This window comes from Lepidochelys kempii, chromosome 5 (genome assembly GCF_965140285.1).
Source record: "Lepidochelys kempii isolate rLepKem1 chromosome 5, rLepKem1.hap1, whole genome shotgun sequence".
In the NCBI taxonomy this organism is placed as follows: domain Eukaryota; kingdom Metazoa; phylum Chordata; order Testudines; family Cheloniidae; genus Lepidochelys; species Lepidochelys kempii.
This window is the reverse complement of record NC_136384.1, coordinates 87,231,075-87,807,790: the sequence shown is the minus strand read 5'-3', so window position 1 is coordinate 87,807,790 and position 576,716 is coordinate 87,231,075. Positions and strand designations below refer to the sequence as shown.

The 576,716-nt window shown below is 40.1% G+C and overlaps 1 protein-coding gene across 6 annotated transcripts; it reads right to left on the bottom strand.

Moving 5' to 3' along the window:
- Positions 1–224,611: 224,611 nt before the first annotated feature.
- On the bottom strand, positions 224,612–535,533 carry CNTNAP4 (contactin associated protein family member 4). 6 transcript variants are annotated; one of them, XM_073344935.2, is made up of 24 exons: positions 535,141–535,531; positions 490,021–490,131; positions 445,862–446,055; positions 360,111–360,258; positions 342,389–342,592; positions 342,033–342,217; positions 339,441–339,584; positions 336,499–336,760; positions 328,807–328,956; positions 325,763–325,934; positions 312,228–312,334; positions 307,681–307,800; positions 301,494–301,691; positions 296,298–296,454; positions 291,933–292,060; positions 267,793–267,963; positions 263,919–264,137; positions 257,303–257,542; positions 254,891–255,115; positions 252,533–252,666; positions 251,270–251,357; positions 235,637–235,855; positions 235,228–235,299; positions 224,612–228,125 (listed from the first exon to the last, which is right to left on the bottom strand). In XM_073344935.2, the coding sequence occupies exons 1-24, from the start codon at positions 535,223–535,225 to the stop codon at positions 227,932–227,934; spliced, it is 3,927 nt and encodes a 1,308-aa protein (XP_073201036.1). In that variant the 5' UTR covers positions 535,226–535,531; the 3' UTR covers positions 224,612–227,931. The 6 variants fall into 6 exon arrangements, with proteins under 6 accessions (XP_073201036.1, XP_078708986.1, XP_073201039.1 ...); XM_078852860.1 differs by lacking the exon at positions 445,862–446,055 and adding an exon at positions 495,193–495,496 and having other exon boundaries at positions 535,141–535,224; XM_073344938.2 differs by lacking the exon at positions 267,793–267,963 and having other exon boundaries at positions 535,141–535,532.
- Between the last annotated feature and the right edge of the window lie 41,183 nt (positions 535,534–576,716).

The following is a 576,716-nucleotide window of genomic DNA, read 5'->3' as shown; positions in this document are numbered from 1 at the left end:
GCCTATTAGGTACTGGGGTTGCAAGGGGGCAGCCCACAGGTAGACTCATCGCCTGTGATGAGTGGCTGATACACTGCAGTCTGCCACAGGGGAGCGGGGCTAAACGATGACTGGCAGTAGCCAAGACTGAGGCAAGGTGGGTGCAGGTTCCCTGGGGAGGGGAGACCCTCAGGGATTGTTGGGGTTTACTGCCAGGGGGCAGCACCCCAGTGGGAGGAGGCACCAGGTCCTGGGAGGGACTGGGGCCGGCAGTAAGGCGGATCACCAGATGGCAGAGGGTGCTCCAGAGGCTGATGAGCTAATTCCCAAGGACAACCAGCAGGAGGTGTCGCTGGATGAGTCTAGCTCTATTACAAAGTGGTAGAAGCCGATGTTGGCAGAAACATTTCAGTTCATATTTTTGAAGTGTAATATTTAAATCTTGTAAACAATGTTGATAGGTCAAACATTGGAAAGCTGTATTTACCCAGATTGTGTATGTCTTATTGTATATATTGTGTATTTGTTCATGGTAGGCAGCTAATGAAAATGAACTGAAATTTTCTTTTTCTTGTCTCATCACGTTTTACTTTTGACAGTGTAAAAAAATCTTATCTCTGTGAACAGGCTTTCTGATTTGATGGTTCAGTAACATTTATGGTATGTGTTTTTCTTCTACCTGCTGAGCATTATACATCAAGACTTGTATAGTATAACATTATAAAACACTTAAGCCCTGAATATAAAAGCAGAAAAGAGTACAAAGTAAAATTGTGTAATGTGAATATTAACATAGTGTAAATAGCCTGGCACTTATTGTAAGGCCATGTCCTTCCTAACTTAAGTAGTAGCTGGCTATGAATATTGTAACTGAGGGAATAGCACCTGCTTTTCTAATATGCAGATCATAGAATACCAGGGTTGGAAGGGATCTCAGGAGGTCATCTGGTCCAACCCTCTGCTCAAAGCAGGACCAACCCCCAATTTTTTTTTCCCCAGATCCCTAAATGGCCCCCTTAAGGGCTGAACTCTCAACCCTGGGTTTAGCAGGTATTGCTCAAACCACTGAGCTATCCCTTCCTCACCCCACATGAGATGATTGGCTGGGCCCTCTAATATTGCTCAATACTTAATATTGAGAGAGTTGTTATGTGAGTCTTTTTGATTAAAATGAATATGCATCAGACAGCTAGTTCACAAACTCATGGCTAGAAGCATCTAGGTGTGGATTCAAGCCAGATGCAATGGATCTGAATCTAGATTTTGAACACTCTAAAGAACATATATATATTTAGATCTGAGGTTTTGGCTCTGCCATAGGGTGGACAGATAGCAAGTGTGAAAAATCGGGACAGGGTGGGGGGTAATTGGCACCTATATAAGTAAAAATCTCATGTATCGGGGCTGTCCCTATAAAATCAGGATATCTGGTCACCCTACTCTGGCCCAACTCCAATAATGCTATTAATGTTGGGCTATACAGGCAACTATAAATACAGACAACTTTACATGTAGTAAAATCAGTAGCCCTTAAAACCACTGTGCTCTGAACTATTGTAAAGGACCAAATTATGCTGCGGATGTGTCCCTGCCTGTGCCTGGATTCTATCTACGAGATGGTTGACAGCATCATCTCCAATCCTACAAACAGGCAAGTCCCATAACATTAGGATTACTTACATGCATGAAGTTTCTCACATGTGTAAGTGAATGCAATATTGGGATCATGGAGCAGCAATGAGTAGAAATTCATGCTGATCCTTTCAGACTCAAGTCAAGTTTCAAAAGGTTCACCTAATGTTATGGATATTTACATCCAGCTAAAATGCTGAACCTTTTACGGAGTTTTAGAACTTTTTCACAAAATGCTCCTGTGACTTTTTTTTAACAACATTTTATGATTTCTTTCAAAGTGTTGCGATAACACCATACCTTATTTCTGTTACCAGAAACTACAGTGTAAATTGCATGCTTTCACTTAATGCAGGCTAATGGCTGGCAACTTATATGCACAGCTACTTTTGCAAATTACCAAAGTCATCTTAGCTCTTAATTTTGTTCAAGCTTTTGTTTTCTCCCCGCCCCCTGCAAATAAATCCCAGTTCTCACTGTATAAGGAAAACCGCTCTTATCATATTGGCACATGCTGAAGTCAAGAGCCTATCGTTGCTTCTTTGTGCTCAAGGCAACATATGACATGGATTCATAGATATTAAGGTCAGAAGGGACTATTATGGTCATCTAGTCTGACCTCCTGCACAATGCAGCCCACAGAATCTCACACATCCACTCCTGCGATAAACCTCTCAACTATGTTTGAGCTATTGAAGTCCTCAAATCATGGTTTAAAGACTTCAAGGTGCAGAGAATCCTCCAGCAGGTGACCCATGCTACAGAGGAAGGCGAAAAACCTCCAGAGCCTCTTCCAATCTGCCCTGGAGGAAAATTGCGATATTTGGGGTCGGGAAGGAATCAGCTGAACCCTGAGCATATGGGCAAGATTCACCAGCCAGCCACCCAGGAAAGAATTCTCTGTAGTAACTCAGATCCCATCCCATCTAACATCCCATCGGGCCTATTTACCATGAATATTTAAAGATCAATTAATTGCCAGAATCATGTAGTTCCATCATATCGTCTCCTCCATAAACTTATTGAGTTTAATCTTGAAGCCAGATAGGTCTTTTGCCCCCACTGCTTCCCTTGGAAGGCTGTTCCAGAACTTCACTCCTTTAATGGTTAGAAACCTTCGTCTAATTTCAAGTCTAAACTTCCCGATGGCCAGTTTATATCCATTTGTTCTTGTGTCCACATTGGTACTGAGCTTAAATAATTCCTCTCCCTCTCAGGTATTTATCCCTCTGATATAGTTATAGAGAACAATCTTATCTCCCCTCAACCTTCTTTTGGTTAGGCTAAACAAGCCAAGCTCCTTGAGTCTCCTTTCATAAAACAGGTTTTCCATTCCTCGGATCATCCTAGTAGCCCTTCTCTGTACCTGTTCCAGTTTGAATTCATCCTTCTTAAACATGGGAGACCAGAACTGCACACAGTATTCCAGGTGAGGTCTCAGCAGTGCCTTGTATAATGGTTCTAACACCTCCTTATCTCTACTGGAAATACCTCACCTGATGCATCCCAAGACTGCATTAGCTTTTTTCACAGCCATATCACATTGGCGGCTCATAGTCATCCTGTAGTCAACCAATACTCCAAGGTCCTTCTCCTCCTCTGTTACTTCTAATTGATGCATCCCCAGCTTATAACTAAAATTCTTGTTATTAATCCCTAAATGCATGACCTTGCACTTCTCACTATTAAATTTCATCCGATTACTATTACTCCAGTTTACAAGGTCATCCAGATCCTCCTGTATAATATCCCAGTCCTTCTCTGTATTGGCAATACCTCCCAGCTTTGTATCATGCGCAAACTTTCTTTGCACACTCCCACTTCTTTTGCCGAGGTCAGTAATAAAAAGATTAAATAAGATTGGTCCCAGAACTGATCCTTGAGGAACTCCACTGGTAACCTCCATCCAGCCTGACAGTTCACCTTTCAGTAGGACCCGCTGTAGTCTCCCTTTTGACCAAGTCCTTATCCACCTTTCAATTTTCATATTGATCCCTATCTTTTCCAATTTAACTAATTCCCCATGTGGCACCATATCAAATGCCTTACTGAAATCTAGGTAAATTAGATCCACTGCGTTTCCTTTGTCTAAAAAATCTGTTACTTTCTCAAAGAAGGAGATCCAGGTTGGTTTGGCACGATCTACCTTTTGTAAAATCATGTTGTATTTTGTCTCAATTATCATTGACCTTAATGTCCTTAACTATTTTCTCCTTCAAATTTTTTTCCAAGACCTTGCATACTACAGATGTCAAACTAACAGGCCTGTAGTTACCCGTATCACTTCCCCCCCCCCTTTCTTAAAAATAGGAACTATGTTAGCAATTCTCCAGTCATACGGTACAACCCCTGAGTTTACAGATTCATTAAAAATTCTTGCTAATGGGCTTGCAATTTCATGTGCCAATTCCTTTAATATTCTTGGATGAAGATTATCTGGGCCCCCCAATTTAGTCCCATTAAACTGTTTGAGTTTCGCTTCTACCTCAGATATGGTAATATCTACCTCCATATCCTCGTTCCCATTTGTCATGCTACCATTATCCCTAAGATCCTAATTAGCCTTATTAAAGACTGAGGCGAAGTATTTGTTTAGATATTGGGCCATGCCTAGATTATCCTTAACCTCCACTCCATCCTCAGTGTTTAGCGGTCCCACTTCTTCTTTCTTTGTTTTCTTCTTATTTATATGGCTATAGAACCTTTTACTATTGGTTTTAATTCTCTTTGCATGGTCCAACTCTACTTGACTTTTTTAGCCTTTCTCACTTTATCCCTACATGTTCTGACCTCAACAAGGTAGCTTTCCTTGCTGATCCCTCCCATCTTCCACCCCCTGTATGCTTTCTGCTTTTTCTTAATCACCTCTCTGAGGTGCTTGGTCTACAACTCCTGCCTATGATTTTTTTCCCCTTTCTTGGGTTTCAGGCTTCCGATAGCTTCTGCAGCTTTGACTTAAAGTAATCCCAGGCCTCCTCTGCCTTGAGATCCATACGTTCTGCAGTCCAAGCCACTTCCCGAACTAATTTCCTTAATTTTTGAAAGTCAGCCCTTTTGAAATCAAAACCCCTAGTCGCAGATTTATTTTTGTTTATCCTTCCGTTCAGTTTGAACTGAATTAACTCATGATCACTTGAACCAAGGTTGTCTCCTACAACCATTTCTTCTATGAGGTCCTCACTACTCACCAAAACCAAATCTAAAATGGCATCCCCTCTAGTCGGTTCAGCAACTACTTGATGAAGGAATCCATCAGCTATCACATCTAGGAAAATCTGAGCCCTATTATTATTATTATTATTTTATTAGCATTTGTCCTCCAGTCTATATCTGGGAAGTTAGTCTCCCATGATCATGCAGTTTCCATTACATTAAAAATTAAAAACCTTTAAAAGGGCTCTATCCATATCCAGATTAGATCCCAGTGGTCTATAGCACACCCCAAGCACTATCACAGGGGAGGCTCTAGTAGTTTTCTTCCCCAATGTGTTTTTTTTTTCCCAGACAGACTCTTATCCATTCCATCGCTTCTTATTTCTTTACATGTTACCTTATTGATATACAATGCTACTCCACCACCTTTACTTTTATTTCTGTCTTTCCTAAACAGCACATACCCTTCAATAGCTGTAGTCCAGTCATGACTAATATTCCACCAGGTTTCTGTATCCCTATAATATCTGGTTTCACTTCTTGCACCAGTAGCTCTAGTTCCTCCATTTTGTTACCTAGGCTCCTAGCGTGTGTACAAACATCTTAATTTTTGCTGTTTAGCCTCGCTCACATTCGTTACCTGATTAGGCACGGTCATTCTACAGTCAGTATGACTTATTAGACTGGTATCCACACTGCCCTTCCTCCTTATGTCCATTTTCCTACCCACAGCTGTATTCTTTCTTAATTTTTCTTCCCTCTAAATGTTAAATCCGGCTTGGAGATTACCTGGACATCCCCCCCAATCCCTAGTTTAAAGCTCTCTTAATCAGCTGTACCAGCCTCCATCCTAGAAGTCTATTTCCTTCCCTACTCAGATGAAGTCCATCCTGAGAGAACTGTCCTCTGTCCATGAATGCTTCCCAGTAGCCATACATCCCAAAGCCCTCTTTATATGCTGGTGCTTCATTTCTGTAGCAGTCAAATCGTGCATTTGGATGCCCCCTGTCAAGGTTCCTCCCCCACTCTGAACTCTAGGGTACAGATGTGGGGACCTGCATGAAAAACCTCCTAAGCTTATCTTTACCAGCTTAGGTCAAAACTTCCCCAAGGTACAAAATATTACCCCCGTTATCCTTGGAATGGCCGCTACCACCACCAAACTAATACTGGTTACTGGAGAAGAGCTGTTTGGACGCGTCCTTCCCCCCAAAATACTTCCCAAAACCTTGCACCCCACTTCCTGGACAAGGTTTGGTAAAAAGCCTCACCAATTTGCTTAGGCGACTACAGATCCAGACCCTTGGATCTTAAGAACAATGAACAATCCTCCCAACACTTGCACCCCCCCTTTCCTGGGAAATGTTGGATAAAAAGCCTCACCAATTTGCATAGGTGACCACAGACCCAAACCCTTGGATCTGAGAACAATGAAAAAGCATTCAGTGTTTTACAAGAAGACTTTTAATAAAAAATAGAAGTAAATAGAAATAAAGAAATCCCCCCTGTAAAATCAGGATGGTAGATATCTTACAGGGTAATTAGATTCAAAAACATAGAGAACCCCTCTAGGCAAAACCTTAAGTTACAAAAAAGATACACAGTCAGAAATAGTTATTCTATTCAGCACAATTCTTTTCTCAGCCATTTAAAGAAATCATAATCTAACACATACCTAGCTAGATTACTTACTAAAAGTTCTAAGACTCCATTCCTGTTCTGTCCCTGGCCAAGACGACTACAGACAGACCCAGACCCTTTGTTTCTCTCCCTCCTCCCAGCTTTTGAAAGTATCTTGTCTCCTCATAGGTCATTTTGGTCAGGTGCCAGCGAGGTTACCTTTAGCTTCTTAACCCTTTACAGGTGAGAGGAGCTTTCCCCTGGCCAGGAGGGATTTCAAAGGGGTTTACCCTTCCATTTATTTTTATGACACGCCCCCCAAATCTCAGCTAGGGTGAAACACTGGCTGGGATTTCTTCCTGGAGCTCTAGGAAAACAGAGTTAATAAGACACATGCATCTCTAAATATACTACCAAGTACATAAAGACTAACAATATTTTCCACATCTCAAGGACGATTTTAACCAGTTGATTCTGGGAAACTTTCACGGGAGAGTGCATCAGCCACTTTGTTAGAAGCTCCTGAGATGTGTTGGATGTCGAAATCAAAATCTTGGAGAGCTGTGTCAATGGAGTGGTATGCCCGTTCAGTCAGTCCTGGGGTGGCTGAGAACGTTGGCGCGTAGCTAGTGCACAGCTCCTGGATCTGCTGTCGCTGCATACGCCCAAGGGTCATGGAGAGGTTCACCTCTTCCACACCACCAGCACATTTCCCTTCGTAGTAAACACCTTCAGGCCACTCAGCGTCGTCTCCTCCCTGGGCTGTAAACTGACAAACCTTTAATTCTCTGGAATAAAAGGGCTTTAGAGAATTAATATGGTACACCTTAGGCTTTCGGTTGGAGGTGGGGAATGCTATGAGATAATTAACAGCTCCCAGGCGCTCCTGGACCGTGAATGGCCCTTCCCACGATGCTTCCATTTTATGGGCCTGGAGCGCCTTTAAGACCATGACCTGGTCTCCTACTTTGAAGGAACGCTCTCTGGCATGTTTATCATACCAGGCTTTTTGCTCTTTTTGAGCATCCTGTAAGTTTTCTCTAGCAAGGGCTAAAGAGGTTCGGAGGGTGTTTTGTAGGTTGGTTACAAAGTCCAGAATGTTAGTTCCTGGAGAAGGTGTAAATCCCTCCCATTGCTGCTTCACCAACTGCAATGGCCCCTTAACCTCACGGCCATATACAAGTTCAAATGGGGAAAATCCTAAACTGGGATGTGGTACAGCTCTGTAGGCAAAGAGCAACTGCTGCAATACTAGGTCCCAATCATTGGAGTGCTCATTTACGAATTTACGTATCATGGCCCCCAAAGTTCCATTAAACTTCTCCACCATGCCATTTGTTTGATGGTGGTAAGGAGTGGCAACCAAGTGATTTACCCCATGAGCTTCCCAAAGGTTTTTCATAGTTCCTGCCAGGAAATTAGTCCCTGCATCTGTGAGGATGTCGGAGGGCCAACCTACCCTGGCAAAAATGTCTGCTAGTGCCTGACACACACTTTTAGCCCTGGTGTTGCTTAGAGCTACTGCTTCCGGCCATCGGGTGGCAAAATCCATGAAAGTCAGTATGTACTGCTTTCCTCTGGGTGTCTTTTTTGGAAAAGGACCCAGAATATCCACAGCTACTCGCTGAAATGGAACTTCAATGATGGGGAGTGGCTGGAGAGGGGCTTTGACCTGGTCTTGGGGTTTTCCCACTCTTTGGCACACCTCACAAGACTGGACATAGGTAGAAACATCCTTGCCCATTCCCTCCCAGTGGAATGACCCCCCCAAACGGTCTTTGGTCCTGTTCACCCCAGCATGGCCACTAGGGTGATCATGGGCTAAGCTCAAGAGCTTGGCCCGGTATTTAGTTGGAACTACCAACTGTCTCTGAGGATGCCAGTCTTCCTGGTGTCCCCCAGAAAGAGTTTCCTTGTATAAAAGTCCTCTTTCTACAACAAACCTGGATCGATTAGAAGAGCTGAGAGGCGGTGGGTTGCTCCGTGCCGCCGTCCAAGCTCTCTGGAGGCTTTCATCTGCTTCCTGTTCGGTCTGGAACTGTTCCCTTGATGCTGGAGACATCAGTTCCTCATTGGATTGGGGACCTAGGCTTGGTCCCTCTGGAAGCGATATAGGGGATGGAGCTGTTTCTGTTGACTGTGAACCGCTCTCCGCTGGTGCACTATGTTGGGATTCAGGCTCCGGCTGAGCCTCTTGTGTAGGGTTATTGGCTGCTGCCAGTTCAGGTTCGGTGGGGCCCTCTGGTGTTGAGGTTGCAAGTACTGGATTCAGTGCTGACACGGGGTCTGGTGTTGGTTGTTCGGCTGGTTCCGGTTCTGGGACTGGTTCCGTCTGGGTCTCTGGGACTGGATCCACTACTGCTGTTGCAGACATTGGCCTGGGGTCCAGGTCCATCACCTCTGACTGGGTCCTGATAGAAGTTTCCGGAACAGAGCTAGGCCTCATGGCTTGTTTAGCCTGGCTGCGGGTGACCATTCCCACCCTCTTGGCCTGCTTCACATGATTGGCCAAGTCTTCCCCCAACAGCATGGGGATGGGATAATCATCATAGACTGCAAAAGTCCACATTCCTGACCAGCCCTTGTACTGGACAGGCAACTTGGCTGTAGGCAAATTGAAAGAGTTGGACTTGAAGGGTTGAATCGTCACTTGGATCTCTGGGTTGATTAAATTGGGGTCCACTAAGGAAGCATGGATAGCTGACACTTGTGCTCCGGTGTCCCTCCACGCGGTGACCTTCTTCCCGCCCACACTCACAGTTTCCCTCCGCTCCAAGGGTATCTGGGAGGTATCTGGGCCTGTGGACCTCTGGTGTGATTCCGGTGCAATGAACTGTAATCTGTTGGGGTTCTTGGGGCAGTTGGCCTTTACATGCCCCAGCTCGTTACACTTAAAACATCGTCCAGCTGACGGGTCACTGGGGCAAGGAGGGTTGCTGGAGAACGGGGTGGTGGGACGATAAGGGGTCTGGAGGGTTCTTTGGGAGGTAGGTGGGGCTTTGGGCAGCCCCCGGTAATAGGGTGTGGTCTGGGGTGGTCCCTTCTGGTCTCCGCTCCAACTGCGACCAGTTTTCTTCTTCTCTGCCACCTCCACCCATCTGGCTCCAATCTCTCCTGCCTCAATTACAGTTTTGGGTTTCCCATCTAGGATGTATCTTTCTATTTCCTCAGGAACACCCTCTAAGAATTGTTCCATTTGCATTAGGAAGGGCAAATTTACTGGAGATTCAACACTTGCTCCTGATATCCAGGCATCCCAATGTTTTACAATGTGGTAGGCATGTCGGGTAAATGACATGTCTGGTTTCCACCTTAGGGCTCTGAACCTCCGACGAGACTGCTCGGGTGTTATCCCCATTCTGACTCTCGCCTTGGATTTAAACAGTTCATACTTGTTCATGTGTTCTTTAGGCATTTCAGCTGCCACCTCAGCTAAGGGTCCACTGAGCTGCGGCCTCAGCTCTACCATGTATTGGTCAGTAGAGATGTTGTACCCAAGGCAGGCCCTTTCGAAGTTTTCTAAGAAGGCCTCAGTATCATCACCTGCCTTGTAGGTGGGGAACTTTCTGGGATGGGAAGTGGTACCTGGAGAAGGATTGCTAGGGTTTGTTGGTATATTCTGCTGGGCCTTTATCCTCTCCATCTCCTCCACATGCTTCCTCTCTTTTTCCTTCTCCTCCTCCACATGCTTCCTCTCTTTTTCCCTCTCCTCCTCCACATGCTTCCTTGCCTCCATTTCCCTCTTGTGGGCAGCCTCTTGGTGTTGTTCTGCCTCCCTTGCTTGTTCCTTCTTCAGCTGCATGAGTTCTATCTGTCTTTCATGTTCCCTTTGTTTTTCCTCAGCCTGAAATTTGGCTAATTCCAGCTGTAGTCGAGCTGAGGATTTGGCCATTCTAACCTCTCTCTTTTTAACTAACTTTACACCCGAGGTTTAGAAATAAACAAACAAAACTTGGCTGTAAAATTTTGCTGTGCTGGAATAGAATACCTATTCTCTGATAGTGATTGTCAGCCTACAGAAAAAGACAATTCCCTTGTCTCTGCTCTGGGCCCAAATTAAAGCAAAAAACCTCCAACTACTTGGAAACCTGCTTACCCAGCCCAAAGAAAAAAAAATTTCTTTTCAAACCTGTGCTCCTTGTAAAACAAAAACAAAAAAAATCAAAATCCTAAAAAAAACCCTGCCACTTTTGTCTCCAGGCAGAACACACACCCCCTATTTACTTTTAGGAAGAAAAGAAAAATAAACCTCTGGGTTGGAAGACTGTGAATTTCCCTGCAGGAGTTAAGTACCCTGCCTCCAGGCAAAGAAAACCTGCAATTCACAAGATAATCCCCTTTTGTCTCTGCTTGGCCACAAAGCAGAGAGAAACCAAGCTGCTTTCAGTTTCAAAGCTGCTTTCTGGACTTTCTTTCCAAAGAAAAAAAAATTTCCTTTTTAAAATCTGTATTTCTAGTTCAAAAAATCTCAACTGGATCTCAAATGATTTCAGATTAATCCCACCACTGTGCCACCATGTCAAGGTTCCTCCCCCACTCTGAACTCTAGGGTACAGATGTGGGGACCTGCATGAAAAACCTCCTAAGCTTATCTTTACCAGCTTAGGTCAAAACTTCCCCAAGGTACAAAATATTACCCCCGTTATCCTTGGAATGGCCGCTACCACCACCAAACTAATACTGGTTACTGGAGAAGAGCTGTTTGGACGCGTCCTTCCCCCCAAAATACTTCCCAAAACCTTGCACCCCACTTCCTGGACAAGGTTTGGTAAAAAGCCTCACCAATTTGCTTAGGCGACTACAGATCCAGACCCTTGGATCTTAAGAACAATGAACAATCCTCCCAACACTTGCACCCCCCCTTTCCTGGGAAATGTTGGATAAAAAGCCTCACCAATTTGCATAGGTGACCACAGACCCAAACCCTTGGATCTGAGAACAATGAAAAAGCATTCAGTGTTTTACAAGAAGACTTTTAATAAAAAATAGAAGTAAATAGAAATAAAGAAATCCCCCCTGTAAAATCAGGATGGTAGATATCTTACAGGGTAATTAGATTCAAAAACATAGAGAACCCCTCTAGGCAAAACCTTAAGTTACAAAAAAGATACACAGTCAGAAATAGTTATTCTATTCAGCACAATTCTTTTCTCAGCCATTTAAAGAAATCATAATCTAACACATACCTAGCTAGATTACTTACTAAAAGTTCTAAGACTCCATTCCTGTTCTGTCCCTGGCCAAGACGACTACAGACAGACCCAGACCCTTTGTTTCTCTCCCTCCTCCCAGCTTTTGAAAGTATCTTGTCTCCTCATAGGTCATTTTGGTCAGGTGCCAGCGAGGTTACCTTTAGCTTCTTAACCCTTTACAGGTGAGAGGAGCTTTCCCCTGGCCAGGAGGGATTTCAAAGGGGTTTACCCTTCCATTTATTTTTATGACACCCCCATCCCGTTTTTCCAGCTCCAATAAATTACATACAATTACTCTGTGATTTGATTCTTCTCTGATATCTCTTTTTACTTGCATTTCCAGCTTAGCTTGACATTTGCTCTATGAGAACCAAGGCTGCTATTTTTCATCTTTTATATAGTCTGAGGAAAGGTGATGAAGCTTAGTAAATATTTAGTGTTTGTGTTCATGAGTAACAAAAGTAGCTGGAGTCAGGTACACTAAAGACTAACACTGTGAAAACTTGCATGTTATGTCAGTCTTCATCTTCCATTTGACCACATTTCTTCCCCCAGATCATACTGGACGTAACCTTGGGGCTTTTTTACCTTGCTTTGACGCTTGTGGGTGCAAGTCAGTTTCCAGGATTACCTGTGTATATCTGACTTGATCATTTACCAGCCATTGCAGAGGCCTCTGTCTGTGGCACATAATAGTCTAGTCTCCTCTGGGTCTAGTTTAGGTTATTGGGTTAATGTGCAGGTGCTGGGTGGTGGTGTTGGCTTGTAAGATGCATGAGGTCAGACACCTTTTGGCCTTAAACTCTGACAAACTGAAGCAGAGCAGTGCATCTCAATGCTGATCAAACCTCTCACAACTAGAGTAGCAGGGGTGTTCCATAAGCAGAGACTGCCAACTGAGCCTTTTGGTGTGTGGGGCTAGGAGGAATAGTTATTTGAGTAATTTTGTATCTTCTTTGTGTTTTGAATGTGCTCAGTACTGTGCATGGGGGTTGGGGTCCCCATAGAAAACTTCTTGTAAAAGTGTGTGTGACACACACGCACACAGATACATCCCCCCACCTCCCCCCCCCGAAACTATTTATTTAAGAAAAAATAAAGGGGAAGTTTGGTAGTAATATAAATCAAGCTTGAAATTGTAGAATTCATAGGGAATGCAAAAGGATACAAGGAAAACAAGGAGATAGAATTGACACAGATGTTACAGAGGAGACCAGCACTGTGCTCTTTTACAGAGACTTTACTTTTGTGTGTTTCATGTGTTCTTATTTCCCTACCTCTGAAAAATGTTTTATGGATATACATAACAAACAAGTTCTGAAAGGTCAGTGAAAGCTGTCCCCCCCCACCCCCATTCTTCTTTCATGAACTACATGAAACTGGAAGAGGAAATGTGGAAAACCACAAGAGAAGCTGTTAACATACTATAGTAGTCAACATTTAACAGTTACCATACAATGATACATCCATCTTTTTTTAAAGTAATAGATCTATTTGGACACATGAAGTACTAAAATTATTGTGAGAGAGCCTGTTTTCATGAGATGTCTGGATGTTTATAGATCCAAGCAGTTTGGATAAGCATCCAGGCTATTGTGTATTTATCTGAACAAAACCTGAAGTCCAGATCTTTTCAGTTCATCCACTTCCACCTTTGACCCAAGATTATTCTTTCTCTCCTCAGTGTTGTACTTTCTTAGAAAAGCCAGTTTTTAGGTCTTGAAAAGCTTTCTATTCATAGGAATGTAATTGCACTAGTAACCAGCAGTTTCTTGTCGTCTAAGTACTAGAGACCAATGAACTTTTTGTCCCTTTTTACTTTAGGTTTCAAACTTTCTCCATGCTTGTGCCAGTTACATTTTTCTGGACTCCCATATTTAATGAACAGAGTATAATTCATCAAAATGTGAGTCATTCAGTGCTTCACCACAAATTATGAAAAATGTTTATTATGTAGTGCTAATTATTTCATTATCAGAACCTTACAGAGGAAATATTTGTTTCTGGGTAAGCAATGAACTATTGATTGTCTTTTAGCATACAAATGAAAATGAATGCAGCTCAGGGGAAGCTGTCTAAACTCCATGTATTTCATTTTGTAAAATATATGGCTGAAATGGCAGTTTGCAATCATGGTTGAGCATAGAATACATCAGTTACTGTTTCTTCCACAAACCTTGAGAATTAGGTCAATTTATAAAGACTGAAACTCCTTCTTTGTGGCAAAATGGACCTTTTCTTAATTGGCTCCAGAAAGCAGGACTACCACTGTTTCTCCTCCATGGAAACTGCATGATCATGGGAGACTAACATCCCAGATATAGACTGGAGGACAAATGCTAATAAAATAATAATAATAATAGGGCTCAGATTTTCCTAGATGCGATAGCGGATGGATTCCTTCATCAAGCAGTTGCTGAACCGACTAGAGGGGATGCCATTTTAGATTTGGTTTTGGTGAGTAGTGAGGACCTCATAGAAGAAATGGTTGTAGGGGATAATCTTGGCTCAAGTGATCATGAGCAAATTCAGTTCAAACTGAACGGAAGGATTAATAAAAATAAATCTGCAGCTAGGGTTTTTTATTTCAAAAGGGCTGACCTTCAAAAATTTAGGAAATTAGTTCGGGAAGTGGATTGGACTGAAGAATTTATGGATCTAAAGGTAGAGGAGGCCTGGGATTATTTTAAATCAAAGCTGCAGAAGCTATCGGAAGCCTGCATCCCAAGTAAGGGGAAAAAATTCATAGGCAGGAGTTGTAGACCAAGCTGATTGAGCAAGCACCTCAGAGAGGTGATTAAGAAAAAGCAGAAAGCATATAGGGAGTGGAAGAAGGGAGGGAACAGCAAGGAAAGCTACCTTATTGAGGTCAGAACATGTAGGGATAAAGTGAGACAGGCTAAAAGTCAAGTAGAGTTGGACCATGCAAAGGGAATTAAAACCAATAGTAAAAGGTTCTATAGTCATATAAATAAGAAGAAAAGAAAGAAGTGGGACTGCTAAACACTGAGGATGGCGTGGAGGTTAAGGATAATCTAGGCATGGCCCAATATCTAAACAAATACTTTGCCTCAGTCTTTAATAAGGCTAATTAGGATCTTAGGGATAATGGTAGCATGACAAATGGGAATGAGGATATGGAGGTAGACATTACCATATCTGAGGTAGAAGCAAAACTCAAACAGCTTAATGGGACTTAATGGGGGGCCAATATTCATCCAAGAATATTAAAGGAATTGGCACATGAAATTGCAAGCCCATTAGCAAGAATTTTTAATGAATCGGTAAACTCAGGGGTTGTACCGTATGATTGGAGAATTGCTAACATAGTTCCTATTTTTAAGAAAGGAAAAAAAAGTGAATGGTAAATGGGACAAAATACAACATGGTTTTACAAAAGGTAGGTCGTGCCAAACCAACCTGATCTTCTTTGAGAAAGTAACAGATTTTTTTAGACAAAGGAAACGCAGTGGATCTAATTTACCTAGATTTTAGTAAGGCATTTGTTACCGTGCCACATGGGGAATTATTAGTTAAATTAGATAAGATGGGGATCAATAGGAGAATTGAAAGGTGGATAAAGAATTGGTTAAAGGGGAGACTACAACGGGTCCCACTGAAAGGTGAACTGTCAGGCTGGATGGAGGTTACCAGTGGAGTTCCTCAAGAATCGGTTTTGGGACCAACTTATTTAATCTTTTTATTACTGACACTGGCACAAAAAGTGGGAGTGTGCTAAGAAAGTTTGTGGATGATACAAAGCTGGGAGGTATTGCCAATTTAGAGAAGGACAGGGATACCCTACAGGAGGATCTAGATGACCTTGTAAACTGGAGTAATAGTAATAGGATGAAATTTAATAGTGAGAAGTGCAAGGTCATGCATTTAGGGATTAATAACAAGAATTTTAGTTATAAGCTAGGGACGCATCAATTAGAAGTAACGGAGGAGGAAAAGGGCCTTGCAGTATTGATTGATCATAGGATGACTGTGATGTGGCTGTGAAAAAAGCTAATGCGGTCTTGGGATGCATCAGGAGAGGTATTTCCAGCAGGGATAAGGAGGTTTTAGTACCATTATACAAGGCACTGCTGAGACCTCACCTGGAATACTATGTGCAGTTCTGGTCTCCCATGTTTAAGAAGGATGAATTCAAACTGGAACAGGTACAGAGAAGGGCTACTAGGATGATCCGAGGAATAGAAAACTTGTCTTATGAAAGGAGAATCAGGGAGCTTGGCTTGTTTAGCCTAACTAAAAGAAGGTTGAGGGGAGATATGATTGCTCTCTAGAAATATATCAGAGGAATAAATACCAGAGAGGGAGAGGAATTATTTAAGCTCAGTACCAATGTGGACATAAGAACAAATGGATATAAACTGGCCACTAGGAAATTTAGACTAGAAATTAGACGAAGGTTTTTAACCATCAGAGGAGTGACATTTTGGAATAGCCTTCCAAGGGAAGCAGTGGGGGCAAAAGATCTATCTGGCTTTAAGATTAAACCCAATAAGTTTATGGAGGAGATGGGATAACATGGTTTTGGTAATTAAATATTCATGGTAAATAGGCCCAATGGCCTGTGATGGGCTATTAGATGGGGTGAGATCCTAGTTACCCAGGAAAGTATTTTCTGTAGTATCTGGCTGATGAATCTTGCCCATATGCTCAGGGTTTAGCTGATCGCCATATTTGGGGTCGGGAAGGAATTTTCCTCCAGGACAAATTGGAAGAGGCCCTGGAGGTTTTTCGCTGTCCTCTGTAGCATGGGGCACGGGTCACTTGATTAAGGATTCTCTGCTCTTTGAAGTCTTTGAAGTCCTGAAATCGTAGTTTAATAGCACAGATGTAGGTGTGAGGTGTGGTTTGTTTGTTTTTTGTAGGATTGGTGGGTGAAATTCTGTGGCCTGCGTTGTGCAGGAGGTCAGACTAGATGATCATAATGGTCCCTTCTGACCTAAATATCTATGAATCTAACCTCTTGTCTGTTTTGGCCCATTAGAGCTTGCCTACATGCAAAAACAAGTTTTAGCTATAAAGTGATACTAACACACACAACTTGGACGCAGTTATGTGCATAAAGGTACTTTATACCAGCTTAGCTTTCTCCTTCCAGTATGAAAATGAGACTAAGCTATGCTGACATAAGATATACTTCGTGCACAGTTATTCGTATAGTCTAGGGGCTGTGCAGGTATAACCTTTGCCCTCAATCCTTTACCTCCTTTAATATCATTAAATTGGTTCAAAAAACTGTGTTTTTGACATAGTGTGATCTACTACATTAGACATACATTAAAAAGCTGCATCTTAGCTTTTGTTTTGTAATTTTTGTGGGGAGAGGGAAGTGTCTTAGGTTCCTAGGCACAGATCTAATCACATAATATGGGAGCATTATCCCTATTGTCTACTAGTAGGAAAATAATTGGAGATGAGTGTGGCTTACTTTTGATTAGTGCATATACATAATTTGGTGAGATCCTCAGCTCATGTAAGCTGGCATAGTTCAAGCAATTTCATAATAGCTGAGGATTCAGCCTAATATTTCTGAATTATTTGCCCTAATACATATTTTATATATCTCCTCAAGGTGGAATGAAGAGGATCTGTTTGGGATATATTAAAACTGAATGTGTTGCTTTCTGGGTGTGTTTTTTTTAATTTATCTTTTAAATTCGCTGTTAATTGAAATATGATCATTCGAGGTTGCAGCTGGCCAAAACTTAAACAATCAAAACCCCAAACCATTGTGCCCTTTTTAAAAAGATCATATTATGGGCTCATGAGAAACAAATTTTCTTTTGATGTATTTTTCAAAACCAAAGGAAATTTTTGCTTGCAATTGCATAATAATTTTGTATGCCAATATTGAAAGTGAAAATCCCAATTTTACTCATAATTCTGCTGAGAGGCTTGATCCAAAGCTGATTAAATGAGTCTTCCCAATGACTTCAGGGGTTTTGAGATCTAATCAGCTCTTAGTTTCACAGCCTAGAAAAATACAGTGAGGGAGCACCAATTTACTTATTACCCCCTTTTTTTAAAAATTATTTTTATTTAGAACTGTCCCACCCCCTCCCCTGAAGTGTTTACAATGATACTCCTAGCCTTGGATATGAGTCGATAAATTGTTCCTATGTTCTGCTCAACCTTTCACAGGAACCATGAACAAACTTGTAAACTTAAAGAACAGCCATATGATTGCTATATTTTACTGCAATCCAATTTCCTTGCCCAGTCGCTATATTTATGGTTATGGTCCCATAAACTTGCCCTCTAGTGTAGACTGCTGATTACTGATTTGTAAAATGGCTTTGCCAGTCAGTATTCAAAGGCATTCTATAAACTGGCCATAGTGATTATCTATCTCATAAAAGTTGCACACATAGGCACTCATCAGTGATTCTACCTTGGAGAATTAGGAGAAAAGGAGACATCTGAAAATTTAAACTGCTCCAAAATTCTTTTAGCCAACATGATTTCTTTGATCACAATGGCAGTCCCAGAGCTTTGTCTGCACCTTTTTCCCTGCTGTGGATGATTGTTATTGAGTGTGTTTTTAACTGTGTATTTTTTTCAGGTAAAGCTTCCAAACATAAATCCTTTGGTATAATAAATAAAAAGCCCTAACGAATAGTATTAACAAAGAGATTCATTGGACTTCATTATTTTACCTCCGGTTCTTAGATGCTTCCTAAATTATTCCTCATAGCAGCTCTACCTAGTACAATTCTGAGCTTGAATGAATAGAGCTTATCTAAATTTGAACACAAAATGCTTTTACCTGTAAAGGTTGAGATAAGGCTTCTATTAGCAACTACTTTGTCTCATATTTCTATTTTAAGACATAAGAGACTGAATTGCATTGCTTGGTGCCAACACATTGCACAATGTAAAATATGGTGGTATATAGAAATCAAGCCGTGCAACAATAGACCTTGGGTTTCCAAGGATAAGAGTTTAGGTAAGATTTAAAAACCCTCCCATTGTAGTCTGTGATGGATATTGATCTTGATCTGCTCATTATATTGTGCACATACATGGTCCAGGCATCTCTACAACATAACTCATGTGGCTGACTTCTCCCCCCCCCCCAGCAAACAGTGCTATGATCCATGTTCTTCATTTACGGGGGAACCTTGTCTTAGTTTTATGTGGTTTTTCCATTTCACAGTGCATAGCAAACATAGTTTAAACATTTAAAAAAAATCCTGTTGTCTGAAGATAAAAGTAATCACTACTTATTGCTCTGTTAAAATACAATGTACACAGTCTCTTCTGCTTCCCAAATTGTGTTAGGATGTATTCTTTACATGTCTCAAGGGAATGTTCACTTTGGTAAGCATGTGCGGGTTTTTTTACGTTCTTGCCCCCCCCCCATGCCACCTCAGAAGTGATAGAACTACAAATAAATATACAAAATTTAGGATATAGATCACTAGAGGCTTGTCCTCCTCTGGTGGGATCGGCTGTAAAAATGTAGGGTCCTGTCATTTCTCCCAGATCCACAGATAGAGGGATCATCTAATTCATCCAGGGCCAATCAACTACCTTCCCAAACCTCCTACCCAGACTAAAGAATTTGGAAGAGAACATCTAGGACTCTTCCTTTTCATGACCATCGCTGTCCCATAACATGGGATTAATGGGGGCCTAAACTACTAGCTCATTTAAACAAGGTGGTCTGCTTTTTGGGAATAAAGGTCTAAGCTGTGAGTTACAGCTAAGCAAAAGGAATCTCAAACTGAGTCTTTATCTTCAAACTTGGTGAAATCAAATGTCAGACTGTTCACCTTTCAGATTCCTTCCTCCTCTCCCAAAACAACAACCCTTAAAACTGCACTAGCAAGTTGAAATGTCAAGATGTAATTACTCTGAAATGGCCCTTTTTTCAGCTACCCAGAGTTGCTTATGGATTTAGTGAATTACTTCTCACTGGTGGATAGAGACAGAAAAGCTTCCTAGTGGTGAAGGTAATTCCTATTTGCCTGGCTTCTAGTGTGACAGTCTTTTTACATGCTCAATCCTGCTGGTATGTAGTCACTCTTTTCCTCCCCCCGCATCCCCCCCAAAGGAAACAATGGCAACCGGAAGCTGTTACTCCTGTAACAGATTCAAGTGCTTTTCTTCTCACCCTTCTAATAGAGAAACCCTTATAGGGGACCAGCTCTCCCCTAATTCACTGTCACAGAGGCTACCCCTTCTCCCACTCACAACTGCACAGCACTCCTATGGCAACTACAGCATTTGTTTACATATGGAAAAATAGTATTGGAGGGAAAATACATTTTTGTAGCTGCCTTTTATTCAGATGTGTTGTCCATTTCTGAGACAAGTTAATCAAGTGCCTTTGCTGTTTTCCTCCTCATTTCTAGCATGCAGTGAGCCGACACTCTGTGACCATCCAGATCTCTGTGGACCACAGCTTGGGAACAGTTCTCCTATGGCACCTGTGAGAATGAAGCAGCATTATTTACTTATGATTATGGAGAGTAAGATGCATCACCACTCTAAAAAAAAAACAAAACACAGGTTAAAGATCCTCTGAGGAAAGCCATTGTGTAAATGGATAGGATTACAATCCCATTGAATTTAGTGAGTGAGGAAAAAAATCTCGGTTTATTTCTAGTCCTAAAAAAAAAAAAAATCGGTTTATTTCTAGTCCTAAATTCAAGGTAAAAGGAAAGTTTTCAGAACTACTCTTCTACTACTTGTGGACTAATATCTTTATTAGAAGCAGGATTAGCAGAGGAATATTTCTCTTTGCTACTACAAGACTTCTCATCTCAATTGTAAACCTCATTTATACTGAAACTCTACCCAACCTCATAAATCCTCAAATCAATAAATCCTCAACTGATATGTACCTCATTACAAATAAAACTATTCCCTACACAGAATTCTAATTCATTTTTTGTCAAGTTGGTCATGCAGATCCATTACTAACACAGAGAAAGGGACATAAACAAATCTCTGTTCCGCATTACTTACAGAAGTGCATAGGCTGAAATTCAGAACCACGTAGGATATTTATTTCTGCTCAAGAATAAGTCAATTTTTTCAATGAATCACTTTTTCATTGAAAAATGCCAATTTGTTGAAATTGAAACTGTTCGTAATTCAAAAAAGTTCTGAATTTTCAAAATTGTCAAAATGACCTGGTTCAAATCAATGTTTTGTTTTGAAATATAACCTAATTGGATTGCCCCCTCTTCTCCCCCCCCCCCCCAAAAAAAAAGCTGGGAGGGAGGGGGAAGGAGGATAAAATGAAAATTAATTGATCCAAATCTAATTTTTGTGTTTAATTATTTTGTTAAACATTTTGGGGACTTCACTTCTTCATTCCAGTTTGGGACAATCAAGCTGTTCAAATTCAAATATTTTTGTGGGAGAGGAAAACCATTTCCAGTGAAGAGAAGCTCTACTTATGAAGGGATTAGGCAACATAATGGTTTTTGAGAACAGTTGTTTTGAGCTAAAACATTCTTTAGAATGCCAAAACATGAGTCTGCACAATGTAATTGCCATATGCTTATTTAATTTTTTTAAAAGATGGTCCATGTAAAGTTTTTTTAATTGACTTAATCTTTATTTGCCACCCATAAGATGACAAGTTTTTTATTAGATTCTGAAGTGTAAAGGCTCTTGCCAGTGTAATTATGATAGTTTTAGAGCTACTCTATTTATTGTGCACTTGAAAGTGAGCTCAGTGATACACAGAACAGAAAAAGGCACAACACACTTAAGACCCCATTGCAAAAAGAGATGGAGGCCCAATATCAAAGATGTTTAATTACTTCACATATATATTAGGAACTACTTTTAGTGGATTCTCCATCCCATTATGGGATCAAATGACTGATTACTCCTTTGTGTTTAACTGTATAGGAATTTTCTTTCTTTAGTCATAAAAAGTCGGTTATAACTGAAATTTCTCATTAACTTTGTTCAGAGCTCTTCTGTACAAAGCAGTAAGTCAAAACAGAAAAAAGGCCTTTGGTATATGGGTCAGAACCTCTATCACTAAGTAACTTGAGGGAAAGCTCTTGGGTGCTAGTGCTGCTCTTTGAGGGACAGATCTTGTTCCATGAACATGAAGGGGGGAGAGAAGGCCTTTTCCAAGCACCCTTCAAATGAGGGTAAGAAAAAACTTGAGGGAATCTAGGAATCACTTCAGGTTCTTAACCTGAGGATACATAGGAAAGAGGCAAAAAGGTGAAAACTTGTATCGAAGTTTTACAAAACAGGGAGTAAATAAAGAAAACATTTAGGGTGATTGATGGGAATCTTCATGACACTGAAATCTGTGAGGCTCTGAATTACTATCCCAATGGAAGTCAGAGCAGTCCCTTCGAGTCTCAAGTCATTTATAACTAGGTTGGATAATACATTAATAAGTGTACAAAAGAGAATAATCCTGCCTTGGTAGGGAGATAGACCTAATGGGTCTTTTGCAACTTTATTGTCTATGATTTTATGAAACAGAAAATGATCAGACTACATAGATATTGAATCTAATTTACGTGTGAGTTGACTTTTTTCATTCTTGACTGTTCCTGTGTGAACAGTTAATTGGCAGCCAACAATTAATTGGTTAGTCAAAACCGAAAGGCCAGCTGGCACTCTTTTGCATTTCTCTCTCCCAGAGTTTATAGATGGATTCTGGGTAAGGTGGGAATAGTGTTTTACAGCAGCAATTAGTTTATTCCTGGGGAAAGCTACAAACAGACATGGGTATGTACGTACAACAGAAATGTGTTTTCCATTCCACTGTGACTGAAGAAATGACAGCCAACTGGCCATGGGCAATAGCAATCCAAAATGCCAACTGGCTATCTTTTTTTCCCATAAGCTTGAAGTTTGCATGTTGGATGGTAAAGGGATATTTTATTAACTGAATACTAAACAACATTGACTGTTTGAATAGCCAGTGACAAGCTATTCAGTAGCTGCAAATTCAATTAGCTAACAACCAAGTCATATTTATTTTTTTATTACTGATGTCTGTATGTACCAAAATCTTCCAGGAATAGGGCAGGCCGAACATAGTTTTTGGTTTCAGAGTAACAGCCGTGTTAGTCTGTATTCACAAAAAGAAAAGGAGTACTTGTGGCACCTTAGAGACTAACCAATTTATTTGAGCATGAGCTTTCGTGAGCTACAGCTCACTTCACCGGATGCATACCATGAATGGTTTTACAGAATAATAAGTGAATCACCACTGATTAAATTCTTTGATTTGAAAGAGTAGCTGAAAGTTCAGGTTTGTTTGAACTATTCTCCTCACACACCTGCAATGTTGGGCTGGAAATCTTGAGACAAGGCTTTCTCATGAGATTGCTAGCATCTCTTGTTTCTAGATGAGCTGAAAATGCCATGATAGAGTCCGTTATTTTATGGGTGTCGGAAGCCAAACATGAACAATAGTGGGAGAAGTAAACACTTTTAATCTCTCCTAAAGATTCATTTGGGTGCTCTCCCCATGCTAGTGGTGGTCTATGCCAAAGCCCTGTACACCTCACTCCTTACCCTATTCAAAAGAGAAAAAAGTTCAGTTCACTCAAAAAACCTGAAGTCTGCATCTTCTAAATCACCTTATTTTAGCTTTATCACTTCTTCCACCTGTATTTTATCTGCACTCCTTATTAGGTTTTCATCCTGTATTGCATCAACAGCAACTTTAAGGACAGGGCCTTCTGCCTCATGACTTTGAATAAGAACTGTAAAGGGTTTAAGTCTAGATGTTCATTTATTACCTCCCAAAGGTCTAAGGTTCATTTTCTCTCCCCTTAGGTTGGCTGTGTATGAATTACCCCCAAAGGGTCTAAGACTCAAGTGTCATAGAAGAAACTAAATTAAAAACAGAGTGAAAAGGGAAAAATAATTAAAAATAAATGACATTCATATCTAGCCTAAATTGGCAATAGCTGATCTAGGTACAGCTCAGGCTTGTAACTGCCTAATAGAAAAGACTGAAAATGAAATTACTCATATCTTTTAGACTCTCTCCATTCCAATAACCCAGACAGTCAAGCCTTTCTCAACTTCAGTCAACTCCGAGTGACTCTCTTTAGTGCTATACATGCCTGCCAGTTATGTCCTTTGAACCTTCTAAAATGAGTCTGAGGTGTGATCTTGCAGTAACATATGGGTCTATAGCAGCCCTTGTTTCATGTTAGGGAAAGTTAATATTTGCAGTACTGTACAACTATTGGAAACACTTTTTTCCCCTCATAACATTAGCAACCTTTCCAATTTTATTCACTGCTATAGTCAATCTCCTATGAGAATACCATAGGAATCTGAACAAAGCAGTACTTACCACACACCAGGGTTTCTCTCCTGTTGGACTTGTATAGTAATATGTTTATGGCTCTTGATATCCCAGCAATTTCTGCATTTCTCTTGTGTAGTGAGAATCCCTGGGTGCTGTGCTTACAACAGACATTAAGGTCTACTTTTTGTTTTGTTTTTTGTCTTACGCCAGTTTGACTCTATGGACTTGAATGGAATTATTAAGATCCAGTGTGAAATTAGAATTGCAATCTAGGCCTCTTATCAGTGTCTTGTGGTGATGGGTTTTTTTTTTTTAAAGTCATTTTCTCTTAGACATTGATGAAGGAACTTGATTAGAACAAGCAAAACAGTATTATCCCTAAAACTAATTTCTCTACTTCACTGAAAAGTTTCTGCCTAAAACCTTCCCTACTCTGTCATTCCACTACAGATCTATACACACCATCCTTTTGGTCAGAACTGGGAAGACTTCAGTTCCAATTTTAGAAAGAGGACCAGTTCAGTGACCTATTTCAAATGAGGAATGCCTCCGGAACTGGTACCTCTGGAAACAGAACTTTTCAAGTGTGTTCACTGTATTTACTATAATTCTATATTGCTCCCATTTCTTTCTTCATCACGTATGCATCCTCAAAAGACTGGCTAAAATTTTTCAGCGTCACCTAGGTGACTTACAAGTGTCTCAGTGAAAGTCAGCAGGATTAAGGCTCCAAATGCCTCCATCGCTTTTGCAAACTTTATGCAGTATTTGTCACACCCTACAAAAACATAGCTGTGCTCACGTGACCATCTCTGCTTAGCATAATGACTTAGTCATGTAGATGGATCTCTATCCCTGACTCCTAACTAGAGCTGGATGGAAACACATTTTCCATTTCTAGGGTAATTTTTGTGATTTCAAAATTTTAATTCGATTTCAGAACAATAGCAAAAGTGTCAAGATTTCCTGCAAAACAAAATTGTGTTTCGGGTCAAAATGTTTTATTCGTTTTTTTAAAAAAAATGTCATTCTAAAATGGAAAAATCAAAATGTTGACTCTGACAAAAGTCAAAATGAAATGTTTCATCCTTATCAATGATCCATTCATATTTTTATCTAGGCAAAATTTCGTTGAAATAGACAAGTGTCTGTGAAACCTTTTGAATTTTGATCAATTGGTGTTTTCTGACCAAGTCCCCCCCCCCCCCAAAAAAAACCCTACAATGTATAGAAGTTGCCCATCTGCAATATCAGATCACCTTTCAGAAATATGCTTGTGTATGCAAGAAAGCTGGAGAGGAGTTCTGACTATGAAGAGCATCTGTCATGGTTATCTTTTCCCACCCTTCTAAAATGGTGAAATGGTTACTGAATTTGGCCCTTAAGTAACTTTAGCTGTGAATGGGAAGTCACTTTATGAAATTAAATCCTAAGGAGTGTTGGTCCAAGCCCTAAACTGATTTAATGTCCACCTGCACAATTGCTTAATCCACATGGCATAAAAAGCATGACATCCTCATTCTCCTATGTTGCAAAGGATTAAAATGCTGCCTCATGACAATTTATGTAACCGTTTGGTGGGAGAGGGGTGCGTGGGGGGGGTGGAAGAGAGAGACACACACATGTAAAATGCTAGTGAAACTTCTAGTATCACACATTGCATTTGCAATAGAAGGATGACGCAAAATGTTACACACTCGTACAGTAAATTAGATGAGAATATGTTGCAGGAAGAATATTGGAAGCCTAAATGACCACCAATTTGGAGAAAATTAATCCCGGTTCATAATATGAAAGATAGCATACTAATGAAGGATATAAGAGAATAACTCTGTGTGGATGAGAAGTAGCAATAATCTATCAGTGATATCAGTGAAGCAGAAAGAAGCCACAATATGTACTGTTCTAGTTCATTATAGTAAGTATTATTAAATAAACTTTCATGATAGAGCATGTGGATTTAGTCATTAGGAGTAATTTATGAGCTCTAAAATGACCATCCCAATTTATAACCATGAATAACCTGCAATTTACATTTTATATTTTCCTGTACAGCATGATACTCAAATGTTAGAAGTTACACCCCATGCTTTGATTCTGTAATTCCTGCTGGGCCAGATCCACAGCTGGATGTCAAATGCCCATTTATGCCATCTGATGATCTGACCCTCTGTCTGTTACTCAGTACTTCAGGTAGATAGGGAAGACTTAAAGCATATTTATGTTGGGAAGCTAATGTTGTTCCATTAGTGTTGTGTACTCAAAACCAATTTATTTTTGTTAACTTACAATTCATTAAGATCAAGTAGTCTTCTGTTTGATGCATCTGCTGTATTTCAACCACTGGTGCCCACTTAAATATATTTCAAATGCTGATATTAAATACAAAAAAGTACATGTGTATAACATTAAGGGTTCTGATCCTGGACATTACAAAAAACAGGTAGACCCTTGCACTTCTGTGGGGCCCCCCACAGATGCAGAAGGTAACTGTAGAGACATCTTAGTTGATATGGGTCCTGGTTGTGACACGGAAGTGGGATAGATGAGAAACCAGTTAGGCAACTTGTTGTATCAATCAGGCAAGATACTAACAAGCTTCAACAGGACTTTATTTTCAAAGTGGAAACCTCTTTACCAAGCTGCTGCTGTACCCTCTGTAGCTCTCTCCCAGCCTCTCAACTCCTCCCGCCCTTCCTGTTTCCTGTCCTTTCAGACTCCCAACAGCCAGTGCTCCCAATTCTAATAATTACAAGCAACATCTAAACACCACATTCCCTCCTCCCTTAAACTCTCCCAAATAAAATAAAACATTGTTCAAACCACAGGAACAAATATGAAACAAGACACTATACTGTTGGCAGAAATATTGCAGTGAAAACACTGTAGATACTACATAACGTAGTCTCTAGTCTAGACAGGTGGCTGTCTGGGTCTGACAGGCCATCTCTCAAGCCCCGGTCCCATTGCAATGTCTTGTTGTGTTTGTACTACGGTGAAGTCATCCAATGCAGACTGGGTGTTGGCATAATCTCCTCTTGGTGCATAGGCAGGTGCAAGAAAAGAAACATTCCACACCCGCCCATCAGAAAGTCAATAGGTGTAAAGTCCCTTCTCTATGATTGTAAGAGGAGCTGTGAATTTATGGTCCCCTTTGCATAAAATTCCAGGTTTTCATATTCTAACGAAGGAACCACACTCAAACTTTGGTTCCTTTAGCATCCTGCCGCTTGTCTGTGAAAGCCTTAGACTTTGCTTGGTTTTGTTCAACTGTTTTTCTCACATCATCCTCGTTTGGGGCATCAGGTCATACCTTTAACAATCCAGCAATGTTCAGTTTAGTATTCATCTGTTTCCCATGCAATAACTCTGCAGGTGATTGTTTGCATTGTGGCATGTCGTGTAGCCTGGTACGCTTGCAAGAAATCAGTAGTGAGGGGTATCCACAATCGCCCTTCCAGTTTAGCCGTTTGCAAACTGTCTTTCAAACTTCTGTTAAACCGTTCCATTTCCCCATTGGCTTGAGGGTAATATAGAGATGACCTTCTGTGTAAAATGTTCCTCTGTGCTAGAAAAGTTTCAAACTCCAGGGAAGTAAATTGACTACCATTATCTGAAACCAGTTCTTTGGGGTTATCTTCCCTGCTAAAAAACTGAAGAGAGGGACTTAATTACTGTAGCAGAAGAGATTTGCGATGTAAACGCTACCTCAGGCCATTTACTGAAATAGTCTATTAAAGTGATGGCATAATGGCAGTCAATTGGAGCAGTATCAATCGCCACTTTTCCCCATTCAGATTCAGGAAGAGGAACAGGCTGTAATGGAGGGGTACATGTCACTGCTGTCTTATCATGCATTTGGCAAGTGACACAGGATTTTATGAGTGCTTCAGTTTGAGAGTCCATCCCTGGACACCAATATAGATCCCGTAGTTGTTGTTTGGTTCGGACAATTCCTTGATGAATATTGTGTATGAGGTTTTGACTGTAATTCTTCTGGCACAAGAAGCCGGTGTGTACCTCGTAGCACAGAGCCATCAAACAAAGAAAATTCATCCCGAACCCTAAAATAAGGCAGCAAAACTGGGTCAAGGTTTTTAGAGTGACTGGGCCATCTTTGTCAGAAATTCCCGTAGTTTTTGTTGAATTAGACACACTGAACAAGCAGCTTGCAATTATTCTCTTGTAACTGCAGTGAGTGCTTGTAATCACAACCACTACATTTTCATCCTCCAGTGGACCACCTGGTGAAGGCAAAGGCAGGCGAGAAAGGCAATCCGCGATGACATTTTGGTTTCCAGGCTTATATTCCAGATCATAATTGAAAGAGAGTAGCCTTGTAGACCATCGAGCAATATGGTATCCTGCTCTTACGAGTCCTTTCGTGGTGAGCAATGTCGTCAAAGGGCAGTTGTCTGTGCGCAACTTGAATATGCGGCTCCACAGGTAAGTTCTCCATTTTTCATTAGCCCAGACCTAAGCAAGTGCTTCTTTTTTGACTGTGTGGAATATTTTCTCTCAGCATTACTTAGTGTCCTTGAAGCAAATGCAACAGTCCTATCTGTGTTTGTTTATGCAGTTGTGTGAGAACAGCCCCAAGTCCATAATCCGAAGCATCAGTAGTGACAATTGTGGGCAATGCAGGAGTGAATAGTGCAAGTACTGGACTATGTACAATCAAGTCTTTCACCATTTCGAAACTAGCTTGTGCATCCGTTGTCCACACTAAGGTTGAACTTCTCCGTAGTAATTCCCGTAAAGGTTCAATGACAGAAGCATAATTAGGAATGAAATTTGCATGCCAGGAGGTAAGACCCAAGAAGGAACATAAGGTTTGCTAATCTGTTGGAGGAAGAGTATTTGAAATTGCCAGGATATGATCTGGATCAGGTTTTAGTCCAGCCTGTGAAATTGTATGCCCCAGAAAGGAGAGTTCAGTTTGTCTAAATTTGCATTTTGGACCTATTGAGCTGGAGGCCTGCTGTGCTGATGCAGTTAGTACAGATTGCAAGATATTGTCATGCTCCTCAGAAGTATTTCCAAACATGATAATATCATCCAGACAGCAAAGAACTCCATGTTGATTCTTCAGAATCAATGACATCATTTTTTGGAAAGCATATGGGGCAGATGTGAGACCTTATGGAACACGTTTAAAACAAAATTAGTTCCTCATGTAATAAATGTTGTGAGGTCTCTATCTTCATGCAACACAACCTGGTGGTATGCACTCTGCAAATCAAGAGTAGAAAACATTTTTCCTCCATGGAGTTCTGCAAATACTTCTTCTATGTGAGGAAGAGGATGGCTGTCAATCACAGTAGCTTTATTTGGCTCCCTTAAGTCCACACAAAGGTGAATGCTTCCACCCTTCTTCTGCATCACTACTGTAGGTGAAATCCATTCCAAGGAGTCAATCTCTTCAATAATGTCCTTTTTGAACAAGTTTTCTAAGTTCCTCTGAAGCAGCTTCCCTTCCTGAAAATGGTAAGCGCCGTAACTTCTGTGGTACAGGCATCACATTTTTCCTCATTTTAACTTTATGCAGAAACCCATAAGCACAGCAGAGTTTCTCCTCAACCTGATGTTGGGTCCCAGCTGAAACTGGTGTGTGTACCACAAGAGTGCTTTGCTGAGGAAGATCAATTCGTCCATTAACTACCCTGAGATTTAAAGCAGCCAATAAATCTCTGCCAAGGATAGGAGTGCCTTCGTGGCCAATGTAGAACTCTGCAGTTACACAGCAATCACCAAAAGTAACTATTACTGGCAGGCAGCCATGTACTGGAATATGGTTTTTCAAATAGCACACCAAGTGAAGTTTGGGTTTAGTAAGAGGCACATCTTTAAAGTAATGCAGATAGATGGAATCAGGTAGTATAGATACTGCTGAGCCAGTGTCCAACATCAGCTGAATAGAGTGTGGTCCGCCTGAGGGTATGGCGGAAACGTTTACAGTGCACTGTATCTGTTCTGGAATATGTGCAGTAGTGATTTTTGTCCACGCTCAGCACAGTAACATCTGGTATTGTAATGGCATGCACCTGTTGATTTGAACTGGCTACTGTAACATACTTTAGCAAAACATCCAATCTTCTTGCAGTGATTGCACGGAGCTACTTTTGCCGGACATCCTGTGTAGCTTGCAAGGTGTTGTGGGGATCCACAGCAAAAGCATGCTTTTACTGTATTTTGAATTTGCTGATTTGGTGGTTTTTCATTAGTTTTCCTCTTGCAATTGTGTGTCTGCAGTGGTAGTGAACCTTTTCTGCAAAGGAGTCACAGCCTGGACTGTGCCTCCTGTATCCATGCTCATTTATTTTGGCTCCAGCTGTAGCTGACTCCATCTCAATAGCAATGGTTATTGCTTTTTCTAGTGTAAATTGTGGTTCTAGAAGTAAGTGTTCTCTTACATGAAGCATGGTTGTAATTTGTGACTTTGGGATTATGGCAGATGAGATGATTAGAGACCAGCTCATTGAGAAAACAATCAGACTCCTCAGGGAAGCAATATACTGCATTATAGTTTCCCCTGGTTTCTGCTCACGCTGGCAAAATCTGTAGTGATTAGCTACTACATTCCCTTTGGCACAAAAAAAATCTTTAATGCAGTGAGTGCAGTCTCATATTTATCATCTGCAAGGGGAAAAGTGTAAAATATATGCTGCCCTTCTGCTCTAAGGCAGTGGATTAGCAGAGCATGCTTTCTTACTTCAGAAATCTCTGTAGCACTGATTGCAAGCATATAAATCTCAAACATATGGATCCAGGTAGTAAAAGCAACTAGAGGCTCACCTGGGCTTTGCAGAAAGGGTGCAGGTGGGTTCAGAGGCAGAAGATCCAACCTTGTTGCCAAAATGTTATATCAACCAGGCAAGGTACTAACAAGCTTCAACAGGACTTTATTTTCAAAGTGGAAACCTGTTTACTAAGCTGCTTCTGTACCCTCTGTAGCTCTCTCCCAGCCTCTCAACTCCTCCCTCCTCCTTCCTGTTTCCTGTCCTTTCAGACTCCCAAGAGCCCATGCTCCCAATTCTAATAATTACAAGCAACATCTAAACACCACACAACTGGAATGCAAACTGCATTTTAAGGGCACATTTTTATTTTTATCCTACTCTCCATTACAAATTAGACCACCAGAAATCAATTTAGCTTGATTTGCATAAGAGAGGCTCAAAGGGCAGGGGGAGGGAAGAGTACATTAAATCGGTATTAAAGTGCATTGGCAGTAATAGCATGGAGATGGTTGCACAGCACTTTCCCACAGGATGGCCCTAATCTCAGCTCATTAACACTGGGACAAGTGAAACACAGTTCCACTGTAGTGTTTCATTTTGGCATAAAGCCAGTGTAAAGAAGGACCAAATCAGGCCCTCTGTCTCAAGGGCCCTCACTTGTGAGCACTAATATTGCTTACGTACATAACATGAAAGAAACTAAATCTAAAAGTTAATAGAGCAACTGATGCTACTCTTTCAAAGAATGAAAGGTCCAAGACTGAATGAGTTTTGGTTTTCTGTTGTTTTTTTTCACCATGATACAGTTTACCATAATTTTAAGAGGTTTCAGAGTAACAGCCGTGTTAGTCTGTATTTGCAAAAAGAAAAGGAGTACTCGTGGCACCTTAGAGACTAACCAATTTATTTGAGCATAAGCTTTCGTGAGCTACAGCTCACTTCATCGGATGCATAAGGTGGTGTTTATGTGACCATCGTTTATTAGCACTGTAGTGTCCAGGAAGTGGATCTCTTGTGTGGACTGGACCAGGCTGAGGTTGATGGTGGGATGGAAATTGTTTGGTCACATAAACACCACCCTATACCGGAAACCTACTGACCGCTATTCCTACCTACATGCCTCTAGCTTTCACCCTGACCACACCACACGATCCATCGTCTACAGCCAAGCTCTGCGATACAACCGCATTTGCTCCAACCCCTCAGACAGAGACAAACACCTACAAGATCTCTATCAAGCATTCTCACAACTACAATACCCACCTGCGGAAGTGAAGAAACAGATTGATAGAGCCAGAAGAGTTCCCAGAAGTCACCTACTACAGGACAGGCCTAACAAAGAAAATAACAGAACACCACTAGCCGTCACCTTCAGCCCCCAACTAAAACCCCTCCAACGCATTATTAAGGATCTACAACCTATCCTGAAGGATGACCCAACACTCTCACAAATCTTGGGACACAGGCCAGTCCTTGCCTACAGACAGCACCCCAACCTGAAGCAAATACTCACCAGCAACCACATACCACACAACAGAACCACTAACCCAGGAACCTATCCTTGCAACAAAGCCCGTTGCCAACTGTGCCCACATATCTATTCAGGGGACACCATCACAGGGCCTAATAACATCAGCCACACTATCAGAGGCTCGTTCACCTGCACATCCACCAATGTGATATATGCCATCATGTGCCAGCAATGCCCCTCTGCCATGTACATTGGTCAAACTGGACAGTCTCTACGTAAAAGAATAAATGGACACAAATCAGATGTCAAGAATTATAACATTCATAAACCAGTCGGAGAACACTTCAGTCTCTCTGGTCACGCGATTACAGACATGAAAGTTGCTATATTACAACAAAAAAACTTCAAGTCCAGACTCCAGCAAGAAACTGTTGAATTGGAATTCGTTTGCAAATTGGATACAATTAACTTAGGTTACCTTGCATAATGACTTAGCCACTCCCAGTCTCTATTCAAGCCTATTTCCCCTTGTTTTTTCCTACCATCCCCCCCAGACGTTCTTGTTAAACCCTGGATTTGTGCTGGAAATGGCCCACCTTGATTACCATACACATTGTAAGGAGAGTGGTCACTTTAGATAAGCTATTACCAGCAGGAGAGTGGGGTGGGAGGAGGTATTTTTTCATGCTTTGTGTGTATATATAAAGATCTTCTATGCTTTCCACAGTATGCATCCGATGAAGTGAGCTGTAGCTCACAAAAGCTTATGCTCAAATAAATTGGTTAGTCTCTAAGGTGCCACAAGTCGTCCTTTTCTTTTTGCATAATTTTAAGACTATCTGAACAGAGTTTTACTATTTGCAAAATTTCTTTATGAAGAATTTAGACTATATGGTGTATAGTTCAAAGGGAAGGTTGGTTTTAAATTCTTGTTTGTCATCTAACTATGTAACTAAAGTGTTTGAGGTTCTTATCATTCTAAGATGCTCAGCCACTGCAATACCATTGTGTAAATGCTTAATAAAGCTAGGAAAAATTTCACCCATCAAATTTTGGGGGTGTGCGTGCACACAAACAAATACTGGTTTCACAGCTGAAGTATGTGTGTATTAGTTAATGCAGCTCTTAGAGAAGTGAGCTTTAGCAGGTCCCAGATCATAAAGCATAAGAGCACATTGAAAATAAATAAATAATTGTGTTGCTTACATGATATTCCACAAACCGTTGTTCCTACATAGTTAACTCTTGCTTTTGCATTGTGGGCTAGTGGCCTCCTGTCTGTCCAGCTGCTGCCCCCATAGATACTATGTCGCATAAAGCTCTCCTAGAAGAGAGGTTTCAGAGTAACAGCCGTGTTAGTCTGTATTCGCAAAAAGAAAAGGAGTACTTGTGGCACCTTAGAGACTAACCAATTTATTAGAGCATAAGCTTTCGTGAGCTACAGCTCACTTCCTCAGATGCATATCGTGGAAACTGCAGCAGGCTTTATATATACACAGAGAATATGAAACAATACCTCCTCCCACCCCACTGTCCTGCTGGTAATAGCTTATCTAAAGTGATCATCAGGTGGGCCATTTCCAGCACAAATCCAGGTTTTCTCACCCTCCACCCCCACACACAAATTCACTCTCCTGCTGGTGATAGCCCATCCAAAGTGACAACTCTTTACACAATGTGCATGACAATCAAGTTGGGCTATTTCCTGCACAAATCCAGGTTTTATCACATCCCCCCCACCCCCATACACACACAAATTCACTCTCCTGCTGGTAATAGCTCATCCAAACTGACCACTCTTCAAGTTTAAATCCAAGTTAAACCAGAACATCTGGGGGGGGGGTAGGGAAAAACAAGAGGAAACAGGCTACCTTGCATAATGACTTAGGCACTCCCAGTCTCTATTTAAGCCTAAATTAATAGTATCCAATTTGCAAATGAATTCCAATTCAGCAGTTTCTCGCTGGAGTCTGGATTTGAAGTTTATTTGTTTTAAGATAGCGACCTTCATGTCTGTGATTGCGTGACCAGAGAGATTGAAGTGTTCTCCGACTGGTTTAAGAATGTTATAATTCTTGACATCTGATTTGTGTCCATTTATTCTTTTACGTAGAGACTGTCCAGTTTGACCAATGTACATGGCAGAGGGGCATTGCTGGCACATGATGGCATATATCACATTGGTGGATGTGCAGGTGAACGAGCCTCTGATAGTGTGGCTGATGTTATTAGGCCCTGTGATGGTGTCCCCTGAATAGATATGTGGGCACAATTGGCAACGGGCTTTGTTGCAAGGATAAGTTCCTGGGTTAGTGGTTCTGTTGTGTGGTATGTGGTTGTTGGTGAGTATTTGCTTCAGGTTGGGGTGCTGTCTGTAGGCAAGGACTGGCCTGTCTCCCAAGATTTGTGAGAGTGTTGGGTCATCCTTTAGGATAGGTTGTAGATCCTTAATAATGCGTTGGAGGGGTTTTAGTTGGGGGCTGAAGGTGATGGCTAGTGGCGTTCTGTTATTTTCTTTGTTAGGCCTGTCCTGTAGTAGGTAACTTCTGGGAACTCTTCTGGCTCTATCAATCTGTTTCTTTACTTCTGCAGGTGGGTATTGTAGTTGTAAGAAAGCTTGACAGAGATCTTGTAGGTGTTTGTCTCTGTCTGAGGGGTTGGAGCAAATGCGGTTGTATCGCAGAGCTTGGCTGTAGATGATGGATCGTGTGGTGTGGTCAGGGTGAAAGCTGGAGGCATGCAGGTAGGAATAGCGGTCAGTAGGTTTCCGGTATAGGGTGGTGTTTATGTGACCATTGTTTATTAGCACTGTAGTGTCCAGGAAGTGGATCTCTTGTGTGGACTGGACCAGGCTGAGGTTGGTGGTGGGATGGAAATTGTTGAAATCATGGTGGAATTCCTCAAGGGCTTCTTTTCCATGGGTCCAGATGATGAAGATGTCATCAATATAGCGCAAGTAGAGTAGGGGCTTTAGGGGACAAGAGCTGAGGAAGCGTCGTTCTAAATCAGCCATAAAAATGTTGGCATACTGTGGGGCCATGCGGGTACCCATAGCAGTGCCGCTGATCTGAAGGTATACATTGTCCCCAAATGTGAAGTAGTTATGGGTAAGGACAAAGTCACAAAGTTCAGCTACCAGGTTAGCCGTGACATTATCGGGGATAGTGTTCTTGACGGCTTGTAGTCCATCTTTGTGTGGAATGTTGGTGTAGAGGGCTTCTACATCCATAGTGGCCAGGATGGTGTTATCAGGAAGATCACCGATGGATTGAAGTTTCCTCAGGAAGTCAGTGGTGTCTCGAAGGTAGCTGGGAGTGCTGGTAGCGTAGGGCCTGAGGAGGGAGTCTACATAGCCAGACAATCCTGCTGTCAGGGTGCCAATGCCTGAGATGATGGGGCGCCCAGGATTTCCAGGTTTATGGATCTTGGATAGTAGATAGAATATCCCAGGTCGGGGTTCCAGGGGTGTGTCTGTGCGGATTTGATCTTGTGCTTTTTCAGGAAGTTTCTTGAGCAAATGCTGTAGTTGCCTTTGGTAACTCTCAGTGGGATCAGAGGGTAATGGCTTGTAGAAACTCGTGTTGGAGAGCTGCCGAGCAGCCTCTTGTTCATATTCCGACCTATTCATGATGACAACAGCACCTCCTTTATCAGCCTTTTTGATTATGATGTCAGAGTTGTTTCTGAGGCTGTGGATGGCATTGCGTTCCGCATGGCTTTTTATGGCTGATTTAGAACAACGTTCAATTGTTGCCAATTGTGCCCACATATCTATTCAGGGGACACCATCACAGGGCCTAATAACATCAGCCACACTATCAGAGGCTCGTTCACCTGCACATCCACCAATGTGATATATGCCATCATGTGCCAGCAATGCCCCTCTGCCATGTACATTGGTCAAACTGGACAGTCTCTACGTAAAAGAATAAATGGACACAAATCAGATGTCAAGAATTATAACATTCATAAACCAGTCGGAGAACACTTCAATCTCTCTGGTCACGCAATCACAGACATGAAGGTCGCTATCTTAAAACAAATAAACTTCAAATCCAGACTCCAGCGAGAAACTGCTGAATTGGAATTCATTTGCAAATTGGATACTATTAATTTAGGCTTAAATAGAGACTTGGAGTGGCTAAGTCATTATGCAAGGTAGCCTGTTTCCTCTTGTTTTTTCCTACCCCCCCCCCCAGATGTTCTGGTTTAACTTGGATTTAAACTTGAAGAGTGGTCAGTTTGGATGAGCTATTACCAGCAGGAGAGTGAATTTGTGTGTGTATGGGGGTGGGGGGGATGTGATAAAACCTGGATTTGTGCAGGAAATAGCCCAACTTGATTGTCATGCACATTGTGTAAAGAGTTGTCACTTTGGATGGGCTATCACCAGCAGGAGAGTGAATTTGTGTGTGGGGGTGGAGGGTGAGAAAACCTGGATTTGTGCTGGAAATGGCCCACCTGATGATCACTTTAGATAAGCTATTACCAGCAGGACAGTGGGGTGGGAGGAGGTATTGTTTCATATTCTCTGTGTATATATAAAGCCTGCTGCAGTTTCCACGATATGCATCTGAGGAAGTGAGCTGTAGCTCACGAAAGCTTATGCTCTAATAAATTGGTTAGTCTCTAAGGTGCCACAAGTACTCCTTTTCTTTTTCTTAGAAGAGAGACTATCTTTAGGTTTGAAGTTGAATATGTCACTTGTGCACATACCAAAATCTTTTGGTCTCACCTGTCATTAGTTGGATGGAAACACAAAATGATGCACTAGATTACCAATGATAGGATTCCTTTGGCGATTATATGGTTCTGTGGAGAAGAATCAGGGGAAAATAAGGCCTTGAATCTTTGTATTTTACCATTTAAAATTACCAGCTGGTATGGCCCAGTAGTCTTTCTGTCCTAGTAAAGCACATCAAAAAGGAGCAGTCATTCATATTTATTTCAAACAGGTACAAATTCAATTCCTGTTTGAAGATGAAGCCAATGATATAAAGCAAGAATGATCAGCCAGCTCAATTTTTCTAAGTCTGATATGCCTTTTCCCAAACAAGAAAAAAAAATGGTGACTTGTACAATCGGCCATTTAATCGAGCATTTCAGTGCTATTGTTTTGTTTAATAATTCTAACTTCCCCCCTCTCTGCTTGAATGTATTTTGCACTATAAATTTAATTTTTTCAGATTTTGCAAAAGAGAAATAAGAGTAATCAAGTAATTAAGAGTACTTTTGGCCATCTGATTTTCCACAGGACTTCTAAAAAATTTGACACTGAAGACGCACAGAAGGGACTGAGCTGGATCATACAGTACAGAGGCTGAAGAGGGATGTGACTTGTATAGGGTCTTAACAATGTATGGGAAACCAGGCAGGCTATCCACCTCAGACAGTGGCATAAGAAATGGAATTTAAAATAACACAACTTTAAGTACTTTAAGAATGGCCCACTACCCTGTCTTCCGACAGCGGCCATTGCTAGGTGCCCCAGGGGGAATGAACAGAACAGGTAATCATCAAGTGATCCATCCCCTGTTGCTCATTCCCAACTTCTGGCAAATAGAGGCTAGGGACACCATTCCTGCCAATCATTTAGGAGGACTGACTAAATGATTACACTGGTTACTTCTGGTCTTAGAATATATATGCAAATGAAATCTGGCAGCACTCTTCAATTTTCCCTTTTTATTTATAGAGGGAGCCAGAGAGCTTCTATTTCCAGCAAGCCTCCTAGCTCTGCAACCTACATGAGTGACATTTGTTGTGAGCATTAATACTGCTAGATCCTCAGCTTCTATCAGTTTCAGTTCAGCCCCGAATAGGCTAATCAACAGAGTGAATGAATTCTCAGGTAGAATAAAAGTAAACGATGTCTGGCATCGGCCCAGAAGGACTGTAATGGAAAGTTGTGTATTGCCTGTGGAATTTCCCTGGGAATGGGAAGCTGGGGAGTATCAAATCCCTACAGGCAGAAATATACCCAGAATATACTGAAAATGGGAGGACTGATCACCCCCTCCTGTAGGGGGGAAAAATAAAAAATATCTGTAGAAGTGGAGTCTTGGAGGAGGAAATTCCATGAGGTTCCCTGTGAGGCTGTTTCCAGGCATCATCCCCTCTGGTGAGAGAAGAAAAACCATTGGAAGAAGCGGGCATTGTTTTTCCCACAGACTGTGTGTATAGGATCTCAGAGCAGCATGTGTTCAGAGCTGATGGTGTAACATAAAACATAATGATCTCATCAAGCCAAGTTTCAATGCTGAGATGATAATTAGAGAGACACAATTAATTTTTCAGTACCAAGCTTAAAGTACCACTGCCTGTACCAAGTTTTAAAAAATAACCCCTTTCAAATGTTTTATTTAGAAAAATTAAATGAAGTAAATAACAAAAGACAAAAAACATTTCATTTTGAATGTGTCAAAATTTTAGTATTTTTTTTAATTCTCTCCTCTCTTCTCCCCCCCTCCCCCAGCTGATACGATTTAGCAAATTCAGTGAACCTGATTTGGCAGGACGGAGTGGGGAGAGAGAGAGAGAGAGTGTGTGTGTGTGTGTGTAATCATTCTACTTTTTTGATCTACTTTATGTACCATATTTTTATTAAGTGAGGCTTAAAATACATATATACTTTTTGTACCTATGCTGTGTGTACATGTCAACTATGCGCATGTTTAAAGGGGCATTTAAATGTCTAAACATCTATTTACTAGGGCTGTCAATGTCAGTTAATTCATGCGATTAACTAAAAAAATTAATCACAGTTTTAATCACACTGTTAAGCAATAGAATACCAATTGAAATGTATTTAATATTTTTGGATGGTTTTTCTACATTTTCAAATATACTGATTTCACTTACAACACAGAATACAAAGTGTACAGTGCTAGCTTTATATTTCTATTACAAATATTTGCACTGTAAAAATGATAAATAGTATTTTTCAATTCACCTCATACAATGAAAGTTGTGACAGGGTCAGGCCAGATGGCTACAGGAGAGTGATAAAAGGTGGATTAGACCCAGATTAAGCAGATCCCTTTTCCCTGAGTAAGATAATGGGCAGACTTCTAGAACAATCAGGAAGTTGCTGGAACCAATTAAGGCAGGCTCATTAGGACACCTGGAGCCAATTAAGAAGCTACCAGAATCCACTAGGGCACCTGGTTTTAAAAAGCACCTCACTTCAGTTAGTGAGGTGTTTGTGAGGAGCTGGAAGCAAGAAGCTGAGAGTGAGTAGGTGTACTGCTGGAGGACTGCAAAGTACAAGCTTTACCAGACATCAGGAGGAAGGTCCTGTAGTGAGGATAAAGAAGGTGTTGGGAGGAGGCCATGGGGAAGTAGCCCAGGGAGTTGTGGCTGTCACACAGCTGTTACAAGTGTAAGCAGTGTCAGGATGAGCTCCACCCTGACATCTGGTGGTGAGGGGTGGCAAGTTGTGGAAAAGAACTTCAGGGGCCGATCTCATTTGCATAGGCACACCCACCACGCCTAGAATGAGACCATAGCTGCCTAAATGGTCACTTTGGCTGCTGTGGGATCCCCAGTGTCTCTGTTATTGGGGCAGGAAGAATAAATTGTTATTACCCTGATTATGGGAACTGTGCTTGGAACTGTACGTGGCCTTTTGTTATGATGGAGGGATTCACCATCAACTAAGTAGCAGTCGCTAGGCAACGGTCATGGGTTCCAAAATTCTGTGAATGGAGAGAGGCTGAGGACAAGTATTAATACTTGGTGGCATGGGCCCCTTGGTGAGGGCCTTACATGCTAATTGCACTTCCTCCTCTCTCCACTGTGGAATATCAGAGCTAATTTTGATTTCATTAGAAGTCTAGTTATAGGCTGCTGAGCTCACTTTGGGCTGACAGTGCACCAGCACTGGGGCTCCCCTACTACAAGCCGAATTCACCTAAGAGCTGAGTGTTGTGTTAAGTAGTGGGGGAGCCTGAAGATATATTGTGGAGCAGTTTGCGGGACGGCTGGAGTGCCTTGTGGACCGGCTGGTGAAGCAGTTCGATGCGGAGCAGTTTGTGGATGGCAGGAGCTGCTTGTGGGCCGTGGAGCTGAGTGAAGGAGTTCATGGGGCGGCTGGCGGAGCGGAGCGCAGCTGAGTGAAGGAGTTCGTGGGGCGGCTGGTGGAGCGAAGCTATGGAGCTATGGGGCGCTCAGCGTCAGATCATGTAAGGTGCCTCTTACCCTCATCCCATCTCTACCCAGGTTGGGAGGTAAAGCTCCGCAGATAAACTTTCGAACTCTGGGGCTGCCCTGACCAGGGACAGAGACTTTTGGGTCATTGGACTTTTGGAACTTTGGGTGATTTGGGGTTGCTGGACTCAAGAACCAAAGGGAAAAGGGCATGCCCCAATTTGCTTGGGGTGGGTTTTTTTTTGCTCATGGGTTGTGTTATGAATCCTGTTGGTGGTGTTTCCCCAACATAATGCCACATTGTTTCTCTCTGTTATTAAAAGGCTTTTTGCTACACTCAGACTATGTGCTTGCGAGACAGGAAGTATTGCCTCTTGGAGGCGCCCAGCGGGGGTGGTATATATTTGTCCCAGGTCAGTGGGTGGGGGCTTGAGCCGGTTTGCATTGTGTTATTGGAATGGATCCCCTAGATATTGAACCCGGCTCTTGTTGCTGCCAACTCTGATGGGCAGAAGGGTTACACAAGAGACACTATAGACAGTTGCAATCCACAGGGTCCTGGGCTGGAACCCAGAATAGAGGGTAGACCCGGGTTCCCCCCATCCCCCTCAACTCCCTATTTGAGACAGGAGGAGGTGACCTGGACTGTGGGTCCTACCAGAGGGGAAGGTCCCTGGCCTATCCCCCAACAGCAGAGAGGGATGGTTCTCCTCCCTTTCCCCATGCTGGCCAGTGATGTGGTTAGCGGAGTGAATGGCAGGTTTGAGTCACTAGCAAAAGTGGCCAAACTGAGGCAAGCAAATCCACCAATAAATGCAGGACCCACCAAGGCAGAGGAGGAACTTTGTCACAAAGTGCAACTTACAAATGTAGATTTTTTTTTTGTTACGAAACTGTACTCAAAATCAAAACAATGTAAAACTTTAGAGCCTACATGTCCACTCAGTCCTCCTTCTTGTTCAGTCAATCACTCACTGAGACAAACCAGTGTGTTTACATTTATAAGAGGTAATGCTGCCGGCTTCTAATATATAATGTCACCTGAAAGTGAGAACAGGCATTCGCATGGCACTTTTGTAGCCAGCATTGCAAGGTATTTACATGCCAGATATGCTAAACATTAGTTTGCCCCTTCATGCTTCAGCCACCATTCCAGAAGACATGTTTCAAATGCTGGTGACGCTCATTTAAAAAAAAATAATGCGTTAATTAAATTTGTGTCTGAACTCCTTTTGAGGGAGAATTGTATGTCTCCTGTTCTGATTTATCCGCATTCTGCCACATATTTCATATTATAGCAGTCTTGGATGATGACCCAGCACATGTTGTTGTTCATTTTAAGAACACTTTCACTGCAGATTTGACAAAACGCAAAGAAAATACCAATTTGAGATTTCTAAAGATAGCTATAGCGCTTGTCCCAAGGTTTAAGAATCTGAAGTGCCTTCGAAAATCTGAGATGGATGAGGTGTGCAGCATGCTTTTAGAAGTCTTTGAGCAACACTCCGATGTGGAAACTATATAACCCAAACCACCAAAAAAGAAAATCAACCTTCTGCTGATGGAATCTGACTCAGATTATGAAAGTGAACATGCGTCAATCTGCACTTCTTTGGATTGTTATCGAGCAGAATCCCTCATTAGCATGGACACGTCCTCTAGAATGGTGGTTGGAGCACAAAGGGACATATGAATCTTTAACGCATCTGGCACATAAATATCTTGCAGTGCCGGCTACACCAGTGCCATCTAAACACCTGTTCTCAGTTTCAGGTGACCCTGTAAACAAGAAGTGGGCAGCATTATCTCCTGCAAACGTAAACAAACTTGTTTGTCTCAGTGAGTGACTGGCTGAACAAGAAGTAGGACTGAGTGGACTTGTAGGCTCTCAAGATTTACATTTGTTTTATTTTTGAATGCAGGCTTTTTTGTACATTCTACATTTGTAAGTTCGACATTCATGATAAAGAGAGTGCACTACAGTACTTGTATTAGGTGAACTGAAAAATACTATTTCTTTTTTTATAGCACAAATATTTGTAATGAAAAATAAATACAAAGTGAGCACTATACACTTTGTGTTCTGTGTTGCAATTGAAATGAATATATTTGAAAATACCTTTTATTTAAATATTTTTGAACAGTGCAATTAATTGCAATTTTTTTAATTGCACAATTAATCATGATTAATTTTTGTAATTGCTTGATAGCCCTACTATTTATATATGAAAACACTGGTACACACAGTTATATTCAGTGTGAGCTTCAAAAGAATACACATGAACCTAGGGACTCAGCATAACTACATGGCCCAATGGACAGAATTCTTCTCAGTAGAGACTGATTTTAAAAATGAATTTTCTCTGTACTAAAATAACACACACAACATGTGTCCCTGTGGTCTGGTTTTGGGGGGAGTTTTGCTATGTATTTTGGGTAGTCCAAGATCTAAATTTTATTCCCTAATAGCATTTTGACTTTTAGTTTCAAAGCAGCCTAACTACCACAACTACTAGTTTTTTTTCTTTTTATAAGCTTCAAATCAAAAAGTAATGTTTCTACTTTCTAGGAGTCCCATACCTCACAGCTAAAAGGGTATCACTTAAAAGAACCCAGATAGCACTGGAAAGGAAGTTCCCACATTATGATTGCTTAGCTGACTCATATACAACAGGAATGAGTCAAAAGTCAGAAATAAAAACATTCATTATCAGGTCAAAGCTATTACATAACATACAATTATGACTATATTCTAGAAATTAATGGCTGGTCAGATGCAAAAGAGGCTGTATTTGCATATGTGGTAAATAGCTGGATAAAGCAAATAGTTAAGATCATTGTATCAAGCAATTGGCAAAAAATAATTATGGTAATTATGTTTATATTTAGTTGGAGTAAAATGAAGGTGGTACCTTCTTTCTGCTGTACCATATTAGAAAAAATGGCAATGGCAGATCACTGATCTCTTTCCCATCTCCCCAGCCATTTGTTGGGTCCAGATGTGATTGTTCTTGCTTCATTAGCTTTTTTTTTTTTTCCCCCTCCCAATGCATGGGATAAGAGATTTTTACCTGCTCCCTACCTGAGACAATGGTTCTGGATTCCTGGCCAATCACAACAGTGGTTTTCCACTTCTTGTTCACTGTGCCACTTCTATCACACCCATCTTAGACCCATATTACTCTTCCCTGGTAGCTGGCTTACTTCTATTTTGTACTACTGTATTTATCCAGTAGTGGAAATGCAAAGAATCCTCTCAAAAACAACAAAACTATCCCAAAATAACAGCCAGAGGCTGTAAATAAACACAAAAATCTCCTATTGTTCCTAAGGCTGAAAGTGGGATCAGTGATATGCTGAGGATCACTGTTCTAGAACAAGCATTCAGAAGTCACCTAGAAAATGTCCCCTACTGCATGGGTGGACAGTGTTACTAAGCTATCAATTCAATTTTAAGCCAGGCACTTTTGTGCTGAAGGATGTTATGTGGTCAATTAACTACTGTCACTAATGTGACTGTCATATTCAAGAAGGGGAAGCTTGTTTTAAATACTCTCCCTTTAATTTGGTATAAGAATAACCAAAGTTCAGTTGCTCATTTAAATTTATCTGGACTTCATGGGTAAAAAATCTGGGTAGAAAATTTCACAACAACCAAGCTCTCTCATGATTTGCTCTGTTCTGATTTGATCAGGTCTAAAATACTGCAAAAAGAACAAGCCATGAGTGAAGCAATATTTGATTTTTGCCCTGTTGAGATCAGAAGGTGCAGAGGCATGGAAAAAAACAAAACAAACCACACACCAAGATATTGGGTAAAATTTTCAAAAGCTCCGACATGACTTAGGAGCTAAAGTCCATTTTGAAAGTGGGACTTGAGTTCCTAATGGGTACTCTTGAAAAATGTATCCATTACCAAATGTTTTTGAACCTCCAAAACAAAAGCTCTAATACTTCGTTTGATTCAGTTCAAATTTTGGGTTTAAAAAAAAAGTATTTAATTTTTGAAATCAGTATGTCCAGCCCAACTATAGATGGTTTCATGAATGCTTATAGTACAACTTGACTGTATCTTAAAAATACCTACCAAACAACTTAATATTCTGTTGAAGTAATTTGTGGGGCAGTAAATGTTATAGGATATCTTCTTAATTCCTGAATGCCTACAGCATGTGGTGGTCAAGAATAGGGCTGTTCAAAAAAATCAAATATTCAGTTCAAGTGCAGGTCCAAAAGTACCTATAGGTACAAATAAAGCAATTTGACAACCAAAAATAAAATCTTTCATTTTTAATTTCAAAGCTTTTAAAACATTTAACTCAGGTGAATTCTGAAACAAAAAGTTTCACTTCAGAAAAGCCAAAATGAACTGTTTTGAATCTCCAAATTTTTTCTCTTCTGTGGAAACAAGTCACTGAAATTGACTCACATGTGTAAATTATTTTTGTTGACCAAAATCTGCATTTTTCTGGCAAAAAAAAAACAAAAGGGATGCATGCACACACAAAACTTTGCCCAGTTTAGTTGAGAGGTAAATACAAATGTTTTCCTTTTAGAAATGCAAATCTTTTGCTCCTTTCTGAAACTGAAGTGATATTTCATAATTTGGTCTAGCCATAACATATTCAAGAAACTTTCTGCTGTGTAGTTCATACTTCATTATGTATTTGACTAGTTAATTTCACTCTGTACAGCAGCATACTGAAGATTATATAATTCTGTAGCAGGTGATTGCTGCTTAAGTGTGGGGTATAGAGACTGTCAAAACTTCATTTCACACTTCATCATACAATGAGCTTTTTGCTGAGTCTATTTATTTCTACAGAACACCAGAGTACATTCTTCAATTAAAGGTGCAATGCAAAGTAAACTGTATTCTGTGAACATCACCTTATGGACGTTTGCTGTAGATAGTGGTTAAAAACTGTTTTAGCTTAAAATATGTCACAAAATGAAGGTCATACAAACATATTTCAGTTCAAAATTGCTTCCCAGTGTAATCAAAACAAAATGTGGGACTATTCTATCTCAATTAACATTTCTACTGAAGGTTAATGATAGTAACATAAAAGACCATTGCTACTGTTTGCTCAGATTCTTTCATAATAAATATTTCTCTTCAAATGATGCCCTTCCTGTACTCTTGGTTCATGACAGTACCCACATAGGCAGACAGTAAAAGCTTCAAATGTCCACCAGAAAAGTCTACATTTTTGACCATATCTAGTAATGCTGAAAGATCTCAAAAGGTTCAGAATCTGAATACTTATCTCAATTAAATCATATGCCCCCCTGTCCTAAACAATCCCCTTCCACCCCCTTTTTGGTGCTGACGTGAAAAAAAAATGACCTGTGGCCTGCTATTGCCTCCTATATATCTGCCAGATGGACTGTTCTTGTTGTCTTTGGAGATATAAGGGTGGAGTGGCTCTGCCTGACAAAGTGGATCTTTGATGCATGTTGAAGTAGCTACTGATACAGTGCACTGCTGCAGGAAGCAGTATAGAGCTATTCCCTGCTATCAACCTTTTCTCCCATCTACCTCAGAAAGAACACCAAATACAACACATTTTTCTCTCAAAATGAGTCAAAATTTTGACCACAAAAGGTAGTCTGGGCTAATATGACTTTTGTGACCAACCAAAGTTAATCAAAGGGAGGGCATCTAGGAGCATGTGGGAAAATTCTTATGGCTGCCTAAGGGATCAGTGACCTGCATTTTATATATAGGTTCTGACATTTTGAAGTTGAGCATTCAATTCTGGCTTGAGGGGCGACTGCAAATGGCTGGTATGGTGTGATGCCAGTGTAGCAATTGTCAATAGTATCTAATGGCAGCATGTAATATTTTACAAGAGGGAAAATTCAATCCTCTTTTGGCTGTGTTTATATGGAGGGGGAGCTTTAACTCCCAATCCTATCTATTGGGGCATGGGGATAGTCCTTGCCATGGGACAGCAACAGGTAAAGATGGAGACTGTAGTAGCTCTAATCCTTTTCACAGGTAGAAACCGGCTTTTGATCCAAGACTAATGTCTCAGTGGGCTGGGTGAAACATTATGGCCTGGATGGGGAATCGTCATTGAGCACGTATATTTCTAGTGAGGTACAACATGTAGTTTTTCTTTGCCCTTCACTTAACATTTTTAACTGGAAGAAAACATAAAATCACTACTGATATAATTTGCAGATGACCAAAAGTTAGGGGAAGTCATAAATAATGAAGAGAACAAATCATTGATAGAGAGAGAGCTGGATCACTTGGTAAATTGGGCATAAACGAATAACATGTTACAGTACATGACCTTACATATGGCTGTATTGAGGAACAAAGAAGGCAGGCTATACTTACAGGATAGAATCCCCTATCCTGGGAAGTACTGAAAGTGAAAAAGATGTGGGTGTCATGTTGAATAATTTGAGAGCTCATGTTTAGCTATGTGACACTGGCCAAAAGAGCTAATGCAATCTTTGGATGTACAAATAGAAGAATGTAGAGTATGAGTAGAGAGTTTGCATTTCCTCTATGTTTGGTACAACGATGACTGGTGTTATACCAATAAAATAAAAATCAGCAGGATCTTATTAAAGGGGAAAAGGCAAAATGCCACATTTATTGTGAATACAGAAAGAATCATAGGAAGCAGTTAGTTATAGCTATAACATTCCATTCAATTTCATATATACACACACAGCGGTTCTGCAAGGATGGTATCATAGTTACCAGCCTTAGAGTTGCTCATACCAAGCCACTGGCCAGGTGGCCTGACATGAGGAGGGAGCAGGGCCTTGTCAGATGCTCATCTGATGTTCCTGGAAGTTGGTTTGCAGAATCAGACCCCAAAGTTCTCACTTTCTAGAGTCCATTTTTATAGGAATTTCTTCCTATTCCAGTCTATGGGAATTGCTTCATCATGTTGTTGCTGAATCAATCAGCAGATGGCACATTCCTGATGACTACATGCTCCTAAATGTTATCTTGTTCTTTGGTCTCCCATTCTTGAGGCTGTTGGGTGGATTCCAGTTTGCCCTCCGGGGGACCTCTGGTTATTTCCACTTGATGCCTTCTTCAGCTGATGGACACTGGATTCTTAGGCTGACACCTCCCTGATCATTCAGTTATTATCCACACCAAGCATCCATCCACATACATCCTCTATCTCTATTTTAATCACAATGGTTAACAAAGCAAGATGAATACAAGAAAAGGGCAGGGAGTCTCTGGGTGCTATTTCTGTTGTTACAGAGTATTGCTTTGAGTCTCTCTTTGTGTGAGTAGTTGTTGTTACAAAGAATTGCTCTGAGAACAGACTCAGTCTTAGAATGTACTAACACAATTAGCAGCTTGCAAGTTTCACACAGAGAGGGAGAGAAACAGTACCAAAAACCAAGAGACCTCTTAATTAGTAATACCCTGGAATTTAAACTATGGGGAATCAAATTCATTTGTGATTTTAATACAGAACTTCTTTAATATGATCCAACACTGGCATACTGAGTCCAGTTATGGTGTCAACAATTCAAGAAGGATGTTGAAAAATGATTCAGCAAAAAGCCACAAGAATGATTAAAGGATTGGAAAACATGCCTTAAACTGAAAGACTCAAGGAGTTTAATCTCTTTATTTTAACAAAAAATGGTTAGGGAGTGATCACAGTCTATAAGTATCTCTCTGGGAAGCAGAAATTTGATTAGAAGAGGGTAACTGCATCTGCATCTTGCTCGCTACCACCACTACTCACAGTCCACTCCGGGCATCCCCAGTTAGGTGTCAGGTGTCCAGTAATCACCTGTCTCTGGGCAGGGAACTTTGTCCCCCATCCTTCTGCCCGGGGAGAGTTTAAGGCTGCCTTAGGCTGATTGGCAGACTGACATGCTGCGGATAATGGCCAGCACCTGTTGTTTTCTTTCCTAAGGCTAGGAATAGTGCATTGCCAGCAGTAACTAGTTACTCCACAGCTCTTTATAGGCAGGCACATTTATTCTTAAGGTAGAAGCATTACAGAGAAAACATAATAAACAGATTTTAAACACTAAATATACCAAGAGTCATCAATCAGTCTTATGGAACCCTAGCAGGCCAAAATCTTTCCAACTTTTCCCTCTTGGACAGAATGTCCTGTATGTTTTCTGGATAAGAAAAAATGCCCTGAGTCAGTTTAAACACAACCATTTTTATATACCAAAATCATTTTTTGGGAGGACAGGGGAGTCTGCTGGTCTTTGAAAAACTAGTATATGCAAGCCTTCTTAGACAGTTGTACCACTATGGAGGTGTTTACAACCTAAGTTATTCACCTTAATCTCCCCCATACACACTGTTTGCAGTTCCTGGAGGAGTTGTGGTAACCTTCCCCTATGGAGTTGTGTATAGTCCCTGGCTCGTAGTGATACATAAACTTAATATAACATTGCATGGAATATTTATCACAGAGGGTGCTTAAGTCCAGAAGAGAAATCTGTAACAAGATCAAATGACTGGAATACTGGAAGTTGGGCTAGACCAATTCAGACTAGAAATAAGGTACATGTTTAATAGAGTAATTAATCATCGGACACTTTTAAATCAAGATTGTCTTTTTTTTCTAAAAGACATGATCTAGTTCAAACAGGAATTTGTTCAGGGAATTTCTATAGCCTGTGTTATGTAGGAGATCAGACTGAATGGTCCCTTCTAGACTTATAACTTATGAGCCTAAGAGGCCAGGGAAGCCAAATATTTGACCTGGAAATAATTTTGCTGTAAATTCTATTGTTGCTATGGAGGTTGGGCAAACCTGTGTTAATGTTGGTGGGCATGATCATACCCTTCATTCGGGATAATTGTAAGAAATTGTTTGCCTCCTTTTTTGGAGTAAGGTAGCTGGAACAGAAGGATCTAGCACCCAAAACACGGGCCATACACAAGGTGGTCAGAAACTGAGTGATGTGTGCGGAGGGTTTTGCTGAGGGATAAATGCAAATGTGGAAGGCTAGATATTGTTTTGGTGCAGGCATGAAGGTGGTGCAAGCCACAAGAAGACACAGAAGACAGCCAGAAAGCCAAAGAGATGCATTTGCAGCATGACCCTGAACTCCGAGAGGGAACTCTTTGGGAAGAGTATTAGCCAGAAAGAAACTTGGAACTGTGAGCACAGAAACTCTGTTTTTGCTTTGTTCCTACTGCGTTCAGGCAAACAGGACTTGGTATAGGTTCTTTTTAAACAAACAGAATTTCAGTAAAGAAATAACTGACATAGTCATGAGTTTCTCCTCCTGAATGAAACAACCCACAAGGCACCCCAAATATTGACTAACCACCTGGGTAAAATGCAGTTTCATTACATTTTTTTTAATCGTCATATATTAAGAATTTTAGAATTTTTCTTAGGGATACTTTGGGCTATATTAATTGCTTATTAATGATTTATTACTATGCATCTACAGTAATTGAAAAAAATAGGTAGTAGCATTGTTGATGGAATCCTTGTCTGCTTTATAGAGTGCTCTATAAGGCAATGTGTGAGAGTAGTTAATTTTTTAGGTCAAAAATCATTTTTCACCCAGTGAAGTTTGGCATTTGTGAAATTCAAAGTTGTATATCACAATGGTGAAGATTAATGCTGAATTGCAGATTGTCAAATTTGAATTTTACACAGATCAGCAGCACTCATCATGCCATGAAAATAATGGATTAAGGGCTATAGATTTGGGGTTTGGCCAAGAAAAATACTATATTACACTATTGTAAAAGTCACAGGGTCAGATTCTCAATTACATTCCAGACCTTTTGCACCAGGCCAGAAAGCAGTCCAATATAATAGGCTGAAAATTGCCTATCGTGAGAGAGCTTACAGTTGGCATGAAGCCTCTTCAATTTGCTCCCAAAACCCAAGATCACCCTCCAAACTCTCTAGTTTGTAGACACCTTCTTATACGTTTATTACTAAATATTTCATAACAATTCTTGATCTGTAGGTCTGGGTGAACATTCCAATATGCTAGCCACAAATATTTGTTCAAATTTTTAAATGGATCTGCTTCAGCTATGTTAATGTAATCCACTGTCTGTCTTCCTTTAATTCACAGAGGCTAAGAGTCTGTTACAGCTCCCACCTACACAACTTAATCCTTTAGCTCAAATTATAAAGGGTCATGCTTTCAGCTCTGGAACAGTTCAAACAGCATATGCCTTCCACATGCCTTCCATCACTTCCACATGCCTTTTTGTGTTCACTTTTCACAAATATTCTAGAAAATGAGTTTACTAATGGGAATATTTGTGAAAATAGAATATTGTAAGTAAATATTGAAGAATCTTTGCAGACTGATAAATTAGGATTTGTACATGCACACATTTGCACCAGAAACTTTATTGAAAACATTTCTCCAATTGGGCGGAGGGGGGTGAAAAATCATGCCCTGTGATGTATTTGACTAGCGAAGTGTAACTTAAATTTGAAATATTGAATGTACACTGAATTCTGTGAACAATCTTCCGATGCAGAATTATTCACCAGAATTATTGGGCAAATAACGTCAAAGTTGAGAAAATCACAATCTGTTTGCAAACAAAGATATAAAGAAAAATTGCTTGCATCAATTATTGTTTACACATTTATTTGTTCTATTGATCTCACTGCTAATGATGGGAAATGATACAATTATGTCCCATTCCTGCAAGATGCTGAGTGTCCTGTGGGAGTTCCAGAGCACCTTCAATTCTCATTGAAATCAGTAGAAGTTGATGGTGTTCAGCACATCACACACTCAGGTCTTTAGTGTAATGAAAGTCAGCATGTTCTCTCACCTCTGTGGCCTTCCTCGTGTTTTATGCAAACAAGAAATGGAGCCAGTTGACTTTTTCTTCTAGGACAGTGTGCCTTAGCCTATTTTTTTATGTTCAGACTGATTATATTCATACAATTTTTTCTTGCTTAAATTGCATATTGAGGGGTTTTTGTTCTCCATAACTGCAGGCATTCTGAAGATGTTGCCAGGTAAGCACAAATAGTAGTAATGCAGCAGCCTTGATATGTAGGGTTTAATGCGTCTGAGAAAACACAATGGAGTGTGATTAGGTTGGAAACATTAGAGTTTGATTGAAATATATCCTTTCTACTGTATTAAGTTAAAAATAGTCATTTTGCCACTTAGTTGAATGGATTGTTAGCTGTGACTTTTTTAGCTGCTTTAATGAGTAGTTTGAATACTTCTAAATCTGGGGAGGATTTGTCAATCCCTGTGTTAAGATGAGATAGACTAGTTTATTGCTCAACTGACTGTATATACAGATACAGGTAAAATTTGCTTTCCACTGATTTCTGAAAATAATTGCCTTTCAAAAAATACCTATGAGGATGGTTAAGTAGTGGTCAGAAGATGTAAAAAATAAACAAAGTAGACACAAATCATATATATTTTTTTAACTAAAGCTAAAAGAAAATTTTGACTGGAATAGTTTTCTGTCAGAAAATGCTGATTTGACAGATTTGAAATGTCACCCTGCCTTGTTTCCTGCCAGTGCACTCACTCACCAGCCAGCTGGCAGGCAGGTTGCCCAGCTCTCTGGGATCCCATGTTCCCATGGCAGCCATTCTGCTTAGGCTCCCATGCTCCATAGGCTGTTCTCCTAGTGTGCAGGAGGGCTCCTGGGTTTCCCAGCTGTCTGGCTCCAGGGCTGGCTGGGATAGTGGTCTCCCTGGACAGTCAGCTCCCCAGCTGGCTAGTTCCCGGAGATACTCCTTGGCAGGCAGGAGGACCTTAAGGCTGTCTAGCTCATTTGCCAGCCAGACAGCTCCCTTCCCAGAATTTTTCAAAAAATTGCTTTCCATGGACAATGTCACACTTTTACTTCTTCTTCTGATTTAACAAGTAAAAATTTTTTTTGAAATATGAAATTGTCTATAGAATGGGAATTCTGGCTTCTGCACAGCTCTAATGTAGGTAAAATGGGGGAAACAATGATAGGAGGTGGTTTATTTACCTTTGTGTACTGATACGTTATCTCCTTCAGGATTTTGCCATCTGCAGAGACAGGCAGTCGTGTGTTCAGTTCAGACTATAAGAGCTTCACATACTGTAAGCTGTCTCCTAGAGACTTTATTTTTGTTGTTTCTTGTTTGTTTTTTCTCTAAAAAGAAGGTATTCAAAGTGGAATATACAGTATCTGTGTATTGGGTAGTTTATATTAAAAAGATTATTCTACATGTTACCAAAAAACCTGCTACAGTAAAGGTTTCAATCACTGAGCAACCTCTCCTCACATTCTGTAACATCTTACTCAGTGAGCAGATCCATTGATTTCAACTTACAACTGAATTTAAACTTCATTTTACTGTTGGACTAATCATTGAGGGGTGCTGCCATGTGTGAGCAGTGATTGTCCCTGAAGTAACACTATTGTAATAACTTTTTATAGCAGTAAATACATATAGAAACCTGTAGACTTCCAAAACCTATAATTCTTTGATCTCTGTAGCTTTATAGAGGAAGCTTAGTATTTAGAGGCTTTAGAACAAAGTCTCTTTTATTAAACACTGTAATATTAAATAATGGTATAGTCAGAGCTGGGTGGGGCCTAAAGGAAACGCTAGCTGTGAAGCCTTGAAACTTTGTATTCATGTAACAAGGCCTACTTGTATAATTCACCAAGCTGGAAAAAGAAATCCAAAACCCCTCAAACTTGGCAGAAGTTTGCATTCAGTTTTGAAATGTGTGGTTTAAATCAATCCAATCCCTAGATTTGACTACCTTCTACAAGTTATTGCAAGATGAATGCTGAAAAAAATTAATAATGAAGGCTGGAAATAGAAATCTTTGAGAAGATTTTACCTTTTTAGGCTGAGGCAATAATTGTTATATCTTCTAATCATACATGTACATGTTAGATGAGAATATGCAACACTGAAAAAGCATAAAAATGTACTGTACTGACATGGGAGCAAATTTTTAGGCAGCCTTCATAAAAACACATTCAAATTCTTTGTGTATGCAAACCTTGTATGCAAAATTGGGAAATGTGTGTACACAGGTGGTTAATTTAAAGAATGTTAGATGGTGTGATGAGTAAATAGATGAAAATCTGACTATCTAGTGCAATTGTCATTATTGGACCTATTCCGGTTCCCATTGAAATTGGGAGTTTTACCACTCCCTAGAATGAAAGTAGAAAAGGACTGTTTTGTTCCACATTTCTTAATTTTTTTGCAAGTTGTACATCTATAAGTTGATAGAAAGGCATCTTAACTATAGAGGCCAAATTCTAATATATATAATATATATTTATATTTAAGCAAAACTCGCAGTCAGATTCCTAAGTAAAATTCTACATTCGTGGTATGAAGGATTTGGTCAAGCAGATTTGTGAGTTAACTTCTCAGATTTGTATGTAGAAGTGGGAAAAATTACTTAAATGTTTTTTCATGAAAATTCATGAGACATTTTGCCCCCAGTTTTTCATGATCTCACACTTTTAATTATTTTGTGAATTGTAGGGAATGCTTCGTTAAAAGAGCCTTTTGAAATTTTGTTTGCTTTGATGAAGGGGAGAAGAACATTTTTTTAAAATTCTATCACTCAATCAGGTCCACAAAAATATGGAATCATTGAACAATACCGTAATATATCACACTTTAATATAGTCAAGCTGTGGTTGCTGCTGTGCATCTATTTCCTTATGTAACTATACACTCTTGAAATATAGTACTACTGTGATCTTAAAAAGGGATTTTTTTTCATCTGAAGGATAAAAGCCTCAAAATGCCAGTTTTATTGTTTATATAATACAGTATCTATCAAACCTTTCCTTAAATGAGGAAAGAAACCCACAATCTTCTAGAGGACTAATTAAGATAAAGTGATAATTTTCCACTGTTCTACAGCAGGCCTCTGAAAGTCCTCTAGGTTTTGTTTAGCAACCCAAACTCAAATGATTCTCATAGATTTCAAGTCCAAAAGGGATCATCACGGTCTTCTAGTCTGACCTCCTGCACACTGTGGGCCACAGAACCTCACTCACCCACTCCTGGCATTTATTCCTCTGATGTCTCTCCTCAGCCTTCTTTTGTTTAGGCTAAACAAGCCAAGTTCTTTGAGCTTCTTTTCCTAAGGTAGGTTTCCCATTCCTCTAATCATCCTAGTAGCCCTTCTCTGCATCTGTTTCAGTTTGAATTAATCTTTCTTAAACATGGGAGACCAGAATTGCACACAGTAGTCCAAAGGATGTCTCACCGGTGCCTTTCATAATGGTACTAACACTTCCCTGTCTCTACTGAAAATACCTTGCTTGATGCATCCTAGGACTGCATTAGCCTTTTTCACAGCTGAATCAGATTGCCAGCTCATAGCCATCCTGTGACCAACCAAATACATCCAAGATCTTTCTCCTCCTCTGCGCTTCCAAGTGATAAGTCCAGAATTTTATAACAAAAATTATTGTTGTTAGTCCCTAAGTCCAAGTTCATGCACTTTGCACCATTAAATTTGATCCCATTTCTATTACTCCAGCTTTCAAGGTCATCCAGATTTTCTTGTATGATATTCCAGTCCTCTTTCATATTGACAATACCTCCCAACTTTGTATCAGCTGCAAATTTTATTAGCACGACTTAATGTTTCTTATATTATGTCATGATATTATGGGAAGTTTTATTTACTAAACTCCTAGCAGGCAATGTCTACCCAAAGCCCTTTTCCAATATGAACCTACTTCTAAGTCATCCTAAATATTCTGCCATATAAAGGTGGTACATATTTTAGGCTCCCCGTTTTATGGCCCCCATCCTGTTGTAATCAGTTGTATCCAGATTTAGTTCTGTTCTTCGGTCTGTGTTAACATATGGATGTATCTACTGCTGATGATCAGAGTCTAGTTCTTGAACCATAGATTGACCTCAATTTTTACCAATATATTTCAAAGTTACAAAGGTTGCAGCCTTAAGGCTTTATAAGCTCTGTACTGCCAGGAGGTTACTTTCTTCAATGTTGATACTCAAATTTTACTTCTGTAGCAAACAAGAATTCAGACCAGGTCTACACTACAGAGTTTTTCTGGCATTGCTATGTTGGTCAGGAGTGTGAAAAAATCCACACCGCTGACTGACATAGGTATGTCATCAGGGACCTGCCATCAAGGACCTCCTTCTCCCCTCACCTCCCTTACCCCATGTAGACACAGCTAAACTGGTAAAATAGTTACGTCCTGGTTTAACTATTGACAAAAGGTCTCCTTATGCACGTATCAGATGCATCTCCTAGGGAGGTGGTGGAATCTCCTTCCTTAGAAGTTTTTAAGGTCAGGCTTGACAAAGCCCTGGCTGGGATGATTTAGCTGGGGATTGGTCCTGCTTTGAGCAGAGGGTTGGACTAAATGACCTCCTGAGGTCCCTTCCAACCCTGATATTCTATGATTCCTCTAGTGGGCTGGTACAGTGATACTGGAATAGCTATATCTGCAATATCTTTTTAGTGTAGACTAGCCCATTGATTGATCCTAGAATCTGCCATCTTCAAGTTCACTGAGTCAGAAACCACCTGAGATAGTCTCATGATATTATGGCAGCCATAAATTCCTGAGTCAGTAGAAATGAATCATCATAGCAATTTACAGCATTATTACAGCAAACATTCTGTTACAAAAAGAACTATAGACAACCCCCCCACCCCAATCTAAGTAATGAAAAGGGAGAAATATTTCTTTTGCGTATTTAAAGACCTGGCTGTACTGTGTGCAATATTTAGTGGTGTAATAAGTAATTGATTAATCCTTATTTATTTCGCCTTCATTTTCATTAATGTTATGCGGAGTATGTGTAGGTATTTTTCATTTTCTTGTCCATGTTAATTAATTAATAAAGTACTTTTTCATATATTGTAGACTATATCAGTTTTATTTTCCACTTGGTACATCAACTCATCTCCTGGCTGACCTTGTGATGCCCTCTCCTAGCAGCACAGGATGGCAATTGGCATCCCGATGGAGATGGAGTTGGAGCTGAAAGTGGCTTGTCCTGCTCTGCTCTGGCATCTGGCACACATCCGTTTAGCAGGGCCCTTTGTTCTGCGCTCTGCTCATGGAATCCTGATGGGGAATTTTTCCCACTTATCAAATTCAAATATGTCAGTAATCATTAAACACAAAACATTAAAAACAGCAAAATAGATTATATCCAAGCACAGAAAAGATGCCTTTGCCCCATCAGAAACTGAATAGATTTTTCCACTCAGACACATAGTAGTTGATAGGAGGTTGATTTGGCACATCTCCTAGATAGCCTTCACTAGCAGGATTCCTATGGATCCCCAGCTAGAATGTACAGCTTCCCTCCTCAGGTAGAAAATCTGTCAGGGAGCATTAGGTTTAGGTCTGCCAGCTCTCCCCAGGGTCAAAATACTCTGAAGGTTATATTTTAACAAAACACTGGATTGATTTACATGATTTTAGGACTGAATAAACATAAAACTTTACAGCATGATTCTCCACTGCCTTGTATTTTCCATCCTCAAGCCCAGCAGAGATATGTTCACCACCTCCTCCAGGTGAGGAGGGAAAGGATTCTCATGGTTTACCTTGGAGCAGCTTTGGACTGTTCTAACTTATGCTGGCAGTAACAGCCATTCCATTGTCCCACGTTTTCTGGATCAGAGCACATTCTCTCCCAGCTTTCCCCAACATCAGGAGTTTATTCATAAGGATGTTTCAGATTGTTTCCATGGTACAGTGACCAAACAGCAAAGTCTGATGGGGGTGGGGCCCTGGCCCTACTTCCTCTCTGTCCTTTTCTGCATGATTTGCTTCCTCTGGGAAAAAAGATTTAGCAATCCCTGTAGGTTCTGCTGTTTTGATTGGCCTGTCACAAGCATATTATGAGAGGTCAGTCAAGTAGTAGTATCACCCACACAGGCTAATCACAATCTGAACCTTTGTGTGTAACAAAGTACTGCCTTCTGGTGGTGAGCCCACAGAGATAAGGTGCTATTACTGTTTCTAGTTGTCACATGAATTTTGTTTTTGTCCTAATACTTATGTTTGAAGAACTGAAGGACCAGGGATCTAGTGATACCTGCAAGTGTGCATTTGTGATTTGCATAATAATTATGTCAAGAGCTAGGTGAACTTTTTCAAATGCAACTCCTTTTACTGAAAAAGGCAGGTTGGGGGCAAACAAATCATTTATAGAATTTGTGTTGAATTCATCAAATTATTTTCACGGCAGGGGAGGGATATCTGAAAACCTGGAAATGTTTCATTTCATACACTTTTCAAAAATGAAAAGTTTCACCTTCAATTCAAAGTGACTTCATTTCAAATTGTACCTCAATTTTATTTTTTTAAAGGTTAACCCCCAAGACCCTCAGATAAAACTGAACATTTCATTTCAAGTAGGGCAAAATGTTTCATTTGACTCCTCCCACCCCCATTTTTTTATTTTGCATTTTTTCCAAATGGAAAAGGTAAAAACTAACAAATCTTCATGTGGGGTTGACCTGAACGGATTGTTTCTATTCAGCCACTGAAATAAAAAAAATGTGGTCTTCTCACAGTTTCCCGCATGAAATATAACATCTTGTTTTAAAATCTTTCAAATTTTCCCTTTGATAATGTTAACAGTATAGTAACATTATTCCTTAGTTATTATTCTGAAGAAATGTAATAAAAACTCTGGCTGCATTATTTAGTTACGACAGTGATCTCTGTACTGTAAAGAAGATATGGGTTGTTACGGGTGGATGTTAAAATTCCTTGAAATATCTGCAGAAAATGCTTTATGATGGGAAGAGGGAAGAATAGCCTCAGAAAATGTACATTCCTTGGAGGGCTGTTTGTACTTTTTACATGAGAGGATTTGATCAAGGACAGTTTATCTGATATGACTCCTTTAAACACCAGAGGTGGTCTGACACAAGAATATGTGCTGAAAAAAAAGAAGACCCTAAATTAATAACTCTGAGTATGAAGTCTGCTTCAGGAATCATCTGCAAAGTGGAAAATAATATTTTTGTTGTGAGCTTTTAGAGGCATCCTGATTGTCAAGTTGTCATAGCACATTTTTGTTTTCCTCTTTTAGCACATCTTTAAATTAATCCTTGGTTCTATTTACAGCCTACACACTAATGCAGCATGTTTTAAAGAGTTCACAAAATGCTAACATTCTTTCCAGGCACGAATGTTTGAAAATTAGGCTCAGTGTCAGTGTAACTTTAATAAAATAACTATATAAATAGGAACACCAGTGGTTTATTCAAAACGACAAAAATACAGTTATGTGGAACATAAAGTAGAGGAAGGAAAATGGAGCCAAAATGCTGCTAAGAGAAACTTCGAGCCTCTTTGCTTTTCAGAAATGTATTCTTCACTGTGCTGTGTAGGAGTTTCATAGTTAATGAGGTCTTAATAGCATTTTTGGCTCAACCCTAAATTTTTTTCTGTATGGCTAATGCAGAAAATTTATTCCAGCAGAAATGCAACATAGGAGCTTTTGCTCAACTTTTATGGATTAAAATTGCACATAATGAGATCTTTCTGTAACCAGGCTTTTTTGAGTGCACACATTTTGTGCAAGCAAATCTGTGTGCTGTATAACTTGATTCAGGAAAACTTTTGTTAGCCAAAGCAATTTTTTGTGTGCAGTAACAAAGTTCTGAACAATTCCTTTTTTTCATTATTAATGCCACCCTTTTATTTTACTCTTAAAATGGTATGTTTCCTGGATCAATATGTATTTCCTGTGCAATCATCTTGCACAATACAAAACAACTAAGACTATTACAAAGAGAATAAGGATGAGAGAGATAATTATTAAATAAGCAATAATACATGACAAGATGTGGGGAAAGTTAAGCAATAAGATACAATTTGCTATGTGGCTATGCTGAAATATCACCATAATTTGTGTGCATTATTAAACATGTCTCCAAGGGTCAGGTGCAGCAGTAAGCCCCAAAATGGTTTTGTTCTAGATTACATCTACAATTTTAGGTTTAGCTAAAACAGCTTATTTGGTTGTTTTTTTGATTTACACAGAATTGGAGGGTAAATCTGGCAGAAATATAACTTCACAGAGGATTCTAGGGACTTCCTACTTCCATCTGTGCTGTAGATAAAACTGAGAATTGGTACTTTTGCTTCTGAGAGTAACCAAGTTTATGGCCTGAAGAGGTTTTAAAAAATAATTAAACATTTCTGAATCTCGTAATATATTCAGGTCACATTTGGTTTAAGCTTTGAGTGATTGACAGGGTCATTTTTATTTTATTTGTACTTGTTCAACCACCTTAAATACAGTGACATAATTTTGCAGGCTATGTACTTACTAGATCTATAGCAAACAAAATTCAGTGTTCACTGAATCTGATTTTTGACAGCTAGATTGTGGTCCTTCATTTCTCTTCCTCCACCTATGTGACTGGGAAAGAAGAAGGCTAGATCTGGATCCATAGCATGACAGTGATGTGCACTCTGATCTTTCCTGAGATTAGACAGCCAGTTCATGTAGGCAGCAGTAGACTCAAGTCTCCCATTAAATTTCAGACCAACCTCAAATTGTGCATACTCAGGAATTTGGATCTTCCTGGCTACAGGTTCCATGGATCCCAACAGCTGGCTCAAATTCTATTGTCTCTTTGTTATGCCACAATTTTATCATAAGTCTAATTTTGAAAGGTATTTAGCACCTGAAAATGCAGCTAGGTGCCCAGTGGGCTTTTCCCAGACTCTTGGAAAGAAAGACAAGATGCAATGGATGTGATTTAATTAGTCCACAAACTTTATTATTTAACTCATCTGGGAACTAACATAATTCATACAGTGCAAGTCATAATGCCTTTCTTAATTATTTCCACCGGGCAGAAGGCTGCCATTAGCCCTCTCTCACTTCCATAGCTTGCCCCAGCCCATTTTTGGAACCCCACTGCACTTCCCTCATCTGAGGTTTAAGAGATGGGGGGGAAAGGCACTGTTTCCTCACTGTGCTGAGTTTACACATCTAACTCCTCGGATGCAGTTAGGAGCATAGGTGCTTTAGAGAATCCCACTACCCATTCATCTGCATCTTTATAAATTTGGCCCATGATGCTTTGATTTGATAACACTGGAGTATTGGCTAGTTGAAAATCTGCTGCACCATACGTGGGGGGGTTATGTTTTCTTGGAGTGTATAGATTTTTTTTTTTAAATGTGGGTTGTTTTTCAAAATGATTTTCATGAGGACATTTACAAATGAGAGAAAAATAGCTTTGGCAAAACTATCAATGACCTGATAGTCTTCTACATTGCAGGCAAGTACATTTGCAGTAAGTCATGGGTGCTTATTACAAGTTGGGGGAAAAAGTGATTAGGAGGAAGGATGTGATGGTAACACAGATATTATTATTCTGGAATAAATCCATAGTCTGTCTAGTTAATGTTCTGCCTCTGACAGTGACCTATGACCAGTACTTCAGGGGAAGGCAAATAAAAAAACCAAAAAACCAACCTTGACAATGCATTTAGTAAATTGAGATACCATACTATGAGGGAAGATGTCTTCCTGGCCAAGGCTGAGGATTTGCTTGTGAGATGGGAATATTGTGGCTTCTAATAATTCTGTAATGTTACATTTTTTTTTGAAGATCCTATTTTTATTGGCGTGGAATCTTTTTTAATTTTGCAAAGACATTTACCTTAGTTATATCTTCTGAGAAACAACCTAAATATGGACTACATTTGCAAGAATTTTCTTGTATCTGTTTTAAACTGATTAACCATTTAATTTAGTTGAATATCATATTTTTTATATAGTCTGGAAAATCTGATTAGCCTTTCCTAGATCTTTCATAATTTGACATCCAGTATTATTTCTCTGTAGTGTTTAATCTTCCCTTTCTCTTTTCTATACTTAATGATCCCTGACTTGGATATTATTTAAAAATAAATTTCACGTTCACCCACTTCTAGTCAGGGTCAGTGACCTCTGAGCTCTTCTGTTTCTGTTCTACCTTTTCCAAAGTATGTGACCAAACTGAAAACAATATTCAAGGTGATGGTGTACCAAGTTACTGATACAAGCTTAATGCCATTATAATATTTTCTGTATTATTCACTGAACATCACCAGTCCACATACTGATCCTGGGGCAGCTTGCTATTAACCTCGTTTTACTGAGAGAATTGCCAATTTCTTCTCCTACTTTGCTTCCTATCTCTTAAACAGTTTTTAATTCATATCAGAACTTCACCTCTGACACTGTGATTGTTGCCAAGTTCCCTTAATGACCTCTACTGAGAGGCTTTTATCACAATTTGTTGGGAAGTCTAAGTAAATTACATCTAATGGTTCTCCTCCTTTATCACTATATTGTTAACTATTCCAAAGAATTCTAACATGTTAGAACATAATTTACCCTTGCACAACATGCTGGATTTTCCCGGTCATACTTACGGAGGAGCTTGAAAGCGCTGTCATGTTTTTCTGAATTTTTCCTTTATTCTCTGGAGGGGCTTAATAATTTTAGTGTTTTATTTGTATCATTTTTAGATAGAGACTGATAGTCTTAGAAAGATAAGTAGGAGTAACTGGAATTTGGAGATCAATATTGATAAATAATCAGAGCCCACTTATTATGTACGTTTGCATGAGCCTAGAATATGTGCATAAATACAGGGTATCTGTTCTTGAAGGATGTATTAATTGTGTGTGTATGGCCACTTAAATGCCTTTCTGACCTTGTTCATGTACATCTATCTGATACTTCAAACACATCTATCAGTTAGCTTCATGCAAATGTATTTACAAAATCATATTCCCTAATCTAAGTATTAGTCCCCAGAGTTTGTTAGCAGGGCACTTAGTTTTGAAATGGTTTGCTGAAAAAATTTAGCAGGTTGATTTCTTCATCTGACCTAATCTTTGTAAACAGTTAGATCATCATGAAATCAAAATGAAATGTAGAATCCTAATTTTGTCATGATCATTTTGCACAGGCTTTGTGATTAAAACAAATTCTAGACACAGAAATCTGAACTTCAATTTTTCAAACACACTTCAAAAATTATTTATGGTGAAAAGTGCATTTTAATTTTATACCTCCAGAGTGATCATCAGAGGAAAATGAGTATGCTTTTCCTCTACAAATTAGTCAAAAAAGCATCTTAAACATTAGGACCAATTCCATCATTCTGTGTGCATTGAATTTTGGGGGGAGGGAAGGGGTATACCAGGGCTCCTTCTACCACAGGCATACAGAGGGGTAATCATAATTTATCTGTAGGAACTAAGAAGTGCAGGGTGCCTGCATGTACATATATTTGCTGTGGAAGTAGACCTTAAGGTAGCACAGATGGCAGTGCTAGTGACTCAGGAAGACATGTTCTTGATAGTAATGAGTAACGGTCCCTGTTCCTACATTTCAGCAGAGTGATTTTAAGCACACTTCTTATGCATTTTCAGTAGAGTTACAACAGTTACTAACTCCTCACGGTGGGGGGCATTATGCTTGCCAAAGCCACTCCTTGTGCACACTTTGTCACTGCCACATAATTTTTCTCTTAACTTTGAAGCCAGAAGCAACCCAAAGGCCTTAAAAAAGGGGGGTTAAGGATGAAATTTCAGCCTTTATTGTGATCACTGGCAAAGTCAACCATTTATTGTTGTTTTAATATGCTATATATCTAACTTCTAGCTGTCATTAGCCCTTTTGTCTGTCCATTCTCTTGTGGTTGGTTGAACTGGGAGATCATGTTGTTCTAATCAGATTATGGCCCATCCTTTTTATCAGACTTGCTTTCAGAAATATAAAGACAATATAACTAAGCTGTTCAAGTAAACAAAACCCATTTCATAAACCTGTCCTAACATTTTTTTTATTTTCATTTTTACTTTTCATTCATAATTGGTAACAGTTGGTTATAAAAAGTCAGAAGGAGATTACAGAGAAAGATCTTGAAAAGAAAGAAGGTTTAAGGTTCTATTGAAGTTAAAAATTAAGTTTTGTCCATGAAACTTCTGCATAAATTATTCATGGGATACCATAGTGCATGAATAATTCAAGCTGTATCTTTAATTAGACACATAAAAAAAGTTCAGCCTATTGGTGCTTTAATGATCTAGAAGCAGATCAGATTTGAAACACAAAGAACACTTGCTCAAAGGGAAATTAGCAGATAATTATTAAACATCTCATTGTAATTGAACTACTATCAGTACTGTTTATATCCACAAACATACAGTTCATTATGATGTATAATGTATATGAAATGCCAATACAATGGAGACCAACAATGAGATTTTCAATGAAAATACAGTGGCATTTGTAGGCTGTTATTAGAACTAGAAAAATGAGCCATGAATAATAAGCTTTTGAGACCCAACAGTGCAAAATAATGAAATATTGTATATTGGCACATAATTACCATGGCTGGTTACTGTTGATATATTTTTGAAAGTTCGCATACAGAAATATCCTCATTACTGGAGTCTTGACCTTCTTGGTTTTGCTCTAATATAGTCTGAGGTGTTAGGGTTAAGGTCAGTGTCAATATCAGAATCATATAATGAAAATATGTTTGTCTTATTTTAAAATTTCTTTTCTTTCTGTTTTAAGACAACTGATCTGTCTAGGCATAGAAATGCTGGAAACTGTATAGATCTAGCCACTAGATCACAATGCAAATAACAGATCAGTGTACTGGTGATTTTCCCCTTTGGGGTGCTTGGAACACTGGTCAACTCAGGAACAAGGGAAAATCAAAGTAAGCATATTTTTCATACCATTTCTATATATTCTATGGCTGCTAATATATCATCAGAGTATCCATTTTCCAGAGGCAGGTGCCCCACATCTAATATTCCAAACCCTGTAGTGCATGTTCCAACAGGGTATTGCAAAGCAACAGTAGCAGATCTTCAGGAAAGTCACCCAAATTTAAAGGCAATACAGAGAAAGCAGAGGTGAGAAGAGACTATTCAAAAGAATATGTACATCTACGGAGGAGGAGTGTTACAATGCCTCATCTCAAATTTCTCTCTAGAACCCCCAATATTCTAAGCACAATCCAAGTGTAGTGTGATATGAGTTTTCATTATAACTGTTCTATGAGGTTGATGAGATGGCTATGGTTAGGCTGCTTTTGCTGGAAGTATTAGAATCAGTCAGTGGGAAGGGTTGGGGATTAGGCGATATTAGCAAAGAGCACGAGAAGCCAACCCTGGCTCCTTCAGGTAATGTAGTGCCTGGAGCTCAGAGTTTGGAGCCACAGACATTCTTGCAGATGGTCTTAACTTCAGGAGTGTAGCAGGGCTTGGGGACCTTGACAGCACAGCTCCTATGCCTTCCTTCTAGAATCTTCCCTTCACGCCTCCACCTCCCCAGTGCTGAATGATATTGGTGCGTGATGAGGGAACCAAAATACATTTATGCTGAGTGATCACTATTAAACTTGCCAAGAATCCCTGTGGCACTGATTGGGAGCAAGCCTTGCCTCTTTGCATCCTAGTTTTATACCACTGTCTCTGAAGAGCATCTAGAGTGCATATCATGATGATAACACACTACATTTGTGTTTACCCTATACCCAACTTCATTCTATTACTCATTTCTATTCATGCTGGTGGAGGCAGTGATCAGGTCACCTAAAGGGAAAACAAAATTATAGTCATTCTTTGCACTGCTCAGCCTATGTGTGTAGTTGGTAAATTCTATTAAAACTATTTCCCGAAAGGCAAAATGTTCCATATTCTTGGAAGCAACTGACAGCTATACTAGGGAAAGTTTTTACAACTGCTGCTTTAACAGTCAGATGAAAAAATAGTTACTCCAGTCAAATTTATTGACAACTTTTTATGGAATTTTTTTACTGCATATCTTCTGGTACTGCCTTCAATTTACTGCCTGCCATGGAACAGAAGATTGGCATTGGTAACATCTGATGTTTTGTACCTTCTTTCTGTGTGGATAGAGACATTTTAACCTGCGCTTGCTTGTTTTATTGGAATGTTCCAGCAGTTCTTTAAAACCTAATACACTAGTAAATCAATAATCACAGAAAAAGCCGAGGTTTCTACACTTCTTACATCCACAAGCAAAAAAGACTGTTAGGCTGGCAGCGCATATTTCTTTAGGCATTGCCTATTTTTTCTTTGACTTTTGGGAAAACAGTGCACTTTATTTTAAAGGTGAAATTAAATTAATTATTAATGCAGTAATATTACTATTCGCAAAATGATCTCCATTCCAACTCTCTTCTGATGCTATCTGTTTGAAGACTCAGAAGCCATTTTGCTCTGCGTTGCTGCAATCTGCTACAAAGTAGAGAGACATGCTGTGCTTTCTCAGAAAATTTGCTTTTGTTGTTTCTTGTGTTTTCTTAAACTAAAATTATTGTACTCTGAAAGTACATATTTGTTCCTTGAATGTGATAACACACCAATCTATGCACCAGATTTCATCAGCATATTCTAGCTACATTGCACTGCTTCAGTGACACAAAAAACTGCAAACTCAAACAGTCTAGTGGAGCCAAGTTTATGTCACCAGAACAGCAAAAGCATTTGAAGCATGCCAGTAAATCTGGCTTCTGATAATGTCAACCTTTCTTGTTCTTTCTTTTTTTTTTTGGTGTCTTGTGTGTTGGAGTGTGAGGAGAAAGAATGATATCAATGCATCTTAAACCAGTCCTTTCCTATCTTTGTATGGATCTCATGTTAATATTTGTGGGTATTATGTGGATTTAGGATAATATCTAGATCAAGGTTTGATACTAATTTCACATGATTATATAACTGATCTGACCAATAGCATATCATTTCTCTTGCGGGAGGAAAAAATGTCACTTCAGATTCAGAAATAAACATGTATATGTCAGTATTTAATTTTAAGAAATAATCAAAAATTAATTCAGTGATTTGAAGAGCAGGAAAATAACAGTGCATTTTGAGCCTGGCTGACTAATCTTACTCTCCCATTCTCTCTCTCATCCTGTGCCTTCAGGAAAACCAGTTCATCACTGGTTGATCAAAGATGTTAGTTTTCTAGGTCAGAACCTTTTTTTCTTTTTCTGTAGTTTTGATCCATGACATGAGCAAGATGAGGTGATCTGTAGTGTCACTAATGCTCCAGCTGGCATAGCCTCTCAACAGAAAATACTATAGAGCTATTTATAACAGTCAAAGAGAATGTCATTCTAACTGTTAGACATCTGATAGAAAAAGCCAAAATAACTGCTAAAGCAACAAAATACATTCTCAGTAAAATGTATCTGCAGAGGTGTGTGTGTGTATATATATGTATGTAATATAGCTGTAAGATCTTGGCATCTGTCATGTCTGGAAGGCTGTTGTTTCCCCATTTTTCTCCTTTTGTCATCATGCTATAAGTTTTAGCTTTAAATAAAAAACATGTAAATAAGTGGTACTTCTTAGTAGCTTTATCTGTTCCACTATATTTATACAGGGAGGGGGCTTCCTGAAGAAGACTATATTGTAGTTAGCAATAAGACATATCTTACATGAAGGATTTTTGTAGTCTCAGTTGATTGCTTTATCTTCACAGGATGTATCAAAGATCAGGTTGTCAAGAAAACATGAACAAACTGTAACCTGATAGCTCGTTTGGGTGCAAACACATTTATGTGGCCCTAGAAGCCATATAAACTGTAAAATTGCCTGCTATTCCATATCTCTGATTGTTAAGTTGTAGGTAATTTTCTAGGTAGTATTAGCAGTTAGGAAGTTGTGCATATTTGATGCCATTTCACAAAATACTTAATATTATGTGCATAATTTAGGAAGTCATATATGAGATTCTTGGAAATGATACATAATGTGTGCTTGGTAAAATGACCAGCTTTGCCATAACTTTCTGTTGTCCACTCCTATAAGCTACGTATGCTTTTGTGCTTAAAGGATTTCTCAGAATTGACACACTATCTAGTTGTCTCAGTTGTAATTATTCTCTCTTTAATGCTCGTGTTGTTATCGTTTGATCCTGATATTCAGCTGCTCTGTGCTGCATGGTTGGCACATGGTAGTCTTAAAGCAGTCACATTGGGTCACAGAACAATCATCCCTGTTTAACAACCCTCTGGTGGCACAGATCTGGCATAGTATTTCATACATTCTGCCTCTATTTGCTTAAGTAAGGGGCCATGGCTGCAGGAGAAGAAGGTGAGACCAGGGATTCATTATGCAATGGTAATTATCACAGTTCAGGGCAGCTGCCTCTATATCGGGCCCTTGCAATGATCAGAAAAAGAGATGGTTCTAGGCATGTGCAAGAAGAGCACCATTTTGTGTGTGGTGCTGTCTTGGTGACCAAAACTCTCTGGAAAAGAATAGAATTAGGTAAACTATCTGTAGAGAACAGTCATCTGATGAATTTTGCCCTCTGTTTTTGATTGGTTCACAAACAGACTTTTTTCTAACAAATCTGCTCATTATGCAATGAATATGTGTGAACAAGTGTCAGTGGCATACATTGGATAGAGATAAACATGGCATGTCAAAATTTGTTTTTTTATACACTAAAAAACACTAATATTTTTGGTTATTTACCCATCTCTTCTCAGGAGTAATAGCCATGAAGTGTGTTTACAAAGAGGAAGGATGGTCTAGTGATTACAGAAGTAGGACATGGAAGACCTCAGTTCAAGTTCTTCCCCTGGTACTGGCTTCTTGTGTGACCTTGGGCTCATCACATAGCCACTCTGTGTGTCCCATCTGTAACATGAGGATAACAATGCTTCTCTACCTATCAGGTGTGTTGTGAGGAATAAATACATTAAAGACTGTGAGCTGCTCAGATGGTACAGTGGCGAGAGCCATACAAGTACCTTAGATAGCTTTTTATGACCTGTTAAGGATGAAAAGATTGAGGAAAGCAGCACCCTATTGGCAGCCCTTGCACGTCCTTTAAAAATAAGACTGGCACTGGCCAAGTCCATTGAATCTGAATCTCATTAAGGTTGAATTCCACTTTCCAGTGAATTTCTGTTGACTTCAGTAGAGCTATGACAAGTTGACACCAGCTGAGGATCTGCCCCAGAAACTTTAACATTTCATAAATGGGGAATAACTAACTCTGTGTTGAACAGTAATAGACAACTCTTCAAATCTTGAGACCAGATTCTCATTTACACTACATTCACATTTATTATGCAAGGTATAAGGCCTCTTTACACTGAGAGTGGTAAAAGAGCACAGATGAGTATAGGTCTTTAGAGTTCAAGTTTTATTGGGATAAACATCCAAGAGTTCTGAACTTTGTTCAGCGCGTGAAAACCTCTGATAACTATAAAAGTAATAAGAAACTGTGTGAGGATGCTGCAGCTTATCTCCTTTGGCAACATATTGCATTGCTGTCACACACACCAAAGAATCACATCCCACCTATTCAAGAAAGACTTCTGAAAATACACATCGGCTTATCTTTCAGCTTCTGGACTATTTAGTAGATGTTGGCTGAGAAATGAAGTTCAAATAATGATCCAGTTTGTATAAAACTGAGTTTGGCTTTGAGGCAAAGACACAAAGACAGATGAGAATATGGTGATTGGGCCCAGGAGTACACACAGAGAAGGGGGTAACTTTTTGGGCAAAAACAAACTAGCTTTCTGGAAAGGGGAAAATACATTGGGGGTTCTGGCCTAAATGGGTCCCAGGCTGGGTGCCAAGAGCTCCTTGGCTCCCTTAAAGAATGTAAGCTGGCCTGTTCTTTCCTATAATTCAAGGGGGAAGCCCATCTAAATCAGTTTGTAGTGAAGCATAAGATTAGATTGGGCGAATTATGCGTGTAGTCTATATGTTGTTCTGAACTCATTTACTCTAATGCTTTGTCCCATTGGCCAGTATAAACATACTTGTTTTAGAAAGGTTGTTGGTCACTATATCACTGGCCACAGGTCCCCCAAGTGGTCACCAAAACCCATTTGGGCCTGTTCATTAATGAACAGATGACACAGACAGGGCCGTACCTGATCCTGAACTAAAGTAATGGAATGAGACCTGACATCTGACAGTGTGCACTGAGAAACCAGAAAGGGGACAGAGTTGCAGCTAGCCCTGGACACTGAGTATCTCAGGTTAAGGTTACACACTGAAGAATAATGGTTGAGTCCATTCTACCTTTCATACCTTCAGACATCTGCGCAAGGGGAGGAGAGAGGATATGGCCAACAGACACTGCTCACTGGAAGATCCCAAGAGCTCCAGGCACAGCTGCCTTGATTACTCAAATGTGAATATGCAGACATCACCCAAACAAGTAGTAGCCATCAACTTTATTCTATACTTGCTTTTAATCACTTACTGATACTGTATTTTACAGCAAAAACTTCAGGTTGTAGTCAGTTTCACTTTTAAATGTTCTTTTGTGTCTCTTTCCCCTCTCTCCCTTCTTTAATGGAAAAACAAAGTGGTTATTCAATGTAAACTTACATTTAGATATTAGTACAAAATTATAATGTGTAGGCATTTATATCTAAAATTGCATTGTATTGTGTCTTAGTAATCAAAATATATATCTCTATGAAAAATATCTTCATACATAATATTATTTCCAAGGTGTTTTGCTTTGATTCATTTGTTCTTTATTCAGTTGATCCAAATGTAAATACCTAAGAATTTCCCTGAGGACTTAACTACCCCTGTTCCTGTTTAAAAGTGGCAATAAGTGTCAGCTTATCCAGTGCATGTTTACTGTTTCCAATAACAATGCATTTCATTTCTAAATTGTTCAAATACCTTAACTGCTTTATTGTGTTCAATATAAACTGAAAACAAATACGCAGAACAGAATACATAAAAGAAGGAAGTTTCTTTTCTCTCTTGGAAAAAGAACAGGACTATTTTCAAGGAATGTAAATGGAACCAAGTATTGAAAAATGACAAGGAGCAAAAAGTAGGCAAGACAAGCCTACAGTAAAAACAAAGAAATTCTTTGGGAACAAGGGTATGCAATATATGAGGAAAACAGTACTATGGGGCATAACTCAAAATACAAATACAACAGAGAACCTTGAGGCTATAATTCAAATAGATTGAAGATGATACATGAAAAGATATAATTGTGCTTACAACTAAGAAGTTTAAAGGGTTTTTATAAACAGTACACAATAGCAGAGAACTGAGAAATAAAGTGACACTTCAGGCAGGGTTTACAAAATGCAGAGGTGTCAAACGTCTAGCCTGCTTTCATGTATTTTTTTTCATGTATTTTATTTTTCTGTAGGATATAAGATTTCATTTAAAATCAAATGTTTCTAGCTCTCTTGGTTACTCCCAATGCAGTGTTGTCATCCTGGGGCTTTAGATACCTGAAACAATGACTGATTCATGAACTCATTTCCTCTCCAATATTTCCTTTAGAATGTTAATTCTGAACCTTAGCCCTGGTCTACACTGGGGGCAGGTATCAATCTAAGTTACACAACTTCAGCTACATTAATAACCTAGCTGAAGTCAATGTATTTAGATCAACTTACCGTGGTGTCTTCACCGTGGTGAGTCGACTCCGCCTGCGCCTCTCACGGAGCTGGAGCACAGAGTCGACTGGAGAGTGCTCAGGGTTGATTTATCGTGTCTAGACTAGATGAGATAAATCGATCCCCACTGGATCGATAGCTGCCTGCCGATCCAGTGGGTAGTGTAGACATACCCTTAGTGATGACACTTTGAATGTCAGCATAATCTGTTGAATTGCTGATCATTTTATTGAATGAAATGAAGAAGGGAGTAAAGCCTCCAAGCTATGGGGCAACTTGGAGTTGCTGCAAGGTAGAAAATACAGAATGTTATTGAAGTGCTATTGAAATGTGAAAGGTGAATTTTCACAAGTCAATATCATCATTCATCAGAGATCTGAACTATAAGGGTAATAGAATAACAGGCAGGGCTGGTAGTTCTATTTTTTTATGAAGGTTGCCCTATACCTCCCATTAGAAGACTCTGTTTTCAGTTGTTTATAATTTTGCCAATCTATTTCAGATTTTACATGAAATTTTACATGTCCACCTCCTCCTGAATTTTTGGGGAAAATAGCCAAAATGGGCTTAGCCATTTCCAAGAGCAAGACAAGTGAAAAATGTTGTTTTACCCAGGTTAAAAATTTCTGGCAACTTTTTTTTTAAAAAACATTCAAGTGTGTCCATGCTTTGGAGCTGGGATCTGAAATTTGGTTGGGTGGTGCCTTTGTGTCAGGGATGTACTTTGTGCTGTCCTGTGGAAAATCTGCTCAAATTATAAGCCTTTGAAAAATTACAGTTCGCGCTTGCTCAGACTTCTTAGATTTTAGCAGATAAATTCCCTCAAGATTCCATCCACACTGAGCATACTCCTGCCTGGGGCTAAGTAGGATGTTCCCTGCAATACCAGCCAGGTTTGGGTTCATGTCCAGACACTGGAACTGGGAGCAAGGAGACACTCTCTGTGCTCTCAATGACTCCCCTCTCTCTCCCCGTCCCACCTCCCTGCCCCCTCTGCCCCCCAGCCCAGGCCGTCTGAGGAGGAAGCTCTCTGATTTGCATGCAAAGGGGGTAAGACCCCAAATATCAGGGCAGGAAGAGTAGACTTGGGTCAAAAATTTGGGGGACATGGGAGAAAGGGGCTGGAGGCTCATGGGGAAGAGGGTGGAATAGGGAGTTAGGGTGAAAGGGTGGAGACAGGGACGGGTTGGGAAGGATAGTGGAACTCAGAGTGGGATGGGGTGAGGAGAGAGGGCAAATAGATCTGACCAGGCATTGGGATGCAAGGGGCAAATTTGGATTGGTTGGAGATGACTGGAATAAGGATCTTGGGTGGGGAGATGAGACACTGAGATTGGATATAGAGCCTGGGGAGGGAGATTCAATGGAGTTTGGGAGTGTTGGTGGAATGAAGGGACAATAGGATGCCAGGATGTGTGGTGGGGATGGGAGGCAGATTGAATCAGATGCCAGGAAGAGAGGATGGACTAGGATTGGCTCAGCAAGAAGATTGGGGAAAAGGAGCTGGATCGAGGCAGGAGTAATTAAAAATAACTGGACAAGGAAACTGGGATTTGGATGAAAAGCTTGAGGAATGGAGACTGACTGGCTATGTGAGGAGAGTGGGAATGGGTTAAGGAGCCAGGCAGAGGAAGGCATGGGACAGGGGCAGATTGCAGGAGATGGGGAGAACCATCTTGGGAGGAATGAGCAGAAGAATCTGTGTACGCTTCTCTCCCAAGCCTGGAATGAAATCCATGATTCCTGAGTCTCACCATTTCTCTACTGCCAGCAAAGATCTGTGAAACCCACTGGCCAAGTGTATCACCCCCTTCTAGTGCTTATCCACATAGAGGATGATAACCTACTACAGCTATCAGATTGTCTGTTAGCTCAAGTGGCAGAGATGCAGTGTTTCCTAACTTTTGAGTGTTTGACTTTTCAACCTTACTAATGTTCTTTTAACAATTTTTGTGTCCAATATTAATATCATGTTTTTATATAAGTGAAGGTTTCTTAAATGTTCCCATTATGTTGTCTCTATAAGGGCTATATGATTTACTACAGCATTTAACAGTTAATTAATTAAGTTGTTTCTTGAGCAATAATACTAGTTACCTCCTGTAGGGTTGAAAGAATTAATAGATGAATATCTTGTAATTAATTGTGAATTATTAAAACCATTGTCAAGACACAAACACAATTCAGTAAAAGTGAAAATCACATGTTTGTGTAGACTCTTCCAGATTTCCTGGAGATATGCTGTGCTAAGATGGTAAAAGAAAATAATATAGTAAAGCACATTGATTAAGAACATTACATGTGAGGCTGTGAATGTGGAAAGCAATTTGGGTGAAAGTGATTCTGAAATGATACATTTTGTTGCTCTAACAAGAGGAAGGAGTAACAGCAGGAAAATAACAATGGACCTCAAAAAAGGAGACTTTAACCAACTCAGAGAACTAGTAGGCAAGGTCCCCATGGAACAAAATCTAAGGAATAAAGGAGTTCAGGAAAGCTGGCAGTTTCTCAGGGACAACATTAAAGGCACAACTACAAACTATCCTGATGTGAAGGAAAGATAGGAAGAATATGAAGAAGCCAATATGGCACCATTAGGAGCTCTTTAATTACCTGAAAATTAAACAGAAAGTGAAACCAAAGACCAGTTGCTAAGGAGGAGTACAAAAGTACAAGCATATAGGGAAAAATCAGAAAGGCTAAGGCACAAAATGAGTTACACCTAGCAAGGGACATAAGTCAATAAGAAGAGGTTCTTTAAATACATTAGAAGCTAGAGAAAGATGAAGAAAAGTGTAGATCCTCTATTTAGCAGAGAAGGAGAGTTAATAACAGATGACATCAAGAAGGCTGAGGTGTTCAATGCCTATTTTGTTTCAGCTGTTATTAAAAAGGTTAATAATGACGGGACACTCAACATAATATTAACAATAGGGGGGAAGGAACTCAACCCAAAATAGCTCAAGAACTGGTTAAAGAATAATTTGAAAAGTTAGATTATTTACTGCAGCAGGGCCTGATAAAATTCTCCCTAGGATACTTAAAGAACTTGTTGAACCAATCTCAGAACTGTTAGCAATTATCTTCAAAAACTCGTGCAGGACGGGTGAGGTCCCAGAAGACTAGCAGAGGGCAAACATAGAACATACTTTTAAAAAAGGGAACAAAGAGATCCTGTAGAATTATAGACTAGTCAGCATAACTTCAATGCCTGGGAAAATATTGGAGCAAATTATTAAACAATCAGTTTGTAAGGACTGGGGGGATAACAGGGTTATAAGAAATAGCTAGTATGTATTCGTCAATCATGGCAAACCAAATTAGTTTCCTTCTTTGACAGGGTTACTGGCCTAATGTATGGTGGGAGGGGAGAAACTGTAGAGGTGATATATCTTCACTTTAGTAAAGCTTTTGACATAGTAGTGTATGACATTCTCATAAACAAACTAGGGAAGTGTGGTCTAGGTGAAATTACTATAAGGTGGGTAAACTGGCTGGAAAAACCACTATCAGAGTAATTATCAATGGTTTCCTGTCAAAAAGGGGATGCGTATCTAGTCAAGTCTCATAGGGGCCTGTCCTAGGTCTCGTATTCAATATTTTCATTAAAGACTTGGATGACTGAGTGGAGAGTATACGCATAAAATCTGTAAATGACACCAAGCTGGGAAGGGTTGCAACACTTTGGAGGACAGGATTAAAATTCAAAATGATCCTGACAAATTAGAGAAGTGGTCTGAAATCAACAAGAGGAAATTCAGTGAAGACAAGTGCAAAGTACTTTACTTAGGAAGAAAAATCAAATGCCCAGCTACAAAATGGGGAATAACTGGTTAAGTGGTAGTTCTGCTGTAAAGAATCTGGAGGGTTATAGTGGATCACAGATTGAATGAGTTAATGTGATAATGTTTTAAAAAAGGCTAGTATTCTGGAGTGTATTAATAGTGATGTCATATGTAAGATACAGAAGGTAACTGTCATGCTTCTACTCTGGACCGGAGAGGCCTCAGCTGGAGTACAGTGTCCAGTTCTGGGCACCACACTTTAGGAAAGTTTTGGATAAATTGGAAAAAGTTCAGAGGAGAATCAAAAAAATCACAGGATTAGAAAACCAACTGCATATGCTTAGTCTTGAGAAAAGAAGACTGAGGGTTGACCTGATAGCAGTCTTCAAATAAGTTAAGAGCTGTTAAAAAGGAAATCCGATCAATTGTTCTCCATGTCCACTGAAGGTAAATCAAGAAGTAATGGACTTAATCTGCAGCCAGGGAGACTTAGGCTAGATATTAGAAAAAAATTTCAACTATGAGTAGTTTAATTTCTGGAATATGCTTCAAAGGGAGGATGTGGAATCCCCATCAATGGAGGTTTTTAAAAATAGTCTGGACAAACACCTGTCAGGTGTAATCTAGGTTTAGCTGGTCCTGGTTCTTATGTGGTAAATGATTTTTATTCTCACTGGAACATAAAAATGGCCATATTGGGTCAGACCAGTGTTCCATCTAGCCCAGTATCCTGTCTTCCAACAGTGGAAAATCCAGGGAGAATAAACAGGCAATCATAGAGTGATCCATCCCTTTTTTGGAAGTCAGGGGCTAAGGACATCCAGAGCACAGGGTTTCATCCCTGACCATCTTGGCTAATAGCTATTGATGTACCTATCATCCATGAACTTATCTAACTCTTTCTTGAACCCCTTATAGTTTTGGCCTTCACAACATCCCCTGGCAATGAGTTCCACACAATGGCTGTGTGCGATGTATAGAAGTACTTCCTTTTGTTTTGTTTTAAACCTACTGCCTATTGGGTGACCCCTGGGTCTTGTGATCTGTGAAGGAGTAAATAACACTTACTTTCTCCATAATCTATCATTATTTTATAGATCACTATATATATCCCCCCTTAGTCATCTCTTTTCCAAGCTGAAAATTCTCAGTCTGTCTTGGGGAGGCCCTGAGAGGATAGGAGTAGGGGTAGTTCCTTTTGTGCCCATAATCTCAAAGTTTCATTAAGCAACTATAAAACCTAGGAGTAAGACTGTGTATGTGTTCTCCTCCTCCCTTTCTCTCCCCCACACCCGCCGGGCTTCTTGTAGTGTTCTGTTTTGTTCCTGTCCTGTAACACATTTCAAAAGTGGTATGTTACAAGAGTATGTCATTAGAGTAGGGCAGATGAGGAGGCAGGATTCTAGGGTTCTGTCATCAGCTCTGCCATTGGCTCACCATGGGAATATAGATGAGTAAGTCTTTGCATCTCAGATTCTCTATCAGTAAAATGAGGGTAAGGATATTTCTCTGGAATAGTCACAAGCTGTGTCTGGTTATGAAAAAGTACCTATATCCAATGGAGGTGAAAAATAGATTCTCCAGTCCTTCAACTCTCCTCTGTGCATCACACCTAGATGACACCGATTACAAAAGACAGTGGTACAAACAATACAATTCAACATGCAAAAAACACACACAAATCCCAAGTGCATACAAAACAACCATCAATTCAAGGCAGTGCTGTTAAACCTAGAAAGCTCTTTGGCCTGTCATCCCCTTGAAGACTTAAATTAGATATTCTGGGGATCTGTATCCAGGACCGGCTCTAGGCACCAGCAAAGCAAGCACCTGCTTGGGGTGGCACATTTCCAGGGACGGCATTCCGGCCATCCTTCTTCTTTGGGGCAGTTGCGCTCTCAGAGCTGCACCACTTAGACAGAGCGAGGGCACCGCATCCCCGGCCGCAGCGGGAAGGGGAAGCCCCAGCCCCAGGATGCTGAGATGCCAGGGCCCAGCCGCTACCTGGGGAGGAGAGGGCGAGTCCTGCCAGGGAGCCGGGGCTGCACTGCCTCATCTGCGCACTGGCTGCTGCGCTGCCTTGTGCCACCCCTTATATCGGGGCTTCTCTGCGCGGCCGGGTGGGGGAGGGGGTGACATCACTCTCTCTGCTTTAAGCGCCGCCTGCGAGCCCTAGCTCCACCTGAGCTTGGGGCGGCAAAATACCTAGAGCCGGCCCTGTCTGTATATTCTTTGTCTCCAATGGAGCAAATAAACTCTGACCACAGAAAATCAAACCAATGTGAAATGTCCAATAAACAATATTTTGTATGTCATAAACTACCATTACCTGTCGCTAAAGTGATCCAGAAGAACAGTGGAACTGAAAAATGCTGGGCATGAATAGTAGGCATGAAGTCATTAGGAGTTTTAGGTATGCAAAAAATACAGGATTATGCCCCATTTATAGTCTTTTCCCAATAGCAAAAACTATATAGTCAATCTTACATCAACATTTTCACCATAACCTATTGTTTTTAACATGCTTGAACTTTCAGAACAATTATTTTTTGGCCTGAAGTTTTCCATGTTGGAATTATTGGTTTCTATGGGCTGTATCAAGTGCACTACATTGAAGCTTGCCAGATAAACAGGAGTTAATTTTACCATGAAAATTGCAGCTAGCATCATAGGTTCCCAAAGCAGCCAAAGGTATTACCGCTCATGGATGAAACTCGAGTGTTTAAATTGTAAACTTTAAATGTTTGTTTATATATTCACCTAATTAAAGGACATATCCAGAACAAGACCATTTGAAAATTTCAGGTGATAAATTCCGTTTTTTAAAAGAGGGTTGTCTTGTTTTCAATAAATTACAAGTGTATTTTTAAAAAGAAAAGGAGGGCTTCTGGCACCTTAGAGACTAACAAATTTATTTGAGCATAAGCTTTCGTGAGCTACAGCTCACTTCATCAGATGCATTCCGTGGAAAATACAGTGAGGAGATTTATATACACAGAGAACATGAAACAATGGGTGTTACCATACACACTGTAACAAGAGTGATCACTTAAGGTGAGCTATTACTAGCAGGAGAGCTTGGGGGGGGAACCTTTTGTAGTGATAATCAAGGTGGGCCATTTCCAGCAGTTGACAAGAATGTCTGAGGAACAGCGGGTGGAGGGGGGAGGAGGGTGGAGAATAAACCTGGGAAAATAGTTTTACTTTGTGTAATGAACCATCCACTCCCAGTCTTTATTCAAGCCTAAGTTAATTGTATCCAGTTTGCAAATTAATTCCAATTCAGCAGTCTCTCCTTGGAGTCTGTTTTTGAAATATTTTTGTCACCATTGTTTAACCCAGAAAAGGCTGAAATGGAATTTAAGTGCTACATTATGGCCTTACCCATCTACTTTGCAAAGGTGGAAATGACTCCACAAAATGCAAGGCAGTGGAGAATCAGATGCTATGTTTTTGGAAGCCTTTATAAAGGAGTAAAATGGTCAGTGGCTCAACAACTCTGAACATAAGAATGGTCCTACTAGGTCAGATCAGAGGTCCATCTAGCCCAGTATCCTGCCTTCCGACAGTGGCCAGTGCCAGGTGCCCCAGAAGGAATGAACAGAACAGGTAATCATCAAGTGATCCATCCCCTGTTGCTCATTCCCAGCTTCTGGCAAACAGAGGCTAGGGACACCATTCCTGCCCATCCTGGCTAATAGCCACTGATGGACCTATCCTCCATTAATGTATCTAGTTCTCTGGAATTGTATAATAGGCTATGATACAATTGAATGGGATATCAGAATGAATCAATTGTCTATATTGCATGTCAAATTAGAACATATACATTTCTCAAATGTTCTATTTTATGCATTCAATTAATATTGTACTTCAGGTATTTAAGATGAAGTTCTAATAAATTTAAACACTTATTGATATGCTACAATAAGATTTTTTTCCTACAGCACAAATTGTATTATTAGAAGTGGAACACAGTAGTTGAATTACATTACTACTGGAAGGGCAGTGTCAGTGAAACATGACTGTCTGCAAGTGACACTAGCTAACTTTCAAAATAAATGACAATTTTGAATTCATTGAAAAATTCAGGAGTCAAAAATACTATTGCATATGAATTAGTCTTGCAAACCAGGTGTATTGTGTCTAGGGGAGACAATAGTTTTAAATCATCATCAATTTATTTACTATTATACTATTTTAATGTCTTTTGGCATGACTGTAGCAATTTTCTTCTCTTTTATTATAAGAGATACTTCCAATCCTCATGCTTTTGAACATATATATTTCAAACAGTAGGTCACGAATCATTCTAAGCTATGATTTAAACTAATAGTATTTAACAAAGAAGTTTTCTTGTGTGGTATTTGTTTGCCAGATTCACTGAAGGATGCTATAAATCTTGATAACTAAACTTTTTACTAACCATTAAATTAACATGCTCCACAAATTTTATTGAACAAATCTTTAGTGTCATTACCTTATCATGAATCATTCTATGTCAGATTTGCCTTTTTGCTGCTTAGGAATAGCAGTCTTTACTTTTTTTTTTTTTTCAAACTATCATTCTGGTACTATGCAGAATGATTAGCCTGTTAAACATTTGTAGTCAGTGCCAGGTCCCAGAACATGCAGTTGCTCCTTTTAACTTCCCATTGTCACTTAGATATGAAGAGAAATGTATATGAAGGCACTCACTCTTGTGAGAATTATAGGGGATATACTGAATTGCACAGATAAGCAATTACTGTGCTTTCCAACCTCCAGTTTTTTAAGGGTCGGCGTAATCCTTGATGCTGATCATATTCTTTTCCATCAACTTTGTTTCATTTTGTAGATATTCTGCTGTATTACAGTTATTTTATCTGTCAGTTTAGATTCCACTTCTTTCAGATGACTGGCTTTTTCAGTGAGACAAAGTCTTTGAAGGAAGGGTCCTAGGTCCATCTCTTGTTCATCCTGGAAAGCAGAACACCAAATGATGCATTTAAAAATTGTTTTAGGTACATGGTTTTTGGTTTTTGTTTTTTTACTACACGACCCAAATCACTGCTTGATATATAGAGAGATATTTATATTAAAGTGCTATTTGGGGCTGCAGTTAATGATCTGTTTGTGGGTTGGTGCAAGTGCTAACAGTAGGAAAGATGCTCTTTTGATGAAGACACTGGACTGGGATTTAGGAGTTGCATGTTCCTTTCCTGACTCTGCCACATCATTTGTGTGTAACTGGGGCAAGTCACTTAATCTCTGTGCTATTAATGGTGATGGTAATATTTTCCTAGCTCACAAGTGTGGGCAAAATTCAAACTGAAATCTCAGATGTTACTAACAGCTAATTTAGACCCCATTATTTTGTATGTATAGTTGGGATTATGTTTTCCAATGTGCATTACTTTGTCCAGTAACCCGGTTTTGTGAAATCTTCATAACCCTTCATTTGCAGCTTTGAACTTAACTATCTTGAGTCATTTTGTAACAGCTGCAAACTTTGCCTCCTCACTGGTTAGCCCTTTTTCCAGATCATTAAATGAATATGTTGGACAGCGTTGGTCCCAGTACAGATCCTTGTGGGGACTCTGTTTCCCTCAACTATGAAAACTGACCCTTTATTTCTACCCTTTTATTTCCTAGCTTTTAACCAGTTAGTGATTCATGAGAGTACCTTCTTTCTTATTCCATGACTGCTTAACAGCCTTTGGTGAGGGACCTCATCAAAGGCTTTCTGCAAGTCCAAGTACACTATCCCCTGGATCACTGTAGTCCACATGCTTGTTGACCCCCCTTCTAGGAATTCTAATAAATTGGTGATGCATGGTTTCCCTTTGTAAAAGCCATGTTGACTCTTCCCCAACATCTTGTGTTCGTCTAGACTCTCTGGTAATTCTATTTTTTTTTACTATAGTTTCAACCAATTTGTAGTTTTATATGTTGTGTTAGATTTGTGTCCTAAAAAGAATGGTTTTGCTGTGGGAGTCTCCGCCACATCCTCTTCAGTGAAGACCAGTGCAATGAATTCATTTAGCTTCTCCACAACAGCCTTGTCTTCTGGAGTGCTCCTAGCACCTTGATCATCCAGTGGGCCCACTGATTGTTTGACTGGCTTCCTGCTTCTGATGTTCTGAATGTTTTTTGTGTCATTTTGCTAGTTCCCTTCAAATTGTTAGACAGCCTACCCACTTATACTTTTACACTTTACTTTCCAGAGTTTATGCTCCTTTCTATTTTTCTCAGTAAGGTTTGACATCCAGTTTTTAAAATGTCATTTTGTATCTACTTGACTCTTTTGCTCTTTAGTTTAGCTATACTGGCATTTTTGATCCTATTACTGTTGAGGGGTTTTTTTTGGGGTGCGGGGAAGTATACATATAGTGTGAGCTTCCTATTACAGTGTGTTTAAAAAGTATCCATGCAGTTTGCAGGCATTTCGCTCTGGTGACTGTTTGACTGTTTGACTTTTGACTGTTTCTCTTCAATTCCTGCCTGTACATTATCAATTTCTATTCTCTACTCTTTACTAGGATATAGAGTATCCCTTTTAATAAATCTTCCCATAAGGGATGTGACTGTCTAAACTGTGTGCTCCTCCACACTTGTAGGCTTTTTCCCCAGCCCTGAGTTTAAAAACTCCTCTATGACCTTTTTAATTCTACATACCAGCAATTTGGTTTTATTTTGGTTTAGGTGAAGTCCATCCTTCCTTTTTGGCTTCTCCTTTTCCCCAAAGGTTCCCCAGGTCCTAATATATCTAAATCCCTTCTCTAAACACCTTTGTCCCATCAACGCACTGAGACCCTGTAGTTTTGCATGTCTAACTGGCCTTGCATGTGGAACTGGAAGCAGTTCAGAGATTGCTACCATCAAGTCCTAAACAATAATCTCTTTCCTAGCATCTTAAATTTGACCTCCAGGACCTCTCTCCTAGCTTTTCTTATGTCACTGACCAGCAGCTCCTCCCCAGCACTGCATATAAAGTTGTCTACATATCTCGAGAGGTCTGCAACCCAGCAGGCAATTCACCATGTGGTTCTGCCAGTCATCACAAATCCAATTATCTGTATTTCTAATAAATCAAATCTCCCATATCTATTACCTGTCTCTTCCTAATAACTGGGGTTTCCTCCCCCAGATGGGTATCATCAGTCTGAGAGGATACCATGACATCATTTAAAAGGACGGTCCCAATGATGGAACTGTTTCCCTCCACTCCAGCTTGTGATCTCCTTCCCTGAAACTTTCATCCTCCTCAAGAGCATGGAGGCTGTCAGACTGGGGGTAGGACAATTCTACTGAGTCCTGGAAAGTCTCTCCCTTAGCTCCTCCAGTTAAGCCACTCTTTTCTCAAGAGGCCTTACTCTGTCTTTGAGAACCATGAGTGGCTTGCAGCAAATGCACGCATAGATGCCACCTGCCCACAAAGGAGGTAGTCATACATGCTGCATTCAGTGCAATAAACTAGATAGCCCTCACTTTGTTGCTGGACTTCTGCCTGCATTATTTTTACTCTTGCTGCGGTTTTCTTGTGTTTTTGTTCTTTTGTGTGTGTTTTTTCCCTCATGGGTGGGGGGGTGGTTATCTTAGACTTTAAGGTCAGAAAGGGACCATCTAGTCTGACCTCTTGCACAATGCAGGCCACAGAATCTCAACCACCCACTCCTGTAACAAACCTCTAACCTATGTCTGAGCTATTGAAGTCCTCAAATTGTGGTTTAAAGACTTCGAGGTGCAGATAATCCTCCAGCAAGTGACCCGTGCCCCACACTGCAGAGGAAGGCAAAAAATCCGCAGGGCCTCTGCCAATCTGCTCTGGAGGAAAATTCCTTCCCGACCCCAAATATGGCAGTCATCTAAACCCTGAGCATGTGGGCAAGACTCACCAGCCAGCCACCCAGGAAAGAATTCTCTGTAGTAACTCAGATCCCACCCCCACCTAACATCCCATCACAGGCCACTGGGCATCTACCTCTAATAGCTGAAGACCAATTAATTGCCAAAATTAGGCTATCCCATCATATCATCCCTTCCATAAACTTATCAAAAGCTTAGTCTTGAAGCCAAATATGTCTTTTGCCCCAACTGCTTCCCTTCGAAGGCTGTTCCAGAACTTCACTCCTCCGATGGTTAGAAACCTTTGTCTAATTTCAAGTCTAAACTTCAAGTCTAAGCCAGTTTATATCCATTTGTTCTTGTGTCCACATTGGTACTGAGCTTAAATAATTCTTCTCTCTCCGTGGTATTTATCCCTCTGATATATTTATAGAGAACAATCATATCTCCCCTCAGCCTTCTTTTGGTTAGGCTAAACAAGCCAAGCTCTTTGAGTCTCCTTTCATAATACAGGTTTTCCATTTCTCAGATCATCCTAGTAGCCCTTCTCTGTACCTGTTCCAGTTTGAATTCATATTCAGTATTCCAGATGAGGTCTCACCAGTGCCTTGTATAACAGTACTAACACCTCCTTATCTCTACTTGAAATACCTTACCTGATTCATCACAAGACCACATTAGCTTTTTTCACGGCCATATCACATTGGCGGCTCATAGTCATCCTGTGATCAACCAATACTCCAAGGTCCTTCTCCTCCTCTGTTACTTCCAAGTGATGCATCCCCAGTTTATAACAAAAATTCTTGTTATTAATCCCTAAATGCATGACTTTTCACTATTAAATTTCATCCTATTACAATTACTCCAGTTTACAAGGTCATCCAGATCTTCCTGTATGATATCCCGGTCCTTCTCTGTATTGGCAATACCTCCCAGCTTCGTGTCATCCGCACACTTTATTAGCACATTTCAGCTTTTTGTGCCAAAGTCAGTAAGATTAAATAAGATTGGTCACAAAACCGATCCCTGAGGAACTCCATTAGTAACCTCCTTCCAGCCTGACAGTTCACTTTCAGTGTGACCCATTGTAGTCTCCCCTTTAAACAGTTCCTTATCCACCTTTCAATGTTCATATTGATCCTCATCTTTCCAATTTAGCTAGTAATTCCCCATGTGGAACCATATCAAATGCCTTATTAAAATCAAGGTAAATTAGATCCACTGCATTTCCTTTGTCTAAAAAATCTGTTACCTTCTCAAAGAAGGAGATCAGGTTGGTTTGACATGATCTACCTTTTGTAAAACCATGTTGTATTTTGTCCCATTTACCATTGACCTCAATGTCCTTAACTACTTTCTCCTTCAAAACTATTTCCAAGACCTTGCATACTACAAATGTCAAACTAACAGGCCTGTAGTTACCCGGATCCATTTTAATTTCCCTTTCCTAAAAATAGGAACTATGTGAGCAAATCTCCAGTCATGCGGTACAACCCCCGAGTTTACAGATTCATTAAAAAATTTTGCTAATGGACTTGCAATTTCATGTGTCAGTTTCTTTAATATTCTTGGATGAAGATTATCTGGGCCCCCTGATTTAGTCCCATTAAGAGTTCAAGTTTGGCTTCCACCTCGGATATGGTAATATCTACCTCCATATCCTCCTTCCCATTTGTCATCTTACCATTATCTCTAAGCTCCTCATCAGCCTCATGACTGATTTGGCAAAGTATTTGTTTAGATATTGGGCCATGCCTAGATTATCCTTAACCTCCACTCCATCCTCAGTGTTTAGTGGTCCCACTTCTTTCTTTCTTTCTTTCTTTCTTTCTTTCTTTCTTTCTTTCTTTCTTTCTTTCTTTCTTTCTTTCTTTCTTTCTTTCTTTCTTTCTTTCTTTCTTTCTTTCTTTCTTTCTTTCTTATTTATATGGCTATATAATCTTTTACTATTGGTTTTAATTCCCTTTGCAAGGTCCAACTCTACATGGCTTTTGCCCTTTCTCACTTTATTCCTACATGTTCTGACCTCAATAAGGTACCTTTACTTGCTGATCCCTCCCATCTTCCACTCCTTGTATGCTTTCTGCTTTTTCTTAATCACCTCTCTAAGGTGCTTGCTCATCCAGCTTGGTCTACAACTCCTGCCTACAAATTTTTTTCCTCTTTCATGGGATGCAGCCTTCTGATAGTTTCTGCAACTCTGATATGAAGTAATTCCAGGCCTCCTCTGCCTTTAGATCCACAAGTTCTTCAGTCCAATCCACTTCCCTAACTAATTTCCTTATTTTTTTTAAATTAGCTCTTTTGAAATCAAAAACCCTAGTCACAGATCTATTTTTGCTTATCCTTCCGTTTAGTTTGAACTGAATTAGCTCATGATTGCTCGAACCAAGGTTGTCCCCTACAACCATTTCTTCTATGAGGTCCTCACTACTCACCAAAAAAAATCTAAAATGGCATCCCCTCTACTTGGTTCAGCAACTACTTGGTGAAGGAATCCATCAGCTATCGCATCCAGAAAAATCTGAGCCCTAATATTACTACGAGCACTTGTACTCCAGTCTATATCTGGGAAGTTGAAGTCTCCCATGATCACACAATTCCCATTAGTATTTATTTCGTTAAAAACATTAAAGAGGTCTCTATCCATATCCAGATTGGATCCCAGCGGTCTATAGCACACCCCAAGCACTATCCCAGGAGAGGCTCTAGTAGACCTGCCTTTTCCTGGTGATGGTGCGATTCTCCATTCTATTCCCTGTTCCCTCTGGCTGCAAGTCCTCTCAATTCCCATTGTCCCTTGCAATCCTCTGCAACCCATCCCGTATCCTCCTGGGGCTCATATTTGGTGTTATCTCCATTGATTATTGCCCTCTTCCTATAGGACTAACTGCTCTTCTCTTCTTCCTTGCCCTCTCACCTTCAGTGACAACCTGCTGGGCCCCTTCTTCATTTTCCAACTCTGCAAACCTGTTCCTGAGCTCTGATTCTCCTTCACTGGCCCATCTTTTCCTCTGCCTGGTTCTCTTAGTCACATGCTTCCACTGTCCACTTTCCTTACCCAGCAGTATCCCCTCAGAGTTCTTTGGTCCTGCTTCCATCTGCAAGTCTGAGCTTTTCCCTTCAGCCTCCTCATGTCTTTACTCCATCATCTGCTCGAACCCCCTTCTAAACTCGACCAGAGTTTCCACCTGTATCTCCAATCCACAGATCTTTTCTTCCATCAGCTCTATCAGGTGGCACTTCATGCAGAAGAAACTCTTTTCAGGTACCCCCTTCAGGATCATGTACATGCCGCAGCTTCTACATCCAGTCATCTTCATTGTGTCTTCCACCGCTTGGGTCACTACCACTGCTGCCTCTGTATCTGTTATTGCCTTCTCACATCAGTCCTGTTAGTTAGGGAAACACAAACCAAAACAAACCACCACCACAGCAAAACAAACCCCCAACGAGCACCAAAACACTGTGAGACCACCACACACTGCCTTCACTAACCTGTCTGTTCCTCTACCTGGCTCTCTTAGTCTTCCCCCCAAACTCCCCTTACAAACTCCCACTCAAACTCCCCTGTTTACAGCTCTGTTTGCTGGCTCCTGTGCTGCTGCAGCTGTCTGGTTATTGGCTTAAGTTTAGAGAATGTCAATTAAGTGTATCTGACTCTCATGCTTCCTCACAAAACTCTCTCCTGGTTGCTGCTCCCATTCACTGGTGCCTCTGGTTGCTTAGGAGCTGGCTTTTTAAACCCCTGTTCTCCCCGAGTCAGCCCTGCTCCCTCATCAAGTGATCCTAAAAGGATTAGATATCAAAGGACAGCAGGCTAGAGCCTTGTTAGGAAGCTCCCAGCCTTGCCTGGGAGGCCACTATGCACAACACATAACCCCCCAAAACAGACCACACTATAAACTTCAAGCAAGCAAGCACAAAAACAGACAGATGACCAACTCACCGCAAGGGTCACATAGTCACTTCTCACCTGGAGAACTCCCTCACAAAACTCACCTGTTTGCTGCTCCTGTTCACTAGCTCCCTCGATGGGATGATGTTAAGAACATGCATACCCTCTGACTGTTCTGCATCTGTGCCCTGGATATGGTACTTCAATCTCCAGAGCTGTCAGTCTTGCTTCTTTCCTTCACAAGCACTAAAAGGAAAAGAAAATGTCATTTCCTTAAAGCATGTACAGTACAATGTTGTTAATATTCTACAGTGGTTGGCAATGTAATAAGTCTTCTGACAAAAGCATTTGGTTTGGAGGAATCTGCAGTCGGTGAAATGGAAACTCAGGGCTCAATGGGACAGTAAGATATTAAAATCTGCAAACAGAAAAAGACAAAATTTAAATTGAATAACTCAAATGATCTTTAAATAAAAAACAGGAAATACTGTCAGGTTGAAAGTAAAAAATAAGGGTTTTTTTCCCCCTCTCCTATAGAACAGTTTTAATGTTTCAATGACAGTGTTTGGTTTTAGAAAATATTTCAATTCATCAAAAGTAAAATGCATAGCAGTAAGAGTTGGCAAAAACCTGTTAGATTAGTTGACCTATGTCCTGGCCTGTAACTCTTCATTTTCTAGTGCTTTGTACAATCTAGTTTAAGGGTCCCACCAGTTGCCAGGGGAATTCATTCCACAGTAAAGCTCATTGTCAGGAAGTTTCTAATGACAGTCAGTCTAATAATCCATGTCATCATTTCAAATAATCATTTATATTTGCTGTTTGTCAACATATTTTTTTTTCATACTGAAATGTTCAATGGGGTTTTTGTTTGGTTTTTAAGTTTGTGCAAAATCCATTGTCATTGATGAGATATCCAAACACAAGAGGTATACTTTTTTTCCTGTGTGTTCAGATCAGAACTTTTGCATTCACATTTCTTTGAAATGTCCTGCTTTCTAGATCTATTTGACACTTACAAAGCAAACTATGTTTGAAAATCATTGGTTCAGAACTTTTAAAATGATCCGTGTTTAAATCTGATTTTTGTGGAAGCATGTTTAGATTTTTTCCAGTCTTTTTAATTAATGCATTCCAGATGTTGTCACACCAAGCTTTATAGCACTGCTTTGTTAGTGTCTCTTGTCTGCGTGTGCAACTTAGAATGTTACAAAGGAGGCTGCCATGCAGACTGCTCCTTAAAGTCAAATACAGTTTTAGTCCCTAGGCTCTCCTTTGCCTTGGCAACTCAAATTTCCACTGGCCTTTTTGCTCCTACTCATATTTAATTTTCTTTTCACTATTATTCTTACTTGTCTTTCAGTACTACTGCTTCTGAAGTTTCTCCCTCCCAACGATGATGTGTGTTTCAGATTATTTTTACTTTGCATAGGTTCCAAGTGTAGGGTGACCATATTTCCGAAAGGGAAAATGGGACACTGCCTGGGGTTAGCCCGAGCCCCCGTACCGGTGCTGTGGTTGCTGCTCCCCGGATCCCTCCCTTCCCTCCCCCGAGCAGGGCTGACATCACCACTCACTTCCTGCACATGTTCCTCCACACCCCAATTTTTGGACAAAAGTGTGCAGTTGTCCCGTTTGCTTTTGCCAACTTGATCAGTTGGCAAAAGCAAACGGGACAAATGCCCATTTTTAACAAAAAGGTTAAGACAGCTCGGACAGGGCTTAAAAAAGGGACTGTCCTGGCCAAAACAGGGCATATGATCACCCTATCCAGGTGAGGTCTCCAACAGTGAAAGACTCGTGCATGGATATACTACAGGATGACACCTAGGATCTGTATCTCCTTTCACACTGGTATAAGTCAGGAGAAATTACATTGATATCAATTGTGTTAACTCTAGGAAAAGTGAGAGTTTAGCCTCTTAATTCTTTATTTCACTCAAATTACCTGTACGCAGACCAAGTTAGTTGAAGACAAAACTTTGGTAAAAGAGAAAAAGACTAGGGGATGTATTTTTAAACTGCAACTATCACCTTGTGCTTTAAATGTTTATATCTCATAAACCTGTGGTTTTTATAATTTTGTTTCAAATATTTTCCTAGTGAAATAAATCAATATATCATTCCATACTTTGTAAATACTGACATTCTTTTGTGGATTCTGTTCATTCTATTCTTTTTTTTTTCATATATAGGATTTTGTTGATTTTATTTTCATTCTTGGATGAATTAATGGATTTCTTCAATATTATTGTGTGCTTACTAAATTTGGGGGCAAGTAATATGCTATTTCTGTTCTATGTTCATATAAAAACATTAATACTGGTAATTTAAGGTAAATGCAGCTTGAACTACTAACTTGTAGTGGCAAAAGCATTCCAATGAAGAAGTCATCTCAGGAAGAGACCCTAGTTTCCGGATAGGAGTGTGGGCTAGTGGTTTTAGAAAGCCTGGCTAAACACAGATTTTACATTCATTCTGAAAGACATTGTGGCTAAGAGATGCCATGTTAGAGATATGGGTTCTACCCCCAACTATGTCAGAAGTGAACTTTTGCAACTTCTCAGTTAACTTCTTTGTAAAATTATGCTTTCTTTCCTTCTATGACATCTTGATCAATAGTAGGGGCTATGAACATCAGAAACTTAGCACCAGCTAGTGAAATAACCAAGACTAAAACTCATGGTCTTATGCTGGCTTCCAACCTTAAGCATCTTTCTTCAGGTCAAAGGAAGATGGCAGCTGCTGTTGCTGCATTCTGTCTGGATACCTAGTAGCATTTGGAAATATGCTCAATACGGTTGGCATGTAAAAGACTCTGGGAGACTGGTATGTGCTCAGTGTAGATAGATGTTTGGAAATTTTATCAAAACAAAGTTTACTGAGTGTGCAAATGGCACTTTTTCAAGACTTATAACAGATCTTCTGTTTCTCTAACAAAAACAGAAATGGATTTAATTTTCAGACAGCTTTTTGTCTATGGTAACAAATTATGTTTGGGTAAAAATGATTTAGGAAATAAATTGAAACAACTTTTTTCAGAACTTCCAATGAAAAATAATCACTCTTCAGTCAGCTCTATTTATAATTCTGCCAAAACAAGGTGGACTTTCATGGAACCTACAAAAGGAACTCCATCAAATATCTGCACAGAAACCACCACAATGCTAAAACTCTTCAAAGAAACAGAAGACATTTTTGACATTGACACCACTACCTACTTTCCCTTCAGCTATTTTCAAAAAATGAAGTTAACTCTTTCATCTGAAGTTTTTCAGGCATAAAAAAGTTCAGCCTGAGACAGATACCTGGCATGAAAAAGTACAGCCTGAATTGTTCAAGTTGGGAAGAGCTATGAACAGCTGAAAATGGGTTTATAATGGAAAGACTTTGGCTACCTTAACTTCAAGGGTTCCTAATAGCTCTGCTACATTATCCTTCTTTTTCGTCAAGTATAATATAAACAGATTTTTTATGAGACTCCAGAATTGAAAATGGGCAAAAAAACCCCCAAAAACAATTAAAGAAGAAATAGACAAATAAATCATAAACAAGTCATCATATGCTTGATTTCCCCCCTACAAGTAGAGGATACAATGTGCTGCACACCAACTGTGGGGTTGTTGGTAGTATTGCCATTGCCCTCCACTAGCAGGGCCAGATTTAAACTCTGGCCAGGCTTCCATAACATTTGTACTGACAGAAAACACATTGGATATGTGCTGAGTCATTGCTATTGCCCTACCTCCTTCCTGACTGATTGTACCCAAATTGTGAACAGTGCCAGCCAGTCCCCGAAAGAGCTATGGTTGCCAGCAGCTTGCAGCCAGAATCCAGGTATTGAATCTGACCCTAAAAGTAGAGGTAATCAATATTTTGTTATTTGTTTACATCCTTATTTCTCCTATACCTGCCTCTTTCATACTTGATGAGGCATTGCCATACTTAGCTCCTTTAGGCTAGGTCTTCAAGAAAGTTATACTGGTACCTTGATGAGTGAGTTTTTTTTCTTTTTGTCCAGGAGGTTTCCTTTTACTGGCTTTGAGTTATCATACTTCCCATGTCTCTTCTTCCACTCCTTTCCCTGTGATACATATTTTAATTTTATAGGATCTCTTCAAAACTTAAAGAAGTTAAATAGATGCATATCCCCTGGCACCATATTCCACTCCATTGCTTCCTTATTATCATACTAATTGATTACTTGTTGGGTATATAGCTGAAGCAAGCAATGAGAATAGTTTGTCCCCCATCTTTCATATATGAGACACTGATTAAGAAAGTTAGGAAAATAAAACATTTTCTACCATATGAATATCAGGTTTTTAAAGTGATAGTGAAAGTGCTGGCCTATTTTACCTTTATGGAGACTGAATTCATCTATTAATCTACAGAACAGGTAAAGTGTATGCAGATTCTTACCCTATTAATGTGTTTCTATCATCTTAAGGATGAAACGTCATTGTGGGTGATGTGGTAGGTCATTTTCCCTGTCCATTCAATCCTTGGCCTCTCTGCAGAGGCAGCTTAGGAGTGACAAATAATTCATTAATACAGTTGTGGTAGTGGCTTCTTTGAAACATACACATGACCACTACAAACACACTGATACCTGCTCACTTTATAGAGGTCACTGAACAATCAGCAAACAATGACAACTTTTGGTCACACTCCATCCAGCTAGGCTGCATTAGAATCCAAGCCGTTCTTCACTAAGGCAAGTTAAATACAACATATTGGCAAAGTGTGTGTCGCATCTGCCTCTAGTGACTGTCCCATAAGCGAATAATAGCCTATTACTGTTATCATATGAGGGAGTTTATGCCTTTAACTCAAAAACCAGAGGTCTGTAATACAGCACTAAGATCCCAGACCCAAACCCTGCTGACAATCCATATGAAATCAATTGTTAGATAAACTTTTACTAGCCCACTAAGTTATCCAGTGACCTAACAAAAATAAAACTTGAAATTGGCTTTCATTTTCAAAAGAGCTATAGCCAAGGATTTCAACAGCAAGATAACCCCACGACCCCCATTAAATATGTAGTCATAGAATCATAGAATCATAGAATATCAGGGTTGGAAGGGACCTCAGGAGGTCATCTAGTCCAAACCCCTGCTCAAAGCAGGACCAATCCCCAATTTTTGCCCCAGATCCCTAAATGGCCCCCTCAAGGATTGAACTCACAACCCTGGGTTTAGCAGGCCAATGCTCAAACCACTGAGCAGTCATAGGTGTTTTCTGTTGTAGTTTGAAAATGAGTTTTATTTTAAATATTTAATTAGTTGAACTATAGCAAAAATTAAATACTTTCACATTGGTGAATGCACTGTAAAGAACATGAAGCCAAGAAACAGAAAAAGTATTTCATTGATACTATAACATGTAAATAATTGATAATACAGATAGGATAGGTAACCGTACATTTATAGCATATGACACTAAACTGAAAGCTGTCAATAGTTAAATTGGTCTGTCTTCTCCGGCAACTTATTTACATCTTGTGGATTTCATTTTTTTTTTAAATATCTATTCTGTTGAATGCAAATGGCAGCAAAAGATTTGCTACATTTTCTCTTCATATTTAATTTTATAAGAAGTCTCATTCTTTTGTGATAAAATGTTGTTTCTGAGACTTGACATATATTTTAAAGCCTTTCTCATTTGGAGCAGACCCTGTACCAATGCACATATTGCAAACTGGCAGTTTGAGACTGGTACAGTAATATGTTCAAGCTATAACTTTATAAGCTACTGGAAAACAGGTTGTTAAATGGTCTAAGTCCGTTTTATTTGTGAAATGTGGGGCTTTGCCATAAAGAAACAATAAGTAATTATTGCATTATTGGACATTCAGGTAGTATCTGCTTTGGGTAAGGATTAATTTCAACTTGTCCTTATCCCCCTCCTATTCTGGCTATGCCTTATCACTTCCTTGACACATTGATTCACTTATTTGTATGCTGACAATTGGCAAATCTACTTTTCCATATCTAACTTTTCTTTCTCCACTCCTGTATTTTGGGACACTTGCCAATCTCCTCATATCCCGGGGATTGCCTGCCATTAATTCAGGTCTAGTAAAGCCAAACCTAATCTCATTTTAACTGCAAGACTCATTTTGCTACCATTTATTTTTCTCCATTGCTGTTGATATCGCTTCATCCTCTCTCTCACCCAGACTTGCAGTCTCAGGGACAGCTTTGCCTGGTTGCTTGGATCTTCTTCCTGGGAATCCAAATCTTAGATATGGTGCTTAGGTAAAAAGATCATAGATGTCTTAGATTCTGACACTTCCTGTCTGCCCCAAGATTTCATACAATAATCATTCTATCACCACTTACTGTAACGTCTGTAGATTTCCTGAGACCCATCACTCCTGCAAAAATCATGCTGCCAAAATAATCTTGGCTGCAGATCACTTTCAAGACATTGACAAACTCCACCTGCATCCAGTGTCTGACATCATTTCCCCATCTACCTACCTGCTCCACTAGCAATGCCATTGATCTCTTTCCACTCCCTTCTCTGTATCTCTTTCTCATGCCACTCCTTCTGTACAAAATATCCTCCCACTCCCATCTCGCCAAAACATCCTTAATGATTTATAGAATATAAAACAAAATTTCAAGGTCATCCCTTCTCAGGGATTCTCAATCTGAGTCTATTTGAATCTACTCTTTGGATACAAAATGCTTTCAATTGTTGTGTCCTGTGTACTGCTAAATATAATTATCTATTTATTACTATTACATAATATCCCTAAACTATACCAGAATTTTCTAACATTTCACTCCTCAAAGTTTTTCATAAGGCTGGTTACACATCTCAAGTTACTGAAGGCAAAATCTCAATGATAAAGTTATACTGCCAAATATTATTTTGTTGATTAAATAGCCATCATAACCAAACATACCTACTTTTTTGTGACTGTCAAATAGGAAGGCATTAAAATGCTTTAATTTCTATATGGTAGGATGGTATTTTTACTTGTCATCCTTTTATGCATGTCCTTGTAAATAATACATCTGGTATTCAAAACATTTTCAGTTGCGAGTAGTCTAAAAACTAGCTTACATTTTAAGGAACTCTCTTTTACTGCTGTTTCTGCATAGTGCTCTGAAAGCTAAAGGGAAATGACTGTTCACTATCAATAAAGATGTCACAAGTATTGTAAGATTCTGCCTACTGCGGTGAGAAATAAATTGATTTTTAGGTTCTTCTGAGCTAACACCTTGTTCAGTTTGCCTTTCAGAGGTTTTAAAAATGAGACAGGTTTGCTGTTCCACTTTATCTGATTAGTCAATTTTCACAGCCTTGGCCTTCGTCAACAATTTCTCTGTTAAATTCTTCCATAGCCATGGTAATAAAATGCAGTTCTACAAAGGCAAAGCCATATCCCTCAGCTCATGGTGGTTGTTGTTTTTTTAATATTGCTCCTGGTTTTAGAGAGACAAGGTGGGTGAGGTAATATCTTTTATTGGACCAACTTTGTTGGTGGGAGAGACAAGCTTTTGAGCTGGACAGAAGAGTTCTGTCCTTCTCCACTATCATAATCACATATGTTTTTGCACTAGGTATGCCTTGTGAGCGGTCATTTGAAAAGTCATGATCTGCTGAACATTAGTATCCTATTGAATGATATGTATTACATTGTATGTGAAGTTATGAAGTTTGGCTATCTGTTTATTACTGAAATGTGAGTCTGGGAGACACCCACAGCTAGCCTCTCAGTGACAACAAAGGAGCAGTTATCAGCCCCCAGATATATTTACATCAGGACTAGCCACGCAGGTGTTGATGGCCCATTAAGAAGAATCTATTCTCCTCGTGGACCCCTTCTGAAGACTCCTGAGACAGCATATACACGATGGGCTGTCTAACCCCCCATGACACAGCAAGGATCTTTCCAGAACCTGAAAGAGTATAAAACAAGGGCAATGACATCACCACTTGACCCCCTCTCCTCCTCCTCCACATACTCTGAAGACAACAAGAATGTTTGGAAGAAAAAGACTTTGGACTGGGGAGATTGGTCCCAGGCTGAGCAGGGAATTCAGTCTGTGTATTAAGAACTGTGAACTGCTCACAATGCCTTGTGGAGTGAGGAAAAAAACTGATTCAACTCTTTTTTAGTCTAAAAGTTTAGGATTTAGAATGCATGTTTACTTTTTATTTCTTATGCTACCATCTCTGACCTTTATTCCTACCACTTATAATCACTTAAATTTAACCATAGAAAGATTTTATTTTAACATTTTATCTATCTTTACCAGTGAGTTTGTCTAAAGTGCTTGGGGAATCTGCTCAGATTACAAATGTTGGGGCATGTCCACGACCTTTTGAAGGAGGAGCAAACTAAAGGGGATATGGCAATCCCACAGTCCAGGTTGTACTGTGAGGGTGGTCACATTCACCCACCTTTTCTCTCTAATATGGTGGGAACTACACTGAATGCTTCTGGTTTTCTCCTTTTAGTGCAGGGATTACATCAACATCCAAATCTTTTAGGTTCATCTTTCAACAAAAGTAAGTGAACGGTGTTCAGACAAAAGAAGCCGCCCAAGCAAACATTGCAAAATTGTTCATATCCAGTCGATCATGCAAAGAAGTAAATGCTAGATGGAGAATATAAAAACTGTCAGTATGAATAGAGCTGTGTGAAATATGGTGGTTTCTCTTCATAGAGTTTTATGGCAATATTTTCTTTGCTTGTGAGCAAACTCCAGTTTTGCGTTCAAACATTAAAACAAACTCAGTCAAAACTGTTGAATTTTACCTAGTTTCACATCAAAGCCACTGCATGATTCTTGATGGAGAGCCTGTTTTATTTCAAAGCACTATGGTCTACTGGAATGACTCCAGTTTTGGGCAGGATCAGGTCCAATTATAGTTCTTCCACTGATTTGCTTGCACTGATCACTAACTTGATACTGCCTGGAGCAAGCCATTTTCCTATTCTGTCACAGGGCTTGTCTACACAGTCTATTAGTCCTTACCAGAGGGGTAAACGTTTTAGTTTGCACTAGTGTGTCATGCTCTAACTGGCCTGAGTTGACCCTATTGTCACACACTAGAAGTTCCCTAGTGTGCATTAACTTAGTACTGTTTGAAAGAGGATTATATTAGCATGCACTAGAGAACTTTTAGGGTATGCCAGTAGGGTCCACTCAGATCAGTTAGTGCATGACATGCTAGTGCAGATTGAAGTTTACACTAGTCTTGTGCAGACTAAAATACCCTGTAAACTCTTTGCAAAGTGATCTAAGAAAATTCGGCACCTCACAGAGATGTTGAGAGAACTAGGAGATCTGACAATGTCCAGTGAAGCTAATGGAAAGATTCCTGTTGACTTCAATGAGTTTTGATCTGGCCCTAAGTAATAAATGTCTATACAGGGTTTTGAGAAAGTAAACACTTTATAACTGCATTATTAAAACCATCCATTCTTCTAGCTTGCTGAAAAAGTGTTTGAAGCATGATTCAAGTAGTGGTCTCAGTACCAGGCACTTGAATATAGAACAGTGGTTCTCAATCTGTGGCCTGCAGGCCACTTATGGCCCAATCAGCACAGATCTGCAGCCCATGTGACATCCTCAGGGCCATACGAGTGGTATTAGTGCAGCCCACAATGGTAGATAGGTTGAGAACCACTGCTACAGAACCTGAATCACACATGGGTTATCTCTGTAAATTCAATGGGATCAGTTTCCACACATTATACTAGCCTGAACAAAAGACCGGCAATGATGTATACACAAAGGACAAGCCAGTGTTCCAAGAGCAAGTTACTAGCATGATTTAGTTTTGTATTTTGTATTCATGAAAATCAGCTACGATGCTAAATTAGTAGTACATATTATAAGATTCAGTAATTCACATCCAGAATAATGAGAGGATGGCTGAAGTCACCGGAATGATTGGTGTAAACAGGCTGTGTCGAGACTGATTGTGAAAATTAATTATGGCAACGGATCAGTTAGTAATGGACAAGTACTTTTAGATAGGTAACAACTCTTCATTAAAAAGGAAAGATAATTGTAGTACAAATGTCAAAAACAAAAACAAAACTTTGAATTACAGAGCATGCAACTATGAACTCCTGATCACACACACTTCCCATTGCTATAAGTGGAACTAATACAGCTAAATAAGAATTGTTCATTCACAATGAGCCAGGTTTGCAGGATCAGGCACAAAAGACTGTCATGCCTTCTAGATGGTAGTACTCAGACTCTTTAGCAATGTAGACTCTGATTTTAATTTATAAAATGGAAAAGCTTCTTTGATTAGTGGATGAGTCCTTGACATTTAAGGTTTTGTCTGTTTGATTAATCACCATTTCCCAATGTTGTGTCCAGAATGATTTTATTTTTTTTTAAGCAAACATGTTTTTCCAGAAAAAAAAATGCTTTGGGAAGTTTAACACAGTCCTTGCATTTCATTTTTTAAACATTCAGTATTAACATCTGATTAACTTCTTATGTAAGTCTCGTTTGTGGCTACCGGTGAGCACATAGATGTAAATGAATACTCTTTCCTTAACATTCACTTGTAACTCCCTCAAAATAAAAGTGAAATCATGTGGGTTTTTACACTATAGAGGGACGCTAGTCAAGTATTGAACACTCTTGTATCTCCATAGGACCACAGCTGTTCTGCATGTGTCTTAATAAATTAGCTAAGAATGCTTTTGAATAAAACTATTAATTTACACATATTTAATCCATTGTAAAATGCTTGTCTAAAGATACAAGTGCAGTGTTTCATTTTTATTAATATTTCAGTTAAGAATGTGGGCAGTAGTTAGTCTCCAGAGGCCATTGTCAGGAGTGTTCAGTCTGTATCTCATCTGTCATAAGGAAAGCAGTAGTGTGATACTTATAGTACTGAACAGGTTCTACAGACAAGCTGGGATGCCACAAACAGCAGGAAACATTCAAGGACTCAATTAGAGGGGAAGTAATCTGTCACCTGGGAAAAGCTTCTAGCCTCAACATTTTGCAGTACCCACAGTAATTGCTACATGCAAACAAAAGCAAATTGAACAGCTAGAAAAAAAATCCATTCCAAAGCAAGGTGAACATCCCAAGTTAACAATTTGTTAGCCTTTCAAGGTGGGACGGCTAGGACAAGAGATTCCATATGCAGGAATGGCCTTAAGGACAATCATAGCAAACAATCACTTGCAGTCCTGCTCTTCTATGTGTCTCCTATCCCATGCAACTCATGGGCTGACCATATCTCCCTGGCAGACAGTACAGCTGGGAAGTAAGTATTATAAATAACATGCCTTCACCCATATATAATGATTAGTCAAATAACTTCACTCTTTATATAATGAGGACATCCTTTGTACATCGGAAGATTCCCTTGTATTGGGAGGTGGGTGCCTCAGCTGCCTGCTAAAGGAAGTTTCAAGTGTCCTCTCTGCAAGATCAAGTCCTTGGGACTTCATCCAAAATCCAGTGAGGGCAATGGAAACATCAGGCCTATAGGGAGGGTTGAGGATATGGCCCAGTATCTTCTTTTTTGCATGCTGCTATTCCCCAGCTATGTAAGTGTTGATTTTAATTTAAAAAATTAGACAGATTCTTCTCTCAGGTTTTTAAAGGGATGTATGTGCTGCTGTGCTTAGTGTTACAACACCTAAATTTCATTTTTTGCAAGTGAGCTGAGCAACACCTAAAGCCTATAAAAATCTGGGCTCAAGTGATTTAGGAGCATAAGTCCCATTGACAGCTGTCACTTCCAAATGCATTGATCCCTCAAGCAGGGGAGGTATTTTGTGACTCTCTCCACCATTTGCATATTTGGGTTTTTCCAAGTCCCTTCTCATGTTGAATGATTACCTATGGAGGAGAACTGCACTACCATTTTCTCCATGTAGAGAGTACTTCTGGAATGACTGACTCACACGTGCAAACTGTCACACTGGATGGCATATGGTATTTTCAGGTATTGTATGGTTTATTGAATAGAACTGGTAGCAGAGCTTATTAGAATGAGCTTTCAAGCAGTGATGCAATCACAAATTATATCTATTAGTTAAAAAGCATTTAATCAACACCTCTTAAAGTGTAACCACAAACGCTTAACAAGGTCATAAAATTTTATAAATATTCAGTGTCTGGACAATCTTTTAAATACAGGGCAAACTTTTCCAACATGTATTTTTCTGCATGAAAATTTTAAACTGCAAGTGTTAATATCTAGATACCAAATTGTGTATTATGCCTTAAAATATGTATGTTTTAATTTCAAGGCCCATTACATTAGGCAAGAGAATGCAACTAGCCTTGTAGAATCTCTCCGCTTTAGGCTGCAGAAGACATTTTAAAAGAAGCAATAAATCTCTGGAGATCATACCAAAAGCTACATAAATGATTTGAAATGGAACTTGTGAAAGGTCATTGAGCCTGAAAATGATGCACTGAATGTCTATTATCAAAACTTTGTAATGATGATCACTTAACCTTTTCATATACTAATATGAAGTTCATAAAGTCCTCCCTTAGAATGACGCCTAAGCTAAACTAATTCTTATGGTTTTTTACATTTTCTGTCCAGGAATTTGAACATGCAAATATTTACAGAATTTGCACTGTTTTACTTCTTTTAAATTTTCCATATATTAATTCCAATATGGCCAAAAAATCCTAAACAAAAAATATGCCATGAATTGTTCCCCTGCCAGAGGGATACCCTTGATGATTTCCTAAATAGCTATTCAGGGATTCAATGGGAGTTTTTTCACTTCTTTTCCCCATGATGTTGAATATCATGAGGACAGACCACTTAAATACCTAGAATTCTATTATGTCCTATCTTAAAGGTTTACTAGATCACGATCATCAAAGTAAACACATCTTGTGCTGCATATCCAGCTTTGGGAGGTTTAAAGCATTGCAGATTTTCATAAAGTGCACCTAAATAAGTGGCTTGTGCTTACAGTTCCAAACTTACTAAAAGTTAGTCATCTAAGTGAAGTACTGACTTTCAGCAGGTCTGAGCTGCTGTTGATGCAATTGGAGCTGCAGGTGCTCAATACCTCTCAGAGTCAGGCTAATTATTCATGTGCCAGTATGTGCATTCAGACTTGTAACTTTAGGCAAGCAACTATTGACTCCAGATACTGCATAGGTGATCAAAAAACATGGTGTTGGTCTCATATTCTGCTTACATGGGATGCAATTATTGAACTGAAACTAAAAAAGACAGCTAAGTTAGCTCCAAATACCTAGTTGTCGTAGCTCTTCTCCAAGTAACTGTCTCTGAAAACAGTTCTACCATCATATAAAAGTGTTTCACTGAACAAAAGTATTTTACTAAACTAAACAATCTTTTAACCTACTTTGCTAATGTCCACGCTATTTTAGCTGCGCTTCAGAAGGTAAAAAGCCCACTATCAGCAGAAGCAAGATCTATTAATAGGATTAACTCCATTTTCTATTAAGCCAGCATTTAGCAGACCAGAAGGAAGTGTAAGATTACCACTTGGATCACAGGGTTGGTGAAAGATAATACCAGAAACTTAATAATGGGAGGAAGTGTAAAAATATTTCCTTCAACCTTTGTCCTTTCTGAAATGTATGGTTCTGACCTGGCTAGCCTAATGTAGGCCATTAGGAGATTTCAGCATCATCTGCCCATACCAAAAGGGAAGATAAGAATATGTATTATTCCCTTGTTAAAAGTCTGAAATCAGTGGGCTTGGTGTCACAGAATTTTTAAACACATTTTTTTTTCTTCTGTGAAGCTGGCTTTAAAGTTAGAAATAAATTGTGTTTATTGGTTTCAACAGAGTCTTTAATGGACCCATGCTTTTCATTCTCTACCTTGTACAGATCAGACTGTCTCTGCCAATATCTCTAATTATCAGCACCCACAATCCCTCTCCCAAGATTATGTCTTATGAAGAAAATTCTCTCCAAGTCACTACATTTGCCCCTTGATGGAGTCTGCACTGGCAGTGAGAGGAATAGTTTTACTGAATTCTGATATACATCCACAAGACTCCCTGAATGCCATTTGGGGCATTGCTCTGAAAATTTCCCCAAAGTTCCTGTTCTGAAGATCTCTGATGGAAACAATGAGGATACTGGTAAGTGTTTCAAGGAATCCCAGAATCCACTAATGCAAAAACAGCAGACAGGGAGGTCATGATTAGATGTGCCAAATTGTTTGTTTCAAAAGCTGAGTTGCGGTGGGGATGAGTTGCATTAGTGCCAAGACAACTGGTGCAACAGTGCAATCTATGTCCCTAAAAAGATGTACTTGACTATTTTAAAATATCACCATATTTGGGGGAGGAGGGAGAAATCTATTGGACCTCCCCGAAAGCCGGTCAGGAAACATCTTCACATGAAGGCTTTAGGACTTCTCTCCATCATGGAAAGAACACTCTTTGGGGATGGCTGTATACTCTCATCTAACTGTGTAATCCCATAGTGTTTCCCTGCTCCCTCAAGGTTAGGCATCACAGGCTCAAGGAGGAGTCTGAACCCACTTTGCAGAACCCCTTTGCTAATGTGTTTTAATCTCACATGAAGAACTCTATCTGGCCTGAACCAGTTATGATTAAATGATCATCACTGTAGAGAAGATAAAAGAAGGAAATTGCATTTGCCACACAGCATAAACGAACATGAGTGTGCAATATTTTTAATGGTGTTAGGGCACTCGGGTCAAGACTACTCAGTGCTCTTAACCTTTCAAGGCAAAGATTAAATTCTTTGCCATTCACTAAATGTGATTATCACAGTCAGGTGTCTTATCTCGTTGCAGTCAGTGCTTCTGGTTTTTCTGTAGGAAGAAATGCACTAGGGGTCTTCTTCAGAAACTGCAATAGAAAGTGCAATTAGGACAATTAGGCCTGGTCTACTGCAGTCCCAGAATCAAAAAAGAGCACGAGCATGGACCGAACGGGAGGTACTGGATCAGATCGCTGTATGGGGAGAGGAATCCGTGCTATCAGAACTACGTTCCAAAAGACGAAATGCCAAAACATTTCAAAAAATCTCTGAGGCCATGAGGGACAGAGGCTACAGCAGGGACGCAACACAGTGCCGTGTGAAACTTAAGGAGCTCAAACAAACGTATCAGAAAACCAAAGAATCAAACGGATGTTCCGGGACAGAGGCCCAGACATGCCGCTTCTACGCTGAGCTGCATGCAATTCTCAGGGAGGCCGCCCCACAACCTCACCCCTGTCCGTGGACTCTGATGATGGGGTAGTCTCCGCCATGCCTGAGGATTTTGTGGATGGGGAAGATGAGGAGGAGGAGGATGAGCTTGAGGAGAGCACACAGCACACCATTCTCCCCGACAGCCAGGATCTTTTTATCACCCTGACTGAAATACCCTCCCAACCCAACCAGGCCAGAGAAGGGATCTCTGGTGAGTGTACCTTTTTAAATATAATACATGTTATAAAAGCAAGCATTTTTTAGTGATTAAGTATCCTTGAGGACTTGGGATGCATTCGTGGCCAGTACAGCTACTGGAAAAGTCTGTTAACATGTCTGGGGATGGAGAGGAAATCCTCTAGGGACATCTCCATGAAGCTCTCCTGGAGGTACTCTAAAAGCCTTTGCAGATGGTTTCTGGGGAGAGCAGCCTTATTCCATCCTCCATGGTAGGACACTTTACCACGCCATGCTGGTAGCAAGTAATCTGGTATCATTGCATGACAAAGCCTGGCAGTGTATGGTCCCAGTGTTTGCCAACATTCAAGCAACATCCATTCTTTATCTCTCTGTGTTATCCTCAGAAGAGTGATATCGTTCATGGTAACCTGGCTGAAATTGGGGAATTTAATTAAGGGGACATTCAGAGGTGGCTGTTCCTACTGGGCTGTTTGCCTGTGGCTGAAAAGAAATCCTCCCTGCAATTAGCCACGCGGTGGGAGAGGGGGCCGTTGGTGCTGAGCTGTTCACATTTGGCTAGCAGCAATCTTCCCTGATACCAGCCACACAGTGGGGTGAGGGGTAAAGCAATCATCCCAGAAAATTGGATGGAAGGGGGGGGTGTTAGTTTGGTTTCTGCTGCTGCATGTTAACAGGAAAACTGCAGCACTAAATGGCCAACTTAACGTGCTTTGCTTGGTATGGGAGAGGAGGGTGCTGCTGTTATGAAGGTTGCAGAAACCGAAAGACTATGGCTTATCATCAGTGATGAGCTGCCAAAATCTTAACAACGGGTTCCCTTCTCACCCCACGAGGGGGTTGTGCCCACCCCCGGCACTCCTGCCCCATCCAACCCCCCCCGCATTCCTTGATGTCTCCCCCCACAGGACCCCTGCCCCATCCACCCCCCTACCCTGTCCCCTGACTGCCCCCAGAACTGGGCAGGAGAGTTTCGTGAGCCACAGTAGTGAGTGCCCACCCCTAAGAGCCAGAGGCACCTGCCAGGGGGCAAGTTGGGGGGTCCCAGAGGTGCTTACCTGGGGCAGCTCCCAAGAAGCATCCTGCAGGTCCCTCTGGCTCCTAGGTGTGAGGGAGTGTAGCTAGGGGAGGAGCAGGGGGAGTGGCCACTCCCCCACTGATCACATCAAAAGTGACGCCTTAGGTGCCAAATCCCTGGGTGCTCCGGGGCTGGAGTCCCCGTGGGGAAAATTTGGTGGGGGCAGAGCTCCCACCGGCAGCTCCCCACCCCGCGCCCGGCCCCAGATCACCTCACCTCCGTTCTGCCTCCTCCCCTGAACGCACCGCCCCACTCTGCTTCTCCTCCCCCTCCCCCAGTTTCCTGCAAATCGGTGGGAAGCCAGGGAGGGCTGAGAAGCAGGTGACGGCTTCCCGCTCAGGCCAAGGGTGGTGGAGGTGAGCTGGGGCGGGGAGCGGTTCCCCTGCGCCGCCCCCCCCCGGGGTTACCTGCTGTAGCGTGGGCGGCCCTCCTCGTGCCCCACCCCAGCTCACCTCCGCCTCCCTGGGCCTGAGCGGGAAGCTGCCGCCTGCTTCTCAGCCTGCCCCAGCTTCCTGCGTGAACAGCTGATTCACGGGAAGCCGGGGGTGGGGGAGAGAAGCAGGGTGGGGCAGCACGTTCAGGGGAGGGGGAGGAGGCGGAGGCAGAGCGGAGGTGAGCTGGGGTGGGGCGGGGAGCTGCCGGTGGGTGCTCTGCACCCACCAAATTTTCCCCATTGGCACTCCAGCCCCGGAGCACCCAGGGAGTCAGTGCCTAAGGTGCCACTTTTGGCTGGTTAAATTTAGAAGCCCTTTTAGAACTGCTTGTCCCTCGTGGAACAACCAGTTCTAAAAGGGCTTCTAAATTTAACAACCGGTTCTAGCGAACCGGCTCTAGCTCACCACTGCTTATCATGGCTGCCTGCAAGCTGAATTCTGTTGCCCGGCACTGCCTGTGTGATCTCTAACACCAAAGCCGCAGGCACTCAATATAAGATGCAAAATGCAACCTTGTACCAAAATCACATGTGCTATGTAATGTGAATAGTGTTGTATACCGTGAAAGAGTATACCCATTGTTCTGTAAAATGTATCTTTTAAAATACTTCACTCCCTTTTTTTCCTCCAGCAGCTGCAAATGTTTCAATCCTCCCTCCTCCGTCCCAAAGGCTATCTCAGATAAGGCAGCGAAAAAAATGCATGTGCGACGAAATGTTCTTTGAGCTCATGCAGTCGTCCGGCACTGACAGAGCTCAGCAGAATGTGTGGTAGAACATAATAGCGGAGTACAGGAAAGCGGCTGATAAACATGAGGAGAGGTGGCGGCAGGAAGATCAGAGAAGGCATGATGCAACGCTGGGGCTACTGCGGGATCAAATGGACATGCTCCAGCGTCTGGTGGAGGTTCAGGAATGGCATCAGGATCACAGACTGCCGCTGCAGCCCCTGTTTAACCGCCCTCCCTCCTCCCCAAGTTCCATAGGCTCCTCACCCAGACGCCCAAGAATGCGGGATGGGGAAGGCTCTGGGCTCCCAACCACTCCACCCCAGTGGACAACCCAAGCAACAGAAGGCTGTCATTCAACAAGTTTTGAAGTGGCCTTTTCCTTCCCTCCTTCCACACCCCACCTGGGCTACCTTGTGAGTTATCGCTCTATTTTTATAATCAATTAATAAAGAATATATGTTTTTTAAACGATAGTGACTTTATTTCATTTGCAAGCAAGCTGTTATCGAAGTGGGGAGGGCAGGTGGCTTACAGGGAATTTAGAGGCAACCAAGGGGGCGGATTTTCATTAAGGAGAAACAAACAGAAGTGTCACACAGTACCCTGGCCAGTCATGAAACTGGTATTCAAAGCTTCTCTGATGCGTAGCATTTCCTGCTGCGCTCTTCTAACTGCCCTGGTGTCTGGCTGCGCATATTCAGTGGCCAGGCAATTTGCCTCAACTTCCCACTCCGCCATAAACGTCTCCCCCTTACTCTCACAGAGATTGTGGAGCACACAGCAAGCAGGAAAAAACAAGGGGAATATTGGTTTCGCTGAGGTCTGAGTGAGTCAGTAAACTGTGCCAGCGACCCTTTAAATGTCCAAATGCACATTCTACCACCATTCTGCACTTGCTCAGCCTATAGTTGAACAGCTCCTGACTACTGTCCAGGGTGCCTGTGTACGGCTTCATGAGCCAGGGAATTAAGGGGTAGGCTGGGTCCCCAAGGATAACTATAGGCATTTCAACATCCCCAACAGTTATTTTCTGGTCTGAGAAGTAAATCCCTTCCTGCAGCCATTTAAACAGATCAGAGTTCCTGAAGACGCGAGCATCATGAACCTTTCCCAGCCATCCCACACTGATGTTGGTGAAATGTCCCTTGTGATCCACCAATGCTTGCAGCACCATTGAAAAGTACCCCTTGCGGTTTATGTACTGGCTGCCCTGGTGGTCCGGTCCCAAGATAGGGATATGGGTTCCGTCTGTGGCCCCACCACAGTTAGGGAATCTCATTGCAGCAAAGCCATCTACTATGACCTGCACATTTCCCAGAGTCACTATCTTTGATAGCAGCAGCTCAATGATTGCATTGGCTACTTGCATCACAGCAATCCCCACAGTAGATTTGCCCACTCCAAATGGATTACCTACTGACCGGTAGCTGTCTGGCGTTGCAAGCTTCCACAGGGCTATTGCCACTCGCTTGTGAACTGTGAGGGCTGCTCTCATCTTGGTATCCTTGCGCTTCAGGGCAGGGGAAAGCCGAATTAATGTGCTTAGTGTGGATGCATGCACTCAACTTTATACAATCTGTTCCCAAAAATCGACTTCTGTAAAATCGGAGTACTTTCATAGTGTAGACATGGCCTTAGTGTTGTAGAGGATATGTTCCCAAAGGATTTGCAACCAACCAGAATAATCAACCTAAAAATGAAACAACTTGAAAGCCTGAAACCTTTGATTGCAATTCATAGAGAGAAAGTCTAATGGTACTGTAAACTGCTGGTTTTTGAGGAATTTCTGTAACGCCTGCTGGATAGTGCCCTAGATGCTAGTTTTAATGCCCATGAGAGATTTTAGGCATGGAAACATCTTAGATAGGCTAGACACCAACACATCAGAGAGGCTCCTGGGTTACTGGTTGGATGATAGACATGTATTGAACATTTTTATTGATTTTTTTTTTTTAAGAAAAATGTTTACAACTAAGGGAGTCTCAAAGTGGAGGATTTATGCTGGAATGCCAGACAGTTTGCAGTTATTGGTTCCCTCTGGACACTAATTTCATTCATTGTTGAAGTTAATTAAATTATAGTTCAGTGTTAAAGCTATACAAGGATTATGTGTGAATTTTCTCATTCAGTGTTGTCATTTCTTTAACTAAGGTTATTGACTGTTACAATTTTGCATGCGTGGTCTAAAATCTGCTTGTTCTTTTATTAAGAAAACATGTTTTTTCAAACTATCCCTCAGAGTAGGAGAGCATTACTCTAAATTTAGTTGGGACTAACTTTATCAGGCCGAATATTTTAAAAAATCAAATTGAATATTAAAGGTTCCGTTGATTTAAGTGGGAGCACAGATAGGGCTTGTCTACACTGGCAAGTTTTTTCGATGAAACTAACGTCACCAAGTTAAAATCAACAAAAACAAAGTCGCCAAAGCTTGTCTACATTTGCTTCCTCTGTGACAGATCGTGTTCACATTCAGGGCACCTTTGTTGACAGCATGAGCAATGGACTGTGGATATGTATCCCACAATGCCTGGTGACACCATCCATCGCTAGGTGTTGTGGGAATGTGGAGTGGGAGTGCACGGCACATCCTGGGATGTGCAAAATGTACCATCATGCACCGCTTGGTGTGCCACCCCTCCAAAGGTTTCTGGCTTCCTTTCGCGCCATTTTTCCAACTGTCTTTCTTTTGTAGTGCACTTCAGCATCTGCAGCGAGAGAGGATGGATCCTGCACTTCTTTCCTATGCGCTGTTAAGTCACTCGCAAAGTTGGCAAAGGATGAATCGTAGGCACCCGAGTGTGTTATGGATGGCAGCAATTTATCAGTGCTTTGTGCATTCACAGAGCAGCTGCATACGGTAGACTGTCGCTTTTGGGCTAGGGAAACAAGCACTGATTGGTGGGACCACATTGTCATGCAGGTGTGGGTCACATTGTCATGACGACCAGTGAGTCCAGAACTTTAGGATGCGTAAAGCAACCTTCATGGAGCTATGGGCTGAGCTGTCCCCTGATCTGCGGTGCAAGGAAACCAGATTGAGAGCTGCTTTTCCAGTAGAGAAGCGTGTTGCAATCTCTGTGTGGAAGCTGGCAAATTCAGACTGCTACCAGTCAATCGCAAATCAATTTGGAGTAGGAAAGTCCACTGTTGGGGCTGTATTACTGCAAGTGTGCAGGGCAATAAATCACATCCTGCTGCATAGGACTGTGACTCTGGGAAATGTGCATGAAATCATGGATGGCTTTGTAGAGATGGGTTTCCCTAACTGTGGCAGGGCGATTGATGACACACACACATTCCAATTTTAGCGCCAGACCACCTTGCCTCTGAATACATCAGTCGGAAGGGATGTTGCATGGTGTTGCAGGCGCTTGTGGATCACCGGGGGCATTTCACGGACATCAATGCAGGCTAGTTTGGAAAGGTGCATGACACACATATCTTCAGGAACAGTGGCCTGAACAGAAAGCTGCAGGCGGGGACTTTCTTTACAGACCACTAGTTCACAGTGGGGGATGTGGAAATGCCCATAGTAATCCTGGGAGACCCGGCTTACTCCTTACAGACCTGGCTCATGAAACCTGACACAGGGCACCTGGACATCAGCAAAGAGCATTTTAACAACGGGCTGAGCAGGTGCCACATGGTATTCGAATGTGTCTTTGGCCATTTGAAAGCTCGCTGGAGGTGTCTAAATGGCAGGCTAGACCTTACTGAGGATAATGTTCTCGTGGTCATAGCCGCGTGCTGCACTTTCCATAACCTGTGTGAATCTAAGGGTGAAATGTTTGCTCAGGTATGGAGCACTGAGGCAGAGCTCTTGGCTGCACAGTTTGAACAGCCAGATGCTAGGGCTGTCAGAGGAGCCCAGACGGCTGCTATTAACATCAGAGAGGCTTTGAGGAACCACTTTGACAATGAGGGGCAGTAACACGTCTGCTTTGGAGTTGCTTCCCTGTTGCATCCATGTACAATTTTGGGGGACAAGATCCATGCAACACAATGCTTTAGAAGCCTGTTCCCGAGAGTGTATTGATTGCTATAGGCTTTTGTAGAACACAGAATAAAAATGCTGTACCATTAAATACCTTCGCCTTTATTCATTGTTAAAAAGATTAAAACCTCACAACTGTGTGTAGCTCCAGCTATCATTGTGCAAGCTATGAGAGGGGGTGGAGTGATGGGGAAACTCAGGAGTGCTGTGGAGTGAAAAGGAATGTGTGGGCATAGGCGGGGGTGGGGTTGGCAAAGAATTGTGCATTTGCATCAGCTGCAGTGGCGCCCAACCATGGATCTGCTCAGTCTGCAGCTGTATCAATGACTTGAGCATCTCCGTCTGATCCTCCATAACTTTTATCATCCGCTCTGTCGCTTGCCTAGAAAATGCTGCATTCTCTTTTCTGTCCTGCCTTTTGGCTTCCCAGCACTCTTTCCTTTCCTTTTCATTCTGGTCTGTCTCTCATCGCGCTGCAGCACCTCACGGAACATGTCTTCTTTGCTACGCGTAGGGTTTTTTCTTATCTGCCAAAGCTGGTCTGCGGGGGTGCATGATGTGTTCTTCAAGGTCTGTGCTGAACAGAAGAGGGATTGTTACATTCCAGCAAATGATTGAAACATTTTAGTAAAAAGGTCATTTTGCTAGTAGAAATCACTTTCTCTCTGAGACTCTAGGCAGGCAGACAGCTCCGTGATCACCCCAATCATGGTGAGTTTTGGGAGTGGGGGGAGGCGGTTGTGCGTATGGACAAAAAGGTCATGGCTTGCAGGGCAGCTTTTCAGGGAACTCGTTCTAAAATTATTCCACACTTATTCACAGGCGGCCATCATGCTGGCTGACATCTCGCTGCTGAGGGTGACCAGAGAAACCGGGGCACAGCTGCTGAATGCTTGTGGCTTTCACCCGGGTCTATATGCAGCTCAGCTATGTGTCTCTTTGGTCCCAGCTCCAGTGATTGCTAAATAGCATGGTACAGTTTCCTACAATGGGGGAATTAACAAGGCTGCAATCCCTTGGAATCTGTGGCAAAGGATTAACAATTACCTCTTTAAAACTTTCCAGAACCTCTCTCTGGAGGATTCCCTGCAGGTCGCAATGTCCATCGACACCCTGCTTGGCCATGCAGATTAGCTACACAGGGCAATGTCCAGCTCACAGAAAACACTTTTTGATTTCCTACACAAGCCACAGCAATTTATCCAGAGTCTCATCTGCTTCCTGCTTCCCGCTGAGCACTTCTGAAGTGGAGAAAAGTTCCTGGCTGCCTGCCCCACTGGGCGACCTCACTGGGAGCTCCACATCCTCTTCTAGCTCGACTTCTTCATTCACAATCTCAGCCTCCTGGTTACCCCCTCTTTCAGCTGCATGTGGAGTATCCACAGGGCTATCAGCGACAGAGGTGGGGTCACCACTGAGGATAGCATTCAGCTCCTTATAGAAGCGGCAGGTCTTAGGTGCACCACCGGAGCGATGGTTCACCTCCCGCGCCTTATGGTATGTCTGCCTCAGCTCCTTTATCTTTGCTGAATAGATTGAGGCAGGGACTGTCTCTTACTATGTGTGTGTTCAGTGCATAGCAAAAAGGGATCGGATCTTGGTTCAGACCTTTAGGCACTACTATATATTGAAAATAATAAATAGTAGCTATTCAAGTATTCAGATGTATCCCAACAGGGCTTATTCTTGAAACTTTACAATCAAGTTTCTCAGCTGTTCAAGTATATTGCAAATTTAGAAAACATTCACAAGTCTAGGATGGTGAAGGGTCTGATGGCAAGAAATTAACAAAGGTCCAATACCATGAAGTTAAATGGGAAACCACAGCAGTCCATATGGTATAGAAGGAGTTTTTCCCCCTTCCTCAAACACTGTGGTGAGACCATGACAAGGTCTGGAAAGCCCCAGACTTGTATTGCTGTTTGCACCTGAGGGATGCTAACGTGTGCAGGTGCAATGTCTTACAGAGTTTCAGATAGAAGGGGTCACTCTGGGGGAACAATCTACACATTGCACAGTTTAGTTGAGATGCTCCAAAGTTGGTAAAGTCTAAAAAAATACCTATACTGGGCAAGCGTTGTGCGGTGGCTGGAGGGGACCACTTCCAGTATGGATGCAGGGAATGTTATTTTAATTGGACTATGTGCTGTTTCACACCTGAATTTCCTGTGGTGACAAAAACATGATATCTCCTAGCACTTTTTATAATGTAATTGAAATATTGGGAAAGTTAAAATTGTAGAAGGATACTTTAAGAGCAGTTCTCAAGTTTGGGCATCCTTTTCCTCCCTTAAGCCTGGACCTTAAAAGCTTAATGGCAGAACTTCTAAACACATTATTATTAATAATAATACATAATGTGTTCAAAGCTACTGCATGTGATATATCCAGTAATAACCTTTGTAATGTTTTTGGTTGAAGGAACAGAAGAAATAAAACAAGGGATTGGAAGAACACACTTTGGAACAGTTGATGCCCACCAACCAGGTCATATCTGAACAAATAATGAGGTGGACACTGCCATTCTAAAACAATTAACCCGTGGTGGGCCATTCCAGAGGAAGTAAGTCTCTATCCTGTAATTCAGTCATTATATTTGTTTTTAATAGTTGTACAATTAGTGACCACCACTGTAATCCTGGGCATGTATTTTTGGATAATAAACCTTTTTTTAAAAAAAGTGGAAATGTAGGTCTTGCATGAACAATGAAAGGAAAGAGAGGTTAACAATGGACAAAGCATGAATTCACAAGTGGCTTTGTAAATAATATGTAGATAGTAGATAAATAGTAAGAAGAGGAATGTGTAATAAGCTTGCAGCTGCCCATACTAGCAAACTTTGTAGCACATGGATAACTCATGATCTATACAGGAATTGGTTCACAGAATTAGTAAGTCAATCAAAGTGTGTGAAACAATGTAGAATGTAACATGCATGTGTTGGTCTGTTTTACAATTATGTACTTTGGAGTTTTAGTGTGCCCTAACCCACTCCCATACATCTGAGCCTGATCACCTGAGGTATAGCTTTATGAAATGTCATTTAAAAAAAACTCAGTGATGAGTCTGGATTCAAACTGACTTTTTTGGATTCCAGAGAACTGGCTAAGTGTTCTCCCAGAACTGGATGAGGTGTTCTGGATAACCCAAGTGCATCCCACCAGATGGAAGAATGGATTTAATTAAATTCTAACCCAAATCATACATGGGCCAGATTCGTTCTCCGAATACAAAAAAGTGGCTTCTCAAAATGGTCCTCCTGCTCACATGCAATTAAAATGTATTAGACCAAGCCAAAATCATTTCAGAGGCCTGCTGAGTTTGCCAAGAAGTTCTTTGTAGTGGTCAGTACTGAGTATTAACATGGTAAAATAACTGATGATGAACATCAGTATCCAAATTAAAATATCAAGGCCAAAAACTGTGTGCAGGGATCAAGACTGTGAGCCAAAGGCTATTGAACCACCCCTCTGTTGTCTGATTTTAGGGGATTAATAATATTGTTTATATAATATGGGTCATAGGCTTGCCAATTAATCTGATCAGAAGATAATAAGCTTTTTGTCCCAGAATCAGGCTACACAGAGTTTTGTGAGGACCCTCAGAATGTATGATAAGGACACACACTGAAAACAAAATACAGTCTTAAAGACTTTTATTGAGCTAAATTGACTAATAATCAAATGGAAAAGTAATCAATCATAATTTACAGGCAATAATATTGTTCTAGAGGTACATGTGGTATTAGCTTTCTAGTTTAACACATTCAAACCCTTCCCTGATAATCTGGTAGTAAGAGACAAAGAATCAGTCTCGCCTTTTCCATGCTAAAAGAGTCTGATGGTTCAGGTTCCTCAATTCTCGAGTGGGAGGTGCAGAATTTAGGGGAAGCTAGAGAGCTAACTTACAGCCTGACTAAAACTAACTAACTAATTAACATGGTGGGTTGCCCATCTTATCGACCCTGAGCACTGTGTGCCCACTTCCCATGTCCCAAACTTAAGTTCCTCACCCACAAAATATCAGGGTATGATTACACTATAGGCTGGCATGTTCATATGTATGAATGACCAGTAGCTCATTCTCACATCTATTATTGCCAGCCTAACCAGTTATTTCCATGTTCTTTTTGGTGTACCTGTTAAGTTTAAAGAGGGCATGAACTTAGGTAGCCATCTATTTATGCCAAAAGTCTAATTTGCTTTAATTCATTATCACTTATCTAGGCTAAAGGTCCTGAACATATGTATGCTAACTGCTTTAGCTCAACATGTAGGATGTATCCTTGTGTTATGGCCAAAAATACTATAGTACAAATCTATAAATATAACAAAACAAACAATCAAACTCATAAGAAAAAATATAAGCACGCAAGCACACCCTAAGACACACAACAATTAATTCAGTGGGCTTTAGCTCCAATCCACCAAAAGAGCAGCCTAATAGAAATGAAGTAGTGAGTAAAGGAAAAGAGAAGGAACGCCACAGAAAGACAAGGAGAGACAGAGAAAAGGGTTAGAAAGAAAATTAAACACATTGAAGAGGTGTTGGCTTGGGCACAGCGAAATATAAAAGAGACAGATTTTGAAGAGTGAATGCTGAAAATTATAACCTTCTGGGGTTTCATCATTTTACTTAGAATGGGTAAAACTCAAAGGATTCAACTTTAGTTTGTATAAGTTTGTCTAATCTTATCCCTGAACCTCTTTTGTTGAGAAATTGCACTGAAAATGTAAGAAGTCAGAGTGTTTTATGATAGTTCTAATATGTCTTGGTTTCAGCCACACTAGGCTATTACCTCCCTCATTCTCTTTTGGCAATTCCTGTTTAACAGAGACTGCAACAAGAGGTGTGAAAATATTACCAAATTTAACCAAAATTCCTTGCTCCACAGAAGTTTTAGTTCTGAGTCAAGATTTGGGTCAGTTCTTACTTTATCTAGAGTAACTGATTTCTAGTTCATTGCCTCCTAGAAGAGCATTTCCAATGAAAAGGGATGGAAGTGGTTTTGTAATGGTCTTTCTTCTCCCTATGGGAATCAAATGTTTAATGTCAAGCAATGAACTGTAACATTTACAGCTGTGTGGTGGGAATCCACTTCTCTTTAATTTATAATTCATGTGAAAAAGTGTTTTATGTGTTTCATTTTGAGGTTCACTGGATGTTAAGAAACTGCAATATTATCTCCTTAAAAATTATTCAGTTATGTTTTTCCTCCACTGATGATGCTAGCCAGAAAAATCATAGAGGACAGTTGCTTTATCTTCATTACCAATGAAGATCATTAATAGATCTACACATTCTAAAATATTCTTCATGAAACAATAACAGAAGAGAGTTCCACCACATCCCAGTATTAATGAACAAGACAATTAGAGGCATTTGGAAGTGTTTAGGGTTTTCTGCCTCATTATTTAAATGAAAGTGAAAATCCTAGTTGTGTATAAACAAACTGGCTAGATATTTATAAGCAGCTTAAAGTAGTGTTGACAAACTCCAGAAAGTCAGAGGTTTAGTTCAACTAAGAACCACAAAATCCATACATCTCTCCAGACTTCTCAGAGCAATCTGACCTTCCTGATTTATCAAAATAGTGCTGAAAGTCTCGTAAGCGTAATTACAGGGCTCTCATGTGGCTTATGATGCTTCTTGTTTCTGGTTGGGGAGGAAATATTTCAAATTCCTGTACTTCAGACAGACCCAGAAAGTGCAAGGTACAAACAAAAAAGGTTTTTGAAATCAGTAAATCAAACAAGATTTCTGGACCACCCACTTATTCTTCCCAGCTCCTGGAAAAAAAGTTGGAAGTGAAGATTTAAAAAGGGATTTGGTAAAAGATGCAGATAGCATCTTAATTACCCACATTAGTTTCCCCAGTCCAACTTATTATCTATTTTTAGCAGCTGCGTTACTTCCATGATCAGAGAAGTACAGATCTGCACTTATATCCCAGATAAGTGCAGGTCGGTAACTCTCTGATGATGGAAGTAATGCAGCTGTTAAAAATAGATAATAAGTTGGACTGGGGAAACTAATTATATATCTATCTATCGAAGGAAATAGAAGTGGGTTGCAATACAAGGGGAAGAGAGTTTTCCACTGTAATTTTGTGGCAGCAGATTTTATTCTTTCAGATATTTTCTCAAAGTTCCATGGAGGTATACTGTCCAGAGATGTGTAATCCACAAACAGGGACGGCAAAGTGACAACCACCAACAGGGAGCACTCCTGGAGCAATAGTTAAACAGGTATTTTGTCCAAAGGAAAGAACGGTATGCTTTAAAATGTGAGATACAGTAGAGGGTAATGCCTGTTCACAATAAAGCAACAAAAATGCAGATTCTTTTCTGATACGAATAACTGAGTGATTCAGACAGCAGCCGTATGTCTCTGATAAGCATGACGTTGCACCAAATTCTGATTTCATTTACACCCCACCACCAAACTGTAGTCAGTGAGGTTGCTGTGATATAAATAAGAACAGATTTTGGCCCGTTACATTTATGGGTGCACAAAAAATGCATGACATTTTAACTGGGCCACAGCCTGGCCTTTAAAGGGTTAATCCAATTGCATATAAAGTACTCGCAAAAAGAAAAGGAGTACTTGTTGCACCTTAGAGACTAACAAATTTATTTGAGCATAAGCTTTCGTGAGCTACAGCTCACTTCATCGGATGCATTCAGTGGAAAATACAGTGGGGAGATTTATACACACAGAGAATATAAAACAATGGGTGTTACCATACAAACTGTAATGAGAGTGATCACTTAAGGTGAGCTATTTCCACCAGGAGAGCTGGGGGGAAAAAGCATTTTGGAGTGATAATCAAGGTGGGCCATTTCCAGCAGTTGACAAGAACGTCTGAGGAAAAATGGGGTGTGAGGGGGAAATAAACATGGTGAAATAGTTTTACTTTGTATAATGACACATCCACTCCCAGTCTTTATTCAAGCCTAAGTTAATTGTATCCAGTTTGCAAATTAATTCCAATTTAGCAGTCTCTCATTGGAGTCTGTTTTTGAAGTTTTTTTGTTGAAGAATTGCCACTTTTAGGTCTGTAATCGACTGACCAAAGAAGTTGAAGTGTTCTCTGACTGATTTTTGAATGTTATAATTCTTGACGTCTGATTTGTGTCCCTTTATTCTTTTACGTAGAGACTATCCAGTTTGACCAATGTACATGGCAGAGGGGCATTGCTGGCACATGATGGCATATATCACATTGGTAGATGTGCAGATGAACGAGCCTCTGATGGTGTGGCTGATGTGATTAGGCCCTATGATGGTGTCCCCTGAATAGATATGTGGGCACAGTTGGCAATGGCCTTTGTTGCAAGGATAGGTTCCTGGGTTAGTGGTTCTGTTGTGGTGAGTATTTGCTTCAGGTTGGGGGGCTATCTGTAAGCAAGGACTGGCCTTTCTCCCAAGATCTGTGAGAGTGATGGGTCATCCTTCAGGATACGTTGTAGATCCTTGATGAGGCATTGGAGAGGTTTTAGTTAGGGGCTGAAGGTGATGGCTAGTGGCGTTCTGTTATTTTCTTTGTTGGGCCTGTCAAGGTTTCTTCCCCACTCTGAACGCTAGGGTACAGATGTGGGGACCTGCATAAAAAACCTCCTAAGCTTATCTTTACCAGCTTAGGTCAAAACTTCCTCAAGGTACAAAATATTCCACCCGTTGTCCTTGGACTGGCCGCTACCACCACCAAACTAATACTGGTTACTGGGGAAGAGCTGTTTGGACGCGTCCTTCCCCCCAAAATATTTCCCAAAACCTTGCACCCCACTTCCTGGACAAGGTTTGGTAAAAAGCCTCAGCAATTTGCCTAGGTGACTACAGACCCAGACCCTTGGATCTTAAGAACAATGAACAATCCTCTCAACACTGGGGAATGTTTCCTGGGGAATGTTGGATAAAAAGCCTCACCAATTTGCATAGGTGACCACAGACCCAAACCCTTGGATCTGAGAACAATGAAAAAGCATTCAGTTTCTTACAAGAAGACTTTTAAGAAAAATAGAAGTAAATAGAAATAAAGAAATCCCCCCTGTAAAATCAGGATGGTAGATATCTTACAGGGCAATTAGATTCAAAAACATAGAGAACCCCTCTAGGCAAAACCTTAAGTTACAAAAAAGATACACAGACAGAAATAGTTATTCTATTCAGCACAATTCTTTTCTCAGCCATTTAAAGAAATCATAATCTAACACATACCTAGCTAGATTACTTACTAAAAGTTCTAAGACTCCATTCCTGTTCTGTCCCTGGCAAGAGCAGCATATAGACAGACACAGACCCTTTGTTTCTCTCCCTCCTCCCAGCTTTTGAAAGTATCTTGTCTCCTCATTGGTCATTTTGGTCAGGTGCCAGCGAGGTTACCTTTAGCTTCTTAACCCTTTACAGGTGAGAGGAGCTTTCCCCTGGCCAGGAGGGATTTCAAAGGGGTTTACCCTTCCCTTTATATTTATGACAGGGCCTGTCCTGTAGTAGGTGACTTCTGGGTACTCTTCTGGCTCTGTCAATCTGTTTCTTCACTTCAGCAGGTGGATGCTTCTTGGTCTCTCAGTTCTGTGAGAATCTCTGTATGCTTTCTGTGGGTTTCATGTCTGCTGGCTTGTGTCTTCTGTTCCTTCAGATCACTTGTCCCTCTTTTGTAGTCACCACATATAACCTGCTTGCCACACCTCTCCTCATAAATCCCTTAGTCCATTGAAATGAGTAAAGCATATCTGTAGCCTATTCAGAAATAAATCCTCCCTGGTGAGAGTCAGATAATCAGCCGAGCTGCATTGGCTTAGTGGAGCCAAGGATCAGGTCTTGACTGTTTATAAAGAAAAATACCACAAGAGTAATATTTTATTAATAAAATGGAAATCATCTTCATTTACATGATGTGTATATAAAATATCAAAATCTTCTGTCATTTGAAGCCAATGGATTGCACGGTATAAATTAATTTGGTCCATAATGTTTAGCTTTTCCCCCTTGGATATGGTCCAGATTAGAATATATATTTTAATGCTTTAAAGTAATAACTTGTTGGTGCCTTTTGGCCCGTTTGTTAACACCTTGGCTGACAAGGTGATAAAATGAGGCTATAGTCGTTGTTTAGTGCATGCATGCAAACCATTGTCAGATCTCCCTACAATAATAACTTCACTTCAGTCTTTCAAAAGCTTTCCAGAGTTTGTTTTTAAATATCCTAGAAGATGCTTGCTTGAACAGGAAAACGCCATCTAAATTAAAACCAAAGAAGCAGATGCTTTAATGTTCTGAAGCAGCAGCCCTACTTATTAGTAAGAAAAGCTTATGGACGCTTTGATGAAGGAGATTAAAATACTTTAGACTTTATGTGACAATGCTCCTTTCTTGCTTTTACACATTTACTAGAGATAGATGACTGAGTTCTGCTGTTATTCTGTGCTTCAGTTTCAATTTGAGTGATATATGGTGATAGGTGTAAGAAAGTCATCAGGCTAGGTCTTCAGCTGGTGTAAAATGAGTGAGCTTATTGAAGTCAGTGGAGTTATGCTAATTTACTGAGGATCTGACTCTTCATGCTGAGCTGTCTATATATTTTTTTTAAAAGTGTGTTCTGATTAGTAAGAAAGATAATTCCTTTAATCTAACCTCAATTCCCTGATATATAATGGGAAAAATATGCAGAGAAACAAACACAAATATCTGCATGAACCCGGCCCTACTGAAGACCATGAGAATTTTGCCATTGATTTCAATGGATCCCTGGATTTCACCCCTAAAGAACACAGACCCATGAGCAGTAAGGCTCATATCCACAATGACTTCAGCATTTAACTGCCACATTAGCTGCCAACATCCAACTTTTAGGAACCTCTGAGACTTTTAAATCTTCACTCCATGGCTGCCTAGCTCCCCTGGTGCCTAAATTTCCATTGTTAAAGTCCCTTTGCGCATACACTCTGCCACCTCAGTCTTGAGGGCTATCTGACACGTAAGCTCAGGTGGTGGGATCCTCAAAATAATTGTTTCCTTACCTATTTCATCTGTGTGGCCCATCCCAGTAGGGGTTCTCAGAGCACACCTATGCCTGCATTAAGTGATTGGAGGAGCACCGCAAATCTCTTATAACCTTTAACACAGTGGTTAGGATATTCACCCAGGATGTAAGAGACCATCTGGCTGATGTGGTGAAGGAATATGAACACAGCTGTTAACAAACCTCCCACCTTTCAGATAAGTTTTCAAAGCACGAGTCCAGGGGTGTCAAACTCAGTTTACCTTAGGGCCAGTGCCAGTCCACAAATCCTCCCAGCAGGCCAATAATATCACTGAAAATGGTGTTCAGAAAAGAAAATGTTTATATTGTATTTTTTATTTCGAATTTCTAAGCAATAATAAAACTGGCATACAACTTTATTTAATTCTTCGCCTGCCAGAGAGTTTTTAGTGTTTGCCAGACACCTGGCAATGCTTCAGTTCTGTCAGTTTGTTGATGTTTGGCCTCAGTGACTGAGCAGTTGAAACCTTCAGGATTGCAGCAAAGTGTGCATCAGATAGTTGTGTTCAGTATTTTGACTTGTTTATATTCATTGTGGGGAAAAAGTGAGGCTGCCTCCATGGCTGCCTCTGCCCAGCAACTAATGATGCTGTCTCCATGGCTGACTCTGCCTGGCAAGTGGTGAAGGTATCTCTGTCCCTCTCCCCCAGCCAATGGGAGCTGTGGGGGGCGGCGCCTCCAGCAGATAGAGCCGGCAGCATGGCTGCATGCGTCTCTCCTCCGCGGGCCGCAATGGGGAGGTTCTTGGGCCTCAGAAGGGCCACGGGCTGAGACTTTGAGACCCCTGCACTAGACTATGGCTTATTCTGCTAGGGATGGGGTTCAGACTCTCCTGTTGAAACTATTCTACTGTATATAAATAACTAAATATGCATGGCGGTTGGGGGGTGGGAGAAAAGAGAGACTGATTGATTCTACAGCCTGATGGCTAGGGCACTCACCTGACAGATGGGAAACCAAGTTCAAATCCCTTATCCACATCAGAGAGGAGGAGAATTGAACCTGTTTCCTCCATATCCCAGATGAGGTCCCTAATTACTGGGATAAGGGTTATCAGGGAGGCTTTTGCTGCCAGCTGTTGTTTCCCCAAGCTGTTGTGTTTAGGTGTGCACTCTCCACCTTTCTTGAAATATCTGAGGCACCTAACACCAGGAGTGGGTTCACAGATGTGAATCACAAATAGATATGGGTCTCTGCCTCCCACCAGGCTTAGGCCAAACCCTTCTCTTCAGTATCTTCTATTGCCTCACATAATTGGCTCTATGCTAAGCATGCTGGCTTTTCTGAAACCCTTTCGTAGGTGACGTATTTCCCCATGCATTGTGTAAGGACCCTAGGTGACTAACTTAGGGCTGTGGATTCCACTGAGTGGCAAGGTAAATAAATGTTAGAAGTTATGATGCTTAAATCCCTTTGTGTATGTTTAAAGGTATTTAGACACCTAACTCTGATTACAATGGGATTGTCAGAGCTGATATCTTTAAAAGTCTGACGCTTACCCTGAAGTACAAGAGGGAAGCACTCAAGCATGGAGATCCCATTAATTTCAGTTAGAGTTCTGTGGCAGAGTTCTAGTAAGATAAACCTATTACTGGATGAAAAGAAAGCAATAGATGTAATATAATAGATTTCATTAAATCATTTGATACAGTTTCTCCTGAAATCTTATTCTTAGATGTTATTCAAATTCGATTGGACAATTCTGAATAAAGATGACCCAGCTGAAGCACTGACATCCTACCAACAGATAGATGTTAACACTACAGTTACCATTGTACAAAACAGATGTCAGTATATTAAAAAAAGGAAAGAGATGGTGGGGCAGTGCTCCTTCACCCTTGGGCCGCCCTTCTTTCATCACTGCAGAGATGTTCCCTCTATCTTCGGATCCAGCACTTCCTGCAGTCTGCCTGCATCTAGCCCATGATCTGTGGCTCAGCCCTCTGGCCAAATCACTGAAGTTCAGACACCTTCCAGGATATCATAAATAAGTCCAAACAAAATTGGATAATTCTGCACTCTTGGGCTACCAAACTATTCTTTTCTCTGTTTACAAACCATATCTCAGGGCTCACTCTCACAGGAGCCTACTCTGCTCCCTGCGAGGTTCCGTCCATAGGAGTGTCCTGCCTTCTCCACAGTCTCTCCCTAGATTTGCCCCCTTTTTTCCACAGTTCACCACAGGGACCAATCCTGTCCCTGTGGCCTTCCTTACTCTGCTTACACAAGGCCTTTCCCAGCATGAGCAGGAATTCCCTATCACTCATTTCGTAGATCTTTTCTCCATCCCTGAGTGCTCTCAGACTTCTTAGAAGGCCCAGCTCCACCTCTTCTGGCCAGGAGGCAATGAGTGAAGCAACTACTCAATCCCAGGTGTGGAGCATGACTAACTGGGATTTTATCCCTTGCCTTGCCAGGCATGGAAGTTAAGCCCCATCACAGATGCATTCTTTAGTTGTTGTTTCTGTCAGAACAGAGGAGTTTCATCTGTATGGAAAAAAAAACAATCTTGAGTCATGTCTTATTTCTATGACATGACAGGTTAGAATACTGAAAACTGGTCAGAAATGAGGCTGATAGACCATGACAAAGAGATGGTGATAAACAACAATATGGCAACAAGTGGAGAACGCCAGGAATTGGTATTAAATCCATTCTGATTCAACATCTTCAATAATGGTGTGGAAGAGATACAGCCTAACTCAATCTGTGGATGATATTATTTTAGGAGAAGTTGTGACCACCTATGAGGACCAAGAAATAGTTCAGGAGGATGTAGAAAGCTTAGAATTATGAATAGACAATAAAGTGAGATTTTTGTTGAAAAATGCAAGATTATATAAGAGAAAAATAATGGAAAATAAAGAGACTAAACGGGAGGGAAAAACTTGAAAAGCACTAATGCTGAAAAAGACCTCTAAGAAGGGTGGTGGTGACTCAATCTTATTGCAAACCTTAAGAGTTCTAAAATCACTAATCTGACCTAATAATAATGATTATATGTAATGATTTTTATGCCAAGCAAACAACTTGCTATTTTTCAGCTTCTTCCCTTTTAAACTATAGAGAGAGTTTCCATCCCCAATTTTCAGAGTAACAGCCATGTTAGTCTGTATCCGCAAAAAGAAAAGGAGTACTTGTGGCACCTTAGAGACTAACCAATTTATTTGAGCATGAGCTTTCGTGAGCTACAGCTCACTTCATCGGATGCATCCCCAATTTGTGTGCAATCATTTCAGATTGAAAATTCAAATCTTAAAAATCACACACAAAGTGGACCATCCTTCTGTAGCAGCTTACAAGGGTACTCCACTTACCTGCTGCCTGTCTTCTGGGATGGGAAAGCAAAAGATTCTATCCCTCTTCATCTCTCTTCCCTGTCAGCCTCCTGCCTCACTCCACATTTTCCCAGCTTCTACCCACATATTCAGCTATGTGTACCGCTCTCCTTCTCAGTCTCCACCCCATCTTGCCAAGTATCCTGTCTCTGTATCCCAGCACATTTTCCCACTCCCTATATCATCTTATTCTTTTCATTCTCTCTGTCTCTCTTTCTCTGTATTCCCCCATCCTGCTCTTTTCATAATCCCCTTGCTCCTACGTGCTTCCTCACTCACTCTCCCCCAGGAATGTTCGCTGAGGGCAGCCTGTGGTTTGTTGCACTGGGAAGACAGGCACCTGGTAGCAATCTTTATTTTGGTCAAAATAACGAGAACACTCCTAATATTCTTAATAATTAAAGAGGGAAAAAACAACAAAATCAACAAAACCCCTTTAAAATTGTGATATTTGTGATAACATTGCAACACTTGGCAACTCTGTAGACACAAGTTTGAAAAATGATACATCAGCAAGAAAGTCAATGCTATTTCAGGCTGCACAGTCTTGGAGCAGGGAGGTAACGGTTCATCTCCACACAGCTCTATCGCAACCATACCTGGAATACTGCATTCACTTCTGGGTACCTTACTGTCATCTGATATTGACAAACTGTCAGAAACTCAGAAACCCACTCCCAAACTGCTCAGAGTTGGACGGATTGATTTATGAGTAGATATGAATAGCCTGGTGACATAATGATGAACAGTGAATATTTGTAAATCGTAAATGCCAAGGAGGGAGTGGAATTATTTAGGGTAGTAGAAGAGGGCATATATTAAGTAGGAATAAATGGAATAAAATTAAGAAAAAAGAACAGTTAGGTTGACTATCAGGTAAAAACTTGTATGTTATGAGACCTAATTTAGGCTGTGGGACTAGCGGATGCCCCATCACTTAATATGTTTAAAACAGTAGACTGGACAATATATTAGAAAATATATATATTAGAAATGATTCCGCACTGGCATGGAGGCAGAGAGGTAGGTTCCATTTCTTCATTGATTTCAACTGGACCCCCAGTGGGTAAAGTTAAAGATAGATATAAATCTGTGCGATCGGGCCCTAAATTACCATCACATCCCAGCGCAAGGCTCTTACAACCTTTGAAACTGAAAATTTGTTGTAGACAGTACATTTATGGGCAGAGTCTAATCTCAAGTGTCATCAGAGTAAATCTGAAGTTACTCACTATCTGAAGTAGAATAACTCTGGATTTACACCAGCCAAACTGAAATCAGAATCTGTTCTATAAGCTCTGAGACAAAAAATGTACCATTTAGAAAATTTAACAGGGCTTTTATTTTAGTGGTGGTGAAATTGTTCAGAGGAGACCTACTGTGTTTTCTCCATGCATTAATCATTTGAATGTGGCTCTTACACATATGAGATTATATCGTAATTTTATTTAATATTACAGGAAACCAGGAAATGATAATTTACTATAGACTGCTTTTAACCCACAGCTTGAAACTGTGCACCTTTATTTATTATAAAACATTTTGCAATTTTCTGCTTCTCAGAGATAATTACACAGATGGTGATTTAAGTACAAACTGCTATGAATAATTAGTCTTTACTTAATTTATCAAATGAAAGAATTTAAATAATAGTTTATTTCTTCTGAAAGTAAAAAAAACCCAAAACCATAATTGCAATCTGCCTCCAATTATAATATTTATAATAGAGACTAAAAGAAAAAGCATAGAGTGAGAGCTGACCTGTAAGGCTTAATTCACAACAATATTCTGCCACTCTTAGAATGACATGGCTGCTTCTTTTTCTTAGAGATTTCATGTGTATTACCATAATTAACAGTTGAGAATACTGAAGCTCAAGGAAGAACTTACATTTTGTAATGCATTTTTTCACTGAGCCCTCTGGGACTAGAGGATCAAGTTGGCAAATACCCCAGCAGGTAGAAGCTTCAGGAACTTATCTATAAATTTTCTAGCCATATAGTCAGTATAAATGAATGCAGTTGACATTATCTTCGGATTATGTGAAAGTCATTCTTCTATCTTATGGACAATTTGTTCTTAAAGGTAGATTTGATCTGAGCAAACTATACCTCTAATAAAGAGTTTCTGCTTCATTTGGATCCTGCTATTAAAGAACTTGGATGACAAATTCTGATTGTCTAGTCCTGCTATATTTCCTTAGGTAAGAAATTCCGTTAACTGCAAAATAATACATTAGTAGAAAAATGGAGAGCCAAATTTTTTTTAAAGGGTTTCGGCTCATGAATCCATTTTTAAGCACCTAAATAAGTTGCTTGATTTTTCAAATGTGCTGAGCATCTATCAGTTCCTACTGAAGTCAATTGCCCTTGCTGGTGCTCAGCATTTTTGAAAATCAAGTCTTTATATTGCATCCTGATTTTAGATGCCTATTTTTGAAAATCTTGGCCTTGGAGCTTAACTTGTGTTATCTATTTTGAACATCTTACATGAGATTAATTATTAAAGGTTAATATCAACTTCTGAACTTGAAGCCTTCCCCTGCTGTCAAATGTTGCTTAAGGCATGAACAAAACTCCACCATCCCTGCCTATCTTGGGCTGTTTTTCCACCTCTGTATGTTAAGTCTTATAAGTTTCCCCTCTCTAAATATTGTTGAGAGGGATTCTTTCAGTTGGTCACTTTTACATGCTCCTCCAGCTGCCCACCACTGGCACATCTGTCATGGCAGATGCTCTGGTTTTACTCTTAACATATGACCCAACTATTTTCATCTTCTTTTCTGGATAGCTTTGGAGATAAGGAGTTGAACTTTCTAACAAATTTTGGCATTGGTTATAAATTCATTTCATTTAGTACTTAGTATTTTCCCAAGACATTTGCTTTCAAAGGTATTTAGAGGTCTCTCTGTACCATTGGTGGATTTCCAGATTTAATATCTATATCTTGAAGTGGAAATAACATTTGAGTTGAAGATTCATAGTTGGGTCTTTAAACTGTAAATTTTCTATGACCAAATCTTGTTTAAGCTGATGAATACATATGCCAATTTTACTAATCAATCTATGACATTATTTCCTTCTGGACAACCACTTTACCTTGGCAATAGAGTGCAAGCCATGTAAATTGACTCTCCTCTTTTATACCTTTGCCTTCCATGTAATGCTTGATCTGAGAGTTGCTGGTGTTCATTTTTTTTGTATTTTTTCATAACTACTTAGCTTTCTTATGATTCTGGACAATCTTTCCATTGTTGCCTGCATGCTGGTCGAGCTGTCATTTAGAAAAGCTAGGTCATCAACCTAAATCTAATTTCATTTGGCCAACATTAACATAGCAAAGTTCCTGCCTAGTCTCAAATTCAGATATTTACACCTTTGCTTCCACCAAATCTGCTGAAGTTTAAAAATTGTCCAGTTTGAACATCTGGGCATGGTCATTCAACAACCATTTTCCAAAGGTTCCATAGGAACCCAATATAGAGAACTCCTGAGTGGGAGGAGAGCTCATAATAAAGTTAGCCACAGAATACATGGTCGAAAGAAAAAATGAGGATGCATGCTTGAGAAATTTAAGATACTGCTTATTTCCTCTAACAACACAGATTTTATCTATCCATTAATATTAGTAGCAGTATTTGTAATGTGATATCACATACGGGCACCACCCAAGAACTAGGTCCTCCTTTTGTTTGGCACTGTTCACATACACAGCAAAATGATGGACCCTGCTTGTTAGGGTAGCTTCTGCAGCATTTAAGATTAGACACATGATGAAGACCTTGGGGGAAATCCTGCCTCACTGAAGTCAATGGAAAGTTCCCATTGACTTCAGTGTGACCAGAATTTCATCCTTTTACTTTTGTTTTATTCTCATTTTTCTGTATTTATAAATTTGTTTTTAGGTAGACCACTAGATCATAGAATGTTTTTCAGAAAAGTTGCATGGCATGTTCTATCTGAGAATTTCCTGAAGACCAGCCCAAAGAGGTAGAATAGCTGAAATTGTTTGTGGGGTGTGGTTTTTTGTTTGTTTGTTTGTTTTGCATTTGAAAATGAAGATGTATTGAAAAAGAAATTTTCTACAGAAAATTTCTATCTGTTTCAACAACATTTCTCAGGTCCAGGATGTAATTTCTGGTCAAAATATGAGGGTGAGAGAAACCCCCTTGCTAGAGTAACCAATAACCTAGAGGTTACGTCATTCACTTAGAGTGCGGGAAAACTGGGTGTAAGTCCCTGATCTGAATCAGGCAAGTGAGTGGCCTAATGACTTTTCTGGGATGTCTCTATGTGTCTGTCTATCTCTTCCCATCCCCTCACTGCTTTTTTCTTTCCCCTATCATTGAAAAAAAATCAGAACAAAAACAAATGTTGAATATTCACAATTTTTCACATACTGGAAATGCTTTCCAGCCAGCCCTAAAAATTGCTTTCCTCCTTGTTTTCTTTTTACAGGTCTCTGGAGAGTACTATTTTGGGACTTCTTGGTCAAAAGCAAGTTAGCTAAGAGGCATTTCCTATATGGTGTCTTGCAGTCAGACTGTAGTCCTCTGGATGTACAAGGAACACTTCTATAGATGGCAGATGAGAACTGAATTCAAGGGGCGTAAGCTGACTGTCCACTAGAGCCTTTTGTAAAATGGAAATTTAACTAGAGTTAGACAAGATTTTTATTTTTAATTGAAAGGTATTTTCAATGGAACACGGATTTTTGATAAAAAACATGTTCACAATAAAATGCCCATTTTCCTTACAACGTTTTGCGTTAAAAAGGGGGGAGGGAAATGATTATTAAAATAATTTTGTTTTCGTAGAACAATCATATTCACATTTTTAAAAAGTAAAAATCTCATCCCCTACTGGAGAAAGAGAAAAAGTAAACATATCTGAGAGTTCATTTCCCGCCCCTCTGGAATGAAACAGTATATTTCAAATAAATATCAAACAACAATGAAAAATTGTGAAAAAATTCAAACAAAATGATAAAAAGTTCCCTACATTTCAAGACATACCTCCCCGTCTCTCCCAACCAGCTCTAATTTATCTATACTTTTTAAAAACTATTTTTATAGAAAAGTTGGTCTTAGGGAATGTATGTTTTTAAGGGTTTGTCTACACTTGAAATGCTGCAGTGACGCAGCTATAGCACTGTAGCGCTTCCGTGAAGACGCTACCTGTGACAACAGGAGCGGTTTTCCCATCGGCATAGATAATCAACCTCCCCAACAAGAGGCAATACCTAGTTTGACAGGAGAATTCTCCCATCAGTTTAGCATGGTCCACACTCTAGGGGTTAGATTGGTTCAACTGCATCACTCAGGGGAGTAGATTTTTCACACCCCTGAGCAATGTAGTTACACTGACCTAATTTCCTAGTGTAGAACAGGCTTATAATCAGAGCCAGTTAGGCTAGACATGGTTCAGTGAGAAATTTCACTCTCCTGCAGCAACTTTCTTTAGCTCAATTGATTAAATCTATGCCAGTCGTTTGGTATAGTAAACAGAGTCATTGATCCTGGGATGATGTTAGAATGTACCCTGCTTCGAAAATAAACACTTCATCTTTGCAGCAGGAGACCATTATCCCTTTTTATCATCAATTTAACACTCAAATACTTCTATTTGTGGGGGGTTTTGGGGGGGGGGGAGAGGAGGAAAGGCAGGTTAAGAGTATGTTCACATTAGAAAGATAAATTAAACTAAATAGTATTTTTGAGTGAATCTTTTGTTTAATATACTATTAAACTTCTTGAGGATCACCTCCAGACAACTGAATGACAGCCTGGAATCACTTTACAAATGTTAAGTAATCATGATTTTAAAAGTCCCATGTTGCCTAAGAAAGGTTGATTTCTCTTTTATTTCCAATGGTCTGGATTATATAAATTACCCCTATTACTTCACAAATTATGAACATATTTTGTGATTGGTGTTTCTTTCCTTTTGAACTATTTGTCTCAGCTTGCCAAAAAAGCAATCTCCCCTTTCCTCACCTTTTGAGGAACTACCAGCTACTAAACCTGGTTGTAATCTGGAATCAAAATTTTAAAAGAAAATGCTTGAGTAAAACCATAGTATGGCTTCTGGGAAATTAATTCATGGGGGAAAGGTGTCAATTCAGCAAAGTTCATTATCCTATGCATGAAGCTGTCAAAGGGTAAAATTCTCCCCTGTACATGTCTAATATTAATGGTGTGTTGGCACTCTGCCCAAATTGTTTGGAAGTTCATATTGCAACATATTTTACCAATATTTTATCATTTCCTCTAAGAAAACCCAAGTCCATTCAATGACTCTCAAGACAACTGAATATTATGAAAAAATAAATCTTCTCTTGAGCACAAAGGCCCCAATTCAAGAAAGCACCTAAGCATGTGCTAGCATGTTTTGCTGAATAGGAATAGATTTAAGCATGTACTTAAATGCTTTCTTGAATTGGGGCCACAGAAGTCAGCATTTACATCAAGATCTTAATCTAGCTCCACAGTGAGTTTTAATCTCTTAGTTTTTTAGAATTATATGGGCAGCTGATTATTTCCCTTCATTTTAATAGGAACTGAGTCCTCGATCCTACAAACGCTTTTCCATGTGCTTAACTTTAATACTATGGGTAGTTCCTTTAATTTCTATGGAGCTAATCGTGGTGCTACTGTTAAGTGCATGTGTTTGCATGATCAGGCCTGAATGGCAAATTTTGCTTCACACCCTGACAAAGATTGATCATAACTGTTGATATTTTTCAAAAACAATTATTTCTTAGAGTTACATAGCTGCACTTGTTTTCTTCAGATTAACTTGGGTTTGTGTTAATGCCCCCCTCCATTTATATTACTGTTTACATTCTTTTGTACACGTTAGCCTGTAGCGACAGCACCTCTGTAAGCAAGTACATAGCGTACAGTACTAAAAAATTGGAACAACTCAGTCAATACAAAATAAAATGTTTCACAATAAAAACAAAATTCTGGGTATTTCTTATATTAAAATTGAGTTTTGAGAGTCCAAAATGGTTTGTAATTTTAGACAGATCTTGACTCTTAAAAGGATCTGACATGGCTGCTGCCAGCAAGTCATTATTCCTTAGTTAGCAGATAGTGTAAATGCTAAGAATTAACATGTTTTCTTCAGTGGAGCACTTTGTTTCGCCTGCATCCTTATTGGAGGACTTGCACTATTCTGTGAATATTCTAATTTTTTTAAAAAAAAACAAGGTATTTAAAATAGTCATAATAAAGAAAGAACATTTCAGCCATGGGAAGATGTGGTTTCAATCAAAACAACCATATTAAGGAAGATTTATTATTTAAATGGTTAAATTAAACAAGACACAGTTAGGTTAACTTAATCATTTTTGCCAATTCAAAGTTCTCGTGTATGAGTTTATAAAGCATACAAGGTAGACCAAAAGAAGGATACCTTAAGACCAGAACTTAAAGTTGTCTTAAAGAAGTCATGTCGGGTCTGTCATTTCCTAATATGGAGTAAAATTTTGGGGAACTGACAGCTTGTTTAAATACTTATCCACCTTAAAGTAAATGTAAGTTTTTTTGTGGGGGAGGTGTTTATTTAGTTAAATATTAGAGAGTAGGAGCAAATGAGATACTAAGGTGAAATGGTAAATTTGCCAATGGGGGAACCTATTTGGAAAAAGTAGTTTGACAGCACTGCAGAATCTGATGAGCTGTTCCCCAAATGTTAAGTGATGGGTTTGAAAAATCCAAACAAATTGAAAAGTCAAAAAAATAGACCAGAATAAACCCACAGGATTTGTTCCCCACATGAAATGACCATCAACTACATTCCCAATAGACATACCCTGCTCCCATATGTAGCATATTCAATATGACATAATTGCTGAAAAGTACATGCAACATACAGAAAAATGACCAAAGAAAGGGGGGTTATATCTGCAGACAGAGATTAATTGATGAATGTTATGTCAGACTTGTGGATGTGACCTATGTGCCTCACATGCATCTCAGATTTCTTTTTCTTTTGACTAGTTGTCTCACCATGTGCAACTCGTTCCTCTTTGAAGTGCACATCTACTCTGAAAAGTGACTAGACAAATAATATTGTGAGGTTCCGTGTTCATTTTCTTTAATTGATTCCAGATCACATTCTCCTACATTTACAAATTAAAGGTTGTTCCTCTCACTAACTGCCAGCCCTGAAAACTTAGTCTGGGAACTCAGTCAAACTGTTTTTTTTTTTTTATAGCTTTTGCTGGTTGAACCAGACTGTATTATTGCAATACAATGTATGATTACTTGAAAGCATTAAAGCCTAGAAAAAAGCTGCAGTAGTTCAGAAAGTAGCAAGAGATCTCTTCACAGCTATACAGAGTACCGAGAATACATTCCCTTATTCTTTGTTCAGCCAGCTCCCTGCTGAGCATGGAGTCTTCTTAACCCTTATTTACAATACCTTCATTCATTTTTTGTTCATTTCTATGTGGTAAACAGAAATGAAAGAAATGTCTAAGGGAAAAGTGCAAAATATGAAAGTGAAATTCTAAATTTAAAAACTAAAAGTACTTAAGCTGTTCTTTTAAAATCAATATGTAAAATTACACAAATTTTGATTCTGGCATGAGCATTAATGTCAAATCAAATTTGGGGATTAATTTAGAGAGAAAAAAATTAGCATTGTTTTTTTTCAGAGGAGTATTTCATAAACTGATAAACACAAAACAAAATATGGAGCCTCAAGGAAGCTAAAAGTAACAAAGCTTTTTTTTGGGGGGGGGGGAACATTTCATTTTATTGTATAAATGGCTAAATATCCCCTTATTTCTTCCCAATAATGTAGCTGAAATATGGGTTTATTTAATTAGCTGGACCCATTAAAATACTGTGGATGGCAATTATAAGGTTCATCTTGCAGAAAATATTGAAAAAGAAAAAGCATTTCATATCCTATTACTGTACAAGGATATAGTTGCAGCTTTAAAATATGTTAGACAACTTCTTCTCCAAGATTTATACTCTTTAGATGAATAAATAACTATTTTATTCTTATGTATTCAGATAATGCCAATTCCAGTTTAAACAGGATTCCATTCCAGAGATCTTGTAGGTGTTTGTCTCTGTCTGAGGGGTTGGAGCAAATGCGGTTGTATCGCAGAGCTTGGCTGTAGACGATGGATCGTGTGGTGTGATCAGGGTGAAAGCTGGAGGCATGTAGGTAGGAATAGCGGTCTCAAGCTCTGCGATACAACCGCATTTGCTCCAACCCCTCAGACAGAGACAAACACCTACAAGATCTCTGTCAACTTACAACTACAATACCCACCTGCGGAAGTAAAGAAACAGATTGATAGAGCCAGAAGAGTTCCCAGAAGTCACCTACTACAGGACAGGCCTAACAAAGAAAATAACAGAACGCCACTAGCCGTCACCTTCAGCCCCCAACTAAAACCCCTCCAACGCATTATTAAGGATCTACAACCTATCCTGAAGGATGACCCAACACTCTCACAAATCTTGGGAGACAGGCCAGTTCTTCCTACAGACAGCCCCGCAACCTGAAGCAAACACTCACCAACAACCACATACCACACAACAGAACCACTGACCCAGGAACCTATCCTTGCAACAAAGCCCGTTGCCAACTGTGCCCACATATCTATTCAGGGGACACCATCACAGGGCCTAATAACATCAGCCACACTATCAGAGGCTCGTTCATCTGCACATCCACCAATGTGATATATGCCATCATGTGCCAGCAATGCCCCTCTGCCATGTACATTGGTCAAACTGGACAGTCTCTATGTAAAAGAATAAAGGGACACAAATCAGATGTCAAGAATTATAACATTCATAAACCAGTCGGAGAACACTTCAATCTCTCTAGTCACGCAATCACAGACATGAAGGTCGCTATCTTACAACAAAAAACCTTCAAATCCAGACTCCAGCGAGAAACTGCTGAATTGGAATTCATTTGCAAATTGGATACTATTAATTTAGGCTTAAATAGAGACTGGGATTGGCTAAGTCATTATGCAAGGTAGCCTATTTCCCCTTTTTTTTCCCTACCACCCCCCCCCCCCCGATGTTCTGGTTAAACTTGGATTTAAACTTGGAGAGTGGTCAGTTTGGATGAGCTATTGCCAGCAGGAGAGTGAGTTTGTGTGTGTGTGTGCTCCCGGGGGGGTGGTGTGGTGAGAAAGTCTGGATTTGTGCTGGAAATGGCCCACCTTGATTACCATGCACATTGTAGGGAGAGTGGTCACTTTGGATAAGCTATTACCAGCAGGAGAGTGAGTTTGTGTGTGTGTTTTTTTTGGAGGGGGGTGAGGGGGTGAGAGAACCTGGATTTGTGCAGGAAATGGCCCACCTTGATTATCATACACATTGTGAAGAGAGTGGTCACTTTGGATGGGCTATTACCGGCAGGAGAGTGAGTTTTGGGTGGGGGGGGGCGGAGGGTGAGAAAACCTGGATTTGTGCTGGAAATGGCCCAACTTGATGATCACTTTAGATAAGCTTTTACCACCAGGACAGTGGGGTGGGAGGAGGTATTGTTTCATGGTCTCTGTGTGTATATAATGTCTTCTGCAGTTTCCACTGTATGCATCCGATGAAGTGAGCTGTAGCTCACGAAAGCTCATGCTCAAATAAATTGGTTAGTCTCTAAGGTGCCACAAGTACTCCTTTTCTTTTTACTGATTAGTATGTTCACTTGACCAATCAGCTTTTTTGTTTATTTTATAAGCCAAAGTTAATATTTGTGTTTTTTCAAACTTTGCTTCAGTTAATTCTTGTGTAATCTTTAAAGGTCTAGTACTTGTTAAAGGAGTTTTATCACTGACTTCAGTGAGAGTAGGATTGGGCTCTGGATGGTCAGCCGCAAAGTAACTTGTAAATCTTTGTGTGAGCTACAGCAGATGTAGTTATTTCACGTGGCTCAAAGTTATGATGTTGGTCAATTTGAAAATAGATGTTGTTTGATACCATTTCCTATTCTCCTTATTGTTTGAGATCCCAAATCTTGCCTTTTAATTCTGAAGTTTGGATAAATACTACAGAAGGACTCATTTTCAGTTTTTATTTTGTGGACAATTTCACATGAATTTATCAATGCTTATTGCAAAAATTAAAAATGGTGAAAAATCAGTGCAAAAAATTAACTTCACAGTTTTCTTGGTAAATATCTGAGGGGGACGAGAGGATAGAAAAAAGCAACAAATAGTACTGTTACTTAAGAATATTGAAAGTAAAAAGTTTAACACTGTGGTTTATTTCATGAACTGTACATTAACAGTATGTACATCTATGCACAAGTGTGTGTATGCTGGGGGGAAAATCTTCCACCATATAACCTTACTTTAACAGACAGCCTCCCTGTGGCAGAGCGCTGAAGGGGAAACCCTAATCAGCTCCTGCCACTCCAGCCCCAATCAGGGGAAATGGTTGGGGCTGGGTAACTAGCTAGCACTGGCCTAGAAACTGACCACACCTGCCAGCCTTGTTAACAGGGTCTAAAAGCTTGGGAGGAAGTAATTCCCAGGGAGTGGAGACCGGGGGTGTAGGTTCAGAAAGAGCCAAGAGTCTGTTGCCACTGAGGTCTGTGCCAGGCCAAACTGTAAATAAGCTGTAAATAGTTTGAGCTCGGTGGTGGGGACTGGACACAGGAATAAAGAGCATGGTGTTGCACCAGCTTGAAATGGTCCTGAGTCATTGGGGAGCGGTGCCAGGAAGCTGAACCCAGTGTGGCATGGTGAGCACCCCGTTACACTTACATTTACACACAGACTAATTTATTATTGACATAAACTCATTTACCTAATGTACTGGATTTTATTAACATAATTGTCATGTATCTGAGTGGTTCAAAATTCAAGTGAAAGTCAGTAAAAGCCAAATAATACCTTTTGTAAAACCCAGGAATTTTTCAGTAAAAAATCAGTAAAAACTGAAAACAAAAGTTCTTAATGCCACACCACAATTCCCCAGGAAGCCACCTTCCTTTAATTTCTTCTGAGGCTCTCATTGATAGAAGTTCAATTGTCTCTGCTAGGCCAGATGAAATCCACTGTAGCATTCCAGAAACAGGGTGGAATGGCACATTTGAGGGCACCTCTGACACTGGAAAGCTTTGAAATGTGCAGTATTTGAATATACAAATTGGTCAGAATTCAACAGACAGACCGCTCGACCCAAGAGTTAGAATCTTAACCGCTCATTATGATACAGCAGTGGTAAAGGGCCTTATGTGAGCAAGTGCTGAGGTGAAAACTACATGACCTGAATCTATTCTGTGTAATGAAATAGGGAGGACCATAAGCATGAACCTTTTGTCATGAAAACCTTTAAAAATATAATTGAATTCAGTCCTATCCAGGTGCAACAGCAGGGGACATATAAAGCTATAATGAATTGCAATATCATGGCACTATACATTCTTCAAGGCTTTAACTCAAGGAGTAAAACAAAAGAATGTGGTAGCTAGCCAGTGGAGTGCATTAATTATAAAGACAGCAGCATCAGTGTGTTTGAAGTTGACTTCCCAAGTTATATATCATAAACATATATTTTGAACAGCATCCAATTGTTTAAACTTTTTCCCCCTTCTGACCCTTCTATGCATCAAACCTTTCTTTAGGAACACTAACCTGCTCCCTTCCCTGGGTCCTCACTATCCTCTTTCTTTATATTACACTGCAAAGCTCCTTATAGTCCTTCAAAGAGTTGAAGACAAGATTTTTAAAGGTCTTTATGCAGCCTAAAGATGCTGAAAGTACCTAGGCTATTGAAAACGCCTATCTACATCTTTAGGCAACTGAAGACCTTTAAAAATCTGGCCCTGAATGCCTCCTGTTAGGGGATTAGTTTTGCTTGCCTGCCATTTAAAGCAATGGCATTTCAGGGCACCCATCCCCTGGGTGGAGGCATTCATTCACCTACGGGTTCAGGCCCCAGAGTAACTAAATGAAACTCATTTATAGTTAAATGGAATGGAAGACCCATTTGATTTGCTGCACTGCAATGTGAAATTCTAGTTACAATGAACTAAAATAGTGAATTTCTTCTTTTTTTTTTTAAGAGGAAGAAATTTCAATTCCATAATCTTTTTCTCTTCTACCCTTGATGTGTTATTTTTCCACAACTTAAAGCTTAGTCTCATCATCCTCACTCAGGGCCTGATCTAACGCTCCTTAAAGTTATTTGAAAGACTTCAATTGGATCAGCCCTCAAGCAGGAATGAATTCAATAGCATGAGATCAGCAGAGGGTCTATGACCTATGAACATTCTTATTAAGTCTTAAGTCTTAAATGGTGATGTCATAAATATAAAGGAAAGGGTAAACACCTTTAAATCCCTCCTGGCCAGAGGAAAAACCCTTTCACCTGTAAAGGGTTAAGAAGCTAGGATAACCTCGCTGGCACCTGACCAAAATGACCAATGAGGAGACAAGATACTTTCACAACTGGAGTGGGGGGAGAAACAAAGGTTCTCCCTGTCTGTGTGTTGCTTTTTTCGGGACCAGAGCAGGAATGCAGGTCAGAACTCCTGTAAAGGGCTAATAAGCAATCTAGTTAGTTATGCATTAGCTTCTGCTTTGTTTGAATGGCTGATAAAATAAGTTGTGCTGAATGGAATGCATATTCCTGTTTTTGTGTCTTTTTGTAACATAAGGTTTTGCCTAGAGGGATTCTCTATGTTTTGAATTTGATTACCCTGTAAGGTATTTACTATCCTGATTTTACAGAGGTGATTCTTTTACTTTTTCTTCAATTAAAATTCTTCTTTTAAGAACCTGATTGCTTTTTCATTGTTCTTAAGATCCAAGGGTTTGGGTCTGTGTTCACCTATGCAAATTGGTGAGGATTTTTATCAAGCCTTCCCCAGGAAAGGGGGTGTAGGGTTTGGGAGGATTTTTTGGGGAAAGACATTTCCAAGCAGGCTCTTTCCCTGTTATATATTTGTTAGATGCTTGGTGGTGGCAGCAATAAAGTCCAGGGCAAAAGGTAAAATAGTTTGTACCTCGGGGAAGTTTTAACCTAAGCTGGTAAAAATAAGCTTAGGGGGGTTTTCATGCAGGTCCCCACATCTGTACCCTAGAGTTCAGAGTGGGGAAGGAACCTTGACAGGTGAGTAGCCATTGTACTTCTGTGAAGGGCATGGGAGATACTTGTCTTTTTTTTTTTTTAATGAATACTCTGTGTATCTCTATTTGGTGGAGCTCTGGGCTGTGTTTGGCAGGTAATTCCAGCTGGAGCTTTCCACGCATGACCAGGAACTAGGCAATGACCATAATTCAATTCCCAGAATCTGATAAACAATACAATGAATCCAGTGCTGGAAGTCTACCATCTGGGAAGATACATGAACTGGACTGATCAGGTTCAAGTACTCCAGGATTAACAAAGGGCCTTTTATTTGAATAAAAGTCTGCATGAGAACTCAGGAGAAAAACTGACTGGGGATCAGACTGAGAGGTAGAGGCTGGAGAGGTAAACTGCCTCTTCCAGCCCATTGTTGGGGGAATGGACCTCTAGATAGTTTGATTACACAATGCATACTGCTTACAACACAGGATACAAGGGTTGTTGGGCTATACACAGATCGATTATGCAATGCTTGCAATATTAAATTTTGAATGCTTTTTTTGTTTCAGTTTTCACCAAAAATTTTAGCAGTGATCGGATGACTAGCATAGTAAACATCTCTAGTTAGATACCTTCAAGTCAGCAGGACCTGACAAAATACATTCTAGAATACTTAAGGAACTGGCTAAAGAGATCTCTGAGCCATTAGTAATGATCTTTGAGAACTCGTGGAGGACAGGAGAGATCCTAGAGGACTGGACAAGGGTAAATAGAGTATATTGCCTACCTTAAAAAAGGGCATTGAGTATAACCCAAAGAATTAAAGACCTTAACTTTGGTCCTTGGAAAGACAATGTAGCAAATAATCAGTAAATTTGTAAGTACCTTGAGGATAATAAGGTGATAAGTAATGATCAGCATGGATTTGTCAAGAACAAATCACATCAAACCAACCTAATAGCCTTCTTTGACAGGACAACAGGCCTTGGATTATGGGAAGCATTAGATGTGATATATTTCAACTTTAGTTAGGCCAGGTCTACACTACAGACCTGTATCGATGTAACTACTTTGCTCAGGGGTGTAGATTTTTCAAACCTCTAAGCAATGTAGTAATACCAAACTAACCCCCTGTGTTGACAGCGTTATGTCAACGAGAGAGTGTCTACCGTCAACATAGCTACTGCCTCTTGGGGAGGTTGATTAACTATGCCAATGGGAGATGCTCTCCTGTTGGTGTAGTAGTGTCTTCACTAAAGTGCTACAGCGGTACAGTTGTATGTCATGACAAACCCTAAATCTTTTGATACCCTCTCACATGAACTTCTCATCAGAAAAATTAGGGAAATGTATTCTAGATAAATGTTCTATAAGGCAGGTGAACAACTCATTGGAAAACCAAACTTGGAGAGTAGTTATCAATGGTTCACAGTCAAGCTGGAAGGGCTTATTGAGTGAGGTTCTGCAGGGGATCTTTTTTGGGTCCGTTTTTATTCAGTATCTTCATAAATATTTTGGATAATGGCATAGAGAGTACACCTATAAACTTTGTGGATGAAACCAATATGAGACTGTTGGAAGCACTTTGGAGGACAGGATTAGAATTCAAAATGATCTTGGGAAACTGGAAAAATGGTCTGAATTAAGTGGAATGAAATTCAATAAGGACAAATGCAAAGTACTACACTTGGAAAGGAATAATCAATTGTACAAATACAAAATGACTGCCTCGGAAGGAATACTGCAGAAAAGGATCCGGGGGTGGTAGTGGATCACAAACTAAATATGAGTCAACAATTTAATAATGTTGCAAAAAAAACGCAACAACCCCAAATATCATTCTGGGATGTAGTAGCAGAAGTGTTGTAAGCAAGATAGAAGAAGTTTCAGAGTAGCAGCCGTGTTAGTCTGTATCCGCAAAAAGAAAAGGAGTACTTGTGGCACCTTAGAGACTAATAAATTTTTTTGAGTATAAGCTTTCGGGAGCTACAGCTCACTTCATCGGATGCATGCAGTGGAAAATAGTGGGGAGATTAATATACACAGAGAACATGAAATAATGGGTGTTACCATATACACTGTAACAAGAGTGATCAGGTAAGGTGAGCTATTACCAGCGGGAGAGTGGTGGGGGGGAAACCTTTTGCAGTGATAATCAAGGTGGGCCATTTCCAGCAGTTGACAAGAATGTGTGAGAGACGGGGGGTGGGGGGGTGGGGTGGGTATAAACATGGGGAAATAGTTTTACTTTGTGTAATGACCCATCCACTCCCAGTCTTTATTCAAGCCTAAGTTAATTGTATCTAGTTTGCAAATTAATTCCAATTCAGCAGTCTCTTGTTGGAGTCTGTTTTTGAAGTTTTTTTGTTGAAGAATTGCCACTTTTAGGTCTGTAATCGAGTGACCAAAGAGATTGAAGTGTTCTCCGACTGGTTTTTGAATGTTATAATTCTTGACGTCTGATTTGTGTCCATTTATTCTTTTATGTAAAGACTGTCCAGTTTGGCCAAAGTACATGGTAGAGGGGTATTCAAAAACCAGTCGGAGAACACTTCAATCTCTTTGGTCACTCGATTGCCCTGAGTGATCTATCTCCTCGCATCCAATACCAAAGTCTTGTGGTCAGATATTTCGGGACACCAAAGGCATGACCATTTGGCTAATAGCCATAGATGGATTTATCCTCCATGAATTTACCTAATTCCTTTTTGAACCCTCTTATACTTTTGGCCTTCACAACACCCATGGCAATGAGTTCCATATGTTGATGGTGTATTGTGTGAAGAAGTACTTCCTTATGTTTGTTATAAACTTGCTGCCTATTAATTTGCTTGTGTTACCCCTGGTTCACGTGTTATTGAAGGGGAAAATAAGACTTCCTTATTCTCTTTCTCTACACCATTCATAATTTTATAGATCTCTATCATATCCTCAGTCATCTTTTTTTCTCAGCTGAACAGTCTGTCTGTTAAATCTCTCATCATATGGAATCTCTTCCATACTCATATAATATTTTTGTTGTGGCCCTCTGTACTTTTTCCAATTCCAATATATCTTTTTTTGAACTGGGGGTGACCAGAACTGCTTGCAGTATGCCCGGGGTGGGAGTATGATGGATTTATATAGTGGGATTATGATATTTTCTGTATTGTTTTCCATTCCTTTCCTCATGGTTCCTAACATTCTGTTATCTTTTTGGACAGTCCCTGTACATTGAGCAAATGTTTTTTCAGTGAACTAACCAGAATGACTCCAAGCGCTCTTTCCTGAGTGGTAACAGCTAATTTAGACCCCATGATTTTGTATGTGTAGCTGGAATTATGTTGTCCAATGTGCATTACTTTTCATTTATCAAATTGAATTTCATCTTTCTTTTTGGTGCCCAGTTATGTAGTTTTATGAAGTGCCTCTGTAACTCTTCACAGTCAGCTTTGGACTTAACTTCTGTGAATTATTTTGTAACGTTTGCAAACTTTGCCCCCTCGCTGCTTCCCTCTTTTTTCCAGAATATTTATTAATATGTTGTACAGTGCTGGTCACAGCACAGATATTTGCGGGACCCACTATTTACCTCTCTCCACTGTGAAAACAGACTATTTATTCCTATCCTTTGTTTCCTATCTTTAACCAGTTATTGATCCATGAGAGGCTCTTCCCTCTTATTCCATTACTACTTAAAAGCCTTTATTGAGGGACCTTGTCAAAGGCTTTCTGAAAGTCCAAGTACTCCATATCCACTGGATTACCCTTAACCACATGTTCTTTGCACCCTCGAAGAATTCTAATAGATTGGTGAGCCATGGTTTCCCTTTACATAAAGTGTGTTAATTCTTCCCCCAACATACCGTCTTCATCTAGGTGTCTGATAATTCTGCTCTTTACTATAGGTTCAACCAATTTGCCTGGGACTGAATTTAGGCTAACCGGCCTGTAATTGCAAGGATCTCCTCTGGATCCTTTTTAAAATTCATCATCCATATTAGCTATCCTCCAGTCATCTGGTACAAAGGCTGATTTAAATGATAGGTTACATACTACAGTTAGTAGTTTTGCAATTTCATGTCTGAGTCCTTCAGAACTCTTGGGTGAATAATATCTGGTCCTGATGACTTATTATTGTTTAATTTATCATTTTGTTTTGATACCTCTATGTGAGAGAGTTCCTCAGATTTGTCAGCTTGAAAGAATGGCTCCCATGTGGGAATCTCCCTTTCAGCCTCGGCAGTGACGAGTGATGCAAATAATTCATTTAGCTTTTCCACAATGGCCTTGTCTTTCTTGTGTGATCCTTTAGCACCTAGATAATCCAGTGGCCACTGATTATTTGGCAGGCTTCCTGATTCTGATGTACTTAAAAATGTATTTTCTGTTAGTTTTTGTGTCTTTTGCTGGTTGCTCTTCAAATTCTTTTGTGGCCTGCTTACTTGTGACTTGCCAGAGTGTGTGCACCTTTCTAATTTGCTCAGTAGATTAGGATTTGACTTCCAAATTTTTAAAAATTGTCTTTTTGTCTCTAACCACCTGTGATGGAGTGTCTATTCCACACAGGAGTGGAAGGGGTTAATGGATGCCAGAGGGGCCAATTAACCTAGCGGACTGAAGGCTGAGAGAAAGCCCTAATTAGAGGAACAGGCTTACATGTACAGGGACTGGCGGGGCCTGTATAAAGCCAGATAGCTGGCTGCAAATGGGGAAGCTGCAAGGAAGCAGGCTGCAATCACTCCCTGAGTGGAGGGAATGGTTAGGCTGGCAAACCCAGAGAGGGGGAAAGCTGGATAGGTAGGAAGAAGCCCAGGGAAACAGCAGCTCGGACTATACAGGGACCATGGCTACTTGTTATAGGGTCCCTGGGCTGGAACCCAGGGTAGATGATGGGCTTGGGTTCCCCTACCAGCCACTGGGAAGTGGAAAGGGTGTTGGACACACTAGTCAGACATCAGGTCTGGAAAAACTGTGAACTCCCACCGAAGGGGAGAACCTTAATGACTTGGCCACAGGGCTAAGCCACAAAAAGGAAGCTGCAGAGTCAGGAATGAGCGGGTCAGCAGGGTGAGACAAGATGGGGCAAGACATCACCAGAGGGGCCAGGACTGCCAGCAGGAAGTGCTGCTAGCAGTAAGTGACTCTGTGACACCACCTCTTTTACTCTGTTGTGTAGCCATGGTGTCGTGTTTCTTTGTTTTCTTGTCGTGCTTTTTTTAAAAAAAAAATGGAGTATACATTTAGTTTGAACCTCTATTATGGTGTTTTTAACAAAGTTTCTATAGAGCTTACAGGCATTTCACTTTGACTGTTTTTATTTCTATTTAACCAGTTTCTTCATTTTTGTGTAGTTCCCCTTTTTGAAGATAAATGCTGCTGTGGTGGGTTTCTTTGGTATTCCTCCCTCCTCCCCAAAGGATGTTAAATTTAATTGCATTAGGGTTGCTATTACCGAGTGGTTCAGCTATATTCATCTCATGGACCAGATCCTGTGCATCACTTAAAAACTAAATCAAAAATTGACTCTACCCTTGTGGGTTCCAGGAATAGCTGCTCTGAGAAGCCATCATTAATGCTGTCTAGAATTTTATCCTGCATCCCATCCTCAGGTGACACATATCCAATCAATATGGGGATAGTTAAAATCCATGCCCCCCCCATTTTATTAGGTTTTCTGTTTTTTGTAGTCTGTCTAATCTCCGTGAGCATTTCACAATCACCTTCCCCATCCTTGTCAGGTGGTTGGTAATATATTTGTACTGCTATACTCTTATTGTTAGAATTTGTATCCATAGAGATTCTGTGTTACAAATAAGTAAAAAATTAAGCTTTTCACTATATTTGACTCTATGCTTTCTTTTACATATAATTCTACTTCCCCACCAGCACGGCTTTTCTGTCATTCCTAAATATTTTGTAACTTGGTATTGCTGTGTTCCATTGATTATCATTATTCCACCAAGTTTCTGTATTGCCTATTACATTAATGTCCTCATTTAATACTCAAGTTCACCCATCTTAGTATTTAGACTTCTAGTACTTTTATATAAGCACTTACAAAATTTGTCAATATTTCGGTGTCTGCCTTCATGTGATTTTTTTCCATTTGACTGTTTCTCTTCAGTTTTTCCTTATACTTTATAAACTATCTTCTCCTCTTTACTAAAATGTAGAGTATCCACTTTAATAAATCCTCCCCGAGGAATGGGTCTGTCTGAACTGTTTATTCCTTCACACCTGTTGGCTTTCCCCTAGCCCTTCGTTTATAAACTCCTCTACAACCTTTTTAATTTTACATGCCATCAGTCTAGTTGTTTGGTTTAGGTGGAGCCCATCCTTCCTGTACAGGCTCCACCTGTTCTAAAATGTTCCCCTGTTCCTACTAAACCTAAATCTGTCCTCCAAGCACCATTGTCTCATCCATGCATTGAGATCCTGCAGCTTTGCCTGTCTAACTAATTGTGTGCTTGGAACTGGAAGCATTCCAGAAAAATGGAGGTCCTGGACTTTAATATCTTATTTAGCATCCTAAATTTGGCCACCAGGACCTCTCACTTACTTTTCCATATATCATTGGTACCTACATGTATCACAATTACCAGGTCCTCCACTGCACAGCACATGCCTATCTAGATGCTGAAAAATTTCAAACTTTCTTTGAAAAACTGAAACATTTTGACAGTATATTTTGAAAACATATGTTCAACTGGAATTCAACTAGTTTATATCTGAAACAGCAAATAAATATGAATTGATATACAATTCAATGGCATGGATTTTTTTATTTACTTATTCATAGTAAACATATTCTCAACAACCATATGTAAAAGATTTAACCCATACTAATATAAAACCTGAATTTAGAATGTAAAGAATGGTTTGTGCATTTGTTTTCTGAAGCCAAGGTACTCTCTGGCAAAATAATACTCTCCACCCAATGAAAGTAGAAATGGACTTCAATTGCTCAATTTGATTTTTGACAAATTTAAGACATAGTCCAACTCTCACTGATTACAACATCCCTTAAAAGGGACCCAGTCATTCCAGTATAAAAACTTCAGGTTAGAGGCTTGCTACTCACCAGAGCAAAAAATATAACACTAACTGCCAAACAAAGCAGAAGAGACAAGAGAATATTGGGGAGGTCTTTCTATGATTGTTTAATATCTGTTATAATCTATGATCTTCTAACTTACATTCATTTCAAAATTTTGTAGTTTGTATAGTCCTAATTCTTCATGTTTTATAAAACACCAAAATAATCCAATCTAATTTATTCAGCATCAAGCGACTTGAGTCAATTGAATATATTAGTTACATATATTTTCTGATCTTGGATGAACGACACTTTTCAGAATGCATATTTTATAAGGTTTTGAATACATTTATTATATTTGTAGTTTTTATGTTACTAGTAATCTAAAGCAATTCTGCAATGCAGTCACTGACCACAATCTCTATGTGACCACAGTAAGGGCTATTTGAGAAATCTGCACATAGAATCATTCAAAAAAGCGCCACTTAATCTAAGTTTTCTTCCTTTGACTGTTTCAAAAACAATCTTATTGTCCACATCCTTATTGAAACTGTGTTATTCCACAGCTGCTTCTCCAAGCATGTTGACAGATGTCTACTTTATAAGTACATGTTGTTGGATGGCCAGAAAGTCAGAGAGATGCTAAAATATGTTGTCAACTGGAGAGATGTGCTGAACTGCTAAGTAGATGTGAACATTGGCTGCCTAGTGACCTTTGAGTAGCAATAGTAATGTTTTAAGGTCATGGGATTTATTCAACCTCCTCAGAACTGTTGACATTTTACATAAGCTAGAAGAAACTCTGAACTGATTTTGCTACCTAGGAAACATCTCCCTTTGGTATATATTAATATGGGTCAAAGTCATTCAGGGTGTAACTGCATTACATCTAACGAAGTTATACCTTGAATGAATTTCCAGTGGTCTCCTAGGCATCAAAGATAAATGTGCCCCATTTGTGTGCAGGATAGTCCTCTTACTTGGTCAAAATGGGTGTGTTTAGCTGAATTTATACTGTATTTGCTTTGATCGTTAATTCAGTTCTGAATAATCCCCTTTGTCATTTTTAGAAAGTGAATCGTCAACTTACAATATTTATTCTTTATATCTTTTCCTTGCCGTCTGCACTTGTGCTGTTAGGGATTCTCTATCACTTGTTCACACATTCTGGTTTACAAAGTTAAAAAAACAAAATCAGAAGTTGAACCATACTCTACTTCTGCATATATCTCCCAACTACTACTAACTTCATTGGGTCTTCTCCTCTCATATGTATGTGCACAAGTTGGCCAAATTTTATTTAGCTGTGGATTTTATAGGCTGCAAACAACTCAAGCACTGGGTATTATCTGCTCTCATGTCCACGCATTTCCTTATGTACTAATATTATTTTTAACTGAACATGGAAGTGCCAGCTTCAGAAAGAAAGAAAAAATATGTTGGTTTGGGGACACACTGAACCAATCAAGAACCATAACAGTTTTTGAATCTTCAAAAAGCCATTAGCAAATTATAATAAAAGTGGCTTTGGTAACATCTATTCTCAGTGGGTTATATAAATGTTTATGATCTAAAGACCTCAATTATTATCTATCTTAGCATACATGAGGGCCCAAGCCACGGAAGTTCACCTTCCCATCTGTTTTTTTTTTTTGTTTGTTTTGTTTGTTTTTTGACATTGCCCTGGAGCTCATTGTCTTAGCCATTAGGCAAAATAAACTCAAAATGTATGGAACTCAGTACAGCTAGCGTGACTGTAAAGAGACTCTACATACTAATGGGATGTTATTTATAACAGAGCTTCAGTCTCTCCCTGAGAGTCCTCTCTCTCTTCTTAAACTTATTCATGAATTTGATCAAATTTTAAAGCATAAAATAAACTAAAACAATCCTGAGTTCATGCCCATTTCTGTAGGTGCTTTAGATCTCACTTTGTGGAGTTGAATTTTAAATGGGAGATGAATGTTCTCAAATATCCTGGGATTAATATGTCTACTAATGATAAATCTCTGGTAAAATTGAATCTTGACACTCCCTACCCCAAATTGGCCTCAGTAAAAATTGATGTTGAATGACAGGAACAACTGAATTTGACCTTTGAGAAAAATCAGTATAACTAAAATGCATATCTTCCCAAGGCCATTGTACTACTGTATCTCTATGTGAATACATGTTCCATGATTTTTTTTTAAACTTAAGATTAAAAAGAAGTGGGAGGGGGAAGAGTTAGCATTTTGTACACTAAATTTAAGCAAGGGCCCAAGCTGCCAAATTCAAAACTCAATCTGCATTTAAACTTTCCCAAAGTTCAGGGTTATTGGGCATGGGGTTTTGATTACCCCAGTATAGAAATAGCACCCAGCTGCAAATTTCAAAATTTCCTCAAACATGAACATATTTGCACCAGAGACTTTGCTCTGATCCTAACTCCATAAAAATGTTCTTGCCTATGGAAGGAAGGTAGTTTGGGGTTTGTAATATCTCTGGAAAATCACAGATCTGAATGTTTAGAAATGTTAAGTGAGCCTCACTAGATCTAAAACTGAAACTAAGGAGGCTCAATTAGTATTATAAAGGCCACTGCCAAAATGGGAGCTCTTAGTCCCCAATCCTACAAGCAGCACAATGCAAATAGAGGGGTCTATCTATGCAGGTTTACTTGCATGATTGGGACCTTAACATAGGTCATAGTAGCAAATATTGTTGCTGTTACACTTAAGATGCATTTATTAAGTAATGTTAAATAGCTTTCTTTTTCTTTTAAAAGTTATGTAGAAAGGGAGAAAATGGTACAGTATATGGACTATGTAAGAGCTAGTAATATGGTGGGGAGCATTACTTCTCACCTTACAAAATGATTAGCATAAGTATAACTTTAATTCAAACCTGTAACGGGGTGAGAAATCACCTTTATGAGTAGTTGCTGGCTAATGCTAAAATGAGCTTTAAAAAAAGATCAAGTGTCTGTACGTGATACAATCTGTAAAAGCTGAATGCATTTATATTGTAATAAGATTCTTTATCAATTATTTTGGTTCCTAAACATTTAACACTTAAGTTAGGTGGCAGCCTAAGTTTAAGTTTCCAAGAGTCAGGCAAAGTTTAAATATATTTGCCGTCGCATAATCTGGTAAAAATGAGGCTCAATGAAAGAATGACACCGTTATTTGTCTCATTATTATCCTACCTTAGATCTTGCCCTTTGAAGTGTAGCTAGAGTGTCTCCTGATGCATTTTTTGCTTGCTCCAATTTAATTTTCTGCTAGGGATTTAATTCCATATTCATCTTGATAAGTCTGTGCTATCCCCTCTGTCCCCATGTTTTTTCACACTATACAAGTTCTCTCATAATTTTTAATGGTTTCCAATTTCTTTCTGGAAAAGCGATTACTGCTAAAATTTATTTCTTTACTAAATCCTGATTAATTTCCCTTATTTTAATCCAGACTCAGTGGTGGAAACATATTATTTGGCACTAGTAGAGACTTGTTCTTGATGCTCTGGCCAGAGCTCTTGTTAATTTGACCGCACCACACATTAAGCTGGGGGCGGGGATAGGGGGGTAGATTGTTGTTGGAGGAAGATGTGTCTTCCTCCAACAACAGAGGGGCATGGAGTGACTGTTACAGCAACTGCAGAGCAAGTCAGCATGGGGATGCTGACTCATCCCTCCTCCCAGATTACTGGAAGAGAGCGGGGACTATATAGGTCCATACCAGGCAGAAAAGGCCTTTGTTTACCTGGACTTGGAAAAGCAGCACACACCCTCCCATCCATGGAAGAGGTGAAATACCAAGTTTGGTCAGGACCTGTTGTGGGCATTGCACTAGTCACTCCTTTCTCTGCAGCCTTGGGAAGGAATTTTTTTCCTCACCACCAGATTGGCCAAGTTGAAGTGGGGCTTTTTCACCTTCCCCACAGAGTGGTTTGTTTTTGGGGGGACGGGGGCTTAATTGGAGTGAATGAGGAACAGGAGTTAGGCTATGATTTTGCAACTCATTTTGTAAAGGTGAGGCATATATCCAGGGCAGGTACTCTTTAAGGAAGGGATACAGTGGTCAGATAAAATGGATTTGTAAAGGATTTAAAGGAGGTGTTTTAAAGGAATGGAATGGGGGACTCCTATGACTTGCATGGCAAGGAGCCAACCCCCCTTCCTTTATAGCCCCAGTTTGGAGTCCAGGAAGGGTGAGGGGGAGGACCAATGGAAGCCCCCCAGATATATATGGAACTGATCATGGAATTACCTGCACTGTTCACTCTTATCTGCTGTGTACTCCGAGACAGGTATGTTTTACCCTAATTAAACCACATCTGGTGCCTCCTGTCCTCCTTGCAGCATTGCCGGACAAGTCCCCCTTTGCATTTTTTCTGCTCCTCCCCATCCTTTTCTCTTCCTCATCAAGTAAGGCAATTAAAAGTTTTTATGATAACTAAAATTCTGAGGTGCAGATATTTGAATACTTCAGGAGTAAGGCAGCAAGGAAATTAAGTTTTAAAATTGGTTGGGAAAATAGACATTATGCAATTTAGATTTTGTCTGGAACAGTAACTTAGAAGCAAAACTCAGTTTGTAAAATGTTAAAAGGCCCAGTTCCTTGACAAAATTAGTGTAAAAGTAGCCATGAAAGAAACTTTTTTGTATTTACTACTTTTTCACTATGAATTTCTTGTTTTTCCCCAAAGCTTAGCCTTAACTAGTACTGAGAAACAGCTCTTACAGCAAAAATCTCTCAGTTCTGTCTTACCTTCCCAACTGTCACCGTCCTCTTTAAATCTCTCAAGAGAATTCCTATTGACACCTATAATAAGGGGGCACATTGGGGTATTGTGGGAACACACTAAACTCTGGCAATCCCTAGCCCGTGTAACAACTCCTCATGGACTGTTCAAATGAGTGAATGTAATTCAAAGCAAACCAAGCCACCCCTGGGATTGGAAGGGAAGGAAGGTAGAGGACAGATTTGTCCTTTCCCACCCTTTTTAGGTGTGCTGAGCACAGATCTGGTGCACCTGATGATTGAAACCAAAATACTTTTTAACCCAGCTGCTTATGATCCAAAATACCTCAAACCACTTTGCATGGTGTAAAAGTCTACACAAAGCACAGAGCAACAATGAGCCAGTCCTACTGAGTGAGAACTATTTTTGTATATGAGAATTATTTGTACTTAACATAGAAAATAAACAGCTTGTTTTTGACTGGAATAGGGCCAGACTGCAACACTTGTAAACTGCCCTACTTGTTTGTATGTGGAGCTGAGGGAGAGCTCCAGAATGGATAGGTACATCTGTCTCACCCCCAATGAATGGGTAAAAACAATAATTTGATAATAGTTTCAATGGTAATCCATGGAATTCTTGTTTACATTCAAACACTGGAGAAAATTCATGTTCCTTTACTATTTTATGTATTAATGATTGGCTAATCATCATAACAAAACATTACATAGCGTTCTTTTAGCCCACTTTCTTAAAAATCCAAAACTAAATTATTTAAACAACACTTCAATTTAAATATTTTGGCTTTGGGACATACAGCTTAGTTATCAGTGGAATACTGCTGTGTGAGCTATTACAGTGCTTATGTGGATAAAGATTCCACTGATGTCAATGTCGAAATAGGGATTCAGACTTTGGATGAAGATCTTCATCTCCGATGATGGAAGGAACACTAGTTTCTAGAAGAGGCAAACTCATGTATGTAATTAATACCTTTTGGACTTAAAACAGATCAAGGTGTCCCTCAGTATGGCTGTTGTATCAATTTTGAACATGATACTAGATAATAGTGTTTATTAATTATATCATATAAACCCACCTTATTATGTAACAGTTTCGTAACAGTTGCCTAAAGGAAGAGAAGAAGTATAGAAAAGTGAGACTGTTTCCTCAAATAGGGAATAGGTAAAACTGGGGAAAGAATAAGAATGTCATCTTTCCCCTTGGCAGACACAGTGAGCAAAGTTTGGCTCTCATTTGCGTTCAGATAAATTCACTGATGACAGTGGTATTTGAAAAAACAGTCCAAAATTCACCCAAACATAAGTGAGTATGTAGGAGAGGGATAAAGAAAGAAAGGGGGACACAAAAAGACATGCTTACTAGAAGAACAGAATGGAGATTTACAGTAGCAGATAAAGCTGAAGATAGTACAAAGTTTCTGTGGTACTTAAGCCATCATCTATGTAGTTTATTTACAGTACACATCAGACCACATAATAACAGAATGTAGCATTGATTTATATGCCATGACCTCAACAAACTCACCCAACCTTGCATGCCCTCTGTGCACAGATGGCTTGCGAAGTCAGGCCCAAAAGCTCCAATTCAAAGTGAGACAGCAGCTCTTAACTCATTTCCACTGATTGGATACATTACCTTGAAGTACTTTATGAATTATTCATCAGATTCATATTTAAATTTCCTTTGTCTGTGGCTAACATCCATGCAGACTATGTAACTGTAACCCTTCTGCCCGTCAGAGTTGGCAGCAACAAGGGCCGGGTTCAGTATCTAGGGGATCCATTCCAATAACACAATGCAAACCGGCTCAAGCCCCCACCCAGTGACCTGGGACAAATATATACCACCCCCCTGGGCGCCTCCAAGAGGCAATACTTTCCCTCTCGCAAGCACATAGTCTGAGTGTAGCAAAAAGCCTTTTAATAACAGAGAGAAACAATGTGGCATTATGTTGGGGAAACACCACCAACAGGATTCATAACACAACCCATGAGCAAAAAAAAACCCACCCCAAGCAAATTGGGGCATGTTCCTTTCCCTTTGGTTCTTGAGTCCAGCAACCCCAAATCACCCAAAGTCCCAAAAGTCCAATGACCCAAAAGTCTCTGTCCCTGGTCAGGGCAGCCCCAGAGTTCGAAAGTTTATCTGCGGAGCTTTACCTCCCAACCTGTGTGGAGATGGGACGGGGTAAGAGGCACCTTACATAATCTAAAGCTGACCGCCCCATAGCTCCATAGGCCTTCGCTCTGCTCCGCCAGCTGCCCCACGAACTCCTTCACTCAGCTCCGCGGCCCACAAGCAGCTCCCGCCGTCCACAAACTGCTCTGTGTCGAACTGCTCCACCAGCCTGTCCACAAGGCACTCCAGCCGTCCTGCAAACTGCTCCACAATATATCTTCAGGCTCCCCCGCTACTTAACACAACGCTCAGTGATTTCAGCTCTTAGGTGAATTCAGTTTGTAGTAGGGAAGCCTCAGTGCTGGTGCACCATTAGCCCAAAGTGAGCTCAGCAGCCTGTAACCAGACTCCTAATGGAATCAAAATTAGCTCTGATATTCCACAGTGGAGAGAGGAGGAAGTGCAATTAGCATGTAAGGCCCTCACCAAGGGGCCCATGACACCAAGTATTAATACTTGTCCCCAGCCTCTCTCAATTCACAGAGTTTTGGAACCCATGACCGTTGCCTAGCGACTGCTACTTAGTTGATGGTGAATCCCTCCATCATAACAAAAGGCCACGTACAGTTCCAAGCACAGTTCCTATAATCAGGGTAATAACAATTTATTCTTCCTGCCCCAATAACAGAGACACTGGGGATCCCACAGCAGCCAAAGTGACCATTTGGGCAGCTATGGTCTCATTTTAGGCGGGGTGGGTGTGCCTATGCAAATGAGATCAGCCCCTGAAGTTCTTTTCCACAACTTGCCACACCTCACCACCAGATGTCAGGGTGGAGCTCATCCTGACACTGCTTACATAACATTTTGTATTGCATAGATTCCATGCTGTTTGAGATAGAGGCCATCTTTATGTGTGTGAAGAGGGCCTAGCACAATGGGGCCCTGATTCCTAAATGGTGCCACTAGTTGTTACTGCACTATTAAAAACAAAAACAAAACCCAGCCATTTATATATAGCAAGAACAAAGTTTTCATTGATTTTTTTAAAAAAATCTTCCTTTGGAATAATTCTGAGTGACTTCAGTCTGCTTTGTTTATATGTCCCGTGAAAGGAATCAGTAGGAAAGAACCTTGTTAGACAATCCATTTGGATATTCACTCAGTTCTTGGCAGGAATTAGACCTTCTGTTTTATAAGATCAACATCGACATTAAACAATTCAAAATAACCTGGCTTTTGAATACATTTTTTTTTGTTTTGTTCTGCCACCTACTCTAGAGAACTTAAAAAAAAAATGCTGACAATTCAGAACACCGTAAAAATCACATTAGAAAAAATAGCAAAGGTGTGACTGCTAGAAATCACCTGCCATGACCCCTCAGTTTCAATAGCATATACAGCCCTATGTGTGCTGATGCCTTACAGGTAGACATACTGTTTGCTAGCTCTCTGTGTGAAATAATACTGAGAAAATGAAACTGATATGTAAGGATGTTGAATCAGTGGTGTTTCTGTGTCAATCTCCTCTTTGTCTTTTGTTGCAGGTGCATATACCTAATGGATGTGATTCTCCATTGTCTTGCATCTTAACTGCATCTGTGCAATGCGGGTGTTGATGATGTCAAAAGGTGCAATGTCTCAGGCCCAATATATTTTAAAAGCCTGAGCTCAGAAGTGCTTTTCGAAATAGCTCATCTTCAGAATAACACATTTCTTTCTTAATCAGTACAGAAGAAAAGCAGCATCATATTTTCAGAATTTGGGAAAATCCTACTATTCTAATCAGCATTCTTTCTCTCACTGAAACAGATTGTAATGCCTTGGGCCTTGTGTACCTCACTGTTGAGTGCAGAATTTGGTTTCCATTGGCTGTCATTGTCCATTGGTCTCTGCATCACCAGAATTTAACTCAAAACTTTTTCAAAAGCACTCTTATGAATGTTGATTTTCAAGGATATTACATATAATTGTACATATAATTCATCACTATTCTGTTTTTAAAGTTTTATTATTTATTTTATTAGTTGTTATGCATTTAAAACATAAAGGACCTTTCTTTTTCCTCCCAGCCAAAGGCTTGTTAGCCATTCCATTAGCATAGGCAATTGCATATGCAGGCAGATGCAGACAACAAACCTACATGAGCCCCAAAACCGGAAATGCGTAAGGCATCTAGGTGACTTATGAACCTAAATTGGGACCAAGATCCAGGTTTATTAAGGTATTTAGGCACCTAAAAGATGCAGATGGGTTCCCACTGTGATTTACAAATACGTGTGTAAAGCTAGGCTTTAGGGCTAGGCTCACAAGGGATGACTTGGGTGTTCAACTGACACTTTAGGGGCACAAATCTACTTAAGACCTAATGGCACTGAGCTGCTCAGCACCCTAACAAATGCCTAACTCTGGCAGGCTGCTCCAAAAGAGATCAGTGAAGATTTGAACCAGGGTTATCCCAGGTGAGTGCTCTACTGACTGGGCTATTGGGTATAAGGACACCAATGTCAGTGCCGTCATTATTCGGGTGAAACAGCTGACACATCTCTAAGCACCTAACTCCAGGAAAGGGTTCACAGTTGTGAATCCCAAGTGGAGAAGGTGTCTAACTTCCTTGGAGAGGTGGGGCTCAGACCACACACCCATCCTCAGTATTTCCTATTGGCTAACTTAGACTGCTGTGCATTTAGGTTGTTGGTTTCTTTGAATCCTTTTCTTAGGTGACTGATTCTCCCCATGCATTGTATAGGGAGCTGAGGCACTCTCCTTGCTTCCTGGGGCTTGTGATTTCCATAAGGTGGCAGGGTGTCTACAAGTTAGACACGGAAATGCCTAAGTCCCCTTTGTGAATCTAGCTCTAAGTCACTTTTGAAAATGGGACTTAGATGCTTTAGTTATTTCAGGCCCTTTGGAAAATTTTACCAACATGCTTCCATGTTATATAAACAATAACTTACTATGTCTTTCCAATTAATGTTTGCTATTGCATCTAGCTAAATATTTAAGATACCCATAACATCAGCAACTTTGCTTGTGCAATTCAAATGCCTGTATTTGAAACTTCAGCAGAACGTAACAAAGGATCAGTGTATCAGCTGGTGTAAATCTGTGCAGCACCACTGAAGTCCACAGAACTACATGAATTTTCACCATCTATGGACCTGGTCCAATATTTCCAACCTGAAACAGCAGAAAGTGGAATTCTCTTGTAGTTTCTGAAACCTAGGGTGCAAAGCCTTGAATGGCAGTGTACTCACTGTAAAAGTGTGAGCAGTTAGGGCCACATGCTCCCATGTAAATCCTATCCATAATAATCTTGAAAGTCTTTTCTGGAGGAGCACTTGTGGCACCTTAGAGACTAACAAATTTATTTGAGCATGAGCTTTCGTGAGCTATAGTTCATTTCCTCGGATGCATTCAGTGACTGAATGCATCCGAGGAAGTGAGCTGTAGCTCACGAAAGCTTATGCTCAAATAAATTTGTTAGTCTCTAAGGTGCCACAAGTCCTCCTTTTCTTTTTTCCAGAGGAGTTATCTTAAAGTAACCACCAGACCTTACCCTGCAATTTTCCCAGATAACACAAGAAGAACAAATAAATGGAGATTGAAAGAATGATGGAAAATGTAAAATAATGAAAATTAGTGCAGAATCTTTCCTCATGTGGCTATTTCCAAATGAGATTAGTAAAAATCATTTAACTTTCTATAAACTTCATTTAGTTTCCCTATACTGGCCTATAACAGCATTTCCCTTTGATCTAATTCATTTCCTACTAGTCTCATGCTTCCAGAACATTATTTTCTCCCACTTTGCAATTTAGGAATGTGATATGTATGTCTGAGGTTTTGTAATTAAAAAAAAAAGATCTGCACACAGTCTGCTTTCCTTCATTTCACTAATGTTTAACTGGTTGGCCCAATGGCATAGAAGAAACACATTGCAATACTAACTGTCAAACCAAAATTTAGGCGGGGAGGTAGTGTCCCATATCAAATAATTCTTCTATCTATTTAACAATTTGGACTTCATTGGTTTACATTATTGTAAGGACCTTTATATCTAAAGATGCTCTTTCCCCAAATCATTCCCACCCTACATCTTCCTTTATCATATTATATCAATATATATCAATATCAATTGTACTTGGATTTCTACAATTTATAAATGCTATTGGAAGTAGCAGCATCCCTTAACTTGCCCAAGTTATGACTACACTTTCTAGGAACAGGCATCCATGACCAATGGATGTTTCAAGTCCAGTGGCAGCATTAAGTCAGGGCCATATCTGGGCAAAAAAAGTCATGCTCTAGCATATCTAATTGTCAGCATCTTCTTCAATTTCTCACACAAGATATCACCATGTCCAGAAAAAAATACCTATAACAGAGTTGATACTACTGGTACTACTGCAGAAAACCTGCTCTGTTGCACCAGTGATATTGATGGCAATGAGAATGATCCATTTTCAATACAGGTTGTCCTGAAAATGACTTAGGTCAGATCCAGATTTTTTTTCCAAATCCAATTGCCTTTAACTACACAGGGAGAAAAACTTATCATGGTTATTTCAGATGGTCGTGCCATTTTAAAAAAAAAACTTTAAGGACCTACTTCAATGTCCAGTGAGGGTCTTTCTTTTGCTGTTAGTCAGCATTGGATCTAGATTAGATCAGCACTACATGTTCTAGATGTTAAAACATCAACAAAAAACAATAGGCTGAAGTCCTCATGCAAAAATCCTCCTAGATTTAATGTGCCTACGGTTGTGCAGATCAGAGGCTATGATAAACAGGGCTAGTCCAAAACTGTCAGTGGAAACTGGCTTCTACAGAAAATTGGGGTTTTGACTCAACAAAATGTTGTTTTTTATGTAAGATCTCTGTATGTGGAAAATTTTGACTTTTGGCCAAAAAAAAAAACCCCAATAACAAAAACAAAAACAAACAAACAAAAAACCATGAACACTGAAAAGTTTTCAGTTAAAAATAAAACTCTTCTGGCTGCAAAATTATATATATATATATATATATATATATATATATATATATATATATATATATTCAGAAATGCAACCACATGTTTCATAAGAGTTACTCAGTTTTCCCAGCCTAACCCCCTTTGTGATGTTGCATTACAACCAGGGAGTTCCTTGAGACATGCCAGTGGCTCAGCATGGGGAGAAGATGAGATGAGAGAGAAGTCTGATTAAGAGTCTCATAGAGGCGAATGGGGGAATGAGGCACTCAAACTACAACTCCTAAGAGACATCACAGCTGTATTTTCAAACTGAAACATTGTGAAAAGTGAAAGTTTGGGGCTTTCAAATTTTCACTGAAAAATCAGAATTTCTTCAGGACAAAAATTTTCTTGATCAGCTCTGATAACATATACTCGTACAGATGTAGGCCTCTTCTCTTGCACATTGGGACCCACGGTTACATTCAGCTGGTTACATTCTCAGTGATCATAGTAAGGAATTACATTTATTTTAATTTCTAAATTAACTTTTAAAATATAGTTCAAAGTTTTGGAAACTTTAATGAAATTAATGAAGTGATAATGAAATTGAAACAAATAATGATAGTCGAATCAGTTGTCCAGAACTAAAACCAGAAGTGTTAGCTTACTTCAATAAATTCTATTTGAGCAAGATTTTCAAATCTGTTTATGTATATGATAAATTTGGATATGCTCAGGAAAAGCATAAAGAACACACTCTTGAGAGGTCACACATACTGCTGGGAGGTGCAGAGTTCCCTTTAATTTCAGTGGGAGGTGATCGTTCTTAACACCGCTCAGAAGGCACACAGTATTTTGCCAGATTGAATTATACAGCTTTTGAGAGCCTAGCAGAAGTGACCTTCTGAATGGGTTATTCCTAAACCATGAATCCAAACACTGTGTACTCACACTTTGAGCCTGTCATATTTTGAATCTACCTCATCTATGCATGCATAATTTTACAGCATGACTGAAAAATGCTACTTGTCTGGTGTGTTGCTGAGCAAGTAAAATAAATTTAGTGTGTTTTTTTCTGTATCTTAAAAATTGGAAGAATAGATTTTGTTCCTTAGCATGTACCTTTTCATGACAAGGTTTATATAGAGTCAATTATACTTGTGCAGCACCACTGCAATAAATAGGATAATTTGGTTTCACTAAGGTCAGAATCTGGTGCTGGTGCTTTGTGTTTGCTGAGGGCAGGGAATTGGTGCCTTTCTTTTGTTCTTCAGCATGTTACATATAGTAGACACTACTTGAGTTACTGTGAAAGAAAGTGTTGTTCAAGAGAATTCAGCCAGCTCCCAGGTGAAAGTGAAAATAGAAGCTAATTAGCATAAATAATTCCACTCAAGCAGCTCCCCCAAGTGATATTCCTCCCAAATGAGCTGTAAACAATAATTAGCTATCTAGAAAGTGTTCAATTAGTGAACCTGTGCTTGTAAAAAGTTTTCTGGCATTCCTTTTTAGATCAGAAGTGAAGGTCTCATTTAACTGTGTAATCTTGGGAAAAGTTATAAATAATGAAGACATGAGTGGTTTCATATTTACTGGCAATATCTGTACCTTGACATGATTGCACTTCAAATTCAAGCACAAATCCCAAACTTAAATGATGTGGTTTCAGCTATCCCCTAAGGAGACTACTTTGTAAAAGTAGCATGCATACTGTGGCACAATTTTCTGTGGTTTCTCAGGGAAGGCCATAATTAAGTTATGCTGACTACAGAGAATAGTCTCTGGGTCAGAGCTGAGGTTAATGGAAAGACGTTCATATGGCACTTGTGTGCCCACTGGGTCTTTGAATAAAAATGGGACTTCACCTCCTATTTCTTCCAGTGCCCTTAACTTTCAAGAGCAAACGGGCACCCATTTAAAACTCAGTAAAGTCTTAAATATTGCAAGAAATAGAAACTATATCTTCATTACTCTAAAGAAGCTTTTTTGTAAAATACATGAAAATTTGAAACACAACAAAACTGTTTGTATGGCAACTTCCGACTTATCTGTATGTGTATATATATCTTCTTACTATATGTTCCATTCTATGCATCCGATGAAGTGGGCTGTAGTCCACGAAAGCTTATGCTCTAATAAATTTGTTAGTCTCTAAGGTGCCACACGTACTCCTGTTCTTTTTGCGGATACAGACTAACACGGCTGCTACTCTGAAACCTGTCAATTATTACCTTGTTTCAATAAAATAAAAAAGGTCATGTGAACTTGACAGGATTTATTGATTGACACTTTACAGCAGCAAATAACACTCAGGGCTCAACTCCCTGATTATGGGCATCTAAGACAGTTTTGTAGGGTAGTGATCTCAGTTGGTAGCCTCAAACTTGAGAACCACAGCTTTAAGTTAACAAAAACAAGTGAAAAAAATTCTGGTTTCAAGTGTCATTAATTGAATGTCTGCATGGAGCATCCAGCAACTGTGTCTTTCTTCATTTCCTGTCTGTGCTGAAAACACCTGTCCATGTTTAGACACTGCTCTCTCTGCATCCACAGAGTTTGTTGGAATTGTCAAACAGTGCTGAGCTCGCTTTGCAAGATGGGAGATTCTGCCTTCCACTGGAACTCAGTGGAAGGCAGAATCCTCCATCTTGCACTGAGCCCCCCACTGAGCACAGGCAAACTACAGTCCACTTCTTTCACAATATTTTTGTTAGCCGGCATCTCCAGCCTACAATTCTTACCAAAGGCAAGAATTGCATTAAGCGAGCTTAAATGCACCATCAACAGGTGCATTTGTGCAGGGTCAAAACTATGCACTGCTTTTAGGACCAGTACATCCATTACTTTGTTGTACACCTGCTGGATTGTGACGTGTCGAGATTCAAACCAAGTGATTGAGCCCATGAGTCCTGTGGCATTCGTGGCAATGAACTGACCTTCCTCGTTCAGCTGAGCATCATTTCGAAGAGCTGCCAGTTCTGTTGAAACCTGCGTTTTTGGTGTCCGTGTCAGCTCTTCTGAGCTGAATGCAGCGTAGTACTTCAGGTGAGCTGCATGGTACTGTGCAGCCCGAAACCAGGAATTCTAACGAGTAATTACTGGCTCTGGGGAAGTACAATTTTTTCTTTCCCACATTTCAGTTGTGTTTACAATGTGATGCCTGTATCAAAGTTTTCAGCTAGGGCAGTGTTTAAAGATCATTTTAATGGAGCTGACCAGGTATCAATTTTACTAAACTTGCACCTCCACGGCTCACTGACCAGAGAAATTTTATGTGCATTATATCTAATATGGACAGCGTTTGGCATTAGATCTTGGAGAACCGATTTGAAAGCTTTTGTCATGTAAGTTGCATTGCAACTTGGAAAAGCAGAGATTTTGTCAAAGTTTGCACTGTATTTTGAAACTGAGTGTAGTTTCTTGAGAAACTGTAGTGTAGTTAACAGCATCTATATAAATGCAGTCAGCGAGCACCATTGTTAGCTTTCCTGACTGTACCTCTTCGGCCTTGTCAGAAACAAAATCAAAGAGAACATGCAGTACATAATTGTCTTGCTCATCTGAACTCATCAGAAATAATTGCAACAGACTAACATGAGTTAATCTGAGACTTCATCGCCTTAAAGTGTGTAGCAAAAATTTTTGGAATGGAGTCCTGTCATAGCTTACTCCCACTTGGTAAGAAACTGGCATTTTGTACATTCCGTTGAATGAAGCACGCAGCTTTGGGTGATCAAGTTTTTCCAACAGCATGTTAGCACTTGCAAATGCATCCACAGGTTCCATTCTAGCTAAATTACTCGGCTCTCTGTCATCTTCTTAAAAAGGGAAGAAATAGTTTTTTTGTTTCTTTAACTTTTCATTTACCAGCTATCTGCAGCTTTCTTTGTGCTTTGATGGGTTTCTGAGTCTAAGTGGTGGTGAACCGTTGTCTGAAGTGTGTGATCAAATGAAACACTGCAGCTTGTACAAAATAGTTAATTACCAGCGACATGTAGAATTTGGCTTCCAAATTCTTTCACATGATCTGCTGCAGTAATCATTTGTAAGCTTTTTGATTTTTTTTTGGACACTCATTTTAAAGTAATTGCATGTGTCTTCCTCTAGGCAGTCAGTTGAGATCACTACACTACAAAACTTCCCCAATGTCCATATCTACCAATCAGTGAGCTGAACCCTGAGTCTCATTTGCTGCTATAAAGTGTCAATAAAAAAATTTCAAGTGCCTCACCTTTCTTTTTATTTTTATTGAAATGAGCTAATAATTGCATCTGGAAGGGGGGCAGTTCCCTGTACAATGTCCCCTCCCCAGGCAGCCCCAAAGGCACGGGAACAGGAAGTAAGTGAGGAGGAAGGGTGTGAAACTATCTGCAGCCAGGAGAGATACCTAAGAGCAGCCCTGCAGGGAAAGAGCAAGTCATGTCCCACCCCAGCCCTGCCCAGACTAGCAGCTAGGAGCCCCTGCTGGGGCACTCCCAGCTGCACAGGGAACATCAGAACCAACTCCACAAGCCTCATCCAGCTTCAGGAATCTCTGGGGCTGCTGCCCAGTCCCAGAGCATCCTGCAGCAGGGGCAGCCACCCGGAAGTGGGTCGGTCTCTTTCTCCCCACCTCTCCTGGAGCGGCTGGGCAGGGAATGGACAAGTCCTGTCCCTCCCCAGCCGAGCTGGAGCTAGGAGCCCCTTTTGCTGGGGTGCTCCTAGCACCAGGGGAGAGCTAAAACTTTCTCTCTACAATCAAAATTAATTCTTACTCCCAACCCCCAGAAATTCTCCTCCCTCTACACACGTAACATGTGGTTAGCACTGTTTTAACCCTGTTGATTTTTTGCAAATTCAGGAAGCTCTTACTGCAGAACAATATCTGTGGTTTGTTTACTATGAGGGAAAGTAAATACAGTATTTTGTTTTTACATATTCATATCTCCTAATTTTAAAGTAGCTAAGGCGGGCTGGGCCCTGCCCTTGTGAGATGGGTGACTGGGAGTGGGGGATGGTCAGATCCTTCCCCGATGGGACATCTGGGGAAGGGCATTGCAGAGCTACACTCACACCTAGGAGGTGGCCCCTGTTGTGGGGCTGGCTGGGCTCAGCTCCCACCTCTGGGTGCTATGACCTGGCTTCTGGCTAAAGTTTGGCCTGGCTGCGTCCCGTCACAATTTCAGCTGCCTAGCTGGGCCTCCTACAAAGTGATTCCTAGGGGTGAATTGGAATCTAACACACCTATTACAAAAAACAGGCACAATGAAAGCATAATGCAGCCCAAAGGAAAATGTGACCTCATAGTATCTGACCATAGGTGCCAACTGAAGTTTTTGGCGGTGGATAGTAAGCACCACTGACCCCTCCTGGGGAACAACACAGCGATACAAGCCACAGATCTGATCAAAGTGAAGTTCAGAATTTTATTGCTGCAGTGCAAGAAGCAAAAGAGAGCATCCTGTGGACAATGAAGACAACTTTAAAAGCATATGGCATGTTTTCAGAGGTGACAGGTGCCTTGAAGGAAAGATGCAACTGGAAGTAGACCCCACTGTGGAATCTACGTGTTTACCACAAAGAAAAATCAAATGGCACAATATAAGTCAGTACACAAGGAGCAGAGCAGGCATATCATATCACCTGTGGCTAGCCTTAGTAAGTCCCTAACTTACACAGGCTCATGGGACTCAGGCTAAATGGCTCTATAACTGCTGTGTAGACGTTTGGGCTCAGGCTGGAGCCCGAGCTCTGGGACCCCATGACCCCATTCTGGCTTCCTCAGTGCTCTCCAGCTCCTTTGTCCTCGTCTGGCTTTCTCTCAAGTATCTCTTGACTGAATGAGGGTGATTCTCTCCATGGTTTTCTCCCAAGTACTTAGCCATGCAGCTCCCTTCGTGGAGCTTAACCTCAACAGCTGGACACCATTACTCCTTCAGTGTTAGATAGCCCCTTGATGTAGCAGTTCCTTATGGTGACAGTGACAGTAGCAACAGCAGCTTGTGGGTGGAGAAGACAATTATAACTTGTATGAAGCAACAGCCCCTGGTGGCAGCTCTAGTGCAATATGGTTTCAGATGTAAGCTTACATAATTGGAGCCAAGCCAATCGCTTACACTGCTGCCTACCTCTTCAGAGACCAAGTGTGGAGCACACTTTACAAGCTATGGGAAATATAGGGAAGTTTAAGTAACACTGCAGATACTGGCTGACCCATATCTATTAATCTGTAGCTCTTCAAGCCATGGCCTGCCTGTTTGCACAGCGTCTAGCACAAGAGGGCCATGAGCCTGATTCCTGATGGGGTCTCTGGGTGCTACTGCAACATAACATTGAAATAGATAACAAATAAAACATGCCCATTTTGGCTTTGTTAGGGGTAACCACTGTATAAATTGCTTCTTGAGCAACCTGAGAAAAAGAATGATCTTCAAATATTGTACTGTTAAAGCACTAGAGATTTTCATTTTCTTTGCATTCTCTTTGTTGATAGCCTCTATTTCTGGATTCTATTTTGGTACATCATTCTTTGGAAAATTATTGCTTCTGTTCATCTTTGTTATAGAGTTTTTATAAAGGAAAACGTAGATCTATTTCTATGCGAGAGGTTGAGATGAGAGAAAACAAGATTTATTGAGTTACAAACAGGACACTAAGGTAAGCAATTCTTGCTTTTCATTGGCATCAGTGTTTTTTCAGCACTTATAGGAGCAGCATTATGTTGTATTTGTTCCAAAAATATCTTTAGCTTTTAGGAAGCTCATACTACAATATTTCTAGGTTACGTGAGCAGTCTTTACACAAATCATCACACTGATGAAAATGGACAGTTTGTGGGGGTTAGTACTACTCACAAGAAACAAGGGTTTGCCGGATCATGCCTCTACACCTTATCTAGCACCCCATTGCTAATACATTAGTTACATTTTTCCATTGATTTAAATATATTTTAAAACTAATGATAACTTACTGGTTTCCTCTTACATTCTTCAGTACTTTAAACTTAATTTTGTGCCTTAATTTTGAGTGTGCTGACACCTTCAAATGGCTGGGGCTCAGTTGCCCCTGTGCCAGATCTAACCCACAGCTGGAAGAAATTAATACTGTCAGGAGGTGGGTAGAATGGGAGATGGGAGAAAGGCACCCTATGGTTCAATAGAAGTAGGAGAGCTGGGCCGAGAGGGACTTGTGGAGGTGCAGCCCTAGGAGTTGGTTCTCTATTAAAAAAAAAAATCAGGAAAGACCTGCAGGCAGGGATGTCTAACCCTAGAGGGTTAGAGAAGACTGTCAGAAGTGAAGATGAGCCCCAGGAAGGAGGTCTATGGTTATCCTGGCCTAAGCAAAAAAGGCATTTGAACCCAGGATTGTGACTAGGAAAGATCTAAGGGAAAGGACTCTCCAGAAAGGCTAGGCTGGTCCACAGGAAGATGCCTTGGGGAAAAAATGAAGGGAGTTGGGATTTGAATTATTGGGCAGATAGTCCACTTGTTTAATTGATTTCCTGGCCAATGAGAGCTGCAGAGCCAGCCCTGGGGAGCACACGGAGTTTCCCTGATCACCCTTGCTCCTCGGGGCCATACATGTTGGCCACTTCCAGGGAGCTGTGCAGAGCCAGGGAAGGCAGGGAGCCTGCCTTAGCCCCACTGGACTTTTAATGGCCCGGTCAGCGGTGTTGACTGGAGCCACCAGGATCCCTTTTCAACTGGGCATTCCAGTCGAAAACTGGATGCCTGGCAACCCTACTGGGGCTGGGGAGGGGGCTAGCCTGGGGAAGGCAAGAGGGCCAGTGGCCACGGTGGGGAGGGCTTGGGACTTTGGATCAGGTTCGTGGCCCAAAACTGATTTCTTCCCCACCCCCTGCTCTAAGTTATGGTAGTCTCTCTGTGAGCTGCAGAGATGCCTGGAATTTCCACTGCAAGCCTTCCTCCTCTTGTCCCTAGCTCCACCCCAGCATGCTCCTTACACCAGGGCTTACAAGGAGGTTGCAGTGCAGTGCCAAGGGACTCTCCTGTCTGGAACAACAGCTATTAGGGCCCCTTTATCATGCTCCAGCCCTTAGCTGTTATAAAGGGGCTATAGCAGAAAGTGTTTGTCACCCCCCTGAACTACATCAGACATATCATATACTTCCTGAATTCTACACCTATTGACCAATTAAAAATCAGAAATTCAGAATGCCATTAAATATTTTTCACTTTCTAAAACATAACAAATGGAATTCAAAATAAGTTATTTGAAGTCTATTTTACTTCCATTCTGTTTTGTTTATAAACCTCTTCCAACACTCTATATTATTTAGCTATATATAGGGAGACAAAGACATTACTACTTAGCAATAATAACAATAAAATACAACTTGAAAGACTGACATGTACTTACCTCTGCACACAAAAAATCTGAAAACTGATCTGCTGAATCCCTCAATTTATTTTGTTTTGATTCTACAGGCACAGACATGACTGATTTTGGTGGGGTTAGACATCTGCCTAAACTTTTCACACAGGGCCATATTCTGCTCTGATTTACAAAACTGTAAATCTGAAATAACCCCGTTGAAATCAATGAAGCTTCATGACTCCATGAGTTCAAGGTTTAGTGACAGCTCTTTATACTATTTATATTGCTATTTCTTTGAGGCCATTTCTAAGTTGTTATACTTCAAGAAAGCTCATGAAAAAGTATCAGTTTATTCAGCATCATAAATCCAGGACAGGGATGCTCTTAGAAACCAGAAAGATCAAAGTTAATCCCCTACAAAAGAAACATTCCAAAGCTCCTTTCAAAATCTTCATGGGAGAAATTTTGACAGCTTCCTGATTTATTGAACATTACAGTGGTTCAGTGCCCTAAAAAGAGGGTTTTTTGTTTGGCTTATAAAATGATTTGTCAAGTGGAACTGCTGTGTGTTGTATATAGCATGTCCCTTAATATGCCAATATTTTTGCTATTTAATTTTAACTTTATTTCTTAAATATAACCTCATATTGAAGAAAATCCTACCTAAGCCATTCCTTATTCACAAAAAGATTAAATTTCTTGCCCCATAAATGGGCATTATTTTTTTTAACACAATTAAAAACAAAAGAAATGGAAACAATTGTGATCTACAAGCATGTAACAGATCATTTAGGAAAAATTACAATGTAATTGTATCCATCAGAGAAGGATAATCTGAAGCTAATCACTAGACTGGATCACTCTTATTAGGTGGTTATACTGCACTAGCCCAATAAGGCCTTGAGCACATCTGGGACTGCCAGACCCTACTGTAGTACAGGAGAAGATGCTTAAAGGCACAAATGGCAGATAGATGCTTAACTCCCATTTGTGACTATAAAATTCTCCGCTATAAGTAATAAAAAAAGACCACATAGTCATACATGGCCCTTGTTAGGCAGGCAAACTTTAAGAATACCCCATTATGTATGGATAAGAAACAAGACTTCACTGGGAGAAGCCAAAACAACTGTTTCCAATGGTATCACGTTTCTTTCCAAGCCCTATTATAACTATGCTTAAGGTGAAGGCCCTGTGTGGTATATTTCATATCCATTTCAAAATTCACAAGGCCATAACAACATGGATATTGCAGGTCATGACTGAGGTGGACTGGAAGAATTGGGATGGAAAATGTGAACAACTCAAGTCTGCACCATATCTGCCTTAAAATAGTGCTATAAGTTTATCATTTTACTAAACACAACCTACAGAAAAAATCCCTCACAATTAAGATAACACACAATCTAGTTCTACATCCACTTACTTTGTCCCCACACTAAGTAACACTCATTTTTTGTAAGAATATTCTATAAATGCAGCTACTTAGAATAATTCTCACATATTTGTTAAATTAAGCAATTTGCCGAGGTACACAAATAACTGGAAATCCTGTTTGAAAGACTATTTCAGAATAAGTGTGGCTATGCAAAGTGATCTATAGTATCCACATTTCCTTTTCTAGTATCTTTTATATTGGGTTTTACGTAAAGCTTACCTTTAATGTCGCTATCCTATTGTGTAGGCCAGTCTAATCACCTCACAACTTTTATTAAATGAAACTTTTTTCTGACCTTTCCCACATTCCCCCTTTCAACTCACCATGGATTCAAGGAGGAGGACAAAAATAAACTTTTTAACGGGGAGGGGAGACCAAAACAAGTTTTCATCAACATGTGCCTTCATTGCCCTACAGAGGTCTCCTGCATAGGTACATGCATTTCTTCTATGTATTAAAGCTAGTATTTCTTCAGTACAAGTTTTGTTCATAGTTGTGGGTTTTTTCCTTCAGAATTCTGCATCTTGTAGCTGGTTCATTGGCTCATGAACTATGCTAATTCTTATACATCACTTAGCTCTAGATTGCAATCTTTTCTGAAGCATGATTTCAACTAACCAGTCTGTTTCCAAAACACTTCTGGGAGAAGTCATATAATAATCCCATAACTTCAGGCATTCCGCTGGAAAATTTCAGCTGGTTTATATGATTCCAGCTGGTAAATTAGGTTTTAGAAAATAACAATGTGTCCTTTAACCGACTGGCTCCTGGGGCTACTAAACTTCCAAACTAAAAGACTCCCAGATAAAACAATATTGCTTATGGTATAGCATAGGATTTTCGCTACCTAGTTACCAATTAGTAGGTGCTAACAGAGACCATCTGAAAGAGTTTGATAAATGTTATTGACATGTTGACTGGGTATTTAAAGAGCAAACCTTTTTCTCTCTTTTTGATTGTCCATGATTGACCATGCTGGCTGTTCCCTTCACAGCCTAACCTGTCCTAAAGACATATTGAGGATTCTCCCATTCTCTCATATTTGTAAAGTATCTATTGTATAATCTCCACAAAACAAAACAAAATTCTGTCTTGTCAAATAGGGTTTATAATACGGTCTTCAAGATTTCCTTGATAATTTTATTTGTTCAAACTTCTTCCAGCTCTTTAACTATGTGTCATAATATAAAAGATTCACAAATCATCATCAAAATTGTACAACTACATTTCCATCTGGGGGGGGGGCTTATCAGTATTTTTGTTTTGATAGAGTTATTGTGTAACTACAAAATAAGCATACCAGTACATGAGGTTCATTTACTAGGCATGAAGAAAGAAAGAGAAAGAAAGAAAAATAAAAACCCACCCAACACAAGACACCCCACTGCACATGTTTCTCCCATGGGGGGGACAGGATGAGTGAACAATCAATATGTGACAGATGTGTAATCATATTGCTTAATGCTTTATAGGAAGGTGTTCAGATACTGTGATGATGAGCACAGTGTAAAAACCTACATAGAATAGAGATGGCTAAGTTTATTCTGACCATGACAGAGGATTTCTTATCCTCTAACACAGAGGTTCCTAAATTATTTTTTGTCCCCCCATCCTTGGCGTTTCATGTCCCATGCATGCTCCCCTGTCATGGGAAACAGGAGAGGGATCAATTGGCAATGCTGAGGAGAGTGGAAGGCACAGGGTGGTTGATGCCAGGAGGTGGGGGGCGACGCCTGTGGGAGGCAATAGGTGCCTGAGTGAATGCAAAGGATTATGGGCATTGGGTGGCAGTGAGGGGGGGGAACAGGGTCACCCCCAGTTCACACTCACACATTGCACCATGAGCACCCTTTTCAGGAGTGGATACCAGGTGCACAACCATCCCCATCTGTGGCCAAACGCAGAAACTATTTGCCACGCCTGGGGACACTCCACTTCCTCCTTGTTGCTTCTTTCCAACAGTGTAAAGCTACAGCTACAGTGACCCCCCACCCCACCCCGCCCTTCCCACCTGCCAAATCTGACACCCCTGCAGTGCACAGGAGCCTCAATGCTGTCACTGTGCCTACCTGACCCAAACTGGAACAAAGCCCCTTCCTGGAGCCCAGGCAAAATTTACAGCTGAAGTGGCAGGACATGATCAAAAGTGAGGAGAGCCCATGTCTCTGTGCCTGATTCTGGGCTTGGCTTAGTGTAAATCAGGATTAGGGCCACTGAAATCATAAGAGCAGCACCAACATAAAGACTGTGTGAGATCAGAACGAGGCCCTGGGTTTCATCTTCTATTTATCTATATATTATCCTTAGTGACTTTGTGGGGAAGGGAGTAAGAGGCCTCGAATGCTGAATCCTTTGCATGAAAATAATACATTCTCATTGTAATTCCTTATAATTTATTTTATGCCTAATGGGATTGGTGCTGTACAAACATAAGAAAAAAAAAACAATTTCATTCCTTTTCCGGGTAGTTTACTATGTAATTCAGATAAAGGTAATATAACTGAGACATATACTGGTAAAAGACCAGAAGAGATAGCATGCTTGAAGTGGAGAGAGCCGACTTCAGGCACCAGCTTTCCAAACAGGTGCTTGGCGTGGCATTTAGAATGGGGCGGATGTCCGTGTCCCGCAGCGACTGCCTAGGACCGCAAAATTGGTAGAGCCCTGGAAGTGGAGTTGGTGTTATGGAGAAAATATCACTGAATGGCTTAACAGAAAAGGTGAGAGGTTTTAAGGACGGATTTGAAGAGAAGAAAGGGAGGTTTATTTGGCTCTTGAGAAGAGTCAAAGAGTTTGTCTAAGCATAACAGATGGAATGGAAAATGGCAGAAGTACAAAAATGGGAGAAGCATGCAAATGCACAGTTGCTGAGCAAAATGCATAGGCATAGAGCTGAGCAAATCATTCACAGTGGTTTATTCATTGAATTTCACCTCATTTTTTTGCAAACTGTTGACAAATATCTCAGAGTACTCAAAACCATTTGTGAATTTAAATATTTAAATCATTGTGAAATGGAGTCAATAGGGGTTACATGGTACTCAGCACTTTTGAAAATCAAGCCGTATATTTAGGTGCCTAAACATAGCTTTAAAAATCTAGGCCAGTGTATGTACATACATTTTAGTGATTGTTTTAAGGCAAACTGCACCATTCCTCCTGGAAGCACTGAGAAGAAAGAGCAGGAAATAGAATTAGATAGTATAAGTAAATATACTGCTTGAAAAAATTATTAGTCAAACTTTTTGAAGTGCTAGGCTGTAAGGCCCCAAATTGTACACCCTTTTATTTATCATGCCTGAGGAAGATGATGTTCCACTGTCACCTCTAAACTTTCTCTGTCTTCTATAATACAATTAGTTATTCTGTAGTTTAGATAATTATGTAAACACTGAATCATATATTAAGAAGGTAAAACACATAATTTCATTACTAGTAAATGAGTTTTATATATTTTCTGTGGGAGAGTTATGAATATTTTTATACGTAGTGCTTTGATGATTTTCTAACTGATTTGATTGGCATTAACTGGTTTATTTGCTACTTGTTGAAGAGTATAAAGGAAAGCAGGGGGCAGATTGTTTAAAGGAAGAAGCACAGGGAGCGACAGCATAATTTGTGCAAATTGTCAGAGGTTGTGCTAAAAATCAGAGTTAAAATGTTTTCTGGTACAATGATTTGTGTTTTACCTTTCCAAGAAATGCTTTAAAGGTTTAGAAACATGTTCAGTTTTTACATTGCAACTTAAAAAAAAACCCAACACTAGTTTTATCTTAGGCACCAGCTGTCACGTGAAAAGAATAAGGACCATTTTCAAGTATATCAGCCCTGCAATGTGAAAGTGTAGGTACTACAAATATTTTTTAAAATAAAGATAGACTGGAAGGGATTAATCAACCAGTCTGGAGAATGGGGGGTGGGAAAGGATGAGGAGCTTTACTCTTCTCTTTTTAAGGACAACCATGATCACACAGATCAGTAAGTGAGATAAACAAGCTTCCCACCCCCACCACCTCTCTACTTGGTTAGAGAAAGACCAGGGACGGCACTCTGCACAAGATATGGGTAGGGTTGTTTGCAAGTTAACAGTTCTTGAGAAAAAATATATACATTTCAAGTTTTATCAGATTGTTCTGTTAATTTTTAAGATCTGAGGACCTGAATCCGATCTTACACCAGTTTCACAATATCATAACTCCACTGACTGCAATATAGTTAATTAATCTGAATCTGAATCAGACCCCCAAGAGTGAGTATAGTAACGCAATAGTTCAGTATGTGATTGTGTTGGCTACAGATCTGAAGTTAAACTTTCTCCCTGAATCTGAAATAAACCCAGCTAATATTTGCAGAAAACATTGAGATACACATATATAAAACTTACATGGACAGAGTATTTAGTCCCCTTAAGGGCTTTGAGATCATAACATTGTTATTTGTTTTCCCCTCTGCATCGAGCAGCTTGCCAGCAATCATTTTATGGTCCTCCAAGTCACTTTATCTGAAAAGATGAAAGCAGAATTGGCCAAACAATGCATCAGCATACAAAATTATTTAAGAAGTTGGTTTTCTGTAGTTTGGCAGCCGTTTTTCTTTTGAGCTATGTTATTTGTAATTCTGGCATATGCTAAGAACTTTGCTTAACCAAAAAACTAAAACAATGTTGAAAACAAATCAATTGTGGATTAGTTGAAAACCCAATGATGTGCTTCCTCTGTAGAGTTGGTCTTGCTATCTGTGACCATTATCTAATTACCCTCTTTTGAAAGCTTTGACTTCTTACTCCTGTCTTATGTTTTAAACATGTTTTTTAAAAAGCCACATATACATGAAAAGGCTGCAGAACTTATCCTTTTCATATTAACTAGCATTCAGGGAACTTATCTGATGCTGCTTACCCAACTTTACTTTCTAACAGTTCATACAAATGGAATTTATTGGCCAACCAATAACTAGGTTGGCAGCTGAATAATTTACCTCAGGCTTTGAAATCTGCAGTCCTTATGCACTTGTAATTCCAATTGCATTCAACAGAAGTTCTGTATATATAACATCTACAGGTCAGGACCAAAGGGAATGGACCAATATTTTATTTTGTTTATTCTTCTGAAAAAAAAATTCCCCTAGTTTATTTTTTGATCCATCCTGTTTTCTTTTTATTCTCTGTTTTGCGACACTTAAAACTTTTCCCCTTCCTACACTATATAAATCTTCTTTCCATTATTTACCATGTACAGATTGCAATAGTTTTTGATGTCTTCAAATAACCCTAAAAGTGTTTCCACTTGAGACAATTACAAACATCTTTTGCCTCACCGTCTTGGATGTTTAGTTCTTTCATTCTTGCAGCTAAGTAGGTTTTACAAAGTAATAAGAAGATAACAGCTCTAAAAATACTCTTTTAGATTTTGTTGAGTGTTGATGTAAAAGTAAGTTTTCAGGCAGAAAGTAGGTGGTGTGAATTTGAAGAGTGAAAAGTGGATGGGGAAAGGTTTAGGGAGCTGAAATGTGTGCACTGAGCAATTCACTCATATAAAAATCAACAGCAAAATTCTCTTTGGTTAGTTGTATATTTAAATTATGGTGGAGGTTGTTACAGCCCATACAGTCATGAATTCTCAGACACATAAACAAAGACAAGAAGATATTTAAACAGTCCAACCTAAATTAATTGTTATATTCTGGGAAAGACAGTAATTAGCTGATCTCAGTGTTAATTTAAAGTGTCAAGGCTTTGGTACAAAATGAAGAATCACCACCCCAAAATGCATAGTTAATACAAGATTAAACCTGGATCCTAGTAGTGCCTGGTTCTGTTGCTGTTATATTGTAGTGAGCTGAGTGAAACCTTGTTATGGGTTGGGTTAAAACCATATTGAGAAACTGTTCCTTTTGTCCTTGGGTCCTTCTGCATTCAGAGACACAGGACCTTGTACATTCTTTGTCAGTAAAACTGCATCAAAGAAATAACTAGCTATCACCAGTTTGAACATCCTCAGGGCCCCATGCTTTGATTAGCCACTCAGGTCAAAAGGGGCAACAGTATATTATTTAATTATTCAGTTCTCCCCAGGCCTGCAGTATCCCTTGCCAGAAATCCTGTGGTACTCTAGGCAGAGGAAGACCACAATGTCTTTTTCCATGTCCTCAAGCCTTTCTCTCTTCCTTTCTCAGTCCCCCGTGTTAGGCCAGAATACTTTGTTTCTTCAATGATGTAGAGCTGAATTCTCAGAAACTCAAAATTCTCATTTCACAGGAATTTTCAGCATTTTAAAATTAGTTTTGGTGCCATTATTTCATGACAAGTCAGTAGTAGTAGCAATCAGATACACTTCTATTAATGAGATGCCATGTGACATAGTATAAGAGTTGAAATATTCAGTTTTTATTTTATTCTATTTTTAAAATCATTAGCAGCTACTTAGTACTGATTGAAACATCTTATCTTCTTTCCTAGAACAAAGTGTCTCCTGTTTGCATGGCAATGAAACGGACGAATGATTTTAAATGCTGCCCCTAATGGTCTTTAAAAAATGTAAAATAAAAATAATAGAATATTTCAACTTACTATATAATACAACATTTCAATAGTGTGTCACATTATGACATAGTGTAGTAGCTGCTGACATTCAAAGAAATGTAAAATAGTAAAAATATACAAATTACAAAAAATAAAATGAAATTCAAAATGAAACTTTAATATACAAAATTTCCCCCCAATGCCCCCGAAAGGTTCATTTCGTTCTCCTTCCACCTGCAGGAATTTTTGTCAAAATCAACACATTTTTCAAAACATTGCAATTTTGACAAAAATGGCATTTTTTCATCAAAAAACATTTTGGGGCAATATTTCTGACCAGCTCTACTCTGAGGCCACCCTCAGTCAGCACTTTAGTTTAGATTTAAATGAAAGAGAATTTCATTGGCAATTGTATAGAAACAGAATGCACAGCATGTAATGAAAAGGTACAAAAATATGTCTAAGTGAATAAAAATCACCAAAGCAGTACTAAACTTAGAGAATATCAAAAATTGCCTAGAATATGGCAAACCTTTGCTTTATCACAGCCTAAATTTACTCTCTGCTAGGTGGAAACTTAAAGCAGCATGGAGGAGCCATTGTGGAGCTGGATACAGCTCATTTTCTACCTCACTCCATCCCAGCCTTGGTTTAGATTAGAGCAGCCTGGGCACTGCCAGCTGGACCGTCCATTAGTTGGAGCACAGTGCACACTTGACATTGCTCCTGATACTCTGCAGACGTAGGTAGCATAGCAACCAGTTACATGCCTTCCTGCAACTCTGAAGCAAATCTCTGCTCCCTTTATATCTAAAGGTGCAAAAGGAGTGGAACAGGACATTTAATCTCACCATAATTGTCAGTATTCTTTTGTAGAGCTAACGAGTCAAAACTCTAAGTGACAACCATCTGATGAATCAAATGGAGGCAGAGGCTTTGCAGTCAGTTTACAGTGACTTCAAGAGAGCTGAATTATATTTGTAAGAAACATTGCACGAAGAGCACCAATTATTAAAATCCTCAGTATTTGTACTGTACAGCCAGTCAAATTATGGAAAGCTGGAAAACTTCTGTCAGTCTGTCTGTATAATCAATCTTCTAGTTCAGTGAAATCCACTTCAAAATAACTTAGCAACTATGAGCAAAACCTGATTTCCCAACACAAAATGTTAAAGTCAATATAATGGATTATAACAGCAAGAGACTTCAGTATCAAAGCTGTAAGAAAGACTGGAAGAAAGCTAGTGTGCCATTTTAAAAAAAGGGTAAACAGGATGATTGAGGTAATTTTAGGCCTGTCAGCCTGACATCAATCTTAGGCAAGAGAGTGGAGAGGCTGATATGGGACTCAATTAACAAAGAATTAAAGGAGAGTAATGTAATTAATGCAAATCAACATGAGTTTATGGAAAATGGACCCTGTCAAACTAACTTAATATCTTTCTATTTATGAGATTACAAGTGTGGTTGATAAAGATAATAGTGTTAATGTTAATAGTTAGACTTCTGTAAGGTGTTTGAATTAATACTACATAACATTTTTGATTAAAAAACTAGAATGGTATAAAGTTATCATGGCACACATTAAATGGATTAAAAACTGGCTAACTGATAGTCTTAAATTATATATTTGTTAATAGGGAAATGTCATTGAGCAGATGTGTTTCCACCCACAAGAGTCAGTTCTTGGTCCTATAATATTTAACATTTTTATCAATGACCTGGAAGAAAACATAAAATCATCACTAATAAAGTTTGCAGTTGACATAAAAATTGGAGACATGGTAAATAATGAAGAGGACAGGTCACTGATTCAGAGTGATCCAGATCACTTGGTAACATGCATTTTAATATGGCTCAATGTAAATGTATACGTTTAGGGACAAAGGATGTAGGCCATACAAAATGGGGGATTCTATCCTGGAAAGTCATGACTCTGAAAAAGTGTTGGGGGTTGTGATGGAGAATAAGCTAAACATGAACTCCCATTGTGACACTGTGGCCAAAAGAGCTAATGTGATCCTTAGATACATAAACAGGGAATCTTGACTGAAGTAGATAGGTTATTTTATCTCTGTATTTGTCACTGGTGTGACTGCTGATGGAATACTCTGTCGAGTTCTAGTGTCCACAATTCAAGAAGGATGTTGCTAAATTGGAGATGGTTCAAAGAAGAGCCATGAGAATGATAAAAGGATTAGAAAACATGCCTTATAGTGATAAGCTAAATAGACTGAGTGCCCTGAGCCTAACAAAAAGAAGGGTAAGGGGTAGCTTATTTACAGTCTATAATTGCCTCTTCAATCGAGCAGAAAAAGTTAAACACGATCCAATAGCTGGAAGTTGAAGTTAGACAAATTCAGACTGGAAATAAGGTGTACATTTTTGACAGTGAAGGTAATTAACCATTGAAACAACTTTGTGGTGGATTCTCCATCACTGACAATTTTAAAATCATGAGTGGAATTTTTTTCTAAAAGATATGCTTTAGTTTGTATTTGGGGCAGGTATATGGCTTATGTATACAAGAGGTTAGAACACTGATCACAATAGTCTTGGACTCTATAAATCTATCCTTTTGAATCAAAGTTGAGTTTAGTTTCATACCTAAATTCTTTATTTGGAACAAGATACCTCAACAGAGGAACATAGGGTAGTGGTGGCAATAATAGATGTGCTCCTATTGGCCAGACACAAAGGCCATACTCATGTTGACAGACTTCCCCATAATATTTCATATAATCTACCATGGAGACCTGATGCTTAGTCTTGGACGCAATGGCAAGAATTAGCAGAATTACGCTGAGAAGTTTTCAGTCATTCTTCTCAGAATGCACCCACAGAATCATGAAGGAAAGCTTCACTTCTAGAGCTCTCAACTGTTAAGTTCCACAGGCATCCATACTTTCCACAGTCCTGTTCAACATCTTCATAAAGGTCCTAAGCAACATTCTGAAGGGGCAAGTACTGAAATGCCAGCTATATATAGATGATCTATAGCGCTATCAAATGCAAATGGCACCAACCCTGCCGATAAATGGCATAACTGAGACCAAATACTGGATGAAAAGCAGTTGGCTGAAGCTCAATCCCTGAAAGGATGCAGTGATGCCAGTAAAGAAATGGAAGCACTTTGAAGAACAGACCAAAAACTTGGAGGCTCCTCATTTCTTCTTGATACCCAAATAACAATGGCCCTTTTCACTGACAGCCAGCAGGAAGACTGTGCCCTCCTCCTGTTGGTGTCATGATCTCCAGGCTGATTACCAGAACACCTCAAAGGGCACTTTTCATGAGTTTATGCCTGATGATCTTCAATTTAGTCTGGGAGTCAAGCGGAAATCATTAAATTTTTGTATCAATCTTTGTTTTTTTTTATAAGGCAGAGAACTGTGAGATTTGGGTCACTCTGTAGAGCTCACATTTTCCCATACAGAGTGAGTTGCAGAAGTCTAACCTGGAGGTAATCAAGAATGGTAAGCAGCATGTTATTTATGAACAGCTGCCTCATACTATTTCTTGCAGGCATTGAGGTCCTGGTGATGCTGGAGGCTTCATTGCTGGAAGAGGTGGTATGTAGTTTGTCACCCACATACTGGTCCATTAGAGTCCAGGGTGTCCCAGTCACACACTTTCTGAGAATGCTCATATAGATATCAAAGAGGTGCTGCTGGAGTCTGCTCACCTCCATCTTCTAAATTAGTTTTGCAAAGAAAGGAAACTGTGGAAAGAAGACAGTAATTTGTGAGGTCAGGAGTAAGAAAACATATAACTCAAATTAGCTTCATTATTACATTTGTCAGCATGTCTGGCAGTTGCCCTCTTTAAAGGAGGCATTAATGAGAGTTATCATGGGGGCTGCTAGTCTTTGTTAGCCTTCATTAGCCATGTGGTACATTTTTGTGCACTTTGAGATTCCAGTAGAAAAATATCTACTTTTAATATTGACAGAGGGCTTGCCTATATGACAAATTAGTTTTCAGAAAGGGTATAAATCTACCTCACAGCTAGCCTGCTGCACAATACTTCTTTGAGTAGACTCTGCTGCCACCCACTAACATTTCCCTAGTGCACTTTAATCTACTTCTGTATCAAAATGGGCTAGATCAAAGTCTACTAGGGAACTTTTAATGTGAAACAGAAGGTTCCACCTGGAAAAGTAGTGCACGGCAAACTAGTTCAAGGCAGCTTGCTGCAAACTAAGTGTTCGTATAGGCAAGCCCTGAGAGGTGTAGTTCTCTGCAGATGTGGTATAAGAAAAACATAGTATTTTTCTATGACTGTGTTGGAATAATATAAAGTATTACACAATGTAAATATAATGAAATTATTTTTTGAGAAAGTAGGACATGTTGGATTCTGTCATAACTCTGCTTTATAGAGTTGAAACAAAGAATGATATGCTAATTGTCCTTCCAAGATATTATATTAAATTCCATACAGGAGGGATAAATTCTGCTGTCAAAACTGCATGGAGGAACTTGACTCTCATATTCTACTCTTTTCACTTCTGTAGACTTCTCATTTGTTCCATGTAGGGCAATATATATTTAATAAAATCCAAAATGACAGCCTGTGATGTCAACCCTTGTTAGAAGAATTAAGCGATCCCAAACCATATTATTTTCAAGGTATATAACAAAGGTGAGTCAACACAAATATCTTGAGCCATTTTCTGGAATTTTCCCTACCAGTGCTAAGATTTTTTTTTGTTTTGATTTACTATTCATTTTTACAGATTATACTATTAGCCATGGAACTCATTGCCACAAGATGTCATAGAGGCCCTGAGAATAGGGGCATTCAAAAAAGGATTAGACATTTTATCTCTAAATTTAGGACATTCACTCACACAGATTATATAGGACAAAACATCTAGAAATCCTCATACCTCAGAGCATAAGACAATAACCGATAAGGATTAGGAAGAACTTCTTGTTTGTGTAGGTTATCCCATAACTGTCAACTATAGGGCTTCTTGGTCCTTCCCATGAAGTACCTATCACTGTCAAAAAAAAAAAAGACCACTGGCCTGATCCAGTGAGGCAATTTCTATGTTTCCTATAATTAGGTGTAATTAGGTCTGTGACCTTGTCTGGTGAAATCATTTTCTTGTTAAAGTTAAGTGTTCATTAAACTGTGCTACAGTGTCACTTTAGTGTTGCTCAAATGTATTTGTACCTAAAGTTGTATTTAGGACTCTAGAGATGTTTTGCTAATTACATGATCTGTTGAGCTACAAACTTTGTCCCTTTTTTCTGCATGGCTGTACGTCAGCAGCACTGACAAATCATAGTCTGTAATCCTTCATTTACTTACAGAAATTATCTGACAGCACTTCCAGCTCAGAGAAGGAATTGTATTGGTTCAAAAATTCATGGTACAAGGGATCTCTGCCTCTGGAAATGTCTGTCATCTCAGAGTCTGAATAGCAGTTGAATAACTGTTGAGGCATTATAATCCTGTAAGCATACCATCAGGCTAACCACAAGTAGCATTCAGAACTGAAAATGAGCCAGATTGGCAGCAGCTGTAAATTGACATCAGTGAAGCTATGCCAGTTTACATCAGCTGAAGGTCTGGCACTCGATTCTCTAACCCTTTAAAGTTTAAGATGTAAATAAATTGGACTATTTCAGGCCCTTTCAAGAATAAACTTATCTTTAATATGTATTCTTCACAACATTTTACTATATCTTATCTCTTTTTCTTCTTCTTTCATACTACTTCCCTATCTGAGGCCAGCAACTTTTATAGCCTTCTTCCAAAACTCATGACTGCATGCCTGGCAGTTGTGCAAATTGGTCTCTCTAAGGTCCACTTATATCCAGTCCATGTACCAAGTCTTTGGCCTCCCCCTTGGTCATCTTCTATCCATGATCATTGCAAGGGCCAATGCAAATCTCAGGTCTCCTCTGGACATGTACATGCCAATGTAGCCTAGCCCTCCCTCAACTTATCTTCACTTGAGGCAACCTGCGTTACTCTCCTCACCCTTATTTCATTTCCTATCACAGATTGTCCAACCATTTTAACATCTCAACATCTTCATTTCCATAGAGATTTCCTTTCTTGCGGCTGACCAAGTCTCCATTCCATACAGTAGGATGGGTCGAATTACAGTTTTAGATATGCTACCTTTCAACTTTATTGGAATCTTTTTATCACAGAAAACTGGGGTCAGCTCCTGCCATTTGTACCAAGCAACTTTGGTATGATGCCAGGTATCACTTAGGAAGGCTCCATTGTCAGCATCCATTGATCCTAGATATTTTAATTCTTTCTCTTTTCTAAGTTCTTTGATTATAATATCCTTTACAGAAACGTAGGACTGGAAGGGACCTCAAAAGGTCATCTAATCCTGTCCCCTACACTCATGGAAGGACTAAGTATTATCTAGACCATCCCTCACAGGTGTTTGTCTAACCTGCTCTTAAAAATATTTATGATGAGTAGCAGAAAATTTCCAAACTTGCTCTTAAAAATCTTTCTGGTGGGTAGGAGAGAATTTCCAGTAAAAATTAGCCTGCACTAGGGGTCAGCTTTGAGCCCTTTCTTGTTTGCAATAGTCTTGGATGTGGTAAGTGAGAATATATGAAGTGAGACGTCTTGGACTATGCTGTTTACTGATGACATAGTGATATGTGTGGAAGATTGTGAGACCCTGCACACCCTTTGAAGAGTGGCAGCACAATTTTGAGCAAGATGGACTTAGAGTGAACTTTGGTAAAACTGAGGCTAGGATAAGTGAGGGAGGAAGACCCACCATAAAAGATATTATAGTCAGATAACTTAGAAAAGTGAAAGAATTTAAATACCTAGAATCAATGGTTGCTGACTACTATAGTAAAAAGCAGAATTTGCCCCTTTTGTTTTTTACTACAGTAGGCATTCTGCCATACATATCCTGGGAAAGATGGACAGATCCTTCTGGCACACTTCTCAGTCACAAACTAAAAAATAATTCTCTTGGTACTCAATCATATGCCCTTCTCCAAGGTGTTTCCGAAAAAAACACATTCTTTCACACAACCAGATACGGCACATTTGAATATGACAATCCCCTGTGTTCTTGACTGAGGTTCATAGCACCTACCCGATATTGTGAATTAGCAGAAATAAATAGGCATTTTATGAAGGGTTCCAGCCCATGACATTAGGGGTACATCTCCACTGTACCTGGAGGTATAATTTCCAGCTCAGATAGACATATGTGGTAGTTTCGAGTGAGCTATTGTTTTAAAAATAGAAGTATTGTCACAGCAACATGGGTGGCGGGACTAGCTAGTCACCTGAGTACAATCCCACCCAAGATCCTATGTATTTACAAGGGTGGCTAGCATATTCCACTGCCAGAGCCACAGAAGCTACATGGCTATTTTTCGGCATGGCTAGCTCAATCAAAGCTAGGGTGGTGTGTCTACCCAACCTGGACATTACACCTCCAGCTCCAATGGACACATATCCTAAAGTGAGTCAGCAGAAAAGCCTTCATTTTTATGCACATTTCTAGAATCTGTCACCCTTTACAATATTCCTTTAATAGCTTTAAGGTTCCAAAAACAAACTATAAGAATTACCTCATCAGATAACCATTTTAAAATTTCACCTCTAGCATTTAAACATTGTTCTTCTATTTCGATTAAATAATGTATATATAGAGAAAATGTTACTGCCTTGTTTTATATAATTATGGAGGGCAAATATTTGCCAGGGTCAGTCTACAATCTAGATTAGTAGAATTCATCTAAATGGTTGCATTACCTTTCAACTTCTATCCACTGTGGATTCCCCTCCGAGTTTTAACCATCCAACAAAGATCTAGACTGTAGTCTTGCTCATCTTATAATGAGGTGGTAAGTGGATTGAGTAGCATATGAGGTTTAATAAATTATTTATAATTAACATAAAAAGATAGCCTTGTGTTTCCAGTGTTAAATATTACCAATTAGCTGATCACTTGGCAATCCTGGCCAGGTTAAAAAATTGAAATTCATAGGTTCCAAAGCCAGAAAGAACCATTGTGATCACCTGGTGTGACCAGCTATACACAGGCCATAGAACTGCCTCCCAAATAATTCCTAGAGCATATCTTTTAGAAAAACATCCAGTCTTGATTTAAAAATGATGATGGAGAATGCACCATGACCCTTGATAAATTGTTCCAGTGTTAATTACTCTAACTGTTAAAAATGTACACTTTATTTCCAGTCTGAATTTGCCTAGCTTCAACTTCCAGACAGATAAGTTCCAGATATCAAGTAATATGAGTTCAGACTTGAAAGTATAGCAAAAATTCATTATCAATAAATATCACAAACTTTCATATTATAATAGTATGTATTGACATTAAAATTTCCTAGTCTTTCTCAATTATCACAGAGTTGCAGGCAGCCCACCAGGGCAGAGTTTTTATGCCCATGCGAAGAATCTGCTTTAGTACTTTGTGTCCATGTTGGCCTAGATCTACTGGATTGATTTGATGAGTGCTGGAAATCTAGTTTCCTTCAATGTCCCAGGTCTAACATATCAAGTGACTTTCATATATTTTGTAATTCTGTCACTTATATTTTATTAGTCATTAAACAAGGATTAAAAAAATATGAAGAATGTAAAAATTGTCCAATCTGATCCAATCTGGCCAGACATAGCTGATTGTAACTGATACATTTCATACATTAGATTGATGTCAGACTTGCTATATATGCCAGAACAACAACTGCATAGTGTATTTTAAGAATCCAATGACTAAGAACCTTCAACTGTTCTTCCATTCTGTCTTTCCTGTCTTTGAGGATTTCAAAGGAGAAGAACCTGTGATGTATTTAAATCAAGAGGAGATGAATCTGTTGCTTAGATATCTCCTGGGAAGATTTGTGGAGGCAATAAAAATGAAGGAAACTGCAAGATTATTGGATGGGGAAGCTGTTAACAGAACTAACAGCCCAGGGGCCAGATGAACAGATTCAGATTGGATTTTTAACCACAGAGAAATTACAGCAACTATTAGAATTGGAAGAAATCACACGTTGACAGCATTGTAATTTCTTTTTCACTTGTCAGGAGTTTCTTTGATAATTCAGTGAACTGTGAATTAAATATGTGCCCAGTTTACGGCTGAGGAAGCCTTAGTCAATCATGCTTCATTGGGATATTTGAATCAGAATTAGAGCTTTCTCTGAACCAGACAGTGTAGCGTATCATTAAGCTTTTAAACTGAAACATGAGATGAGCTTTCAAATGTCATACTAAGAGCTGATACTGATACCCTGAATGCCTGAAGTGAGAATATGTCTACATAACAATTAAACACCCATGGCTGGCCCAGGTCAGCTAACACAAGCTTGTGGCGTTTGGGCTGCAGGACAACAAGATTGATGTGTAGATGCGGGGGGGTCGGGCTGGAGCATGAGCTCTGGGACCTTGTGAAGGGAAGGGTCCCAGAGTCCAAGCTCCCAGCCCGAGCGTGAATGTTTGCCCTGCAATTTTTAGCCCTGCAGTCCAAGCCCCCTGGACCAGCATCAGCGCTTGATTGTGTTGTGGATCTTTTATTCCAGTGTAGATGTACCCTTAATCTAACAGACTCCAATGGCCATGTGAACATCGGATTAGTTCCTATCTTGAGCTATCTGGTTGATAAATACTTGCCTGGTAGTCAGTGCAAAGGTGTCATTTTTGGTAATATCAATGTGCAGTTCATGACGATTCCTCCTGGTACCATTAGAAGAGAGAAAAAATGGAAAGGATGGGGGACCTTAACAAGACAGCCTGATCGCTCCAAAAAAGCGAGAGTTTCAAATTTTGATCTTTAAAGGAAGTTCAAGAAGACACGTGGCGAAATACACCCTTGATGTAACTACACTGAAACCATTCACTTGGGATGACTTTGGTTTTAAGTGTGAAACCAGAATGTGTAATTTAGTTTAAAAACAAGAATCCAAAACAATAAAAAATGCTAATGAATTACATGATTCATGACTTACATTAAAGTTTTTATCAAGTCTGCAGAATCACTGTGCTCTAATTTCATTTTTTTAGACTGTGTTAGGGCCCTATTCAGAATTCTGCACTCGATGTTCATGATATGGAAGTTTAATCTGAGTAACTAGAAATTTAATTCATTGTAATATTTAAACACAGGGTTTATTCCCTTTAGAATGGCCAATGTGTAGTATAGTCTTTTCCCAACAGAAAGGTTGTCCTGATGGATGATAGAGAAGAACAGTATATCCCTGTCCCATATCTAGGGGTGGAGAAGATGATAAAGATTGGCAATGATAGTAAGCTATATGTCCAGCAAAAAGTATTTTCAGGAGCGGGTGTTGCATTGTAAGAGCTTATTTAGAATATAAACTACTTTAATGCAACCTGACCTTGCAAACACTTATGTATGGCTATCTTAACTCATGCAAATAGTCCCATTAAGCTCAGTGAGCTCTTCCTGCAAGTAAACTTACTCACAAACATCTCTGCATTATTTTGGACTTAGATTTCTAGTTCCTTATTTAGGGCAAAATTCTTCTTTCCATGCTGGAGGGAGGGGCTATGTTATAGGTGGGGTTCCCAAGAGGAATTCCGGCTCCATTTGCTTTATTTCCTCCAGGGAGAAACCAGGGTGTGCACTCTGGAGCGTTAGCTATGCCAGTCTTGGAGATGGCACAGCATTCTACTTGCTCAGTGGTTGGCAAGCTCTGCTGATTGGTGAAGCTGGGTGGCAGGTAAGGGCAGTGGTCTCACTGTACCTATGTTCAGACAGCTAGCTGAAAAGCAAGAAAGAACTACTCATCTCAATGGGATTCTAACTGACTGCTGTACAGAGGCAAAGGAAGCGGGGAGAGGTTTCCTTTGTCCTTTGTACCACACTGATGCAGCCTCACAGAAGCTGATCAGTAGCTGACCCTAAGGTTACAAACTCTTGGGGGTAGGGACCATGTTGTCTTTTTTCTGTATAGCCCCGAGGACAATGCTGACACTCAACAATAACAGTAACGATGTATATGGTTCATTACTGAACAGCTATGGTACAGGGCCAGTAACTGTGATAAGGATGGGCTATTATGCTGTATATAAGGTATCTGCAGTGATCCCTGTGCTAAGGAAAATATTGAAAACTTTTTTCCCCCTCTACCCATTGGCTGCAGTAAAATTGTTACTGAAGTTCAGATCTCAATTTCCAGTAATTCACAGGAGAGTTCAAAGCTCTCAAACAACATTTATTTTATACAGCCTGCAGAATTCATTGGCATGTCTGCTTATGTACAGTTTATACAGACATATTGCTCAGACACATACAATGTATTTTGCAATGAAGCTGAGTTACAGGTTTTCATAACCCACTCTCGAAGTTTTTCTTTTTGTCGATTTTTTTTTTAATATTCTTGTGATAGAAGTTTTAGGGCTTGCTGATAAACTAGAAAACATGGATTTGGAGGAGTCAAGGGTAGCAAGTTCTGTAAAAGGAGGGGTAATTCAGGGATTCTAATTAATGGCTGACGGAAGTCTTGATAGTTATGTCAGTAATAAAAACCAAGGTGGTATAAATTCACTAGATTTAGGGACCATTAGACCCAGATCCTTGGCTATGGCTAGGGACTGCACAGTACAACTTGGTATGGGGCTGTTGTACTCTACCCAAGTCTTGGTTCCCCAGGTTTAAATTGCACCAGCTGTCAATAGCAACTGGGGATCAGAAAGATTTACAGAAACACTGGCCACACTCTCCCCCAGCCACACCACTATCCTGACTGCAAAGAGAGGATGACTGTAATAGGAGCCACTACCCTACCATTACATCACCAGAGGTTATTCCTGCTTTTAGGCCATCTCTCATCAGGGCCGGATTTAGGGGCAGGCGAACCTACTGTAGCATGAGGTTCCTTGAGATGGGCTTTGTATTTTCTAGAGATCTGCTTAAGCCACATAGTTTTTTCAGCTCCATTAGTTTAACAATGCCCTAGGTCTCCTTATTTTGTGACTGGTTGGGGAATAGCAATGGGGATTTACTGAGAAATTTGTTGGATAGGCACCAAAGAGATCAGGTGGGATTATTATTTTTTTTTTGGATTGTTTAAGGACAAATGTGTCATCAGTCTGTGAAACATTTTAGTATCTTTATACGTAGACTTCTGACAAGGAAGAATTTCAGCATTTTGAATATACTATATTGCACCACATTGCACAAGTTACATGTTTAAAGAGCTGTCAGTGTTATGGGTATGGATGCAGATTATTAGAACTGCATGTCAGAGGTATAAAGCAGGAGCAAGATGATAATCAGTAAATCTGCAGAAATGATGAAATATGGAATTAACCTAGTAGGAAAATAGATTAGAGGAAATTGTGTAAACTTGTCAAAAAAAAATCATACACCTGCAGGGAAAAAGATTTTTCATTATAAATTCAAAGAAAATTTATATTTAGCATTACATTTGGAAATTATTAAGAGTGAAATGTGGATTTAGTCAGAGACGAACAGTATAAGCTTTTATTAAATTGGATAGATTAACCCAAAACATAGCCTTCCTTTTAACTGTCTTATCGGAGCCTAATCCTTACCCATGTATTATAAAGGCAATGAAATATTTATCAAATGTCTTTTCAAAAATTATTTTTGTAAATGTATAAAGACCACAGCCTGTATTTTTCAAAGGCATTCCTTGCATAAAAGGAACGAAAAAAGGTTTGTACACATTTCAACTTTATGTGGTATTTTGCAACTATTTCTGAATAATGTATCCATGACTTAAGCAAATACTCTACTTAATCAAAGCAGACATGGCCTTAAAGATTGGGTGTCACTTACATACAGAGCTGCAGAAAGCCATTTGACTGCATCTTTTCTTGTGTTTGCAAACTTACTTTTGCTACAGATGATGACAGCAGAAATAAATGCTATGTGCAGAAAAAAATTACATAGATTTACTTGCGTAGGAAGGACTTCTACTGAGAAATGTCTAAAAGAAGATTATCAAATTGTGACTTGAAGGCGTCTAGTAATTTAGAGTCCACCATCTTTCTTGAGAGCATTTTTCATTGGTCAAAGTTTATCTTAAAGTTACAGGTCTGGTTCTGCCATCCTGACCTACCTTGAATAGTATCTTACTCTGCAAGAAGCCCCATTAATTTCACTATGTTGGCCATTGCATAATAAGGTGGTGCAATTTTACTTCAGCAGATGGTTTCTTCCTGATAAACATGGGGAACAACAGTCTCTCTCCCTCATCGAGAGATAATGGCTGTAAATGGGGATTCCTGTGGAGAAAACTACTATTCAGCAAGGGTAAATTTCAGTCTTATTGATATTAAAGTCTATTCAGCTTCTCAGACCCTTTTTTCTGTTCCTGTTTATGACTCCTAACTCTCCTTTCCCATCAGAGTGCACCATGTAAAAGTCTTACTAGAGGTGTAGTACAGGGCAAACAAAAATATTTTTGCTTCAAGGTTCACAGTTAAATCCTTAAGTCCCCATTTGCTAGACGAACAATTGATTGATCTCTTGGCTACCAGTTCCCACTAGCTATTTCACAATATCTCCTCTTCCACATTAGACTGGCATAACACTATGTATTCTACAATATGTATTCTGATTATTGGCTCTAAAGTTAAATTATATATTTCTGTCTACATGCAGTGGCAACTGTCTTGAGTCCTTGCTTAAAATGGTCCTGGTTTCCCATTTGTTGTCAAGTTTCATTTTTTTCGCACCCCACAGATGTACTGAGCTTGGTATTGTTTCTGGAGCACAGAGCCAAGCAATAGGGACAAGGATGTTGGGTGTCACTTGTTTATTATAGTATTGTATTTACATAGTATTGTAAAAGGTTTTCAATATTATTACATACCCTTTGGGATGCAAAATAATATTATGATATTTTTTTCTTCTGAGCCTTGATTGTAGTCGGAACAATAGGAATATATATTTCCTACTGTCACAAAGCTTTTATGTCTACATTGAGCAAAGGGAAATAAGCTATTTACTTCGTTCATGTGTTTAATTTTGTCTAGAAATACTTATGTAAGTTTGTATCTGGAGCTGGTCAAACTTTTCAAACTAAACTTAGTTTTGATGGAAAATGCTGGTTTGCCAAACACGAAATGTCTTGCAAAAGCAAGTCAGGTTTGATGAAATTTTATCCAGTCACAAACAGGCTCCACAGCAGTGAAACTGGCAAGAATGTCAATTTCAATCAGCTGCTGCTGATCCCTGGGAACATATTTTGTTTCAGAAACACCATGTATGGACATTTCTTCAGGAGTTCCAGCTCACAAGAAATTTTGAAAAAAGTAGTTTTAATCTCTATTTGTAACTGCCTGCATGTATTTTTAAAGAGAATTTCAACTGTGACAATATCTGATATCCTCCTACTGTTTGCCTTTATACTCTGATGTACCAGATGTACTTTGCCTAGTAGCTGGAATAAGGCCAAAGAAGGAAGCACATAGCTAAATGGATCATTTGTATGCCCAGGATTGAAGCACAAGTCTCTTTAGACACATATATTCTCTGCCCATGCCTGCTCCTTCTTATCCTGCACTCTTGAGGGAAATGAATTGGGAGCAGGATGCAAGGCATCTGAGACTTACTTGTGCTCTGTCTGGAGGACTATGCTTAACGTTGAAATGTACACATGTCCATGCACAGCCTCCACCCATGCTTGGATCTGAGTACAACAACCGGGGTAATTTGTTTCAAGATTAATTACTTACACTGTTAAAAATGTACGTCTTATTTCCAGTCTGAATTTGTCTAGCTTCAATTTTCAACCATTGCATCATGTTATATCTTTCCCTGCTAGGTTGAAGAGCCCATTATTGAATATTTGTTCCCCATGTAGATACTTACAGACTACAATCAAGTCACCCCTTAACCTTCTCTTTGTTAAGCTAAATAGATTGAGTTCCTTGAGTCTATCACTGTAAGGGTATGTCTACACTACGAAATTAGGTCGAATTTATAGAAGTCGGTTTTTTTGAAATCGGTTTTATATATTCGAGTGTGTGTGTCCCCACAGAAAATGCTCTAAGTGCATTAAGTGCATTAACTCGGCGGAGCGCTTCCACAGTACCGAGGCAAGCGTCGACTTCTGGAGCGTTGCACTGTGGGTAGCTATCCCACAGTTCCCGCAGTCTCCGCTGCCCATTGGAATTCTGGGTTGATATCCCAATGCCTGATGGGGCTAAAACATTGTTGCGGGTGGTTCTGGGTACATATCGTCAGGACCCCGTTCCCACCCTCCCTCCCCCCGTGAAAGCAAGGGCAGACAATCATTTCGCGCCTTTTTTGTCTGCTGCCAGCCAAAGATGTAAAGGATAGATGGAGTGGGTCAGAACAAGAAATAGACCAGATTTGTTTTGTACTCATTTTCCTCCTCCCCTGTCTAGATCACACTGCAGTCAGTCACAGAGAAGGCGCAGCGAGGTTAATCTAGCCATGTATCAATCAGAGGCCAGGCTAACCTCCTTGTTCCAATAACAACGATAACTTTGGTGCACCATTTCTTATTGGAACCCTCCGTGCAGTCCTGCCTGAAATACTCCTTGATGTACAGGCACACCCTTTGTTGATTTTAGCTCCCTGAAGCCAACCCTGTAAGCCGTGTCGTCAGTCGCCCCTCCCTCCGTCAGAGCAACGGCAGACAATCGTTCCGCGCCTTCTTTCTGTGCGGACGCCATACCAAGGCAAACATGGAGGCCGCTGAGCTCATTTTGGCAATTAGGAGCACATCAACCACCACACGCATTATCCAGCAGTATATGCAGCACCAGAACATGGCAACGCGATACCGGGCGAGGAGGCGACGTCAGCGCGGTCCCGTGAGTGATCAGGACATGGACACAGATTTCTCTGAAAGCATGGGCCCTGCCAATGCATGCATCATGGTGCTAATGGGGCAGGTTCATGCTGTGGAACGCCGATTCTGGGCTCGGGAAACAAGCACAGACTGGTGGGACCGCATAGTGTTGCAGGTCTGGGACGATTCCCAGTGGCTGCGAAACTTTCGCATGCGTAAGGGCACTTTCATGGAACTTTGTGACTTGCTTTCCCCTGCCCTGAAGCGCATGAATACCAGGATGAGAGCAGCCCTCACAGTTGAGAAGCGAGTGGCGATAGCCCTGTGGAAGCTTGCAACGCCAGACAGCTACCGGTCAGTTGGGAATCAATTTGGAGTGGGCAAATCTACTGTGGGGGCTGCTGTGATGCAAGTAGCTCACGCAATCAAAGATCTGCTGATATCAAGGGTAGTGACCCTGGGAAATGTGCAGGTCATAGTGGATGGCTTTGCTGCAATGGGATTCCCTAACTGTGGTGGGGCTATAGACGGAACCCATATCCCTATCTTGGCACCGGAGCACCAAGCCGCCGAGTACATAAACCGCAAGGGGTACTTTTCGATAGTGCTGCAAGCTCTGGTGGATCACAAGGGACGTTTCACCAACATCAACGTGGGATGGCCGGGAAAGGTGCATGACGCTCGCATCTTCAGGAACTCTGGTCTGTTTCAAAAGCTGCAGGAAGGGACTTTATTCCCAGACCAGAAAATAACTGTTGGGGATGTTGAAATGCCTATATGTATCCTTGGGGACCCAGCCTACCCCTTAATGCCATGGCTCATGAAGCCGTACACAGGCAGCCTGGACAGTGGTCAGGAGCTGTTCAACTACAGGCTGAGCAAGTGCAGAATGGTGGTAGAATGTGCATTTGGACGTTTAAAGGCGCGCTGGCGCAGTTTATTGACTCGCTTAGACCTCAGCGAAACCAATATTCCCACTGTTAGTACTGCTTGCTGTGTGCTCCACAATATCTGTGAGAGTAAGGGGGAGACGTTTATGGCGGGGTGGGAGATTGAGGCAAATCGCCTGGCTGCTGGTTACGCGCAGCCAGACACCAGGGCGGTTAGAAGAGCTCAGGAGGGCGCGGTACGCATCAGAGAAGCTTTGAAAACCAGTTTCATGACTGGCCAGGCTACAGTGTGAAAGTTCTGTTTGTTTCTCCTTGATGAAACCCCCCGCCCCTTGGTTCACTCTACTTCCCTGTAAGCTAACCACCCTCCCCTCCTCCCTTTAATCACCGCTTGCAGAGGCAATAAAGTCATTGCTGCTTCACAGTCATGCATTCGTTATTCATTCATCACACAAATAGGGAGATGACTACCAAGGTATCCCAGGAGGGGTGGTGGAGGAGGGAAGGAAAATGCCACACAGCACTTTAAGCACAGCACTTTAAAAGTTTACAACTTTAAAATTTATTGAATGACAGCCTTCTTTTTTTTGGGCAATCCTCTGTTGTGGAGTGGCTGGTTGGCCGGAGGCCCCCCCACCGCGTTCTTGGGCGTCTGGGTGTGGAGGCTATGGAACTTGGGGAGGAGGGCGGTTGGTTACAGAGGGGCAGCAGTGGCAGTCTGTGCTCCAGCTGCCTTTGCTGCAGCTCAACCATACACTGGAGCATTCTTGTTTGGTCCTGCAGCAGCCTCAGCATTGAATCCTGCCTCCTCTCATCACGCTGCCGCCACATTTGAGCTTCAGCCCTGTCTTCAGCCCGCCACTTACTCTCTTCAGCCCGCCACTTACTCTCTTCAGCCCTCCACCTCTCCTCCCAGTCATTTTGTGCTTTCCTGCACTCTGACATTATTTGCCTCCACGCATTCGTCTGTGCTCTGTCAGTGTGGGAGGACAGCATTAGCTCGGAGAACATTTCATCTCGAGTGCGTTTTTTTTTCTTTCTAAGCTTCACTAGCCTCTGGGAAGGAGAAGATCCTGTGATCATTGAAACACATCCAGCTGGTGGAGAAAAAAAAAGGGACAGCGGTATTTAAAAAGACACATTTTATAAAACAGTCGCTACACTCTTTCAGGGTAAACCTTGCTGTTAACATTACATACATAGCACATGTGCTTTCGTTACAAGGTCGCATTTTGCCTCCTCCCACCGCGTGACTACCCCCTCAACCTTCCCCCCTCCCTGTGGCTAACAGCGGGGAACATTTCTGTTCAGCCACAGGCAAACAGCCCAGCAGGAATGGGCTATACTGAGTGTCCCTGAAGAAAAGCACCCTATTTCAACCAGGTGACCATGAATTATATCTCACTCTCCTGAGGATAACACAGAGAGAGAAAGAACGGATTTTGGTTGAATGCCAGCAAACATACACTGCAATGCTTTGTTCTACAGTGATTCCCGAGTATGTGTTACTGGCCTGGAGTGATAAAGTGTCCTACCATGAAGGACGAAATAAGGCTGCCCTCCCCAGAAACCTTTTGCAAAGGCTTTAGGACTACATCTAGGAGAACCGCAAATGCCAGGGCAAAGTAATCCTTTCACATGCTTGCTTTTAAACCATGTATAGCATTTTAAAAGGTACACTCACCAGAGGTCCCTTCTCCGCCTGCTGGGTCCAGGAGGCAGCCTTGGGTGGGTTCGGGGGGTACTGGCTCCAGGTCTAGGGCGAGAAACAGTTCCTGGCTGTCGGGAAAACCGGTTTCTCCGCTTGCTTGCTGTGAGCTATCTACAACCTCCTCCTCCTCCTCATCTTCTTCGTCCCCAAAACCTGCTTCCGTATTGCCTCCATCTCCATTGAAGGAGTCAAACAACACGGCTGGGGTAGTGGTGGCTGAACCCCCTAAAATGGCATGCAGCTCATCATAGAAGCGGCATGTTTGGGGCTCTGACCCAGAGCGGCTGTTCGCCTCTCTGGTTTTCTGGTAGGCTTGCCTCAGCTCCTTCAGTTTCACGCGGCACTGCTTCGGGTCCCTGTTATGGCCTCTGTCCTTCATGCCCTGGGAGATTTTGACAAAGGTTTTGGCATTTCGAAAACTGGAACGGAGTTCTGATAGCACGGATTCCTCTCCCCAAACAGCGATCAGATCCCGTACCTCCCGTTCGGTCCATGCTGGAGCTCTTTTGCGATTCTGGGACTCCATCATGGTCACCTGTGCTGATGAGCTCTGCATGGTCACCTGCAGCTTGCCACGCTGGCCAAACAGGAAATGAGATTCAAAAGTTCGCAGTTCTTTTCCTGTCTACCTGGCCAGTGCATCTGAGTTGAGAGTGCTGTCCAGAGCGGTCAGAATGGAGCACTCTGGGATAGCTCCCGGAGGCCAATACCATCGAATTGTGTCCACAGTACCCCAAATTCGAGCTGGGAACGTCGATTTAAGCGCTAATCCACTTGTCAGAGGTGGAGTAAGGAAATCGATTTTAAGAGCCCTTTAAGTCGAAATAAAGGGCTTCACTGTGTGGACGGGTGCAGGTTTAAATCGATTTAACATTGCTAAATTCAACCTAAAGTCCTAGTGTAGACCAGGGCTAAGGCATGTTTTCTAACCCTTTAATGATTCTTGTGGCTTTTCTCTGAACCCTCTCCAATTTCTCAACATCCTTCTTGAATTGTGGACCTCGGAACTAGACACAGCATTTCAGCAGCAGTCACACTTAGCCATATTAAAATTCATATTGTTGGCTTGTGCCCAATGTTCCAGGCGATCCAGACCTCTACCAGTGACCAGTCCTCTTCATTATTTACCCCTTCCCCAATTTTTGTGTCTTCTGCAAATGTTATTGGTGATTTTGTTTTCTTCCAAGTCACTGATAAAAATGTTAACCAGCAACCCCATGGGACCCCACTAGAAAAACACCCATTTGATGATGATTCTCCATTTACAAATATATTTTGTCACTTAGCCATCGCTTAATCTATTTAATGTGTGCCATGTTAATTTGATATCATTCTAGTTTTTTAATTACGTCATATGGTACTAAGTCAAATGGCTTACAGAAGTCTAAGTATCTTGCATCAGCCCTATTACCTTTATCAGCTATAACTGTAAACTCATCAAAAAAAGACAGGATCTATTTTCCATAAACCTATGATGATTGGCATTAATTATATTATTATAATATTCTTCTTCTTCTTTAGTTCTTTATTAATAAGTCCCATATCTGCTGCTCTATTATCATCTGGGGATTGATGTCAGATTGATAGGAATATAATTCACATGGGTCATCCCATTTACACTTCTAAAATATTAGCACAACATTTCTGAAACTTTCCCAGTGTTGCAAGAATTATTGAAACGCTTGGCTGCAATGTTATCCAGACCTCCTGATTTAAAAATGCCTAACTTTAATAGCTGCTCATTAGCATCCTCCAAAGATACTAGTGGAATGGAAAGACTTATAATGTAATAGGATATGACATAATCATCTATTTTCCCCAAATACAAACAGAAATATTTATTGTACATTTCTGCCTTTTCTGCATTATTATTAATAATTCTACCATTTCCATCTAGTACTGGACTAATATCATTGTTAGAATTCCTTTTGTTCCTAATATACTTTGAACAACTCCTTCTTATTTTCTTTGTCTGCTGGCCATAGAGTTCTCCTTGTGCCCCTTTGCTTCCCTTATCAATTTTCTACTGTTTACTACTTTCTGATTTATTTTCATTTTCAAGTCACCCTTTCTTTCATTTGTTTATATATAGCTTCTTTCACCCTCCCCTCTAAACCAGGATAGTTTTTTAACCAATATGATCAAGTTAAGGGCTTGATACTGAAAGTTTCTGAGTATCTGTCACCACCATGTATGTGTTGAAGATAATCAGGACAAATTCTAAATAAATTAGAACCAGACTATAGCCATTCCAGGCACAGGTGGGGAAAGAGGGGAATTGGGAAAGGGTGCACAAACTATCCTCATGAGCTCAACCACTATTACGGGCCTTGATGGCCATGAGTGGTGGATGGGAAGTACATGGTGTAACCCTTTAAGGAAAGTAGCACTCCAGAAGGCATGGTATCCCCAGAGCTCCTACTGTGGCTCCATATTATTGCCTATGCAGAGATGTATCTATGAGACAGAGCCCTAAATAAGGAACGTCATAACTATTATTTATTACATGAACTAACTTAATGGAACATAAGAGATGCTATGAGAACCCAACAGCAATAGGCCTGGATTAGAGTTCTGCCTGATGCACTAATGTCCACTTTGATTCATGGGGTCCGATTCTCTTCTCACTCTGGTTTTATATTAGTGTAGCTCCACAGATGTCACAAGAGTTAGTCCTGATTGGCATACCAGTACAGGAGAGAGGAAATTCAGGATTGTCATGTGATGAGATACTGCTAACTTTTCAACATTAGATACACCTGCCACTATTACTGCTGTAGTGAAGCCAGGTACTGCTTGGGCCTACTTCTTTGAGGCTATTTTGATAAATTTTCTGTCATTTAATAGCCTTCTCCTTTTTTCTTTTAGAATGATGAAAACTTATTTCCTACAATGCCTTTCAATTGCCTTACAAACAAAACAAGAACAAAATAAAACAGTACCTTTTTAAAGCCAGTTATTTGCACAGCAATGCATACAAGAATGAAAGATAAAGGCTCAACCCCTCCATTAAAGAGACCTTTTTATTTTTAGCTTGTATTTACGTCTCCACGGGCAACTGGATGACCACTTTTTCCTGCTTCCAAGGTCTTCCCTATGGGGAAATGAGCAACATTTCTGATAACAAGGAAGAGACTTAGACTGCAAGTGAGCAAAGCTGGGAGCTGAACTGTTACCTTGATTATTTCCCTCTTGCCTTGTACTGTGACATGGTGTTTGGCTTTTGTATCAATTTATTGGAAAACTGGGAAATGGCACTGAGAAAAGCACTTTTTTTCCCTTCAACCCTTGTGTGTGCATATGTGTCTTATACACACACACACACTAAAAAAATAGCACAATAGACTACAATGGTGGTACAAACCTAACAATCTGCAAATTAGACTATATGCCCTTTGGGAAAAGGACTGTGTCTTCCTACCTTGCTATGCGTTTGAGAAGCTTGTAGCATAATGCAGTCCTGACCAGTACTACTGCAATACAAATATTAATTAATAGTAATGACAGCAATTACAATCACCCAAACTGCCCAACCAACAAAGTGTTGAAAGTGAAGAACTAGAGATTATTTTGCCTGTGATTTACTGGAGGTTGAGGCAAGAGCACAATCACAGCAGGAGCAAGAAAACAAGACACCATGTGACTTGGGAAATATACTGTTACATTGCTGGGCTTTCAGAGGAATTTTGGCAATTAAGTCCCAACAGCAGATGACCCAGCATACATGGTTTTTGTCAATTATTATTCAAGTTAAATGGGCTTTTAATCCTTTTACTTTGGTGGGGGGAAATATAAGAGGGTTTTTGTTTTTTTATTCATTTTGTCTGGTTCTGATGTAGGTATTTCTGAGGTCTTACAATATCCTATTCTAAACCTTCCACCATCAAAACCAGCTGTTGCCTGTCTCACTATGCTCTACACCACTCTATACTGTAATGAACATAAGAACGGCCATAGTGGGTCAGACCAAAGGTCCATCAAGCCCAGTATCCCGCCTTCTGACAGTGGCCAAAGGCAGGTGCCCCAAAGGGAACGAACAGAGAGGTTATCATCAAGTGATCTATGTCCTGCCACCCAATCCGAGCTTCTGACAAACGGAGACTAGGGACACCATTTCTGCCCATCCTGGCTAATAGCCATTGAATGGCTCCAAAATATGGAGAAAAGTTTATTGTTACATTTGCTGTTTATTTAGAAAGATATGGCTTTTCCTGTACACCGGATGCTAATGCTCACATATAGCTCAATCATTCCTTAAAGGCACAGGAGCCACAGCTCTGGAAGAGATCCTGCCTAAGCGCTCCAGGTATGCAGGGGGTGCAGAACACTACCACCTCAATTTCCCTGGCCCCTGTTGGGCTGTCTGATGGTAAGAGAGACCAGTCACTGCATTTGGGTGAGTGAAGGGACTGAAGATGTGTCCAGCTGCTGTGCAGGGAAAGAAGATTCTATTTCTCGTGCCCTACACCTTCCTATCAAATCCTGAAACATCTGGGCACAATCTGGTCCATAACCACTAATAGCAATGCTGTGACTCCTATGGGGATTTAACTCTAATGAATACAGCTGCATTGGTTTCTGAAACTTATTATTCTGTTATTGTTCCCAGGTGAGAGTCAAAAACTAGCTAGATCTTTAAGACAATGTTTAGTTAGGTCACTTTCAAAACTGAAAATGAGAGATGTCATTGTTCAATATAAACTGAGGACATAGAGGCTCAAGCTTTTATACATGGGCTACTAAAAGGGCTAATTAAGTTGTGAATGCACAATGCTTAATGCACATGTATGTAGGTGTAACACATGTACCTCAAAATAGCACCCAGTAAACCCCACATTCATCATTCATATATGGTTGTGATATTTCATACAAAGCATGCCAGGTAAGATATCATATGAAAGGTCATGATCTGCTGAAACCCATTGTTCTGTAAAAATATGTATATCATTCATGTTTAGTAGTTATGAGATTTTGCTGTATGGTTATTGTTAAAATACGTTGTAAGTTTGGGAGTCGTCCATTGCTAGTTCTCTAGTGACAACAAAGGAGGTGATCCACACCCAGGTGGGCATTAAATGACCATTAATTAGCAGGGGAGTTGTAAACAAGGGATTTACCGTTCTGTAAGAGAAGCACCGCACAATGGAGATTGCTCAAACCTGTGACTCAGCAATGTCCACCAGGCATGCCTGGGCCAGTTTCTTTCCAGGGACATGAACTAAGGGAATATCTACACTGGCAGAGTTACAGTGCCATCAGAGAGTGCTGAAGGGAAACCACTGTCGTGTGTTCACACTGTCAGCTGCCTGCACAATAGCGTGTTCACACTTGCGGTACTTGCAGCGGTATTCGGAGCGGTGCACTCTGGGCAGCTGTCCCACAGAGCATCTCTTCCTCTTCTGCCGCCAAGAGTTATGGGAAGGTGGACGAGGTCGTGGAGCATCCTGGGTCCTGTCCTAATGCCCCGTGATGCATTGCTTCGCATCCCAGCAATCCCTGTGCTTCCATCCGCATTTGCCGCCAGCTTTCAACGGTTTGTGTACTGCGCACCCTGCCTCTTCGGGCTGCAGGAGTGGATCACGAACTGTTGACCAGTATGCCGCTCGCCCTGACCAACACGTCACGAGTGGCACTGAAGTTATTCCTTAAACTACAGAGGCAAGAAGAGTGCAACATTTATCTCGCCACGCATAGTAGCTACGACCAGTGGTGAGCTGGAGCCGCTTCACACCGGTTCATGCGAACCGGTGGTTAAATTTTGAACCAGTTTTAAAACCGGTTGTTAAAAATTGTTACGGCTAAAGAGCTCCTGGCTGGGGAGGCTCCCCCCTGCCCCTCCCCTGCCTTCCCCCGTCTCGCAGAGCCGCAGAGTGCCGGAGTGCTCCTGGGCAGCTCTGCAGCTCCTTCTGCTTTGAGCGGCATGGTAAGGGGGTGGGGCTGCGAGCTCCAGTGGGCTGCATGCATACACGCTGCCCTGAGCAGCATGGTAAGGGGGCTGAGAGGAGGGGTTGGATAAGGGGCAGGGAGCGGTTGGAGGGGGCGGAGGTTCTGGGGGGGCGCTCAGGGGACAGGGAACGGGGTGGGGGGGTTGGGTAGGCATGGGAGTTCCAGGGGGTCTTTTGGGCAGGGCCGGTGCAACTATTAGACAGACTAGGCAGCTGCCTAGGGCGCCATGTGGTTGGGGGAACCCAAAAGCAGTGCCCCCCCATTTTTTTTAAACAGCGGAGCACAAGGCTGCTGCTGCTCCCCGCCTCCCAGCTCCAAAGGGGCCTCCCGCGGCATGGCCAGTCCCTCCCCCCAGGGGAGCAGCCAGTGGCAGAGCGGGGAAGGGGAGGGTCTAGCACTAGCAGCTGCGCCTTCTTCCCTGCACCGTGAGCCAAGCCGCCGCTAAGAGCCCTGGGGGCAGGGGGGAGCGCGGCTCGGCGTGCAGCGCAGGGAAGAAGGCCCAGCTACACTCTGCTTTTCAGGTGGAGAAGATGGGTGTCTACTCCTCCTGCAAGGTACCTAGCCGGGCCACGGGGAGCTGCAAGGGACCACGGAGAGCTGGGGGGTGGGCAGGTCCAGTCCCTGGCCTGGGGAATTGTGTATGTGGGAGTAACCATTACACCCCCACCCCCTCCTCCTCTTGGCACATCCCTTAAATCAGAACTTTTTATAGGGAACCGGTTGTCAAGATTTTGGCAGCTCATCACTGGCTACGACACAGTTTGCTTGTGGCATTCATGGAGGTGCTGACCTCAGTGGAATGGCACTTTTGGGCTCAGGAAACAAGCAGTGAGTGCTGGGATCACATCATCATGGACGTCTGGGATGATGAGCAGTGGCTGCAGAACTTTCAGATGAGGAAAGCCACTTTCATGGGACTGTGTGATGAGCTCGCCCCAGCCCTGAGGAACAAGGAGAAGAGAATGAGAGCTGCCCTTTCGCTGGAAAAGCGCGTGGCAATTGCACTGTGGAAGCTGGCTACTCCAAACTGCTACCGATCGGGCACTGATCAGTCCGGAGTGGGAAAGTCGACCATTGAACTCGTGTTGACAGAAGACTGCAGGGCCATTAATCACATCCTGCTTCAAAAGACCGTGAGTCTGGGGTAATGTGCATGACATTGTAGATGGCTTTGCACAAATGGGTTTCCCTAACTGCGGAAGGGTGATAGATGGCACCAGATCTCCTAGCCACTGAGTACATTAATCACAGGGGGTATTTCTCAATGGTTCTCCAGGCAGTTATGGATCACCGTGGGCGTGTCACAGACATTAACGCAGGCTGGTCCGGAAAGGTGCATGACGCACGCATCTTTCAGAGCACTGGCCTGTTCAGGAAGCTGCAAGCAGGGACTTTCTTCCTGGACCAGAAGATCACCATAGGGGAAGTCAAAATGCCCAGTGTGATCCTGGGAGATCCTGCCTACCCCTTAATGCCATGGCTTATGAAGCCATACATGAAGCAACCTGACAGCAGAAAGGAGCGGTTCACCAACAGGCTGAGCAAGTGCAGAATGACCATTGAATGTGCTTTTGGCCAGTTAAAAGTCCGCTGGCACTTCCTCTATGGGAAGATGGACCTGGCCGATGACAATATTCCTATGCTTATAGCCATGTGCTTACGCTCCATAATATTTGTGAAGGGAAGCTTCACTCAGAACTGGACTGCAGAGGCTCAGCACCTGGAGGCTGAGTTTGAACAGCCAGAGACCAGAGGGGCACAGCGCGGGGCCATAAGGATCATGGATGCCTTGAAGCAGCAATCTGAAGCTGAAATATTTGTTGCTATGCTTGGGATTGCATTGCTTGTAATGCTAGGATGTGATTGGTGCAGATGATGCAATATGTGGGTTTAACATAATTGTATGTTGCTTTGCAGGGCTCTTTTTGCTTTTATTTAATAGAATAAAGATTGCTTTCAAACCAACACAATTCTTTTATTAAAAGACAACAACTGGAGTAGAGAGTCAAACAAGAAAAACAACAAACTATCAGCAGTGAGGGGGATGGGGGAAGGGAGGGTCCCAGGAGGAGGCGAGGTCCCAGGTGGCTAAAGATTTGTGTATGTCCAGGGATCATACCCAGCCTTCTCCTTTGGAGTACAATGCAGCAGGTGCAGAGGGGCGGGTGTTGAGTGCAGTGAGTACTGGGAGTCCACAGGGCTGGACTGTGACAGGGGAGTGGAATGCCGTGGGTACAGACTGGAGCCAGGAGGTTGATAAGAGTGTGTTGGCGTTGTCTGGGGGGTGCATGGGAAAGAGTTATGGGACAGTGGCTGCAGCGGAGGGCGGGCGCAGAGCTGCTCACTTTGCAGTGCTGGTGGTGTGTCTGCTTGGCGCTCCATAACCTTTAAGAACCGCTCCGTGGCTTCTTTCTGGCACACCGTGTTTTCCTTTCGGTCCCTCTTCTCGCTGTCCCGCCACTCCTTCAATTCTTGTTTTTCAGCGGTGGAGTGCATCATAACATCTTGCAGAAAGTCCTCCTTAGTTCTTTTTGGCTGCTTTCTGATTCTGTGCAGCTGTTCAGCTTCCAATAACAAAGAGGGAGGCTGGGCTCCCAAGGTCATCTCTATGAAGATTAAATGCAACATTTTACAAAAGCAGTATTCAGTGATTTAAAACACATGCCAGTACTCACACACCTGTCACTAACTGGCTGCCCCAGGCAAGCACACATGAGCCACAAGACCCCCAAAATAGTGAGTAGCTGCAGGGGCAGGGTAATTTTCTCTTCCCAGACCCTGCTGTACATTGGGCACTTGGCTCTTTGGGAGAGCCAGCACTGTGTGTGCGGGGGTGGGGGAGCGATAACATTCCTGTCCCCACAATTTCCACAGGCTGTGATCATTAAGGAAGATATCTGGCTGCTGAGGGTGACCAGGGAATCAAGGGAGGGTCTTCTCCAAGACTACGGCTTCCGCCCTGGCCCCTATATGTCTTGCCTATTTGCCAATGGTGTCCTGTGGCATGGGAAAGTTACCATTAATGGGGCAAGAAACAAAGCAGCTCTGCCAAAAAACCTGCAGCAGCGGATTGCCACAAGAGTATCTCCACAAGAGTTTCCTGGAGATCTCTGAGGGAGATTCCCATGAAGAGAGGGAGTCACTCAACAGCCTCTTCCACTGCTTAGAATAGGAATGTGGTGGGAGACAAGCCTGCTTTCTACAACCCTCCTGCCCCCAACAATTCGATTCAGCAAGTCCCAAAATCAGATCCACTTACCAGTGGCCTCCTCTCCTGTTTGTGCTTTGCCAACATCCAACAGGTGTGACTGGTTAGCCTCCTCTGGGGTAGAAAACAGCTCCTGGATGCATGTATCTCTGACCTCCGAGTCATCCTCTGCCTCTTGATCCCCTTCCCCCTTCACATCCTCGTCCAAGATTTCCTCCTCTTCACTCTTGATGGCACAGGAGCCACCGAAATATCCACAGTGGCCTTTGCAGTGGGGGTGGGGTCACCACCGAGTATTTCGTCCAGCTCTTTGTAGAACTGACAGCTCGTGGGCGCAGCACCGGAGCAGTGGTTTGCCTCCCATGCCTTCTGGTAGGCGTTCTGCAGCTCCTTCACTTTGACCCTACACTGCAATGTGTCCCGGTCATGGCCCCTTTTCTGTCATGCATTGTGAAATCTGACCATAGGTATCAAAATTCCTATGGCTGGAGCACAGTGGGTACTGGAAAGCCTCCTCTCCCCAAATGCTGATGAGGTCCAGCAGTTCAGCATTGCTCCAATGGTGCGTGGAGCAGGCATGGCCACCTGGAAAGATGTGCTGAGACCACTGCATGAGTCACTGAGCAAACAGGAAGGGGATTTTCAAAATTCCAAAGGAATTTACAGGGTGGGGATGATGGTTGGTCACCTGAGGGCAGGACAGTAGAGTTCAAACCAATGACTAGAGAGGTGAGAACAGGCATTGAGGGACACCTCCCAGAGGCCAATCGCAGGGCTGTAATCGACCACAGTGTCTACACTGGCACTGCAGCCCCAGCACAGGAAGCTTACACCTCTCGTTGGGGTGGTTTTTTTTAAAGCACTACAACTGCACAGTTTCTGCTCACTAAGTGGCTTGGCAGTGTGTACACCTCAGGAGTTACAGAGCAGAAAGCTGCTTTACTGCACAGAAACTTGCCAGTGTAGACAGGGCCTAAGGCTATGTGCTCTGTGCACCTTATAGTGGCACAGCAGTGCCGCTGTAAGGTACAGCGTGTAGCCACTCTTTGTTGGCAGGAGAGAGTTCTCCCACTGCCAAAATAAAACCAACCCCAATGAGGGACTGTAGCTTTATCGGCGGGAGAGTGTCTCCCTCCGACAAAGCACTGTCTACACCGGCACTTTTCATCAGTAAAACTTTTGTCGGTCAGGGATGTGTTTTTTCACACTCCTGACCAATAAAATTTTTACCGACAAAAGTGCAATGTAGATACTGGGGGGGGGGGGAGGATTGCTCTAAGTTACGCAACTTCAGCTACTTGAATAACGTAGCTGAAGTCGACATACTTAGATCTACTCACCGCGGTGTCTTTGCTGCTGTAGGTTGAGTGCTAATGCTCCCCCATCAACTCCGCCTGCGCCTCTTGCTCCAGTGGAGTACCGGAGTAGATGGGAGAGCACTCAGGGATCAATTTATCACATCTAGACTAGACGTGATAAATCGACCCGCGCTGGATCGATCGCTGCCCGCCAATCTGGCGGGTAGTATAGACATACTCTAAGAATATAAGATAAGGGACAGTGGCATCATGAGGCCACCTTTCTCCTCCACCACCTATGCTGAAGGCAACAAAAATGCTGGGAAGACACAGACTGGAGCTGAGGAGACTGGTTCCAGGCTTAAAGGGAAAGCCTGTGTATTAAAGACTGTATCCTACCTGCAACGTCAAGTGGGGTGAGAAAAATTGCTTGATCTAAATATTGCTTAGTCTAATAACGTTAAGATTTAGACTGCAAGCTTACCTTTTATTCTTAGGGGTTTTTTGGTAACGATCTCTGACTTCTTCAGCCTATCACTTATAATCATTTAAAATCTATCTTTCTGTAGTTAATAGATCTGTTTTATATTATACCTAAAACACTGGGTTTTGGCTGAAGTGCTTGGGAAATCGCAGCACAGTTTACAAAGGTTAGTGTGTGTCCTCTCCACATCGAGGGCGGACTGTGTAATGAACTTACACTGGTCAGGCTTCTGATCAGGACAAAACAGTATAGTTCTGGGGTGCAAGGCTGAGGGTTAGGAAGACTTGCTGGGGCCTTTCTTGGTGTGATTCATGAGCGACTTGGGAGCATTCATGACATTTACCTGGCTGTGGGGCTCCATATGCTGTTGTACTGAGTGATAGCACCTGGAAGGGTTTGCTGCTTGTCAGTAGCAAAGCCTTTTGAGAGATAGCCCAGGCTGGCTAGTTAAGGGGGCACAGCAGTACCCCCATTTCAAGTTGTACCCCAGGAATCCCATCACAGTAGGGCACATCAAAAAGTGCATTCTGACATTTGAAAACCTGAACCTAAAAGACTTTCTTACTCATTTTTCTTGGAAGGTGATAAAATTTTTGTAATTTCAGAGGAAGTGAAACTACCTGGTTTTGAAAAAAATATAATGTGGTTTTCTGTCCATCTTCTGAAGAACTAATAAATTTTGTGTCTGTCTGTGTATACATTTTCATTTACACTCATGCATTAAGTTTTACATTCAGAAGCAGAAAAATGAATTCATTTAAGAAAATGACACAAACAGCTAAGGTGATTGCATCTTTGAAGGGGGAGTTCTATAATACAATATATCCTCAATTATCTGAGCAAAACAGTAAAGCCATTAATGTAGATGGGATCCAATCTAGGCATTAGAATGCACATTTCTTCCTGTGCATTTCTTTTGCTGTGTCACTGCCATCTTTTTACAATAATTATTTATATATTAGCGGCCTTGGCTGTTTAATCTGTTAATGTCTTTCTAAGGTAATCAGACCAGCTGTTCCTGAAGATAAAGCACTCTGGAGAATCTAAAGGAAATTTAAGACCAATGAAAATGAACCTTGTTGTCTTTTGAAATCAAAGGGACAATGTTAAATTAATCACGTCTGCATGTTTTTACAGATTTCACCTAATATTACTACAATGGAAAAAGATTAGAGAAAAATAGAGTTTCTGTCTCTTGTTTGTTTGTTTCTTTGTTTGCTTTGTGCATTTGACAGCTTTTCACATTTAATCAGTTTAACTTTTCCCCATTTTAGTTTCCTTTCCTGTCTTTGTGAATTGTTCATACAGCAAGATGGTAGAGAATTTTTGTTAAAGAAATAGGTAAATGTGAATGTACAAATCTTAAATGTTGGCACAGGGAATCAAGGGCAAGTACCTGAAATTATTAACTCTTTTTTAATTGACTAGATTTCAAGTTCATGGTGTCCCTTTAAAGATCATAGAATCATAGAATATCAGGGTTGGAGGGGACCTCAGGAGGTCATCTAGTCCAACCCCCTGCTCAAAGCAGGACCAATCCCCAATTAAATCATCCCAGCCAGGGCTTTGTCAAGCCTGACCTTAAAAACTTCTAAGGAAGGAGATACTACCACCTCCCTAGGTAACGCATTCCAGTGCTTCAACACCCACCTAGTGAAAAAGTTTTTCCTAATATCCAACCTAAACCTCCCCCACTGCAACTTGAGACCATTACTCCTTGTCCTGTCCTCTTCTACCACTGAGAATAGTCTAGAACCATCCTCTCTGGAACCACCTCTCAGGTAGTTGAAAGCAGCTATCAAATCCCCCCTCATTCTTCTCTTCTGCAGACTAAACAATCCCAGCTCCCTCAGCCTCTCCTCATAAGTCAAGTGTTACAGTCCCCTAATCATTTTTGTTGCCCTCCGCTGGATGTTTCCCAATTTTTCTACATTCTTCTTGTAGTGCGGGTCCCAAAACTGGACACAGTACTCCAGATGAGGCCTCACCAATGTCGAATAGAGGGGAACGATCATGTCCCTCCATCTGCTGGCAATGCCCCTACTTATACAGCCAAAAATGTTGTTAGACTTCTTGGCAACAAGGACACACTGTTGACTCATATCCAGCTTCTCGTCCACTGTAACCCCAGGTCCTTTTCTGCAGAACTGCTGCCTAGCCATTTGGTCCCTAGTCTGTAGCAGTGCATGGGATTCTTCCGTCCTAAGTGCAGGACTCTGCACTTGTCCTTGTTGAACCTCATCAGATTTATTTTGGCCCAATCCTCCAATTTGTCTAGGTCCCTTTGTATCCTATCCCTACCCTCCAGCGTATCTACCTCTCCTCCCAGTTTAGTGTCATGTGCAAACTTGCTGAGGGTGCAGCCCACACCATCCTCCAGATCATTAATGAAGATATTGAACAAAACCAGTCCCAGGACCGACCCTTGGGGAACTCCGCTTGATACCGGCTGCCAGCTAGACATGGAGTCATTGATCACTACCCATTGAGCCCGACAATATAGCCAGCTTTCTATCCACCTTATAGTCTATGCATCCAGCCCATACTTTAACTTGCTGAAAAGAATACTGTGGGAGACTGTATCAAAAGCTTTGCTAAAGTCAAGGAATAACACATCCACTGCTTTCCCCTCATCCACAGAGCCAGTTATCTCATCATAGAAGGCAATTGGATTAGTCAGGCATGACTTGCCCTTGGTGAATCCATGCTGACTGTTCCTGATCACTGTTCTCTCCTCTAAGTGCTTCAGAATTGATTCCTTGAGGACATGCTCCATGATTTTTCCAGGGATTGAGGTGAGGCTGACTGGCCTGTAGTTCCCCAGATCCTCCTTCTTCCCTTTTTTAAAGATGGACACTACATTAGCCTTTTTCCTGTTGTCCGGGACTTCCCCCGGTCACCATGAGTTTTCAAAGATAATGGCCAATGGCTCTGCAATCACATCCGCCAACTCCTTTAGCATTCTCGGATGTAGCTCATCTGGCCCCATGGACTTTCCTGGTGCAAGTGCTAGAGGAGCCAAATAGGGGGGGAGCTTTTCTTGACCTGCTGCTCACAAACCGGGAAGAATTAGTGGGGGAAGCAAAAGTGGATGGGAATTTGGGAGGCAGTGACCATGAGTTGGCTGAGTTCAGGATCCTGACACAGGGAAGAAAGGTAAGCAGCAGAATACGGACCCTGGACTTCAGGAAAGAAGACTTTGACTCCCTCAGGGAATGGATGGGTAGGATCCCCTGGGGGACTAACATGAAGGAGAAAGGAGTCCAGGAGAGCTGGCTGTATTTCAAGGAATCCCTGTTGAGGTTACAGGGACACACCATCCCGATGTGTCGAAAGAATAGTAAATATGGCAGGCAACCAGCTTGGCTTAACGGTGAAATCCTAGCGGATCTTATACATAAAAAAGAAACTTACAAGAAGTGGAAGGTTGGACATATGACCAGGGAAGAGTATAAAAATATTGCTCGGGCATATAGGAATGAAATCAGGAGGGCCAAATCGCACCTGGAGCTGCAGCTAGCAAGCGATGTCAAGAGTAACAAGAAGGGTTTCTTCAGGTGTGTTGGCAACAAGAAGAAAGCCAAGGAAAGTGTGGGCCCCTTACTGAATGAGGGAGGCAACCTAGTGACCGAGGATGTGGAAAAAGCTAATGTACTCAATGCTTTTTTTGCCTCTGTCTTCACTAACAAGGTCAGCTCCCAGGCTGTGATGTGCTGGGCATCACAGCATGGAGAGTAGATGGCCAGCCCTCTGTGGAGCAAGAGGTGGTTCGGGACTATTTAGAAAAGCTGGACGTGCACAAGTCCATGGGGCCGGACGAGTTGCATCCGAGAGTGCTAAAGGAATTGGCGGCTGTGATTGCAGAGCCATTGGCCATTATCTTTGAAAACTTGTGGCGAACGGGGGAAGTCCCAGATGACTGGAAAAAGGCTAATGTAGTGCCAATCTTTAAAAAAGGGAAGAAGGAGGATCCTGGGAACAACAGGCAAGTCAGCCTCACCTCAGTTCCCGGAAAAATCACGGAGCAGGTCCTCAAAGAATAAATCCTGAAGCACTTACATGAGAGGAAAGTGATCAGGAACAGTCAGCATGGATTCACCAAGGGAAGGTCATGCCTGACTAATCTAATTGCCTTCTATGATGAGATTACTGGTTCTGTGGATGAAGGGAAAGCAGTGGATGTATTGTTTCTTGACTTTAGCAAAGCTTTTGACACGGTCTCCCACAGTATTCTTGTCAGTAAGTTAAAGAAGTATGGGCTGGATGAATGCACTATAAGGTGGGTAGAAAGTTGGCTAGATTGTCGGGCTCAACGGATAGTGATCAATGGCTCCATGTCTAGTTGGCAGCCGGTGTCAAGTGGAGTGCCCCAGGGGTCGGTCCTGGGGCTGGTTTTGTTCAATATCTTCATAAATGATTTGGAGGATGGTGTGGATTGCACTCTCAGCAAATTTGCGGATGATACTAAACTGGGAGGAGTGGTAGATATGCTGGAGGGCAGGGATAGGATACAGAGGGACCTAGACAAATTAGAGGATTGGGCCAAAAGAAATCTGATGAGGTTCAATAAGGATAACTGCAGGGTCCTGCACTTAGGACAGAAGAACCCAATGCACCGCTACAGACTAGGGACCGAATGGCTAGGCAGCAGTTCTGCGGAAAAGGACTTAGGGGTGACAGTGGACGAGAAGCTGGATATAAGTCAGCAGTGTGCCCTTGTTGCCAAGAAGGCCAATGGCATTTTGGGATGTATAAGTAGGGGCATAGCGAGAAGATCGAGGGACATGATCGTCCCCCTCTATTCAGCATTGGTGAGGCCTCATCTGGAGTACTGTGTCCAGTTTTGGCCCCACACTACAAGAAGGATGTGGATAAATTGGAGAGAGTCCAGCGAAGGGCAACAAAAATGATTAGGGGTCTGGAACACATGACTTATGAGGAGAGGCTGAGGGAACTGGGATTGTTTAGTCTGCAGAAGAGAAGAATGAGGGGGGATTTGATAGCTGCTTTCAACTACCTGAGAGGTGGTTCCAGAGAGGATGGTTCTAGACTATTCTCAGTGGTAGAAGAGGACAGAACAAGGAGTAATGGTCTCAAGTTGCAGTGGGGGAGGTTTAGGTTGGATATTAGGAAAAACTTTTTCACTAGGAGGGTGTTGAAGCACTGGAATGCGTTACCTAGGGAGGTGGTAGAATCTCCTTCCTTAGAAGTTTTTAAGGTCAGGCTTGACAAAGCCCTGGCTGGGATGATTTAATTGGGGATTGGTCCTGCTTTGAGCAGGGGGTTGGACTAGATGACCTCCTGAGGTCCCTTCCAACCCTGATATTCTATGATTCTATGATTCTATGACTTGTGCTCGTCCAGCTTTTCTAAATAGTCCCGAACCACTTCTTTCTCCACAGAGGGCTGGTCGTCTCCTCCCCATGCTGTGCTGCCCAGTGCAGTAGTCTGGGAGCTGACCTTGTTTGTGAAGACAGAGACAAAAAAAGCATTGAGTACATTAGCTTTTTCCACATCCTCTGTCACTCGGTTGCCTCCCTCATTCAGTAAGGGGCCCACACTTTCCTTGACTTTCTTCTTGTTGCTAACATACCTGAAGAAACCCTTCTTGTTACTCTTAACATCTCTTGCTAGCTGCAACTCCAAGTGTGATTTGGCCTTCCTGATTTCACTCCTCCATGCCTGAGCAATATTTTTATACCACTCCCTGGTCATTTGTCCAATCTTCCACTTCTTGTAAGCCTCTTTTTTGTGTTTAAGATCAGCAAGGATTTCACTGTTAAGCCAAGCTGGTCGTCTGCCATATTTACTATTCTTTCTACACATCGGGATAGTTTGTTCCTGTAACCTCAATAAGGATTCTTTAAAATACAGCCAGCTCTCCTGGACTCCTTTCCCCCTCCCTGGTTATTCTCCCAGGGGATCCTGCCCATCAGTTCGCTGAGGGAGTCAAAGTCTGCTTTTCTGAAGTCCAGGGTCCGTATTCTGCTGCTCTCCTTTCTTCCTTGTGTCAGGATCTTGAACTCAACCATCTCATGGTCACTGCCTCCCAGGTTCCCCTCCACTTTTGCTTCCCCTACTAATTCTTCCCGGTTTGTGAGCAGTAGGTCAAGAAGAGCTCTGTCCCTATTTGGTTCCTCCAGCACTTGCACCAGAAAATTGTCCCCTGCACTTTCCAAAAACTTCTTGGATTGTCTGTGGACTGCTGTATTGCTCTCCCAGCAGATATCAGGGTGACTGAAGTCTCCCATGAGAACCAGGGCCTGCAATCTAGTAACTTCCATTACTTTCCAGAAGAAAGCCTCGTCCACCTCATCCCTCTGGTCTGGTGGTCTATAGCAGACTACCACCATGACATCACCCTTGTTGCTCACACTTCTAAACTTAATCCAGAGACACTCAGGTTTTTCTGCAGTTTCATACTTGAGCTCTGAGCAGTCATACTGATCTCTTACATACAATGCAACTTCCCCACCTTTTCTGCCCTGCCTGTCCTTCCTGAACAGTTTATATCCATCCATGACAGTACTCCAGTCATGTGAGTTATCCCACCAAGTCTCTGTTATTCCAATCACATCACAATTCCTTGACTGTACCAGGACTTCCAGTTCTCCCTGCTTGTTTCCCAGGCTTCTTGCATTTGTGTATAGGCACTTATGATAACTTGATGATTGTCCCGCTTTCTCAGTATGAGGCAGGAGCCCTCCCCTCTTGCGCTCTCCTGCTTGTACTTCCTCCCGGTATCCCACTTCCCCACTACCTGAGGGCTTTGGTCTCCTTCCCCAGGTGAACCTAGTTTAAAGCCCTCCTCACTAGGTTAGCCAGCCTGCTTGCGAAGATGCTCTTCCCGCTCTTCATTAGGTGGAGTCTGTCTCTGCCTAGCACTCCTCCTTCTTGGAACACCATCCCATGGTCAAAGAATCCAAAGCCTTCTCTCCAACACCACCTGCGTAGCCATTCGTTGACTTCCACTATTCGACGGTCTCTACCCAGACCCACTACTTGTGCCTCAAACTCCTTTATCCTTCTTCCCAGAGCCATGTAGTGTGCAGTGATCTGCTCAAGGTCATTCTTGGCAGTGTCATTGGTGCCCCGATGGAGAAGTATGAAGGGGTACCGATCCGAGGACTTGATGAGTCTCGGCAGTCTCTCCATCACATCGTGAATCCTAGCTCCTGGCAAGCAGCAAATTTCTTGGTTTTCCCGGTCAGGGCAGCAGATAGATGACTCAGTCCCCCTGAGGAGGGAGTCCCCAGCCACCACCACCCGCCTCCTTCTCTTGGGAGCGGTGCTCGTGGAACTCCCTTCCCTAAGACAGTGCATCTCATGCCTTCCAATCGGCGGAGTCTCCTTCTGCTCCCTTCCCTCAGATGTATCATCTAGTCCACTCTCTGCATTAGTACCTGTGAAGAGAACATGAAAACGGTTGCTTACCTGATTCTGCATTGCTGGTACATGGACTCTCTCCTTTCTTCTTCTGGAGGTCACATGCTGACAAATTTGTTCACGGTCCTTCTGTCCCCGCTGTGGAGCCTGCTCTGAATCTTCAGAATGTTGGAATGGGGAATTACCAATGAAGTGGTTACATTTCTAAGAAAAAGAAAAAGTGTTGATACTTGTTTCTCCAGACCTTGAACCTTCTCTTCCAATATGGAGACCAGCTTTCACTTTGTACATACAAAGTTGCTTCTGCCCTGTGGAAGAAAGACAAACATGGCACATCCTGTGCAGGTAACAACAGCTGAACGCTCACCATCCATATTACCTTCCTTCTACAAGCTTCCTCAGGTGTTGTAGTAACTACTCAGAGAAGCCTGCAAGATGAAAGCCTCAGTGGGCTCTCCCCAGGTGAAATCCCAGATGAACTCCCTCTGTTAGCCTCTCCGCAGTTCGCCACTCAGCTGGTTCACAGCTGACTGTCTTTTTATTACAGTCAGGCCCACTCAAGGCTCACCTGGAACAAAGCACTCCCAGTTCACACTTTTCAAACAATCAAGCACACGGTCAAACTGACAAACTGTCCCCGCAGCAGACACTCAAGTTTGTAATGTTGTCAGATGCCATGCTATTTCCCCCTTCCACTCCTAATCTGATGGCATATCATGTTTCAGAAAGTCCATTGATCTCTGTTTATTACAAGCCAAGGCTGTGTTGGTGAGTATCTGTTGTCAAATTATTTCAGTCCTTCCAGGCACATTCCATACTACATGTTGTGACCTTGTCCTTTTACATCTGTAGGGAACCTTACTTCACTGTAATAAAATTGTTCAGTGAGATTCATTAAGATGAATCCAGATTTAATAGTACAGAACTTGGATAAATACTTTTGATCTTCAGGGACATGGGACTGGAAACTGGTTGATTGGATTCCTTTCCAGGCTATTAGTGTTATTTGGCTTGGTTGGTAGAATTTGAAGCATGTTTGGAAGCCTTTTGCAATGTATTTGTGGGCTCATTCCAGTTCCTAATAGATAGATGGACATATTACAAAACCATAATAACTGGCAATCTTTTGAGTAAAGTCTAGGACTGAATGTACATGGAGACATTTTTTCACCTGTATAAGGAGTAGTTTTATACCGGTGGCCTACCTGCCATTTCACAGAGCAAGACATTCTGAAACCATTATAAGTGTATTACTAGGCATTCATTCTGCAGGGTTAATAATAAATCAAATCAATTACATCTATATATATCCTTAAAGAAACAATGCAAATATATTAGACTTTAAATATAACCGTTACCCAATTTACTACTTCCTAGAACTGTTACTTCAGTCAATATAAGATCTCTGGTAACTTTTTCAAATACAGGGTTCCTGCTGACACATTCATCACCCCAAAGATGTCCAGCCAAGTTTTTATAGGGCTGGGCCATTCTGTTCTCCCTACAGATGCACAAATATCCATGCGTCACATAACTCCTCTAAGGATGGCACCATTATCAGACAGCTTTGCCTTCCTTGGGTAATCCTGGTGCAGTCTTGATTCTCACAGGATGGCACAGATCTAATCTTTCTTATTTCTCTCTAACCTTGGTCAGGTGCTGCTTCTCTCAGGACTCATCCTTGCTGGGTAATCTATCTTTTCACAGAACTGTTCCACAGTTTCTATATAGACTCTACTGTTGCAACTACCCCCACAACACGTTAGGCAAAGGAAGCCAGCATCAGATCAACATATAATAGAGCCTCCCCCAATAGCGCTCCATTTGAAGGCTTCATCTTCATTCATCCTTTACAAGTTATGATGGCTACTTTGGTTAAAAAGCAAATCCTTCCCCTTCCTCCACCTCCAACACACACACACACACACACACACACACACACACACACACACACTTTAACCAAAAAATAACATTTACAAACATTTTCATTTAGAAATGTCACTCCTGCCTCTTGATAAACAGCAGCCATTTCAATGGTTTGCATATGCAGATTAGAAAACTTTTGCTTCATTTCCTGTTATTACCCTTGCAGTAATTACTATTTCCTTGAAGTCTCCTCAGTAAGGGGTTTAATATCCCTTATATCTAGATGTGAGCCCTGCAAGTCAGGAGTGAGGGTCGTTGGGTTTATTTTCCAATGCTGTCACTCTAGCACATTCACAAGAAATAGAAACATTGTGGTAGGTTTTCAAAGACACAGATGGATCTTAGGCACTCAATAACCACTTAAAGTCTACAGTCAATGAAAGTCAGTGGGAGTTGGATGCCTGATTGCCATTTCTGCCTTTGAAAATCAACCTCAGTTCTTATTATTTAAAAAAAAATTAAGGTACATTAATCAACAAGGAAATTCAGTTCACTGAAAAGCTATCCCTTTAAGCCCATCAAGCTCTCGCTCTCTCTCTTAACTTACATTTTCAAGTTCCTTGTGGCACCTCGGTTTAAAATGTCACAGCTCTGGACATTTCCTCAAGACTGTCACTCAAAGGTCTTCTACCATATTTCCAACATCACTAGCTAAGTTATAGAAATATGCAACACACATTATTTGCCACTTTCAGTTTTCATTTGAAAGGCCTCGCAATACAAAGCAAAGGATGGCAAGTGTAAGATGGTCACAAAGCCAAAGATATACTGCTCTGAGAGGAAGATAGAACTGGTAGTTAAGACAAAGGCCTGGGTCTCAGAACACATGAGCTCAACTCCCAGCTGTGTCACCTGTTCTCTTTGAGACCCTGGCCAAGTCACTTAATCTCTCTGTGACTCTGTTCCCCATCTATAAAATTCCAAGAGTAATAATTTCTTTTTGCTTGTCCTCTCTGTTTATTGTATAACCTCTTCTAAGCACACATTGTCTCTTACTATGTGTATTGTAGCATCCAGCGCAATGGAGTCCTGATCTCAGTTGGAGCCTCTAGGCACTACTATAATATAAATAATAATGTACACAATGTAAGTTTCATCTGTAATGATTGGTAACAAAACAACAGAAACCCAGAAAGAAAGATGAAAGAAGTAAGGAATAAATACTCTTGGAAAAAAATATAATTGGGTAGTTTAGCCCTCAGATATACAAGTATCACTGGATCTTTACACATGTTGACTATACTGCAAGCTATTTGCATTGTGTGCCGCTTGTGCTGTGGAAATACTTTTTGGAACTGATTCAATATTTATGACTACAACAAGTAGAAAAAATAAAGTACAGTCTTGGAACTTATTAGACTAATGAATTCCTATTCCAGTGTTTTGTTGTTGTTTGCCTTCATGAGAAGGTCATGCTGCAGAGCATATACTGGAGCTTTGTGGAAAGTTTACAATGTCAAATATTGACCTGAGCATTTTCAACGGGGAATTTATATTGGTTGAAGTTACTTTTGCTTTTATTGTGTTGCACATAATTTTACACTGTTGAACTAATGTCATAACACTTGATGTATTTCACTTATTAACACACTGTATCAAACCAGAAATTTAGAGGTGTATGTGCCATTTGCAAGGCTAAAGTGAAATACAAGACTGGGTGTATGCTTTCATTCATTGATTACCACACTTCATCTTTAATAGGTAATAGTGTGAGGAATTGTGACATCTAGAAACTGTTTACAGCAAAATCCAGCTGATGTTTGACTTGTGCTGCTCTCATTGCTTGCAGCTCCTTGAAATGAACAGAACCTGTAGCTAAAAACTTCATTGTCAGAATAATGAGCAGGACATGACTCCAGGCAATATTTACAGTCTTGCATAGATATATGTCAAGTCTAGAAAAAAACACTAGCTAGTAATTTAATTGCATTACACTGCTTACTGAGCCTCATTCTACTATCCTTACTCACATTGGGCAATACCTTACTCTACATATAGTCTGTTGAAATCAGTGGTGCTGATTAAGGTGCTACTCTGTGGGCTAGACTGTGCCATTTAGAGCAACAGATCTGTGCTGGAGGCAGTGTAGAGCTACACTATCCCAGGAGGCATACTAGAGACATTAGAACAGGTTTTTAAAGGTGTTTAGGGGCCAAAAGATGTAGACAGATGCCTTATGGCATTTCCTAAAATGCCCAAGCATTTTAGGCACCTAGTGCCCACTGATTTCAATGGAAGGTAGGTGCTTCTCCTGCTTATGAGCTTTTGAAAACGCTACTCGGCACCTATCTTTATCTTTAGGTCCCCATACAGTATACCAGTGGTCCCCAAACTTTTCAGCATCACGCCCCCCCCCTTACCCCTATCTGTGCCCCCTCCTCAAGCTGGGGCCAGCAGTGGGAGCCATGGCTCCCAGATCAGGAGAGGGGGACACAGACAGTGGTAAGGGGGCCAAGGCTGGGGCTGAAGTTGCGGGGGAAGGGGAGGGCACGAAGAGAGTGGTGCTCCCTCCCTGCCTCCCGTGGGGGCTGCCCTGGGCCCCACCTCAGCCCCATGAACATTTCTCTGTGTCCCCCTATGGGGGCGTGCTCCACAGTTTAGGACCTCTGCCATGGACCTTTGAAAAACAGGCCTATTCTGACTCAGAAAGGAAGAATATCTCCTGAAAGTCCCTGTCATAGGGGGAGTATACAAATGGCTAAACTTCTGTACAGGGAGCAACACACCCTGCACAGCTGGCTATGGCTCTTCCTACTTCCTGCTTCACTTTGAGCACCATTTGTCCCCAGGTTTCAAAGTAGCAGCCGTGTTAATCTGTATCCGCAGAAAGAAAAGGAGGACTTGTGGCACCTTAGAGACTAACAAATTTATTTGAGCATAAGCTTTCGTGAGCTACAGCTCACTTCATCGGATGCATTCAGTGGAAAATACAGTGGGGAGATTTATATACACAGAGAACATGAAACAATGGGTGTTACCATACACACTGTAACGAGAGTGATCACTTACGGTGAGCTATTACCAGCAGGAGAGCGGGGGGGGGTCTTTTGTAGTGATAATCAAGGTGGGCCATTTCCAGCAGTTGACAAGAATGTCTGAGGAACAGCGGATGGGGTTGGGGGGGGGGATAAACATGGGGAAATAGTTTTACTTTGTGTAATGACACATCCACTCCCAGTCTTTATTCAAGCCTAAGTTAATTGTATCCAGTTTGCAAATTAATTCCAATTCAGCAGTCTCTCTTTGGAGTCTGTTTTTGAAGTTTTTTTTGTTGAAGAATTGCCACTTTTAGGTCTGTAATCGAGTGACCAAAGAGATTGAAGTGTTCTCTGACTGGTTTTTGAATGTTATAATTCTTGACGTCTGATTTGTGTCCATTTATTCTTTTATGTAGAGACTGTCCAGTTTGGCCAATGTACAAGGCAGAGGTGTATTGCTGGCACATGATGGCATATATCACATTGGTGGATGTGCAGATGAACGAGCCTCTGATAGTGTGGCTGATGTGATTAGGCACTATGATGGTGTCCCCTGAATAGATATGTGGACACAGTTGGCAACGGGCTTTGTTGCAAGGATAGGTTCCTGGGTTAGCGGTTCTGTTGTGTGGTGTGTGGTTGCTGGTGAGTATTTGCTTCAGGTTGGGGGGCTGTCTGTAAGCAAGGACTGGCCTGTCTCCCAAGATCTGTGAGAGTGATGGGTCATCCTTCAGGATAGGTTGTAGATCCTTGATGATGCATTGGAGAGGTTTTGGGGGCTGAAGGTGATGGCTAGTGGCGTGCTGTTGTTTTCTTTGTTGGGCCTGTCCTGTAGTAGGTGACTTCTGGGTACTCTTCTGGCTCTGTCAATTCCCAGAGTGCACTTCAGTAACACTTATGTGGGGAACTTGCAAATCTGGCTGGACATTATGTGGGCTATGTATAAGGGAGGGATGAAGAAAGCTTTCCCCCCTCCCCTTCCCCTGTGCATCTATGGAAGGGGTAGCCACAATCTGGCCATATATGAGTAAAGTTGGTAGACTCTGGTGCTGAGAGAAGAAAAATGAGGGTGTTGAGTGTATAGCATTGCAAATCCCAAGCTTTCAAACATTGTGAGTGAGGCACTCCAAAATCATGAGGTTGGCTTAAAAATCATGAGATTTTTTTTGGCGGGGGGGCGGGGGGTATTTGCCTTCTGTTTTTTTTAGTTTCTCAGGGTCACCTTTTAAAGCTTTTCTCCACAGTCATGAGGGCTGGAATGTTCCTTTTTAAAAACACAAAAGTGAAAGCTGAGAATCTCATCTAACCACCAGACTACAGAAATGGGGACTTTAAGAAAAACACCCAGTATCACGAGACTCATGGTAGACTCACAAGGAGCCAACAATACTAAGTGTGAGAGAGATGAGCAAGTCCATATGCCTGTGAAGTAAAACTGAAATGCTTTGTCTTTGTCAACTCTTTTGTGATAATAGGATATGGGGCTCAATACAAGGGTAAATTGTTGAAATTATATGGTCTGCGTTCTACACTAAGTCATGCTAACTGATCTAATGGTCCCTTCTGGCCTTAAAACTTATTAAATCTAATATTCTTTTTGTGAAATGTCATGAACTTATATCCAAAGGTACACATTTAGTGTGCATGTAGTGTTTGAGATAACTGACATTTACCTCTCCATGTCCCCAATATTTATTCACTTTAATCACATTGGATATGAATGTTTCATAAAGCTAAAACAAAGAACTGCCAGAAATTCCACCAGGTTTTTGTTGTACACCACCTCTATTTCCCACTCCCCAGCCCTGAACACCCAACTTTGCTTGGATGCTGATACTAACCTTCCCTGACACTCACATCCATTTTCACTTCTTACAGATATGACTGGCCTATTAGGGTATGTCTACACAGCAAAGAAAAATCTGTGGCTAGCCCATGCCAGCCGACTCAGGCTCCAGGGCTGTGTCATTGCTATGTAGACTTCTGGACTTGGGCTGCTAGCTGCTGTATAGACATACCCTCAGTTCCTTTTGCATGCCTGGGGTATTGTTCTTGATTATTTCCTAATTAGAGCTTGCATAAATCAAGGTAGTAAGCTTCTGCAGTAAAATCTTGGCCCCACTGATGTTAAGAGGAGTTTTGGTGCCAAATGGGATACCATCCACTCTGTATGTGGTTAACCTGTATTCTAGTATTCACCGAATGTTCCATTATGTATGTATCAAAGGCTTGATTTCAATGGCTTCTCTTTCCAGGCTCCAGCATTTCCTTTCGGGAACTGCTGAAAAAGAACAGGGATTGAGATCCAAAATCTTTTAATAGGATCCAAAGCTTTAGGTCAGTTTGGTGCTTAACTCACCCAATCTGCTTTTGAAACAGATTTCTGCTGTTTTTGTTTCCAAATGTATTACTTTTCAATGGCCAAAAAATGTGACAGCACAACATTGGCTAATGCTGATCTACTTCAGTGAGAAGGTAAACTTTTAGATGCTATATGTTCCTTCTAGGAGCAATAGAGTAAAAAAGAAGATCCTCCTCTCCCCTTAGGATTCAGAGTACCTGTTAGACAAGTTGCTCATTTCATCGTGAACTTTTTAAAAAAAAAATGAAAATGTATATAGTTAATTTACCTAGTAGTTAAACTAAGACCTAGGAAGTCTTTACATGAAAAAAAACAACAACAAAAAAAAACAACCCAGACTGTACCAACACAGCATAACAACCACCCTCTTATTTTAAAATATTTGTGATGTTTGCTCATTGCAACCACAAGGCTCTTGTATTATTTGGAACTGGTAGGAAAATTCATAGGACACCTTTTCCTGGATGCATTAAAATACCCTGGTAGTAGGGAGTGTGACAAAGTCAGGCCAGACACCTATCAGAGAGTGGAGGAAGGCAGATATGCCAGCTCTAGAACCATAAAGGCCCTTTTTCAGAGACCTGAATCTAATGAAGGACTGCCTGTGACCTTTAAAAACCCCTCTTCTGGTGAGAGAGGGAAGAGAGATGAGACACAAGCTGGAGCAATGGTAGTGGCAGCAGGGAGAGAAGGCTTCTGCTGGGTGGAAGGCGGCTTTTCTCCCTGTAGAGGAAGCAACTGAGCTAACAGACACTGTGGGGGAAGGACTGGTGCCCAGAAGCCAGCATAGTAAGGCAACACCGCAGAGAGGGGCCAGGGAAAGGTATTCCCTTTTTTGTGTTGTGAGTCTCTCTTGTTTGACTGAAGAGTATTTCTTGGGCCTACCTGGAGGCCCACCATGTAAATATCGGAAAATAAACCCAAGTGAGGAATAAAACTCTCCAGAGTGGGACTGATTTTACTCCAGGCCCCTCCATAGCTAGAGGGGGGAAACACTGAGCCTGCTGAGGAGAAGGAGATGCCTTGCCACAGGAGGGGAGTAGGGAGTAAATCCAAATCCAGGGAAGATAATAGAGCATGATTCTTCATCCTTCTCACTTCTATAACTAATATCCCAATTTACCCTTCTTTTCAGACACTTATCTTTTAAATATGCAAAAAAATGGTTGTTTTCATTCTGTCTCGCTGAAGTGGTTGCATTTCTAAGAAAAGGTACCAACATAAAGTCTGAATTCATCTGAGTGGCTTAACATGAGCACACTGTAGATGACTGACACTCAACAATGACAGGTTTCAGAGTAACAGCCGTGTTAGTCTGTATTCGCAAAAAGAAAAGGAGTACTTGTGGCACCTTAGAGACTAACCAATTTATTTGAGCATGAGCTTTCGTGAGCTACAGCTCACTTCATTGGATGCATACTGTGGAAAGTGTAGAAGATCTTTTTATATACACACAAAGCATGAAAAAATACCTCCTCCCACCCCACTCTCCTGCTGGGAATAGCTTATCTAAAGTGATCACTCTCCTTACAATGTGTATGATAATCAAGTTGGGCCATTTCCAGCACAAATCCAGGTTTTCTCACGCTGCCCCCACCACCACCACACACACAAACCCACTCTCCTGCTGGTGGGTTTGTGTGTGTGGTGGTGGTGGGGTGGGGGGTGAGAAAACCTGGATTTGTGCTGGAAATGGCCCAACTTGATTATCATACACATTGTAAGGAGAGTGATCACTTTAGATAAGCTATTCCCAGCAGGAGAGTGGGGTGGGAGGAGGTATTTTTTCATGCTTTGTGTGTATATAAAAAGATCTACTACACTTTCCACGGCATGCATCCGATGAAGTGAGCTGTAGCTCACGAAAGCTCATGCTCAAATAAATTGGTTAGTCTCTAAGGTGCCACAAGTACTCAACAATAATTACTCAGATTAAAAAAATAGATGTCCTTTTGTTCTCAAAGTGGGCAATAAGAAGGGAAGACCAAAATAACCAGATGAATAGGAGCAGTCACTAACTGGATGCATTTTATTTCACCACTCTACAAACCAAGGGACTGGTCTGTGTTTCTACTCTGGCAAAGAGATCATTGATTTCAGTAAGGGACACAGGATTGGGCCTTAAGATAGTATAAAACAGTCCTAGGATATAGACAGGGGCTTGGTAGTGCCCAGGCTGAAATTGCAAGACATTTTCCATTACAATCTCATCATCCCACATTTATAATTTATCAAAATAACTATGTTTGACATTAAACTCTCCATATTTGTTGGGTTTTATTTGTTTGTTTCTCTCCCCCCACCCCCATGACAAGATTATGGAGATTTCAAAAAAATAAAATATTTTCCATTGAGGAAAAAATGGGGACAACCTAGTCTGTTGTGGGGAGGGCAACTCAAAAATGACTATTCATTTCAACTTATTCCTCCAGTAATCCATAATGAGAACAAATTGCTTTGGGCAATTGGAAAAAAGGGTTTTAAAATATGAAAATTATGCATACTTGAAAATGCAGTGCAGTACATGCACAGAAAAACACACATATAACTTTTACAGGGATAACTTAAACATGCAGCAGCCATTTAACTATGTACCAAAATGGACAGTCAACTGAAATGACGTATAAAGGCAAGACATGTTGAAATATTGGAAGAAGTGATGTCCTTTGTGACCCTGTGATTTAGAGGAATGAGCATGGGAAAAGAAGGTAGAAACTTGTTTCCCTTCCTATTACAGCCACTGATGAGCTTGATAGTACTTTGCACTTATACTGCTCAGAGAGTTTGATTTGCCCAAGGTACACTGAAAGACATTGCTTTAAAACATAGAGCTTCAGACTCCTATTTCCCTGTCTAATTGGTTAGACCAAAATTACCAATGGAGATAGTTTTTGCACTGAGACTTAGTTTTTCCCTCTGTAAAATGGGTATTACTTATTTACCTAATGCATGAATCCCATTGCCCACTTGTTTAATCCAAAGTTTAAACCACTTAGTTTACTGGTATTCTTATTTGGTAATTTATGAGACATGTGACAGATAATCCACTTTATAACAAATGGGGATTGAGGTGCCAGTCCACCAATGCTATTATGTACATAAGTGCATCACTGAATCAGTATTGAGAGAGAAAACTAGAATTTGATTAGATTTTCAACAGGGAGGGATAAAATATTTGCAATCAAAGTTTTCTTGGTTTTGGCTTTATGAAATTGGAGTGATTGTGACAATTTTTACATTGCTTTCCTGTATTCTGAGTTGGTCTGGTTCATTGTGTTGGTCACATCAGCCTGGTAGTATTGATTCTGGTGTCCTGATTGGCTGAGCCTACCATATGTGGTCAGGAGGACTAGTACAAAGGTATTTTCTCATTTTTTAAGAGAGCATGGCTGCATTAAATTAGAAAACAGTAAAGTGTCAGCATCAGCAGGAATCTGTGAGTTTAGCAGTATAGTTACCCACCACCACAGCCCCCAAAATTGCAGAAGAGGGAGGTCCATTTACTAAAGATCCCAGGGACTGTAGAAGCCACTAGTCCTTGATTCCAATAAAACTCCACTAATTACAGTCAGAGTGCTAGGGATCATCAGGCACAGATTTGTCATAGACAAAAGGATTATATGGCGACAGAAGGTGATATGGTCCAATAGGGTCCTTCATAACATGGTTCTGATATTTCAGATAAGCATCCAAACTGTGAAACTAATTAAAGCTCCCCATCACTAGCTGTATAATTTTTGTTTTTTTCTTTTCCTGATGAAACTGTTGTGCAGAATGCTTTTATGTGTAGTTTAGGTATACTGCAATTCACTTAGCCATACATGTAGTCTGGCTAAACTTAGTCTGCTGTTTCCATATTTTTAAATGTATGCTTCTCATAGTCACAGGTCTATACAATTCAGTAATGGATCCTGGTGGGAAATAGAATAGGTTATTTTCATCTTCTGCCACTTTGCTGCAACAGTAAGCAATGGACTCTATTTCTTCTTCTTCTTAATTAAAAAGTGTCTAAATTAACTCTCAAATGGCTTAATGGAAAATAAACTGCACATTATCTAATTCATCCTCACAACACCCCCTGCTGCAAAAGTAAATATTATAATCTTCATTTTCGCTGAGTGGGAAACTGAAACAGAGCAGTGAATTGCCCAAGGCCACACAGCAAGTGAGCGGCCACACTGGAATGAGAATGTAAGGCTTCTTGACTCCTAGCCATGTATCAATTCTTCTAGACAATGCCACCTCTAGGATGCCTCTACTGTATCTATCATAAATCTTATATAGCAGAGACAAGAAATGGCTTATCAGCAAATGATTATTTTTATATATATTTATATATAATTTACATAGAATTTTAGTTTTGGACCAGTGCATATTATTTAACATATATGTAGAGTGCCTAAACATTGTTGCACTATGGACCTATGCAACTCCCATTAAGGTCAATGCCCTCAGTCAGACTAAACCCCATATTACTAAGATCCAGATGTTTCTAGTCCTAGGATGGCTTAAGGAACTACTCCATCCCTAAAGCTCTGTGGGCACACACTGCACCAGAAGGGATAGGGACTGACTGGGAGAATGCTGTGCCATGGCTCTACCTTCCCAATACTCCAGCCAGCAGGACTGCCCGGTTAATCAAGGGGAGTAAAATGCAATCCTCAGAGTATTATAGAAGCAAGTGTGCTGGATGACTCTGTGTACTCCTTCTTAGGTAATGTGCTTTCCCACTGCAGGGCTATATCACATAGTCACAATCTAACTCTAAATAACCAACGCAATAATTGCTTTTAAAAAATCCTACATGTAATTAAACCTGGCATTGTTCTGGCACATTCTGTACCTTGAACGTTATAGAATGGAATTTGCAATCAGCATGCAAACTCGCACGTACACCTGTATGAAAGGCAATGAGGCTTCATGGTGAGGAAATGTAGAAAGGCCAGTTTGAGCTATTGCCAATAAAGCGTGTTTTACTGTATCTGTAGTTAGTTTAAGAATGTTACCATGTATTAAAGGAAATTAAAAATGACTACAGCAATGGAGAAAGGACAGTTAATCCCTAGGAAGTGCCATACTGGGTAAACAGGTACTACACAAGGGCAACATTTCTATCACTCTCTATATTATGTGTCTCATTTAAAACACATTATTTCTAAAAATGTAACATTTAGCTATCATGGGGTACAGAATAACAGGCATTCACTAACACTTTCTTAATTAGATTCTAACTAAATAGGTTTATTTGTAATCATAAAATAAGACTGACAAAGCAATTGGTAAACATTTAAAATTCACAGTGTAATGGGATACTGTTGCCCACTGTTGTTAATTTCTATAGAGGAAAATATATACTGCTGTGCTTAATTTACACCTGGAAATACTTTGTTGTGCCAAATAAATAGCTGAGTGTCAATCCGAAAGAAAAAAATAAAATAAAAAAAACACCTCTGAGCATGCTGTACAAAAAGTAATTGACAGATGTCCCTGACAACACAATCCAATAAACATTGTTATACAAAATGAAAATATATTTATATAGAGCTTTATAAAAGAAAACATTTCCAGAGCTGTTTATAAAACAATTCTCATCACAGAAAATGTATCATTTTGCACTCTCATTCCTCTTACGTATTCTGTGCTCTGGGAACCCAGCACACACAACAAAAACACAGCAATTTACAAATCATTTTCTATAAAAATATAAAGCTATACTGTACTTCAATGCAAATCTGGACTTGGTACATTTTTCAGAGGTTTGATATCATATTTAAACTGAATCATACAGGAAACAATTAGTATCCAGCAGGATTGACTGAGGAAAACTTACACTAGAGAATGACTGCTTTTAACTTGCACAGGCATACTTTTTTTTAAAAAAAATGCATTTTCATTCTAAAAAGTACTTTCAATGTTACTCGAGTGGGAATCTACTATTTACTTATTTTGCTGAAGAAGAAATGCCCTCGCCACCAAACATCACCAGACCAGTGAACAGACTAGTTTAACTATACCATGAGAATTATCACAGACACATTGAAGCCATCAAAACTTATAGGGTTACCAGTCCTAGTCAATATTTCTCCATCTAACAATCAGCATCTGAATGCTGCCAAAAAACTGGGTCACCAAGGCACAGCAAATTCACTTCCCAATGTCCAGGGATAGACAGGATGTACCCTGCCACTGACTTCGTAGTAGCAATCCTACCTGGACAGTGTTGCACACTTTCCATCCAGCTGCTATAATCTTGAGCTCATGGTGGTGGACCAAACGGGAGAGATGCTGCCACTACCAGGAACTCTCACATCATCACTAGGCAGGATGAACAGCTACTTGGCTTTGGGCTTCCATGCTGGCTCTGGATCCAGTTTAACAGGTTCAAGTGCAGTGTGATTCACTGGGCCAAGACCAGCCATGCCTAGGGCATCCAGGACAGCCCACTGTTGTTGGGCTCCTTGGAGGTCTCCTCAAGCTGAACACCGCTGACTCTTGACTGGAGCAAGACCATTTAGTTGTTGTGTGCCTCCCTTTCCCACTTAGCCTTGCTTGTCTTGCCCACATACAATCACTGTATAGTTATAGGTTTCAGAGTAACAGCCGTGTTAGTCTGTATTCGCAAAAAGAAAAGGAGGACTTGTGGCACCGTAGAGACTAACCAATTTATTTGAGCATAAGCTTTTGTGAGCTACAGCTCACTTCATCGGATGCAGTATAATTTGTGTCTGTTGCTGATACACAGATCACACATAATGGGCCTTCATTCCTCCTTCCTCCAAAGCTCACATTGGGAGGTTTGGCTGTTCAAGCAATGCAAGACTACAATAGACATGAAACACTGTAAAGACACAAATGGTTTAAGTTCTTCCCTCAACTACAGCATCACTATATCCTCAGTGCGTATAAATCAGCATAGCTCCATTGACTTCAATAGAGGGAGATTTATACGGGCTGACATTAACAATTAGAAACAAGTAAGATATCACATACACCTCTATGTGATAACTTCTGACATATATGGATTCTTTTTATTGCTGACCTCGCTAAGTGCACATTTGTTATTATGATCAACATTTCAAAATACAGAAATCATTAGCTTGCTAACACTATGTACCTCTGTCAAAGGTAGCAAGAAATGCTTATTTTTGCTGCAAAGATATCAGAATGTGCTTACGTTTAGTTATTTAATGTAATCAAATGTAGTGTAGTTGATGCCACTTAGTACAAGACATATGTAAGGAGATATGCAGGATCTATAGTTTATATATGGAGAATGGATTTACAGCCATTAGTTTACAGTAAAGCTTTTTTAAAAAAAATGTGCAACAGTAAATGTGGTAGAGATAATAGAGAGCAGCCATGGTGTCTAGAAGAGTACTTCACAGGGCTAATGAAGCAGCCAAGAGGGCTAGGGGAAGGAGGGATAATATCTGGGAGAGCTCAATATCCCAAGGAATCTAAGAACACCCAGGAAGCTGCCCAGGTACCTTGTACTGGACAAATTTCCAAGGCTAGAGTACACCTGGCTTAGTGGAAGGAGTAATTTATTCATTTTTTACATTCACTCTTGGCTAATTCTGAAATTTTACAGCTTCACTGTTAGCAGCTACTTTGTTGTAATGGAATTTGTGCTCTGTTTTGTGTTTATCCATATTAAATCCATCCTGTTGGCTTCAGCTATTGTCCACTTACATGAATCTGCTGGGCACTGATTGCTGCTAACACATGGCATGTGAGCATATATGCTCCTTATGCAATAGTCCAAGAACGATTTTCTCTTCTTTTTGTGGGTGTGAATCTGTCCTTACACACTGAATAGGAGAGGAAAATCCATTTAAAGTCAAGGAATAAACTCCTGAAACAAATTGGCTAAAAAAAGATGGGTAATTAACATATTGCTTACAAGATTGATGCTGTGTTCCATTGTAATCATATTTATCATTTATATAGTGATTTTCAGCTTCAGAGTGTTTTACAAACATTAATTATTCTATCTACACAAAACCCAAATATTTTTCTCCCTATTGTACATACAGAGCAGAAAGGTTAATGGTTTCCACAAGGCCAGAGAGGAGGTAGGAGGGATGAAATTTGAAGTACCTGGTTCCTTGTCTAAGGTTCAAATCACACATTTCTTTATTCACAGAAATATGATGAATGTCTGATGATTACTTATGTTGCTTGTAAACAGGCACCTATCAGTTCACTGACATTGTAGCAGAGGGCCATGTTCAGTACCCTGTTTTCTTGGCCCAGTGTACTTTATGCTGGATACTTTTTAGGTAATGCTGCCCACATCAGCTGTTTGCAGCATACTCGTTTTCTAAAACAAATAAAAATAACCTACCCCTCAACAAAACAAAACATGAGGCTATGTTGTGCTAAAAAATGGGGTGGGGGGAGTACAAAACTGTACACTCATATCTTCTACAGTGGGTATCGCATCAGAATAGTTAGAGGATTCAAATGATAGATTGCAGTGAGCACTGTGGCACACAGATTTTTGTATTCAAATCCGAAAATACAGCCCAACCAGTACTCAGTCTCACATTGTTGCTGCTGGGTGTTTCGTGTCTAACACAACGGCCATTGATTCCTCCATATCTCCCCTGGAATTTAAGGGGATTTGGGGTGGCTGTTTCTTTCCCCTCATGCAGGATTTTAGGGGCTTTCAGTAAAGCCCACTGTCTCACTTAATCTGCAAAATAATCTTCTGAAGGGAAGGCTGGAAATGCAGACCCTCCCACCCCCGGCAAAAAATACATGGTTGATTGTTTAATAGAATTGTGCTTGAAATAGATACATATAAACAATCCATTGCATTTCTAATTGCTTGTTTGTCCAAAATACTGCAAGAACGTGGACTATTTCCCACTCCATTACACACTGGACTGTCCATCATTTTACTCTTTCTGATCATTGTGCAAAGTATTGGGGCTGGTGTAGACCCTTGGCCTTGTATCTGACTAGATGGTATCGGAGACTCACATATAGAAATGGAGCTTTTTCATCTTTAGGCCATGGGTTCATACACTTCCTAGACCAGTAGAGACTGTGGGCCAGAACTCTATCCTTGGTTATCCCCAATTCAATATTATTTAAAGCAATGCAGTTGCACAAGAATAGATAAGGGCAGAATTTAATCACAGGTCAACGAGAATGGACCTAGCAACTTATATGAAATGAGGTCATGATTTCACTTCAGTTTCCCCAAATTATCACCACAACTAGCACCAGTTGGTTCCTTTCTTTGGCAACTGCAGCAGTGAGATAAAAACACTAAAAGGGCTGAGAAGTCACAGAAGCCTAGATCCTGAAAGTTATTCAGGCACCTAACTCTCTCTCCTTTAGTGTCTAAATACCTTTGCGGATTTGGGCATAGTCCCTCTAGAACAGGACTGCGGCAAACAAGCAGAGTTAATTAGCAGATCTTGCACCATAAATACTCCTGTCATATTCGGTTGCTGGTTCCTTCTTCTGTCAGTTTGCCTTTATACAGTTTAATCCTTTTATTTAATACTGATTGCCGCAGGTTTTTTTCTGCCTAATAATGCTCAATCTCATTAAATGATCAGAAGCTTCAGGGATTCATTTGTGTTTTGTGCTGCAAAATTAGGGCCTGATTAATAAAATTCTGATCACTTCAATTATGTGGCATTTTTGCATGCTCTGCAACTACACCCCGGAGAGTCATGTTTTCGCAACATGAAGTTTTGTGAATTAAATTGTTCTTCTGTTGCAAACAAGAGGACACATTTTCCTGACAATACAATGTGGTGCTGCATAGCTCTGTAGGGTTACAGCTTCAATATGAATGTGTGACCTTCCCAAGTTTTCTCAAGCTAATGCATTTTATTTCCAAAGTCACTTGTTGAGCCGTAATAATTATTTTGTTCATCCGGTGCGACATCCATAAGTAAATATTTGCATCAGTGTTAATTTTGGGGCTGTATGACATATTTCTCATTCAATGTGTGTAGCATGCTTTCACTGCATTTAGTATGTTACACAGGCTTGGGCAATGCACCAATAGAAGTGTTTGTTTGAAGATGAAAGAAAAACAATTATTATTTTACAATGATTTTACAATATAGAATGTATAAATAATTGCAGCCCTAGCCCACGCAAAGCATTACAAATTTCCTCAGGTATCATGCTACTGTTTACTCTCTGTACAACTTAAAGAGGAATGTGTTTGCCATGGGAAATGGGTCAGTGCACCATAGACATGCTATACTGGGTTGACAATGCACAGCACTTTTATAAATAACCACACTTCACCAGTATGTTATATGCACTTCTACTTTTTTTTACTGCTTTAAGAAAAAGAGAAAGAATCAGTATACTGTCCTAAGTTTTAAACTCTTTTATACAAATGTTTAAAAATATTTTCCTCACTTTATTTTAAAAATTGTTTTATTAACAGAGTGAGGCAAAAGAGTACACATTGGGATAAGAGGGTCAAGGAAGGGACAGCACAATGGTGTACAATGTATCAGTGCACTTTGGTGCCACCATTTTGTTGTACCCCTAAGAAGGCAGAAAACAGTGGATAATACTGTTTCATTGACTCTGAACCTGTATATACCAGACTCCATCTATGAATATATGATCAATCTTTCTATGGCTGAAAATGGGCATTTATTCCTTCTGAGAGATGCAATTACTGTATGCTACAAATGTGTAGATGTGCATTCAACAACCCCCACCTGTTTTTTTTTTCTTCACAGAGTAAAATGCCATAAAAGTTCTTAACCATAGTGTCAGGTTTCAGAGTAGCAGCCATGTTAGTCTGTATCCACAAAAAGAAAAGGAGTACTTGTGGCACCTTAGAGACTAATCAAGTTCCGATGAAGTGAGCTGTAGCTCACAAAAGCTTATGCTCAAATAAATTTGTTAGTCTCTAAGGTGCCACAAGTATGCCTTTTCTTTAAACATAGTGTGTAATTCACACAGGGATTTTTTTCATATTTAATTATTTTGCAAAATGGGTCTTTACTGAGCTATGGCCTTCCTGTTGCCTTTTTTTTTAAACACCCATAAATGAATCATGAAAGAATACAATCATTCTCTTGACATAAAGTGAAAGAAGAAACTTTTCTTTCCATTTTGACACTCAAAAAACAAAGTTAACACAAACAAATGGAGGAAGAAACAACAGGTCACTGGAATGTTAAATTTGTATATTTCCAACTTGTCCTGGTGTGGATACACTTTGGGTTCCTATTATGATCTGATAAGTATGTGGGAAGTGCCCATATAGCATAGTCTCTCTTTTAGAATTCAATCACATATTTCTTTGTGGCGGCAGCATCCAACACATTATGATCCCCAATATCACAAAAAGTTTAGTCCTGTTCCATATGATCACTGCTGCACCCTTGACTGGTAAAGGTATAGGTAGCTTAAATGAGGTTCTTACATCAAGTGTTTATTTGGAATAACAATTGCACATAATGAACAGAGGAGAGTGGGACATTCATACCAGTGTTATGGAGAAGGGAAAATATTGGCAGAATAATTAGTGATAGAATGATTTGATCCAAAGCCCAGTGAAGGCAATGGAAAGATGCCCATTGAATTCAATACATTTTGGCTCAGGTCTTTAAAGAGGGACAATGTGCTTCCCTCTTTAGAGAACAGGGGCAGGGGAAGAAGAGGGAGAGTATAAACCAGACTCGATGCAATTGCAATAAAACAATGTTTTATGATTATGACCCAGGAAATGTAGGAAAACCTCAGCACTGAATAAAGAAGAGGGACAGAAGGAGACTGTGTGCCCCAGCCTAAAGGATGTGCAATTGAAAAGGCTCCCAGTGTCAACAAGAAGGGGAGAAATTTACTCCTAGACATGAAGAGGAGCTGTAAAGAAGACAGTAGAAAAGGGACTGTGAGACTCCAGATATAAAAGTCAATAACTGAGGAAGGAAAACAAACCTAAAGGAACATATTTTCAAAGAGACCCCAACACAACCTTTAAATTTACACCCATAATTTCTGTAAAGCACTTTTACACATGCACATTTTTGGCCAACTGCCTCAGACTATTGTGCTCAGATAATGTATTTGGACATCTAGGATGGGATTTTCAAAAGTGTTCAGAGTTGACATAACTCTACTCCCATTGACTCAGTGGGTACTACTATTGGCTTCAATGAAAGCAGAGTTAGGCCAGAACTGAGTAATTTCTAAAATCCCATCCCTATCTTTTCAGACAGAAATGATATCTGCATTTTTAAACTCTGGTTTTAGACACACACCACTTAGTAACTCCAGAAAAGCTCATGTCCCAGAATGGCTCAGACTTAGAGGCCAGACTTTTGAAATTTTGGCCTAATGATTCTATATGTTTGGCTTAAAAGGGAAGTTATTATATTTTACTATAATATTTCACTGAGGTTTTATTAGGTATTATTATGGAGTGCAGTGCAAGAGAATCAGAGCATCAGGAAGTGTGCTATTTTTAAAATGTCTTTTCTTGCCAGGATCAAAAAGAGAAACTGATTTCCTTTGTTTTATACAAATTAACCTCGGGGATTGGTATATATGATATATAACCTCATATATCTGCTGCTTTCAGAGAGCATACCTTTTGTAGTGAAGGGAGACAATTACATTTAGGCTGCATTGATAAATTTCCAGTTTCCAAAATGTACCAGCCCGGGTACTCTACTTGTCCACCTTCTGCTGTTATTATTAATGATACTCAATAAGCGAATGATATTTTACTCATCTTTACAAATAAGCAGCTTGCCTTGTACAGTGATAATTTAATACTCAGAGGGTGTTGGGTTGTGCAAATAATGTGGTAACTTGCTGCAATCCACTGCCAAACACGTGATGGAAGAGCTTGTATAATTTACTGGCACACTTTGTGCACACTTCAGCCTGCACCCTGATAGAACTGCAAACTTCAAAATTAAATTCAGTCGCTAAAGATTGCCAATGTGTCCAATTGAATAAAAGGGCCAAAGGGTTGAAATTATCCCACTCTCCACAGCCAGGTTAGAATTTGATTGGTTAATGACAGCATTGGTCATTTCACATGGAAAAATAAGTAAGGGTTTTGTTTTGTTTTGGGTAGCTTGATGGCTCACGAGTAGAAGTTGACACTGGCCAACAGCGGTTGAAAAGGGATTTCAATAACAGGAAGTCACTGTGGATCACTATAAAGCAACATAGCAGAGTTTCTCAAGTAAACATTACAGTCCAACTTTGACCTTGAACAAAATGCCTGAATCACAGATTTTAAAGAGAAGGATGGGGGCAATAGCTTAAGAATTCTCCCACTTAAAAACCATATTCAGCATTCACGTTAAAATTCAGTTGTAGAAGGTCACATCAGAACAGTCGGCAACTACCAACAATGAAATTGGTTACAATATCTAATTCACTGTTACATAAAATGCATTTACGGTATAATAGCTAAGGAATGCATGTAATTTAAAGAGGCCTCCTATAGCAATCACTGAGACTGAACATATGCAGTATAATAGGTCTCAAATCCATTGCATTTACTTTGAGTGCAAGAGCTTTTTTTGTCCATTGAGAGCCCCTGGCTTAGCAAGAAAGTCACATTATTATATTAAATTAAATCATAAATGCCAATCAGAAGAAGTATTCCTTTTGATTTTCGTTGACTGTATTTTGCATGCTGAGCTCACATTTCAGGGCAGTCTCGGCACTGTCCTCATTTTGTGATCCTTTTGCCTCATTTTTTTTATATACACTTTTTTTTTTATAAATGCGTACAGCTATGGCAGCGATGCAAAGCAGGATGAATATCACAACTGCTATCACACCTAGGGAGGAGAGAGGAGGAGAGAAAACTGATCAGATATACTAGACAAATAATAAGTGAGATTCATAGCCCAGGTTCAAGCAGCGTGTGCTGTAGAGCCGATGTGGTGGGACCGCAGGAGGGGAAATGGAAGTATAACAACAATCCCCCTGAAACTCCCAATGAAACTAGAACTTCCGAGCAAACTGGTGTAGCCCACAAATGAACAGGCCTGGCCATAAAATACAAGGAGTGAGGAGCATTCAGAAGAAGTGCTGGTTCAATACCTCCCCTGGACATCCTTTTATGGAGTCTAGCCAGAGATTAAAGCTTCTCACCCCACGTCTGATGGTGCCAGGACCAATACTTGCCCGCACCTTTTAGAAGAAAATCCCCATTCATATACAGTTTCCCTTGGAAGCACAAGTTGGGATGGGCAGGTATTCACGGCCCTAACTTATGCCCCCTGCTCTGAATCAAGCCCTACATCTACACTGTATAATTACAGTCTAATGCTTGTCATAATAATCAAGACACGCTTGATTGAAAAAGAGGCTGACCACATGTTCTTTGGGGCCGGGCCCCTATGTGAAAAAAAATGTGGGATTCTTTTCCTTCCTGTACTCAGGATTGTGTCACTGTGTTTGATGGGCGAGGTGTGTGCATGCCTGGCTCCTGAATGAACAGGAACATTTGTGGCTCCCTGGATAGCACTGGCTTTGCCACTTCAGATGTTTCTGAATTAGTCTTGCCACACAATACCACCACCACACCAACCATCACAACAATAACCCCGTAGTCCAGAGCCTGCTGAATGGAGGAAAAAGAAAGGGTGAGAGAAATATCTTTGTACACTTATAATTTGGGGAAGCACTCAGATACCATGGTGATGATCTAAAGGACTCAATAGATTGGGTAGATAGGATTAAAGCTGCCACTACTGAAGATTTATAGTACAGTTCCTGTAACAGGATAGGGGCAAGAAAGAGAGAAATGCTTACAGTTCTATATCAACCACAGAGAGTAAATGAAAACAATGCATCCATTTTAAAAGAAAAGCAATGATTTGGCCATTTGTCATCATCTCATAAAAACCTATCCTCTTCAAAATGCTTCATTTTATATCAAGTTACGAGGACCTTATTGTGTGATTTTTCTCTCTATACAGAAGTCTCCCTGATGTTTTGAGGGCAGACTGACTGCATGATCCGGCCTTTATTAACATACACCAGGATGTACACTATTTTGTTTTTCTGTAACAGCACATACACAGTCTGAGGGCTTATCTATGTACAATTTTCTAAAGCAATAGAGTTAAGGTGGTACAATCCCTTATGCATTAATGCACTTATACCTGTATAAAGGTACTTTTATTAGTATTAGGGGTTTAACTGATATAATTAAAGCAGCACAAAAACTGTGTGTACACTAGAACTGTGTGAATTATTGATTTTTTGGCACTTACAAAAAACAGTTTCAAGTCAACCCCAAAACTAATTTATTTAATTTTCAGCAAATTGAAACATTGAAAAACATAATTTGTGTCGAATTAAACATATTGAAACTAAATGTTTCATTTTGATTTGTCAGTGTATTTTTCTTTTTAAATTAAATCAAAGGTAATTTCAAAACAAAAAGTTATTTTGATTGAAAAAATCACAATATTTTGTTTTGAAAATGTTTAAATGAAACATTTCAACCTTTTTTGAATTGTTTTAGTAGTTTTTTTTTAAATCAAAATAATTTGCCAAAATCAACACAAATTTGTGAGTCAACCCAAATTTGTATTTTTTCACCAAGGAAGAGTTTTGGTTGAAAAATTTCACTCACTTGTAGAGTATGCCACTCTCAATGTGTTCAATAGCAATAACCAGAGAGGTTTACATTAAAAATAGTGGGAACTTAAGTGTCTCTTGCAGTTCAAAAACAATTATGGTTTTAATACACTTAAAACATAACCCTCTAAAATTTATCTAGCACATAAATTAAGTATCTTTCCTACATGATAAGTAATTATGACAGAGATAGACACATGTGAAAACCCAGTATCAGGAACCAAGTGTGAAATCTTGACCACACTGAAGTCAATGACAAAACTCCCAAGGAGGACTTCAGTAGGTCAGGATCTCACCCCAAAAGGTTAGAATGTGTTTAGGTACTAATTTTTTGTTTGTATATTTGTTTTTCATTATGGCTGAATATATAGTAAATGTACAATGGGCTTTTAAGACTTGCAGGTGCCTAAAGCTTGCTGATGTTCTCAGCCATTGCTCAGGTAATAGTCTGAGGTGAGGTGCTTACTATACAGTTGTTTTCTATTTATGAGAATGAAAACGAGAAATAGGAGGCAAAATTGTACCAAAGTTGCAACCTAAAACTAGAAAGTTAAACGTTAAAGGTCAAACATATACTCTGGCACAAACAATCAGGGTCTTTGACCTTTGAGCGACCTAAACTGTGGAAGAAATAATTGTGTGCGCAAGAGTAGCTGTGTTTCGCCTTCCTTTATCTGCCTCACCCAGTACAGATCCCACTTCTCTTCTACTGACCAATCATATTTAGAAGGAGGATGACCCACATCATGGTCCTTGCCAGTGCATCCTTAGAGATCCTATACTTAGGGAAGTGGGTGCAAATCAAGCACCAGCCAGCTCGCATGTGAATATCCAAGACATATCACTCATCCTTGCTTTGAATCTGTGGGCTGCTGTTGATGCTTGCACTCCATGGGACTGATTTTCCATTACCTTGCACCTCATGTTGTCATTTACATCGATACACAGTGAGTTCAAAGTGGGTATGGTACCATTCTGATTTGGTAGCAACTGACATTCAGTTCATACAAATATAAACAAGATGCAAGGTAGTAGAAAATGAGGCCCAAGACTAGGAAACATCAACATCCAGTGGGTTGTACAATAGTCACTAGAGGACCCACTTTAGGCTGTATAATGGATATTACTGGAGATGATGTGTCAGATGAGAAGAACCCAATTTGATTTTCAGAAGCCAAAATGAATTTGCAGTGAATAAGAAAAAAAAATGTATTTGTAAACTGAGAACATTTGATTTGGAAATCATTGAGTGACAGACAAACAAAAAACCCTAGAATGACATATTGAATGTTACTTATCAGAGTAGAACACCTTAAGCTGTGTTAAAATTGCAGTGTTTTTAGGTTCATGAACATCTTCCTTTCTTCCCTTTCTACAACTGTAGTCTTGAGATTTCAGACTATGGTATTTTTTCCCCACCCTAACATGTTTAGTGTGTGTAACAAAGGGTTCCTGTGGAGAGCTCAGTAACTGATTTTAAAAATCAAATGGATGTTTGTTTGTGTTTAAATTTCAGGTGAGTTAACAATTACAGATCTTTCACAGCAGGTATCCTATTTCTGCTTAGGCCAAACTCCTTGCAATCTGCAATACCAGCCTTCTAGAGAAAAGTGGTATCAGGATCAGACAAACTGTAGAAAGAACAGAAGGAGCATGTCCTGATGCAAAGTCATCTTAAGTCAACAGAATACCTTTGAGCAAATGGCTTGGAGATTCTGCATATAGGACCCAATCAGAGTGGATAGATTATAGAGTGCAGACTAGATAGATTTACGTATTCACAATCCAGTTATTGTGCTGTGAAGAACTACACTATGATTATCTAAATATCTGCACTCTGATTGGCAGAATATTGGAATAGCATATAATTACTGAGAAAATTACAAAGACTAGGTAAACCAGATACCCAGAACCAATCAGAACAGAAGGAACGTCATAACTTGAAAAATACTCTGATTGGCTGAGACAATTCCATTTCATTATAATAATAATCACATATTTGTATTCACTAGAATAAAAAATTCAACTGTGCGCATAAGACTCCTCAAATGCCTAGATACCACGGTGATTGGCACCTTATAATTGTCCCCCCTCCCATTAGTTTGTCTAACAAATTAACCTAGGAAATGTGCTTGATTCAGAAGCACTTTTGTTTGGAGTGACACTTTGGTTTGACGGAGGGGCCTTTTGGTAGGGAGGGTTCTCAGTCCCTTTTTGTCTGAATCAACCTTTCCTTGCAGGGCTGAGCCCATAAGAAGCATTTTTTCCCTCAAATAAATGTTACTCAGTGACACTAAAATAACTGATATCCTCATTGACAGAGAAATTGTCTGTGGGTGGAATTCATCCATGGCACAAAGGAACAACACAAGTTTCTTAAGCACGACTTTATCGTACAACAGGGTCCTGCACGAGTTTGTACAAATATGTCTGCATACTTCTCACTTCCCACAAAAAGGGGGAATGAAGGTTGATGATGGAGTGGGCCACAGATGACCCAGGTGAGGAGGTTATGGAATTCACTTTTACATTAACCTAGTGGCCCCTTTGGCTAGACTGGTGGCCTTATAGCCTTGAATAGCAGTCATAGAGGGTCTGTGCTGCAATCTCACATTCCAGCCCTAGATTAAATGTTGGATTTCACCCCCTCAGCTCATTTGTCTTCACACCCATAGGCCATTATTTTTCAAACTTTGTGTGAGTGAAGCAAATTTTGTCCAATGAGAAGAAGACATAATAGTTTGGTACTGAATAGTCTTCCTGATTTACAAGGACATTTTGACAAATGAATGACTAAATGCCAGAATATAGGATAGTTCTAAGGCCATCTCAAATTTGTGACAAATATATGTGTAACATGCTATGTACAATATAAATCTAGTTAAGGTTGACTGTTTCAATTTAATTTAAGGGTGAAAAACATTACATGGATGTTGCAGTTATTCCCAAAACAGGCATCATCAACCTAGGAAATTCAAAGTTAAGGATTCATTTAAAAGAAATTCAAACATGTTAAGACATGGAACCCAAATAACTTTAACTCTGCTCAGAAGTGACACTGTAGAAAAAATATGGAAAAAATGTTATCTATAAAAATCGGTTTGATTTAATCTGGGACTGCAAACATTATAATGCCTTAACCATAATCCTTTGGTTTATGACTGCATGTCATTATTACAAGGCAGACTCAAGGCTGATGAGGTGACTGAACTGTGCATGTCCATGCTATATAAAGTGTTTGGTAAAATATGGAAAACACACTGTAAAAGAAAGAAATATTTTGTTTGGTTAGTTGAGGAGTGGTCCAAACCCCAGTCAAATCAATAAGTCTTTCTGTTAATCTTAAAAGTAGTTGGATCAGGTCCTAAAGCAATAAGCAGAGTATCTATTTTATTTTCTAGAATTTTTGGTTGAGAAGTCCTCAGATCTGATTACTATCCATTGAACCTGGTACCAATAATACTAACCTCAAACTTTTCTTTTCATACCTTTACCATATATAAAATTGTCCATTCATTTCAGGACACTACATATAATTTAAGGACATTTCTAATACAATTCTAATGTCATTCAGGACATTTCTTGGCTCTGCCAAACATTAGTAGCAAAAGTAAAAGCACCGTCAACCTTCTGTACTCAACACTGTTAACAGAAAACATTCCAGAATTTGCCCTAAAACTGCAGACTTTAGCATCACCATTTAAGTAGGCAACCTTTGATCAGCTGTTGTTTATTGGTTTTAAGGAAGTGATTTGTGTGGACAATACGTCATTAATCATCTGCCATATTGGGTCGAGGATGCCATCATTTCAGTTGTTCTATATGTGACTGCAGGTTCTGTAGTTATAAATCCCTTATCCTCTGTGGGAAGATTTAGTAGTTTTATTCCACTAAATTTGGAATTTGTCTGTTCAGGCTCTTAAGGCCCTTGCAAAAGAAACATTCAGAATTTAACCAGAGAAGACAAAGGATGGGTTCTCTTTTTTCTGAACAAGTCACTAATTGAAACTGAATCACTGAATGATATAGCAAAAAACCGTTTTCAGGACCAAAGAGAAGTTCCTTTATCTCTCTTCTTCCAAAGAAAAAAAAATACCATCAGAAAACTCTCACAGGATAGAGTCTCACAGGATAGCTATTTAAAGGAATGTCACTGGCATATATTTGTTACAACACCATTTGTGGAAACTGAAATTCTACTGAGAGTTTTGTGTCCCCAAACTCACATTATCAGACTTGCTTGACTTCTCTGAAGTTTATCCTTCTGAAGAGAGAAAACTGTTAGGCTTTCTAGCAGCTCAGTTGAAAAGTTCTGAGAAGTCTGCAAGAGCCAGGAACAAAACTTGGATTTGCTGACTCCAAATCCATAGTACTCAATTTCAAGGTTTTCTATTGACCATATAATGTACATCTTGAACAAAATAAAATGAGACTTACACAAGATAAGTGTCATTTTATTTCATTTTGGAGTGATTAAATTGTGTATGATTCCCTCACTGCAGAACCTTTAATAAAAACAGATTTTCTTAAAAAGAGCTTAAACAAGAACTAAACGTGATTTTCCTGAAAAAGCAGTTAGATAGATCAGCAGAAATAGTAAGGAGAAGTAAGAAAAACAATACTCTAATTAACATTAACTATATTTTTAACATCTTAATGTGGATTTTATTTTCCAGCTTTTTTGAAACACTGAAAATCAGTGCAAATGGTTCTCAGTCCATAAGCATATTGCATTCTGAATGACAAACCAAAATGAAACCTGCCTTGGGGTACAACAGGCATTCAAGCCATGCAAATTCCCCATTTTCTCAAGCATAAAGGCAAGGCAAAAGTTGTGCTATTGAGATCTATTTAACAAAGGGCTTCCTCACTTTGAACATGCTCCACTGGCAAAAGTGAATCATTGTAAAAGCCAAAAAGCCATAAAAATGCTCTTTCCTTGAAAATATGCTGTATGCCCTAAGGTATCCAAGTAGGTATCCATTCATAGATACTTTCATTAAGCAGCTTAGTAAACTGTTCTTAAAATGCTGTGCATCAATAGCGTATTCAAATATTTATATAAACTGTCACTACATAAGCTAATGTTATAAGTAGACAAGAGTTACTGATATTTTAAAACATCACTTTGACTTTTTCACTCAGCTCCTAACACTTTGTAGTAAAACGGAGCTTCTTTCACTTTGATACTGTTTTCCTTGTGCACCCAAAAGTTGCACTGACTTTACTTTAGCATTGAAAGATTCAAAGTTAATTTAAAAAATGGTTCCAGTGAAGCCTTTATATTACCTCCAATAATTGCAGAGTCACTTCGGATTGCATTAGCTAAGGGCTCTCCCTCATCTATTGGTCCAGAATGATCTGCAACAGAAAAAAAAGGAAAATGACAGAAAGTAGAATTCTCAAGATACTCATGTTTGGTTAAGGTTCACACACAGTATGGAACTGTGAAGTTAGTATGGGTCTACATGGTTCTAAAGATCAGTGTTGTCAATCACACTATGTGAAGGTGAACAGGAAAGTGAAAATATTAAGAGGAAACGACAGAGGCTAGAAAAATGGAAGAGAAGAACAAACAGAACAGAGAATGTTTTCAATCCACCCCGTCATGTACCTCCATGTAAAAAAGACAGTAATGAATGAAGTTCTGAGAACTCCTGTGTTTTAGAGGGCAAAACAAGTGATAGCCATATGCTACCTGCAAATGAATGGGTTGTTTCACTTGATGTTGAGTCAGCTCCCGTTGAAGTACCGCAGTTAGATTCAGTGAAACGTCCCTTTACAATGACGGGTGCTGAGCTGGTATGATGCAATGCAGCTTTCAAAGGAGCAAAGTGGTTGAACTGCACTGAAGATAGACATCCAATAAACCCCTGAGAGTTTGCCTTCATTGTGTCCTGATCTACATCATTACTTTCTGTCAATCAAAAGAAAAAGAACACAGTCATACTGCAAATGTACAAAATAAAGTGAAAGATGAATAATTGAATAATTAACCTGAACTCCTCTGACTACATTTATGCTACAGCAACATATGTAGATTTGCTGAATTCCTTTCTTGTCTGTCTTTAATGAAAAGACAGCCAGATATATTCAACTTTTTTTAAAAATGGATGACAGTTGCTAGTCTGCCGAGGGACATGCAGTTAACTCACTATAATAAGTTGCAAAGCAAAAAGACTCAAATGCAACTAAAATATTTAAATTAAAATGTATCTCTCTTTCATTCTGCAAAGAAATAAAGTACATTCATGAAAAATACATATTATACTAGGCTCTTACTCATAAATATGTACATTATTGGATCATATTATTTCTACAGATTCACTACGCCTTTCCATCATCAGCATATCTGTCAAACAAAAAAAAAAGCAGACCTCAGATACTGGGAACTCATACAGATGTCTTGCTTGTGAAATGTTAAAAATGAATACTGGTCCAATCCAGTGTCCCTGTTAAACATGATACCTTTCCTACTTCACTAAAGGGAAAAAAACTACTAACTATCTCTTGGGTTACCTTCATAAAAAGTATGTGTCCTTTCAAAGCCCTTTGTCTACTCACCACCCAGCATTCCACTCTGGAATGTGGACAGAACTCATTTGTGCTGGCAAATTTAATTTAAAAAACAAATTCTGGGTAACACATAATATTAATTGTCCCAAAGATATGCTTACAGAAAATAAGTCTCTGAGCTCCGTCCAAGTTAAATCATGCAGTCACAGCCTCTGCATTACCAAATATTACAAAGTTGATCGAATGTATGCTCAGTCTAAGCATAGAAATTAGCTCATAACCTTTACAATGTAGGAAGTTGTTACCATTATTTCAGCAAATACCTGTACATTAGTTTGTCGCTATGTATTGATGAATGGGATGACCAACTCAGTCTTAACATGTGAAATGAAAACCGGGATAGGATGTGGCAAAGTATAAAACTTAACACCTTCATCAGACACTTACTGCTTAATTTGAAACAACATTTTAAATAAACTTTACTGGGACCTCAGCAAGACACTGCTTGCTCATTTCAAATGACAGATTCTATAAAAAATGTGATAAAATTAGCCAGCTCCATTACGGAGACTCATCTAAAGAACATGGTGGTTAAATGGCCAGTAGCTGGTCTACACTCGTGTTCCCACCATTACTAACATTGGAGCTGCACTGATGGTATAGCAAGTGGTGGGAAACAGCCAAAAGTCATGCCTTGAGCTGCTAAAATGGGTGAATTTACCTCACTGCTATGCGCTCTTTAATAGGTTGGGGGCCATGTCAGCACAGCACCATCAGAATTGTTGGAATATACCCTTACCAATGAAGTTGAGCAACTCAAGAGAAGAATCATACAGAGAAGCCCTTTAAGCTGGAGAGGGGAGAAAGATTGTCTCAAGATGTGTATGAAGGAGAAACCTTTTGTCTAACTGTGAGTACGATGGAAAAACTGAGTAGGATAGAAAACCTCGCATCCTTTGCCATTATAATTAATTTGGTGTTAGGCAGCCAATGTGCTTTTCTAAATAGAAACAGATTTGGATATTTAATAATCCTTGTGTGAATTTCACTCATTTACTCTCCCAAACAAAATAACATATCTGAAGTCTAGTCTTTCCTGACCATTTGTAGTAATGGCATGTTTTTGAAAATAATGTGTTGCAGGTGGGTGGGTGGGTGTGTGGCGGGGTGGGGGGGGGAAGAAGGATTAGTTTTGTGGTACACTGTAACTCTGCATTTTTCACATAGGTATTTTATACCAGCATTTCAGCTCATTTGCTGAGTGTATTTTGAGATGATTCATAGAATAAAAATAAAATTATCCCACCTACACTACCTCCTTCTACAAAGAGCTTGTTTTGAATTCTGCCTCATCTATTTGTCCTCAGTGGAGTGCAGAAGGTTAGCAGACACACAAATCTTAAGAGAACACTTTAAAAAAGGAACTAGTGCAATCAAGAGACTTCTGTTTGACCTCTCTCCTTGACAATTTCCAACTATGATGATGATAATCAAGGTTTCACAGGTTTCAAATTCCTGTCAAGTGTAATTTTACGTTGAATTATTTTATATGCTTGACTTTTTACAGTCTGTCTAGACCTTCATGACTGTCACTTAGCAAAACAGAAGCACTATTCATTTTTGACATTCAGAGCAAAAATTTGAAATGAGGCTGTAAATGGTGCATTAAAAACACACTTGTACAAAATTCTGCATTTATACATAGTTTTGTGGGCACAATGGCTGCATGGACATTTTGGCTGACACAACTATTATACCTCATATAAACAGTCAGCATTGATCCACTAGCATGAGTGGATATATTTCCATTGAAGTGAGTGGACTTATATCTGTGTCTGCAGGGGGTACATCTGGCTGCATGTTTGTAACATAGATATTTTCATTTACATTGTGAAATTTTCAAAACATGAAAAAAACAGAATATATAGAATAACTTACATAAGGTTCTGGTGAAACCATCTAAAATACAAGATTGTAGTGCTACTAAATATTGGAAAGTGGGTGGAGTATACTGGCCAACTATTGTGCTGGAACAAAAGTATTAGAAAGTTAAAAATATTTGTATTATTTATTACTGATAAGTAGTTGCTGTGAGGATGCTCAATTTAATATTCTTTCATTGCATAATCACTTTTCTGGGCCTGGGATTTCTTCACTATAGTTCTAGGAGTACTACGACAATTCCAGAACCCTCTTCCTTATCTAGTTACAAGAGTAAAACATGTTTACTTCTAACAAAAATTATCAGTAGGAAAAGCAGTTGATAAACAGGAAACTATAGGATATTTCATGAAACTTCTTGCTGCTTTCACTAACAATCTAAATGCTAAAGCCCAGAAGCGAAGAGAGTAACAAATGGTTACATGGCTTTATTTTAAAAGATGTCACTTTCCACACTCATGCAAGAAATAATAAGATTAAAATAAAACATAGCAAGCAAATATTCTGCCAATAGAATTTCCCTTAAACTGACACATCTTGGCTAAATTCCTGAATAGTTAGGTTTATGTCCAGTACTGCAAGTTTGTAGAAACTTTTTCCCCAGAAAAAGTTGTATTATTCATTTGTTGCATGTGCGCCTAGACTAGATTCTAGATTCATGTGCGCCTAGACTAGACTAAAATGAGTAAAAAATCTGGTGAAATAATAAGAGTTTAAAATATGTCCCATATGAACTCTCTGGATGACACCTACATATACAGTAAATGACGGCAGCTATATACGAGACTGAGAACATATTTTACCAGTGTCTCAGAGATGCATAGTAAAATTGGGTACTACATACTCACTGCAGAGACACATTGAATTCCAATTATGTGAAAATTGCAAATTTTTGCCATATCAGGTTTTTTTTTTTTTAAACCAGCCTTTAAATGCCATTCTACTGTGGGTTTTAAATAGCAATGCAGGGCTGATGGACAGAAGTAGGATTTTTTTAAGCAACTATTGATTAGCAGCTGTTTCACTGCAGCATTTGTATGGGTGCATACAAACACTATGGTTTTAATAGGCTGATTTTATTAAGAGTTTGAATCCTTCCCTTACTCTTCTCTTTAACCTCTCACTCTCCTCTGGCTCTTTCCCCTTGCAATACAAGCATGCACTAGGCTCTCATAAGAAACAAAATAAAAACACACCCTTGACTCTCCACGTGTCTCTGCAACTACCACCCCACTCTCTTCTGCCTTTCATCTCTAAGATTATTGAATGCACTGTCTACAAGTTTTACATGGGAGGGAGGGATAGCTCATTGGTTTGAGCATTGGCCTGCTAAACCCAGGGTTGTGAGCACAATCCTTGAGGGGGCCATTTAGGGATCTGGGCAAAAATTGGGGAATGGTCCTGCTTTGAGCAGGGGGTTGGACTAGATAACCTCCTGAGGTCCCTTCCAACCCTGATATTCTATGATACTTGGAGTTCCTCTCCTCCAGTTCATTCTGAGAGCCTCACATTCTGACCCTTGTCTGTTACTGAAACTACTCTTCCCAAAGTCTCTAATGACCTTGTCCTAGCTAATGTTCAGAACCAGTACTTAATCCTCATCCTTCTTGACCTGTCAGCTCCCTTGACATAACTGTAAATGATCTTCGTGAAATCATATCATCCCTTGGCTTCCATGGCTGTCCTCTACTGGTTCTCCTGCTTCCTCTGTAATCACCCCCTTTGTGTGCCCCATGGAGAATTCTTCTCATGAACCTACCAGCTTTCTGCAGGCATTTCTTTGGTCCCCTTCTCTTCTCCCTCTATGCCTTTTCTCTGGGTAATCTCATCTGCAAACACAATTCAACTACCATCTCTATGCTGACGACTCACAGATCTACCTCTCTGCTCCAGATCTGTCTCCTGTCCAAACCAAACTTTTGACCTGCCTAATATCTCCTTGTGGATATCAACTGTCAGCTCAAGCTCAACATGCCTAAAATAGCACTCCTAATAGTTCCTCTCCTCGCCCACCCACAGCCCTCCCTGCTATCTCCTTAATCACTGTGGACAACACCACCATCCTGCCTGTCACCAAGACCCTTAACCTGGATGTCATCTTCATCTTGCACCTCTCACTATTTCCTCACATCCAGGCTATATCTAAATCTCGTTGCTTCTTTCTGAGTACCTCTCTAATATACAGACCTTCGTATGCATCCACATGCACCCTCCAATCTCTCATCTTGATTACTGCAATATCCTTCCCTCTGGCCTTAACATATGCAATCTTGCCTTGCTCAGATCCATTCAGAATACTGCTGCAAAGACCATTTTCCTAGCCTGTCCCTTGGACAATGTCACCCCTCTGTTTGCATCCCTCCATTGGCTCCTCTTCTCTAGAACATCAAACATAAGCTATTTGTCTTCACTTTCAAGGACCTTCGTGGTCTAGCCCCATTCTAGCTATCATCTCTCATTCAGATCAACTCCAATCTATGATTGGTCCATGATGCCAGCCTACATTGTCCACTTGTTAAATTTTCTAACAAGCACTGTCATGCTTTCTCCCATGCTGTCCCTTACATTTGGGGGGATCTCCCCATAAACGTTCACAAAACTAACTCATTATCCACCATCAAAGCCCTCCTCTATCGCCTCCTTTGCTCTGATGCCTAAAAACACTTGACAACAGTTAGGGTGCTGGTGTGCTGAGCCCACAGCTTATCATGCTAATCAATATTGTCTCATTGTTAACTTGTACTTCCCTATCAGTCTGTCTGTATCCATCTGTTGTATCTTGTCTTGTACTTAGACTATAAACTCTTTGGGGCACGGACTGTGTTTTTTGTTCCATATTTGTACAGCACTTAGCACAATGGGGTCCTGATGCGTGGTACTGAACTGCTACAGTACATAAAGTCACTATATTTTACTTCTCAATGAAGCAGCACAATCGTTTTGAAACCGCATCACTCCTTTATTAATAAAAATTAACAATAATTAATAATCAACTCTTACTGTTCAAAGTGCTGTACAAATATTAATCATGTCAGACAAACATTATTCCCTTTTTTAGATATGAGGAAACAGATTGAAAGTGTTAAATTCATCTAATTGACTATGAACAGCTACTAAGAGCTTATCTACACATAGAAATTGTACTGGTTTAAGTTAAATTATTTTAAAATCTGATTTAGTTAAATGGGTGAAAACTCCTTTGTGGATGGGTATAGCAGTTTAAAGCTCATTATATGGGTTTAGCTAGTGCCTGTAGATCTACAGGTCCAAGAAAGGGGTTCAATCAATTTAAGTGTGTTCACACTCAGAATAGCACTCGTTTAACTGAACTGACTTAAAATCACACCTTTAGTTACCAATGTGTGTGTAAACAAGGTGTAAATAGAGCTTGTTACGAACATACCCATATCTTGGTTGGGAGGGAAAGGATTACCACTCTTTCCTTGAGAAGAACTGCTTACATAGCTACCTGCCCTCACACAGGGATTGCCAGGCATCCCTGTTATGAGTCAAATGTCACCCACCCTTCTCAATGGATGGGGAACTTGTTGGGGCCAGAGGTGATTGGGACAGCTGTAGTTGAATGGGGAAGGAAAACACACACTGAGGTGATGCAGGTGTGTCCCTCCTCTTCAGAGTCGAGTGGCTAGCCTGGGGAAGAAGCGGGGTGATTAGTCCCTTGCCCTCCCCTTTCATTAATTTAAAACCTAGCCCAGGCCGTGTGAAGGCTCCTTTGGCTCCATTCAAGCAGCAGCAAGATTTACTGTTGGACTGGGTTCTTTCCACTTTCCAGATCCTACCGTTTTCTGGATGCCAGAACAAAGAGGAACTGAAGTGGGCTCTGCACCTAGGAGAAACAGCTCCTGGAGAGTAAACAGGCACTCTAGGGCCTCTCCTCCCTGTGTTTGTAGGATGCACTCCAAGTGAGGGGTGTCTGTCTTACCATGGGGATAATACCTCTGTTTCCCATCCTGGCAGCAAAGGTGCACCAGGAGTAGGAGCTCCGCTGGGGGAAGGTTGACAGTGCCTTGCACTCCCCACTTTGTCCCTATTTGCAGGTGAAGGATATGTGGAGCTGCTGCTGCCGTCATGGTCCTGCTGTTGGGACTTGCTACAGTGCTGCTGCCCCACCCTCTCTCCCTGCTCATGAGCAGGGAAGTACGAGGCATGTGGGACACCTGCTACTGTTGATAGTGCAGCAGAAGGCACTTCAGGTGCATGCTCCCAGAGCCATTCAGCTGGGACCCGGCAAGATGTGGTGTCCCCTTCCCTCCCTCCACAGCTCATGGTGGAATGCTGTGGACCTCACGCAGTGGGGAAAGCAGCAGCCACAGAAAGGGACTTGGGGAAGTTGGCAGCTGCCTGTCCCTGCACAGCTATAGTTGGGGCAGGTGCTCCTGGGGGGAAGGGGAACATTGGAGTGGCCAGGTGTTGTAGAGGAGGGTCTTCTCTCTCATGCCATGGATGGCCCCAATCCGGTCTCCTGGATGCATTAACAGGTGGGTGAGAACACCGCTTTATTGGGGGAATTATGGGTTTAGGGTCACCATCCCATGGGGAACAAGATAATCAATTTCCTCAGGCCTTTGGAGTGGATACGAACCATGGGAAGGCTCTGATAAAGATGAAAAGTTGCAGGAGGAAGGGAGCAGGAGGAGAGACCCATCCTGGATTGAGGAACAGACGAGGACAGGGAGATCTCAGCAGATAGGAAGTAGGACCCCAGCTGGGGCCATTCACCTTGGGGCTGTAGACTGCAGATTTCAGCAGTTTGCCCCACTTGACAGGAGAGATCCATTGTTGCTGCCCCACCAACTTTAGATCTTTGGTGTCTGACAGACTTGGGACTAGTTGAGAATTCAGTTGCCCCAAGGACAGGCAGTAATTATATGGCCTGCCTTACAGAGTTCAGACTTTTGAGCTCAGAAAGGACTCCAGCATCTGTGGCCCATCCCTAGGCACCAGGTGGTGAGATATGTGAAGTCACTGGTGCACTCTGGGTTAGCTCTCTCCACCAGTAGCTGGCCTGTCCTTTGGTGAAAGGTTTCCCAGTCCCACACAGAGATTTCATTGTGCAAAATTCTTAGAGGAATGGTTCAGAGGTGACAGACACAGGAGAGAGGACAGGCACTCCATAATCATAGACATTCTTGCAAGGTTATTAAATGCTCTACCCAGCACATGAAGTTTTGGGACAGAGGCCATTTTATTTAAGGCAGCATTTGTTCTGGCCTTTTTTTGGCACTTCTAGGTGCCTCAGTTGGATGCAGACACATCCAGGCAAGCACTGGAATTATCAGATATACATTTGTCACCCACAGCAGAGTTGCTATGCTTAAGGTAGTCTAAAATGGACCAGAATGGAAAGGGGCTTCTGTGGTGTAATGGGAATGTGTGGCTGAATGCCTCTGTCCTGGCCATACAGAGCCAGAAGCCGGGCCCACTGCCTATTCATGGGAATGGTAGCTTCCTTACAAACTACCAGTTTGCTGAGGTAATGAAGAAAGCTTTGGCCTACAGCAAACTCAACTCAGCTAACTTTGGTACACATTCTTTCAAGATTGGGGCAGCAACACTGGCAGCATCGAAAGGTTTTGATTTTTGCAAGGTTCAGGCTATAGGGTATTAGAAAACTAATTGTTACAGGACTTATGTCCACCCCAAGAGAAAGGTTACTGGAAATGGCAATAAGCACAACTAAACCTGTCTGTTTCTGATTCCAAGGGCTATCCAAAGCATAGTCAATGTTTGGACTGTGGGCACTCTATAGAACATGGGGCTCACAAGGTGCTGGCCAGGTCAGCAGGTGGATAAGGGAAACCATGGAAGAAAGAAAAGGAGTATTTGTGCCACCTTAGAGACTAACCAATTTATTTAAGCATAAGCTTTCGTGAGCTACAGCTCACTTCATCGGATGCATCTGTAGCTCACGAAAGCTTATGCTCAAATAAATTGGTTAGTCTCTAAGGTGCCACAAGTACTCCTTTTCTTTTTGCGAATACAGACTAACACGGCTGCTACTCTGAAACCTGTCATCATGGAAGAAAGTGAACCTTGAGGTTACTATGATACTGTTGGAGACTGGTGGTTCTGTGGTCAAGCACAGGGACACTTGTTATAATTGGCCTGAGTTTTTCAGGGATAATGGAGTACATTTGTCAGATGCAGGAACTTAGAAATGTGAGAGAATGAATTGGGCAGGAGCTCTGATACCAGGCATTATGGGTGGACAGGGGCATGACAAAGCAAGCTGCTGGTACCAACCAATGGCAGGTTTTCCAGTTCAGTCAAAATGATTAAAGAATGGTTCATAGAAGTAAAAGATCTGGGATTCTGCTGATGAGCCTTGTGCCCATGGAATAGGGGAAGATACTGTGACCTTCATCAGCCATCTTTAGTACTCTCTCCCCCTCACTGCGGGAGGGGAAGGGAGTGGCAGTACAATACAAAAGAGTGAGTCGAGTCCTAGGGTTAGGCTGAGGAAAGTTTACCCTGAGTTATGCATTGTACGGTAGGAGCCTGACAGATGACTGTATGGATGACAGAGCAGGCGGTGCCCTTCCCTGCATAAAGTTTAATAAAGGTGCAGCTTCCCTGTGTTTGTCCTCATTTGCTGCCATGTCTACATCAGTATGGCTTGGCTGAGCTGAAGTAAGTTACTTTGTCAGGAGAGAGCTATAAGCAGGGTGAGTTTAATAGTTTTTCTGAACTGTGGGATACCTTGAGAACCAGCATCATCCTGGAATAAGGGGATAAGCCTCATTGAAAGAAGCCTTTTGCATTTTATCATCTGAACTCTGGATTCAGTCAGTCTTTTGCCTACATTTAGCTAAATCCCAGTATCCTCTAGCCCTCAGTTTGCCTGTTTTGTCACAATATTACATAGATGCAATTGAAAATACTTTTAAATTGCAAGGCTTAGGTTTAGGGAAAGGAGAGAGAGAGACCTGGCATTTTTCAGTTTCTCTAGGAACCTAAGATTATTTTAAAGGCAGTGGCCCTCAGATTTGCTTTTCATGAAAACGCTAAGCTATATTTAACAGTGGGATAATTCAGACCAGTGTCTCAACACCCTGAAGATTATTTTCAAAAAGCCTTGTGTTTTCTGCTCAATAATAAAATCTTTTCTGATCAATACCCCAAAGCAAAACTAAGAACATTATGATTCAATATTCTGGTAGCCTTGCCCTTATATATTCTTTGTTAGGTCATGTTCTACCATGTTACAGTTGGAGCAGCAGCTCATATTCTAAGCTTAGTTTGGACACTATATTTAAGAAAAAAAAAAGTGAGCTGCACAGGCCACAGCTGATATTCGGTAATCTAGGTCATAATCAAACATGCCATACACATTCATTCTATAAGGGCCCTGTCATAACCATAGGGGTAGCCTAAATTCCTCCTTACCTGTAAGGAGTTAAGAAGATCAAGTAACCTGGTTGGCACCTGACCAAAGAACCAATGAAGACAAAAGATACTTTCAAATCTGCAAGGGGGCGGGAGGAGAGGTTTTGTTTTGGATTCTTTGTTTTTCTGTGCCTTTCGCTCTTGGGACTAAGAGGGACTGGACATCAATCCATGTTCTCCAAATCTTTCTAAACAAGTCTTTCATATTTCAAACTTGTAAGTAACAGCCAGGCAAGGTGTATTAGTTTATCTTTGTTTTCTCAACTTGGTGTAAGAGGAAAAGATGAGGGAAAGTATGACGTGCTAGAAGGCAACGCCATACACGCTGGTTCTAAGGGCACCAGGAGCAACCTCTCTTTCGCAGGTTAAGAGGACACTTGATCATGCTATAAGTACCTACTCTGGGAGAAAACATTTGATTTTAGGTAGTTTTTAAGGGCCTGTTCCACTGAAGAGAATGGGAGTCTTTCCAGTGGCTAGACATTGAAACTATCAACATTCTGATTAGAAACAGGAAGCAACTAACAGTGGGGATAGTCAACCATTGGCATAGTTTACTGAGGGAAGAGGTTGAGTCATTTACATAGAAATTGGATGTTTTTCTAAAAAATATTCTAGTTCATCAGAAGTATTTGGCCTCAAAAGTGTTTACTTACATAAGGGGGAAGAATAAATCCCTTCCACTGCAGGAATTAAGTAAGGGTCAATCTCCATAGTTTATGTTATCCAGGGAATCAGACTAAAATGATGATTGTAGCCTTAAATTCTATGAAATTCTCTGGCTGTATTCGCTGCAATGAATGAGCTCCAAGGATCACTGTGACACTACCCCTGGAGCTTTCTCCCTAAGAAGAGTACTCCACAGTACAGATGGATTCTGCTTTTATGTTAACACATTCTCAGGCTTTGTTATTTTCCAATAGATTCCATTTTAATTGCCGGGGGGATGAAATACACAGTACACTCTTCCTTTCCCCAAGGAGGTCTCCTCACTCCATTGAAAGGTATCTGCAGTGTGTGGAAACAGCAGCTGGGAGGAATGCTGCAGAGATGGTTGACTCCCACCTCTTTCCATGACAATCAGCCGTAGTCTGTTTCTACACTCTCAATTAAACCAATTTAAAGCCAATGAAAATTTGATTAGATCAAACCCATTTGATTAGAAGAAAGTCTTAGCCAAATGGACTTGTAAGTCCTTAAAGTATCCTGTGAGCCAACTGTGATTCAAAGCCACTAGAAAATTGAGGAATTCCCCTTCTCTGGTCCTGCACCAAATGCAGGTTGGCTGAACAAGAGAATCTGTCCCTTAATTTCAAAATTTGGTCAAAATAGATTGTTACTTCCCCTAGAATTTATGTCCCATGCTTTAACATCAAACTGATTTTTGCAAATAAATGATCAACTCCTGAATATGAGGTTTTATAATGGAAAAGCTGTCAAATCCTTAATTCCTGTACCTGAATGGTGGCACTATGATACTATCATTACTTTGCAACCAAAGTGCATGTTTGGCACTGGGAAATTACTACTTTTCAAAGACTTAAGTAATGATTTAGATGTGATGATTATTTGTCCTACTGCTGTTTTTAAAGCAGAATCTATTTCCTGCATTTTTATCTCTTACTATATATTTCTGCTAATGCTGCCTTCTACACAGATGACCCCTCTTTTGTGTTTGTTGCCCACAAACATTCATGCATTTTGACTTTTACTGCTCTAAGCCAATAATAATACAGTACAGGGAAAAGATTCAGTGTATCTCCAGGGAGTTATCCTGTGCAGCGATGTTACATTCACCTTATACAGAAAGCATGCTCTCAAAATTATACATTTCAGCTGGTATTGTTTATATGATGCTTTTACAAGTTACACATCTCTTTACATGTCTCTAAAATCAAACCCATCCATTGTCCCAGTTCCCTAACATGTGCTGTTCCTTCCCTAACTTTGTTTTAGAGGCATTCCAGATACTGGTCCATGCAGACTTCAGTCTTGTAGTAAGACAGATAATGAACATATCTTTATTTTGAGATGTTTCCTATATACCAAAGCTTACTTCAGCTAATGCAAGGTGTTATGGGATATTTAACATAGCGGAACAGGAGTACAGTAAATTTGGCCAATATAACTATTATATTATTTGTGCTTAATGAAAACATGGTGCAGATAACAATATTATTAATATGATGCATGCACTTGCCAGCATATATTGGTCAACACTAATTATTACTATGGGTATTACTATGCTTAGATTAATCTACACAAGATTATTAAAATTAATCACATAAGTGATGTCAAAGTCAAATAATTCTGAATGAAGGCATCCACAATTACTATTGTGAGTCTCTATGGTTTTATGTAAGGATTATCCTGAACAATCTATCTTTAAAAAAATATGTGACAATCGCAGTCTATATCAACACATTACAATGCAGGATTTATGGCCAACCTGAAGCTAGTATAGAGTCAGTTTAGCCCAGCAGAATATATACAGTCCAAAATTAAACCTAGAGGAGGGCAGAGAACTAATAGTGTTAACAAATTAAGACCTTGTTTATCCCAAGAGGAGGAGGGGAACTGAATGCAGCTTTCACAATGCCTTTAATGTATGTAAAGCTTTTAGATATGATCATCTCTGAATACATGTCTGTAGACAAATAATTATTTCCAAGCTTACCACACCAGCCCAATGGCAGAATGGACATTTTGAGATCCAGGCTTTACCTCTCAGTGGAACTTATAGTTTGTATTCCATCTTCATCCTCAGACAGTATTTCTGGACCTGTTACTATTCCAGAAATACTGATTTACCAAAGCTGTGATGTTATTCCCAAATGTACTGTACCACAAGGAGCACATTAGACACTAGGCAGTAAAGTACCTTTAAACTAAGCCTTGTAAAACTGTGTTAAGAAACACTTTTTAAAACTTCTGTTTATGGGGAGGTAATGTATAAAACACAGAAAGTGTACCTATAAACCTGTAGAAGGAATATAAAGTAAATATATCCCATATACTATTCATGGGGGAATTCTGCACCACAGTGTGTGCTCAGAATTCATGCCCTAAGCAGATTTCTTTGCTTTCTCATCATTTGCTGCAGGGAAGCAAAGGAAAGCCTCAAGAGTGGTCACGCATCCTTCCCCAGCAGTGCAGGCGCGTCATTTCCAGCCCGGAGAAGTCAGCAGAGAGGCAAATCATGGGGGTGGGAAGGGCTGGAGGTGCCCATGGGTGTAGATGGGGTAGAAGGCAAACAGAGGCATGGGGGGGGGATGTGTGAGGTCATGTACCACTAACTGCTTATTCTGAGAGTGAAGAGCTGCCCAGGTGAGGGAGGGTGCCGCTGGGCTCCTTGACTCTGTAGCTGCACATTGCCTCCTGGGTCCTAGTGCCAGTCTTCTTCTATGTGTGCTGGGCACCATCCTGTTTTCTATACAAGGGTGAGTGCCTGCGTGGGGCAGGGCAAGGGGGGCGGGGTGGGATGGAGGGAAGAGACAGTGGGGAATGAAGGGGGATGGGATAGGGCAGGGGGAAGGGGATGTGGGAGTGAAGGGAGAGGTATGGGGCAGGGGACAGTGGGGAGAGGAAGGGGGGATGGAGCACTGGGGAGAGGATGGGGCAGTGGAATGGGATGAAGAAGAAAATAGGGTAGAGGAATGGGGAGAGCGGGAGTCTGGCATGTGGCATCCCCTTAGCAGCAGCAGCATCTGGGGCTCCCCCGTTAAGCAGGCCCATTGGACCCCCACACTAACGAGTCCCCCCAAACCCAGACCCCCCCCATGCTGTGCCCCAACTATCTCCACCTGGATGCCACTGCAGAGTCCCATTACCCCTGCACCCAGAACCCCTGTGCATCCAGATCCCCAATGAGATGCTTGCACACAGACTGCCCCACACAGAATCTTGGGTTGCCACCCTCCAGGATTGTCCTGGAGTCTCCTGGAATTAAAGATTAATCTTTTATCAAAGATTATGTCATGGGATGAAATCACCAATAATTTGTCCAACCAAAGTTGGCAACCCTAAGAAAACCCTCTCACCCCACACCTGGATTCCCCCCCCCCCCCACACACACACACTAATCTCCTCCACACTTGGATCCTGCTGGGCTGAGCCTGCCTACCCATACCTGGTGCACCTGGAATTTAGGACAGGGTCTGGGGTGTTTCTGAGGCAGGCCCAGCCCTTGTGTTGTGTCAGGGTCACATGCAGCCTCACCGCTGAGTCCCTGTTCCAGGGGAGGTCTGCAGGGTGATTTCCCACCTCTGTGCAGCCAGTGGCCTGTGCTGGAGCATGCCACATTTATTTTTTGACAAATTAAATTCGCAGAATTTAAAAATATTGTGTGCAGAAATGTTTTAAACATTTGTATTTACTTTTTGGTGCAGAATTCCCTCAGGAGTAATATAGCAATCTGAGGTGAAAACTCAATTCCTGATCTGTAAAAATGTCACAAGTTTCTGGATTTAGGATCAGCCATACTTGCATCCCACACAATGATATTTTAAGCAAACAGACACATTTCAACATTAATTTCTAAAAGAATGAGCTTGTAAATATTAGAGGATGGACATTTTGAGTTAATCACAAAACAATGAAAAAGGTCAAAGTGGTGTTATTTACTAAACAGTTCTGTTTCCACATTCTTGTGTCGAAAATTGCTGGAAGAGAAAGACATGTACAAAGCTAAACATCTCATGATAATGAGATATAACAACATTCAGTATTCTAACCACTTTACTAACAAAGGAAATAGCGTTCCCTTCAAATTCTTCCCGCTCCCACCCCTTTCTCTGTCAATCTGATCTCATAACAAATAATATGAAAAAAAGACTGTCTTTGAGAGTTGTTATCATCCTTCCTAGCTTCTTTAATTAAACATAACTGACAGCGATAATAAGAATGGTAACTGGGGTTAGGTAAATTCCACCTAGAACATTATTACAGAGAAAAATAACAGGCAGCTATTGACTATAAGGTAGCTATAAGTCACTACTGGATGAATGACTTGGTCACTCTCCATAACTTAATTAATTTAAAAAAACCCAACACTGCACATTTTATTTTACAACACCTTAAACCTAGCTGCACTGTTCAAAATCAAATTAAAGGAAGAGTCTCTGACACATCAACTAATTACTGATTAATCCTGGGTCTATACATACGATTTGATCATGATTTCATTTTCCAAGGGTGTAAGAAAAATGCCATGTTTCATTACGCTTGATTGCAAAATGAGAGAGATAAGTGTGAAATTATTTTTAATGGAATCCACTTGCTCATCTCTCAAGACGCACTTACCCACGATTATATGTGCACTTTGAAGTTTCTACATTGATTGTCACTCACTGTCTAATTAAATCTAAGACAATGAATGTCTCTCAATAAGATTAGGGCTATTATTTTTTATGTGTCATGATGACATTTTGATCCATGTTTCAGAAAAGATGTGTGGTGTTCTACTTACCTAAAATCTTGCCAAGTACAAGGGATTTGATTGCATTGAATTCTGTACCTGAAGACAGAATGAATTGCATCCTTTCATTCTGGTTAATCTGCAAAATTGTTCAGTGAGAAACAGAAGTAGCATAATGGAAAAGAATTCAGTTGGGATGTGTAGGTAGGGGAAAGAATGAGAAAAGGTGAAAGAAAAAGAGGAGAAAAGAACAACTTGTCATTCATACCATAAAGGCTAGGATAGCAATACTAAAAAGTGAATCACCCATTAAAAGGCAGATAATTTTATAAACAACATGGTATAACTTCTTCAGAACACTATGATTGTGGCTGAGATACATTTAAGCATTCCCACCTTAGTATACAATTCTTCTTTTTCTAAACCATTTACATAACGCCTTTGTATTCATCTATAGGCAGAATATAATTGGTAAGCCCTGTGAAGAGATGCATAAGGCTTTTTAAAAAAAAAATAAAAGCTTTCACTTATCTCAGAATGAAACTTTAAACATGAAACAATTAAATGTTATGCAGTGAATGCTGTGCTCCCAGAGCCATTACATAAATTGCTTGCCTTGAAATGCTGGTGACAGTGCATAAGTGCATCATCCAGTTCTTATCCAAATATATTATTTGATTTGTAACATTCAGAATCATCAACATTTATTTTACAATAGGGCCTTTTTCCAATGCCAGTTTCTACAAATACGAATTGTGTTAGCTAATCTTCCAGTTTCCCTAGAAACCATGAATCAACGTAGATACAAAGACATTTTCCTAGCAAGTTTTTCCCTAGTCTTAAAGCAAGTGCTGAGCAAATAAGAAAATAAGGGGTTCAGGTACTCATCTTTGAAAACCAGACCAAAAACTTTGTTTTAAATTATTGTTAAATTGCTACAGTGCATTAGTACTGCTCTCTTGTACCCTCATTAAAATAAACAAAACAATTGACAACTTTTATCTGTTGGGGCAATTAGTTGAGTGTTCCACATTCACACAATCTAGGTTGAACTAGAAAATATTTCATTGCCGACTGAAATGAAATGAGAAGGTGGAAGTGACCTTTTAAAACAGACAAGGTGAATGTCAAAGGGATCTTTTAGCCTAGACTCTCACTTTTCAGCAAGAGTCTGTCGTGTTTTGCTTTATTTCCTTGAGATATTAAATTACAATTTATGTTAGAGGTACTCCTTTTATTGCATTTATTTATTTCATTTTGCTTTGGGTCTTGTTCCATTTGATGACAACCCACTTTTTCGCTTAACTGAATTACCTCTACAAAGAGCATTTCCTCCTCCCTGTTAATCTTGATATGGTGAAGCAGCCCGTCAGCCATGCTTTTGACACTGATGCTAAAGACATCCGGATCTTGATGGCTATCTAGCTTGTACCTAATCTGTAAACTTCCTGAAGGGATGGAGTAAGATATTTTAGTTTCAGAACTAAGGTATGTACAAAATAGCTAGTGTAGATCATAAAAACAATACTTCTTCTTTTGAGACATGCATAATATGAAAAGTTGTACAAATGTCTGATTAACTTAAAGGAACAGCTTAAATAACAGAGAAATACAAACATGAAATGAAAGAAAGAAAGAAATAGAAACAATGACTGGAAACAGTGGTTGGTCTGGATTACAAAGTTAAGATATGCCAGTGCACAGCAAATTTCCACTATGTAGCCTCATAAAAGAGTTAATGTTGCAGTTCATATCAACAGTGGTGCCTCAAATATAAGCCATAATACAGGGGAGAGAAAACTACGGCCCGCAGGACAGATCTGGTCCATCAGGGCTTTCAATCTGGCCCATGGGATTGCCAGCCCCGTGGCGCAGTGGGGCTAAGGCAGGCTCCTTGCCTGCCCTGGCCCCATGCCGCTCCTGGAAGCAGCTGGTACCTTACAGCCCCTAGGCGCAGGGGAGCCAGAGGGCTCCATGCACTGCCCTTGCCTGTAGGCACTGCCCCCCGCTGCTCCTATTGGCTGGGAACCACGACCAATTGGAGCTTCAAGTAGTACCCGCAGGTGAGGGCAGCAGGTGGCGGAGCCACCTGCCACACCCCAGCCCCAGGTGCCACTGCTGGACATGCTGGCCACTTCTGGGAGCAGCACGGAACTAGGGCAGGCAGGGAGCCTGCCTTAGCCCCGCTGCGCGCTGCTGCTGCCCCGGAGCCGCTTGAGGTAAGCAGCGCAGGGCCAGAGCCTCTACCCTGAACCCCTCCTGCACCCCGCACCCCAACCCCGTGCCCTGAGCCCTCTAACCCCCTGCCTTGAGCCTCCTGCTGCACCCCTCCTGCACCCCAACCCCCTGCCCTGAGCCTCCTCCTGTACTCCGCAGTCCCTGCTGCACCTCAACCCCCTGCCCTGAGCCCCCAACTCTGACCAAAGCCCCCTGCTGAACCCCTCCTGCACCAACCCCATGCCCTGAGCCTCCTCCTGCACCCTGCACCCCTCCTACACTCCAACCCCTTGCCCTGAGCTCCTTGCTGCACACCACATCGCCTCCCACACCCCTCACTCCCTCCCGCACCCCAACCTCTTGCCCCAGTCCTACATTCATGGCCCTACATACAATTTTCCCACCCAGATGTGGCCGTTGGGCCAAAAAGTTTTCCCACCCCTGCCATAATATCTAGCACGGTTCATGAACCAATAACTGCTTTACAGCCTCTAAAACTCATAGTGATTGATCATTTGGTAAGATCGGGAATAAAATCATGATATTCTCTTACACTGCGATCAGTGTAATAGCTCTGTTCCTGTTTATCAAATGATCTGAGCATAGTGGTTTTAAGAAGTGACAGAGCTTAGGACCTTATGCTTCAGAACACAGACCTACACATCATTTGAGCTGGAGAACCTCTATTAGCTGTAGAAGTAGGGCTTTTTATCGAACAGAAAGCAATACAAGTCCCAAACACTTGAGCAGGTCTAATTTATCTATTTTCTGAAGGGCAGTGGTATAACATTAGCCAATGTATTGTGTAAGGCAGACAAAATACTTAGAATTAGGAAAACTAGAGAAAAGATTTGAAAACAAGGATACTGGACAAAATTAATTGCTGGCCTAAATGGGCACAGCTCCACTGACTTCAACTAACTTATGTCCATTTTAGCCAAAAGTATATTTGGCCAACTGTATTAGCTTGCAAAAATGTCTTGGGTCTAGCATGGCATAATATGAAATTAAGATAAATACACTGTAATACTGATTATCATAAAACTACGTGCTTCTATGCTTTGGAAGAATGTTATAGTAAACATCTGTCAAGCCTAACCAGACAGTTTATGTCAAAATAAGCAAAGAATTTAATTTAGGATATTTTTATATATTACCAAAGGGTTTCCAGCATTAATCAAACAAATACTTATTTCCTACATGGATTAAACAAATACTGTAGGAAGAAATCATTTAAATCATGTCTTGCTGCAATACTTTTTCATGGGGAAAGCATTAATTTTTTGGCTTTGCTGAAAAATAAATCTTGCACCTAAAGAAAGTGACAATGGGAAAAACATCCTTTGGTTGGGAGTCAGGTCTGAGAATCAGAAGACATTCTAAGATGTTACGATAGCTCTGAAATTCAGTTGTCCTTTTATTCATTTGGTTTTGTTGCTGTTGTTGAACACTCACCGTTTTTGGCAAGAATAACTGAGAGATACTCCTTGTAGAAGGAACTCACATAAAGCAGTAAGCTTGGGGTCCGTGTTGTCCGAAAGGTAAACGTAATCACCTCCCTGATCAGAGTCATGTCAGCGTAGAAAGAAGAAGCATGAGAACTGGAATTTTTAGCTAAGGTGTAATATTCTTGAAAATTGTACACCACTGAGGTGCCAGCTCCAAAATAGGCAGAAATCTCTGAAACAACATGTAATTCAGTTTTGTTAACATCCTGCAATCAAATATTAAGGATTTTCTTTTTTTACAGAAAGGATTTTTAAAATATTCATAGCTACTATGATTAAACTGGAAAAGAAGTATCTGTAGCACTGTTGATCAGCATGGTAGATAAGAATATGGGCCAGGATTGCCCTCTCCACAACCAATCCACACATAGAGGGGACCCTCTACACACAAATTTCCCCTTCCTTGTGAAAGTGTGTGTGTTCAACCACTTCTGCTGTACTATCCTGCCTTCCTTCAGACTGTGTGTAGGGTGCTCTCTGATTTAGGATTTGATGTTGGAGGAGGGGGCAGAGTGGATAGGATGGGGCACAGACTGTCCCCCTTCAATTACCTGGTACAGATAAAACAGATTGGAGCTATCTTCTCTTTTCCACATAGCCCTCAGACCTCGGAGATATTTTGGACAGTACCATGACCCATAAGAGTAAAGTGACCTGGTCCATGGTATTTTTGATATAGTCTGGAGATTAAGAAAGCCTATTACTGTAGATCATCCAGTGGTTCCAGGTGCAGCATAGAATTAGTCCCTACAGTATACAGGCTAATGTTACCTTGTTTCATTTAAAACTTCTCAATCAGTGAGGTTTAAAATCCTAAACAGGATAAAGAGCCTTATCTTGCAAATCTAATTACTACTGTGTACTTCCATGGACTTCACAGGACTGGATCTGTCTTTCTTTGTCATAAATATTTAAAATGGATTTTGCTAAAAAGTTCATATTTCCTTTTACAGTGTATTATTTCTCCAGTTTAAGAACTTAATAATAGTTAGGTGACATATTTTGGGAAGTTACTTAAAAAATAAAAGTAAATGAAACATCAGGTGAAATAATGCAATAGAAATTTCAGCTTTACAACTCTTACTATTAAGAAATAAATTTACCATGTACTGAAGGTTTTATATAAAAGCAGATAATTTCTCAAAATTGGGTTCTATCCACTCCCTTTGCAGTTTCTGAGTATATGTGACTCCTTTACTGCTAGGTGTGTTTATGAGGATGTATTGGCTCCCAAATAATAGGAGTGGGAGGCGCACATGGAGCTCCATTTCTGCTTCTTTGGCCTGACCATGTGAAAGTGAGTGTGATCACTGATAATGATGGGAGTTGAGGTCACTCAGCACTTTGCAGAAGACACTCAACACCTTGTGGGAACAGGCCCTTCATTTTTAGCTGGCTAATAGGATTATTAAAAAATAACAGAAGTATTATTTGGATTATTTTATTACTAAAAAATCAAATCTGTGGCCTTCTAATTGACCATCAATGCCACAATGAATGGAAAATGTGAACAATTGTGGGCCCATTCATATTCCCTGGATCTACACGCAATGGGAGCTATTTAGCTCTCTCCTTCAGGAAAAAAACATAATTAGACCTTCCCCTTCTCCCCACCCATATTTAACACCCCTTCTGAAATTTGGATTTGGAGGATAGAAATTAAGTAGTTTGTTGATTGACCTTAAAAATACCTACCCTAACTATAATCTTATAAAAGGAAACCAGAAACACTGAAAAATGTGATGGCGTCTTTAACACACAACTCCCTCCCTCCCCCCACGCCCCTCAAAAAAGCACCCTAGACTAAAATGCCCACATGCCCTACTTTCATCATGTACCAAGATTACCTGGCTAAACTATTTTGACTTCCTTTTGAAGCTCTCTGGTTCATTATCTGGAAGGTGCAGACAAACAGTTTTCTAAGCCCTCTTCGCATAAGCAAAAGGCATTACCACAGCTAGCAGTTGTAATTTTTTATTCTAATAGCAGGGAAGGTTACTGATGCTCTCAAGTAATGTGAGTATCAGCTTTAAAAAGTACATACTGAATATAATCCTTTGGAGACCCATAACAGGGTTTAAGTGAACTATTCACTGGCTCTGCAGAAATATAGCTGAAAGCATATTTTTCTACATTAAATAAAGGTGAATTAAAAAGACATTTTTGCAAATAGAAGTTTGAAGTGTACAGACATATCTTTTCAGATAGTGGCATACAGCTTGCTCCAGATTGTAGGAGTTGGGATAGTTTGCAAGGATTATCATTTTCAATTATTCATAATGCCAGAAGAGATCATTTTATAATCAATACTCAGTAGTTACATGCTTCCACATGTGACAGATTTACTATTTATGCTTGCCTTTCTTACAGAATGGCCCAGTGTAAGCAGAGAAAGTGCAGTCACAAGAGAATCCATTGTATTTCTCTCTACATTTTCCTCCATTGTGACACAGGTTACCGTAGCTGCTACAATGTCCAGGACAACCTGGTTCAACTCCTGGAGTTATTTTTGCTCTCTCTTCCAGGTCCAGGGCTATTCCATTTAACTGCAAAGAACGAATACATCCTAGAAATCCTTTCTGCCTGGATGCTGTTCCACCTGAAATAAATCCATATGAGCTTTTTAAATTAAAAAGAATGGATGTGTAAGAGCCTCTATGTTTTACAGCCCCAAACATTCCATTATGGTCTATGCATGTGCAAATATTTATAAGCAACTCTGAATGTATATCTTGATTTTTGTTTTTGTCAAGTAATTACAACAAACTCTTGAAGCTTTTTATTGAAGGAAAAGATTTTGCACAATAAAAGATACCAAGCAAAGGTACAGTGTTTTAATTCACAGAAGAGGAATATGTGGGCATTAGATTTAAAAAAAAACCAAAAAAACGATCGACAACACCTCTATGTGAGGATAGGAAGTATGGGCCCCAGCCTGGGACCTGGCAGACCGATAATCAATTCCCTGCTCTGCTGCAGACTTCCTGTGTGACTTTGACCAAATCACTTAGATTCTCAGTGGCTCAGTTCTCCGACTATAAAATGGGGGGAGTACTTCCGTACCTCGCAAAGGTGTTGTGGGTATGAATACATTAAAGACTGTGAGGTCCTTAGGTGTGGGGGTCATATACATACTATAGATAGATAATTTGCTCTTCTCTTTAGATTTCTCTGTGTCCTGACTTTTCTATATTTGTCCTTAAGACTGTAAACTCTTTGGAGCAGAGATCATCTTTACGTGGAGCACTGAACACACTATATGGTGCAAAGAGCCCTAAAGTTAGAGAATCTGGCCTTTGAGGAATTCCTCTAGTACAGATGGCATGCAAGGTGCTTCCCTGGCAAAAGGAGTTTGGAGTGCCTCTGGCTATTCCTGGCTGACAGAATGGCCCCTTTGGGGCTACAGGCAGCCAGGTAAAAGTAAGGGTAGTTCTGAGGCTGTTCTAACTTGTGCTAGGAGCTGAAGTGGTTCCCAGCTAGCCCCAGAATAGGGAAGGTATGAAGGTGGCTAAACAACTTCTCCCTCTACAGCCCAGATAGTGCAGTGAGAGGAGCTAGGCTACATCCATTGGACTTGGGCTTTCCATTTATTTTCCATTATCATGACAGTCTTACTTTCCTGCTAATAAGCTTTTTAAGTGGAATATAGCCACTATTTTAATGCCCGATCCTCTATTTTTTCCATATATATAAATACCATTGACTTTAGTGGGCTTACTAAGCAAGGAGCGCTATTAGAACTCAGCCCTTTGTTTCTATCAGTGGATTCATCTAAATATTTAGTTACTGAAAGCCTTCAGTCAGCAGTCTTTTATGTCAACATAAATATTCAGTTGTCACTGCGGCTAGAGCTTTAACAGATAAATACAGTCTTTAGCATTCTCAGCTACAGCTGAAAAAAGAGGGGAAAAAAAGCCTAAGAGAAACCTGGCTACTGTGGTTTTTAGTCCTTTGATCTTACTTACAAATCTTCCTTTGTGGTCTCATATTTGATTGACATTGTTTCTGTATGGTATGTCTCCTGACAGCTAACATCTTATTCATTATGATATTCAGAGACATGAGGCAATCTACAATTCCTGTGAGAACAATACTTGCCGATTGTTAATAATTTCTGGTTTAACACGCATCTAGAATTAGCTTCCTTTAAAAAGCAAAGATGGCAAGTACCATACAAGTCCAATATCGTCTGCAATTCTTATACATTTCCAATTTTATTTTTAGTTAAAATCCTAGATCCAATTTTTCTCAAATGTCTTTTTTTTAATGATTCTAAGAACATATTTACTTCCTCCTTTGAAGAATTTTGGAGCTTTAGTGGAAAAGCTTGATTTTAAGTGTCCATAAAGCAGCATGGGACAGATGTGGGTTTTAGCTAATGAGTTATTTATAACAAGAGCTGCACACGCACAATTTTTTTTTTGGGGTGTGAATTATTTTTACAAAGTTATTAGGGTTTTCTCCCATCACAGTTAGAAATTTGGAGGAAAACTTTAGTCGAAATTTCATCAACAACTCTACTCAATGCATATGAGAAACAAATACAAAAAAAGGCCTTAAGTATGAATTAAACTTTATAGTATCCCAGAAAGATAACTCTTACCTATATACTGCTTTTATGTCTTTTTAATGTTATATACTACAATACTACATCAAATATGTAACACTAGTGCAACACTAATTTGAATGCTTGTTATTTATATACTATCCAAAGTGTATGTACTTTACAACAAATAAAGGATAATGTTTCTACTCTGAGATTACAATTTTAATACACAAGAAGATGACTCAGGGGTAATTATGACAGTTACTATGCAAATAAGTTGATACATTAATAAGGATTGCCTCTGCTAACGCCATTCTTAAACCTCTGATATCCACTGTTAACTAGATGTTTTCACTGGCCTATACAGGTTCAAAAAGTAATGACAGATTGTACAGTTAATACAAATAAACAAATAAAAAAGTTTGATTATCCCTCCCCAAAGAAAAATGTCATTTAGTCTACCAACTAACAGAAAATAATTTAAAAAAAATCAACCTGATCACATGAATAAGCTGGGAGTTGTTGAAAAGTTACAGTAACCTACAGACTGAGTTAACTGTAAAGCAAAATAAATTACAGAGTCACATTGAGACATATGATATAATTAAAGCCAGAAAACATAGACATTAGCTAAAGGTAATTAATGAGTGTCAACAAAATTTTCTGAAGCACAAACATTCACTGTATCAGATGTGGAAAAAGCATTTGGGCAAGTAAAGTTTTAGATTGGTCAAGCTCTAATAAACCATTCATATTCCCTCAAACTTTTACTATACCATTTGGATATTATAAATTTAAGCAAATGCCACTTTGTATACTTCTGCTCCAAAGAGTAATTGCAAAAATCTTTGAGGGACTGCAAGTATAATGGATGATGTTTCCATTTAACCCAAGGACCTAAAACAAAAGGAATTAGCAATTTTTTCACAGAGCAATAATAAAAATAATAATAATAATTAATAAGACATCTTACACTGTAACTAAAAAAAAATTAAATGCTGTTATAACAGAAGTTATCCATATGTTAGACCTAATTTGAATAAAGCAAGCCAGACTGCTTATTCAGATTTAAAAAAAAAAAAATTTGACCTGCTTACCCCACAATATGAGATGGGTCTAAAGACATTTATGCAGGTGAGAAACTATTTGGCTAAATTAATTATAGATCTCTCCACTCAAAGGTCAATAAGCTCATAAGTGAATTGCTGAACAATGACATTGACTGGCACTGGCATAAACAGGTATTTAAACAGTGAAAAATACTGGTCACCAATCTACCAATTTTACAGTGGCATGAGTTATCAGGGATTCATTATCAGTATGTGCCTCTTCTGGAGGACAAGATTCATGTCTTACAAGGAAGAGTTTCATTTGTATTAAGTAACAAACAATTCAGAAAAGAAGTTGCACTTCTTAGGTTGGTTCTCTTAAATTTCACCAGTATATGTACAGGAGACCTATCCTCCATGATATAATGTTATATGTTTTGCTTTTCACATCAATCTCTGGCAATGAGTTCCACAGGCTGACTCTGCGTTGTGTGAAGAAATAGTTCCTTATGTTTGTTTTAACCCTGCTGCCTATTGATTTCATCGGGTGACCTCTAGTTCTCGTGTTATGTGAAGGGGTAAATAACACTTTGCTATTTATTTTCTCCACACTATTCATGATTTTTTAGACCTCTATCGTATTCCCGCCTAGTCATCTTTTCTAAGATGAACAGTCCTAGACTTTTTAATCTCTCCTCACATGGAAGCTGTTCCATTCTCCTGACCATTTTCGTTGCCCTTCTCTGCACCTTTTCCAATTCCAGTATACCATTTTTGAGATGGGGTAACCAGAACGGCAAGCAGTACTCAAGGTGTGGGAATACAAATGATTCATATGGTAGCACTATGATATTTTCTATTTTATTATCTATCCCTTTCCAAATGGTTCCTAACGTTCCATTACGTTTTTGACTGCTGCTCTACATTGAGTGGACATTCTCAGAGAACCATCCACAATAACTCTAAGGTCTCCTTTTTTTGAGCGAATTTAGACACTATCATTTTGTATGTATATTTGGGATTATTTTTTTCCAATATGCAGTACTTGGCACCTATTAACATTGAATTTCATCTGCTATTTTGTCACCTAGAGAGAACGTGGGTGAGGCAGTATCTTGTTACTTAGAGTATATTTGTTGGGTTTATCTGCCTCTCATACACCCTGTAGCGACTGCCCCACTCCAGCAGAACAGGGATTAAAAGCAGCCCTAGAAAGGGCTGCGGCTGCGATAAAAGGAGTGAGAGCAGCTGAAGGAGTAGCTGATCACAGGTATGGCCAGCTCAATCAGGGCCCAAAACCTCCCTATTTGCTGCTCCTTTTTACTAGCTCCTCTGGTTGTTTAGGATCTGGCTTTTTAAATCCCTGTTCTCCCTGAGTTAGCCCCCAACCTCTTGATAAGGGACTAGGGATCAAAGGATAGCAGGATAGAGCCTCATTAGTAAGCTCTCAACCTAGCCTAGCATACTCCTGCTATAGTCCAGATCTGGTGGTGTCACATGATCGAGGGCATTCACCCCACCCCCACAACAGGTACCTTTGGGAGTCTTCCCTATCTCTTACCCATGCAGGTCCTGAGCCAGTGCCCTAAGGAATCAAGTTCTCATCAGACTCCCATGCATTCCACCATACAGGGACAGACTTCCTATGTGCCAGATTGCAATACCATTTGGCCCAGGCACCTGGGCATCTGGGTGCAGGGTGGCTGAGCCAAATTTCAATGGTGTTGTGACCCATGTGGTAATGTCACTAACTGAAATTTGGCCTGGCTGCCCCTATATCTAAATGAAAAGGTGACCTGGTTGCAACCATGTATCTGAAGCAATGCTCTAGACCACTCCAGCAGCAGCCATACTGATTTAGTCTGGGAACCTCAACTTAAAACCTCAACTTCTTGTTGGGCTATTTCCCCAAGCTACACAGCCTGCAGAACTTTGAGCAAGTGCAAAAAGCGGGGGGGGGCACAGTGGGGGGGAGGGTCAAGGTGCTCACTGTTCCCAGTCCCATCTATTTTCCCTGTTGCCCTTAGGCCACAACAGATCTTTTGGGGTTAGGTGTAGGAGGGCAGAAGACCTCTACAGTGCAGAAGCCGTTGGAAACTCTCTATATTGAGGCTGCTGTAGAGGTATAGCCCATGACTACTTTATGTGAAATTGCTAGGCTCCTTCTGTCCAAACCTCCAAGAGAATCTCCTGAGATCAGACCATTTCTAACTCTTGTGAACCGAATTCTAAATATAGGTTCAAAATCTAGAACTAGCAGGATTCAAACAGCCCTAATTTCAATTGTTTATGCCACACCAATTATATCGCAAGACCATATGAAATGATACCATTGCCACTTATCATACTATATTAAATAGCATTCTCCCCTTCAATTTCTTCCTTTGAATCCACTTGCTCACTATTTTCAAGTTTAAAGTGCATTTAAGGCAACTCCACTCTGGCCCACATCTCGGATCTCCTTTTTACTGCATCTGCCTCCACGCTTTGCCAAAGACGCCAGCCTCAGCACCCCATTTAGTTCATTATCCCACTGTTATCTCCATGCCTTCTCTAGATGTAGAATAAAATCCCAGTCCCTGTGTACTAAACCCCAGTCTCTCCTCAATAAAATCACTCTTTTAATATTTGTATCTTTCACCTGATCCCCTGTGGTTTAATTGTCAACTCCTCCCCAGTATGTAATAAACAAACAAATAAACAAGTTAACATTCTAGTGTGGATCTCGCAATGCCTCTTGTCTTATATGTGTCTGTCTTCGAGACTACATTTTTCAAGGCATTATGAGTCTTACATTATCAACAAACAACATATAAATAATACTGTGTATTTTTGTGTGGATGTTACTAATATTTATATAACTTGTATCACTTAATTTCACTTATATAGTATTTCTATGTTCAAAGAGACTCTCAAACATAAATTTAAATATGTTAGCAGCAATTCTTCCATATATTAAGTAGAAGATGGCCAATACTAGTATCTTTCAGTCAAAATCCCTTCCCCAAAGTATGGTCATTTAAATAAAGATCTGAATTGCTACTGGTTTTGCAAGACCAAATCACAGACTCCCCAGCTGATTTGCATATTAATTAACCTCACCGTAAGTATTTTTATTAAAAGTGCTAGTTAAAAGGCAGATGACCACATGCCACAGTTGCCACTCTGGCAAGAGTTCAATTAGATTCAATGTGAATTTTGCCTGAGGAAGAACTATAGGTCAAGCCTTGAATTTTGTAAGTGGACTCTGAAAATATTGCATTTCTCTCACTTTTATATTAAGGTTTCATCACACCATATTAACCATATTTAAAAGCCACTGGTTCCGACCATTCTTCTACCCTCACCTGCAGATAATAAGGAAAGAAAGGGACACCCACCTACAAATAGCTGACTGTTGAGCTGCAAACGGATATGCCCATCAGACGGTGCAGTGAGAGTCCTTTGGGGAAGCTGATCCACTTGTAGCAATGCTTCTTTGATGTTTCTTTCAGCCCTCACATAGTGCCACTGGTTGTCATTTAAGGGAGTGGGTGATTGCACTGTAACTTCAAAAGGTCCATTTCCCACATCAAATGAAAATGTCACTTCAGAGGGAGCTAGAAGCAATACATAAGAAACAGTTTGTTCCAGTTAGCTCACACAAATAAGGAAGCTTAGAATCTTGGGTCATAAAAAGAAATTCATTAAATGGTAGGAAGGGTTATTTCCTCAAAAGACCTGTCCTATTATTCTCTTCTTCTGGGTATGATGGGATGGTAGAATTATTTGTTTCATGGACAAACAACTTCCACAGCTATAGAGGGCTATTCTGGCCTCAAAAAAAGTCCACTCTTTACACCGCTAGCTATTGAGAGCAATAGTTTGTTTCCAGCATGAATATTGAGGTTATGTCCTCATAGCAAGTATGCTAGTTGGGAAACAGTGACTGTGCTAGCTTCTTTAGATTTAATGGAAATAAAAATCATTTCCTGCCAACATGCTAATTGGCTGTCATTGATACCTTTACATTTTAGTTACCAGTACCATTGATTTTTTTTTTCAAAAACAAGTTACACACTCAGTAGGCTAAAATCTGTTTTCTGATAAGTTCATGCAACGCCCGCTGGCATTAAAAGACAGATTTCTGGCTCACAGAGCACGTGTACTGGGCAACGGAAAGTACTAGTCTACTCTAACACCTGGTAAAATGTCCAAAGTTTACTTCCTATCTTTGGGCTATAACATACTATAATTTCTGCACAGTTTTATTTCCAAAAAGTAACTCACATGATTCTTGTCTTGAGCTTGTCTTGTCTTGCTGAAACACAGCAAGATTCTGACTTTGTTCTCAGGAGTACTTAGCTCCTTATGACTTCCTTTTTACAGACATTGGAACTTCAAAAGGGGTGTAGTTTGGACTAAGGGGATAATTTTATGCCAAAAAAAAATAGCTGTGTCAGTTCCTGATATACCAAAGTGTAAATTCCGACTATACTGCTCTCTCTAAACAGCATTACTGGACACCTTTCATGAGCATAACTTATGTTAATATTGACCTAACTCTCTCTGCAGTCTCCTTAGATGTATAGTCAATAGAAGCTGGATGGCCACATGTATCTACTCATGTAAGCTTCCACTGCAAACCGAGGCACCAACGAACGATACCAGGCTAGAGCTTCTGCTTACATAAATCAGTGTAGTTCCAATTTATATTCTCTGCGTATCTGGACCATTATATGGATTTGGGACAGTCCTTAGAAGATTATGGTTCCATAAACAATTACAGTTATTTCGACAGCAAGAGAGATATACAGTGGGTCTTTTAATATGCTGATTTAAGAGAAACTACTAATTTTGTTCAAGCCAAAACTTTGGCATGTCAACAAAGGTTACTTTTAGCATGAATAAGATCAGAAATAGAATATAAATTAACATTAGAACTGGTAAGAAAATTGTAAGATTTTCTGTGAATAGATTTGTTTTCTTTTAAACTTTACTCAAAGCCCAAAAATATGTGTGTGTGTGTGTGTGTAGATATATATATATATCTCCATCAAACACACACAGAGTTTATAGTAATAAAATCAAATTAAAAGTAGTAATCCCTAATCAAACAATTACCAAACATTTAAATTACTGGGGATTTGATTAAAGAACTAAAGATTTAGACCAGAATCTAAGACAATGAAAAGGTTCCTATTGACATCCATGGGCTCCGATTCAGGCTCTAGAGCGAAAGCAATAATATGAAGGGCTAGTGTACACCGGCAACACTAAAGCACCGCCGCGGCAGGGCTTTAACATGCCTTGTGTGGTCGTAGCACAGCGCTGGGAGAGAGCTCCCCAGCAATCTAAATAAACCACCTCCACGAGGGGAGTAGCTACCAGTGCTGGTGACCTGTCTACACTGGCGCTTGAGAGCGCTGAAACTTGCTGCGCTCAGGAGGTGTTTTTTCACACCCCTGATGCAGAAAGTTGGAGTGCTGTAAATTGCCACTGTAGACAAGCCTTTAGAGCTGGGCAAAGGGAAACTGAAAAACTTCAAACACTACTTAAAACAAAACACTAGTTTTTTAAAACCCTTTAGGATGTAGATGGGATCAAGATATCAGAGTTCTTCACTTTTTAAATTTGAAACTACCTTGAAACTTTTTATAATACCTTTAGATCCACTTTGACCAACTTTGCATGGACTTACACCTCATACATGGAATCCCATTGAAATCTATGAAGTTGCATATAATGTTAATTGGCACAAAATTTGGCTACTGTTCAGTACCCTGCATAGAGCAAAACAAACACCTGAGTTTAAAAGAAGAGCTACCACAGTGTCTGCCTTGTAATTAAAAGGAGCCATATCTTGAAATCAATGTCTAAGCAGAACTCCACTTTGAAGTAAATGACCAGTTTTGCTCAAAAATGGTATTTGGCACAAGAAGACAGATGTTTCAAGACTGTTTCATATTAAAATGGGAAATGGGGTCAGGTCACAGGGACTTGCCCTGCTCCGTCCACCCCACACTTCAGCCAGGGAGTGGGGTCACGGCATGGGGGCTTGCCTCGCTCTGCCTGCCTGGCGCTCCAGCCGGAGGGTGGAGTCGTGGCACAGACAGTGGCTGGAGCACCGGGCAGGCAGAGTGTGGCAAGCCTCCATGCACTGACCCTCTCCCTGGCTGGAGCACTGGGCAGGCAGGGGGAGTGAGGCAAGCCCCTGCACCCTGACCCCGCTCCTCAGTAGGAGCACCTGGTGGGCAGAGCATGTTGGGGTGCAGACTGCTTAATAGGTGTATGTAGATGATGGTGGCAAAATTGAAGAAATATTTTTTTTTATCCTGCACAATAGTGGCATAATTTTTTTTTTTTTAAATAAAGAGCCATTCTGTGTCAAAACTGGTCCAGTTCATCATGGGTCTTCCACTACTAACATTCTTCCCTCTGGCTTCACTAGTCACAAGTCATCATTGAACAATATGGATGTTTACCAAACTGGGTATGTCTGAGGGAGAGTTATGAGGATTGTGATGGGTGGAGGTAGGCATGAAATAGGTGTGTATGAATATAAGTATTTATGACAAGAGATAAAGAATCTTATGATCTCCAGCAGAACTGGATAGATTCTGTGTGTGAAGGGGTGGCTGAATTTCTCCTATTTAAACTCTGTCTACACTGGCAAGTGAAAGACAGAACTTTTGTCATTCAGAGGTGTTAAAAAAACACACCCCTCCCAAAAAAAAGACAAAAGTTTTGTTGATGACAAACACTGGTGTGAACAGAGCTTTGTTGGCAGGAGAGACAACACTAACACTGCTTGTTGGGGGTGGAAGTTTTTTGTCAGCAGGGCAGTTCTCTCCTGTCGACAAACAGCAGCTACACTGTGTAGTGTAGACATAGCCTTAGTATTCATCCAAATGCTTTCCTATCTGGATGTGTATTTTCCACCTCATTATACCACCTCATTGTTCTGGAGTATCAGCATCTTGAGCTTGGAATATCAACATACCACAAGAATGTCATTATTGCATCTGAGGTTCTGCTCTGAAATGCTAAACAAGAGCATATTATTGAAGTTTTCTGTATTTCATGACTCTCTAGGCTATTACATCATTGACTTTACACCAAGTCACACCATTCTAACCTAAGACAATTCAATTATACTGTTGCCTAATATGGAAAAATACGTTCTCTCTCTTTGAATTCAGCATTACAAAGTGCTAATTTTTGACAATCTAAATGAAAGTAAAAACCAAAACCTGTTTATTAAATATGACTTACAATGCAGCTCTATCCTTATGAAGTCTTTAATCCCCAGGTTCTCTAAAAACATGCCAGAGGAAGCTGTAGTCTTAAAGAAAAATGACACATCTGCACTGAGTTCTCCATGGAAAGTAGGGAAATGAAGATATGAGGCCTCAGTATTGAAGGAGGCTGAATTCCAAAACGTCCCTGGTTACAGCAAAACAAAACATTAAATGAAACAGCAATGTCTAATATTGTTTTAATATGGTTTTAACCTTTACAACTAATGAAGCAAAGTACCCAATGCAAGAAACAGTTTGTAATGTATGTCACTATGCATCTCTACTCTTAGAAGAACATGTAAACACTGATTTTATATGAACTGTGATCATAGCCCTGCTATAATATGTTACATGTGTGATCATTGGTGGAATTGTCACTCATAATCAAGAAGAAAAACTTAGTTTATACACATACGGCTGGACCCTGCAGTTGTTGAAGGCAATGGGAGTTCTTCCACTAACTTCAAAGCAGTAGGATAAGTCTCTTAATTTCTATGGAAGTAGTTAACTAGTATCCACAGTTTTTTGCCCTTTAATTGATTACATATTAGGGACTCATACTGCTTTCTTACTCTCATGAGTAGTCCGACTGAAGTCAATGTGACTACCTGAGTAATGGTTACAAGGTCAGATCCATAGATTCCAGTGGTCTTACTTTTCCATCAGCTCATATTTCATTATAATTTGTTGAATTTTGCTCTCAACTATTCAAAAGCCTATTTAAAACCCCTAATAGAACTAAATCTAATGGGGATGTGCTCTACATTCATGAGGCCCAATGAGAAACACCTTGTTCTTATTACTGAATTCTTACATGTAAATGTATCTTTTTAATAAGCTATATTGCTTTCTAAATCAAATGAGGCATCCAATATCTTCTTATGTAATTGAACAAGTCCAGTGCATACTTTCCTGCTAATGCTGTGATTTAGTATGAAATAGATGCAAAAATATGACTTTAGCTCCAAGCACTCTGAATTTTTGAAAAAAATCCAAATTTTCTAATCTTTTCTCTTACCTGCAATATATATCTATAGAACACATTGTGCCCTTAGGGGCATCATGCAAACCCATCAAAGTTAACAAAAATACTCCCTTTGACTTCAGTGGGATTTGAATCAGGGTTCTGATCCTCACAAAGCTCTCACTGATTTCAACATTTTTTGGGGGGGGGAGGGGGTGTTTGTGTGTGTGTGTGTGTGTGGGGAGAGGGGTTGGTGTGCGTGCGTGTGAATCGGTACCACATCCCAGGCTCTGCATTAGAGTTTGAAGGGAATAATTTTGCTCTTAAAGAGAAATTCTAAATGTTAATCTTATTGTCTGCTATATCCATTGCCTCCTCTGTGAAGTAGTGGAGTGACTATACCTGACCTCATATTTAGCTTTCTCCCCCTCAAATGTGGGTAATGCAGATCGGGCCTATTGAGGGCTTTGGAGAGTGACACTTCTCCAGTACATAGTCAACATTCAATCAAGAGCTAACCCCATATCTGGGATATAACTGTGTGTCTTTTTGGTTGAAGGTCCTCTACTCCAGCTAATCCTGACAACTAGAACACAGCCTTTCCGCCAGAGACAGCAGCCAGATAACCCAGATATCCAGCCTCCCTGTCTCTGGGAACTGGAGAGGCAGAGAGCCCAGGTGCCCAACCTCTCTTGCCTGAGAGATGAAGAACGACTCTGAAAGCTGGGGAGGCACAGAGTGAGAGCAATCAGCTTTGGCAGCCCTCCTGAAAAGCTTTTGTCAATTTCACTTTCTGACTGCTGGCGGAAAATGAAATCGACAAGGGCCTTCCCAAAGGTCATTTGTCATCCCAATGGAAAAATGGAATTTTTCGATAAAATTGAAGTTTACTTGTGGAAAATTTTGGTTTTACAAAAAGGGCCTTTTTGACGGAATATAATTGCAATGAAAAAAATCCCAACATCTCTTCTTACAAGATTATTTAATTACTCCCTACACCTATGTGCACACCAGGTATTCTTCCTGCACTGTTCCTATTGAAAATGTGGAAGTATCTGTAGAAGCACCATTTCCACAATAACATCAGGATACAACAGTGTAGGGGGATCCTTCAGTAGCACAGCGTTGACATTGTGGCATTGTGCCAGCCACTCCCTGTGACTGGTGTAGATGCCACAGCAAGGGAAAAGGATCATACCTGCAAACTGGCACTCCTCAGATGGCATAATACATGCGTGGGGCTGTTGCCTGGCAATATAAGTTACAGCAATAAACAGGCCAATGTTATGTACATCAGAGGATCAGTTAAAAGATGGCCCAGGACTGGGGGAGTAAAAGAGTTGCTTTTCACCTGACTCTCTTGAGTTGTGTTGTGGGCTCCTGAGCTGCAGTCAAAAACCTGCATAAATCCCATGGGAGGGAAAGAAAACAAATGGAAGAAAAGACCTAATATCTGGAGTCATTTCCTTTAGACTCTTTTTTTTTCACGGTCTCAGGTCATATTGAACTTCGCTGCAAGTATGATTTGTGCATGTTTCAGAGTAACAGCCGTGTTAGTCTGTATACTCAAAAAGAAAAGGAGTACTTGTGGCACCTTAGAGACTAACCAATTTATTTGAGCATAAGCTTTCGTGAGCTACAGCTCACAGTATGCATCCGATGAAGTGAGCTGTAGCTCACGAAAGCTTATGCTCATATAAATTAATTAGTGCATGTACTAGCTATTTAATAAATAGTGGGCTAGTTGTTGCCAGTAATTCAACACAGTTGGAAATTGAAGACTAGCAATTTATATAAAATGGGTTAAACATTGCTGGCAATTAGAAGGGAAAAAAAGACAATTGTCCATCATAGAAATTATGTGATTAGCTCCAATGAACCATTTGAATATGCATCTGAGTGGCAATGGGGCGTTTAGTATGGGAGATTAGATAATTCCACTCGGTCATCATTTGGCAAGTGAATTAGAACATTTTAAGGTAAAAGGTAGAAAACTCCCCTTCTCCTTTGATTATGATAGCTCTGATCTGTTTTTGAGACCCTCATATGGAAAGTGCCACTGAAGTCCAAAGTTGAAAGTTTAATTCTTCCTATTCCTCCCTTACTCCATCTTTCTTTTCTTTTTACTGCATTATCCCAACCCTGAAACTGATACATAAAGTATTTAAGAATATTAAGATATTAAAGGGATAGCCACAAAAAGACCCCTATTAGAAGGAAATATATAGAGCCAGATCCTCAGCTGCTGTAAATTGGTGTGGCAAAAGAGATACTTCAGTGTACAATACTTGAGGATCTGGCCTACAGTCTCCTGTGTAGTAAGCTGAGACTAACACCATGGAATAAGGAAATCAACTATATTTAGCATTTTATTTGAGATGGTAAGACTTGAATCTCCACAGAACTAAAGAAAAAGTAGAAGAAAAGCAGCCTTGTTTGCTATAAATAAAACAACACCCATATCCATATTGCAAATAATACTTTGCTTTCAAGATTTCAGAGATTTATTAAAGGGAAACATTCATTAACAAATCATCTTTTATCTTACCAATTTTAAAATAAAACATAAAAAGACAGGAAGAAAAATGAAAACATGGCAGTCAAGTTAGTAGTTTTGAACGCTACAAAGCTAATCAAAAAGGACTCCTTCACAACAATTTCTTAGTTGTAAAAAGTCATTGGAGCTGTCTAATATTTATATCAGAACACAATTTTTTTTTTATTTGTAACAGCTCCTCTGTTGATACTTTTAAGTGCTGTATCACACGCTTTATGTGTGAAACTCCAGCGGGGATCAAAGTGAAGGAAAAAAAGTAAACAAAACCAAATAGCTTCCAGTGGAAAACAATTTACAGTTTTTAATACAGATCAATTGGCAAAAAGAATATAGTTTTCTGTAGATGTCTCCTGCGGGTGTGTGTTAGGGCTGGGGGAGGCAAGACAAAACTCTGCCTGGCATGGCACAAAATTTACCCATCTCTTCTAGATAAGTTTAGCTAAAGCACAGAACTGGTAATCAGGAAATCTAGATTCTGTTCTTGAAAATGCCACAGATTTCCCATGTGATGATGAATAAGGTATTTTAATCCCCATCCCAGTTTCCCCAGATATAAAATGGAGATAATACTGTCCTATCTCAGAAGGGTGTAGTGAAGCTTAATATATTAACATTTCTAATGTACCCAGAGATCACCCAATGCTACTACTGTATAAAAGAGCCAAATGCTGGTCCCACTTAAGTCAGAAGCTTTGTGTTCCATCTAAAGTCAGATCCTTACCATGTTTACATGCACATTATTATCATTACTTTATAAAGCTGTACCTATTGAAAATTGAAGATCCTGCCAAGCCTTATAGCACTAGTCCAACTGACTTCAGTGAAACTACCAGCATGAGTAAGGCGTGCAGGATTTAGCCCATTGTCTCTATAGATGAAGGGGCTCTTTGGTCTAGTCCACTCCATTTTGCCTTCTAGCCTGATAGTCTGATTTTGTTTCTATTGTTTCTATGTGGATGTGGTCACTGCTTCCCAAGTGCCCCCTCATGGCCTTGTGGTACCTTGTGGTACCTTGTCTCAGTTTCACTTTCCATGGGGCATCTTAACCTCTGCAGCCCCCCATCCAATGGTATTCAAAACAAGGTTCCCAATCTAAGATTCAATTTATTAAATCATGCCAACAAGGTGGCATAAACCAATCAGAACTCACAACAAAAAACAGTCTTCGTCCCAGGCTAAGGCTGAGCCCAGCCCCTTGTCCCTACGGATCTGTCTTCCCTTCACAGTTCACAAACACTTCCGTCCCAGGCCTAAGCTGAGCACAGCATCTCCCATTTTCCTGCTCTTTTAGCAGTAACTCCCAGGCCTTCTTGTCTTGAGATTGGCATTCTTAGCTTTCTCCACAGGCCTCTGTTTTATGTATCCCAGGTCTGATCAGTCACATGCTCTTCACTATTTTCTCCACCTGGGGACATAAGTTGATCTTGTCACATATGGAGCTGAGGTCCATCTCCCCTTAAGGTGGCCATATTGTGGCCTCCTATATAAAAGTACATTAGAAAAATGATTTTTCCCTGTTGTGGAAAATTAGGGGCGGCGGTAGTGGTGCTGGTTTTAATCAAACTCTACTACTTACATGTCTTATTCACATCTGTTTCTTTTCACGTTTATCCAACATTTCTTTTGATGATGCAACATGGAAAAAATCCCATTTGCTCAGCAGAGCAGTGTGGAAAGCAGACTTACTAAAATTCTGCAAATTCTTCTGAATGGATCTCTTCTTCTGAATGGATCCTCCTAACATTCCAAAATCTGGCAACTGTTTGCCTTTGATAATTTGTGAGTACAGCTGCCCCATTTGTATCGCTACTTCTAGCTCCCCTGTACAACAGCTTATTATAAAATTCATAGATTATAAAGCCATAAGGGACCATTGTGATTATCTCGTCTGACATACTGTATAAAACAGGCTATGAGACTTTCCTGAATTAATTGTTGTTTGAACTAGAGCACTTCTTTAAGAAAAATATCCAATGTAGATTTAAAATTTTCCAGTGATGGAGAATCCATCACTACCTTTGTTAATCTAGCAATTAATTTCTCTTGCTGTTAAAAAATGTACAACTTGTTTCTAGTCTGTATTTGTCTAGCTTCAACTTCCAGTCACTGGATCTCACTATACATTTATTTGCTAGATTAGTGAGACCTATGTTATCAAATTTCTATTCTGCATGAAGGTCATTATAGATTATGATAAAATCACCCCTTCACCTTCTATTTTTTTTATCTAAACAGATCAAGTTCCTTGAGTCTTTCACTATAAAGCATGTTTTTTAATCATTCTTGTGGCTCTTCTCTGAACCCTGTCTAATTTATCAGTCTCCTTCCTGAGTTGTGGACACCAGAACTAGACACAGTATTCCAGTAGGAGTTGCACCAGTACCAAACACATAGGTAAAATAACCTCTCTTCTCCTACTCAAGATTCCCCTGTTTATGCTACCAAAAGCTGTATTATCCCTTTTGACCAAAGCATTGCACAGTGAACTCTTGTTCAGCTGATTATCAGCCACGATCCCCAAGTCTTTTTCAGTCACTGCTTTGGAGGATAGAGCCCCACATCCTGTAAGTATAGCCCACATTATTTTTTTCTAGGGTGTACAACTTTACATTTGGCCATATTAAAACACACATTGTTTGACTGTGCTCATCTTACCAGATTGTTCTGTATCAGTGACCTCTCCTAAGGAGCATGGATCAGCGTTCACATAACACTCCACATCAGTACCCGGCCCAAGCCAGGGAAGATAGTGATCCAACCAGCAGACCAAATTTGATGATGAATCCTGGCCACATGCCACTTGAGATGCGTTGCGCATACACTAAGAAGTGACCTCGCCTCATTATTTACTATTCTTCCACTCTTTATCAGTGATGTTTTTCTCTTTTCTTCCAGATCATTGATTAAAAATGTTAAATAGAGTAGGGCAAAGAACCAGTCCCTGTGGGACACCACTAGAAATACACCTGTTTAATGATTATTCCCCACTTACAATTATATTTTGAGTCTGATTTAGCTAGTATGTAATTCATTTATAATGTGTGCATTGTTGATTTTGTATTATTCTAGTTTCTTGATCAAAATGTTGTTTGGAATGAATAAAGCTGTGCAAATGTCTGATTTATTGGTTCATGGCCATACCAAGCAAACAAATAAATAAAAATCAATTAAACAAAAAGTTGAAAAATACATTCTTTTCAGGTCACATGAAATATTTCATTCAACCAGAAATTTGTTTAATTTTTGAGCTTTTAAAAACTTTTTAAAATAAAAAAATAAAATAAATTTCAAAAATGAAACGTAAATTTGAATAGAAAAAATATTTTCTTTCAAAAATGTCAAAACAAAATGTTTTCACTTTTTTTTAACTGAAACAATGTGGTAAAATTGACACAAATGTATGACATATTTTGGTTCATCCTAATCTACACTTGAAAGATCTGTCTTTGTATAATTTATGAATTTTGGTTCATTTTAAGAAGTTGCTGTGTCATTGAATGCTTCAGTGGATGCGGTGTCAGCCTTTTGTTATCAGGGCTGGCGTCCCATCTCTCCTAGTACAGAGACAATGGAGACACATTAACATTAATAGCTCCCATTCAAATGGAAGTACATCAGGATAATGGGATGGTTGATGCCTACAGGAACTAGAAGGAATGGAGTCACAGAGAAGGTCCTGGATCCTCACTCACTCAAATCCCAAAGAAAGCTCAAGAGCAGTGAGGAAACTGAGGCAGGGATCTGTTTGCAAGTGTATCTTAGTTTGCCTAGATATGTATATCGCTCGTGCTGTCTAAAGTAAAAAGTGATTGTGTAAGAAACCCTGTGAAAATTCTGTGTCTTTGCTTCCACTATCACATGTATTTGAAGGGATAAAGCATAAACCAGAGTGCCCACAAAGTTGGAACTCTGGGAAGAGTGTACTTAAGCTATTGGGGTGTCTGGGAGAGCTGGCACTAATCTCAGGACCTATACAGTTGGGCTGTGGTATCCCAGCTCTCAGAAGGGGATGCTAGACACAGGATCTCTACCCCAAGAGTGTGTCTGGAGACACAAAGGCAGAGGCAGTGCCTGGACTCTGCTCAGACTCAGCAAGCCAAAATCACACAGGTCCAAGTACTGGGATTCAAACACAGGAACCCGGTGTGTATCTCACAGGGGGAGCTTGACCAGGACTGTGACAATTGGCATTAATTATATTACCTTCCTTTAATTCTGTATTAACAGAGCCCCATATAAACTATTCCAGTATTTTGCCCACGATCTATGTACAGTACTAGCTTTCTTCCAGTCCTCTGGAACTTCCTCAGTGTTCCAAGATGTATTGAAAACTAATATCAATGGTCCAGAGAGCTCCAAAAACCCTAGCACACAAGTTATCCGGACCTGCTGATTTATAAATGTCTAGCTTTAGTAGCTGCTGTTTCCATTCCAATAGTAACGAAGGAGGATGTTAAAAGTATTTCACAATCACCATATGATATTAATGCATCACTTGGCTTTTTCCCAAAAATAGAACAGAAACATTTATTGACACTTCTGCCCTGCTTGCATTATTACTGACAATTCTAACATTTCCATGGGCCAATATCATTGCTGGGATTCCCCTTGCACTCAATAAGTTAAAAAAAAAACAACAAAAAACCCCCTCTTCTTCTTATTGTCCTCAACTCTGCTGATCATAGGTTCATTTAGTCTCTTTATTTTCATGAAGCCCAACTACTATGTCAAATCTGACACCAAAATTGTGAGATACAATTTATTAGGTACACTAGAAAGTGCAAATAGAAATTTATGGAGGAAAATGGAGAAAGCCAATAGCAGATAGCCTAAGAATATATTGTCAAGATAGAAAGGTGTGGCTTAGTGTTCTGAGCAGAGGACTGAGAGCTATGAAGTCCCTTGGTCTGACCATAGGTACTTGAGAATCCCACAACCTCTGTGGGTCAAGTTCTGCACCTGTGAAATGGAGATAATATATATACCTTTATCAGGTGTTCTGAGAGAATTAATTAATCTTTGTATGACAGATGATGATCTATAGATATAGATGTGGTAAGCATTATATTTATCTCTAATATTGTATTGCCTTGACATATTCCTGTCATATCTTAGCTTGACTTCTGGTCCACATTAGCGTTTAGAAGCTATGGAGTATATTTGTGTAAATGATAGCCAATGAGGATAAACAAACACCTTAAAAAAACCCCTATTTTATTCACCGTGTCATATTGTTTAAGCCAATTCAGTGCACTGTTTGCAGATCTACTTCATTTTGATATTTACCATAAACAATTATTTTTCATATATGTATAGATGATAAATGGACCATGAGATTTCACAACCTTCCAGCCTTTGAATGGAGCCTTGTCATAAATCTAAAGGGAAGGGTAAACCCCTTTGAAATCCCTCCTGGCCAGGGGAAGCTCCTCTCACCTGTAAAGGGTTAAGAAGCTAAAGGTAACCTCGCTGGCACCTGACCAAAATGACCAATGAGGAGACAAGATACTTTCAAAAGCTGGGAGGAGGGAGAGAAACAAAGGGTTTGTGTGTCTGTCTGTAGTCGTCTTGGCCGGGGACAGAACAGGAATGGAGTCTTAGAACTTTTAGTAAGTAATCTAGCTAGGTATGTGTTAGATTATGATTTCTTTAAATGGCTGAGAAAAGAATTGTGCTGAATAGAATAACTATTTCTGTCTGTGTGTCTTTTTGTAACTTAAGGTTTTGCCTAGAGGGGTTCTCTATGTTTTTGAATCTAATTACCCTGTAAGATATATACCATCCTGATTTTACAGGGGGAATTTCTTTATTTCTATTTACTTCTATTTTTTATTAAAAGTCTTCTTGTAAAACACTGAATGCTTTTTCATTGTTCTCAGATCCAAGGGTTTGGGTTTGTGGTCACCTATGCAAATTGGTGAGGCTTTTTATCCAACATTTCCCAGGAAAGGGGGGGTGCAAGTGTTGGGAGGATTGTTCATTGTTCTTAAGATCCAAGGGTCTGGGTCTGTAGTCACCTAGACAAATTGGTGAGGCTTTTTACCAAACCTTGTCCAGGAAGTGGGGTGCAAGGTTTTGGGAAGTATTTTGGGGGGAAGGACGCGTCCAAACAGCTCTTCCCCAGTAACCAGTATTAGTTTGGTGGTGGTAGCGGCCATTCCAAGGATAACGGGGGTAATATTTTGTACCTTGGGGAAGTTTTGACCTAAGCTGGTAAAGATAAGCTTAGGAGGTTTTTCATGCAGGTCCCCACATCTGTACCCTAGAGTTCAGAGTGGGGGAGGAACCTTGACATGGTGGCAGCGGTGGGATTAACCTGAAATCATTTTGAGATCCAGTTGAGATTTTTTGAACTAGAAATACAGATTTTAAAAAGGAATTTTTAGGAAGTCCAGAAGGCAGCTTTGAAACTGAAAGCAGCTTGGTTTCTCTCTGCTTTGTGGCCAAGCAGAGACAAAAGGGGATTATCTTGTGAATTGCAGGTTTTCTTGCCTGGAGGCAGGGTACTTAACTCCTGCAGGGAAATTCACAGTCTTCCAACCCAGAGGTTTTTTTTTTTCTTTTCTTCCTAAAAGTAAATAGGGGGTGTGTGCTCTACCCATTTGCCTGGAGACAAAAGTGGCAGGGTTTTTTTTTTAGGATTTTGATTTTTTTTTTGTTTTGTTTTACAAGGAGCACAGGTTTGAAAAGAAATTTTTTTCTTCTTTGGGCTGGGTAAGCAGGTTTCCAAGTAGTTGGAGGTTTTTTGCTTTAATTTGGGCCCAGAGCAGAGACAAGGGAATTGTCTTTTTCTGTAGGCTGACAATCACTATCAGAGAATAGGTATTCTATTCCAGCACAGCAAAATTTTACAGCCAAGTTTTGTTTGTTTATTTCTAAACCTCGGGTGTAAAGTTAGTTAAAAACAGAGAGGTTAGAATGGCCAAATCCTCAGCTCGACTACAGCTGGAATTAGCCAAATTTCAGGCTGAGGAAAAACAAAGGGAACATGAAAGACAGATAGAACTCATGCAGCTGAAGAAGGAACAAGAAAGGGAGGCAGAACAACACCAAGAGGCTGCCCACAAGAGGGAAATGGAGGCAAGGAAGCATGTGGAGGAGGAGAGGGAAAAAGAGAGGAAGCATGTGGAGGAGATGGAGAGGATAAAGGCCCAGCAGAATATACCAACAAACCCTAGCAATCCTTCTCCAGGTACCACTTCCCATCCCAGAAAGTTCCCCACCTACAAGGCAGGTGATGATACTGAGGCCTTCTTAGAAAACTTCGAAAGGGCCTGCCTTGGGTACAACATCTCTACTGACCAATACATGGTAGAGCTGAGGCCGCAGCTCAGTGGACCCTTAGCTGAGGTGGCAGCTGAAATGCCTAAAGAACACATGAACAAGTATGAACTGTTTAAATCCAAGGCGAGAGTCAGAATGGGGATAACACCCGAGCAGTCTCGTCGGAGGTTCAGAGCCCTAAGGTGGAAACCAGACATGTCATTTACCCGACATGCCTACCACATTGTAAAACATTGGGATGCCTGGATATCAGGAGCAAGTGTTGAATCTCCAGTAAATTTGCCCTTCCTAATGCAAATGGAACAATTCTTAGAGGGTGTTCCTGAGGAAATAGAAAGATACATCCTAGATGGGAAACCCAAAACTGTAATGGAGGCAGGAGAGATTGGAGCCAGATGGGTGGAGGTGGCAGAGAAGAAGAAAACTGGTCGCAGTTGGAGCGGAGACCAGAAGGGACCACCCCAGACCACACCCTATTACCGGGGGCCGCCCAAAGCCCCACCTACCTCCCAAAGAACCCTCCAGACCCCTTATCGTCCCACCACCCCGTTCTCCAGCAACCCTCCTCGCCCCAGTGACCCGTCAGCTGGACGATGTTTTAAGTGTAACGAGCTGGGGCATGTAAAGGCCAACTGCCCCAAGAACCCCAACAGATTACAGTTCATTGCACCGGAATCACACCAGAGGTCCACAGGCCCAGATACCTCCCAGATACCCTTGGAGCGGAGGGAAACTGTGAGTGTGGGCGGGAAGAAGGTCACCGCGTGGAGGGACACCGGAGCACAAGTGTCAGCTATCCATGCTTCCTTAGTGGACCCCAATTTAATCAACCCAGAGATCCAAGTGACGATTCAACCCTTCAAGTCCAACTCTTTCAATTTGCCTACAGCCAAGTTGCCTGTCCAGTACAAGGGCTGGTCAGGAATGTGGACTTTTGCAGTCTATGATGATTATCCCATCCCCATGCTGTTGGGGGAAGACTTGGCCAATCATGTGAAGCAGGCCAAGAGGGTGGGAATGGTCACCCGCAACCAGGCTAAACAAGCCGTGAGGCCTAGCTCTGTTCCGGAAACTTCTATCAGGACCCAGTCAGAGGTGATGGACCTGGACCCCAGGCCAATGTCTGCAACAGCAGTAGTGGATCCAGTCCCAGAAACCCAGACGGAACCAGTCCCAGAACCGGAACCAGCCGAACAACCAACACCAGACCCCGTGTCAGCACTGAATCCAGTACTTGCAACCTCAACACCAGAGGGCCCCACCGAACCTGAACTGGCAGCAGCCGATAACCCTACACAAGAGGCTCAGCCGGAGCCTGAATCCCAACATAGTGCACCAGCGGAGAGCGGTTCACAGTCAACAGAAACAGCTCCATCCCCTATATCGCTTCCAGAGGGACCAAGCCTAGGTCCACAATCCCATGAGGAACTGATGTCTCCAGCATCAAGGGAACAGTTCCAGACCGAACAGGAAGCAGATGAAAGCCTCCAGAGAGCTTGGACGGCGGCACGGAGCAACCCACCGCCTCTCAGCTCTTCTAATCGATCCAGGTTTGTTGTAGAAAGAGGACTTTTATACAAGGAAACTCTTTCTGGGGGACACCAGGAAGACTGGCATCCTCAGAGACAGTTGGTAGTTCCAACTAAATACCGGGCCAAGCTCTTGAGCTTAGCCCATGATCACCCTAGTGGCCATGCTGGGGTGAACAGGACCAAAGACCGTTTGGGGGGGTCATTCCACTGGGAGGGAATGGGCAAGGATGTTTCTACCTATGTCCAGTCTTGTGAGGTGTGCCAAAGAGTGGGAAAACCCCAAGACCAGGTCAAAGCTCCTCTCCAGCCACTCCCCATCATTGAAGTTCCATTTCAGCGAGTAGCTGTGGATATTCTGGGTCCTTTTCCGAAAAAGACACCCAGAGGAAAGCAGTACATACTGACTTTCATGGATTTTGCCACCCGATGGCCGGAAGCAGTAGCTCTAAGCAACACCAGGGCTAAAAGTGTGTGCCAGGCACTAGCAGACATTTTTGCCAGGGTAGGTTGGCCCTCCGACATCCTCACAGATGCAGGGACTAATTTCCTGGCAGGAACTATGAAAAACCTTTGGGAAGCTCATGGGGTAAATCACTTGGTTGCCACTCCTTACCCTCATCAAACAAATGGCATGGTGGAGAAGTTTAATGGAACTTTGGGGGCCATGATACGTAAATTCGTAAATGAGCACTCCAATGATTGGGACCTAGTATTGCAGCAGTTGCTCTTTGCCTACAGAGCTGTACCACATCCCAGTTTAGGGTTTTCCCCATTTGAACTTGTATATGGCCGTGAGGTTAAGGGGCCATTGCAGTTGGTGAAGCAGCAATGGGAGGGATTTACACCTTCTCCAGGAACTAACATTCTGGACTTTGTAACCAACCTACAAAACACCCTCCGAACCTCTTTAGCCCTTGCTAGAGAAAACTTACAGGATGCTCAAAAAGAGCAAAAAGCCTGGTATGATAAACATGCCAGAGAGCGTTCCTTCAAAGTAGGAGACCAGGTCATGGTCTTAAAGGCGCTCCAGGCCCATAAAATGGGAGCATCGTGGGAAGGGCCATTCGTGGTCCAGGAGCGCCTGGGAGCTGTTAATTATCTCATAGCATTCCCCACCTCCAACCGAAAGCCTAAGGTGTATCATATTAATTCTCTAAAGCCCTTTTATTCCAGAGAATTAAAGGTTTGTCAGTTTACAGCCCAGGGAGGAGACGACGCTGAGTGGCCTGAAGGTGTCTACTACGAAGGGAAATGTGCTGGTGGTGTGGAAGAGGTGAACCTCTCCATGACCCTTGGGCGTATGCAGCGACAGCAGATCCAGGAGCTGTGCACTAGCTACGCGCCAACGTTCTCAGCCACCCCAGGACTGACTGAACGGGCATACCACTCCATTGACACAGGTAATGCTCACCCAATTAGGGTCCAACCTTACCGGGTGTCTCCTCAAGCTAAAACTGCTATAGAACGGGAGATCCAGGATATGTTACAGATGGGTGTAATCCGCCCCTCTGAAAGTGCATGGGCATCTCCAGTGGTTCTAGTTCCCAAACCAGATGGGGAAATACGTTTTTGCGTGGACTACCGTAAGCTAAATGCTGTAACTCGCCCAGACAACTATCCCATGCCACGCACAGATGAACTATTAGAGAAACTGGAAAGGGCCCAGTTCATCTCTACCTTGGACTTAACCAAGGGGTACTGGCAGGTACCGCTAGATGAATCTGCCAAGGAAAGGTCAGCCTTCATCACACATCTCGGGCTGTATGAATTTAATGTACTCCCTTTCGGGCTGCGAAATGCACCCGCCACTTTCCAAAGACTTGTAGATGGTCTCCTAGCGGGATTAGGAGAATATGCAGTCGCCTACCTTGACGATGTGGCCATATTTTCGGATTCCTGGGCAGACCACCTGGAACATCTACAAAAAGTCCTTGAGCGCATAAGGGAGGCAGGACTAACTGTTAAGGCTAAGAAGTGTCAAATAGGCCTAAACAGAGTGACTTACCTTGGACACCAGGTGGGTCAAGGAACTATCAGCCCCCTACAGGCCAAAGTGGATGCTATCCAAAAGTGGCCTGTCCCAAAGTCAAAGAAACAGGTTCAATCCTTCTTAGGCTTGGCCGGTTATTACAGACGATTTGTACCGCACTACAGCCAAATCGCTGCCCCACTGACAGACCTAACCAAAAAGAAACAGCCAAATGCTGTTCAGTGGACCGGAAAGTGTCAGAAGGCCTTTAACAAGCTTAAAGCGACACTCATGTCTGACCCTGTACTAAGGGCCCCAGACTTTGACAAACCGTTCCTAGTAACCACAGATGCATCCGAGCGTGGTGTGGGAGCAGTTTTAATGCAGAAAGGACCTGATCAAGAATTCCACCCTGTAGTGTTTCTCAGCAAAAAACTGTCTGAGAGGGAAAGCAACTGGTCAGTCACTGAAAAAGAATGTTATGCCATTGTCTACGCTCTGGAAAAGCTACGCCCATATGTTTGGGGACGGCGTTTCCACCTGCAAACCGACCATGCTGCACTAAAGTGGCTTCACACCGTCAAAGAAACTAACAGAAAACTTCTTCGGTGGAGTTTAGCTCTCCAAGATTTTGATTTCGACATCCAACACATCTCAGGAGCTTCTAACAAAGTGGCTGATGCACTCTCCCGTGAAAGTTTCCCAGAATCAACTGGTTAAAATTGTCCTTGAGATGTGGAAAATATTGTTAGTCTTTATGTACTTGGTAGTATATTTAGAGATGCATGTGTCTTATTAACTCTGTTTTCCTAGAGCTCCAGGAAGAAATCCCAGCCAGTGTTTCACCCTAGCTGAGATTTGGGGGGCGTGTCATAAATCTAAAGGGAAGGGTAAACCCCTTTGAAATCCCTCCTGGCCAGGGGAAGCTCCTCTCACCTGTAAAGGGTTAAGAAGCTAAAGGTAACCTCGCTGGCACCTGACCAAAATGACCAATGAGGAGACAAGATACTTTCAAAAGCTGGGAGGAGGGAGAGAAACAAAGGGTTTGTGTGTCTGTCTGTAGTCGTCTTGGCCGGGGACAGAACAGGAATGGAGTCTTAGAACTTTTAGTAAGTAATCTAGCTAGGTATGTGTTAGATTATGATTTCTTTAAATGGCTGAGAAAAGAATTGTGCTGAATAGAATAACTATTTCTGTCTGTGTGTCTTTTTGTAACTTAAGGTTTTGCCTAGAGGGGTTCTCTATGTTTTTGAATCTAATTACCCTGTAAGATATATACCATCCTGATTTTACAGGGGGAATTTCTTTATTTCTATTTACTTCTATTTTTTATTAAAAGTCTTCTTGTAAAACACTGAATGCTTTTTCATTGTTCTCAGATCCAAGGGTTTGGGTTTGTGGTCACCTATGCAAATTGGTGAGGCTTTTTATCCAACATTTCCCAGGAAAGGGGGGGTGCAAGTGTTGGGAGGATTGTTCATTGTTCTTAAGATCCAAGGGTCTGGGTCTGTAGTCACCTAGACAAATTGGTGAGGCTTTTTACCAAACCTTGTCCAGGAAGTGGGGTGCAAGGTTTTGGGAAGTATTTTGGGGGGAAGGACGCGTCCAAACAGCTCTTCCCCAGTAACCAGTATTAGTTTGGTGGTGGTAGCGGCCATTCCAAGGATAACGGGGGTAATATTTTGTACCTTGGGGAAGTTTTGACCTAAGCTGGTAAAGATAAGCTTAGGAGGTTTTTCATGCAGGTCCCCACATCTGTACCCTAGAGTTCAGAGTGGGGGAGGAACCTTGACATGGTGGCAGCGGTGGGATTAACCTGAAATCATTTTGAGATCCAGTTGAGATTTTTTGAACTAGAAATACAGATTTTAAAAAGGAATTTTTAGGAAGTCCAGAAGGCAGCTTTGAAACTGAAAGCAGCTTGGTTTCTCTCTGCTTTGTGGCCAAGCAGAGACAAAAGGGGATTATCTTGTGAATTGCAGGTTTTCTTGCCTGGAGGCAGGGTACTTAACTCCTGCAGGGAAATTCACAGTCTTCCAACCCAGAGGTTTTTTTTTTTCTTTTCTTCCTAAAAGTAAATAGGGGGTGTGTGCTCTACCCATTTGCCTGGAGACAAAAGTGGCAGGGTTTTTTTTTTAGGATTTTGATTTTTTTTTTGTTTTGTTTTACAAGGAGCACAGGTTTGAAAAGAAATTTTTTTCTTCTTTGGGCTGGGTAAGCAGGTTTCCAAGTAGTTGGAGGTTTTTTGCTTTAATTTGGGCCCAGAGCAGAGACAAGGGAATTGTCTTTTTCTGTAGGCTGACAATCACTATCAGAGAATAGGTATTCTATTCCAGCACAGCAAAATTTTACAGCCAAGTTTTGTTTGTTTATTTCTAAACCTCGGGTGTAAAGTTAGTTAAAAACAGAGAGGTTAGAATGGCCAAATCCTCAGCTCGACTACAGCTGGAATTAGCCAAATTTCAGGCTGAGGAAAAACAAAGGGAACATGAAAGACAGATAGAACTCATGCAGCTGAAGAAGGAACAAGAAAGGGAGGCAGAACAACACCAAGAGGCTGCCCACAAGAGGGAAATGGAGGCAAGGAAGCATGTGGAGGAGGAGAGGGAAAAAGAGAGGAAGCATGTGGAGGAGATGGAGAGGATAAAGGCCCAGCAGAATATACCAACAAACCCTAGCAATCCTTCTCCAGGTACCACTTCCCATCCCAGAAAGTTCCCCACCTACAAGGCAGGTGATGATACTGAGGCCTTCTTAGAAAACTTCGAAAGGGCCTGCCTTGGGTACAACATCTCTACTGACCAATACATGGTAGAGCTGAGGCCGCAGCTCAGTGGACCCTTAGCTGAGGTGGCAGCTGAAATGCCTAAAGAACACATGAACAAGTATGAACTGTTTAAATCCAAGGCGAGAGTCAGAATGGGGATAACACCCGAGCAGTCTCGTCGGAGGTTCAGAGCCCTAAGGTGGAAACCAGACATGTCATTTACCCGACATGCCTACCACATTGTAAAACATTGGGATGCCTGGATATCAGGAGCAAGTGTTGAATCTCCAGTAAATTTGCCCTTCCTAATGCAAATGGAACAATTCTTAGAGGGTGTTCCTGAGGAAATAGAAAGATACATCCTAGATGGGAAACCCAAAACTGTAATGGAGGCAGGAGAGATTGGAGCCAGATGGGTGGAGGTGGCAGAGAAGAAGAAAACTGGTCGCAGTTGGAGCGGAGACCAGAAGGGACCACCCCAGACCACACCCTATTACCGGGGGCCGCCCAAAGCCCCACCTACCTCCCAAAGAACCCTCCAGACCCCTTATCGTCCCACCACCCCGTTCTCCAGCAACCCTCCTCGCCCCAGTGACCCGTCAGCTGGACGATGTTTTAAGTGTAACGAGCTGGGGCATGTAAAGGCCAACTGCCCCAAGAACCCCAACAGATTACAGTTCATTGCACCGGAATCACACCAGAGGTCCACAGGCCCAGATACCTCCCAGATACCCTTGGAGCGGAGGGAAACTGTGAGTGTGGGCGGGAAGAAGGTCACCGCGTGGAGGGACACCGGAGCACAAGTGTCAGCTATCCATGCTTCCTTAGTGGACCCCAATTTAATCAACCCAGAGATCCAAGTGACGATTCAACCCTTCAAGTCCAACTCTTTCAATTTGCCTACAGCCAAGTTGCCTGTCCAGTACAAGGGCTGGTCAGGAATGTGGACTTTTGCAGTCTATGATGATTATCCCATCCCCATGCTGTTGGGGGAAGACTTGGCCAATCATGTGAAGCAGGCCAAGAGGGTGGGAATGGTCACCCGCAACCAGGCTAAACAAGCCGTGAGGCCTAGCTCTGTTCCGGAAACTTCTATCAGGACCCAGTCAGAGGTGATGGACCTGGACCCCAGGCCAATGTCTGCAACAGCAGTAGTGGATCCAGTCCCAGAAACCCAGACGGAACCAGTCCCAGAACCGGAACCAGCCGAACAACCAACACCAGACCCCGTGTCAGCACTGAATCCAGTACTTGCAACCTCAACACCAGAGGGCCCCACCGAACCTGAACTGGCAGCAGCCGATAACCCTACACAAGAGGCTCAGCCGGAGCCTGAATCCCAACATAGTGCACCAGCGGAGAGCGGTTCACAGTCAACAGAAACAGCTCCATCCCCTATATCGCTTCCAGAGGGACCAAGCCTAGGTCCACAATCCCATGAGGAACTGATGTCTCCAGCATCAAGGGAACAGTTCCAGACCGAACAGGAAGCAGATGAAAGCCTCCAGAGAGCTTGGACGGCGGCACGGAGCAACCCACCGCCTCTCAGCTCTTCTAATCGATCCAGGTTTGTTGTAGAAAGAGGACTTTTATACAAGGAAACTCTTTCTGGGGGACACCAGGAAGACTGGCATCCTCAGAGACAGTTGGTAGTTCCAACTAAATACCGGGCCAAGCTCTTGAGCTTAGCCCATGATCACCCTAGTGGCCATGCTGGGGTGAACAGGACCAAAGACCGTTTGGGGGGGTCATTCCACTGGGAGGGAATGGGCAAGGATGTTTCTACCTATGTCCAGTCTTGTGAGGTGTGCCAAAGAGTGGGAAAACCCCAAGACCAGGTCAAAGCTCCTCTCCAGCCACTCCCCATCATTGAAGTTCCATTTCAGCGAGTAGCTGTGGATATTCTGGGTCCTTTTCCGAAAAAGACACCCAGAGGAAAGCAGTACATACTGACTTTCATGGATTTTGCCACCCGATGGCCGGAAGCAGTAGCTCTAAGCAACACCAGGGCTAAAAGTGTGTGCCAGGCACTAGCAGACATTTTTGCCAGGGTAGGTTGGCCCTCCGACATCCTCACAGATGCAGGGACTAATTTCCTGGCAGGAACTATGAAAAACCTTTGGGAAGCTCATGGGGTAAATCACTTGGTTGCCACTCCTTACCCTCATCAAACAAATGGCATGGTGGAGAAGTTTAATGGAACTTTGGGGGCCATGATACGTAAATTCGTAAATGAGCACTCCAATGATTGGGACCTAGTATTGCAGCAGTTGCTCTTTGCCTACAGAGCTGTACCACATCCCAGTTTAGGGTTTTCCCCATTTGAACTTGTATATGGCCGTGAGGTTAAGGGGCCATTGCAGTTGGTGAAGCAGCAATGGGAGGGATTTACACCTTCTCCAGGAACTAACATTCTGGACTTTGTAACCAACCTACAAAACACCCTCCGAACCTCTTTAGCCCTTGCTAGAGAAAACTTACAGGATGCTCAAAAAGAGCAAAAAGCCTGGTATGATAAACATGCCAGAGAGCGTTCCTTCAAAGTAGGAGACCAGGTCATGGTCTTAAAGGCGCTCCAGGCCCATAAAATGGGAGCATCGTGGGAAGGGCCATTCGTGGTCCAGGAGCGCCTGGGAGCTGTTAATTATCTCATAGCATTCCCCACCTCCAACCGAAAGCCTAAGGTGTATCATATTAATTCTCTAAAGCCCTTTTATTCCAGAGAATTAAAGGTTTGTCAGTTTACAGCCCAGGGAGGAGACGACGCTGAGTGGCCTGAAGGTGTCTACTACGAAGGGAAATGTGCTGGTGGTGTGGAAGAGGTGAACCTCTCCATGACCCTTGGGCGTATGCAGCGACAGCAGATCCAGGAGCTGTGCACTAGCTACGCGCCAACGTTCTCAGCCACCCCAGGACTGACTGAACGGGCATACCACTCCATTGACACAGGTAATGCTCACCCAATTAGGGTCCAACCTTACCGGGTGTCTCCTCAAGCTAAAACTGCTATAGAACGGGAGATCCAGGATATGTTACAGATGGGTGTAATCCGCCCCTCTGAAAGTGCATGGGCATCTCCAGTGGTTCTAGTTCCCAAACCAGATGGGGAAATACGTTTTTGCGTGGACTACCGTAAGCTAAATGCTGTAACTCGCCCAGACAACTATCCCATGCCACGCACAGATGAACTATTAGAGAAACTGGAAAGGGCCCAGTTCATCTCTACCTTGGACTTAACCAAGGGGTACTGGCAGGTACCGCTAGATGAATCTGCCAAGGAAAGGTCAGCCTTCATCACACATCTCGGGCTGTATGAATTTAATGTACTCCCTTTCGGGCTGCGAAATGCACCCGCCACTTTCCAAAGACTTGTAGATGGTCTCCTAGCGGGATTAGGAGAATATGCAGTCGCCTACCTTGACGATGTGGCCATATTTTCGGATTCCTGGGCAGACCACCTGGAACATCTACAAAAAGTCCTTGAGCGCATAAGGGAGGCAGGACTAACTGTTAAGGCTAAGAAGTGTCAAATAGGCCTAAACAGAGTGACTTACCTTGGACACCAGGTGGGTCAAGGAACTATCAGCCCCCTACAGGCCAAAGTGGATGCTATCCAAAAGTGGCCTGTCCCAAAGTCAAAGAAACAGGTTCAATCCTTCTTAGGCTTGGCCGGTTATTACAGACGATTTGTACCGCACTACAGCCAAATCGCTGCCCCACTGACAGACCTAACCAAAAAGAAACAGCCAAATGCTGTTCAGTGGACCGGAAAGTGTCAGAAGGCCTTTAACAAGCTTAAAGCGACACTCATGTCTGACCCTGTACTAAGGGCCCCAGACTTTGACAAACCGTTCCTAGTAACCACAGATGCATCCGAGCGTGGTGTGGGAGCAGTTTTAATGCAGAAAGGACCTGATCAAGAATTCCACCCTGTAGTGTTTCTCAGCAAAAAACTGTCTGAGAGGGAAAGCAACTGGTCAGTCACTGAAAAAGAATGTTATGCCATTGTCTACGCTCTGGAAAAGCTACGCCCATATGTTTGGGGACGGCGTTTCCACCTGCAAACCGACCATGCTGCACTAAAGTGGCTTCACACCGTCAAAGAAACTAACAGAAAACTTCTTCGGTGGAGTTTAGCTCTCCAAGATTTTGATTTCGACATCCAACACATCTCAGGAGCTTCTAACAAAGTGGCTGATGCACTCTCCCGTGAAAGTTTCCCAGAATCAACTGGTTAAAATTGTCCTTGAGATGTGGAAAATATTGTTAGTCTTTATGTACTTGGTAGTATATTTAGAGATGCATGTGTCTTATTAACTCTGTTTTCCTAGAGCTCCAGGAAGAAATCCCAGCCAGTGTTTCACCCTAGCTGAGATTTGGGGGGCGTGTCATAAATCTAAAGGGAAGGGTAAACCCCTTTGAAATCCCTCCTGGCCAGGGGAAGCTCCTCTCACCTGTAAAGGGTTAAGAAGCTAAAGGTAACCTCGCTGGCACCTGACCAAAATGACCAATGAGGAGACAAGATACTTTCAAAAGCTGGGAGGAGGGAGAGAAACAAAGGGTTTGTGTGTCTGTCTGTAGTCGTCTTGGCCGGGGACAGAACAGGAATGGAGTCTTAGAACTTTTAGTAAGTAATCTAGCTAGGTATGTGTTAGATTATGATTTCTTTAAATGGCTGAGAAAAGAATTGTGCTGAATAGAATAACTATTTCTGTCTGTGTGTCTTTTTGTAACTTAAGGTTTTGCCTAGAGGGGTTCTCTATGTTTTTGAATCTAATTACCCTGTAAGATATATACCATCCTGATTTTACAGGGGGAATTTCTTTATTTCTATTTACTTCTATTTTTTATTAAAAGTCTTCTTGTAAAACACTGAATGCTTTTTCATTGTTCTCAGATCCAAGGGTTTGGGTTTGTGGTCACCTATGCAAATTGGTGAGGCTTTTTATCCAACATTTCCCAGGAAAGGGGGGGTGCAAGTGTTGGGAGGATTGTTCATTGTTCTTAAGATCCAAGGGTCTGGGTCTGTAGTCACCTAGACAAATTGGTGAGGCTTTTTACCAAACCTTGTCCAGGAAGTGGGGTGCAAGGTTTTGGGAAGTATTTTGGGGGGAAGGACGCGTCCAAACAGCTCTTCCCCAGTAACCAGTATTAGTTTGGTGGTGGTAGCGGCCATTCCAAGGATAACGGGGGTAATATTTTGTACCTTGGGGAAGTTTTGACCTAAGCTGGTAAAGATAAGCTTAGGAGGTTTTTCATGCAGGTCCCCACATCTGTACCCTAGAGTTCAGAGTGGGGGAGGAACCTTGACAAGCCTAGTGTACGTATGTCAAGAATGGAAGTAAACATCCTCCCTCAGCCCCTTCTGAAGAGTATGCCAGTAAGCAATTATGATACTACAAATTTCTATCTGTTAAAAAATAATAAAGGATATAGGTAAATAAGAGGATATCCCCTTTGAAGTGGAATCACATAATTTAGTGTTTGACAGTGGCGGAAACAGAAAGAAGCAAAATCTCTCTGATGAGCACTCTAACCATGGATGTGAGTCCAAGAACATTTATTTGTCCTTGTTAAACAGCACTTCTGAGAAATGGGTATTTGCTATGAGATCTTATTTGTGTTGTTCTCCTGCCCAGAGGTGCAGAACAAAATATATGTTACTACAATGCTTACAATTAGAATGCCATGGATGTTTTGCCATTGCATAGTACCAAATATCTTATTGGTACTCTGCATTATTCTTTAAAAAAAATTAAAAAGTAGCTCAAATATTTTTCCATTAATCTAAAAGATGTGTTGTTTGTGTTTTACAAAAGAGCTTTCATTAATCTGTGTTCCCTTTGGCCTTATTTTGTCAGTTTTATCTGACTTCAAATTTAACACACTATAATATATAGAAAATTGTGTTCAAGCATAAGGTGAAACTATGTCCTAGTCATCGCATGGTCAGTGGAAATAATATTCTTATAGGTCACAGCTGTTCATTTTTTCCCAGGAAATCAATTGTTAAAGAGCAATCTTTGGATTCATTCTCTTTAATATTATCCAGACAGAAAGATTTCACTGATCCTAACCTAGTGTAGGACCTGGTAGTACTAGTTTGGAACATAATATCCCTTAGCACAATTTTCTCAGCCACACCAGTGCCCATTTTAGCTATGTACTCATAGTATCTCAGGTCCTTTAAAATATGATATGAAGACACCAGATAAAAGGAGTGTTGTAAATTAGTGGCCTGCATGTCCAGTAAGCGGTGTATTTCTCCCAAGACACTGTAGCACATCTTAATCATCTCTGCACAGTCATGCTTTAACCAAAAATTGAACATCATAACACAAAAACCGTGAGTCACAATGCCTACATGCAAACTATTCAAACTAGATCCATCATTACCTCTGATCTACCTCCTCATATATATAATACCTAATTTTAAATGCATCCTGATTCCTTGAAGATAGAGCCAGGTGAAATTTTTCAGACGAAATATTTTTGAAGTGAAAAAATGAAGATTTGGCAACACTAAAACATTTTGCAAATTTCATGTCTATTTCACCAACTTGTTCATTTGAAAAAGAAACATTTTAAAAATAATCTGAAACATTTAGTTTTGACACATAGTAAATGAAAAATTTCAATTTTTCGAGTTGAAATTATTTTTCATTTCAAAATTTCCTTCATTTTTATTTTCAAAAATTTCAAAAACATGAAAAAGACATTAAAAGTCAAAACCAAACATTTCATTGGACCTGAAATATATGTATATATATATTTACTTTTTGATTCTCCAAAAATTTCAAATAATGTCATTTGAATGTAGATGTAAAATTATTTTTTATTTACATTTTCAGAACTGCCAGCAAACTGAAAAATCTGTTACTTGCACACCTCTGCTTGAAGATCCTGTCACTCTCTCCCTCATTTCCTATTAAATTAGCCATGAACAGTTGGTTGATCTTGAAATACCTTTTAGACAGTTGACCACACAGTGGGTAAACCTAGTGAATTATTTGTAGCTTGAAAGTTTCTGTTGTTACTTACTATCACCCCGACAAAGCAAAGGTCCAAGCTTGTAAGCTGCTTCAGAATTTGGTCGGTCTGTATCCGTGATAACAATTTCAGTTACTGGTAGATGTTCTTTATAAGAGAGGAATCCAGTATCATTAGCCCTGAAAAATTAAAATAGAAAACAAACATCTCCTAAATGTTTCTGATTAACAGTCACATTGTCCTTTTATTGTCCATATATTGTCCTTTTAATGGACTTACTGAACTCAAAAAAATAAATTTAGGAATAAATTTTGAAAAGTTGTAGCTGTATTGTTCAGATAAGATGGGCGATTGTGTGAATAAATGGGAGCATACTTACAAATACTTCCATATTGACCTCATGGTCAGTAAGAGCATTTAAATCTATTGCAGGTCTAAATGAGATCACAGAATCAAGTGGGCAGGCTTAGGGTTGTCATCCTCTTCATAAGCATGGAATTTTATTTTCAACATAATTAGGTATTTAGCTGCCTTCCTAAACCTAGTGTGCATTTTCATGTGTCTGTAATTTTGTCTCATAAAGAAAGCAGTGTATCTATGATGGCTTGTTCTCTAATTTGTTAAAAATTAAGATACTTTCAGAGTGTAATTTTTACTCATTTTGACATTCTCTTCTATTTAATTTTATCAAGTTAAAAAAGCATACCAAAAAGCCACAAACCACAAAAGGACACAAAAATCAAAACAGAACTAAGCATGTAGAGTACAGAAATGACTAATACATATTCTCTATCCCAGTGCCAGGAGGAACCGCACCCATGTTCCCCATTTTCCTGGTACTCTCTGTGACACTGCACCCCGAATTCTTGATAGTGATATTATTATATGATTGTAGCATAATTATGATGTATTTTATGCAAGATAAGTCATGTGAGGTGTCATTGGAAAAGTTATGATTTGCTGAATATGATGATCCTATTTGTATTCATGTATGATTTTTGTATCTGAAGTTATGCATATTGACTATGTATTTGTACTTCAAATGTAGTTACACCTGGGTAATGCCCACTAGACAAGATGCTTTCAGTCTAGATAGTGGGTGGGGATTATTCAGGCAATGGACCATTAGAAAAAACAATAGGCCTTAGGAGAAGCTTATCTCCCACTTGGTAAGCCTTCCTGAGAACACTCCAGACAGGCTGTAAGTAATGGCTGCTATGATTCTATGAAGACATGTGACCAGGCCACATGATGCTGGACTCCATCTTGGGATGTCAGTATTTTTCCACAGACTGATCTGGGAACCGAGTTTTGAAACAAAGTGTTCCCACCATGTGCTAAAGCTACATAAGACAGGGAGTGACATCATGTGTGGTTCTTCACTCCCCACACAAGAGGATTCCTGGAAAACACCTGGGGAACAAAGACTGAACTGGCAGAAGTGCTGAACCCAGGCTAAAGGGATTTCTAGCCTGTGTGTGAAACACCTGGGGATTCCAAGCTACAAAGCAATTGTAACTTGTGCCTTAAGAATCTAGAAGTCTGCCTGTACCATCAGTTAGGGTGAGACTCTGCTATTCATACCCAATCTATTTAGTATATTAAGCTTAGTTTGCGTTTTTGTTTATTTGCTAGGTAATCTGATTTGATCTGTTTGCTCACTTATGATCACTTAAATCTATCTTTTGTAGTTAATAAACTTGTTTTTGTTTTAATCTAAACCAATGAGCTTTGACTGGAATGCTTAGGGAACATCTCTGCTTGGTTACCATAAGTGTGCATTGTTCTCTTCACATTGAGGGAGAGGTGGACCGGGTATTAAACCCATATACTGGCCAGATTTGACCAGAACATGACGGTACTGCTCTGGGGTCCTAGGCTGGGAAGCTGGTGGTTAGAGAGCCTGTGTGTAACTGCAGCTGGGTGTGTCTCTCTAATTTTTGTGTGTTTCTCTAATTAGTGTTCCCTCTAATTTTTCCCACCCATGACACATCACCTTCACATTGGTGCACATAACAAAATTCGTGTGGTGGGGGTGGGGCCAAGGAGTTCTTGTGGGAATGGGCTCAGGGCTGGGGCAGAGGGTTGGTGTGTGTGTGGCTCTGACTGGCAGTGCGGGATCTGGGGTGGGGCCAGAGATGAGGGGCTCAAGGCTGGGGCAGAGGGTTGGGGTGCGAGGGGGTAAGGGTTCCGTCTGGGGGTGCGGGCTCTGGGGTGGGGCTGTGGATGAGGGGCTCAGGGCTGGGTGCAGGGGGTGAGGGTTTGGGGTGCAGGAGGGTGCTCCAGGGCTACTGCGGGGAAAGAGGACTTCCCTCAGCATTCTCTTCCCGCAGCAGCACCTGGGCTTGGTGGGGGAGAGGCACCTGTCCCCGCTGCGGGAGCTCTGGGGCTGGGGCTGCAGGATAGGTGCCCCTCACCTGGCCCCAGGAGGTCCAGGTCGGGGGAGGGCCTACCAGGCATGGCCTGGGGCCGGGCCACTCTGGGGTTGGGCTGGGCTGCACTGCGCCTGGGGCCAACCTGGCACACCTGGGCCCAATCTGGCCACAGCTGGGTCCGGGGCCACTCTGGCCGCGACAGGTCTGGGCTGCAGGGTGAGTTGGGGCTGAGGGAGAGGCGCCCCTCCTGTGGCAGGTTGGGGGCCAGACTGGGTGGGGCACCTCCCCCTGCTATGGCAGGTGCCCGGGTGGGTTCCCTAAGCACCTGCGCAGCACTAAATAGGCTGCTGCAGGGCCGCGCAGCTTACAGGTAACTTAGGTCACTACGTGGGTGAATGCTGGTGAAAGTGCAGGCTGGACAGCTTGAAATGGAGCCAGGTTGGTGGGTCAGAGGGCTCAGTGTTTACCCCAGTTCCAGGTGGCACTCCAGGGGGAACTTCCCACTGTTTTGGAGCAAGATAGGACTTCTAAGTTCAGAATATTTATCATACCTCATTCATAGTACTCCACAAAATTGATGTCTTTTGAAATTTTCTTTAGTGTATTTCCCTTCCTAACATGAACATTTTGGCCAGGATATTCAGAAGTGACTAGTGATTTTGGATGCCTCAGATTTTAGCTGGTTGACTTCAGACAGCATCAACAGGATGGAATCTCAGAGGGTGGCACTTCTGAAAATGAGGCCTCTTTAAGATGTCTCAGTCTGGGAACCAAAAATTGAAGATCTCAAATTCACTAGTAATTTTTGAAAATCTTGTTCTGTCTAACTGTAAAAATGCAGTAACACAAAAGGCCTTAGCAATAATATGTTTAGGCCAAGATTTTCAAAACTGAGTGCCTAAAGTTAAGCTCCTAAATCCATATTAAATATCTAAATAAGTGGCTTCATTTTAAAATATGCTGGGTAACAAGAAGCTGTCACTGAATTGAGTAGGACCCACTGGTTGCTTGGCCAAACATCATGGTCCACTACAGACTCCCAAATGTGTGAAAAGCATGAAGACTTCAGCAAGAATGTAAATATTCACACACCACTGACACAAGCATAACTATAACACAAATCTGTGTGCATGCATTGCCTGCTCAGTACATGTGTTTTGTATAGATTAAACATACTTAAGAAGTTCCATTAAGTGGAATTTTTTTCATTTAAATTTTCCTAACTTCTGTAAATAACTAACTAAAATGGACTAGAGTTGTTACTGAAACAGAACACTAAATCCAACGCCCTACTGCAAACTTTGGAGAAGTCTTAACTCTGATTCAGATCTAGCTTCATGGCTTCAGCTCGTATCTAATTTGTACCGTATTTGAACTATGATAAATGACGCAAGGTGACTAGAGTTTAGATGAGGATCTGAGTTTTGCAAATGGGAAATATCAGTAGAGTTCAGCTGTAGCCTGCTGAGCTAGTCAGAAGTCTGTGAAATCCCTGCTCTGCTGAAGTCAATTGCAAAATTCCCATTGACTGCAACGAGGCCAGGATTTTACCCTCTAAATTCTTAGATAAAGAATCTCGTTGAGTCTATTAAAGAACATTATTAAACTCAAAGGCGTAAAGAAAAAGGATAATAAAAAACCTTAAATATGTGAAATGAATGCTTTGCTCAACTAAAACATAGTTTAAATCCGATTAGCTTCAATATTTTAATGACTGAAATACATACCAAATGTAAGCCTTTAACCACTGGCAAAACAGGCAATTTACTGAAAATTGGACAGTCTAAATATAAAAATATATCATCCTCAAATAGCAACTAAATACAAGAAATCACAGCAAAATATTATATATTTACCCCTTAATTTAGCTAATTATGGTGAGAAATCTTATTTTGAACTGGGGGCAGCAGCATATGTTGCAGGTTTGTATGTTTTTGTTCCTAATAGCACTGCTTGTTCATAGCTGCTAAATCCTATAGAATTTTTGAGTTTGTTTTTCAACAGCAAAGAATTGAGCACAAGCAAACAATACAAAAATCACCATTCATTTCTGTCAGCATCGCAGTTGCAGTAACGTTGGGAATCAATGCAGCTCCCCTCTAATCCACAAGCACATTTTTGAACATCAGGCAAGGATCCTCCCCAGTAAGTTTGTGTTTCATTGGTTCTTCCAACCCACCAGCTCAATGGAATCCCATCTAAAAGACACATTAGAGGAAAATTAATATCTGATCCCAGTTCCTGCTTCTCCCAATTTCCCTCACCCAAACAAATTTCCAAGCATTATGGAAAAAAACAATTTTAAAAAATGACCACATTTCTTTAAAAATGCTAACCAATTATTCATTTTAATATTTCATTATCAGGGATTAAATGATAGTCAACAGATTTTTGCTTATATTAGTGGAAAAGAGATCTGGTAGTTCTTGCTCAGTCAGGCATGATATTAGAATAATTTATCTTAAGCAGTCCATTTATGTACTTTCTTTTAAAATAGCACATGAAAAAAGAGATGCCGTCACCCTAAAAATCAAGTTAATTTATACTCTGAGGCAAAGATCAATTTGAGATCATGGAAATACCAGTGAGGAAATGAGAAGAGTAAAAAGCATTATAAATGGATTCATTTAATTACTGAGAATACTAAACACACCTTTGCTGCATATTAAGCATCTGGCTTAGTACTACTGTGTGGTGAGAATCAGAAATGTCAGTAGTCATGAGTTAGATCACACACAACAGCTGCAGAATTTATGTAGTCTGAGACTGTAGAAATCATGTTAATGGTTGTGCTACATAACCCAGGTGATGTATCCAGTGACTAACAGCAAAGTTTCTCAGAGCCTACTATATCTCTGTGCAATGCACCCATTCAGCATTGATTATAGTAAAATGATAGAGCTGGATGTCTTCTTAATTCTGCAGTACTGCACATTAGGTTTAAAGATGCTGCCAAGTAACCAGAGCAGTAAAACCACAAAATATACAGAAAAAGATAATTGCTAACGGATATGAAGCCTGACGGTAATCCATCTTAAATGAGAGTGAAGAAAGGTGAAAGATGAAATGACTGCAAAGTCAGGGCGTGAGAGGAAACAAGTGCTATCAAATGGTATGGTGCCTCATAGAGGCACTTGGTTTGTGTATTGTTGAAGCTCTCAAGTTTTCAGCAGTGGGCCCACACCTAGAGGCTGGCACTTAACCCAGCTTCAATCTTACTTGTAACTGCCATGACTTATTATAACTCACTGTTAGAGAAGACCTCTGTTATGCTTACAATCTCTCAGCTCGTAAACATATTGACTGAATTCATTACCACACAACTGCCAGCCCAGCAGGCCTAAAAACAGTTCCTAGAAAAGTCAGACATGCTCAGTGGTATCAATGTCTAGCATCAGTATCTGTGTTTGCAGCCCATCACAGAGGGAAGAAAAGCTAGAGAAGGTTAATAAATTCTTTATGAGGCAGAACTTTAAAAAATAAACAAAACAAAACATACACATATAACACCAAGATATTTCTCCTGTTTAAACTGCTCAGAAACTCTGGTCCTGTAGTTGGGAGTGAATGTTCCTGCTCTTTAACTGGAGACACTGGACTATCTTTAAAAGCAATCCTAACACATTTGTTTGCATACTAGCGAGAGACCAGTATAACTACTAAAGGATCATAGTGATTAGCTAGCTCTGCTCTGGCAGTGAATATTGCTAAACAAAATGGGAGAAAAAGGGATTTGATGCAGCTTCTTCAAAATGAACACACAAAATTATTAGCATAGCAATTCTTCACTGGAATCATTTATATGCTCTGCATAGGGAAGACTGAGTGCAATGCATTCCTAAGAATTGTTCCAATAAAAATTACTTTTTATACTACATGTCCCAAAATTATTTCACATAACTATCATCAAATGCTGCACTTGTCAGACATGCCCAGTAGAGATTACGGATCACAGTAGTGAAAAGGATAAACTTATGTGGTCAATTTGATAATGTACTTATTTGAATTTCAAATATCTTATCTTGTATTGTGTTCATATTGTTCAATTAAAGAGAACAAGCTATATTCTTCTGCAAGATGTTATTTGGATTTTGTTTAAATGTCAAGAATGGTATAGTAGTTAGCTATATGTGACTGAATTCTTTTATTTGGTAATTCTAATGATCCAAGGAAATGCACACACAAAATGCATTCAATCAGCGATTGAACAGTTGTGATCTTAAATAGGACAATGTTTGTGAAGAAGATCTTGCAAAATTGTATTCAGAGTGCAATAAATAAATAAATAAAATAAATAAAATAGCTAATTTGAGAAGATACATGCTAAAATTGCAATCAGGTTGGCTGAATTTTGCCTTCCTAAAACTCACTCTGTATTTTCAGGTTTCAGAGTAGCAGCCCTGTTAGTCTGTATTCGCAAAAAGGAAAAGAGTACTTGTGGCACCTTAGAGACTAACAGATTTATTTGAGCATAGGCTTTCATGAGCTACACGAAAGCCTATGCTCAAATAAATTTGTTAGTCTCTAAGGTGCCACAAGTACTCCTTTTCTTCCTGTATTTTCAGTTTGCTACAGTATTCTTCTTCACTTCTCAACATACATTCTAAACACTTGGGGAATGTATGATCCTCCTGCAAGAGTCATTATCCTTGTGCTGTTCTGCATTGGAAGCATACGTGACATCAGAGGAGTCCTCTGTGGATAAGAATCCTGGGAATAAAAAGCTAAATGGCTACCAGAGCAAACATAGCCCTACAAGGAACTTCTTTGTTGACTATAGCCAACAAACTCATTGGAAGTTTCAAAAGGCAGTGGTTAGTCTGAGCAGGATGGTCACATACCAATGTGGTGACTGACTTGTGCTCCATCCTACAAATTCTTCAAAACACTTTGTCGCTGAGTTTTACTACTTCTAGCATGAAAAGATTCAAAATGAGACAAGGTCTAATATGACCAATGTTTTCACTGCATTAACTTGTTGATAAAACATATATATGTAACCCTCACCAATCCTGAATACTAATATCTCAGTCTCAGTGGGATTGTTCTTTTTCCCTTCTGTACCTGTCATACAGTCTTGCATTTTTGCTCAGCAAATGTGCTAGCAAACACTTTCATCTCTCACAGTCGCCTTAAAATTGTCAGTTCTGAAATGGCTGTATTAATCCTAGCAATTGTAACTGAAATTTAAGTCAGACATTTGGGAAATCTAATTGTGCATGATCCTGCATTCAATCCTTTAATATGATTTATTCCCCCTGAAGTCAGTGGGAATTATGCATGTGTGTGAAGAGAGGGGCACCTTTTGGGTACTTTGGTCAAGAAAAGATTCTGAGTTAAGATATGTAACTTCTTTGTAGTGTACTCCCTGGTGATCACTGTCATAGTATTCATATCAAGCATATTGTGAGTCACATGCCTGTATACCATGGAGTTGGGGCTCTGTATGTCAGAAAGTGGTTTGGGATGGAGGGAGAGGTAATGTCAGGGAAGCAACACTTTATGCAGTAGGCTCACCTGTAGGCCTGGTAGATTTCTGAGCAGCAATTCTCCTTAGAGTTAATGCTACTCTCAGCAGAAATTCATTGCATTCCATAACCTCTTTGAAAGGAGGGTAGGATGCAGAGAAGAGAGCTAATGTTTGCTTAGCTCTTGACAGCCATTCTGCTCAGAAAAGCAGAGCTCACAGATCATGGAGGAATGACCAGTTTTCTGCTGTAGCACCACTAAATCCCTTGATAGGAAAATGGCAAGTGAGGTCTGTGACAAGAATCTTGGAATTTCTAGTGGACTATTCGCCTCTCACAGATTTTTGTGACAGAGGAGACAATGGAGCTTGATTTGCAACATCTACGTATCAACAAAGGAAGAACGAATATAATCTTTCTTTTCAAGTTATTTTTTAAAATTTAGAATACATTTTCAAAATTAAAATCAACTCAATGGATTGCACTCTACCCAGTGAGAATTAAAATAAGACTTGAACACGACAATCTAGTTATGATATTTTGTTAAGATTTCTTTAACTACATCAGAAGGCCCTGTCATTTTCTTCATAAAACAATAACTTTTTTCCTATCTTTTCAGCATTTTACTTTAGGTCTCCTCTGTGCTTGTGTATTTTTGACACTGGCATATTAATGTCTGTGATACTTTACCTCATGCCATTTGCAAATTCAACCGCTACATGATGCATAGTATCTGAAAGAGTTCAGCTAACATTTATGCAGTGTATTCATAGAATCATAGAATATCAGGATTGGAAGGGACCTCAGGAAGTCATCTAGTCCAATGCCCTGCTCAAAGCAGGACCAATCCCCAGCTAAATCATCCCAGCCAGGGCTTTGTCAAGCCTGACCTTAAAAACTTCGAAGGAAGGAGATTCCACCACCTCCCTAGGTAACGCATTCCAGTGTTTCACCACCCTCCTAGTGAAAAAGTTTTTCCTAATATCCAACTTAAACCTCCCCCACTGCAACTTGAGACCATTACTCCTTGTTCTGTCATCTGCTACCACTGAGAACAGTCTAGAGCCATCCTCTTTGGAACCCCCTTTCAGGTAGTTGAAAGCAGCTACCAAATCCCCCCTCATTCTTCTCTTCCGCAGACTAAACAAACCCAGTTCCCTCAGCCTCTCCTCATAACTCATGTGTTCCAGTCCCCTAATCATTTTTGTTGCCCTTCACTGGACTCTTTCCAATTTTCCCACATCCTTCTGGTTGTGTGGGGCCCAAAACTGGACACAGTACTCCAGATGAGGCCTCACCAAATGTCGAATAGAGGGGATGGATCACATCCCTCGATCTGCTGGCAATGCCCCTACTTATACATCCCAAAATGCCATTGGCCTTCTTGGAAACAACGGCACACTGTTCACTCCTTTTACCAAATTGTGCTCCTTTTACCAAATTTTTGCCCAATATTTAACCATTTTTTGACTAAAATCTAAAAATCCCCTGGAGGCAAGCCAGGAAAGGCTTTGTTATAATTTCTTTTAAATTGTAGGTTGAAGGAAGACATTGGTTTTGAAAGTAGTTAATGCTTTGAATGAAGCTCATTATGAACTGACCTTTTTTTTTCTTTCTGGCTCAAATCCCACTCTACAACTTGTAGATTTGGGATTTGTTTGCTAGATATTTAAGGAATTTACAAACTACAGTGGAAAATGCCATAACCTCTGCAAAATTAAATATCTATTGTATCATGAAACATAATAAGATTTGTCTGCTTTACTTACCTTGCTTGTTTAAAAGCCTTGACTTTTTGCAGTGGTAAGCAAGCTTCTGTTCACAGTATTCTGCATAGTTAATTGTAGCCTGAAGCTGTTCTAGGGTGGCCGTGTACTTGAAGAACACAGTATGTGGGTTCTCTCGATTAGCATTTTTGACTCTGGTTAAGTCCGTATTGTTGTGCTGTATAATTGTCCAAGTCGTATCTTACAAAACAAGGAGGGAAAAAGTAATGCAGAATGTAAAATAGCTGCAAAAGTTAGCAATGGAAATAAAATGTGTAGTGAGGTACACCTGGGATTAAGGTGAGTTTTCCTGTCCTTTTAGGGATGTGAATAGGAACACAAAATGTCTCGGTAAAACATTCTGCAATTGAATACACTTGATAGGATATCAATGTTCCTTTTTTTGAAACTTCTTTACTGTGCATTTGGTCCTGCACAATTACCAGTCAAGGAAAGACTAGATGAAGAGAACCAAATATCTATTTTCCAAACAATACACAGACCCTAAGCTGAAGTGTAATAGACTTTTCCTATTGTTATTTCTCCAAGATATACCTTGTTTATAAATGGAGACCAAGTTATATCCAGGCTTTCATTATCTGCACAACATTTCACACTATTCTTTTGAATGAATTGATTTTGTCTTGGAGAATTTATAGCAATGGCCAAAACTCACCTTTCCACTGCCCTATACAAAAAACCAATACCAGAAACAATAATGGACAAACTGAATAAATCCAGGTGTTGTATTTATTGTGAAACAGAGAGGAAGACAGGTGCTTCCAGCCACCCCAAATTCAAATGATAACTATAATTTCTGACATGTGTGATTGCAATTAAGATATCATCTGTATTATCTACACAAATGTATGATATGTATTGGGGCTGTTTTTAAAACACAAAATGTCTTTCTTTCCTGACATTTATTGGGAGAATAAATGTAGAACCTTAAGTGAAATAAAAATATGTATTTATTTAATAATAAATAATAATAATAATTATTATTATTATTATGTTCATGAACCAGGACCTCATTGTATTAGGTTCTGTAAAAACACAAAACAAAAAGAGAGTCTCTGCCCCAAACAGTTTACAATCTATATAGCACTCACAATGGAATGGTAATTTTGGCAGTTAAGGGAGGTAGGGTTCCAAATCATAGTGCCAATTCTGCCTTCTCACATCTGCATGAAAGAACCCAAAGACCTTCAAAGTAATTTGTTATAACTAACCATGTATCGGAGCAGGGGAGTTTAGACGTGGATCTGAATTCCAACATCCCCTAAATTCAAGGGGGTTTGTAGCCAAAATACCTGAACTGGATAAATTATAATGTACCTTATGCAGGACTCTGCACAGTTTCACAAAGGAGGTAGAGTGACTGGAGAGCCAGAAGCAATGAAAGGGAATGAGCAGTGGTACCATACACAACACAGCCTTTTTACTTGCACATTATTTATAGCTCCAGGACCTGACTTCATATGAGCAAAGAATCATAGCAATTAGAGATGAAAAAGAACTATTAGCTCATCTAGCTCCCTTCTCTGCCAGTGTAGGAAATCCAGTTTTTTGAATACCCACATCCTGAACTTTGGATGCTATACTTTGAGCATACATTTTCTTATGTTCAACATACATACTAGTTCAGTTTTTAAATTTAATTGGAATTTACGCTGATTGTTGTTTCTACACATTCATCCATCCTCTGCACCCTCCTCTGATATGAATTCTCTCAATTTAGTAAAGAAAACACCTTGAAGAGTACTGAGAAGGGCCTAAGCTGATCAGTTATGCCATTTTTGTCATCTAGTTCTATGCTTCCAATGAAAGAAAAGTGACATGCCTGTACAGTTCATATTAGCTAGCCACTTTTAGTATGAGGCACTAAGATGCATGTACCATTAGATTCTAATAACTCAACATTTTCTCAAGAAGAGGGATAGTTAAAGCAAGTGGATGTGGAAGCTACAAGAAATTTTTTCTGAAGGTAAGAGGAAAATAATCTTCAGATAGGCCTGTACTATTCGAACAATATCTTCCCTTGTCTTATATTGTTGCACTTTCTATAAATGCTTAAAGGAGGCACATCTATTTTTTATTAATGAAAAGTCGTCTTCATTCAAATGTATTAGGTATATAATAATCAGGTGCTGACTGAGTATATGCTAGTGTTCTCTTGGCCTTGAAAGTAATTTTTTTATAGCTATCCTTAGATGTGAGCAGGGGAATTTAACCATGGAGCCAATCTGAGCAGCCCCTAAATTGAAGGAGGTTTTTATCCAGTTTTCCAGATGAGGCCCATCTTTAGTTCAAATGCTTTTCAGAGAGAATGACTCCTGGAAGTCCCCATAGGGAAATGTGGACCACAACAGCACCTTAATAGAGGCTGCAATTAAATGGAATGATCTAGCCCATTAAACTGATTTGGTTTGTAAATTTGATTGTAAGACTTTCAAGACAGAGATTTTGCCTTTCTGTGTGTTTATATAGTGCTTGGTATAACAGGTGGCCCTCAATTCTAACTGGAAACTTTGGATACTTCCTCAATAAAAAGAACAACAATAACAATACACTATAAAAGCCATAAGTAATCTTATGTCACCTGGATTGATCTGAGGTCATACTTTCTGTAATGACCCCAGATCACAAGGTATTTAAGAAAGGGTCTACGATTAGTTGAGACAAGAGGAATGCAAATATTACCAAAATATTATTTCCAAAAATATTGCTAAAATTGCTTGTATCTTATGTGTTATTATGTCAGTTGATAGAGTCTTGTATAATTTACTAGCAAGAAAACTCCAAATGATCATTCTATCATTCTGAAAAATGCCTTTCAATATCATCATACTGGAAAAAAAATGGTAGTAAGGATATATCTGTATTGATTTCAAACCATCTATTGGTACATGACGTACTGCATGTCCACTGAGTGACACATGTATGTTCCTGTAAATGTAAGACATGCAACTTTTTCCTACATAATATGGACTCTTTCCAACTTGCACCCCTCTATTGTACAAAGGGGACAAATCAGGAACATCAAGAACATTTCAAGAATATTTCTATTGATAAATATTCTTATATTAATCACTGTAAGACTGATCTCTGGTTTCACAATGGTTTGAGTTTGTGGCAGTTCTACTTCGAAATTGTAAAATACATGGTAAAAGTTGCAGCAAATAAATTAAATAACCTTAATGTTACAAAATAGATATAATAAAATCATATATTTTATAATCTACCAGTGGCAACAGGGTAATGCTCTGGTTTGCTTGGGCTTTCGGAAGTTATAAAAGACAATTTTCAGCCACACTAACGAAACACAAGGAACACAAAGATTCCGACTGGTCATGACTGTAGCACAGGTGACCAGGAGAGAAAGCTTTATATAACCACACAAATGTTAAGGACAATAGCAATCACTGTGCTTGTGGAATGCAGGCTCCCTCCTTCATGTTCCCCTAGGGATGGTAAATTGCTTTAAAAGGGCTGGAGGTAAGTCAGCACACTGTTCCTTCTATAGAATGACGCAGCTTGCACATTCCCTTCTGTGCACTGGGGAGAGATGGACTGGGATTGTACCCTCAGCTGGCCCTGTTAAGGTCTGTACAATCTAACTCAAATATCTAAATCTATTTTTTTGAGAACAAAGCTGAGTGAGCTGGTTGCTTCTTAAATCTGATTTGTGTCAGTTGAGACAAATTCAGAATCAGTGGTTCAGCATACTGTTGGGACTTTATACCCAACTTAATTCTAGTAGACATTGGAAATGTGAATCGCCCTCTGTCCTTGCTGGCTTTGCATCTTCTGTAAGAGCTCACTGCTGTAGTCTTAACCATTTTGTTCACACTGAATATATTTGTAGGCTTCAATTCTCCTTGGGCTTTAATCAATATTTTCCTTCTAACTCTAACAGTTCTGCAGAGCGGTGCCCCCTGTAGTTTATTTCCTATATTTCTTGAAAACTGGGTCTGACTGACACTAAAGGGAAATTTAGAATAAGAAAAGAACTAGTAATCACCTAGAGGATAAGCATGTAGCAAAAAGCCTATGGGAAGCATCCAGATGCCTATTAAACAAATATTGAACTTAAATTAATCTATATATTCAGATTTATTACCAATACTTGTAAATGTTTTGCTAGAAGAAAGGATTCACACTAGTGCTGTTGGGAAACAGGGAGCTAAAAGTGAGAGCAAGTTCAGAGCCATTTTTTCTACACAGCTCATAGCAAATGGAAAGAATAAGAGAGAAACAAGGCAGCTGTTACATCTACTTCTACACCCTCAGAAGGGGCAAAACTAAAAGAACAATATTTCTGAAATTTTTTTTGTCATCTTGATTGGTTCTTTGGACCCAAGGCTTATGATTTTGAAATTGACCTCTAAGAACAAGAGAGGGAAAGGAACCTCCCTCCCAGCTGCCAAAGAATAAAGCCACATGAATGTCAATAACAAGGCAGCACTGCAAGAAATGTGGGCATCTGCCTTCATGGCCTCTGGTGGGAAAAGGGAATACCAGTCAGGAGGAAACTGGGAAGAAGACAAATATAGTAGATTCAGCCTGTCAGGCTGCATCTGTAGATGAAGAACTGATCAATGAGATTTGCTTAATGTGTTGAATAAAGAGTGACTGATAGAAGCACTAGCAGCTGTTCATGGATACACAAGTAAGGATAAATCAGACACTAAGCTGTACCTCGGAGAGCTGGCTTCCTCCTGATACTGTTTAAGGACACGGGAGTCTTTCTACCATAAGCTTCTTCTTTGGTTCAACCTCATATTAATTAACAATGTAGCTAGTATTCTCTGATCTCTCTTTTTAGGGGCCAGATAGTTATATTGGTGATCTCACTAATTGCTAATCCAAAGTATGTTACCATTATCAGTCAGACTACTTTCTCAAAAAGTCTTTGTTTTTTTGAGGCAGAGTTAGTGGTTGAGATTTCCAGTGTTATCTAAATCGTGGCTGCACTGAGATCAAAAGAAGTTTCACATTCACCTTCTATTATTTTGATGGAAGATATATGTAAAGCCCCCTACACTGTTTTGAAAACCTCAGCAAGTGGCTTTGATTAGAGGTAGACTTCTATCAGTCCTTCAAGAAAAAACAAGATTATTACAGATCAATAAAATATCTCTTTATTTCCCCTCAATGTAACTATGTTACATATAAAAAAAAACAACTATGTTCAACGAATATTAGTATGGTTGAAAAATCAAGCACTCAAAGTTTCAAAAATACCAGAAATAAAGTTGCCCATGTAAACTGCTTTAAAATGTACGTTATATAAAAATATATTGTTATAACTCATCAAACCAAAAGAAATGTTTCTATTAATTTTTCCTATTGTTTCCAAAATAAACGGTTATTTTTTTTTAAAAGTTACCCTGAAATGTTTGTAACCCTAACACTGGAATATTGGGATAATGCTGGAAAAACTTTAAAGTGAGAATTGGTAGAAAATAACCATAAAACAAAAGTAAAACTAATTAAAACTAAAAGAACACAACATAAAAATGAAAAGCATATTAGATTTTGAACTAATTCAGCATCTACAATCTATGGTTAGTTGTAGGCACACATAGCAGTAGGCAGTTAAGATCAATTGGAGGTCTAAATACCTTTCTGATACTTCACTCATTGGGGATGCAAATAACAGGGTGGAAAAAATAAGGCTATATTTTGAAAATGAGACTATATGAGTCCAATTAGTTAAACTACCCAAAACAATTACAAATAATACACAATTTTAAAGAGAAGGTTTAATATCAGTATTCTTCCTACCAAGTGAAGGTCAACAATCTTTCATAAGGGTAGGGGGGAGAAATTCAATAATTTTCTTCCAAAAAATCAGTTATATCTCAGTTTCTTAAACAGAGAAGTAAGATCTAACTTAATGAAACCAAAATGTGCAGAAAATGAACTAGTCTGAAATGCTCCACAAATAGGGCATATGTCCCATTTATGCAGAACATAACAGGAACCCAGTGTTAGCTTCACAGTCTGAGACTTATTCTAATTTCTCTGGTTAATTCTTTGTCCAATATTCTGAGCTGAGGAGTCACCTTCATTTTGCTGTATACATGTACATTAAACTCTTTAGCTACAAAACTTCCTACTTTGCTTTGATATAATGAGCATGCATACAAACCCAACTGTGAGTTAAGGAAGTTTATCATCTCACCTGTCATATTGCAGTATACAAGAAACGGTCCCAAGGGGCCACTTCCATCTGAATCGATATAATAAAAGCCTGAAGTGTTCCCTGTATGCTTATAGGCTTCACATGATTGCTCATAGATGGCTGTAAAAGAACATCTTCCATCACAAACGTAATGGCATTACCTTTTATTTGGGGTAAGGAAAAATGTGGGAAGTTGAACAATACAACATGCATTCAAAAGTGAAGAAAACAGGGGAAGTCACACAGTAAAAAATTGTACTATTATTTGCATCAGTAAATAGAATTTCATTTCACAGGGGAAAAAAAACTGAATGGTTTTTTTTATGGATTTGCTTTTTGCCTCCTAAATTAGGGGTCTTAAGGAGGGACAAAAGGCTATGGAAACCAATCATTTAAGGTCAAAATGAGTACTATTTAGCAACTGGCTAGGTTATGAGGAACTTGGAAACTGAACATTAACCTTTTCAATTTAATCAGATCTCCATATAATTTGACAGGGCTTTAGTATTTCCAGCAGTTCCAACTGAAGTACATATTTCCTGACATTTTTTACTCATGCTTTTGGCTGCAGGAAAGACCTTGTTTCTTCCGCTGTTTTTTTCAGTATCGGGGTAAGCTTGTTGTCAAAGTCTGCAGTCCAAGAGTAAATAAGCAGCACAGAGAAAATTTGGCTCTTCAATACCATGTAATATTGATTTTACACCATTCAAGAGGTAGCGATCTGCAAAGGCTTTATATGACCAAACCTGTGGAAACTGGACTTCTGAATCCAGCTCTATAATTAAATGGAAACAAACTACTAAGTAAAGTAATACTGCTGGGTAAAAATTGCACATTTAAAGTGCATCAGTTAAACCTTCTTAAATTATCCATTGCTATCTAGTACAGTTCTCCAATTAACTGCTTTTTAAAAAACTTGAATGTACTTTGTCAAAAAGAAACTTTCCTTAACAAACAAAGAGTCAAGGTGGATGAGGTGATATCTTTTATTGGACCAACTTCTGTTGATGAGAGAAACAAGCTTTTGCTCTTGCACAAAGAGCTGTTGAGAGCTGTTGAGTTCTGAAGAAGAGCTATCTGTAAGCATGCAAACTTGTCTCTCTTACCAACAGAAGTGGGTCCGATAAGAGATATTACCTCACTCACCTTGTTTCGCTAATATGCTGGGACCAACACGGCTGCAACAACACTGGATACTTTTTAAAAAAAGACATTTCTAAAAAGAATAGACAAACAAAAATAAAGACCACACACTTTTTCAATTTCTTGTATAAATGAGAACACAACACAGTATGAATGATGAACTCTGAAGGAGGCTTTTATCCAAAACATTTGTCTATTTAAGATCGATTTATTCAGATTTACAACTGGCTATATTATTACACAAAATACGGTGACATTCTTGAATAGGGTTGGGAATGACAGCACTGATAGCTAAAAATCTAATGTTAATCCACAGAGCAGGTTCAGCAGAGGCAGAAACAATGTAGCTTCCCTGATGTCTGATCCCTGAATTGGCATAGAAAACTGTTTGGCCAATCTACTTGTCTATTCGGTCTTTTGTACCTCTATTGAGTAGGGTTCCACAATGTAAATTGTGGTGGTAGTTCTGTGATATAAAGATCTATTTGGTATGACAGTCTGAGAGCACTAATTTTAAGGCTGTCCAAACTGCTTCATATAGTAACAATTTTCAGGGCCTGATTCAACTCCCACTCAAGCTAATGAAAAACCTCCCAAACAAAGAACCTGGGGTGTGGCGACTGCCAGTTTTGTCAGTTCTTTTGCTGATGATTACAACATGATCAGTCATATTGGATTGGGTCCATAATACTGAATTATAAAGTAAGGAAAATAAACATCCTCATTAGGTAAAGATTACTAAATGGACCATTTTTGCCACTGCTGGAATATCCAGTAGGCACAGTCAAGGTCACTCTCAAGTTTCAAATTATAGCTCCTTAGGGTAAAGAGCCTTAAATTAATTCTCAGTATAAAATAAAAGGATAAAAGTACGATAGAGGCAGTATGCAATGACATAGCATCATATCCATTTTGAATTTTATACTAGTAGTGACAGCATGGAAAATTATAGTTCCTCTAAGACAGATTTTGGGAGTATGGTCTCATGCTTCACAGTGTTGCCACTGATCAAGAACTCATTGATAGGCCTATTACATCAAGAGTCTCAATGTTTATTCAATAACTGAACAGCCGTATTATCTTTTTCTGTAATTGCACAGAACTCTCATTGAAGTCAATGAGAGTGTAGAGTTCATAGGATAAGGGAAGGAAACGGCCCTTAACTTTGAGACTATTGACAGAACAGACCATAAGATTGTACCGTTGGAACCATTACTAAACTACTGTAAACAAATTTAAAGGGACAGAATGTTATACTGCTGCAACTACTATATCATACCTATTGTATACTTCACAGTGCTTTCTTATTATTTATAAAAAGTACTATACCTATTTTTCAATGTTACAAAATTGAGCAGGAAGACTTTCATGTACCTTATACACACACCATTGGGCTCTTGATGAAAAGTGAGAAAATGATGGAGTCCATCAATTTTTTTACACCCTTCATCAATTGATTAAGTAGATAATTTATTAAAAAAATATGATGCTTAGTCTTGTCGTCCTCTAATAGCATACAACAGGAACAGCTCACAGTGATCTTTGAAAAAGTCTGTACCATCAATGTACTTTCATGCTATAAAAATTTTACCTTATCCATAAATCTTGAAAGGCTAGCTACCAATTCATGCTCTTTAGGGTTCAGATGGCACAGAAACAGTAATAATTGTAGGCAGTCTTTATAAAGTTTTGCATTCAATAGCAACAAGCAGTTTTTCCAAATTCTGAAAATTTTCAGAACAGCTCAGAAGCCTACTCGCCATGATTCCCAATAGGAGTTTTGAGGGCAAACAACTTAACTTGTTTTTAGAGAGAAAGAGATGGACAAATTTATGAGTACAACTGTATGACCAGGTTGTTTGTGGCAGTAGCAGGCTTGGCTCAACAGCCCTAGGACTCACTTAAGGTTTATGTCTTATGCTCCTAAAGCTCATGCTTCAGGGTTTCAAATGGCCACAGGCATAGGTCAGGAAGAGATTCCTCCCCAACACAGTGAATTCTGGCAGGCTTTTTGGATGGCCACGGCTGGAGATGGGAAACTGGGAATGTGGGTCAGGGCTTTGAGGTAGCACTTGGCTTGGCTGGCTGGGTCTTGCTCACATGCTCAGGGTGTAACTGATTGTAATATGTGGGGCTGGGGAGGAATTTTTCCCAGGTCAGATTGGCAGTGAATTTCACAGGGTTTTGCCTTCCAGCATATGAGTGTGGCTCACTTGTCAGGATTATCTGGGTATATCTCACTTAATCATTTCCCTGTCATTGCAGAAGCATTGAGGACTGGTGCACCTCGGTCCCTCCTATTCTGTGCCTGTAGCCCATAATAGTCTAGGTCTCCTATGGGCTATAATACTTCGGTCTAATTTCAGTTGCTGGGTTTAGTGTGTGGGTGCTGTTGATAGCCTGTGCTTTTACAGGAGGTCAAACTAGATGGTCCCTTCTGGCCTTAAACTCTATGAAAGTCATGCCTATTGTGCTACAGGGATTGTATAAGTTGTGTGAAGATGGGTTTGTTTTAACCACACAATTTTTTCTTTTGGCTATAATAATGTATTGTCTTTTTGGTATTTTAGATAGATTTTTTTCAAGTATACATGCTGAGAACCAGAGAGTAATGACTTTCCTTAATAAACTGTCCCAGTAAAAAGAAAAAAAAACTAATGGGCTTCATGCTCATCTCACATATCCCAGTGTAAATCTAAATCACCTCCTGGGAAATCACTGGAGTTATATTAAACTAGTGAAAGTAAGACAAGAATCAGACCATAGGTGTGAAACTCATTCAGTTACATTTATGGTCACGCTGATATTTTCTGAAGTTCTCCCTTATATAGCCTGATCCTGAAGGGACTCCATGTGCAAAACTTCTACAGATGAGAGAAAGGTCAGTGATGTGCTTGCTGGATTGGGTTTACAGGGCCTTATTACCTTCTCTTATATACCAGTTTTAGCCCACTGTCACTCCCTTGAAGTTACCCCTGATTTTGAAAATTACTTAAGCATGTGCTGAAATTTAAGTATATGCTAAACCCAACTGACTTCAAAGTTAAGCATGTGCTTAGTCCTTCGTTGAATAGTGATGAAGTTAAGTACCTACCTAGATGATTTGATAAATCAGGGCCGTATACCAGTGTGAGATCAGAATCAGGTCCTCAATAAATAAATCATGAAATCTAAGAACTAAAGGAGAAATATTCAAAGACACATAAGGGATTTAGGACCACAAGTCCCATTGGATTTGTGCTCCTTAATCCTTTAGACAATTTTGAGACTTTTCCCTTGAATCAATTCTTATAAACCCTTTGCGAATGTTAACAAAACTGACATGACTTTTAAAAGAAAATTGTTTCTTGTAGCAGTAAAATAACTCATAACTAAAACAGTATAAGAAAGTGTCTTTGGCTTACAGTAATGGCAAGTAGACCCTGTGTAACCTGTGTTTGTACAGTTGCAGTAGAAGCTGTTCCAGGCCTGTGTGCATTCACCACTATGTTCGCAATAATTAGGCAAACATCTAAAAGGACAAAAAGACACATAGTCACCTTGGTACAACTACATGACATTTACAATAACCATTGTTACCACAGCTTGAAGGTGGTCTTTATGACAAAGATGATAACCAAGGTGCAAAGGTAGGTGTTGTATTTATGGGTGAGAGACCTGCAATGACAATACATAGATCTTGTGGCCATATTGCAGGAAGATATCAACGGGACTGAAAGAAAGTTGGGGAAAAAGAATGTCCCCTTTATCTTTCCCCACTAGACCTAGTGACTGCTCCTAAGGATGCTAATGATGCAATAAGAATATGAAACATATCAATAACAAAAATTACACATGTATAATTTTCATTGTGGCTGCCGGCAAAGCTCTCCAATGAAAGTATGGTACCCACTGATACACCAATGATAAATTAACATTGATAATTCACTGGCAAATTTTGTAACAGCTGCATTTTCTTTCATAAGGTCTTTCATAACAATACAGCACTTCTGTGGATAACTGTCACTATTATATGACCATGAGAAGTATAAAATACTTCTCTTTTCAGAAAATTATAGGAACAGGTAGTGGTCACCATCAGAAAATAAATATTTATTGACTGTTATCATACATTAGTATCTGAGATACTTTAGTTATTTCCTAGTCTAAGTACAGGCAAACACTTCAGTATCTCAGATCCTACAGTGAGGTAACTATTGATAAATCCAGACTGCTAATTCTGCTTTCAGTGGCATGAGTGAAAATCTGGAAAAACTCCATTATTTCAGTGGAATTACTTTTGATTTACAATGGTGTAACTAAGAAGAAAATTTGGGCATCACTATTCAATGGTGAAAACTGCATGACTATCCCTAAGTATAAAGTACAAATTATTACATGATTTGGGGGCAAGAGGAGAGGAGAATAAAAAATATTTTTTCCGAGATCTTAATTAAAAAGATACCGCGTTGGAGACTTCATATTTTACTTAATTGTTATTCAGAATGTATAGGGCAGTTTTACTGCTAAGGTTAATCACTAATAATAATTTTAACAAAAAAGACAGCTTAACAAGTTCTTTCACAGTATCTGAATATTATTTTTCAGTACATTTAATAAACATAGAAAAGTATTAGTTTAGGGGTATGAGAAATGCCTCAGTGTACTCATCTGTATGTGAATGTTCAGATTCCTACCTCCACTATTGTTAAATCTTCATGAACACAATCTTTCCTACATATCTAGAAACAAAATGATAGGAGAGATTTCCAGTGGAGAAAAATTGAGCCATGTAAATAAATCTAATTCCACTGATTTCAGGGTAGTTATACCTATGAATACAATCTAAGGAGCTGTGCTTTATCTCCTCCCTCATTTGCACAATAGGTTTTCTGCATCTCAGCACTGCATGATAGGTTCAGAATTAGCTGCAATATAATTTCCGAGTAATTCTGACTTGGGGTATAAAAATAATCTTTATATACTTGAGATTGACCTATTATTATACTAAATGGCTGTTGTTGGAAGGAATTGTTCTTGCAGAACAAATGTGGATAGTAAAGGTATTTAGAGCTACCATAATTATTGATTTTTAATGCTGTATAGATGTGACCAGTTGTCAGCTCTAACATACACACACATGTTAACAGTCAAACTCATAAGCCATTTCTATAATTGTCATTCAGGACTTTTTTTTTTCCTGCTGCAGTTGTTTCCCCTAGTAAATATTTAGTGTCCACCTTTTAGCGTCCACCTTAAGATCTGCAGATAATGATAAATACATCATTATCTGCAGATCTTAAGGGATTAACATGATTGCCATTTATATAAACTCCCCTTCCATTTCAATTTATGTTTTTAACAGTCTTCCAAGATCAAAAACTTAAGTGACATTGAAGATGCTTAAACCAGGTTTAATATAACTAGAAACAATTTAAGTTACACTTAAAACTTTTTAACATTGAATTTTAGATCACCCTTCCATTACAGGTTTCATAATGCAAAGTAGTCATTAGATAAATCAAAAGAATGCCATACAATTAATCTAGTTCACTGCAACCCTGGCTGAACTTAGATTTACAATAGTCCTCTCTAGGAAGAAACACATCTCTTAGTAAACCTTTTCCATTGATGCTGCTCCAAAACATAGCTCATTTCTCACTAAATTACAATGCTTCATTTATTCCAAAAATACCAGAAAGAGAGTGGATCTGGCATTTGCCATGTGGTACTTGGCAGCATACTTTTTAGGTACATGATGATGTGTAACTTGAAAACTAAAGCAATAGACCGAAGATAATCAAAAGCTAATCTTCAAAACAACACATTGAACCAGAACACAAATACATCTTTTTCAAAGAAAGAATGTAGAATTTTACACATCAGTAATGTGTAAAGACATCTTTCCTGAACACTCTACTTACTAGGTTTGCAAATTATGTGTAAAGATACAAAGGTGTAAAGAACATGTATAGAAACCTGTGTTATTTTTATTTCCTTCATCTGTGCTTAAAGTACATTCATCGGCTTTCCTAGTGCTCCAGAACTTACATCTCCACTTGAACCATTTGATTCCATTTTCTGCTGCCAAGATACCAACAACTATAATTCTCTGTGGGCCATCTTACTTCTCTGTGTAGGGGCGGATGTAATTATGACAGATGCATCTGACATTCTCTCCTCAGAGACTGAATGCAGTAACTTTGTAAGGCATTTAAACTGACATACTGTCCTTTAAAGCTATTTGTGGGATGATTTGTGTGTAATTAGCATTTAATAAATACGATAGTAAATTGATAGAACAATAGAGAGAAAGGACACTAAGGAGAAATAGTTGAAGAGAAATATTTGTATATCCAAGGGATTTTATGAGCCATATAGCAACACAGACACCTGTAATACCATTAAAAGGGAAACGTGAAGGAGCAAGCCAAGAGCGATGACTGGGAAAGTGGCATAAAAAGGTAAGTACAAAATGAATATTAAGAAAATATTAAAAATGAACAGTCATAGACAATGAAATGAAAATTGAACAAAAAACAGAGACTGAGAAAACATGGCCAAGTGCCTAAGGACCAACTAAATGACCAACAGGCCACACAAGAAATGAGTATGATCTATTTTTGGGATCTATTCTTCTCCAAGGGAGAAATCCTGGGAAATCAATATTCAAAGAATAACTTGTGTTTATGTTAGTAGAAGTTAAGTGTGTAAACCTATCGTTCCTCAGAAAAGACGATTAGATTCAAAAGTCCAATTACTGCTGTCCGTTACACAGATTTAAATCCTCAGTAACTCCAGAATATTGTCATTTGTATCAACTATGGGGAATATGGGGACAGATGCTACTACAAATCTTTTCCAGATGAGAAATAAGAAATATTGAAGAAAATCAGTCACATTTACTGATACCAGAATATTTAATGATGGGGAGAAAAAACTTCAAGAACAGATTGGATCTATTGTTGAAGTCTGACAACAGATATTGAGATCTCCCCAGACAAAAAGCAGTCTGGGAACAGTTAAATTAGTCAAGGGAAGAGACTAGCATATATGTGCAGCTAAGTAAGGATATGGGGAGATCCAAAAAGTTAAAGACATGTTTTGCTTGACTTCAACTGAAGGGAAGCTATCCTTCATTGGGAACAGATACACCCTGATATTGTTAAATTGGGGCGAACATACTCACTTTCCATCCCTACCATGTAGAAAACATTCTTACATGAGAATACTTGACAATAGATGCATTGAACATGCAATCCAGTACAAATTGTATAATCCAAGTTGCTTTAATAGATATAAACAAAATAATATCGAGAGGTAAAGAAGAATGCATATATTCTGCAGAGATTTGAAATGAGAAAGAGTTAGTGAGAGAAATAAACTGGAGGACTGATAAACTTACATAAAGCAAAGATGATGAGATTATGTGAAGGAGGTAGTGAAAAAGAAATAATGTCTATAATGTTAGAATAAATCCATGTTTAAAAAACAAAAGAAAGGATGCTAACATGAAGTGAAGGATGCTGAAGTGGATGCTGAAATTAACCTGGTATGAGCTTGGATAGGGTGGGTAGCAATATGCTGAACATGCTAGAGACTTGAAAGCTGATATTTGCAAGGTTGTGTAGAAAGGAGTTGCAATAATGAATGCAAGAGGTGATCAAAACTAGAATTAAGAAAATTTCAGCAGATGGAGAAAAGTACCACTATGACTGAGATGAGCACCAATTTTTTCCTCTACTTTATATGTTATTGACTGTGATAGAATACATTTTGAATTTATGGCTCATTACTGGGGGCTCCATGGTCCTACTAGACCCTGCCCCAAGAAGCAGCGAGCTGAGAAGAAGAAGAGGGCAGAGAAGGTGGGGCTTCCAAGTTGCCTAGAGAGGACTCTCCAGAGTGGCCATTTTAGAAACCACAGAAACCTGGTACTCCAAGTACTAGAGGGACTAGCAACTGCCAATCAAGGCTCAGCAGCTCCTTGAATCCAGGCCAGCAGGGCCCTAGCAAGGAAGGGTGCTCCTCTCTGGCCAAAAGAACTTGAGGGATAGCCAGAGTTTGTTATCTGGCTGCATTTTCCATATCTGGGTTTGTAGGGAGAAAGGGAGCCTAAGAAGCTTAATGCTGAGATAAGGGTGACGCTAAAGCGGCCAGGTAGGAAGAGTCCCAGGGCAGAAGCAGCAACAAATTGACTCACGCCACATGTCTCTGCTGTTTATAGGGTCCCTGGGTTGGAACCTGGTCTAGTGGGTGGGCCCTACCAGCCACAGGTAAAGTGGCATAAACCTAGAGTTATCATATGTCCTGGTTTGGCCGGGATAATCCCTTTTTTAAGTCCTGTACCGGCCATCCCGTCTTTTTTGGCAAAAGCGGGAATTTGTCCCATTTTCTCATGCCAACTTAATCAGTTGGCAAGAGCAAATAGGACAAATGCCCACTTTTGTCAAACAAGTGGGGTGTGGAGGAACTGGCGGCGGAGGGGGGGCAAATGGTGATGCCAGCCCTGCATGGGGGGAGGCAAGGCTCGGAGCAGGAACAGGCAGAGCTTGGGCGAGCAGCGATGCCAGCCCCAGCGTCGTGTGGGCGGGGAGGCAGGGCTTGGGTGAGCAGCGATGCCCGCCTTGTGGGGGGAGGCGGACTCGGGCAAGCCCCACACAGTCTCCCATTTTCCCTTTGAGAAATATGGTCACACCAAGAAGGGCATGGTGTTTGTTTGGGACAAAAAGCTGAATTTAAAGGGCCCAGACTAGGGGCAGAAGTCCCTAGTGAGGGGAAATAAACCGTTTATTATCCTGGAAGGGGTTTATTTGGACTTTGTGACTTGCTAGAGGGAACAGTTATTTGAGTAGTGCCAGATCATCAAATAAAGTTCAGCCTCCCTTTTAAAACAGAGAGAGTAATTAATATCAACTATAACAAACTTGGCTGGACATCCCAGTTATTGGCTATTTTCCATCCTGATGGTGACCTGCTTTTGTCCCATCTTTTTGGATTTGAGACACACAGTATAGTTCTCACACTGCCTTCTCCTGACCCATTTCATGGGTGAACACAGAATTAAGGGGTGGACAGATGGACAGTGGCGAAAGATTCATTACACAGTGCAGGATGTATACTTTGTTTGTACACTTTTCCCTCATCATAAGAAACACAAACTAGCATGAAAGATAAATGATGGAATTACTGAGACACAATTGGATCACATTGCCTTCAGCAGAGAGTGGAGAAGATCATTGCTGGATATATGATCTTTTACAAGTGCTGATGAAGGAAGTGACCTACAGTCTTGTCATTGGAACTGTTGTTCAGGTGTGTAAACAATTGTTACCATGGTTCTAGAGTCACAGTCGTATCGTAAAAGTGAAAGATGAAAGATAATTAACAATGGAAGTAGAACAAAAGGAATGATGGGGAGAATCATAGAAATGTAGGGTTGAAAGGGACCTCAAAAGGTCATCAAGTCCAGCCCCCTGTGCTGAGGCAGAACTAAATAAACCTAGACCATCCCTGACAAGTGTTTGTCCAACCTGTTTTTAAAAAAATTGCAGTGATGGAGATTCCACCACCTCTTTTGGAAGCCTATGGCAGAGATTAACTACTCTTACAGTTAGGAAGTTTTTTTCTAGTATCTAACTTTAATCTCCCTTGCTCACGATTAAGCCCATTACTTCTTGTCCTACCTTCAGTGGATGTGGAGAACAATTGTTCATTATAGCAGACCTTAACATACTGTATTTGAAGACTTATCAGGTCCCCTCCTCAGTCTCCTTTTCTCAAGACTAAAAATATGCCCAGGTTTTTTTTTAACCTTTCTTCATAGGTCAGGTTTTCTACATCTTTTATTAGTTTTTTTTGCTCTCCTCTGAACTCTCTCCATTTTTTCCACGTTTCCTAAAGTGTGGTACCCAGAACTGGCCACAGTTCTCCAATTGAGATACCACCATTGCCATTACCAAGACAATTACGTCCTGTGTCTTACATATGATGCTCCTGCTATTAATACACCCCAAAATGATGTTAGCCTTTTTTGCAGCTGCCTCACATTCTTGACATATATTCAATTTGTGATCCATTAGAGCCCCCAGATCCTTTTGAGCAGTACTTCCACATAGACAGTTATTCACCCTTTTATAGTTGTGCATTTGATTCCCCCTTCCTTAAGTGTAGTACTTTGCACTTGTCTTTATTGAATTTCATCTTGTTGACTTCAGACCCATTCTCTAATTGTCAAGGCCATTTTGAATTCTAATCCTGTGCTTCAAAGTGCTCCAACTGCTATTAACTTTGAGTCACCGGTGCAGTCACCATCATATGTCATTAATTAAAATATTTAATAGTACCAGTCCCTGCAGGATCCCACCAGATACAACCTCCCAATTTGACAGCAAAACATTAATAACTTCTCTTTGAGTACAGTCTCTCAACCAGTTGTTTCAATTTTCTAGTAATTTCACCTAGACCACATTTCTCTAGTTTGTTTGTGAGAATGCCATGCAGGACTGTGTCAAAAAAAAAAGCGCCTTACTCTAAGATTCAATATATCTTATTTACTGCTTCCCCCATATCCACTAGGGCAGCAGCCTTGTCAAAGAGGAAATTAGATTGGTCTGTCATGATTTGTTCTGGACAAATCCATGCTGGCTATTCCTTATGTAAGCAAGGTTTGAATGAGCTCTTTCCTGGCAGCTAGTGATGAGCTGGGGGAAAAGGCTTCAGGACCAGACTGTATTCATATGAACACACCTACTTTGCCTAGGTATCCATCAGACACAGCTGTTGCCCAAGTGATCAGTTTTGGCTGGTGATGGGTTACAAATAACTTTAGTATTGAATGTAGGGGTAATGAAATGTTGTTAATCGTATTGTATGAATAAAGGGTGACAGAACTGTACTTAGCCTGTCCTAATTGAGGGGGTCACCCTCAACTGAACTGAAGTTGCTAAGCAGGGGATTTGGATGCCATATCCCAGTGGAGAGAGAGAGGGTTTGGAGCGGGGCAGGTGTTTCTGCCTGGTGGCATGCACTCTGCCTAAGAGTCACAGGCACTGTTTGATCTGACCATCTCCACTGTTTAAAGACAGAACTGATTAGTCTCAGTTGAGGGTCTTTTGCTTTGTTAAGTGATCACGAGAACTGAAAGCACTTATAATCAAGGTCTAAGTGCTAAGTGCTTAGACCTGCTGCAGGAGAGCATTTCTGTGGAAGAAACTGCCCAGCTTGCTAGCTGCTGAAAACACTGAGAGCTGGGTAGAACCTCAAGAGACCAACTTGCAGAAGCAGGTGGCAGCAGAAGGTGATGGCACAAGGCCATCGATGATGGAGCAGACGATGGCATGATGGAGTGAACGGTGGCATGACAAATGACAGCAGCAGAGTGAAAGACTGCGCAGCGGAGGAAGCAACACAGAGTCAACAGTGGCTACTGTGACCCATTACTCAGTGTTCCCCCTGGGTGTGAGGTAAACTCATGTGAAAGCACCTCTGGGTCTTTGCTGACCCAGGTCAGCTTTGAGTGAGGTGCAATGGAGGGAGTGGGGAACGGCGTGTTAAAGGGACATTTGTTTATTGGGCATGTCTACATTACACAGTTTTGTTGACAAAAGGCAGTTTTGGAGGCGACACACTGCAATGCTCCTCCCACTGATTTAACTCTCTTGCTACGTCGACATAATAAAACCACTTCAGCGAGAGGCATAGAGTTTTTTGCTATGAAGTTAGAGAGACGCAGTGTAGACATTGTGTTGCTTATGTCACCCTAAGAGGCCTCCAGGAGATGTCCCATAATGCCCATGGTGACTGCTCTGGTCACTGGTTTGAACTCTGCTGCCCTGCAGGACACAAGCATGCATACCTTGTGTCCAAGGTACCAAGCTACCAAGCATGCAGGCCTTTAAAGCCCTGAGAATTTTTGAAATTCCTTTTCCTGCTTGCTTGGCATGGACAGCTCATATAGCATCTTCCCAGCTGACCATGCCAGCTCCCTGCAGCAAACACACACCTGACTAGAGTACACTGCAGTTGTTGGCTCTGCTGAGTCTGTGGGGAGAGAAGACTGTGCAGTCACAGCTCCCCTCCAGCCATAGGAACTTGAATACTTACAGACAGATTGCTCATGGCATGGAGGAGAAGGGGCAAGATAGGCACACGCAGCAGTGCCATGCTAAGATCAAGGAGCTGAGGCAGATGTACCAGAAGGCAACGGAGACCAATTGTCACTCTGGTGCGTTGCCAAAGATATGCCACTTGTACAAGGAGATGCACGGCATCCTTGGCAGTGACCATACCTCCACTGCCAACAGTCCCATGGATACTTCAGGGGGGGCTAGCGCCAGTGGCCTGAGGACAAAATGGTGGACAAGGAAGTGGGGTTGGAGGAGGATGGGGGACAGACAACAGGGATGTCCAGTGGCATGGCAAGCCAGGACCTCTTTTTTCACTCCAGAGGGCTCTTACCAGTCCCAGAACTCTGGCTCTGGTACACCTGATGCAGGAGAGGGGAACTCCAGTAAGTACTCATTGTTCTTTAATACTGCAGGGAGACATGAGGTAGAGCCTAGGTGTTTTGTTTTTGTTGTTTGGTTCAGGATAGAAGAGGGATAGATATAACCAACACAAGCACCGTCTGTATTTCCTTCTCATTCCCTTGTGCAGCTAGGCAGAGGGGATCCTGTGGTAAAGTTTGTTGAGGCATACCGGGTTGTCCTGGAAATCCTCCATTGAGTTCTCTAGGAAACTTTCCTGAGTACTCTGCAATCCTCTGCTGAAGGTTTCTTGGGAGTGCTGCCTTGTTTCTTCCCCTACGGTAGGAAACTTTGCCATGCCAATTGGCAGTTATTTGTGCAGGCAACAAAGCAGCACACAGGCGAGCAGCATACAGACCTGGTCTGCAGCCACACGCATGCAGAAGCTGCATCCTTGTATTCTCAGTTACCCCCAGAAGCGAGATATCAGCTGATTTCACCCCCACCTTTGGAAAACGGTGTCAGTATTCAGAATAGTATCTCTAGATGCTTGTAGTGATACCCCTCTGAAACGCCCCCAGCCTTTGTCTCAACTTGCTCCTTGCGCCGAACTCACCAAGGTTATGGCTCTCGCTGTGTGCCTCCAAGGGAAAGTGAGAAAGTGGTGTATCTAACTTGTATGAATTAAGGCTGTGAGTGTACTCACAATAGTGCCTCTATCTACTGTTTCTTTAGCTTCTGCAGATGTGCCTTTGAGGGTCTCCTGCACACTAGCTGAATGGCTCAGCCTGATAAGGAGACAAATCCAGAGGAATAAGGAAGACATACTCTGGGAGGTGGTGCAATCCTCTGATGCTGCTGACAGCGAGCAGAGAGCATGGAGAGAGGCTATCAGTCAGAAACTGCATATGGATAGCAAGGAGCGGATTATAGAGGGGCAGGAGTGGATGACAGAGCTGCTCAAGGACCAGACAGACATGAGGAATAATGCTATTTTCGGTACATGAAAAAGTGTTCTGTAGTGTATTATCGAACAGAATCAAACTGGATCTAGATGAAAAATTGAGTAATGAGCAAGCAGGCTTCAGACTTAAAAGATTGTGTGTGGATCACATTTACTCTGAAACAATTAAGAAAGAGCCCGCCTAGCAGAGAAGATTAGTCTTTAACTTCATAGATTTCACCGGAGCTTTCAACTGCATTTATAGAGTCACTATGAAAGATTTTGCAACAATAACAGCTTCCTAGAAAGATAGTGTCACTGATCAAGATACCGTATGACGTTTCAAAATGCAGTGTAAGGACAGAAAGTAGAGAGACCATTTGGTTTGATATTGTCACTCAAGTGCTGCAGGAATGCATTTTATCACCCCTTCTTTTCTGCAACATCAAAGGAAATACAGGAGTTATGTGGAGTGGAGGAAAACTTCAAGGTCTTGATTTTGCAGATAACATGGTTCGGTTGGACAAAGAAGACAATGCCATGAAAAAGATTGCTACCAGTGTCAAATGTGAGGCTGCCAAAGTTAGATTAAGAATCAGCCAAAACAAAACAAAAAACATGTCATGATCATTGAAAGAGGAGTCAGCAATGATGGTGCATATGTGATTGATAGGAAAGAAGATGGCACGGTTAACAAGACTGTATATCTTGGAAACACAATCAGAGCTGATGGTTAACTCTATAAGGAGGCAGAAGCAAGAACTGAGAAGGCAATGGAGCTTTTAGGAGACAGCCAAACATCTGCAAAATAAAGTAGATCCACAGAAGAACCAAGATAAAGTTATACAATGTCATTGTAACACTCATAGTGTTATGCACTTCTGAAACTTGCCTAGTGCTAGAAGTTCACAACAGGAAACAGTACATTCTATCAGAAATATTGGTGAAGAATAGGTGGTGTCCGCTGGTGGGCTAAAGTAATCAATACTGATGTGTTACAGAGGGCTAGTCAATAGACTGTAGAGACAATGATTCAAGAAAGAAGGTTGAAGTGGTTTGGATACGTTGTACAGATGTCAAAAATATTCCTAGACAAGCCCTTGACTGGATGTCACCTGGTGAAACGTAGAAAAGAGGACAATGGATGACATGACATGCTGCTGTCACAGAAACAGACTATGATGGAGCAAGAAACAGCACTAGAGAGACCGAAGTGGACTCTGGTTTGCCTCCTGTGTCACAAGGCATGGGAACATCTAATCTAGTCTTTCCCTTACCCTGTCCATGTGTTGCAGGAAAAGAGCAAATGACTTGTCACATTTGGAGTGTGTGGACCTGTTACTATAACGATAAGAGTAGCATTTCTCTGTTTTGGCAATTAAGGGGCAGTGGAGATAAACATGGGAGGGAATGAGAAAGAGGGAGAAGATACAGAACAGAAAGAATGGAAGAGAAGAGGTAATGATTCAAGTAACATTGGATAGAGAGAGTAAGGAAAGGGACAAAATGAAGAGAGAAAGTGGAGAGTGAAAAAAGAAAGGAGATAGCAGGTAAAAAGCAAAATATTTGGGTGGAAATTATACCCTCCCTTGTATTCCATTGCCATCAGGGTCCAACAATTCAGTGGGGTAAGGATTCACCCTCTGAAGTCAATGTGAGTTTTGCCCTTGACTTCAGTGGAGCTGTAAGGGTACATTTACACTGCAGTAAAAGACCCACACCAGTGTAGACACTTGGGCTGGAACCCAGGCTCTGGGAACAAAAGGAGAGTGGGTCTCAGAGCCCAGGCTCCAGCCCAAGCCTGAATGTCTGCACGGCTATTTTTTGTCTGCAGCCCAAGCCCAAGTCAGCTGACCTGGGCTCAGACTCAGTACCACAGGTGTTTTTATTGTAGTGTAGACGTACCCTGAGTGTCTCTGTCCCTCACTCTATCTCTGGAAATTTGAGAGGTAGTGCTCTATATGGAATAAACTACCAAGGGCAGAAATAGAAGTTATAACTAACGCTATGATTTAATCATGGGTATTTTTAGTAAAAGGCATGGACTGGTCACAGGGCTGCAGAGCCATGCCAGCAGTGGCCGCTGTGGCTGTTCCCTGGGGTCAGCCACACTGTCCGCTGCAGAAGTCACAGAGGTTGTGGAAAGTCACAGAATCTGTGACTTCCACGACCACCATGACACACACGGAACTCTAGCTATAACTATACATTGTTTTAAAAAGGCATGAGACCAGTATTTGGAGTATAATAATTAAGTTGTGTGTCTACCAATTCTAACTTAATTGAAGTGATGGAGTTTTAAACAGACTGTCTTGCATTCTTCCATCTTTGAATTTTTCCTCTCTGTAAGTTTATTTGTAAAATTAGGAAAAGGACTACAAGAATAAAACAACAAACTCCCTTCTTATCAAAAGATAGAAATGACACTAGTAGTGACATCAGAATGGATGGGAAGCAATTTGAGCAGATTATCAGCTATGATGAATCATAGCTAATGTAGGTTTATGACAAACTACAATACTCTAGGACAGTGGTTCTCAATCAGCAGTACGTGTAACCCATGGGGGTACCACCTGGAAGACCTCTGAGTACATCAACTCATCTAGATATTTGCCTAGTTTTACAACAGGCTACGTAAAAAGCACTAACAAAGTCAATACAAAGTAAATTTCATGGACAATGATTTGTTTATACTGCTCTGTATACTATACACTGAAAGGTAAGTACAATATTTATATTCCAGTTTATTTTATAATTATATGGTAAAAATGAGAAAGTAGGGAATTTTTCAGTAACAATGTGCTGTGACACTTTTGTATTTTTATGTCTGATTTTATGTGTGTTTAGGTGAGGTGAAACTTGGGGGTACACAAGACAAATCAGACTCTTGAAAGGGGTACAGTAATTTGGAAATGTTGAGAGCCACTACTCTAGGGAGTAAACTAACACAACTAATCTCATGTATTAATGTTCTGAGGGGAAAAAAAGCATAGTTGTATATGACCTGCATATAAGTATCTGTTTACTTAAAATTAGAAGAGGGAAACATTTTTAAAATTTTCTTTATTATGCAAATTGAAAACATCAATCACCATCAACTTTATTACACTCCAAATTTGCACATATATGGTGAATTCCCTCAGCCTCTAAAAAGGACCTTTCCCATTTTCACAATTCCCTGCAAGGAAAAAATATAATAGGCTACACATTACTTTTAAAAGAGCACTCCACTGCAATTCTCAATGAGGACAGAGTTTCAGTTACAGGAAGGAAGTTGTTTATTTCATAAATTTTAAGCCTTTACAATAAGTCAGAACCACAACAAATGGTTCTAACCCTATTAACTGTAATTTTATTTGTAAGTAGTGACTTAATACAACTGAAAAGATCTTCTCTTCATTGTAATAAGTACATTGTAATTGTTCTAGACTTTAGGACATATGTGGAAGAGTCAAAATGTTCTATTTTCTGAAAGCTTTGTTCTTGAACTCCAAGTAAGTGTGAAAACAACTCATTTATAAATGAGTAAAAATAAACAGACTTTCCTTACCTGTCTATAATACCACACAAGTCTATCTGAAGGTTACTGAAGTTACCAAGGGAATTTTGCTGTACTGAAATTAGATCCACTGCTTTGTTCCCAGTGGTAATAAGTCTCATACATCCTTGAAAACCGGCAAATGGACTTTTACATTCAGAGCTGTCGCCATTGTTAGGACACCCTGAAACAAACAAACAAAAATAACTGATTTTGGAAAAGATTCATCTTACAAAATCAATTTGTATATTTCAATCCGTACTCTAAAAGCCAATTGAAAGCTGCTGATTTCCTGTCTCTGGGGGCTTTGTGGGGAGAGTTTAGCCATGAGCTCCTTTGAATGACGACGTTGAACCTATTGGCCTTGTAGTATAACATTTTTGTAGTATAATCATTTTTGTTTATAATCATTTTTGTTATTATACTACAGTATAATCATTTTTGTTATTATACTACATTTTTGTTATGAACATTTTTGTTCCTGTGTACTGATGTGATTTTTATAAGGAATTACATCAAAGAACTGGAGGGAAAAAAAACCCCAAACATCAAAACACAAATTCAAATGAGGTTTAGCTTTATGGAAATAAGCTGTTCACAAACACACTGGTGTTATCAGTCAAAATATTGAGAGTGTGTGACTTGGAAAAATAACTTATTTTATAACTCTTACACAATCCAAGTTAAAATACAAATAAAATGAGCTACTGAATATACTGATGTTTATTTATTATTATAATTTTTGTTTTGGTAATTTTTAAAAGGTATACACATATATTATCTTTGAACACACAAATATAGTGCAAGTAAAATACATAAATGAAGTGCACTGAAAGAAACCAGATCAGCAGGCATATTGTGAAAATGTTGCTGCAGGGGAAGAAAAGGATACAATGAGTAGATCATAGTAAATTAATAATATATGTAAATCAGTTATCTACTGTAGTATTCAGGTTGTTTTAGGGGGGAGGGGAAATTCCATTTAGGACTCATTCACTTTGATATACAAAACACTAACAGGTTACTAGCAGCTACATCACAAAATATGCCTCCAATTTATTGTTTGCTGGCTTTCTTCCAGAGGTCAATGTTACAACAGGAATGATGCACAGGGACGCTACTTTGCTCTTAATCAAACAATATAGTCTCCTGGGTGAGATCAGTCAAAGAGCTTCTTGTCTCCTAATGTGTGCATGCAATGACTTAAAGACACTTCCACATTCCATTGAGCTAATAGGTATTTTCTAAATCCTGCAAAAGGATGGTGGGATTTATTCTATGGGAAAATGAAAACTAAGGAATACATTGAAGTGAATGAAAAACAGCACTGAAAGCTTGGAGAGATTTTCAAAAAGTATATACTACAAAACATGAAGAAAAACAAGGGCTCCTCCTCTGGCAAGGCATTGGACTCCCTCAACTCTTATTGCTTTGTACAGGAGTTGAAAGTGTTTAGGACCTCATCTGTACTGGAACCTAAGAATTACAACATTTGAATCATATACTGCTCAATGGGACTAAAGATTTTATCCATGGAAATAATAACCAATTCTGTCCTAATTCACACCCTTGCAAGTCAATGGAATTGCAAAAGTCCAAGGGAGGGCAAAATTAACCCACTTATATATGTATATAATAAAATAAAAACCCATAAGAACCTTAAAGATCTGTTTTATTAAATAGTCTTTTTGTAACTTGTAGCAAGACAATCACTAATTGAATTTTTACAATTAATTGTGCATTTTTAAAATAACTAGCTCACAGATAATTAGTAACGTTTAATTAATTTTGCAATTACTTTTTTTCTCATAGCATTCTGAAGTTCTATTTTCTCCAGAATAAATTTAATCCAGTCTTATATTCTTTCATAACCTTTTGTCTTTTGAAATATTTTGTCTTCTCATCATTCTATTAATAAACAATAAATATTTTACATTAATATTAATGGAAGTGTTCTTCAGGCTTGTGGTCAGCATTCTAAGTTATATATCAAAGTGAAAGCAATAATTCCATAAATCATGCAATTCACCCTATGTGAATATGTATTTTTCATTAATCTCTCCTTGTCCTTATAGTTGCCAATCACTGTTATCATTTCCAAGTAAAAGAACTGGAATATTTGGCATTTTCTTGACTCCTGTGTGACCTGTATTAGTACTTGCCCGCAAAGCTAAAGAATTTCCAGACTAATTAAACAGATTCTTAGCCAAGATTAAATTTCTCTCTAATATTTTGTATTCCCGATGAAAATACATTTCTTCTACTGGAATGCTTCTCCTCGTATTTATACACTACATATTTCAGCAAATTCCGACATGACATGACAAAAAGAAATGGTGTTCCAAACTCAGTTGCTTTTCATCAGCCATTTCCCAAGTTCAGATGACATTGTACAAGCTGCTGACTTGATCATAAAGCTGGACTCAGAGAAGCTGAGGATAGGTCCATTAGTAAATAAGTATGTGTTTTAACTAAGAAATTAAAAGACAACTTACTGCTGAAGCAAACAGAACCGCCAATAATTATTTTTCAAATGCTCTCAAAACTTCAATACAACACAAACTTCAGTACAGCCATACACATTACTTACCACTTAAGTGAGAGTGCAGCAACGAAAATTAACCCCTATAGATAATAGGCATTACTATATCACAACATCATAATAATTAGGAGCAGAAAAAGATGCTGTAGTAAACCCAGGCTTGATTCTTTCCTGTGACAGAACTCCTCTTAGCACATTTAGGGGGGAGGGGATAAAAATTCCTGATTCTTAGGGCCAGCCACAGCCCTAATTGTTATAACAATGCAATATAGGGGACTATATTTTCAAAAGTGCCTAATGATTTTGCGTTCCCAGCCTCATAAAGGGGACTGAGTTTTAAAGAGTGCTGAGCACCCACACTTGAAAGTCAGGCCTCCTTAAGGAGACTCAAGTTGAGCACATAAAACTTGAAGCAAGCCAAATCATTAGGCACATTTGAAAATGTAGGCCATGAGCAACAAGCATTGTTTATTTATAGGCTGTTATCAGTATAAACAACAATAGCTTCTTTCACCTCCAAAGTAGTAGGTGTCTCCTGAATAAATATGAATAGGTACAGCAGCATGAGCAGATGAGGTCACATCATTGTCCACCATTAGGCTCATACGGCTCCTTTTGGCAGACAACGAAATGGAATGCCACTGGCCATTATTTAATCCAGCACCTAGGAGGAAAAACAAGAGTAAGCTGAAACACCTACAAGTACTATTTGTTAAACTAGTTGATCTTCATAGGTTTTAAATGGAAAGCATATGATAAGCATTTAATAAACTACAGTTACTCAGCTATACAAAGAAAGAAAAAAAGAAAGAGGGGCTATCATTATGTTATGTGAAAACATAGAACCTTCTTCCATTCCTTTTCCTTACTTTTGGTAGTTAAAATACTTTCAGTGGATGGCAAGTGATGTTCCTAATTATCAATATTACATCTCTTTAATGTTAATGCCTATTTTGTGTCCTAACTGAGTAGGGTCTTCTGGAAAGAAGCACACAGAGATAATTTCATAATTAAGATTCCACAGACCTTGCAGCTCACAGAACACAGCGAGCAGCTTCTCTAACCATGACTAAATGAACTCTGTAGTAAAACCCCCAAACCTGGAATGAACTCCCATGACCCAGCTGCTATACTTAATACTCTAACAGAAAAACCTGGCATGCATAATGGAATGAATTCTCCATAAACACTACACCAATAGAAAATGCCCCCTCTCAGCCTAAGAAGGTTAGTTAAGACAAAATCATGGTGTCTGATACAGTACTTTACAGATAGCACACAACATTACAGCAGCTATTGCCAGGACAGTATTTAATCTTTGAAAATCAAATGTAGCCATTACCTTGAAACCCACAACAATATCAAAATGTTGTAAATGCTGGAACAACTAATGCAACTATCATGTCAATGTTAGAATATTTATTTTTGTTTGGTTGTCCATTTTATAGGGACTTTGGGGATGACATCTTGAGGTTGTTCACCAGGAGTTTAGGCATATCATACTAGTTGATATTAACTAGAGTTGCATAGGTGAATATATCAGGTAACAAACTAAAGCCTCTATCCAGAAAAGCTCTTAAGCATATTAACTTTAAGCACATGCTTAAGTGCAGTTTGGAATAAGGATCCTCTCTTGAATCAGGACCAAATGATGTAGCCCCTGAAATATTTAGGGCTCTTTTCTTCACTTGTATAATCTGCAGAGAGATTAGATTTGTGTGTTATTTGAGTAACTGGTTTTCCTATTGAAATGTCATTTATTTCTATGGAATGTAGAATTTGGTGTGTATTCTGGGAAAATTGCAAGCAATTAGAACCATGCATTTATGTTAAAAACGGAGAAAGAAAAACATAACAAAAAGGAAGAAAAGGTTCAGATGGCCAAGATACCCATCAGACAGGATTATTTAAAGTATTATAAAACAAGCACATAAGAGAGTTTTAACTTGCACAGCAGCACACACTGAGGATATAAATCTCAGTTTCATAGACCTTGGCAGAATGACAAGGGGTGTATATCCACATGGATAAACTGTGTGTGAAGAAGATCTCTAACACATTGGACACTAACATGTTGTTTCTTTACATTTGACTTATGTATCTTTTATCTTTCCCTATTTGTTTTTCCATTTCAACAAGCACATTTGTTGTGGACTCTAAAAGGAGAAATTTATTCTCTATTCAAATTATAATTCTGCTATACTCCCTCCTTAGGCGGAATCTCAGGAAAACTGTGGCCTATAGATTGTCTTGTCCTGCCCTGATGCCTTCTTGAAGAGGAATCCTTCAACAACAGGGGTTCTTTACTGCTGTTCTGCCAAAATGCTGACAGTGATTCTTTGGAGCAGTGATGTTCAATGGAAAGAGGATATCTGAAGATCTAAAGTGTGATCCTTCTTACTTCCCAAGAAAAGGGAAACAAAATATGTAAGTGGCAGATTTGGTGGCTCTAGCAGTAGTTAGAAGAACTATAACATGGTGGCACCCACGTTTCATGAGCACCCCGTAACCAGGTGTGCGTCTGCACCTGTCTCAGTCTATGGTGACTCATCAGAGATTTCTCAAGGGTTTTGGTGACTCAGGCTATGTGAGACATAAACAAACACACCCCTTCCAGGGTATGAATCCAAGGGTACGTCTTCACTACCCGCCAGCTTGGTGGGTAGTGATCGATCTATCGGGGATCGATATATTGCATCTCGTCTAGACACGATAAATCAATCCCCGAATTGATGCCTGTACTCCACCTCAGCAGGAGGAGTAAGCGGAGTCAATGGGGGAGCCGCCGCAGTGTACTCGCTGCCATGAGGATGGCCAGGTAACTTGAACTAAGATACTTCGACTTCAGCTACATGAATAGTGTCGCAGAAGTTGCATATCTTAGTTCGAACCCCCCCACAGTGTAGCCCAGGCCCAAGAGGGCCCTTCTGGTGTCCTCAATACTGTCTTTACACAATCCTGACCCTGGTATCAAGCTGTACCCCAGGGCTTCCTTCCTGGAGGCAATGGTTTTGCCCTCTCTGGGCCCTTCTAGTCCCAGCTCTCCAGCTGGGCCACTATATAGTTCAGTTCCCCTTCTGGGGGGTGTATCAAAGTCCAATATAGTCTAATCCCTGACCATCTTTGGAGTCTTTAATCTCCTTTCTGAGGTTAGTTCAACTCTGGGATTAAGGTCACTCCATCTGTAGCTGGTGGGTGGGATCCAGGCCCACCTACTACTCCAGATCCCAGGCAATGGACCCTATGAAGGGCATCCATGTGTTGCTGTGTCCCCTTTACCTCTTCACTATGCTGCTACAGATCCCTGAGCCACTTCCCTGTGGCCCTAGCACCTTCACAAGTGCTTCACCCTTACTGTAGGGCTGACATCTTGTGCTCACGCCCAGCAGCGAGCCAATAAGTCCTTCTTGGTTCCCTAGTCCCTGCCAGTGGTCCTCAGCTAGCTGGGAACACCAGCCTCAGCCCTTAAGCTCCCAACAGCAACTGACTGACTCTGGCCCTGCAGCTCCGTTTATGTGAGCCTGCTGGGCCCTGATTGGCTGTCCCTTGCAGCTTCTCTTTAATTGGCTGCTTCCCATGCAGCCTCTTGAGGCCACTTGGAGGACTCACCTCCACAGCTCCTTTCTGGGACTGGGCGTGGTAAGAATCACAAGGCTCCAGCAGTAGGCCTCAGTGCCTGGTCACAAGCATAAATAACATTATCTTGCAGGATAAACTGATTTCTGAATCATCTTCTTCAGGAAAACTTCCAACTAATGATATTTACAGAATGTGCTATTTTTCTCAAGGGAAATATTAGATGCCTTAGCCCAGATTCTCCCTTGTGTTGCCACCATGATAGATACAAAGCAGCACTAAAATAATTGTACCCAACCATAGAAAGATCATCCCACTATAGTGGGATCCTTTGGTAATACAGAACTGTCACAGCAACCACTGTTCTTCTGTTGCCAGAGTAGAAGGCATGGCTTGAGCTTCCCTACACCCTAATGATTTCCAGCTGACAAAAAGTCAAACAAAACAAAAAACAACCCTTGTGGCCATTGGTAGCTAGTGTAATTTACAGCAGCCTTCAGGGGGTTGACTTAGTATAGGGTTGTCCCAGAAAATAAAGGGAGTGCAGGAGTGCCTGGGCTACTGGCAACTTTAATATTTGAAACTGGACTGGACGAGGCACTAGAAAAATATTACTCTTATGCAGACAGTTGTTATGCAACATCATAGGGTTGGATTTATATTGACTATTTAGACCAGTGGTGGGCAACCTGTGGCCTATCAGGGTAAGCTGACTGCGGGCTGCGAGACACTTTGCGAACATTGACCATCTGCAGGCATGGCCCCCCACAGCTCCCAGTGGCCACAGTTTGCCATTCCCGGCCAATGGGCGTTGTGGGAAGCAGCAGGCCGCAGGGACGTGCTACCCACCACAGATTTATACCTATCAGATGTTATTTTCCATCTCTTCCATGATATTCTTAGTACTATTGGACAGATAGAACCAATCACATGTATCGATGTGTTTTATAAACTTCAAATAAAAAAAACACCAAAAAACCACAACTAGATAAAACAGTTCTAAACGTAAGTCTGTTAAATTGCTCCTGAAAACAACTGAACAAATAATGCAGAGCGTTTCTATCAAAGAAGAGCTAAGTATGCCAAAACATTGGATCATTCAAATGAAGATGTCAAAGGACATAAAGTTAAATCTAAGAAAGAATGTTTCCCATTTCCCAGGAATTTAATAAGTTCCCTTACATTACCTATTGTAGGGCTGCCCTTCAAGTGACAGAACAGAACATAAACAGCACATATTCTATAAAACTTGTGTTCATCACACCACATTTTTATAATGACCAAACACAAATTTTGAAAACAAAATAATGTCTGCATATAAGCCATTTTTCCATTCATCAAAGAACTGCATAAGGCCTTGTAGGCGTAAGGTATCACAAACGAAGAAAACATAACAGACACAACCCCTCGAGGTAGCTCAAGTTCCTCAACATGTCATATACCCAACAACATGTTGAGTTTTCCTTTTGCCACTGCCTTGTGCCATGCTGGGCTGGTTTTGAGTTCCATGTCTTCGTTCTGACTGAAACAGATTTACAGTCTAACAAACTACATCAGCCTCTAATCCTTGGTGTGGCATGCAGCCTCAATAAACTTTCTGCTCTAATAGGATTCCATTTTCAAAATATTATAAATGAAAATCACAAGTATTTGAACAATGTGCAGATTACAGAATGTTCTGTCACAAAGAGGCAGCCTGCATGAATGACTAAAGTAGAGGAACTAATTTGGTTAATGGGAATTGGGTAATAGAACTTTCGCAACACCATCTACTCATGTTTGGCTTGTTTACTGTAATTTATTGGGCATGCATAGAGATACCCAAAGTTGTTTGGAGATATAGCTCATCTTCACTTTGGACAGAATACCATTCAGAAAGCTGCTATTGGAGTTGGACACCCATTTGGCACACCCTGGAGTAAGGACCTCCATAAAGTATCTTGGTTAGACCTGGATGCTACAGAATGCCAGTGGGAGAGGTAGAATGAAACAGTCTAGAGAAAGCCTCCATTGCAGATATGGAACTAACCTGACTAACGAACCGAATTAATGTATTTGTGTAGGAGGGGTAGTGTGGTGAATGTCTGCAGCAGAGGCCAAAGGGCCACCAGTGTAGATTTTTCTGGTGGAAATTGTATGATTTTTTTTTGCTAAAATATATCTGTGGAGTTTTGACACGAAACATTTCACAAAAAACAAACAAACAAAAAGACAACACCCCCCCACACACACACAGCAGGAGGAAAATGATTATTTTAATCACACTACTTATCACACCAGTGTAGGGAACGAAGCCCTTTTAAAAAATCCATATATCCGTATAGATAGTTAGGTAGGCCACCAACATGGTAGTATCTGAGTATCTAAAATTACACTTCCTACAAAATATCACCCAGAGTTCTGTGTGAGGTCACCCATGACAGAAGGAAGATAACTCTCTCCACACACACACACACGGCAGCGTGCATGGCTTATAGTAAGTAATGAAAGACTTTGAGCAGGTCTAGAAGATAATAATTTGTAGATTATCCTGAAGTACAGCATCTGAATGTAATGGTTTTAAAAATCATTTAATTAAAAATTACATTTTTAAAAAGGCAGTGCACATTAATAAACTGGGTAGTAATATCTCAGACATTCATCCACATTGTAACTCAATTTGGACTCATCATTGAACACAAATTAACTTTGTTTCATTTCTTCCTTTTTTCTTTAAACTGTGTTCTATTGCTTTCTGAACATTTGATGACCAACTTGTAAAAGGGGCTACAAAGGAAAAAAGATATTAAACAACCCATCTGTAACAGAAGGATTTTGCTTATTATAACTTAATCACTCATGAATTTAATACACCATTCTCCTTTTTATAAGGCTCAAGAAATCTTTTAAAAACTCATGGTAATGAATTCTGAGAACTGTGCTCAAACTAATATGCTCTGATTTAATTATCAAATTTTGTATGTGTGAAAGCCAGGTCATAAGTCTTTGCCTGTAGGGGAACAAACCTGTCCAACCATCCATAATTTAATTACTCAATCTCCAAATGCAGACTTGATTTGCTTCAGTGACTGTAGCAACAACAAACACTTCAAAAGCTCAAGAAGAAGTTCACTGTATGGTTTTGTTAGATAACTTCCTGCTTTAGGAGAGAATAGGAGTTGTGGGTTTGTTTATTTGTTTGTTTAAGAAATGCATTAGTTTTCTGCATTTGCATAGACAAATGTTATTCCATATCTCAGACCAGATGGAGGGCTTGTTGTATTCATCACATAATAAAGATAAATCACTTTTTAATATAGCATTTCAAGATTTATTGTGAGGATTTTCAATCAATTGGGAATATGTTATGTATTTTTATTGCCACTTTATAGTTTACTAATTTGTCATACATACATGTCGGTAGTCTAGTTAAAAGTCATACTACCTTTAGCAGACCTGTTAAAGTGACATTGCATTGAAGCCATTTCATTAACATATATCATGTAATTGAGCTGTGATTGAAACAGCTTCTGAAGAAGTCTAATATATCACAGTAAACTACACATCATTGCCACTTTTACTGTGGAATTAACATTTTCTGATGGTGAGCCTGGGGAAACATGTTAGTAATTAAAATGGTGATCTCTGTACATCATTTATTTTAGTTTAAAACACCCACGGGACTGATCCTGCTCCCACTGAAATCAATAGCTAACCCCCCATTTATTTTCAATAAGAGCTGGATTGCCATCTTTATGCAAATTTCAACTATGCTTATTACCATTACTAGCATGCAATCTTTTCCTGAATTAAAATAATCAATTGTTTAAAAAATCCTATTTTCATCATTATAGACATGTGGAGAGAATGAGCTGTAGAGTTATATTTAATATTTCCTCTCCCCGACCCCCAGGAATTAGCATTCTTTATCATCTGGCATAGATAATGGAGAAGAGGGATCACATCACAGACAGAGAGAAATGGAGTGTTCTCGTGGACAGGGCCCAGAGCTAAAATTCAGGAGACCTCGGTTCCATGCTCAACTCTGTTGCTGACCTAGTGGGGGGTCTTTGGGAAAATCTCTGTTTCACTGATTGCCCTCTCCTTTGTCTGTCTTATCTATTTAAACTGTAAGCTCCTCTGGGCAGGAACTGACTCCTACTACGTGTCCACCCAGTACCTAACAACTTTAAGTGGGGCCTCTAGGCATTACTGTAATACAAATATTTTTGTATAAAAAGGAATCACATAATCTCCAGTGAGAACATTGCCAAATATTAGCTTCTTAATAGTCTAATAGGACAGTAACTGATTTCACTTTCCCAGATGGAAAATAAGATAAGATGCTCAAATTCTACAATTAAGGGACTCATATAAGTACTTGCACCTTTAAAGCCTATTCTGCAATGCATAGGCATGCAAGTAGTTTGTTTCCTGGGATATTTGTCAGTAGTTTGAAATGTACACATTTGAATGTATGTCACAAAAGGGAAAAAAAGACTGCTTTGGAAATCTTCAGGTATAATATTCACATGAACAAGGATTACTCACATGAACAAGAGTTCCCGGACCGGACCCTTGGAATGGATCATTGATCCAAATATATTAGCTGACATGACACATTTCTGCATAGAAATCCATTTTCTGTTACCTGCAGTGATGTCACTCTGTGCTTTTCCTGGTTTATAGATGCTCATTTTAACTTTCCCATCACTCAGATAAAGGAGGAGACCACCTGAAGTCTGGTGTAGTTTACTGGACAACAGAAGTCCCTCCTTGTTCCAAGTGCGAAATTGAAAACTGATGGACACTTCATCTTGTCCTGATGTGCCAGGCAATGCTAGATAGCTACTGGAGCTCAGAAAAGTGACAGGAACCATCTGTGGCTCTGAACAAGAGAAGGATATGTTGCCCTGAAAATAAATAAAATAAATGCAGCATTAGGGAATGTTCTGAGAAAAACAGTTCATTCCACATGTAGTTGCATGAAGTTATGTGTGGACACCACACCACCTATGGTTCATCATGACAATGAACCAAGGCTAATGTTCATATTCATTTTGGATGTTTTAGTCCAAAATTCAGGTAGGACTATGAATAAATAAGAATATCAGACATCAAAAGAAACATTCACTAGGTTTTCATCAGAGCATAGAAGCCAATTCCCTCCTAGGCAATCATAGGGTAGATAGAGACCTGTAGCAAATAAGGTAAGATGCTGGGTTATACACATGACAGAATGAAATCCCAGGGAGTACACAGAAGTATTCTGTTTCTGTTTTATTTTGGACTCAGCATCTAGGAGCTTCAAGAGCTTAGTAGGACTTCCAGATGCCAGATAAAATTCCAGTGGTAGCAAGAGCCTGCTATGAGGTTTAAAGGAGATTAAATGCTTACAGGGACAAAGAGGTGTTGCAGAGGGGCTGGTTAGTGCTATATAGTGTTCCATATTTAGTTCTTGAGAAAGTCAGTTTATTGGACTGAAAAACAATCTTTCCAATTCAATCTGATTTGGTTTCTGCACTGAACTCACTCTGGCGGGTGGGGAAATGCAGATGTAATTGTAATTCACCCAAATAAGAAGCACAATTTTAGTAAAGCAGATGACTTCATTGCACATTAAGCAGTGGGGCTCTTTGTCTAGCTTGTTGGAGAAGGTGACTAGAGAGCCAAAGAGTTACCTGCTAATGGAGACAGCTCCATACCAGCGTCCCCACACTGACCCATCCCCCCACCACAGGTGACCAGAAGAGAAGAAGACTATTTATGCCAACATCTGTGCAGTAAAACTATGCTCTACCAGTGGAGGGCTGTAACATCTCTTTAAGAAAATATACATCCCCAAATCAGTAAAATATGTTTTCTTATGAAGAATCCAGAGTGAAACTGGAACACACACTTGCTTCTGGCTTTGACAACAATACATTATGTCTAGACAGCAACTAGATGCCCATAGCTGGTCTGTGCAAGCCGACTTGGGCTCAGAGGGCTTGGGCTGCTGCATGTTTCATTGCTGTGTAGATATCTGGACCCTGCAAGGTGAGAGGGTCCCAGAGCTTGGGCTCCAGCCTGAGTTGGAAGTCTACACAGCAATGAAACAGCCCCACAGCCACAGCCCAAGTCAGCTGGGATGGGCCAACTGTGGATTTTTTTTTGCTGTGTAGACATACCATACGTTTCTCTGTTCTGTTTTTTATTGTCAGTGGGGTTGCGGGAGGAAGCTCTCTGTTTATGAATGCAACCACAGAAAGATGAATAGTAAACTCAGTTGCCCCACAGTGAAAAAGCAATCATCAGACTAATAAAACTTGTTAAAAGCTAAAAGCTTTACCATCTGCAGAGTCTCCTTTCACATCATTTGGACAGCTGCCTAATACCATATCAAACTAGCACACTGCCTATTTAACAGGAATTCTGTGGTAGCACAGATTTTCTGGCAGTTTTACAACCCGAAGACACTTCCTAAATATTTTTCAACCAGAGTAATACAGCAGTTTATATTATTTGAGATTAAGCTGATGCAATTTCTGATCTCTTGTTCAATTATTCTGTAACTACTTCTTACTAAACAAGTTCCCATGAAGAGATGATCAGAAAGGATATTACCTACTTATTTCTTTTTTTTATCATTTTTATTGAATTTCTGGAATGTTTTCAGAACAGGTTCATGCAACAAGTAAAACAAATTAAAGCAGGGAAGGGCTCAAATATTCCAATTTATGGGAGAGATAGATGAACTGGCCTGATTGTTTAGCCATATTTTGGCCCCCAACTCAAAGAAAAACATTTTGAGGTTGGAAATGTCATTTATTTATTATAGTTATTTTCTTTTTCAATTCTTTGCTTCTAACATTGGAAGTGGAAATTCCAAAAACCTCAAAAAAAAATAATGCTTGTGTGATATTGCCCTGAGAAGCAGCCGTAATTATAGCAACCCTTGCAAGGAAGCGTGCAGTAGTGAGTTTTGCAGTCCAAATTTCTGGATGCTAGAAGCTTGGATAGGTCAGATAAGTTATTGAAACCAAACCCCTAACTGGTTGGGTTTGTTCAGTCACAGCTCTTGGTTGCACCATGGCAAATCGATTAAAACATACCAGGCTAAATTATATCTCTTCATATACAAGGCAGTATAAGATGAGGAAAAGCACACAAATGCCTAAGTGCTGCAGAAGTAGCCTATGTGAGACAAAATGCTCCTGCGTGCTGGTGAGGAATAGTGCATTTGCTATTTGCCTTTTTTTTTTTTTTAAAGCACCTTCTGGCATTTGCTAGGAGGCACAGCTGGTGAGGACATGGCCGCAACACTGCTGTACTCAGATAAGCCTCTCTACAGTTCTATGTGATAGAAGCAGCACTGTCTGGCCTCAGCACTCCCAGAGCACAAGTACCCAAATTCTGTCTGCCTCTAGAAAAAAAGAACTGAGGATAGAAACCCTCAAGCTACTAAAATTCACATGGAAGCAGCCATATTGTAGCCCACATTTCTTGATGTAGACTGTGACTTGATGTTCTATGTATCAAAGGTTGCGAAGCTTTGGGTTATTATTATAGGACACTTGACTGTGACTTTTTTTCCCAGTAGGAATCGCTTACCATAATGTAGATCTGAGGTTTACGTCTCTTTGCCAGATCAATAACGTTTACTCCATTGTAATAAAGGTTTTCAAAACACCCATGAAAGTTCTTGAGTGGTAAGGTCCCTGATTTTCCAGGCACTGGGATCCCTCCAAAGCTGAGCTTAGAAAGAGAAGAGAAATCAATAATACTATTAAGTAATTTTCTGAAAATCTGCTTGCAAAGCTGATGATAAATTTTAACAACAGTATAGCAGCCGCAGACAGAAATTGACCAATTGTGAATCAATCTATTTTTTTAGCTCTTTGCTGTCATCAAATCTATTAGCTTAAAATATAGCTTTACAAAATGTAGACCATATAAAAATATATATGCATTAAAAAATAATTTAACCTTAGAACCTGTATTTTCCTGAAGAGGCTCTTCAGGAGTTTTAGGTAAAAAAAAAAAACAAAAAAAAACCCAGGCCAAGAAAATGTATCTTACTTTCATAACTAAGAAAACCTTTAAATGTTCGAAGTAAATGCCATATATAGCATACAGCAGGAGTTCTCAAACTTTTTCATCGTGTGAATTATATTTTAATACAGAGATTATTTCTTGGACCAGTTTATCCTTCCATTTTTGATCTTTTATAACATCCTTGTAACAACTACAGCAATCATTTACATGGAAAAGTAATATTAGAAACATGTTTATGCATTTTTAGCCATCTTCATGAAAAAAAGTATTTTATCCTTTGAGGAAAGATTTAATCATACTGTCTGCTACAACTCTTCATTTTGGGCTAGATCCTACATGGTGCTGACCACTCTGGCTTTGATTCAACGAACTTCAGCATGCATAGGCTTAGCTTTAAGCATCTGAATGGTCCAGTTGAAGTAATAGGATACTCAGCGTTTAAATTTAAGTATGTGCTTAAGCAGCTTGCTGGATTTAGGCAAGAGTGTTCAGCACTTAACAGGATCAAAGCCCTTTATCTCCCATTCATCTGTTTTGTTTCTTTCAACTGAAAATAGGAGGGGAGTCAGCATTATATGACCAGCCAGCACTCCACAAACCATCAGCAACTGCTCCAGGGACCAGAGTTTGGAAATCTCTGCAGTACATTATACACACTCCTTTACAGAAACCTGTAATTTGCAGAAATGAGAAAGATGTGTGGAAGATGTGAGACTCAGATGCTTGTTCATTGTACAATTTCTCGATGTGTCGTAAATGGAACTTTAAAACTAAACATTTCAGAGATGGACCTTGTCAGGTGGATTTTCTTTGACCACACCTTGTAGTGTGATCTTTGGGATGGGGGACCATACCTCCTCATATGTTTGTACAGGATTTTGGATGTTACTAGAAACCACCATAAAAATAATAATGAATATAGAAGCATAAAGATGATCTGTTGACACAGTTGTGCTGTTATTGACACAAACTGTGACTGTATAGATCATTGTTGCGACTAGGATCCTATTGTTGCACCAGTTCTTCTACAGAGGAGGCCAAGTGGGCGTCTATGGAAAGGTTGTAGTTTGCTGGTTATGATTATGCTGTCTGTATACGTGTATCATTTTTGTATTTGAAGTTATGAATATTGGCTATATATTAGTTTGATTCTAAATAGCCTAAGTGAAGCATTTGGTTAGCTTCTCGAGAAAGGACTATTCTCAGTAAGTGCCCAATCAAGAAACACTTAAATGACAATAGACTTTGGGAGATGCCAATCCACATCTGAGCTTTCCTGGGAACGTTCAAACTAACATGTAAACAATGGCATTGGCCTGCAAAATGCTGAATCATCCATAGACATGTGATTTACCCAGATGGCTACAGACTCCATTTTGTTGCTGTGATTTTGCACAGGAGAACAAAGGGGTTTCCACCCACAAGAGAGAGAATATAAAAGGCCCTGAAAACCCCTCCATTTTGTCTTCAGCTGGCTCAAAAGATAGCCTCTCCACCCCAAAGAGATTCCTGAAAGAAACTGGAACAAAGGACGGTAACTATAGGGGTTTGAGTGATTGCTAGACTCAGACTAGGAAGGAGTCTAGTTTGTGAAAGAAGCTCATTGGAACATCTCTGAGGGTGAGATTTACCCGCATTTAGTTTCCTACTATATTAGGCTTAGACTTGCATGTTTTTGTTTTATTTTGCTTGGTAGTTTACTTTGTTCTGTCTGTTATTACTTGGAACCACTTAAATCCTATTTTTTATATTTAATAAAATCACTTTTTGTTTATTAATTAACCCAGAGCAAGTAATTAATTCCTGGGGGAGCAAACAGCTGTGCATATCTCTCTATCAGTGTTATAGAGTGTGAACAATTTATGAGTTTACCCGGTATAAACTTTATACAGAGTAAAACAGATTTATTTGGGGTTTGAATCCCATTGAGAACTGGGTGTCTGGGTGCTAGAGACACAGCAGTGGCCTGTAAGGTTTTGCAGAAGTATGGTAAGAAGACATTTCTCTGATCCATTCCTTCCAAATATAAACTTCACCGAAAGTTTGAATTACTACAAAATCCCTAAACAGTTCTGTTCCCTTCACTTATTTAATTGCATTTACATAACAAAAGTAATAAATGTAATAAATGAAAGGTAATTTTCACACCTCATAATCAAGGTCCAAATAACTGAATTCCCCCTTTGCATGAAAATGATGACTGTGTTTATCCACCGTAAAGTTTACTTGATTGTTAAAGTGTTCAATGAGGACTGAATGCCAGTGCTGATCATCCAAAAGGCTACCCAGGGTAATATTAATTTGGCCATTAGCAGAATGAATTTTAGCATCACCTTGAGATGAGAAAAAGAACCAACTGTGAGATTAATTTCCTAAAACAATATGGATATTTAAACAGGCTACTAGTTTATGGAATGCAATAGGTTAAAATAAGCTTAATAAACAGGAACTTGTGACACAACATCGAATGGGTGCTGCAAGACTGTACACCCGATAGCCATTACCTAAATTAATGAATAAAGAAAGTTTTCCTTTTACTAATTGCAATGTGATGTGATCTCCATTCTGTCCTCCTCTGTGCAGTAGAATCCCATCCCTTTGCATTGTTTTAAACTTCAGCGAAATCACATCTTTCAGGGCACTCATGGATTTTTCATTGAATCTGTAGAGCAGGCAACTTTTCCCATCAAAATCAGCCACCTCAGACCCTAGCAATAAAAAGAAATGAAAGATAACTTGTAATCGTATGTTTAGCCAAGACGGGTTTTAGTTTGCTTCATCGTGCACGGATGAAGTGTGAAGGAAGCCTTCCCCTCCCCATCCCACTACATACCAACTCAGGACCCCGTTAAAATGGGACTCCTTGTTCTCCGAAGTGCCAGGACTTCTCCAGACTCGCACCATTGCTGACACTAGACTCCCCAGAGTGAGTGGCTCAGAGGGGGCATAGCCTCTAAACACTTCTGTTCCTTAAAGTATACTCTGATGCTTGCAAAAAGGTAGCACTGCAGCCTTGTGACCTGGAAGTTTTGGGCCTAATTCTGATCTCATAGTATTCTGACACCAGTGTAATTCTATTAAGTTCAATGTAATTGCTCCTGCTGTATACCAGTGTGAGAGGAGCATCAAGCTTATTACATCTTACTGAGTGAGGGACAAGACTTTCAAGCTACCCCAAGGTGGACAACAGCTTTAAGACACTATTAAGAGCAATCTGGTTTTATATTCATTTAAATTAATATTAGTCCATTTTATTCTGGAAAATGAATAAAGTTGATATTAGGAAAGAAAACTCATTAATTATGATGTAGTTAGTCTGCCCTTGTTCTCTTCTCACCTAATGTAATTCCATTGACATCAAAAGAAATGCTCTTTTTCTACACCAGATGCAGAACACAGTGACAGTAGGGAGATTCATGTTTTTATGTTTTTTTCAGTTATTTTGTTTTCCATTTATAGTCTCAATGACTTATTATAATAGGTGCAAAAAGAAAAGAAGGGCTTGTGGCACCTTAGAGACTAACACATTTATTTGAGCATAAGCTTTCGTGAGCTACAGCCCACTTCATCGGATGCACTATTGCAGCTGTGTGACAGTTGCCCCAATGAAGTCTACTTTCTGTCTTGTGACAATGTTTTATCTAGTCTCTTTCAAGGTCACATACATTCACTTCATCTGAAAAAAAAAGTGATTTTAGACCAATAAGATATAAAAGAATATCTGTCAAAATCAGTTGCATATTGAACAAGAAAGACACGAAGGAACCGATACCACCAAGAAAAGCTCTTAGAATAGTCACACCTCATAAGTAAAGAAGAAAAAGGTAATTGTCCTTGAAAGATACATTTGTGAAATAAATGAAGATGTAAAGGGCACCCAATAAAATATTAAGTTACTTTTCAACTGACTGACTCACTGACTTCTTCCAAGTCAATGGAATCGCATTATCTATTTACTAACATTATTTAATTTGACCAAAAAAAATTGCTCCACATTGTGGCATAAAAATGAACTCAATTCAAATGACCTATAGTATTTAATGTTAGCCATTTGTTTTCACCACTCAAAAATCCTTGTCAATTTAATGCAGCTATGTTTTAAGAATGTAGTCTGTTGATTTTCTCCACATCTTGTTAATGTACTTAGTTCTTATGAAGAATTCATTTACCAAGTGCACAATGAATATGCATTACATTCTGCCTAAAAAGAATGTTCATTTGACTATTGTCCTTTGTAATTCCACTGAATAAATGTTGAAAGTAAAAACACAAATCCATGGCAAATACAAATGATGTGCTTTTATGTTTATTAGATTGCAATAAACACGTAGGAGTGTCAATAAGACTGGGCTTTTCTTTTTAAAGCTTTCACAAATATAACTATGCAGTTAAAACACTCATTAGACATATCCTTAACAGGCACTGACAATGGTGTGCTTTCATAATCGGTAACACACATATATTGGTATTAGCTGTTGAGCAAGTTGAGCAACAGAGGAAGAATAATAAATATATTCCTGCTCTCCAAAATCACTTCACTATTCACAATGAGCTTAACCTTGTAGTATTTCCTCAGTCCTTACTCAGGCAAAAAATACCCTTTAATATGAATGAATGAAGACTGTGAAAAAAATGGTTTCAGAGTAGCAGCCGTGTTAGTCTGTATTGTCAAAAAGAAAAGGAGGACTTGTGGCACCTTAGACACTCACCAATTTATTTGAGCATAAGCTTTCGTGAGCTACAGCTCACTTCATTGGATGAAGTGAGCTGTAACTCACGAAAGCTTATCTCAAATAAATTCGTTAGTCTCTAAGGCGCCACAAGTACTCCTTTTCTTTTTGTGAAAAGAATGTAACTATTGATGAGAGAAATTATAATCATTCTTGTGCATCTACCATTTTTACCATCAATGTATTCCCACCAGAGTGAGAGTGGGAGGAAGAGGAAGAGAGAGAGAGAGGACAAAATGCATACTGGCCATCAGGGTAGAAGTTTATGATTCTAATTAAGAAAGAGTGTTACTACTTTTTTGCCCTTTACTATAGCCATTAACTCATATTTCGGTGAGTTTGTTACCTGAATATCAGCCTCAGTAGGTTTCCTCTTCTGCCCTTCAAGTAAAAATGTTATAAGAAAGGTATATGAAAAGGCTGATTCAGTTTGTGACTGAAAATCTTCTAATTATCATTTTTCACAAAGTCAAAACACAAGTATGTTTTCAGAATTATTTAGTCCAAAATTTAGCTATACCCCCGAAGATACACAAGTCCCAAAATACAGCAGAGCTGTCATAAATCACAGAATGCTGCAGCTCCCTGCATGCCACAGAATCAAATTTTTCAGTGGTTCTCAACCAGAAAGTAGAGAAGTTTTGGATAAACCTAGCCAAAGTATTAGTTGCAAACAACAGGTTTGAGTTTTGCAAATTTGTTTATTGTTTGAAATTGTTCAATGAACACTCCATAGAAACAAATTTCAAACTCTATTCACTGCATGTATTCCTTAATCGTTATCACTTTAGTCACATGTATTGTTCCTGGTTGGATAACTGTCACTGTTAAAGAGGAGGAAATGAAGATCAAGTCACAAGGCCTCTGTTTCTTTTAGGGAGAGAGGATGGGAACAGTTTATGAAGTTAGGCAGAGCTAGGTTTGCCATTTGAATCAGGCTTTGCATGAAACAAAACTGCTGGAAAAATTAGGTTACTGTAAAATCATAGATAATGGGCCACATTTAAAACTATAGTTTTCTCATCACATTTGCACAGAGTTCTTGCAAGTGTATGTATTATCCTAGCTATACAAATTGTGGACAGACCTTTGTCCAGCTTACTTAATTGTTCCAGGGATTTTGTGTAGCCCTAGTATAAAGGGGGCCGTCACAAAGTCTTTGCTGCAATCACTTAACAGTATTAGTGCCAGGGCTCTGGCCTGGAGGTTTGGGGATCATGATGTTACGTTGCTGTTCAGCATTGTCTCCCATCTTAATTAATGTGTCTACCAGGAACATTTCTTGAATTTACTAGTGTCCATTTTTAAAATTCTGTCTTTATAGAGCACAGCCATTGTCACAAACCCATTAGAAATTGTAACAAAAGTGTACGTATCTGGTCCCATTTAGGAAAGGGATAGTTGGATCCCTGTAATGGCCTCCAAGTCAGTGAAACATTTCAACACATCTGTCTGTCTGTTGTGTGAAATGTGAATTGTTTGTAGCTGCGTTTACTGGTCACCCGCAGATGGACTGAGCAAGAGAGGTAGTAGTTGAGGGGAAAAAGGAGTCTGCCAAAGAGACATATTTAGGTTCCATGGAGCTGCCAGGGGACAAGTCTAACACTGACACTGGCAGCAGAGCTTCATCCTCACAATCTGACATTTCATCTACTGACAAACCACAGGAAACTGCTGCAGAGATGTATCTGTCTAATTTGCACCCTTTGAATAGAAAGAACAAGCAGCCAGGGGCTGAGAGCCATTATTTTTTGTAAATATAGAGGATGTGTTGCCCAACCACAGCATGATGCAGTTGAGGTCAATATATCTGGGGAAGAGTATTCATCTGCAGCTGAGAAAGAAAAAAAAAAAAGCCAGTTACACTTAAGGAGGATGAAATGGAGAAACTTCACAGAGGCAGCAGGAAAAAAAAAACAGAACATGGAGCACAATACTACGGGGGGACTCTTATTATTAATATATAATTTCAAAACTTATTATTGCTATTTGTATTGAAGCAGTGCATTAGAGGCCAAGCAGGTCAGGGCTCCTTTGTACTGGGCACTGTAGAGAAAATGACAGTCCCTGTCCAAAAGAACTTACACTCTAAAACATGCTGTGTGGAAAACTGACAACAACTGCCTTACTTATATGGATATCTTTTCTGGAGATCATTTACTTCATTTCACTGATAAGCTGAAGCCACCACAGCGTGAGAGAGATCGAGGATACTAGCTATCAGTACTTGGGAGCTGTCACTTGGATGACAGATAATATACCAGACAATTCAGACTTAGTGCTAGCTATGATACAGTATATGTTTTCCCCAAAATATCATTGCTGTTGCATATGATTACATGGAAGATATACTTAGGGGTGTCTGGCCTTCTCTGAAATCCAGTGTAGAAATTGTAGAGGGGGATCAGCTAGGCTACGGCAATTTTTTCAAGCAAAATTAAACCTATTGCTGTGCAAAAATGCATGCAACGGGTGGCTTTTGATTTCATGTACCTGGAACAGCATTATACTGCATGGAAGAGAAAGATGTGAGACCTTACAAAAGAAACTACTACTCCCACTTCCCCACACATACCTACAGACATAGAAACATGATTAATCAGTAGACTTTTCTTACTAACATAATCTGGGGACCTTTCTGATGTTCTCTTTAAATAAGTGAAAGTGATTTTTTTTTTTGCATAGAAGCGTAAGTGTCCATGCTACAGAATTCAACAACATTGAAGTCAATGGTAAATGGGACAAAATACAACATGGTTTTACAAAAGGTAGATCGTGCCAAACCAACCTGATCTCCTTCTTTGAGAGAGTAACAGATTTTTTAGATAAAGGAAACGCAGTGGATCTAATTTACTTAGATTTTAGTAAGGCGTTTGATACTGTGCCACATGGGGAATTATTAGTTAAATTGGATAAGATGGGCATCAATAGGAAAATTGAAAGGTGGATAGGGAATTGGTTAAAGGGGAGACTACAACGGGTCCTACTGAAAGGTGAACTGTCAAGTTGGAGGGAGGTTACCAGTGGAGTTCCTCAAGGATCAGTTTTGGGACCAATCTTATTTAATCTTTTTATTACTGACCTGGGCACAAAAAGTGGGAGTGTGCTAATAAAGTTTGCAGATGATACAAAGCTGGGAGGTATTGCTAATTTAGAGAAGGACAGGGATACCCTACAGGAGGATCTGGATGACCTTGTAAACTGGAGTTATAGGAATAGGATGAAATTTAATAGTGAGAAGTGTAAGGTCATGCATTTAGGGATTAATAACAAGAATTTTAGTTATAAGCTAGGGACGCATCAACTAGAAGTAACGGAGGAGGAAAAGGACCTTGGAGTATTGGTTGATCATAGGATGACTATGAGCTGCCAATGTGATATGGCTGTGAAAAAAGCTAATGTCGTCTTGGGATGCATCAGGAGAGGTATTTCCAGTAGGGATAAGGAGGTTTTAGTACCGTTATATAAGGCACTGGTGAGACCTCACCTGGAATACTGTGTGCAGTTCTGGTCTCCCATGTTTAAGAAGGATGAATTCAAACTGGAACAGGTACAGAGAAGGGCTACTAGGATGATCCGAGGAATGGAAAACTTGTCTTATGAAAGGAGACTCAGGGAGCTTGGCTTGTTTAGCCTAACTAAAAGAAGGTTGAGGGGAGATATGATTGCTCTCTATAAATATATCAGAGGGATAAATACCAGAGAGGGAGAGGAATTATTTAAACTCAGTACCAATGTGGACACAAGAACAAATGGATATAAACTGGCCACTAGGAAATTTAGATTAGAAATTAGACGAAGGTTTCTAACCATCAGAGGAGTGAAGTTTTGGAATAGCCTTCCGAGGGAAGTAGTGGGGGCAAAAGATCTATCTTGCTTTAAGATTAAACTCGATAAGTTTATGGAGGAGATGGTATGATGGGATAACATGGTTTTGGCAATTAAATATTCATGGTAAATAGGCCCAATGGCCTGTGATGGGTTTTTAGATGGGGTAAGATCCAAGTTACCCGGGAAAGAATTTTCTGTAGTATCTGGCTGATGAATCTTGCCCATATGCTCAGAGTTTAGCTGATCGCCATATTTGGGGTCGGGAAGGAATTTTCCTCCAGGGCAGATTGGAAGGCCCTGGAGGTTTTTCACCTTCCTCTGTAGCATGGGGCACGGGTCACTTGCTGGAGGATTCTCTGCTCCTTGAGGTCTTCAAACTACAATTTGAGGACTTCAATAGCACAGATATAGGTGTGAGGTCTTTTTTAGGAGTGGTGGGTGAAATTCTGTGGCCTGCATTGTGCAGGAGGTCAGACTAGATGATCATAATGGTCCCTTCTGACCTAAATATCTATGAATCTATGAAACTAAATATTCTGTGGTTTCATGTTGTGAGCTGCATGTGCTCTCAGGCTTTGGAGTACCTCTGAAAAGAGGAGATGAAGAACAATTATATTGAGCATCATAGGTGACATTTGCTCATCTGTAGAGGGCCAGCACAAGCCTTATGCCACACCTAAATTCCACTTCTAGGGCTAACGTGAGACTTAAGTGGTGTATAGATCCTATATTGGCCCTCCCAGCAGGGACAGATTTAATCCTTTTTAGACGGTTAGCTCTTCAAATCAGGGATATTGTCTGCATATCTGTGGATAAAGCACCCATATTACCATACTCCCTCCGTTCGCTGTATAAATCACAATTGCTATAGGAGGTAGAAATCATGCCAGTGAGGGTTGAAAGAGTGATTTAAATGGATCTACACTGATTTATACCACTGGAGGATCTAGCCTATGGTTTTCACTTATTAATGCAACAGTCCATCTTGAATGAGTTGCTACCGTGGAAGGTTATACATGTCTCCAGAGTGTCAAGACAAAACAACATCCTGTAACTCAGTTATTAGCTAGCAGTACTGACCAAAAAATGAATAAGTCACATCCCTTTACCCAAGAACCATCAGAGTAATATCCAAAATGGCAAATGGTAGCATACTATTTTTATTACCTACATATATCTGCAATGTTTAATGGTGATGGGCCAAATCCTACTCTTAAATACATTGGTGTAAATGTAGAGTAACTCCACTGAGTTCAACAGAATCACTCCAGATTTCATGTGGTTGTAGTATTTGGGAAAATATAACTCTAATTGAGAAGTAAATATCCTATGAAAAAGAGTATATGTTAACATTGAATGTTGCATAATATGATATATATGATTTCCAGAGTGGGAATGGAACTATAACAAGGGAATGGAGAATTAACATAAGGCTGTAACTGGGGAATGTACAATGTAATTTAATGACTGAGGAATCACTATTTTGGGCATTATTTCAGAATCTATAGAAGGTGGAGGTGTTCAGCACTTTGCTGCATACAGAAAGAGAATATGTGATTATAAGGATTGATGTAAAAGATTTATTGTCATGAGTTTGAGACAGTTGCATTAATTCTGATTAATGATGCCATTGCAATAGTCAGGTGGGTATAGCTGATCCCAAATGAGCACGAGTAAAACTCTACCCCACATCATACCATCATATATTGTGTAAATACCAAGTATGTTACTTATAAACTATTTTAAAAATGCTTTAGATTGTCATTTTAAAAATGGTATTCGAGCTATTGCATTCATATGTTAAAAGCAAGGATTGTACAGCTGTGTTAAAATGACAGAAGAAGTGGAAAATCCCAACCACAGTGGATAAATCTTGTTTTTCATGTCAAGACTGAGCTTTTCTTTTTCTTTAAGGTAACTGTGTCTCTGATTAAAAAAAAATCCCGCCAGTTGTTTTTCTTTTTAATGTCTTCTCCCATCTTTCAGAGTATAGGAACACAAATGCTGCCTGGTTCCTTGTAATTTACCCATTGCTCCTGTTTTTCCTGAGTTGGGAGAGGGTGTGTTAATACTTGATTAGAACTTATTTATATTAATAACATTTCAAATTTATTATATTTATTTATTTAAATTTATAAAGTGAAGTTTCAACGCCAAACATATTGTGTGTGCGACTCTTATGTTCCAATAACTACTTGCCCATAAGGCTGAAAGTTAATTGCAATACATACACACACACACACACCATATAAAAAAGGTAATTTCACTCAAAATAAATTTAGGTTTAAGAAACAGAGCAATAATTCTAAACTAGACATTAAAATCAACAAAATATCAAATAATATATAACAATGTTTTGCAATTCTGTGGGACGACCAATTAATCATTTAAGCCTAATAATATCCCTGTTAAGCAGGATAGCAGTATTAAAACAGACTTATGGACATGTAAATTGAGGCACAGAGAAGCCAATAGATATGTCCAAGGTAACAAAGTGAGTCAGTGGCAGAGCCAGAAATTGAATCTAATTGTCAACTCCCAGCTTGGAGCTGCTACTTCATTTTACACCAGACACTGTAGCCTTATCTATAGTTAAGGATTACTTTAACTAATTACCCACTCCAAGGTGAGTGTTCTCACCTACTTTCATCTGTAAGAGTTCAGCCCCACGATTAACTACTGTAGTGAGGTTATCAACAGAAGGGGGAACCCCATAGTTAAAGTTAAGATTTTGTTAGTTATTTTTAGTAAAAGTCAAGGACAGGTCACTGGCAATAAACAAAAATTCACGGAAGTCCGTGATCTGTCTGTGACTTTTACTAAAAATAATGGGAAGGGGATTCTCAGGGGGAGGACTGAAGCCCGAACCCCGATGGTGAGGGAAGACAGCCGAAGCCCTGATGTGGGAAGTGGTGGGGTCCAGCAACTGCCACCATGGTGGCTGATAGTTCTGGATCCACTGTCGTGGCTGACAGCTCTGTGGCCCCCGCTGCAGCCCCAGTGACTCAGAGCTCTGGGGTCCCTGCCCCCTGAGCTGGCTGATGGCTCCGGGTCTCCACTGTCCCAGGGGCTGGGAGCTCCTGGTGCCTGTAGCAGCTGGGAGCTCTGGATTCCCCCACTGCCCGCAGTACCTCGGAGCTCCAGGGCTGATGGCTGGGAGCTCTGGGTCCTCCTGCTGCCTGCCTAGTGTTGCCAACTTTCTACTCTCACAAAACCGAACACCCTTGCCCTGCCCCCTGCCCCACTCCATCACCCCTCCCTCTGTTGCTCGCTCTCCCCACCCTCACTCACTCGCTCATTTTCACCAGGCTGGCTCGGGGGTTGGGGTGTGGGAGGGGTGAGGGGTTGGGCTGGGGGTGTGGACTCTGAGGTAGTGCCAGGGATGAGAGGCTTGGGGTGCAGGAGGTGTTGCCCTGGATTTGAGGGGCATGTATACCCCAGAATGTGATCAAACTAATTGCAACCACATTATGTGCATTCAGCCACCCTAAATTAATAAAATAAAACACCACATAGTTAATGGTTAATTTGGAGACAGGCTTTCAGAAGCAAGGTTAGATCTAGCTTGCAGTTTCTGCTAATCAGAATGGGAGGAGGGGACAAACAAGTAAACAATTAAAACTAAAAACCTTAATGGTTAAAAAACCTTTAGTCTAAATGCCTCTAATATTAAAAAAATATTAAAAATTTTAAAAAAATAATAATACCAGAGGGGCCATTATAACCTATGTATTTTATAAAAATTAATTATAAAAAATAGCTAATAAAATGTACTTTAAAGCACTCCTCTGAAGCCATTTAAAAAAATCCATTTTTCCCAATATCCTTTCTCCAACTGGCCACAGCAAACCTGCTGTTAATTAGTCAATATCTTTCCAGATATTAGGTAAATATCTGGGATGTTCTAAACCTATTGCTTATGTTTGTGGGAGCTTAAATCTAATAAACTTCAGTTTTAAATAAAGCACACTGCCTTCCATAAATCTTATCAGATGGAAGTGCTGTAGTTCCTGTTAATTTATTGCTTACACCATGTCATAAATATAAAGGGAAGGGTAAACCCCTTTAAAATCCCTCCTGGCCAGAGGAAAAATCCTCTCACCTGTAAAGGGTTAAGAAGCTAAAGGTAACCTCGCTGGCACCTGACCAAAATGACCAATGAGGAGACAAGATACTTTCAGAAGCTGGGAGGAGGGAGAGAAACAAAGGGTCTGTGGCTGTCGGTAGGCTGCTTTTGCCGGTGATAGACCAGGAATGGAGTCTTAGAACTTTTAGTAAGTAATCTAGCTAGGTATGCGTTAGATTATGATTTCTTTAAATGGCTGAGAAAAGAACTGTGCTGAATAGAATGACTATTTCTGTCTGTGTGTCTTTTTTGTAACTTAAGGTTTTGCCTAGAGGGATTCTCTATGTTTTGAATCTAATTACCCTGTAAGGCATCTACCATCCTGATTTTACAGGGGTGATTCCTTTACTTCTATTTCTATTAAAAGTCTTCTCGTAAGAAAACCGAATGCTTTTTCATTGTTCTCAGATCCAAGGGTTTGGGTCTGTGGTCACCTATGCAAATTGGTGAGGATTTTTACCAAACCTTCCCCAGGAAGTGGGGTGCAAAGGTTGGAAGGATTTTGGGGGGAAAGACGTATCCAAACTACGTTTCCAAGTAAACCCAGTTAGAGTTTGGTGGTGGCAGTGGATATTCCAAGGACAAAGGATAAAATTAATTTGTACCTTGGGGAAGTTTTAACCTAAGCTGGTAAAAGTAAGCTTAGGAGGTTTTCATGCAGGTCCCCACATCTGTACCCTAGAGTTCAGAGTGGGGGAGGAACCTTGACACACCGGCTGAAGTAAAATAGTTAAGTTGCCCTTGTTGGGGGTTCTGAAAACCCTGGGTAATAAAGGGGGCTTCAGGCTGTGGGGTGAGGGATTCAGAGTATGGGAGGGGGCTTCAGGCTGAGGCAGGAGGTTGAGGTGTGGGAGAGGGTACGGGCTCTGGGCTGGGGCCAGGGATGAGGGATTTGGGGTGTAGGAGGGGGCTTCATGCTGGGGCTGAGGGTTTCATAGTGTAGGAGGGGGCTTTGAGCTGGGGCAGGAGGTTGCAGCGCATGTGTGGGGGAACAGGCTCTGGGGTGGGCCCAGAAATGAGGGGTTATGGGTGCAGGAGGGTGCTCCAGACTAGGGCAGGGGTTGCGGTGTGGGGGGTGTGAGTGCTCTGGCTGGGAGTGTGGGCTTTGGATGAGGGCTTTGGGGTTCAGGAGGGAGTCCAGGCTGTGGCTGAGGGGTTCAGAGTGTGGGAGGGGGCTCCTGGCTAGGCAGAGGGTTGGGGTATGGGGGTGAGGTCTCTGGCTGGGAGTGCAGACTCTGGGGTGGGGCTGGGATGAGCGGTTTGGGGTGTAGGAGGGTGCTCTGGACTGGGACCGAGGGGCTTAGAAGGCAGGAGGGGGATCAGGGCTGTGGCAGGGGCATAGGGCAGTGTGAGGGCTCCAGCTTGGGGTGTGGGCTCTGGTGTGGGGCTGGGGATGAGGGGTTTGGGGTGCAGGAGGGTGCTCCAGGTTGAGACCGAGGGGTTTGGAGGACAGGGTGGGGATCAGGGCTGGGAAAGGGGTCGGGGCATGGGCGGGACTCAGGGGTGCAGGCTCTGGGCAGTGCTTACCTCAGCAGCTCCCACAAGCAGTGGTATTTCCCCCCCTCCAGCTCCCAAATCCTCTGCATGCTGCCCCATCTGCAGGAGCCACCCCCACATCTCCCATTGGCCGTGGTTCCCAGTGAATGGGAGCTGCAGAACCTCTGCTAGAGGCAGGAGCAGAGTACGGAGCCCCCTGGCTGCCCCTATGTGTAGGAGCTGCAGGGGGAACATGCCGCTGGTTCCAGGAGTCACGCGGAGCCATGGGAGGGAGCCTGCCTTAGCTGCCAACTGTTCTTCTAATGGCCCAGTCAGCAGTGCTGACCGGAGCTGCCAGGGTCCCTTTTTGACCAGGTGTTCTGGTTGAAAACCAGACACCTGGCAACCCTATGCCCATGGTGCCTGAGAGCTCCTGGTTTCCCTGCTGCCTATGGTGGCTCCAAGCTTCAGGGCCCCCACCAGCTGACAGCTCTGGCACCGCTGCCTGGAGGCTCAAGTGGAAAATGTCACGTAGGTCTCTGAAAGTCACGGAATCCGTGAATTCTGTGACATAATCTTATCCCTACCCACAGTGCACAACAGACTATAGTGATCTTTCTACAATATTTATTTTTATTAGCAAACCAAACAAAAATACACACACTGCAATCTGTTAAAGGAGAGAGAGCAAAAGCAATACAGTACACATAGTATTTGCATTATACACAGCATGCCTTGCAGAAAAAACCTCAAGTGTTTGTCATCATCCTCACCATCATCAGCACCACCAGTGGTTGTCATTATGGGGTCTCCCCCACCACAGCATGCAGGCCAGGATACAGATGTTGTAATGTGTTATGCTTACACCAACTGGGGTTCAACTCCTTTTTCTTATTTGAACACTTACACCTCACTACTTTTGGGGTGCCCTATTTTTCCTTTGTTATTTTCCTTTTACTTATTAACATTTCATAGAATCATAGAAGATTAGGTTTGGAAGAGACCTCAGGAGGTCATCTAGTTCAACCCCCTGCTCAAAGCAGGACCAACCCCAACTAAATCATCCTAGCCAGGGCTTTGTCAAGCCAGGCCTTAAAAACCTCTAAGGATGGAGATTCTACTACCTCAGTATGTAACCCATTCCAGTGCTTCACCACCCTCCTTGTGAAATATTTTTATCACATTATCACCATGGTAACAGATAAGAAAGTCTAACATTTCACCCCAGCTATCAACAGTCATCTTGTGGTGTCTACTGATCTTTCATTGACATTATTATTCAACATTTACCGATATTTTCAAAACATCAGCATATCATTAACATAGATACAAAGTCAGCAGGTTTATTAATTTAGTTATCCTAAATTTTCTTAGCTTATTTATCCTAAATCCTAAAGCCTAATTTGGCTAAGCTAAATATTTTACAAGCCTGAGCCCTGTAGGCCCTATTACAACATTAATTCTTATATTTTTTAGGTTTTTATATTTTATTTTAAGAAATAGGATTTATTTGGTAGTGTGATCACCCGGGGGAGGCTTAGGAGGCGTTGAAATCCTAGTGAAGAGTATGACGACAGTGTGGAACTCTCTTGGAGCTAGAATTGCAGGCTGTCCACAGACTCAGGGAAAACAAGGCTCCCTCAACAGTTTGTGCCCAGTTTGAGTTGGGGACATGGAGTCTGCTGAGCCCTGTCCTAAGGCTATCTTAATCTCTCTCACTCTCTCTGTTTCCAGGGCCTCCAAGGAAGAGAAATGGACAAGAAGAAGGAAGCCTTGAAGAAACAGCAAGCAAATAGGAGGAAAGAAAGCAGTTAGGGTTCAAGTCACGGTCCTGTCGCTTACGGGGATGTTGAGCTCCTTGGAACCCTGAGCAGTGTGACCTCCCTGTAATTCAGGGTAAGGTCTCTGCCCTCTTGCCCTTTTGGCATTATGCCCTGTTGGCAGTCTAGTCAATTTGACAACCCTGTAACGAGGGTTCATGTCACGAGCCTCTCTCTCTTTTATGGGACAGATCGAGGCCTTTGGTACCTTGAGCTGTGTGGCCTCCCTGTAATTCAGGGTAACATCTCTGTCCTTCAGATTCTTGGTATTAGACCCCTGTAGCCAGCTAATATTAATGGACCTTCAATGGACAGTCCTGTAATTCAGGTGCATGTTGAATCCCTCTAGTTTAGAAAGGCTATCTTTGTGCCATTGGTACTGTGACTGGCTTGTAATTTGGGTTCGGTCTCCACCCTCTTGCCCTGTTGGCTTTGTGGTCCGTTGGTAGTCTAGCTGGTGTGATCCCCCCTGTAACTAGGGTATAGGTCGCACCTCTTTTGATGATGGGGGCTTTAGAGCCAGTTTCATTCCATGGCCCATGTGACCACCCTGTAATCAGGTCTCTCCCCTTTTGTCTGTTGCAGTTACTCTCTTTTGTTCAGCTAGTCCAAGTGACTCCTCCGTTATTAGGGTAAGAGTTGCCATACTCTTGCTTAGGTGGGGGACATATCTTTGAGCTGTTTGACCACCCTGTAATGAGGGTTCAGATCAGCTCTTTTGGCCTCTTGATATTATGCTCTTGTGGCTGCCTAGTGAAAGGGACTCCCCTGTAATGAGGGTGTAAGTCACGTGGCCACGGTTTATGGGGGATATTAGGCTCTTTGGAACCCTGAGCAGTGAGACCTCCCTGTAATGAGGGCTCAGGTCTCTGTTGGCAGTCCAGTCAGCATGACAACCCTGTAATTAGGGTGCATGTAATGATTTTCTCTCTTTTATGGGACATATTGAGGCCTTTGCTGCATTAACCTGTGTGACCTCCCTGTAATTGAGGTTGTCTCCCTCATTGATATACATGGAGGACTGGGGGCATTTTAGTAATTTGGGCAGTGTGACCTCCCTGTACCTAGGGATCGAGTCCCTGCCCTTTAGTCTCTTGACATGATGCTACCATAGCCCGCTGGTCAGAATGAGCATCCTGTACGTAAGGTACACGTCTCATCAGTTACTATTCATCATGTCCCCTCCCCACTCAAATAAACTATGTCCAGAATAGCCCATTACACTCTTTGCCAGCTTGACTGGGATTATTCAGCCAAGCTTCATGATTCTACCCCACTTTGTTGTTGGAGACAAAAGATTTTGCAGCAGTTTTAAAAAAAGAGATTCCTTTGGCAGTTTTGGCATCCATCAGTGTAAGTGTTCTTTTTTTTCATTGCTCTTGTGATATATGTCCACTATTTCACACTGTTCTTAGTGATCTTACTGAATTTTGTATTAATAATTTTGAACTGTGCTGTGTATGAGTTCTCATGTGGAAATTTGGAGATCTTGATTTTCGATTAGGATTTTCTTGGGAGTCGTTTATCTTTCTTGGAACTGTACTAATTTAACTAGCTCATTAGAGTTATTTCCCCTAAATTATATTGCATTATATTGTAGTCACTATTTATAATTTCCCTCTTAAATGCTGGGCAAAATTCTTGCTAAACACTGCTTTGATGTTGCCTGTGATTTCTATAGCTATGAATCATGGTTTCACCCCAGTTTTGCTTTCCAGAGATTGTATCCATTTTAGGTAATTTGAAAAATCTTGAGTTTATTTGAATACATTGTTATGTGTACAATCCTTTTGTCCTTTGATTTTGGAATTCATTTCTTACTGCTTTTAATAATTGTTTCTGGGTTTTGTTTTGAGAATTTTAAACTTCTTTGGAGTTTTGCTAAAAAATATTTTGCATGCTCTTTCCAACCTCATAGGGACAACGGGACAATAAGAAAGTCCCCAACTAAAAAGTAAGAAAAAAGAGTGAAAAGGAACTATGGAAAAATAGAGGGGAAACACATGCTGAGAGTATAATTATTGTTAATACCAGTAATTATGAAATATTTCTAGCACAAATCACACAATAATCTTGTAACAAAGCCTGATCCCACCTCTATCCACATATTTATTCAAGTGACACCATCATAGGACCTAATCATATTAACCATGCCATCAGGGGATTGTTCACCTGCACATCTACCAATGTGATATCTGCCACCAATGCCCCTCTGATTATCACTACAAAAGTTTTTTTTCTCCTGCTGATAATAGCTCATCTTAGTGAGCTGTAGCTCACGAAAGCTTATGCTCAAATAAATTGGTTAGTCTCTAAGGTGCCACAAGTACTCCTTTTCTTTTTTCTTTTGGCCTCTTACAGTTTGTATGGCAACTTCTACCTTCTCTGTATGTGTGTGTGTGTGTATATATATATATATATTCTTACTATATGTTCCATCCTATGCATCAGATGAAATGAGCTGTAGCTCACGAAAGGTTATGCTCTAATAAATTTGTTAGTCTCTAAAGTACCACAAGTACTCCTGTTCTTTTTGCGGATACAGACTAACACGGCTGCTACTCTGAAAATAATCTCACACAGTGAGTAAAACTTAAACAAACTTAGTTTCTTACAGGAGTTCCTAAAGCAATATTAAGTATTTCTTTTGTACTTTATAATATAGTTAAATATAGTTAAAAAACCCTTTTTTTTATTCTCTTCAGGTTTATAACAACATCCATCACCGTAGCATCTAAATGCATTGGAAGGATAAATTCAACAAAGTGACTGGCATCTCTCACCTAATAAATGCTGTTAAAAGGCAGTAGTATATAACAAACTGAATCTCAATTCACTAGTCATATGAAAAGAAAATTGTTGATGAACCACAACACTAATGACTGAAGTTTCCTGCTGCATCTTTTCACTGTTTCTATAACTACGTTTATACACTGATAATACTATCTAATAGCATGTGTAAAGGTCTTAGCAATCAGCCTAGAAATCACACTTTGTGCATCATACATTCACATTCTGGTTAAAAAGCAGGACAGGGTGTTTGGATTTAATTTATTAAAGTTAACCTTTACCATTCCTTCATAACCATTTTGATGTCACTATTTAGGAATCTGGGCTTTACGTTTTGTAAATCATTTTGACATTCTTAATCTATTAGCTGTAGCAAGGTGTTCAAAGCTCAAGAACCATTTAGAAAGGATATAAGAAAGAACTAAGACGCCTTGAGGCAACCCTACAGAGACCACGAAAGAAGTTATATATTGCCATTTTACACACTATTTACACTTCTCCCTTCTCTCAGCCCATAAGAAAAAACTCTTTTAATACCAGAACAGTGCCATAGTTACGTGACGTGGAATTCAACTAAATTTCTACCTATTTTGAGATGCTGGCCAATTAGAAATTGTCAGCAGAACTGGAAAATTTCCATCTAAATGTTGATTTCATCTTGATAAGTAACAAAATATTTCAAATGTATATTTTGTCGAGGTGACTACTTGGTTTTAGGTTAAATGGAACTTAAAATGAGAAGAGGATGCTGGCAGGGATAGAGTCCTGAGGTTTGCTCATGAACAGTGGGAGAGAAAAAAGGACAACCTGTCACAAGACCCACTGAAGAAAGGGCCAGAGACAAAGAAGGAGAACCAGTGGAGAAAAGTAACACAAACAACTAAGGGAAGACAAAGTCATGGAAGAGTTACAGAGTCCAGCAGGTGGCTTATAACCAACTATAACACATACTACTGATATCTGAAACATGTTTGTAACATCTATTCATCACATAATAATGCTGCACAAACTATTTATAAATGTACCCTTAATATAAACAATGACCTTAAAGTATTATTGATTTATGGGAGAGTTCAAAATTTCTGAAGAGAAAATGCTTTCTGTGTAGCCAAGATCAATAATCTCCTAGGGGCCTTATGAGTCCCAAGCAGTGGATATTTTTCCTTCTGAAGAGAGAGATACATTTATGAGGGAAGTATGTAACAGTAGCAAATAGGAGTTTGCAGTGAACTAGCATCCATCTACTTGATACAATTGAGCTTAGGATGTAAAGAGCTGGATAGTAAGGAAAACATTGCTAGATGATGCAGAAATAGATAATATCTATGCATAAAATATTATTGATTTTAATATTCAGGTAATTAAGCTGACAAATCTACTTCCATTTGCAATTTAGGTAAAAAAAGGCAATGATTGATAGCCATTTCATTCAGACAATTAAGCAAATACTTACTATATGTGCAGCCGTATACCTCAATACGCATTCCAATTCTACCATTGGGATTCCAGTCCAAGGGGACAAAACGGAGAAATCTTGCGTTGATGGAATGTTGAAGCTTATTGTGCACAACACTGTCTGCATTTGTGTTTCCTGAAAAAGCCTAGAAGAAAACAAAAAAGGATCAACAATACCCACACTGCATATAAAAGTAAACAGAAGCATTATTGGCCTACTTTTCATTTTAGGGCCTTACCCTACAAACACTTATGGATGTGAGTAAATTTACTTATGTGGGTAGCCCCATTGAATTCCATGGAAATACTCACATGAGCAAACTCACTCAGATGCTTACATGTTTTCAGAATCAAAAACTTAGTAATGTATCTATCCATCCAACAATTTATATCATGCTCATTTGAGTGTCTTCAATCTTTCACAGTTTAAGTAAGTGAAACTGTTGTGGTTTTTTCTTTTGTTTTGTTTAAATGCCCTAAGAACTCTATGTTGTTATATCCCTATGTGTCAGGGTATTATGCCGTCTAAAATTCCCTGAGATATCATGGATAAGTTATTATTATGCTCTTCTCTACCTCAAAGGGAGTTTAAAATCCAATACCTTGTTGTACTTTGGCTGTGAACTGTAGTAAAACCCATTACTGTTTCTAGAGAGAAAGCTCATCGTGCGAATAGGACTCTAGGTTGCCCTCTACTGGAGACACCTTTTTGTAATAAGAAAAGGGGAGTACTTGTGGCACCTTAGAGACTAACAAATAAATCTGTTAGTCTCTAAGGTGCCACAACTACGCCTTTTCTTTTTGCGAATACAGACTAACATGGCTGCTACTCTGAAACCTTTTTATAATAAGAATTTAAATATAGCAATATTGTATTAAATCTGCGCTTGTACTGTATTTAATAGGTAAAGGGAGAAAACAGTTTTTTAAAAAATTTGTATTGGCCACAATAATCATTTTATTTTATTTCTTGCAAGCTGTACCATTGCTTTAGTTAATGAAAGAAAATAAGTGAAACATCTCCTCTACTAAATACTACAAACTTAGGTATTTTAAAAACCAAAACAATAAAGTTAGTTTTCAGTAGTGGATGCTTAGTTTCATTTTTTTTTATCATTGAGGTTTGTGATACAAAAACATGCAGCAAAATATTCAAAAAAGATAAATTTTGGGTTTCTGTGTTTAGACAGAGATTTCTATCCGTGAAATATGTTGGTTAACTGAAGCATAGCAAATAGGATACATTTCCATATGAGGACCACAGGAACATCTTAAATTTGAATGATCAGTACATCTCCGTTTCCATTATGTTTTGATTGCCTAGGAGACATTTGCTATCACCGTATGCCATGGATTTGTTGTGACCGCAAAATGAGATTTTAAAAAGGAACATTCTGGGTTACACTTCTCACCCCATCTTTCTTTTGAAGTGGTGGCAATTCATCATGAGTCTCCCTACATAAAGATAAAGCTTCCCGCTTTCCCTCCCTCATCCTAGTGGAATTTCAAATTAATTGTTAGCTCAGAACATTGAGTATGAAGAAACAGCTAGTGAACAGGCTCATTAGAGCTAACCTATTAAGTCGGTAATAAGTAATGAGAGTCAGCAACTTTAAATATCTACACCATTTGCAGCTTCATGCTTTATAATCTCACTCTCACAGTAGAAGGCAGAAACATTCTACAACAAACACAGGAGAACTGCCACTATTTTCAGTATGAGACCCTTCCTAAATTCTTGTCCCTTCGAATCATATTTGTAGTCAGATGTAACTGCTATTGAATGTGCCAATTAGTTTGTTGACTGAACCAGAACCCGAGCCCCAGAAGTTTAAGTGCTATGTGCAAATTAAGTGTTCCATTGAGATTTCATTTTTTTCTAAGATCGTTTCTGGAAGGCATGCACCCAGCAAAGATGAGTTGTTAAGTTTTGGATAAAGTATGTAAATGTCTGATTTGTTACAGGAGATACTTGAGCCATGTGCTCTTAATTTAAAATTAGGTTTCTAAAAAAATAATCTAAAAGTGGAACATATTCTCCTTTACAACACTCTAAATGGTCAGTTTTGAAAATAAGATTTTCCAGCAGTTTTACAATGCTTTTACCTGGAAAGAACAAATTCTAAAGTATATCAGTTGAGTCAAGTATTACATGTACTTCTAGAACTGCTTGATGTTAAGCATTTAAAAGATTAAAAATACTATCCTGGCCTGTTGTGAGCACTTTTCAGTTTGAAGAGAGAGAACAGAAATTAACTTCTGCACTCAGCCTGTTTCTCTTTATTGGTCTATAACTGCTAGAGCCTGATAGGAAGCCTATGGAAATAAATGGAAGTCTTTTTAAGGAAGTTGTCATGCTCAACATGATGACAATATTCTTGATTCAGTTGTGGGATACAATTTCTGTTTTACAATCCAGTTTTCCAAATATTTAAGCAAGTGTGTCACTTTACTCATGTGTTTAACTGATTATACAAGAACATAAGAATGGCCATACTGGATCAGACCAACAGTCCTTCTAGCCCCATATCCTGTCCCTGACAGTAGCTAGTGCTAGATGCTTTAGAGGGAATGAACAGAACAGGGAAATTCTGCATGATTCATCTTCTGTTGTTGATGATGAATGTTAGATACAGTTCCAGCTTTTGACAGTTGGAGGGTTAGGGACACCTAGTGTGTGGGGTTGTATGTCCCCAACCACCTTTTTACATCAAGTTCCATTGATGTAACTATGCTCCAGAAACTTACCTGAATGTTTTTGTTGTTGAACTCATGTATACTTTTGGCCTTAACGACATTCCATGGCAACGAGTTCCACAGGTTGACTACATTGTGTGAAGAAGTACTTCCTTATGTTTCTTTTAAATCTGCTGCCTATTAATTTAATTGAGGGAACTCTGACTCTTGTGTTATGTAAAGGGGTAAATAACACTTCCTTATTCACTGTCTCCATTCCATTCATGATTTTATAGATTCCCCCCTTTGTCATTTCTCTTCTAAGCTGAAAAGACCCAGGCTTTTTAATCACTTTTCAAATGGAAGCTGTTACATTTCCTAAATCATTTTGTTGCCCTTTTCTGCATCTTTTCCAATTCTATCTTTTTTTGAAATGGGGCAATCCATTGTACTATTCAAGGTGTGGGAATACCATGGGATTTATATAGTAGCATTATAATATTTTCTATCTTCTTATCTATCACTTCCTGAATGGCGTCCAACATTCTGTTAGTTCTTTTGACTGCTACTGTACATTGAAAGGCTGTTTCAGAAAACTATCCACAATGACTCCAAGCTCTGAATGGTAACAGCTAATTTAGACCCCCATCATTTTGTATGTATAACTTGGATTATTTTCTTCCAACTTTGCACTTATCTACATTGAATTTCCTTTGCCATTTTGTTGCCCAGTCACCCAGTTTAGTGAGATTCCGTTGTAAATCTCCAGAATCAGCTTTGGATTTAACTATATCGAGTCATTTTGTATCATCTGCAAATTTATCCACTTCACTGCTCTTCCCCTTTTCCAGATCGTTAATGAATATGTTGAACAGCACAAGTCCCAGTACAGATCCTTGGGGGACCCCACTATTTACCTCTCTCTATTCTGAAAACCGAGCATTTATTGTTACGCTTTGTTTCCTATATTTTAACCAGTTACTGATTCATGAGAGAATCTTCCCTCTTCTCCCATGAGAGCTTAGTTTGCTTAAGAGACTTTGGTGATGACTATAGTCTAAGTACACTATATCCACTGGATCACCCTGGTCTACATGCTTGATAACCTGAAAGAATTCCCTTTACAAAAGCAATATTGACTTTCCCCAACAAATTGTCTTCATCTATGTCTGATAATTCCATTCTTTAGCACAGTTTCAACCAATTGGCATGGTACTGAAAGTAGGCTTACTGGTCTGTAATTGCAAGGATAGCTTATAGAGCCTTTAAAAAAAGTCACTTATACATTGATCTTGTCATTAGATACAGGAGCTGAATTAAGTGATAGGTTACAAACCACAATTAGGAATTCTGCAATTTCATATGTGAGTTCCTTGAGAGCTCTTGAGTGAATACAATCTGGTCCTGATGATTTATTGTTTAATTTATCCATTTGTTCCAAAAATCCTCTATTGACACCTCAATCTCGGACAGTTCCTCAGATTTGGGCAGTTCCTCAGATTTGGACAGGACAAGGAGTAATGGTCTCAAGTTGCAGTGTGGGAGGTTTAGGTTGGATATTAGGAAAAACTTTTTCACTAGGAGGGTGGTGAAACACTGGAATGCGTTACCTAGGGAGGTGGTAGAATCTCCTTCCTTAGAAGTTTTTAAGGTCAGGCTTGACAAAGCCCTGGCTGGGATGATTTAATTGGGGATTGGTCCTGCTTTGAGCAGGGGGTTGGACTAGATGACCTCCTGAGGTCCCTTCCAACCCTGATATTCTATCATTCTATGATTGATTCTATGATTTGTCACCTAGAAGGAATAGCTCAGGTGTGGGGATCTGCCCCCATGTCCTCTGCAGTGAAGACGGATGCAAAGAATTCATTTAGCTTCTTTACCTTTAGTGCTCCGTCAGTGCGTTGATCAGCCAGTGGCCCCACTGACGGTTTGCATCAGACATAGGAAGCCTGCTACTTAAAAAAATCCTTAGCTAGTTGCTCTTCAAATTCTTTCTTGCCCTGACTTATTTTACTTTACACTTGACTTGCCAGAGTTTATGCTCCTTTCTATTTTCCTATCTAGGATTTGACTTTCAATCTTTTACTCTGCTGTTAAGCCATGGTGGCATTTGCAGTATACATTTAAGTTTAACCCTCCATCATGGTGTTTTAAAATAGCCTCTAGGAAGTTTGAAGGCATTTCACCCTTGTGACTGTTCCTTTTAATTTCCATTTAACTAGCTTGCTCATTTTTGGAGAGTTCCCCTTTTTGAAGTTAAATGCTACTGTGATGGGTTTCTTTGGCTTTTTTCCCCTTACAAGGATGTTAAATTTAATTACATTATGGTTGCTATTACCAAGTGATTCAGTTATATACACCTCTTGGACTGGCTTCACTTAGGACTAAATCAAGAATTGCCTCTTCCCTTGTGAGTTCTAGGACAAGCTGCTCCAAGAAGCAGCCATTTACGGTGTCTATAAATTTTCTCTCTGCATCCCTCTGCATTTTACTATCACCATAGTTGTCCTGGTCATGTAGTCAGTAGTATATACCTACTGCTATACTCTTATTGTTCAAGCATGCAGTTTCTATCCATAAAGATTCTATGGTACAATTTGATTTAGTTAAGTTTTTTACTTTATTTGATTCTATGTTTTCTTTCATATATAGTGCCACTCCCCCACCAGCGCAACCTACTCTGGTATTACAGTGTCCCATTGATTATCCTCATTCACTAAGTTTCCGTAATGTCTACTGTATCAATATCCTCATTTAATGCTAGGCACTCTAGTTCACCTATTTTAGTATTTAGACTTCTAACATTTGGATATAAGCACTTGTACATTTTGTCAACATTCAGTTGCATGCCTTAAAATGTTCTATTAAAATGGGACTTTGTTTGACTATTCCTCACTAGCTCCTAACTGTAATTTACCAACTTCTTTCCCATCCTCTTTATTAGGTTAGCGAGTGCCCCAGTTAACCAATTCATCCCTAATGGAAGTCTCCACTGAAACCGTATGCTCTTCCTCACCTGTTGGCTTTCCCGCAGTCCTTAGTTTAATTGTGGGATTTCTCTGTTACATTGGTCTAGTTTGGGGCCTATCAGCAGGCAGAAGAGTCCTCACAACCTGCAAATTTTGGCTTTGACTACAAGCACACTTGCACCCCATGAACATTCATACTACGTATAATAAAAAATAGTTTAAAGGAGCTTTATTAAACCTGTAAAGTCAAGCACTCAAAAATTAGGAAATCCAACAATTAACGTTTCCTGTGCATCCTTAATTCTGCACACTTCACATGGATTATGACCATCTCTAAATATGTGATCACATGCTATTTCCCTCCCCCCACACAGGTCCCTTATATCATTCAGTACACAGAAAGGACAGTGCTCATTGAATGAACAGCTATTCAATATCTTGTTTTTTCATTGTTCTTCAGCATGAAGCCCTATTATTGCAGACTTATCAAATGCTTTCCTGAAGACAGAATTATTAATTTCCTCATGGGCTTTTCTATGGCACATGTCAGCCTCAATTCTGTTATTTCCTAACTTATGAACCATTATCATTTTAACCCCAATTTATTGTTCCCAGTCGCCTTGTCCAGCTAATCCCGGTTCCTCCATTCCTGGTTTCTTATCCTATGTTTCTGTATGCCATTGACCCTGGCTCACATTCCCCCTCTCCATTGGCTCCCAGTTCTGTCCTCCCTTCCTGGGCTGCTCATACTATCTCAGTGTCTCCCAACCACCAATCTCCTTGCCTCAGTCTCTTTACCAGTCCAACACCTCAGGTTCCTTGTCCCAATGTACTCCCCTCTCCTACCCTCCAAGTCACCTCCACACTGCCTGGGCCTGGAGGGGGTTGTCTCACTGAAAGTACAGGAAAGACTGACTCCCTGATCTCAGTTCAGCTGTCTGGAGCTAGACCCAGAATGGCCTGTTGCAGCCCAGGGCTAAAACTGTATGCAAAGCTGTACTCAGACCTGGGATAGAGCATGCCCAGCATGAACAGAATCTTCTAAAACTGAAGAAGTATCTACTGAACATGTGTGAACTGCAATTTTTCAAAGTCTTATAAACTTGGCCAAATTCTGGTGGATTTCCATAGGGACAGCTAAAAGCACACCCTTCACACAATGGCCAGCACCCTAGCAAATTTTAAGTCCATCTTCCAAAGCATGGGGATGCTAGAGCTTTTCAAATAAAGGTCACCAGAATTTTTTAATGCGGGCAAAATAACACAGTTCATCCTTGCCTAGTTCCTGGAAACCGCTGAACTGTTTTGGCTGAAAAATCCTTCAATTTTCCTCCTGAGGCAAATTCCTGGCCTGAAAAATTTCAGCCTGAATGATCAAAGTTTGACAAAGTTACAAGCAATTGGAAACTGGGTTGTATGATGGGAAATGTGAGCAACCTCAATAAAAGGTGATGCTATAATATAAATCAAAATATGCATCTTTTAAAGAATGTGGCATAAGTGTAGAAATGCAGTCACTGCAAGATTACAGCAAAGTGTTAACACAGATGGACGTTCCTTCTGCCCATCTCTGTTGTCTGCCCAGATGGAAGTCAAAGATCATTTTCTAGAAAACAAAAGGTATAATTCTAAGGTCATATCCAAAATTCCTTTTTCCAGTAACGTCGGTTCCAGTGTGCAACGTGGAGGTTAAGTCCATTAATGGCTATTAGCCAGGATGGGTAAGGAATGGTGTCTCTAGCCTCTGTTTGTCAGAGGTTGGAGATGGATGGCAGGAGATAAATCACTAGATTATTTTCTGTTAAATTCACTCCCTCTGGGGCACCTGGCATTGGCCACTATCGGTAGACAGGATACTGGGCTGGATGGACTTTTGGTCTGACCCAGTATGGCCATTCTTATGTTCTTATGTTGTGGGTAAGATATTGGTGTACTGAAGCACTGACTGATGTGTTCTTCAGGACCATGCAGGTTAAAAGATACTGCACCATAAATGCATGTTTTATTGGCATTATTTAAACAATCTAAGTTGTTTTTCAAATGGACAAATATTGCATTAAGATCCCAATATAAGGCCATACCATTCCTTAGAAGAGAACAAATGTGCAAAGGGGACTCAAAACACAGTGACTCCAATTAAAATGCCCTTCTTCGCAAAGTCCTAAAAACTCTAACCCTTTCCTCCCCTGAGAAGTGTTAGCGCATGAGTCAGGTAAAAATCAGAAACAAAAAAACCACATCAAAATATTTAAAATTGAAACAAAAACAATAGTTAACAAGACATGCCAAAAACTTCACTGCTCAATTGCACTGCTTTTCATGGCATCCAAATTCTCATCCTTCATCTGCACATTGTTTGTTGACAGAGGTGACCATTAAAAAGTCACCAATTACATGTACATTTATTTTATTAACAAATCTACATTTCTTCTCTAATTTTAACCAGGGGATTTAGAAAACTGCACCAGTATAAAAAAGACAGGTTCTGTGTGAATCACTTTGTTAAATATAAGGTTGCCAGAAAATAACATGTAGTCAAAATACTTAGCTCTGATATAACACTTTTTAGCTATAGATTTTAAAGCATTTTAAAAATGATAGTAAATATCATCATCTCCATTTCACAGATGGTGAAACTGAGACACAGCTGGTTAAATGAGTTGCCAAAGGTAACACAGTAGGTCAAGGAGAAAGCCAGGAATAAAACCTATATCACCTGACTCTCAGGGTTAAAATATTTGCAATACCTCTTTGCAAGTAGTTATGTAACCACAATTTTTATGTTGCTCCCTTAACTTGTATTAAAGAATAAACCAGATGTTCCCTGTACGTAGGCAAAAGATAAAATGTAAAAGATTTGAATGGTGACCACCATACTTCAGGATTGAAATCTATTTAGATTCTCCCACCTGAGTCTCCTATTGTCAGCCATCTCATTGTATTACTTATATGTGGTTTGAAAGCTAAATTTAGTCATGTTCATGTTTAGGATCATATTAATACTGATGTATTACTTTTAGTCAGTTTGGGCATGTAATTTCACCACAGCACAACTACCAAGGATTTAGATGGACAGCCTGCACACTACTGTTAGTGCCATCTTTCCTAGATCAACTCTCTCACCTGTCACTCTTTGACAGCCTCACTTCACTCCATCATTTTTCTTGACACGGATGCTTCAAAACCACAAAATAGTATCAAATGCTTAAACAGACCTTAACAAAAAGGACTTATGAGGATGGAAGGTTTTTATTTTATTTTTATTAGATTTAGATAAAGATATCTAAGTGCCACAAATATATTGAGGTGCACAGCAGCCCAGAACCAAATTAGGGTGAAATTTCACATGAACAACAAAAGTCATAACACCTGTGCCAAATTTCAGGACAATTTTCCAAAACATGTGGTCACTAGAACTTTTCAAATAAAAGGTTGCCAGAACATGGGCAAAACAACATTTTTTCCTAGCTTCTCTCAGAAATGACTGAACATTTTTGGCTGAAACGTTAAATAAATAAAATCAGCCCAAACCAAAATTTAAACCCAAATAGTGAAAGTTTGGCAAAACTATAAACACCTGAAAACAGGTTCTTATCATGGAAAGTATTGGGCAACCTTAATGATAAATGGTGCTATCAACCCCATCTATTATAGGTGATTCCATAAAATATAAATAATCATGATAACTGTGATTTTGATTGTTGAAATTATGGTATCCTAGGTGAATTGATCATAGTAAAAAATTACTAAATATGTAATTTATTTTCCTTAAGCAAAATCCAATACAGACCAAAGTGCCTTTAAAAAATTCTTTAAAATATACTCTGTTGAAGACACACTACCAAGCTTAATAGTGCAAATATATTTGGAAATTGTATGCAATTCTTTCATTTATATATTATAAAAATACACACTTAACTGAGAAAACCTACAAAAATAACGCACTGTGCAGGTGTTGTAGAAGAATTAAAAAAAAAGTGGCATGGAAAAAAAATTTAAACTCAAATTTCCCTGAATTTACAATTTTTAAAAAGTGAGAAAAGGATCATTTCAACAATTTGCTGCAGACAATAATCCTTATTTTATGAAGCTGAAATTTATTAAGTATCTGATTCAGCAACAATATCTAAAGCCTTTTCGAACACGCAAGTATTGGAAAGTAACAACAGCTACTTATTCCATGATGGGTCAGCGAAAGCTTGGTTCACTGAAGAAAGCAATTAAAACCTTCAGCTCCATAATGAGGCATTATATTGCTGCTTTGCAGTCACAGAGTTCACCTCAAAATCATCCCAACTTCCTGAAAACAACAATTCTTGATTCTTGGAGCAGTCCATCTCGTGATCCAGTTGACCTTATAATCCTTGGGCACAGGGGTTCTCAAACTTAGTGCACCATGACAACACAAATTTCTGACAAGAAACATTTATACATGACACCAGGAGTGGGGACCGAAGCCTGAGCCTGCCCAAGCACCACCGACCCGGCCAGGGGGGCCAAAGCCCGAGGCCTGCCACCCAGGGCTGAAGCCCTCGGGCTTTGGCCCCTGGCAGTGGGGCTCAGGCTTTGGCTTTGGGTGGTGGGACTCAGGCTTTGGCTTTGTCCCCGGGTCCTAGCAAGTCTAACACCAGCCCTGGTGACCCCATTAAAATGGGGTTGCGACTCACTTTGGGGTCCTGACCTACAGTTTGAGAACTGCTAGGCTAGAATATCTTTTCCGGTATGATCCCCAAAGGGGAGATGGTGAATCAGAGCCCAGGACTGATCTGGGTAAAACAATTCACTGGGAGGAAGGACCTTTTGTTTTCATTTGCAGTGAAGACAATCTCATGTAGGTGGAAACCTGTTGGAAAGGTCCCCCCTGAACTTTTTTAGAAGGTGGTATACTTATCTTTGGGCTGTACAACCTTCTCAATCTCCTTAGTTGAGTTTTACATTGGTGCTATCAGGCAGTGGGAACCTGACACATTCTGGCTGGAGTCCCTTTAAAATTCATTCCTGGATGCTTAGTTATTTGGGGAAGAATCCAGCTACACATTAGGACACTGAGCAACTCATATGACAGGCTCACTGAACCCCAACAAGAGGAGTCTCTCTCAATACATTAAGACATTGCTGCTAACGTAGAGGGAATTGCACCTTGGAATGAGACTCTGTCTCAATGACCACATAACCTGGGAGGCCTGTATAACTTCCTTTGGCCAGCAACTGCCAAAGCTCCTTTTCAGCTCAATAGGGGACTCAGTGGAGTTGATCTAAAATTAATAGCTTAAAGTTTGGAGTTTTAAACTATGTACCTTAATAGGCTTACAATTGCTGCCATTTATACTTAGTGCATTTCACTCTTTAATTGCCATGTTTATCCTGTAGCATGCTCTTGTTAGGTTCTATCCCTAGAAAATCTGTTTAACAAGCTATTTGATCTGGTAAGGCCAGTGTCATTGCATGGAAAAAGCTTTTGACTGGCTAACGAGCATGCTCAATAGATCTGAAAGTATGAAGAGGAACTATTGGCATGACAAGGCTTCTATATGGGAAATACTCTATTCATAATGGAGGTTGTTTAAGCTTCTTCAAGACCTTTCTGACCTGGGGGTAGCATTTCCTGTGGGACTCAGCACTCACTCTCACTGCTTACATACAATATATCTTACTGCAGACATCCAGTGACAACTCTCTGTTGTTGTATTCATACAGAAGTCACCTTGTGTCCTACCTCATTCATTCTAATACAGCACTGAGTTACAAAATAAGTAAAATAATTTGCCACCATTAGAGGGACCCCTTGTAGCAATACAAACATAAATTTATGCTACATGTTACATCACCCCTTAAAAATCAACACAATAATTCTAACCAAACTTCATTAAATTTCTGGAGTGATGTGACCGTGTAACTATGAAAATATCATGTTTTGTTTGATCACTTTAAAGAAAAAACAAATGCATTTCTCTTTGTGAATATATGCACACTCAGAAAGCCTGTAAAGACCAAAAGGTGAACTGAAATTTTGTACTCACAATATAAGAATATTTAATTACCTTTGCCTTTGAACAAGATCTTCAAGGATTAGCTAACTCTAACTGATACAAATACAGATATCTATATTTTAAAACATACGGTCAACTGAGAAACACAATAATTTGACTTTTGATGTTCTCAAAAACAACTATGATGATCTTTGAGCATACCAACCAAAATATTTTTTACACAAATGTGTTGATTGTTTAATTGAATCACTTTGCTCTGAAAATGAAATTAAATCTTCTTAGGTCTAGAGGATCATAAGTAATATAATGGTGCAATACAAAGGTTTCCTATTCAATTTATTTCTGTGGCCTATCATTTTCCTAGATGAAGTCTTGTAGTTATTGGCTTTCAAAAGAAATGCCAGTGTACAAATCATTCTGCAGATCTTAAGCTTGGTCTACACTTAAAATTAGTTTGACATAATTATGTTACTGGGGTGTTAAAAAGCTACACCTCTGAGTATGCACCCCAGCATATGCACAGTTAGGTTGATGGAAGAAGGCTTCTATCAACATACCTACCATTGTATGGGGAGGTGGTGTTCCTACACCAACAGAAAAATTTCTTCAGTCAGTGTAAACTGTGTCTAGACTATGGGGCTTTGCTGGCATAGGTGCAGTGATGTAGCTATGCTGGTATAGTCCCCATAGTGTAGACTTGGCCTAACCCACCACGTTGAACTTACAATGCTATACTACACTGCTTGTTAATAGTAATTATGGTCAGATCGTTGTGTTTCCACAGCTTCAGGATTGGCAAAAGAAAGCACCCTCTTCCCAGTGAAGAACTTGGCTACAGAATGTAGCCTTTCATTTACACATTTCTAGTTCTCCTTGCTACAATGTAAGGTTCTCCTTCCAAAAGTAAAAGGTTTCCATGTTGTTCCCTTGAGCCTGCTGAAAAAATATGCTGAAGTGATAGCCCTTAGAGAGGTCTGAACTGCTCCCATCCATCTCAATGGGGTGTTAACTATGAAGCTCAGTGATGGCAGTTTAATTGTGGACAGTGCTCAGTAATTCACCACAGATAATTTTAGCAAAAATATCTAGCAAATATGTGCTTACTGCATTCAGTGGCAGATATGGGCAGACAGGGGAAAGAGAGGACAATGGGGCAACTGGTTCATCAAGGATACCTGGGGTGGAGAAGCAGAGGTTTAAACCCCCAGAAGTGTCAAATCACATCTGTAAATGCTCTGAAAATAGAGGGGAGGAGGACATACATCTCCTTTCTCCTGCCAAAATCCTCAGGAGGCCTGAGATGCATAAAACACTAAATGTCCCTTACCTAGCTACCCAAACCTCTAGATGACCACTTCTACACTGAAATTATGCTTTTCCACTACAACATTCTACATCCCACTAAAAGAGCCTGAAGGCAGAGTGAAACTGAAACTATTCGGAACTGTGTTTTGTATTGAAATGAACATTCAAATCAATAACAGGACAAAATTGTGACTTACCTATAATGGCCACAAACAAAGGAGCAAGTGGATTAAAAGGAACCCATAATCCCCCCATTGTGATCTCTGTACATCACTGATCAGAGCAGGGGGTGAAGTAGGCTCCACAAGGAAATGACTTCCCACCTCCAATTATGTATATGGGGAATAGGCTGCTCCCTTTTACCCCCATGTTCTACCCAGCATTTCTGAACCAATTAGGACTGAGAAGTAAACAGTGTTGCCAACTCTTGAGATTTTATCATAAGTCTCATAATAGTGGGTGTTTTTCTTAACTCCAGCTCCTGAGCCATGTGATTATGTGAGAGTCTCTCTGGCTAAAGTTAGCAGAGAATGTCTTGGTATTTGTTTTTGTTTCTTAAATATGTTTCTTGCTTTCATGATTGCAGAGAAAAGCTTGAAAAGATGAATGATGTGTACCATAAATACTCAAAAACCAGAGTGCAAACAAAAAGAACCCGCATTTATTTATTTATTATTTATTTGAAGTCTAATGAATTTTAAGTAAATTGCTTGATTGTGGGAGGTCTGAGTCAGGATTTTTCAATGCAGGGGTTGGCAGTGTTATTTGCTACTGACTAGTAGCAAATTGCTTCCCCCAGGGAGCAAGGTGGAACTAGGGAAAGAATTGTGACTCTGAAACACCTTTTCTTCCCTTGTGTGCCCCTGAGGTGGCTCAGCTAATGGAACCACTTCTTTCTGGCCACGGACAAACTCAAAATATTACCTCAAAGGGATAGTTTACTCTCTGTATCATTTTCCTTTATATTTAATTGAATAAAACCTTTTATTACTACATTCACTAGAAGTAGCTGCATAAATTTCAACATTTCAAATTTCAGCAATTCTATGTCACAAAATTCAGGAGGCTTTGAGAATTTTGATCCCATGTATCACAGGGAATACAAGACCCTGAGCATAACCTAGAAACATTGTCTTGGGGTCAGGCCACATTTAGCACAAGATCACAGTTTAATTAATGCTGTATTTAAAAATATCTGCAATGCAAGCAAAACCAAAGAAGAATCAAAGATAGAATAACCATGAAGCAAATAATGTTCCACTTATGAACAGAGATCACTGGATGGATTAGTATCCTCATGTTGTAAAATAAAAATAGAGTGTAGTTTGGTCTCCAGAATCAAAGACAAGATGCCTAAGTGACCAATTGAGCTGTTACTACTCATAAGAAATCCTCTATGAGCGCTGACAGGGATAACACCATGACATTTTTTGTCATGATTCTATTTGGAATCTAGATGGAAATGCAGAAGTACTGGAGAAAGAGGTAGGAATTTGAATTATACAAAGCAAGAAAAGGGTATTTGAAAGAAAGCAGCGTACACCTGTGGAACAAAGTGGTTTAAAACCCCAGTGAAAGTTCACTTGACCTCTCAGGAACAACTCCACAGCAGCCAATGATGCTGTTAGTGACCAGAAAAGATCCAAAGCATTTTACTTAAGTCTTTTAGGGAAAAAGTCACTTATTAAAGGCTGACATCTTAAGTCATTTAGAAAGATAGAGTAAGAGTCTTTTGATAAGATGTAATAGTTGCACGGTATGCTCATACTTCATATTAAGAACAACGGAATCTAGGCTTAATTTTGTCCAGTTCTGCATGCTGTGTATCTAAACTTCTTTATTCTGTATTTAAAAAAAATAGAAGAGATGTAGAATCTTCAGTTTAGATTCAATAAGCACAAAGGAGCAAGGATTTATTTTTCTCCTTTTTAATTTTCTATTATTTCTACATGTCAGCCACTGGAATAAGGGCCCTGATCCCTGTAAAATGGGATGAAGATTTTCATTTAGCTTAGTATCCTGTGGTATTTGGCTACTGCTTCTTCCTTGTTTTAACAACTCATTCTAATACCTGTGAGACACTGGTTGTGACACACCTGGAATAAGACACAGGACAAAAATTTGTGGCTCATAAACTATTCAATGAGATGCTACCCAATTCCTACATGTTTCAAAGAGGTTTCAACAGCCAAAAGACATCAACATTCCTGATAAAGCAGTTGAAAAAAAGCCACAGACTGATCTGGTTGCTAGCAGCAAACTCATCATATCTGCTAGCATAGGAGAATCTCCAAGAACGCACCTCAGGAGAGGGGGAGGAGAGAACAGAGCCAATCAGCTGATCAAGGGTGAAGAGATGCCCCAAATGCATACTTCTTCAACATCACAAGGAAGTCGAAGTGGGGAAGCAATACTGCTTGCACACAGTAGGCACAAAGACCATGCCCAAGAAGAGAGTGGTGAGAAGAGGAGAATATGCCTCATTCCCTCTGGTCTGGAGCTAGAGGGGTGGCTATTATTAATGATTGTCTCGGTACTCTCCTTTCTATAAAATGGACAGGACAAATTTTCCTTGTTGCGTGGAGATTAATCACATCCAGTTTACAAAATATGTTTACAAAACATATTGCCCAGCTGCTCTCAGCTTGCTTTTAAAAAACAACGGATGCTTAAATAGCACAAACTAGCAATATTTTTATTAGCATGAATTTTAATTATATATTTTAAAATGTTAGATAATCAGATGATGCTTATGAGTGCAGATCACACTAAGTCTGATTTGTTTCAAGACATATACTTGTCAAAATAGTTTGATAAAATAATTTATTCTAATCTAACTCACTTTCTTTAGTGTAACTGCAAATTTGACTCAAAAATCACATCACCTCATTAATGTTTGCAGCTAGTCAAGAACCGAGATTACAAAGATGTATATATAAATCCTACTGTAAACTGAACATAATAAAATGACTGTGTTTTCAAGACACCCAGTCTCTGTGGCTTGCAGTCTTGAGACCAGGAACCAGATTATCTTGGTATAAACTGGAATAATGCCATTGACTTAAATGGAGATGCACTGATTTAACAATATCTGAGGATCTGTCCCCATGTGATTAAGGTTTGGGAATTGTAGTGGCAGCTTGTAATTCTGATCTCTTTGGTTATGTAGTCACAGCAGGCATTAACTTGCATCTCTGTGTGCAGAGCAGTCTGTGAGGATAAAAGCTAAAACACAAACCAATTAAAAACAGTCCTGAATGGCTGGGCGTGCTTCTAGGTTGCAGATGTCCATGCTATCAAGAGGTTTACTCATCTAGACATTCAAACATTTTCCTTCAGTAATGAACTATCCACTGGATAAAATGTCATTAAAGGGAGCTGATCAGTATGAAGCACAGTTCCTTATATTAAAAATGATATTCCTTCAATGAAAGATTTGACAGCTTCTTTTTTCACTTATTCAGCATGGTGCCCCTGGAGGGATGCTTTCAAACTAGCAACATGATTATGAGTCAAAATCAAAGCCCTGCAGTCCTGCTACAGTACAAGTGTTGCCAACTTCTATTATCATAATGTTCAGCATACGTAATATCTTTTATGTCTAAAAATTATCATATAGTTTGAAGAATGAGATGCAGTCAGAGACACGTAAGTTGTGTGTTACAAAACCGGAAATTGTGGTTAAGTGGCTGGACATAGATGGGTGTCCAGATTTCACCAGCTAAATTCATATGTCCTCAAGAATCGTTAGGAGTTCAAGACTGGTTATGACACTAATCTACAATACACCAGAGCAGATGTACTATCAAAAGCACTTGGGAGTTATTCTGTCTAGAAGGATTAGCATCTTTCCCGAATGCATTTGCAAACCTATTCCTAAACAAAATCAGTAGTTGAAGGCAAGGGTGTTGAGTGGCATGTGATGGTGTTGCACACCAACACTGAGACAATTTTGAAACATGCTATCCTTTCCCCCCCAATGCAACCATTCCCACAGTGCTTAGGGTTATGTAAATCATGTTGCCCTTTACTCTATGGGAGTTTTACCTGAGTAAAGACAATGGGATTTGGACCATATATTATATGGCACAGTGAATTCAGATTCAAACCAATTTTTAATTGTAATGTTGGGAGGTATTCAGATACATGCAACCCTACAGAATTTCTTATTCAAGCTCAAAAGATTGTTGCACCGAGCAAACTCATCACATTAGGTCTGATCCTCTACTACCTTACGTCTGGTGCAGTTATTTACACCTAATATGCCAGATATTCATTCACACTAACACCATTTTACACTGTTCTGGCAGTGCAATGGTACCATAGAGAGGGTGTAAATTAAACTGGTCTGAGTAGGAAATTCTAATTTTAATAATAGATATTAAATGTTTTTAGGTTTATTTAACACAATTTAGCAAGTAGAAAATAAGGAGGAGAGTTAGCACCATGTACCCATCTAGTTGTCCATGGTTCACCAGTCAGTGGCCAATGGAATACTCTTGAAAAACTTTTCCTGGTACATCCACAAGTAAACAATTTGCCCTCTCATAAGTATGAAATACAGCATTTGAGTGCCAAAAAAAAAGTTCAGGTCCAATACAATGTCCTTAATAGAAATTAAACATATTTAAATAGAGAAGTAAAGGAAAGCTGCAACAACAGCCTAGTACACACAATAAGAAGACTATTTCTCCAAGTGACTCCAAAATAGAACTGACTCATCAGCATATGTTATAGATATTCTTTACAGAGCAAAATGCAAAGGAAATATAACTCAGTTTTACCACAAGGCATTACATTCAAGCAGTCCATCTCACAGTTAATGAGAAAGATCACTTCAACTTCAAACCACTCAAAATAGTCCACAGAAGTCAATTTAATCATTATCAAGGCCTGCGTCTCTCACACTTGACATCTAATACAATTAAAAGTTTGTCACTTCATCCTTTTCAAACCATCCATATTATTCTTTCACTACTCCTGATTCCCTTGAAAACGTTTTTACATTCTTCTCATTACCAATGGCCATTGAGCATTTGATTAAACCAAGAGCTGCTATTTAATTCATTCAGTAACACCAGAATCTGTTTTTTGTGATAGGAAAGATGCAGCTGAAATATTGAATTGTTTGGTCCCAAACAGCGTTGCCATCACTGCATGACTCATACAAGAGGATAAAGCTGATTATAAAGGAAGAAAGCTTGTGCCTCCAAATAGGCATCTTGGCAATGAGCAATAATGTTACAATAAATACAGAAACAGTATCATGATGATTTAATAGGGTGTCAATTGAATATATTTTAGGTCTGTCAATATATGAAATCACTCTTTCACTATCAAACAGTACTTCAGATGATCTTTATTGTACTTTCCCCCAAGATTATATAGAATATATAGAGACTTCAGTTACTTTGTTAACTGAAATGTCATTCATGTCGTGTTTAAAATATTCATAAATGTCACACTTTGTAAATTCATTTACCGGATGCTAGTAGTTAAGAAACCAATGACAAGTTAACACTAAACAATAGCACATAGTTTGGTACTTTTTTTTGCTTTTTTTAAGAAATTTGCAATTATTCCAATGTTCAATTTGGAATAACCACATGACAAGAAAGAGTAAGACTAGTAGAATTTTTGGAAAATAAGGAATGGGTCTGAATTAGTTGTAAGAATGGTTTTAATCTTTCTGGAGATTCTTGTCTACTTCATGTAATTTGTAAGACTAACCAATCATTTTTATTGTAATTAGGGTATTATTTTAAGATACAATATGTAGAGATTTTAAAATGGGAAGTATGTCTCTGCAGAAGTATTTTGTGAAGAAAATTACTAGCATGTTTATATATTTCAATTGAAATATTACAAAGTAACTGAGAAATCAGGTAAGAAAGTCTGGCCACATATAATTATGGCTTTTTAAAACTCTGTTTTGTTTCCCACTAGTGTTCCCACTACCCTGTATTGTCCAGGGGCTGTAGAACATGGCTGGGTCCTGGTTGGAGGTACTGAATTATCTGGAAGCCCGCTAGCAGCATGTGCTACATCAGAGCATTCTGCTTCCATATTGCCTCTTCTTGTATTCCAGAGAGGCTATGATAGCATTTTTTAAACCCTCCTTGAGATTATTCCCAGTCTTAGAGGGACCTCAGAGATAGTAAGTGGAGTGTATATCAGGGCTAGACTGGGATTTTGGGTGTTCCATATATGTTCTTTGTGTTTGCAGTTGTGCCATGGAAGCTGTTGGGGGTTGGAAATTTTCTTCCTGGTCTGATTTTGCAGTTTTGCCTTGCTTTGAAGATGCTTATATGGTGTTGGAAGGATTAGCAGGGGGACTCTGGGGGCGAGCTGGACAGTAATCCCTTTGGAATCCTCTTTAGGCTGCCTGGACTCCTAAGGTGGGTAGCTAGGAGACAGAGAACAGCCATATTCAAAAAGGTAAAGGTCAGTCACCAGTGAGATGTGCTGTGAAATTATTCATCAAGATGGTCCATGTAGAAGTGTTGCAGGAGTGGAAGGGAATTGTGAGGTCTGCTAAGGGCAATGACTGTACACCTAGCCTGCAGAATGTCTGGGCCAAAATCAAGCACTCCATGCATCTGAAGAAGTGGGTTTTTTACCCGTGAAAGCTTATGCCCAAATAAATCTGTTAGTCTTTAAGGTGCCACCAGACTCCTCATTGTTTTTGTGGATACAGACTAACACGGCTACCCATCTGACACTTAGCACCTTATATGCACAACACTTATGTGGTAATAACAGAATTAAGGTTCTATCTTTCTTTCCATTGTAAATCTATATAAATTAGCTGCAAAATTTGTTCTGAACTAAAATTTGTCATGTGATATTTCAAGTTAGGAATTGTTTTAACCTTCAAAGCTCATTTTAAAAAAAACTTTGAGTACCTCCTCTTTGAATTAATCAAAATTGGCTTCTATTGGCCAAACAGTTAGTCCATAGTTTTATCAAATTACAATGATGGGGAAATCTTATGTGTTTCAGAATCAAACATAAAGGCTCTGACCTTCATATTTATATATAGATGAAAGCCAGTGCCTTATCTGAGTTTGCACAAGTGCAGGTTGTCCATGCGCAAAAAGTTTAAGATTACTTTTATGAATTTGGCCTCCAAATTGTATCTTTTCAAAATATGGGCCTGTTCTACAGCCTATTAGAATATTTCAACTGACTTAACTGCATTCTGGGGGGGGGGGGGCATCTGAGCAATTTCAGATTGTTGAGTTGAGTTGGAAGTCTGACTAGAACAGGCTTTCAAATGAGTATGTTCTGCTTCTGCTGAGGCCAGACCAAATGCAAGACTTTTTCACGTTATTTCATTAGTTCTCCTTTCAGTCCTGGCCAGAACCTGGAAATGTCAAGGCATGTGAAAACAAAAAATAATGGGTAAACTAGAATTTTCAGAACCACAAAAAAATTCAGATCCAAATTTGATTTGAATTTTAATTAGATGTCTGGGTATATTTTAAATATAATAACTACCTCAGACATCCCTATCTAATTGTTAGTATTTTGAAAGGGGAGGGGGGGAGAAAACCTTAGCAGCTGAAATATTTAACTTTGTGTTTGTAAGTTACTATGGCAGAGATGTAGGATGCACTTTCAGGAGTAATTTCATAAGGAGTTCACTGTGCATACTTAAAATTGTCAGGTTAACTGCCATACAATTCCAGGAAAGATAAAGGTAGGGGTGTCTGTATAAACACATCTGGAGAAAGTTAGTTACGATACGAGAAAAGCAGAGGCTAGAGACAATTTTTTTCAGGTTATGCCTGCTTATTAAGGCCTTTATTGGGCACCCTCATCTCCCACTGAAGTCTTTTGCTGGAGGCCCTCAGCACTTTGAAAGAATGTACTCAGTTTGGTATATGGACCAGATGAGACACGAATACTATGATTTTGCTTTTACTCACTATAGCAATTACATTGAATTTGAAGATGGATGATACAATGGATCACTTATACTGAATGACCTTAGCCAGGATTTTAAAAAGTATATGATCAAGTGAAAAAGGTAGACTAGTCTTAAGACTGGCAGACAAGTTACATGCTGCCATCTGTTTTGCTATACAGGGACAGTGTCAAGGTTAGTAGGTTTAAAACCTATTTCACCCAAACTTCTGACACTAGATGGGTGGGCTGCCGTAAAGCCAGGACCCCTCTGAGCTTCCAGGCCCCCAGCTCCTCTGCAACCCACATGGTAGGCTGTAAGGAAGTCTGGACTTTCAGGAGGACTGTGAAACAGATTAGGGGCTACAAGGGAACCTGGAAGCCCGAGAAGCATATTTTGTTTTGGAAATACCAAAACTTCCCTGCTCTGGGAGCATTTTGTTATTTCTCAAACTAAATATTGCAGAATTTCACTTCCATGAAAAGCATCCTGGTTTTTGCTTTTTTGTCATGATTTTTCCCCAAAAAACCTTGATAATGTTCATGAAGTTAATTTAGTATCTCAGTCAACTATTCAGTCAAAATGCTGAATCCAACATTTCTTTGGAAATATTGCCTTTTACGATAAGGCTCATATAATATGAACAAGCACATGGTTCTCATTCTGTTTTTATTCTACATTTTTAGTTGGCTGTATATGGCAGAGGAAGAACACTGAGAAAGTAGCCTGTTATTCCTGCTTTTCATATGGTCACATGCAGCAACAGTGTTATCAAATATCCCAATTAATAGCCCCTGTTCTATTGGCAGACTGTGATGCAGATTTTAGCTCCACCACTTAGGCCCTGATCTAGCAAAGCACTTTATTATTATTAAATATTTGTTTTGAAGTAATGTCTAGAGGCCCAGTTTAGGGATCTGGGCATCACTGTACTACGTATTGTACACACATGTAATAAAAAAGATGGATTCTGCTCCAAGAATTTAAAATCTAATGAATATACTGAATGACAACGTGTGCATACAAAAAATGGGGGAGGACAAAGTAACAATGAGATTATTTTGATTAGCATGATAGGCAGCAGTCACCGCACATCAGCTATGTATAGTACATTAATTTGATGTGCAGATCCCAACTGTCCTTCACTGGACAAGACAGCTTATTTTTATGATAGAAGGTGTTAATTGAGGGTCTTTAATCACTGACCTTGTTAAAGTTAAGAACCTTTTTTTTCAGGGTAAATAAAAGGAGCAATTAAATGCACCTTTACATAGTGATAGCTGGAAACAGGAAACCAAACTCAAGGCAATGGGATGCATGGTGCAGACAATCAGAAGCTAAGCCATGTGGGATAAGAGCTTTCCCTGGGACTGACTGAAATCACGGCGGTTACGGGATTTCAGGTGTGTGTGAACGAGTTAGGCATCCAAGCCTCTTTGAAAAAAAAATTAATAGGTATTGGGCACCTAATTCCTTTTGGGGCATTTAAAAAAAATCCTCACTTTACATCCTTTGCTAGGTCTAATTTGTGTAGTAGGTGGAATAGAAATCTCTATAGGCTATTCTACAGCATGTTAAATGAGTTTATTCAGCAAGCATCACCATCTCATCCAGGAGCTTTTCTCTCTGTGATTTTGTTTATTACCCTTTCTCTTACAGTACTCAAGGGCATCTTTTCTAGTCTTGAGGCTTTTGGTGGGTTTTCACACTCTATTTAAAAAATCCCATGATAGTGGCTCAGTTTTTCCTTCCATTCATGCTATTTAGACTGGTCTTTGATCCATTTAATTGTATAACTAAAATAAATACTGACAAGGTTGGATGGTGCATAATTTGAGCTAGTTTTTCTTTTTAAAATATGCTTATAAACTCCATGTAATTCTATATGTATTTTTTCCTTCAAAACAAATGCTTCAGCAACATTTATTTGTCTTCAAAGTCCTTATAAACACATAGATATTAGGCCCCAATTGCTGTATCAATGGTTTTCACATTTAAAAAAAAATCTGTCTTTGAATCATTTCCTTCCATAGTGATGTTTCTCCAAGATGTTACATGGATATTTAAAGAGCAAGCAAGCCCATCAGCCCCAAGCTCTGCATAGGGAAAGGAGGATGGAAGATGACCCCTCTCAAGAATTAGAGGCAAAAAGTGGAGTCCAGAAGGGCACCAGACCTCCCCTGATAAAATAGGAAAGGGAGAACTTCACTGTCTTCTGGTGGGAAAAGGGATCCTGAACTGACCAGATGCAAATAAAACCCAAAATTAGGCAAAATATGAAAAAAAATCAAGCTTAATCCCCAAATTTCCTTCTCATCAAAAGGAATTTTGGAATTTAGCGAACCTGTAGGACTTTCACCTTCATGACAAAGCCCCATATGTGGTTTCAGATTTTGTTTCAAAAGGTTTGCATGGCTTTAGCTTAGAGATAAATCCATCAACAGAGAATGAGAGGAATAAATATATGGACTGAGACCTTCACCAGATGTTAATGCAATCCTTTCAGAATTCTGATGAAGATTTGATGACAGATACAGTACTCCAGATAACACAAAATAAAGAGTCTGTTGGGTTTCTGTGGAAATTAGTAGAGCAAAAATGTGTCAGTGTTTCATGGCAAGTAAAATGAAGATACACACACTTACACCAACAAAAGTGTCGGGGGGGGGGGGGGGGAGAGTAGCGGAAGAGAGCAATTAAGGAGAAAATGAAGCCAAAAACAAGAGGAAGCAAAAGACATTTAAACTATAGGAGAAGTGATGCTACAGCAATGGAAGGCAAATGGGAAAATCCAAGAGTATTCTTTTAAATATTTTAAAATAGTTCCTTCTAAAGCTTTCATTTTGTAAATAAAATGTTTAAATGGAAATCCATAAACTCTCATTTCCTCCTTTTAAATAACCTGTGAGAGTCATAAGCAGACACAGCTGCATTTGTGAAAAACACAGTCTAAAATTTATAATCAAAAAAAGAAGATCGCTTCTGCCAACATTATTCTAGTTTCCCATGGTTTTAGGAGTTACCATATAGCTTTTCAAATACAATGGCTACCCTCGAGATTTGACTCTTCTATTCAAAGAACAGTTACAACATAGCACGCTATCCCACTAATATGTCTCAAACCAGTTCAGAGGCACAAGGTTAACACCTCAGCTTGAGAGGTTATTTCAGCATTCATACTTATTGAATCTTTGACCTCTCCAGCTAGACTGCCAAGTTTGATGTAGACACCTATGTGCTGGGAATAAGACTGAGATTAACCACTCACTACATATAGAATCATAGAATATCAGGGTTGGAAGGGACCTCAGGAGGTCATCTAGTCCAACCCCCTGCTCAAAGCAGGACCAATCCCCAATTTTTGCCCCAGAGCCCTAAATGGCCCCCTCAAGGATTGAACTCACAACCCTGGGTTTAGCAGGCCAACGCTCAAACCACTGAGCTATCCCTCCCCCCCTATATCCCTCCCCTCCCCTCCCCTCCCTCACTATATGTAGTGAGATTAACCACTCACTACATATAGGTCATTAGACTACCAACCAAATGGTATCTACCAACCGAGGCCACAACTGAACTGGTAAAATAAGCATAAGGTGAAAAGTGACCAAACCTTTTGAAGGAGGCAATTTCCAGGATTGGGCTGCATACAAAATATTATGCTGAAAATAGGAGACAATCTAAACGTGAAGTAAACAAGTACTAAATTGGGAAGAGACATACAGAATAAATTATCAGGGAAAATAATTAAAGTGAAGAATATATATGAGTTCAGGCAATACCATAATTTGTTTTTGAAGAAATGAGTTTCAGGGTCATGGCAAAAACAAAAACCAAAAACAAATCCTACTTCTCATAATTTGGATAAATTTTAGATAGAAAGCTACATTAAGATAGACAGCCTTTTTTTCTTTACAAAATATCTTTCTTATGGAGAGACAGAAATGCATTTGTGTTTATTTAGAAAGTTAACGGCCAAACAGCCCACACAATAGATATGAGAAAAGTTACAGTACTGCAAACAATGAATGCATTTACAGTAGATGGACATCCTGATAGCTTTTGAGGCCTGAACCTTCCAGGAGAGCTCAGACATAGTAAGCCTGATCTCAGACACTGGTTTTAAAATAAGGAGACTAAGGTAAAGCACTGCAAGCTACTCAGCATTATCCTATAACTTTTATGCAGGAAATAATTGTTTGCTCTTGTGTTAATGAAGCAGAATAAATTTTAAAAATGTATTTTCCCTCCAAGATACACTTGCTGTATTCCAGAGAGGCTGTTCCACAGCAGAGACTGATTATGGAGCATGACAGTCACTACAGCTTAATCTCATTAACCCTTGTGTAAATTTCTCAGTAGTAAGTATGAGTCTACTGTATTAACGTATAACCAAACTCACATAGGGGAACGAACCCCTTGTATTTAATTACCACTCCATGGATGACGCTTCATGCATCTCATAGAAATTTCCCCCTACAAAAACCTGGATGGCTCAGGATATGGATAATAAGATGTGCAACATTGCACCTTAAGGTCACCCATTCTAATGTATACCAGAATCTTGCTCCTGCTTCAACTCTCAATGACAAAATTTCCCTGACTTCAATGAGTGCAGGATAGTAATCATAAACAAGGTGCTTGACAGATATACTTCATTTAGTCTCTGAGTTCCAACTGCCCCATAACACAAGCTTGTTTCCAGTGTTGTTACAGCCATGTTGGTCCCAGGATATGACACACAAAAGGTAGGTGAGGTAATATCTTTTTATTGGACCAACTTCTAGTGGTGGAAGGTACATGATTTCAAGCTACACAGCTCTTCTTCAGGTCCACTTCCTTCCCCAGCTTCCAATGAGCTTCTAAATTAGAAAACATGAGCCTCCTAAAGGTACAGTTTCACACAGTAGTGATGGACAGTCACCTTCTGATGGATGTGCAAGAATCTAACTGAATTAACTCAGTCATCTCATTTTAGTTACTAGAGGCAAAGCTGGATTGTGACATTATAGGCCTGTTCCTAAGACCTCAGCCCCCGGAGTCAGGTGATTACATCACAGTCTTCTAGCCCACATGATTGGAAATAAAAGCTTGAAAATATCACCTATGTGTAACTCATACAGTGACCTGCCTGAGACCACAGAAAGCCTGAAAGAATAGCTCTGAAAGATGTTAACTGTCCCATTCCAAACAAAAATCCAGCGTAGTTAGCAACCTTGTAGGCTGTTTCAGCAAAGAGTAGAACAGGAATTGATAGTCAAGTAGACTGAATTTCATCCCTAGAGGTTACTATTCTTTCTGGCAAGTCAGGGTTGAGGGACAGTGAAGATGCCTTTTGGAGCAATTTACATTGATGCTGCCTTTGCTTTACCTTTTCTGTAAGTAAATGGAGGAAATTTGATTTCAAGCACTTTCAGTCTGGCACTCTTCACAAGAATCAAGTTCTTGATTTAAAAAGGTAAAGGAAAGAAAGGAACTTCCTGGCAATTTGGATCTTAAATCACAAGCTTTCGTTATCACAAATTATAGAAGTAAAGCACCACAGAAGAATATTTTCCTACTAAATACTGTATGGATGCAATTTTAGTTGCAAGGGAAGAGGTCATGCAGCACAGGAGAGAAAGTCTTCAGGCTCCCACTTGGGATCCCACAATGTCTTCTGGTAGTGTGGAGAAGCAATTCCAGGAAAAGTCCTGCTCAGGCTCTGAATCCCTGGGTTTGAACATACTCTATGCAGATGGGATTTTCAAAGAATTTCATGCCAAACTCTACCAAATCGCTGAGCATATGCAAATTGAGATTTTTCAGGGGCTTATAACTGTGCCAAATTTGAGTGGTGTTTTTCATAGGAATCACAAAAGTCACATCCATGACATTAGTGTGACCTTCCTCCCCTAACCCCCGCTAAAATTGCCAGCCCTTGCTCCAAAGCATGGAGAGCCTAAAGCGTCTTGACAAAATGATTATGGAAAATATTAACATGAGCAAAACAACATATTGTTCCCTTATTTCATTCTAAGAAATGGCTGAATAGTTATAGGTGAAACTTTCCTCAAAATTTCTGCCTGAGGCAGACACCTGGCACAGAAAATGTCAGGCCAAACAGTTAAAGTTTGGCAAAAAGTCATCAGCAACAGAATACAGTGTCTTATACTGGGAAGTGTCAAGGCAACCTTAATTATAGGGGACACTAGCAGCTATCCCTCTCACACAGGGAAGAAATAAAAGCATCAGATATTTAACATCTGTACCCACTAACTACAATATCTGAGAAAACAAGAACTACAATAGGTATCCCAATAGAATTCCAATGACAAATTGAACCCATGATATAAGGGGGAAGCAAAATCAAAAGCAAACTGCAGATAGAAAGTGGAACATAAAATACAGCACAGAATGGTTTCCATCTTGAGTGAAGCTGAAGAATAGCTTTTGTTTCACAATATATCATTTTTATCGTAGAACTCTCTCAGCTTCCAGCACATCTCTCAGAAAAATTTTGAGCAAGTACCCAAGTAAATCAACAAAAATGAACTATAACTTGATAAAAGTGCCTTTTACAGCTTTACAATTATTTTCATAACATTTAAGTCATTCCTCTCAGTGCAAGTTGTGTCTCTCAGGAGTCCAATTAATTCATGTATTGAAAACATCACTCTTCAGTACACCTGACCCAGGACTGAGATGTTAAAATTCCAGATGACTTGAGACACTTAGGAGAATGGTAAAGGGAAGTGGAGCTTTTCACTTCTAGGTTACCAGTTTGAATGCAGCCCAAGTAAACTAGTGACTCAAAATCATTATATGAAAGCTGCTTTATGACCTATGTGGACTGCATGGTTGATCTCACTCTCTTCAGTGTCAGACATGACTGGGCTTAGAGATTGAACTATAGCGTCCTCCACAGAGGTGATGTACACTGGGGCAAGGTGGGACGTGAAAACTAGCATCTCCTCTACCTATTTATTGTGTATTCTATGGCAACACAGTACTTCAGTGACCAACGATCAGACCTCCCATTGGCACCATTCAGGAGCAGAGAAATATACTTTAAAATAAAATTCAATTTTAATTTAAAAAAATCTGTACAAAAACATTAAGAAATCAGTCTTCTAAAGAGGAAGGCTGGTCTTGTGGTTAAGGCATTAGACTGGGACCTAGGTTGCATGTTTAATGCCCACTTTTGTGACTGTGGGCAGGCCACTTGGTCTCTGTGCCTTAGTTCTGCAACTGTAAAATGGGGATGAAATAATACTTTTTTCTTCAAAAAGAAAAGGAGTACTTGTGGCACCTTAGAGACTAACACATTTATTTGAGCATAAGCTTTCGTGAACTACAGCTGTTCTTTGTAGCCAGGGCTCTTTCTTAAATGTGTTTTTACAGCATCTACGATGGGATCCCTAGGCACTGTTGCAATATATATAAATAATAAATGTAAAACGAGAAACTATTACTACTGGAACACAAAACAAAAACTCTTGGATGCAAACCCAGGAAATGTATCAATTAAGTCAAAGGAGATTCTCCATAGCTGTCATTAGTAGCTACCAGAGAGGAGCATGAGAGGAGTAATTAGTTAATTTTGTCTGTACTTTGACAAGTAAAAAGCATTATGTGAACACTAATCATCAGCAAGACCCCTGTCCTATGGGCATATTAAATCTCAGTTATGCAGCAGGAACACCAGAATTACATGGCACATTGCCCATAGTCTCTCTCCCTTTCACTTACCCTCCACACCAGTCCAATGCATCCAGTATCCCTTATTATTTATTTTGATGCTATCGTTCAAACTGTCCCCAAATTGTCAATATTCTGCAGACTTATGTATTGAAAACGTAACTCCATATCATTAGTAGATAGATGGAGGCTTCAACAGTTGTGCTGTTGGGGTTTCTGGCACCCAAAAATGCAGTTTGGGATTTTTATTTATTTTATTTTGCACTTGGAAGGCCATGCATGGTTAAAAATGACTGGGGAATGTAATTTGGATGCAACCCAATCACCTTGCTTCTGAAAAGGCAATGAAATTCCAGCTAGGGTGTTGAGTAACAAAATAGGAAAAAAAGTTGTGAGTGACTAGCACTGGTGTCAGCTGCCTCTAGGAGGTAGCAAAAGTGACCACTACTTAATGCTAATCATCATCATCATCATGTTCCTATTACGTCTTTGGCATTTGGGGCAGTGACGAAGCTCCTCTATCCCTGTCTGTTTCTGGCAAGTCTTTCAATGGTTCCCCAGCTGTGCCCCAGGTTTTTCAGGTTGGTTTCCACAGCTCTTTGCCATGTTGTTTTCGGGTGGCCTCATTTTCACTTGCCTTCAGGGGTCCATCTTATTGCTACTCTAGTGATGGAATCAGTTTCCATCCGAAGCATATGACCTATTCATCTCCAACGCCTCATGGCAATGATGGTGCTCAGATCCTCTTTGCTGCACTGTGTCAATAGATCTTGAACTCAAAACAGGAGTACGTCAGGGGTGTGTCATGTCTGCAATCCTCTTCAACATTGCCATTGACTGGCTAATGTGACGTACAACAGAAGACATTCCATGAGGCATTAAATGGACACTCGTCTCATCCCTTGAAGACCTGGACTTTGCAGATGACTTTGCTCTCCTATCACATACCCAACAGCATATACAAGAAAAAACAACTCGACTCAATGCATTCAGCCAGTAAATAGGACTGAAAGTCAACTGCAATAAGACGGATATCATCAACTTTAATATTGCTTCACTGTCACCAGTATGGATAGAGGATTATGTTCTAACCAATGTAGAAACATTCACATACTTGGGCAGCACCATCAGCCAGGATGGTGGAACAAGCCAGAGCATCCGGAACAAAATCAATAAAGCCAGGAACACCTTCAGGAGCTTAAATGCTCTACTCCCTTCTTCAAAAGGATGGCAACACCCTCATGGTGTTGTCCATCATCCCATCCAGAATACAACAAAGTTTTTCCTGAGGCTGTTGTTAATCTTTCCTGAGGCTATTGTTAATCCCATCCATCTGCTCTCACTGATACCCAGGTTGTGTAAGCTGCAGCACCTCATCTCTAATGTGACCTGAGCTAGCTTCCCTGCTTCATCCATTGTCCGTACATTCAAAAAAACAAGTTTGTTTTTTATGTTGGTGTTAAGCACTTCAGTCTTCGTGCCAGTGGCTTCCTTTCAGCTTTCACCACTGGCAGTCATACGGGTCATTCCTGAAGGCCATCACACACAGTAATGGTCGATTTCTGCATCGCTGTTTCTGTAATACATTTTGCATTTTATGGGACAGGGTTGTTAGCCCTGTGCTTACTGCTAATAGTAGTTATTAAATAAACAGTCAGATTGAGAAACTTCAATTGAGAAATGTTCACTTATCTGTTCTGCAACACTGTCTACCTTGAGAAAACTGGTATAACTTCCTCTCTGCCACCTTTCCCTTTTCCAATTGCATCTGCATCTTCAAAAGCAGTATCACCTCTCAGTCACTGATTTGGCTGCCACTATGTTGGGTAAACTCGGCGGAGACCCCAGTAAATGACAGAGATACCTAAATATGTGAAAAAGGATGAAGTTCCTGGGGTGTGGGCCCCTGTTTCTGCTGGATTTGTTTATGGCTCAGATAAGCTTAAAAATGAACATATTTAAAAATGAACCCGTTTGAACATACTGGGTAAGATTCAACACATGATGTACACCAACTTTTGATGGCAAACATCCTGGTGGCAGAAAGTCCACAAAGGGGGTATGCTGTAAGATCAGAAATTAGCTACAACCTTTGGTCTATCCGGGGAGGTACTGGAAGATAAGGGTGATTGACAGATGCAATTATTTAGGTCTCCACAAGTAGGAGCAGCCTCCACAAGTAGGATCTCCTATACAGCCCTGGCCATAAACTGAAGATGAAACCCCAAGAGATGGCAAGCAGTATCACTCTCCATTAGGTTTACCAGCACAGGGATATAAGGCAAAGCAGCAAGAATAAATTTCACCTCCTTACCCCAACATAAGTGAATGTGGCATATTAAGGACGAAACAGGAACATTTTCCCTCAAAATCAAACAAACAATCACAATTTTTGTGATGTTTAGAACATTTTTGTTTGTTCATTTCTGGTTTTATTTGAATTTTTCCACTCCTCTGCCCTTACTGGTTTACATCAGGGCTGGAAACAGAAGTAATAATATACTATAAAAGCAGATTATCTTTGGGCAGGTCTACACTGCGGCACATACCCAATCTAGCTTTAATCTAGCTCATTTGGGTACTGGTATCAGTGAAGGCATAGCAGCATGGACTTCAGCACAGGCTCAATCATCCAGGGTCCCGGGTGGGCTTCTACAGCCTGCACTAAAGCCTGCGCTGTCGCAGCTTCCTTACTCTTGGTAGTAGCTTGTGTATGTCTACACATGCTGAGATCACACACCCGAACTGCAGTGTAGACATACCTTTTTGTGATATTCTTAGTCTGGATGAAACAAGAATACTCTAGAAATACAGGGCCTAACACAACTCCCGTTGAAGCCACTGGGAGTTTTTCTACTGATTTCAATGGGAGTGGGATTAGACCCATTATGGAAAAAAATCTGATTCTCCTGAGATCCACTCCAATTTTGGAAGGGACTTGTGATAAATTTGGATAAGTATGGACCTTGGGGCTTTTGTCTAAACCAAACCTGAAAAAACTGTAAAGAGTTGTTCATTACTAGTGGTAACCCCTTCAGTCAGCCAAGAACTTTGAGGGTGAGGAGTTGGCATCCCACAAAAAAGTAGGCAAAAATAAGGTTCCCCACACTGAAGAATATATTAGTGTCTTTTTAGCTACATCTACTTAGATGCCCATACAATATCTACAATGTCCATCGCCTTCTGTGTTCAGAGAGGTTTGAACTTAAAAATCACCATCTCTTTCACAAGCTCGTATCACTAATATTCCTCTTTTGCATTTCAGATACTGTGTCTTACAGTACTTTTTCTATATTCCATTACTTCCATGTCACATGCCAGATGATCAAGAGAAAATTAGCTCTAGTTAAACATAAATGACATCCCTGTGGGTGTGGGGTGATGGCTTTTGACCATGAGGGTCAACTGGAGTTTAATTTTGACTTGCTATTGGTATAAGGGCTTTAACTAAGCATCTTCACCACTCTATTACTATTACATTTTTTTTCATTCTGTTACTCAAATTTGTTTCCCTTAGTGAGTTTCAGGGTTTGGTAAAATCGATCTTGGTTTACACTTTGGCAGAGGTGTAAAAATATGACACCCTATGGTATCAGTTATTCAGTACTGTGACAAAAAATAATACATACAGCTTAAATGCTATCCTGATCAAAGGAAACTTAAGTGGTTCATAAAGCTTTTGAAAAGTGAAATGTTGCTTATGGCAAAATGTTCCATATGTCCTCCTTATATGTAATGCCTTCTTCTTACAATGAATGTCTTCTGAGAATTAGAAAGGTTTCACTAGAAAAGTTTTACTGCAGTTCTTTTTTTAAATAGCACTCTGTAGAGTAGTGTATTTATGCAGCAATTCGGTACTCTTGATAATTTATTATAAGGAATTAAGTCAAATAATTTACATCACCTTCCAAGTGAATAACTCTAATATAATGGTAATTTTCCTTCCACACTGTATTATGAGGCTTTAAATATCCTAAAGAGACAGTAAACTGATGTTCAGAAAATGTGCAGTAGAGGTAGTAGAGTGTTTATGTGGGTATATGAGTACAAGTGGGGAGTGGGAATCAAAGGGAGAGAACACCTCTGTTTTCTAATGGGACATAGTTCAATCAAAACAATAAGCCTTTTGAAATCAAGGACAAAGCAAAATATCTGTATATAAAATAAAATGGAAGCAGTGTCCTTCCCTTGATGATATTATGGACTACTACACGTGGAATTTATTGAAACACTTGTGTATGTAGTTTGTTTACAGGTAAGGAGAATCTCAAAAAAATCACACTGTGCCATAAAACTTCATATCGCTATTAGAGATGACTGATCACAATTGACTGTAGCTTTGACAATGATTAAGAATAGCTATAACGAATATCTATAGTTCTACAACATAGTTAAAATTTACATAGTCAATGAAGGCTGGCTCTTAAAGAAACAATGGGCCTGATTATCCATTGATTTTCACCTTGTATAGTCATTTATACAAGTGCAAACTGTGTACAACTGCGACTAACTGAATGCTAGCAGTTTTCTCCCATTCTGCACTAACTTGCATAAGTGTGAATGACTACACAAGGTGCATGGCAGCATAGAATCAGGACAACCAGCATATCTTGACTTAATTTTCTAAATGTAGAATAAGAGTTAGATCTAGTTACACTGCTAATTCAGTCTCTCACTTCTCAAAGGTTTTTGTTTTCACTGCCAAAAATATGTGGTTTTACTGCAAGATAATATTTAGCCATGCTGCTGTAAAAAACAAAAAACAAAAAAACAAAAAAACCCATCTTTCTTGCAGAGAAGATAACTGTACTCTGGTTTTCTATCAGTGTAACTAAAGAGAATTTGGCTCACGGAGTCTTTTAACCATTGGCAGGCATGCTTTTTTTTAAAAAACAACAACAACAACAAAGTAGTATTTAGCGAACTAAAATAACTCTGTAATCCATCAGAAATATTAGACATTTTCATTGAGAAAATAGGACAAAGAAAAAAATACTAGGCTTCTCTGTGGAATTGTTTTTAATCGCCATATTCAAGAAGATATAATAAAAGATAACAACCTCTGATGTGTAGACTATTTGTGATCCCAGAAAAGGAAATGGTCACAGAGTTCTGTGATCTTATGTTATACCCTAGTTCTATTTTTCCTCCCTGCAATAAAATTAATCAGTTGAAATTAGCCATAGTCCTGACATTTATCTGTGGGATTAGTTCCCAGAGCAGATAATCTGTGGCATGTTAATTAAGTTTGTCTTTTGCAACTCTGTAAATTTATATTAGGCTCTCTCCTTAATTTATATCAATGTTCCTTAACGAATCCTACACAATACACAACTGTGTGAATTTCTCAATTCAAATATAAGAGACTTCTGATTTGATACTGTAATCTCATCCTTTGGTAATATTTTCTGTTTATTTCCTTGACATACACATTTTCTATATAATACATTTTAATATTTACAGTATATTGGTAAGAGGCAAATCAGTCTTAGGAGAAAAATGTCTCTGTTTCCATAAAGCAATTAATAGATACTTTTTAGACAAGTGATACTTCTAAATAGCACTAACTTTCAATGTTATATTGTAGCCACATTACAATATCTGTCTCTAAACTGCTGTTTACCCCCTAAACTCAAGCAAAACAGGCTTCAGAGAAGGGGAAAACCACAGCATCAAATTTATTCCTGACTTAACTCCACTGAAGTTAGTTATATCAGGGATGAATTTGACCCTTTTCCTTTTTTTACACAACAAAATATGACAATTATTCTTTTTGATCTGAAAATAATGAAGATTAGATGAGTATTTGGACAGTGTTTTATGCATAATACAGATAATGACATTTCAGGTGGTATAGGATCCCCTTTAACAAGAATGTTAAAAGGAGATGAAGTTATTAAAAGCATAGCACTCCAAACATTTGAATTCTGATGCTGAACAAATTTCTAGGTATGGTACCTATTTGGTTTTCTCAAGGCAGTTTAAAATGTGCTCTAACTATAAAGGTCTAGAGCATGACATTTAACACCTCCTTAAATAAGCATGATGCTACACCTCCCCATTGGGAAATGAGGGTGGGATTGTGGTTTTCCTTCGTCTGGAGGAAGAATGTGAATGCTGCATCCAACTTTTATGATGGCTTTGACATATTCCCATTTAGAATGATGTGCACCCTGAGGATACAGACATTGCGTGGAGGCTTCTTGCAGTCCATGGAGAGCCCATGAGCAATCTGGATGAAGGTAATTTGGTGATTGTCTCCTGAGCCTCTACACAAGATAACTATATAAGAACCAGCCTGAATATTCCTAGACAATGTATAATTAATGTAGATTTTCTACACCTGTTTTGCCAGAATTTTTTTCCAGGCCAAAAGAGAACAGGAAACTTGAATTACAATCTCATGATTGTACCACAGAAAAGTTATCAAAGAGCTCCTTTTTCCACACTAGCTGTTGAGCTAAATAATGGATTACTTAATCTTAAAAGCTTCTGTTGCCAAATTCAGGTGTATTTTGTAAATTATAGCTCTCTCTATGGCATGAACACACATTCTGCAGAAAGAGTGCCTATAATCTGCTGCTTGATAAATCTTGACATACAATGGACTAGTCCAGGAACCCTTCCCATTTCCTCAATAATTAACATATATTTTATCTAGTGAGTTCTCTCTCTCTCAGCCATCCTAGAACTCCCTTATCATGATGGAAAACAAACGTGCCGTGCAGCATGCCCTGTAGGTTGATCAACTAAGGCTATTTCAGACGTGGAGCTTGTATGTTTCAAAGCTGAGGGAGGGAAACCCTCACAGACATAACACCCTTCCAGCTGCACCCTCTTTTTCTGTCCCTATGTGAGTGAGCTCCTGCTCAGGCACTTCCACTGATTTGAACCACAGTCATGACACAGGAAATGAGGGAATCTTTACAATTAGTAATATATTTGTTCTTTTGTTCTAGGGTGTCAGAGTTTCACATTTAAATAATCTGTACTTAACTATTTTTTTCTGTCTTTTTTTATTTTATTTTAAAGTATAGCTGTAGCCTAAAGAATTACTAATGGCAGATATGATGGGGTACACAACCTATCTTGGTTCTGTTGCTGTTAATGGCAACCTTGCACTGATTTCAATGGAACCACAGTTTGGTCCTGGTCTCTTTTTGGATTATTTCCTTGTTTGCTTCCTTAGCGTAAATTATCCTACTTTGTAATTTGCTAACTGTCTCTTGCATCACCATTTTAAGGCTGAAGCTCGCTTCAAGAGAAAATTAGTTCTAGTTAAACATAAATGACATCCCCGAAGAATGATGAGATGGTGGGTGTGGGGTGATGGCTTTTGACCATGAGGGTCAATTGGAGTTTAATTTTGACTTGCTATTGGTATAAGAGCTTTAACTAAGCATCCTCACCATTCTATTACTATTACATTTTTTTCATTCTGTTTCTCAGATTTGTTTCCCTTAGTGAGTTTCAGGGTTTGGTAAAATTGATCTTGATTTATAAGACAGCAGAGGTGTACAAATATGACACCCTTATTGCTGTTACCAAGCTGTCCTTCAGGGAATCCAACTCTCATCACAATTTCCATCCATGGGGAGGTGAAAGGATCCATTTGGCTACTGGATCCATAAGTCAAGCTCTGGACTGATCATCGGGGAGTTTAAGCCTCTCTTTAAAGTATAGCGCTGGGTGATGCTGGAATTTCAGTACCATCCAGTCTTCCTAACTGCCTCCAGAAAGGGTCCCTTATAATGTGTGTTAAGTACTTATGCTAAATAATCTGTTCCATCTTGTACTCTGTGTCACAGCTAAATACCTTTTCCAGACCTGAAGAAGAGCTCCATTTAGCTTGATAGCTTGTCTCTCTCACCAACAGAAGTGGGTCCAATGAAAGAGGTTATCTCACCCACCTTGTCACTCTAGAAAGGGGAAAAGTGCTGCTACTTATTAAACCCATGCCTCCAAACACATCACAAACAGCATCCCACCGCAATCAAGCCTTAATGAGATGAATTTGGAAGCAAGCTGTTTGCTGTAGAAACATGTGGACAGAGAAAGTAACCTCTTTTGGGCAGCAGCAAAAGTCAGATTTTAACATCCCCTGGCTTGGTGTTGCTCAAAAAAAACAGTCCTCTGCATCATCACAGGAACAGAGCAAATAAATTATAAAATACAACCATTTCCCTATGGTAACAAACCTAAGTTTTTACAAGAATTAAGATTCACCTCTTACCCTAGATAAGCCTCTTATTAATACATATAAAACCAGGTGGTAAGCCAAACGTCTATGTTATTTATTGATGCTGTTTTAATGCAAAGCCAAGTAATTTACACCAAACATGTTTGCCCTACCCTAAAATATTTATAATCTGTGAGAAGCTTTCTCCACAGTCAAAAACTCAGTTGAAAAAGCACTACTATTCCTGCATCCTATAATGGCTGCACACCTTACACTGAACATTTTGGAAGGGGGAGAACAGAAGTGGGGAGAGGGAGGTGGGAATGGTGGCTGGAAACAGGCAGGCTGGTGAGCAGACAATGCCACAGTGGACAGGGAAACAGATGGACAGGTGCGTGGGGAGATGAAATGCCAGCTGCAGAGTCGGCCCTGCCAGTGAAGAAGAGCTGGACCTGAATGTTGTAGCTGGCTTGGCTGGCTGGCAGGGGAGACAAGCAGAAGCCAGCATGGAGAGAGGAGCTACAGAATCACACTGCTTTGTGTGACCATGTTGCATCATGATGGAAGCACCAAAATGCTCTGTTTAGACAACCCTAGTGGAGTATAACTAAAATGGAAGCTCTAAAGGGAGAGAGGTCAAACAACATAAAGGATTTGTAACCTGTACCAAATTCTACCTGGACTACTTAATATAAGATTATTCATATTATACATATTAAAGACAAAAATGATTATTTATGGATGAGTAATCCCTCCATTGGTTTCCTTCCAAAATAATCAAATAGTTATCTGACACCCCTGAGTCCTATCTTTTACATTTGAATCTCTCATTTGGCTGACAGACATAGGAAATGATATATAGGCAGAGTCCCTCAGGGTCTGAGGAGATTTGTGCTTTGTTAATTGTAACTAATGCCATACATAGAATACAATATGTTCATTAAATATATTCCTGTTACAAAAGACGTTTTCAAATAGTGCACAGGACTAAATCAAAAAGCCTTTTGATCAAGACAGACAACTTCTGCTGTGTTTGACTTCAGCACATTAAGCATTCTAAAACATATTTAAGTATCAGCATTATTCCTGTGGAGCAACTGTTCTGTATGGAAGAAGTTTCTAGCTCCTCAAACATATTTCTAGGTGTTCCTCATGGACAGCTTTGAGCACTAATAGTCTGTGAGCAACGTGAGATTTCCCATACTACTTGAAACAGAATATACACACATTTTCTGTGGTGCAAACTAATTTCTTTCCTAGGATTTGTCTTCACACCCACACCAACACCATTCCTAATTTCCTTTGCTGAGAGACATGCTCCAACCCCTCTTATATCCTGGGCTGGAAAAAAATAGAATCTATCTGCCAGCCTAACTCAGCAGAAATCACTCTGCATCTTTAAGAGTTCTAGGATCTGACATTAGAGTGACTCAGAAGATGAGCCCTTCTACCTCCTACCCTGTTAGAGTTTTTAGAAATAATCCCTTAACCCAATAAGGATTAAAAACTTGTTCTACTCTTCATCTTTGTACAAAGATCATCCATGAATTTATCTAGTTCTTTTTTTAACCCTGTTATAGTCTTGGCCTTCACAACATCCTCTGGCAAAGAGTTCTACAAGTGGACTGTGTGTTGTGTGAGGAAATACTTCCTTTTGTTTGTTTTAAACCTGCTGCCTATTGATTTCATTGGGTGACCCCTAGTTCTTGTGTTATGAGAAGGTGTAAATAACACTTCTTTATTTACTTTCTCCACACCAGTCATGATTTTATAGACCTCGATCATATCCCCCCTTTGTCATCTCTTTTCCAAGCTGAAAAATCCCAGTCTTATTACTCTCTCCTCATACGGAAGCCGTTCCATAGCTCTAAAAGCCATTCCATACCTCTACTACTACATACCCCATAATAATTGTTGTGAGCCTCAGCCCAAATTTTGTGAAAGTGACCAAATGGAAAACTAAAAAAGAGAGGACGATTTCCAAGGCCATAGAAACCTCTAGTAACTAAAAAAGAATCCATGTGAAACATCTGTTTTAAGCCTGAACATAGAAATAGAAGTAGTAGTATCTAGGTTTCATATAAAATCTCTTTTGGGGTTTATACGCCTTCAGCAAACTGTATTTTTAATCTTTCCTGGTGCAACTGTTGTAGAATTGTTTTCAACAAAAGGGTTCAAACTGAAGGAACAAAAAAAAAAAAAAGAAAATGATCGTTTTAATCCAATTCAATGATTCAGATGTGCACTGCATGAAAGAGGTGGATCCCAAAGTGAGTTTTTCTTAAATTAAATCAATCACAGGAATCAAATGGAAGTCACAAAATCACAGAAATTAAAGGATGGAGAGATCTGAGAGTAGAGAGGGGTTACAATACAATGCTATATAGAAGGAAGAGGTCAACACTATCCCTTCAGTAGCAATCAGTCTTTTTGACTGTCCTTTTTGTGGTACATGAATCTATTATTTCTTATTTGTAATACTAGCAGCAGCACCTATGAACTCCAGTCAGTGATCAGGGCTCCATAATGCTAGGCTCTGTATCTGCATGTACCAAAAAAAAAAGAAAAGAGAGAGAGAGAGCGAGAGCGACAGCGACAATCCTGGACATGTAAATGTGGCTATGATGGTGAGTCAAGGGGCAGAGAGGATGCAGAAGAAGAGCAAACGAGGGTGACCCTAATGCAAATACTAGTCATTAAGGTAATTGCTCTCAATGTCCTGGGTAATGAATTATGCTCAAATTTCTAATCAATTGGTCCCCAGATATGAAAGCAAAAATGACATAATTGGGCTGTTTTTTAAAAACAAGTTGTTTAAACAATTCAAGAAAAAGTAGCATGTGACTTGTGTCAGCAGAAGATTAATTGGGGTCATGACTGGTACCTCTACTGTGGCCAACAACAAGCACAAAAAACATTGACAGATGCTTATTATTCAGAACCGACATAAGAAAAGAGAGTGCTGGTTTACTTGACACCACTGTAAGTTGTATCAAGTGTAGCAGACATGCCAAACCTGTGGAAAAAAATGCAGAAATTGGGCTTGTTTGGGGCTTAATTGGCTTGTGAGTTGCTTGTTGGCTAGTTTTTGGCTTGTAGCTTGTTGCTTCTTCTTCTTTTTTTTTTTGGATCAGCTCCCGGCAAGCAGTGGCAAGGCAGGGGGAAGAGAGTTAGCGGTGCACAGTGGGCCCATTACAGTCCCAGACTGCTCGCCAGGGGGATCTAGTCACATAGAGTGCTGGGGTTCTTAGGGATTGGCTTGTTTTGAAATAGGATTAGCTTGATTTTTGGCTTATTGTGAAAGTTGGAGTGCTTATTTACCACATGAAAGTTGGCAATCTGTGAAGTGTAGAGGCTTTAAAATTGAAGCTGAAAAATACTAGAGGAAAACAAACTGGAGACTAATACTCAACTGATATGGAAATAGAGCAAGATCTTGCTCTCATGTCAGGAGTTGTGCCATTTACTTCAGTGGGAGCAGGATCAGACCCTAGATGATGTTAATATCTTCCTTCTATAAATGCCATGACTGACTGACAACTGCAGTTCTCTTAATATGGAGTGGGTCTGCAGAGTACAGAAAATGCAATGCACAAAATATTTCATAAACACAAAATAAAACGCATATTAGTCTAAGTGTAAATTTTAAAATAATTTTATTTTTACAGACAGAATCACAGACTATCAGGGTTGGAAGGGAGATCATCTAGTCCAATCCCCTGCTCAAAGCAGGGCCAATTCCGGGCCCAGATCCCTAAATGGCCCCCTCAACGATTGAGCTCACAACCCTAGGTTTAGCAGGCCAATGCTCAAACCACTGAGCTATCCCTTTCCCCCTTTACACCCATTTGCACAGTTATCTGCAATTATTTTCAATCTACATTTTTATAGAGTGCTCATTTTACCTTTTCTTTTTAAAATTATTGGCACCATTCTCTGTTTTCTGTGGAAAAAAGTACATTACATCTGGTAATATTTTCTTTAATAATGCCACAACAGTGAATTTCACAGTATTCTCTTTTATTCTTATCTTGGTAATAATTCTGAATTTAAATATAGCAAAAAGTTGTGACAGCAGTCTGCAAAGCTAAAGTGAAGCATAAAGACAGATTGAGATAGGAGTAACTTGAAAGCAAAAAAGTAATAGGAAAAGGCCAAATGAGGATCTACAACTAAAAGTGACACTTGATTGCTGCAGCTTGACTTCACTATTGAGACGTTTCAGTGGTATCTAGCTGAGTATCTATGCCAGAAAGATTCTTAAAAAGTCAGCGCTGAAACCCCAGTGAGCTTTCTTATCATTGGCTTCTTTGTTTGTTTGCTTGCTATCTGTTTGGTCCAAGTGAAGAATAGCTATTGCTGAGTAACTCAATATCGTACCTTTGGGACCCTCTTCAGTGACTCTAATCCATTTCCTTAAAATAAATATAGGTTTTTTCTGCATCTGATTTTTGTCTCTGTGGGAACTTAAGCAGATAAAGCTATTGCAGAAGTGTAACACAGTAGTACCCTAGAGATCCCATTCCCTTGCTTCAGCAATGTTCTGATTTGTCTTTATATTTTTATAAGAGAAATATATTAAATACAAAAAATGCTTATGCCTACAACAGAAAAACAAACGAACATTCCGTTCAACTCATTAATAGATACATTAACTAAAATAGAAAAAGAAAAAGAGGCCAGAGTAAATTCAAAACAAATTCTATTTGCAGAGAATAAATTAAATTTAAATTCCTTTGAGTTGTCTATCTGTACTGCAAATACTGCTGTATGAACAAAACAGTACACTTGCTCAATGATCGTCCAAAAGATTCCTATACTAATGCTCTGAGGACCTGATCCCATTCCCATTATATTATAGCCGGTGGGAGTTTTATCATTTTTCCAGATGAGCAGGATCAGTCTCTAAACTACTCCTGACCAAAATCTGACTCCAATTGACTTTAATGGAATAGAGGTGGTTATGTTTAAGATAAATTAGTTATACTGTATCATACCTATTGTGATGCTCTGTACTTCAGTGGAACACCCAGCAACACCATGCTCACTCATCCTTGTAAAATGATTGTCTGGTATCCAATGCAAAGTTTGTCATGTTGGGTGTCTTCAGAAGGCTCATGGTGCACAGAGCATTGTTGTTACAGTAATGTTATAGGTTATAATTTTATGTATGTAGTTATGAGGCTGAAAATGTATCCTCATGGCTTAAAATAAGCCCAGGCAAAAACTCTCCAAGAGCAGAGAGGCAGTTCACACCTCATCAGGGCAGGTGTGGGACAAATCTAGCCCAGCCTCACAGGAACAAGGCGCACTGGCCTAGGCAGCAACAAAAGGATCTGTTGGACTTTCAAGTGAGTCACCCCCCTTCCTTTGGCCAGTTTGGAACTGCGATGAGGTAATGCTCACCTGACTCTGAAGGGGGGTGGGGCGGACAAAGCCAAGAGGGATGAAAGAACATGATAAAAGGGAGAGACTTTGCCATGCTCTTCCTCTCTCTTCCACCTACATCTACAGACACCACACCAAGCAACTGAAGTGCTGATCAAAGGGGAGAGCCTGGCTGAAGAGCAACCAACCAGCAGCTTAGAATACATTTTACTTTTATTTCATTTGACCAAATCTGACTTGTTATGCTTTGACTTATAATCACTTAAAATTTATCTTTGTAGTTAATAAATTTGTTTATTCTACCTGAAGCAGTGCGTTTGGTTTGAAGTGTGTCAGAAACTCCCCTGGGAATAACAAGCCTGGTACATATCTATTTCTTTGTTAAATTGACAAATTCATATAAGCTTGCAGCGTCCAGAGCGTATAACTGGACACTGCAAGACAGAGGTTCCTACGGTTGTGTCTGGGACCGGAGATATTGGCTAGTGTTGTTTGGTTGCAAGTAGCTGGGAGCATTTCATAACATTTCATAACAGAGCAGGGTAAGGCAGCTCCCAAAGTCAAGGACTGGAGTGACCTAGCAGATCACCGGTTCAGAAAACACTAGAGGGGAATGTTACACTTATCTCTCAACTGTTTTAATTGTATTGTTAAATATCCGTAAACTATCCAAGTGTGAAGTAATTGATAGCTAAGCAACTAGAGGCAAATAAAGTGATAAATACACAACATACTTTGTTCTATTTTCAATTGTGCTAAACAATTTCTTTTTGGAAGTATAATTTAACGGTTAAGGAAATGCAGTAGACCGTGGGACAAAGATTCAAACTGAAGGGCAAGGTTCAAACATTTATGCATTATAAATGTGTTTTTGCAAACTGTGTGACTGCTAGAACAATAAGAGCTTGATTTCCACCATAGTTGCTGAAATGGGAAACATATTTAAAATCCTGTGCCACCAAGAATGTGTAGTGTCCACCTTTGAAAATTTCAGGAAACTCACAGCTAACAGGTAGGAAAGAAGAATTCCATCAAGAAATAGGCAGAGGTTTCCATCAAACATGTCTACAGATGACAATTAAATGAACACTCCCAAACACTTACAATCTACAATCAGTAAGACTTTCCAAAAAAGTCATGCTTGCAGAAATAAGAGAGAGAAGGATCCTGTCCTGTTATTAAATTGATCTCAAAGCAAGAAGCCATTTTCTGGAGATATCCCCTCCAGCCTCCTGATACTGGAACAATAAAAACAGTAACTGTACACAAATAATATATCACAGGTCCTACACTGAGTGCACTGTATGCTAAGACAAGACTTGGGAGACTGTAGTCAATTTGGGGCAGGGTCTGTCTTTTAGTATGTATATATATGTATAGTATCTAACATAATGGGGCTTTGATCTTTGTTGGACTCTTTAGGTGTTACAGTAATACAAATGATGATAATCATCAGAAGCACTGTGTAGATTCTCATGAAGTGTAGGGGAAAAAAAAAAGATTATTGTGAACCTGAACATTGAGTCTCAGTAACTTGATTTAAAGAAGTCTCAATAATTTGTGACAAAACTACTGTATTGCCAATATGAATCAATACTTGTAGTGTATTTTGTCACCTTCCTATTGTATTACTTTTATTGAATGTACTGTAGTAACATTCACATATCACACATGGAGCAGATCATGGTTTCTATCCCTTGTATACTCAGTGCATCTCAGGGCAAACAGAATCCTAAAGTGGCAAGATCCACAGTTTTCAGGCAGGACCACAAAGATGACCTAAAAAGAGCATGGTCTCTCCCTAAGGATGTAATTCACTTCATAACCTGCAACCAGTTTAAGAACAAAGCTTGGTAAAGAAACAAAATCCATTGCAGGATGATATTTATACATTTTCAATTCTGTCTTGCTTTTCTGCATAGTATATAATCCTCCTTGCTTGCTGACAGTTGAAGATACATTTACAATTTTTTCCACTCACAATAGTTTGCTATTAAAATTCCTCAGCCAATTATTCACTTAAAGTGACACAAATGCATGCTAAAATCTTTACTTTTGTCTCCACAGGTAATGTTCTCCCCTCCCCCTCCCCACGCTGCTGACAGAAGCAGCTTCCTAATCAATCCATAAAATGATAGCAGAAAACCTTAGTGACATGTAGTATTCCCACCTAATTGATTACACTGTGTCAACTACTATGTCACTGGAGCATGCTATACTAGCTTCAATTACATGCAAGTCAACAGCAGGACAGAATTCAAAAATATAAACATAATAAATGTTCCAAACCAGCATGCTTTGCCTATCAGTTGCCATATAATAATTTGCTGTGTGTATGGCGTGGAGGGAAAGAATGTGCTCGGAATGAAAGAAAAATAGTATTGTTTGACAAAATCCCTAACCCACTCAATGTATATCCTGTGTTATACAGGAGCTCAGACTAGATGATCACTTCTGGCCTTAGAATCTATTAATCTATTATTATAGACCTTACCATGAAGTTGTCTTTACTCATGTTGGAGGTCTGGTTTCGATAAGCATCCAAAACTTCAGATACTTATACACAGTCTCACCGAACTTCTGTATCTATAGAGGTCTCATGACATACAGAGCATTCCTACTCAACATGGACTGCTCTCCCATCATCCATCATCCCTACCATAGATTGTTTCATGTCCTCACTCACACACATTTGCTCAGCACCAAGAGCCTACAAATTACCAGTACAGCTTTCTCTAATTCTAACTAACTCCACATTTTATTCTGCACTTCTCTTGATTTTCAACTAAAGTTCGAATGATGGCAGTGTGATCCTCTGGCCCAGATCCAGCAATGAATTTCAGCACATGCTTTACTAGATAGGTAGTCCCACTGATGCCAAAGTGAATAGTCACATGATTAAAAAATGAGCATATGCTTATGTGTTTTGCTGGGCTAGGGCCTCTCTCATGCAGAGAGATACTGTTTGCATCAAAACCCAGTCAGATCACCTGGTTAAGAATTTCTAAAGCTAGCAGTTATAAGTCACTTAAATATGTAGCAGATGAACAAATGCTCCTTTGTATGAATGTTATAATAAAGAACCATAATCAGAATCTCACTTTTGCTTTCTCCCATGGAGGCAGATTCATCCCTGGGGGTAGGGGAGGCAGTGCAAGCATGCCACCGGGACAGAAGAAAGGGCATCTTGTACCTTCTCTGTTCAGGAATTGCAGGGGCTCCTGAGGGTTGCCTTAAATTGTGTTTCTGAATCAATAGCCCCAACTTCCCTAGCCATGCCTCTTCCTGCCTAATCCTGTTCCACTGCAAAATGCCTCCTGCACCCCTGACTACTACACTGGCAGCACAGCCTTGGCTCTGAATCATCTGTGGGGGTTCTCTGTGCCAGGGGTATTTCCTGGTGGGGAGGGCATGCTTAGGCCTGCTCTACAGTACCTTTGTGCCCACCTACATGGTAGAAATTGGCCATAGAACAACCATGAATTAGGCCAATGTATATTATGGTCAGATGTGAAAATACATTATATTAGATACTTTCTCTGGGCTGCAGGAACATTGACGAGACTCATGTGGGAATTTAAATAGCAGTGTGATTGTAGTACTAATAGAATATCAAATGTCATTGTTAGCAAACAAAACTGCAAATGGCTGTAAGAAAAAGGGGAAAATTAGTCATATGTCCTAGTACTGAAAACTATAGACAAGAAAGATGTTTTGAAGCATGATCCTGTGTTGCCCTTGCTGTTTTGTTTGTATTTTTCTCTAACTAAACTTTGGCATTACATATGCAACAAGGTCACTAGTTTGACTATAAATTCTACCATGGCACAATTTACTATCACAAGAGAAAAAGAACATCAGAACGGTCAAACTGGATCAGACCAAAGGTCCATCTAGGCCAGAATCCTGTCTTCCGACAGTGGCCAATGCCAGGTGGGAATGAACAGATAAGGGATGAATGAACAGGAGTACTTGTGGCACCTTAGAGACTAACACATTTATTAGAGCATAAGCTTTCGTGGGCTACAGCCCACTTCATCAGATGCATAGAATGGAACATATAGCTATAGCAACAGATGCATAGAATGGAACATATATATATACATACAGAGAAGTTGGAAGCTTCCATACAAACTGTAAGAAGCTAATTACTAAAGATGAGCTATTATCAGCAGGAGAAAAAAAAATTTGTAGTGATAATCAAGATGGCCCATTTAGACAGTTGACAAGAAGGTGTGAGGATACTTAACTTAAGGAAATAGATTCAATATGTGTAATGACCCAGCCACTCCCAGTCTCTATTCAAACCCAAGTTAATGGTATCTAGTTTGCATATTAATTCAAGCTCAGCAGTTTCTCCTTGGAGTCTGTTTTTGAAACTTTTCTGTTGCAAAATTGCCACCCTTAAATCTTTTACTAAGTGTCCAGAGATGTTGAAGTGTTCTCCTACCGGTTTTTGAATGTTATGATTCCTGATGTCAGATTTGTGTCCATTTATTCTTTTGCATAGAGACTGTCCAGTTTGGCCAATGGGATGGATCACTAGATGATTACTTATCGCCCATTCCCAGCCTCTGGCAAACAGAGGTTAGGGACGTCATCCCTGCCCACCCTGGTTAGTGGCCATTGATCGACCAATCCTCCATGAATTTATCTAGTTCTTTTTTAACCCTGTTATAGTTTTGGCCTTCACAACATCCTCTGGCAGAGTTCCAGACTGTGCTTTTTCCAGTATTGGATTAGGCATTCACATAATATTTTAGGATATTATTTTCATATAGCATAAGTCATTTATTGTACAATGGCATCTACTGATCAAGGTATTCATCATGTTAGCTGTTAGACAGATTTTTTGTCCTAACTCTAGCTAGCATTGTTTTCTATTCCATGTAATATTTTAAATGTAATACACTTCCATTTTATCTAGTAATGACTTTTACCTTTTAGTTATCATAGCATTCAGTATGTTATCTGTAGCATCAGTAAAATAATAAAAGAGAACCAATATCCAAATAAATTTAAGTTGCATTTACATATAGATTAAAAACAATTTAGTCTTTTTAAAATATGTAAAAGGTATTTATTCACAGCTAAATACATTCTCCTTGCAGAAATTCAGCAAGACTACAAACTGAACTAGTGACCTATGAGGTATTTCAGGAACTTTATTTTCCTGATCATTATAAACTATTTCTGAAAGCCTTTAAATTGCCGAACTAAGCAAAGTCATTATATTTCACCACCTTTGCAAAAAATAAAATGTAACAGCTTGTGAAAACTGGACTAAGGAGTTCCAAGCTTGTTATCCTTAGCTTTTATTGGCTGCCACATTATATTCATGAGGTTTTCAATATATACTTGTACTGAGGCATTAAAACCACAATAATTTGTTTTAGCTTTGAACAATATATACATTTAAAGGTATAAACTTTATAAGAGCAAAACACAATGGACACCCTCTTCAAGATGAATTATCTTAAAATATGTGGCCTGAGTGAATCTGACACCTATTCTGGATGTTGAAGAGAAGGCGGGGGTAATGTCAACACAGCCAGTGGCCTTCCCCCAAAACTTGATGAGCAGGATGAAAGGGTAATTAAGAATAATTAAAATTTGGCAGGATAAGCTATTCTATAAGCTAGAGTTATTTATTTTGCATAAAGTTTTCTTTGTATTGACAATCTTTATTTATTTCTTAAGACAAGCAAATTCATTTGCCACAGAGGCCAGACTGCTTGATAAGAAACACATAGTTGAAGTGATTCCAGCACACAGATTAAATAAAAAGATATAATGAACAGATACTGATACTGATAACTGATGTTGAAGATTTATACAGCAGTGTTTCATCTGCTGGTGCTGCACCATCTTTAGGACGCAGGCATACAAACACATAAGCCTAGACGGTACATAACTTTGCTCATGTGACTAGTCCTATTGATATCAATAGGATCAGTCATGTGAAAAAAGTTATGCAAATGTTTGGGTCTTTGCAAGATCATGGCATTAATCTGTTGGAGAACAGACGACGCAGTATATATATTGTTGTACAATGAACCTTGAGAAGACACTGCAATATCAGAAGAAACACATGCAACAATACAGACATGCACTTAGACAAATAAATGATACCACATTGATCAGAGGAGCCCCGTGGAAGCTTTGCAAAGATTACAAGTGTAGACAAAACAAGAGATATCAGGAGAAAGATCAGAGTAAGTGTTCATCAGTTCCTTAAAACACTAATTCCAAATGAAGAACTGAGATGGACCCAGCATGTGGGCTTGTGAAGATTTATTAACGTTAGGTTTGGGGAATACACGCAGGAGTTAGTGTGAGCAAGTCCATAAATACCAAGCCATAGGAGAGAGACTGAGTTTCTTGGCTTGTTAATAAGAAGGAAGCATTTATATACAACTCATATTCCAGTTGATCCATTTGAACTCTTCACATGAAGTATAGTAGATGATCCACATCCACTCTTCAAAATGGGAACCAGTCAATGGCAAACGATCAAAAGGGAATTTTGCCTCCTATTTTTATATCATTTCTCACTTGCTCTCAAACTCTCATCCTAACCAATTGTTTTGGCCTTACTGACTGGCCAGTAAGGTCCCCTCTTACTCATAACAAATACTTATAAGCAAAGAAGTACCTTGTTAATGCTATTTTAAGCCCATAAGAAAGACTCAAGCTGTGAAACCAAAAGAAGAGCACAGCTTGAAAAAGGAGCCTGTCTACACAAATAAATTGACCAGAATTTCTATTGCTGAGTAAACTATTCTGCAAGAGCTCCCCATGTAGACAGTCTTTTTTACCCAGTAAGTGTGATTACAAGGGAAGTTATTCCTAAATAGGTATAATACTTTAAAGTCACACCCTACCTTATTTCAGAATAAGTAACAAGGATTTAAATACACACATTATTTCCTTGTCTCAGAGAAGCAGGAAGAAAAACAAGATGCAAGAGGTGTAGTTTAATTAGAATGCAAGTTTATTAACTTATCTGAGAACTGTCTGGAAATAACTTCTACAGTGCAGGTCTTGATTCCTTCCTCAATTGTTTCCATCTGGGCGTGGCCTGGACTTCCCTGCCCTCCCCTCATATGAGCATTAAACAACTGAAGAAGGAGGCTGTCTCCTCACTGTACTAGTCCAGGGGAGCCCCAATCCTGTTCCTCAGCTTTTTCAGGGAATGTCTGCCCCTAAATCCAGACCAAAGACCCCATACCCACCTTTGAGGTTATGGGGGTTGCATTCTACCTAGGTGACAAAGGGATTAAGTTAAATGCTTTTCGTGTAGTACCCCAAAGATTAAAAAAAGGCCTGTAAATAACTTAAATATGTATTTTGTGTTTTTGTTTCACATTTCACATGAACTTTTCAGAAATAATTTTTAGTCAATAGCTGATTAAGATTGTAGATACTGGAAAATTGTTTCATTAGCTCAGAATAGCACTACTTCTACAGGAAAAAAAATTACATGCAGTAAAAAACAAAGCTGAAAGAAAGCACCCATGCTTAGAGAAATTACAGTCCAGTGAATTTTGAGTTAAATTATTTGTAATGTCAAAAGGAAATGACAGCTACTTAGTTTGACTTAAATGAGTTTTGTTATTAACTAATGAGTTTACCAGTTTCAACATTTGCTTTAAGTAACTTAAGATCTTATAGTAAAGATTTGTTTTACAGATTACCTGTGATTACAACTAATGAATAGAAATCAGAACTACCTTCAAATTATCGATGGAGAAATTCACCTCTGTGGAGAAGAAAAACACAAGCTGATTCAGGCAGAGAGAACAGTTGACTCCACATCTCCTGACTTAATCACCAGCAGTGTTCTCGATCTCTTTCTGGCCCAGTGAATATTTAAGTACTTTTACAAAGTGGAACAGCTTTAACAGGAAAGATGAGAAGCACACCACTCCAGAATAGCCTATAACCTGGTGTTTAGGATGCTCACCTGTAAGGAAGGAAATCTGAGTTTCAAGTCCCTGCTCCAGAGCAGGGATTCAAACCCAGGTCTGCTACATTCTAGGAAAGTTCCCTAACAAGTGGGGTAAAGGTCTTAACTGCAGATGTGATACACAGTTTTCTGAAGCTGGCCTCCCGATGTATTTTGGTGACAGATTCCAAACATTTTTGGAACTAAACTAAATAATTTTTTCTGATTTTTTCATTTGCTGATGAAACTAGCTGTCACCTTCAGCACCCAACTAAAACCTCTCCAGCGCATCATCAAAGATTTAGAACCTATCCTGAAAAATGATACCTCACTCTCACAGATCTTGGGACACAGACCAGTCCTCGCTTACAGACAGCCCCCCAACCTGAAGCAAATACTCACCAGCAACCACACAACAAAAACACTAATCCAGGAACTTATCCTTGCAACAAAGCCCGATGCCAACTCTGTCCACATATTTATTCAAGTGACACCATCATAGGACCTAATCACATTAGCCATGCCATCAGGGGTTCGTTCACCTGCACATCTACCAATCTGATATATGCCATCATGTGCCAGCAATGCCCCTCTGCCATGTACATTGGCCAATCGGACAGTCTCTACGCAAATGAATAAATGGACACAAATCTGACATCAGGAATCATAACATTCAAAAACCGGTAGGAGAACACTTCAACCTCTCTGGCCACTCAGTAAAAGATTTAAGGGTGGCAAATTTGCAACAGAAAAGTTTCAAAAACAGACTCCAATGAGAAACTGCTGAGCCTGAATTAATATGCAAACTAGATACCATTAACTTGGGTTTGAATAGAGACTGGGAGTGGCTGGGTCATTACACATATTAAATCTATTTTCACATGTTAAGTATCCTCACACCTTCTTAACTGTCTAAATGGGCCATCTTGATTATCACTGCAAAAGTTTTTTTCTCCTGCTGATAATAGCTCATCTTAATATACACACACATACAGATAAGTTGGAAGTTACCATACAAACTGTGAGAGGCTAATTAGTTAAGATGAGCTATTATCTTACTATGTGTATATATATAATATAACTTACTATATGTTCCATTCTATGCATCTGATGAAGTGAGCTGTAGCCCACGAAAGCTTATGCTCTAATAAATTTGTTAGTCTCTCAGGTGCCACAAGCACTCCTGTTCTTTTTATGGATACAGACTAATTCATCTGCTATTCTGAAACCTAAAAAAAAAAAATCAGTCATTCATCCAGCTCTAGTGAAGTCTCCCACATGCTACCACTTGTGGTACATGGATGAGCCATTACTCACAATAAATTGTATAGATCTGTGACACTCCCTCTCCTCTCTTACATGAGGAATGAAATAGTTAACACAAATCATAATTGGGCACTTGAACTAGCATCTCAGAGATGAATGGGGAAGTTCACACCTCTCCAAGTTATTGCTCTAGGCTCTCTGCAGACTCAAAGGGGTCTCTGCATTCAGATTTTTAAGATTTTTTTTCACAACCATAAAAATTAGTGTCTTACTTTTCATTTTGAAAAAAGCTGAGATTCTGGAGAACAAGAATGTTGCTTCAGAGAGGTGATGATATGGTTTATGGTGCTTACTGGCTGCTGTACAGTCTCCCAAACTCTTAATTATCATAGTAAGCTTGACCATTGTGTGTTGTAGGCTTCTGGTTTATTGTGGTTGCATTAATTATTTGTTGATAAGACTTGACATTCTATGTTAAACTAATTCATTTAAGTTATGTAAACTTTCATAGTTTGCTTTCTGAAATATCTTAATTTCATATTTTATTTATAAATGCATAAAGTATATGCATTTATAAGAATTTTATTTTATAAGAATCTTATTTTAAGATAAGCTAATCAGAAGTACAAACAAACACGTACAAAGAAAAAGTTTTGTTCTCATATCTTTACGATACATAGAGCCAATGTGATGGAAAGTAAAAATCAGAAACATTACATTGTTAATGGGATAAATCAACATAGTATGTTTACACTACAATAATGTAACTATCTGAATATGTTAAAATACACAACTCAGAATTTCAAGGTGAGAACATGAAGTTATAATCACTGCTGTTTGTTTTTACTGTGATCTATTAGTTTCTTATGATTTGGGTGAAATACAGTTCCTGTGCCGTTAAAAAAAAAATTAGGATCCAGTAAATGCCACATGAAATTCCTTCTTTGCTTTCTGTGGTACAGACTGTCACAATGCACAGGGACTGGGTTTATACAGCAATTGAATAATCTCTCACCCTTTGGAACAGTAGAGTGCTTTGGAGATGATGGTAGTCTCTGAAAGGCCATGTACAAGGATTAAGCACCTTCTCTTGACAACAAGATGGAAGTCTTCTAGAGCAAGGCAGTTGAACTATGGATTATCTGCTTTTAGAATGATATGGAAAGCCTTGATGCCATGGTGGCTATAAAGTACAACAACATAAAGAGGACAAGTAGACATATCAATCTTAAAGGCTTGGGGAACAGAAGGGCTGGGTCTGATCTTACCCTGGTGTAAATCATAAGTAACCATGCTGAACACAATTAAGTTGTGAAACTACATTAAAAAAAAAGATTAAAATCAGGCTCAAAGTTTCCTTAATATCCCGCCCTTACCAATGAACCCCCAGGAAAAATGACAGAACACAGAAACACTGGGGTTTTAAAGCCTTAGTTCCCATTTTCAAGCAGCCCAGAGATCCCTGAGGATGAATTGGCAATGTGGCATTGAACCACACATTTTAGTTACTTGTGAGACACTTCACACAACAAATCTAATTTGATTGTAAAGGTAACAGCTGTATTACCCTTCTACCCTCCCAAAACTCTGAGAAATGGGTCTGATGATCCCATTCCTTAACTCCAGTTTTCCACCAGTGACACTCTACTGAAGTCATTGGAATGCAGAAACAGGACCAGATTGTCTTCTATGGCAAAGAGTTATTTTAACCGGCAGTGGTTAATCCAACATGATATCTGGTGTGCTGGAGCAGCCAGCCATATATAGATTATGTATTACCGAGTCTTGATGAAATGTATTTTTGTTGAAAACAAGAAAACATAAGCAACTCCCCAAAACATTTTTCAGGTGACTCAAACAAAAATAGGAATTGCTGTAGCAAATTAGACCAGTGATCTATCTAGTTCACTACACTATCTGACAGTGACCTTCACAGCTGCTCTAAATCATGCCAGATTCTCACAACCCCCGAGGGGACACTGTCAGCTTTGGAAAGCTTGCACTCAAAGACCTGAAGCCATGCTCCTTTTCCCCAGCCATAATGTTATGACAGGAAGGAGGCTACTTAAGATGCTGCTATGTTAGTCCTACACCACCCGAGAATCCTCAGGCAGCTAGATCTGCCAATTTTATAGCTTCATTACTCCACTGGACTGGAGCAGAGTAGTCACCACAGAGCCAGATCCCACCTGCTATCTAGAATTGCAGAACTCTATTTTAATTAGTCTAAATCTATAGATTTAGATTTATTTAGGCTTGGGGAGGGGACTGAGAGGTAGTTTAAACCTATTGCCATACAACAGAAGCTAAACCAAAAAGGACACTCTTGTCCTGCAATAAAAAGAGTATGCACATGGGGTTATACCAGTATAACAATATCATTTACATTTAGGGCATGGCTACATTTGCAGATGTAGAGCACTGTGAGTTAAAACCGCCTTTGTACAGCGCAGTATGGAGAGCGCTGCAGTCTGTCCACACTGACAGCTGCAAGCGCACTGGCGTGGCCACATTTGCAGCACGTATAGATTCATAGACATTAAAGTCAGAAGAGACCATTATGATCATCTAGTCTGACCTCCTGCACAACGCAGGCCACAGAATCTCACCCACCCACTTCTGCGAAAAACCTCTCACCTATGTCTGAGCTATTGAAGTCCTCAAATCGTGGTTTAAAGACTTCAAGCAGCAGAGAATCCTCCAGCAAGTGACCCATGCCCCACACTGGAGAAGAAGGCGAAAAACCCAGAGGGCCTCTTTCAATCTGCCCTGGAGGAAAATTCTTTCCCGACCCCAAATATGGCGATCAGCTGAACCCTGAGCATATGGGCAAGATTCACCAGCCAGATACCCAGGAAAGAATTCACTGTATTAACTCAGATCCCACCCCATCTAACATCCCATCACAGGCCATTAGGCCTATTTACCATGAATATTTAAAGATGAATTAATTGCCAAAATCATATTATCCCATCATACCATCTCCTCCATAAACTTATCGAGTTTAATCTTAAAGCCAGATAGGTCCCTTGCCCCCACTGTTTCCCTTGGAAGGCTATTTCAAAACTTCACTCCTCTGATGGTTAGAAACCTTTAGACTAATTTCAAGTCTAAACTTCCCAATGACCAGTTTATATCCATTTGTTCTTATGTCCACATTGGTACTGAGCTTAAATAATTCCTCTCCTTCTCTGGTATTTATCCCTCTGATATATTTATAGAGAACAATCATATTTCCCCTCAACCTTCTTTTGGTTAGGCTAAACAAGCCAAGCTCCTTGAGTCTCCTTTTATAAGACAGGTTTTCCATTCCTCGGATCATCCTAGTAGCCCTTCTCTGTACCTCTTCCAGTGTGAATTCATCCTTCTTAAACATGGGAGACCAGAACTGCACACAGTATTCCCGGTGAGGTCTCACCAGTGCCTGGTATAGCAGTACTAAAACCTCCTTATCTCTACTGGAAATACCTCGCCTGATGCATCCCAAGACCGCATTATCTTTTTTCACAGCCATATCACACTGGCAGCTCAGTCATCCTATGATCAACCAATACTCCAAGGTCCTTCTCTTCCTCTGTTACTTCCAAGTGATGCATCCCCAGTTTATAACAAAAATTCTTGTTATTAATCCCTAAATGCATAACCTTACACTTCTCGCTATTAAATTTCATCCTATTACTATTACTCCAGTTTACAAGGTCATCCAAACCTTCCTGTATGATAACCCGGGTCTCTCTCTAAATTGGGAATACCTCCCAGCTTTGTATCATCTGCAAACTTTCTTAGCACACTCCCACTTTTTGTGCCGAGGTCAGTAATAAAAAGATTAAATAAGATTGGTCCCAAAACTGATCCCTGAGGAACTCCACTGGTAACTTTCTTCCAGCCTGACAGTTCACCTTTCAGTAGGACCCGCTGTAGTCTCCCTGTTAACCATTTCCTTATCCACCTTTCAATTTTCATATTGATCCCCATCTTTTCCAATTTAACTAATAATTCCCCATGTGGCACGGTATCAAATGCCTTACTCAAATCTAGATAAATTAGATCCACTGTGTTTCCTTTGTCTAAAAAATCTGTTACTTTCTCAAAGAAGGAGATCAGGTTGGTTTGGCATGATCTACCTTTTGTAAAACCATGTTGTATTTTGTCCCACTGGGACGAGGACAACAGTGGCTCTCCCGAATAACCTGCGCAAGCGCATTGCCCAGGTTCTGGATGAGACCTTTGAAGACATCACTGAGGCCGATTACTGCAATGTGAGAGAGCACATCAACTCCCTATTCCGCTTCTAGGCATGCATGCAGCCCTAACCCTCCTCGCCCCAAGCGCCCTCACTGAATAACTTCTTTCCCAAAATAAAAGCCTCTTACCAGGAACCTCCTCTGGTGTTTGTTATTCCCCAAGCACCGGCCGCCACGACTGGCTACCTTCCTCCTGGCTTGAGAACAGCTCCTGGCTGCATGCATCTAGGGATTCTGGGGTGTCGTCCTCTGCCGGAGCAGCCTTGCTCCCGCCTTGCTTCTCCTCCTCCTCCTCCTCTTCCAGCCTTGTTGAACTGGCCTCTGAGGTGTCCACGGTGGTATTCGGCATGGAGGTGCGGTCACCCCTAAGTATCACGTCCAACTCTTTGTATAAATGGCAGGTCACAGGGGCAGCACCGGAATGGCTGTTTGCCTCATGGGCTTTGCAGTGGGCATTCCGCAGCTCCTTCACTTTAACCCTGCACTGCAGTGTGTCCCGGTCATGGCCCCTTTCCATCATGTCCCTTGATATCTGCCAGACGGTATCGTAATTTCTACGGCTGGAGCGCAGCCGGGACTGGATAGCTTCCTCCCCCACAAACACTGATGAGGTCCAGCTACTCGCCATTGCTCCATACTGGGGCTTGCCTGGCGTGTGGAGGCATGGTCACCTGGGAAGATTCGCTGAGAGCACTCGCGCCTGGCTGAGCAAACAGGAAGGGGATTTTTCAAAATTCCCAGAGAATTTAAAGGGCAGGTCTGACAGTTGGTCACCTGAAGGCAGGGCAGTAGAGTTCAAAGTGATGACCAGAGTGGCTAGAACAGGAATTGTGGGACACTTCTGGAGGCTGATCACAGCGCAATAACAGACCAGGCACCGCAGCGCTCCAGCGGGGGCGCAACGAACGTTATTCCACTCGCCGAGGTGGAGTACCAGCAGCGCTGTAGCCACGAAGACAGAGCGCTCTACGTGCCTTGCCAGTGTGGACGGGTAGTGAGGTCATGTGCCCGAGGCTCCTTTATTGCGCTGTAACTTGCAAGTGTAGCCAAGCCCTTATACTTTAGCTTATACCTTTCCTGGGTAGATATTAGTTTTGAAAATCCCATATTGTTCCCCATCTTTAAAACAGCAGTACTGCTGCTAACAGGTTTTACAATCCCTACAGCAGAGGGCTGCTGTTTTGGAGGTTACTTAAGCAATGTTTGGAAAACACTTGAAATATGAAAAGCACTGTACAAATTCTAAGTGTTATTATTTAGAGCTAGCTAAACATAACTTTAGTGAGCATGATACAATACATACCACAAAGCAGGGGGCATCCTGGATGACCCAGACAGCCTTTTCTCTCCATTCAGTACTATTTGTGCAAAGTGCTGCCTTGTTCAATATTATATTATACTTTGGTCAGCTAACAATGATTTTTTTGGTCAATACTAATAATTTAAGGCTGAATCTTACAGCCCTCAGTCAGAAGAATCTACCATTACATTGGGTAGGAGTTTCGCCTTAGTAAGGACTGCAGAATCTGGCCTTTAATGCATAATGTAACAGGCACAAGTTTTATATCTGGAGAAATAAGACAATACTGACTATGCTACATCTACAGCAAAGATACATTCTAACAATGCTGGTGTAAAGTCAGGTCTTTTCTATCTCCTGTTACTCACAAGAGTTTACTGATATCCTTGTTGTGCCTTTTATCAAGTACTAGTAGTAATAAAACTGAGGATTCAAGGACAAACATAAAAACATTCAAAAGCCTTAATTGTCCTCTTTTCTTGTTTTTATTTCAGGATTGTATATTGCTGTCCAAATTCTTTAAGTTTGACATTTTGCATAAAAATGAAAAGCAAAACATAAACCTTTTTAAATATACATTTATTTAATGGAATTTTAATCTTGCTTCTGCATAGAGGCTGATAAGCAAATTTGTTTTGTTCTCAGGCACTTTTGAATAATCTTTCAATTTCAGCATATTTTTAAATAATATTGAAGCAATGTTCCTAATATTAAAGATATGGAAGTTTCTTTTACCGTGGGTGAATCCCAAAGCAAACTGCTGAACATGTCTCAAGCAATGACAGCTCCTCTAGCTACTTAAAGAATGCCTCACACATCTGTTTCTCTGTAAATATGCTTATCTCCTAGTTACATGCAATCAGTTTTATGACCCAATCGCTGGCTTTTAAAAAAAGTTGTCCATGTGAACAAACCCATGCCTTTTTCCCTTCCCTAACTATTTGAGGTTTTGCACATTTTAATCAGTGTCCACAAACAAAATGTGACTTGACCCACACACTAGCACAAGGGAGCGAGTAAAGGTGGATTTCTGCAAGAGACAGAACTTTCTGATCATCAGAGCTCAGTACAGGCATTTTCATGTAGCTCAGCATTTTGAAGATTTCCTAGTCATCACAGGGATCTATTTTGTTATTCCCTCCTTGCCGTTGAAAATTTCATCCCAGTGCGGAGGGCCCACACAAAGACTGACTGACTGAGGATATTCGTACACTAACTGAACTGGATGGCACACAGGCCACTTTTTATTTACATATACAAATTAATTACTAGTGAGGATAAAGGAGTAGTTCTTGCTGCCAGGGGTAGCCTTAGCTAATCTCCAGATTATAGATGGTCCCTGTTCTTCCTGACAGTCCAGAGACCCCAAAATCCTTGAAGGCCTGCTTCCAAATGGTGTTCCATACAAACAGACAAGATACAGTACATAAGCCAGCCAATTCCCTATCTTCATAATGAGAACTAGACTTTCCCAAGCCAACCCCTTGGAACGCTCGGCCTGTAATTTTACTGTCTCAGAGCACTGCAATTCCAGTTGACAAATTGGGAGATATCACCTCCCCCTAAAATTTAAATGCCAAATAGCTTGCAAATTTCTCCCACAGCAGCTATCCTGCCAACCCAAGGTTCATAACCTGAGAAGCCAAAAGAATCCATTCAGTAACTTAACCATAATATCAAATTCCGATGCAAAAGAAAATATGCAATGTATTACTAAACAACTGCTCTACTTTATGCCACCTGCCAACAGCCCCCAAGGCTGGGGAGTATCGCAGTTCAGAGGTGTCCCAACCACTCTCCCTGTGCAAGAGTCCCAGAGGATTGACTAGAAGCTACTACTATGGCTCTACATCACCTGAGAATTCCTCTATGCAAGGGAGATTCTCACGTAGTACCCTACAGAATTATGGGTGTGTTGGGGTGTCCTATTAAATTGGTCCCAATACCTGGAACAGGATAGGAGCTTTCAGGAGAACTGAAAGATAGAATACTCACAAATCTGAGCATCTTCAGGACAAAATGGAAAACTCACTTCTTCTGTCTAGTTATCCCATAATAACTCACCTTTCTTACCACTATTATTTCTGTCTACCTGAAAGGATGTAGTGCTGCATTCAGAGTCAGAATGTCATCTGTGCAACCTCATGAGCTAGAAATGAAAACAGAAATTGTGCAGATAAGTACCCATATGGAAGAGTACCAGCTCCTTCCAATTTCTAAATGTCAAGAGCCAGATTTTCAAAACAGAAGCCTGATTGTTGTAGCAAACTCAACCACCATGCTTGCATGAAGAAAGCAGGTATAATTGTGTGAGTGGCTAGCTACACTTTTGTGACTGCATGTGTAAATTTAGGGTGCACATTTTTACATAGATCCATGCTTTCATTCTGGAAAATTTAGCTCCAAAGTTTCAACTATATTAATAAAGATTTAACATTTGCTACTCTGTTTTTCCTCCTTCATATCTTGATAGGTTATGGGTTGTCTTTTATGGAAAAGGAGGGAATAAAACAAAGACATGGATTTAAAAATGGAACACCACAACTTTATTCAGTTAACTTTAATGGAAGGGGTTATTCCCCACCCCCTCTGTTCCCAAAAACCTCCACAACGAAGAGCTATCTATTTTGATCCAGTGCAGTGCTAAGTGACATCATGCAAACAAACCATATCCAGAGTTTGGGCTTTGCAACATAACCTCAGCCTGCCTCTGACTCTTCTTGCCCTTCCTGCCCAAGGTGGATTGAGGCTACACACAAGTTTTCTCCGACTAAGGAACGCTTTAACAGTCTCTCTCTCTCTTCCTCAAGGCTAATAGGGTTCATCTCCTGGGTCTCTCCATCATGTTTACTCTGGGAACTGGCCCCTTTGAGTCTCTCACCCACACTGGACACTGGCTATAACTTGCAACAAAACTACAAATTTGCTTATAAACTACAACTTTTAAATCCTCTCCATACTCACCTAGAACCAGGACTCCAGGATGTTGCAAGTAAAGAGAAAAAACCCACCGGACACCTTGTCAAGAATTCCTTCCTGATTTCAAAAAACTGTCAGTCAGATCTCCAGCTTGTTGGAAACACAGATCAAACTACAGTTTCAATATGGCAAGAGGAGTATAACAGTAACTGCAGCAGGATGGCTTCTGCATGCCCTGAGTGTTTTGCTTATAGGAAGGGGGGCATGAGAGAGAATCTGGCACTGTTCCTTCCTCATAGCCTAATTCCTGGTGGTAAGGAGATGCCCCCGCAAAAAAAACAAACAAACAAAAAAACCCACACCTATCCTCTTTTCTCCTCCCTGCTCATCCCCCCAGGCATGATCTCAATATATATTTCTGTTTAAGGAAGGCTCCAGAGCAGTCTTCTCCTTATCTTTGAGGAGGCTCTCTATGCCCTCCCAGTCTGACCAAACATCCACCTGCTGATTCAAGGAGCCACTTTTACAGCACCAATCTCTATTAATATGCAATATTGTCATCTGAGAACACACTGGCATTCATGTTTTAATTAGAGTTGACTAGAGAATAATTCTGTTCTGCGGAAACTTTTGAGGTTTGTTTTCATTCCAATTGGAACAAAACCAGAAACTGTTCAAACATTTTTTGCAAAAATAGAGTTGTGTTGAAATGTTCATGTTCAAACTGAAAACTTGAGGTTTTCAATTCTGGAAGAGGTTCTGAAATGAAGCAGGGGCGCTACACCCAGGTTCACGCGCTTTTAAAATGAAGAGATTTGAAAAGTAAATGGCTCTTTATTATACCATTGTTAACGTTGTACATTTGAAAGAAATTTATTTCAGTGATCCAATAGTGTCTCACAGAGCTATTATAGCTCATAGTTTCAGCGGCATTCACAAGCATGTGTTTTGACATAATAAATAGTCAAATAACTATATTAATCTAATGATAAAGAAGTGAATTAAACCCACAAAACTAAGTTCAGAACTACTATCACTGTGTACTTACAATGCCTTGGGTAGAGCCTCAGATGCCATAAATCAACATAGCTTAATTGACTTTATGCAAGCTTAGTATCTGGGTTCTTGCTGTAGTTATTACAGAAACATATTATTGAAACAGCATTTGTTATAAATACTGTACCTGTGCACGCAACAGGTTTCTAAAACTTTTAAAGGAACTTTTCTCCTCCCCACCATTGGTGCTTCCTATCTTAGGAGAAATTTCTCCTCTCCATTCTACACTGTGGGTCTCTTTCTCTCTATTGCTTATGCTCCCTGGTTCAAACACTGAATCTACATTGACAACAACAGGAGTTCCAAGTGTAAAGTGAGTATGGAGCAGCTGCTGAAGAACCAATCTATGCAAGTACTGATTCACTTATTGTGAGAGGGTAAAATGGGGCCACCCCTCCCTTCCAAGCATACCCTGCAGAACTTTGCAGGGGAAATGCCCCTTCCTATGTGGGCACTAGGACTTATAGAGCATTCTCATTCCACTCACTACATTCTTTCTTTGAGAAAGAAAACAAAAGAGCCAGCCAGAAACTGAAGCTAGTAAAACAGCTGCAGAATCAGCTTAAGCAATAACGGTCAAACACTAATAATATTTTCCACAGTTTGGACTGGATTTTCTCTGCCCCGTGCTTATTGGCTCTTTGCTCCAACCCTTTCTTGGCCACTGTCTCATAGTCTCTTCACCTTAGTCTCCACTTCACATGTGCCCCTCCTACTTTACTCCCCTCCCTGACTTTATCAGCCTCACCCTGCTCTCCTTTCTCAGATCTTTCCACTTAGCAAATCCCATTCTAATTCCAAAGGGGAAAAAAGTGGCAATAACATGGCATTTCCTCTCACCATCTCTTTATTTGTGTGCTATATCTTTCCCCCCATCCATTGTCTGCCTTGCCTGTTTATATTGTAAGCTCTCTGGGGCAGAGACCATCTACTGCTTTGTGTTTGTTCAGTCCCTAGCACAATAGGACCCCACTCTTGTGGGGTCCCTAGGCTCTGCTAGAATAAACATGATTTAAAATTAATAGTAATAAAATGTAGAATATAGATCCACCACATTGAACAGAAAGCTGAATTTCATTTATGCCCCTTAAATAGACTCTTACAAAGTCTTAAAGTATAGCCCCCCGAAAACTCCAGACTAATCTATATATTTAATTTTTAGGGATAACTTAATTTTTGTCTTTTATACTATGCAGCACAACTACTGCTACTTTGTCCTCTCTTAAGATTGCCAGGTGTCTGGTTTTTGACCGGAATGTCCAGTCAAAAAGGGAACCTAGAAATGTCTGGTCAGATGTACTGACTGGACACAAAGTCCAGTTACCACAGGCGGGAGACCGGGGCAGGTGGGGACGGGAAAATTGGCAGTCTGTTGCCAGGCCGTGAAGCAGGCAGCCCCTTTGAGAAGCACAGTTTGTAGGGCTATGGCAGAGGACAGAGTGCTTCAAGGGAAGAGGTGGAGCAGGGGTTTTCAGACATTAGAAAGTTGGCCACCCTATCTCTTCTGCACCTTTAAGATTTGTGTTAACATCAACAAATGCCTTTGAATACGTGGTTATCTTCATAATTTCCCTTCTCCAAAGTTGGCATTTTCCAAGGCTTAGGCAATCATCTTGTAACACTTTGAAAATGTATACCAGGATGACCAAGTGACAGCCTTGAACATCTCCTAAGAAGAAAAGGATTTTTCTATCCTCGAAGTAGTAATTCTCTGGGTCACACAACCTTTGATGAAAACAACGGGAGTTTCCCCTTTTATGTTGAATGTTTCTTTTATACAATACTGAGACATCGGACTCTCAAGGATTTGGATGCATTTCCTTTGGCTGCAGAAAGGTATAGTACAGAGAGAGCACAGGATATTCTCAGTGGTTTTGTCCTAGTTGGGTTGGTTCTTTCTGTTCTGTGTATCCTAGACTAGACTATTATTTTTCTTTGCGATGAACAGGATTTGGACCTAACATGTGGAGTGTAATTTCTTGTAAGTTATAGAAAAAAAGAGCTGACCATGTGTTTGAAGAAAGGACCCAGATAGATAAAGTAACATGTCCTGTTAATACTGGGAACCCAGATCCGCAGCTTCCCAAGAAAGCAATCACGCTAAAGAAACAATCTCTTTAGTGCACGTCAACTGAGTCGATTATAAATTATGCAGACTGCAGTGCACTCTCCATTATTTTCAAGCTTCTCACAGATAAGGCAACCATTGGAATAGTGTCAGTTGTGCCCTTTGGCATCAGAGGGTTCCCCCGCGAATCACAATTTGTTCAAAAGCAATGCATTTCAAACCAATGTTAGATAAATAGCCTATATTGTTAATGTGATAGCAAATGCAAAAATCTATGCTAATGCAATGTTAAGGTAGAACAGCTGCAGTCAAATGTTCAGGAAATGTGATTGCTAAGGTCCATTCCTACAGCAATATAAAATCGACTATGTTGCACATTCTATATATTTTATGGTAGCCATTTTCTGACAGAAACCAAAATACAGAAAATACTATAATGATGCTATATACTTGCAGTGCACATTAGAAGTTTTAACTTTTGCAGTCTTGACTTTGTCATTTTAGCCATGTAAACTTAATATTCCTGGGGGACAAGTTTTCAGCTTGGGCAAATCTGTTTAGCTCCACTGACTTAAGGAGAGCAAAGCATTACTATGTGCAAAATGGAAGAGTTAAAATTACTGTAGATGCTTTAATTTTAGCTTCTTCTGACATGTTTGGTGAAATTCACACTTTAATGAGTCACCCTTTTGTGCAGGACTTGGTGCTGTGGAGTTGCAAAGGGGCCTTGGCACACCTTATCTGCCAGGGAGGTAGACCAGGGATGGGTAAGAATAGGCTGCTGGAGGAGCTGCAATGGATCTGTACATACACTACATGATGGCAGTGGATGCGGCTGGCTGGTCGATCTTCACCCCTGCACCACTTTGAGCTTTCCTCTTATATTTGCAAGTTCGCTCCATACTCAAGCATATAGCACCTCCAAGGAGCACAGTTCCACAGCGCACTGGTAATGTTTGATTTCTCTGCAGGGCTGCCCACTTGATATCCCTTTCTCAACCTGCCTAACAGACCTCACCAGTTCTGCTGTCTCTTGGTCAATATGTGGCAACACCATAAGAGGGAGGATCTGAAAAGATTTGGGCCACAGTTTGTATCCCATTTTTCACCTGCACAGCCACCAACTCACATCTCCTCTGTGGTCTTTTCACTTCTCCCCTATGTTTGCCCAGCACAAGCCTTGTTGTTACATCTTGATTGGGGAGGACACCTCTATTTATGCTCTTTTGACTAAAACCTCAGATGGGGGATTAGGTGCCAGAACTTTCAGTACCAATCCTTGGAAGTTGAAGAACTTTACTCCCTTTCAGGGGCTGCCTGCATGAAATTATCCAGTACAACTGAAGTATTCTTTAGAAGATTTATTTCAATGCAGAAAATGGTAGTAAAACAAAAGAAAAGGTTTTCCACAATATACCTCATCTCATTGCTTTGCAAAGGCCAGTGAGGTAGGCTCCCCTTAGCTTAGTTATTGGAGAGGAAGGAGAGAGGGGAGCATTGCAGCTCTAGAAAGTAAGTCCCTTCTCTGACCTTTCCTTGGTCAGACAGTCTCCCTCTGCTTTGGGCAGAGATCTCCCCTTGTCCTCCTGGAACCACTTTTGAAGTCCCTCAACCTAGTACAGCCCCTTGGTGAAAGAGTTTACTGTCCCAGATGGTTTTCCCCACATAGTTTTCTGAAGGTAAATACACATAGTAGAAGTTAAGCATCTGCATTCAACATCCTCCTGGATATGGTCTAGTGCCAGGAAGGAGTTTTTAGTCATGTTAAATTGCTGATTTCAAATACTTACCTAAGTGAGTCAAGTACAGCATTTCACAGATAATTATCCAGACCTCCTAATCATGCATATTGGATTTTCTTGTCTACACATTTCTCTAACTTAGCTTCATTTGTTATGAAATACAACCTTGTCTCACACTCAGATCCTCTCTCATCATTCCTATATCTTATCTTTCCCAGCTTTCTCCTCTTGGAACATAATGGAAGACATTATGAGAAATAAGAGAAAATATCATGAGCAGTAGTAGTACATGTAAATCCTGGGTCTGATTTTCAGAAGTACTGACTACCCTGTGTTTTCGCTGACTTCAGGGCAGAGTACCGGGTGTCTGGCACTTCTGAAAATCAGACCCAAAACTTGTCTATTGCCAGTGTGGAGATATTACATGATGTCTTCCACAATCTATTCAGTAAAATAACAATTAATCATAACAACAATTAATCAAAATTCCAGGAAGTCAGAACATATGTTATTAAGCTATTCTATCTTCTCATTGACTAAGTGTTTTTTTCCCTTGGTTGGCAGGATTTTTTTTTCCTTGGTTATTCACCCAACATTTCACTGCAGAATACTAACTTCCTTAATTGTTCTCATCTTTGAAGATCAATTGTTTTGCCATTTAGTTAGCTCTCAGTATGATTTTTAGTTATGTGCTACATTTAATAAATTGAGATTATTTATTTTAAGAAATCTGAAGTGCTAGATATACATATTCTGTATTCCAGTGTTGACTGCTGATAGCCTACTCATACTCGCTTTATATTGATAAAGTATTATCCGGCACAATAGTTTGCTTTATTCTTAAAACAAGCCTTTATTCTCAAGGTGCCTGAATGCCTTATGCTGTTTACACACAGCATTCATCCAGCAAACAAGGAAAATAGGATTAGCTATTTCTCCCTCCCCAGTCACCCTGCCCACTTCATTTAATTAAACCAAGGGGAGCTAAAGGGCTGATCCCAGCTCTTGCTCTATAGTTATGAAGGGTGTGTCTCTGGAGGCAAATGCCTTGAGGCAGGAACAGGAGGAGGGTGGGGCTTGTACCAGGTCCATGGTATGGGTGGGCTAAGAAAGAAGCAGGCCAAAGGTACCTGCCACTGCCCTGATCTTCCAGTCCCCACTCTCTATTATTTTTAAAGTACTGAATTAACTAACTTTCATCAATCTTAAAAACAATCTTCTGAGGCAGGGAAGTATTACATCTAGCATCTATTACTATTATTCACCTATGAAATAATGAGGGGAAGGGACTTATCCAAGGCTCCAGAGTGAGTCTGTGGGGAAAAAAAAGGACTGAAATTCAAATCTTCCTGACTCTAGTTCTATGCTCACTTACCTACACCATTTTGCATTCCTAACATTTTTTTTTTGCTTAAATGAGCAGCCATATTATATTACAGTTATTATGGCATACATTTTTACATCCAAATATACAAGATGTGCAATGTGATTTAGATAAATTTGCCTTTGAAATCTCATGGTTTAGATTCCTTGAGATTTCAGGATATTAATTGGTCAACCTTAACTTTGAGTTGTGTGTTTTATGTACATTTTATGACTACTACCATTACCAGCATCATTATTCATGATGGAATGAAAAAGGGTTTCAGAGCAAAATTTCAGGGAGAGAAAATGCTTGGTACACAAGTAAAGGGAGGTATATCTATGCATGGAGGGCAGAATAAAAAAAGACAGCTGACAGTGTGAAAAGGGGAATAAAGGAGGTGAGAAGAAACAGGCAAGCACTGAATCCTAAAGTGAGAGTTGGAGGAAACCAGGATGAAATTGAAGATGGGGAAGAAAGTTGCATATATGCTTAAAGATGATGGAGAGATGATCATTTGATGCAGAAAGGGAACAAAAGCCACAAAAGGGATGCTGAGGCTGAACTAAAGATAAGCCTTGCATACAGTAATCCCACCATCAACCTCAGCCGTGACCAGTCCACACAAGAGATCCACTTCCTGGACACTACGGTGCTAATAAGCGATGGTCACAAAAACACCACCCTATACTGGAAACCTACTGACCGCAATACCTACCTACATGCCTCCAGCTTTCATCCAGACCACACCACATGATCCATTGTCTACAGCCAAACTCTACGATACAACCGCATTTGCTCCAACCCCTCAGACAGAGACAAACACCTACAAGATCTCTATCAAGCGTTCTTACAACTACAATACCCATCTGCTAAAGTGAGGAAACAGATTGACAGAGCCAGAAGAGTTCCCAGAAGTTACCTACTACAGGACAGGCCCAACAAAGAAAATAACAGAACGCCACTAGCCATCACCTTCAGCCCCCAACTAAAACCTCTCCAATGCATCATCAAGGATCTACAACCTATTCTGAAGGACGACCCATCACTCTCACAGATCTTGGGAGACAGGCCAGTCCTTGCTTACAGACAGCCCCCCAACCTGAAGCAAATACTCACCAGCAACCACACACCACACAACAGAACCACTAACCCAGGAACCTATCCTTGCAACAAAGCCCGTTGCCAGCTGTGTCCACATATCTATTCAGGGGACACCATCATAGGGCCTAATTACATCAGCCACACTATAAGAGGCTCGTTCACCTGCACATCTACCAATGTGATATATGTCATCATCTGCCAGCAATGCCCCTCTGCCGTGTACATTGGTCAAACTGGACAGTCTCTACGTAAAAGAATAAATGGACACAAATCAGACGTCAAGAATGATAACATTCAAAAACCAGTCAGAGAACACTTCAATCTCTTTGGTCACCCGATTACAGACCTAAAAGTGGCAATTCTTCAACAAAAAAACTTCAAAAACAGACTCCAAAGAGAGACTGCTGAATTGGAATTAATTTGCAAACTGGATACAATTAACTTAGGCTTGAATAAAGACTGGGAGTGGATGTGTCATTACACAAAGTAAAACTATTTCCCCATGTTTATTTCCCACCCACCCCCGCCCCCGTTCCTCAGACATTCTTGTCAACTGCTGGAAATGGCCCACCTTGATTATCACTACAAAAGGTTTCCCTCCCCTTCCTCCCCCTCCCCCCGCTCTCCTGCTGGTAATAGCTCACCTTAGCTGATCACTCTCCTTACAGTGTGTATGGTAACACCCATTGTTTCATGTTCTCTGTGTATATAAATCTCCCCACTGTATTTTCCACTGAATGCATCCGATGAAGTGAGCTGTAGCTCACGAAAGCTTATGCTCAAATAAATTCATTAGTCTCTAAGGTACCATAAGTACTCCTTTTCTTTTTCAGTAATTCTACAGTACTTCTATATTCTTTCCTCCTACCTGAATTGCACTGTGCTCTGCCCAGTTGCAGCAGAGGTTCAAATCCCTAGACCTGTTTATGATTTAGAACAATCCCTTTACACTGTTAAGGGGAAAAGAGTTCATTACTTTAAATATTCAAGGTAATGGAAATCTCTTTTTGAAATGGTGCTTTCATGTATTTATATAATTTTAATGGCTGAATTATTAATTATTAAAATTGGCTACCTCACACACTGAATAATTTTGTATTCTTAGTGTGTTTAAATGATAACTCAGGATTATTTTTATATAAACATTAGTAAAGCTATATTATCTCTCCTTTTTAGTGATTCACTTACTAATGATTTTATTTTACTGATTAACATAATATATTAAAGATGCATCTCCCATCAATTCACAGTATTCAAATGTTGACACGTAGGTATTTGTCATGATACCTCACAAAGATTTCTATCATGTTTCTTCTCTCAGAAACATGCACATAATTTCTGTATTCTAAGGGCTATTCTGTGCCTGTATCAGAGGTCAAAATTTGACCCAAAATATTAAGTATATCTTTATAAGTGACTTTGAGAAGAAATCAATGCTCTAATGGATTCATTATAGCATAAATAGTTGCATGTCGGTATTGTAGATATTTAAGAAAAAAATATATTGCCAACTTACAATTGTAGATTCCCTCCAGGGTTGACAGTGATCAGCTTTAAAATTCAACCCATTTTCCCTGTGTCCACCAAGAAACATGGCCGTCTCAGCTTTTGACGATTCACCACCTTGTCAGCTTACCTATCTCCCCAGATCTTAAATAGCATTTAATTTAAAAGGATTACTATCAGGGAGCAAAGGAATGGGAAGGATAAATTATATAGAGGTGATAAACATTTTGCCAAAAAGAAAATAATTGAAATTTCAAATTTGAAAAACTTTTTTATTTTTTATAAGAGACCAAGAGACTTCAGTGAAAATGTCATTGTTGTGTGACCAGTTTTAACACTAAAGGGACCAGAGTTAGTAAATATGACATAGTTGGAAGCTGAGGCCATTATGTTCGTTGTGAGCATATGGAGGTGCACTACTGAGGTAAGTAGCCAATCAGACTAGATGGATTTTATAGTTCACAGAGTGCACAAGTGAGAGGATGGTGAGTATATTTCATTTCATTATGAAAAATATAATTGAAGAGTGCTTCTGGTTAACTCATTAATATCAATACCGTGGGCTAAGACGCACTGAGGTCGTCCAGGATACACCGTTATTACTGAGCTAATAGAAAGCACCTTCACGTTGTCATCAAAATATTCAGGTTAGGGGGAGGGTGAAGGGAGAATGAAGAAAGGCTGTCAACCAAGCAAGCACCTTCATTTCCCTATTCTTCAATTTACCAGAACGTTGATATTATTTTAACAGAGTTGATCCTATCTAACAAACAGTACAGGATGCTATTATACTGAGCGATAGCCAAATGTTCTAAATAAGTTATCAACTGCAATGTGAATAGGAGTTAACTTTTAGCAATAACACTTCATTGACTTGATGGGCTTTATATGATTTCTAAAGAATGTTTTCTTAACAAGAGTTGTAATAATGCGTGCAACTGTATATGTAAAATATGCGTCTAATATTCAGTCGCCATTGTTTCAAAGGCTATTATTTCTTAATCTTCTGGATCAGTCATGGTTGATGCAACATTTTCATTGCAAGAAGAAATTACCTCATTTGATAAGTGCAGTTTGTTATTGTTAGTTTTCTACTTTTCCCATTTCTGATTCCATGCTCTAGTACATATTGGAATTGGGAACTAAAGATTGACAAATAATATAATAATCATGAATTATGTGCTGCCCAGATGCACCCCATTATATCTGCCTTACCTGAGGGTATGCTGAACTCTAGGAAGCTGCTAGGCTAGTTGACCTTGAAAAAAGGGTATATACACTTCAGAAAGTGATAATCATCACCTAATCAGCACTGATCAGTGCTGCACTGTCTCTCTGGGAAATAACATTCCCAAAAAATCTACACTTTTTCAGAATAATGTAATTCACCTAGGCATGGTGTATCATCAGATGTGAAGATATGGGCCACGTGAATTCATAAAACACAACTGTTGATGCCTCTGAGCTTCCATAACCAATTTGAAAGGTAAAGGGGGATAAAAATGTTGACCTGCTAACATAAAGAACATAGACATAGATTATTCACTGAAATGTGAGCTCGTTCACAACACTGCCAGAGTGTGTCCCCTCTGGTAAAACAATATGGATAAAACAATTTGACAACACCTTGCTGACCTTTGAAGAAAACCAAATTGTCAATATTTTATTCCTAAATTCATAACTTTGACAACAGATTCTTAACGCTGTCAGCTATCTCTCAGCAGTTTGCATCACTCACTTCAAAAACACTTGACTCAGTGTTCACATTCTTCTTTGTTTTAATTCAGTAACCGTTTTCATCTGTTGTCAAATATTCTCTGTTTCCTCTGGTTTTTAAGCTACCATATATGTCATTCTTGACCCAGTTAATTGATTGCATTCAGCAAATAATTCAGACCGTTATGCATATAGTAATAGTCATGTGATGAATGACATTTACACGTTTCTGACAGTTTCTGCTGCACTTTTTCCACTAAGCTGTTTCTAACATTCCTAATGTCTGTGAAGCCTAAAGCAACTGCGTTATTTAAAAACCATCAGCCTGCTAAAGAAATGCTTCCTTATTTCTCCCAAACTGCGGGATTCCTATACACATTACACATATTCCTTAGACCTGACCTAAGTCTCTAGAAGTAGGAAGTACAGACTGGTCTTTTCCCAGAACTCCTGTATACCACACCTTTGCAGAGTCAATGAAAAACTTAATGTATGCGAGAAAAATAGTCAAATGAAGACACCTGAGTGCCTCCATCTTGGAACCTGGCAGAGAACCGGAGGAAGTGGTTACAGAAACGTTCCTGAAAGCAAGCTGCATTTCAAAGAGAACAGGAAATGTGAAATCGTCAATGTGGCACTCCCAGAGGCACTAGGCATACGTGCTCTAACTAGGGGTGCCGGAGATGCTGTAGTATCCCCTGGCTTGAAGTGGTTTCCATCATATCCAGGGTTTACAGTTTGTTTCTATGGCTCTCAGCACCCCCACTATACAAATTGTTCCAGTACCTCTGGCAATGGGGAGTTGTAATATGATCTAGTGACAGCATGAAGGAGACTGCAAACTGCTAGACAAAGTCATTCAGAAATTTCAAGAATAATCACTTGGAAGAGACACATTTTCTTTCTAAGAAATTATCTGTCATATGAGACTATTGACTATTAACGTTACAGACTTGCAAAATAAAGCTGTCGTGTGAATATAAACTTATATGAAGTTATATATAAAGCTAATGTAAATATTAACAGATGGACTGATTAGTGTCAGAATTATTTGAGATATAAAATAACCACATAAAAACAAGTGAAATTAAACAGAGACCACCTCAATGAAACAAATGTTAATACAATGCTAAGTATAGAAGCCAAACACACAAAAGTTGTTTTTTTAAATGCAGCTAAGACTGAAACTTCAGTCTTAACTCTGCCCACTTGTGCTTCTTCCTAAAAAATATTCTCTACATCATTAGAATGCCATTGTCAAGTAATACAATGTATGATACAAATGGGAACTTCTGATAGAATTTTACACTTAGAAAGGAACATGGCAAACTGATATTTGGCTTGTTTCTCAAGAAGATCTATAAAACAAGCCAGGAATTTTTATTCATTTTTTATGAAATAATACATTTATGTTACAGTAATAATGTGCTGATTAAGCAGCAGTAATTGCCATTTAGTTTTATTAGGTAATATCAATTTCCTGGGAGATGTTCCAAAAGAACAGTCATCCTAATTCAGCTTGTCCCAATTAAGTGCATTGTAATATTTTACATTTAAATAGCACCTTTCATCCTGAATATACAAACAGCATCACTAAACTAAAGTGGGCTCTGGGGTAGAGTATCAGCAGCCAATCAATATACAATAGGCTGTACTACAATGAAGTCAGGAAACACTTTGTACATAGCCAATGGGACAAACCTGTCTTTCAAACTCTCTCTTTAAAACATATATCTTAACAGAGAGCTTCCAAGACATTAGCTTTTGAGACCTTGTCTGAAAAATTCTCACTGTAAACTGCATGATAAATAATAAATCTACTTGGGGGATGAAGAACTGAGCCATCTTTGTATAGATTTGAAACTCTGGGAATATATTCCAATCCTTCGGTTTAGTCTTCAATCTAAGCCATCTTCACCAGTGGAGCCTAACATCACCAGTTCTAGTCTGCATCACTGGTTACACTCACCGCTAGGATGCCTTCTCCTGGCTGCTTGGGAGATTAGCTCCTTCTACATGCAATGCCCCCTTCTGTCGCTCATTCACATGCCCTGCTGCATCTCTTTCTGTGATTCAGGGTGCTCTGTCTTCGTGGCTTGGCCCTTCAGCCAGGTTGCCATTGCCCTTTCCTTCCAGGGAATCAAAGACTCTCCTTCCAAAATGGCAGCCTTCCCTTCACTGCCCAGACTGTAGCACTTCCCCAGTGGCTGCTAGGGGAACCTGGTCCTGCCTTTTACTCCGGGTTCTAGTCCAGAAATTCTATGTCCAACAACTGTGGTCTGCTTACTCCCAGACCCTGTTGCTAGTTCCCTGGACTTCTTCCTACTTCTTGGCTCAAACTTCTGGCTCCCCCTCTCTGGGTTTACCAGCCCAAACTTCCTCCTCCCAGAAAGTAACTGCAGACTACTTAACTTCATAGCCCGAACCATGCCTCCCTTCTCCCAAATAGTGATTGCCAACAACTTCTCCAGCAGCACCTTTCTCCTTTCTATCAGCCCCACCTGTTCCTTCTCAGCTGGGCTCCATCAATCAGCCTTTCAATACCTGGCTCTCCCCCAAGTACAGACTATCAGGTTAATTAACCTCATTTAACTGGCTCTGCCATGTATGGGGTGGACATCCCATCACAGTCTGTGTATCCTTTCTTCTTCTTTCCTTTTTATTTTTGTATTTGCATCACTTGCAACAAAATATGCTTCTACCAAACATCCCTCCACGCCACCAACTTCACCCAATCTTTCCCACTCTATACACATATAAGAATGTCGTCTCAACTATCCAGGTTTTGTGAAAGTCAATGAAGCCTGTATACAGCAGAATTCTTCTCTGTGCAGTGCTGTTCTCTCTTCCTCCAAGAAGCAAGAGGCTAATAAATTAATTAATTATTATTATTATTAAATAGCACTTTATATTTTCAAACCCTGCTTCTTCAATTCTCACAGCCCAGTGAGTAGTAACTGTAATATTGTCTCCATGTTAAAGGTTGGAAAAAGCATGGTACATAGAGGATAAGAGACTTGTTCAAAGTTAGATGGTCATTATACATACCATTATTAGAATCCATCTCCTCACTACTAGCGTCATGCTTTTTTCCACTAGAATCATAGACTTTAAGGTTAGAAGCGATCATTATGATAGTCTAGTCTGACCTCACAGAATCTCACCCAACCACTCCTGTAACAAACCTCTAACCTATGTCTGAGTATTGAAGTCCTCAAATTGTGGTTTAAAGACTTCGATCAAAATGCCCTTCCACTCAGGATTTTGTTCATTCTTTTTTAATAAAGAAGATTGCATCAAAGAAAATACCAGACTCCATCAATTTCTGCTTGCAACTAGAACATCTCCAGGGCCCCAAACTTTGACTAGCTGCTTGAGTCAAAAAGAGGCAGCACTCCCCATTCTACTACAGTTGCAAAGACCTACTGGGAAGTGTGCAACAGTGGTCTAAAATGAACAACATAGCATAATATTACTCCAGGAGAGTCAAGTGACATGAAGTTTTTTCTTCTAACAATAAATAACTTTTCCTGAAACTTTTTCAGAAAAGTGACTATTTTCTATTCAGACCCATCCAACAAATAAAAACAAACAACAAAATAAATGTCCAGATTCAATATTATTATAAATTGTTTACAGCAAAAAAATCTCCCTGTGGCAAAGGCAAAAATAAAGTCTAAAATGAGGAACATTAATCATAAAGAAGGATAATTGAGATGTTTGAGTCAAACTCAAAAATGGTTTCTATAATATTGTTGTGTGTTAGAAAATTTCTGCTCTTATTCAAGATGTGCTTTTAATAGCTGTTTGTCCATATTAAGACTGTATTCTTCAAAAAAGAAAACAGAGTTATTGACTGAATATAAAGAAAGAAAACAGACCTGCCAGTTGCTGTCACTATCACATGACACAAATACAAACTGAATTGACATTGATCTATAAATAAATTAAAATTAAAACAAAAACAAAAAGAAGGTAGGTTCACCATGAATGTTTTGGGTTCCTGGCAGAAAAATAATTCAGATCAGCAGTAATACTGATCCTCAGAGACTTATTTTTTTCACTTTAAATCAATACACCTCTCACTCTGCAGCCTCTAAACCTGTCTGGAACACAGCCAATATACTCAGTTAAAACATTGACATAACTGTTATCAGAGATTGAGATTTGAACCCCAGGACTTCTGACACTTAGAGTAACTGTGACAGGGATGTGTACATTGACTAAGATGGACCTCTGAACTTCTAATTCCAGTAAAGCACTCACTTATATAAATTGTGGCACAAAGTGGATTTTGAATGTACACTATATGCTCTTTAGAGACTAACAAATTTATTTGGGCATAAGCTTACATGGGCTAAAACCCACTTCATCAGATGTATGGAGTGGGTTTTAGCCCATGGAAGCTTACGCCCAAATAAATTTGTTAGTCTCTAAGGTGTCACTAGTACACCTCATCCTTTTTGCTGATACAGACTAACATGGCTACCACTCTGAAATATATATTCTTTTCTTTACTTGAATCTGGTTCCCCTAGTTGTCTGACACATACAAGTTCTCATGCATGTGACTATCAGAATCTGTACACTTACAGCAAATAAATATATATAATAATTTTGTTTTGCATCTGTCCTTTTTGTTTAATCCATCTGTTACCACTCACCTAATCTGGGTTTTCAATTAAAACTAAATCACTGAATCTATAAAAAAATATAATGGTTTCATATGAGTTAAGTTTTTAAAAAAAATATTACAAACCATATTACAGCTGGGGTAGGTTAAATCTGATGTATGCAATCATCTTTTCACCTCTGTTATTTTATACAACTATCAATCATTGTGACTGATAAATCATACGTATCAGATGTCTGTTAAATGTTGTATAAAAATAGCAACAGGACAGAATTCATTTCAGTTGGCAGTGGAGCCACAAAACTGGTTATAGAAAATCAGATATTTTAGATAAATATTATAATACCCCAATTTGCATATTGACAAATGCACATTACATCTTTTACAAGTTTCCCCACCAACAAATCCTTCACTTCCATATTGCTGACCCTGGAGTTTCCCCTCCATCCTACAACCCATCTCTGGCTTCCCAGACTTGGATTTCCCATCACCTCCCCTTCAAGCCCTCTCCCCTTCTTAGGTTCTCCTACATTTAGTATTCTCCATAGCCCACTATCTCCCCCCTTCCCCAAATAAACCTCTCTCTCTCTCTAGGCTGCCTACAGCCACTGAGATACAGACAAGGCAATATCTTATACCACATGGGCCACATCAATGTAACCATTTCCTTCTGGTCATGGGCAGAATGGGACTATGCTCAAGACAATGTCTCTAAAGTTAGAGTCCTACTACAGTGAGGTCTCTGGAGTGGATGGTGCATAAAATTTTCAAGAGTGCTCAAGTTATTTAAGTCACAATGGGGCTTGCACTCCTAAATCTCTTAGGTACCTTAATAAATTTTACCCCATAACCAAAGAGATGTGGCCTATATCACCTTCCCTTCTACTACCACCCAATTAGGGAAATGAATCAGCTGCTCAAGGAGCTAAAGAGTAGACACCCGAAATCAGGAGTTTCTTGGCCAACCAAGGAGATTTAATAGGTATAAATATGCATCAAGTTATTTTCCTCTGGAACAAAGTGAAAGCTACAAAAGAAACTTCCCACTTATATTCGTCCAGATTTTAAAAATAATTTGTCTACTTTTTTTGTTCCCTTTCCACCAACAAGATTACTGACTGAAATATTCACCAAAGTATTCAAGATTGTCACAGGGTGCTCTACTTACCTTGGGGTGGGTGCTCCTTTTTGCCATGGCTGGGAATTTGCTCCAGTCAGTTCTGACACCCCCTTTCACTGCTCACTGCATGCCCTGCCATCTCTCTCCTGCTCCCTGCAACTCAAGGTACTCTTTCTTCATGTCTTGACCCTCCGGCCAGGTCTCTTTAGTCTTCCCCTCCCAGGGTATCAAAGTCTTACTCTACTAACAGTCTCGGTCAGCCTTCTCATGCACTGCCCTAACTGTACCACTTCCCCAGTGTCTAGTAGGGGAACCCAGGCCTGCCCACTATTATGGGTTCCAGTCCAGGGACCCTATAGCAGGACAATTGTGGTCTGTTTTCCCTAACACCTTGTTGCTCTTTCCCTGGACTCCTTCCTCCAGCTTCTTGCTTCCCCCTCCTCTCTGGGTGTAGGAACTCAAACTCCCTCTCCCAGGGAGTGACTATAGACTACTTCTCTCCAGGCCCTGTCTGTTGCCAGCTTCCTGGTTTTATCCTAGTCCTGCCTGTTCCTTCTCAGCTTGGTCCTGCCATCATTCAGGGATGAATTAAAAGTGGAACAGGTACAGAGAAGGGCTAGTAGGATGACCCAAGGAATGGAAAACCTGTCTTATGAAAGGAGACTCAAAGAGCTTGGCTTGTTTAGCCTAACCAAAAGAAGGCTGAGGGGAGATATGATTGCTTTCTATGAATATATCAGAGGGATAAATACCAGGGAGGGAGAGGAAATATTTAAGCTCAGTACTAATGTGGACACAAGAACAAATGGATATAAACTGGTCATTGGGAAGTTCAGACTTGAAATTAGACAAAGGTTTCTAACCATCAGAGAAGTGAAGCTCTGGAACAGCCTTCCAAGGGGAGCAGTGGGGGCAAGGGACCTATCTGGCTTCAAGATTAAGCTCGATGAGTTTATGGAGGAGATGGTATGATGAGGTAACATGATTTTGGCAATTAATTGATCTTTGACTATTAGCAGTAAATATACCCAATGGCCTGTGATGGGATGTTAGATGGGGTGGGATCTGAGTTACTACAGAGAATTCTTTCCTGGGTTTCTGGCTGGTGAGTCTTCCCCACATGCTCAGGGTTTAGCTGATCGCCATATTTGGGGTCGGGAAGGAATTTTCCTCCAGGGCAAATTGGTGGAGGCCCTCAGTGTTTTTCGCCTTCGTCTCCAGAGTGGGGCATGGATCACTTGCTGGAGGATTCTCTGCACCTTGAAGTCTTTAAACTATGATTTGAGGACTTCAATAGCTCAGACACAGGTTAGGGGTTTGTTATAGGAATGGGTGGGTGAGATTCTGTGGCCTGCATTGTGCAGGAGGTCAGACTAAACAATCATAATGGTCCCTTCTGGCCTTAAAGTCTATGATTCTATGATACTTAGGTCTCCTTATTCCCCTCAGCTGTGGCCTACTGGGTAATTGGCCCCTTCCCAGCCTCATTTACCCCTTCCAGGCTGATGTGGGGTGAACACCCCATCACAAAGACATAATTGCAGAACATTTGTGGATAATGAATTTCAAACTTGCTATTGTGAGCATTAACACTCATCTAATCAGGGAATGGAAACATACCACTGTGATCTATATAGCCAATCAAAACAGCTCAGATACTGAATACTTGCAACAAACTGTTTATGAATGGAGAGCTAGAAGTTTTTGCAAAAAGTATTATGCTGAAAATACTTTTAAATGATGGATTCACTTGCATAAATCACAGTCTGCTCACAGACAATTCACAAACAGAAAAAGATGCAAAAATTCATTGAATAAATTATTTGTAATGAATTATTCACCTGGCTCTGCTCTCCTCATCATTCCAAGTAAAATAACAGACTAAGCATATGTTACAGCTATGTGACTACAGCACAAACTTCATTAGCCAACACCTCCACTGGCAGATGTTGGTCGTTTGTATTTCAGATGGGATTTTATATTCTTGCTTTGTCCCTCCTTGGACAGTTTTAAACAGAAGATGATTATACCCACTTCACCTCTGAATCAGCAAAGGAATGAACATATGCTATATTAAGGAAAAGAGCCTATATTTTTATTATATATAAAATGTTGGGATCATTTATTTGTCTCTGCTTTTATGCAATTTGTAAATAAAGAGGCCATGTTCTGCAATATTTCAATAAACTGCTACGTAAAAATAAAAGGGAAATGTAAAAAGATTACAAAACCTCCATCTAGTATTATTATTTTTATTTTTAAAACAAGTTTATTTCTAAATTCATCTCAATAATAAATGCAGTGGAGACTTTTTTGAAGACAAAAGCCTTTACGTACAACCTTTATTAATCTATTACCTTCAGGTTTTTTTTCAGTTCCCATCAGCCTTCTGCTTCCTTTAAGAGACCACATTTTTCAATCTCTTGTGTGGCCACATAATACATGTTTAAGGTTACATTAAAGCATCTAGAGCCTGATCCTGCTGTTGCTTAATTCAGTTTTAAAAGTCCCACTGACTGGAGCAGGAACAGGAGCATTTCTAATCTATTTATGTAGCTTTAGGCTTTAAACTGCCACTCAACTCCATAGTATCTGACCCCTTTCCACATAATATCGGTATCAGTAACAAAGTCTCTAGTGGACTTAATGGAGTCTCTGGATCTACTTTTTCAACTACAAACAACTTAGTTTTGTTCTTTCTTTCATTGGTTGGTTGAATTGTCTCTTTGCTACAGGGTGTTTGTTTTTTGCAGGGGGGAGAGTAGTGTTGAATAAATGATGCTGTCAGTGTTGCGACTGCTATTCTTGCTATGGAAGACAGGCATAGTCAAAGAAGAGCTAAAAACATGAGCTCAGTGAAAGCCAAACAATCAACTGGCAACATATACTAGATTTGTGACAAAAGGCATCTATTTAGGGGGTTTTGTTGTAGTTATTTGTAAAAAACACAGTCTGTGCAAGAGGTTATAGGGATTTCTTGTTTTGTTTATATTTAAGATAGTAATATCCTTACTATGATAAACACTAGAACAAGCTATATTGAGCTTAGCAATTTATATGCTAAATTAGACCATATTAAGTATATTTTCTTGCCTTTCATGCTGGGGGTTTTTAAACATTAAAAATGCAGATGTTTTAAACCATAAGGGTTCATTTTGTTGCATTTTAAACATACTCTCTAAACTTACTGAAAGATAAATTACAAAGATTACTGCTAAGACAGGTACATTTTATATGTTATGCATGAGACATACAAACTGACAACCTGAATATGTTTTCTTCTTGAGAATGCTATGGAGACACTGAGGTTGGTTGCACTTTAATTATTATGCATAAATAAATTATGCAAAGTTCATTTGAATCAGACTGTTTCTGGTATCTCGAAAAACAAGGCAAAATATCACCCAAACACCTGATGTGCAAGCCATTGCAAATGTAGATACTTCAGAAAAGAGATATATTAAAAATTCACAATGGCAAGCTGTCCTGCTGAGCCACATGAAGGGGAACTCCCCCTTTGCAAAAGATGGGAATGGGAAAGTTGCCATTTCTGAAGACTCTCCATGCTGTGTACTGCACCCACAAAGGCTGGAAATCTGTGCATAAGGTGACCCAACGGTGGCTGGGGCTGGAGAAATATCTATGCCACATACATAGTCCCCACCACTAGCCTGACAGGAAATCTACTGAAAAGTTATTCCAGCTAGAGGCTGGCAGTGGAGGCCATGGAACTCCTCTCCCCCCGCCTTGGGGAGGGGTCCCTGGAATTGGGCTGTCAGGAGGCTGGAGTGAGGGTCAGAGGTCAGGGCAGTGACACTTCCAGTTATAACATGAGCCACGAAAAAGAATAAAGGAAAATAGCCCCCGAATTTATCTGAAAAAAATATATTTACATTGTTTTAAGAGGCATTTTCAAACTGTGCCTTCCACTGCATTTTCAAGACAGAGCTTGCTATTTGTGATTTCACTATGTGTAACAATCTGAATGCTGAACATCGGTAATTTCTGCTGTCACTTCTCTGCTTTAGGCTTACATTTGAGAAGATAGTTTAATAAATATTAACAGCACCTCGATCATGTAGTAATGGATGAAGTCTCATGTCCTTGAAAAACAATGAATTTTGGAATTGTAGACATTTTTTACATAGTATATCAGAAAACGAAACAGGCTAGCTGTAATTGGAAAATAATTACAATTTTTTCCCCTCCAAATCGACTTCATGGCATAGTGATGCATCCCTCTGCAGGCCATGTCACTTGTGTACGATGTCTTTCTTTCCCCGCATCTGTTGTAGTTGTTTGAAAGAATACGATAGAAAAGATGTTTACCCTTCTAGGGCATAAAGCTAAAACTTAAATACGCATGTACTCAGATTTGCAACACAGATAACTATACAGAGAAAATAGGCTCCATTGTGTCTGTAAAAAGAAAAGGAGTACTTGTGGCACCTTAGAGACTAACCGATTTATTTGAGCATAAGCTTTCGTGAGCTGCAGCTCACTTCATCGGATGCATACTGTGGAAAGTATAGAAGATCTTTTTATACACACAAAGCATGAAGAAATGGGTGTTTACCACTACAAAAGGTTTTCTCTCCCCCCCCACCCCACTCTCCTGCTCGTAATAGCTTATCTAAAGTGATCACTCTCCTTACAATGTGTATGATAATCAGGGTGGGCCACTTCCAGCAGAAATCCAGGGTTTAACAAGAACGTCTGAGGGGAGTGGGGGTAGGAAAAAACAAGGGGAAATAGGTTACCTTGCATAATGACTTAGCCACTCCCAGTCTCTATTCAAGCCTAAGTTAATTGTATCCAATTTGCAAATGAATTCCAATTCAACGGTTTCTCGCTGGAGTCTGGTTTTGAAGTTTTTTTGTTGTAATATCGCAACTTTCATGTCTGTAATCGCGTGACCAGAGAGATTGAAGTGTTCTCTGACTGGTTTATGAATGTTATAATTCTTGACATCTGATTTGTGTCCATTTATTCTTTTACATAGAGATTGTCCAGTTTGACCAATGTACATGGCAGAGGGGCATTGCTGGCACATGATGACATATATCACATTGGTGGATGTGCAGGTGAACGAGCCTCTGATAGCGTGGCTGATGTTATTAGGCCCTGTGATGGTGTCCCCTGAATAGATATGTGGGCACAGTTGGCAACGGGCTTTGTTGCAAGGATAGGTTCCTGGGTTAGTGGTTCTGCAGGAATAGCGGTCAGTAGGTTTCCGGTATATTTCCTACCTACATGCCTCCAGCTTTCATCCAGACCACACCACACGATCCATTGTCTACAGCCAAGCTCTGCGATACAACCGCATTTGCTCCAACCCCTCAGACAGAGACAAATACCTAAAAGATCTCTATCAAGCATTCTTACAACTACAATACCCACCTGCGGAAGTGAAGAAACAGATTGATAGAGCCAGAAGAGTTCCCAGAAGTCACTTACTACAGGACAGGCCCAACAAAGAAAATAACAGAACGCCACTAGCTGTCATCTTCAGCCCCCAACTAAAACCCCTCCAACGCATTATTAAAGATCTACAACCTATCCTGAAGGATGACCCAACACTCTCACAAATCTTGGGAGACAGGCCAGTCCTTGCCTACAGATAGTCCCCCAACCTGAAGCAAATACTCACCAGCAACCACATACCATACAACAGAACCACTAACCCAGGAACCTATCCTTGCAACAAAGCCCGTTGCCAACTGTGCCCACATATCTATTCAGGGGGACACCATCACAGGGCCTAATAACATCAGCCACACTATCAGAGACTCGTTCACCTGCACATCCACCAATGTGATATATGCCATCATGTGCCAGCAATGCCCCTCTGCCATGTACATTGGGCAAACTGGACAGTCTCTATGTAAAAGAATAAATGGACACAAATCAGATGTCAAGAATTATAACATTCATTAACCAGTCGGAGAACACTTCAATCTCTCTGGTCACGTGATTACAGACATGAAAGTTGCAATATTACAACAAAAAAACTTCAAAACCAGACTCCAGCGAGAGACTGTTGAATTGGAATTCATTTGCAAATTGGATACAATTAACTTAGGCTTGAATAGAGACTGGGAATGGCTTAGTCATTATGCAAGGTAATCTATTTCCCCTTGTTTTTTCCTACCCCCTCTACCCTCAGACATTCTTGTTAAACCTTGGATTTGTGCTGGAAATAGCCGACCTTGATTATCATACACATTGTAAGGAGAGTGATCACTTTAGATAAGCTATTACCAGCAGGAGAGTGGGATGGGGGGAGAGAAAACCTTTTGTAGTGGTAAACACCCATTTTTTCATGCTTTGTGTGTATAAAAAGATCTTCTATACTTTCCACAGTATGCATCCGATGAAGTGAGCTGTAGCTCACGAAAGCTTATGCTCAAATAAATCGGTTAGTCTCTAAGGTGCCACAAGTACTCCTTTTCTTTTTGCGAATACAGACTAACAGAGCTGCTACTCTGAAACCTGTCATTGTGTCTGTAATTATATCCTAAAAAACAGGAAGATGGAAGCAGGCTGAAATGTGTTTTAAGAGACATAGTTTCCACTGTTCAAATGCATTAACTGTGTAAAGTAATAAAAAGGAACATCTAAAATTAATTTAAACAGAATTCATCTCTTCCAAAGATTAAATGAACCCTTTATAAAAGGTCAAAGACTTATCAAAATATGTATTTTATTATTAATAAGAGCTGCTTCATTAGAGAATTGAAGGCTGGTTAGAATTGTACCAAGTTTCAGAAAAAGATTATAAGATTGATCCTAGGCATTACAGAGAGATAGGCAAGTCTTATTTCGGTACGAAGAAAAATCGTTGAGCAAATAAAGGAGTACAACAGAGAAAATCTGCCCAGGTTATGAAAAGGGAAATTGTGACTGACCTATCAGAATGCCTTGAAAGAGTTAATAAAACATAAGAGAACAGAACTGTTAGCTATACTCTCCAGTCTTTCCAAAAAGCTTTTATTAAAGAATCTTTAAGGGTAAACAGTATGCAAAAATGACAGATAAGGTTTTTTCATGGATCAAGAGATAGCAAGTTGGGAATATGTTTAAGCAGTCAGCTGACAGAGTAGGAAGAGATCAAGGGCCAGACTGTCCCAAGCCCTGTATGGATGGACAAAGGGGACATATACCCACAAGCAAGTCAGCAGTAGTGCTGAGAGCACAATCCTAGTTCTTGTGCTCAACAACCACAACTCCACTTGCATAGCTCCTCAGCAGTAATAGTCTGCTCAAAATGGATGGAGATGTGGGGAGGAGTCACAGACCTATCTTTCCTCAGCAGATCAGGCCCTTCACTGGAGAAGACAATGCTGCACCCTTTCAAAGGGTGTTGTCAAGGCCGTATGCACTTCGCACTCCCCTGCAAGTATTGTGCATTTCTAAGGCACAACAGCTCTGGGACTTGTCACCAGGATGGTGAGTCTCCACCCCAGCCCCAATATCAGTTGCTTTACAGCTCAATTTAGACTCAATTGTGGGGTAACCGAGGCTATTCAATATTCATAAATAACCCTTAAAAGGAACCAAATAGTGAGACATTAAATTCTACTGAAGGAATAAACAGATTTGTTATTCAAGGTTAGAAAGAATTTTCACAAATCCCAGAAAGACTCAACAAACATAGGACAACTGGGCGACTTGATGGGAGCTGTAATAGGTACAATGCAGGGTAACACATATTAGAAGGGACAGTGTACTTCAAACTGTTTGCTCACACTGATGAGTTCTGATTTACTTATAAACTCTCAGGGGAAGTGGGGGGGGGGAACAAAGCAAAAACTCTAGGAATCACCATAAAAATCTCAATGAAGCTGTTTGCCCAATGCACGGTGGAAGTCCAAAAGGAAATAAGGAATCACGCAACCTGTTCTCCTTTCTCAGATGAGACAGTCCAATGATTTTAGAAGGGGATCAATTGTTTTCAGAGGACAGAAAATAATACAGAAAATATAATGAAATTATCAATTGATGGGATGAGCTTAACTTGAATCCTGCATTTAAGGTTGGTCCCTTCATCTGAGAAAAGTCATAACAGAACTCTAAAATGTCAAGAGAAGGACTATACAATAATTCAAGGCATGAGAGCTTCCATATAAAGACCAAAATTATGTTACTTAGTTTGGAGAAAAGAAAAGTAAAAGTCCAGCTAGAAATAAAAAGAAGGGTATAAAGAAAGAAGGGTATTAAAAAAAGAACAGTGCCCCTGAGTTCTGCATCACTACTCCCACAAACCCTGCCTCCAACCTCTGGTCCAGCACATTACAATCAGTACAGCGTCCCTTGTGACTAAGTTTGAGGAATGGGAATTGATGTCTTCCTTCTCTACCACAGCAATCACAACAATTAGCTTCCTTCATGGTGACCCAGTTCCAATATCTGCAACTACACTTAACAACCATGGGAAAGTTTGATGTTTCAGCTACAATGATCACCAATAAAATAGTTACCATCACTGACATTTAAAGTAGCTCTGTCAGGTTTCAGAATCAACACCTCAGTGTAGAGTTCAGGCAGTTTACACCTCTCAGATGTATGGTTTCAGTCTGTCCACAAACTCCAGAAGACAATACTGTAGCAGTTTGTGCTCATTTGCCATTTAGATTCCCCCCTTGTGAACATATAGACTAGAATAGATATTTGTTTTCTTATTATGAAAACACATGCTGGAGCCCAAGTATGTAGCAAATTCAAAAAGAAGATAATTATGCAACAACTTATGCTACTGCATAATCACATTATACCATACACAAGGCCTTGGCAATAATGGAATGAAAAGAGCACTTAAAATCAAAAAGTCAACAAAAATTAAAATGTATAAAATGAAATACATTTTAACATAATGTTTAATTAACCTTTGACACTCACTGCAGCAAGAAATTATTGAAGTGAAAGCATAGGAAATTGAAAAATGAATCAAACAAGGCAGGATACAATTGCAGTACAAGGAGTATCAATATTCTTGCTTCATTGCACAAATTAATAACCACTGAGGATCAAGAAAAGTTCCCCCCCTTTGTCGAGTATTGCAAAAATGCACATGTAACATGGACTCCAGACATCACCTCTGAGGCGCTAAGCATCGTCCACTATCATTGAGGTTGCTGGGATTGAGAGGCTGAGCATCTTTTAGGATGGTTTTCTAGGGGGTTGGGGCTCAAAACATCAGAAACCAGATTCAATAGATATTACCACCAAAAGTTTTTGTGCTTGCACTGTTTTGTTTTGTTTTGTTTTTAAAGTAATGGTTTCCATTTATTTTCGGGGTTTTTTTTTTAAATCTTAGACCATATTATCCAAAGAAATAAGAACAGTAAAATATTTTAACCACTTTAATACAATAAAAGTGACAGTGAAGGAAAATCACCACTCCACTGTACATAGCAACACAAAAAAGATTGTGCATTACCTTTTTATTCCTCAGATCACACCCTCTAGACTTTTTAATGGAATAATCTAAAAAAAATTATCTTGTAGAAAGTAAAATTAAGATTTATTTTTAGCTATTTATTTGGATAGCCCTTTCAAAGTAATTCTTTAAATTCTATTGCCCTGCTTGAGCTAGTAGGCTTGCAGCAGCATACATTGCACATGCTCCAATTTATCCACTGAAACTCAGTACCTATTATTAAAGAAACATACCCAAATGATTTCTTCTTGATGATACTGTTTCCAGTTCCTTCCACTGTCACTGAACATCAGGAGGTAGCTTGTTACCCAGTCCGAACTCCCATATCCACCTTGGGTAGCAACTGCAGTGATCTCAGTTCTCTCACCAAGATCAATCTGGAGCCACTGATATTTGTTGGACACAAGAGGAGACCAACCACCAGCTCCTTTGAGAGTAAAGGGGGAAAGAAAAGAAAAAAAGAATAGAATAAAAGTTGTAGAAAGATACAAATTATTAATTCATAATAGAAGTATAAAAAAGACTAATTAAATTCACACTACAGATGACCTAGAAATGATATATTCACTATTACCTGTGGGTGCCATTAAAAAAAAAAGGATTCCCTGAAACTGTTTGAATGGAGGAATCTGAGCAAAAAATACTAAGATACATTGTGATTTTGCTTTACTACTTTTTTTTTTCCCCATCATCCTGTATCCCTCTTTTGCAACGGACGTTTCAGTGTATGGTCTATGTTTGTTAATTATAATAATATTCTTCACTTAGACAATGTCTTCATGCCAAGGTCTCAAAACATTTTGACAAACCATAATTAATTTTGAAAAACCATAATTTACAAATCATAAATGCAAACCACAATAATGTTCCCACAAAGTAAATATTTATATGTCTATTTTTATGTTGGGTGAAGTGAGGTAAGCGTATGGAGGGACTTTATATGATTTTCCAAAGCCACCAATCAGAAAACAGCAGATTCAGGCATACAAACTAAGGTCCTGATCCTGCAAACACTTATGCACATTCTTAATCAGTAGGGCTACTGACAGGAGAAAAGTTAAGTATATACATAAGTGTTGCAGGATCAGGGCCTACATCTTGTACTCTATCAAGCAACTAGCACTCTTTGGACACTATATAAATAGTAGTAGTAATAATTCCTAAACAGAACATTTGATAAAAAAAGAGTTAAGTTTATAAGTGTGTTTCACTGAAATATACTAATAATCAAAATCAATATTATACTTTCAGCACCAATTTTCTACATCTTTTTAAAAGGACCCAAACAGAAAAAGGTGTGGAAATGACAGTTGGACCCAACCTGTTCTCTGTTATCAGTTTCTTCACGATCACCCAAACTGATTTACACAGCCTACCCCACCCTAAACACAAAGTGCAAAGAACAAATTATTAGTAAATTAATCTCATAAAATAGGAAATGGGACTTTATAATTGCCTATGAATTTATCAGGACCACTATTTTTATTTTTCCACATATTAGCATACAAAGTTATGATGTGGTGGGCAAAATTACGGGGGTGCAGTGACAGTGAATGAGGAAGGCTTATATTTTATTTTATTTAATACAGTCAGATAAAAAGAGCCACTTTCCCCAGACGCTAGACATCCTTGACAAATGTTTAAGCAACACACTACATAGCAGCAATTTCTACCATATGCAGCAGCAGCCAATATAACAGTTGAGAATAACAATATATGTGTTCATTTCCATAAGTTTTAACATTTATGGGGAGTTTAATGTGCACAATGTTTTGTAATAAAAGTGCATTATTGGGTTTTAGAGTTTGCAGGATTGTGACTCACAATCTCAACATTAACTCTTTTTAAATTACTTTTATTTTACAATTTTCCTTGTTTTTTTGAATGAGTCTTGAATATTTAAATCAGCTTGGTGTATATGCTCTGCAGGAAGAGAGCTCTGCTCTGGCCGATCATGGAGGGCACATCCATAATGCTATAACCCCCCGTTTACAATGCATTTATGTACTACTTCAACATAACAGCTTCCCTGGTTTAAACCCCTTATGGTAAAATTTAAAAACCTAGTTGCCTAATATTAGTCTATTAAACAGATGCTTCTATCTAGGCACCTTAATTAGGATTTAGAAGTATAAATAAGAGCACAGGTGGCAAAATCAGGGCCTAAATATGTCACTATAGTACTGTGCTTTGAATATGATTACAATTCAGCATTTATAGACTGGCTGGTTTCTCTGTTTTTATTTATTTATGTTTTTTCTTCTCAATTTCTCCATCACTTCTGTATTATCTTACAATTAGGTGACATCTTTTTTCATTTAAAAATGTACTCAATTATCAACAAACAGCTTGAGAAGTGGGGTAAGAAAAATTCAGCAGCCACATGACGGTATGCTGCCACTATACTAATATTGAGTCACCACACCATGCCACATAGATGGAAGCATGAACTGTTGGAACACCAAATGCTAGATTCTCTTCTGTGCCAGAGACCTACTTCTCACAGACACTGGGAGAAGGCAGAAGGGGGGATGGTTACTTCTCCCTAATTTTCAGGACTAGCCACAGACCTAACACAGTTTAGAGCTGCTGCTTGGCTTCTCCAAGTTGTGCTATTGGTATAGAGTCCTTAATATACCTTACACCGGAGGAGAATAAGTATAGCAGAGCTTCACCACACTCTGTCCTCACCCCACCCTATGTCCTTTGACATGCCCATCATTGCAGGGAATGGGGCACAGGCACAGCACATAACTGTGGCACACCTGTTCCAGCAGGAAAACCGCACTGACAGAGGAATTCTCTACTGGTCTTTTGTGGCCAGATATGACCCCTTTGTAGTACCTGAGTTGCACAAAGGGACTATAACTGCACAGAGAAACTGGCCTTGAATCTCCCTGTTAATCACAAGAAGTGATGCATTTATATAGTGGAATCACGTAAAGATGACTACAGTGACTACCAATAGCATGCTTGTTCAAATAAGTAGAGAATTCATTTTTTAAGTGTCAGGACTACTAAAGAGAAATGATCATGATCACATCTGCAGAAGTATCCATAGTACAAACACAGTTTTTACAGGAGCAATTCTATAGTTCTGTCATTTATCAAATTTTCCCTTAAGCAGATACCTCTCAATTACATCAAAGGGAAACATTATACAATGTCCAGTAAAGTGATCAGCAAGCAAAGAAGGGATCATTTGCATAAGATACATATATAGTCCATGAAAATGGAATTGTAAAAAAGCATCTGTACAATAGTTTAAAAGAACAAATGCAATTGCATAAGTTTTGTCTCATTGTTCCAATAAGATTAAAAAAAAAAAAGTCAACCTCTGCATTGCATGTAAGCTTTCCAGAAACTCAAAGCACTCTTTGTGAAATCACAGAGATAGGTTTTATAACAATCATTAATTATTATGAATGAGTTGTTTTGTTATTAATTGACAATCAAAAATATTTCATTACATAAAAAAACAGCTCTTTACTAAGTCAACTAAGGCCAAGTGCCTCTCACATCCACCACAGTTTACGACAAAAAAGCCACTGAGTTGAGAGAAATGTCTGTTTTGTTTGAAAATAAATGTTTGGAGGTTTGTTCAGTATTTATTTGAAATTTCCTGGGCTGTAACACTTTGTTATGTTTTTATAATAATCTATTCTGCTGGTATTTCAAGTTGCTGGCCACAGGTTCTGTAGATCAAACTCACTGTACCTCTAAAATTACATCAAGCAAATCAGGGTCTTCCTTCATTTAGCTCATGTGAAGACTAATTCATGTTTCCAGGATTCTTGAAGCACTGGCCACATAGGATAACAAATGTAAATTATGGTAAACAATCAATCATCTGTGAGTCGCCAGTTTGAATCTGGGCACATCAGCAGTAACTGAATTTGGGGTTAAATCATGTCCTTTAGGAAAAACACCAAATAACAGCTAAAAAACTCTATGTAATTAAAGTTGTAGGGTTTCCTATGAGGTGGACAGTGTTGAATTTAGAGTTATGACCTTAACCAGTGCATGCATGCCTCTAAACCCATTGGCTCAATGTCTCCCATGTTACTCCATGGGCATCCTGACCCGACACCAACCACTATTGCTTTCTGAGCAGCTATAACCCCCTTCGTTCCACACCTACAAATTTCCTATGTTCTGCTTCATTAAAAAAAACACAGTAAAATTAACACTTATTGGCACGCACACTGGCAATCTCAAGAGACAGATCAAGGACTGTCATGATCTCCTTAGGACAGGAATAAGGTTTATTTTGTGGAACAGCGTGGTGGCATTTACACTGTAATGTAAAGGGTTAATAGCTCCAGTACCTTGGCCTGAAGCAAAGTCTTTGAATGTGTGTTCCTTAGTGCTTGGTAAATAGGCAGGCAAATAAGGAGCCAAAAAGTTAGGGAATAGAGGTTAAGAATATCAATGTGAACATGGAACTCCGTAACTCCAATAAAGGAACATTTAAATTTCACTAATTTGTGCAGTAATCTTTGTTATGTGCCTGGCCCAGCAACCTCAATTCAGGTATTTCCTAATTTTTGAGTTGTTGAATTTGCAACTTTAATAAATGTTCGTCTAAAATAGCTTTTTTGTTTCTCATATTTATATAAGACATATATTTTGTTTCAATCATTTAACTTTTGTTATATTTCCCACAGCCTTCCTTTGAGTGGGGGATGGGAAGGAGGCATTTTCCCCCCGCTCATGAACAAACTCCCCTGAAAAATACAGAGCACTGGTTTGCGTTGTTCTGAATTAGAAGCCCTAGGCAGGTTGCTGTTGTCTCCAATCACCTCCTGAACACTTTGTCAGAAGAGATGTCTAATACAATCTTCTTTATTACCCATTGTCCCTTGCTGCAATTGTCTCTGTTGGGATTATCTGCACAGAGCGTGCCTGAGGGATCTACAGTGAGGTTTCAAAAGCAAACATAACACAAGTCCTCTTTATGGGTAACATGTCTGACAGAAGTGGTGCAAATATCTAATAATCCTGAATGGGTACCTACTTGTAGTATTAATTACAACTATGAAAAATCCCTATAATATTTATTGTGCGCTGAAAGCTGGGATTCTCATTAAATTTGCAATTTTAGCCCAATGTGAAAAGCTACCATTCCTTCCACCTCTTACGCCCAAACCCTTTCCTTTATAAATCTGTGTTTTACCATTTTGCTTTAGCAGCACTTTGTCTTTTGGAGCCACTTGACAGGCTAATGGAGTGTCCCCTGCTTTGTACTCTTCTGCCCATCAGTCTGCCAGGGTCTACAATGTGGTCAAACACCACACAATTCCCATCAGCCAGCTGTTGGTACTTACTGAGTTCCAAACACCTATGCAACACTTACATATAAACCTGCTAACTAAGATATAGGATATAAACATTTTAAAATGACTCCTTTTTGAACATTTTTAGATAAGTCTAATTCTTTTTAGAATACCCCCAGCAAACAAATTTCTGAAATGTGACAGTTAAATATTGAGACTCATTTGCACAATTATAAAATCTAAGAAATGGACCATTTTCAACAGTTATTAATATGCAGACATTGAATCATGAACTCTCATTCATTACCATTTCTGTCAATTTCTGCAATGTTTGTCATCTAATATTATTTGTAAAGTTAATTTGATGTAAAAATGTGTTCTACGTTGAACTTCATGGCATGCAATACATTTTGCACTATTTTTTAAATAGAGAATGTATTGTGCAATGTAATTTTGCAGGATAAGCCACATTAAAGGATCAGACAGAAAATTGTCTTCATCATCAAAAGAACCTACTTACAGCTCAATCAGTTATTTGAACACCCATTTCAGTTGCTGAGCCATAAGCAAGGGCCATGCCTGCAGCTTGTCACTAAACCCTGGGGAAGTTCACAGGAGGGGAGTGCTCTTTTTAAAGCATGCAGGAGAAGAGCTCTCCCTCTGTGCATCTCCTATAGCATGAGGAATGTAAGCTACTCAACTATCCTGCCAGCAGCCCCCTTAGCCCCTGCCTTCCCATCGTCTAGTTCACTGCGGCCCCTCACCACTACCCTATGCAGGTTTTGACTTCTGAACACATACATTTTAGATGCATATCTTTTATATGTATAATTTCAGAAAGCATAACAATTACATGTTTAAAACATTATAAATAGAACAGCATAAGTATGAACAACTTAAGTGAACATAAGAAACCTGGAAGGGGCTGAGAAGAAGAGCCAGGCAGTTGGAGGCAGAAGGTGCTCTTTAGGATTTAGAACAGATGCAGATCTTGAGAGTGGAGCTGCCCAGGGAATTAGTAAAACAATCATATTCACTGTGTTTAAAACTTTACATTCCCAGCAGAGAAAGTATGAAATGATGATTGAGCTTTCTCACCTGGCCTCACAGCTTGTCAGGCTGCCCCACTCCTGCTGCTTCATGTGAAAAGCTTTTCAAAGTATAGAACAGAAACTGGAGCACTGATTAACGTTTATTTCAGGTGTGCTACCCCATTATTTTTCATACTGCTATACTACTTCCTTTTGCTGCCTTGGTGTGTAAATTAAACCAATTTACAGCAGCTGACTGCAATGTATCCTTGCTCACACCAGTTTATCAGTACATAACTTACATCATCTTTTATGTCACCGCTTAATGTGGTCACATAGTATATATGTCTTTTCTCTGGTTAACAAAGCAGCATATTTCTCATATGGAGAAATCCATGGAAGTTGATTTTACACTGAATTCAATAGTTAAACCAGGGATGAATTTGGCTCCACATGCTACAACAAATTTTCTTGATAAAACCTACTGGTAATTGTGATTTAATGTGCTTAGAAAAGTTCATTTCATGAGTTAAATGAAATTAAGTAGCTAGCAATGTCAGTGGAGATAAAACAATGCCAAAACATACGGAGAAGTAAATACCTTGTTTTGCTTTTCCTCAGGCTAAATAACAGAATCATACTTTAAATAAATTAAATGTTCATACAACTGCAACCATACTTGTAAGCAAACTAACTAAGCAAGAGTTTATAGAGTTGTCTACCGAACAGCAGGAGCCTGTATGCTTGCACTAAGATAGTAGATCACTTTTAGGACTCAAAAATTATTTTATTGAGCAGATATTAACTCTGTTTAAAGATATGAGACATAATAAGATCAAAAGGAAACTGCAGCAATTCCAAAAACAGCAAATGGACACTGAACAGTGACACTGAGCTTTTTAAAAACTGTATCTAAGGTCTATATCTAATCACCACTTGAATGACCTTAATGTTTTTGCCTCTGCAGTCTTATCCTATAGTTATGTTGGGGGTTGGGAGAAAACTCATTGGAGTTGGTGGGCATAACAACTGCCTTCCATTCATGCTAAATTAAATACACCTTTGATTAGTTCAAGATTCAGAATTATGTAGGTAGAGGGGTTTCACTATGGGCTGAATGTAACATGGGGTGGGAGATTGATTTTGATTGTAGCTGTGTGTCAGTATGTGTGTGTGGAAGAGGGGATATAACCACTATAGAACCAGACAGAGAAGGAGCAAAGAAGCTCCAAAGGCCCCCAGAGAAGCACTCATAGTGTGGCCATGAGAAACAAGCCTAGAGAGAGTTCTGTGCTTTTGATGGCTCAAAGAGGATTGGAGCTGTGACCAAAGAAACTATATCCTGTTGTTTTATTTCTCCCACATTCAGGGAAATAGGACCGTATGTGCATTCTCTGTAATTAAACAGACTTGCATCAAACAAATCTTCATTACCTAGTAGCTGGGAGACATGAGTACAGGAAGGCACATGTGTACAAGTAAACAGAGCCATTTACAACCAATTGTCCTAGTTAATGGGAGCCATCAAGATTCCAAGCCGCCATTAATGGCCCACACTTTGCATAATTACAATAGGACCTCAGAGTAATAGTTCATATTTCTAGTTTCAGTTACAAGTATGATACATTCATACAAATAGGATGAACATATTCAGTAGGTTTTTACCTTTGTAATGATGCCTTACAAGAGACCTTTTGCATGAAGCATATTCCAGTTACATCATATTCACATTCATAAAGCATATGGAGTGCAACCTCACAGAAAGCATGCCTTTGACCTACATGAACGTGAACAGATATCTCCAGGTGCCTGAACCCCAGTTATAACAGTTACATTTACACTCCATTTGGAGAGCCTTTGAACAGAGATGGACTGACCCTGTTTTAATACTTATACTCTACAAAAAGTTTGGAGAAATTGCAGATAAGTTTGGTCCGTTGTAGGTAATAACTTAAAGAGGCTTCCTGAGAAGTATGGAGCCAAACCTCCCGCAATGTGAATAAGGAACCAACATGGAACTTCTCCTCTGGCAAGAAAGATTCACAGCTGTGGAGTTCATCAGGGCTCTAAGAAATATCATTTGTGCTCTGTTGAAAATGGATTTTGATTTGTATATGTGAAGCCACATGGACTTGACATGACAGCTGAATCAACACATCTAATGCTGTATGTGCTCTGTTTGACCAGTCATCTAGACACAGGAAGATACCTTGACAACAAAGAAAAATGGTTATGACACCAGGCATTTAGTGAAAATCCTCATTGCCACAGAAAAACTATTGGATAGCACACAACATTGGTTGAGATCTTTTCATACACAAGAGGTATATCGTTGGGAGATGTACAAATTGAGATTTGCTGCTTGGAGATGAAAGCAAATGACAAGCAGCTCCCACTAGTAGAAGGAAAGTATTTTGGGAAGAATCCTGGCTTCCTAGAAGTTGAGAAAAGCTCTACGTCTAGTAACAGAAGGGAGTGGACATTCTCTTTTATTCTTTCAGGAGCTGATCTAAAGGAGTCATATTTTGCCAGTACTGCTTTATAGCTGGCAACACTCAACCACAGAGGAAAATGCCAGAAGCTGTCAAAGCACTGTAGCCTACAGAGATTCCTCATAGGTACTCACAACAAATGAAGAGTTCAAAGGTCATTTGAACAATGCAGAACATAGGGATGCCCCAACCATGCACTTTTCCTCCAGATACGCCCTCTACCCCAGGGCCAGTAAGAGAGCTGGGCAAAGACGTCAGTTCAGTAGCCCAACATCACCAGAGGATTCCTGCACTGTACAAGTGGGATCAACCATGATTCAGGTCACTTTGTACTTGTGACCCAATGCAAAACAAATGCAGCATGACCAAGAGTCGAGCCACTGATTTTAGACTGAGTAGAAAAAAGAAACAAATATTTTTATTTCACTTCCCATTTTGGGTTGTCAGACTCATGCTCAGCATGTCAAGAATTTAAATTTCTAAAAAGTGGCAACATTAGTCTTACTAGAACAAAAGTGAAAGTTACTAATAAACATGTACAACAAGTATCATTTACTATGTCAAATCTCAGTTAAGATGTTTCAGAGCCATTTTCAATCTAACTCAAGATGATAGCACGGCACTGGGAAATGATACTTGTAATCAGAGGGCCAATTCACCTTTCACCTACCCCTTGAAGTCAGTTGCATGAATGTAGCTAACCTTATTTTGGTCGCAATCTTCTGTGTTGACAGTTATTCAGATGTGTCCCATTTTGCTTTCCATCTTCTGAAGCCTTTGAAGACATTTTTTTTCAATCAATCATTATTTAAATGTATTCCAGTGGGCTATTTCATAACACAGTGGCTGACACGATGCATCAAAAGGACAGCTAGTTGGCAACAATTCAAAGAATTATCAAAGCCACTATTCTTTTTTCAGCTTTTCTATCAGCATAACACTGTAAAGCAATATGGACCGACTGCCTACACTAGATGGCTCCTTTTGCATTATACGGGAATACACTATACCATAGTTATACAGTTTGATACAATTAATAGTATACTCTGCACTTTACAAGTAATTACAAAAAAAGTAAGATATGCCAAACAAATACCTCACAGTTTTAAGACATTTTATAACAGTTTGTGAAGACAATTACTATGAAACTGATTCATGTCTACTAACCTGCTAAGCCTTATCCCCAGGGACGGCAAGTGTTTGCTGAGATTCTGCCAGAGCAGGGCACTTTTAAACCTCATCAGTTTCTCCCGGGGACCCACTGGTAGACGCTACTTTGGTAATATACCAATTTGGTGCACCCTTTAGCTGCACCTAATGCCCAGCCAGCCCTGCATGTTTTTGCTCTTGTGCTGATCAGCGGCAGATGAACTTCTTTTGAGCACATATTCTGACTTCTTTCCAGAGCTGAATGTAGAACAGATTAAATTTTGGGAGCTTGCCTCATTCATAATAAATCAGTGCGAGACAGTTTGTTTACCTTGACCGTGTGCAGACATGGCCATCCACAGCTCCCAGTGGTCATGGTTCACCATTCCTGGCCAATGGGAGCTACAGGAAGCGGCAGCCAGCACCTTCCTGTGGCCCACGCCATTTCCCGCAGCTCCTATTGGCCAGGAACAGCGAACGACAGCCACTGGGAGCTGCGGGCAGCCGTGCCTGCAGACAGTCAATGTAAACAAACTGTCTCGCAGCCTGCCATCGGATTACCCAGACGGGCTGCAGGTTGCCCACCACTGAAGTAAATTGTATAACTGATGTCAAACTCATGGGGGTAACTGTGCTTTTAATCCCATTGTAGCCCCCACGAGAGCACCCTCACTCAGATCTCAGGCTTCTGCTGTAACCTGTCTTGGGGTGACAACTTGTATTCCTCTCCCTTCCTCCAGACTGGGGATTTAGGCTGAAATTTCCTCCTGTAATCGTTCCCTCACTGTGATCACCTTAGCAAGTCTGAGTGGAGTTCACTGGCTGTCCTGTTATTTCCCAGGGACAATGACAGCGTTTACCAGTGACCGGTCAGCCTTCACAAAGCATAGAATGTATTTAGAACAAAATAATTACAGATGTTGGAGACCCCAGGGCATGGCCACTAGTTAAGTTGAGGGGATGGAAGGCCATAAGGGTCGAGGAAGTCTCCCTGCTGAAGGCCTAAGGGCTTCTTCTCAACCCCCCTTAATAGAATTCAGGCCTGGCTGGTTTGAGTAAGGTTTGCTGACGCCAAGTTAAAGATAAAAGGAGAGACAGCTACAAGGCCAGACAGAATGTGCTGGTTGTTTAAGTTGCTAGGAATGCTTGTTAGAGGTTGCAGGAAATAAATATTGTTGTAACCCATATAAGGAAGGCAGAGTATTTGTGTAAAGTTTTGATTGGCTGATGTGTAGTGCAGTCGCATTAAGGAATATAAAAGTGTGTGTAATGACCTGCTCTGAGGTGCAGGATTTGAGATTCTATTCTCCCTGTACCTTGTTTGCAGCTGCAAATAAACTTTTCTGCTTCTCCACCCCGTTGTGATTATTGAGTGACGCACACCGGGTAACGAACCCCTGCTGTTGTTTTGCCTCTGGGCACTGGGTGCCGGCAACACAGAGAAAATAAATCTTGAAAGCAAGCAACAGCTTATCTGCACACTGTCTTACCAGGTGACACCCATCTTTCATATGGAGACCCTGGTCGGTTTCCAAGTCCTTCAAACCTGTTTTTCCTTTACTGGATAAAGTCTCATCTCAGTTCTTGATAGAGTGAGAGGGAACCTTCACCTATAACAGGCTTCCCACTTTAAACTATTCTACGTTTTTTGGACCTCTTGAACACAGTTAAAACCAGTCAATGAATTTTCTCCCAACCGGTAGTACTTCTGCCAACTTTGTTGACCTGTCTAGAAATTTGCCATAATTACCCCCAGCAATGTTAGATTCTCTTTTTTGCTTAGTGACTTTCCTTCAATCACTGTGCCGCCTGCCTTGTTTCAACCAAGTAAATAGCAAAATCAAGGGAGAGGGGAAACCGAGTCACATATTGGGGAGTAGTAAATAATGAAAAGGACAGGCCACTAATATACAAAGATCACTTTGAGTGCAAGCAAACAATGTGTCTTAATATAACTAAATATAAATATATACATCTAGGGAACAAAGAACATAGTCATACTTACAGGATGGGGAACTCTATCCTGGGAAGGAGTGACTCTGAAAAAGATTTGGGGATTGCAGTGGATAATCAGCTGAATGAGTGCCTAGTGAAACTGAGGCCAAAAGAGCTGATGTGACCCTTGGACGCATAAACAGGGGAATCTCGAGTAGGACTAGAGAGGTTATTTTACCTTTCTATTTGACACTGTGTGAGAACTATTGGGATACTGAGTCCATCCAGTTCTGTTGTCTACAATTGAAGAAGGATGTTGAAAAATTGGAAAGGGTTCAGAGAAGACCCATGAGAATAATTAAAGGATTGAAAAATATTTTTTAGTGATAGACTCAAGGAGCTCAATTTATTTAGCTTAACAAAGAGAAGGTTAAGAGGTGACTTGATTACAGCCTGTTAGTACATACATGGGGATCAAAAATTTAATAACAGGCTCTTCAATCTAGGAGAGAAAGGTACAACACTACCCATTGACTGAAAATTGAAGCTAAAAAAATTCAGACTGGAAATAAAGCATACATTTTTAACCGTGAGAGTAATAACTATTAGAACAATTTACCTGGGGTCGTCATGGATTTTCCATCACTGATTATTTTTAAATCAAGATTGGCTTTTTTTGTTGGTAAAAGATCTGCTCTAGGAATTATTTTGGGGAAGTTCTTTGGCCTGTGTTATACAGGAGGTATAACCAGGTATCTACCAGGTATAACCAGATGATCACAATGGTCCCTTCTGGCCTTTCAATGTACGAATATATAAAGATTATTTCAGAAAAATAAATCAGAAGTTTCTCAGTTCCCAACAGATGGTAACAAGAAAACATCCAGAACAAAAAATGCATCTTTCATTGAGTTGCTGGGCTAAGTCTACCACACTCAGACTTCTGAGCTGGTTGCTTTGTATAGTATCCCGTTTCTGGTTCCATATGTGTTGATTTGGTGGTAAACAAACAGAGGAAGCAACCAACATTCAAAATGGATCTACATATTAATCATATCAATATATGTTAAAAATGATTAGGGGTCTAGAACACATGACTTATGAGGAGAGGCTGAGGGAACTGGGATTGTTTAGTCTGCAGAAGAGAAGAATGAGGGGGGATGTGATAGCTGCTTTCAACTACCTGAGAGGGGGTTCCGAAGAGGATGGCTCTAGACTGTTCTCAGTGGTAGCAGATGACAGAACGAGGAGTAATGGTCTCAAGTTGCAGGGGGGGAGGTTTAGGTTGGATATTAGGAAAAACTTTTTCACTAGGAGGGTGGTGAAACATTGGAATGCGTTACCTAGGGAGGTGGTAGAATCTCCTTCCTTAGAGGTTTTTAAGGTCAGGCTTGACAAAGCCCTGGCTGGGATGATTTAACTGGGAATTGGTCCTGCTTCGAGCAGGGGGTTGGACTAGATGACCTTCTGGGGTCCCTTCCAACCCTGATATTCTATGATTCTATGTTATAGCAAAACAAAAGGAAGACAGATTTAACTCAAATACATGATGCACTAGGCTCTAGTACCGGTAAACAACTGTCTTTCACGCAAAGCACTGGCCCTCACAAAGATAGGAATTTAGCCCCCTTTCCATGGGAACTGTTTTCTCTCTGCTTAGCTGCCAATGAATTCTGAATGTTGGTTTATCCTTCCATAGGAGTCTTACCAACATGCCTTACTCGTTGCTGGCCCTTGAAGTTTAGGCAAGAAAACTGCCACAACGCAAAGTGATCTTTTTACCTCTGACTGCTATAGATTTCAGCTACCTCCCACCAGCATGTAAGAATTCAGTTCCTTTTATGCTTTCTTTGGCTTCTTTTTCCCTCATCCCTGAGGACATGAACATCTTCACAAAACAAGCTATTATCCAATTTAAACTTTGTCCTCTTTTCCAGCCTAGCGTTGGCCTCAAGGCAGGGGACTGTGTCATTATTTCTCAGAGTATACGTGAATAGTACAAAAAAAGTCATTTGGCTTCAGTGCATATTATACAGAGAAGGAAGAAGCTTGTAGACCATAAATATTCACAACATGTTACTTTGACATTTTCCAGTTAGGAAGCTGCCCTGGAAATTAAATCAAGCTTCTTAGCTCATGATGTATGCCACTGCTTCTGACTAGTGAAGTGGATTGCATTGATAACCTAGAGGATTTAGTACATAGATCAAAATTCACTTTTATGATGCATGCCCTCCATTATGACTTGTATTCTACTGTGCTTATATATGGATCTCCCATCAGTACCTACAGCACAGTCAATGGGAAATCTATGCACTTAGGGAGAGCAGACTGTCACAGTCAGTCTTCCAGGAAGACCTGAAAGGAGATTTTTGCTCTTATGTTTTGCTGTAAGAGTCCTTATCAGTTTATTCACGGATTTTTTCCATGTGGAATCACTCTGGGAATTTTCAAATAAAACCATTATGGTAGCTGAAAGGATTATATCAAATTAAACCTCTAAAAGGATTTTGTATTGCATCAGTTTTGCTATGAAGCTACAAAGAATAACTGCAAATTTTATATTTATCTTTAACAAGGAGTGATGTGTATACTATGGTACTCTATTACTTACTGGGTCTGTTGCTGAAACCTCGAGGTATATAACTTTGTATTTCTGCCGTGTCCATCACAATACTGTAGCATAAGTCCTAGATGAATCACTTTCTGATGATGGCACTCTAGTAAAGACATTTCAATGCTGGAAAAGCTGATTCACTAATTTTGGCATCTTTCATGGTGCAGTCTGTACAGTAGGCAAACAAATAAAATGTTGGCACCTGCAGTTTCCAGGCAAAAAATACTCCTCCTTCTATTTAAAACTAAAATGCTCAATTTTGTTTCCATTATTACAGATGTAAATTGCTACAACTAGCAGCTGGGAATATTGGCCAACTCCATCTGGTTACTGGCCTGCACGCAGCTCTGACATACACAAAGGGATCATGATTTTGTAAGAAAGAAAACAAGTGAAATGTCACCTTTATGGTGTTTAAATCCTAATTTTTGTGTGCATATTTTTAACATTCCACAACAAGCTAACATTTCTATGAATCAACTCTATGAATATTTAATTTGTTCTCAGTTTTATTCTATAGCAGTAATTGTGTCTCCTTTGAAGTACTATGATGTTTGCGTCTGTGTGTAATTCTATATTCCAAACACACTGTAGAACCCAACCATGTAAGTATGATTTTATTTGTTCAAATATTATTTCTGTAGTATAGTATTCCAGACTTATACCTATGGTTCTTAGCACTTTGTATACTTATCTAATTGAATCCCCTAGGGTAGTTATTTTCAAAGATGCTTGCATTAATAATCAAAGGCTCCTTTAAAAAAAAACTGTATGTCAGTCTATTAGCATCCTGTAATATCCCAGGATATAGAGGTTCACTTATGAGGTTCTATAGACATACTGTGCCAGATCATCTGCTGTTGTACATTGGCATAGCTTTATTGAAGTCACTATATTTTGTTTCCCGGCTAATCATCTTCATCAGATTAAAATCAAATGTGCCAGCATTTCAGCCACAAAAGGCATGCAAGAAATTACAGTTAAACCAGTTCACGAGTTTACTTATATTCTATGATTTTGCAATGACTAATATAATGTTTTAAAATTCACATTTTTATAGAGTTAGATTCTAATGCAAGCTCTCTCATTTCTCCTCTAACCCATGGGAATTTCTGCTTCACTAGATACTTCGTGTATCAGAGTTCATGGATTCTGAATGATATTATGCTACTGTGGAATTAATAAAGAAACCCTTCTTGCTGAGAATAAGCAGTATAGTAAGCACTCTAGAGCTGAGAAAGAGGACAAAAAGATGTACTTCTGATTAGCCAATTTTAGATTGCTGCCAGCAATATGAATCTCATCATCAGCACTATATTGTTACATCACGCTAAAAGAGGAGGGGGGTATAACTGTGTAGGGTTGGAAAACAGCATTATAGAAAATACAATTGAGCTAGACTAAGGGAAGTTCACTCTTAGCAAATATAACCACATCTGGTTGTCATAACCAATTGAGTGCCATAACCAATAAGGCTTTGTCTTTTGGTTAGTTTTGTAGGATATGTAAAACATATTACATGTAGATTACTGAGGTAAACTTTTTATTATTATTTCATGTGACTTTGAAGGACAATTTTTTAATCACCTAACTACAAGTGAAGGAAAACAGGACTTCAATTCAGTTAGCATTTTCTGCTTTAGAACCCAACTTCATTGTTCAGGAATCTGGATTTTTCATAGACTATTGTAATAGTCTTCATTTATGATTTTCGGAAATGTCATTATAACGTTTGTGAAACTAAACCAGCCAACTTCAACAGCCAAATGAAAATTTCTTATGGCTTTACAGTAGCATTAAGTAGCAGCAATTTTACTGCATCTGGTGTACAACTAATGCCCAGCTAGGCTACATTATTTATAAAGCTATGTTTAACTTATAAAAAAATCTTTCACATTTGAAAATTGAGTATTTATGCAGATTTGGATCCTATCTTTTCAGAACATTATAGCCTCTTATATTTAATGACGAATCACTATGGACAGAATGCACCCCTACTGAAATCGTGTAGTTTTAAAAAAAACAACAGAGAGAAAAACCTTTAATAGTTCCAGCATATGAATGTTTTTTGCAGCTGTCAGAAAATAATATTCCTCGTTATATTTACTACCAGAAAGCCAGTGGAGTTGGACACTGTAGAACCTTGGGACGCTCCAGCCTAAAATTTGTGTTTGTCACATTATTTAAAATCACTGTGAGACTTAAAAGACACACAAATAGCCAACATTTCACCAATCTATGTATAACTTAATAATAATCATAGCATCCCTTCTGATTATCATCAACTAACTAACTGAGGTATCTTGCAACAATAGGACATTTGTTTGGCATCAGTTTGGCAATTTAGAAATTAATCTGAGATCAAGATGAGAAGCAGATTGGCAACTGTCTGTTAGAAAAACTTTATGGTTTGGAATAATCCCATCTAAATTGCAGATTATTCTCAATCTCTGGTAATGCATGGGTAACTAAAATGGTAATAAATAAGCAAAACACAAACTCTTGGACAAAATGAAAGGCAATCAATAAACATATCAGTAAACAGTTAGAATGTGATCAGATTATATTTCTGCTTCCTCTACATCTTTCCTTGTATGTAATTACTGATAACAGACATCAGGACAAATGTTTTGGATGAACAGTGTTTTCTGGTTGGTTGGTTTTAAAGGACCTTAGTGAAATGTGTTCATGGACAAACATATGATTCAGGCAACTTCATTGAAGTACTGATTATATGGCCAGAACCGTTGCCCTTCATTATAGACAGGCGCACTGTAGATCCTAAGAATAGTTAAGCAGTTTATACCGGATTAAGCAATAAAGAGGTTTCATTCATCAGTGCATACTGCCAAAAAGTCACAGCTTCCACAGTTACCCTGCTACGTCAGAAGATGTGCTGTGGCAATTTATAAGAAGTGGCATTCCTCAGTGGATTCAGCAGAAGATCAACTGCTTTTATTTGAAACCCTGCCCCTGTGCATTTTGAAGATTTGGGAGGAATGTTTTGATTTGAAACATTACTGTCTCCGTTTGCACCTCAGGGCTATCTGTGTAAATTGGTATGAATTCTGCATTGTTTTAACATTGTTTGTATTATCACTTTGATTTAGACATGTAGAGTGTTTAGTATAGTTTTCTGGGTGAAGTATATCTAAATACCTTTTGGAAGCATTTATGAGACCAAAACTTTATTTATTATTTGTATTGGGATAGTGCCCTGTACAAACCCAGAACCAATTAGAGATGATCCGTGCCTTCTGATAGTGGGGGCAGAGTAACGGCAGCTGGCTTCAGCAGTATTACTGAGCATGTTCAGTACAAGCCAAGCAGCAAGTCTCGGGAGGTGGAGGGGTGGGGGAAAAGTCACTTGACCCCACATGCCTGCCCCCCATGTGTCACCACTTGGCCCCTGCCCAGAAGAGCTGGTGTATATTTAAGCCCTTAACTCACATCTATAGTATGATCTACCAGTTTGAGATTGTTAGATATTTTGTGGCATTAAGTTCTTATGAGCTTACTAGTGGTAGGCTTTGACACTGAAGTTTATGGTCTTATGGTAAGTATGAGTGAAAGTGGGTGAGTGTGTATTGTGCTTTGGCATTTTGTGTTGATTTGTGTTGGTGGTGAATGAAGGGTGTGTGCTACAATGAAGGACTGTTTGAGTTTGGGGTTATTGTAGGTTGGCCATCCTCATTGTTATTGGTCCTTGGAAAGGTCTGATCACATTTTGTTTGGTAGGAGGCAGCAGCTCCTTACTGGACACCATTGTCCGCAGCAATAAGGTTTCAGTGTTGGGCAGTCAACAGTGGATGCTGTCCTTACCCTCTGGCTTCTGTCTGAACTGCACCAAGAATTTAAACACCTGCTTCATGTGACATTATCAACATCAAAGAATCTTTTGGTTCGGTTGACAGGTTAGCACTTTAGCTCACACTGAAACGAGTTAGCGTTCTGTGTGTTTTGCTAAATCTGGTGTATGATCTTCACACTGGTATTGGTGCAAGAGTGTGTATTGATTCACTGCTTTTACTGCATTTCTACACAACTACACATGTGTGGCAGTGATTTATTCTTGCCCTGCCACTATTCTATCAAGCTATTGATTCGATATTTGGACTTACTACTCCCCATATCAGAATCAAGGCTGATCAAGAAGTGTTCACTGACAAGACTATGCCAGCAACACTACCTTGCTTGTGGAGAGGTCAAAGAATTTCAGCCCAGTCCTTCAGGGTGCAGCCTATATTATGGGGTTGAATGTCTAATGGTGGAAGACCAAGATCCAGAACTGGGTCACCAGAACCCTCATGCAGGGTTGGGGGCTGTCAAGTACCTTGGAGAATATTGATGAGTTCTGTACCTGTGCTGCAAGCAGAGTTCAAACAGTGGCAGCAAACCAGATGTTCTTCAATGAATAGGTCTCGCTGTCCCATGCACAAAGTCCATGTCTTCAAAACATAGTTAAGCTGAGACAAAGTTCAGGATCTATCAAACTTCTGTATTACCAGTATTGCTATACAGGTCAGAAACCTGGACGCTCTTACAGACAGACTTGGAGTAGCTAGAGGCCTTTCATACGCACTGTGAGTGCCAAAGCCTGAGCATAAATTGGTTTGACTTTTTGGGAAATGTCGATCTAGCAGAGATCTGACCCTCCTTCAGTCGCTCATTACATCCAAAAGTGGCATTGTGTGCTCTTTGGTCATATTGCCAGGATGGACTAAAACACCCTAGCACACCAGCCTCTCAAATTTTCCATCAACGCGCAAAGGGAAGCATGCCCTGAGCCTTTCTGGATGTTGCCCACAGGGCCACACCAGAAATTTGTGGATTTGCAGGATTGACTCCGATCTGAGAACTTCACTACATGATGCGTGGTGTGATGCCATCAACCATGGTCATTCTCGCTGTCACAGTGGTACTCAGTAGACTATGCATGTTGGTTATTGTTAGGGATAGGATTCGGTCAAAAAATTCATGACTTTCTAGGACCTCTGGAATTTCTTCTGGGGCAGGGCTGAAGCAGTTGTCAGCTCTGGGGCTACTGGACCAGCAGCTGATCAGCAGCCATATTGGGCTGCCAAAAAGCTGACCAGCAGCCAGCCCCAAGGCTGTGGAGAAGCAAGTGCCAGAACAGCTAGGTAGTGGTCAGCCCAGGGGCTGCCAGAACATCTGCCAGCCCGAGCGCACAGGCCATCAGAACACCTGGCCAATGGCAAGCCCCAAGAACACAGGAGTAGCAGCCAGCCCTGGACAGCAGTCCTGGGAACAGCTGGCCAATGGCCAGCCCTGGGGCTGCTAGAGCAGTGGCTGGGGTTGGGTTAGCCCCCCGGGGCTAGAGCAGCAGTGAACACTCCCTTCCACAGGATCAGTCGCGGGACTGGAACAGCTGCAAGCTCTGTCACTGCTTTGTTTGTCCCCAAACCCATATTTTTAGTAAAAGTCATGGACAAGTTGCAAGCGTCTGAATTTTTGTTTATTGCCCGAGACCTGTCCCTGACTTTTACTAAAAATACCCATGACAGAATCTCAAGCTTCTATTGTGTCTACTGGTTGTGTTGATTTGTGTCTGGGGATTTGGGGGTGGGGGGATCTGTGTTGATCTGTGGCAAATTAGGAATGCGTGCTGCAGTTAGTAGTTGGGACACAAAGTCTTTCCAACACTATCTTATGTGACTGCATTCTTTTCTTTCCTGTATAATGACTGGATGTCATAGTGAGTGAAAGGAGGCAGGTGTTTTCTAACTGGTGTGATTTTAAACTCTTGCCAGCATATTACAGCTGTGCAAAGTCAGTCAGTTTCAATTTTCAGGAATTTTGGCATAATGTTCTAGTGGAGTCAATTTAAAAAAAAAAAGTATTCCAATCACCACCTCAAATGCACAGCTTAACATTCATAAGAAGAATCCAAAAACTTAGTCTGAATCTTGGCCAAAACTGTATGCCTTTGGATCCATCCCAGAACTGATGATGGTATTAACAATGAGACCCGCAAGTCAGAAGGAATGAAGATGCAGAATACAAAATCCCAAAAGGAAGATCAACAGGTTCCAACTTACTCATAACTAAATGTAGCTAAAGTTCCCTGCATACTGAGAGAGGAAATTTTCACACTCTAAAGCTCTCTGTAGTGAACCTAAAGCTCCTCTTTCAGACTGCAGCAGTGTAATGCTAAAAGCAGATGGAGTCTGACTGAAAGAAGGAAGGAGGTAAAAAAAGACTATGGCCTTGTCTACACCACTGGGGGAGATCAATCTAAATTATGCAACTTCAGCTACATGAATAACGTAACCGAATTTGACATACTTAGATCTACTTAACATGGGGTCCTCACTACGCTATGTTGATGGGAGATGGTCTCCCATCACTCCACTTGTGCTTCTCGTTCAGGTGGAGTACAGGAGTCGACAGGAGACCAAGCTGTAGTCAATTTAGTGGGTCAAAGACCCGCTAAATTGACCACCAATGCATTTATTGCCGCGCATCGATATCCCAGTAAGTATAGGCAAACCCTAGGTTGTCTCCTTTGTGGTAGACAGTAGTGTTGGTAGGCCTGTCAAGGTTTCTTCCCCACTCTGAACTCTAGGGTACAGATGTGGGGACCTGCATGAAAAAACCCCTAAGCTTATTTTTACCAGCTTAGGTTAAAACTTCCCCAAGGTACAAACTATTTTACCTTTTGTCCCTGGACTTTATTGCTGCCACCACCGAGTGTCTAACAAATATAACAGGGAAAGAGCCCACTTGGAAACGTCTTTCCCCCGAAAATCCCCCCAAGCCCTATACCCCCTTTCCTGGGGAAGGCTTGATAAAAATCCTCACCAATTTGCATAGGTGAACACAGACCCAAACCCTTGGATCTTAAGAACAATGAAAAAGCAATCAGGTTCTTAAAAGAAGAATTTTAATTAAAGAAAAAGTAAAAGAATCACCTCTGTAAAATCAGGATGGTAAATACCTTACAGGGTAATCAGATTCAAAACATAGAGAATCCCTCTAGGCTAAACCTTAAGTTACAAAAAGACACAAAAACAGGTATATACATTCCATTCAGCACAACTTATTTTGTCAGCCATTTAAACAAAACAGAATCTAGCGCATATCTAACTAGATTGCTTACTGACTTTTTACAGGAGTTTGACCTGCATTCCTGCTCTGGTCCCGGCAAAAGCCACACACAGACAGAGAGAACCCTTTGTTTCCCCCCACTCCAGCTTTGAAAGTATCTTGTCTCTTCATTGGTCATTTTGGTCAGGTGCCAGCGAGGTTGTCTTAGCTTCTTAACCTCTTACAGATGAAAGGGTTTTTCCTCTGGCCAGGAGGGATTTAAAGGTGTTTACCTTTCCCTTTATATTTATGACACGCCACCCCAAATCACAGATAGGGTGAAATGCTGGCTGTGATTTCTTCCTGAAGCTCTAGGAGAAAACAGAGTTAATAAGACACATGCACCTCTAAATATACTACCAAGTATATAAAGACTAACAATATTTTTCACATCTCAAGGACGATTTTAACCAGTTGATTCTGGGAAACTGTCATGGGAGAGTGCATCAGCCACTTTCTTAGAAGCTCCTGAGATGTGCTGTATGTTGAAATCAAAATCTTGGAGAGCTAAACTCCACCGAATAAGTTTTTTGTTGTTGTTTCCCGTGGCGGTATGAAGCCACTCTAGCGCAGCATGGTCGGTTTGCAGGTGGAAACGCTGTCCCCAAATGTATGGGCGTAGCTTTTCCAGAGCAAAGACAATGACGTAACATTCTTTTTCACTGACTGACCAGTTGCTTTCCCTCTCAGACAGCTTCTTGCTGAGAAACACTACAGGGTGGAATTCTTGATCCGGTCCTTCCTGCATTAAATCTGCTCCCACACCACGCTTGGACGCATCTGTGGTTACTAGGAACGGTTTGTCAAAGTCTGGGGCCCTTAGTACAGGGTCAGACATGAGTGTCGCTTTAAGCTGGTTAAAGGCCCTCTGACACTCTTGGGTCCACTGAACGGCATCTGACTGCTTCTTTTTGGTTAGGTCTGTCAGTGGGGCGGCGATTTGGCTGTATTGTGGTACAAATTGCCTGTAATATCCAGCCAAGCCTAAGAAGGACTGGATCTGTTTCTTTGACTTTGGGACAGGCCACTTTTGAATAGCATCCACTTTGGCCTGTAGGGGGTTGATAGTTCCTTGACCCAGCTGGTGTCGAAGGTAGTCACTCTGTTTAGGCCTATTTGACACTTCTTAGCCTTAACAGTTAGTCCTGCCTCCCTTATGCACTCAAAGACTTTTTGTAGATGTTCCAGGTTTTCTGCCCAGGAATCCGAAAATATGGCCATATCGTCAAGGTAGGTGACTGCATATTCTCCTAATCCCACTAGGAGACCATCTACAAGTCTTCGGAAGATGGCGGGTGCATTCCGCAGCCCGAAAGGGAGTACATTAAATTCATACAGCCCTACATGTGTGGTGAAGGCTGACCTTTCCTTGGCGGATTCATCTAGCGGTACCTGCCAGTACCCCTTGGTTAAGTCCAAGGAAGAGATGAAATGGGCCCATCCCAGTTTCTCTGATAGTTCATCTGTGCATGGTATTGGATAGTTGTCTGGGCAAGTTACAGCATTTACCTTACGGTAGTCCACGCAAAAATGTATCTCCCCATCTGGTTTGGGAACTAGAACCACTGAGAATCCCATGCACTGCCAAAGGGGCAGATTACACCCATCTGTAGCATATTCTGGATCTCCCGTTCTATAGCAGTTTTAGCTTGAGGAGACACCTGGTAAGGTTGTACTTTAATTGGGTGAGCATTACCTGTGTCAATGGAGTGGTATGCCCGTTCAGTCAGTCCTGGGGTGGCTGAGAACGTCGGCGCGTAGCTAGTGCACAACTCCTTGATCTGTTGTCACTGCATATGCCCAAGGGTCATGGAGAGGATCACCTCTTCCATGCCACCAGCACTTTCCCTTTGTAGTAGACACCTTCAGGCCACTCAGCGTCATCTCCTCCCTGGGCTGTAAACTGACAAACCTTTAATTCTCTGGAATAAAAGGGCTTTAGAGAATTAATATGGTAAACCTTCGGCTTTCGGTTGGAGGTGGAGAATGCTATGAGATAATTAACAGCTCCCAGGCGCTCCTGGACCGTGAATGGCCCTTCCCATGATGCTTCCATTTTATGGGCCTGGAGCGCCTTTAAGACCATGACCTGGTCCCCTACTTTGAAGGAATGCTCTCTGGCATGTTTATCATACCAGACTGTTTGCTCTTTGAGCATCCTTTAGGTTTTCTTTAGCAAGAGCTAAAGAGGTTCTGAGGGTGTTTTGTAGGTTGGTTACAAAGTCCAGAATGTTAGTTCCTGGAGAAGGTGTAAATCCCTCCCATTGCTGCTTCACCAACTGTAATGGCCCCTTAACCTCACAGCCATATACAAGTTCAAATGGTGAAAACCCTAAACTGGGATGTGGTACAGCTCTGTAGGCAAAGAGCAACTGCTGCAACACTAGGTCACAATCATTGGAGTGCTCATTTACAAATTTATGTATCATGGCCCCCAAAGTCCCATTAAGTTTCTCCACCAGGCCATTTGTTTGATGATGGTAAGGGGTGGCAACCAAGTGATTCACCCCATGAGCTTCCCAAAGGCTTTCCATAGTTCCTGCCAGGAAATTAGTTCCTGCATCTGTGAGGATGTCGGAGGGCCAACCTACCCTGGCAAAAATGTCTGCTAGTGCCTGGCACACACTTTTAGGCCTGGTGTTGCTTAGAGCTACTGCTTCCGGCCATCGGGTGGCAAAATTCATGAAAGTCAGTATGTACTGCTTTCCTCTGGGTGTCTTTTTCGGAAAAAGACCCAGAATATCCATAGCTACTCACTGAAATGGAACCTCAATGATGGGGTGTGGCTGGAGGGGCTTTGACCTGGTCTTGGGGTTTTCCCACTCTTTGGCATACCTCACAAGACCGGACTTAGGTAGAAACATCCTTGCCCATTCCCTCCAAGTGGAATGACCTCCCCAAATGGTCTTTGGTCCTATTCACCCCAGCATGGCCACTAGGATGATCGTGGGCTAATCTCAAGAGCTTTACCCAGTACTTAGTTGGAACTACTAACTGTCTCTGAGGATGCCAGTCTTCCTGGTGTCCACCAGAGAGAGTTTCCTTGTATAAAAGTCCTCTTTCTACAACAAACCTGGATCGATTAGAAGAGCTGAGAGCCGATGGTTTGCTCTGTGCCAGCGAGGTTGTCTTAGCTTCTTAACCCTTTACAGGTGAAAGGGTTTTTCCTCTGGCCAGGAGGGATTTAAAGGTGTTTACCCTTCCCTTTATATTTATGACAAGGCCTCACAATTTTATCATGACTAATGCACTTTTGGCCTCACTGCAGGCAGTCTTGAGATGATGCAAAACTTCTAGCCTTCACAAATTTTGAGAAAGCAAACCTCTAAAATGACTTCAACTCCCTCCGTCCTCCCCAATAACCTTTGGTCTATGAGACAAACTGCAAGTCCACAGACTATGAGTTCTGGTCCCAGCACTTCCTGTGGTTAATGTTTTTGGGCACTTCACAATCCTCATTGTAAATCAAAGCCTCATGCTGCTGCCTTGTGGAGGGCAATTATAATTTACCCATTTCACAGATAAGATATATGAGAGCTTGCACTGAGATAGAATTGGGAATAGTATTCAGGTCTCTAATGGAATCAAGTCTCACCACTTTCCCAGTCTTCCAGAAGGAACAAGCCAAAGTATGAAATTCTGTAACCCATGTTAATACATTGTGGCTGTGTCTCATCCTATAGCAGTTAGACCACTGGTACAGGCATGGCTGCCCCATAGCACCCCCTGCTCGCAAACATGGCACTGCAGCTTCTCTGTGCCTTAATTTTGTCCTCCAAACTGCACACAAGTTGGAGTGGGTGATGTGACTTAGCCCTTCCACCAAGTCACTAACCAAAACTCAACCCCTTTCAGGGTAACAAACGTCCACACAAACAAAAGGGTCTTCTCTCCTACCCTTCGGGAATATTTTATGGGACGTTCTGTCATAAGTACATGAAGCTCATTCACTCCCCTGGCAAAATGATAGCTACTAGAAATACTGTCTTCAGACTGAGGCTTGTAAGGAAAATTCTGAGAGAAGCTCAAGGGGAGTCTCAGAAGAACTAAACTGAGGTCCCAGGAAGAAGCAGATTCTGTGACCAGTGTCCGATAACTCTGATATATTTTGGTACCATTGGGTTTGAAAAGATAAAGGTGAAGAATGTTGTGAGGAGGACCTTAATGGAGCTGAGTGAAAAGCTGCCTGATTTCAGTACAATATGTCATCAAGGGTCTTCGGTAATGGGGCCAGGACCAGATCTAGACTATGGTGATCTGCCCATATCAAGAACCTCTTACATTAGGATGACTATGTTTTTCTGGTAGACGTTTTCCTGTTCTGCATTAGAATTTTCTGTAAGAACAGTTCTCTGTCCATAGTACAGAACTAGCTATAAGGGCTTGCAGATCTCAAACCCAGGCCAACATGTCTCCAAGCCATGCTGAGACCATGACTGCCACCCAGCAGCTCACCTGAACCAGTGGAGTAGAGGGCTAGCCAAGTTCGAGATCACAAAAGGCCCTGCTCACCAAACTCCTGATTGGGAGAGACATCCAGCCCCACTAACTGGCTGGGAATACTACTTAAACCAGAAAGAGGCAGAGGAAGTTGTCTAAGAAACTAAGTGAATTTCTGGCTAGCTGCAACTACTGACCCTGCCTACTTGCTAGGCTCCTGAACCCTGCCTTCCTGTCTGTTCCTGATTCCTGCCTTCCTTATCCCAGATGACCGTCTATTCCTTCTTTTTGCTTTCCTGCTTCACTCCAGATCCCTGCTCCTATTCCCTATACAGACGACTCTGGTTTCAACCCCTGGTCTGGCACTTGACACTGTCTCCATCTCTGACCTTTGGTGTGGCACCTGAATCTGACTGTGGCTCTGGTTCCAGGCTTCTGACTCCTGACATTAGGTATGACCACCCATGCCCTGGTCCCTACACCAGCCAATTTGAGGCCCACCATCACGTGCAATGACTTTGGGTCTGAATGGAGTATCTGGCCATGGTGTTGCGAAATCAGGTCCAAGCAGCCTTGGAGCTGGATCAAAAGCTGGATGGACATCTGTCTACTGTCTGTTAGCCAGAACTTGCTCTGTCTCTTGATTTTGGAGCACACCCTGGAGTTCAAGGGAATCAGTGTCAAAGCATACAAGGGGTCTTGGGACCACTGTGCAAGGTAGGTGTCTGGTAACGACCCCAGACTCTCATCCTCTATGGAACAAGAGTTCTGTCTTTTGGTGTTGCCATCAGTGGCAAACAGACCTATCACTGCAGTCCCCATCACTGGAATATAGACTGTGTGATGGATCTCCACAGTGACAACTCATGAGTGGTGGCAGGGCAGATTTTCTGCTCAGAAAGTCTGCCAGGTGATTGTTGACATTCAGGAGCTATCAGGGTTATCCCATATTGCTAGCATGGTGTCCAGAGCTTGGCAGCTTCCATGAAGAGATATGAGCTTGTACCACCTGGATCATTTATGTAGAGCATCATGGAGATATTGCCCAACAACATCTGCACTGTGGAGTTTTGAAGAGCAAGTATGAAGACAATGTAGGCTAGTTTGATGGTTGTGAGCTCCAGGACATGGATGTGATACCCCATGTCTTCTGCAGATCAAGTGCCTTGCATTTGTAGATGGTCCAGGTGGCCTCCCCAATCTGTACCTGCTGCATTTATGATTAAAGTCTTTGTCAGGGAGGGGACAAAGAATAGTACCCCGCAAACATTTCTGGGTGCCTTCCATCAACTCAGTTCTGTGACAATGTGAGGTGGGGCTGTCTGGTCTTTTACTAAATCAGTTAGGCTTTGCAATTCTGAGTACAGTAAACCTAAATATCTTTAAAAATTTAGGCCCTTGTCCTTAGGAGTTCTCTTAGTGGACTTCAATTTTTCTTGCACTGCCGAGATGACCAAGGACCCTAGATTTGAATGGGAATAAAAGTGCTTAAAACTTTTGGGAGCACCTGATACTTTTTCTTCAAACACTTGGAAGAGTGGCTGGGATCTGCCATAGCCATTTGGATGTTTCCAGGATCCCTTCATTAATGAGAAGGATTCTGATAGAGAATGTTATGCTCAGAATGTTATAAAGTGTATGAGGCTTTTCTTGTAGGAACACAGTCTCAGTGTCCAGGGTCTTCACAATTTGGGATAGGAGGTCCTGGAAGACCTTAAGGTCATCATGCTTAAGAATCCACTGAGAAGCATGAACTCTTCCTTTTCCTAGAAATTCAGGAAGGTGACTTGCTTATCGACATGTGGATGGACAGTTGCCAGTAAGGCCAATGTGGCCACAGTGACATGCCATATGTATCCTGGTTGAAATTGCTAGGCCAGTGCCATTTGGAGTGGCCTTCTGAAAAAGAGGATCCCCAATACCTTCCTTTAAGTTGCTCTCTGATGGCAAGGGAAAGAAATCGCTGCTCAATAGCTGCAGGAAGGAATATGTTGGCAGTGGTGAGCAGGAGTGTATCGTCTGTTCAAAAAGCAGTGCCATAGAGTGGTACGGAGCCAGTACTGGGTCCAGTGCCTGTTGCCTCTGTGGTACTAGGAATGACTTCAGAGGAGATATGGATGTCTTTACTGTATATTTCAGGTCCTTGGTCAGCTCCATTATGGGCTTCAGTACCAGGATCAGTGCTGGGTCACTTGTTCTGCCTGATTGCTTAGGGGCTTTGTCTTGTGTCCTCTCTCTCAGACCCCCTATCACTCTTGGAACTATGTTTAAGCTCAGTCTGACTCAGTTGACATTCCATTTATGAGCAAGCATATATCGTGATTTCCTGCCTGGTCATTGGTGTGGATGCAGCAGTACAGGAGCTGTAGTCATCAGTGCTGCGGCATTCACGATGTTGAAATGGTCAGCATCAGTATGGTCAATGCTGATTCTGCCAGCATTTTCCTTGCTTTCTTTATGCTGCCCCTATCATGGATCATCATTCCCCCCCACCACCCTGCTTTTAAATAAGCAGCATTCTTTAGGTGAAAGTGTGAAGATAAGGTTTCTTCACCAAACAGATTAAGAATTGGTTTAGGGTCTCTGAAGACAACGGCAGGTCAGACACTGACTGGGTCCCATTTTTCTGCATGGGTGGCAAGAGAGAATAGAGGGATGTCTGTGGTTCTCCTGCCATTTACAGGAGCATAAGGGGACACAGGGAACATGCATGACCCTGAGGTACATGGCTATTCAAAAATAATTCCAATCTCACGTACATGAGGCACATCCACACTTACAGTGGGGTCCACACTGACATTTACTCGAAGAACTAAAGGTTCCAACCCCACTGATGACACGTGGGTGTCAATATGAGGCCACATGATGGCATTACTCCCTCCTTCAGCCCGCAATCCCAATTCATCCCCAGATAGGTCCATCCTGTGCACTGAATGAGACAGAGGTCCAATGGAAAGAATAGTTTGTGGTCATGTAATTAAAGACTTATCACAATGCACATGTACTGGTGATAGTGGAGGTGGTATGTGTGTGTGTGCGCGTGCAGGGGGTAATTAAAGTTGCATAGGTAATGTAAAGGCTGAGGACAGAGATCCCTCTTTAAGAAACTGAAATACCAAGATTCCTTTTAATATATTTCCAGATTCTCTTCCACGAGTGATGACTTAATTTAAAAATGTTTACGTACTACTAGTCACTCCATCCTGGGAAAGTTTAAATGGTGAAAATGTTTCAAGATCTTTGCAAAAACCTTTTCCAGTCTTTTATAAAAAAAAAAAAATTGAGTCAAAGCCATCTCTAGTTCTCCAGTGGCTGAAACAATCATTTTAGGAAGCACAGTAAATAGTGCATTGAGTTGTGAAATATATGGCTTTAATGGGCCATTTCATTCCTGGGTTCTTCCTGAGTTGTTGTTACAAGACTATTCTTTTAAGCCTACCAATTTCAAAATCAAGTTTATATCAAACTCAAGCAGCTGGCTATGTGAAATGGCATAGAAACTAGTCATATGAGCATAAATAGAAAATGCTTCTCAGAGCTGGTGAAATTGCTCCTACACAATGGATTTTTAAACTATTATTACTGATATTATTTAAGAAACAAGACAGAATATACTAATAGCCCAGGCTGATCTTTCTGTTTATATAGGGAGATTGTCATTTTGAAAGAGGATTTCAAAAAGAATAATGTTAGAATTCTGGAGGGCAAGTTTATACACTACTATCTTATAAAAAACAAAGACCTTGAACTACCCCTATTTAAAATACAACTGGGTCAATTCATCCCTGGTGTAACTGCAGAAAAACCAATGGCATGAATCCAGCCTCCGTGTGTTTTAGTTCACATGGGAGAGGCATATTTATGTGGAGCTGAAAGTTCTTCATTCTGATCTCTTTGCTAAATGTGTGCAGTTTACTAAAACTGTATCTTACATGTACATGGCCACGGATTTGTTACACTTTGTAAGCATAAGATGAAGAGGCAGCCAGAATACTTAGATTCTAATAATTCAGTGTAGTTATCCTATAATAGTTGCAATTTGAAGAAGTGAAGCCATGTTCAATAGCCATCAAGGTTTAATGAGATGGAAGATTTATTCCTGTATCACTGTTTCCTTCAACAACAATTACTCTTCTAAACCAATAGGAAGACTGGACTCTTCTGCCAACCAGTGGCCACTTTAAAACAAGAGAGTAGTACTACTTTTAGATTTAATATGTTTTAAGCTATAGCTCTTTATGAAATTTTTGATGGAATCTCACATTTCAAGGGAGGAAAGACCCATATCAGTACAGAACAAAGTCTTACCTTTTTTTGTTTTTTATTATTTTATAGAGACCAAATCTCCTGTTTTAGTTCTTAGTAGGACTCTGGAGAGTTAATTAAATATCAAAGTAAGATAAAAGATGAGTTTCCTATATTTATTGGCCAAACCCAAAGTGCTATTCTGCAACTAACAAGGAAAGATTATCATTTGTGAGAAGACATTGATGCAAAGGCCTTAAGACAATATTTTAATGAAGAATTTAGCAAAAACAACAGGACATATATTGCCCAAGAACATTATGAGTAACAAAGCCAAAATGTGTATTTGAACTCTTAATGGCTCATTAACCAATGCACACCCTAGAGCTATCATATTGCTTTTGAATGTAAAATATTGTACTGACATTTAAAGGTGTGTAAGTGCTTCACTGAATATCCTATGAAAAATAGTTTGTGGTAAAAGGTGAGAAGAAAAACACAAATAACTATTTCCTACTGGTAAGTGATAAATTTCTCCAATATTTTCTTCACTCTCAGCCTTCTGAACTTCAGCCGTGTTTTTTGCATTTGTTTTATTCAAAAACACCTATCCACTGAAGCTGTTCCTGTCACTAAGGAGTATCGAATTGGTTTTCTGGCCTTTTTAAGGAAATTTATATTGAACCTAAGGAGATCTTTTTAAGGCCCTCTCAGTGTCTTTACAATCTCCCTTAACCTCTAATTATTCTGCTGCAGCAGAGTATTCACCAGCCTGACAACAGTGACCTTAAAACAACCACAAATACATAAATATTTAAATAGTAATAGTAAAGCTGCCTCAGCATAGTTTTAGAGGCAGTAACATAAAGGAGACATGCCAGCTGTACCCAAAACAAGTCACCCCATAGAAAGATGCATGGTGCTTGTTCTGCCACTGTCCCTTGAGTATCCTATCAGAAGAGCGACACTTTACATAGTTGTGAGTGCACTATCAGAGCTCCACAAGAGAGAGAGACTGCCCAAGGATGTGCATCAAAATGCCAATTTAGTATTTCCCATCTCCATCCAGCATTGCTCACTTTTGAGATTGTGCTGGGCAGCTGCAACACCCCTCACCACAGCAAGAGTCTGCAAGCACTGCATGCCATCACAGTTTTATCTATTAGGAGACCAGTTTTACATCAGCAGGACACAGCATAACCCCCACGCTGAATTGAGCCAGAATGCATTAGTTTTTGATATGGCAATTATCACAAATCTGAATTATCAATAGAGATCTGCTAATCTGACCCTTGACGATCTTCACACTTTATAATCTTTTTTTAAAAAAGGGGGGGAGGGGAGGAGGGGACAAAACCATGTCCCTCTCCCCCACTAGGGTGGCCAGCTTTCTAATATCTGAAAACCAGACCCCTGCTCCGCCTCTCCCCGCTCCCACCATCGCTTGCTGATCTCCCACCTCAACTCCAGTGTGAGCAGCCCCAAGTGACTTGCAAACCCCAGCTCCAGCAGACCACCTTAGGGTGCAAGTCAGAAGTGCGCTGCAGCCACATAGGAGCAGCCAGGCAGCCCACTGCCAAGCTAGGACACAGCCCTCCTGCACGGCACGCTGCGCCTCCCTCTGCATTGCTTGCATGGCAGCCCCCTTCCCCACCTGCTTCAGCCATCCACACCCCACAGGTGCCTGAGAGCACGGCCAGGAGAAGTGCTGATTGGTGGGGCGGTTCATGTTTCTTCCCGCCCTGGGAATGTTCCATGCCCACTGGGAACTGCTTACCCTGCTCACCATGGGTCCCTGCACTCTGCCACAGCCCTATAAACTGTGCTTCTCAAAGTGGGCGCCCACTTCAGAGCTGGGCGACAGGCTGCCAATATGCCTTCACCCCTGGTAACTGGACTTCTAGTGTCCAGTCAGTACATCTGACCAGACATTTCCAGGTTCCCTCTTCAACCGGACTTTCCGGTTGAAAACCAGACACCTGGCAACCCTGCTCCCCACATCTCAGCCAAGATTTAATATCAAAAGCTGTTGTGAGTTGGTCTATTACTAAGACTTCCTTAATTATACAAAATACACCAGAGAATGTTTAAACAAATAATTAAATAAATAATTAAAACTGAATTATAACTGAAAATAATTGAACAAAGTACCTTTTTGTATATTTGATAATGTACTTTTCTTGTATTATTGTATTGATTCACTTAAGTGCTCATTTGCAAAATTTAGACATTTGCAATGGGTCTCCCTGCCATGACTGAAATTAATGAGATTCTGCTCTAATAAAAAAGTTTACAACGGTCTTATTTCACTTTTTTTTTTCCAGTTTTCAATATCATTTGTAGTCTTTAAAAATCAACTAGCACAAGAGAGTTGTTCTTTAAGGTGCCAAACCAAAGCCTATTGAAGTAAATGGGAATCCTTTTCATTGACCACAACAGGTTCTGGATTGTATCCTAGCCACTAGTTCCAATGTTATCACTTTCTGTTCTTGCAATAAGCAACACTTTGGACTCCAATTGTGTGTGCGTGTGCACATACGCTTGAATATCGGATATAGATCTCAATCTAGTCAATGGGACTACGTTGTGTTTAAAGTTATGCATGTGTTTAAGTGTTTTGCTGAAAAATGCCACTGATGCCACTCAGATTAGTTCTACTTCTCTTCAAGACATCACCACCCACCAACATGTCAATCTATTTGTCTATGAAAAATCTTAACTGACATTTCACTTGCTCACCTCCCAATACTTTTGATATTACTAGTTCTACTTAGACCTTGTCTACACTGAAGATTTGCCTTAATTTCAGCCATCAGGACCAGCCACTATAGTAGCTGCACGAGTGCAAGCCTATGTTATAGACAAGGTAAACTACTATAAACTGCAATTCACATTGGGGCAGTTTACCCTGGTTCCAATCAAAAGTGAGCTCTAATTCACGCAAACAGCAGCTTTGTTTTCTACACTAGAAGTTTATAACAGTGAAACTGCACCAGTGGCTAGTCACTGATAGCTGTAAATGGGGCTAATCTACAATGTATATCAGTGGCTCTCACCCTTTCCAGACTACTGTACCTCTTTCAGGAGTCTGATTTGTCTTGCGTACCCACAAGTTTCACCTAACTTAAAATCGACTTGCTTACAAAATAAGACATAAAAGTAAAGTGTCACAGTGCACTATTACTGAAAAATTGCTTGCTTTATCATTTTACCATATAATTATGAAATAAAACAACTGGAATATCAATACTGTATTTACATTTCAGTGTACAGTACATAGAGCAGTATAATCAAGTCGTACATATGAAATTTTAGTTTGTACTCACTTCACTAGTGCTTTTTATGTAGCCTGTTATAAAACTAGGCAAATGTCTAGATGAGTTCATGTACTCACTGGAAGATCTCTGCGTAACCCCAAGGGTGTGCATACCCTTGGTTGAGAACCACTGATGGACACAAGGCCTTAAGTGCACTTCCTTCTGTTGCTCTGTATAACACCACCAATCATCCACTTTCTCTACCCTACACTTTCCACTCACTGCATTCACTACAATCTGTCTGGAAGTCAATTAAACTCCCTTCTTAGCCAACTCTGAAGTACTAGTGTTCCTAAAGAATCAAGGATGACTTTACTGCAAATCCCACTGTTCACGGCAGTTCTGAAGGGAAATGCAGCTGGGGGTTCCTGTCTTAAAGTGTCACAGCATGCAATTGTAAATTTTATAATAGTTATATGTTACAATAAATACTTTGTATAAAATATTTTTTAAAATCATACTTTGTCCCCTTATGCTTCCTTTTCTATCCCTTTCATCTTATTTTGCTCCACATTTCTGTTTCTTCTTTGGTATTCTTCATAATCTAATACTAATTGCTCTCTTCCTCCCTCACCCCATCCATAACACCTTGCAAAGAATCTAAACCTGAAACTGGATTCTTAACTGAGAACTGTTTGTCCTAAACATAAATTAATGATTTCAGGGTTTTTTTGTTTCCCTCTCTCTCTCAGAAATGACATTTGAGTGGTGGACAGAGACCTTTGTTCTTTAAATTGTCTAGAGACCAATTAAATGTGTCCCAAACTGCTGAGTGATGTGGCTTGCACTAGCTGGAAGTCACATTTCAACACCCCCCCCAACTCATTATCAGTCGACCTGAACTAGGTTACAACTAGGAGTTTTCCCCCTGGAAAGTAATTTAAGAAATCTAATGAAGTGTGATGTATATGCAGCAATTTATAAAATTTAATTCTGTGTAATTATATGTACACTATATAAATTAATAATGGTGACTGGTACACAAGGGAATTGTAGAGTGTTTTATTTCTAATCTGTCATATAGCACCAGGACAGGACACAGTCCATTTCAAGAGGATGTAAACATTCAATTTACATTATTCATACTTCAAACGGTGGTTGACTGGGACACAGTGAGCCTACTACTTTTATGGAGGGTAAAATATTCAAAAATGCCCACATTACTTAATCGCTTAAATCCCATTTTCGAGCCGTGATTTAGGGACAGATTTACAAAGATGTTTAGGTGCCTAAAGATGCAGATAGTCACTCAGGTTACGTCAACACTACAGCCTATGTCGGCAAAATTATGTTGATCAGGGATGTGAATATACCACTCCCCTGAATGACATAAGTTATACCAACATAAGCGTGCGCGTGCACAGTGCTGTCAGCAGAAGAGCTTCTCCCACTGACATAGCTTATGCCACGCATGGAGGTGGGTTTTTTTATGCCAACAGATGAGCTGCTGCAGTGCAGCTGTACCTATACAGCTGCAGTGCTGTTCATATAGACATACCCTTGAGTGAGATTTTCTAACTGCCTAACACTTAACTCCCATTGATTTCAATGGTATGTTAAAATTTACCTGTTTGTTTCCAGGCCGTCAATTAGAGGGTTCAGGATATGACTGTTTTGGTTTGTGGTTTGATTGTAGAATTTTCGTTAAAATGGTGTGCTTTAATGGTTTAATCACTGTCATAAATATAAAGGGAAGGGGAAACCCCTTTAAAATCCCTCCTGGCCAGAGGAAAAATCCTCTCACCTGTAAAGGGTTAAAAAGCTAAAGGTAACCTCACTGGCACCTGACCAAAATGACCAATGAGGAGACAAGATACTTTCAAAAGCTGGGAGGAGGGAGAGAAACAAAGGGTCTGTGGCTGTCGGTATGCTGCTTTTGCTGGGGATAGAACAGGAATGGAGTCTTAGAACTTTAGTAAGTAATCTAGCTAGGTATGTGTTAGATTATGATCTCTTTAAATGGCTGAGAAAATAGTTGTGCTGAATAGAATGACTATTCCTGTCTGTGTGTCTTTTTTGTAACTTAAGGTTTTGCCTAGAGGGATTCTCTATGTTTTGAATCTAATTACCCTGTAAGGTATCTACCATCCTGATTTTACAGAGGTGATTTCTTTACTTCTATTAAAAGTCTTCTTGTAAGAAAACTGAATGCTTTTTCATTGTTCTCAGATCCAAGGGTTTGGGTCTGTGGTCACCTATGCAAATTGGTGAGGATTTTTACCAAACCTTCCCCAGGAAGTGGGGTGCAAGGGTTGGGAGGATTTTGGGGGGAAAGACGTATCCAAACTACGTTTCCCAGTAAACCCAGTTAGTTTGGTGGTGGCATTGGCGATCCAGGGACAAAGGATACAATTAATTTGTACCTTGGGGAAGTTTTAAGCTAAGCTGGTGAAAGTAAGCTTAGGAGGTTTTCATGCAGGTCCCCAGATCTGTACCCTAGAGTTCAGAGTGGGGGAGGAACCTTGACAATCACACTTTCAGTAGTAACTCTCTCTAACCAAAGTTTATCATTTGAGAATGTCCCTAGATTTCTTATTATTAAAATACAAATATTTATCCCCAGTTACTACTGTAAACACGCCACCACATGAGATAGGTAAAATCTTCTCAAAATGTCAACAAGATTCTTTTCTGAGCCCAGATAAAAGGACACAGCTTGCAGGCCCAAAACAGTTCATGAATTACAAGCTCTTGCCTTACCCCTCTCAAAATGTGTAAATACGCCTCCCCTCAGATGCTATGTACAAATAAAAGGGGCTTCTCCCTGAACTCTTTAATGACAGAAAACTCCTTCTTGCAGTCAGATTCTTATCAGAACCTTCTGAAGATTTCTGATAACTAATTAAAGTATTGTACAGTGACACAGACTTTACTGAGGGAAAAAAGTGTATTCTTAGCTTTAAAATGTCTGAAAGGGTAAATAGCAATATGTAGAGATAAAGGCAGCAGGAGTGGGTCAAAACTGCATTTCATTGTACTATGTTAGAGTACAGATTAAGGAATAGCATAAACAAATTTCATTCATATTTGAAAATGTATTTTGATCTGATCTTATTATGGTCCTTTTGTGTTCATTTGTATGGACATTTGAGTAATCTACCTTTACTGATAGAAACCCTCCTACAGACCCCACGTGCTCCCAGCTCTCTTCTTCTCAGTCTGTAGGTGGAGAAACAGCCCCAAAGGATTTACAAGGTAACAAGCCCCACTAGAAAGATGTAGAAATGTGGATGAATGAATTAATCCTACCAGCTGCTGTAACAGGCCGATGCTGCTACCTTTGAGGCAATCTCCCTGGTCCCTGTTCATAAGGAACCTCCTCCACTCAATTTCTACAGTGAGCTGAAGTGCCCACCTTAAACTCATCATCTGCCTTTCACCGAATTTGCAGGTTGGAGGAGTCTTGCCCTTTACAACGGCTATGAAGTTGGCACAAGCAGGTAATAAACTAGCTCTCTATATAGCCCTGACTCTCCTCTGCACTGTCATGTATCCTCCTTTACTAACCTCACAAATAAAATTCTAAACTAATCCGTTCCAGCTGAAACACATTTTAGGTTACTCAATGGATTTTGGCTGTGGAGTTGAAAATTATGTTTCAGGAACAGTTGTAGGAACAAAACTTTGTTTCCAGAAATAATTATGAAAAGCATATAAAAAGGGTGCAAATAAGAGGACCTTAAATTAAGTTTCAATTCACATTTGTGAATGATTTTTTCCATTATTTGCACATTTGCAAAACTCCCATTGACTTCAACTGAGTCAAGATTGCATATCAGGTCTCTAGTAGTTGCTTTCATGTCATCCTAAGCATACTTAAAATATTTGGCATATAGACACTGAAGCTATATTATGAAACTAAAGCCTGTTTGAGGTTAGTCTCTTGAAAAATCATTGATGATTATTCTAATTTGAAGAACTAATCAGTCCAGTAATGCAGGGGTAGCATTTCCTGTCTTGAAAATAAAAGGTGACAGGAATGTCTCACTCTCAATGCATTAATATGCATCATCCTGAGCCTCTATTTTGTATTAGTCATTGTAGCATTCATTTATTCAACCCAATTCAAACATTAATGATTTATATCACCTCTTTGTCTTTATTTCACCTATTCAAGTCAGGTAAGTCACAGAGGTACAAGCTTTGCTGTTAGCTGGATCAACTTAGATTTGCTGTTAATTTATAAAAGCACCAAGATTTCCATCAGATTGCATCATTTTCATTCTACCTTCATTTTCTTACAGCTTGTATCAATGCAAGAGATCAGTCTTAATGAATTTTATTTGCATGCTAATAAAATTGAAAAAGTAAGCCCATTTTAATTATCTTCTGAGGACTGTCAACCTATTTGTTTATAAAACCAGTGTAATTATTTGTCTTTTGTCACTATTTATTACAAACAAATTTGTTGGATTTGGACTTTTCTTCTAACTGCTTATTGTCTGAAAAGTGATCACATTTGTTTTTACATTTTTGTTTGCGCTTTTTAATTGTTTGGTGAATGGGTTTTACTAATATATTTTGGCCTATGAGTTCTTTGTAAACTTGTCATTGCTAGTTTTGATATTCAAACATCACTGTGCAATCTGTGTAATTTGATGCCATCGTCTAGAGTTGGCAGGGCTGGCAGAACCAGGAGAACGATCTTTTTTCTTGGCTGCGTTTTGTCAGGCGATCATCTATCTTGTTGCATTGGTTGACTAAGGCACCCATGCCGGCAGGCATTACACCCATGCCAGTTCATCTGTAATATTTTTCTTTAGGTTGAGCCACAAATAATAATGCTGGGTGGCCTTGTTCCAGTTGGTGTCTATTACCATCAGGAAAGGTAACAATACCCACTTCAATAGCCCATGACCAGAAGAAGAATCCAAGGACAAACAAGGGAAATAGCAGTATCTACCTCTTTGGCCCAACCATCATCAAGGTAACCTGCTTATCAAAAGCAGCATGTAGACTGTAGCATATAGAAAACAAGAAGAGCATCATGGAGAGCAGCCCCAATCTCCATGGTATTAGTCAAATAAGTGTTGATATGAGTTTGATACCAAGCATGCTGGCTACAGTTGGGCTCTCTTACTTCTCTGTCAGCTGCTACCATTTTTTTTCTAGATGCCTAGAGTTTGGCATTAGTCTTTTGTAGTTCCTCTTGATTCGCTGCTGTTACAGCAGCATCTTCTCTCCCCCTGCAGAAGCTGTTCCTGGTCTACAAGCACCTTCTCCCTCTTGCCCAATGTGTGCCCAGCAGAGATCCACACCTTTGGCTTACTCCACCTGCTGAATACATGTTGCAGAAACAAGAACCTCAAATATAGATATTCAGATACACCAGTGACAAGAGGCATAAAAGCAGCTACATAGATAAACCCCTCCACCACCACCTTGCAGCTGTGAATATTACCCTGGACCCTTTTGTCTCAAACTTGTGTTACTACTTGCTGGCCCCACAGTTCTTCCTGATGGTAGCAAGACTCCCAGTCAGCAGCCTTTTTTAGTTCACATCGGCAGGCACCCATATAGCAACAGAATCCCTGTGAATAACTGTTCCTGTGCGGCATAGAGACTATGCCATACAACATGTGGCAAAATGGCCAATGTTGGTATGGTGGATCCCACGTTTTTCCTTGGTGGGGGGGCTAGGACACCACCCCTTGCATCTGGGGTGCCAAGGGCCCAGCTAGTGGCCTGGGAAGGTGGTAGAGTAGGGAAGCAGGGAAGAGGTCTGGGTTTGCTCCTCACTCTGAGTCCCAACCCCTGTCAAGCCATGTGCGTTTCTTCCCCCTTGCATAAGGTTACCCTCAGTCCTGGATGCTTGGGGCAGGGTCTCCCTTTCTCTGGTCTTTCAGTTCTCAGCAACACACCTCCAAACTCCAGTCCTCTCTCCTTGCTTGCACACACTGTCTGCCTGAAGCAGGGTTTTTTTTACTAGGTTCCTGACAGGGCCTTAATTGACTACAGCTGCTCCAATTAACCTGTAGTAACCTTCCCTAGACTACAGGGAACCATGCCTTAATTAGCCAAGGGCTTATATATCTCCCCTCGACTACTCTCCCACCCCAGGATCAGAGACCTCCTGGACTACAACTGGGGAGTCTGGGTGGATCCCTATGCACTTGGCTGGCGCATGGGGCTCTCCACGCTCGGCACATACTTTGGGAGGTGGAGGAAGCCTTATTCTCAGTCTTTCCTCAAGTGGGTCCTGCAAGAGGGTATCCCCCGCCCGGCCTCACCCCAGGCCATCCGGATCTCTTCATCAGGCCCCTGCCCCGTGAGCCCTCTCGGCCCCCACCCCTTCGTACCCCGAGCCGGCTGCATGCTTTGCAGCTGGTTCACTTCCAAACCGCACCATAGGACCATCTTTACACGCTTGTGCTCCATACTCTTCATTTCCCCAACCTCATGTCCTGCCCTGATACCTTCTACCAGCTGCAGAGGGTGAGGGACCCCAGTGGGCCAGTCTGTATTCCATCTTGGTTCCAGGCCCACCAGGGACATTAGCTGGTGGCTCCTTCATGGAGCCATGAGCACGGGTGTGTACCTGGAGCAGTTCACCTCTCTTACCGCCGCTTCCCATTTTTGCAGTGTGAGGGAGACCCTGGCCCATATCTATCTGCAGTGCGCCAGGTTGCAGCCCCTCTTCCAGCTCCTCCAGAACCTCTGGTTGAGCCCACTTCCTGGCACTCAATATGACCACTCTCCCACTGCTCCCTGGCCCTGCTGTATCACAGATCATTGTCCCCAAGCATTGATTCCTGCCTCAATACTTAGCCAAACTGCAAACACTTCCTGCATGTTCTCAGGCTGGAACATGTACAAAATGCCCCCAGTTAAAGAGACTTTTCAGGTGCTTCAGTTTCCACTCTTCTATCCCATCTAATCTCCCCTAAATGTTGTCCATTCAGAGTTGCTGCCTTTTAAAAATCAATGGCTTTCTCATTCTCCTAGTCTCTCTGACTCCCAGCCCCTGCACTCCTAACTCCAAACATTGGCTTGGCAAACATTTCCTGTGTGAATAAACTCATTTGTCTGCAAACACACATATTCATGAATATATACTTATATTTCCTGATTAAATTATCTTCCTTATATGGTCACCTACAAAATATTGTTACAGAAATGTTCATTGAAAAGTACACACAGAAGTTAAAAAAAAGTCAAATCCTGATCTAGAAATTGTGAACCTGTTAGTGGGAAAAAATATTCACTAGTGGCCCAGCCTTAATACTGAATCCTTACAACACTCAAAAAGGAAACATAGATTAAAGCTAATTTATAGAAGGCTAGAGGGCATTTTAAGATTTTTTCCCCTCCATCTCCAGGGGGAGTTGGATCATGCCATGTAAAGGTGGCTAAACAAGTTGTCTGGTCATGAACTACTATATCAACAAAATGTCTGAGCATAATGGATGAATGAGACATTCAGATCTGTATCGTGCTGGGTACTGTGACCCTCAGAGGTAAAGAACGAGTAGGCAGAGAGCTAGCAATCTTCTAATTAGACAACCCACTGCTTTGGATATATGTGTAATAGAAAGATGCCAGAGGTAAAGCTATGATCATTACTAATGCCTGAGCACATTAGGGAGGAGGAAGGCAAAGGCAATTTTAAAAGTAATAATGCATTCTACTATGATGCTGATAGATTTCATAGTTTAAGAGATATAGCTAAATGAATTAACACTCTTGGGAGTGCACCTTATTGAGACAATCCTGCCATCTTCTCACAAAGCAATGCAAAGTAAGGTCCTAAGGTAAGCATCCTTAGGAACACTTCAGAACACAGTCGATCCCTCTTATAATGAAGTCATTTTATTTTAACAACTTTATTCTAAGCAGAGGTTCACACTAATTAAATTTACAATTTACACAATGTTGTAATGAAGCAATTTGGGACTTTCATTCTACTTCACTATAAATCGTTTCAGAGTGCAACATGAGTTCCAATGTACCATGGAGATCCAAGGATAGAAAGCTCTCTGGAAGTATCAAGTATTATTAACACTTATCTTACATACTTATCAATATATGTAAATTCTTATTAAATAGATAGGGTGAGTTGAATGCATTTGAGTGCTTCTTAATAACCAGAGCTTTTTTTAAGTGTCTGAAATAATGCCGTATTACTAAGGGCTAGATTGTGATTTTAGGTACCGCCCAGGTGTAGCCCTGGAATGCATGGAGACTCAGGCCTGGTCTACACTGGGGGTGGGGGATGAATCAATCTCAGATACACAACTTCAGCTACAAGAATAGTGTAGCTGAAGTCGACGTATCTTAGATCGACTTAGAATCACTTACTTCATGTCCTCACAGTGTGGGATCAATGGCCACCACCGCTCTCCCGTCGACTCCGCTTCCGCCTCTCACGTGATGGAGTTCCAGAGTCGACAGCAGAGCGATCGGGGATCGATTTATCGCATCTACACTAGACGTGATAAATCAATCCTCGATAGATCGATCATGACCTGCCGATCCGGCGGGTAGTGTAGACGTGGCCTCAGAGAGGCACACATCTGGGCCACAGTTTCTTCACTGCTTATTCTTTGCTGCCAGGGGTAGTAATTTAGTACAGCCACAGAGCAGCAGAAAATTCCTATCTCCTACCCCAAACTGGCTCAGCTACTCTGCCTATTGCTTGCCCATCTGCCCCAGGAAGAGAGTAAGCAGGTGAGTAGCCTTGCTTACTCTTATGCACCTGCTACCAAGGTTCAGGTAGATCACAGAGGAGTGTAAGGTGGACTCTTACTCTATCTTTAGACTTGCACATGAGTGTAGTCCAAGTCACAGTCTAGTTTTAATCTTGAGGCAATCTTGTTTAGAGACAATAAAAAATGCTGTTGTTCACTTATATTTTTAGCTTAACTAAGAGTTTGGTCCCTACAAAGTAATTATAAAAAGAAATATTCTTAGCTACTTCTGCCAATGGGCTTTTGTTTACCAATAACTCCACGTTGCATCATTCCACTTTATTGCTACTTAAAATCTTTTTTGAAGGTTTTTGTTCTTCCTCATCAGTAGCACTTTGATGGTAAGATCAAGAACCACCTTGGCACACAGGAAAAAAGAAAAATTGCTTTGAGTGCATTATTGACAAGAATGACTGAGTTCCTGGATACATGCCTAATGAGGTTGATTACTGCAATTTCGTGGTATTTCAAAGTTTGGTTTTCTCTCTTCAATACCCTAAATACTTATGTTTATTTTTTATTTTGGCTTTTGAGTGTAATTAGTCATTACTAATATGCAATTAGTACAACACAATGTCAACAGTGATTTGTCCTTGAATGAATGTCTAACTCATTTTTCTTTCTAGACAAAGAATTCATATCATGTCACAGATATTGTCAAAAAGCTTCAGAATAGTTGTCCTTCACACAAAGTATTTTAATAGATTTTTGTCATTAGCAACAGAAAATGTGTTTACAGTAATTACAAAAATTTCTCTTCTCTCAGACAATTTCCTTTTCATGACACAATAGATCATTTAAAATTATACTGTAGTTAGTTAAATAGCAGTTAAAGAAAATATTTTCTGGATCCTCTGTTACAAGTTCTAAATTAAATAAATCTTCCAGCAATAATTCAGCAAAGTTGTTTCTAAAAAAATTTCTAATTTTAACTGCATTTTAAACAAACAATAAGATGTACTGTAAAGTCCATTTGTATGCTTTAATTCCAGAATTTGACCAAACTGATATGGAAAACATATATAAGAATTAGGTATGGAAATTGGGTAGATATAAAGGACACGCTGTCATTACAAGAGGCAAGATTTCAGTACATATTTGCACACCTACATTTGCTTGCATAATTCCTAGTATTTTGCATGCAAATATAGAGGCACAATTGCATGCTCACCTAAACTGCAACTGTCTGCTGTCCTTCACTAAAAAAAAGGCTCTAAATATCAGTAGTTGCAGTTTGTCATTAGCTTCCAATGTAGGTTAGGTGAATGCATATGGAGTCATTATTAGATGGTCAAAGACATTAAAATTTGAATTTTCATCAAAATTTTGAATTTCCACAAAACAAAATATTTTCATAAATCTTTTCATGATAGTTTTATCCATTTTTCAATGACCTCTTGCAATTACTCATATTCCCAACCAGGTAACATATATTACCAATGGATATCCACTTGCCCCCATATTGGTGCGTATATATAGATATATATAGATATAAATCTCTGTTTCTATCATTAACTTCAAGGATTACACTCCATAAGAACATTTCCAACACGTCTGTTTTCATTCCTGGCAGATATAAGGAAGTGCAAATATATTATATATATATTGAAAACAGACGTGTTGGAAATGTTCTTATCAAGCGTAATCCTTGAAGTTAATGATAGAAACAAAGATACTAGAAAACTAATGAAAAAGCCTTTTCTTGGGAAATTTCCAGTCCAATTTCATGAATTCAAGTATCCAAACATTTGGATGCTTAACCAAATAGATTTTCTGAATCAGTTCAGCTTCATCTACTATTAGTATTAAATGAAATTACCAAAACTCCTCCAGTAGTCTGTATGCAGTTATGTCCACACCTCTCCTCAATACTTGTATATGACACAGTGGTCTAAATCGTAGTGATAAAAATCTTATATTTCCTAAAACCTTAAACACATTTTTTAAAGAAATACATGCTCACTCTTTATCATTTCAACATTCTATAAAAGATAATGTTGAAAATACTCACTGACCCTCATTTACTTTTTCTATGTAATCAAATGCTTTGGAAAAAATGAGGAAATAAAGCAGAAATCAACAGAAAATAGACTCACCATCTCTTCGATTAAGCCTTGCAAATCCAGGACTATGACTGCTAGACAGCTCTGATGAACTGCTGAATGAAGACTGAGGCAAGGCAGACACCAGCTGATCATCACAATTATCTGTCAGGAAAAAACATCACGTTCAGGTTAATGCACTGAACACTGCTTACTGAAAATTATAACCAAGAACCAACACTGGAAAAAATATCTGAATTGGCCTTTTGTTTGAGGAAGCACGTTCCAGAATGTTTGTCTCAGGGTCTATTATATGTACCAGATTAGTACTGAGCTGGCACTTTTTATCTCACCTATATTTCATCAGATTACCATGGTATAATTTCCTAGATTCTCTGACTTCTTATATTTCCCAAGTTCTAACCTAACTTCGAAGACAGACTTGATAAATGGCTCACAGTTCACTAGCTACTATTTACAGGGATAGGTACTGACACCTGCCAGTCCTGCTTTAGCTTGAGCAGCATGAAGCTTTGACCTGAGCACCCGCTCTATATTTCTCTAGGTGTTGAATAAAATCATATTACATCCAATTACAATATCCAAAAAAAAAAAAGTGCTACATTAAGATGGATACCAGAAAGGATGATACCTTGAGCTTGCCAAGTGCATGTGTGTTTGATGTAGAAGCAACATGAAATCACGGTTAGACAATTATTAGAATGCGAGTCTCAACTTCATATAGAAAGAAACCACAGTGTTTCAGATAAGGAGATTAACTGCAGTTCAAAATCAATGGTGCATAAGTAAGCAGATTCTAATCAATATTTTGGATGTTAAATCCCTCTCCAGCTCAATTACTACACAGGACATGTGTTCATTCTCCATTTGTATTGCAAAATATAAATTGAGAATCAATACCTGTTCTAGTTTTAGCTGAAGGAGGACTGACTTAAAACGCACAAAAAGTGTAAGTAAGCCTTTTCCTGACTATGCTTTGCCTGTATTTGTTGGTTAGAAAAAGAGGAGAAATTACGTAAACTATCACTCTTTAAGATGTAGCCTGTATATCTGAAACCCTTACTGGGATCATGAGCATCTTCTAGATGCAAACAGGAAAAGGAGGATCACTGGTAATTCCCACTCCCATCAAGAGATGTGTTCATCCAACTGGCATTAGAACTAGAGGAAGACGGATGAGTCTAAGATAGCTCTCTCACTTAAAAAAAATACTATGTATGAAGGACTAAAGAAATAATTATCTATTTCTAAGGAATAATGGTTTGTATTGCCAATTAGTAGTGGTTCTTTTGTACCAAAGGTACAGTCCTGAGTTTGTTTAAATTTAGAAGATGATGAAAAAACAAAGAGTAATTTTTAAGACATTCTCTTAAGAGGTGCTGACCATATTTGCCAAGGAGATGAATTCACTCAACTCCCATAATCTTCACTAGACACAGTTAGCATACTGCATGTCTGTAGCCAAAATCAGTAACAATACAAGTAAATACTGAGAAAATACAAAGTGTCGCATAGAAACATCTAGTTACAGCACACATGGGGCTACAACCTGCTTGATACTGAAGTCCTTACTTGTGCCAAGCATTCATTGAATTGAATGAGAATTTTGAAAGCAGGATTGGACTTAGTCATTCATTTGTATTGTTTTTCTGTATGGGATAGACACCCACAATAATATGACATGCAAAATTAAACATCTATATATACTAGGGCTGTCAAGCAATTAAAAAATAATCACATTGTTAAACAACAATACAATAGAATACCATTTTTAAAAATATTTTTGATATTTTCTACATGTTCAAATATATTGATTTCAATTACAACAGAGAATACAAAGTGTACAGTGCTCACTTTATATTTATTTTTGATTACAAGTATTTGCACTGTAAAAACAAAAGAAATAGTATTTTTCAATTCACCTACTACAAGTACTGTAGTACAATCTCTATCATGAAAGTTGAATTTAGAAATGTAGAATTATGAACAAAAAATAACTGCATTCAAAAATAAAACAATGTAAAACTTTAGTGCCTACAAGTCCATTCAGTCCTACTTCAGCCAATCACTCAGACAACCAAGTTTGTTTACATTTGCAGGAGATAATGCTGCCCGCTTCTTGTTTACAATGTTACCTGAAGTGAGAACAGGTGTTTGTATGGCATTGTTGTAGGCGGTGTTGTAAGATATTTATGTGCCAGATGTGCTAAAGATTCATATGTCCCTTCATTCTTCAACCACCATTCCAGAGGACATGCATCCATGCTGATTCATAGAGTATCAGGGTTGGAAGGAACCTCAGGAGATCATCTAGTCCAACCCCCTGCTCAAAGCAGGAACAATCCCCAATTTTTGCCCCAGAGCCCTAAATGGCCCCCTCAAGGATTGAACTCACAACCCTGGGTTTAGCAGGCCAATGCTCAAACCACTGAGCTATCCCTCCCCCCTTGATGATGTGTTATGTTCGATAACGATCCAAAGCAGAGCAGACAGATGCATGTTCATTTTCATCATTTGAGTCATATGCCACCAGCAGAAGGCTGATTTTCTATTTTGGTGGTTTGCGTTCTGTAGTTTAAGCATCGGGCTGTTGCTCTTTTAAGACTTCTGAAAGCATGCTCCACACCCTGACCCTCTCAGATTTGGGACAGCACTTCAGATTCTTAAGCCTTGGATCAAGTGCTGTAGCTATTTTTAGAAATCTCACATCAGTACCTACTTTGTGTTTTGTCGAATCTGCTGTGAAAGTGTTCTTAAAATGAACATGTGCTGGGTCATCATCCAAGACTGCTATAACATGAAATATATGGCAGAACATGGATAAAACAGAACAGGAGACAAACAATTCTTCCCCAAGGAGTTCAGTCACAAATTTAATCAACACATTTTTTTATCAAGCATCATCAGCATGGAAGCATGTCTTCTGGAATGGTGGCCAAAGCATGAAGGGGCATACCAACGTTTATATGTAAATATCTTGCAATACCGGCTACAAAAGAGCCATGTGAATGCCTGTTCTCACTTTCTGGTGAATAAGAAGCAGTCAGCAGTATCTCCTGTAGATGTAAACAAACTTGTTTGTCTTAGTGATTGGCTGAACAAGTAGGACTGAGTGGACTTGTAGGGTCTAAAGTTTTACATTGTTTTATTTTTGAGAGCAGGTATGTAACAAAAATATATACATTTGTAAGTTACACTTTCATGATAAAGAGATTGCACTACAGTACTTGTATGAGGTGAATCAAAAAAATACTATTTCTTTTGTTGATCTTTTTTACAGTGCAAATATTTGTAATAAAATAATATAAAGTGAGCACTGTACATTTTGTCTTCTCGGTTGTAATAGAAATCAATATATTTGAAAATAAGAAAAACATCCAAAATATTTAATACATTTCAATTAGCATTCTATTGTGTAACAGTGTGATTAATGGTGACTAATTTTTTTATCACGATTACTTTTTTTGAGTTAATCACATAAGTTAACTGCGATTAATCAACAGCCCTAATATTTTTATATATACGTACACACACACACACACACACACACACACATGTATGAGGGCTAAAAAATTGTTTTCACTGTCATGTACATTTCTTGATCAAAATTTTTAATCAAATAGTAAATTCACCAAAACTGCAGTTTTGGTGCAACTGAAACTATTTGCAAATTCAGATCAAATTCAGCAAATAGTTTTTCCTGAAAAAACAATAAGATTTTTCCCCCCTAAAAAAAAATTATATCGTGTGTGCAGTGTAATTCCCTCAAGGTAGCTCCAGAGCCGGTTCAGGTTTTAGAGAGAGAGAAAATGTAAATGAAGGGAACCTCTGCTCACTGCTGAAGGTGAATTAGGCAATCATAGCTGTGATGAGGTGACAGGGTAAACACATCAGCATAGTGTTGATATTTAAACAGGAATTCCTGGAGCCATTGAGGAGGTCATGAGGGTTGCCAGGTTGCCTTTGGATCCTCTCTTCACATCTCTGAATTCTCTGGAAGACCAAGTAAACTGCCAAGGGTTGTGGGTTCCAGGTCAGCTCTCCAGAAACAGGATTGTCAGCAAGATGAAGAGTCAAAGCATACTGTGCCTGACTACCAGCAGATGCATGAGCCAAGGGATGCCAAGGACAACTTGTGAATACGGTGTATGAATTAGCACAAGCTAGAGGACTTCTTGTTGCCCTGGAAGAGTTGTTACCTCCTAGGGGAGCTGAATGGTGGGTGACTGCTCCTGAATGACCCATCTATGGACTTCACTAACTCAAGAGAGTCCTTCTGCTGGGTGGGGGTATTGTGTGCCCAGATGAACTCCAAATGCATGAAATTGCCTGAGGCACTCAAGACCACTAGCACCTCTATACTCATGTCGGGTGTCACAGAATGCCAGAGCTAGAGAGGGAGTTGGAGATGTGTTGGATACTGATCTGTCATTACCTGGATATTAGTAGATAAGTGTTGGAGTGCCCTGAGGCAGAGGGGGAAGGGCGCTAATTCAACCTCTAGTTCGCTGCAGTATTGGCATTGGCCAGATGCCCAATATTAATTCTTCTTCATATTGGAGAAGCGGGGCAGACCTGGTCAACTTTCATGGGTTCAAGCAATGAGGAAGGGACGGGTAATTTGGAGACTAGAGCTGGCAGGAGCTGGGAGTACCAATTTTTAAATGGAAGCCTTTGGTTAGGTAGTTGTCGATCTTGATGCATAGGTCAATTAAAGCATCCAGGCTGAACGGGCATTCCACCCATGCCAGTTATTGTCATTTAGGTTGAGTCAGCAATGATAACACTGGGCAGCTTTGTTCCACTCCGTGTCTATTACCAAGTGTCAGAACTCCACTGCATATTTAGCAACTGGCCAGTGTCCCTGCCACAACACCTGAAGTGGATCATTGAAGCCATAGTCTAACAACATCCTCAAATTGTCTCAGAAGTGGACTGGATTTCTCCTGGAGTGGAGACTCCCAAGCCAGAGCCTCCTCAATAAGCAGGATAATAATCAATCCCACCCTGGCTTGGTCAGTGGGATACGACCCTGGGCATAACAGAAATAGGAGCCAACACTAATAGGAATCCACAAAATTTATCACAATCACTACTTAACTTGTCAGTAAATGGGTACTTGGGCTTGTGGGGAGCAGGGTTTGGAGCTGAAGGTGGCATGCCTTGAGCTTGCAGAACCACATTCTGTGTCTGCAGGGTACCAACCTGGGCCTGCAAGGTCTGCAGGACATCCACCATCTTCAGCAGAGATATTGGCCTTTGTAGGATCCATACTTGCCATATCAGCCTTTTGTTTTTGTTGGGGCTGTTTAAACTGTTACATGATGGGGACATCGACAGTGGTGCCTGGTGGTTGGGGCAGGAGCCAGGCCCAATAGTCAGAGCAGGAATCAATAGCCTGGAATAGAGCCCAGGGTCAGAACTAGAGTCAGAAGCCAGATGCCAGAGCCAAGGGTCAGAGCCAAAGTCAGAGGTCAGGAATTGGAGCCAAGGGTCAGAACTGGGTTACCTGCAGAAAAAACACATTAGCTTCGGACAGGTGAATCAGCTGCCAGTTAAATGTCTGTGTTTGCTGATTACATTATCCATTAGGTGCCCTTCATCTGTAGAAATCACTGAGAATATTCAGCAGTGCTATTTTATTCTATTTAAGAGATCTAATAAGAACTTTACTTTGATATCTGCACAATGAATATATGACATTCCCATCCGTGCTCATTAAGTATATACACCTATATATTGTGCATTGTATTATATTTATTCTCTCTCTCTCTCTCTCTATATATATATATAATTAGACACACAGAGATAGCTGAATATACATAAGCTATTATTCAAAAATACAATACTGTAAGACAAAAATGATTTGTCTCCTACAATGTATTGACTGCAGAGAAATGAGCCAATTACTCTAAATACATCTATGGGTAATCATACATTTATTGCACAGCAGCTGTGGGGAATTTTTCTAGGAAAGAGGCCTGACACTGCCTTGTTCTCTATAGCTTATCAAACCCAGCAAATATTGAGGTTCCGGGGTTACTATTCATTTTAACCCAAAATATAGTAAGAACTCCTGAATTAAATCCAAAACACAGCTTGCAAGAGTTGATAATGGTCAGGTGGTCTGTATTGACTTGTTTATTGCATTTAATAAAAGATACTGCATACAGATCATTTTCATTTGCTAGTTTTAGAACTGAAATACTTATTACATGCATGAAAAATTTGTTTAGTTTCAATGTAGGTTCCATGGCTACTATTCATTACTTCTGTAGGATCTGGTGAAAAAGCTACTTTGTAATGTCTTACAAGAATACTCCTCCACATTGGCTATTGTCTCCTGCACCAGCCTCTTTTTTCCCTTACTCCGGTGGTGAAACAAAAGTCTATGTAAGATTAGGCCTTCTTGCCAGCCACTTCCAGACTGATGCTAATAAAGAATGATGTACCTAGGGAATATATTTTCAGCTAAGCTATAAACTGATCAGTTTTATAACCATATTACTTTACTTTACTGGCGCTACTCTTGATTTACAGGAGTCTAAATGAGAGGTGAGGTAAACCCTAAGTTTAGACCTTGCAAGTAAGAACACAGATATAAGGGGAAAGAGAATAAAGAGTCAAGTAAAATTCTAGGACTGCTTTAATCTATGAATACATCTTGTTGGTAAAAACAAGGTTTAGGGAATGACAATTGTAGTGGACAGGGGTGTTAATGCAGGGCAATAAAGGTGAACAAGGAAGTCAGAGAAGAACCAAATGAGTCAGAGCAGTCATCAACATAAAGTTCAAGGCCCCAGCTGATTGATTATCATAGGTGCTAAGCATATGCAGCTATCATTGACTTAACTGCAGTAGTAAGTGCACAGACTGAAAAATCAAGTCACAAATTTTCAAACAGTTCTCAAACTTGCCCCCAATTTTTCACCTACAATGTTATATACATAATCATGTGCAGCCACAATTAATTCTGACTTAAAATGATAATTAGATGATGAATAAATTACTTTAAGTGGCAAAACACTGTAAATTTCATTGATATGATATTCATTACATGTCCAAAACAAGGATAAATTACACCAATTTTGTATTCAGTGGAGACCCAATTCCGCCTCTGATATAAATAGGCATAACTCCTCCCATTTGGCCTAATTCTGACCTCACATTGCTGTCACATTAGTATAGAAACTCTATTGATTTCAACAACGTTACTCTTGATTCACAGTAATGTGAGATAGGAATCTGACCCGACAGGAGCTATGCCCACTTTGCTTAAACTCACTTGGCCCTGGGAGTGTTGGAGATGGTGATTCATAAGTTAACGGGGGCATACTGGGACTTGTTTAGTATGCCTATCACTATTCATTTATATTACAGTAGCATTCAGAATCCCCCAGTTAGGATCAGAGTGGGTCCCATGTGTTGGGTTTTGTTCAAACAGATGAACAGCCCGTCCATGCCCAGGAGAGCTCACAATCTAACTGAACACCGGGCATTGGAGTGACACATAGTTTGTACAATATCTGAAACCCAAGTCAGTGAAAGCTACACTATTATCACTATTCTAACCATGGACATCTGTTTTCTGACCAACTTTTCCCTGACCTATACATTATGATAGAATGTATATGTAGCGGGGTGAACACCCGCTCCAGCCCTGAAGGGGTTGGAAAAGCCCTGTAGAGGGCTGCGGCTGGGGCAGGGAGTGAAACCCTCGCTGACTGGGGGAAGTGGTTGCAGCTGAGGGCCACACTCCTATCAGGGCCCAGCTGGCTCTATAAAGGCTTTGAGCCAGAAGTTCCAGGAGATTTTCCCTCTGCCTGAAGAGGGAGAAGGGCTTGGCTGCAAGGTACTGAGCAGGACACCTAGATTAGAGCAGGGCTGGGGAAGGGCCAGAGGAGCTAGGGCTCCAGCCTGGAAAGCCCCAGGCTGCAGGCCTGGGAAGGCCTATTAGGTATGCGGGTTGCAGGGGCAGACACAGGTAAGCAGAGGCAGCAGGTCCAAACCCCCCTCCCCTGTGATGAATGGCTTATGCTGCCATCTGCCCCAGGGAGTGGGGGCTAGTTGGTGACTGGCCGTAGCCTATGACAGAGGTGATGTGGGGATAGTGGGTGGGGATTCCCCTGGGAGGGGGAGACCCAGAACTGTGGGGTACTGCCAGGGGGTAGCACCCAAGACAAGGGCACCGGGGTCTGGGAGGGACATGGGGGGCCAGGGGCGGTGAGACACTGGCCTGAAGAGGATGCTCCAGAGGCTGGAACATTAATTCCCCAAGATGACTAGCAGGAGGTGCTGCTGGGTGAATCTGTGCTCCGTGACAGTATATTACCATTGAATTTGGCCTAGAACTTTCTATGGGAGTTTCATTCACATACTCAAGAATGAATATGTAGAAATGTATATCTTCAAGAGGACTCTCTTTACACCAGTTAAAGAGAGGAAAATGAAGTGTATTTAATCAACTTTGCAATACTGTTAAATTCTTGAGATGTTAAACAAATTAGACTAATATTCAATGATACCAGATGCATAACTGCATATGCCCAGTTTCTGTATTGTTCACACACATCTGGCATTGAATAAAGCCTACATGAAGAATGAATGTGCAGTTGATGAAACACTAGCATATTGTGATGTTAATGTTTGAACCTTGGTTTGGAGACACACCACAGACTTTCACATCTCAGGCCTACAGTGTGAACAGGTTGCAGACCTGGCACAATCAGTCTCCAGAGAGGTAGTAGTAGAAGATATTCAGTTGGTTGTGGTACCAGATCTGCCAGGGGCTGATGGATCAATATGCTGAATTTAGTCATAATAGCAGCTATTTAAAAACCAGATGTCTGAAAATGAGAAGATCAAAGACAGACAGGAGAGAACAGTGCATGTTGTGGGGGAAAGTTGTAATACAATTAAAAATAAAAACCCTGAAGCTACAAGACTTTAAACAGAGGAGAGTGTATATATTAGCAGACAAATATTTGCTTCATCCATCACATTGCACTGTTCATTCCAGTTATCTAAAGCCTTGTCCTTCAGTATACGATAATGTCAGTGCAGATTTAGTATAATCAAGTAAGCAGGAGAGCCTTCTTATAGAAGCACAGCTGAGTGCTGCATATGCAGAATAGTCAGATTTATTTCCCCCTCCACAACTTTAAAATATTGACGGTATGCTAACTTTGAGAATTTCATCATGCACCTTCCAAGTAAACTAATGTCAACTCACAGACAGTATTTATACTGCCATGTCATAGAATCATAGAACCACAGGGTTAGAAGGGACCACGAGGATATCTATTCTAGCCCCCTGCCATGATGCAGGATTTTTGTCTAAACCATCCAAGACCGATGGTTATCCAGCCTCCTTTTGAAAGCCTCCAGTAAAGGAGTTTCCACAACCTTCCTAGGCAGTTTGTTCGGTTGTCCTACTGTTCTTACAGTTAGAAAGTGTCTCATGCTTTATATGGATCAGTTAAACATGACTAGCATGTCACATTGTAAAGCAACTATTGTAGCCTTGTTTATAACATTGTTTTATGTATTTGGATAGTATCTTTGACCCCAAGTGCTTGCTAAGGGATGCTTGAAGGAGAAAGCACTCAAACAAAAACAAGTTAAAAACTGTGAGATCGCTTCAGGATATTGTTAGTACCTGTTTCAACTTCTATGCAATTAAAAAAAATCATTTAGATTGAGCTCTTTCCCCTGTATCATCAAGAATGTGTATGGGACATTAATCTCTCTGATTTCAGAGGGAATCATCAAGTAGAATCCTGTGTACCACTGTAAAAACCTCAGGTCAAAGTTTTCAGCCATCCTCAACCCAGCCCTCAATACTGGGTTTACAGATTTTGCATGGGCACCTATTTAGATATGCATTTACTTTAAGAGCACAAATGCTGGAGTTTGGCACCTAATTACCACAATTGCATATGCAAAATGTTTGATGCACAAGAGCAGAGGCTTTTCTCGCCATGTGAGCAGAGGTTTGGGTGCAACGGCAGTCCACAGGATAGTGCCGATGCAGTAATGAGCCCTCCCAAAGTAGAGAAGAGGCAAGAAACGTGAAGTTAAGGTCACTGATCCACCTTCCTTTCATAAAGGGCTGAGTAGCAGATGCTGTACAGAGAAGCAGTGCATGCAGTACCCTAGCACAATAGCTGCAGTCCTGTTTACACTTCCTCTCCACCATAGGCTGTGGATTTAAACCATTATTGAGCCATGTGGCTTTTAAATCATTCATCACCATATTACTCTTAAGCTTAATTAACTTTTGGAGTCTCTGCCATTTTCAACATCCCGGTGATACCTAGGCCTCCCTGGAATTAAACATAAGCACTATTTCACTTAGAATGACCACCATTATGTATGAGTTTTACTATCTTAGGTCCATATGCTGCCTTCAAATGACATTTGGAAGGCACTCTGAAATGAATGGGAATAATGAGACATGCACATTAATTCACAACAACCTGTCTGCTCCACCACCACCCTATACTCTTTTGCTGGAAAGTGTCCTAGGCAGGGCTGGAAAATGGAGATAATAATACTTAAAATTGCTTTGTAAAACATTCTGGATCATGATTAGGTATTCAAGTTGCCAGATACTTCCCATTATAAAACCTTGTTTTCAGTTGCTTATAACTTTTCCAATGTTAACTATTCAGGCTGAAATTTTCCATGCAGATATCTGCCTGAGGCTGATTTTGTTTTTGTTGAAAATTTCAGCCAAAATGGTATAGCCGTTTCCAAGAACCAGGGAAAATACGTAGGGTTTTTTTTGCCAATGTTAAAAAATTCTAGTGACTTTTCTTTGAACTGGTCTAGTGCCCCTAGACTTAACATTTGGCAGGGGGTAGCTTTTTTGTCAGGGATATGCCTTTTGCCAACTCTGAGGAAATCTACCAATAATATGGCCAAATTAAAAACTTTTAAAAAAATTGCTATTCGCACATGCTGAATAGGGGCTTATTCTATTGTAGCAGCTAAATTCCCTAAATATTCCTGTGCTGGGCAAGCTCCAGCCTCTCTGCTCTTATGAGCAGACTGTGCATGTGCCATGCCTACAGAATGGTTGAACATTTTCCATCCCCTCACAGCCCAGGGCTACAGGGACAAACATGTACTTTTCCTGTAATGTCTGTTCCCACCTGTTCTGTGCCAGATACTGGAACTGAGAGTAAAGAGCCTTTCTCTCTTAGGGTGACCAGACAGCAAATGTGAAAAATCGGGACAGAGGGTGGGGGTGTAATAGGAGCCTCTATAAGAAAAAGCTCCAAATATCAGGACTGTCCCTATAAAATCGGGACATCTGGTCATCCTACTCTCTCTCTCTCTCTCTCTCTCTCTCTCTGATCTTAATGATACCCCTGCTGGCACCCAGGCAGCATGGAAAAGAAAGCTGCTTAATTCAAATGCAGAGCGCACCAAAGCCAGACAAGGGAAAGAGAAAGGAGTAGATTGGACAAGGAATCTGGTGAGACTGGGATTGGAGTAGGAAAAGAAACTGGGACTGGCTGGGCAAGGAGACACTGACTCATTGGGAAAGGAGACTAGGAGCCAGTGTCAGAAACAGGGGTGGGGATTGAAAGCTTGTTGGCTGTGGAGGAATACAGATATGTTAATCTGGAGAGCACAGGGGAGGCTGGAACTGGCTAGAAAAGGAGACTGGGACTAAGAACCAGTGTTGGGGAGAATGGAGGTGATAAGGAGGGGGTGACAGATCTGACAAGAAGGTGTGTGGAGGGGAACTAGGATTGGCTGGGTAAAGAGATTGGCGGGACTGTGGCAGGGATGGGAGAGGGAGGGAGAGAGAGATTGATTGAGATTGGATGAGGTGGCCGGGGCAGGGCTAGAACTGGCTGGGAAAGGAGACTGGGATGAGAACTGAAGAGAGGGATTGGGACAAAGTTGGCAAGGAGATGGAACTGGGATAAGGAGCCAGGAGCGAGGAAGAGACAGGACTTAGACAGGGCAGAAAGGGCGTGTCCACTCGAGTATACTCCCTCCCAGAGCCTAGAATGGAAACCAAGATTTCTGAGCATGACAATTCATCTGCTATCAGCAAAATCTATGACACATCAGCCAAGTGTGTGTCCCATCCCTCTCTAGTGCGTGTCCACATGCAGGATGACGACAACATATTACTGCTGTTTGTGATTCCATTTGCTCAAGTGGCAGAGGTCTGTATAGCGAATCTAAAGGTTCCAACCCTGATGATAACCAATGTGGATGTTGATACGTTGCCACAAGGTTTTTCAGTTTACTTTACTAAAACCCTCTGAAATTTACACAAAAACTATGATAAAATAACATTCAGATATGCAATCATATAACTAAAGGCTATCATAATGCATACAGACAAAGTGGTCAAAAAGGTATCCAAGACTGTTTCCTATAGTTAAATATAGGGGGGGAGGAGGAAGGCATATTATAGTTTGGAGGAAAAGTTCTGTTTTTAGGAAAAAATTAAAGGCCACCATCAATATCCAATCCAAATCATAACTAGGTAGAATATGTGGAAAGGGCTCAGAATCTGGCCTATTATCTCTCTCTCCCTCTCTCTCTTTCCCCACTTTCATTAGGTCTGAGATTGAGAGACTGAGTTTAATTTACCATGGCCACCTGTGCTGTAGTTTAAGGGACATGCCTCATTTGGTATCTGTTGCCCTGCAACTCTTATGCGGTAAAGTATTATGATGAAGCATTCAATAAGCTATAAATTCATCTTTGCAAAAATAAGCATGCAAATGATCACACATTACAATATAAATGCATCATTCTGTATTGTTAATAACATTGTGAGGTATCCTTAAAGTACTTTCCATTTTTAATATTTTTCCCTTTGCTTTACTATGACAGATGGAGAAAAATGTGTCAAAACCAACGAGTTGCTTTATTAGCCTGTAACATACTGAAATGAAGGAACTGCCTGGTCTTTGGAATTGGTGTAGGGAAGGGACGGGGGACCAAGGGCCAACATTTAACTCCTTTGTTGCTTCCAAAGGAGACCATCTGAATCATCCCTTTCCCTGCTGTCCCATCTAGACCTCATTTTCAGCTAGTGCCACCCACTTTTGGGTTATGTTGCTTGCCTGAGGGCTACAGCACAGCGAGAGGAGGCGGCCTAGTACTGAATCTGACTCCTACATTTTTAACTGTAATAGGAACAGCTCAATGCCCTTTGAAGGCAATAAGAGTCCTTCCATTGTTGTTGGGTCAAGCCTGTATTTTTAAAATTGTGACCTTACAGTATATTGCTTGGTGTCTGACCTCGGTGGTTAAAGATGGAATATGAATCAATCACACAATAGGACAGAATAAAATTGTCATTTGACGAGAAAATGCAGAGATTTCCTATCAAATACTAGTTATTCACTTTAAAGGTGCACAGTGGTAGCTCTTTATCTAAGATAGTCAGCAAGTTTAACAAGTATTTTGAAGACACCTTGAATATTTCAGATAGAGGATATTTTCTATGGTAAATATAGGAAAGTAGAAGGGCATACTGTTGGCATGAGATAAAGTTATCTGTTTGTCTCTGGGAATACTTAAAAGGCAACGACTAGTCTATATCAAATCCAAGTCATACCTAGCAGAAACATGTAGAATGAATAAAAAGTATCAACAGAATCTGAAACTTGTGGATCTTGTTGTTCAGTAGTACCTACTTGGTTTGCTTTAATGTAGCTTAGTTTACACATCTCTTTTTAAATGCATTTTCTGTAAGTTAACATGCTGATTGGTGAAACTTTTAATACGAATAGATAACATTATTTACCTTTAGCTATTTATAAGAGTACAGTTACATTATTAAGAAGAATGAGTTTATTGGTAAAAAACATCACCAGCATTTAAAGACAAACGTATATTGTGTTCATTTTGTGCTGAAGTATAAAAGTTTAATACAATATATAAATTCCTGTAATGCAGACTGGAAACATTCGAAAATGGTAATGAGTGGTAGGCTAGTAAAATGGCAAGACCTTGAAAGGGAGCACAGTCAGTTTATGAACTGGACCAAAAATGAATGTGATTTAAAAGTAAAATATTTTAATTCACTGATATTGAAGATATATATTTTTAAGTCAGTATTAAAAGGTTCCCTCCACCATGTAGGTAGACTAATTTTGTAACTGCTTACAATGTCATTTCCTATGAAATAAAGACTGCCTTATAACGTCTCACTGGATTATTAAATTGTCACTCTTCTTATACTATCCCATTATGTTTTGAAATTCAATATATTTTCATTATGTTTTTCATTTATTTTTCAGCTGAAATATAAACAGGGATGTTGGTGCAAATTGTGTTAGGATTAATATAAGTTTCTCTGTAAAAATTCAAATTATTTTGTAATGCATAATCAATGATGTTGTAGATGTCCTTTCTCTTTTCCACAAGAGCTTCCAGATAATGACAGAAGTTTTTTTTAACAGTTTCCATTCAAAGTCTTTTTTTTTGCCCTTTTTAAAATCAAAACTTTATTTAAAACAATTTTCATTGGGGTATTTGACCATGAAAGCAAATCTGTCAGTTTGTGTGGAAAAAAACAACAACATAAGTTCTTTTAGTACAAAAAAAGTGTTCTGATGTGCTTTACAGACAAGAATTGAAGGTTTCTGTCTCAAAAATTTAGGACTCTGATTATGAAATTGAGAGTTGGTGAACTGCTGCATCTGTTGAGAACCCCATCAGTCAGCCCATGTATTATTAAGTGCAGACAAATGGAAGAATTGGCCTAAATAGAAAGAATTAGCCTAATTCTGCTCATTTAAATAAGGTAAACCCAGAGTGACCCTACTGAAGCCAATTGATTGAAACTAGATTTACATTGTGTCATCAGAATTTGGACCTATGTTTGTATATGAAAATTTAGGACCTGATCCTAAGATGCACTCAACATACTTACAATGATCGCATCTAAAGGGTGTCATGCATTTTGGGAGAGATTACCTGTTCTAGCTATATTCCCATTTTAAACATATGGAATAATTCTCAAAACCAGTAGAATATTTCAAAAACAAACTAACTTTTAAAGTGCAGTCACTAACACACACTGAATTCAATGGGGAATTATACACGTGAAGCACATCTTGGGATCTTGTAACAAAGTAACCATATGTAACTTTCTGTGAAAGTTAATCACCTCAGGTAGCCTCTGATCCAGTAATGAAATCTGCCAGTACGAATCCTTACAAACATCGAGTGTTCCTCTGAAATCAGTAGGATTCCATGAAAATTTAAGTTTCCACAATGATGAATCTATTGCAGGATTTTGGCCTTAGTTATCATACTTCAGTCACACCAAAAGGAGAATGACCTTGATTCTTCTTTAACATATTCCAGTTCTCCCATGTTGTAACTCCATTGATTCACATGTAGCAGCTCCTGGTTATCACTTGTGTGTGGGTGTATATTTAAAAACAATGCATACTAAGCCTAATTTTCTTTATTCTGAAAACCTCCAAACAACTAAAATGAATTTCACATATGTTTTGTGCAGGCTGAAAGCATGAAGTACTGTTAAATGAGAGAAAAAGTAACCTCTATATGAAAAAGGAGGCTAGGAGGCGAGATTGCCTATGGATGCGAGATATTTTACTGCATTTATTAGAATTTGAAAATCTTCCCAGTTTATTATTTAACAATTGAATTAATATGATGGTGTTTACTCCTTCAGAATCATTAATGATTTTAAATATAACCGGAGCTATTACCCGTTCCATATTAGACTCATCCCTAAAACATGACATTACTACTCCAGCTTTTCCATTCCCATATCCTAACCAAAACAATAGTAATTTTTGAAGGTATATTTTTGCCAGAAACACCATCAAATACCTTGCTACAATCCAAATATTCCAGTGTTCCATTCATATTCTAATAAATCAATTTGTAATTTGAGAGAAAAGAAAAACTATCTTGTGGACTGAAGATTCTGTGTGCGCACGCATGGGTGCACGCTGCACTTTAAAAAAAATGTCAATTGTGGATCCATATCAAGAGTCCAGTCTTACATGCTTGTAAATTAGATGGAGAACTACATATGCAGTTCTTATGCATCATGTTTCTCCTAAACCTATAGGACCCAGTAGATGCCCTGAGAAATCCTGGAAAAGATGTAGATTGATGTAGAATTGTAAGGAGGTGAGAGAACTAAAACTAAATTACCTGCAATAAAAGGACACTGGAGAAAATAAAAAGGGACATGGAGAGGTGTTAATTTTCTCTCCGTGTCTCTTTTTAATCCCTATTCATCTGTTGTAGGGCAAAAATCTATAAATATAGCATATTCATATTTTTGATAAGCACCCTCGTATCCTTACAGAATGGAAGGTCAGTCATAACTGCCAATAGCTAAGAATGTGATATTTTTACTACATTTCTTTTTTTAGGTATGTCTTGAGAGATAAACTTAGCTATAGAACAACTTAGGCCATGATCCAGCAAACAGTTATGCATGTGCTTAACTTTATGCATGTGAGTATGTACATAGAGTAAAACACGTGTCCACTTTGTAAAGCATCAGAGACTTGGCCACAAAGAAGAAAAATGGATCAGTAAATATTTTTCTTCTGGTACTAAGAAAGCCTGATAATCTTTAGATTCATCTTCTAGCATGAATGCTAAAAATCAGACTTCACTCAGGGAGTTACAGTGTGGGTGTTGGTGTGGGCTTGCCAAGTTCTGAAAGAGAAGTGCTCAGAGTATGGAAAACCTAAAAACAAAGACCATATTTGCCAATATCTCCTGACATTATTTGTGCTATAATGAGCTCCAGAGACACCCAACTGGAAAAATAAGTCAAAAATATATAAATAATGGCCAACTATAAAACCCCCATTTTAACAATAAGAACTTCTCTTTCACCATCCAAACAAGTCATAGGTTAAATTCTCTGCAGCTTTAAATATATGGAGCTTCATAGATCCCAATGGAGTTTTGACCATTTATACCAGCAGAGAATTTGGCTCAATCTTGTGTATATGGCGCCACCATTTGATTCCATTGTAGTGACTTTGAGAACAACTCTGCAATGCAGTGCTACATGGGAGGAGAAGCTGTGAGGGTGAATTTCACTCCTGTGCAGAACAGCAGCACAAGGCTTATTCATGTACCACTTAAGTCTTATTGTGAGGGTTTAAGTGTTGTGTAGGCCTCATTCTGGCTCTTTGCACACACAGTGAATTTCCCCCTGTGAGAGAAAACACTTGTTAAAATACAAATATATCTTACACACAAACATTATACAATGATTTTCATTCTAGGACAAAACAAATAAATTGATGGTAGGCACAGTCTGCCTTGATACAATCTTTGGGCGTAGTAAGTACAACAGGGGAGGAGGATTATCACCTGCCAAATCCCTACCTCTGTTTCAGGGATTACTGAATCCCAGAAAAGAGGCCAAAAGAAAGCATGGTGCTCTTCCTTGACCCACATGGAGCATAGCATCACTCATACAGGCCCTGCTTCAAACAACCACAGAATCATATTACCCTGTTCTTCAGTAACTGAAACCTTATTTTCAGTGCAGGTTTTTTCCTGTATCTAACAGCAGTTCTAGTTGGCATGGTTCTACTTTAATATCCACAAAACGAAGAAGAAAGCATGCCAATATGGAAAAGAAATGACTGGTTAGGACTTTATAGAAGTCCTTTAATTATCACAGCTCCAAAATCTCTTGTTATCCTAGCAGATAGTTTATTTCAATATCTGGCAGAAAGCAAAAAGTAGCGCAACACAGGAAACTGTGCTAGTAAAGGACAAGAAAAATATTAGTCTGGTCTGTGCTGTATCTCCTCTGCATCACCTAAACAGCAATTCAGGGTGTAAACTGCTAGCTGAGAATTTCCCTTGCAGTGAGGACCCTCTCAACTGGCATAAACTGAGATGATGCAGCTCTTGCACCAGCCACCCCACCAAAACCCCAGTGTAAGCCTAAATCTACACTGCAATAAAACACCCATAGCTGGCTCATATCGGCAGACTCTGGCTTGCAGGGCTCTGGGGCTATAAAATTGCAGTGTAGATGCTAGAGATAGAGTGTCCTGGATCCTGGGCTCCTGACCGAGCCCAAGCATCTACAATGCAAATTTTTATAGCCCCACTAGCCAAAGCCCAAGCCAACTGACACAGGCCAGCCACATCTGTTTTATTGCAGTGTAGACACACCCTAAGAGGCATGGTGGAGCTCTGCTATACCACACCAATCCTCTACTGCAGTATAGGCCCTCAAGAACCTAACACCAAGGGCATTGGTTAAAGCAGCACTTATGCTGCTTTCACAGGCACAGAAGCCAGGCGAAGCAGACTCAGGGAGCTGTCGCCAGATCTTTCACAGCCACTCCCCTACACCAAGTGAAATTTGGCTGCAGTGAAGTATATAGCTCATTATTTCTGACAACAGTGCAAACAGGTTCTAGGATGAGCCATCTCAGCACATTTTTCTACAAATATTATCTGTGCTGGGGAGGAATTCTCTTTATTGTGATGATTACATGTTCCAAAAGGTTTCCAAATCTGGCCCTGAGTTAGAAATAAGGAGGAAAAAAAAGGGTCATACAGCTGTTCTTGCATTTCTCTAATGTACTTGTCCCGAGTACAGAACAGACTTTAAGGAAAACTGTTTTTTGTATACTGAATCACAGAGCAAGCCTTTTTAAAAGCTTCTTTCCAACATGCTATGTTCAAGTAGGTAAAATCATTTTAACTGATAGGTGGTTTTTCTTTGAAAGGACAATTCTGTAATGTGCAAAGCAATTCAGTTTTTTTCCTTTCACGTACGCTATGAAGCAATATAATGTACACATAGAAGGGATGTGTCATGGTGAATGGAATACAATTTCAGGATTTTGTTTTGAAAACCATGTATTCATGCCTCTGTAAGGTTGCCTTATTGTGGTGATGTAAAGATAAGGCATCCTCAGTATGCAAAATGGTATGCATCAAGAAGAGGGGAGTACAGGATTCTAACTCTACTAAAAAGCTATGGTTCAAATTCTGATCTCACAATACTGTAAATCCAAAACCCACTCCACTCAAGCCAACTAAATTCATGTGGATCTACAGTTATGTAAATTAGATTGCAATCTGACCCTATTAAGCTGGCAGCCTACATTTCAGCAACAATTATGCTGATTTGTCCAAGGAATTCAGGCTTTTCTTGCTCACAGTATAATACTGGCAGATTTCAGAGTTACAGCCGTGTTAGTCTTATGCTCAAAAGCTTATGCTCAAATAAATTGGTTAGTCTCTAAGGTGCCACAAGTACTCCTTTTCTTTTTACTGGCAGATTGAAATTTATAAGAAAGTATATTTATGAGGTATTTGGCAATTAAACAAATCAGATCTATGAACTGATCAGAAATAATTATATGTATTTGAGTTTTGGTAGTAGAGCTGTATTGGTAAATTTGAGAGGAAGTCATCACTTGGCATTGTTTCTATTCATTGAGTGGATGAGTTCTTTGAGTGAAGAACTTTTGGTATCAATATTCATGGAACTGACTTTGAAATTTACTTTCTATAAACTTCAGTGCTAGCAATTCTGATGGCAGATGAAGATTACCAGGATGCAGTGATGCCCTGCCTCACCTCATATCCTCCAAACATGGCCTCTCTGCTGAGGGCCAAGAACAGATGAGATGTAGGACCAACTATGGCTGCTCAATGCCAATAAAAATTCCCTCGGGGAGAAGAATCCTCAGGAGGCCAGTCCATTGGCTTCATGGCTACTTTATCACCAGGGTCTGGCCCACAGTATTGTCAAAGTACACATACAGATGTTTAGCGTCTCCTTTTAATCTCAGGAGAAACTTCAGCTAAATCAATGGAGTTACACTGGCTAAAACCATCATGTTTTTAGTTTCCACATTAAAGGGTATTTTAATCTCCTGTAGTTAAGTTTTTAAACAGTGTTTCAATCAGTTTCATATCTAAAGTAATTTTACTTAAGTTACAGTAAGTTTACAGTAAGTTTACAGCCAGTAAACTGAAGGTTCATTTTCTGTTATGAATGTGCTCCAGTAATTCAGCTAAACCATAATCTACAGCTCAACTGTCATAAAAGAAACAAAAGCACTATATGAAGCAGCTTTCAGTTTCCTCACTTTTATTTTAAAAAAAAGTTAGGGGAAATTAAGATTAAAGTTTGAAATGTTTCATAGTCATAGATAATTATAACATGCAAGATTGGCTAAAGAACTGCACCAAACTGTTTACTTCTCATTAGAAAAAGCATCTAGTCAAATAAAACTTATATCATCTAAGCAGGACTGAGTTTCAAAAGGCGTTGGAGGCATTAGCAACCAACAGCCTTGATTTGATTGGCTACAGTTATTTCTTCCTCAGGATACCACTTTAAAAACATCACAAGATCCAATACTGTACCACCAATATTTATGAGCACTTTTATTTAGATTTCCCAACATTATGGCTATTAAAAAAAAATCCCTTTCAGGGTGGAAAAATCATTTCTCTAAATAATTAGAACTGTTTAGACCTGAAAGGAAAGCCTGGTGCATCATAATATGTTTAAATAAATATTGAACATATAACAATTGCTTATGATTTATGCATGATGCAATTTACCATGTGGTAAGTTGCTGTAAAACATTGTACAATAAATCTGCACGTAATTATAAAATACTTTGTAGACAACCAAGCAATAATAGATCTACTTACAATATCCATTATTTACTCCTAATCACTGGGTCTAGTTTGAATTCCTCACGGAAACTAAGACGACAACAGGGAGTACAGAGGTCCACTAAAGACTCACTTACGTGTGTTGTGTTTGGAACAAGAACTACTGTGTGGGGGAAGTTCTAAAAATGGGGATCTTGTGAGTAGATGTTGTTTGACTAGGAGTTCAGTTGTTCTCAGAACTACTGATTTAGTATTGGGGAACTCCCTTCTTCAGGATGAAAGGCAAGATCTATTTTTTTTTCTACAAATTACAATCCTCTCCCAATAAAATAATTGGATCAGTGCACGATGCTGGAGGAAACACAAAAGAAAGAAATAAAAAGGAAATGAGAAAAGAACAAGTCATTCTTTTTTTGGTACAAACATCTCTCCCATCCCTACAAAAAGATTTGGGGTGGATGCATAACTCGAGTGGTAAATCCAAAGGTCCGAAATAGTTAATTCTGTTGGGTCGAATAGCCAATGACAAGTAGTGTATCTTTTTGCTTTCAGGTGGTAGACTAGGAGGAAGTTACTCCATGAAATTCTCCATTTAATTTCCATGACTATGTCCACCAAGACCCCATTATTTCCCTTATCAAGAGAGAAGTTTTGTTAATCATAATAATTCAACTGTTTAGCACTATCTAAAGATTTCCATGCAATTTACAAATCTTATCTAAGCTTCACTGCTCTTTTTAGGTTCAGTATATATTTTACAGCTGAGAAATTTGAGGCATAGAAAATTGTGATTTGTCCAAATTCACACACAAAAGAATCCATGGCAGAGTCCATAACAGAACCCAGGAAGTCATGTTCCTCAGTACCTTGATCTAAACATTAAGTATTCTCCCTAACACTGAAGACTGAACTATAAAGGCTGATCTAGAAAAGATTTATTGTCTTGCTTCCTAAAGGGAAAAAGAAATCCTGCTTCATATTTTATGTATTTTACATTTTTAGGATCACGTTTTCCACTGATTTATACCCTGTGAACCGAATTCTCATTTGCCTAGGGCCCCTTTACACCACTCTGTGTAAAAGATTCTTTAAGTGGGTGCAAATGTAATTTACTCCCACTTCAAGGCCCCTTTATGGTGCTAGAGCAGAGTAAAAGGGCCTCAACTGTAAATGAGAATCAGGTCTTAGTGACTTCAATGAGGTTATACAGGATATAAGATTAGGCAGAATCTATCTCCTAAACATCACATTTATTTGAATAAAGAGGGTTTCATGCTTTGTTCTTCCCTATGAACCATCCAAAGTGGAAATAATTATGCTATCAGATTAAAATCAAATATATTGAAACCCAGAAAGAACATTTTCATTTGACCTAAGAATGGCAGTGGGAAGAGGAAAGTTAATGTAAACTGCTAATAAGCTTTCATCGGAAATTGATAAAGTAATAATTTTCAATTTATTTAATCCACCGCAATATACTCTACAATGAAGGCAACTGCATTATTAACAACAAAATATTCTGTTCACAATAATATGTGGACAAGCCTTTGTTTCAAATCCTTTTCATGCAGAATATGGGTGAAATTCTGAGATAAAGCTTCTGTCATCGAACATGTTTGTTCCAAATAATGAAATCCAAGAAGTGGTAGAGAAACCTTGGTGGAATAAGTGCTTGTCAAATAAAATAGTGTTTTTAATGATCTGTCACACATTTGCTTCACTGAGAACAATGTGAAAAGGAAACAAAGAATGTAGTTAATTGATGCTAAAAAATCTGTTCAGTGGGTCATCTTCCTTTCATTTCATGCTTTCATCCAGTGATCCTCCCACTCCATATGCATTCACACAGTTCGTGTTCTGCACTAATGTGTGAGTTAAGATATGTCACTTTACAATTGTTTTACATACACCAGTCTAATTTGGCACACACAGCTGGAGCAATGTGTGTCTACAAAGGGATAGGGTTTGTTTTAATCCTTCATAATTAGTATAATTGCTGCCACTTCCATTTTAACACGTTTTCCAGGTACGTGATTTCTATTACGGTCAACCTGTGGGTCAATACTTTTCAACAATCATCAGTGTACTTCAGAGCTTACCCACAGCGCCCATTGACCTCTACTGAAATTACCTATGGCTTAACATTCCTGAAAAATCAAGCTCTCTTTTCTAATTGAGATGAATCAGAGCCAAGGTACAGGCTCAGAATATAGTGTAGTCAGAAGACCAGGTGTCCCCAATTTCCTTCCTAGCTAATTCCTGCTCACCCTTCTCAACTCCATATTTTGAGGTGTCTAGATGAAGGTAAAGACTGATCAGGCTCTCTCCTGAATCATTGCTTCGGGGGTATGGTTTGTCCCTTTTGTGAAATGGAGAGAGGGAGTGGCCTTACAAACCTCCAGATATTCCAAGAGACCCATAAGAAATCCTTTAGCTCCTGGAACTCGTATGGCAAAGTGGGACATCGTGTGATCAGTCTCCACATTCCTCTTCCCATGAGTCCGACAACACATGTGTGCAAAGAGGGAGAATGAGGAGAGGATCAGCATTAATTTATGCATGGCAATCCTTGAAGGTGTAATGAATGATTGGAGGGTGAGGGCACTTGCCTACACTCCATCCCCACAACTGAGACACTCCAAAGAGGCCCAAACACACACAAGTTGCACAGAGGGATTACTACAGAGTAATAAAGATTTTTAAGATGCTCAGTTCTTTTTTCTCAAAACTTTTTCAAGAGAGAGGGAGGAGTAGAGAGTATTATCTAGTTCTTAGTGTCAAAACCAAAAGTCTTTAGTACAAATTACATAAAATACAGAAAGACAAGAATTATGCATTGGCAGAAAGACTGTATAACAATTTGGCAATTTCCACCTCTAATTTTTATGACTGTATACACCAAAACTGTCAAACTCAATTTACAAAAAGTGTGTGAAAAATTCCATTCTTAGGATTATGTATTACCCCGACTCCAGAGTAGATCCCCTCTAGATATTTGTGGGAGGTTTGTACTGAGACAAAATTATCAGCAATGAAATAGTTAACACAGACTTTTGAAATGGCATCACTAGGTTGTAAAATTAACAACCCACCCCACCTCAGAAGATGAATGGGGGAGGAGGAGATCACAACTCTAGACATTAGTTCAGGATATCTGCAGACTCAGGTAGACATATCTGTTTACACCTCCTTCATGTTGGAAATTCATCTTCATCATCATCAGAGCTAGAAGCTCTGTCTGATAGTGTCAGTTTTGGTTTTCATTAATTGGGTTTTTAAGCAGTTCATGTATCTAGAGAAGATCATTTTATAAATGTAATATATATTCATAAATATTTAATAACTCAACTGACATTTTACCAGAGGCATATTTTTATAACTAAATCCCTCTTAATTATATTCCTATCAGGGCTAAAAATATATGTAGTCTTTTTGTGCATCTGAGTCCTGATTGATTAGATGCACTGGCTCAGCAAGGACAAAAGGCAAGAATTGGTTGTCTAATATGAAACTGAAAAACTGCTCAATGGGAATCCGGAGCTCAGATTTAAAAAAAAATCTTCCTGCCTCATATATTCATCTCCCTATCTGTCTAATGGGTCCACATAATCCAGCAGACATTACTAAAGAATGGACAAGAATAAACTCCACTAAATGGTAACAAAATTGGGAGGTCAAAGGGGTCCTGAACATTCATCTCTAGTAATACATAACCAACAAACTTTATGAGGGTGTCCAGGGAAATTCTGAACAATCATATTGTTCCATGATGTAATTACTGTTGTTAGAAATAAATATTCTTACTATCAACATAAAATAAATAAGAGGAGGATCTTTCTGGTCAATATCATTAGTACACAGAATGACACTTACGTAAAATATATTAAGTTACTACTCAAACATTACTATTGCAATATTTGATTATCTTTATCATATATCAGTCCAAATCCTGTTGAGTTTACACACTTTAGTTTCACTGAGCTATATCATTTTGTATATTTTTAAGCAGGACTACTTATAGATATTAATGAGATGATTAAAGATGGTGCAAATGGGAATGTCCATCCCTTTGGATATTTTGATATGTTTTGTCCCAAATTCAGAAGAAAAGTTAGTATTGAAAGTTTTTATGGAACAAAAAGTTTGGAACAAATTCAATTCGGAGATGTAGAAACACTTCATTTCTAGGCAGTTTGACATTAAGCTGCATCTGCTTATTGTGCAGAGGTGCCTCCTGCTTTCATTCTTGCCAGAGGGCCAGGCTCCCTGGTTGGACTACCCCTCCCATGATGCAACACTGCCATGTGTTTCCCACGAAGCACCATGCAACTCAGTCAGAGGGGAAATTGCAATGCATCATAGATGTACTCCAGTCAAAGAACCCAGCATGTAGAAGAGAACATACCAAACTACAGCTCTCGGGGGCACAGTGGCACTTTAGAATGATATAGTTTGATGTAGACCTGACTCCAAATGAAACGTTTTGGTTCATTTGAACTGAAATTTAGATTTAGGTCAATCTGAACCAAAATTAAATATTTCTTTTTTGATGAAAAACAATTTGATTTGGCAAAATCAAAAATTACCCAGCCAGCCCTAGAGATGATTTATGTAAATAAAAGTAGCCCAGTGACTTCACTGGGATTACTTTTGTGTGAGGTAAGCAGAGTTTGTCCCTAAAAGGTTACAGATTTTTACAATATTGAAAAAAGAAATGAAAAAAATAGTAAAAAGCTGATCACAGAGGAGATGACTGATCAGCTCAATATTAAAAGTATTTAATTTATGAATGAATTCAAGACTACCACCTGAACTGCATTATAGCCCATGCTGTCTTCACCCATTATTTATTCATTCATGTCAGGTGATTATTTTAAAGTAGTTATTTTTTGCATGTCCAACATGAGTTTTCATAGGAAATTGAACGGAAGCAGCATCTGGCAGCCTCCATCTGAGCTGTTAGAACACTTGTAAATTTCAGCCAACCTGTCAGCTGAGTTGGAATGGCTGTTTTCCAATATCAGTCCATGAGCTCCTACAGTCCACATGCCAATTATTCAGTGCAATAGACTTATGAGGTGAAGTTCTTCTCTCAGTTACATGGATGCAGCCCCATTAATCTCAATACTGCTATGATAGCTTATCCAGTATAATTGAGAGCAATATTTAGTCAGTTGTCTTCAGTAGACTCTGGCATGGAGTAGTACAGAACACTATACAATGCTACACAAATGGTATCTACAGTACAATTGTAGAAAAAGGTGTCTGACAGAGAAACAACTTGTGACTGTCATGTAACAAAAACTGAACTGCATGTACATCCCTAAGATATTCAGAGATGTAAATGAGGACAGAATTTGTCCCTCAGTAACAACTTTTTACTTCCTAGGCATTAGAAACAAAGCCTGAATCATCGATTTTATATGGCCGATTTCACAGGCAGTGGGGACTGGTTGTTCCACACCCTGTATTTGGGATCCTAGATAGACATAAGCACAGATCAAGTAGTTCCCATTCCAGATCCCTGTTACCAGTCCCATTCACATCAACTATTAGACCCAGCAGCAAGTCACCATTCCGCCTCCCACACCCCCCAATGGAACACCAATTCATTTATGTTCTGTCTCCTCCCTTTTCAAAGGGGGGTTTAAATAGTTTAGATGGCCTTTTGTGAGGGAGAATTTCACCCTTTGGAAAGAGTTCTCATTTGATGGGATAGGAAACAAGTCTCAGAGTCAGAACCTGTGCGCTTCTATGGTTATTCATAGTCTTACCAAGAGGGATGTTTGTTATGATAAGAAATACAGCAATAAAAATAATGTACTATAATAATGGAGACTCAAGAAGGTAAGAATTAAAGAATGGTATATGGTATGATCTACGAGAGAGAGAGAAGAGAGCTAATTGAATGCGCTAATGGTGCCATAAATATTAGTGGGAAAAATCCATGATTGGAGAAAGGCTGTGTCAGGACTGAGATCTTGCACAAAATGCTGTAGTTTTGGCTGTCTGTAAATAAGTTTAGTATTCTTCATTTGAAGGGTCCTAAGATCCCTAGCATTTGGGGAAAGGATTACCTGAGTAATCAGAGTACCTGCCAGGAAAAAATAAAATAAATGAAAAGTTGGCTCCTGTGATATGGTAACTCTTCATCCCCCAGTAGTGCTCATAGCAGTTACGTGCTTAGTTTCCTTTGCTGAACACGTATCCATACAAATTTATTCTTCAGAGTTTATGCATTTTTCAAATAAACACACACATTGGAAAATGTGTTTTCAACATCATCATCTAAAAACTGCAAGCAGGGAGTCCAGTCAAATTCAATTCAAATGGTGTAACTTTTTTTTAAAAGCAATTTTTAAATGTTTAGGGTTTTTTCCTTTTTTTAAAAAAAAACTTTACAACTTTTATTTTAACTTAAGAAATAGGCCTACTTGTCTTCAGTATCACATTATAAAACCAATGATAGGGGAAGATATGTCAGGATACTGTTACTTTCTGGAACTTAATGTTAAATATTGCTCAAGTTTTAATTTTATTCTTTGATAATTTTTTTCTATTTTCATTTAGTTAGGTACTATAGACTCAGAGACATTAAGGTCAGAAGTGATCATCTAGTCTAATCTCCTGCAAATTGCAGGCCACAGAATCTCACCCACTCACTATGATAGACCCCTAACCTCTGGCTGAGTTACTGAAGTCCTCAAATCATGGTTTAAAGACTTCAAGTTACAGAGAGAATCCACCATTTACACTAGCTTAAACTGGCAAGAGACCGGTGCCAATGCTGCAGAGGGAGACAAAAATCCCCCAGGCCCTCAACCAATCTGTCCCGGGGAAAAATCCTTCCAGACCCCATTTATGGTAATCAGTTATACCCTGAGTGTGTGGACAAGACACCCCACCCCAACCAGATACCTGGAAAAGAATTCTCTGTAGTAACTCAGAGCCCTTCCCACCTAGTGTCCCATCACCCTTCACTGGAGACATTTACTGCTAGCAGTCACAGATCAGCTATATGCCATATTAGGCAGTTTCATCATACCATCCCTTCCATAAACTTATCAAGCTCAGTCTTGAAGCCAGTTAGGATTTTTGTCCCTTGGAAGGCTGTTCCAGAACTTCACTCCTCTGATGGTTAGAAACCTTTGGCTACTTTGAATCCTATACTTGTGGATGACCAGTTTATATCCATTTGTTCTTGTATCAATATTGCAACTTAAACACCAGGGCGGGGAAGGAGTTATTTAAGTTATCCCACTGATGTATTTAAAGAGAGCAATCATATCTCCCCTCAGCCTGCTTATGTTAAGACTATACAAGCCAAGTTCTTTGAGTCTCCTCTCATGAAGTAGGTTTTCCATTCCTCAGATCATCGTAGCAGCCCTTCTCTGCGCCTGTTCCAGTTTGAATTAGTCTTTCTTAAACATGGGAAACAAAAATTGCACACAGTATTCCAGATGAGGTCTCATCAGTGCCTTGTATAATGGTAACAACACTTCCCGGTCTCTACTGAAAATACTTCGCCTGATGCATGCTAGGACTGCATTAGCCTTTTTCACTGCTGCATCACATTTGCAGCTCATCATCATACTGTGATCAACCAGTACACCCAGCTCTTTCTCCTTCTCTGTCACTTCCAACTGGTAAGTCCCCAGCCTATAGAAAAAAAATCTTGTTATTCCCTAAATACATGACTTTGCACTTTCCACTATTAAATTTCATCCCAGCACTATTAAATGACAGAATTTGTATTCTTGTTTGTTGTAATTGTTAGCTAAAAGTTGTTAAAATTTACATAACCGTACCTAAAAATTGGGAATGCGCCAAAGTAATGCTCATAAAACAATCATTCCATTTAACTCATGTTCAAAATTATATGCCTTTACTGATACAATGATGGAAAATTTAATCATTTTTTAAAAAATTATATTGGGAAAAATGCAAAATTAAATTGCTTCAACCTAAGGTAGTGTTTTCCCAGGATTCCCAATAAATAAATATACATGTATATGAATAATCTAACTACAGCTTGTTACTTTTCTACATATACAAGTTTTAGCTGTCAGAGTTTGAAACCTGATAAAATTTTGTATGAAAAATTAATGGTTCAAAGCTGAATTCGCTTAAGTGAACACTTTTTACACAGTATAGGACGTAACAAAAAAGCAATCATGTTCAACCAAAAACTCTGCTCAGGAACTCAGTGACAAGGGGAGTCTCGAACACTGAAGGGCTCTACGTTGTTTTGTAGGATGAGTGTCATAGTTTTGATGCACTAGTTTTACTAAATTCAAAGCACCTATTGATTCACAGCAGGACTGTTACTTATTTATCTAGCTTTCACAAAGATGGATACGAAATTTATATAAAAATCAGAGTGAATCAAGAGAGATCACAATATGAAATAGGACTACTCTACCATAATACAATTCATTATACATCAGAGGAATTTCCAGAAACAATTGGTACATTTCAAAAGCAAACATTAAATATTTATAAAACATCACTTATTTCATGAGGTAATTTAAGAACTCTGAGCACATTGATTTTATAAAAACCACACTATTCACTGACCAATAATTTTTAACATGTACATTGTGGTTATGTTTGTTAAGATATTTCACTTATTGTAACAGCAACCCCATTTCTCTTTAAAGTAAAAAGGTTTATTAAATATGGATTTTCTTTGCTTTCTCATATATATAATTTTAGCCTTAAACTATAAAGTGTTTTATACTCTCTCTCAAAATATGGTTTCAATAAAACCTGCAGGATCTGAAAAGTTGAAATAAACCTTATTTTAAAGGCATATAATAACACCTATAAAATCAACATGTGTCATTTGTACTTAAAGGGGATAGACATAATTCAAGTACACTGTGCTTACATGGACCAGATCCTCCTCTATACCTCTATAGGTAGAAAAGAACAATATGCATGGAAGTAAATTTGCTTATAGACAACAAATATGTATAATTGTTTGTTTTGGTATCCATCTACAACATTGAATCAGGTTGATATGATGTATCAAAAGATACACAGAAAAAAATAAGAAAGACACTTAAAAGATTTTCTACATTACTTACATATGGTCTCACAGTTATAATACTACCTAGCTGTGTATTCCAACATGAATCATCATCATGCATCACATCACTAAATAGTTTTAGAAAATTAATAGTGCCTTTGAGACATAATTTATTTTGCAATTTACTTGCACAGCAAAAGTAACCCTGCAGTGTTATAACTGTATTTCCATAAGAAGCATTGGACAGTGGGAGAAATTTGCCTGTGTAATTATGCAGCCAAACCCACTCAGCTCTAACATCCTTAGCCAAATTATCATCTCTCTTATCAATATGTCAATAAAATAATAAAACTAGAGGGGAAGAATCTGTATGACGTTCACTGCTTTCTATATGCAGGCTGTGAGCAGGAGTGATTAGTTGAGGTTGGGGATGACAATCTTATTCCTCAGGATACTACTCAGGTTTGTATTACCTTTCATGAATGTTGTGTCCCCTTCCTCTGTGACTTTAGCTAATGTAATATTCATTCATTGATCATGCCCCAGCCTTCCTCAGTCCCACACCCAAAAACGCATTATGCATTGATGTGGAGGGAGCCACCTGCTGAAGGCAATTCCATTCTACATTGTCGTCTTAGATTTCCCTACACACTCCAATTTGGAACACCACCAATTCTGCTTTCTGTTATTGATTCTACTTTATACTATGTTGTCAACTCACTCAAAAGGAATTCTAGTAGACAAGAGAAGCACAGCTTTCCATTACAGAAGATATGATACGATAGAGACATCAGCTTAAGTATTTATACAAAACTATATTTCATTTTTGTTTCAACAAATTATCCAGTGTTAAACTAAGGCTCAGTAGTCTAATTCCTGGGATCAGCACTTTTGCCTTTTCTGAAGATATACTATATTGGTTACCCACCCACCCACCCGTCAAACTGAAATTCAATAAGAGATCACATATTTTTTGCTATCAGGTCAGCAAACTCATTTTTCAACTGCTTCAGGACCACTGCAGGAAAACAACAATTTGTTTTAGTGATTTGTTGCGTGGGATACTGGAGTGTCAAAAGGAACAAATGGACAATTTAAATAGCAACATGTCACCAGAATCAATGGTTTTAAGGAGTAATCTTTTATGTGGTACATACAATAGGGCCATAATCTGGCTGCAAATGCCCAACAGAGAATTCCTCTGTTTGCTCAAGTGTGCTTCAGAGTAGGGGGCTATCCTGGGGGGAGAGAAGGGATATGGTGTATGGAACCTATCCTACTGGCACAACTAGGAGCAGCCCAGAAGCTACCTACGGTCCATTTTGGTCAATTTCACACTAGCCATAGGATTTTAAAAATCATCAATTTCATGATTTCAGCTATTTAAATCTGAAATTTCAGAGTAGTAACTGTAGGGGTCCTGACCCAAAAAGGAGTTGTGTGGGGGTCGCAAGGTTATTGTAGGGGGGGTTGCAGTACTGCTTCCCTTACTTCTGCACTGCTGCTGGCGGCGACGCTGCCTTCAGGGCCGTGCAGCTGGAGAGTGATGGCTGCTGGCTGGGAGCCCAGCTCTGAAGGCAGAGCCACCGCCAGCAGCAGGGCAGAACGAACGATGGCATGGTATGGTACTGCCACCCTTCGTTCTGCGCTACTGCTGGTGGGGTGCCACCTTCCGAACTGGGCACCTGTCCAGAAGCCACTGCTCTCCAGTCACCCAGCTCTGAAGGTAGTGCAGAAGTAAGGGTGGCAATACCACAACCCCCTAAAATAACCTTGCAACCCCCCTGCAACTCCCTTTTGCGTCAGGACCCCCAGTATGAGAAACACTGATCTCCCTCATAGTATAGGGTAAAAGCACACACAAGGCCAGATTTCACAGGGAGGTGGGGGAGGGAGACAAGATTTTGCAGTCTGTAACAGGTTTTTCATAGCCGTGAATTTGGTAGGGACCTAATCATTACTAACCATAAACAGCAGAATATAAACCAACATATCTGTTGGTACACAATACTAGAAGCAGAAAGGCTGTACTGGAAAACCAGGTAGTTGCTGCTCAGTAACTTATGATCCCATGAATCATAATACCAGCCATGTTCAACTGTAGTTCTTTCCACAACTTTGTTGGTGCCATGCTACACCTGTAAGCAACAGTTTCTAAACACAAATCTAGCAGTGCTAGTGTGCTTTAGAACATGCTTCATTCACAAAACCTGCAGAGTGATCAGGAAGCTTCTCCATCTGGGCACCTTCTGGACAGTGTAAATGAAATTCACCAATCAACTTAAAAGGCATGCTAGTCCCACTAGAACTGTTAAAAATAACAGACTCCTTCCTAAACTGTTTGTCATGCCTGCGCATACTCTGCTGAAATGAATTCACATTTTCAGAAGCTGAAACTCCTGAGTTATGAAGAGGAATGGCCATGTTCAATAGTACCACATTAGGGTGGCAAGGAATGAGATGAGATGAGAATTAAGCATTTTTTAAAGCTAACAAAAATTGTATCTCATTATGTTGTTTGCCAGTGTAGAACTAGGTAAAACAGCTCTGATTGGTCTCAAAATGTAAAAAAAATCATCTGGGGTTCACTATCATTTGCATGTGCAGTCCTGCCAACCCCCGGGGTGTTCAAAATTTATGGGTCAGACTCCGAAACATTGAGGCCAGTTTTAAAATCAGATTTTTTTTAATCCAATGAATTGAGTTCTTTTTATTTGCCCCCTCGTTACTGAGCCTTTAGGGTGTATTGATTTAACGTTTTCTGGCTTTCCTCCACAACCATATGGGCTAGAAGCTTACTTTTTTAAAATGAAAGCTGAGATTCTCAAGCAATCATTTGAAAACCAGGGCTTTAAGGAAAACACCAAATTATCATAAGACTCATGATAAAATCATGAGATTTGGCAACACTGCAGCTGCAAATGACAGTTACATGCCTAAACACCCTTTGCATTTTAGTCTATTTATCTGTATAAAAGATGGTGCCTGCAAAATAGGTCCAGCAGGTTGAAGTCACTTTTAAAAATTGACTCTTAATATATTTTAAGTTAACCATTGGTCACTTCTTAAAATTTGTCAGCACTCATACTTTAATACATTCAAATAATCACAGAAATCCCAAGTGAATAACTACTATGGAAGAATCTTTCTACAAGTATTCAGTACAATGGGTGGAAAACTCCAGATTTTTTAGGATCAGAACCACCACACAGAGCACAATAGCCAAGGCAGTTCATCAGCATCCAAACCATATGTCTGAGCCAGAGACAATTCCAACCGTTGGAGAACATGCTAGGAAAACATTGCTGCTACAGGAAAATTACAGTCTGGCATTTGGGCTTGTGATTTATATTGGAAGAGTAGGGGGAAGGGTTATAAAATATACTGCCTCAGTAACTCAGAGCAGTGGTTCTTCAAAACTTGCTTTTGATTAATCATGTACATTTTTTTTCCTTGGCATCATAAGACATTCTGCACTTGATTAAAAAAAAAACCAAAACCACACATTTCTAAGCAGCAAAACCAATACCAAAAAACACTCAAGAGAGACAAAAATGTTAATACATTATTTGAAATGAATTATCTGTATATTTAAATGTTATTTCTAAGCAAACACATTGATCCAAGTTTGATCAAGCCTAATGCTGCTATGCACATTTCCTATTTTTATCCAAAGCTCTGAGGAGAACATTTTATATTAAGAGCTAAAATATTCTTAAAAGTTAATACACTAACGTTAAGAAATCACAGACCCTGTGTAGGGGAGGGGAAATTAGAACTGAAATAATCATCATCCATCTCTGATACAAGGGACGCCTGACTAATGTCTGGATTTCCCCTCATTTAGATACCCCCCTGAATATTTGAATAAGTGGGAACACTAATTAATGCTATATTTTCAATATTGAACTACTGAGGGCCATAATGAACTCTTCAAAAATCCGCTAGAAGTATTCCTCCGTGGTCAATTGGGCAGAAGACGACCACACTCTAACCATCTCTTACATGACACATTCAGTGACTGCTACTTTTTGATAAATGATATGCTCAGTCATGTAGGACATGGAATTCCTTCTGAATGAGTTACTGAAAGGAAAGCAACATTCTTGGGAACTTTCTTAAAGTGATTGAAGTGGATTCAAAAAGACCTCCTCATGCGTATCAGCATTTCAGGAGGTAAGTGTCTGTCCTTAAAGGAGGCTCCAAAACAGTAACTTTTGTATGTAGCTTCTTTTTTTGATATGCACCACATAACAGTGAAGAATATGTGATGCTCAGTGATGAGAAGGGCATTTCCTACAGAGGGTTTTCACCTCAGTGATTAACAACTGATGAACGATGGTGTAATGTAATGAGATAAACTGTAAAACAGAAGGTTAAAATATTTGTGGGATTGTGGTAAACACACAAGAGCTGATGGGGAGGCTTGACAGAACTGGCAGAAGTTCCAGGGCCTAGGAAATTGACTGGAGGGTCCCCACTGCCAAGAGGGATGTCAGACAAAAGGTGTACATCCAGAGTGCATACCTACCTGGCCAAAAGCCAGGGACAATGCCTAAACTCTGTGAAGCCCCAACAAGCTAAGGATATGAGATTCAGCCAGTGCTTTAATTTGTGCCAGGGCTTGCCACGGGTGAGCCCTGGCACCTCTAGGCTTGGCAGTTTATAATCCTGGCACACTTTGGCTTGCCACATCAGTTAGGAAAGTAAAAAAAAAAAAAAAAATTGGATGAGCCCCAGCACCTCTTTCATTACAAATTAAGCACCAGATGCAGCAGTTGGATCTCCACAGCAGTCTGACAGGTGTCTGACCTGGAGGAGCTCAACCAGATCTGGGACAGATGGTTCCTAGTGTAATGGTGAAAGACAGATGAGAAGAAAACTGAATATAAGAGGATACTTCAAATATTTTGCAATATGACAGTGCATAATCTGGGCACTGTGCAAAAACTGTACAGTGTGCAGCTCAGTTAATTCAATTCAGAACAGTAACAAATATTAGTATTAAACACTGAGGAGTGAAACAGTGTGTATTCTGGTGATGAAGAATATGCTGGGGAAGTAGAATCAGGAAGTACAGCTTTTTTGGTGCATCCCACCATCATCTTTGAATCACAGAAGATGGACACAGAAAAACCCTATTTTATCATCATCTTCATCCCTCCCTCCCAGCACTCAGACCACTAGTGCTTGCATTATGTTCCTCATATTGCACAGGTCCACTTTCATAACTGGTATCAGATGAGCAACACTATCCATATCAATGTCAATTTGCTGGAGATTCTTCTCATATGTGGATATAAATCAGGAGTATCCCAAATGATATCAATAAGATTACACAGTCTAAAACTGGTGACACAGAGAGATGAATCAGGCCCATTGTTTTAAAGGGCGTTTTGATTTCTTGACTGATTTTCTTCTGAGTCTAAGGTTAAGTTTTTGGAAATTAAGTTTTTGTTCAGATCTCAAGGAAAAGCACATTTCCACCTCCTTACCTATGTTCTCTTTTACCTGTGCAATGGAGTCCGATTTGATTTTTTTATTTGAATCAGAATCAGGAGAAACTGACAAATTCTCAGACTGGAAGAAATACAGATTTCAGGATGAAGTAGATGGAGATTCAGATACTGGTTTTCATGTGCTTTCACTAGCAGTTTGCTGAAGAGTATAAGCCATTTTTTTAAAGCTGAAGTTGGGAAACACGCTGAGCAGCTGCTCTAAGAGCTTGAGAACCTTTAACCATCTCCCATGTTTGCTGAAGAGACTCAATACAAGAAACGTTCACCATCTTATAGGACTATGCTTTGAAAAGGTGCAACATGTGCTTCCCTTTACACACAATCTGATCTGCCGGCCGTAGAAGAGGGTGAATGGATCTGTAGACTTGCCTTTGTCTTCCCCATTTCTGTTCAGGGCTGCTCATGGCCTTAAGTATAGTTCTAGTAGCTGGGATCACCAAGGCAGAGGGACACCCACTCCCTGATGCTAGCAGCTGGAAAGGGCAGTGATGTAGGAGCCACTACAGTATCTCCATTACACCGGAATCCTCTAGGGGCCAGATCTGCTACTGATCAAGTTTGCTTTGTGTCAGGGACCTGGAGCAAAGCATATTTACCCAACCTCAGATTTGGGATCTCAACATTTATTTCTATCATGCGGATAAACAATATGTTATAAGTGCAGACACAAGAGACCATAACATAACATGTCTGTTAAGGACACATAAGAGCACAGGTGTGAAAGAGTCATAAATCTCTCATTTTTAAAAATAATGTATTGGTTAACCATTTCCTGGAATATTTGTGACACCATGGAAAAAAAAAAAAGACTCAAACAGAATCTGTAACATAAAGAAGAATTGGAAACTGGGAGAGAAAAAGCACAGTCCAATCCCAGACAGTAGTGATTCTGCAGAGAGTAATACACAGGAGACTAAAACAGACACACTTTCTACTACAGTTTCTAAAGGATGAAAGAGTGCAAGAAATATTTTCTCCAGTTATTTTATATATATAAAAAAGACTCCACCTAAAAGTGAAAAAGATGAAAAGTACCTAACTCTGGGAGAAAGGAGAGGGACAGCAGAGATGGCATCACTCTACATAGCAGCTTATCACTAGATCAGGAATGAACAGTACTAAAAAATAGGCTCATGGAATTAACATCTATGGCATAAAGAAAAGGAGGACTTGTGGCACCTTAGAGACTAACCAATTTATTTGAGCATAAGCTTTCGTGAGCTACAGCTCACTTATAAATTGGTTAGTCTCTAAGGTGCCACAAGTACTCCTTTTCTTTTTGCGAATACAGACTAACACGGCTGTTACTCTGAAACCTGTCATCTATGGCATGAAGCCCTTTTCTGGGCAGACTGCAGCTAGTTTGAACAGATACATGGAAATGTCTGACTCATTTGCTCGTTTACTTTTTCACTACAAAAAAGCATTTTTTTAATTTTATTGAGTTGTCTTTAGCTTAGCCCATTTTGCCTATATTAAGTAGAGTCTTGTCCTTCAAACAATATGACTTCATTTTCAAGTTCCTTCTGTCCTCTCTAGTGAGCGTCACTGTACAATAAAGATCTGAGTTTGAAATCCCATGAATAATAGAGTGAAAAACATTAAGAAATAAACAAACACACACACCCCCATTGCTATGTGTTTATATTAGAGAAGGCAAGGTCAAAGAAATGCTCTTTGCACTTGGAGTGCAAGATGGTGAGGTTGTGATAGTCCTTAGATCCTGTGAGAGGTCATTCCAGTGTCTTGGGCTGGCCCCCCAAGTCTCATTAAAAGTCAGTGGGACTTGGCTCTTTAGTGCTTACGTGACTTTTGAAAATGGGGCTCTGAATGGTAGTCTTGGGCTCAGCACCACTTAGAAGCTTTTAAAAATTCTACCCATCATCTCATAGACCCACTGGCAGCTTTTTTGGTTCCACACATCTCAAGAGAGCGATTTCATAAGCAAGGGAACAACCTAAAGTTATTCCAACAGTCTCCTCCCATCCCCCAGTTTCTCTTTAGTCAATTTGGATAAGTGGGTAATTCATATCAGCAGCCTAGCTCCGTATCTGAATCCTCTGAACAAGACAGGATGAAAAGGCAGTTACCCATCACACTTTCATATAGACAGGTGATGAATAGCTCAGTTACACCCAAAGCGTCTAGAATATCACTGCTTGCTAGTATGTCTGGAGGCTCTTATTCAATTTTTAGTGAGGCAAAAATCCCATTGATCTCCATGAAAGTTGTGCCTGAGTAAGGACTTCAGGATCTGGTGTACAGCTTTTCACTTTTCAAGAATATTTCTTAGTTACGGAAATGAGTGAATGTTTCTTTAAAGAAAACAATCAGTACTCTTGGCATGATTACAAAATGCTTTCCAACTAGAGATTTTGATTTCCTCTGTACAGTAGCTAGGAATCCCTCCATTGATCAGTGAAAAGAGTTATAGTGAGACATACGGTTTACTGGCTTACAGAATGTCAGGTCTTTCAGACTGTATAAAGATGTATAATGGCACTGAGAATCTTTTCTGCTTTATCACTGTGACAGAGGGGAATGTGGAGGCTGTAGTATATTACTGACCAGTCACACCCCTTTTTACACAAGTTGCTTTCTGCTATTAAAAAAAGCCATCAGCACAAAGACAACATTAAATTCTAGCAGGCTTTGGGTTAAATCGTGCCTTTAAATCACAGCCTATAATAGCGGGTGATGCGGAAAGTGATTAGATATAGTGGTCCCACTGAAATCAGTGAGTTTGCCATTGACTTCAGCGGAGCCAGGATTTCACCCAGTGTTCCACTCTTCCCACTCAGTGGCTCTCACAACTATGCCATTACCCACTGCCTCTGGTGTGTCTTGGGCCAGCATCTGCACTAGCCTGAATAGTTCTTCTCAGAAGAGGGCAAGGTGTGCATCTGTGTCCAAACACAGCACAGGGGAACAAGTAGGATAGATGACTATTTTTTGGTGTCCTTCAGCTCCTATGCACCCACACTTGTTTACAAGCTGATCAATAGGACATGGCATAGATAGGCCAGTTATTGAAGCCATGATTTATATGGACACTTTGTGTCGACACAGAAACCAATAGAGGCCACCACGTACCTTAAAAATAAGGCATACTAGATAATTAGTGATACACAGTGAGAAACTAGAAAGATTACAACGTACACTCTTAACACTTCTATTTAATTAGTGCTAAAGGAAAATTTCTGGCAGTGTAACAAAAATCTTTTTGTATTATAATTAGTTTTACTTCAATATATGCTACTGTGAAAAGAACATGTGTAGTTGCTGAGTTTTTTGTCTCCTACAGTAATTACAGATTACACATACTGATCACATTTAATCAAACCACAGGAGACTGACACATAGAAATTACACTGCAGGTGAGTTAACTCAGATGCATTAGGCTCCCAACATGGAATACAATCTACCTACATTATGTTTATCAATGTAAAATATCACCTGGATGTCTTCTTTTTGCCCAAAGCAGCGTCCTACAGACTTGTTCTCATATTAAGCTGTTCCACGTAATCTGCTAGTTTGGTGTTTTGTTCAGTTACTCAGCATCTGAGTAATACCATGTACTTCATATTGCATAACTCAGAGTGTGTTGTGAGATTTCACAGATTTCTCCTAAAAACTGTATTTTTGCAGTAACTTTGAACAGATCAACCCATTAAATTCAGCCACAGCCAAGGAATAAAGTCGAGTACATTTCAACAGTTTCATACAAGAGGTGATTTTTTTTTTATTATTATTGAATAATATCCTTGTGGATAAAGGACTCGTGCTGAAACAGTTTTTCCCCTATAAAATTACACTTTAAAAATCTATTATTCCTTTAAATCTTTTCTCATTGGTATTTAATTGTGGACTGATTCAAACGTCTAAAAGTGCAAGATATAAGTTACTGGTTAACTGCATAAATTCAAATATTCCAACATGCTGTTTCTAATCCAATTTTCCCTCAAGATCACACAAGTAAATATACTAATTGCACAAACACTGTTATAGAAACAAACAGGCACTTTACCAGTTAGGAACAAGCAATATCTTATTCTTGAACACTATCAAGTAATAAGATATCCTTAATAAAAAAGTAACTAGACCCGCTACCCAGCTGGATAGACCTCCTTCTATATTGTTTTTCTTTCCTTTGTGATTTAAAGCCTTAGAAGTACTTTTCAGCACTGGTCTATTAAATAGGTATGGTCTTTAAATAATAATTTTGTAGTTACTAATTTAAATCTATTTAAAAATGTCAAAAGTTTCCAGGCTTCAATCATTTTTCAAATTATTGCACTGAAAATACTCATTAACTGGAACATAAGCGGTATAATTTTTTATCTGCCAGTTCACACTACTCCGCTCACTGTAAGCAGAGTAGTAGTTTCTAATGAACCATGAAGAGAATTCACTTTGAAAAACAGGGTTTGGAGCCCAATCCTGCTCTTATTGCCATAAATGTAAGGTGTCAATATGATCAGGATAAGGCCACTGAGTGTCTTTCTAAAAGATATTATAGAGACAAGGTGGATAAGGTAATATCTTTTATTGGAGCAACTTCTGTTGATGAGAGAGACAAGCTTTCAAGCTACACAGAAGAACTCTATGTGACTCGAAAGCTTGTCTCTCTCACCAAACAGAAGTTGGCCCAGTAAAACATATTACCTTACCCACTTTGTGTCTCTAATATCTTGGGACCGACACAGCTACAACTACACTGCATACAAGATATTAGACCTTGAGCTTTCTATTTGTGTGCGTGTATGCACCCCCCACCCATACTATAAACCATTCCTATCCAACATTTCCCATTAGCTTCTTTAGGTTATGCCCCAAGTGCACTATTGACATTTAAAAAAAAACCTCTCTCTCTTAATACTGTGTTTCACATTCATTCCATTCAGGGGGAAAAGGGGTCTTGAGTTGTGTCTGAGTAAATTAGTGACAGTACATGATGACATGTGGAGGTATGAAAATATTATCACCATCAATTTGGGATTGATACATTACTCACTAGTGTCAAAACCACAAATTAGTTATGCATACCATGTCGAAGAAGTGCAAATGCATGTTTTATACCACATCACACCATCACAAGCATACAGAATGGGGCATGTTTTACAGAAAAAAGTATTTTACATATGTCAGAGTTTTAAACAATGCTATTGGTACTATTTTTGGTATTCTTCCATCTGTAAAACCAGGATTCCTTAACAACATGAATTAAAAGTGAAGGCTTGTCTCAGGGAGAGGAAAATTATAATTTATGAACTTCAGAAACCTCTAAAATAGCCTAAGATAGCTGTTTCATACAGAAAAAGTTGTCTGATAACATCTGAAATATGAATTAAAGTTGTGTCCCACTGGAAAGATTAAAAAGATATATTTAGATAATCATCTTTTTGAACCAGGAATTGTCCTTTTAGAGTGTTTGGAAAGTACCTAGCACATAATAATGGGTGCTACCATAAAAAAAAATCCACAACTAAATGTTAATACTAATAGAAAAGGGTGGTGATTGCGAATGTGAGGGGAGGAGAGAATTCCTAACTTTCACATAGAACAAAGCTCTCATTTCTGTGAGATACTGCACCTTTAACATACTACTGATAGAATACCAGCGGTCAGTTTTGGGGAAAAATTTACTTTTGAAAGAAGGAAACATTTCTCCAGCAATGTGGTGGTGGGATTTTTTGTTTTTCCTTTTTTCCCCATTGGTGCTATTAGAAGTTGCTCTTCAGTTTTGAATGTTAGAACTAGTCCTACTGTTGATGATGATTAGGCAGACTACAAGTGAGCTTGTCAAAAGATACATAAGTGAAATTTATCAGATGAATATCACCACTCCTTACATTCTATCGTTATGCTACACATAAACAGGTATATACATGTCTTAAGGAGGCACTCTTACTGGATCCATAGTTATGATTACTTTATGAGATGCAGTTAATTTATGAATCTCTCTCTCTCTATCCACCCATAAATGGATATTCATCTATAAACTGAAAGAGAAAAAGTATAATACTTAGAGTTTGGAAGCTGTAGTATCATTAATATTTGCACAAGTTAGTGGTGAACTCAGTACTCCTGACAGGCAAAGAGAAAAACTACTTTAAAAGGAACATATACAATAGTCCCTAATGTGTGACACCAGTTGATAGTATACGTTACATGTAATCTACTGTATTCTGCTTAGACAGCTATTTCATTTTTAGATTTTTTTTCTTTTGCTTTCCAAATCCACTGAATACTCTGCTATGAAAGACTCAATATGATTAAGATACTACTCTCTAATAGCAAAAGAGAGGTTCTGTACTGTAATGTTAACAAGAAATTCCAAAACAAAGACCAGTTGACTGACTTACATAAAGTATGGCCATTATCATAGAACAATGAATGTTTGAGTTCAGGGGTATACCTAGAAGGAAAATAAAAACTCTTCTAGATATGAAAGACATTCGAAGCAGAAGTACATGCTTTCGGTCTTCACCTGTATACAGAGAAGAGATTTTATGTGAGAATTCTTTAATTTGTTGGCAGTATTTCCATTCATTCCCCAAATCATCCTTAATAGTTTTGGTCACAGTTGAGTTGAAATGTGTGTGAGATTTAATTATGTTTCATGCAACACTTCATTTTCAGAGAATTTCAAAGGAAGTGCTGTACCTATCAGAGTTTCATGACCAAGTTTCAGGCAAGCATCCAGGAGCTAATTTACCAACTGACTGATTTATGGCTGTGGAGCCAGCTTCAAATAAAATAAAAATGTTTGCTGGCCCCACGAACAAAACTTTACAAGAGTACTTGCCTTGATCCTTATTTTAAAACTTCTATATGACTTTTCATGGTGTCTGATTTATGGCTGTATAGGTCAATTCCCTTTCAAATGCTATTGGAGTTTTAATTCTCCGGGAAGAGGTAACTACTTTTTAAACCTTTAACTGAAGCATTATTGGTACAGAACTTAAAATGTATGAGTTCCCAGTGATAACCATTATCTTACTATGCTAAACCGTTTAGAGTGTCATCCTTCAGGAAAGGACATATACCCACAGAAATGTCATGTTTCAATTTCAAAATGATACGGTTTTTCAGTTTCAGATATGGTGTACTTTAAAATGTCCTTAAGCAGTGAAGGAATATCTCAGAACAATATGGATAGAAGAAAAACTTCAGAACATATCAGTGTGTGTCAAAAAGGGGTATTCACAATCTAGATCATGATCAAACTCAGAAAAAGTTGCTATACAACAAGCAATTCAGATCTGTGAATGTACACTTTATGGTGAAATCCAGATCTCCTTACTCAGGTGTTTTTTTTATTTATTTTAATGGAAGTTTGAGTAAGGATAAAGTAAAAACTGAAGTATGATCTTCAGTATATGGCATTAAAGGAACACCAGAAAAAAACCCGAACAGTAGATTTAGTAGAAGAATGAAAATGTCATCCCATTTTCTCTAAGAATAACTTTGGTTTATCATATTAAAAACCAAGAAAATTCAAACGAAGAATCTGATTGTGACAGCTGTTTATTCTGAGTTATTTGAATTCATTAATTCATATAGGAGAGTCAAGTTCTGAAAGGGATTTCAGCATGTGGTTAACTTCTAATGAAGAAAGTGAAGTATGTTAAAGGGAGAGTAGAACTACTGCTGCATAGTTTTGCAGTAATTGGGGGACGGGACACAACTCTCCCAGGACATTTGAAAACAAACAACTTACATTTTTTGTTAAATACATTATCTGCCACCTCAGATGTACACTGCGCCTTTAAAAACAATTATCCATGTGAAATAAGTGCCTTTTCAGGATTATGTTTTGTGTTCTTGTGAGAAATGAGGGAGCGGTACAACCTAGTGGAGATAAAAATCTCCCAAATTTTATTCCTGTCTCTGACACTGGTTTTCTCAATGAATTTAAGCAAGTTATTTCTCTTCTCCAAGCATCAGTTTAACCATCTGTAAAATGGGGAGTAAATTTATTTTCCTACTTAGAAAGGATGTTTTCACTACTAAGTAATATAGGCAAATCACTTTCAATAGGAAAAAAATAAGTATTAACATAGCCATTCATTTATCAACATAAACTTAGCTTGACTTCTCTCTGAGAAGTATTAGAGAAAATGCAATAAATGTGGTTCACACCTGATTTATTTGACCCTTCATAATTCTATACTGGGAAAAGCTTGATTCTCCCCCCCCCCCCCCCCCCCCCGCCTTGTTTCTTAAATTGTAAGAGTGACCTCTAGTGCTTTACTGTTTTGTTGTATTCTGGAAGTCCTATTTTACAATATGCCTTTCTGATCTGATTTAGTCTTGTGCATACTGCCAAATGCTATTAATGTGTGATTCAATTATGATTTTGTGAAAATGAATGTATTCATAAACCATACGATGCAGAATGATGGAGAATTAAAGCTTAGACTGGATTGCAGCAGAGTATTTTACCAAAGGAGCTTATTATTCATGTTTAGGGCTACTCTATGCACTTGAGTATCAAATGAGATATGATTACTGAATGAAAGCACAAGATCATTTTGGTGCTGCAATGTCATCAGGCTCATGGTAGCATGTTTAGTTTACAAGCTGTCCAAAGGAAAACTCTTCAGTACACATAGCACACAGCACTTCTAACTTCCTTCTCATGGCTTAGATGTTTGCACAGAGCTGTTCCCTGCTACAGTGCTGTAAAGTTATTCCTGAATGTTCTCCCAGTAGCACCAACATTCACATTCTTAAAATGCAGTCACTGTTTCAACCTACCCCATTCATACGCTGCACAGCCAGCCCCTTAACTGGATTAAAAACCAAAACAAAACAGGCTGCTCATTTTAAGCATCTGACATTTAGGCAACTATTCTGATAGATAAGAACGGCCCTACTGGGTCAGAACAAAGGTCCATCTAGCCCAGTATCCGATCTTCCAACAGTGGCCAGTGCCAGGTGTCCCAGAGAGAATGAACAGAACAGGTAATCATCAAGTCATCCATCCCCTGCTGTCACTCATTCCCAGGTTCTGGCAAACAGATGTATCAAAAATAAAAATCCTTATGGTCCACTGAGTACAAAGTACAACCAAAGGAACTCAGAACAATTACTGAACAGGTGACATGCTTAGAAATTAGTGTCTGATAAATTAATTTAGGGTGAAAATGGTCAGACTTGATTCAACACTGAAACCAAAAGATCCCAGTGCTAAGTCACATTTACCTCAGATCTGCCTTCTAGAGGACAGGTTCTCTTACATATTGTGATCACTGTCTCTATATTGCAATACCACCCTATTGGCTAACTATGGTTTACTCATTTAAAAAAACAAAACAAACAAAACAAACCCACAACTTTTTGCTGCTACTGATGGTGCCCTCTTCCTTAGTCATATATGAACACTATTCTCTAAGCAGTCAGTGCACATCTTGTCCTCAACATTTTTCTTTGTTACATTTGCTTTACTCACGAACTGCACACTATTGGACATCAGATTTATTTGAGTGCCAGCTTGTTTCAGGAGATGCAGATACCAGCCTTCCAAATTATAAATTGCTAAAAGCCAAGCTGATGCAGCATACAGTAGAAGTCTTCCAGTAATTTCAATGTAAGACACAATTCCTTGTAAAATGCAGCACTTCTCAAGAGGAAACAAAAATTAAAATGGGGATGGAACATGCAATTCCTTGCTAAAATATTAATTTCAGATTATACTGGAACTTCTCAATAGAATTTTGTATATAGAATTGTATAAATAAATATATAGGACGGATTTTAGAACTTAAAAAATGACATTTCTCAGCCAAGGAAACATTTTCAGGCTAGCTATTTGTGGTCATGTTTTCAGAAGCATTAAGCATTTATTTCAAGAACAAGATTTATTCCAAAGCCAAATAAAATAGCCCAGAAGTTTTCAAAACAGTCTGGTCTGAGTTTTAAATCATTTGTAATACTTACATTTATTTCCTGCCACTATTGTTTTCCAGTTATGAACAGATAACAGAAACAGCAGCTTGAAGAAGATTTCAGTGACAGAATCCATGTTCACATTTATTGAGGCACCCAAAAGAACTAGAGTATTAGAAAACAGCTGCTCTGCACTTCAGTCCTATTCTTGCTTCCTCCTCTCTCTCTCCTTTCAGTGCTTCTCAGTAGTCAGACTCCTCAGTGAAATGCACTCTGCAACTGCTCACACATGCATACACACCTCCAAATCTGCTTTTTTTCCTCCCCTAACAACAGCAATCCCTTAAGAGCAGCAGCAAGAATCTCTCCTCCAATTTCACAGAATCACTCAGGGCTAAACTGCAAGACTACCCTGTACAGCTTGCTTACAGAAGCTACACGTTCACATGTGTCCTGGACACCCCTTGTGGTGATAGGTAGGAAATGAGAGTCTCTATTGAAAGCCAGACAATATGATAGAATATATTGCACATGTGCACCAGGACAGAGTCTTTGCTGGGTTCTCACTGTGCCCCATTCTTTATAGTGATTTTTAAGTATGTGGAGCGTATGTATTTGTTGCACATCCTGCTTTTCCTCTTCCTTCATACACCGTATCTAAAAAAACTTTCAGTTGGTAAAGCATTTAGAAGTACCGCATTTTGGAGAGAATATATTATGTTTCTCAAGCATTTGTAGTAGGAACTCAAAGAGTAGAAGCAAAAGTGCATTTCACCTTTGCTTGTGAAGTAAATGTAGGAACTAATAACCTAGTATCCATCAGAAAATAATGCCTCAAAAATTACATTATGAGTACTACTTGAACTGACCATTAACCCATAAATGAAGGATCTTCAATAAGATCTTCAAGTTGCAGTGGGGGAGGTTTAGATTGGATATTAGGAAAAACTTTTTCACTAAGAGGGTGGTGAAACACTGGAATGCGTTACCTAGGGAGGTGGTCGAATCTCCTTCCTTAGAGGTTTTTAAGGTCAGGCTTGACAAAGCCCTGGCTGGGATGATTTAACTGGGAATTGGTCCTGCTTTGAGCAGGGGGTTGGACTAGATGACCTTCTGGGGTCCCTTCCAACCCTGATATTCTATGATTCTATGTATGTCACTTGATTAAGATTGTGTCAGCCTTTCCTGCATGCTATTGCTTATTTTGAGGGTTAAAATAAATACTTTGGGTGGTTATTTAGCACACAAGATATTAACTTGGGACTGCAGTGTTCTTTAAACTGTCCAAAGGTTTGTTACGGGAGTATAAAAGCTTTAGTTTAGATCAATTTTTCAGAAGGGTTTTGATCTGTACATTTTAATATATATCCCAATAATAGATACAAGCCTGCATCCATGAGAAATGCTATCAGTTTATTAGGGGCCCTCATTGCATCAGTGAGGCATTTTGTGCTACAGTGATCATTCACCCCAAAGAAGGGCAGGTAGAGCTATCACTACTATTTCCTCAGGGTTCCCATGACAGAGAGTAGATTTACACTGTAGCCTGCACCAGAGACTATTAAAACGATGTGTCAAGTCACCATGTTCCCAGCTTCTCTAAAGTATGCCCCTATTCCACCAAGTACCATCTTCTTTTGGGGATCTCGTAATATGACCCCCCGGATCTGGTGCGAAGGAGGTTATGACCATCTTGTGTGATCACATCTTCCCCCTGATTTTTTTTTTCTCATGGGGGCCTTTGTGCAAAGGTTTGTGGTAGGATAAACCAGCCTTAACTATTGGTGAATTCTGCCTATTTGGCCCAAATCCTGCTCTCTCTCTATTGCAAGCACAAAGCTTCAAAATGCAGCAGGACCGTGGATGCTCTCCTGTTATGAGTGGGCCAGGCTGTGAAGGAGGCTCAGCCCTTATAGAATCATAGACAATTAGGGTTGGAAGAGACTTCAGGAGGTCATCTAGTCCAATCCCTGCTTAAAGCAAGACCAACTCCAATTAAATCATCCCAGACAGGGCTTTGTCAAGGCAGGTCTTAAAAACCTCTAAGGATGGAGATTCCACTGTCTCCCTAGATAACCCATTCCAGGGCTTCTTAATATGCAACCTAGACCTCTCACACTGCAACTTGAGACCATTGCTCCTTGTTCTGTCATCTGCCACCACTGAGAATAGCGTACCTCCATCCTCTTTGGAACCCCCCTTCAGGTAGTTGAAGGCTGCTATCAAATCCCCCCTCATTCTTCTCTTCTGTAGACTAAAATAAGCCAATTCCCTCAGCCTCTCCTTGTATGTCACGTGCCCCAGCCCCCTAATCATTCTCGATGCCCTCCGCTGAACTCTCTGCAATTTGTCCACATCCCTTCTGTCATGGGGGCCCCAAAACTGGACACAATACTCCAGATGTGGCCTCATCAGGGCTGAATAGAGGGGAATTCCCTCGATCTGCTGGCAATGCTCCTAACTAATGCATCCCAATATGCCGTTAGCCTTCTTGGCAGCAAGGGCACATTGATGACTCATATCCAGCTTCTTGTCCACTGTAATCCCCAGTTCCTTTTCTGCAGAACTGCCGCTTAGCCAGTCAGTCCCCAGCCTGTGCATCGGATTCTTCCATCCTAAGTACAGGACTCTGCACTTGTCCTTGTTGAACCTCATCAGATTTCTTTTGTCCCAATCCTCCAATTTGTCTAGGTCACTCTGGACCCTATCCCTACCCTCCAGTGTATCTACCTCTCCCCCTAGTTTAATGTCATCCGCGAATTTGCTGAGGATGCAATCCATCCCATCATCCAAATTATAAATGAAGATGTTGAACAAAACCAGCCCCAGGACTGACCCTTGGGGCATTCCACTTGATACTGGCTGCCAACAAGACAACAAGCCTTTGATCACTATGCATTGAGCCCAATGAGCTAGCCAGCTTTCTATCCACCTTATGGTCCATTCATTCAATCCATACTTTTTTAACTTGCTGGCAAGAATACCGTGGTAGACTCTATCAAAAGCTTTGCTAAAGTCAAGATATATCACGTCGACCACTTTCCCCATATCCACAGAGCCAGTTATTTCATCATAGAAGACAATCAGGTTGGTCGGGCATGGCTTGCCCTTGCTGAATCCATGCTGACTGTTCCTGATCCCCTTCCTCTCCTTCAAGTGCTTCAAAATAGATTCCTAGAGGACCTGATTTTTCCAGGGATTGAGGTGAGGCTGACCGGTCTGTAGTTCCCTGGATTCTCCTTCTTCCCCCTTTTAAAGATGGGCACTATATTTGCCTTTTTCAAATTGTCCAGGACCTCCCCCGATCGCCACAAGTTTTCAAAGATAATGGCCAAGGGCTCTGCAATCACATCAGCCAGTTCCCTCAGCACACTCGGATGCATTAGATCTGGCCCCATGGATTTGTGTGCATGTCCAGCTTTTCTAAATAGTCCATAACTTGTTCTTTCACCACTGAGGATTGCTCACCTCCTCCCCATACTGTGCTGCCCAATGCAGCAGTCTGGAAGCTGACCTTGTCTGTGAAGGCCGAGGCAAAAAAAGCACTGAGTATGTCAGCTTTTTTCCACTTCACCTGTCACTAGTTTGCGTCCCCATTCAGTAAAGGTCCCACACTTTCCCTGACCAACTTCTTGTTGCCAACATACCTGCAGAAACCCTTCTTGTTACCCTTCACATCCCTTGCTAGCTGCAACTCAAATTGTGCTTTGGCCTTCCTGATTACACCCCTGCATGCTCGAACAATATTTTTATACTCTTCTCTAGTCATCTGTCCAAGTTTCCACTTCTTATAAGTGTCCTTTTTGTGTTTAAGCTCACCAAAGGTTTCTCTGTTAAGCCAAGCTGGTCACCTGCCATATTTGCCATTCTTTCTGCCCATCGAGATGGTTTTGTTTCTGTGCCCTCAATAAAGCTTCTTTAAAATTCAGCCAGCTGTCCTGGACTCCTTTTCCTCCTCATATAAGCCTCCCAGGGCATCCTGACCATCAGTTCCCCGAGGAAGTCAAAGTCTGCTTTTCTGAAGTCCAGGGTCCGTATTCTGCTGCTCTCCTTTCTTCCTTGTGTCAGGATCCTGAACTCGACCATCACATGGTCACTACCAGGCCTGCCGATTGGGGGAAGGGGGGAGGAGGGGAGGGCGCAATGGGGGCAATTGCCCAGGGGCCCTGTTTATGAGCAGCAGGTCAAGAGGAGTACCGCCCCCTGTTGGTTCCTCCAGCACTTGCACCTGGAAGTTGTCCTCAACACTCTTCAAAAACTTCCTAGATTGTCTGAGCACTGCTGTGTTTCTCTCCCAGCAGATGTCAGGGTGATTAAAGTCCCCCATGAGAACCAGGGCCTGTGATCTGGAAACTTCTGTTAGTTGTCCAAAGAAAGCCTCATCTACCTCCTATTGCTCTCTTACTTACAGTGCAACTCCTCCACCTTTTCTCCCCTGCCTTTCCTTCCTGAACAGTTTATACCCATCCTTGACAGTCATGTGAGCCCTTGCATGCTGCAGACCACTACCCCATAGAACTCAATCTGGGTCACCATGCAGAGGTGTTTCGTGATGGGAGCAGACAGCAGAGAGGAAGTTTGGATAATGTTCATATAATCTGAACTTTTGATTGCTTATCTAAGCCGAGCTTCCAAATGTCTTGGGAATTCACTGTTTTAACTAGAGATGGAGAAAGGAGGCTGTTGTGTTTTTACACAGTCCCCACCACTTAAGTTTTGGTTTTGCAAAACAAGAGCATGGATTCACCAAGGGAAGGTCATGCCTGACTAATCTAATCGCCTTTTATGATGAGATTACGGGTTCTGTGGATGAAGGGAAAGCAGTGGATGTATTGTTTCTTGACTTTAGCAAAGCTTTTGACACGGTCTCCCACAGTATTCTTGTCAGCAAGTTAAGGAAGTATGGGCTGGATGAATGCACTATAAGGTGGGTAGAAAGCTGGCTAGATTGTCGGGCTCAATGGGTAGTGATCAATGGCTCCATGTCTAGTTGGCAGCCGGTGTCAAGTGGAGTGCCCCAGGGGTCGGTCCTGGGGCCGGTTTTGTTCAATATCTTCATAAATGATCTGGAGGATGGTCTGGATTGCACTCTCAGCAAATTTGCGGATGATACTAAACTAGGAGGAGTGGTTGATACGCTGGAGGGGAGGGATAGGATACAGAAGGACCTAGACAAATTGGAGGATTGGGCCAAAAGAAATCTGATGAGGTTCAATAAGGATAAGTGCAGGGTCCTGCACTTAGGACGGAAGAATCCAATGCACCGCTACAGACTAGGGGCCGAATGGCTAGGCAGCAGTTCTGCGGAAAAGGACCTAGGGGTGACAGTGGATGAGAAGCTGGATATGAGTCAGCAGTGTGCCCTTGTTGCCAAGAAGGCCAATGGCATTTTGGGATGTATAACTAGGGGCATAGCGAGCAGATCGAGGGACGTGATCGTTCCCCTCTATTCAACATTGGTGAGGCCTCATCTGGAGTACTGTGTCCAGTTTTGGGCCCCACATTACAAGAAAGATGTGGATAAATTGGAGAGAGTCCAGCGAAGGGCAACAAAAATGATTAGGGGTCTGGAACACATGACTTACGAGGAGAGGCTGAGGGAACTGGGATTGTTTAGTCGGCAGAAGAGAAGAATGAGGGGGGATTTGATAGCTGCTTTCAACTACCTGAAAGGGGGTTCCAAAGAGGATGGCTCTAGACTGTTCTCAATGGTAGCAGATGACAGAACGAGGAGTAATGGTCTCAAGTTGCAGTGGGGGAGGTTTAGATTGGATATTAGGAAAAACTTTCTCACTATGAGGGTGGTGAAACACTGGAATGCGTTACCTAGGGAGGTGGTAGAATCTCCTTCCTTAGAGGTTTTTAAGGTCAGGCTTGACAAAGCCCTGGCTGGGATGATTTAACTAGGAATTGGTCCTGCTTCAAGCAGGGGGTTGGACTAGATGACCTTCTGGGGTCCCTTCCAACCCTGATATTCTATGATTCTATAAGCAGGGGTGGCTCAGATCAGGGCATTAATTTAGCTAAACATATTGAGAGATATTTGGATAAGGGTTTGGTTTCATTCCATCTATAATGGTGAACCAGGGTCATTCAGATTAGGAACCTCTTTTATTCAAACCACAAAAGTTCAGATGGGGGGCACAAAGGAAGTTCAGATAAGAATCTGATTTGGGCCCTGTCTGGATCAAATTCTGCTTTTATTAATACAGTGTAAAGCTGGAGTAACTCCACTAAAGAGACAGAGATCAGAATGTGCCCCCCTAATTTTAACCTTCCCTTATATCTACTTACCTAGTTGTGTTGGCAAATGCCTTGTTTTAACCTGGCCACTAGACTGAGCTTCTTTGTCATTTAATTCTTCAAAATATTGACCTGCTGACAGACTGAACATCAGAAAAATATTCTTTAAGCTGCATCCCAGCAGCTACTTCTAAAGATCAGTATCCCATGAGAGAGTCCTGAACTCTTTAGTTAGAAGAAATTTCATATTTAGAAAATAGGGCAAACAACATATAAAATCTTGGCAAGGACTCCCTGTGGAGTAAAGTTCTTTAGAATTACCTCTACAGACCTTGGGGTTTTAGCACAGAAATAATAATAATTCTGATAAAGTAGTAGAATGGTCTATAACATTTGTGATAAATATTTGTTTTGTAAAATACCATATAGTGGCCAAAAGATTTCATCTGTGGCTGAACTACTGTGGCGGTAAGGATTAATCTAATCTGATCCACTCCTTTCTTAAAACTGCAGAAATGCCTTTTTTGTTTTTAACAACAGATCATCATCCAGGGATATATTTTATACAGTGATTCAGAGATGTGTGCGTAAAGGACATATCTGGCATTTCAGGTTAACCATCATGATCTTCCCTCAGATACTGTATGATTCATTGTGATGAGGTTGGCAGCTAAAAACCACAGAAAATAATAAAATGTGTCTCACCTTGAATACTGCAACCTTCCCTCTGCCTTCCCCTCATGGCACCCCACGCTCTCCAACCTATTTAAAATGCTGCTGCTTAAACAATCTTCTTCTGTTGCTCTGACTGTATCACTCCTGTATTTGAATCCCCAGCAGTGGCTTACTTTTCTCCCCCACATAAAATTCATGCTTCTCATTAAGTTCTCAGCTGTACCTTGAGGGCCCTGCACCCACTTTGCTCCAGTTAATCCATCTCCCACTCCCATCCAGCTGTTTATGCTCTTCACAAGCCTTTCTGCTCATTTGTAGTCCTCTCACTCCCATCATTCTGGCCTTTTCCATGCTATTCCTTATTCTTCAAATTCCTTCTCTCTTGTATGTCAAACAACCTTCTCTTCATTCAAATTCCTCCTCCAAACATACTTCTGTAATGCAACAATGATTTTCCCCAGGGTATTATTTATGTTTAAATGGCATGCTTTTTATATTATACACACAGAGAGATACATAATTTAGAGCAACTATAAGTTCTTTGGGATAGGGACGACATCTTCCTTTATTTTTGTACAGTGTTAAAATCACAGTGAATCATCATCAGCATAGTATGGACTACAGATAGTCTGGGATGGCTTGATTTTATCAAAACTTCAGTCATCCACTTTTGGTATTACCATCCGCCACTTTCCAAGTGTCTCCTGCTCTCTTTTGACAGACTCAAATTGAAATGAAAATATTATTCCCCTGTAAAATAATTCTTGCCCTGTTTTTTTTAGCTATGAGAAGAATAAAATTTTAAATCATGTAAATCCTACTCCCGGCAATGCTCAGACATGCATAGATAGCAGTGTTAGAGGCATCAGAAAGATGGAAAAGCTCTGTTAATGATATAAGTGTAAGAAACAGAAGGAAAGATACAGGAACACATAGTTTAGCTGCTTCTTCCTTCCAGTTCTCTTCAGTCAGAAATAAAACTTTACATAAGAGATTCAAATTACTTTTAATTTCCCCCATACCACAGGCGTTCACTACACATTATTTTACTAAAACAAATATTACAACTTAATATTTACAGTATTTATCGCCTGAAGAATAAGAATTACAAACAAGGAAAGTATTCAGTAGTCCATGCCTATGCACTACAAAAAGTGTTACTTTAATCCTCTATATTAACTTTCCTAGCTCCCAGGAGAATTCCTCTTGTAGCTCCCTCAAACCACAGGACATGCTGTGAGAATTGGCCAGCTACCTCCTTGTCTTATGTCTCTTGCTTTTAACTAATCCAACACAAATGCATGATTATTACATCTCCAACAAATCAACATTTCCTGTACCCAGATACAACATTAAGGTTCTATTCTGCTTTACTAAACTACAAGAGAGTAAAAAGAAAGACATGTTTAAATGCTTCAGTTCTCATTTAGTCAAAGGAAAATGGATCCTATTCCTTGTGCTGTGACCCTGGGTGTAAACCTCTATCTATGGCCACCTGCTACAGTTGTGGTATTATAGGTTCCTCTTGACACTAATATACTGTAACATGATGCATGTAGAGCAAACTCAACTGTTTATTGCAAACATAGCTGTGACAAGAGCATAATCACCCTCTCAACACTGCTAGAAACCATGCAAACCCCTGCCCTACACCTTGTCAGAATACATATAGGAGCATGCAAGAAAACAATCCCAACATGTAGAACAGTTTGTCTCTTCACAAGCTAAAATAAAATCCATTCTCACATAAAGCAATTGAATATATTGATGTAACTGTAGAAGTTTGTAATAAATATAGTATACAGTAAAAAGTACTTGTCAAAAATGAACACTCTTACCATTAATTTGCCCAGCAGGGGCAGTGTTGTTCACTTTGTCTGTTGATTGTAAAATAACAGACTGCAAGTTTCTCTTCGCAGTGTATCAGATGAAAAAGAAGAAAAACGTTCTGTCTATGAATAGCAAAAGCTTTGCTGTTATTTTCATGATAAATTATTATTTCATTATAAATTATTATTTCATTAAAGGATAAAATTCTAATCCTATCTCATCTGCAATTAAAGCCCCAAGTGCAGCAGAACCAGTTCAGGTTACCTGCAGCAGGATCAAAACTGCAGCAAGCATGAATCAGAGTCCACTGCACAGCACAGAGCACCATTATGTGTGGACTAGTTGTCGACCAGCAGGGCAGCAAGTTTAATTGCCAGGAGCAGGTGCGTTAATGTAATGGCACAGCCAGAGGATCTACAGCTGCTCTTGAATTATTGGGCATTCTTCCCCTTCAGGTGGTGTTTAAAACACCACAGGGATAATTGCAGCCAGCTTTTCTGCCATTCCTCAGACTTGAGGTGTTGAAAGGTCTTACTCTTTTCAGCTGTTGTTGATCTCCTTATATGCATAGTACAGTCACTTAGGGTATGCACTGCAAAGAGGAGAAGAGAGTTTGGGCCCTAACTAATACATGAAATCACTATCTCTACTGAATGGAGTCACCGTAAGTGCTGTGGTACCCCAGTCCCCTCTGATGTCTGATTGCAATCTGGATGTAACACACAGGCGGAAATAAGCACAGTAGACACTCAATGTTCTAGCCCTCAGTGGGCTCCCATAAATGCATTTTGAGTAACAGATGATCATTTTACTAGGGATGCCTGAACTAAAAGATACAAATACCTAAGCACGGTTATTTTAATGTACACAAATACTTCCTAACCGGGGCAGTCCTGTACAGGAATGTAGAAGTAACAGTCTCATTTTAAGCGCTCTGAACTATCCTCCTGCCTACATGTTGCTTCCTTACGTGCTCCTGCAGCAGTTAGTGCTGGTACCAGCAATAGTGAGAGAATCTGCTCAGTGTCTGGTCTTTCCTCCACAGCCAATCCCTGGCCTGCTACTTCCAGCCTGCCTCTTCCTACTTCCAGACAGCAGCTGGCCCTCTTCTGAGCTTAGCCTCTTTTAGATCTTAGGATCCTACTTCCTTTTTCATGTACGAGGTTATGGAGCCCTTGACCATTTGAATATTGAACTGGTTAACATTATCCCATCCCTCCAGAGTAGAGGGGTGGTCCCCAGTAATGAGTCAGTAGTTATAAAAGTAACTATATGTTGACGGGCAAATATTCCATTCTTTTTGGTTGTCGTGAAGGTAGAGTCACACTGATGCCCCCCTGCTTAAAGAAAACCTACTCAGGCCGGGCTACTAATGAGACTTCTTCATCCAGAAGCCTAGAAGAGCCAGGAGGAGATACTGACCAATAGAGAGCCAGCAGGCCAGTTAAGAAGGGCAATGCTGAGTAAGGCTGGGAGCTCATGAGTACTAATGCAAAACTCCAGGGCCAGGTCATGTCCCTGGCTTAAAGTGCTGCAACCAAGAGGTCATCCTTTGTGTTTGGTTATTAATTTAAAGATGCACACAGTCAATTCTTGAGTTTGTTCATCATTTACCATTTAAGATTGATGTTGAGCTCCTGGCATGGACCATTATTCTTCAGCCTGCCTGCCACATCCTGTCTGTGTAAATTCAGTTCTTGAGCTCATTTTGTTACCTCTCATCTCTTTATTTTAAGAGGCTTATTCCATGCTTGGGGGAGGGAGAGGAGGGGGAGCACATAAGTAATCTATCAATATACAAGAAAGCACTTTGGATATAAAACTATTATTATTTAGCTCTTATATAAGGTTTTTCATCCAAACTCTCAGAGCATTTTAGAAATAAGAGCAAGTATTATCCCCATTTTACAGATAGGGAAATGGAGGTACAGAGGTGCAGTTATTTGGCAAGGACACCCATCACATTAGCGACACAATCAGGATCAGAACACATCTGAGTCCTAACCCAGTGTCCTATCTGCTGGACCACGATGCCTCCCTGACCATGGGCACTGACCAGTTAAATTTTGTTCATTATTCAATTATTTACTATTTAGTACAAATATCTATACAACTCTAATCAATACAGCCCAATAATGTTTTGAAGCTATGTCAGAGGACAACCTATTATAACTCAGTTCATCAAGTAACAAGTTAAGGGAGAGAGAGAGAGAGAGTAATTGCTTCATTGTCAGCATTATCAATGCATCCGATGAAGTGAGCTGTAGCTCACGAAAGCTTATGCTCAAATAAATTTGTTAGTCTCTAAGGTGCCACAAGTGCTCCTTTTCTTTTAGCATTATCAAAAGTCACCAAATGCAGAATCAGTATGCACCAGCATCGCCAAGTTTGACAACTGCAAGTAGCATTTAAGTAAAGACACATCCTAGTCAGTGAGTTGCATGCTCAGAAAACTGCCGAGGTACACAAAGAACAGAAACGAAGTGTAATTTATTTGTACCGTCAACATAGTGGTGCGTGTACTTATCTTGTGTTATGGTTCCCCTGAAACAACATGAAGGATTTTTGATTAGCCCAGGAGGGATGACAATGTACAGTGCCCAGAAAGGAGCGGGAGGAGGGAATAGCACATGCTTGGCAAAGTAAGAGCAGACCCCTCTCCCTGGGGTCCTCCCCCTTCTATTTAAATTCAGCCTCTCTCCTTAGTTGTAGTACAGGAGCTAAGTTTTTCAGGATGCTGCAGGTCTGGCTGATCACTTATTTCAGGATCAGGAAGGGAGTTTTGCCCATTGAGCCAAATTGGCCGAGGTTTGGTAGGTTTTTCACCTTTCTCACAGCATCATGAAGGCACAGTTGGGTTGAATGGAATAGGACTTTATTAGGAAAAGTAAAACGGTTTAGCTTGTCACAACTTTCAGCCAGTGTCCAGTGAGAAAAAAGGGTAAAAAGGCAGCTCCGAGAGGTAAATGAGACCCTGACCTAGGATTTCAGTGGTAAACCTTGTGCCCATAAGAGAAGGCACAAAATCCTCAAGTCTATGAGTCTGGAGGTCCTCAGCCCCTAAAGTCTTCATGGACTGAGGTCCCCCCTTAGTACCCTCGACCCCCCAACATGAAAGGAGGACAAGAGGATTCAGAAGTGAGCTGAGTCCTGGGGATAGGGCAAGAGGCTCTACCTTGAGACTTTCCCTGTATTGGACCTGATTAAATTCCTCTTATGTGAGAGCAGGGAAAAGCATATAGCCTCCTTCCACAGTGTTAAATTGATAAAGTTGTGGGCTGCCACTTAAACCCATCCCATGTCTGTCATCATTCCCTTGCATGTCCTAATCAAAGCTTCCAATCACGTCCACGGTGAACAACATCGTAACAGAAGCCTGAGGAGACTCAGACTGAGGCAAACAGCACTCATTCAATTAATACAAAATGTACTATTTTTCAGCTGAAAATCTGACTCCGAAATGCTTACTAAACCATGCACTGATCCTCCAGTGTAAGGAGAAATTGAGCTACTGCCTTACATAAAAACTATAGCTCAAGTTGAGAGATGAGGCATGAGTTTGAAGCCCAAAGAAGGGGAAATCACTTATTTGAAAATCTTGATCTTTTGAAAGAAGCATCTAAGTAAAATATGGATTTTTCTACATTTCTGAGGTACAGATTTTGTTGAATGAGAGCCTCGGTTTCTCTAGATAATAAAAGTGTAATTGAAAAAAACTCTTTTGGCTTGAACAATCATATCCAGCAGCCACCTCAAAATATTGAATTTACAGGGCCATCTGTACATTCCAAGCCTGCCATTTTATCTTCTTTCAAGATGCTCAACCTCTTTTAGCCACTCTTAACCCCCAGTATAGAGAAGTGATTTTGCAATGCATCATGGAAATTGATATGAATAAAAACTAGATTCAGTCATCTAGTGAGCAGATCCCAAATTTCTTGCTAATACTCTATCACTGGTTTCAGAGTAGCAGCCGTGTTAGTCTGTATTCGCAAAAAGAAAAGGAGTACTTGTGGCACCTTAGAGACTAACCAATTTATTTGAGGAGCATAAGCTTTCAGGAGCTATAGCTCACTTCATCGGATGCATGCATTGACATCTATCATCAGGAAACTATAGTGCAAGTATGAAACCTGACTTTATTTCTTTTCATGGAAAGCAAAAGCCCTTCATTTTAAGAGATGTTAGCAAAGTATGAATGGATTGCCCACATAGGATTTTGGTTAGACCATTTGAAAGGACTGGCAAGACTACAATAGTTTAATTCTATGCAATTGTTTCATGTTCAGGGTCTGACACTTTAGTGGAAAACAGACAAGTGCTCTGTTATTACAAGACAGTCAGTATATGTTACATAAGTTTGATTTCCACAGTGTTAAGGTGGAAAGGCCAGGCCTTTCTTTAATTTGATTGAAATTGTTCTTTTTGGAGCAGAATTTTTAACTGTGTTGGGATACAAATCTGGTGTGTTGTTGAAGCTTTGCAAGAATGAAGGAAGAAGACAGCAAAGCAATTTGTGCAGTCACAAATATAATACTCAGCTCTTTCAAAAATCCAACTATGTATGCCCTGTCAGTACTGAGTTTATACAGCAAATAGCCCAGGTTTCATTCATCCCCACAGCTTTTTTACAGAGCAAGGTCAATCTTTACTTACTGTAGGTTAACTCTTGTTGAAGATCCCCTTCAATGTGTTAGACACAAACTTATTTCCCTAAAGGCACTGATTTTTGTTCCATCTCTTTTTCTTGAGCAACTTTTCTTTGGGAGGATAATATCAGGAAAATCCTATTATTTTTTTGTTTATAATTCCCTCATTCTTCTGATGCATTGCCACGAGCACACACTAATATGGTGACTAGCTCAAACTAAAAAGCAGCAGACATACAGAGTCTATATGTCACACATGATAAACGTTACTCTTAATAGCTATAGCTTCTGGGTTTGTTTGTTTTTTTGTGGGGGGGGGGTATTAATTTCATTTGTGGGGAATCCGCAAGTTTATTATTTTATGTAGATGTCCAAAAATGTTTTTCCCAAGGATTTCCCTTTGTGTATTTATTCCTTACTGATTAATGTATATTATACATTACAATGTATGCTTACTCTAAATACTTACTGTAATGAGTATTCTCTTTGTAATGTTCCCTAGTTCATTTTAACACAGTCGTGTTTCAAACAGCACTACATTAAAGCATGCTAAGGAATCTTTAGTGCCCACCAGCAGGTTCTACCTGGACCAATTAATGTGCAACATATTAATGTACTTTAGAAACCACATCCTTCTGCTCTTTGTAGAGAAACCATTATATATAAGTAAGGATTTCTGGAGTTTAGTGGATAAATACTGATTTCTTTTCTTCTTTTTATTATATCAAGGGTGGGGTTTTTTGGAGTTTATCAGTTAAAACCAGAAATAGAAAGCCCTATAATATCTCAAAGCCATAGACCAGAACTAGTGGTTGTATGTTACAAGGATCCCTTGAAGGAATGCAGTAGAATTTCTTTGCATAAATCTGTGAGGCAGTCTCCCCTTTTCTCTATTGCCCAGCAGAACTACACGGAGAAGACAAATTTGGAATATTGGCAATGGCAGCATGATGAACCACCACACAAGCAGACTGAGCTGAGGCATTTCTCCCAGTCAATACCATGAAACAAACAGATTTGTGTGGAGGCTGTCTAATTCTGAATGTAAAATGACCAGTTGATAACACTTGTACTATTCTTTTTCATGAAAAACAAAAGGAGGAATCCTTGTTGGTTGCTGCAATTATTCTGGATGTAATTGGCCAAACAGTTTTCAGACACACTTATTTAGGCTGCCTTTTGTATTCAATACTTTATAATGCACTCTCTCTTTTCAGCATAGAAGATTCATAGGAATTTGATCTCCCTCACAAGATGCAGCATCTCACATGCCTCAGGGGATAGCAGGTAACAAGATATTAGTGAACTAGGGGTACTTAGCTTTCTGTAGCTACTGTTCTCTTCTCCTGCCACCACTGTTGTTGAAAGATTTTTTTTTAAAAGATCACTGTCCTTTTGATTTCATGCACCGCCCAGATGTGATTTTTTTCCATCTGTCCTGTAGCAGCCATCTCAGAACTCAATATTCCAGCCATCGAATGAGGCAAAGCAGAATAAAGTTGTTTGAATATACCACAAATATGGCAGGGAAGAAGGTGAGAAGAAGCTACTCAGCTTTCTCATCTGAATCCCTAAGTAGGTGGCAGCCCCTGCATACAAATACCTCATGTTATGGACCCTCTGTGATTTGCATAAAGCAGCATTAACTTCTGCTTAAAAAATTCTACACTTTTAGGAGCAGGAGGTGAAGTGGAACTGAGGAGACAAGATCAGCATGTCCACTAACCTTACCATGCTGTTAAGGTGAGGGATGTCTCCCAGGAGCACAATGGAGGCAAGGAATTCATACTCGGAACCAGGATTCACTTCAGATCCAAACATGTAACAGAATTAAAAGGAGGACCACATTCTTTACACCCCTTCCACTCATCGGTCCCCAGGTGAATTTTTGTATTATTCTTTTCCACTTCTACAGTTCTGTAGATGATGATGATTTTGCACTAACTCTAACCTTGAAAGATCAGTGCATGTACTTGCTGATTTCAGCAGTAATACTGGTGCATAGAGAAGTAAGCAAGTAAGGGATACTTTCAGATTCTTTGGAGAAGAGAGCCATATAAATAAATGGCAGACAGACAGACATTCACGGATTCTTTAGAAACACAGCAAAACACAATCGGGCAGATTCTGTGTGGCACTTCTTGAGATTCAGAGCACAGGTAGAGAAAAGCAAAGATGTCCAGATTTGGGGCACTAAAATGTCCCCAAGTGCAAGTTAATGTGGCATTGCTTTGTGGAACCCACCTTCCCTGCAGCTGCCTATGGGGTGCATGTTAATATTCTCCATAGTACTGAACTCAGACACATTCCCTCAGTTAGCATAGGTGCTGGAACTAGGGGGGCGGGGGGTGCTGCAGCACCCCGGCTTGAAGGGGTTTTCATTATATACAGGGTTTACAGTTTGGTTCAATGGCTCTCAGCACCCCCCCCTACAAAAATTGTTCCAGCACCCCTGCCTCAGTACTCCCAGCCTCCCCTATACTACTCCTGCACCTGGGGAATTTTCCCCATTCCTTGCACTTCCCTTTACAGACCCTATGGGCAGGTCTACACTATAAACTTACATTGGTATAACTACATTGCTCAGGAGTGTGAAAAATCCACAACCCTCAGTATTGACCAAACCTCCAGTGCAGACAGCGCTATGTCAATGGCAAGGGCTTCTCCCATCTACATAGCTACTGCCTCCTGGGGAGGTGGATTAACTACACGGTTGGCAGAAACTCTCCCATCAGCGTAGTAGCGTCTTCACCAAGGAGCTACAGTGGCGCCGCTGCAGCTTTTTAAGTGTAGACCTGCCCAAAACGTGACGAGAGTAGCATAGAGAAGCCAGAGCAGGGCGGTAATATTTTCCCGAGAGTTGGAGAAATGGAGAATGGTAAAACTTGTAAAGGGAAACATATATTTGAAAAGTCCCATAAAATCCATAATTTATTTTTTAAAAGATATACAATTTGATAGACAGCAGTTCCTTTTAAATAACATGGTTGATAACTTTGGTTGGATTAATTTATCAGTACATTATCCAGGATATGATTTAAACTGGTCTGATCTTTGTATGTGCCCATCTCAATATTTCTGCATAATATTTTACATTCTTATTTATTTTGCTTTCTCGTTCTTTTTTTTACTATGGAAGATCAAATTAGGCATTCAGCTAGCTTTTTTATTTACAAATCCAACTTCATCATGCACAATCTGAATGCACGATTATAATAGGTTTTTTATTTCTTATTTAATCTACATGGGCAACAGGGATAATTAAAAGATGGGGCTTCATATTGAGATACAGTAATGAACACACTGAATAACAAACTATTTGTTTTTAGGAGATGTGCAAGAAAAAAAATCAGCTGAATACTGATTTCATCTCACATAACTTAATTGCTAGAATTTCACAAGCTGGCCTCCTTTTTATGCCCACAATATTTGGCCACAAAAAGGAAGGTCCAGTTAAGTTCATGATGAAAATCAGATTCAAAGAGACATATTCTACACTTCATTATGCTGAAGGCGATGAGAGTTACATTGAGGAAGCAAACTGGGCCCTTCATGTCCAAAGATAGAGTGTACAAGACCTACTTTGTTAAAATCTAGGACAATTTTTCCCCAAATGGGTGCCTAAAATGAGGTTCTATATCCATATGCAGGCACTTTAATTAGTGGCCTGATTTTCAAAAGGGCTGACCTTCCTTTTACTTAGGTGGACTTCCATGGGAACAGTTGAGTGCTCAGCACTTTTTCAACATCAAGTCACTTATTTAAATGCTTAACTATTGGTTTAGACACCTAATCTTAGGAATTTTGGTTTAATTTTGGCCCTAAAATACTGTTTCTCCAAATACTAGGGAAACATAAGCCTTTTAGTCAGCTTTACTGGAAGGAGAGGCAGCACACTCTAGCGGTTAGGGCACTAGCCTGGTCTCAGTAGACTTAACATTTTGTCTACACGTCCAAAAAAAAAAAAATACGGCAGCAAGTTTCTGAGCCTGGGTTAATTGATTCTGGCTTGTGCTATGGGGCTTAGCAGTGTAGATAATCCTGCTTGGGCAAGAGCCTAGGTTCTGAGGCCACCACCAAAGTGTCAGAGCCTGGGGCTCCAGCCTGATCAGGAATGTCTAGTCTGCTGTGTTTAGCCCCATGAGCCCAGGTCACTTGACCTGGGTGCTGAGACTCACTGCTATGGGTGACTTTTTTATTTTAAGTGTAAACATACTCAGGGTTAATTCTCTGCTCTGCTACAGACTTCCAGTGTAATCCTGACAATTCATTTAGTTTGTCTGGGCCTCATTTCCCCATCTTTAAAATGGGGGTAACAGTACTTCAGTATGTCTTGGGACTGTTATGAGGATTGTAAGGTGCTAAAATACTAGGGTAATGGGAGCCATAATTGATTGAGAGATTTGCTGATGCTATTATTGAGTCAAAGCACTTGCTACACCTTTGTAATAAAAGGTATCCAGTTCTGATGACTTACCTATTTCGGTTTCAGAGTAACAGACGTGTTAGTCTGTATTCGCAAAAAGAAAAGGAGTACTTGTGGCACCTTAGAGACTAACCAATTTATTTGAGCATGAGCTTTCGTGAGCTACAGCTCACTTCATCGGATGCATGCCGTGGAAACTGTAGCAGACTTTATATATACACAGAGAATATGAAAAAATACCTCCTCCCACCCCACTGTCCAGCTGGTAATAGCTTATCTAAAGTGATCATCAGGTGGGCCATTTCCAGCACAAATCCAGGTTTTCTCACCCTCCACCCCCCCCCCACAAATTCACTCTCCTGCTGGTGATAGCCCATCCAAAGTGACAACTCTTTACACAATGTGCATGATAATAAAGTTGGGCCATTTCCTGCACAAATCCAGGTTCTCTCACCCCCCTCCCAAAAACCACACACACAAACTCACTATCCTGCTGGTAATAGCTCATCCAAAGTGACCATTCTCCCTACAATGTGCATAATTAAGGTGGGCCATTTCCAGCACAAATCCAGGTTTTCTCACATCCCCCCACCCCCATACACACACAAACTCACTCTCCTGCTGGTAATAGCTCATCCAAACTGACCACTCTCCAAGTTTAAATCCAAGTTAAACCAGAACATCTGGGGGGGGAGGGGGGAGGAAAAAACAAGAGGAAATAGGCTACCTTGCATAATGACTTAGCCACTCCCAGTCTCTATTTAAGCCTAAATTAATAGTATCCAATTTGCAAATGAATTCCAAGTCAGCAGTTTCTCGCTGGAGTCTGGATTTGAAGTTTTTTTGTTTTAAGATAGCGACCTTCATGTCTGTGATTGCGTGACCAGAGAGATTGAAGTGTTCTCCGACTGGTTTATGAATGTTATAATTCTTGACGTCTGATTTGTGTCCATTTATTCTTTTACGTAGAGACTGTCCAGTTTGACCAATGTACATGGCAGAGGGGCATTGCTGGCACATGATGGCATATATCACATTGGTGGATGTGCAGGTATACGAGCCTCTGATAGTGTGGCTGATGTTATTAGGCCCTGTGATGGTGTCCCCTGAATAGATAGGTGGGCACAATTGGCAACAGGCTTTGTTGCAAGGATAAAGTTCCTGGGTTAGTGGTTCTGTTGTGTGGTATGTGGTTGTTGGTGAGTATTTGCTTCAGGTTGCGGGGCTGTCTGTAGGCAAGGACTGGCCTGTCTCCCAAGATTTGTGAGAGTGTTGGGTCATCCTTTAGGATAGGTTGTAGATCCTTAATAATGCGTTGGAGAGGTTTTAGTTGGGGGCTGAAGGTGACGGCTAGTGGCGTTCTGTTATTTTCTTTGTTAGGCCTGTCCTCTACAAATATTTAGAACAGATATTAATAGAATTAGCTATGCAGAAAAATACAGGAATTGGATCAAGAATTGTCTCCATAGTTATGAGCCAGCCTTCATTTAATGTAATTCTCTCTTCTTCTGACCTTTGAAATCTTGCACCTTAAAAAGCCCTTTGCTGTTGTGTATGATTGATTTTAAACCCTATTCACACTTCCCTTCTCTCATTTACTACATCTTTGTATTATTTTGTCATTGTAACTAGTAGGAATGGATATTTCTGTCTATTCTTTGTCATGTTTAAATTTCATCTTTTTGTCTCTCTATTCCAGCATCACCTAGCCTTTTGCCTCCCTCCCCCCCGCTCCCGTATGAGATTTGCTGAACCCAACTCTATATAGTAGCCTCTCTTTACTTCTCTCTGACAATAGTTTTGCAATACTTCAGATGAAGGAAGCTACATTAAACTAAACCATTTTGTAACTGTGTTGTTACCATCTCATCAGCATTCATCAACATTGCCACAGGATGACACACAAGAAACTTAAGCACATGACATGCCATAGTGATACACACATTATAAATATCAGAGAAAGATAAGTAGAGTAATAAGAAAAAATGTATTATGCAGTGAGCTCTTAGAGTTGAGAAAAAGACTGCAAAACGTTTTCCATGATGTAATTAACATATATGCACATACATATTTTATATAGATATAACTTTTTAAAAAACAAATTCACTGTACGTTCGTGCCCTGATTATGTTTTTAATCCTCTAATACTCTTGCAAACTGGTTTATGGGCTGCAGTGGGCATGGAACCAAAATTTTAAACAGCATAACGGACAATATGTTTTTTTTTTTCCCCACAAGTGGAAATATTCACATTAGCCACCTATTTTAAGAGCTGTATGTACCAAGAGCATGATCCAAAGCCAACTGAAGCCAACTGGCTTCCACTGGCTTCAGTGGGTTTTGGATTAGGCCCCCAAGGCAGAAGTTTATCATGCAACATATATGTCTGATCAAAACTGACCAACATGGTCCAAATTTGTTCAATCTACAGTCCAAAAATTAAGCCTAGAAATTATTGTTAATTATTTTACACAAATAAGTTTGAGAAAAAAATTAAATTTGTTCAAAAACAATTTGTGAATAGTAAAATAAGTAAAATTAATCAAAGTCTGAATTACTTGCTAAACTCTACTCTTGTGTCACAAGTGATTAAATCTCATTCTAGTTAATTTTGAAAAAAAAATTAAACACTATCATTTTGAACTTTCCTAGAAGAGGTAAACTTCCATGGTCCTAGCTAAGAGTAAAAAGATGCCATTTTTTAAATACAGAGTGGATGACAGCAGAGATTAAACATGTCACTTTAAAATGACATTTATATTCTATTGTAGAAAGAGAGAAGTACAGGCTTCAAGGGAGACAGAAAGGCTCATGAATGAGTGAGGTTCTGCACCTAGCTGGTTGTAATATCATTGAGAGCCTATTGAGAGGTAGGATTAGCCTGAAGAACAGCTTTTTTCTATTTAAGTCTTTTATGCAATTTGTTTTTATTGACATTTCTTCTAGGTTGCTTTTTATATATTTAAAAATCACACAAATTGTGATTTATTTGTTTGAAATAAAATATGTAAGCAAGTACTGCATGGGGTACAAATGAAAGGAGGAAAGAAAAGGAAAAAGAAATGAGAATAAAATTTCAGGGATGGACTATAAACCATATTGGAACTGATTGTGCAGATCTGGGGCCAGATTATTAATACTGCATGTTTTTTTCTAAAGCATCCATCACCATAATATCTGGGCAATCTTTTCCATACATTTTTATGTACCAGGAAAAGACAATAGTGCCCTTTCTCTCCTCTGCCCATTAGAACCTTCTGATTTAAGGGTCAGACTCAAAGTGGTAACAGACTCCAAGTGGTAACACTCAACTTGTGAGAAAATGGAAAACACGAAGAGGTGAGTTTTCTACAGTGCTCTAAATGGGAGAAGACTGAGTTTCAGTCTCATCTCTGGTAGAAACAGAGCCCTCCAATTCTTTTTCCCCAACCCCAATGTGCTGAGTGCTATCTTATGTCAGTAAAAGTTTCCCTGTTTCATCTCAGCTGCTTCTCTGGAGAATGGATAGCGAGGTAGCCTCTGAGGTAACTTGCACTCAACTTCTAAATCCATTGCTCCAAAGGCCACAGCAATATTTTGATGGACTTTTGACCTCTATTCATAGCAAGGAGCAGATTGTCCATTAGTGCCATCAATCTGCTGTATTGAGGGGCTCAAGCCTGAATGGAAAGGATCTAAGATACTTGATGAAGTCAAGAGCCATTGGACTCAACGTGTCACCCTGCATTCTCAATAATCTGTCCTTGGAGATGGGGATTTGAAATTGAAATAGACATATGCCCAAACCCCTCAAAATGTATCCCTTCTGAAACTAGGGTGAGGAGGATAAAGATGATCATAGAATATCAGGGTTGGAAGGGACCTCAGGAGGTCATCTAGTCCAATCCCCTGCTCAAAGCAGGACCAACACCAACTAAATCATCCCAGCCAGGGCTTTGTCAAGCCGGGCCTTAAAAGCCTCTAAGGATGGAGATTCCACCAACTCCCTAGGGAACCCATTCCAGCGCTTCACCACCCTCCCAGTGAAATAGGGTTTTCTAATATCTAACCTAGACCTCCCCCCAGTGGCATAGCCAGGTGGAGAAAACGGGGATCAGAGATTTAAAAAAAGGCACCACCCACTTTTACTCACACAGCAGCGCTCCGGGTCTTCGGTGGTGTGTCAAGCGGCGCTCCGGGTGTTCAGCGGCACTTCGGCATCGGGTCCTTCACTCGCTCCGGTCTTTGGTGGCACTGAAGGACCCCCTGCTGCTGAAACGCCGCTGAAGACCGGAGCGAGTGAAGGACCCGACACAGAAGTGCTGCTGAAGACCCGGAGTATCACCTGACCCGACGCCGAAGACCCGGAGCGCCGCCGGGTGAGTAAAAATTAAAAAGGCGCCACTTCTGCTCGATGGGAGAGTGGCTGCTGCCCCTTCCCCCCCGTCCCCCGCAGCTACGCTACTGCCTCCTGCACTGCAACTTTAGACCATTGTTTCTTGTTCGATCATCTGCCGTCACTGAGAACAGCCTAGCTCCGTCCTTTTTGGAGCCTCCCTTTGGGTAGTTGAAGGCTGCTATCAAATCCCCCCTCACTCTTCTCTTCTACAGGCTAAATAATCCCAGTTTCCTCAGCCTCTCCTCTTAAATCATGTGCTCCAGCCCCCTAATCATTTTCGTTGCCCTTCCACTGGACTCTCTCCAATTTGTCCACAACCCTTCTGTAGAGGGGGGACCAAAACTGGACACAATACCTGATGACCTGAAGGTTTTATTGATGGTGAACTCAAACATGAAGCAAGTCACTATTAATCAGCCTAGGAAAGGAGAAGTACAAGCAAATAATATGAATGGGTGCATTTATTTCTGATATACATTTTTTATTTTCTATGTAGATTAGGCCTTGCGTGTTGGGCAGGTGTGCAATTGCAGCCCATTTTGTTGTTGCAAAGTATGGGTGTCTGATATATTTATATAGGCCAAGGTTAATGAATAGCATACTCTTAAATTAGAGTTTGGCCATGATTTGAAAGCCAGTGTTTCTAGCACAGGAGATTCATTTTCTCCCATATATAGGGGTAGGAGATTATTTTTACAAATGTCTCTGCTATGCAGCATAAGAAACTTGGGATGATTTATCCCTGTGAAGTGTGTACAAGTTGAAAAATTAAAGAAATGCAGCAAACTTATGTGCAAGAGAAGAAACTCTGGCCTTTTGGAACTACAATGATTGGGGGGGAAAAAGAATATTATACCTGTGGAGGGTAGTCAAAGTGTTTTATTTCAAAATTTTCAAACACACCATATTTCAATATTTTTTTTACATTGTTTTTTTTTGCTGAAACTGTTCACTTCATTGACCCAAATTCATGAATAGTTTCAGTCAACTCAAACTACATTTTTAGTGAATAAACAGTTTGCCCAAAATATTGCTTCCAGCTCTTCTTTTAACATAGTTTTTGTGTGTGTAATTTAACAGTTAACAGCATTTTAACAAAAGATCTTGAAGATACCAAAATATACATTTTGTAAATAGAAATGTTTGCTATTATTCCACCTGCAAGGGTCAGCACCATATGTTTAATGAGTCTGAAGAGTGTATTTACAAGAATGACGTTACTGCACCAGAAATTGTTAAGTGACGAAGTCCAGGAGAACTGGTCAAACTTAAAAGCACTGGAATACAAAATAAGTAAGCTTCTAATTTACTGGACAAATGCTGCTCTCAAATATATACGAACAACCCTACTGAGGTCCTCTGTTCACTTTTCTTTTATTCTGAAAAAAATTGGCTTCAATTCCCACACGAATGTGCCTCCTTTGTGAGATTTACATTATTTCTTGCTTTGAGTTGGGTGAGAATGCTCAGCTTTTCCCACCTTGTTTCATTTTTGGCTGAGTAAAGCAGAGGTTCAGGGAAGATGAAAACAATGAATAAAAAAGTAACCAAGCATTTCAGAATTTTCATTCAATTGTTGTTCCAGAAATAAGCAAATGTTTGCATGGGTTCTTAGGTTTTCTGAAATGTCTTCCTGTTCCTAATTCAAATGCGCACAGCACTGTGTGTAAGTGTACTCATGTGCTGCGCGTACAGAGCTTAAACTATTCCCAACCAGGTTTCAGAGTAGCAGTCGTGTTAGTCTGTATTCGCGAAAAGAAAAGGAGGACTTGTGGCACCTAAGAGACTAACCAATTTGAGCATAAGCTTTCGTGAGCTTCAGCTCACTTCCTTGGATGCATGTGAGCTGTAGCTCACGAAAGCTTATGCTCAAATAAATTGGTTAGTCTCTAAGGTGCCACTAGTATTCCTTTTCTTATTCCCAACCAATAATTTATCAAGAAAGTTAACCCTTTTTAGGACGTAAGCTTAGTCTAAATGTTTACAAAATTAGGTTCTAAACACATTCAGCATTGACTTTATCACTGACTTCAATGGGAGCAGAGTTAAAAGTGTCTATATCATACTTGTCATCCCAATGTTTGTGTGTATGGGCTGAGAAATATGTTGTCTAAATTGACTTTTAGTGTTTTTGGTACTTCAGGTACCCACGATGTTACAGTTGGTGTTGATAAATTAAATCATGATGTAAGTGACATCATGCAGTGCAGCAGAAATTAGAAATGAGAAAGTACAGCTTTCCATATCAATTTTAGATAGTAGAGATGTCTGATCAGAACTCACTGAAGTACAAAATAGTTCAAAAGGCTGAACTGCCACAGTATTCACCATAAAAACAACAGAAGCCTTAAAAGCTACTTTAAAAAAATTTTTATAACTGCAAACATGCACCAGTATCAGGGGCACCAGAGAGTACAGCCATATGCTGCACAGACCTATAGATTGAACCCTGCAGCAGCCAGATTTTTTTTTTTAAACAGAGGAAGGAAAGAGTTGATCCAAAACAATCAAATAACCAGAAATAATACGACCCTCCACTATAATAATACATACCAATGTATTGTGTTTTCTTCAATCTCAAAACCACTTTACCAACATCTAATTTACAACCTCAGCTTTTGAGGCACAGCCACTGCCTTCATTCCCTATCCAACTATGTGTCACTATAAGCTATTCCACCGAACCAGAGATTCTTTTGGGAAGAGACACAGCCTTATGTAATATCATAATTCTCACAGGATTCCATGTCTAACACATATTGCCTACAAGAATTCTTTTACGAGTGAAGGAGGAAGGGACAGTGCTGCAGCCCGCCAGAAGAAATCATCTCAGTTTTCTCAAGTTAGCATTCAATACTGACATTTTGCTTCTTTCGAGAAACAGCTCTTTAGTGACATTCAGCAGGGCAGCAGCAGAAGAGAAGGGAGTACCAGGCACATTAACTAGACTTTTTGATTGATGTTCCAGAAGCCATCAAAACCTGCAGGAGCCAGAACCATAGGAGTGGCTCTTCAGTTTACTGTTAGGGTATGTCTACACAGCCAGCAGCAGCAAGGTTTATTTTATAATTATATGGTAAAAATGAGAAAGTATGCAATTTTTCAGTAATAGTGTGCTGTGACACTTTTGTCTGATTTTGTAAGCAAGAAGTTTAAGTGAGGAGAAACTTGGGGTATGCAAGACAAATCAGATTCCTGAAAGGGGGACAGTATTCTGGAAAGGTTGAGAGCCACTGGCCTAAACAGATGAATGGGATTCAGAGCCTGTGATCCAGTCCAAGCCACAACATCTGCATAGGTATTTTTAGTGCTGTAGCACAAGTCCAAGTCTGTTGATCCAGGTTTGGAGGCTCACTGCCAGGGCTGTGGAGGTTTGCCCCTAAAAGTTATTAACCTGTAATTATTAACTATTAGTATTATTATTAACTATTATGTATTATTAATTATTAGTTATTAACCTATAATCTGAACTTTTGATTGCTTATCTAAGCCGAGCTTCCAAATGTCTTGGGAATTCACTGTTTTAACTAGAGATGGAGAAAGGAGGCTGTTGTGTTTTTACACAGTCCCCACCACTTAAGTTTTGGTTTTGCAAAACAAGAGCATGGATTCACCAAGGGAAGGTCATGCCTGACTAATCTAATCGCCTTTTATGATGAGATTACTGGTTCTGTGGATGAAGGGAAAGCAGTGGATGTATTGTTCCTTGACTTTAGCAAAGCTTTTGACACGGTCTCCCACAGTATTCTTGTCAGCAAGTTAAAGAAGTGCGGGCTGGATGAATGCACTATAAGGTAGGTAGAAAGTTGGCTAGATTGTCGGGCTCAACGGGTAGTGATCAATGGCTCCATGTCTAGTTGGCAGCCGGTGTCAAGCGGAGTGCCTCAGGGGTCGGTCCTGGGGCCGGTTTTGTTCAATATCTTCATAAATGATCTGGAGGATGGTGTGGATTGCACTCTCAGCAAATTTGCGGATGATACTAAACTGGGAGGAGTGGTTGATACGCTGGAGGGCAGGGATAGGATACAGAGGGACCTAGACAAATTGGAGGATTGGGCCAAAAGAAATCTGATGAGGTTCAATAAGGATAAGTGCAGGGTCCTGCACTTAGGACGGAAGAACCCAATGCACAGCTACAGACTAGGGACCGAATGGCTAGGCAGCAGTTCTGCGGAAAAGGATCTCGGGGTGACAGTGGATGAGAAGCTGGATATGAGTCAGCAGTGTGCCCTTGTTGCCAAGAAGGCCAATGGCATTTTGGGATGTATAAATAGGGACAAAGCGAGCAGATCAAGGGATATGATCGTTCCCCTCTATTCGACATTGGTGAGGCCTCATCTGGAGTACTGTGTCCAGTTTTGGGCCCCACATTACAAGAAGGATGTGGATAAATTGGAGAGAGTCCAGCAAAGGGCAACAAAAATGATTAGGGGTCTGGAACACATGACTTATGAGGAGAGGCTGAGGGAACTGGGATTGTTTAGTCTGCAGAAGAGAAGAATGAGAGGAGATTTGATAGCTGCTTTCAACTACCTGAGAGGTGGTTCCAGAGAGGATGGTTCTAGACTATTCTCAGTGGTAGAAGAGGACAGGACAAGGAGTAATAGTCTCAAGTTGCAGTGGGGGAGGTTTAGGTTGGATATTAGGAAAAACTTCTTCACTAGGAGTGTGGTGAAACACTGAAATGCGTTACCTAGGGAGGTGGTATAATCTCCTTCCTTAGAAGTTTAAGGTCAGGCTTGACAAAGCCCTGGCTGGGATGATTTAATTGGGGATTGGTCCTGCTTTGAGCAGGGGGTTGGACTAGATGACCTCCTGAGGTCCCTTCCAACCCTGATATTCTATGATTTTCATACCAACTCTCCATAGCACCCAGGCATTGCTCAGACAAGTCCCATACTTACATATAGACTCTCCCTGCCTATGAAATGTATTAAATGTATGGAGTGGAACAGAATGCTGTTCAGACTCTGAAATATTTGAGCAAGCAACAAGAACTTAAAGTGGGTTGGGTCATATGGGGATGTGAACACACCCAAAAAAAACAAACAAAAAAAGACTTCTGAAGTAATGGTAAGAAAAGAGCATTACTAGTGAGAGAACATGGATTTTTTTTTTAAGAAAACACATTGACGGTAGAACTAGTCAATTTTTCAAAGAAATCTTTTTTCCTCAGAAAATGCTGATTTGTCAAAACCAATACTTTTTTGTCAAAACTTATCTGTTTCAGCAAAACTTTCCTCAGATCCAGGATGAAGTGGTTGGGTGGGAGATAGACCCAAGTATAGCCAATAGCTCAATGGTTAGGGCCGGGGATGTGGCAGAGCCAGATTTCACTCCCCACTTTGAATCAGGCAGAGCAGGGACTTATACTTGGATTTCTCTCATCTCAGTTGACTGTCCTAATCACTGGGTTATTGGCTATACTTTTGGGGTGGGTCTATTTTTTTTCCTGAAAAAAATCAACAGGTCTTGGTTTTATTCCACATCAGAACAAAAACAAAATTTTGAAACCTCCCATTTTCTTCACGAAATGAAATTCTTGTTTTCCATTCAGTCCTTGTTTAAATACTATAAATTTGTAAAACTAATGAAAACGCATTTGGGGACAATCACAAACCTAGCAACCCTTTGAAATTGCTTGAAGCCCTGGGAGTAATATAGGCAGTGCTCCGACATCAAGTGGTTTTGAAAGAGCATAGCAAGACAGTGGGCCATGGTTGGGAAAAGTTACCAAAAATGAGGTTCCTTGCAAAGTACAGGAATTTTGAGAGGTCTGACAAGACAAGTAGCACTATGGCATTTTTGTGAGGTGCCTGATGAATATACAAACTGCAGCCAGAAAAGCACATTGTCAAGATTTATAGATCAAAGGGCCCATTGAGCAACTGGGGCAATGGAGCAGTGAACCATGTCAGCCCCTGTCCTTAGAGGAATTTTGAAGCTGACAAGCAGGCAGAATGCCCGCAGGGTAGGACAGGGGAGAATACTTGTGATTCTTCTTTTCAGAAGAGTAGTATGTCCCCTTCAGCACCGGCTGAAGCTCTGCACCATTTGGTGCAGAAAAAAGCATAGTCCACACCGAATCCCTTTCAGGTGTTTAGAGGTGATGGCACTGTTAGGATTTCCCCTGTCCTTGTACTCAGGAAGTACAAAGACCTTAATCATGACTTCCCTCTGCACAAAGGAGGCAGCTTATTGGATCCCTTATCGCCTGTGTACCTATACAGGGTCAACCATGATCTGCCCCAAAACTACCTTAAAAATAAAGGAACCAAACATGATAATTTGGAGTTTGTGTGGTAAAGATGTGAACTTCTGTAATCTCTCAGGCAGATTTGACCATTTATGACATTTACTATTCCTTTTCAGCAAATGGAAAATACAGAAGCTGTTGTGTTATAATGCAAATCATTTTTAACTTCAAAGATGGAGCCAAAAATGTACAGTCAAAAGAATGGTAGAATCATTCCTGCCAGAAGTGAACAGATGTCTCCAGACAGTTAAATACGGTCCCTGTTTCTGGCTTACCAGTGCTCTATTTGTTTATATTTGTGATCTAAGCAGATACTTTACTAAGAACTGTGGTCTTGAAAATCAGTTATAATTAGGTTTTTGCTGATTGGCTCTGCGCTATTTATTGATATTTAGGGAAAAAAGCATTATGATCAGATAAACAGTGATTGCCTCTCTGAACTAGTAGGCTTTGTTTTTAAGTAAAAACAAAACAAAAAAAAACAACCCACCTTTGAGAAATTATTTTCTGTCTTTTTAACAAAAACAGTGAATGTTCTTAGCATGTCTTGGGTAACTATAATGGCTAGAAAATTGCTAATTTAAATGGCTTGCCTCTTACCAAAAAACAGAGTGTGTAGTTTGTAACTAAGCACCACTTCTCATTATATTGCGTTTATGTTCCTCATTATATTACTCTAATGTTCTTCATTATACTACTCTTAATGCTTTAAAGTAAATAATAATATAAGCCTTGTGGAATAATGACTTCACCTTACTGTTTAAGTAAGAATGAAAACAAATTACACCCTTTTTATAAGCAAAAGTGGTTTTAAAACTCGTACTGCCACTGCCACAGTTTGCAAAACGTGGATTTCTACCATGCATGTCATGAAATAAAATAAATATCTAGTCACACAGTCCAAAGTGTCAACAAGACCAAAAAGGGCCTGATTTTTAGGTCTGGAAATAAGCAGTTGGATAGTTAAGCAGCAGTATGCATATATGCATATGCTTAGCTGATTTGTACATGCTTTTGCAGTTACTCAAGGCATTTGGCACATCCAAATGTAGGTCTAAAGATTTTGAAAATCCAAATCAAGGATTTTGTTCCTTAACAATGTCTTGTACACCACACACGAAAGTTGAGCCAGATGTCCTGGTGGATAGGGTAGCTTTGTGCCTCTCCAACAGTAGAAAGGTAAAGCCACTGTGAGGATCCTCACAACAGCCAGTTCAGGGAGAATGGCTGGAATGTCCCTAGACCCAAAAATTCTTGGCTGCTCTAATTGCTCCATAGGGCATAGGCTATCAACATTAGAGCAACCCTCAGGTTATTCACAATCAGAGAAGCATAAAGATGCCTTTACACTCCCCTCTCATCTACTACAGCTGAGGATTTGGCCCAACAAGTTTTGAACTCCAGCTACATCCCAAAAGTGCAGTGCAAAATATTCTCCAAATGCCAACTACTGTATTTATTTTAAAGATATGCACATTCAAAAATACTATATATACACACACAAATCGGTATTTGATGTAGATCTGAACATATAATAAAATAAAAACACAAAAATGACTCCTGCTAGGGATAGCTGTACATGAGCAAGAATGGAGAAACAGCTGATACATATAGATACAAAGTTATAGCTTCGCATGAGGCAGATGATAGCATTTCCTTATTTTACTTGCATATATATGTTAAAATTGCCAAAAAGAAACCAAAATGATCCCAACAAAGTAAAAAGTTTCTACTCTAATTTAGTGATAAGTTCTTTAAACAGAGATCAATTATTATAATTGTCGGATATAAATGGCTTTTTGGTATTTTTTCTATTCCATCTGATTTTGAGCAAATAAAGTCTAGATGTTTGAAAAAACAGAACTTTTTTTTAAAACATCCGCTATTAGAAATTCAGCAAGAACTGAACAAAAAGTTAGTTTTCACATAGTTAGGGCCAAACTATCCGCAGCTCAGGAAAATAGAACTAAGATGCAGTTCAGGATCTTGCACTTTAAAAAAAATTATTTTTGGACATTTTAACTTGGCACACAGTGTTAAACCCTGGCTTATACATACCAAAACGTTCATATTGCAAAAGTCGAGGCAGAATTCTGCATAGAATTATTGACAATAGTTATGACTTGCATTCAGGAGCACAAGCATAGGTATCTGGAGACACAGCCACTTCCCTCCAATATTTGAACACTACCAGATTGACCGAGAGATTATCAAAATGAGAAGTTTCAGGGTAGCAGCTGTGTTAGTCTGTATCCGCAAAAAGAAAAGGAGGACTTGTGGCACCTTAGAGACTAAAAAATTTATTTGAGCATAAGCTTTCGTAAGCTACAGCAAGTGAGCTGTAGCTCACGAAAACTTATGCTCAAATAAACTTGTTAGTCTCTAAGGTGCCACAAGTCCTCCTTTTCAAAATGACAAGGCATTGTCTTGCAAAAAATTCAGGGTGAGTGATTGCCATCCTGGCTCCTTGACAAGAAGATGGTTGATGAGTATCTCTTCCTAAATGAATGCCTGCCACCCCCATTAACAATAATTGTTAAATGGGTATGTCAAGAAGAAACAAGGCTCTAGATTCAAGATGAAAAGTTTAATTCCCCTGATCACTTGGAGCAACACAAATAATTTGCTTAACTTGCTCAGGGGAGATAATATTAGATGCTATAAGAAAATAGGAAACAAGTTAATCCTTCTATATTGTTCCTTGCTTTACCAGACCATACTTTAATTTAAAATCAATTCACAGTCTGTTGGAATAAGTAGTGTTCAATTAAATGGGAACAATTAGACAAATGGTGCTTTAAACTACAGATGTGCCAAGCTATCCACTGGTAATTCTATTTAAAGATGCATTAGGATGGAAGGCTAAGAATGTTGAACAGTTATTGTTGAGTGAGTTAAATTTGTACATTCAAGATCATAACAAGGTAAATTGTCACAGCTGTGCAGAGAGTTTTGCACACAGCTCATATTTTCATTACCATGATTTGTGAATGTGTACTTCCTTCACAAAACAGAAATGGGTCCCCTCTATCATCTTCATGCTTATCTCTGATCTCTGCTTTTGCTTGCAGCTGGGAAACTCCCAAGTAAGGTTATCTGAAATTGGTGCCTTATGTCTGAATAGTATTGTGCAGGTATTTATACCCTTGTATTTACAGTGTGAGATCACAAATGGTAAAAATGTAAGTGATAATTAATAAAAATATCTTATATTTATTGAGCATTTTTAATCCTGAAAGATAAAGAAGTGTTTTAAAGCTTTATAAATTATAACCCATAACCTGAAGCACAGCATGCAGCCCAAATGGCTGGCCTGCATAGTGAGGACTCGGAACAGCAGAGTTGTTCCATAAACCTGCAGTAATGGCCATATTTTCCAAGACCCTTGTCCACGTGTTTGAACACTGCTGAACCTATGCAACAGCCAGTCCACCAAACCCACCACTTTGGGTTATCCCTACCTTGTATCCTAATCACAGTGCACAGTACAATACAGGGAGCTTCACGGAGCTGTGATCTATATATCACCTGGAACCTCTGTACTGGCTCCACAAATCCTGCTCCCCCAAACTCAGCCAAACCATACCGTTTCTGTTACATGTGCAGAGCTTCATCAAAAGTTGTGCCTATGGGCCAAATCCTGCTATTTTTTAGTCACCCTGAATCATGGGAAATATTACACGACTTTTTGTAAAATGCAAACATATATACATACACACGCAGCAATAATTTAAAATACAACTTGAATACAGCCATCTAATTCTAGGTTGAAAAACAGCATATTGTTAAAGGTCATTCCACAGAACTATGAAGACTTGGTATAAGTAATTCCATTGACACCAAGTCTGAATTTGGCTGAAAATGGTTTTAAATATCTTGAAAACGTTCTCCAAGTACCCAGATTTTACCACCATATACTAAAAGCAACAAAAATACACTGCTAGAATATCCAATAAATGCAACAAGACAGAAAACTATGAAAAGTGCTGGTATGTATTAAAATCCAAATACTGCCCTTTGTTACATATGTGCACCTCCTTTCAGCCAAATCCAGACCTGGTATAAGTCTGTATTACTGAATAACATCCATTTCACCCAGTGGCAGAGCACTATCATCACACCATTGGAATGCAGAAATTCTCAGGTTTCAAATGGGAACTCAATATTTACTTTCTTACTTCTGAAGGTCCTGAGATATTGGCCAAAAATTGTGATATTATGCTGACTAGAAAAGCTATTCATCTTTAAAGGTTTCTAAAACTTCCTGAGATTTTTTTTTCTTCATCTCAGTCCTAAACAGTTGGACTCATGAAAGGAAGTCTGGCTGTATAGGCAGAGAGATATGAATAAAGTAGGAATAAACATTTTAAATCCATTTCTAAACTATGTGGCATATACAGAACACATGAGAATATGCTGTGCAAGGGTATGAAAGCCTTACTGACACTCCTTTAGGATGACCTACATAAGTCACTCTTAGTTTTCCCAATCACAAGTTACATGGTCATCCCAAACTCATGCCTATACAACCTTTACACCATGCTATATCAAGTTTTCCGTATTTTGATATATTCATATATATTTAATAAACAACATCTTTTATTTTAGAAAGATCAAGGCTGATCAAGAGAGCATTCCTTAAACAAACATGCTAAAAAGCAAGGAGATGCCAAATTACGGATCACCATTTGGTAGCCAGGGATTTCTCCTACCCCTTCCCTGAGTCATGGAGTCTTTTTGTGGAGGAGGTATGTGCATTTTGAACTCCTCTCCAATCCAAACTAGGCTGAAACCAATCTCATTTCACATAGGTCACTGACTAATCAGATGGCAATGATTTCCATTCACTATCAAAAACATTTCAATCAGTGACCTAGAGCTGAAAGGTTCATGCCTCCTGAGCTATCCAGAATAACCATTATTAATCTACTTAAGAGTTATAAAAAATTAATCTAATGATACTTATTCAAGTTTGTATTTTTTATAAAGGGAGATAAGACAATTTGGTATTGTCTTAGTAAATATGTCATTTCATATGATATTTCAGTTATCACTATAATTATTTGTTAATACAGAGAGTATTTATTTCACTTTATACAAACAAAGCACTCATCCATCAGATGTTCACGGTGTGATATCAAATGCATGCATCAAAATACTATACAATAAAATAGACTGCCCAGATAACGTCAGAGAGATGACAGTATCTGACAGTTAGTAAGTTAGACTCAAGAGCAAAAATCCTCTTCCTCCATCCCTCCAACACTCAGGAAAGCAGTTGTGTTTTGCTGTACATAGAGTAAGTTAGAGTGGGCAGCGCATTCCAGAATTAAAGGATCTTCACAGATAGCACCCTGCAAGCACTTCTTTTATGTTGAATTTTAATGTGTATGCTGCTGCTAGGCTGTAAGGTTTCTCAGGTAACCAGGTTCCAAGCCACAAAGGGCTTTGTACATTAAAACCTATTCTTTAAACTCAATCCAGAAACTAATAGAGGGTCAAAGGCGGGACTGGAGAGTCTGCAAATACAGATTAATCTGCCAATTCCCATGCCTTTCAGAGGCTAATACAGTCTTGAGACTTTAAAAATGATTTCAAAGTGTCATCAAAGGCAGTATTTGGTTGCTGCCCTGGAAATTGCACAGAGCTCCTTTGCACGCCACATATTTAGGGATCAGAGTAGTCCATATGCAAGGAACAGAATTTTGCCATTAGTTAACATTGATTAAAATATGTATTAATGTATTATTCAGAATTCATAGAGCAGGACCAATTTATTTGTTATCCACTTGACAAATCTGGCTCATTGTCATCATGTTACCTTTCTTTATTCACTAGTCAAGAATTTGTTCAAGCAAAAAACCCTCATTCATTCATTGCATCTTTTTTTCTCCAAAGCTCTCACTCTTGGGAGTCCAGTTAATTTGGGGATTCATGTCTCTTCTCTATCTCCACATATAATTTCCACTAGCATCAACTGAACAAACACACATTGTATATATATTGAGGAGAAAATAAGGCCCCTCTTACTGTATCTTATTGTATTCCCAATCCAAAAAATCCTTCTTTTGAAGCTTTGAATTTTGAAAATCTCCAAGAATAAGGAAATGTTGGGTCTTGCTTGATTGCACAAAATGAAATAGAAGTATTTTGAGTTCTCTTGCAGGTAATCAGCTAGGAAGATATCAGAATTGTCACAATCCATTAGGTAGCATACTCTTCTTTAGATATAAGGAGGTAGAGTTTTTGTTTTTTTGTAAAAAAAAAATGTTTCAAATAATAATTAGCTCAAACAAGCCCTCTATTTATTTTACTGGAAATAAAGTATTTTCAAAAATTGAAAATGTATTAATTTCTTAGGGATACTGTATTGGAATGAATAAATATTCTTTTGAAATAATTAAACATTTGGCAATTGTTTAATAAGCAGATTTAATTTAATTACAAGGTTCTTGGTTAATTTAGATTCTATCCATAGGCTGCTGGAATAAATAGTATTTAATTAAATAAGAACAATTAGACAAATGATATTCTAATCTAGAGAAGTGCCAAACTATCAGACGGAAACTTGACTACATTTCTCTGAACACTGAGGAACAAGTTTCTTGCCTACAGGGTACTTTTGTTTCCAGATCACTTATCTGTATGGTTAACAAAAGAGGAAGCACTTTACCATTACAGTGCACTGCTTTGTTGTACATTGGGCAAAGATATCACTCCTTTCAGAAAGGAAGAGGTTTACTTTACTAGATCACAAATATCAAAACAACAGTGATGTTAGTTAAGGGTCAGTTCTTGTTTCCTGCACACAGCCTACATTAGAATCATAGAATATTAGGGTTGGAAGAGACCTCAGGAGGTCATCTAGTCCAACCTCATGCTCAAAGCAGGACCAGCACCAACTAAATCATCCCAGCCAGGGCTTTATCAAGCCGGGCCTTAAAAACCTCAAAGGATGGAGATTCCACCACCTCCCTAGATAACCCATTCCAGTGCTTCACCACCGTCCTAGTGAAATAGTGTTTCCTAATATCCAACCTAGACCTCCCCCACTGCAACTTGAGACCATTGCTTCTTGTTCTGTCATCTGCCACCACTGAGAACAGCCTAGCTCCATCCTCTCTGGAACTCCCCTTCAGGTAATTGAAGGCTGCTATCACATCCCCCCTCACTCTTCTCTTCAGCAGACTAAATAACCCCAGTTCCCTCACCCTCTCCTTGTAAGTCATGTGCCCCAGCCCCCTAATCATTTTCGTTGCCCTCCACTGGACTCTCTCCAATTTGTCCACATCCCTTCTGTAGTGTGGGGACCAAAACTGGACACACTACTCCAGGTGTGGTCTCACCAGTGCCAAATAGATGGGAATAATCACTTCCCTTGATCTGCTGGCAATGCTTCTACTAATACAGCCCAATATGCCATTGGTCTTCTTGCTGACTCATGTCCAGCTTCTTGTCCACTGTAATCCCTAGCTCCTTTTCTGCACAATTGATGCTTAGCCAGTCGGTCCCCAGCCTGTAGCAGTGCATGGGATTCTTCCTTCCTAAGTGCAGGACTCTGCACTTGTCCTTGTTGAACCTCATCAGATTTTTTTTGGCCCAATCCTCCAATTTGTCTAGGTCTCTGGAACCTATCCCTACCCTCCAGCATATCTACCTCTCCCCCCAGCTTAGTGTCATCTGCGAACTTGCTGAGGGTTCATCCCATCATCCAGATCATTAATAAAGATGTTGAACAAAACCGGACTGGGGACTGACCCCTGGGGCACCTCGCTTGATACTGGCTGCCAACTAGACATCTAGCTGTTGGTCGCTACCCATTGAGCCCAACAATCTAGCCAGATTTGTATCCACCTTATAGTCCATTCATTCAGTCCATACTACTTTAACTTGCTGGCAAGAATACTGTGGGGAAATGTATCAAAAGCTTTGCTAAAGTCAAGATATGTCACATCCACTGCTTTCCCCATATCTACAGAACCAATTATCTCATCATAGAACACTATTATAAGCTGTCACATGGAAATTCACTGGAGGTGGGCAGAGGTGCCGAATCCTCCCTCTTAGGCCACACTGCTCATTTCTGCAGCTTCAAGACTATAGTAGCTTCTGATGGGTTGTGGGATTTGGTAGGCAAATCCAAAACCTCAGAACTTCACCAGCTCCTACTGAGCTACATGGGAGTAATGACCCACATAGCTCAGTCCTGTAGCATACAGGGACACAGGCCCCTGTATAGTCTCCCTGAATTCAGGACAAAGACAGTTTTGTTGTGGTCAGGGCCTTCCATGGCCTTTACTTAGGCCAAAGGATTTGGCCCTGAGGAAGGGAATTATTTGCTTGCATCAGTTGTCAATGTTTCTTTAGTTTGGCGTTAGATAATTTCTGAAATTCAATGGCTGCATAAAAAGAAGGGTAAACACTAAAGCAATGTTGTGCCCGCAAGGGCTAGGGGGGAGGAGAGAGGGAGATACCAGCGAAAGGAGGACACTCAGGCCTAAGAATAGTAAACTATGCTTTATTGAAGGAAGGAAGAACTTACGCTCCAATCTGTGCGGGGAGCCCCTAGGATGCGCAGAGTGGCTGCAGGGGACTTTGGCCGTGCAGGACAGCTGACCAGGCAGGACTCTGCTGAGGGGAGTCCTCTGCGGCGCTATATTCTCCACACTTATCTCGGGGTTACATGGGGTCAACAGCTGGTTACATTCTTATATATATAATTTATGCTTACATGCTCGTTTATAGGCAAAAATATGCTGAGCTATGCTACAATATCTTTTGGCAGGGTCTGTCGGACAAAGTTCATTGAAACTGCCTGCATCCTCCACTTCCATCCAGTCACATACTCAGTCCACCACTTAGCTCCTCGCCAATCTTCCGCAACCTTACCCCTACAAATGTAAACAACATAAATGTATCATAATACATAATACATAGACAAAATAGTACTGTCTGCTTGTCATGGGGCTGTTGGACCATTTAAGGGGAGTGTGGCTTCAGGCTATCCATGACAAAGTTTTAAGGGGAACAAGCCAATCTAGGTAGTTTTTGAATGATGATATAATGAGCTCTTTAGCCTGATAAAAAGGCCATCAGGGCTCAGTTACAGGGAGGTGCTCACACAGACAGAAGCTCCCTTAAGGGAGAGAAGCTCTCAAAGACACAGAGGCCCCAAGGATGAGGGCTGTGCCACCCGAGTCCAAGAGGAGAGATTTTATTTGATGTTTATTTGTATTTAATAAAGTAGAACCCCAGCAGAATAATTTGGTCTTACACTCTTTTATACTGTGTGGTGTTCTGATCAAAATATACTTTATTTTGCAAGGAAACAATAGCACTTCTATAGCACATTTTGAACACGTACTTCAAAAAGCTGGATAAGCATCATTAAACAGGCACAGCAAAGAATTCACAGACCAGGTAGGCTAAGGCAGGCTTTAAACCACCTTTGTACCCTCATGATCTTTGGCCACTCCAAGGACTGGAGAAGACCTTGGTGTAACTTGGACAACCCTGGAGACCTGTCTAAGTTGTGGCAACCTTCCTTGACTACCCTGTGAGCCACAGCAATACCTGGAATCTGCACAGTGCTGCATGCTGAAACCTATGAGAGATGCCCCTCCCACTTCATACAAACCCTGGTATAGAGAGGTAGGGTTGAAGGACCTTGAACGGTAACCTTATGGCTGTGTTCTACAGTGCCTGCCAAGTTAATCCTCCCACAGTCACAACTGGGACTTAAAGGGTTCCATTTTCCACTCCAGACCTTTTACCTGGCACAAACCAGCTGGTGCAAGGATGAGGATCTCATCCGAGGCCGCCCAACTCCCAGTCCAGTGACCGATCTACAAGACCATGCTGCTTTAACTCTGATAGCGCACAGCCTTCAGGATCAGTCCCACAGCTCCAGCGATGCAAGAAACGGGGAGGCAGAGAAACACAGCTGTCTGTTTTTCTGCACTGCTTTCCTGCTTCATCCTCTGCAACGGCAGCAGTAGTAGCAGCTCTGGACAGATGTATCTTAAACTCGCTGTATAAGTTGTGTCTTTTTTCCCTGCTGAATCTGGCATCCCTGCTACACTTGTGCCAAACAACCGGCGCCAATTATGACATTCTCATTCTCTCTCAGCCTCCTAGGAAGCCAAGGTTTTAAGCTGGCAGCTCAAAGTTCCCACTGAAACTGGTTCAGCTGTTCACTATCTCATCTATGGTAGCTAACCACATGAAAAAACAAACAAACAAACAAAACCTCCAAATATCAAAAGCTGGGGATTTTTTTTTCCTGAAATCCATGACTTCTGTGAAAGCTGTGACAAAAATGTAAGCTCACTCATTACTATTTCAAATCTATTCCTTGTCAAAAGTGCATAACTCTTATTCGTGTTAACAAAAGGTATAAAAGAAAAGAAAATAAAGTCCACTGAGCAAAATCAATCCCTGAAAGCCAATAGTGCTATATCAGTGCTTTTCAATTGGTGGGTTGAAATTGCAGGGGGGGAAATCACAAAAGGCAGTCGGAGGGCAAGAAGCATTGTAATAACATTTTCAATCTAAAGCAAAGAAAATTTCACTCCCCCACTTCCCACATATCCTTACCCTTCAAGGTTAAGTACTCTGCCAGCCTCTTGAAACACACAAATACATTATATAGGCTTATTGTTGATGCTTTTTAAAAAAAAAAAAAAAAAAAAAAAAAAAAACCTCTTTTGCAGTAAATGTAAGGGGGTTGCAAACATTTATGACTTTGAATAAGGGATCACCAACCTCAAAAGTCTGAGAAACATTTGGCTAAGCCATACATTTTAGCCATAATCCAGAATAAGGGGAGGTGCATAGCCATACTGTCCCAGGGGAAATATGGGAGACATTCTGAACTCCCTGGTGTAAAGGGAGAGAATTCCTGCTCCTACTCATGTGTAGTGCTTTAGTCAAATGGACAGGAGGTCATGGGCTAGACTCCTCATTCTGAGTCAATATATGGCCTTGGGGAAGAAAGGAGGAAGGAGTTCCTAAATACAGGCAGAGGCACTGCAATTCTAGGCAACACAAGGGCATTTCGGGGTTCAGTGCATTGCCTATTGCATCCAGGAAGTTAAATGTTTTCTGTATCTCTAAGCAACTCATACATGTATTTCTTTTTACCTGTCTAAAGCTTTCAATCAGATACTTAGGACATGAAGGGTAGCAATTTTAAGAAATGGCTGCAAACTATGTTAATCTAAAGTCATGACAGTATTTGTAATGTTATGACAAAAATGAAAGATTTTATTTTTTATCTTAGTAATCAGGGCAAACACTTACATGAAATAGAGCATATGGGAAATAAACCTAGCAGATGAACTTGTTATCTCACAAGTTAATAGATTCGCCACATGACAGGAAACAGCATTGGTACAGCTAGTACCCAGGGAGGATCATGAGATTATAGCACCAAGGTTGTAGTGTGAATAAATTAATGATAGCCCCAGTCGTGATTTTATTGGAAGAATTAGGTACAGGAACGTTTATGCTACACATGAACAGAAAAATGATCTTTAATTCTGAAGATAATGGCAATGAGAGAACTATGAGGCTTTACTGTTCTACATGTTTATTCTATTTTTTGGTATGCTTTATAATTGATTGTCTCTGTTCCATCCTTCTCCAATGGATTAGTGAAAATACAAATCACATTGACGCTGCGAACAGTTGTGAGACAGCAATATATTTGCACTGAGTTAATACAATAGCTATATTTCTATCTTCAATAAATATTTTCTTATGCTTTTATTCTATATTAAATTTGTTACAATATAAGGCTCAAGAGTGACTAATCCTGTGCATCTTGTGTAATGGGGAACCAGCATGAAAGACCAGAAGTGCCCTGTGCCAAACATCCAATAGGAAGAGGGACAGGAGAGGACCCATCCCCCTTCTGCTTAAGTCAGCAGGCCACCTTCTGTGGTTAGATCTACACAGCAAGCCGCAGCTCATGGCAGAGAGCGTCAGAGCCCACGTCTACAGATTCAGGCTTGGACTACAGTGCTAAAAATAGCTGTTGAGATGTTTGGGCTCAAGCTGGAGCTCGAAGCCTAGGTGAGCTCCTGCCTGAGCCTGAATGCACACACAGCTATTTTTAATGCTGTGAATTGAGCCCTGCAAGCCTGAGTCTGTAGATCCAGTCTCTGACACTGACTGCTGTGGACTGCTGCTTACTTTGTAGCTGTACCCTCTATGCTAGTAAATACCTCCAGGGACTGTCCCTGGCACACACCATCTCTACATATACCTCATCATCGTGGTATGAGGAATGGGACTGGAGAAAGATGATCACGTTTCAGGAGTGACCTAGTTTGGAGTGACACCTAGCGCTCAGGAGCATAAACTGGTGGCTTAGTTACTAGTGGGCAAACACAGGCTTGGTGGGTATTACTGACCTCTCTAAATGGTCACGAACAGCATTGCCAACTTTCCCATTTCTATTATGGGTCTTGCAATAGCTGGTGTTTTATGGTTAGCGCCCCAGCTGTGGGAATCAGGTCATTACTCGAGAATTTCAGCTTTCATGGTAAAAAGAAAAGTAATTCTCTAGCCATCGTGGGTACAGAGGAAATCTTGAAGTATGAACCCTAAATATTCCAACATCAACAGGCAAATAATGTCATTTTGTAAAAATCTTTTTTTAAAGTGAATCTTATGATTTTGGGGGTTTGACTTGTGATTTTTGAATACTCGGGGCTAGCAATACCACAGTAAAGATCTCTCTTTACAATTCTACCGGCCTGCTGCAATACTTATTGCTAACGAAACAAACTAGATGGGCTTCAACTATAAGGAGAGCCAGTACAACAGATCAGATAAGAAGATTATTCTCCTGGAATACCGAATTATGCTACAGAAAGGTATAATTTAATGCAGGTATATTAAATAGTTTGTACACAAATATTTTGCCTATGAAAATATATTTAATTACATTTTAAGCAAATATTTTCTCTTGATAGAGGACATCTTCTCCACAGCACTAAGAAAGAGAAAACTAGGGAAAACCATAACAAGAATTTAAAAATACTTACCACCTGGAAGAGAGAGAACTAAAGCAAACAAGTGGTCGCATTAGGGCTGCAGCTGCTTGCCTCTGACAAATGTAAAAGGTAGGTCCCAGAAAGGCACGCTGGTATAAAAGTTCCCTAAA

Coding starts and splice junctions, on each gene's coding strand:
- CNTNAP4 (XM_073344935.2), bottom strand. CDS start 535,225: ATGGATTCTGTCACTGAAATCTTCTTCAAGCTGCTGTTTCTGTTATCT. Junction 301,692..307,680: donor TGTATACTGCAATATGACAG/GTGAGATGATAA, acceptor TTGTTTTGTAAG/ATACGACTTGGACAATTATA. Junction 257,543..263,918: donor CAACAGTCAGCTATTTGTAG/GTGGGTGTCCCT, acceptor GATTTATTTCAG/GTGGAACAGCATCCAGGCAG.